Consider the following 576,716-nt stretch of genomic DNA (forward strand, 5'->3'; position numbering starts at 1 on the left):
CTTTTTATTCTTGGGACAAACTCAACTTGGTCATGATATACTGTTCTTTTAAAATAAAATATCACTATTTGCAAAAATCTCCCTGAAAACTTTTGCAACTAAGATCGTGAAGAATATTCGTCTGCAATGTTCTCTTCTACTTTGGCCACCTGATGCGAAGAGCGGACTCATTTGAAAAGACCCTGATGCTGGGAAAGATTGAGGGCAAGAGGAGGAGACAAATGATGAGATGGTTGGATGGCATCACCAACTCAATGGACATGGGTTTGGGTGAACTCCGGGAGTTGGTGATGGACAGGGAGGCCTGGCATGCTGAGGTTCATGGGGTTGCAAAGAGTCGAACACGGCTGAGTGACTGAACTGAACTGAATGTTCTCTTCTGCTATCTTTCTGGTTTTGGAATCAAGGCATTGCTGGTTTCATAAAAATGAGTTGGAAAGTATATTCTTACTTTACTTTTCTGGAAGAGTATGAGGAAAATTAGGTTTATTTCTTCCTTAAATATTTGCTAGAATGCAAAGGGAATTTGAGTACCAAGAATTTTCATGATTGGGAGATTTTTAATTAAAAAGTCAATGTCTTTAGACACATAGAAAGTTCTGTGTTTTCTTAAATAATCTTTGGTAGTTTACATTTTCCAAGGAATTTTTCCTTTTCACCTATTGAAATATTGTTCATTTATTGACATAAGGCTGTTTGTAATATTTTCTTGTTGTCTTTTTTAATTTCTGTAGAATCTGTAGTGGTGCTACTTCTCTCATTCTTAGTCTTGATAATCTGTGCTGTCTTTGATTTTTTTTTTTCATGATGATGAGCTTGGTTAGAGGCTTATCAAGTTTACTGACCTCCTCAATGAACCAGTTTTTAGTTTTAGTGATTTTTCTCTACGTTTTTTTCTATTTCTGATCTTATTTTCATTATTTCCTTTATTTGACTTAATTCAGGTTTTTTAAAAAAAATATGGACCATTTTAAAGTCTTTATTGAATTTGTTACAATATTGCTTCTGCTGTTTTCATGTTCTGGTTTTTTGGCCATGAGGCATGTGGGATCCCAGCTCCACATCAAGGGATCAGTCCTGCACCACTTGCATTGGAAGGTGAGTTTCCAAACACTGGATGGCCAGGCAAGTCCCTACTTGAGGTTTAATTTGTTCTTTTTTTTTTTTTTAAATTCTAGTTTCTTAGGGGGAAATCTGAAGTCAAATCTATCTCCTTTTCTAATATACACAGTTAGTGCTATAAATTTCCCTCTAGTAAATGTGTTGATGACTCCAACAAATTTTGATCATTTCTGTTTTGAGTTGAGTCCATTTGATTTCTTATCCTCTTCATTTTCATCATATTCCCTGATTCTTTACATGCCTGACATTACTTTATTGAATGATAATCATTGTAGCTTGTTTGGAGCTAGATTGGAGAAGGAAATGGCAACCCACTCCAGTATTCTTGCCTGGAGAATCCCAGGGATGGGGAGCCTGCCGGGCTGCCGTCTCTATGGGGTTGCACAGAGTCAGACACAACTGAAACGACTTAGCAGTAACAGAAGCAGGGGCTAGATATTTCTGTGTCTGATTCTTTGCAATGCCATGGACTGGACTCCTCTATCCATGGGATTCCCAAGGCAAGAATACTGGAGTTGGTTGTCATTTCCTTCTCCAGGGGAGCTTCCCAACCCAGGGATCAAACCTGGGTCTCTTGCACTGCAGGTGGATTTTTTACCATCTAAGCCACCAGGGAAGCTCTAGATATGTTGTATTCCTATAAATATCCTTTGTTCTTGGATGCAATTAATCGCTGGGAGACATTTTGATCTTTTGAGTCTGGTTTTTAAGATTTTGGTTCAGTGGTAAAGAATCTGCCCACAATTGCAGGAGATACAGGAGTCTCAAGTTCAAGCCCTGGATGAGGAAGATCCCCTGAAGGAGGAAATGGCAACCCACTCCAGTATTCTTGCCTGGAGAATTCCATGGAGAGAGGAGCCTGGAGGGCTACAGGCCACGAGGTTGCAAAGAGTCAGACATGACTGAGCACACAGGCACACATTTAAGATTTATTAGGTGGAAACCAGGGCAGGGTTTAGTCTATGGCTAATTGTCCCTCTAGTCAAAGCTTTGGTTTGCCAGTAGTCATGTATGAATGTGAGAGTTGGACTATAAAGAAAGCTGAGCACTGAAGAATTGATGTTTTTGAACTATGGTGTTGGAGAAGACTCTTGAGAGTCCCTTGGACAGCAAAGAGATCCAACCAGTCCATCCTAAAGGAGATCAGTCCTGAATATTCATTGGAACGACTGATGCTGAAGCTGAAACTCCAATACTTTGGCCACCTGATGTGAAGTACTGGCTCCTTGCAAAAGGCCCTGATGTTGGGCAAGATTGAAGGCAGGAGGAGAAGGGGACGACAGAGGATGAGATGGTTGGATGGCATCACTGACTCAATGGACATGAGTGTGAGTAAGCTCCGGGAGTTGGTAATGGACAGGGAAGCCTGGTGTACAGCAGTCCGTAGGGTCGAAAGAGTCAGACACAATTGAGCAACTGAACTGAACTGAATTATTCCCCATTATTGGGACATGTTTTTTTCTTAGTACTCTACAGAATGATCCCTGAATTAAAATGTTGTAAGATCTGGGAGCAGCACTATTCCCAGCCCTGTGTGAGCCCTGAATACTCTTCCCTCTAGCCCTTTTTAGTGGTTCTTTCACTGGCCTCAAATAGTTTTCTCACATGCATAGTACTCTACTGATTAGAGGAGGGCTGCTCTTTGAAACTCTCTGAAATTCTCTCCTCTGCAGTGCCCTACCCAGAAAATCTGGCCACCTTGAACTCTCTGGACTCCAAGCTCTGTCTCTTTAACTCAAGGAGCCCTTGGACGCCATCTGAGTTCCCTTCCCTGCAGGGATGCCTGTAATGTCTCTTAAGGCAGAAAGTGGGACAATCATAGGGCTCACTTCATTTATTTCCCATCTTTTAGGTTCACTGTCCTTTGTTGCCTGATGTCCAATGTCTTGAAATTGGTTGTTTTGTACCTTTGTCTATTAAAGACATTTTTCCTAGACAGAGGATAAATCTAGCTCTTGTTACTACATCTTGGTCATAAGTTTAGACTGTTGTTCAGTTGCTCAGTCGAACCCTTGGACTGCAGCATAACAAATTTCCCTGTCCTTAGACCAAAGTAGTTTTAATTTACTTTTCTCATATCAGTAAAGTTCATCTTTTCATACAATTGAGATTCTTTTTCTGTGAATTGTCTATTCATTTCTTGGCTCATTTCTCACCAGGGTTTTTCTTCCTTCTATAATTTTGAAAAACTCTATAGAGATTTATATGTTAGGGATACTAACACTTTGTTGTTCTTGTGATTTAAATTCCAGATATTTTCCTAGTATATTTGTCATTTAAAGTTTTATATCTTTTATGCAAATGTTTTTAATTTTTATGTAAAAACACTTTCCCTTATTGCTTCTAAATTATTAGATGTATTCCTTTAAAAAAAAGCAATATAAGTAAGTATATTGTGGAGAAACCAAGCATTCAGGTAAACACTTCAAGCATCCTTTGGGTGAAGGATGCTAAGGTTCTGATATAACAGCTAGACTGTCAGTACCGAGATTTTTTTTAAAGAGAATAGTATCTTTGAAATACATTTGTATTGAATATTTATATGAATCTGTGTTATAAAATATTTGCTGAAGTTGGATGAGGTAAACCTCTGCATGTTGAATTCAGTTTCGTGCGTGCATACTGAGTCACTTCAGTTATGTCTGACTCTTTCGCCATGCTTTACTCCAGGGGGTCTTCCTGACCCAGGGATCAAAGTGATGGCTTTTACATCTCCTGCAGTGGCAGGCAGGTTCTTTACTAGTGCCACCTGAGAAGCCCTGAATTCCATTGTATGTTTTTTCAAAGCTCTGTTTATAATGAAAGGGTCCCTGGGAAGAAATTCCAAGCACAGGAACCCAGGCAGAAAGATTGACGTTTAGGGATGGGCAGGGAAGCAAGGCTAGAGAAAAGTGGTGTCATCACTGATTGAGCATGTACTATGTAATGGCACAATAGAAGAACACAGTCCTAAGAGAAAGTCTTCAGTGGTTATAGTCCTGTTTGTGGTTGCCTAGTCTGGGGAATAACCTTCCTAAACTTGGAATCTTATCCTCCTTATGATTTCTGCATCCCTGAAGCAGAAATCAGTCACTCACTTTCCCAGCCTCCCTTGCAGTTCAGGGCAGGCATGTGACTCAGGCTTCACCAATCAGATGCACCGACATGAGACTTTGATTTGCAAAAGAGAAAGGATTGGCTGAGGCAAGCGCATCTGGAAATTCACTTTCTCAGGAGAATTACAGCAGAAGCTGCTTCAGAGAGGGGCAGTCAGGGCTGGGGGGCTGGGGTTCACCCTCCCAGGGAGCCTTGTGAGCTAAGATGTCCATGCTCAGTGGAAGTGGCAATAAGTGAACTTCACTGGAGGTGACAAGTAGGGGCATTTGGATATTGTTCCTGGATATTGTCGTCACCTCAAACTTGATCTTCAGACTCTTTGATTGGAAAGGGTGGGATCTGGAAAGTAAAACTTCTTTAAATTGGTGGTGGGGGTACCGCTGGCTATTGCTCATTATTAATGGCTTGTCAGTAAAGAGACACATTTGAAACTCGCACCTTTTTCCAGCTAATAAGAAAAAATAGAGGGAGACAAATAAAAAAGTTCTCCTTGTTTTCTTTAGAGTAGAGATGAGAGAAAATAAAACTATTGCATCTTGGCCACCAACCATCCTCTTTGTTCATTTGAAAAGAAATCGAGCCTTTTCTATATACCAGATGCTGTGCCAAGTGACAGACTTCTGTGAGAAGCAGGAGGAAAACCAGGATATCAAAACTTTTGACCAGCGGGGATATCAAAAACAATTAAAGCCTTTATCGCTCACTGCAATTGTGTCCGGAAAATAATTCTGTGCAGGCTGCGTGGTGTGAGATGTTCGAAGTTGTTGAACATGAAGCCCAAACATGTTAATTTGATAAATTAGCAGGAGGTTATTCCACCCCTACTTCGCAACAAGATCACAGGAAATTTGCTAACACAGAATGACAATATGCTAAGGGAAAAAATATATCCCCAGAAGTGATCAATAACCCTTTAGTTCCCATTGCTATGAGATGGGAAAGAATTTAACATTTTTTAAAAATTTATTTTATTGAAGTATAGTTTATTTACAATGTTGTATTAATTTCTGCTGTATAGTGAAGTGTTTCAGTTATACATATATATACATTCCTTTCCATTTTTCTGTCCCAATTTTCTTCCATTATAGTTTATCACAGGATATTGAACATAGTTCCCTATGTTATGCAGTAGGACCCTGCTGTTTGTCCATTCCACAGGCAATAGTTTGCATCTGCTGACCACAAACTCCCAAACTATCCCTCTCCCACCCCTGCTTTCCCCTTGGCAGCCACAGGTCTCTTCTCTATGCTTCTGAGTCTGTTTCTGTTTAGTGTGGATGAGTTTATTTGTGTCATATTTTAGATTCCACATATAAGTGATACCATAGGTTTGTCTTTTTCCAACTACTTCACTTTTTTAGTATGATAATCTCTAAGTCCACCCATATTGCTACAAGTGGCCTTATTTCATTCTTTTTCATGGCAGAGTAATATTCCATTGTATATATGTACCATCTCTTTATCCATCCATCTGTCTATAGACTTTTATTAATAGGTTGCTTCCATGTCTTGGGAAAGCTTTTAAACTTTAATGGTCAATGCAAAATAAAATAAGACAAAAACAATCTCTCACCTTTGTACAGTATCTCACAATTTCCAAAGCATATGTATTCATTCATTTAAGCAGTTCAGTTGTTGGAGGATCTACTGTATGCCACTCTCACCCATCTTTCCTCAGCCCCTGTTTTATTTTTCACATAATGCTATCAGTCAACTTTCTTAGTCACGAGCAATAGCAAGGGACTCTGGCTGATACAGTGGTGGTGAAAGGTAATAACAGTCTTCACAGTTCGATACACTGACCTGTCTTTCTATCCCATGCCAGCTATGTGACCTGGAACAATCTTAATTTCTTTGATCCTGTAAAGATGGTAAGTCAGCTCATGTGCTTTCTTTGCTCATAGCCTTCCAAAGGTTTCCCATCTCAGGCAGAGATAAAGTCAGGCTCCTTTCTCTACCCTGTAAAGTCAAACCAACTGGACAGTTATGTGCCTGACTGTGTCTCCCCCTCCTTCTCCTCTTATTCTGCTCCAGCCACTTTGGACCTTGGTGTACCTCAAGCAGCCAGGCATGCTGCTGCCTCAGGGCCTTAGAACTTGCCAATTGCTCTCTCTGCAGTACTCTGCTCTCACCATCTACAGGGTTTGCTTCCTCACTTCCTTAAGCCTTCATTCAAACACTGACATCTCAATGAGACCTTCCCTCATTGAAAACTGCAAATCCATCCCTCCATCCTCCTCCTCTCATTTCCTGCTCTGTTTTTCTCCATATCACCCATCAGCTTATAACATAGTATGTCATCTACTTGTTTATACTCTGTCTCCCTTCGCTGCAATGACTGCTCCATGAGAAAGGATGCATTCAAGCACCTGAAATCCAAGAACACAGTAGGCACATCTGCTGAGCAAATGAATGAAGCAGGCCAGCTTCCTGTCCTCGCCCTAGCAGTGGGTGGTTAGAGTCCCTCCTGCCATCAGGCCTGTGAGGATGAAATGAGACTAGGTCCTTAGAGTGCCTGGTGTACCGCCCACAAGTACCAGCCTTGGGTGCCCCGCTGTCCACCTTGCAGGTCAGCTTCTCACTCCACACAAGCTGTCCAGGAAACAAATCTGATTAATGCCCTTCACCTTGAGTACCCTGAGCACTGTGCTTGAAGAAGCTTTGAAGCCAGTAACTATCAGCCACTAAACTGTCTGCCAGAGGTTCAGCTCAGAGGGGGCTACACTCAAAAGGTCACTGGGGAGAGAGAAGGATGCTCAGCTTTAAAAGGAGGCAGGAAGACATCGATCCTGCAGATGGGAGGGGAGCAGCAAAGGACACACTTCCAGCCTGAAGGATGCACTGTCTAGCTGGGTGCACATATCTCATGGTATAGATGTGATGTTGGAATGCAAATAAATATTGAGCTGGTACAGAGATTCACAGGTGGGAGAGCTCACTGTGGGCTCTGGGAAGAAGGGAAGACTTCTTTGGTGAGGTGACAATTTGATCAAATTATATTATGAGGGATTTGTGGGTATCTTGAAGGCAGGATAACACCTAACTTTGAACTAATTAAGAAACAGTAGTGTAATGGGCGTCCCAGGAGGCTCAGATGGTAAAGAATCTGCCTGCAATGTGGGAGACCTGGGTTTGATCCCTGGATTGGGAAAACCCCCTGGAAAAGGAAATGGCAACCCACTCCAGTATTCTTGCCTGGGAAATGCCATGGACAGAAGAGCTTGGTGGGCTCTTCTTTGCCATGGGGTGGCAAAGAGTTGGACAAGACTGAGCAACTAACACAGGAGTGTAACAGGTGGAGATGAAAATGTCATCTTTAAAGCCAGGATTGGAATATGGTTCTTCAGGGCACTAGTCTGCCAGCTTCTTGATCTGCTGGCTTTCAGAAGAGTCACTCTTCCTTATCTCCCCACCACCACCACCACAGGCTGGTCCCTGTACCTGAGCTGAGTGGCCACATTGATTTCCTCTTACTTCATCCCTTGCATTAGGCAGGCTTACTCCCTACCATCATGACAGTTCACACATACAAGATGAGTTCAGACTTAACCCCAATCTGGTCAGGGGTGCGCTCTGATGGTGCATAGCGGTCTGCTCTCTGAGAAGAGGAGTCTGAGATGAGCATGCCCAGCTCAGTGATGAAACACAGAGGGGTTCAGATGCTCCCTCCTGTGGAGGGGATGGAAATACTCTTGCCTTTATGGAAATATCTGAAGTGGGGCAGAAATTTCTCTCCTGAGGAACCTGGCAAATTATGGCTGGCTGAAGTTCAGGTTGATTTGGAAAATTGTAACAGAAGCAATGAATTCAGACAGGTATATTAACACCACCCTCATCAACATAACAACAACAACAGCATCTCAGCAATCCAGCAACCGCAACCATAACATCACTTCCTCCAGTTCTAGGGAGCAGCTTAGCATGTTTGCTTAACATGCATCACCCCATCTAACCCTCACAATATTTGCCTGAAAAGGTGAAATGTGGAGAGACTGTGGATTAAATTATATCCCTAAGATATTTGTCATCTGGTAGAAAAGAACTCAGTTTTGGAGGTAGATATCAGGGTCTTTTATTACTCGGACAAGCAAGTTCCATAACCTCTTTGAACTTCAATTTTTAATCTCTTACAGAGGAAGAAAAAAGAATCCTAGCTTTGTTGTGAAGACTGAGTAAGGTTTTGTGTGAGGTACAGGGCACCCTCCCAGCGGGGTCACCTGGAAGGCATCTTGTCAAATGAGACTCTAAGAGAAACAACCAGGAGATGAGGTCACCCTCTTATTCACCCTCTCTCTGTTCTGGGGTCCTTTATCTTTCATCATTTCGCTTCCTCTCAGCTGGGAGCTGTCAGAAAAGCTCAGAAGTGTAGGGGAGAGACAGCTTTTATCCCCTACGCTTGTCATTCAGCTCCTCACTGATGCTCAGTTCTGTTTTCTCAGGAAACGTTATTTAAACAAAACAAAACAAAACACACCTTCACAAACCCCAAAACAACACTGTTTCTCTTCAAAGTGGACTCTCAGAAGATGAGAGGGAATTGGATCTCTGTCTACCCGAGGGCCTTGTTTATAGGTTGGGTTCTGTTTGTTTATCCCCAAGAGAACCAGCACACACAGAAAAAAACCAGGATGCTCAGGGGATCCTGGGGTTGGGAGACACCTGCCACTGAACAACAACACACTTTGTTCAGGCTCCACTCTTGAAGGCAGCACAACGCTTTGAGAAGCAGAGTGGGAACGGTCCATGGAGTATGCGCATGTGCGAAAGATGGCTGAAGCAACGCCCCATCGCTGGCCAATAGAACACCGCCATGAACAGAGGCACTCGCCCCTCCTCATTCTGCAGTCGTTGGCACTCATCAGTGAAGCTACGGTTCTTCTTCTCAGTGGGCTTCCTGAAGTCAGGGACTGTGTTGTTTGGTTCGCCACCCTTTGCCTTAGTTCATTTTGGTTCAGTTCGGTCGCTCAGTCATGTCCAATTCTTTGCAACCCCATGAACTGCAGCATGCCAGGCTTCCCTGTTCATCAACAACTCCTGGAGCTTGCTCAAACTCATGTCCGTTGAGTCAGTGATGCCATCCAACCATCTCATCCTCTGTGGTCCCCTTCTCCTCCTGCCTTCAATCTTTCCTAGCATCAAGGTCTTTTCCAGTGAGTCAGTTCTTCGCATCAGGTGGCCAAAGTATTGCAGTTTCAGCTTCAGCATCAGTCTTTCCAATGAATATTCAGGACTGATCTCCTTTAGGATGGACTGATTGGATCTCCTTGCAGTCCAAGGGACTCTCAAGAGTCTTCTCCAACACCACAGTTCAAAAGTATCAATTCTTCAGTGCTCAGCTTTCTTTATAATCCAGCTCTCATATCCATACATGACCATTGGAAAAACCATAGCCTTGACTAGAGGGACCTTTGTTGGCAAAGTAATGTCTCTGCTTTTTAATATGCTGTCTAGGTTGGTCATAGATTTTCTTCCAAGGAGCAAGTGTATTTTAATTTCATGGCTGCAGTCACCCTCTGCAGTGATTTTGGAGCCCAAGAAAATAAAGTCTGTCAGTATTTCCATTGTTTCCCCATCTATTTGCCATGAAGTGATGGGACCGGATAACATGATCTTAGTTTTCTGAATGTTGAATTTTAAACCAACTTTTTCACTCTCCTCTTTCACTCTGCCTAATGAATGCTTTTCCCACCTTGGGCAGATTCTGATCTTTGGTGAGACTCCAGCCTCAGCCCTACAGAGAGCGGAGCGTGGGAGCAGAGGTCATCCTCAGAGTGTCCTGCCACAGGCCAAGGTGCAGACTTGTGTATTCCTTCACTGGTCATTGTTGGCATTGGGGTGGTGGGGTGGAAGGAAGGGCCCTTGGAGTGTTCTCAAGTTCTTTTGCAATCTCTACCAGCAAAGAAGACTCTAGTCCCTGAGGCAAGTCTAGGAGAGGTTACAGGACAAACCCGTGGTGGCAGAGCATACAGGGCGTGGGGGTGGAGGCACAGAGCTGGTGAGAGGGCCCGAGGAGGTCTGGGCTGGGCCTCCTGTGCTTAAGAGGTCAGTGTGGAGAGGAGGCCTGCATGGCTCTGCTCACACTGTCCTGCGAATCTGGGCAGAAGGAGACCTGCACTGCCACAATTGGGGATGGTCATCCTGGGGTTTGGGGCTGTAGCCCCAGCCAGCAGCAGAATGTTCTAGGTGTGGCCCTGCTTGCAACGTATGGAGTTCTCACGCGTGCAGGTAGCTGTGAGGACAGGCTCTTGATGTGCCAGAGTCTCTGGCACAAGACTCTTATAATCAGAATAACAATATATGAAAATGGAAAAGATGGAAAAATAAAATGCAGCAGTTCTGAATGGGTTGTTGATATTGCTATTGTTGTTTAGTGACTGTCATGTTCAACTCTTTGTGAGCCCATGGACTGCAGCATGCCAGGCTCCCCTGTCCTTCACTATCTCCTGCAGTTTGCTCAAATTCATTTCCATTGAGTTGGTGATGCCATCCAACCATCTCATCATCTGCCACCCCCTTTTCCCTTCCATCTTTCCCAGCATCTGGGTCTTTTCCAACGAGTGGACTCTTCATACCAGGAGGCCAAAATATTGGAGCTTCAGCTTCAGGGATACCCCACCTCCAGATGAGCCTTGACACAGAAATAATACTAAACATTTCTGCTTTTATTTTTTGTGATTGTATATTACTCAATTTTTATACATATGTCTATAATTATAGACATTATTTTTTGAGATTTATTCTTTACATTGAGAAATAAGGGATCTAGTCTACTTGCTCTATTATCCACTTCCTCATCCCTCCTTCTACATTTTCTTAGTTTTCTTGAAGTTTTCCTGTCATCTGTGGATTGATTAGAGGTTGAATGACTTTAAATACAACACAGTTTAAGCTTTGAGCTCCTCGGCTTCTCAGGCTCCTTCCAAAGCTGTGGATCTAATTTTGAATTTCCAAGATTGTGCTCAGTTTCTTAAAAAAAATTTAGTCCCTGTCATGTCTGTTTCTGCAATCCCATAAACTATAGCCCACCAGGCTTCTCTGTCCATGGGATTCTCCTGGCAAGAGTACTGGAGTGGGTTGCCTATTCCTTCTCCAGGGGATCTTTGCAACCCAGGGATTGAACCTGGGTCTCCTGCATGGTAGGTGGATTCTTTTACCTTTGAGCCACCAAGAGGTTCCCAATTTGTTCAAGCTCCAGCCCCTCCAAATCTGGATCTGCCCTGTTAACTTTATAATGTCAAAGTTGTCATGTATGTACACAGTATAAGTAGATAGCTTTTAGCTGTACTAACATTCTGTAATCACCGTGCTGTAATGAGGATGGTAGGTATGTATGTTCAGTCACTCAGTCGTGTCCAACTCTTTGTGACCCTATGGACTGTAGCCCACCAGGTTCCTCTGTCCATGGGATTTTTCAGGAAAGAATACTGGAGTGGATTGACATTTCCTTCTCCAGGGAATCTTCCCTTCCTTCCCAGGGATCAAACCTGTGTCTCCTACATTGCAGGCAGATTCTTTACCAGCTGAGCTACTGGGAAGGATGGTAATAAGCTCTATTTCTTTCTTTTTTTAAATTGGGGATATAATTGCTTTACAATGTTGTGTTAGTTTCTGTTGTACAATAAAATGAGTCAGCTATATGTGCACATATTTAGACCTGCCATCCACCCCTTCCATCCTGCTCATCTGCATCACCACAGAGCACCAAGCTGAGCTCCCTGTGTTATATAGCTTGTTCCTGCTAGCTATCTGTTTGACGCATCAGTTCAGCTCAGTTCAGTTCAGTTGCTCAGTCGTGTCCGACTCTGCGACCCCATGAATCGCAGCACGCCAGGCCTCCCTGTCCATCACCGTCTCCTGCAGTTCACTCAGACTCAATGTCCATCGAGTCTGTGATGCCATCCAGCCATCTCATCCTCAGTCGTCCCCTTCTCCTCCTGCCCTCAGTCCCTCCAAGCATCAGAGTCTTTTCCAATGAGTCAACTCTTCGCATGAGGTGTCCAAAGTACTGGAGCTTCAGCTTTATCATCATTCCTTCCAAAGAAATCCCAGGGTTGATCTCCTTCAGAATGGACTGGTTGGATCTCTTTGCAGTCCAAGGGACATCACTCATTATTAGAGAAATGCAAATCAAAACCACAATGAGGTACCACTTCACACCAGTCAGAATGGCTGCGATCCAAAAATCTGCAAGCAATAAATGCTGGAGAGGGTGTGGAGAAAAGGGAACCCTCCTACACTGTTGGTGGGAATGCAAACTAGTACAGCCACTATGGAGAACAGTGTGGAGATTCCTTAAAAAATTGCAAATAGAACTACCTTATGACCCAGCAATCCCACTTCTGGGCATACACACCGAGGAAACCAGAATTGAAAGAGACACATGTACCCCAATGTTCATCGCAGCACTGTTTATAATAGCCAGGACATGGAAACAACCTAGATGTCCATCAGCAGATGAATGGATAAGAAAGCTGTGGTACATATACACAATGGAGTATTACTCAGCCGTTAAAAAGAATTCATTTGAATCAGTTCTGATGAGATGGATGAAACTGGAGCCAATTATACAGAGTGAAGTAAGCCAGAAAGAAAAACACCAATACAGTATACTAACACATATATATGGAATTTAGGAAGATGGCAATGATGACCCTGTATGCAAGACAGGGAAAGAGACACAGATGTGTATAATGGACTTTTGGACTCAGAGGGAGAGGGAGAGGGTGGGATGATTTGGGAGAATGACATTCTAACATGTATACTATCATGTGAATTGAATCGCCAGTCTATGTCTGACGCAGGATGCAACATGCTTGGGGCTGGTGCATGGGGATGACCCAGAAAGATGTTCTGGGGAGGGAGGTGGGAGGGGGGTTCATGTTTGGGAATGCATGTAAGAATTAAAGATTTTAAAATTTAAAAAATAAAAAACTAAAAATTAAAAAAAAAAAAAAAAAAAAAAGAGTCTTCTCCAACACCACAGTTCAAAAGCATCAATTCTTCGGTGCTCAGCCTTCTTCGCAGTCCAACTCTCACATCCATACATGACCACAGGAAAAACCATAGCCTTGACTAGATGGACCTTAGTCGGCAAAATAATGTCTCTGCTTTTGAATATGCTATCTAGGTTGGTCATAACTTTTCTTCCAAGGAGTAAGCATCTTTTAATTTCATGGCTACAATCACCATCTGCAGTTATTTTGGAGCCCCCCAAAAATAAAGTCTGACACTGTTTCTGCTGTTTCCCCATCTATTTCCCATGAAGTGATGGGACCAGATGCCAGATCTTCATTTTCTGAATGTTGAGCTTTAAGCCAACTTTTCCGCTCTCCTCTGTATGTGAATTCCAGTCTCCCAGTTCACCCTACTCTTCCCTTCTCTCCCGTGTGCCTACGTGTCCATTCTCTACATCAGTGTCTCTATTTCTACCCTCAAATAAGTTCATCTGTACCCATTTTCTCGATGGCATATTAAAAAGCAGAGACATTACTTTGCCAACAAAGGTCCATCTAGTTATAGCTATGGTTTTACCAGTAGCCATGTATGGATGTGAGAGTTGGACTATAAAGAAAGCTGAGGGCTGAAGAACTGATGCTTTTGGACTGTGGTGTTGGAGAAGACACTTGAGAGTCCCTTGGACTGCAAGGAGAACCAACCAGTCAACTGTAAAGGAAATCGGTCCTGAATATTCATTGGAAAGAAAATATTCATTGGATGCTGAAGCTGAAACTCCAATACTCTGGCCACTTGATGCGAAGAACCGAGTCACTGGAAAAGACCCTGATGCTGGGAAAGATTGAAGGCAGGAGGAGAAGGGGACAACAGAAGGAGGTGAGATCATTGGATGACATCACTGAGTCGATGAAGATGAGTTTGAGCAAGCTCCTGGAGATGGTGATGGACAGAGAATCCTGGCGTGCTGCAGTCCATGGGGTTGGAAAGAGTTGGACATGACTGAGCAACTGAACTGAACTGTACCGTTTTTCTAGATTCCACATATATGTTAATACATGATATTTGGTTTTCTCATTCTGACTTACTTCACTTAGCTTTATTTCTTATTGCATCAATTGATATTGGGTCTGTGGACTCTCATCATGAAAACTGAGTTGCTTGGCACCTGGAGAATTCTCTCCGTGTCTTCATCCTTCATCTTCTGACTTCTATCAGCTAAGTCACAATCATATTCTCTTTATTAAATATAAGGAAAGTATCCCTGCTTTGTCCCAGGTTTGATTCTATAATTTTAAACCAACCAAAGTATTTGCAATATTATATTTGTAATGTTTGAAAGTGACAAGTAAAAGTGAAAGTCACTCAGTCCTGTCCAACTCTTTGAGACCCCATGGACTATATTGTCATGTTTATGTGGATGTAAATTCCTTCCAAGCCAAGCTGTTTGTTTAATTCCAAGGAGAAGGGGTCACCATGAAAGAAGCAGAGGAAGGAAGAGATTTGGGCCTGGATTTGGGGCTGGCTCCTTCCTTCACTGAGTGTGTGGCTTTTATAAGTGATTCCTCATCCCTAGGCCTCAGTTTCCTCATCTGTGAAACTGAGATCCTAGCTGAGACCTCATCAGGTTGTGTGTGCACACAATGTACAGAGTGAGTGCTCCGAATACTTCAGTGTTGTTATGAATACTGATCTCAGGCATCTCACACTCCATCAGATTAAGCTCATACTCTTTACTCTCAGTTCTATGACATTTCTTCCACTTGCTTCTCCAGTCCTTTTATTGAATTTTTTTTTATTGGGGCCATAATTTTTAATTTCCAGAAACTCTTTTTTACTCTTCCCCTCCTTTTTTTTTTTTTCAGTACAGCTTGTTCTGTTTTTTTTATGACTGCAATACCTTCTCTCATCTCTCTGAGGATATGAATTCAATCTTTCAGGGTTTTCTTCTCTTCCCTGAACTGACTATTTCCTTTGGGGAGAATTGTTCTGTGTTTATCCTGGTCCCCTTTCTCCTATGACCTTCTTTTCCCCCAAGGTCTGCTTCGGCCGGCCTGTTCTTGCGGTTTGTCAATAAAGGACTGAGCTGATGGATGAGGTGTTCTGTGGGCTTCTGCTGGTGTGTGACCATGTTTGATCTCTCAGCTTTCTCACAAATGAGGTTGATGTGGGCATATTCCCCGTGGGTGAGGCCTGCCAGCCCAAGGCTTGACTTCAGCCTTGTAGGGTTGGTACAGACAGATAGACTGCCTGTCCCCTAAGCATAAACTCTACCGTGAGCACTAGGAACTGCAGTTAGGTTCGCCCTCCTGTCTCTTTGGAAATCAGGACTCCAATTTCTGTCTTGGAAAAGAAAATGAAGCTTCTGCTGGCATGTGAGTAGAGAGAACAGTGTTGGGAGGGTTGATGGCCAGCTCTTTGGTACACACAGCTTTCAAGTCTTTTTTTAAGATCCATACACGCCAATGTTCATGGTAGTGTTATTTACAACTACCAAGGTATGGAAGTAGCCTTGGTAGTGGCCTTCAGTGGATGAATGGATAAGAAAGATGTGGTTTAAATATACAATGGACGATCACTCAACCATGAAAAAAGAGGGAAATGTTGCCATCTGCAGTAACATGGGTAGACTTCAAGGGCATTATGCTAAATGAAAGAAGTCAGGTAGAGACAAATACTGTATGGCATCACTTATATGTGGAATCTAAAAAGCACAAAAGACTAGTGGATAAAACAACAAAGAAGTATAATCACAGCGACAGAGAACAAACCAGTAGTTGCCAGTGGGGAGAGGGAAGAGGAAGGGGCAACATAGGAGCAGGGGATTTTAAAAAAGATTATTATGGGATTATGTGAAATCATGTGTGTGTGAAACCTTTGAAAATTGTAAAGCACTATAGAATTAAAACTAATAAACAGAATCAAAACCGCTTTTTATTGTATAATAATTTTAGATTTATGCAAGAGCTTCAAAGACAGCAAGATTAACCTTTCCTAGTGTTGACATATTACATAACCATAATATAGCTGTCAAAGCTAAGAAATGAACATTGGTATTGGTACTTACCATTAACTAAAATCTGGACTTTTTATTTGGAAATCACCGGTTTTTCCACTAGTGCCCTCTTTCTGCTCCATGAGGCCATCCAGCACACCTCATTCATTTAATTGCTGTATCTCCTTAGTCTCTTGGAAGTTGTGATATTTATCAGTCTTCCTTGTCTTTTGTGGTTCCGGTACTTTGGTGAGCAGGAATTTTCAGTTGAGGTCTGTCTAATGTTTTCTCATGACTCTGCCGGGGTTATGGATTTGGGGGAAGCACACTGCAGAGATGAAGTGTCTTGCTCATTGTATCTGATTGGGGTACATGATATCTACAGGACTTTTCCCTTGTTATCTTTGACCACCTGGGTTAAGTGGTGTGTGTCAGGTTTATCCACTGTAACATACCCTCCTCCCCTTCCCATATTCTATCTGCGTTAGAAGCGAGTCACTAGGTTCTGCCCACAGGTCCCAGGATAATTGCCATACTCTCTCCATGATCCACCTCCCTGACCTTTCTTCCTTCGTGAATGAGTTGGTATCTCAGCCAGGTTTGGCACATTCACTGGGTATTTGCACGTAGAGGATACAGAATGTCAGGGCAGTCTTTCCCTACACATGGTTAATTTTTAGAATTAGAGATACATGATGGTAGTTTTTTGTCTCATCCTACACGAAAAGCTACTCTGTAGTTTGAGAAAATGCCATAAACTGGAATCTCTCTGACTTCGAGTTTCCTCCTTTAAGATTTTGGCCTTGCAGAAATCCAAGACCCGATGAGACAACATAAGCAAAGTGCCTGCCGTGGGGCCTGGTGTGAGGTCCATTCTCAGTAAATGACAGTTCCTGCTGCCTGAGCGATCTCAGGGCTTTCCACCTCTAACATTACAAAGTCCTGAGATTACAGTCACCAAAGCACACATGACTATGAGCTAATTCTTTTCATTGGATAGAATTTTAAGGCAGAAAGAAAATAGGAAATCACTATTTCTGCTGCCTCTTGCCTCTGTTTGATTAATTAGAGCCAGAAAGTTCTAAGTGGGGGCCATTGCTAACAAAACTGCAATATTTCTTGCAACTCAATGAAGTCTGGGTTTTCTTTTGTTAAGAGCTATGGGCTTTGCCAAAGCCTGTTTCCCCTTCATCTTTTCTAATAGAACTTCAACCTTGGTCATGCCTGTGTACCATTCCCAAATCACATAGAGGAAGATGACCTCATCTGAAGCATAAGAGGGTAGATTGCTATTGGTCTAAACCAATCAGAGTGCTTCATCCTGCATGTTGGTGATTGATTTAGGATGGGCCTGTGTGCCTATCTTGATTGATGAGATGTAGGGGCAAGTCCAGAGGATTCTGGGAAAGTCTCCTCTGTGAGAGAGAGCCACAGGAAGGTCGTATTCCTTCTCCTTGCCCTGGATGGGCCTGTATCTGGATAGGATGTGCACAGCTGTGGCCACCATTTAATGACCAAGAGGATCAACATCCTGAAGACAGTGCTAACACATCAGGATGTCAGGGTGGAAAGATGCACAGAACCTGGGCCCTGGTGATGTTCTCGATCTGTGGGCCATTCTGTGCCAAGGATTTGCCCTGCCCTGGTCTCCTTGTTAAGTGGGACAATACATTTTCTTGAGTAAGGTGGTTAGAGTTGAATTTCTTCTTACCTAGAGCAGAGAGCAAACTGATACAATTACATTTTTTGAAAAATCCTCCTGCAAACAAGCAACCTTTTCAAAGCACCTCTCCAGAGACTCTTACAGTGATGTGCTTTAAATAGCTGATGTTTTTATCTGAGAGAAAACATGTGTGTGTGTGTGTGTGTGTGTGTGTGTGTGTGTGTGTGTGTGTGTGTATGAAGGGAGCAGGAATGTTGGGCAGAGGGGGAAACCAGCTGACTAACAGAAGCAGAAGGGACAGAAGGCTCAACCGAAGGCATCCAGAGTGCATACTCTTCCCATAAGAAGGATGAAGGAGAGGAGAGGACAGTTTTCATTAAGTGTGTATTGCATGCCAGGCAGTAGGATTTCTAAACACATAGCTTTATTGAATTCCCCGTATAGGGCTGAGAGAGTTCAAGTGGCTTAAAACATAACAAAAGTCCTGGCCCTTTACCACCCCAATCCAATTCTTTGGCAAGTCTTCAGATATGTCCCAAATCCATTCACTTTTCTCCATCTCCAGGATTACTAAGCCTTAGATCTTGGACTTCTTGCTTCAGTTTTGAGCTTCCCACAGGGCTCTGCATTGAGATTTCAACATTGATGGTCAGTTGTTTACTGATTTCTGTTATGTTCTTATATCCTGAGCTCCCTTGAGAACTTGTGAGCTGGGGAGATGGGGAAGGGCTGATCAACAAAACAGGATTCAAGTTTTTCTCATCCTGCCCAGAACACCATCCAGAACCCCTTCTTTCTCAGCCTTAATGGTTAAGTTGACTACACATGGCACATGAAGTGAATTCCTGTTTAGAAAATTCCCTTGAATTGAACATAGTAGGTGGTTATACAAATAGATTCTTAGCATGAGGACAGTGCCAGGATGCAGTCTCTATGCCTGGAAAGGTCTGCGTGTTACTCACCACTCTCCCTGCAGGGAGGAAAGACTTAGCAGGTGTGGGTATTGGGGGATGGAGAATAAACATGAAGTGCAGAGAGGCTGAGAGGGAAATCCATTAATCATGTTTGTCTGTGATTACCCAGGAAGAAGCAGCTGCTTGTTATTTGTGTCAGTTAGTAATTAAACATGAGAGAGGCCCCGCCATGATCTCATGTTTGAGGTCAGAAGATGAAATGGGACAGACAGCGAATGGCTGACTCATCAAAGTGGCAGCTAATTGGTAAGCGCAGCCAGGCTGGGCACCATGGTGAGTGTGTCTGCACTCCTTACATGTCCACTTAAGGGAGCTCTCTGCTGGGGGGCCAACTAGACACAGCCCACCACAATGGAGTTCACAGTCTGGATTAGGGTGGGTGGGACACGTAACCATAGCTGTGCTACTGAGCTCAGGTTTGGCTGCTCGCTGCTCAAAAGCTAATAACGCTAGAGGCAAGTGTCAGTAGAAAGGAAAGGTGCTTAAATCGGAAAAGATGGCAATCTGGGGAGAAGGTGAACTCACGTCCAGAGGACAACTCTGAACATTCTGCTCAGCCATGGCAGTTTTTAAAGGGAAAAATGGGGGCAAGAATCTGAATCATCAAGGCAGGAGGTTGAGTTCTGCATCCTTCTCCACTGTGTGCAGACTGGTAGACTCTCTCTTTAAGATGTTATCTTGCCCATGTGATCTACTTTCAGGATTCCTTAAGGGGCTGTTGCGGGTTAAAGAGCTAATCCTTCTTTCCTGGATTCTTCATTATTCTTTTTAATCTAAGGAAGGAAGCAACAGGCTAGACAAGGCATGTTGTGTATTAGGGAAAGAGTAACTTGGGGAGTTAGTTTCGATTGCTTAGTGATCACATTCCTTTACTTAGGTTTTTAAGGTTAGAGAAGACAGAAATGGGTAAACAAGAAAGGGGCAAAAGAGCTACTTTCAATTTGTCTAGTGTGGTAAATGCTGCCAGAGTTGAACTGCATAAACCAGACACTATACGCAAAGGGCTGCTGGGAGCACTTGCTGCACAGAGAGGAAAAAAAAAAAAAAAGAAATAGAGTGACTTTCAAGAATACTCAACTGGGAGGGAAGGGGTCACTGACAGGGGTCAACAGTTGAGAAAAAGCCCAATAGTCAACTCATGAGGACAAAATGGACCACAGATTTCTCTGCAAATTCTTCTCCTCCATGGAGGAGTTCATGGAGCTGAATTGCCTGTGAGCAAGACAAGAGTGCACTCTCAGTCTGCCCACCTAATGTCCGAGGTGTGTTTCCTGGATCAGAGGTCAGCAAACCTTTTCCCCAAAAGGGCCAGATGGCAAATATTTTCAGCCTTGCAAGCCACGTAATTCATGCGGCAAATACTCAGTTCTACAGTTTGTAGTTTGAATGCAGCTGTAGACACACAGAAGCAAATGGGTGGGGCCAAGTTGGCCTGAGAACAGAAGGGTCTAAATCCTTGTTACCCCAAGCATGGTCCCTGGTCCAGTAATGTCTGCATGCCCTAGAAGCTTGTCAGAAATGCAGAATCTCAGGCCCCACTGGGGGCCACCTGAACTAGGATCTGCTGCTCACCAAGATTGTTCCTGAGACTTCCACATATATCACTACCATATAGAGTGATCACAGTTTTGCCACCTGTAAAATGGAGAGATAATTCATATACCCAGCACATTGGGTGGGTGAGAATTCTAAGTGTTCACAGGTTGACAATGCTAAGAGACCACTCTCCACGGGTCTTTTCTGTCAGTGCATGTCTTCTAAGTGAGAAGCATGGCTCTTTTGTTCTAGAAGATCTTCTCAAGGATGTTTGTGCAGCAAACTTGACTGATGGAGACTGTGTCTCCCTCAGGGCAAAGGGCTGAAGTGCTCAGTGCCTGGTATAAAACATCCAGGTTCCCTGAGCTTAGGGCACCTCTTGTGTAATGTACTCCATGGCATGTGCGGGTGTGCTGGCCTTCTTCAGAGCATCTTGAGGGCAATGGGACCCCAAAGGACTTGCTGATGCTCAGATACTACTGTGGTTGTTAATAACAGTAATAAAGTCCTCTGATGCCTCAGGAGTCTCTTGACACACCTCCCTTTCCTTGAGGAAAGGAAGTTTCCTGGATGGATCAAGGTCAAGGAACCCATCAAGTGTTCTTGGCAACTTCTCCCTGCAACTCCTTTTGCTTTCAATTCCACAAGAAAGGAAGGATGGGTAGAATTTACCTTTCCTTTACCTCTGTCCTTGGCTGGTTCCTGGGAATCTCCTGTAGGATGTTTAAGGTCAGCAGTGCTAGGGTTGTGCCCTGATTCAGAGATTCCATCCCCTGGCCACCTTCTTTCTCCCTTCTAGAGCGAGTGGCCACAAACCACCAATGTACTGGAAAATGTTTTAAACCTGGGTCACAGTAGCATGGAAATGGTATGGAACCTCACATCAGAGCTGGAAGCTGGCTGCTGTGTCCCCAAGAAGATTCTCTTCCAGGTGTTTTTCCCAGTAGAGGACAGAATATCCTTGTAGTAACAAGTGGTAGGGTGACTCCAGAATCTCTACAGAGCAGGGACTCAGGATGCCAGTCTGGAGGGATGGGAGATTTGCCTTAAAACTGTTTGTTTAGCAAGTACCTTCTGTTTAGCTAAAGAGCACCTTTATGGGATGATTTTGTGATTCTAAGAGAGAATGGGAAGGACCCCCAAGCCCACCCTGTGGGGGCACCACCCTGTAATAGAAAGTCCATTAAGTTTGAACTTCAGCAGACAGTTCAAATCTTGACTCTACCACCAGCTAGGTAAGTGGCCTCAGGCAAATTATAGGTCCTCCAAAGAGTTTGTTTTGCTTATCTCTAAAATGCACATACTGCATAGAATTACAGTCATGTCAAGTTCCTGGCAGAAAATGGGCCTGGAATAAGCTCTGGCCTCTCTTGGGACTCCTGGGGGACAGGCAGGCTGGAGCACTGCCCACTGGGTTCCCTGCATGCCTGATCTTTGTTGCAGCTTCTGGGAAGGTCACTGCTAGCTATCTGACCCAAAGCCTGCAATAGACTGAGTGAGAAGGCACAGAGGTGGAGGGCTTACAAAGAGGGTAGGTGATGGAGACTGTCGTCTGCAGAGCTCAGCTTGGAAATTTGTGGGAAGAACTTCATGAGGTGAGAAGAGATGCCTTGCTTGGTGAGAACTATGGCTTTGCATGGCACTTCATGAGTTACCATGTGCACACCTTCAACCAGAGCCCCAGAGTTGACCTTCACAACTGCTATTTGAGAAAGGCAGCGCAGGAATTACCAGGCCCTGCTCATGGGTGCAGAAACTGACATTCAGAAATGTAAGGACTTGTGGAGAGCCTGCCAGTGAGTGGTTCCACACAGTGAATGGTGGGGCTGCAATTTGAAGCCAAGTCTCCCACTCCAAAGCATCTTTTGCTGGGCCAGTATCAGATTGGGTGGGCTTGTGCCCACTCCAGAGAGGACCAGTGTGTCCAGTGGGGAGCAGCCTCCCAGCCATCACTGGAGACGTGGAGATGTGGAAACCATTGTCTGATATCTTTGCAGGCTGAGGACCCTGGAAAGGGAAGTGGACCAACCTATGATGGGAATTGAGGTGAGTCTGATGGATGGGGGTCCGTAAAGGAAGCTGAAAGATCAGACCTGGCAAGGGGGCAGGGGGCATCAGGAGGAGAGGACCCAGGGACAGTGTGTCACTGCATGGGGCCTTCCCAGGACCAGTCACATCTTGTACTTTCAGAAGGTGAGGGAGGAGGCAGAAGGGCAAGAACTGAGTTGCCTGCAGCTCAAGAGCTCTGCATTGGAACCACCATTAAAAGAGCTGATTTTAACAAGTCCAAACTGTGTCTCTACAGGCTGGAAAGAGAGAAAGGGGTGGACGTCAATTTTCTGGCAGAAGCCTGGAGGTCATAGCTCATGGTGGCCAGGAACCATGGTGGTCAACACAGCAGAGAAGTGACAACAGCTGTGGGCACTGAGGCTTCACAGGGACTCCCCTTTTCCCCACCAGTGGGGAGGGCCCCTTCTGGTTAACGTGAAAGTACTTTGTGGTCACTCAAGCAAATCTGGAGACAATTCTGGACAATATAATGACTGTAATTCTGTCAGTAAGTGGGAAGGGACTTCAAGCATGTGTCTTGGAGTTTACTATTTCTATGAAAGTGAAAGTTGCTCAGTCATGTCTGACTCTTTGTGACCCCATGGACTATATACAGTCCATGGAATTTTCCAGGCCAGAATACTGGAGTGGGTAGCCTTTTCCTTCTCTAGGGGATCTTCCCAATCCAGGGATAGAACCCAGGTCTCCTACATCGCAGGCAGATTCTTTACCAGATGAGCCACAAGGGAAGCCCAAGAATACTGGAGTGGGTAGCCTAACCCTGCTCCAGCAGATCTTCCCGACCCAGGAATGGAACTGGGGTCTCCTGCATTGCAGGCAGATTCTTTACCAACTAAGCTATGAGGGAAGCCCATTACTATTATAAATGTGAGTAATTTTTACTTATTGGCATGAGAAGACTGAAATATATTTCAGTGGAAATAGGAAAGCCCTGTCAATGTTACCAGTTTACAGCTTGTCCCTCTGTGCCTAAATCTCAAATCATAAGGTGACTCCTCATGCAAGTTCTTCCTTGGGCACATATTTCCTTTACTGGATTGCTTTCCTGACAACTGGCCTGGGGCTCTGTACTCTGGGAATGGGGGTTTGGATGAGGGAGGAGGGAAAATTCATCTGGAACTCGAGACTCAGGTGATATGTCTCTAAAGGGGATGGGAGGGGGACTGGGTACTTCATTGGTGGGTCACGAAGAGACAGCCTCTGGGAAACCACTGGGAAAGGAAGAGAAAAAAAAAAAAAAAAGGCCTGAGAGATGGCAGTGGGGCCAGATAGGTGGCTGCCAAAAGCAAGCTTCACCCACTTGGAGAGTTTGTGTTGGACTTGCTTTTATCTCATTCACCCCCAAATTATTAGTTGTTGGTTAGTCACTATCTTGTGTCCTCCTCTTTTGCGACCCCGTGGACTGTAGCCCACCAGGCTCCTCTGTCCATGAGGATTCTCCAGGCAAGAATACTGGAGTGGGTTGCCATTTTCTTCCCCAGGGGATCTTCCTGACTCAGGGATGAAACCCAGCTCTACCTACATTTGCAGGTGGATTCTTTACCACTGAGCCACCTGGGGGGCCTGAATAAATGATTACCTCCTGTGAAACAGGTGCTTTCAGGACTGCATATGGGAAGTGTGAGGAGGTAGACATGAGGACCTGACCTCTCTTAGGAGTTTGGGGAAAAAGAGGATGAGTCATGGTTGAAAGTAACCCTGTCATGCAGTTGGCAGAAATCAGAGCTGTAAGAAAGTCACAGAAAATGTGTGAGAGGGTATGTGGGGAAGATTATATCTGTCTTGGGTTAGGGTTGCCATCAGACCCAGAAAGCATCATGGAGGGGGTGGAATTGGCCCATGAATCACGTATTTTGAGATGCTGATGTTGAGATGGGGGTTGAAAGGGGTCCCAGGTAGCAGAGGCCGGTTGGCAAAAGTAGGGAGGCGGCAAGTTAAGGAATCCGTACAGTAGAGCAAATACTGTTCATTTGCACCAATGTGTGCTGTGAGGTTTGAGTGGTAATTTGAGGAAATTTTTAAGAGTGTTTTTCTTTAGGTGGAGAATTTTCTGTATTTTCCTCCATCAAATAGATTGCATCTTTGCATGTGTGAAATAATGATGAGATGATCACAGAGATGATGATGGAGATGGTGGTGCTGATAGTGGTGGTGATGATGGTGATGGTAATGATAGTGATGACGGTGATGATAACAATAATGGTAACGCTGCTGCTTCTGAGGATAATGACGATGGCAATGGGGATGATGACAGCGGTGGTGAGGACGGTGATGCTGGTGGTGTGGTGGTGATGATGGTGATGATAATGAAGATGATGGTGATGGTAATGATAATGATGACGGTGATGATAACGATGATGGTAATGCTGCTGCTGTTTCTGATGATGATGACGATGGCAATGGGGATGATGACAGCGGTGGTGATGATGGTGATGATAATGAAGATGGTGATGATACTGATGATGGTGATGATGGTGGTGATGATGACAAAATGAATTGTGATCAAGTTGGACTGAGCCTTAAATTGCCAAGCTTGGTTTTATTCTGTGGGCAAAGGAAACACATCACTGACTTGATATACTCCCTACCTCCCTGCCCCCAGTCTCTTTTGTTTCTTGCTAAATTTGACTCTAAGGGGACATTGCCCATCTCACCCAACCATGAATAAGAACAAAGTTGTAAGAAGGAATTTCCAAGAAATAGTTTATTCTGAACAAGGAACAAAGCTGACTTGAACAGAGCCAGGAAATCCAGTGTCTCGGGCTACTTCCAGCTCCTGCCCCTAATTCATGAACTCAGTCCAGTGAGATACCCTCAGTGTGGCCACGGTCACAGTGAAGAGAGAAGCAGCCCCATTATTTCCTGCAGGGGACAGGATGGTGCCCACAGGGAGCAAAGAAGGAAAAGTGTACAAAACAGTGGACACGTGGACAATACCATCTAGAAACAGCCTGGGTTCGAAGGAGGAAAACAAGGATCATTTCTTTCCTTTTTTCAAATAAAAACAAACCACATGATATATGAAAATGTCTCTTAAGAAATCTAAGAGGTTTATGATGTAAATAGTGAACGATAGATAAAAATAAAAACACAACTGAACTTTTCACAGGACTGTACAGATATCAGAGACTCGAGAAAGATGAGTTCAAAGAATCTAAAACAGCAGGCTTGCTTCTACAGAAAACTGACCTGCCCAATGAGTGAAACAAGAAAGTTTCTTGAAATTATGTTGATTATGATGTTGGACAAAAACTGCTACAAAGTAGTTTGGGTATGTCACACACAGGATCTTAATTAACCTTTTAACAACCCCAGGGGTTAGTTTTTTTAATCCCTATTTTAAAATGAGAAAACTGACACTGAAGTGATTATGTGATTGCCTGAGGTCTTCCGGTTTAGTAAACAGCAGGGCTGGATTCCGATCACAGTCCTGATTCCAAGTCTAAGCTTTATTCCGGTTGCTAAAAGCATCTCCCAACTCAAAAGCAAAGTGCTCCCTGAACAAATCATCAAGTAGTTTGCTCTTAGCAGGAGTCCATCATCCTCCTAGAGTAAACTTTCTAACCAACTGGGCTTCCTAGTTTATCAGTGTGGAGCAGCATTCTCGATGGGAATTGGAGACCCTCTTTAAGATGGTGCTGATGAGATGATGTCACCCCCTTCCAGGAAAGGAAAATTGGATGGAGACAGAGACTCAGAGTTCTGCCATGGGACTGGGTTTTGGGAGGAACTCTGCTGACACTCTTTAGGGGTGACCGACGGTCAGTGACTTGATCTTTTGAATGGGCATCATCTTGCCATCCCAGCACCAGGGTTAGGGTGGGAGTGGAGACCTGCTGAAATTAATGTTGGGGACAGTAGCACGCCAACTTAGAATGTCAGAAAGACTGGCCTGGCAGAGGAGGCAAAAGAGGACACTTCTGGTTTTGCTCCAGGATTGGGGGATCATGTTTCTATAGGCAGGGCAAATGCATCAGACTATTAAGGGCTGCATTTTCAAAAGTATGCTCTGAAGACCAGGTAGACTGAATTGCAAAGTTGTGATGGTCTAGTTGCTTTAGGGGATGGGAGTGCACTCCAAATAGTAAGGTTCTATTTCGCCTGTATAAATAATGTCATAAATGTCAAAGGTTTTGGATGTCCACTACCCAATTGGATTCTTCCAATAACTTTGTAATCAGAGGTGGGGCATAGAGCTGTGTAAGTCCTTTGACAGATGTGGAAAACTGAGGCACAGAAAGGGCAAGGCTTGTCCACAGATGTGCAGGGAATTAGCTGGGCAGCTGGGACCAGAACCCAGGCTCCCAAGCTCTGAGCCCAGGCCTTTCTCTGCATCTGATATTATTTGGGGTGAGATGGGGACCATCGCGGCAGAGAGGGGCTTTCGGTGGGCAGGGCAGAGGTGTGTGCAGTCCTGCTGGAAGCCGCAGGTGGTGGCTTAGCTGCTGCAGCCACGAGAACAGGCGTGGGCCAGAATGTTGTTGTTACACCCGTCCTGGAGCTTGCCCTGGGCCTGGCTCCCGGCTCGGCCTTCCATGTCCAAGAGCTGGCCACCCTGCCCCTGCTGCTTCCTCAGCCTGCAAACAAGCACAGTAGAGACCCAGTTAGCGATGTGGAGCGGGGGATGTCCAGGCACAGAGGGGAACCAGAGAGACCAAGGAGACTTGCAGGAGCAGAATGCTGTGTCTGGGAGCCCGCAGGCTGGGTCCACACCCAGCTCAGCTGGCTCTGATGAGTTACTCAACCCCCAAAGTCTCGGTCTCTTTATCTGTAAAATGGAGATAATAATTCCTACCTCACGGCTCCTTGTGAAATCCACAGGAGATCACGTATATAATTTCCAAGTTCACACAGTAGGTAGAGGGTGAGCCCCACACATCATTCACGCATATATAAGTAGTGAATGCCCACTGGTGGACCAGCTGTCATGTCTAGGAGCAGAGGAAGCCCTGGCCAGCAAAACAGTCAGAGTGTCCATCCTCATCAAGTTTACCACCCGATGGGGAAGATGGATATATATCAAATGATCTCACAAAGGTAATTATAGGGGAATGGAATGCAAAAGTAGGAAGTTAAGAGATACCTGGAGTAAGGGGCAAATTTGGCCTTGGAGTACAAAAACGAAGCAGGGCAAAGGCTAACAGAGTTTTGCCAAGAGAATGCACTGGTCATAGCAAACACCCTCTTCCAACAACACAAGAGAAGACTCTACACATGGACATCACCAGATGGTCAACACCGAAATCAGATTGATTATATTCTTTGCAGCCAAAGATGGAGAAGTTCTATACAGTCACCAAAAACAAGACCAGGAGTTGACTATGGCTTGGATCATGAACTCCCTATTGCCAAATTCAGACTTAAATTGAAGAAAGTAGGGAAAACCACCAGACCATTCAGGTATGACCTAAATCAAATCCTTTACGATTATACAGTGGAAGTGACAAACAGATTCAAGAGATTAGATCTGATAGAGTGCCTGAAGGACTATGGACAGAGGTTCATGACACTGTACAGGAGGCAGTGATCAAGACCATCTCCAAGAAAAAGAAATGGAAAAAGGCAAAATGGTTGTCTGAAGAGGCCTTACTAATGGCTGAGAAAAGAAGAGACGCTAAAGGCAAAGGAGTAAAGGAAAGATATACCCATTTGAATGCAGAGTTCCAAAGAACAGCAAGGAGAGATAAGAAAGTCTTCCTCTGTGATCAATGCAAAGAAATAGAGGAAAACAATAGAATGGGAAAGACTAGAGATCTCTTCAAGAAAATTAGAGATACCAAGGGAATATTTCATGGAAAGATGGGCTTAATAAAGGACAGAAATGGTAGGGACCTAACAATAAAAGACAATATTAAGAATACACAGAAGAACTGTACAAAAAAGATCTTCATGACCCAGATAATCACGATGGTGTGATCACTCACCTAGAGCCAGACATCCTGGAATGTGAAGTCAAGTGGGCCTTAGGAAACATCACTATGAACAAAGCTAGTGGAGGTGATGGAATTTCAGTTCAGCTATTTCAAATCCTGAAAGATGATGCTGTGAAAGTGCTGCACTCAGTATGCCAGCAAATTTGGAAAACTCAGCAGTGACCACAGGACTGGAAAAGATCAGTTTTCATTCCAATCCCAAAGAAAGACAATGCCAAAGATTATTCAAACTACCGCATGATTGCACTCATCTCACACGCTAGCAAAGTTCAAAATTCTTCAAGCCAGGCTTCAACAGTACGTGAACTGTGAACTTAAGAATGTTCAAGTTGGATTTAGAAAAGGCAGAGGAACTGGAGATCAAATTGCTAACATCCGTTGGATCACAGAAAGAGTAAGAGAGTTCCAGAAAAACATAGACTTCTGCTTTATTGACTACACCAAAGCCTTTGACTGTGTGGATCACTACAAACTGTGGAAAATTCTTAAAGGAGATGGGAATACCAGACCACCTTACCTGCCTCCTGGGAAATCTGTATGCAGGTCAAGAAGCAACAGTTAGAACTGGACATGGAACAACAGACTGGTTCCAAATAGGAAAAGGAGTACGTCAAGGCTGTATATTGTCACCCTGCTTATTTAACTTATTTAACAGAGTACATCATGAGAAACGCTGGGCTGGTTGAAGCACAAGCTGGAATCAAGATTGCCAGGAAAAATATCAATAACCTTGGATATGCAGATAACACCACCCTTATGGCAGAAAGTGAAGAAGTAAAGAGCCTCTTGACGAAAGTGAAAGAGGAGAGTGAAAAAGTTGGCTTATAGGTCAACATTCAGAAAATGAAGATTATGACTCCGGCCCCATCACTTCATGGGAAATAGATGGGGAAACATGGAAACAGGGAGAGGCTTTGATTTTGGAAGTCTCCAAAATCACTGCAGATGGTGACTGCAGCCATGAAATTAAAAGACGCTTACTCCTTGGAAGAAAAGTTATGACCAACCTAGACAGCATATTAAAGAACAGAGACATTACTTTGCCACCAAAGATCTGTCTAGTCAAAGCTTTGTTTTTCCAGTAGTCATGTATGGATGTGAGAGTTGGACTATAAAGAAAGCTGAGCACCAAAGAATTGATGCTTTTGAACTGTGGTGTTGGAGAGCTCTTGAGAGTCTCTTGGACTGCAAGGAGATCCAACCAGTCAATTGTAAAGGAAATGAGCCCTGAATATTCATTGAAAGGACTGATGCTGAAGCTGAAACTCCAATACTTTGTCACCTGATTGGAAGAACTGACTCACTAGAAAAGACCCTGATGTTGGGAAAGATTGAAGGCGGGAGGACAAGGGGACGACAGAGGATGAGATGGTTGGAGGGCAACACCGATTTGATGGACATGAGTTTGAGCAAGCTCTGGGAGTTGGTGATGGACAGGGAAGCCCTGTGTGCTACAGTCCATGGGGTCTCAAAGAGTCAGACAGGACTGAGCAATTGAACTGAACTGATCTCACAAAGAAATACCTGAACAGATGAGCACCCAGACTTATAAAATACTCCACGACAAACAGTGTTGAGGGAGTTTAATTCTTTAAAAAATTTTTTTTCTTGAAGTATAATTGATTGGTGTTGTGTTAGTTTCTGGTGTACAGTGAAGTGACTCAGTTCTATATCTCTGCTTGTCTATTTACATGTTTTTTTCCATATTCTCTTCCACTGTGGCTTATCACAGGATACTGGATACAGCTGCCTTTGTCATTTATTTATTTTATGCATACTAGTTTACATCTGCTAATCCCAGACTCCTAATTTATCCCTCCTCCCTTCCTTCAGCCTTTGGTAACCATAAGTTTATTTTCTATGTCTGTGAGTCTGTTTCTGTTTTGGAAATAAGTTCATTTGTATCATATTTTAGATTTCGCATATAGGTGATATCATATGACATTTGTCTTTCTCTGTTTAACTTACTTCACTTAGCATGACAGTCTCTAGGTCCATCCATACTGCTGGAAATGGCATTGTCATTCCTTTTCTATGGTTGAGCAATATTCCATTGCATATATATATATGCTACTTCTTCTTTATCCATTCATCTGTTGATAGACATTTAGGCTGCTTTTGTGTCTTGGCTATTGTAAATAGTGCTGCTATCAATACTGGGGTGCCGGGTTTTCTCTGGATATATACCCAGGAGTGGGATTGCTAGCTCATATGGCAACTCGATTTTTAGTTTTTAAGGCTCCTCCTTAAAAATAGTGGCTGCGCCAATTTACCTTGAGGGAGCAGGGATGTGAACACTGCATATCCTAACAGCTGGGCTCCTGGCTGCCTTCCACATGATTGTGGAGGTCAACCTCCTTCCCTTTCTGATCTCATCAAGTTCAGGATCATGCCCTAAACCACAGCTGTCACGGTGTGTCAGGCCAAAACATGAAGCTGAGACTTTTAGGGAGGCAACGAGAAGTCTGAGACCAGGGAAGAACTCAGCTCAAACCCTGGATCTCAACACCAGCCACTAGAGTCAAGGGGTCAAGCGGTCTATCTTCTGAGCCTCAGTTTCCTGATCTATCACTGGGGACTATATCACTTACTTGGCAGGAGGCTAAAGGGAATCAGAGAGGATGGGCATGAAATATCTAGTACAGAGCTGGAAATAATCATATTACTAGAGTTCTACCTTGTTCTGAAAGACACGGGTTTCAGCCGGAACCTACCTTTTACATTAGTATGTTCTGTCAGACAGAGTGCAGGCCTACTGTTTGATTTAAATGAAAGAGTTGTTTCACCCAATAACTTCTGTGTGTGCTTGTGACGTGCAGAGAACTGTGGGTGACCCTCAGATGAATACACACACAGTCTCAGATGGATCACAGTGTGTGTGTGTGTGTGTGTTTGTATGGTGGGGCTGCTCTGTGTGTGTGTGGTGGGGATGCTCTGTGTGTGTGTGTATGGTGGGGATGCTCTGTGTGTGTGTGTGTGTGTGTGGATGGTGGGGTTGCTCTGTGTTTGTGTGGTGGGAATGCTCTGTGTGTGTGTATGGTGGGGATGCTCTGTGTGTGTGTTGTGGTGGGGCTGCTCTGTGTGTGTGTGTGTGTGTGTGTGTATGGAGGGGATGCTCTGTGTGTGTGTGTGTGTGTATGGTGGGGATGCTCTGTGTATGTTGTGGTGGGGATGCTCTATGTGTGTATGGTGGGCATGATCTGTGTGTCTGTGTGTGTGTTGTGGTGGCGATGTTCTGTGTGTGTGTGTTGTGGTGGAAATAATCATAATACTAGATATTATTACTATCTCTAGACTTCTGTACTCTCTGGTTTTAATGCAAAATAAGGCTTCAAAAGCTGCATAATAAAGAGTAGAGCATATGGAAGAGGAAGCCCCAGTAAGGGAGAGATGGAGTCTAAAGTCTTGTGTAGATCAAGGAAGGCTTCCTGCAGGAGGCAGCTTTTGAGCTGGGCTTTAAGGACTGGTGTGGAATGTGGGTAGCTGGAAGAAGGGAAGAAATTTGAAATGAAAGGACACCAGTGCAGTAAGGCACAGAAAGTAAAAAAAAAAGAAAAATTCCAGGGTGGATCAGAGTCTTTTTTGGAGCTGTGTAATTTCAGCCACTTCAGCTCCTCCTCTTGGACTGCTGCTGCTGCTGCTAAGTCGCTTCAGTCGTGTCCAACTCTGTGGACCCCACAGACGGCAGCCCACCAGGCTCCCCCGTCCCTGGGATTCTCCAGGCGAGAATACTGGAGTGGGTTGCCATTTCCTTCTCCAATGCATGAAAGTGAAAGTGAAGTTGCTCAGTCATGTCCGACTCTTAGCGACCCCATGACTGCAGCCTACCAGGCTCCTCCATCCACGGGATTTTCCAGGCAAGAGTACTGGAGTGGGGTGCCATTGCCTTCTCCGCCTCTTGGACAGAGCTGTTTTAAAGAGAACTGGCTGTTTCAAGTCTTCGCTCTTCTATGGAGGGTCGTATGTGGAACGATATGACCTGAGTGCTGGGGGCTTCGAACAGTAAGGGAATGAGATGTGAGTCACACCGCTTGCAACTTACCACCAGGCTCAGTGTGAGATGAGGAGACAGAACCAAAAAGGAAAGACTCCCTCTAGACACCCACCCATCCCCCTACAGGCCTACAGAACTGGATTCTGATCTAGTTTTTGGAGGCTCCAAAGCCTGCTTTCTTCTCTCTGCATCTACAGTCCTGCCCACCTACCAACCATTCACCATCCATCTACCCATCCGCTTCCTCTTCACCTATCCATCTATTGTACTCCACCCTTCCATCCATCCATCATCCATCCATATGTTCAATTATCTGTCCCACCCCACCCCTACGTGTCCACTCCTACTCATCTAAGTGTCCCCCCATCCACTTACTTATTCACCTACCCACCCATGCACCTCCTATAGAGAAATCTATCTCATCATTATCCATTCATTCAAGTACATCCCTCCATCCAACCATCTGCTCACCATCCATCTACTGACTTACCTGTCCATCAATTCACTATCCACCCCATCCATTGATTCCCTCCAGAGACTCCCTATTTACCCATCCACCCACATAGCTACTTCCCATCTATCACCTTTTCATCTACTATCCATCCACCCATCTATCCATCCACCACCCTTCTGCCTATTCATTCATCCATATACTCCCATATTTCCATTCATCTGATCAACCATCTGACCCACCCATTTACTTCCATATCCTTCCACTCATTCTTTCCACCAGCTATGAGTGTGCCAGGCTCTATGTGCCAGGCTCACAGTTGAGGCGTGGGAACACAGCAGAGAGCAAACAGTGAACGTTCACTGTGATGAAGTCTCTGTCAGAGGAGGCAGTATGGCCCAGCATTCAGGGCCTGGGCTTAGAGCCAGGCTATCTCGTTCTGTCTCTGAGTCTGCCACTTACTAGCCACGTGACTTTGGGAGGCTGGATTCAAACCCAGGTCTGTCTGTCTCCAAGGCCCCTGCTCTTTCCACTGAATCTCATGCCTTTCAATCCGGATCCGGGAGGAGAGAGTGTGGAATGATTTTGCCACTCTCTGAAGAAATTAGAAAGGCTCAGTTTGCTCAAATAGAAACCCAGGAACCAAGACAATGATGTGAAACCATATGGTTGGCCCCCAGAGCTCACTTCCATGACTAGCCCAGAGCCCAGTTATCTATACTTCACAAGGAAATGAAAAAGGATTTTACATATCTTAGTAGATGTAGCCCAAGTCTACTGATGCAAATTAGCTAGTTATCACTGCAATGGCAGGGACTTTTAATTTTCTCAGCCAACTTTATCAAATTAATTGTCAGTTTTGTGACCAGAATTCCGAGTGATGGATGTGAATGCTCTCAACGTCCCGAACTCAAGCATTAATTGTCAGAAGGAAGAGCTCTGTGATGGAGACCCTCAATTAACGAGAACAGGACACATTAAAATTCGTCGTAATATGGGCTGGAGGCATTTTTCAAAGGCAAAGCACTACCTAGGACGAAAAGAAAATGGTTAGCAATCAAACTGATTTCAAACCAAGCTCTTCCACACCCCGAGGATGCAGTCAGATTAATACCAAAATTGATCTACAGCCTCAAATCCTACGTGCAGCCTGGCTTCCTGGTTCAGAGTGACCAGCTTTCCTTTCCTTTGTGCTGGGTGCTTCAAAAAGGAAAACACTTCGAGTACTGTCACACCTATTCATATCACTTCCCTGGTTATATGTGTCCAGAACTGTGTGATATATTGGAGTGGCCGTGTGGCGTGGTGGGAGAAGGCAGGCTTTGGAATCATACAGAATTCAATCAGGATCCCAGCTTTGCTGTGAGTGGCTGAGGGACCTGGTGGAATTCACCCAACTTCCTGAAGTCTCTCATTCCTCACCTGTGACACAGTCACATCACCTCTTTAATGAAGGCGAACAAATGCATAGTATCTACCTGCCTGTAGCAGGTACTTTATAAAGGGCAGGGATTTTTATGATGATGACTGCAGTGCGGATGTGTGATGCGTTCATACTCAGTTGTGTCTGATTCTTTGCAATCTCGTGGACTGTAGCCCACCAGGCTTTTCTGTCCATGGAATTCTCCAGGCAAGAATACTGAAGTGGGTTGCCATTTCCTCCTCCAAAGGATCTTCCCAACCTGGGGATTGAATCTGCTTTTTTTTTTTTTTTTTTTTTTTGCCTCCTGCATTGGCAGGCAGATTCTTTACCACTACGCCACCTTTCTTTGCTATTGATTGCACTGTGGGGATACTCCCATTTCACAGATGGAGAAACTGAGGATCAGTAAGTCAAGTTTAATTTTCTGCGGTAGTTCTAATGAATGTCTCCCAGCAAGGAGGCCCCCACAGATGGTTCCATTCTAGGGGATCAAGGAGGGAGACAGAGAAAAGTGCAGGGTACTGGAATGGGGTCACATAGAGTGGCTGAAGGTCAGGACCCAGCAATGGGTGAGACAAGCAACAGGCTCAGGTGGGGGAATCCAGTCGCACAAGTCGCAGCGGGATCCAGGGGGGTCTGGAAACCAGGAAAGCCTGGGCATGGAACTGGTGCCTGGAACCGGGTCTCCAGCCTGGTTGCTGGTCTCCCCTCCTTTGGGAAAGGGCCACGGTGTGCCATCTGTGACCTTGCATCAGCTGGCCGGGGGCAGGTGCACAGACAATGTGTGCTGGAAAGCTGGGCAGGTGGATGCAGGAATAAATGCCCAGTCAGGTTTCTACTGCTCATTAGCTGCCTGTTTGCACAACTTGGCAGGCTCTGTCTCAACACACTGAGGGGGAAAGGAAGCCAGTCTAAACTGAATGGAGTAACAGGGTATCCTCGCAGGACAAGAATTCATGATCACTGGCAGAACTGGCAAGCTCACAGACCCTGTGGATGACAGTTTGCATGAGTCAAATTGGAGCTTTATCTCTTGTGGCCAAGGGAGTTGAGATAAGTTGCTGTTTTGCGTGTATATGTAAGTGTTGGTTTTAAAATTAAGGCAAAATGGTGTCTGACATGGCACTTAATTGATACAGTACTATATTGGCCTGGTAATTTTGTGTATAATAAATATTACTAGCAAATATTTGGGCAGAGCTGACTGATCATGTAGGGAGGATGTTAAGTGCTTAGCGTCTGTTCTCTCACTGGTCCATACAATAGTCTTTCATATGGGGTAGGTTTTAACACCCCCTTCCCTGGTGGTTCAGATGCCAAAGAATCTGCCTGCAATGTAGGAGACCCAGGTTTGATCCCTGGGTTGGGAAGATCCCCTGGAGAAGGGAACGGCTACCCCCACTCCAGTATTCTGGCCTGGAGAATTCCACAGACAGAGGAGCCTGGCAGGCTACAGGTCATGCGGTTGCGAAAAGTTGGACACAACTGAGCAATTTTCACTTTCACCACTTTACAGATGAGGAAACTGGGGCATTAGCGTGAGGTCTGAGGTCACAAAGCAAACATGGATCAGGATTTAAAACCAAGCAGTCTGACTCCAGAGGCTGTGCTCTTAGCTATTATGTATACTGCCTGTCCACGGTTAATAAAAACCAAAGAGTCAAACTTACTGGAAAGTTCTGGAAGGGCATGAACCAACGTGAAGAAGAGTTGTCTGTTTGGGGATAGAGGGTGGATATTGAAGGGACGCAAGCAGTCGCCTGGTCTAATTGTTTGCACACTGCAATAATCCCTTCTCTAGCATCCCTTGCACAGAGCCAGCCTGTCTTAACCCAAACCCCACTGCCCTCCTCCCCAGATAGTCCACTTCACTTGGGAACTGGAACTGCTCAAATCCTTAGAAACTTTTCCTTAGCATAGAATTGCAACTGAGAAATCTGTGGCCTGATAGCTCTTCCTGGAATTATTCAGATGATTCTAGTTTTTCTCTCTCTAGGGATATACCTTCAATTCTTAGGAGCCCCTAAACTAACAACCTTCCACTGTCCCCCAGGTTTACCCCACCCCACTCTCCACCTGCTCTCCAGCCTGTGAGTCTGACTTGTAGGAACTGTATCAAAAGCTCCCAAGCTCTTTGGGCTTCCAGGGCTTGACCCCTCGGGAGCCCTGGCAGAAATTAGAAGGAGCAAGGGCATTAAGTCCCCAGTCCCCCTTCCTGTACTGGCTCCTGGGGCTGCTGGGAACCTTGAAAGGTCACTGCTCCAATCAAGGGAGCCTTCTGGATGGCCTCCCTCTCATCTCTTCAACCTCCCGGTGGGAATACCTTGCCTTCTCTGAAGCCCCAGTTTACTTAATGCACGAGCCTCTATGATGCCCTCATAGCCACACCTTTGTAGAGGGTCCTTTGTAGATAAATTATCCTTGGAGAGTGTTTCCTTCGTAACTCTGACTGATACAACATCATTTCTAGTTCCCCATGAGATGTCTCTTCCTTAAGTAAAAGCTCTGTGTAACTGGCTGTTCTACTTTCAAACCTCATCACTTATTGGGAAGATCGCCTTGTATGCAACACTTGTCTTGCAAATTCAATAAGAGCCTTTGGCCAGAAGCATTAAAATTCTATTTTATCTCCTATTGCCTGAAGCAAAACCTATTTGAGGAAGTCTGAGGATGGAGTCAGCTGCACCTTGGGTGTGATATAGCAGAAAGGAGGGGATTATCTTACTAAGCATCCTCTCTCCCCTTTTGCAAACAGATGAGCTCTGGGGGAAATAGAAGGGATGGCAGCCTCAAGTTTCTAAGTGATAGGGACTGAGATTTGTTGAGTGAGTTCATTCTTACTCAACACCTCCTCATTTAATACCGACACCACTCGTCCAGATAAAGTCCGGCAAATGACTCCTTCTCTATAGATGTCATGTGTGTGTGCTATGTCATTTCAGTTGTGTTTGACTCTTTGTGACCCCATGAACTGTAGCTCACTGGGCTCTTCTGTCCATGGGATTCTCTAGGCAAGAATACTGGAGTGGGTTGCCATGTCCTCCCCCAGGGGATAAGTTGACCCAGGGATCAAACCTGCGCCTCATGTGTCTCCTGCATTATAGGCAGATTCTTTACCATTGAGCCACCACGAAGTCCTCTGTAGATGTCAATACTTACAAATCAAGGTTGTGGTGAGGATTTATTTTAGATAAAATGTAAATGTGTACAAAGCATCAAGCACAGTGCATGGTATGTAACAGGCTTTCAATATTCTAAAAAATGATAACCTATTTCACTTAACTGGCTAGCAATGAGATTTCCATATGTACAGGGAGAAAACTAGACCACCACCACCACCAACATTTACTCTAAAACAGATCACTGGATCCTATTTATAGCTTTCAAATTTACACATAGCCTTATTTCACATAGGATTAAATAAGGCTTATAAATATTCATATAAAAATTAGCATACCTCTTTTTGACTAGAGAAATCTGATGGAAGGAAAAATAAAGATGGGTCTTTAAATGAGTTAAATCTGAGCAGACCAATGACCATATGTGCTTTAGAGCAACATGATACAGGGTTGCATACAGTTGAGGCAATTTGTCAGGGTCTGTGTGCCTCCTTAACTCACTCCAGTATTCTTGCCTAGAGAATCCTGTGGACAGAGGAGCCTGGTGGGCTGCCGTCTACGAGGTTGCACAGAGTTGGACATGGCTGAAGTGACTTAGCATGCATGCATGCATTGGAGAAGGAAATGGCAACCTAGTCCAGTATTCTTGCCTGGAGAATCCCTGGAACGGAGGAGCCTGGTGGGCTGCTGTCTATGGGTCGCACAGAGTTGGATACAACTGAAGCGACTTAGCAGCAGCAGCAGCAGCAGCAGCAGCAGTGTGTCTCCTTTAGCCAACGGATAATTGGCCATGTTTTATTTTCTGTGGCTGAGATGGATATGTCAGGATCAGTTACCCTTTTTAACCCAGCTGCAATTTCCTTTGACTGAGACCCCAGCGAAAAGGACAGAGGGCCCTGATTCCTGTGTGATTTCTTGATTTTGAGTTTTCATGGAACTGGAGTTTCCTTCCAGTCACTTTCATCTGGGGCTGAAATTCCTCCCACGGTTTCAGGCCATGGAGTTGATTTCCCCTGGCTGTTTTCTTGTCCTTTGGAAAGGTGCCACTTTGCTTCCCATTTCTGGGTTCCCAGAAAGCCTAGCCTTCACTAACTCAGTTACCTGGCCCCTCTCTCCACTCTCCCTCAGACACATCACTGCAGTTATGCTTTTATCAGTTTCTCTGACCGTGAAACAGGCAGAAAGACACCTACAGATAGACCTGTGATGAGAACTGGGTGAGAAAGTGGCTGCAGGGTCCCCGTCCCCACCCTGAGCTCAACACACAGCAGGTACTCTCAACTGTCAGCTGCTGTTCCCTTTCACCTGCTCCTGTAAAATCGAGGTTTGCACCACATTCGGAATCTCAGACTGGAGAGAATGTCAGTGCACTGGCCTTGATTTCAGAAGCTGGATTCTCAGAGTTGGCCTCTTCCTAGCACGGAAGTCAGAAGGAAGGTGCCCGAGGAAAGGTTTTCCCCGTTTTATAGAAGTATCTGGGGAAAGTGGCTCTAACTCTGTCCCTCCTTCCCTGTGGGTTGTTGAAGAGCTGAGAAAGATGTCAAGGTTTCCTGTGAGTGACACAGACCTTGTTCAAGTCATGGAGTCACTGATGCACAGCCCAGCCTTTATTGACACATTTATGGAGCCCAAGGCTCAGAGGAGCTGGAACCCCACCAGGCTGGCCACTGAGAGAAGCAGAGCCAGGACCTGCAATGTGCACTCCATTCCCAAGCCTGAGATGAGTTATCCTCATACCTCCTTGCCACCAGTTCCTGGTGGCTCCAGGCCACAATGGAAGGTCCCTATCTATCTGCTGGGAAACTCCAAGGAGGCCACATGGGCAGATGAAGCCAGCAAACTTTGAATACACCATGATTCACATTAATTTGTATCATCTGGGCCACAAGATGTGAAGAGTCGACTCATTGGAAAAGACTCTGATCTGGGAAAGATTGAAGGCAGGAGAAGGAGGAGACAGAGGATGAGACAGTTGGGTAGCATCATTGACTCAAAGGACATGAGTTTGAACAAAGTACAGGAGATAGTGAAAGACAGGGAAGCCTGGCGTGCTATAGTCCATGGGGTCACAAAGAGTTGGACACGACTGGATGAATAACACTTTCATTACAATTTGGGCTCTGGAGCTAGGCTGCCTTCTTATACTCCCCTCCCTCCCTGCTATCTCTTGGCCATGTGCCCTCCACCTGCTTTACGCTGACCCATCTCCAGCTGCAAAATGAGGGAATAAAAGTAGCTGGCTCACAGGATGGATGTACAGACTAAATGTCATACAGTGAGTGCCCTATAAAACTGAAGCCTAATAACATCAGCTCCCTGCATGCAAGTCAGGGCCCCACAGGACACACTGGAGAGAAGAACCCCAGAGACACCACTGCAGAAAGTAACCCCTTCCTTCATCTCACAGAGCTTGTTCTACCAGGCAGTGAGCCCCATCAGAACAGGGACTTTGGCCCACTCTATCCCCGGTACCCCATTCAATGGGGATGTGGAATAAGCATCTGCTGGACATCTGGATGAAAGCATATGTAGCAGAATGAGCCCAGAATCCAGTGGATGGAAGATTAGATTTCAGGTCCTTCATGTTACAATTAAGAGCTGCAAGAGCTCAGGAAGAAGGAGGAGGAGGAGAAGGAGAAGTACCTTAGAAAATGTGATGGGTAAGGATCTGAGCAATGTTTCTCAAGAGGGGGCGATTTGCCTCTCAGGTAAAGTTTGGGGCCATTTTTGGTGTCATAGCTACGGAGGTGCTATGGATATCTAATGAGTAAAATGTCACAGATTCTGCTAAACATCTTGCAATGTATAGAACTGTCCCCGCATCAAAGAATTGATGTCAAGAGTCATCAAATGTCAATAGAGCTGAGGTTGAGAAGCCCTGGATTAAGGAAACATGATCTAAAACCCATAAAATCACACACAGTCATTGTTAATAGTATTACTAAATATAGCATGTGCAGTATTTGATTACTAAAATGTAATGTTTTCAAGGGCTCCAAAGGTAGTTTTAGTATGATTTTAAATGTTTAAGTTCTTTATAAGATGAAGCAGATAGAAAATTCCTTTCTCATCAGGGGCTTCTTATACTGCAAAGCTTTGTCAACTGCTATTGAAAAGACCTTTTGGAAAAATCACCCCTGCTCTGATCTTTGGCTAAAATTGGAAGACAAACCCCATGGTGCATTTCTCAAACTAATGGAAGCTCAGCTGCCCGGGTCCTTGGAAGCCTGGACCCGTCCCTGGAACCAGATGCTTCACCTCGCTCAGTGGCCTTTTGCCAGCTGAGACCAGATTCGTTAATAACTGTGTTTCCAGAAAATTAGGCAGTGCTAATTTTAATTTTGTTCTCTGTTTAGAAAGTGAGGTCCAGAGAAGTCAGACCTAGGGCATCTCCTCCACGTTTGCACAGTGGTCCAAGCAAGTCTGTGTCCCAATCTGTACCCTTTAGGCTTCAAGTATCCTGAGGTCATGGGTCCTGCTACATCCACTTCTGTGTCCCCAGGTACCAGTCCAGGATTATGATGCATCTTTCAAAGGACCAATGAGAATCTTCCATGGGAGCTGATGCAATGAATGCCCGGCACATGCCCCCTTAAAGTCTAGGACAGTAGTCCCATGACGCATGGGGACCTTTGCTCTGCCCAAGAGCTTCTGCTGGTTCAGGAAGCACACCTGGCCCATGCAAGAGGCAGGTAGCTGCACAGGGTGTTTGCATCTTTAGCAGCATCCTTCAACACATGAGGGCTCAAAGTTGCAGATGAATGATTCAAGGCAAAGGAGGAAGAGGACTGGAGGGTCTGCCATGTGTATGCATCACTGACATCATCTTGGGCCCATTCAGTTCCTCCTGTCCTTCCACTAACCCTACCTAGGACTGTGCTGTGCAATAAATCTCTTCTCCATTGTCAGTGGATTTGTAAAGAATGTGTGTGTGCATGCTCATTTGTGTTCCACTCTTTGTGACTTCATGGACTGTAGCCCGGCAGGCTCCTCTGTCCATATAATTTGTCAGGCAAGAATACTGGAGTGGGTTGCCATATCCTCCTCCAGGGGATCATCTTCCCTACCCAGGGACTGAACCCTCATCTCCTGCACTGGCAGGCAGATTCTTTACCATTGCGCCACTTGAGCAGCCCCTTTGTAATGAATAGATATTGTTTAATGATCATAGATATTATTTAGCTTCCCAGATGGCACTAGCAGTAAAGAACCCACCTGCCTTTGCGGAAGATCTAAGAGACACAGGTTCAATCCCTGAGTGGGGAAGAGTCCCTGGAGGAAGAAATGGAAAGCCTCTCTAATACTCTTGCCTGAAGAATCCCGGGGACAGAGAAGCCTACAGTCCATAGAGTTGAACAGAGTTGGACAAGACTGAAGCGATTTAGCACACAGCACAATGATCATTAGGTCCAAGTAGAATCTCTGCTCTGTTAGTCTCCAAATAAGGACAAAGACCTTGGCTGACATGTTTTTGGCACCCACCCATAATGAATCAGATAGGGTCTTGACTTAGGAATGCAGTTTCTGTCTCCAAGCACTTCCCTCCATAAGTGAGCTTAACTATAAAACTCCCGATGGTCCCTTAGAAGTATGGAATGCAGCTGGGGATGCTTCCAGATTGCCATATGCCTGATCCAAGTCATTCGTAAGTTACCCACAGAAAACTTCATAATTCTGCTTTAAGGAGCTGCCTGCCTGCCTCACTTTTCAGTCTCAATATACAGTGTCAGTTCATTGGGCATTTTTCATTCCCTCTGTTCTCGGGGACATTTTTAGATGGGATTCTTTTGGGCTTCCCAAGTGGCTCAGTGCTAAAGAATCTGCCTGCCAATGTAGGAGACAGAGAAGACTCAGGTTCAATCTCTGGGTTGGGAAGATCCCCTGGAGGAGGAAATGGCAACCCACTCCAGTATTCTTGCCTGGAAAATTCCATGGACAGAGGAGCCAGGTGGGCTACAGTTTACAGGGTGGCAAAGATCTGGACATAAGTGAGTATGCACAAACGCCCGTGACTCAGCCAAGAACTAACTGGAGGATGTGCAGTTTGGGTGCATGGGTCTCCAGTAGAAATTCTCAAACCCTGAGGCGTCAGAATGACTGGAAAGATGTAAAATGTAGAGTCACAGGCCCATTCTCTCTACTTCGGATTCAGAAGGATGCTGTGCTTGTTTCCTAGGGTGGCTGTAACATGGTGTCCCCATCTGGATAGTTTATAACAACAGAAATGTATTGTCTCACAGTCTAGAGGCCAGAAGTCTGAAGTCAAGATTTCAGCTGGGTTAGCTCCTTCTGGAGGGGTTGACGGAGAATGTGTACCAGGGCCCCTTTGGCCCCTCTGGCTAGAACTTCAGCATATCTTTTGGGAAGTCATAGTTCATCCTGTTTAACAGAGGCTGCAACTCTAAATGCTAACAACTCCCACCCTACGAGTTCCTGACAGGAACCCCTGGGACCGTGGCACTTCCTTCCAGTTCATCTTCGCAGCGCCCTCTGAGGAGACAAGGGCCTCCCCAGTGGCTCAGTGGTAAAGAATCTGCCTGCAGTGCCCGAGACACTGGAGACACGGGTTGGATCCCTGGGTCGGGAAGATCCCCTGGAGGAGGGCATGGCAACCCACTCCAGTATTCGTGCCTGGAGAATTCCATGGACCGAGGAGCCTGGTGTGCTAACACCCACGGGGTCACAGAAAGTCAGAAATGACTGAAGCACCTGAGCACACACATAAGACACGGAGGAGACAAGGTCTGAAATGACTACACAGGGAGGTGGGAACAGTGTGTTTCGGGCAGATGGCCAGGACTGCAGAGACCGGAAGGAGAAGGAACTGCCGGAGGAGGTAGAGAGCGGGCAGCAAGGTCCCCATGGAGCATGAAGGGAAGCTTGGCTCCGTGTCTCAGTGTCCCCTCTCGGCTCCCACTGGCCACATGGCTGATGTTGGAAAGAAGGTCTTTAATTTTCCAGCTACTCCAGTGTCAGCAGAACAGGTGCTTCATAAACAGGACTGCAGAGGAGTGCAGGATGCGCGGTGCCTATCTTGCGAATATAAAAGAGATTTTTGGAAACCCCTTTCACTCACGCTCCTAGATGTCTACAGAATCATGTTATTCTCCAAGAGTGATAAAAATGCATCTACAAAGAGGATTTTGCAAAATATTTATGACACCTTAATTTCTAATAGATAAATTCTACAAACAGCCCAAATGTCCACAAGAAAAATGGATAAACCATGTGTGTACTATTTATATCAATTCAGTTCAGTTCAGTTCAGTTACTCAGTCGTGTCCGACTTTGCAACCCCATGAATCGCAGCACGCCAGGCCTCCCTGTCCATCACCAACTCCCAGAGTTCACTCACACTCACGTCCATCGAGTTGGTGATGCCATCCAGCCATCTCATCCTCTGTCGTCCCCTTCTCTTCCTGCCCCCATCCCTCCCAGCATCAGAGTCTTTTCCAATGAGTCAACTCTTCACATGAGGTGGCCAAAGTACTGGAGTTTCAGCTTTAGCATCAGTTCTTCTAAAGAACACCCAGGACTGATCTGCTTTAGAATGGACTGGTTGGATCTCCAGTTCAGCAATGAAAGAAATGAACTGTTTATAAAACAAGGAAGTCCTTGCTTTGGGGCAGATCATGCCTCATGAACTGACTTCTCACAGGCACTTTCAGTTCAGTTCAGTTGCTCAGTCATGTCCGACTCTTTGCTACCTCATGGACTGTAGCACGCCAGGCCTCCCTGTCTATCACCAACTCCTGGAGTTTACCCAAACTCATGTCCATCGAGTCAGTGATGCCATCCAACCATCTCATTCTCTGTCATGCCCTTCTCCTCCTGCCTTCAATCCTTCCCAGCATCAGGGTCTTTTGCAAAGAGTCAGTTCTTCGCATCAGGTGGCCAAAGTATTGGAGTTTCAGCTTCAGCATCAGTCCTTCCAGTGAATATTCAGGACTGATTCCCTTTACAATTGACTGGTTGGATCTCTTGCTGTCCAAGGGACTCTCAAGAGTTCTCCAACACCACAGTTCAAAAGCATCAATTCTTCGGTGCTCAGCTTTCTTTATAGTCCAACTCTCACATCCATACATGACTACTGGAAAAACCATAGCTTTGACTAGATGGATCTTTGTTGGCAAAGGTATGTCTCTGTTTTTTTATTTTTTTATTTTATTTATTTACTTTATTTTTTTTGTTTTTTATTTTTAAATTTTAAAATCTTTAATTCTTACATGCATTCCCAAACATGAACCCCCCTCCCACCTCCCTCCCCATAACATCTCTCTTGTCTAAGTTGGTCATAACTTTCCTTTCAAGTAGCAAGCATCTTTTAATTTCATGGCTGCAGTCACTATCTGCAGTGATTTTGGAGCCCAGAAAAATAAACTCTGTCACTGTTTCCATTGTTTCCTTTTCAGTTCAGTCACTCAGTTGTGTCCAACTCTTTGTGACCCCACGAACCGCAGCACACCAGGCCTCCCTGTCCATCACCAACTCCCGGAGTCCACGCAAACCCATGTCCATCGAGTCAGTGATGCCATCCAACCATCTCATCCTCTGTCATCCCCTTCTCCTGCCGTCAATCTTTCCCAGCATCAGGGTCTTTTCCAATGAGTCAGCTCTTCACATCAGGTGGCCAAAGTATTGGAGTTTCAACTTCAATATCAGTCCTTCCAATGAACACCCAGGACCTGATCTCCTTTAGGATGGACTGGTTGGATCTCTTTGCAGTCCAAGGGACTCTCAAGAGTCTTCTCCTTGTTTCCTTTTAGCAGATGAGAAATTGCAGCAGGGTGGTTATGGGTGGCTATAATGTGGGTCCTTTTCTGGGTACATCAAGGAGTAGGGATGGGGTTTGACATGGAGGAGTTGGCAAGGTACAGGACAGTATCCTTGTGGGGAGAAGCTGGGGAAAAGACACTGCTCCCAGCACACCTGCCCTGACTGGTAGCCCATTAGCCTCAGGGCCATTGGGGAGCAGAGACACAAGGATGAAAGAGCAGAAACCTCCATCAAACCCACGCACATCTCCTCTTTCCCATCTTCTTCCCTGCCTCCCGCTTTACATACGCTCATCCTGACCACCCCCATCTGGAAGACAACTTCCATCCTCCATCTTTATTTTGACAACTCCTATTAACGGTGCCAGCCTCACTTCACATCCACGACCGCAACTCTCAAGGGGGTCCTCAGTATAGCCGGGTGATCTTACTATGTTCACCTTTCCACGTGAGAAAGAACATCTGATTGGTCGAAGCTGCTATGTAGTTGGGTTTCTGCTAAAAACAGCCGGATGCCACCTGACAACGCAAGGAGGGGTATCTCATTTTCATTTTATTTTTAAGGGAAACAACTTGGGTTCTTCAGATTCCAGATTGAAGCGTCTTCTGACACACAGTGCCATATACAGCGTGACTGCTATCTGCTCGGGCCTGTCACCCCTCTGCGTTTTCACAGGCTCCCATTTGCCACCCAGGCACTCTCTGAGAATGCTACTGCTACTGCTACTGCTAAGTCACTTCAGTCATGTCCGACTCTGTGCGACCCCATAGATGGCAGCTCACCAGGCTCCCCCATCCCTGGGATTCTCCAGGCAAGAACACTGGAGTGGGTTGTCATTTTCTTCTCCAATGCATCAAAGTGAAAAGTGAAAGTGAAGTCGCTCAGTGGTATACAACTCAGTCCCTGCCTAAACCGCTGGAGGACCCGAGGCAAGGCTGCCTGGAGCTCATTTTCACTTCGGTCCAAAGTGCCCAAGCTGGTTTGAGTGGAAATTCCCAGGACTGACTGTCTACGGTGGGGAAGGCACATGAGCCTCAGAGCAGACAGGACCACAAGGAAAACGTGATGGGCTCTGAAACCTCTTATAATCCTAGCTCTCGCCTGCTCCAAGTTTCTTCCCATCCTGCTGGGACCAAGGACATGATCAGCATGGCTGTCTGAGAGATGCGTGATGTTGATGAGTAAGTGATGTTGTCTGGCTTGGTGTGTGTATGTTTGTGTGTCTACTAGCCTAGAGCTGTAGCCGCCCAGGACAAAGGACAGGCTACTGCCTCCATCTCCCTCAGTGCCCACTGGGAATGGGGCCCTGCCCAGCCCATCAACCCAAACAGCCCTCCCCAGGGCCCTCACACCCTGCTGCACCTCCCGCCCACCCCTTGGCATGCCCCGGAAATTCAAGCTTCTAATCCAGCTGCGAGAGCCCACGTCTGCCAGGCCAGCTTGCTTCTCTGTGTATTGTCCTCACTGATGGGGCTCCATGCCCTGCCCTCCTCGCCCATCAGGACACCGCCAGGCATGGCACCTCCAGGAGCTTCCCTGACACCCAGGCTGAGCTGTGTGCCCGCTGCGAAGTCATGCCTGGGCTGCCCTACCCCACAGCCTGTGGACCCTCTGTGGCTGCCACCTGTGAGAAGCTGAAAGTGGTGGAACACGGGTGAACGCATAACAGTCAACTGGGTACGTGTCCATCTGGCTCTCCTGGAGGGAGGGAAGTGGATCTGATCGTCTCTGCGAGCCCAAGGCCTGGGTGAATAACTAGATAAATGGGGCTATGTGCTGTGAGTCCTGCCTGCAGGGCCTCAGCTCCTGCTGTGTGAGCCCACGGCCCCTGGGGCCTCTCTCTGAGTCATCAGGCACTGGTGGATGGACCCCCAGATGGTAACATCAGTGGGATGAGGGCTGAGCCTCCACTTCCTTGGCTGCCGTAAGGGCAGTCATGTGATCAGGGCAGTCATGTGATCAGGCCAGCCCCTCCCACCTTACCAACATCCTGTCTCCTGCCAGCCCACAATGCTTGGGTCCTAGCACAGCCCACACCATGTTATCCCATCAAATAATGACAACCACAGCAACAATCATAACAGTCATCCTTTTCCTGAATACTCCTACCATGCCAGGCCTTGAATCAACCTTGCAACAACCACACGGCAAAGGCGTGATTTCCACTTTGTCGTTGCTGACAATGAGGCTCCATGATGTTAAGCAACTTGCCCCAGGTCACTCTGGCAGCAGCAGACCCAGGACTTGATCCCAGGCAATTTTGCTCCAGGTCTTGGGCATGTAACCATCTGCTGGTCTGCCTCTCCATGCCAGCGTCCTGTGTGCCATCAGTCCTGTTGTGGTCACCCCACTTCACATGAAGACCCCCGAGGCCCAGAGAGGTGAAGTTGGAGCCTTGCTTGGGCCAGACAGCAGAGGCAGGATTAGAATAATAGGGTCTGCCTGCTGGTTCCCTTCCAGCATTGTGGCTGCCTTCATGGGGTCTGGGGGCCCTGATTCACCCAGGGAGCCCATCTGTCCCTTGAAAGGGCTCCGCCCAGTGGATCCCAGTAGCAGGACTTACTTCTCTCTGTTGAATACGATGAATTCCTTCCGCACAGTCTCCAAGCACTGCTGGAGGTGTCCATTCTGTCAAAGAGCACAGAGAGGGGACAGTAAGTGATGAAGCATCCTCCCAGGAGTGAGGACGACCAGATACTGATCTAAATGGGACACTTCCGGCTGGGGACAAGCTAAGCTGCTGGAACAGCCCTGACTGTACAGGCGACAGTGTCATGGGGAGGTAAGGGCTGACAGAAGAAGATGCTTTTCTACATTTTAAGCCATTAAATGCAATGTCAAAGTTCTGTTAAAATGGGCTATGAGTTGAGTTTGTTTTTTTACATTTTGGCCACATGGAATGTGAAATCTTAGTTCCCTAATCAGGGATCAAACCTGCACCCCACTGTGGTGGAAACACAGTCTTAACTACTAGACCACCAGGGAAATCTCTGGAATATGAACTGAAAATCAGGACCCTGGTTTCCTGAACACTTGAACGTTCATGAGGCCTGATTAAGCAGCATGTTGGGGGAGGGGGAATTCAAGGCCATCATGCAAAGGTGCTCATTCTCCTCAGGAACAGGAGCCAAGGACCATGGTCTCACAAATGCTTTGTAACACACATCTCAGAGCTGCCTGGATGCAGGATGGCATGCACGTGTCTGCAGGACCCCCATCCCCTGTGGGCCCATGTGAACGTCCACCCAGGCCTCCTCTGGCCAACTTCTGCATTAGTCCCAGCATACAGCCTAGGGCCCACAGTACTTTTAGGGGCTACAGAGATTTCTTTTGAAATAAGCTGAAGAGAATGAACTTTTAACACTGAATGTTACATTCATTTTCATACCAGTGTAATCATAAATTGTAATGTTTAATATATTTTGAGGGAGGAAGGGAAACTTGTGGGTTGAACTGTGTCCTCCAAAAAGATGTGTTGTGGAAACAACCTAAATGTGCATTGACAGATGAATGGATAAAGAAGATGTGGTGCATATGTACAATGGAGAACTGCTCAGCCATAAAAGAAGGAAACAATCCCATGTGCAGCAACATGGATGGACCCAGAGATTATCATACTGAGTGAGGTCACTCAGAAAGAGAAAGACAAATTCCATGTGATACTAGTTTGCTGTTGTTGTTGCTGATTAGTCAGTCATGACTGACTTTTGCAACCTCATGGATTGTCAGCCTCCTCTGTCCTTGGGATTCTCTGGGCAAGAATAATTGGAATGGGTTGCCATTCCCTTCTCCAGGGGATCTTTTTGACCCAGGGATCAATCCTGAGTCTCCTACACTGCAGGCAGTTTATTGCTGAGTCACCAGGGAAGCCCATGATATTACTTAAGTGGAATTATTATTTTTATTAATAATAATAATTATTATTAAGTGGAATCTAAAATGTGACACAAATGAACTTCCTTACGAAAAAGAAACAGACTCACAAGACACAGAGAACAGACCTGTGATTGCCAAGGGGGTGGAGGTCGGGGAGGGAAGGATTGGGAGGTTAGGGTTAGCAGGTGCAAACTATTAAATAGAGAATGGATAAACCACAAGTTTCTATTGCATAGCACAGCAGGAACTATATTCAATATCCTGTGATAAAATTGCAATGGAAAAGAATGCAGAAAAGAATGTATATATTCTTGTAACTGAATCACTCAGCTGTAGGGCAGACATTAACACAACACTGCGAATCACTATACTTCAATAAAAATAAATAAATTGAAAAAGACACGCCTAACGCCATGTACTGGTCTATATGACCTTATTTGGAAACAAGGTCTTTGCAGATGGAACTAGTTAAGATGAGGTCAACCTGGAGCAAGGGGTGGGGGTTCCTAAATTTGATAACAGGTGTCTTTAAAAGAGGACTGTGTGAAGACAGAGAGACACAGAGAAGAAAATGCCTTGTGAAGACGGAGGAAGAAATGAGTGATGTGGCTATGAGCCAAGGGGTGTCAAGGGCTGTAGGCCACCGCCAGAAGCTGTAAGAGGCAAGGAAGGAGCCTCCTGAGAGCCTTTGAGAAAGCACAGCTCTGTTAATACCTTGATTCTGAACTTCCAGTCTGTAGAATTGTGAGTGAACACATTTCAGTTGTTCCAGATCAGTGTGTGATACTGTGTGATGGTAGCCTAGAAAATTAATACAAGGACCCACAAAGGGTGGCCTTGGGTGCCTTCACAGTATAACACCTTTGCAGAGGGTGTGGGAAAAAAAGAAGAATGACTTTTTTTCTTTCCCTTTTCTGAGAACAAAGAAGATAAAGAGAACAGTGAACAGGCCTGAACATTCCTAGTTTTTTTGCTCCTAAGTCTGCATGTCTGTAACTAAGTTTGCGTCACTCATATTTTCCTTTGACTCGATGCTAATACATCCTGTTTCTGGTATTTACCCATACAACACCCTTCTCCTTGTAGTTACATATCAGAAAGAAGGCCGCAAGGCCACTGAACTGCTAGACTCAATCACTGGGTTACTGATGCCAGCCTATGACTGTCTTTGAAACAACGCAAGAGGAAGAAATCAAGATCCTAACACATTGGTACTTCATCACCAACCCCTGACTTTGATCTTATATAAACTCCTGGATGCCTCATGGAGGTGAGGGCGGGGGCACAGTTCTTGGAGGCACGAGCCTACTGTATTCTCCTCTCTGCCAGCTGAGAACTAAATTCACCTTTCTATTACCTCCAGACTCTGTCTCGTATTTTTTTTTTAGCTTCAGTGGGCAGAGAAGGCCAAGAATATGGCCAGTAACAGGTGCTGGGCTCTACTGGGTGCAGCACTGAAGTCACTTGGCATCATTCTTGGGTTCTTGATCAGAGATACAGAGATTCCTGCACTAGGAACCGTGCTAACGTGAATGATGAGAGCAATAATGTATAGACTCAAGCGATGCTCTCATAGCATTCTGCTCTGAAAGATCACTTGTTTGATGGAGGCATTTGATTGACTGCAAACAAAGGCATTTGGGAGGGTGAAGTGACATGCTACCCTCCCCGCCCACCCCCCGTGTGGCTAAGAAGCAGCTCAATCACATTCACTGGACTATAGGGTCCCTCTCTGTCAGGGTCTGCTTCCAAGACAGCGCTCACCAGAGGACAGCTGTCCTTTGAGCCGTCTTTGGATCTGTTCTTTGCCAACCTCTTCTTCTTTTTATGAAGTGGTTTGGATTCAAGAATCATCTCTTCAAGTTCAAATGTGGGATCGCAGTTCAGTCTCCCTTTCTGAAAGGAAGTGGAAAAAGAAACAGGGTTTGCCTTGGTTCTGCATCACTGACTTGTATTTTCATTCATTCCTTCATTCAGTCACTCATTCAACCAGTAACAGTGAGCTACTACTCCTAGGGGATGAAAGAAAGTGGTGAAAGTGTTAGTCACTCAGTCGTGTCCAATTCTTTGTGACCCCATGGACTGTAGCCCACCAGGCTCCTCTGTCCATGGAGTTCTCCAGGCAAGAATACTGGAATGGGTTGCCATTCCCTTCTGCAGGGGATCTTTCCAACCCAGAGATTGAACCTGGGTCGCCTCCATTGCAGGCAGACTTTATACCATCTGAGCCACCAGGGGAGCCCCCCCAGGGGACATATCTGCTCATTTCTGTCCTGATGATGAACACTGACACATTCTCACTGCACACGCCATTCATTTATCCCTATAATCCCCACCCACCTGTTAATATCCACGTTTCCTCCATCTTATGTGTGTTCATTTCACGAGATTGGGTTCAGTTTACCAATCTGGTACTTTCACATATTTTCTCATACCCTCCTCCTCATGTCATTACTACTTTTTCTATTAATGTAAATATCATTTTTAACAAATCCATTTAAAGATGCCATTTCTGGCCAAAAAGTGAAAGTGAAAGTTGCTCAGTCGTGTCTGACTCTTTGCAACCCCATGGATGGTAGGCTGCCAGGCTCCTTTGTCCATGAAATTATCCAGGCAAGAATACTAGGGTGGGTAGCCTTTCCCTTCTCCAGGGGATCTTCCTGACCCAGGGATTAAACCCAGGTCTCCTGCATGGCAGGCGGATTCTTTACCATCTGAGACACCAAATCTACCCAATTCTCCATCCTGGCTGCCAACTGCCCTACAGCTGAAGCCAGTTGACCCTTGGGCCTGTGGTCATCCTTGGGAGCCTCCGGGCTAGCTCCTCAGCCTCCTTCCTGTTGGTCTCCTTCCATTCATTCTCAGCACCCACCTGTCCACTCAATGGTGTAAACCTCACAGTTTTACCTTCCTGCCAAGTGCACTCCAGCGTTCAGAGGACACAGTCCAAAACCCTTGTCATGATCTCTGGAAGTCTCCAGGATGTAGACTGTGGTCCCTTCCACCCTCACTCCCTACTCTTTTCTTCTCTCTTACTCTGCTCCAGCTATAAAGCCTTTTCACTGCTCTTTGAAAGCTTTTTGCTGCCTGGAGGTGCATGATCTTGATATTCCCTCTGCCTGGAAAATTCCACCCTATCTTTACAAGCCTGGTTCCTTCACTTGGTTCGGATCTCTGCACCTCTACCTAAAAGCAGCCCCTGCCTCCTTCTCCTTCACCCCGTTCTCTCTCTGTCTTCCTAGCTCACTCTGTGGGTAGGAATTGGCATCACTGCCTGGTGTCATGTTACACAGTGACTGGTGAATCACTGTCTTCCTCTCATGAGTTTGAGTAAGCTCCGGGAGCTGGTGATGGACAGGGAAGCCTGGTGTGCTGCAGGCCATGGGGTCGCAAAGAGTCGGAGATGACTGAGCAACTGAACTGAACTGAACTGAGCCTGGTGTCACATTATACATTTACTGGTGACTCCCTGTCTTCCTCTACCCGACAGGCAGCTTGTGAAAGGGTGGCTCATTGGCTCCCATTACCCTGCTCTCACCCACCCAGGGCCTGGATCTGTGGACATCGCAGATGTGATTTAACAAGAAAGAGGAGACTCTGTGCCCCTGAGGACCCACTACAGGGAGGGAAGCCACCCAACTGGACTGCGCAAATCAGGTCCAAATCCATGCCAAATCTCAGTGAAAGGTGACTCCTTTGGAGCTCAAATGATGTGGCCAGCAAACCCCCTCCCCGCTGCCAGCTTCCAGGGTGTTCCTAAGCACCCAGGAGGGAGACCCTGCACAGGGCTGGATGTCATAGGACAGGACCTCACTCACATTGGGCACAAAGCCAGGCGTCAGTGCCTTCTCCAACACTGCATCCCAGTTCATGTCGGCCAAATAGGGTGAGCTCTGGATGTCACCAAGGCTGGACAGGCGGCTCTCAGGGTCCTTGGTCAGGAGCTGCAGGCAATGAACAAACGTATGCAGTTGGGCAGGACTGAGGTTTGCAGAGCCTCCGAAGGTGGAGTCTTGGGAAAATGAAGGTGCCTCTGCTTCCATGTCCCATGAATGTTGTGCCCTGTCTGGGCTACTCGTGTTGAAGCGTTGTATATGCTCAGTTGCTAAGTCAGGCCCGACTCTTTGTGACCCCATGGACTGTAGCCTGCCAGACTTCTCTGTCCATGGGATTTTTCCAGGCAAGAATACTGGAGTGGGTTGCCATTTCCTTCTCCAGGGAATCTTTGTGACCCCGGGATCGAACCCACATCCCTGCGTTTCCTGCATTGGCAGGTGGGTTCCTGACCACTGAGCCACCAGGGCTGCTTACTGAAGCGTCACCTATGCTTATACACGTTTACAGTCAGGGAGGAACTGAGGGGCCAGGCTGCTTCCCCAAGGTCAACCAGAAAGGGGCTCTTTGGGACTAGCTTTTCAGCCGCCATGCTCCCCTCAAGGACTCTCACCCTGTGATGTGCTACCTGCCAATGAGGTCTGCAGAGACTTCCAATTAAAAATAAAAAGAACTATCCATCTCATTTTAGGACGTTCAGCTTGGTAATGGGATGCACAAAAGCATAATAAGAATTTCCCCTGGACAGCTATGAGGTGACCTCTGTGGCCTGACGGAGTAGTCTCTTTTGTAGCCACAATTTCATTTTTAGCTTCTCCTCAAACAGAGTTTCTGCTAATAAGGGGTGATGCAGTAAAAGGAAAAAAAAAAATTAGCTGTACCGTACTACCTTGCATCCAGAGGTGTTTTCAGGTTTCAAAACACTAGCTTTGTCTGATGCTAAGAACACTGAGGCTACAAATGAAAGATAGGACCCAGCCATGAGACAGCCACTCGGTAGCCATGTAGCTTCAGAGGAGCTGCTGACTGAGACAAGCATGAATGGTAATTCTTCCACTTCTGGTTCATGATTAAGATGAGACCCAAAGTGGGTTGGTGAGGACCTGGGACACCTCTTGGCAGGATGGCATGCCCAGATGCTGGCAGGTAGGGGCTGGAATCAGGACCCCATCACCAGGCGGCTCTCACCATCACTCCAACTAGTAGGCTGGACACCTGGCAGGTCCTACCTGCTGATTATGGGGGCCTCTCTCTAGGAGCTGCCCCCAAAAAAGACAGGTGCAGATTTAAACAGAGATGCTATTTCAATGCCTGGGGGCAAAGTTTATGGTTTAGGGTAGAAGCTAGTTCTCTGACTCCCTGGGTGTGCGGGAGGCAGTGTTGGCAGGTGGGTAGGGCTTCTGGGTGATTCCAATCAGCAGTTGAGGTTAAGGACTACTGATGTCTAAAATCCAGGAGCTCAATCTCCCCTTATGCAATTTAACTAATGAGTAATTCCCCAAGTCGTCTACAGCAGGGGTCCCCAGCCTCTAGGATCTAATGCTTGATGATCTGATGTGGAGCTGAAGTAATGATAGTGGAAATAAAGTGCACAATAAAGGTAATGCGCTTGCATCATCCTCAAACCATCCCTCTATGCCCAGGTCCATGGAAAAACTGTCTTCCATGAAACTGATCCCTGGTGCCAACAAGGTTGGGGACTGCTAATCTGCAACAGTGGAAGGATTAGGAACTGACATCTGGAGTTCAGAGAATGAATGACTGTGTTAGTTGCTCTTTGCGATCCCTTAGACTGTAGCCCGCCAGGCTCCTCTGTCCACGGGATTTTTCAGGCAAAGAGTTCAGAGAGCTTAGACTCAAGTCCTCTGCTGCTCTCTAACAGCCTTGTGGGCTTGAGCGAATAATTTTGCTTTTCTAAGCCTCAGTTTTCCCATCTCTAGTATGAGGTAATAACAGGACTCCTCTCAAAGGGCCTGTAAGGACTAAATGAGCAGATTATATAAGACAACACTCCCCCAACAAGCACTGGCTGCCATCCTCACAGTTCCTTCATTAAAGGTAACTGGTGTCCGCTGAGCACGCGCACACACCTGCCGACCACATGCAAGGCTCAACTCTGTGTCTTGGAGGATTCTGAGCGAGTTTAGCCAAATGCCAGCTGCCGAAGGAGGGCATCAAAACCCACTGCTGATGCCAAACTGGAGCTTATCAGAATAAAAACAACGGGGCCCACCCTGCTGTTTCTGATTCAGCAGGTCTGTGGTGGAGCCTAAGAAACCGCATTTCCAACATGCTCTCCCGGGTGATGCTGGTCCAGGGACCATACTTGGAGACCCACTACTTTATTCTACTAGTAAGAATTCCAGATTTTCAAGCTGGATTTAGAAAAGGCAGAAGAGTCAGAGATCAAATTGCCAATATCCACTGGATCATCAAAAAAAGCAAGAGAGTTCCAGAAAAACATCTACTTTTGTTTTATTGACTATGTCAAAGCCTTCAACTGTATGGATCATAATAAACTGGAAAATTTCTTCAAGAGATGGGAACACCAGACCACCTTACCTGTCTTCTGAGAAATCTGCATGCAGGTCAAGAAGCAATGGTTAAACCGGACCAGGAACAACAGACTGTTTCCAGACTGGGAAAGGAGTATGTCAAGGCTGTATATCGTCACCCTGCTTATTTAACTTATATGCAGAGTACATCATGTGAAATGGCGGGCTGGATGAAGCACAAGCTGGAATCAAGATTGCTGGGAAAAATATCAATAACCTCAGATATGCAGATGACACCACCCTTATGGCAGAAAGTGAAGAAGAAGTAAAGAGCCTCTTGATGAAAGTGAAAGAGGAGAGTGAAAAAGTTGGCTTATAGCTCAACATTCAGAAAACTAAGATCATGGCATCCAGTCCCGTCACTTCATGGCAAATAGATGGGAAAACAATGGAAACAGTGACAGACTTTGTTTTGGGGGGCTCTAAAGTCACTGCAGATGGTGAAATTAAAAGATACTTGCTCCTTGGAAGAAAAGTTATGACCAACCTAGACAGCATATTAAAAAGCAGAGATATTACTTTGCCAACAAAGGTTCATCTTGTCAAAGCTATGGTTTTTCCAGTAGTCATGTATGGATATGAGAGTTGGACTATAAAGAAAGCTGAGCACTGAAAAATTGATGCTTTTGAACTGTGGTGTTGGAGAAGACTCTTCAGGGTCCCTTGGACTGCAAGGAGATCCAACCAGTCAATCCTAAAGGAAATCAGTCCTGAATATTCCTTGGAAGGACTGATGCTGAAGCTGAAACTCCAATACTTTGGCAACCTGATGGGAAGAACTGACTCACTGGAAAAGACCCTGATGCTGGGAAATATTGAAGGCAGGAGAAGGGGACGACAGAGGATGGGATGGTTGGATGGCATCACGGACTCAGTGGACATGAGTTTGAGCAAGCTCCGGGAGTTGGTGATGGACAGGGAAGCCTGGCGTGCTGCAGTTCATGGGGTCACAAAGAGTCGGACATGACTGAGTAACTGAACTGAACTGAACAATTCCCAGGAAGTCAGGAGATACCCAATTTCTTAAAGCTCAGTGAGTTAAAAGATGATTTGTAAAAATTTTAAAGAACCATATGCATTAAATATTTCCAATTGTTAGAAGTTGGTAGCAGGGTGAAAAAAGTCTGAGGGCTTTGTCATCCCAGATTTGACTTCAGGCCACACCCCTCTGTCCAGCGGCTTTGTGATCTTGAAGTGAGATGGTGAGAGCACTGGTATTTTCACCACTGTCCCTCCATTCATCCTCTCGTTCCTTAGTCAGCTGGTCTGTTTGCTTCTGCACTGAATGACCAGCTCCCTGGCAAGGTAGACAGGCGGCTACCCCCTTACCTTCTTTAGCAGGGTGACCATGCCCTTGCACCACATGGAAGAGTAGTGGACGCGCTCCACCTTGAACATGTTAAGGATCTCATCGATGGGTGTGGCCGAGTGGATTTCATATGGTCTCTGCAACAAGGGACAACAGACAGCATCAGACAGCTGTCCACATGGTTAAAACAGACACAGAGAACAGACCTGCAGCTGCCAAGGGAGACGGGGGTAGGGGAGGGATGGATTGAGAGTTTGGTGTTAGAAGATGCAAACTATTACATATAGAGTGGATAAACAACAAGGTCCTACTCTATAGCACTGGTAACTATATTCAATATCCCATGATAAACCATAATGGAAAAGAATGTATGTATCTATACCTACCTATATCTATGTCTATATCTGTATAACTGAATCACTTTGCTGTACAGCAGGAATTAAGACAACATTATAAATAAATTAGAGTTCAATAATAAAACTTTGGCCACCTGATGCAAAGAGCTAACTCATTGGAAAAGACCCTGATGCTGGGAAAGATTGAGGGCAGGAGGAAAGGGGGACGACAGAGGATGAGAGGGTTGGATGGCATCACTGACTCAAAGGATGGGAGTCTGAGCAAACTCTGAGAGATACTGAAGGACAGGGAAGCCTGGCGTGTGGCTACAGTCCATGGGGTCACAAAGAGTTTGACATGATTTAGTGACAGAAAGACAAAAATAAATATTAAAAAACTGTGTCATTACAAGGGGTGATTTATTCTTTCCCTGCAGGTAACAGTGAGTGTTCCAATTATACGGCTGAGCGGGTGGCCTGGACCCCTATGTCAACAGTGACCAGTGCAGGAACCCAGTGGGTGGGTGTTCTCTTACAGCCCCAGAAGGGTCAGTGATTGGTGAGGTCACATAGCCAGGAATCGGCAGAGGCAGGACCCATACCCTACAGCCTAACCCCAGGGTCTCTGTTCCAGACCTAGGCCTGCAGAGAGGAGTAGGTCTCACCATCCACAGCCCCCCGCCCACTGGCGGGCTTGGCTGCATCTTCTCTGCCCTGGCTGAACTGCCCCATGAGTGAGCAGGGTGGGAATCACCAGATCTGGGTCTGGTTGGGCAATGGAGGCAGGGAGGCTGGGCCATTTCCACCTGCCATCCTTTCTCCTGCACCAGAAGGATGCCTAAGCCCTGTTCGCCAATTCCCCAACACGGCAGAGCACTGAACTTTCCGACACGTTCTCCTGACACTGGAGTGGGCAGATTTCTCTCTCTTTTTTGGCCTCCAAACACCTCTCAAAGCTTGGAAAGGCTCCTTTGACTTGGACCTTGGGGAAGTGGCTTGGATAGTGTCTGAACAGTAACTGACTCCCTCAACCCCTCCCACTCAAGAACAGCTCTTTCAGAGCCTCTTCTTCACCCTCCACCTGGCTGTGTGCTCCAGGAATCTTCCAGTTTCCATCAGGGTCACATGACCCAGGGCTGGAGCAGGCAACTGTTTCCTAAGTGTGTGTGTTTCAATGACCAAACTGATCCTGGAGAAATCTGGAGGAATGAGCTCATTGTTAATCCACATGACCTTGGTTGACCAGTATGGAGTTTCTGTGAAGAGGTGGAGGGCGCTCCTGGTAGGTGGGATTACATAACCTCCATCCCTGTGTCCTCAGGGCACTGAGCAGGATCTGTTGCCCAGCAGGTCCCGGAGCAGAAGAACCACAAAGATGATGGTCAGATCATCCAGAGTTGCTGATGGAACACGGACCGTGAACCTAAACACCGTGCTGGGGTCCCATGGTGCATAAAGGGCCAGCTCCAACCTCATGGAACTTGGATTACCATGGGGCTGCAGCAATTGGAGAGGTCAGCCTGGAAAAGGGAGGTGATCCTGAGCCCTGGTTGGGATACAATTCCCCAGAAGGAAGTGTCTGTATCTCTACCAAGTGGGCACCCTGCCCTGGGGAAGATGCCTGCCGACCTGGGTGCACCTGTGCTTTCTGATATATCCACCCGGAAAGGGGCTTCTTCCTGACTGGCTGCCTCCTCTCTCATCTGTTTCACTGAATTGGGAATCTCCCTTCCGCCCAATAGGGCAAAACCCCAAACCGTGAGCTCTCTGTGTGTGCGTGCACATCCGATTCTTTGCGACCCCACGGACTGTAGCCCGTCAGGCTCCTTTGTCCATGGAATTCTCCAGGCAAGAGTACTGGAGTGGGTTGCCATGCCCTGCTCCAGGGGATCTTCCTGACCCAGGGATTGAACTGGGGTCTTCTGCATTGCAGGTGGATTCTTAACCATCTGAGCCACCAGGGAAGCCTGTGGACTCCCTAGAAAGTCTAATTAGCTTGCTACACTAACATTCTTTAAATCTGGCTTCAAACATTTTTGAATTTAATAGGAAGTGGAGTACAGTTTCAGTTTTAAAATTTCCACCCAAAGCTGCTGCCTGCTTTCATGTTGCAGGATCCCTTTATGTTTCACCAGGAACAACCACTACAATTAGAAATGAGAGTGAATATTCACTGAGAGCATCTGGGACGTGACACAAGGCTCCCAGCATCTCCATGAGCTGGCTACTGTGAATGTGACCACCTGGGCTTTCCAGGTGGTGCTAGTGCTAAAGAACCCACTTGCCAGTGCAGGAGACAGGAGACCTGGGTTCGATCCCTGCGTCGGGAAGGTCCCCTGGAGGGGGCCCTAGCAACCCACTCCAGTATCCTTGCCTGGAGGAGCTGATGGACAGAGGAGCCTGGCAGGCTACAGTCCACAGGGTTGAAAAGAGTTGGGTACGACTGAGGTGACTTAGCACACACACACAATATGACCACTTTACAGCAGACGAGCCAGAGGTCCCAAGCCCCAGAGCTAGGATGTGATGGCGTCGACATTAAAGCTCAGGCGGTATCAACCCCCAGCTCACCTCTGAGCACTACTGTCGCAGAGGACATTGTGTCCCTCAAGCTTATATGTTCAAGTCCAAATCCCAGTGCCTCAGAAGGTGGCCTTGTTTGGAGATAGGGTGTTTACAGAGGTGATCAAGTTCACACGAGGTCATTAGCAGGGACCCCAATTCAATATGACTGGTGTCCTTGTAAACAGAGGAAACCCTAGAAAAAGGGGATCCTAGGACCCAGGGAGATAGACATAGAGGGGACACCAAGCAAGGAGACACAGGGAGAAGACGGCTATCTACGAGCAAGGAAGGAGCATCTTGATGTGAGGTGTAAAGGGGCAGCTTCCTTCGCCGCCCTCAGAAAGAGTCAGCCCTGAAGACACCTTGAGCGTGGACTTCTAGGCCCCAGAGCTGCCAGAGAACAGGCTTCTATTGTTTAAGCGGCCCGGTCTGTCGGACTTGGTCACAACAGCCCGGGCAGACTAGGACCATTACCCTAGCCATCCTCAGGCAGAGTTCTAGGGAAGGTGTCTGACTTCTACTCTGTTCTGGGAGGTGTCAGCACTGTGTAGACCAGGCACCTGGTGTGAGCAGACAGACAGGGTCCCGACTCCTCTCAGCTCTTCATGGAAAAGACGGCAGTGAGGGGTTTCGGTGTGGGGTGCGTGCTGGGGGGGCCTCTACAGGGCATGCTGGGTGCACAGAAAGGGTGGAGGGGTGCTGCCTTAGTGCGGGAGGGGGTTCAGGAAACCAGAGTTCAGGCCACCACCCGAAGACCGGCCTTCAGGGGTTGAGTCTCTGGTTTTTGAACTCTTCAGGATTGTTTCAGAATCGCTTCTTCCCATTTTTTGCCTCTCAAAAGGACATTTCCCTGACTCCAGTCCAAGCCCCGCCCTTGCAACCCAGCTACTGCAGGTGTCAGGGTGCTGGCTCACCTCTTCATTTTAAAGTTTGCGAAACTGAGGCTGAGAGACAAAAAGTGACTTTCCCAGCATCCCAGAGACCCAGATTCTCCTCCATGGCTCTTTCCATCAGAGACCGGAACTCAGGCACCCAACTGGAGAATCGGCCAGCAACAAGTGTGCAGACTTCTGTTATCATTTATGCTTCATTCTATTTCCTACTTGGTTATTTCAAGGCATCTACGAATTCTGCTTGCCCCCAGGTCCCCCAAAGAGCCTCTCCCTCTCCCCCCACACTTTTGGAGGGAACCAGACCAATAAAAACAATGATGAGAATAATAGTAACCATAACTGGCCATGAGGCTAATATAGCAGTTAAATACTTTTGGAAATGCATTTGGAACACTATAACTAAAATCTGCACTGCATCTTGAAGCTCCAGGCTCAGCCTTGATCTGTTTGGGTGGTTGTGGAGACGAGAATATTGTTCAGTATTATCAATATTCCATCGACTTGTGGTCAAGAGTTCTACTGAGGCTTGGTCTTAGGAGGTGCTAAGAAAACCGGGTGGTATTTACGAAAGTGAAAGTGTTAGACTCTCAGTTCTATCTGACTCTTTGAAACCCCGTGGACTGTAGCCCGCCAGGCTCCACTGTCCATGGAATTCTCCAGGCAAGAATACCAGAGTGGGTAGCCATTCCCTTCTCCAGGGGATCTTCCCATACCCAGGGATCAGACCCGGGACTCCCGCATCGAACCAGGGAAGCCAGCAGTATTTTTAAGGTGATGTAATTACCTGTTCAGCTGGTGAAAGTGATTTTGGCAGCAGGGCACCAGATAGACTCATTATGGAGTGCAAGTGTGTCTATTCCAGGAAACCCAGTTTACAAAAATTCCAATTTACCAAGAAACAGAAGAAGCAGGAAAAGAATTGCCATAGACCTGTTATTTTAACTGCTAGAACTGAGCTGGGCCTTGGGGACCATCTCATCTAATTTTTTCCCCCAAAATCTTTTTGCTCAAAATCCAAAACATAGAACAGATGCAAGTGAAGAACAGTTCCCCAGGTTGCTTAAACCTCCAGCTGCTGGAGAAATCTTTTTTCTTCTATGAACTGTTGAATCATTCCTGCAGGGTCCTTTACTTTTAGGAAGCACAGCTTGAAAATCCCTTGCCTTATGGAAACTAGAAGGGCAAGGTCAGAGAGTTCATTTCACTCCAGGTATCTAACTCCCAGCTCAGCGATCTCTCTGCTTCACTGAGGGACAGGAAGGCAGTGTTCAACTCAAGGGCCGCCTTTCTCGCTTTGCTGGGTTAATAAACCAACAGATGCTCGTCTCTGCGGTTGAGCCCACCACTTGGCGTGCATCCAGAGGTTCTTAGTTCTGCTGCAAACTGTAGGACCTCCATGCACATATGTGTGTGTGCTCAGTTGCTTCAGCCACGTCTGACCTTTGCAATCCTATAGACTGTAGTCCGCCAGGCTCTTCTGTCCATGGAATCATCCAGGCAAGAATACTGCAGTGGGCAGCCAGTCCCTTCTCTGAGGGATATTCCTGACCCAGGGATTGAACCTGGGTCTCCTGCATTGCAGGCAGATTCGTTACCCACTGAGCCACCTGGGAAACCCTAGGACCTCCATAACCCTCCTCTATTCCCCATCACCCCCACCTTCTCTGTCTACTGAACCTTAAGTAGAAATGCTGACTGGAGTCAAAGCCAAGGGTAACACCAGGTGAGGGAGGTGGTAGGGAGGAAGCAGAGAGGGTAGAAGTCTTCCTGGTGCCATAGTGTGGGTTTTAGGGCTCTCCCTGCAGCTGCATGCAAAGCACATTTTGCCAGGCCATGGGCACAATGTGGCCTGACATCCAGAATCTCCTTTCACCCATCCCCTTGATTACTCCAGCAGTGGTTCTCAACTGGGGATAATTTGTCCCCCAAGGGATGTCTGGCAACACTTGGCAACATTTTGGTTGTGGGGGCAATTGGCTGCAGGGGCAATTCCAGCTGGTCTCTAGTGGGTAGAGGCCCGGAATGCTGCTAAACACTCTCTAATGTACAAGGTAGCCCCCCACACAAAGTGGTATCCAGACCCAAGCAACCATAGAGCTGAGGCTGAGGAATCCTGTGCTTTGCAACCACCGTTCTTCCCATTTGGTAGAAAAGAAGCAGACTCAGCCCAGACCATTCAAGAGCTGCAACAAAACTGGAATTCCAGCCCCAAAACATGTGATTCCAAAAACCAGGGATCGAACCTGGGTCTCCTGCATTGCAGGCAGGTTCCTACCCACTGAGAAACCTAGGAAACCTTAGGATTTCCATAACCCTCTGGCTTAAGCACCATGCTGTCCCTTCTATGACTGCACTGCACTTCCTACACAGTGAAGCCAGCACCTCCAGGTGACCTCAGGGTCCTTTCTAGAAAGTCCCCCGACTGTCCTTCTGACTGCTGGTCAGTCTAAGATGCTGCTGTGTCAACCTCAGCTGCCCTCCTTGGGCAGCACTGTCTCTGTATCCACCTGCCTCTGAATCATCACCACGTGAACATTTATGCAGCAATCAGAGTCCTCCGTGTGCCAGACACTGCCTATGCGCTGCCCGCATTTTCTTGGTGACCTCCCTGCCCCCACGGCTGGCCTCATCATCCCCATTTCAGGAAGGAGGAGGCCAGGGCTCAGAGGAGTCAAGTGACCAAAGTAGAATCACAGCTCTCAAGGTGCTCATTTTATTTTGAAGCCTTTGAGGCTTTTTGCCAAGTCATCATCTTTGACTATTCTAATCCATGTATTTTTAAAACATTTTTGTATTAAGAAACCGCCTACCAATGCAGGAGACACCGGTTTGATCCCTGGGGTGGGACTGTCCCCTGGAGAAGGACATGGCAGCCCACTTGGGTATTCTTGCCTGGAGAATCCTATGGACAGAGGATCTTATTGGGCTACAGTCCATGGGGTTACAAGAGGCAGATATGACTTAGGGGTTAAACAACAACAAATGGCTGATTAATAATGTTGGGATAGTTTCAAGTGAATAGCAAAGGGATTCAGCCATGTATACACATGTATCCATTCTCCCCCAAACTCCCCTTGCATCCAGCCTGCCATAACATTGAGCAGAGCTCCATATGCCATACAAGTAGATCCTTGTTGATCATCCATTTTAAATACAGCAGTGTGTACATGTGCAACCCAAACTCTCTAACTATCCCTTCCCTCATCCTTCTCTCTGGCAGTCATAAGTTAGTTCTCAAAGTCTGTGAATCTGTGTTTTTTAAGTACGTTAATTTGTATCAGTTCTTTTTTGATTCCACATATGTGATGTCATATGATATTTCTCCTTCTCTGACTTACTTCACTCAGTATGACTATCTCTACTGACCTGTATTCTGACAGAGAATATACTTTCTGCTGGCAAGCAACCAATCACACTTAGGTGAATTGCTTGCCAAGGTCATTTGCATGGCTGATTACATCATAAACAGCATCTGGTGATGCCTGTGTCCTCTGGTTCATATAAATACCATGGGGACCGTCATGTTCCCTCCTTGAGTGCGTATATCAAAGAGCCAGTACATGACAAAGGAACTGACAAGGTAAGCCTGAGTGCATGCGTGCTCATTCACTTTAGACGTGTCTGACTCTTTTCGACCCTGTGGACTATAGCCTATTAGGCTCCTCTGTCCAGGGGATTATCCAGGGAAGTATTCTAGAGTGGGTTACCATGCCCTCCTCCAGGGGATCTTCCCAACCCAAGGACTGAACCTGCAACTCCTTCATTCTACTTGTGGGGAGAGGGATGTCAAGGGGAAGGGGTTCTTGCGAAGCTCAGCCGTGGATCGGTGGCACTCAAGAATCAGGCAGATTCTTTACCCGCTGAGCCACAGGAAAGCCCATAGGTAAGCCTTAGGTAAGCCTGTGGGAGATAGTTTTCATTCAGTGCCTGAGAAAACTCACAAGATCACATATATTATTTTTTGCATTCTTAAAACACCACGTGCCATAATACGTTTTTTGAGGAACCCAGGGGAAATAATTGAGATCAACAGCAGAGAACAGTTGCTTGAACCACAGGGCGATAATGAATAACACTCACATAGCTTGGATGGTTTTCTAACAGCTGTCATCATTCATTCATTCCCCTCCCTCATCACCCTGCACTGGGAGGCCCTGCCCTCCAGGGTGCTGACTACCAGCTTAAATATGCAGATGACTGTGGGACAACCTTAAAAGAGCAGCCAGGGATGGGCACTCACTCTCCACAGTTGTGTGCTGGGTGCCAGACCTATAAGGCGTCACTGTTGTATTGTTCGGTCACTAAGGTGTGCCCGACTCTTTGATGCTGTAAGGTGACTAATATGAAAGCCATGTGTCCCAGCTGGGCACATGGATCCTGGGATAACTTCAGTGCCACAGAACAGAATGAAATGATGTTATTATCCTCATTGCATAAGGGGGAAACCATGGTCCTGAGAGGTTAAATGGCATCCTTTTCAAATGATATTTGTATAGAGAAAATATGCCTCCAAATTAGTTTGACATAATTCTTCCTGCTAAAATAAAACTGAGCTATTAGTTGCAAAGAGTTCCCTTAGTCATCTTCAGCTATTAAATTTAAATGAAATAAAACAAAAATACGCATTGAATGCCCCACTTTTATAGGACACTGAGCTATGTATTCGGGGAAGATTGGGACAAAAATAACAGTAGCAAAAAACAAGCAGGGGAGTCTGATCGGGCATGAGTGTGTGATGTTGTGAGCTGAAATCATGAGATCAGGGTGATTTGGGTGTTTGAGCTGCCACTGATCCGCTGCTGAGCTTAGCAAGAGACCCTTCCCCTCTGCCCACAAGTAGAATGAGGGTCTGGACCAGAAGCTTGTTAAGAGCTTTTTAACACTCAGGACCATGGAGCTGGCACATGGGCCATCAGGACAGACACCCAGGGCTCCTTGCCAGCATGGTGCACCACCCAGGGGACATGGCCATCCGAATCTACCCAAGCCTGGTAGGATCTGAGTCCCCCCACCCTGCCAACTTCCACAATCCCCATGTTCACCACACAGACACACATCTTACCCAGCCCCGCAGCAGCTCGTAGGCCGTGACACCCAGGGACCACCAGTCAACGGGGTAGGAGTACCCAGGGCCTCCGTCCACATACACCTGGAACACTTCCGGCGCTGCCAAAGACAGGACAAAAGACATCACTGGGCATCTCTCTTGACACGCATCATGCCCAAGAAGGAGGACACGGGGCCAGGAGCTGGACTGCGGGGCTAGCATTCCATCAACGATGTCATGTAGTTACTGCCGTCTGTAAGTCACAAGCCAGCCTGAGACAAGGTGCAGGCATCACAGGCAACCCCGTGTGACACCTGGGACAGAATACAGACGGGGTGTTCCGAGTGTGCAGCAGAGGGCGGTCTGCTGGGGAGTCAGGGAAAGCAGCGGGGGAGGAGGATTTGGTGGAGCATGAATCATGGTCAGCATGGGGAATAAAGTCTGAGTTAAGAGGAAGAGCCTACACCCGTCACGGAGCAGGACCCAGTGGAGCTCCTGGGCACAAAGACTTTCTGTGCCTGCCGATTCTTTGATGACAGGAAATAGGCTTCACTCAGTGTCTGTGACCTTCCCTTAGCTCCAACCTGTAGTTTCAAACAGATGTGAAGCAAGGATGGGAGGGGACGCAGAGACAAGGGAGGAACAGACAGGAAACAATAATGCAGCCTTGGGGCAGAGTCCTGGTCCCCCCTCCAAGCAATATACATAACATTTTTGAGCTTTTCTGCAGATACTAAAACCCCCACCAGGTGGGAGAAATTAAGGGTCTGATGTGCTGTGCTAAGTCGCTTCCATCGTGTCAGATTCTTTGCGACCCTATGGACTGTAGCCCGCCAGGCTCCTCTGTCCATAGGATTCTCCAGGCAAGAAATACAGAAGTGGATTGCCATGCCCTCCTCCAGGGGATCTTTCCAACCCAGGGATTGAACCTGCACCTCTTACATCTTCTGCATGGGAAGGTGGGTTCTTTACCACTAGCGTCACCTGGGAAGCCCCAAGGGTCTGATGCCCACAAGCAGGTAGACCCCAGACTGGTTAGAACCAGAAGGTGGATGATGCAGACTCTCACTTACCTCACCAATAACCAATCAGAAAAATGTCCATGAGCTTATCATCCTCTTTGAACCATTACTATAAGACCCCTCACTACCCCCTCCAGGTGGGGACACACAGCTTTGAGGGCATTTGCTCACTGCGGCCCCCTTTGCCTGGAAAAGCAATTTGTTGTTGCTGTTGCTGAGTCGTGTCTGACTCTTTGCAGCCCCATGGACTGTAGCACACCAGGCTTCCTTGACTTTCACTATCTCCTGCTGCTGCTGCTGCTGCTAAATTGCTTCAGTCATGTCCGACTCTGTGGGACCCCATAGACAGCAGCCCACCAGGCTCCCCCCACATCCCTGGGATTCTCCAGGCAAGAACGCTGGAGTGGATTGCCATTTCCTTCTCTGCACTATCTCCTGGAGTTTGCTCAATTTCATATCCATATCCTCTGCCACCCCTTCTCCTTTTGCCTTCAGTCTTTCCCAGTATCAGGATCTTTTCCAATGAGTTGGCTCTTCGCATCAGATGGCCAAAGTACTGGAGCTTCAGCTTTAGCATCAGTCCTTCTAATGAATATTCAGGACTGATTTCCTTTAGAATTGACTGATTTGATCTCTTTGCTGTCCAAGGGACTCTCAAGAGTCTTGCCCAGCACCACCCATTCAAAAGCATGAATTCTTTGGCGCTCAGCCTTCTGGTCCAGCTCTCACATCTGTACATGATAACTGGAAAAATTATAACTTGGACTATATGGCAATGGCACCCCACTCCAGTACTCTTGCCTGGAAAATCCCATTGGTGGAGGAGCCTGGTGGGTTGCAGTCCATGGGGTCACTAAGAGTCGGACACGACTGAGGGACTCCACTTTCACTTTTCACTTTCATGCATTGGAGAAGGAAATGGCAACCCACTACAGTGTTCTTGCCTGGAGAATCCCAGGGACGGCAGAGCCTGGTAGGCTGCCGTCTATGGGGTTGCACGGAGTTGGACACGACTGAAGCGACTTAGCAGCATATGGACCTTTGTCAGCAAAGTGATGCCTCTGCTTCCTAATACACTGTCTAGGTTTGTCATAGGTTTACTTCCAAGGACCAAGCACCTTTTAATTTCATGGCTGAAGTCACCATCTGCAGTGACTTTGGAGCCCAAGAAAATAAAATCTGTCATTGTGTCCACTTTTTCCCCTTCTATTTGCCATGAGGTGATGGGATGACAGAGGATGAGATGGCTAGATGGCATCACTGACTCGATGGATGTGAGTCTGAGTGAACTCTGGGAGTTGGTGATGGACAGGGAGGCCTGGCATACTGCTATTCATGGGGTCACAAAGAGTCGGACACGACTGAGCAACTGAACTGAACTGAACTGATGGGACCTGATGCCACGATCTTAGTTTTTTGAATGTCGAGTTTTAAGCCAGCCTTTTCACTCTCCTCTTTCCCTGTCATTGAGAGGCTCTTTAGTTTCTCTTCACTTTCTTCCATTAGAGTGCTATCATCTGTATATCGGAGGTTGTGCTATTTCTCCGGGCAATCTTGATTCCAGCTTGTGATTCATCCAGCAAAGCAGTAAAGCTATTCTTTCCTACTCCACCCAAAACTCTGTCCCTGAGATTTAACTTGGTGTTGGGGTACAGAGGCCAGATTTGGTTCACTCCTAAGGGGCTGAGAAGCTAGGTGAATGTCAGTCTGCTTTGGCACCAACACCAGGTCAGATGTCCCAACAACCAGAATGGTTAGAGCCCTTGGTGCCTGGTGCCAGTCTCAGGACAATGTTATTTCAGCATAGGTGGGAATCAGTACAAAGTATCCAGAATAAGTAAATGCACAGAGACAGAAGGCCGATCAGGGATTGCCAGGGGCTGGTGGGGGGATGGGGCGCAACTGCTCATTGGGTTTCCTCTGGGATGATGAATGTTCTTGAACTAGACAGAGCTGGTGGCTACACAATGTGGTGAATTTACTAAATGCCACTTCATTTGCTTACAAACAGTTCATTTTATGTTATGTGAATTTTACCTCTGTAATAAACCAGTGGAGGGCAGAGCCCCCAGAGGGATGGACCCTCACTCCTCAGGGGGATGCAGCTGTCCTGGGGTCCCCTGGGGTCCTGCTGCTTCCTAAGCTGCTGGGAGGTGGGTTCATCACTGCCTCACCCCCGACTCACCAGGCTAGGAATGCATCTCAAGCTTTAATTGCTCACACTGGCTTCCAGGAAAGTCTTGGGAAATGCAGGTCATTTATAGAAAATTAATTTACAGATGTAATTCCATTTTACAGGTGTCAGAGCAGCCAAGCTCTGTCATGGGGAACCAGGACATGTTGTGATTAAAAACATCTCAACTCAGTTTTCAGACTGGCATTCAGATGGTGTAGGGGCAGGAAGGGCCAGATGAGGCAGATGAGGGTAGACAATGGATGCTTGAATCTGGGCTCTAGTTGGGCAGCTGGACACCTGAACCTATTGTTGTTTAGTCACTCAGTCGTGTCTGACTGTGACCCCATGGACTGTAGCATGCCAGGCTTTCCTGCCCTTCACCATCTCCTGAAGCTTGCTCAAACTCAAGTCCATTGAGACAGTGATGCCATCCAACCATCTCATCCTCTGTTGTCCCCTTTTCCTCCTGCCCTTAATCTTTCCCAGCATCAGGGTCTTTTCCATTGAGTCAATTCTTTGCATCAGATGGCCAAAGTATTGGAGCTTCAGCTTCAGCATCAGTCCTTCCAATGAATATTCAGGACTGATTTCCTTTAGGATTGACTGGTTTGATCTCCTCGCAGTCTAAGGGACTCTCAAGAGTCTTCTCCAGCACCACAGTTCAAAAGCAATCAATTCTTCAGCACTCAGCTTTCTCTATGGTCCAACTCTTATCATCAATGAACCTGACCCTCAGCCAAATTCCAGCTGTCCTCCAGCAACCCACTCCCGTTATTTCGTATTCTCCTTTCCTCCTCACGACAACCCCCAGGGTCATATTATCATTTGTCATGCTTTCCCTAAGAGGTTCAGAGAGGGACAGCAGAGCACAGCAGAGGAGTGCAGAGCTGAGGTGCGCCTTACATACCGGTCAAATTCCAGTTTGAAGTGAGCTTTGCAGCAGTGTTTGGGTACAAAAGAATAATCAGTCTACATTGAAGATGTAGGGGAAAATGTTATTGGGAGTTCGGGGAAATGTCATTTTGGTTTATTTGAGCCTCACCAACTGGTATATGTGTTGGGGAACAGGAAGAAGGTTGGTGTGATTGCAGCTGGGTTAACATGTTCTCTTTGCTTCAGTTTATAAAGCATGAGCAATAATAAACCGTCTATTCACAGGGTTCTTATGAGGATTAAGGAAAAATGCTGGCTAAGAGCTAAGCCCGATGCCAGGCTGGTCCATTGTGGGTGCTCTGGAAATATTGGGCATGGTTTTTATTAGTAGAATTGTTATTCAAATGTCCTCTCTTCATCAAACTCAGCTTCTCACTGACCACCCAGTCAGCCTGGGGACTGTCCTAAATTCCAACCTCCTCAGCCTCATGACTCATCAGTCTTCAGACCCTCTGAGCTTGGCATTCTGGGCATCCTTCCATCTGCCCCTTCCTATCCATCCTAAATCAACCTGAATTCAAAGGTGGTAGTTGTACCTGTTTAGTAAACATCTGGTGAGCGAACATTTGATTTCCTGGCCTCTCAGGGCACTGAGCTGTGCTATTCTGCATCCCACCCTGGGAGCCTGAGGCTGGGCTCCAACTCAAAGGGGCTTCCTTCCCTGAACCCTAATCTGTGTACTTGTCCTTCTCTCTGTGCAAAGGGTTCTGATAAAGAAGGAGACAGTCGTGCTGGCCTGTGCAGAACCAGGACTTTGACAGCTGCTGGCCCGGCCCACGTGCTCAGACAGGGCCAGAGGCAGGGACACGCCCAGGACTACAGGAGAGGCTGTGTGTCCAGCTGTGCCCATAAAGCCTTGTCATGTGTGGCTGCCCCAAGCCCATCTGGAATTCATGGTAGAAGCAGCATCCGACCAGTTCTGTCTTGGCTGTCCTGACCAGCCAAGTGACAACTATTTGCAGCCTGTGACTCCACTCCCAGAGAAGGTGACAATCTCCCTTCCCCTGCACACCTGGCGCTGAAAGAACATAAACAACATTTATGTCACAATCCACATGCCACCAAAATGACTGCTGTAGTGCCCTGGAACCAGTGCTTAGAAGTGAGGGCATCATAGAGCGTTAGAACTTGAAGGACAGGTACAAGACACACACCTGTCACCATTATTTCATGTACGAATGAATGAGTGTGGAAACAGTTTGCTAGGTACTGTGTTAAGGATTTTACACATATAGCTCCCTTCATCCTCCTGGTCACCCAATAAAACAAGTGCTACAATGATCTTCACATTCCAGATGAGGAGGTAGAGACATGAAGGGGTGGGTGTATTTGGGTGAATGAAAGTGAAAATGTTAGTTGCTCAGTCATGTCTGACTCATTGTGAACCCACAGAATGTAGCCTACCAGGCTCCTCTGGCCATGGACTTCTCCAGGCAAAAAATACTGGAGTGAGTAGCCATTCTTTTCTCCAGGGGATCTTCCTGATCCAGGGATCCAACCCAGGTCTCCCACATTGCAGGTAGATTCTTTACCACCTGAGCCACCAGGGAAGGTGAATAGTGTCCGCAAAAGACTATGTCCAAGTACTAACCTCCAGTATTTGTAAACAGGGCCTTATTCAGAAATAGGGAATCTGCAGGTGTAATTAAGGACATCAAGATAAAAATCATCCTGGATTCAGGGTGGACCCTTCCTAGATTCAGTGTCTGATGACTTTATAAGGGAAAGGAGAGAGAGATTTGGGACACAGAGAAGGCCAATGCAGGAGGCACAAGAAACACAGTTTCGATCCCTGGGTTGGGAAGATCCCCTGGAGTAAGAAGTGGCAACCTGCTCCAGTATTCTTGCCTGGAAAATTCCATGGACAGTGGAGCCTGGAGGGCTATAGTCCATGGGGTCGCAAAGAGTCGGACACCACTGAGCACACATCCTTAAAGCACCCTGAACCACAGATGAAGAAAAAGGAGACACAGAGAGGTAAAGGGGCAAGTTCAGGGCCATCTAGGTGGTGAGTGGAAGAGTGTGGAACGCTGTTCTGACAACTTTCGAGAGGGGACTCATACAGCTGTCCCACTGTTAGCATGAGTAAAGAAAGCCAGTGCTTTCTTTACAACGCTAAGAGCTGTGTTATTAATGTGCCATTGACTGAGCATCTACCGTGTGCTAGAAGCTCTTCAGGTTTCTTTACCTCTGTTATTTACTCCTCAGGGAAGCTAATATTTATGGAGCATTATCTGCAGCTGCACGTGCATGATCTCCTTTAAACCTCAGAAGGACCTTGGGAGGTGAAAATGATAATTATCTCCATCTGAGGAAGCAAAGCTATGGTTTTCCCAGTGGTCATGTATGGATGTGAGAGCTGGAGCATAAAGAAAACTGAGCGCCAAAGAACTGATGCTTTTGAACTGTGCTGTTGAAGAAAACTCTTGAGAGTCCCTTGAACTGCAAGGAGATCAAACCAGTCCATCCTAAAGGAAATTAGTCCTAAATATTCATTGGAAGGACTGATGCTGAAGCTCCAATACTTTGGCCATCTGATGTGAAAAACTGACTCCACTGGAAAAGGCCCTGATGCTGGAAAAGATTGAAGGAAGGAGGGGAAGGAGACAATAGAGGATGAGATGGTTGTATGGTCTCACTGACTCGATGGACATGAGCTTGAGCAAGCTCTAGGAGTTGGTGATGGAAGGGAAGCCTGGTGTGCTGCATTCCATGGGGTCGCAAAGAGTCGGACACCACTGAACTGAAGAGGAAGCCAGGCTTGGAGAGGTGACAGACCTACCAAGGTCCCAAGCCTCATCAGAAGCCTGGCTTTCCCCATTCTCCAGTGTCATCCAGAATGATGACCGGAGCCTTGCTCTGTCTCCTTCAATATCCAGACATTTCCCACCATGTTATACCACCTGTATATGTATGCTGAAAAGAAAAATAATGTATCATAAAAAATATACGCACACACACACTATATATATGTCAGGCGGTAAAGAACCCGGCTGCCAATGCAGGAGACACAGGAGATGCAGGTTTGATATCTGGGTGGGGAAGATCCCCTCGAGGAGGGCAGGCAACCCACTCCAGTATTCTTGCCTGGAGAATCCCATGGACAGAGGAGCCTGTGGGCTATAGTTCATAGGGTTGCAAAGAGTCAGGCAAGACTGAAATGACTTAGCATGTAGTATATAAGTATCCACTTTACATGTCTTATAGTACAAAACCTCTCCAAAGTCAATGCATTAAATCTGCAAATTCAACTGGAACCAAAATCAAGAATGTTTATGAAGGTCTAGGAATGCTAAATTTAGGAAATCAAGGTTTTGACATAATCTGAAAGAATGTGTAGTTTGCTGTTAACATGCTCATTAATAAAAGCGGCTCTTGAATCACAATGCCCCAGCAGCAGCCTTCCTCGCTACATCTCCAGGGTCCTTCACGGTGCCCAGTGAATGCTGAATGCTCTGTGGATACTTGTGAGCCCACGAATGAATACCCTGGGCTGACACCAGGCTCCATGGAAGTGGCTTCTCCAGCATGACCCAGTGGCATGGAAAGATCAGCCTACCTCCCATCAACCATTTCTAGCAGCAGCTGAGCAATTCTGCCAATGCAGGTTTTAAATGGAAAGTGAGTCTGGATTCCAAGGGGCATCAGAGAATTGGCCTTCCAGAAAAGCAAGTACATGGGGTGTCGAATGAAAGAGATCGCCTCAAGGCAATGAAAATTTGCCTTTGGTGGGTTTTGCCACCTTCGGCTCACCACGCAGAGTTACTTCCTCATTAGACTAAAAATATGGAAAAACTCCCAGAAACCTCCTAAGTTATAATTATTAGCCTGCTGCTTTAGCTCTATGAATATTCCTGAAGGCTTTGATTGCTGCAGTGGAGTGTGACACGCTATTCAATGTCTAGCTTACAAGTTGACTGGCTTCCAGGATTGGCTTCCACAGGTAATTGTGTCCTTCTGGACTGGGAACATAGAATTACAACATTTCAGCCTAGAGGGGACCTTCAAGGTCATTTCCTTTCTCCCCTACATTTTGTAGGTGAGGAAGCTGAAGCCTATTGGAGGCGTTCCATGGCTTCCAGCCCAACTGGGACCAGAGCCCAGGCCTCCTGTCCACTGAGCCTCACTTCAGTTTGCACATCCCAGCCAGCAGAATGGCCAGATCTGGACACCTCCACCCAGAAGCCGCACAGGCATGGCATTCTTACTATGTCCAAGCCAAAGCCCCCCTCTCCAACTGCCCCTTCTCCTGGGCTCCCAGTCTCTGCTGACGGTCTGCTCAATTTCAAGAGTCAGAAATCAGTCTACGCTGTGATGTGTGCTCAGTTGCTCTGGTATGTCTGACTCTCTGCAACCCTACATTCTGTAGCCTGCCAGGCTCCTCTGCCCATAATTTTCCAGGCAAGATTACTGCAATGGGATGCTCTTCCCTACTCTAGGAGATCTTCCCGATCCAGGGATTGAACCTGCATCTCTTGTGTCTCCGGCACTGGCAGGTAGATTCTTCACCATTAGTGCCACCTGGGAAGCCCATGCTTTGATGATTTGATTAACTCTTGATTCATCATTGTTCCCTTCCAGAATCTTCCTCTTCTTTCTGATCCTCTTTCCTCGCTGTCTGGACTAATGACAGTCCCTCATGCACCCTAGCCTGGGGCTGTTTAATCTCACCCACCTGCTCCTGCACTGAATATGTCAGCAAATTTGGACAACTCAGCAGTGGCCACAGGATTGGAAAAGGTCAGTTTTCACTCCAATCCTAAAGAAAGGCAATGCAAAAGAATGCTCAAACTACCGCACAATTGCACTCATCTCACATGCTAGTCAAGTAATGCTCAAAATTCTCCAAACCAGGCTTCAGCAATACTTGAACTGTGAACTTCCTGATGTTCAAGCCAGTTTTGGAAAAGGCAGAGGAACCAGAGATCAAATTGCCAACATTCGCTGGATCATGGAAAAAGAAAGAATTCCAGAAAAACATCTGTTTCTGCTTTATTGACTATGCCAAAACCTTTGACAGTGTGGATCACAATAAACTGTGGAAAATTCTGGAAGAGATGGGAATATCAGACCACCTGACCTGCCTCTTGAGAAACCTATATGCAGGTCAGGAAGCAACAGTTAGAACTGGACATGGAACAACATTGGTTCCAAATAGGAAAAGGAATACGTCAAGGCTGTATATTGTCACCCTGCTTATTTAATTTATATTCAGAGTACATCATGAGAAACACTGGGCTGGATGAAGCACAGGCTGGAATCAAGATTGCTGGGAGAAATATCAATCACCTCAGATATGCAGATGACACCACCCTTATGGCAGAAAGTGAAGAACTAAAGAGCCTCTTGATGAAAGTGAAAGTGGAGAGTGAGAAAGTTGGCTTAAAGCTCAACATTCAGAAAATGAAGATCCTGGCATCTGGCCCTATCACTTCATGGGAAATACATGGGGCAACAGTGGACACAGTGGCTGACTTTACTTTTTTGGGCTCCAAAATCACTGCAGATGGTGACTGCAGCCATGAAATTAAAAGACGCTTACTCCTTGGAAGGAAAGTTATGACCAACCTAGACAGCATATTAAAAAGCAGAGACATTACTGTGCCAACAAAGGTCCATCTTGTCAAGGCTATGGTTTTTCCAGTGGTCATGTATGGATGTGAGAGTTGGACTATAAAGAAAGCTGAGAGCTGAAGAATTGATGCTTTTAACTGTGGTGTTGGAGAAGACTCTTGAGAAGTCCCTTGGACTGCAAGGAGGTCCAACCAGTCCATCCTAAAGGAGATCAGTCCTGGGTGTTCATTGGAAGGACTGACATTGAAGCTGAAACTCCAATACTTTGGCCACCTGATGTGAACAGCTGACTCATTTGAAAAGACCCTGATGCTGGGAAAGATTGAGGTTAGGAAGAGAAGGGGACAACAGAGGATGAGATGGTTGGATGGCATCACTCACTTAATGGACATGAGCTTGGGTAAACTCCGAGTGCTGGTGATGGACAGGGAGGCCTGGAGTGCTGCAGTTTATGGGGTTGCAAAGAGTCGGACACGACTGAGCAACTGAACTGAACTGAACTGAATCTGCTCCTGAAACACTTTTCTAAGTCAGTAGAATCAATGAAACAAAGAGACGGAATGTGTGAATGTGGCGATGATTCAGGCTAGGCTTGCTGCCATGACAGCCTCAAGCAAGCTGTCTGACCTGTTATTTTTTGCCTCGATTTTCCTCATCTGTAAAAAGGAATAAGTATATCTGCCACATCATGTTATCAAGAAGAAAAAATTGAAGTTCTGCATGTATTTATTAAGCACAAAGTACGTGCTCTATAAATGCAATATAACATTGTTTTATTGTCATGCATATGTTCAAATTACTTAATTAAAATCACTCCAAATTTTTCTGTATACTCTAGAATAAAAGTCAAACTTCTTAGCATGAAAAATTTATAAAAAATTAGGTTCCAGTTTCCTCATATTTTGGCCACTGTTTTATTATGCCTTTTGTGTAACCTACTCCAATACGCTTGCCTGGAAAATCCCAAGGACAGAGGAGCCTGGTGGGCTAAAATCCATAGGGTTGGCAAGAGTCAGACATGACTGAGCAACTGAGTACATGCCAAAAGGAAAAAATAGAACATGATTTGTTTTAAATCTTCAATGACTTGCCTGATAATCTTTACCTGATTTTTATAATCATGAACTCCTATTTATACTTCAAAACCCAGACCAAATTTTACACCCTCTGTGGAATGTTCACCAAGTCCCTTCTTGATCCTCAGTTCCCTTCTTTCCCCCTCTCCTGGCCAAGTATATCACTGTTCTGGATTCTTACCAAACCCTTGTCTGTTCGTCCCCTACAGCACTGATCAGGCCATATTGTAACTAAGGATATGCATCCCCATTGCCCTCACTGGACTCTGAGGTCTTTAAACAAGGATATGACTAGGTCAGGGTTAAAATCTCAGGGATTAGCATGAAGCTGGTCTAGACAGAGATGCTCAAGGAATCAGAATAGCAAAGAGTTTGAAGTCACACAATCCTGGCTTTGAATCTCAGTGGCCACCTTTGCTGTTCATCACTGGACAAGCACTTAGCCTCTGCATATGTCTCAGATCCCCTGGGATAATAATAGCCTTTACCCCATAGTGAGATAACATATGGGAGTCATTTAGAACAAAGGCTGATGCAGAGAAAATTCCAAATAGATATGAGCTAGTTATTATTGTATCAATTCATCACCGAATGAGAAATGAAATACATCCATAAATGAAAGACCAACTAACGGATAGACATGTTGTACATGTCCCCAGATGATTCAGAGTTCCATCATCATTCTTTGATTAGAGTTTGCAGAAAAGCCGTGAAAAGCAGAGATAAGCAGGATGACTGGCCTCTGCTGTATCCCTTAGGGTAATTCATGTTCCTTTGGCTTTATACCTTGGCAGATGAAATCAGGTGTCACACACATATTAATTTGAGATGAAATGAAACTGCTGTGTCAATCTGATAATTTCTTTTTATTTGGTGATACAAATAGCATTAATAGCAACAGAAGACTGGTTTCATCAAATTATGTAAGACACTGCTCCAGTGTGGACAAGTAGGATCTCACTTGTCTGCATAAGAGGAAAAGCAGGGGAAGCTTAACTGGCTGATGAAATACAGAAGGTCTGATGCTGTTGTTCAGTTGCTCAGTCATGTCTGACTCTTTGCGACCTCATGGACTGCAGCACACCAGGGTTTCCTGTCCTTCACTATCTCCCAGAGTTTGCTCAAACTCATGTCCATTGAGTCAGTGATGCCATCCAACCATCTTGCCCTCTGCCGTCTGTTCTCCTCCTGTCTTCAATCTTTCCCAGCATCAGGGTCTTTCCAAATGAGTTAGTTCTTTGCATCAGGTGGCCAAAGTATTGGAGCTTTATGTACCTTATACTGGATAATGTAATTTATCTAAATTCACCTAGTTTCTAAGCAGAAGATACTCAAACCGCCCCATGCTGAAGCCCACGCTTCATCGGGACCCATTCCTGGCAAGCCCAGTTATCTGCTTCTCCCAGGATACGCTTGAGGCTGATCCCATGAGTCTGGTGATGACCGTCTCCAGCATTGGCATTTCTGTTCATTCCATGACCCTTATCATGGCATTCAAGACCCTGGTTGCTTTGGTCTGTCTCGTCTCTCCCTCCCACCTCCTCCAATTCTATAAAGCTATTAAAAAAACAGGACTGCTATGGTCTCCCAGACCACCATCTTATGACCCCCTTGAATGGCCTCTCTGGAATGGCCTCTCCTTACCCTCACCCGGCAGGTGAGCTGTGAACACATCCTGTGAGTCTAACTCAGATGGTCCCATTCTGGGAAGTCTTTCTTGACAGGGACCAGCTTACATGCAGGCCTTCACAGCTGTCTGCCCCAAAGATGCTGAGTCCCTGGGGCCCAGTGCCTGACTCTGAGCCCTGCACTCCTGACATGGCCCATTCCATGTTTGCTGAAAGAATGCTCAGTTCTTCATCTCACTTGAGACGAATAAACTGAAGCCCCAGACAGCTGCTGGAACATTTTTTACTTCTAATCTGGCACCTTTCAGAGAGTTCTTTTTTTCTCTGTTTGTGAATTCCATCTGCTTTTATAATTAATGAAAATTCAGCTCTATGTAAATGTTTCTTCTGGGATCATTCTTCATGAGCAACCTTTGGGAGCTTACTCATCAGCCCATTCCCTGAATGCATGTTTGGAACATTCTGGGAACCTGTCATTGGGCCTTTGAACCAAATAGCTCAAGTGAATGAAGTCAACAAAGCTGCCGCTTGGTAGCAGGAATTTACAGCCCTGGGAGCTGCAGGATGTGACTTGATTGAGAGAGTTTTCCCCTCACCCTCATCTTCCCTATAACCTCCTATTGCCTGGCACTGCCAACCCCTATGGTCTCTGAAATCGTTTTGGTAAATAAGTTGTGCTTTCCAAATCTCACAAAAGCCTCTCCTGCACATTTGTTCATCAATTCAGTACCGAAGATCCCTTAATTAGAAGGACCCCAGAAGTCCAGAATCCCAGGTACAGCTGGGATAATCCACTTTTCTCTTGTCTGAGAAATGTGGCTTTCTGATACAAGAACTCAGTGTCAAAAAGGCAACTTGGTATAGTGGCAAAAGCACGAACTTTGGAAGCAAGTGCCCATCAACAGACAAATGGATAAAGAAGATGTATGTGTGCTAAGTCACTTCCATCGTGTCTGACTCTTTGTGACCCTATGGACTATAGCCGCCAGGTTACTCTCTCTCTGGGATTCTCAAGGCAAGAATACTAGAGTGGGTATGCCCTCCTCCAGGGGATCTTCCCAACCCAGCGATTGAACCCACAGCTCTCATGTCTCCTGCACTGGTCGGTAGGCTCTTTACCACTAGCACCACCTGGGAAACCTAAAGAAGATGAGGTGTGTGTATATATTATATATCTGTATATATACTATGGAACGTTACTTCACATAAAGAATGAAATAATGTTTTTTACAACAACATTGATGGGCCTAGACATTGTCAAACTAAGTGAAATAAACCCAACAGAGAAAGACAAATACCATATGATATTGCTTATATGCAGAAAAAAAAAGATACAAATAAACTTATTTACAAAACAGAAATAGACTTATAGACATAAAAAGCTTATGGTTACCCAGGGAAAGTGGGGGAGGGATAAATTAGGAGTTTGGGATAAACATATACACACTACTAAAATGGCAATCCACTCCAGTATTCTTGCCTGGAGAATCCCATGGATGGAGAAGCCTAGTAGGTTACAGTCCACAGGGTTGCAAAGAGTCAGACATGACTGAGCGACTTCACCTTACCTCACCTTATATATAAAATAGATAACCAACAAGGACCTACTACATAATGAAGAGAACTATACTCAACATGTCGTAATAACCTATGAGAAAAGAGAAGGTTTAAAACAATACTTTTTAACATTCTCTTTCCAAATGTATATGTAACTGAATCACTTCGTACCTGAAACTAACATAACATCATAAATCAACTATATTTTATTGAAATTTTTTTTTAAAAAGCAGGGACTTCAGACTCATATAGATGTGGCTTCAAATTCTGGCTCTATCCCTTGGCAGTTGTGTGATTCAGCGTAGGTTAATTAACCTCTCTGGGCCTCAGCTTATTCTTATATAAAATGAGAGAGATATAGAAAACCCTCATGGATCTTCTGGGAATTAAACGCGATGACAGACATGTGATGGGATCACAATACATGTCCGGCTTTCTTCTCCCTTGGAAGGTGGGGCCACTGTAGAGAGTGGCCAGCTGGGTCACTACGGGCCTGCTTTCCCAAAGGCTAAGAGCCAGGACAGAGGAGCCTTAGACAGGACTGAGAAGCTGAGGCACCCAGGAAATTCTGCTCTGAATGGCGGTAAAGCAGGGGCCGAAAGGTCAGCATTGGGAGAACACTGTCTTGAACTTCTCCAGCGGTCAAGAACCCAATTTCCTAGAGATCAATTTCCTTTTCAGAAATAGCCTAAAGGTAGTGGGAACTAATCTATAGGATTATGGAGTCCGCTCCAAATGGGAGATTCTTCTCCCCTCTCCTCCATGTTCCCTCTGCGGATGATGCCTCTTCTGGCCTCTCTCCACCCCTTCGGGCAAGATGCTCCTGGGCTAAGAATCAGTGATTTCTCTCCCACTGCCTTGTCTTTGCTGCATCTCCATGATGGTAACTCTCAATGCACAGACTGAGTCCACATCACTCTCCAGATGCTTGGAGTACATCTGAATGTCCAGACGTTCCTACAGACACTTCACCGCCAAGTCCATCCTTCCCACCATCCCTTGCACTCGCCCCTCCTGCGGTGTTCTCTGCATGGGAGCCTCCCTGGAATCCACTCTGCTGCTAGACCCAGAGGCCTGGAGGCAGCCTCGCCCCCTCCTTCACTGCCATTCTCCATCTCTAAGTCCTGCCCATCTGATCTCTGTTGGATCTTACTGAAGTGACCTCCTTGGATAGAACTGCCCCAGATCTGGATTCTTCTGGAAAGGGATTTCAGAAGGATCGTTAACAATGAAAGCTGTATTTGGGTCTGTATTTAGCATCCCAAGGGGACTCTGAAGTAGACAGATCTGCTCATTTGTATACCCTCTGCTGTTCACACTGACTTGGCTCTGCTCTCACCCCTGATGTCAACCTGGGCAGGTCACCTAACTCTCAACCCATTTTCTTGACTCTAAAAATGGGAATAAGTAATTGTGCCTACTTCATGATTATGAATGGCTTCCCAGGTGGTGCTAGTGGTAACGAACCTGCCTGCACATGCAGGAGACATAAGAGACATGAGTTCGATCCCCGGGTCGGGAAGATCCCCTGGAGGAGGGCATGGCAACCCATTCCACAGTTCTTGCCTGGAGAATCCTATGGACACAGAAGCCTGGCAGGCTACAGTCCAGGGTCACAAAGAGTCAGACACAACTGAAGTGACTAAGCATGCATGCATGTTAATGAGGCTTAAATAAGCTTATGGATAGAATGCCTGGCACATAGTAAATACTAAAAAGTATTGTTTCACTATTATTTATTGTCAAACTTCATTTATGTAATCTATTTATTAAGTTAATGATAAATAACACAAGGAGTCAATTCTGGAGACGTGATGACATAGTTCTTGAATCTCCACAATCCACATATAAACTGGCAGAGCAGATACAAGAGAAAGCAAAAACCATGGGCAACACTTACTATAAAGCTAAGTTGTTCCCACAAATCCCAAAATATAAGCAGATGGGAACAAACCAGCAACAGTGATAAGCCCTTTATGGTAGTGATTTCTGTATAAAAATAACACAGCTGATGATGGACCAGAGGACAGAGAACTCCAAAAGAGCCAGCAGACATCGACTGGGAAGAATAGCCAGTCTGAGAACAGCAGCTGAAACAGGGAGAGGCTTGTCCAGCCCCATCTCAGGTGACTGAAAAGTGTTTTTGGTGAGTTCTGCAGAAGGTGGAGTCTGGGACACAAAATCCCTTCAATCAATCCAGCCAGAGCTCTCTTCTAGGAAGGATCCCAAGGAGAAACTGCTGGGAGTGAAATCAAAACTAAGCAGGATGGGGGCCCTACAGATGAAAGAAAGGGGAAGTCCAGATGGAAGTGGGCAAGAGGACTGGGCCAGGAAATCCCAGGTAGCAAGCTGCCTAGGGACATGACATGTCACATGAACAATAGAAGAAGAGTCAGGTCGGTTAGAGAAGCTACCCTGAGCGACACCATCTTCTAAAGATCCAGGAAAACCAACATTACGTGAAATTCCATGCAAAGTGATTGTAAGAGAAAGGACAATGGCAAGCAGAACAACACTGTACAATGAAAGTACCTCAGAAAAGACAGTGTGGTGGGCTGTTCATGAACGGTTCCCAATGAGTCAGGCCATCAGGTTCCCACACTCCATGCAGTCCCCTCCCATGTGGGCCCTGGTCTTTGTCACATGACTTGCTTTGGCCAACTGGACATCAGGAAATGTAAAGCAAGGAGAGGGTTGGTAGGCACTTGAGAGTTGGGTTTTCCTTCTTGAAACTGCTGCCATCATGTGAGCATGTTCACTCTAGTCTCCTTGATGAGAAAAGACCATTCAGAGAGAGGGGCCCGTTCATTTCAGGTGTCCCACTCCAGTACTCTTGCCTGGAAAATCCCATGGACAGAGGAGCCTGGTAGTCTGCAGTCCATGGGGTCACTAAGAGTCGGACACGACTGAGAGACTTCACTTTCACTTTTCATTTTCATGCATTGGAGAAGGCAATGCCAACCCACTCCAGTGTTCTTGCCTGGAGAATCCCAGGGATGGGGGAGCTTGGCGGGCTGCCATCTATGGGGTTGCACAGAGTCGGACACAACTGAAGTGACTTAGAAGCAGCAGGCTGGTCCAGCAGCTGAATGAGTGGGCCTAGCCAAAACCAGCAGAAAAACCACTCAATCAAGTGGCAGATGTGATAATAAAAGATTGCTACTGTTCTAAACTTCTAGGTTTTGACATGGTTTGTCATCCGCAATTGATAACTATGTAGACATTAAGAATGAATAATATAGATATTAACATTATGCAAGACATGAAAGAACATGTAAATTACAATTTAGATACTCAGAAATCTCATAAGAGGATTCATGAAAAAACTAGAAACAAAAGGAAAATTATTTCAGAAATAAATACTTCATGAGAAAGCACACAAAACAAATACAACAGAGATTGCTTCAAAATAAAGAGAAAGATAAAAAATTGAGAAATAATTTGAACATAGGAAGAGAGACAAAAGATTTGAAAATGGCAAATGCTGAGGATTGGCAAAGAAGACCCAACATTCAGGTAATAGGGATCCTTAACAAAGAAAAGAAAGTAAAAGAACAGAATGTGTATTAAAGCAAAAGACATTTCCGGGAGCTTCCCTTGTGGTCCAGTGGCTACGACTCCATGTTCCCAATGCAGGGGGTCTGGGTTTCATCTCTGGTGGGAGAACTAGATCCCGTATGCCGCAACTGAATATCTCATGACTAAGACCCGGTGTGTGTGTGCTAAGTCACTTCAGTCACACCTGACTCTTTGTGATCCCATGGATTGCAGCCCACCAAGCTTTTCTGTCCATGGGATTTTCCAGGCAAGAACACTGAAGTGGGTTTTCATGCCCTCCTCCAGGAGATCTTTCCGACCTAGGATTCAGACCCATATCTCTTACGTCTCCTGCATTGGTAGGCAAGTTTTTTTGTTTTTTTTTTTTTAAACACTAAGCAACCTGGGAAGCCCTCATAACTAAGACTCGGTGCAATATGACATTTCCAGCAAAAATCCTACAGAAAAACCAACCTGAAACTACATTGGAAGAGCAATGTGTACTTCAGAATATGGACCTGCAATGACCAACAACAAAACTATTCTGGCAACACTGCTGGACTTTAATGAAAAAGAATGGTTTGTCGTTTATTTTTTCCTAAGCTTGAGCCAAGCTGGAATCAAGATTGCTGGGAGAAATATCAATAATCTCAGATATGCAGATGACACCACTCTTATGGCAGAAAGTGAAGAAGAACTAAAGAGCCTCTTGATGAAAGTGAAAGAAGAGAGTGAAAAAGCTGGCTTAAAGCTCAACATTCAGAAAATTAAGATCATGGCAACCGGTCTCATCACTTCATGGCAAATAGATGGGGAAACAGTGGAAACAGTGTCAGACTTTATTTTCTTGGGCTCCAAAATCACTGCAGATGATTGCAGCCATGAAATTAAAAGACGCTTACTCCTTGGAAGGAAAGCTATGACCAACCTAGACAGCATATTAAAAAGCAGAGACATTACTTTGTCAACAAAGGTCCGTCTAATCAAGGCTATGGTTTTTCCAGTGGTCATGTATGGATGTGAGAGTTGGACTATTAAGAAAGCTGAGCACCGAAGAATTGATGCTTTTGAACTGTGGTGTTGGAGAAGACTCTTGAGAGTCCCTTGGACTGCAAAGAGATCAAACCAGTCCATCCTAAAGGAGATCAGTCCTAGGTGTTCATTGGTAGGACTGCTGTTGATGCTGAAACTCCAATACTTTGGCCACCTGATACGAAGAGCTGACTCATTAGAAAAAACCCTGATGCTGGGAAGTATTGAGGGCAGGAAGAGAACGGGATGACAGAGGATGAGATGGTTGGATGGGCATTTCTGACTCAACGGACATGAGTTTGGGTGGACTTCAGGAGTTGGTGATGGACAGGGAGGCCTGGTGTGATGCGGTTCATGGGGTCACAAAGAGTCAGACACGACTGAGCGACTGAACTGAACTGAGCTGAACTGAGCCAACCTTTCTGACTAAGTAAGCATTCTCTAGAAAACAGAGGAGGAGAAGGTCTTCCGGGCAAGGCAGACAGCTTAGGTAAGAGCCAAAGGTGTGAGAGAGCATGGCTGGGGTCTGGCGTCAGGGTGGGAGGCATGGTGAGGGAGGGGTGCGATGTAGCAGGAGAGGAATGCTGAGGCCTGAGGGGGCCTGGAACACTCACCCATGTAGGGCTTGGTCCCGGCCATGGAGGAAGCCTTTTCTGCGCCTTTCACGACTGTCGCTATGTTGAAGTCTGTGATGTGAACGTGTCCTGGAGACAGAGAATCAGAAAAAGCAGTTAGCAAGAGCTGCAGGCAGCTGGGTTATCTCCTGTCTGATTTAACACTGTGGTCTGCAAGGGGGGGATGTACAGGAAGAAAATATTAGAACTTTTACTTACATTTGTATTTATTTGATACTTTAGAAGTGTCTGTTTTGGTCACATCATTGAAAGTAGCCAAGCTATGGAATCATAATAATAAGTGGAATCATCATCCCAAGTCAGTCCTAAAGGAAATCACTCCTGAATATTCATTGGAAGGACTGATGCTGAAGCTGAAACTCCAATACTTTGGCCACCTGATGTGAAGAACTGACTCATTGGAAATTACCCTGATGCTGGGAAAGACTGAAGGCGGGAGGAGAAGGGGACGACAGAGGATGAGACGGTGGGATGGCATCACTGACTCAGTGGACATGAGTCTGAGCAAGCTCTGGGAGTTGGTGATGGCCAGGGAGGCCTGCTGCAGTCCATGGGGTCACAAGAGTTGGACACGACTGAGAGAATGAACTGAAGGCATGGAAGCAACCTAAGTGTACATCAAAGGATCCAGGTGTGGTACGTGCATCCCATGGAATTCACTCAGCCTTGAGAAAGAAGGACATTCTGCCATTTGGGACAATAAGGTTGGACCTGGAGGGCATTATGCTAAGTGAGAAGTCAGACAGAGACGGACAGATACTGCACGGTCTCACTTGTATGTGGAATCTAAAAAAAAAAAAGCCAAACTTATAGAAACAGAGAGTTAGAAAAGTGCCAGGGGCTAGAGGAGGGGGAAATAGGGAAAGGTTGGTAAGAGGGTACAAACTTTCAACTCTAAGATGAATAACGTTCAAGGATAATGCAAAGCATGGCGACACTTAGCATAAGGCCCCCCAGGTCCATCCATGTCGATTCAAATGGCAAGTTTTCATTCTTTTTCTAAGGCTGAGTGGTATTCTGTTATATAGCTAAACCACATCTTCTGTACCCCTTCATCTGTTGATGGTAGGTTCCCAGATTCCCTGGAGAACCAATACAGACTATCTGGATTTTCCTCCTTTTCCCCTCCCACTTTCCTTCTGACATTTTCTTTTCTCCTTTCACCCCCACATCTCCTTGTCTCCTTCTTCTGTGTCCCTCTTCCTTCCCTCTTAGGGTACTTGACCCCCATGTCCCGTCGGCTCCCATTACTTTAGGCTGGACAGAAAGTGGTTTCCACCCTCAAGTCCCCTCCCTACTCAGTTCATCAGTATCGTACTAAGGCCCCCACTGGCCAGAGCAGGTGCACAGAATAAGGTGTCCTCAGGGCATGAGTAGCCTCTCTTTACACCCCACCCCCCACTATTTTCCTGAAAGAAGGAGTCTGGTCTCACGTGTCTCATTTATTTATCAAAAGCCTCCACTCTCTGGACCAGTGCCTCTGAACTTTAACATTTTTATTATGTCCTCAATATAAATACCAAGCTCCCTGAGGCTTGGTTTTCTCATCTGTAAAATGGGGATGATGACAACAAAATATACATCTCAGAGGGCTGTTGGGAGAAGGCAGAGAAATAATACACAAGAAATGGTTACAAAAAGAAAAAAAAAAGAAATGGTTACAGCATACTGCCACACAACAACGAGGGCATTTTCTGTAAGCATTGCTCTTCGCAGCATTATCCTGCCAAGGTGCGGCTCCAGTCTCATCTCCAGCTGGGGCCAATCCATCCCTGCACCCTCCCATTGCCTCAGTTCTAGTGCTAACAAACGAGTAAATTCAAGTCCAGTTTTAGACTGTGAGGTATGTGAAAGTAGATGGACATCTGAGTGGTTTCTGCACCCCACACCTGTACAGTTCCAAACACAGCAGTACCCTTGGGAAGGAATTCTGGAATCTTAGAATATGGATGGTTTTTATCTGGTTTCATTTCCCCCACTCTTAAATTCTTTAATATTTGCATAATGAAAGTAATGCCAGCTCATTATAATAAATCACAGAATACAAATACGTGTTTGAGGCTCTCCTTTCAACATCCTAGGGTCTCCTCTACCTGCCATATAACCACACTGATTCATTTAGCTCCTCCATTCTTTCTCGCTTTTGCTTATGCAAATGTATATCCACATATCACAGGACTTTGGTTTGTTCTTGCAATAAAGAGATCATACTCCATCAATCATTCTAAAAGTCACTTTTGCATGTAATTTGGCTTTGGGATGGAGCACGTGTCTCCAGGTGGCTTTAATAGTTGGCTCAAGTAATTAGCCTCCAACTAAAATAAAGAAATTTAAACTAAAAAAAAAATAGTTGGCTCAGGCCGAGCATATGAACTAATCAGAGCCCGTGAAAACTGGGGAGATGATTTTCTAGGGGGTTCAGGAAAGGAAAAGTTTTCTTCTTTTTCCTTCCAGAAGCTATCTAAAGTGATATTCTCTGCCTTTGGTTGGTGTGATGTGGCCATATGACTCCTGCCCCAAAATGTAGAAGCCATTAGGTGCCACAAAGAAAGACAACCTAAAGATGAAGCCCATCCTTGGAGAAGCCAGAGCTGCAAGGACAGCAAAGAAATGGTGCCAAAGCCTGATCAAACCCTGCCCGAAGCCACATTCCACTGGGCCTCAGTTATACGTGCTGAAAAACACGTTGCTTAGGGCGATTTGAGTTGGGCTCCTTGTTGTCTGCCACACACTGCTGGTGTCCTAATTCACGCAGCCACTTACCATAAGATTTCAGCAGGTTATTTCACTCTATAAGCCTCCTTCTAATATTAATAAGTACCTGGTAGGGTAATTGGGTGTTAAGGGACTGAGGATGGGACCTTTGAGCAAAGACCTGAAGAAGAGAGGCAGCAAGCCAGTGGACTTCTTGGGGGAGGAGTGAGATGGCTGAGGGGGCTGGCAGCATCAGGACCTTGCAAGGGCCAGCAAGGAGGCCAGAAAGAGAAAGGGGGAAAGGGGTCAGGTGGCTTTTACCCCAAGCATGAGGGTTTTGAGAAAGAGAGACACAGTCCCACTCATTTGTATCACTTTGGCTTGTGTGTGGATTACTGGGGGACTCAAAGCAGGGAAACTGATAAAGGAGGGAAAAATGCATCCCTCATCTGTGTAAGCTGCTAAATGGTACAGAATTGGTGCCGAAGTTTATGCTAGTCCTTGAAGAACTTTTGTCGGGGGTGGGGTATGGCTACCCATCCCCTTTTATAAAAAGACTTTTTGGATGTGGATCATTTTTAAAGTTTTTCTTGAACTTGTTACGGTGTTGCTTCTGTTTTAGGTTTTGGTTTTTTGTCCATGAAGCACGTGGGATCTTAGTTCCCTGACCAAGGATTGAATTTGCACCTCCTGAACTGGAAGGTGAGGTCCTAACTGGACTGCCAGGGAAGTCCTGCCCTTCCCCTCCTCAAACCTGAAGTTCTAGAGACCAGTGACCCATCCACAGTCGGCAGCTGAAACTTGGGGAGCTGTGTTTTATCTCTAGTCTCTTCCAGGTGGGCATTTCCACCGTCCCTTGTTGCCCCCTTCAGGGTGGAGTCACCCAGTCCTGTCCCTGTTTCCTCCTGGCCCTCCGGGGTGGAGGCTCTGGGGCAGCTCTGAAGCAGACCTGTCTGCCCAGGAATTCACCTCCAGCAGGAGTGCCAGACAGCAGAACCCCTTTTGATTTCCACACCGTGCTAGCTGATGAGCTGAAACTTCCTGGTGTGCCTCCTTTATTGGTTGAGTCAAGATGTGGGAAAGTGAAAATTAGTGCCATACGAGGTCTCCTCTGAGTTCCTTCTCAGGATAATGGAAATTTACTACAAAGTGTGCAAATATGAACAGAGTTTTTGGCTATTTGCTTTCTGTAAATTAAAAACATTCAGAAATCAGTGGGAGAATGAGCCCAGTATACGGTGTGAGATCCATTAGTAAAAGTTTGAATGAGAATCATCAACAATTGCCCTTCCACCCCTGTTAATGCATCCTGTACTCCAGCCCTGCTCTCTCCTTTCTCTGAACACATGGAAATTCATCACACCTCCAAGACTTTGACACCATTCGGAAAGCTTTTCCCTCTGCCTGGCAGATTTCCATTCATCTTTCAAAACCTGGCTCGAGTTGTATTACTGATGGGTGGACATCCAGCCTTTGCTTGATTGCTTCCACTAACAGGAAACTCACTACCATGAGGGGGTTGTGTCTCAGTTGACTTGCTCTGCTAAAACAGATTACCATGGACTGGGTGGTGTAAACATCAACATCCTCAGCATCAGAGCCTGGAAGTCCAAGACCAGAGTGCCAGCATGGTAGGGTCCTTAGTTTCTTCCTGGATTACATGGCAAGTTTCTTGCTGTATCCTCACATTGTGAGGAGAGAGCAAGCTTGGTCCCCTCATCCCATTATAGGGCACAAATCCCATTGTGGGGGCTCCAATCCTTTGACTTCTTCCAAACCCAATTACTTCTTAAAGGCCTCAGCTCCAAAAGTCATCACAGTGGGAGTTGAGGCTTCAACATACCAATTTAATTCCATGGATACTTGGTCCATGGCAGACTGACCAGTTTAGGCCTCTCTCCTGGACCCTCCCAACTCCTCTCCATTTTCATTTCCATCCTAGCATCCACTATGCTGTATCTGCTGTGTCTGTCCCCTTGAGATCAGGTATCCTCCCTTGTTCATTTCTATGTCCCCTATATGTTAGCACTGGCATGACCTGGAAAATGTACTTAACAAGTGTTTGTTGACTGGCTGACTTACTGACCAAATAAAAGATGGAATGAAAGAAATATGGTAAGCAAATGCTATCACCTTTCTTCATCTTTTAGTTCTCAGAGCTATTGTGATATTTACAGGAGTTGACAAAATTCCATTTTTTACTTTTAAGACTACAGCAGCATCAATTTTTCAACCAGATCTCAGATAATGAGACTTAGCCACCATCTCTGTGATTTTGTACTCCCTGGGGTTAGCGTCAGGCTCGGCATGTACATGAAAAGTGTACGGAAGTGAGAAATGGACCATAAAGAAGATTGAGCGCCAAAGCTTGATGCTTTCAAACTGTGGTGCTGGAGAAGACTCTTGAGAGCCCCTTAGACAGTAAGGAGATCAAACCAGTCAATCCTAAAGGAGATCAACCTTGAATATTCATTGGAAGGACTGATGCTGAAGCTGAAGCTCCAATACTTTGGTCACTGCTTCAGAGAGCCAACTCACTGGAAAAGATTGAAGGGGGAAGCAGAAGATGAGATGGTTAGATAACATCACTGACTCAATAGACATGAGTTTGATCAAACTCCGGAAGAGAGTGAAGGACAGGGAAGCCTGGTGTGCTACAGGTTATGGGGTTGCAAAGAGTAGGACACAACTTAGTGACTGAACAACAGCAATCTGTGAATTTGGGGGAAGGGCACTTGAAACTCTACGCACTAGGGATGTGTCAGTTATCTGTGCCATGGAACTGGGGGATAGAATAGGATGATGGAGATTATACAGGGCTAAAGTTCCATCCACAGTCCCTGCACTGGGGTATAATTACTGATGCACAGAATCAACTCAGCATTACCAGTAGCAGTGACTCCTACTTTGATTCCTGCATTTTCCTTACATATTCCAGGAGGAAGCATCCAAAGCGTCCTGAATTTTGTTGTATTTTCACTTGCTTCTCCTGCAGCCACACTGCACAATTGTCTGTTCCTGCTCCACCATGCTCCCTCCCTCCCCTTCACCCCTCTCAGTTCCTGAAATGAAATAACCTTAACTCTGTGTGGATATTTACCAAATGAAGGAGGACAGTGGAGTGATCTCACTGGGACCAACAAGGCCACTGCCTGGGAGAAGATGAGATTCTGCTTGGGAGGGGATAGTCAACCCAGTGGTAGGCTTTATTCAGTGCAGAGTAAGTTCTCTTTAGATCTGTCCTCAGAAGCCAAGATTGGACTTCAGGTAGTAGCCATCAGAGGGCGCTAGACCAGAAGTTAGGATGGCAAGAAGCCCCTGTGTAAGAGATGATCTTCTACCACATCATTTTTTGGCCTTGTTTCCCTGAAATTCAGAGTCAAGTCTCGTGTGAACATCTGTCTCCATCTTAGCTGGTTTACAAGGTGTACAACGTGCCTAAGCCAGAGGTCAGAGGGGTGCTGCTGAAAAGATGCAGCTGGATGCCCAAGGATGCTCAAGAGGATGAGAACCCTGGCTGTGGGTCCAGGTGCCCCACCCATGGCAGGCCCCAGAGCTCACTGCTGATGAAGCTAATAATATCTGTACTTCCAAGATGCCAGTGTGATAGAACCCCGGATGCCGATCCTCCCCTTAGGATCATGCATCCTGAACACTTTTCCTTCCTCCCACTTCTCTTCATGGAGATCATACTGAACTTACTTCAGGACAGTGGCAGAAAGAGAGAGAAAAAATGAAGGAAGGAAGGAAAGAAGGAAATAAAAAAGAAAGAAAAAGAAAGGAAGGGAGAGAGAGAGAGAGGGAGAGAAACAAATCAAATTCTAGGGTACCAGCTTATTCAGGCTTCTTTTGGCTTTACTGCAGTAGGAAGACTGACTGTGTGAGGGCAGGCCTTTGCCTGATGTAGAATGAAGTGACCCTCTGATTTTCTTCTGCTTTATTTGCTTTGACTTCCTTCCATTTGTTGGTCATAGGGTAGGAGGCAGGGCTATCAAAACAATCTGTGTGTTCCCAGATCTCCTTCGGCAGAAGAGAACAAAAAACGGAACAAGAAATGCAACAGGCCTGGGATTTTCTAAGCTCCTAGACTGAGATTTGGGGGAATTCCCAGCTGCAGTCCATGGGGTCATAAGGAGTCAGACACAACTAAGCACCTGAACAACTCAGCTGAGATGATTTTCAATACCTTCCCCCAGATACACTGTGTTTCATAAAATATGCCCAGCCTTCACATCCTATTTGAGTTGATCCTGTTTAAACACCACCTCACTCAAGGCTTTTGAATGAGCTCAACAATTCTGTTTCTTTCCCTTTTCTCTACTTCTGTGGCTTTTAATGTTAAATCACTAGATTTTGGTTAATTAGTTACTAAAATAGCCAAGGCTATCTGACCAACGTGCTCCCCTTCCATATATATGTTGGTATGTGACTTTACACAGTCATACAAATCACAATGAATCAGACGCAGAGAAGCTTTTAGAACACTTTCTCAGCCATGATCTGCTCTTTGCAAGGACTCTGAGGGGCACTGGGATAGAGATTATCTTTTGACACTTACTATCGTTTTCCACTCCTTTCTTTCCTGCCCCCTGTATTATAAGGACAAGAAAGAGAGAGAGAGAGAGAAAAACAAAAAAAACATGTCTTGACTCTCTTGCAGCTAGGGTTCTGGGCAAGATTTAGATTCTGTCATTCAAATGCATGCTGTTCAAATGCACTCAGGCAAGATTTGGAATGGGGTTTCCCTAGTGGCTCAGACAGTAAAGAATCCACCTGCAATGTGAGAGACCTGGATTTGATCTCTGGGTCAGGAAGATCCCCCTGGAGGAGGGCATGGCTACTCACTCCAATATTCTTGCCTGGAGAATCCCCATGGACAGAGGTGCCTGGCAGGCTTCAGACCACGGGGTCACAAAGAGTCAGACATGACTGGGCAACTAGCACAGCACAAGGTTTGGAAGTAGAAAGTAAGCCAAGGGAGAAAGCCATTTGAAGGCTGGAGTTACACTGTCTCAAGCCAAAGAAGTATGCATGTCACCAAATCAGAAGCTAGGGGACAGAACTGACACCTACCCATGCCTGTTGCCTTCAGAGGGAGCACAGCCCTGCAGACATCTTGACCTTGGATTTCAGTCTCCAAGACTGTGAGAAAATACATCTCTGCTCTTGATTGCCTCTCAATTTGTGGGCTTTGTTTCAACACCTCTGGGAAGCTAATACAGGAGGCTATTTAGTGGAGGGTCATGAGAGATTCCTTACACAGGGTCTTCAGGACCTTAAGACATCACATGGTACTAGACACTTCCTTCCCCTCCCAGCAGTCTTCAGCAAGAATCTCAATACAGCCCTCCCAAGGATCCCAGTATAGCTTTAAACTGCATTCCTTGGAACCCTATCTAGAATAATGACACTAACTCTTGGCTCCTCAGACTTAGCAGAAATACCTCTGCCCCTCAATCTGCCCTAGTGGTTCTCCCCACTTCCATCTCAGCTGTTCCAATCTCTGTATCTCAGGCTTCAGCATCGACACACGTCTTCTGTTAATTTCCTGGATTCTCTTCCTGCCAAGATGGAGATGGCATGGCACACACAGTGTTCTGATGAGGGGGATGGGGGTGTTGCTGCTGCTGGATATTGCCATTTTGGGGAGCACGCATCACAATTATCAACAAATATGTTAGCAACAGATGGAGAGGCAAGTCTTCAAAATGAGTCCAATGAGTGCGTGCTCTGAAATATTGTCTATTAATAGAAAACTTGAGGTATAGTAAAGCCAACGGATTAAGAGACTTGCCTGGAAAATCCCATGGCCAGAAAAGCCTGGTAGGCTACAGTCCATGGGGTCGCGAAGAGTCGGACACGACTGAGAGACCTTACTTTCACTTTTCATGCACTGGAGAAGGAAATGGCAACCCACTCCAGTGTTCTTGCCTGGAGAATCCCAGGGACGGCGGAGCCTGGTGGGCTGTCATCTATGGGGTCGCACAGAGTCGGACATGACTGAGGCAACTTAGCAGCTGTTGAAAAGATAAGCCTGCCATTCACGGCTCCTAAGAGGAGGGGATACATCATACCATTGGGGGTCACCCCGGGGAAGCACCAGGGTTGATCACGAAACATAGGGATAAGGGAGAAAACGTGATCAAGAGCCTCTCTGGTGGTTTCTGTGGGAAGGAACAGGAGAGGCAGGGCAAACAGGCTTAGGACTGGCTAGTCTGAATAATTTCAGGAGTTTCTGGGGGCACAGGACTGTCCCTGGTCATCTGGGTCCTGGCACAGGGAAGCTTAGGGAAAGTGGACAGTGGCCTGGAGTGTGCAAAAGTCAAGCATCCGCATACAGGAAATAGAAGACTCAGTGAATACAATGAGAAAACAAATTCACTCTGCTGGTGTGCCTTTATGAAAGATCCTAAAGCTCCAGCTGAGGTTTCTGACCCCCAAGTCTTCATCCCAAGCCACTGAGAAGAGTGAGTTCTACACTTCATAGACAGCTGTCCTGAGACCATTGGAGCTTTCTCACTGGCCTTCCGGAATGCTCTGTTGCCCTTCCCAATGCTCTGTTGACCCCATGCATGCTGCAGGATCCAGCAAACCCTCCCTCCTCCTCCTCCCCAAGCCTCACTGCCATGGTGTTCCTGCACAGCTGCCCAGCACTGGCCTTGCTGGGTCTGTATCACTCTATCCCTCCCACAGCCCTGGGTACACCTTAGAACCACCTGGTAACTTTAAAAATCCCGCTTTCTCCTGCAAGATGAGTCAAATAGGACTTCTAAGTTTGGCCCTTGGCATTGGCACTTTTTATAGTTCCTAGGTGATGTGCAGCCATGGCTGAGAAACACTACCCTAGCCTGTGAGGTTCTTGACCACAGGGGCTCTGTGTCCTTGGGTCACGTGGCACAATGCCTGGCCTATGGCAGGTCTGCAAAATAGAGGAATCACTTTTTTGCATACAGAAGAGGAAAAAGCTACAGCTGTCTCTTGGTATCTTCAAGGGACTAGCATCAGGACCCCCATTGATACCAAAATCTTTGGATGTTAGAACCCCTTGTATAAAGTGGTGTAGAATTTACCACTTGGGCACACCTGCCCAAGTTTTTTCAACTTTTAATACCTAATACAATGCAAATGCTATGTAAATAGTCATAAATACAATGTATATGTTATATAAATAGTTGCCAGCCTTGAATTCAAGTTTTGCTTTTTGACATTTTTTGGAATTTTTTTCCCCAAATGTTTTTTGATCTGAGACTGGCTGAATGTGAGAACGTGGACCCCTCAGATGCAGAAAGCTAACAGTATACGGTCAGCAAATTTGAACAAGAGCCTTTAGTGACACTCAGGGAAAAATGCAAGCACTGCCCTTCTGTCTCTGACTCCCAGTTCTTTGCCCATTTTGAGGGAAGTCAAACTCCAATACTTTGGCCACTTGATGCGAAGAGCTGATTCATTTGAAAAGACCCTGATGCTGGGAAAGATTGAGGGCAGGAGGAGAAGGGGAAGACAGAGGATGAGATGGTTGGATGGCATCACCGATTCAATGGACATGAGTTTGGGTAAACTCCAGGAGTTGGTGATGGACAGGGAGGCCTGGCGTGCTGTGGTCCATGGGGTCACAAAGAGTCAGACATGATTGAGTGACTGAACTGAACTGAAAGCTCTCCAGTGATGCTTTCAAACTGTGGTGCTGGAGAAGACTCTTGAGAGTCCCTCAGACAGCAAGGAGATCAAGCCTAAAGGAAAGAGTCAATCCTAAAGGAAAACAATCCTGGGTATTCATTGGAAGGACTGATGCTGAAGCTGAAGCCTCAGTACTCTGACCACCTGATGTGAAGAGCCAACTCACTGGAAAAGATCCTGATGCTGGGAAAGATTGAAGGCAAAAGGAGAAAGGGGAGGCAAAGGATGAGATGGTTGGATGGCATCACCAACTCAATGATCATGAGTTTGAGCAAGCTCTGGGAGATAGTGAAGGACAGGGAAATCCTGGAATGCTGCAGTCCATGGGGGTCTCAAAGAGTTGGACACAACTGAGCAACTGAACAAAAATAACAAGTTCCGCATGTTAAAGACCAGCACCCCTACTTGTGCTAGTGACTCCTTTTCTATGAGCATCTTGCAGATGATTGCATTAATCTCTTTCCCCATCTTGGGATCCATCCTTCTTGGGATGCAACTTGGCAGTGCCCAACCCCCCAGCTGGTTGGGCCTTATGGCTTGCTTTGCCCACTGAGATGGCAGCAAACGTGACACAGGCGGAGGCTGAGTGATTGGACTTTCCCTGCTCCTTCTCCTGCTCTGGCCATACAAGGTCACATGGGGCTGACGTGCCAGAGGATGACCCATGAGCCGCTGGGCTGAGCTGTCTAGTCAACGAACCAAAGTCATGGTGTACCAGCAAGCAGCCAGGTGAACCCCAGACGTCGCAGTGAGCAGAGCCAATGTCACTGCAGCTGCCTAGCTGACCCTGTTGGACCTCAGTCTTAGGAGCAAGCCCTGCCTAGGAAAGCTTCTGAGACCTGTGAGCTTAACTGGATGCATGTTTGTGCCATTATATTCAGGTGGCTATTCATCACCCAGCATCACTGTACCATGAGAAAAATTAAATGCAATCCCTTCCCCTTCTCCCTACAGTTTAAATTCCCGATTTCCTCAAGCACTTTGCCCTCAGCCCTAAAGCACACTCAGCTCTTCTCCTCATACTACTCTAGTATGCTACCTTTTCCTTCAACTTCCTTTTACCTCCAGGAATGGTCTCCTTCAGGCTTCCCAGGTGGTGTTAGTGGTTAAGAACCTGCCTGGAGACATAAGAGACATGGGTTCGATCCCTGGGTCAGGAAGGTCTCCTGGAGGAGGGCATGGCAACCCACCCCAGTATTCTTGCCTGGAGAATCCCATGGACAGATGGGCCTGGCGGGCTTCAGTCCATAGGGTCTCAAAGAGTCGGACACGACTGAGCGACCTAGGATGCATGTGCCATCTCTCTGCTTTTGCTGTTAGCCAAGAGAGCTCAATCTCAGAGGAGAATTAGGACACATTCTAGGAGACGAATCCAGCCTGGGGGACAGGAACGCAGTGCAGACACTGGGGGAGCAGAGCCTTCCATAAGTCTTGGATTTTGTGTAACCAGCAGATCTTGAACATTTTTAATAAAAATATAAATGCAGTTATTTAATTATGCTTATGCTTCATTGTAAACACAGCAACCAACTTGTCCCCTGAGAAAACATTTAATGAGATTCATCAGCAAACTCTTTAAACAGGAACACACAGTTATCTGTTTTGTAAACTTTTTTTAATGCAGTTAACAAAAGGCTAAGGAGATCCAATGTACAGAACGGTGATTGTAGCCAATAAGACTGTATTGTAGAGTTGAAATTTGCTAAGAAGGTAGATCTTAAATGTTCTCACTATTCACACAGTAAAAATGCAACTATGAGTGGTGATGGATATATTAATTACCTTGATTGTGGAGTTGATTTCACAATGTATATGTGAATTAAATCATCATATTGTACACCTTTTAAAAATCACATTGTACAACATATTGTGCTACATATATACAGTTTTTATTTTCCAATAACACCTCAGTAGAGCTGGAAGGAAAAGAAAGGCAACAATGACTAAGAAAGAAAAAAAAAAAGAAAAGCTAATGAGATTCTGTCTGCTGTCATAAATCAGAGAAAGGAAAACCATGGTCACAGCCTCCTCTCCTGTCCTTCTCTCCTGGGGAGGAGACTTGTGTTTTCTGAGAATCTCTGCTCCTGACTTTCCTTCTGCACTTTCTGAAAAGGCACCCACTGGATGCTGAAGCTTAAGGAGGGGAGGGTATCAGCCACTCACTCCTTAGTATGAAACAGTGTTCAGTGCTCCGTTCCCACACTAAGCTTGATAAAATAGGAGCTTAGAGAAGAGAGAGAAGGGTCCAGTAAGAGGTGCTTGGGGAGTGTGTGGAATGCTGCAAAACCACAGCTCAGGGTCAGAACTCTGTATAAGGGGATGGTGAAGGACAGGGTGTGGTGCTGGAGAAGACTCTTGAGAGTCCCTTGGACTGCAAGGAGATCCAACCAGTCCATCCTAAAGGAGACCAGTCCTGGGTGTTCATTGGAAGGACTGATGTTGAAGCGGAAACTCCAATACTTTGGCCACCTGATGCAAAGAGCTGACTCATTGGAAAAGACCCTGGTGCTGGGAAAGATTGAGGGCAGGAGGAGAAGGGGATGACAGAGGATGAGATGGTTGGATGGCATCACCGACTCAATGGACATGGGTTTGGGTGGACTCCTGGAGTTGGTGATGGACAGGGAGGCCTGGCGTGCTGCAGTTCATGGGGTCACAAAGAGTTGGACACGACTGATCGACTGAACTGGACTGACAGGGAGGAAATCTGAAAAACAGGAAAGGGCTGAGGTGGAGAGGTGAGGCCAAGTGCAGAAGGGGAGGAAGGAAAGGATGGGTGCAGATCCAGGAACTCAGGAGCGAGGGAACGCAGAGAAGGCGGTGTGAGCTGTGGCCCGAGGCTATAGCGTCGGGCAGGAACTGTGGCATCAGGCAGGCCCAGCTACCCCACGGGCTCCCTGAATCTCATTTCTTTGTAGATGAAGCGGCTGAATTATTCCTATTGCCTGGTGTTCCTGTCTTGATTTTGCTTTCCAGAAGGAAAGCTGCCCAGGGCCTGAAAGGTGTTTGTCCCAAAGTCTCTCTCAGTAAGTAGGCATGGCTCTGAGTATTCCAGCCAGAACCCTGCTTCCCAGGCCCCTGGCTTCCAGGAAAGCTCTGCCCGGGGTCCTGCATCACTCAGCCTGGGCCTCTGCTTGCCTCCACCTCACCTGCTTCCGTGGTCTGAGCAGAGAAAGGGTAGGGGAGGCTGAGTCCTATAAGCTAACACAGCCCTCATGAGCACCTCTTATGTCTCGGTGCTGGGACAGCAGCTGACCTTCACCGTTTCGTCTTAGACCTTCACTGCCCTGCCAGGTGGTATTACTTCTGCTGTGTGACCTGCCCAAAGACACACAGCTAGTTGGGGGACCAGCTGAGACTCGGGTCTGGGATTCCTGACTTTTACATACAAACTGGGGACTCTGATTTGCATCCTCAGCTCCGCCCAGTTTTCCCTGGCATCCTGAGCTTATTCTTGCCCTTCCATCAGGAGTCCAGGGATTTCAACTCACTTCCCCAAGGCATTTGGTCTGGTTTTAGCCTCTGGCGTGAGATTGGAGTGCTGACAGTCCCATCCACCATTCCCACTCTGCCTCCCAATACCAAGGGGTTTACACAGTGAGGTAGGATTCCCTGAGACACACGAGTCCTAGAGAGGCTCCGAGCCACAGCGTCAGCCTGCGTGGAGTCGGGGAGGGAGGTCTAGCACAGCCGTGTGGAAGAGTCGACAAATTCATCTCTGGATGATTCAGCAGCATCTCATGGATTTTTCCCCACCTGCTCACTCCAGCCCACCCTCCCCCAAACCCTTGAGGGATTAGTTCCTGTAAGAACATCAGCGAATTAAGTCTTCAAGTCCGCCATGATTGGCCTTGGCTTTACATCCAACGGCAGCTATATATTGGCAGTGGACTGCAGTGGACTGTCCATCATTGCTGAGTTGTACCCTGGACTTGCGGTCCTAACTTGGTTGGATACCACATCCCAGGGGTTGACTCAGAACACCGAGGCCCAGGTTCTCTAAAGCAGGGTCCGTCCTCTGCTTCTTACCAAGCCCCCCAGGGGGATTCTGATAAGACCAGAGTCAGAAAGCCACTGACAGGGAACTATCTCCATGGACCAGCAGTGTCAGGCTTAACTGGGAGTGGGGAGAAATGCAGAGTCCCAGACCCAACTTAGTCTACTGAATCAGTTTAAGAAGCTGCCCTGACTCCTCATGAAAGCTTGAGAAGCCCGGGTGAGGAAAGGCTTTAGCGGATTACTGATGATTGATGTCCAACTCACCAGGCATACTCTATCCCACTTGATCCCATGACAGTCGGGAATGTGGGTACAGTTTTGACTGTTATACCAAGGAAGACACAGAGGCTTTGAGAGGTGAGTGTGAGTGACTTTTCTGAAGCCCTTAGATTCACAGGCCGGGGGGCAGGGGTGGGGAGACTCAAAGCCTCCAACCCTGTCTCCCATTCCCACTCTTGCCCTGTCATTCTCACACCAGGATGTGAACAATGAGGTCTTTGGATGCGAAACCTTCAGATACGTTGGACTGTTGGACTGGACTCACCGCGGCAGGACACAGACCAGAAATTTACACAGGTGTCCACTCAGCAGGATTGAAACAAAAAAGGCTTTCTAGTCAACCCTAAGATCCAGCTCACCAGGAGCCGCCCCCACCCCAGATTCCCAGAGCCTCAAAATTGCCACTGAAACAGTCTCTAGAAAACGTAACAGGCTTACCATGTTCGTCCAGCAATATGTTGTCTGGCTTGATGTCTCTGCAAGAGAAAACAGAGAAGCTGAAAATAGGATTCCTTGAGTGTATGGAGGAGCACATGTCAAGCATGACAGCTGGGGACAAACACCTGACAACACCCAGTGTGCTTGCCTCTCCCCCGGCCTGAAGGCTCAGGCAGCAAGCAGGACAGTTGTTATTATTACAAAAGCAGAGCCCGGTGTCCTTGCTTTCCTTTTCTTTTCCTGGAACTGCAAGCGGATTGTGTGAGTATATTTTTTCCTGAATGTTTTAATGATGTCTGGCCAGTTGACTCCCAGGAGTGACTGCTCACTGAGCCCTGGGTCTCTTCAGTGAGTACAGACATTTTTGCTTCCTGGTGGAATTTAGCCCTCGCCCCTCAGTACATACTAACCTCCCAGGTTTAATGGCCTTTGTTCCATAGACCTGGGAACTGCAGCTCTAGGAGGGTCAGTAACTTGTCCGGGTCAGAGATGGACCACAGTCTCTGCTAGTTTTTGTATAATCTCAGGAGATGGGACATTTATTATAAAGAAGTGAATGGAGCATGCATTTCTAAAATCTGTGATTTTAATATGGAGCTTCAGAAAGCACATGCATGCTCATGATGAGTAAATCAGGGTTGAAGGTGTCAATTTAGTTTCTTGAAAGATCACACCCAGCAATCAACCAGTTTTTGCAGTTTGTGAGCTTAGGAGGGTTTCTACATTTTTAAAGGATTATGAAAAGCAAAACAAGACACATGTGCAGCACACAAAGCAAAAATGAAAAGAAATGTATAACACACACTGATGTGGCCCTCAAAATCTGAAATAGTTATTATCTGGTCCTTTTAGAAGGCTGCTGATCCTGTTTAGGGCCTGCCTGGTGGCTCAGATGGTAGAAAATCTGCCTGTAATGCAAGAGACCCAGGTTTGATCCCTGGGTCAAGAAGATCCCCTGGAGAAGGGAATGGCAACCCACTCCAGTATTCCTGCCAGGAGAATTTCATGGACAGATGAGCCTAGCGGGCTATAGTCCATAGGATTGCAGAGTCCAACACAACTGAGCGACTAACACTTTCACTTTTAGGGTAACACAGTGGGCCATGTGCAGCAAAATCTGAGCTAGGCAGTTTCTGAAAACTTCAGCTCTCCTCATCCTTAAAGCAAAGGGCTCCCAACTCCAAGCTGTGTTTTTAAAGGCAGGGGCTTTGCTTTCTTCACTTTTTGCACTTCCAGCATGGTGCTTGTAACCAGCAGACACTGTCAGAGAAAAACCAGGACAGTAGTTAAAGCACTGAAGATAGATTTTATCCAACAGCAATCACCAAAGGGGAAAAGGGATCTCAGCATAGAACTGGGCTTCATTCCAAACACAGTGTGGACAAGTGGGAATTTGAAGCTGAGGAGGTAGGGGTTGGTGGATGGAAAGTCACTAACTTTTCATCAGTATTCTTGCTGAGGGCAGCCAGGGCATCAAACCACTTGGGGGATGAGCAAGCTGATCAGAGGATGATGAGTTTGGGAGGATAGTGGATTATGGCTAAACCGACTTAGTGAAGGTAACAGTGAAAGTCGCTCAGTAGCATCTGACTCTTTGTGACCCCATGGATTATATGGTCCGTGGAATTCTCCAGGCCAGAATACTGGAGTGGGTAGCTGTTCCCTTCTCCAGGGGATCTTCCCAGTCTGGGGAACAAAGTCTGGTCTCCCACATTGCAGGCAGATTCTTTACCAGCTGAGCCACCAGGAAAGCCCAAGAATACTGGAGTGGGTAGCGTATGCCTTCTCCAGCAGATCTTCCTGACCCAGGGATCGAACTGCGGTCTCCTGCATTGCAAGCAGATTCTTTACCATCTCAGCTATCATGGAAGCCCCTAAACTGACTTAGTAGGTTTTTACTAAGACTGGACAATGCAGAAACCAACATGGAAGTCCAAAAGATGAAGCCCAGTTTCAAAAGAACTCAGAAGAGCCTGAGCAGAGATTTAGAGAGAAGAGAATCTTTATCAACACACAGGAAACAGGGAAGAATGAATGTGAGATACACAGCCTTGGAGAAACTGATTTGACACTTTCAGCTCTGATTTACTATTAGCAAGCACACACTTTCCAAAGTGTTGTATTAAAGCCATAGATTTTAGAAATGCAAGCCCCACTCACCCATTTAGAGTCAATGTCAAATCCTTTGAGACTAATGATAGCTTTCTTGGAAATAAAAAGTGACTGCTCCAGAGTTTATCAAATAGCAATTCTACCTGAAAACACAACGTGGTTATTTGGAACCATATGAGGCAATGTCTGCAGCTTTGGGGAAAGAAAGAGACACTCAATCCATATATTAAATTTTCATTTTATTGTGACTTTTCCCACCATGAATATTGATGGGCATTAAACCAATGAACTCCATGCTGCCAAGTTCACCAACATCCCTGGTGAACAGAGGTGAGTTGTTAACGGAGCCCCCAGGGGAAGGATGAACTTCAGAATGCACACAATTAAAACAAAAGGCAGAAGACCTGGAGTCAAGTGTTTGTGGCTCAAATCAGCAAACACTTGGCCCCTGTCTGGGGCCTACCCCAGGAGTGTTTCAAGAAAGGTGAGAAAAAGGAAAATAGATACTTGTTAAGAATGAAAACAGCAGTGAGTGTGAAAGAGCATCCTTTCTTTAAGGTGTCACTGGGCTACGGTGACCTTGTCTGGGGCCTGGGCATCTCAGAAGAGGTGGCCATGGACCAGAAGCCTGGACCCGAACGGCTGCAAGGTCCTTGACCCGAGCTGCTGCCTCCCCTGATGCTGAGCGTGCCCTGTCTTGGGTTTTCTGACCACCTCTCTCCAGTCCTTCCTTCTTCATCCTTCATCTCCTCCTTCAGTCCCTTCCTTTTCCTTCTGGGGACATTCCTCAAGTGCTTCCTCCTGGCAGATCTGGGCAGAGAACTTGACCTGCAGAGGCTCCAGACATAGTCCCTCCCCTCCAGAAGCTCAGACTCAGTGGGAAGGGGAGGGGAGACACGCAGGTGGGAGGCTCAGAAGCCATAGTACAGACTGGCCACGAAGCCCAGGGAAGAGGGAATGGCCGGCCAGGGATCACATGGACCAGTGGGGACCAGGATGGCAGAACCAAGAAAAGATGGGGCAGTGGTGGCAGGCCTAAGGAGAGGCGACTGGTATAGGTGGGTGAATAGCATCCCCCCAGAATTCAGAATACTTAGGACCTCAGAACATGATGCTATTTTGAGTCACGGCCTTTGCTCCTCCAAGGAATTAGTTAAGGATCTCAAGATGAAATAACCTTGAGTTTGATGCTGTCTGTTATCTTAGAAAGGAGAGAGGGGTTTTGTCACAGACACAATGGGGAGAAGAGGTCAATGTCTAGACAGAGGCAGAGTCTGGAGTGATGCGGCCACAAGCCAAGGAGAACCAGCAGCTCCCAGAAGCTGGAAGAGGAAGGCAAAGATTCTCTCCCAGAGCCTCTGGGGAAGGGTGGCCCCACGGGCACCTGAATTTCAGCCTTCTGGCCAGAACTGTGAGGTCACAGATTTACATGTTTTGAAGCCACCGATTTTGTGAGAATTTACTGCAACAGCCACAGGAAGCTGCATGCCTAATGGAGCAGAAGGAGAGCTTATGGAGGAGGTGGGTCAATGTCAAGCTCCAACCAGAGTCCCTCAGTGACCATGGTGTGACCTTGGAGAGGACCACCGTCCATTAGAGCCCATCAGAAGGTCCCTGTTTGTGGTCTCTTACATCCTGAGGACCAAACAAGGGCAGAGGTATGAGTGACTTGGCTTTCTAGGTGGCGCTAGTGGCAAAGAACCCGCTTGCCAATTCAGAGGACATAAGGGACTCAAGGTCCTTCGATCTCTGGGTCAGGAAGACCCCCTGGAAAAGGAAATGGCAACCCACTCCTGGAGAATCCCCATGGACAGAGGGGCCTGGTGGGCTACAGTCCATGGGGTTGCAGACTCGGACATGACTGAAGGCACTTAGCACGCACGAGTGACTTGGTAGACTAGATCCCGCGGCTCCAAGGAAAGAGGGTGTTCTGTCTGGGCGAGTCCTACTCAGGAGCAACCTGCCTGAGTCCCCACGCCCGCAGCTCTTGCTGTTGGGGTGAACCCCCTGTACCTCGGCTTCCCTTGTGGTGTGGACAAACTGTCTGACACAAGCTCTGCATCGGCTCTCAGCACACAGGGGAGTCAGCGATCCTCAGGCATCCCCTCCATGGTCCCTGGGGCCACGACAGTGGACAAGACAGAGCCAGTCAAATGGAGCTCGCTTCTAGGAGGGGGACAGGAGTGAAAAATGGACACGACCCCAAGTTGGGACAAGTACTCTGAGAAGAACAAATCAGGGTCTAGAAAGGAGACCTGCTTTGAGTAGGCGGCCATGGAAGGGCTTTCAGAAGATGTAGCATCAGGTTGACATCTGAATGGCAGGAAAGAGAAAGTCTGATATGACCCAGGAGCAAGTTCTCATTTTGCCAATGAAGGCACAGAAGGCTGAGAGGGTGAATGGTTTAAGCCTGTGACATCCATCCAGCTGAGGGGACAAGACAAGGTGGCAGGGTCATCCCGATGATTGCAGGCTATCAGACTCATCCTGGTGGGCCTGAATACAGCAGCCTCCCTTGCCGGCCATCCTGTGGGAGCAGCTACATGACAGGGGACTACAGGCACTTCTAGAAACTGAGTGTCAGCAAGGAAACAGGGACTTCACTCCTGTAGCCACCAGGGACAGAAGTCTGTCAACAATCAGGAGACCTTGGGACAGATCCAGAAAGATCCAGAAAGGAAGGCATCCCAGTGGGCTCCAGGATCGAAGGCTTGTGACACCCTGAGCAGAAGGGCCAGCTAAGCTGTGCACCAACTCGTGACCCCTGGGAAACTGAGGAAATAAATGTAAAAAACCTCCCCTTTAGTAGAAACTTGTTCTGCCATGATAAAAGACTGCTACGAGAGCTATATGACCTTGGGCAGCATCCTCTGAGCCTCGCTTGCCTAATCTGGAAAATGGGAATGATGGTTCCTGTCTGACAGTGGCTGGGGGGTGTATACACAGAGGTGCTATCATGGGAGGCTTAGTGGGGCTCCCGGTGCACAAGCAGTGCTGAAATAAACAACAATGAAGGTTCTATCATTGTTCTTTAAAGGGAGCTTCTTAAGCTTTTACAAAGTGAATTAGGTATCTTTCATAGGAAACTCACCAGGCAGACTTGCAAAGCCTTACAGAGCAGCCAGGAGCCTGAGTCATTCATGATTTAATAAGAATAGCATTTATGGGCAAAGCATCTTATCGGAACCTCTAGGTTAGCGGGTTCCAGGGCCATTTCCTCCGGTTCTGCTTTTCACATTGATTGTATCTCAGCTCAAGCACGTCATCCAGCTGAAAATCAGCCCTTGTGTTTGGAAAGGGCATCAGAAGCACTGTGTGGATGGGTAAGTTTGCGACGATGTTTTCTGAGGACAGACCCATAATTTCAGAGCTGGGCAAAATGATGCTTTGATGGAAAGTGTGCTTGCAAAGGCTATAAAACCCGGTTTTGCTTTTGAATTATCCCCCAGCCCTCCAGTAAAACAAACCATAAAATGTCAGCTGGGCTATTTAAAAAAAAAAACAAAACAGCACAGAAATGGCTCTGATTCAGACTGCAAAAAAGGGCCATGGGGACGTATCTGCACATGTCCCTTTGCTGGGGGTCTCTGAGTGTCTGCAATCTTATGCAGCAATAAAGACAAATGAAAACCTGCTGGAAAAGGAGCCACGTCTGTGAAATGAACATCTGTGGATATTTACCCCTAGGGAAAGAACGTGCTGTTGACATCATGGAGGAGGAAAGGGAGATGGACAGGAGAGGCCATGTTTCTATCCCAAATCTGCTGGTCCTGAGGTCTTGGCACAACGCCCAGGGTAGAGTCTTAGTTTCCCCATCTATAAACTGTATAATAACATGTACTCCAGGTATTCATGGTGAGGATTTGTTAGCGTCAGTTGTTTTCATTCTGCTCACTGTTAAAGCACCCCCAAGAGCGTCCCAGGTGACTCAGTGGTAGAGGATCCGCCTGCAATGCAGGAGACGTGGGTTTGATCCCTGAGTCTGGAAGCTCCCCTGGAGAAGGAAATGGCAAGCCACTCCAGTATTCTTGCCTGGAGAATCCCATGGACAGAGAAGCGTGGTGGGCTACAGTCCATGGGGTCTCAAAAGAATCTGACATGACTTAGCGACTAAACAGCAACAAGGTACCTAAATCTACATCCTAACTATTACAGGAACTTTATAATGTTCTGAAACACAGATTTGATGGTGTCATCTGATCCGGAAAGTTCTGTATTTCTTCACTGCTCTTCAAGGGGTCGCATGTAGAGCATTATAGGCAGGACTGGGGACCAGATGAAGGATGGCCAGTTCTGAACACAGACAAGACCTCTATTTGATTAGGGAGCCAACTTCAGGTTGTTAGACTTAAGAAGCAATTCTTGGCATCTTCCGCCAGGCTGGCTGAGTACTAGATGTTTCTGTTCAGTGTCAGTGAGGATTTATGAGAGCAACCAGCCCAGTGCCAGGCCCACAGGGTGCAGGCTTGCGGTTAATAACGTAGGGCTGGGCTATCAGATTGGGCACCAGGGAATAGGCTGGAGGCAGTGACCAAGCTAGGGTTAAAATGCTGGGATTCACCTTGGCTGTGGACCTCGGTGACCAGCTGGCATCCATTCAGCAGCAAGACGATGCAAGCTGGGGTTAAAATGCTGGGATTCACCTTGGCTGTGGACCTCGGTGACCAGCTGGCATCCATTCAGCAGCAAGACGATGCAAGCTGGGGTTAAAATGCTGGGATTCACCTTGGCTGTGGACCTCGGTGACCAGCTGGCATCCATTCAGCAGCAAGACGATGGGGGACAGGGGCAGATGAGCTTGGTTCTCGCATTTTGGGGAAGGGCATGGACTGTCCTTCCACAAACTGGGTATCAAGTCTGCAACCAGGCATCATTGTTACCAGTTAGATTTCACTTCTTTCTCTCATCTCTCCCCTGCTTCCTGTGGAAAGCGGGGGCCATGTACAGACCTCAGCCCCCAACATGTTAGCCTAAGTCCTGATACTGTTAAGGTCTGCAGTTCACAGAGACCTTCCTGTGAGCCAGGCACCCTGTGGGCAGGTTACGTGGGTTTCACGAGGGGTGTGGCTTCTCTGGATCAGGTGCTATGGTGTCACTTTCTCTGTCACCTCCCTCAATTCCGACCCAACTCTGAGAGGCAGGTATCACTCACTACTTATATTTTATTATGAAGAAAGAATTATTTACAGAGAGTCAAAGGTCACATGTCAGTAAACAAGACTCATTCTCATCTTGCCTCTAGACCAGTGTTCTCTGCCTGGGGGAGAAACTCAAGAAGAAATTGAATTTGAGTCCGAGAATCTCAACTAGGTGGTACTAATTCAAGGAGCGGGGTTATAATGAATATCTGATTTGATAAATAAAATTATGTCACTTGGATTTCAGGATATGTTTCTTTATTAAAACATCCAAGTACAAGGTTGTATTTCTTTTTTCAGTTCAGTTGCTCAGTCGTGTCCGACTCTTTGCAATCCCATGAATCGCAGCACGCCAGGCCTCCCTGTCCATCACCATCTCCCGGAGTTCACTCAAACTCATGTCCATCGAGTCGGTGATGCCATCCAGCCATCTCATCCTCTGTCATCCCCTTTTCCTCCTGCCCCCAATCCCTCCCAGCATCAGAGTCTTTTTTAATGAGTCAACTCTTCGCATGAGGTGGCCAAAGTACTGGAGTTTCAGCTTTAGCATCATTCCTTCCAAAGAAATCCCAGGGCTGATCTCCTTTAGAATGGACTGATTGGATCTCCTTGCAGTCCAAGGGACTCTCAAGAGTCTTCTCCAACACCACAGTTCAAAAGCATCAATTCTTCTGCGCTCAGCTTTCTTCACAGTGCAACTCTCACATCCATACATGACCACTGGAAAAACCATATCCTTGACTAGATAGACCTTTGTTGGCAAAGTAATGTCTCTGCTTTTCAGTATGCTGTCTAGGTTGATGATAACTTTCCTTCCAAGGAGTAAGCATCTTTTAATTTCATGGCTGCAATCACCATCAGCAGTAATTTGGGAGTGTTTTATCCAAAATAAAAAATAAAGTCTGACACTGTTTCCACTGTTTCCCCATCTATTTCCCATGAAGTCATGGGACCAGATGCCATGATCTTCATTTTCTGAATGTTGAGCTTTAAGCCAATTTTTTCACTCTCCTCTTTCACTTTCATCAAGAGGCTTTTTAGCTCCTCTTCACTTTCTGCCATAAAGGTGGTGTCATCTGCATATCTGAGGTTATTGATATTTCTCCCAGCAATCTTGATTCCAGCTTGTGCTTCTTCCAGCCCAGCATTTCTCATGATGTACTCTGCATAGAAGTTAAATAAGCAGGGTGACAATATATAGCCTTGACGTATCCTTTTCCTATTTGGAACCAGTCTATTCCATGTCCAGTTCTAACTCTTGCTTCCTGACCTGCACACAGATTTTTCAAGAGGCAGGTCAGGTGGTCTGGTATTCCCATCTCTTTCAGAATTTTCTACAGTTTATCGTGAACCACACAGTCAAAGGCTTTGGCATAGTCAATAAAGCAGAAATAGATATTTTTTCTGGAACTCTCTTGCTTTTTTGATGATCCAGCAGACGTTGGCAATTTTATCTCTGGTTCCTCTGCCTTTTCTCAAACCAGCTTGACTATCTGGAAGTTCACGGTTGACGTATTGCTGAATCCTGGCTTGGAGAATTTTGAGCATTACTTTACTAGCATGTGAGATGAGTGCAGTTGTGCGGTAGGTAGTCTGAGCATTCTTTGGCATTGCCTTTCTTTGGGATTGGAATGAAAATTGATCCTGACTTTAGGGGAAATGCTTTCAATTTTTCACCATTGAGGATAATGTTTGCTGTGGGTTTGTCATAGATAGCTTTTATTATGTTGAGGTATGTTCCTTCTATTCCTGCTTTCTGGAGAGTTTTTATCATAAATGGATGTTGAATTTTGTCAAAGGCCTTCTCTGCATCTATTGAGATAATCATATGGTTTTTATTTTTCAATTTGTTAATGTGGTGAATTACATTGATTGATTTGCGGATATTGAAGAATCCTTGCATCCCTGGGATAAAGCCCACTTGGTCATGGTGTATGATCTTTTTAATGTGTTGTTGGATTCTGATTGCTAGAATTTTGTTGAGGATTTTTGCATCTATGTTCATCAGAGATATTGGCCTGTAGTTTTCTTTTTTTGTGACATCTTTGTCAGGTTTTGGTATTAGGGTGATGGTGGCCTCATAGAATGAGTTTGGAAGTTTCTGCAAGCAATAAATGCTGGAGAGGGTGTGGAGAAAAGGGAACCCTCCTACACTGTTGGTGGGAATGCAAACTAGTACAGCCACTATGGAGAACAGTGTGGAGATTCCTTAAAAAATTGCAAATAGAACTACCTTATGACCCAGCAATCCCACTTCTGGGCATACACACCGAGGAAACCAGAATTGAAAGAGACACATGTACCCCAATGTTCATCGCAGCACTGTTTATAATAGCCAGGACATGGAAACAACCTAGATGTCCATCAGCAGATGAATGGATAAGAAAGCTGTGGTACATATACACAATGGAGTATTACTCAGCCGTTAAAAAGAATTCATTTGAATCAGTTCTGATGAGATGGATGAAACTGGAGCCGATTATACAGAGTGAAGTAAGCCAGAAAGAAAAACACCAATACAGTATACTAACACATATATATGGAATTTAGGAAGATGGCAATGACGACCCTGTATGCAAGACAGGGAAAGAGACACAGATGTGTATAACGGACTTTTGGACTCAGAGGGAGAGGGAGAGGGTGGGATGATTTGGGAGAATGACATTCTAACATGTATACTATCATGTGAATTGAATCGCCAGTCTATGTCTGACGCAGGATGCAGCATGCTTGGGGCTGGTGCATGGGGATGACCCAGTAAGATGTTATGGGGAGGGAGGTGGGAGGGGGGTTCATGTTTGGGAATGCATGTAAGAATTAAAGATTTTAAAATTTAAAAAATAAAAAACTAAAAATTAAAAAAAAAATGCTATTAAGCTTTAAAAAAAAAAAAAAAAGAAAATTGACCTTTTCCAGTCCTGTGGCCACTGTTGAGTTTTCCAAATTTGCTGGCATATTGAGTGCAGCATTTTCACAGCATCATCTTTCAGGATTTGAAATAGTTCAACTGGAATTCCATCACCTCCACTAGCTTTGTTCATAGTGATGCTTTCTAAGACCCACTTGACTTCACATTCCAGGATGTCTGGCTCTAGGTGAGTGATCACACCATTGTGATTATCTGGGTCATGAAGATCTTTTTTGTACAGTTCTTCTGTGTATTCTTGCCACCTCTTCTTAATATCTTCTGCTTCTGTTAGGTCCATACCATTTCTGTCCTTTATCGAGCCCATCTTTGCATGAAATGTCCCCTGGGCATCTCTAATTTTCTTGAAGAGATCTCTAGTCTTTCCCATTCTGTTGTCTTCCTCTATTTCTTTGCATTGATCCAATGGCTTTACTAGTCCATCCTAAAGGAAATCAATCCTGAATATTCATTGGAAAGACTGATGCTGAAGCTGAAACTCTAGTAATTTGGCCATCTGATGCAAAGAACCAACTCATTGGAAAAAGGCCCTGATGCTGGGAATGATTGAAGGCAGAGGAGAAGGGGATGACGGAGGATGAGGCAGTTGGATGGCATGATAGACTCAATGGACATGAGTTTGAGCAATCTCTGGGAGATGGTGAAGGACAGGGAAGCCTGGGCTGCTGCAGTCCATGGGGTTGCAAAGAGTCGGACACGATTTGGTGACTGAACAACAACAACAAATGGCTTTACAAAGCATCCACCCATCCCTTCTTACATAAACCCCTTTAACGGCCCTCTGGTGCCTGCGGCGCTAGTGGCCAGACTTTAGGCTTCCATATTCTAATGTCATCTCAAAATAAAAAGTGAATGCTGAGATGTAGTTGTCAAATTTTCAACCCATCAACTGAAGGCATCAAAGAAAACCAGCATGCTCTACCATTATACTTGTACACAAAGAGGAAAAGAGGAGCCTCGAAGTTATGAGGACATAGTTTCAGAATAAGACCCAGTGCTGGAGACGTGTTTGTTATTTTTAAAAATTTATTTTATTGAACTATAGTTGATTTACAATGTTGGGTTAACTGCTGCTATAATAAATCACTACAAACTTAGTGACTCAAAGCAGATTTTCCTCATACAGTCCAAAAATGCATCTTCGGGGCTAAAAGCAGGTGTCAACAGGACTGAGTTTCTCTGGGAGGCTCTAGGGAGAACCCACTTCCTTGACTTTTCCTTGACTTTCCTCTATCTTCTATAGAGGCCTCTGTTCATTGACTGTGGCCCCTCCCTGTCTCGTCTACTGCTGAATCTGACTCCGACTCCCCCTGTCTTTCTTATAAGGACATTTCTGGCTACATTGGACCCACCTAGATAATCCAGGATAATTTTCCCAGCTCATAATCCTTAACATAATCATATGTGCAAAGTCTTTTTTTTTTTTTTCTATGTAAGCTATTGTGTTCACAGATTTGGGGGGATTTGGACCTGACATCTTTGCAGGAGGGATGATTCAGCCTACATTGTGTGTGTGCTTAGTCATTCAGTCGTGTCTGACTCTTTGTGACCTCATGAACCATAGCCCACCAGGCTCCTTTGTCCACGGGATTCTCCAGGCAAGAATATTGGAGTGGGTTGCAATTTACTACTCCAGGAGATCTTCCCAACCCAGGGATCAAACTCGGGTCTCCTGCATTGCAAGTGGATTCTTTACTGTCTGAGCCACAAGGGAAGCCCATTCAGTCTACATCATGTCCCCCGAACTTCAGAGTTGAAGCTCTAATCCCCAGTACCTCAAAATGTGACCATACTTGCAGATACAACCTTTCAAGAGATGATTAAGTTAAAATGAGGTCACTGGGGTGGCCCCAATCTAATCTGACTGGGTCCTTACAAGAAGAGGCAATGAGGACCCAGACATACACAGAGGGATGACTGTGTGCAGACACAGGAAGAAGGTGGCCATCTGTAAGAAGAGACCAACCCTGCTGACACATTGACCTTGAAGTTCCAGCCCCCAGAATCATGAGAAAATAAACTTTTATTTAAGCTGCTTAGTCTGCAGAACTCTATATGCAGCCCAAGAAAACTAATATCATCCTTATCTTACTGGACCACAAAACTGAGGCTGAGAGCAGTTAAACTTTTCCTCCAGGGTCACAGAGTCCAAGATGGAACCTGGATGTACCAGTTAGAGACCCAAGACTTGATTTTAAGGCATGGAAACAATTTTTACGGTGTACATGTACTCTAGCCAGTCAGTTCTTTCTTACATCTGGCCTAAAACCCTATGGAGCAACTCAAATCATTTTCTTCTCCTTTGGGAGAGAAAGTGCATCCAGTCAAGCTATGTTTCAGGCTTGTTGTTTTTCCTTTAATCCTGCAAAGAACAAACAGCAGCATGGTTGACATTGATTAGTTCTGTTCAAATGCTGGGCCACTCCATGGGGCCTGGATGCAAACTTGGTTACTAAGGCAATTGCATGTGGCTAATTATTCCCAAGTGTATCTTGTGGAGAATTCAAGACTCTCAGGATTCACAAACACATTCAGGGATGCGCTGGGTTCAATTAATTTCTTCATGGATGGATAAGCCTAGCAACACACCTCCCTAGACAAGGGGCTTCTTTCCTACACAGGTCAGGAAGGGTCCATGAAGTCCTCACAGAACCACCCAGATCAATCTTTTTTTTCTTTCTAGTTTCTTTAAGAATATTCGATTGCAAAGGTCTGTCCATGAATCAGTCTGTGAACTCCTCAAAGCAGGATTCACCCAGAGCATATGGAAAACTATAAAAGGGTATAGAAGGATAGGATGCTGGCCCATGCCCTGCAGTGACCACAGGACCACTTGCGATGATGAATAAAGCTTTGAAGCCCTTTATACTCTTCTACTGCCTGGGTCTCAGTTTTCCTCATCTGTAAAATGGGGATGAAATGAAATAATGTGTTTAAAGGATCTAGCTCAGTTCCTAGCATACAGTAGACGCTCAAAAAATATGACTGCTTCCTCCACCTTGACTCAGTCCTATCGCACAGGGCATTTAGAGGGAACAGGATGAAGCAGGAAGGGAGACAGAAGAGCTGACCTCAAAAATGATTATGACCATTCTGCACATATGTGCAATCACACAACTCATGAAACTCCTTCTGTATACATATGTGCTATTGTACAGCTGATAAACTCCACACTGTAATTTGTTTAAGCCACATGACAGCCCTAGAGAATCAGCATTATTTTCTTTTTATGGACAAGGAAACTGAAGCCTCGAGAGATGAAGTGACTTCCCCTGGTCAGAGTTAAAGTGGCAACAGCAGGATTTGAATCCAGCTCTCCTGATGCCCAGTGCTCTTTCCATTTCCTGGGTGGGGCAGGCACCCTGTCCTCATATCTGTGTGTATGCCATATCATGGTCTATCACAAAGAACACACTGGGTAAACAATTGTTTGGGTACTTGAGTGGGTGAAGGCCCAGCATTCAGGACTGCCTGTCCTGTGATTCCTCTTCTATTTCTCAAGGTTGGTCCACAGTCTACAGAGCTCCTCTGAGCAAGGCAGCTACTCGGGACACACCCTAGACCAGTCACAGAGTCCCAGGACAGGGAACCTGCCTTCCCACCAGCTCCAGTGGGTTTCTGATGCCTCCTGAGGCTTGAGAGCCCTGCTCTGCTCAGGGACATGATGGATATCTGAGTTTTCTGTCCTATCACACCTTCCACCACAGTGGGAGGCTGCATTCAGGAGAGGAATTTTCCAGAATTCTCAGTCTCCAATCCCTGGCTTGTAGTCATCACTTCATTAAAACACGAGGCCCCAGTAATGGGCTCCGGTTCCTTTGGGAATCATTTAGGGGGACTGTGTTATAGCTGCTGAGTCCTGTGGGCCCCCTCGGGGGCAGGTCTGTTTGGTTTGATTGGTGTGATGAGGGTCGGGGGAGGGGAGAACCACTTCTCCACTCACAGCGTGGATCTGTGCAGGAGGGAGCCAAGAGGGTTCATTTAGTGGGTTCTAAAGCCACCAGACATGGCAGGTACTGGTCAGCTGGCAAAGGAAGGAAGCAAAACAGACTCTGACACCCACCCAGCCGCCGCTGATGGCAGGGCCCAGACTGGAACCACACATGGAGATTTCCTTTCCCTGATTTTACTAGGAATGTGGGAGGCCTCGTTAGAAAGCGGAGTCTGTGTGGAGCATTACAGAGAATTAATATTTTAAGAGTTGCTATTTTCAGGGCCCAGTCTCTCTGGAAGTATTTCATCCAAGGGAGTATGCTGCCAAAATGTGTAAGAGTCACCAAGTTCCAGTCTGTCAACACTGAAGGGACCGCAGGTCTATCTGAAACAAACTAGCCCCGGGTCTGGCAACCTTGCTCAGCCTCAGTTTTCCTTATCTGTAAAGTGGGACAAACATCAAGTCTACCTCTGAGGGTTGTTGTGAGGATTCACTGCAATGATGTGTACAAAAGAATTAGCTCAGGTTTGGTTTATGGTGAAGTTTGAGTTAATACATCCAAAAAATTTTAAATTGCTTAATTTAGAAATAAGAAAATCTGGGATGGGAGAAGGGGAAATTCTATAGAAAGCGGAAGAACTGAGACCAGGATGAACAGCTGGAGTCTGCTCGCTATGAGTTGCTGAGCTTTACATTTCTGGGGACAGGTTAAGGAAGCAGACCACAGAGAGGGGTCGAGGGGCCCTCTGTCGTGTCTCCCTCTGTTCCTTCCTCCCAAGGGAAAGGAAGACACAGCCGAGAGGGAAGTTTAACAAGATTTGAAAAGGGCATCTGCATGTTCATTTTGCACGTGTTGCGCTCAGTCGCTCACTCGTGTCTGACTCTTTGTGATGCTGTGGACTGCAGCCTGCCAGGCTCCTCTGTCCATGGGATTCTCCAGGCAACAATACTGGAGTGGGTTGCCAGGCCCTCTTCCCCACCCAGGAATCGAAACTGTGTCTCCTGCATCTCCTGCATTGCAGGCGGGTTCTTTACCTGCTGAGTCATGGAGGAAGCCCCTCATTTTGCACTGTTGCTGCTAAGTCGCTTCAGTCATGTCCGACCCTGTGGGACCCCATTGACGGCAGCCCACCAGGCTCCCCCGTCCCTGGGATTCTCAAGACAAGAACACTGGAGTGGGTTTCCATTTCCTTCTCCAATGCACAAAAGTGAAAAGTGAAAGTGAAGATGCTCAGTCGTGTCCAACTCTTAGCAACCCCATGGACTTTTAACTCCAGTCATGTAATTCTTAGGCTTTTCTGCAAGGTGGCTTTGTATCTTCATGCTGTGGTTGAGAACTTGAGGCTCAGAGAAGTCAAGAAGCCCGGTCATGGTACAAAGGTCCCTGGTGTCACCATCATCATTACCACCATCATCAACATGTCATCCTTATCACCACCATTATCATCATCAACATTGTTGTCACCATCATCATCATCACCACCCTCACCACCATCTTTATTGTGATCATCACCACCATCATCACCATGGTGATCCCCACTAGCCTGCCCTCCCCACCCAGCTCTCTGTCCCATCACCCAGGATACATCTTGCACAGCAATAACACAATGTGAATGACCACATTTACTGTATATTTTCTTTTCACTCCTTGTCTATCCTTAGAAATACAGAAAGAAAGTGCTAAGTCATGCCCTACTCTTGCGACCCCATGGACTGTAGCCCAACAGGTTCCGCTGTCCATGGGATCCTCCAGGCAAGAATACTGGAGTGGGGTGCCATTTCCTTTTCCAGGGGGAACTTCCCGACACAGGAATTGAACCCAGATCTCCCGCATTGCAGGCAGATGCTTTACCATCCTAGCTAAGAGGAATGTAATCTCCACGAGAATAAGAACTGGCCTGAGTTTTGCCCACTCTATTTCAAGTAGAGAGCAGTGCCTGGCACATAGTAAACTCCAAAAGCGCTGTGGAAGGAGTCCATGATTGCCCAAGATTCCATTGTCAGAAACTGCTCTTACTTTACATTTTTTCACCTTAATTAATCTTCCCAGTTACCCCTCAGGAAGGACAATGATTCCCATTTGATGGATGAAGAAGCTAAGTCAGAGTTTAAGTCCCTGTATACACACAGAGAGAGGGAGAGGGGCTGGGAGAGGATGCCTGTAAAGTCATTCTCATCTTAAACATGAAACTTTTCTCTTTATAACATCAGTTCACAAAATTGGCTTCCCTGGTAGGCTCTGCTGGTAAAGAATCCACCTGCCATGCGGGAGACCTGGGTTTGATCCCTGGGTTGGGAAGAGCCCCTGGAGAAGGGAAAGGCTACCCACTCTAGTATTCTGGCTTGGAGAATTCCATGGACAGTACAGTTCATCGGGTCACAAAGAGTTGGACACGACTGAGCAACTTTCACTTTCACCCCACTTTCATTCACAAAATTAGGCAGAGCATTAGTATTAATACAATTCCTGTTTATCTCCTAAGCAACCCCCTTCCATTTCATAGCATTACTTCTATACAGAAGTTTGGCCTATTGTGTTTCTCTTGGTAGCACTGGAGAGGTTTGGGAAGGGGTCGGAAGGGCCGTGTTACAGCGAGGAAGTGAGGACCTTGGATTAAACATAAGGAGAAGAGACTGGGGTGTGCATGGCAACAGGGCCAGGGTTGCTCTGATGCAGCCCACTCTGTTCTATTTTCTTTTTATCTGTTGAGTGAGGAGAAATGAAATAGCTCACAGCCAGCTGCAGGATAGGTCTGGTTAGGGGCAGCTTCACCAGAATAATAAACATATTCAAACTGTCCCCAGGAAAGAAGCAGTGGCTCAGCAGATGCCTCACACATTGAACATGGCCCGGTGATTCGAGTAGCCTCACGTGTATGTGGTTTCATCACGTCCTGTCTCAGACAATGGTGGCTCCAGCTGTGGTCCAGGCACTAGTGGCAGCAGCCCTGGAGCATGATCCTCGCTGTTATTAGCAACAGAGTCACCTCTACGAAGATCCTCAAGTTTCACCACACACACAAGGGGAGGAATACCTGTCCTGCCTCCTTGGAGACCTCAGGCAGCTGCCTTGCAGTGGGGCTGGGATCTAGAGGTTCTATTTGCTTGAGTTCCCAAGGATGCATCAGAGGAACCATCAGCCTTTGGTACAGTCTGCTTGTTGTTGTTGTTGTTCAGCTGCTAAGTCATGTCTGACTCTTTGCCACCTCATGAACTGCAGCACGCCAGGCTCCTCTGTCCTCCACCGTCTCCCGGAATTTGCTCAAATTCATGTCCATTGAGTCGGTGATGCTATCCAACTATCTCATCCTCTGTCATCCCCTTCTCCTCCTGCCCACAACCTTTCCCAGCATCAGGGTCTTTTCCAATGAGTTGGCTCTTTGCATCAGGTGGCCAAAGTATCAGAACTTCAGCATCAGTCCTTCCAATGAATACTCAGGATTGATTTCCTTTAGAACTGACTGTTTGATCTCCTTGCAATCCATGGGACTCTCAAAAGTTTTCTCCAGCACCACAGTTCCAAGACATCAATTCTTCGGCACTCAGTCTTCTTTAGGGTCCTACTCTCACATCTGTATATGACTACTGGAAAAACCATAGCTTTGACTAGACAGACCTTTGTTGGCAAAGTGATGTCTCTGCTTTTCAATACACTCCATGTCTAGCTTTGTCATAGCTTTTCTTCCAAGGAGCAAGTGTCTTTTAATTTCAGAGGCTCCTTCATCTGTTACAACAACATACCGCATATGGGTCAAGGAGGTGGGGAGCTTAACACACAGAAATTTAGGTTCTCACAGTCCTGGAGACTAGAAGTCCAAGATGAAGGTGTGGGCAGGGTTCATTTCTGGTGAGTCACTCCTCCTTGGCTTGTAGACGGCTGTCTTCTTGCTGTGAACTCACCTGGTTTCACCACTCCTTACAGGTCTATGTCCTAATCCTCCTCCTCTTAAAAGGACACCAGTCATGTCCATTAGAGCCCACCCTTATGATGGATCTTAATAATCTCTTTAAGACCCTATCTCCGAATACTGTCACGTTCTCGGGTATTGGGGGTTGAGATTTCATTATATGAATGTGTGGGGACACAATTCGGCTCATAACAGCCTCTCATGGGGTTATGTGAAAAGAAAGAGACCCTCTTGGCCTCTGGTTGGAAGGTAGGAGGATGGGCCCCCTCTAGAGATGGTTATTGGGAAATAGAGGTCCGGGAAGAGCCAGCAACCCTGAAGTCAGAGGGTGTATGTGGTCGGCATAAGGAAGAGGCCAGAGGGTAGACTGAACGATGGAGGTAAAGGATGTTAGAGAGTGCGGGGACCCTGTGATGGAGTCAAGGGGACCCTGGTGAAGGTCTGGGAAGAAAGGAAATGTGACAGGCATGGGTGCTGGTGCCACAGGTCTTGGAGACCTGGGTTTGAATCCGGCTCTGCCAATGATCTCAAAAGCAGCATAAGAATATCCACTCATAGAATCCCAATAAATGGTTACTCTCAACCCCACCGTTATCACTGACCAGCCATGGTGGGGAGGAGGGAGCCTAATTCAGGGCTCAATCCTGAGGTTTCTTCCCTCCTGTGCAGTGCTCCCTTCTCCCCAGCCACTGTGTTGACCCCTGAAAGCTCTCTGAGTACCCACTATCTGCACAGTCCAGAGCTGACCAGGGACTTTACCTCTCTACATAGAGCCTGTGGCCAGCTCTCAGCCACACGCCTGGGCAGAATTGTCACTGCTTTTGTAGGTGAAGCATTGTCTGCATGAGGAAGGGGGGGCAACATGCCAAGGTCACGCCAAGGTCAACAAGCTAGGGAGGCTCAGAAGCACCAATGACACCTGGAGCTTTGGGATGGGGCTCAGGAACGTTCCAGTCACAGCTCCATGTGCTGGGCCAGTGTTTCTCAGAGAAGTCTCCATCAACTCCATCAAAGCCACTACCAGCAGGCTTGACTAAATTAAAATGCAAACACCCACCACCCGACACAGGAAATCAGACTTTCTGGGGAACTGGCTGGTGGTCTGCTCTGTGGGTGCTGACCTGCACCCTCAAGGTTGAGGACCATTATGATGATCTTTGGTTTTGTACCCTCTCTACCAATTCCTTCCTTGCCCACGTTCCCTTCCCACTCAGCTAGCATTTCATAAAGCATGTGCCATCACCAATGTTTTGACTGCTTAGTTCAGGAGCTGCATGGAAAGCACCACACTATTGGACATTTCAGTTTTTGCTTCATTCTCCTGATCAAGAAGAAGGTCAGCCTGGTACTTTGACCATCTCTCCATCACTTGCTAATTCCATCCTCTTTTTAATACAAAGAAAGAGAGGGTAGGACTCAGCTCACACTTTTGGTTGAGTTTTGTCATATGATTTTGTTTCATTGATTTTTCTTGACAGTCACCTTCTATTTAAAGCAAGTGATATTGGTTTGCTGTTTCAGATATGAACTAAAAGTCCTTTAAAAGGAATGCATTAAATGAAAGAAAAATCAATTGACAAAAAAAAAAAAAAAGGGAAGCATTTGGCTGGTGGGATGATGGGGCAAATATTAAGAGGGCATTTTGTGGATCTGAAGTTGGGAATCCTGTCTCAAAGCTGTCTGTCAGTTTGGAAAGTGATCTGAGTTGCTAAAGCTTACCAAGACAGGTTCTTCATGCTTTAGCCCTTTGGTAGCTATTTTAGGTTTGAGAGCTCTTTCTTATGCCTAAATGGAAACAAAAATGTGAATTTTAATGGTGAAATATAAGGATCAGGTATTTTTGAATTTGAGGGCATTTCTAGGTGTATCACATCACATAGATGTCTGGTGACCCCCTGGAATCAAGACTGATTTGGTAGATAGAGCAATACAGTCCTCTCCAACAGTGTAAATGTGCGGAGGGTCAGCAGGGGGCACAGGGGCCAGGGGTGTATCGGGGGAGCAGCCCCTTCTTAGGGTGGAAGGACTTAGAGCAGACTTCTTGGAGCTGAGGACCCAGGAGAAGCAGCAGGGGCCCAGGCCCCAGGCAGACTGGACATGCCCTGGGCAAGGGAGAAGGGGCTGCCGGGGCACAGTACAGGCTGGATGAAGGGGTGGGCGACACAAGGCAAGTGGGGAGGTGGCTGCAGTGGGTTAGGAGGAACAGGGCCGCTGGGGTCTGGGCTTTTTGAAGAGACCAGGAGAAGCCCCTGGAGAATTTCTAACACAGTGGGAACTTGTTTCTTTACCATTTGAAAGAGACCCTGCTGGACAGCTTGGGGAATAAAGAGGGAGAGAAAGAAGGTAGGGAGACCACCAGGAGGGTTATCAAAAAGCTGGGAGAAAAGTGATTGAGTGTGGAGAGGAGGAAACAGATGCTGGTGGAGGAGAGGTGGAAAGTAGAGGGTGGAAGGTGGGGGTGAAGAATCCAGGGTTGGGGGGGGAATCCAGGAGGAGAGGTGGGGAGGGAGATGGAAGGAGAAGGGGTGGGAGGTAAAGAATGGAGGCTGGAGGGACGGGAAGGGAGGGAGATGAGGGAAGGATGATTGCAGATTCTGACCAATAACTTTAAAAGGGGTTCAATACGCCTGGGGCCTCTGCTTCTTCCAGACTCATCTTCATCAACCTGAAGCTGACAAATGGCCACGTTGGTGAATGTTCCCAGGGATCTGTGTCCTTACGGAGGAGAAAAGAAGACAATCTCTGAAAGTGTCAGCCTCTCCAAGACAAGTAGGGTCCTTGGCTCCTGCCAGGGCTTCCCTAATAGCTCAGTTGGTTAAAAAATAATCCGTCTGCATTGCAGGAGACCCCAGTTCGATCCCTGGGTTGGGAAGATCCCCTGGAGAAAGGCTACTCAGTCCAGTATTCTGGCCTAGAGAATTCCACTGGCTGTATAGTCCATGGGGTCGCAGAGTCAGACACTATGGAGCAACTTTCACTTTCACTTCATTGGGCTCCTGCCAGTGCTGATTGGGTCCCTCTCTCTCTGTTCTCTGACAGCAGGTGGGGAAGTGATGAGAGGGAGAGAGAGAGAGAGAGAACACGGCTTTGTGTCTTCCTAAGTGTTGTAGACACTGCTCTGGAGAGAAGCGAGGGAGGCAGTTTGGGTGCCAAGGGGAGCTGTGACATCAGACATCCCTCCTTGAACCCAGCTGGTGTCACTTGCTCATTTTGTGACCTGACCTAACTTGGTGATGTGAAGTTTCTAAACTTTGCTTACTTGCAAAGTGGAGGCAACAATTTCTCTCTCCAGGGAGTGCTGTGAAGCCTAATGTGATAATAAATAACAACAGGGCACCGAATGCTGGAGGAACAGGAAGGAGAAAGCGGAGCTGAGTTAGGAGTGAGGCTGTAGGAGCCTGGGGAGAGTTTGGGGGAGGCATCAGGACTCATTCCAGTTAGGGCGAGGGCCTTGGTCCAGTCTCACTGCAGTGCGAGGATGCTGCAAGGGTGTAGCAGAGAAGAATAAACCTGACTCCAGTACTAGGTCTATTCCTTTAGCTCTCATCCTTGCGCTCTGCAGCCTGTGCTGAGTCATGCTGGCTTGGCACCTTTGTCAACGAATGCTACCTGTAGCTTGAAATACACATGATAGGGCATTCTCAAGGTTCTGACCTTTATCGGTATAACACTTTTCCATTAATTGTTGTTGTTTAGTTGCTCAGTCGTGTCCCACTCTTTGCGACCCCATGGATTGCAGCATGAGAGGCCTGCCTGTCCTTCACCATCTCCCAGAGCTTGCTCAAACTCATGTCCATTGAGTTGGTGATGCCATTCAACCATCTCACCCTCTATTGTCCCCTTCTCTTCCTGCCCTCAATCTTTTCCAGCATCCGGGTCTTTTCCAGTGAGCTGGCCTTTCACATCAGGTGCCCAAGCTATTGGAGCTTCAGCACCAGTCCTTCTAATGAATACTCAGGGTTGGTTTCATTTAGGATTGACTAGTTTGATCCCCTTGCTGTCTAAGAGACTGTCAAGAATCTTCTTCAGTAACACAGTTTAAAATCATCAATTCAGCACACAGTCTTCATTATGGTCCAACTCTTACATCCATACATGACTACTGGAAACACCATAGCTTTGACTATACAGACCTTTGTTGGCAAAGCGATATCTTTGCTTTTTAATACTAGAGATAAAAAGTTGCAGAAAAGACAGTAACATTTGTCTTGTTGGAGGATCATGGTGACCAGACCCATGTGGACAGCTGCAAGAACAAAGGATTCAGCACTAAGAAGTTGCAATAACCAGCCATACCCTCTCCCCTCTTAGTAGAAAAGAAGCCTGAATTCTAATTCAGGGTAGATGGTTCTTTGTGATACTAGTCCACCATCTTCTTGGTCTGTTTGGCTTTCCAAATAAAGTTGTGATTCCTTGCCCCAACAATTCATTTCTTTTTTTTTAAAATATAAATTTATTTATTTTAATTGGAGGTTAATTACAACTCATTTCTTGATTTATTGGCCTGTCCTGCCGTGAGCAGTATGAGCTCGTACTTGGTTGACAAGGGTTTCCAATAGGGGAGGGACATGGTCTGAGTTACATTTGTAGAAGATGGCTTGACACTTTCCGGTAAACATGGGGAATTGACAAGATGCATTCGGATCATTAGAATGCAAGCACCAGGTGGACAAGTATGGCCGTGTTTCTGCTCACGGCTTTTGAAGAGTGCCTGGCACAGGGTAAGTGATCATTAAGTATTTATTCAGTGACTGGATGAGTCCCCAAGGAAGACAAGGAATAAAACCAGTAGGAACCCAATAGGACAAAGAGATCAGGACCATTTTATACCAAAGAGTGAGCTGTCATCACGTTTAAAAAGCCAAGCAGAAGGAGGAGCCGACTGAATGGACTGTCGGAAGCTCTGATGTCAGTGCTCCTTTAGGCGAGCCCGGCAAGCCAGTTACTCACAGAACTTCAGAGAATCTCCAGCTACGGAAGGACTGGGGTCCACCGAAAATGGGCTGTGCTGGGGGCTGTAGAGCTGACACTCTTCCCCTACGCTGTTGGACCCACAAATGGGTGATGCTGGGTCACTCACAGGGAAGGGTGGGCACGTGCACATGGCTGAAGTGAGGAGGGGAATAAACAAAGGTCTGACTCATAAAAGGTGTCCCAACTCCCATGTCCTGTCTTGTAGCCACATCCTCAGAGGCCAGGCCAAGATCAACACCATTGATAAGATTGAAGAGGCCCCAGAGAGTGAAGATTTTCAGACACTGACGTGGCCAGTTGCAGCCTGGTCATCCCGTGGAGGAACTTCTCCACCAATTCTAGCTGTCCGATGCTCCACCAGCGGGGAGCCTCCAGGCCCAGGACCTACCAACCGGTTTTTTATTGCCTCCTTCTTCACTATCAGTCAATGGTTATCAATGACCAGTAGCCATTTGAGGAAAACCTTCAAAATGAAAAGCAGAGAGAAAATAAAAACATCAAAGGACTTCAGAGGAAACAAATAAATACAGAGAAGGGGAAACTTCAAAATAACTACAATTAATATCCTCAGACAGTTAGGAGGAGATACTGTATAAAACAAACAAAAAAAATAACACAATAAGGTGCAATGAAAAAGGAACCATCAGAGAAGGAGAAAGAACTCTTGGAATTAGCATATCTGACAACTAAAAAAAAAAAGAATCAAGAATCAATAGGCTTGGTTTCAGGAGAAACTACACTTCAAATTTTGAATTTTCATCTTTTCTCAACCATACAATATGTGGTGTCATGATACTGGGTAGCAGGAGAGGCTGCAGTTCCACCAGCCACAAGATCACAAGGGTAAACAACCAAAATACAACCATTCTATACCCAGACAGCTATGCTGTTTTTTACTTCAGTACAGTATGCAATAAATTACATGAGCTATTCAACACTTACATGTCGATGTATGGCAAAAGCACTATAATACTCTAAAGTAATCAGTCTCCAATTAAAATAAATAAGTTTTAAAAATAAATAAATAAACTTAATCCAGTCATCCAAACAAGCCACTAAATATCTCTAAACATTTGAGGAAAACTCCAGTGGGAAAGGTAGATATCCAAATAGGTAAAAAAACACTTAACAATAAAACGAGCTTTGTGTTGGATGTTTTCGCCCAATGATAGGCTAATGTCAGCATTCTGAACACATTTAAGGCAGACTAGGCTAAGCAAAAAGGCTAGGCAAGGCTAGGCTAAAGCCTTTGACTGTGTGGATCAACAACAAACTACAGAATATTCTTCAAGAGATGGGAATACCAGAACACCTTATCTACCTCCTGTGAAATCTGTATGCAGGTCAACAAGTTAGAACTGGACACGGAAAAATGGACTGGTTCAAAGTTGGGAAAGGAGTACGTCGTCTGTATATTGTCATCCTGCTTATTTAACTTATATGCAGAGTACATCATGTGAAATGACGGGCTGGATGAAGCACAAGCTAGAATCAAGAGGCCAAGAAGAAATATCAATAACCTCAGATATGCAGATGACATCATCCTAATGGCAGAAAGGGAAGAGGAGTTATAGAGCCTCTTGATGAAGGTGAAAGAGGAGAGTGAAATAGCTGGCTTAAAACTCAACATTCAAAAACAGAAGATCATGGCATCTGGTCCCATCACTTCATGGCAAATAGATGGGGAAACAATGGAAACAGTGAGAGACTTTATTTTCCTGGACTCCAAAATCACTGCGGATGGTGACTGCAGCCATGAAATTAAAAGACACCTCCTCCTTGAAAGAAAAGCTATGACAAATCTAGACGGCATATTAAAAAAGCAGAGAGATTACTTTACTGACAAGGGCCGTATAGTCAAAGCCCTGGTTTTTCCAGTAGTTATGTACAGATGTGAGAGCTAGACGATAAAAATGGTTGAGTGCTGAAAAATTGAGGCCTTCAAACTGTTGTGTTGGCAAAGACTCCTGACAGTCCCTTGGACAGCAAGGAGATCCAACTAGTCCATCTTAAAGGAGATCAGTCCTGGGTGTTCATTGGAAGAACTGATGTTGAAGCTGAAACTCCAATACTTCGGTCACCTGATGCGAAGAGCTGACTCATTGGAAAAGACCCTGATGCTGGGAAAGATTGAAGGCAGGAGGAGAAGGGGGAGACAGCAGATGAGATGGTTGGATGGCATCACTGTCTCAATGGACATGAGTTTGAGCAAACTCCAGGAGATGGTGAAGGACAGGGAAGCCTGGTGTGCTGCAATCCATGGGGTTGCAGAGTTGGACACAACTGAGTGACTGAATAACAAGGCTAAGCAATGATGCCTGGCAGGTTAGGTGTAAGAAATGCATTTTTGACTTGTAATATTTTCAACTTACAATGGGCTTATCAGGATGTAACCCTATCATAAATTGATGAAGATACGATTATCTATCCTTTCGGTGCTATATCTCTGAAAAACCCTACAAACACAGATGGGCAAGTTATACCCATGAGGACTCATCTTGTTTCTTTCTTTTCTGGGTGACTCCGACTCATGCTTCAAGTCATAGCTCCAGAGTTGTCTCCCCCGAGAAAGCTTTTCCTGGCTCCAGAGGCTGACCCCGTGGCTGCTGCAGTCATATCTTTCAATTGCATGCATGCAAGTCATTTCAGTCATGTCTGACTCTTTGTGACCCTATGGACAGTAGCCCACCAGGCTTCTCTGACCATGGGATTCTCCAGGCAAGAATATTGGAGTAGGTTTGCCATGCTCTCCTCCAGGGGATCTTTCTGACCAGGGATCGAACCTGTGTCTGTCTCCTGCATTGGCAGGCGGGTTCTTTACCACTAGCACCACCTGTTTTACTTTCCAATTGTTGTTAACAAAATGCTTGACCCCTAGTCAGCATCCAGTTAATCTTTGTCAGTCTCGTACAAGCAAAGTGAAGATTTACCACTGGGGCCATGTGTCTTGCGTCTTGAAGGGCCTCCACTCTGCTGAACCCAATCTAAAACTTTATTGGGCTTCAGGTAGAAAACTCAGCTTTCATGCTCTGTAGGTGGAAATGCCTTGCAAAAATCAATCTGAACTCAGGAAAGACATACAGATGTGTGCTGGAGAGGAAGAGTTGGGAATATTAGTATGGTTGAATCCCCTTTCTCCTGCTGAGGCCTTGTGCTCAAAGTATGTAGATGCAGTTATTTATTGAAATGATAGGAATGAAGCTGAAATCTTATTAAATAGTCCACTGACCCAGAAAAGACGAGAGCAGAGCTGTCATCTTCTTTTTAAACATTCTGAATTTTTGCTCTAGTAAAGGATGAAACATTGAATTAATGACAATTGCCCTGGCAGGGTGCCAATACAGAATAGTAATGACGATGTCTAGAATGTTGAATGAAAGCTAAGGGGTGCTGGATACCATGACTCCTGGCATGATGGAAGCCTCAAGGCTCTGGCAGAAAGAATGGATGGCATCACGGTTGTTTTCAGTAAAATAACCAAGTCCAGGCGTAACCTGGTTGGACAGAAGTGGCAGGAACCAGGGGAGCCCAGGGCTGTGGCATCCTCTGCTTCTGTTAATACATCTTCTGTTCTCCTGCTGGGTATCCTGATCCCCAATCCTTTGGTTTCTTTCTCACATGTAAGCCCTTCTAGCTGTTGGTGCCCATCTGTCTGTCACGGGGTGGGTCGACTACTGGCTAATTTTGTTGTGCTCTCATTCTGGACCCCCTGCTTTATCTTTATTATTTGCCTGTCTTTAGGGATGAGTAGGGTCAACTTGAGTGCAACCCACATCCTGGCCTTTTTCCAAGGGTGGAGATGTGGCTGGTGCCTCCAGGAGGACATCTGTGTGACCACCTGGGTGTGTCCTGCATGGCAGGATGCTCATCCTCACTGCGTCGCCTGCTGGACACTGTCCCTCCCTGGTCCCCTGGTCTCCCTGTCCCAAGTCCCATAGACCAGCATCCTGGGACGATCACACAAGAGAATCTATTTTTAAATATTTGTATCTACTTTATTGCAAAAAGGTTTATAAAGAGGCTCACACAACACATATATGATCACTGCTGCTGCTGCTAAGTTGCTTCAGTCGTGTCCGACTCTGTGCGACCCTATGGACAGCAGCCCACCAGGCTCCTCTGTCCACAGGATTCTCTAGGCAAGAACACTGTAGGGGGCTGCCATTCCCTTCTCCGTATATGATCACTGGGTTATAAAATAATAACCGGTCATGTGAGAGAAATAGAATGCAAGCCTATGAAAACTGCACCATTATTCTATAGAGTGCTTTGGCATGAACTGGAAAAAGATGCTCCCCCTCTACACAGAGGTCAATCTATGTCTCAGGCACACATCTTTTTTTTTTTATTATTTTTTTATTTTTTTTTTATTTTTATTTTTTAAATTTTAAAATCTTTAATTCTTACATGCATTCCCAAACATGAACCCCCCTCCCACCTCCCTCCCCATAACATCTTTATGGGTCATACCCATGCACCAGCCCCAAGCATGCTGCATCCTGCGTCAGACATAGACTGGCGATTCAATTCACATGATAGTATACATGTTAGAATGTCATTCTCCCAAATCATCCCACCCTCTCCCTCTCCCTCTGAGTCCAAAAGTCCGTTATACACATCTGTGTCTCTTTCCCTGTCTTGCATACAGGGTCGTCATTGCCATCTTCCTAAATTCCATATATATGTGTTAGTATACTGTATTGGTGTTTTTCTTTCTGGCTTACTTCACTCTGTATAATCGGCTCCAGTTTCATCCATCTCATCAGAACTGATTCAAATGAATTCTTTTTAACGGCTGAGTAATACTCCATTGTGTATATGTACCACAGCTTTCTTATCCATTCATCTGCTGATGGACATCTAGGTTGTTTCCATGTCCTGGCTATTATAAACAGTGCTGCGATGAACATTGGGGTACATGTGTCTCTTTCAATTCTGGTTTCCTCGGTGTGTATGCCCAGAAGTGGGATTGCTGGGTCATAAGGTAGTTCTATTTGCAATTTTTTAAGGAATCTCCACACTGTTCTCCATAGTGGCTGTACTAGTTTGCATTCCCACCAACAGTGTAGGAGGGTTCCCTTTTCTCCACACCCTCTCCAGCATTTATTGCTTGCAGATTTTTGGGTTGCAGCCATTCTGACTGGTGTGAAGTGGTACCTCATTGTGGTTTTGATTTGCATTTCTCTAATAATGAGTGATGTTGAGCATCTTTTCATGTGTTTGTTAGCCATCCGTATGTCTTCTTTGGAGAAATGTCTATTTAGTTCTTTGGCCCATTTTTTGATTGGGTCGTTTATTTTTCTGGAGTTGAGCTGCATAAGTTGCTTGTATATTTTTGAGATTAGTTGTTTGTCAGTTGCTTCATTTGCTATTATTTTCTCCCATTCAGAAGGCTGTCTTTTCACCTTGCTTATATTTTCCTTTGTTGTGCAGAAGCTTTTAATTTTAATTAGATCCCATTTGTTTATTTTTGCTTTTATTTCCAGCATTCTGGGAGGTGGATCATAGAGGATCCTGCTGTGATTTATGTCTGAGAGTGTTTTGCCTATGTTCTCCTCTAGGAGTTTTATAGTTTCTGATCTTACATTTAGATCTTTAATCCATTTTGAGTTTATTTTTGTGTGCGGTGTTAGAAAGTGATCTAGTTTCATTCTTTTACAAGTGGTTGACCAGTTTTCCCAGCACCACTTGTTAAAGAGATTGTCTTTACTCCATTGTATATTCTTGCCTCCTTTGTCAAAGATAAGGTGTCCATATGTGTGTGGATTTATCTCTGGGCTTTCTATTTTGTTCCATTGATCTATATGTCTGTCTTTGTGCCAGTACCATACTGTCTTGATGACTGTGGCTTTGTAGTAGAGCCTGAAGTCAGGCAAGTTGATTCCTCCAGTTCCATTCTTCTTTCTCAAGATTGCTTTGGCTATTCGAGGTTTTTTGTATTTCTTATTTTGGTAAATAAAGTTTTATTGGAATGCTGCTGCTGCTGCTGCTGCTGCTGCTGCTAAGTCGCTTCAGTCGTGTCCGACTCTGTGCGACCCCATAGGCGGCAGCCCACCAGGCTCCCCCGTCCCTGAGATTCTCCAGGCAAGAACACTGGAGTGGGTTGCCATTTCCTTCTCCAATGCATGAAAGTGAAAAGTGAAAGTGAAGTCACTGAGTCATGTCTAACTCTCAGCGACCCCATGGACTGCAGCCTACCAGGTTCCTCCGTCCAAGGGATTTTCCAGGCAAGAGTACTGGAGTGCGGTGCCATTGCCTTCTCCTTACTGGAATGCAGTCACCCTCATTCACTGATGCATTATTGCCTATTATCACTTTCATACTACAAAGATGGAGATGATTAATGAGACAAAGACCTTATGACCCACAAATCTAAAATAGTCACTCACTGACCCTGTAGGTGAAACATCTGCACAACAGGCTAAGCACAGGCAGGGCTGGATTCTAGCTCCCCTTTCTTCTTCCACTGCCCTGCCTTGTGTTGTCTTCATAACAACACTGCAAAGGAATTATGACAAGAGACAGGCTCAAGAATGACAAAGACTTCGGACTTCCCTGGTGGTGCAGTGGTTAGGACTCTGGGTTTCCAGGAGGTGTGGGTTTGATCCCTGGTTGGGGAACTAACATTCCGCATGCTGCCTGGCATGACCAAAAATTAAAAAATAAAAACAAATTTAAAAGAATGATAAAGGCATGGCCAATCCCCAGATAGGTTCCTCTGAGCTCCTTTCTGACCAGATCTAATCCTGGGCACTGTCTTTGGCTTGCTAAGTTTTCTTTTAGGAAGAATCCTCCTGCTACAGTAATTTAGTGAGAATCCTCCTACTCTTCTTTTTTTTTTTTTTCTTTTTCTTTTTGATGTAGACCATTTTTGAAAGCAAAAATCACTCAGTTGAGTCTGACTCTTGGCGATCTCATGGACTATATAGTCCATGGAATTCTCCAGAATATTCTCCAGGCCAGAATAGTGGAGTGGGCAGACTTTCCCTTCTCCAGGGGATCTTCCTAACCCAGGAATCAAACTGGGGTCTCCTGCATTACAGGCAGATTCTTTACCAGCTGAGCCACAAGGGAAGCCTAAGAACACTGGACTGGGTAACCTATCCCTTCTCCAGGGGATCTTCCTGACCCAGGAATTGAACTGGGGTGTCCTGCATTGCAGGAGGATTTTTTACCAACTGAGCTATCAGGGAAGCCCCTTGAAGTCTTTATTGAGTTTGTTTCTGTTTTCTGTTTTGGGTTTTTGGCTGTGAGGCATTTAGGATCTTAGCTTTAGGCCCAGGGATCAAACCTGCATTAGAAGATGAAATCTTACCCCTTGGAGTCCCATCCCACTCTGGATGTCTCTTTCTAGTAAGTGTTCATCTGCTGATCCTCCATTCTGTTCCTTGGCTAGAAATCCCCACTGTCTTTGCTGTATTTGAATCTGAGCTTGATCTCTCTTCTCTGTGGTAACAGTCTCGATCCCTTTGCAACAGTCCCGAATAAAGTGTTCTTTACCGTTTTAGCAAGTGTTAAGGGTAATCTTTTTCTTTAGCAGAGTTGAATACCTTGCCTGAAGTCGCATGGTCCATCAGTGACTGCATCGGGGCTCCCATCCGGGCTCTGAGGCATCCTGCCCAGAAACTCTGTCCTGTGGCACCTGCCTCTCCAGCCAGGCATCCAAGATTCGATGCTGCTTGCACACACTGGACTCTGGACTTGAGTCTGGGGACACTTTTGCTCGACTGAAACACTGTTTCCCACCCTGGAAGTGTGGACAAACCTCTGATTCACACTCTCAATCACCATCTTTACCCACTGATGCTATTAGTCACCTCTTCAGAATTAAAGTTGCTTAAAAGGGCTGCCAAAGAGTTCATTGATTCATTGATCTACTCACTCAAAACGTGGCTCTCCTGAAACATTGCAGACACTGACTCAGCCAATGAGAATCCCACACGAACATGAAGATGTCCACAAGAGCCTGACCACTGGTGAACTGCTGAAATCAATGCCATTTAATGTGCTTGTTCACAGCTTCACAGACCATCTTGGCTCGTAACTAGGAAACACACCTCACAGGATCACGATTGAGATCTTCGTGTTGCCTGAGACCTGGCCAGCAGGTCCAAGAGGCAGACTCACCAAGTGTCAGCACAGTTGGTCTGTCCTCCAGCAGCCATTGCACCCTAAACCCTCTTATAAGAAGACTGGTGAGGGTAGAGAGTGAGAGCCATCAGGCATGACATGCCCACTTGGAGAAGGAAGCTGAAAAACATAGGAAGAGATGCTCCAACCCTCTGAAGCTGAGAGGGGCTAAGAGACTCACAATAGAGATATCAGCTGCCTGTGAGAATTAATGAATGGTGTTTTATCCACTGTCTGCTCAGGCCATGAGCCTGCTGTTTGCTCTTTTGCTGACCTCAACAGTAGAAGGAAGAATGAGAGTAAGCGATCTAGGCCAATTAGCTGGATTTAGGTTTGGCCTCTAGATAATTTGTGGCTTGACTAAAGAAAGAAGTTTATTTCTCCACCATGTAGTAATTTAGAGGTAGGCACCTCACAACCAGTACAACACATGGGCACCACAAAGTCTTTGAGGAACCAGGTTCTTTCCAGCTCCCCTCTCTGTCATCAATGGGGTATGGATTCTCCTCCTCTTGGATAGAGCTCTAGGTATCATGTCCCCATCCAAGCAGCCAGCTGGAAGAAGTGGGGAGGAAGAGGCAAAGAGGTCATGTCAACTGGCTCATCAGAAGGTTCCTGGAAGTTGCCTTTGATATTTCTGCTCACAACTCATTGGCCAGCACCCACAGCTAATGGAAAGGAGGCGGGCAACATGGCGTTTATTCTGACAGCCACATGCCTAGCTAAAATGTACTACTATGGGCCATGGGAATAACAGCTACAATTAACCATCCAAGTGTCCCCTTTGGGGGTGTTCTTCAGAGGAGAGGAATTGAAGCGGGTAGAAAAAGGATGCTGTGCTCTGAAACTCCAATATCAGGGTGCCCCTACCAGGCCTTCCTAAGAACTCACTCAGACCCATGAGAGACAAGGCCGTCTGTCACCAGGACCACCTGGGTTCACCTCCTACTTGACCTTGGGCATGTTTCTGTGCCCCATGCCTGAGTTTCCTCATTTATAATTTGGGAATAATAATAGACCTAATTCAGGAGGTTGCTGTGAGTAGTAAGTGAGTTACTGAATGCAGCCCCCTAAGAACCAGCCCCAACAAGTGGTAAGCTTGCTGTGATTGTCACTCGGACATCTCCATGCACAGAGTGTCCATGCAACAGCCGTTGTTGTTGCTGTGCATAAGTTGTGTCCGACTCTTACGCAATCCTGTTGGCTGCAGCGCATCAGGTTCCTCTGTCCGTGGACTTCTCCAGGAAAGAATACTCGAGTGGAGTTGCCATTCCCTTCTCCAGGAAATCTTCCTGATCTGTGTCTCCTGCAATGCAGGTGGATTCTTTACTCCTGAGCCACCAAGGAAACCCCATGGCCAGTCGGTCAGCCAACAGCAAAAGGACTAACATGGCCAGTTACACAAGTCCCTTTTATCTCCCTCTTCATTGACCCGACACACGAAGAAGTGAGAGACTCAGAAGCGGGGGGTCAGGGGGTGGGAGGCGGCTTGGAGATGGGTATCTTCACACTCATATTACTAAGGGGAGAGATGAAAAAGGAGAGGGCAGATAAGCCCCTCCCCACCTCAGCATCCATAGCCACACCTGCACAGTGACTGAAGGGGGAAGGCTCTGGATCTTATATGAGAATCCAATTTTAAACTGAACCGCACTGCACTTTGGATTAGCAAAGTTTCCTGGGATGTGATGGAATCTACCCAAAATGCAATCAGCGATCCAACAGAGAAAGAACATTCACCATTGCACAACTGAACAAAGATTAGACAAAAATAAAGAAAATTTGATTTAAATAGCCCAATGAGCAGAAAAAAACGTAATAAACTGGCTATGCTCACATTTCCCTCCTACAAGGTAGCTTGCACTTGTCAAGTGTGGCAGCCCACAGAAGTTTCAAGTGTGTTCCAATAGATGAGCCAGGGGTGGGGGGGGGGGTTTGGTGTTGGTGCAGGGGAGCTGCCAGCCCTCTAGCCTGGGGCTCTGTCCTGTGCGCACCCTCCCTCCAACATCCTGTTCAGCTGTCCTCCAGCCTCTATTGATGGGCTCAGGGAAAGGAAACTACTCACTGCCTGGTGAGGCTGTTGGCCACAGGCTGGGCAGCTCCAAATCCTTTATGGAGAATCGAACCAGCACCCCCATTACATCTGCCACAATTCTGCCCACAAGGACCACAAAACTCAAGCATCATTCCTCTCCTATTTGAAAAATCAAAAGGCATAAAGAGCTATCCCTGAGCTGCTCCAGAACATTTCTGAATCATGGGATGGGTGGTGGTGGTGAATGGTCTTTCACTGGGCACTGTCAAAGGGATTCCGAATTGCCAAAGCTGTCTTGAGAAAGAAGAATGGAGCTGGAGGAATCAACCTTCCAGACTTCAGATTATGCTACAAAGCTACAGTCATCAAGTCAGTATGGTGCTGGCACAAAAACAGAAATAAGGACCAATGGAACAATACAAAAAGCCCAGAAATAAACTCATGCACCTATGGGTACCTTATGTTTGACAAAGGAGGCAAGAATATACAGTGGGGCAAAGACAGCCTCTTCAATAAATGGTGCTGGGAAAACTGGACAGCTACATGCAAAAGAATGAAATTAGAAAACTTCTTAACACCATAAAAAAAGATAAACTCAAAATGGATTAAAGACCTAAATATAAGACCAGAAACTATAAAACTCTTAGAGGAAAACATAGGCAGAATACTTGATGACATAAATCAAAGCAAGAGCCTCTATGACCCACCTCCTAGATTAATGGAAATAAAAACAAAAGTAAACAAGTGGGACCTGATTAAATTTAAAAGCTTTTGCACAGCAAAGGAAACTATAAGCAAGGTGAAAAGACAACCCTCAGAATGGGAGAAAATAACAGCAAATGAAACAACTGACAAAGGATTAATTTCCAAAATATACAAGCAGCTCATACAACTCAATACCAACAAAACAAAGAACCCAATCAAAAAGTGGTAAAAGGACCTAAACAAACATTTCTCCAAAGAAGACATACAGATGGCTAACAGACACATGAAAAGATGCTCAGCACTGATAATTATTCAGTTCAGTTCAGTCGCTCAGTCGTGTCCGACTCTTTGAGACCCCATGAACCACAGCACGCCAGGCTTCCCTGTCTATCACCAACTCCCGGAGTCCACACAAACCCATGTCCATCGAGTCGGTGATGCCATCCAACCATCTCATCCTCTGTCATCCCCTTCTCCTCCTGCCCTCAATCTTTCCTAGCATCAGGGTCTTTTCCAATGAGTCAGCTCTTCGCATCAGGTGGTCAAAGTATTGGAGTTTCAGCTTCAACATCGGTCCTTCCAATGAACGCCCAGGGCTGATCTCCTTCAGAATTGACTGGTTGGATTTCCCTGCAGGCCAAGGGACTCTCAAGAGTCTTCTCCATCACCACAGTACAAAAGCATCAGTTCTTCAGCACTCAGCTTTCTTTATAGCCCAACTCTCACATCCACACATGACCGCTGGAAAAACTATAGGCTTGACTAGACAGACCTTTGTTGGCAAAGTAATGTCTCTGCTTTTGAATATGCTGTCTAAGTTGGTCATGACTTTCCTTCTAAGGAGTAAGTGTCTTTTAATTTCATGGCTGAAATCACCATCTGCAGTGATTTTTGGAGCCCAGAAAATAAAGTCAGCCACTGTTTCCCCATCTATTTGCCATGCAGTGATGGGACCGGATGCCACGATCTTCATTTTCTGAATGTTGAGCTTTAAGCCAACCTTTTCACTCTCCTCTTTCACTTTCATTAAGAGGCTCTTTAGTTCTTTTTCACTTTCTGCCATAAGGGTGGTGTCATCTGCATATCTGAGGTTATTGATATTTCTCCTGGCAATCTTGATTCCAGCTTGTGCTTCTTCCAGCCCAGCATTTCTCATGATGTACTCTGCATATAAGTTAAATAAGTAGGGTGACAATATACAGCCTTGACGTACTCCTTTTCCTATTTGGAACCAGTCTATTGTCTCATGTCTGGTTCTAACTGTTGCTTCCTGACATGCATAGAGGTTTCTCAAGAGGCCTGACCAGGTGTTCTGGTATTCCCATCTCTTTCAGAATTTTCCACAGTTTATTGTGATCCACACAGTCAAAGGCTTGGCATAGTCAATAAAGCAGAAATATACGTTTTTCTGGAACTCTCTTGCTTTTTCGATGAGCCAGCGGATGTTGGCAATTTGATCTCTGGTTCCTCTGCCTTTTCTAAAACAAGCTTAACATCTGGAAGTTTACAGTTCACATATTACTGAAGCCTGGCTTGGAGAATTTTAAGCATTACTTTACTAGCGTTTGAGACGAGTGCTACTGTGCAGTAGTTTGAGCATTCTTTGGCATTGCCTTTCTTTGGGATTGGAATGAAAACTGATCTTTTCCAGTCCTGTGGCCACTGCTGAGTTTTCCAAATTTGCTGACATATTCAGTGCAGCACTTTCACAGCATCATCTTTTAGGGTTTGAAATAGCTCAACTCGAATTCCATCACCTCCGCTAGCTTTGTTCATAGTGATGCTTCCTAAGGCCCACTTGATTTCACATTCCAGGATTTCTGGCTGTAGGTGAGTGATTACACCATCATGATATCTGGGTCATGATGATCTTTTTTGTACAGTTCTTCTGTGTATTCTTAATATTCTTTTCTTCTGTTAAGTCCCTACCATTTCTGTCCTTTATTGAGCCCATCTTTGCATGAAATGCTCCCTTGGTATCTCTAATTTTCTTGAAGAGATCTTTAGTCTTTCCCATTCTATTGTTTTTCTCTATTTCTTTGCATTGATCACTGAGGAAGGCTTTCTTATCTCTCCTTGCTATTCTTTGGAACTCTGCATTCAATTGGTATATCTTTCCTTTTCTCCTTTGCTTTTCACTTCCTGTCTTTTCACAGCTATTTGTAAGGTCTCCTCAGACAGCCATTTTGCTTTTTTGCATTTCTTTTTCTTGGGGATGGTCTTGATTCCTGTCTCCTGTACAATGTCATGAACCTCCGTCCATAGTTCATCAGGCACTCTGTCTATCAGATCCAGTCCCTTAAATCTATTTCTCACTTCCACTGTATATTACTCAGCCATAAAAAGGAACAGGTTTGAGTCAGTACTGATGAGGTGGATGAACATAGAAGCTATTATACAGAGTGAAGTGAGTCAGAAAGAGAAAGATAAATATCATATTCTAACGCACATATATGGAATCTAGCAAAATGGTTCTGAAGGATTTATTTCCAGGGCAGCAATGGAGAAACAGACAAAGAGAATAGATTTGTGGACACGGGGAGAGGGGAGGAGAGGGTGAGACATATAGAAAGAGTAACATGGAAACTTACATTACCATATGCAAAGTAGATAGCCAACAGGAATTTGCTGTATGGCTCAGGAAACTCAAACAGGGGCTCTGTATCAACCTAGAGGGGTGGGATGGGGAGGGAGATAGGAGGGAATTTCAAAAAGGAGGGGATATAATGTATACCTACGGTTGATTCAGGTTGAGGTTTGACAGAAAACAACAAAATTCTGCAAAGTAATTATCCTTCAATAAAAAAATAAATAAATAAATAAACACCTTGTGTTACATTTCTCTTTTAGCTTAGTTCTAGGGAGAAACATGAGTTCTTTCTGGGTGACAAGCTGATTTCCTTTTTATCTCTTGAAGTTAAAAGCTAAATATATAATATGTGCATGCATACGTGTGTGTGTGTGTGTGTGTGTGTGTGTGTGTGTGTGCGGGTGCATGCGTGTGTGTGTTAGTTGCTTCGTCATTTCCAACCTTTGTGACCCCATGGACTGTAGCCTACCAGGCTCCTCTCTTCATGGGATTCTCCAGGAAAGAATACTTGAGTGGGGTTGCCATTCCTTTCTCCAGGGGATCCTCCCAACCCAGAGATTGAACCCAGGTCCCCTGCACTGCAGGCAGATTCTTTACTGTCTGAGCCACCAGGGAAGTCCAGGAGAAAAGCTAACTATCAGTTCAGTTCAGTCACTTAGTCATGTCCGACTATTTGTGACTCCATGAATTGCAGCATGCCAGGCCTCCCTGTCCATCACCAACCCCTGGAGTTCACTCAGACTCACGTCCATCGAGTCAGTGATGCCATCCAGCCATCTCATCCCCTGTGGTCCCCTTCTCCTCCTGCCCTCAATCCCTCCCAGCATCAGAATTTTTTCCAGTGAGTCAAGTCTTCGCATGAGGTGGCCAGAGTACTGGAGTTTCAGCTTCAGCATCATTCCTTCCAAAGAAATCCCAGGGCTGATTTCCTTCAGAACGGACTGGTTGGATCTCCTTGCAGTCCAAGGGACTCTCAAGAGTCTTCTCCAACACCACACTCCAAAAGCATCAATTCTTCAGCGCTCAGCCTTCTTCACAGTCCAACTCTCACATCCATACATGACCACAGGAAAAACCATAGCCTTGACTAGATGGACCTTAGTCAGCAAAGTAATGTCTCTGCTTTTGAATATGCTATCTAGGTTAGTCATAACTTTTCTTCCAAGGAGTAAGCATCTTTTAATTTCATGGCTGCAATCACCATCTGCAGTGATTTTGGAGCCCCAAAAATAAAGTCTGACACTGTTTCCACTGTTTCCCCATCTATTTCCCATGAAGTGATGGGACCAGATGCCATGATCTTCATTTTCTGAATGCTGAGCTTTAAGCCAACTTTTTCACTCTCCTCTTGCACTTTCATCAAGAGGCTTTTGAGTTCCTCTTCACTTTCTGCCATAAGGGTGGTGTCATCTGCATAGCTGAGGTAATTGATATTTCTCCCGGCATCTTGATTCCAGCTTGCGCTTCTTCCAGCCCAGCATTTCTCATGATGTACTCTGCTGCTGCTGCTGCTGCTGCTGCTGCTGCTGCTAAGTCGCTTCAGTCATGTCCGACTCTGTGAGACCCCAGAGACGGCAGCCCACCAGGCTCCCCCATCCCTGGGATTCTGGCAAGAATACTGGAGTGGGTTGCCATTTCCTTCTCCAATGTATGAAAGTGAAAAGCGAAAGTGAAGTCTCTGCATATAAGTTAAATAAGCAGGGTGGCAATATACAGCCTTGACATACTCCTTTTCCTGTTTGGAACCAATCTGTTCTTCCATGTCCAGTTGTAACTGTTGCTTCCTGACCTGCATACAGGTTTCTCAAGAGGCAGGTCAGGTGGTCTGGTATTCCCATCTCTCTCAGAATTTTCCACAGTTTATTGTGATCCACATAGACTGAAGGAAAAAGGTCTGGACATTGAGATCGGCAGATTTAAGTTCAAACATTTTCCATCACTTACTATCCCCATCATCATCCATGTGCTATTAAACTTCTCTGGGTCTCAATGGTCATAGCTGCAAAATGGGAGGATGGTGAGTCATAATGTTTAACAGACCTGAGGGTTGTGTGGATTTAATGAGATGTATGTACCTAATGGAACCCTGTAATGCATTAGGCATGTGGTAAATGGTAGCGATCATCAGGACCACAATGGACACTAGGCACTCTAATTTGTCTTCCAAATTTAGTAGTCTAGGAATTTGACACCAACTTTGACCAAGGCATGGTCAGGATTTGGACCTAAGTTTGTCTATGTGAAATGCCAGGTGCTTCTGCTTAATGCAAAACATTATGACGAGGTCACGAAGAATTCAGATATATCCGATGCCATCTGAGTCATCACCTGTGGCGTTCATGCCTCTCGCCTTGCTTAGTAGAACTGGTGTGTACGTTTCCTTCTCTGGCACAAACTTTGGTACCTTCCTGGAGTTTGCTTAAATTTATGTCCATAAGTCAGTGATGCCATCCGACCATCTCATCCTCTGTGGCTCTTTTCTCCTTTTGCCTTCAATTAGCCTCAAGGTCTTTTCCAATGAGTCAGCTCTTTTCATCAGGTGGCCAAAGTACTGGAGCTTCAGCTTCAGCATCAGTCTTTCTAATGAATATTCAGGGTTTTCCTTCAGGGTTGACTGGTTGGATCTCCTTGCAGTCCAAGGGTCTCTCAAGAGTCTTCTCCAGCATCACAAGTTGAAAGTACCACAATTCTTTGGTGCCCAGCCTTCTTTATGGTCCAACTCTCACATCCGTACACTTTTCATGAATGTCTCTAAAAATCCATGAGCACGGCAGTGCAGAATCACAAGTTCTAAATCAGGTCTTGTAACACTGCCCTTTAAAATCCCAAGCCCTCAGCAGGCTGATTCTTGGCAGTACACCTTTATAGCACACAACACACACACACACACACACACACACACACACACACACAATCTTGATAACTTCCACTTCCCCAGTGACTCACTCATCAGTCTCTTTTAAAAAGTGAGTAATATCAACATTGAAGCTCCCAAGTTAACTTTTCACTATTCCACAGGAAAATGTGTGTTGAAACATTAGGGATATCGCCTGCTGCTAACCTCAGTAGAAATGTTCTGCATTTTCATGCAGTTGGTGAGGCTGAAGGTTTTTAGTCATGAAAGTCTCTTTTCCAACCCAGCATCTGGATTTACTGCTATAAAACAGAATGTGACTTGATTTGCAGCTTTTTTTAAGAATGCAGGTAAACAAGATGAATGGTGAAAACATGGAAGGAATTTTAAAATGGGAATGAAGTTAGGTATATTTAGGTTTTAATGTAGAAGTAGAGAAATCTTAAAGAGTTCTTCTTGCTAATCTTACTCACTGCTTCTAGATGTCTCTAAAGCCTACTGTGTGCTAGGAACTGTTAAACCCCAAAGGGAGCAAGATGCACAAGTGAATGAACCTACAGTCTGGTGGAGGAAGTAGATATATGTTTCTGAGCTAAGAACATGCAAAGTTCAGTGGAAACACAGAAGGGGGAATAACTACATTGTTTAGAAGAATCTGGGAAGATTTCTCAAAGGAGGATCTTCCCTGGTGGCTCAGACAGTAAAGCGTCTGCCTGCAATGTGGGAGACCCAGGTTCAATCCCGGGTTGGGAAGATTCCCCGAAGGAGGGCATGGCAACCCACTCGAGTACTCTCGTCTGGAGGAGCCTGGTAGGCTACAGTCCATGGGGTCTCAAAGAATTGAACATGACTGAGCGAATTCACTTGCCTTTCCTCAAAGGAGGAAGTATTGTTTTTCTAGGAAGAGTTGAAAAAAGAGGGCCATTTAGCCTGAATGAACCCTGTGACCATTTGGAGCCCTAGAAGGATACAGTGGGTGTGGACTAGAGTGGCATGTTTTCTCCTGCTTGAGGTAGTGTCCTGCCTCTTCTTCTGGTTCCTTTGGGGAACCCCTTCTCCCTTCATTGTGGTCCCAGAGAGCTGTTCATGGGGCTCAGAGTGGAGGGTATATGGTTCAAATATCTAAATTATAATATTCCATAGGTCTTTCTATAGGGATTCATTCAGAGATAGTCATGTGACTCAAGCAAACCAATCAGAAGATTCTCAGGGATAGTCACGTGACTCAAGCAGGTCCATCAGAGGTTTTTCAGGGATAGTCATGACTCAACAACCTACCAGGTTTCTCTGGGGTTAATATATGAATTTGGTGAGAGTGAAGACTGGCTTTGACTGTGATGGCCAATCTGAGGACAAGGCAGCCTGGGATTATTGCCCCACTGGACAGCTTGTCTGCTGAATGAAGTTAGCAGACAGTTACAAAGCAAGATCTACATCTCCTCTCCCTCTCTCTCTGAGATTGAGCTTCAGCAATATAGTCAATGTTCAGATTTTTTAAAAAAATTTTGTTTTTTAATTAAACTGGTTTGATTTGAGGTTCTATCCACTCTAAATTTATCAAAACAATGATAACAAGTTGCCATTCCCTAGTAGCATAAAGGAACTAGAGGGCAAAATGAGAATTAAGGATCAGATTATGATCAACAGAGCCAAGGCATTCAGACTTCATTCTGTGGACAATGGGGAGTGAGTGAACATTTCTTTTTAAAAAATATAAATTTATTTATCTTAATTGGAGGCTAATTACTTTACAATATTGTATTGGTTTTGCCATACATTGACATGAATCCGCCAGGGTATACATGTGTTCCCCATCCTGAGCCCCCCTCCCACCTCCCTCCTTCTAAGAAGCAAAGTGACAAGGTTGAGCTTTGCTTTAGAAGGCGTCTCTAGCAGGGGAATGAATCAGGAGACCTCTCGTTCGTTAGTTCATGCAAATATTGTGAGGGCCTCCACTGAAGTACTGGGGGAGAAGAGAAAAAGATGAATATTTTGAAACTGATAATTTCATCTGAATATGCCGGGAGGCCATTTTCCTCTTCAGTAACTGAGATGACCCAATTAGCAATGAATATTGAATTTTCATATGTTCGGTATGGAGTAAACATTTCACAGAATCATCTCTCATATAGCCAAAGCCCCATAGGTACTAGGACGTGTGTCACAATTAGCAAGCAAATCAGTTAATAAAGGAAACAAAGGAAGAGCCACAATAGGAAAGGTGGCCAAACACATTTCTCCACGTGACATCCCATGACTGGCTAGAGCAGCTCTGCTCTATCTGGATAGAGCTCTATCTACTCTATTTGGATAATATCTTTTTCATAACCTTGAACTTTTTCATAACCAATAACCTAGAATTCATTCTGCTTTGGTCTAAAAGCCTCAACTTTCGAAGAACTTTATAATATCTAAAAGAAGCAAAGAAGACATAGTAAGAGTGAGCAAAGGCCCCAGAAGTAGCACCAAGGCTGGAGTCTGTATTTCACATGCAAAGTCTGCCCAGAATCCACAGGCGACATACTGCCCAGGCCTTGGACTCTGATCCAGAACACCAGCAGCAGGACCTGCTTGCAGCCCTGACTCACCCTGTGCCCTTGATAAACCATAGCCTTTCCCTGGATCTTGATTTTCTCTCTCTATAAAATAAGTGAAGTCATAAGAGACAGTCCAAGCTAAAGAATTGCTGTGTGAATTATACATAATAATACAAGACTTTCTAAAGTTAAACTGTTTGAATTTAAAAATACTTATGTAAAAGGTGAATTTATATAAGAAGGGGAGTATGGGGGAGTTTGGGGGGAATGGATATGTGTATACGTTTGGTTGAGTCCCTTTGCTGTCCACCTGAAACTGTTAATATCATAACACTATAATCAAACTATTAATTGATATCATAATAATATCAATTGGCTATCAGTTCAGTTCAGTCACTCAGTTGTGTCCGACTCTGGACTGCAGCACGCCAGGCTTCCCTGTGCATCACCATCTCCTGGAGCTTTCTCAAACTCATGTCCATCGAGTTGGTGATGCCATCCAACCATCTCATCCTCTGTTGTCCCCTTCTCCTCCTGCCCCCAATCCCTCCCAGCGTCAGAGCCTTTTCCAATGAGTCAACTCTTCACATGAGGTGGCCAAAGTACTGGAGTTTCAGCTTTAGCATCATTCCTTCCAAAGAACACCCAGGGCTGATCTCCTTCAGAATGGACTGGTTGGATCTCCTTGTAATTCAAGGGATTCTCAAGAGTCTTCTACAACAAAAAGCAATTCTTCAGCACTCAGTTTTTTTTATAGTACAACACTCACATCAAGACCTGACTACAGGAAAAACTATAGCTTTGACTAGATGGATCTTTGTCAGCAGAGTAATGTCTCTGCTTTTTAAATATACTGTCTAGGCTGGTCATAGCTTTTTCTTCCAAGGAGCAAGCGTCTTTTAATTTCATGGCTGCAGTCACCATCTGCAGTGATTATGGAGCCCAATAAAATAAAGTCTGTCACTGTTTCCCCATCTATTTGCCATGAAGTGAAGGGACCAGATGCCATGATCTTTGTTTTTTGAATGTTGAGTTTTAAGCCAACTTTTTTACTCTCCTCTTCCACTTTCATTAAGAGGATCTTTAGTTCCTTTTCACTTTCTCCCATAATGGTGGTGTCATCTGCGTATCTGAGGTTCCTTATATTTCTCCCAGCAGTCTTGACTCCAGCTTGTGTTTCATCCAGCCCGGCATTTCACATGATGCATATAAGTTGAATAAGTAGGGTGACACTATACAGCCTTGATGTACTCCTTTTCCTATTTGGAACCAGTCTGCTGTTCCATGTCCAGTTCTAACTGTTGCTTCTTGACCTGCATATAGATTTCTCAGGAGGGAGGTCAGGTGGTCTGGTATTTCCATCTCTTGAAGAATTTTCAACAGTTTGTTGTTATCCACACAATTAAAGGCTTTGGTGTAATCAATAAAGCAGAAGTAGATGCTTTTCTGGAACTCTCTTGCTTCCTCTACAATCCAACAGTTGTTGGCAATTTGATCTCTGGCTCCTCTGCCTTTTCTAAATCCAGCTTGAACATCTGGAAATTTTCAGTTCACCTACTGTTGAAGCCTTGCTTGGAGAATTTTGAGCATTACTTTGCTGGTGTGTGAGATGACTGCAATTGTGCTGCAGTTTCAACATTCTTTGGCCTTGCCCTTCTTTGGGATTGGTCATTTTTCAAACTGACCTTTTCCAGTCCTGTGGCCACTGCTGAGTTTTCCAAATTTGCTGGCATATTGAGTGCAACACTTTCACAGCATCATCTTTTAGATTTTGAAATAGCTCAACTGGAATTCCTCACCTCCACTAGCTCTGTTCATAGTGATGCTTCCTAAGGCCCACTTGACTTCACATTCCAGGATGTCTGGCTCTAGGTGAGTGATCACACCATCATGATTATCTGGGTCGTGAAGATCTTTTTTGTACAGTTCTTCTGTGTATTCTTGCCACCTCTTAATGTCTTCTGCCTCTGTTAGGTCCATACCATTTGTCCTTTATTGTTCCCATCTGTGTATGTAATGTTCTCTTGGTATCTCTAATTATCTTGAAGAGACTTCTAGTCTTTCCCATTTTATTGTTTTCCTCTATTTCTTTGCACTGATCACTGAGGAAGACTTTCTTATCTCTCCGTGCTATTCTTTGGAACTCTGCATTCATATGGGTATATCTTTCTTTTTCTCCTTTGCCTTTAGCTTCTCTTCTTTTTGCAGTTATTTGTAAGGCCTCCCCAGACAAACATTTTGCCTTTCTTGTTCTTGGGGATGGTCTCAGTCCCTGTCTCCTGTACAATGTCACGAACTTCCATCCATAGTTCTTTAGGTACTCTGTCTATCAGATCTAATCCCTTGAATCTATTTGTCACTCCCACTGTATGACTGTAAGGGATTTGATTTGCTATACACCATACAGTCAATTGGCTATATTACACTACAAAATAAAAAGTTTAGTAAAAGAAATCAAAAGGTGCATAATCCTATTAATAGCTGTTTGATGGCCATCCATCAGACATTCTTGATTGGTGCTGTTAGGCCTACACTAGTGATGAGAACATGGTTCCAGGCTTGTAGGGGCTGAAACCAAGTGGGAGAAATAGTTGAAGTGAAGACTACAGGGATGGTCATTGCGATAGCGGGGCCTATATGAGGTACTTTGGTAGCAGAAAGTACAAAGCATGGAACTCCAATGTGCCTCTCTTTGAAGTCATGGTAATTGTCATGGAGGGGATAATGCCAGAGTTGGTGGGGACACCATACCCACAATGTTCTAGGGAAACCAACCAGGAAGTGCGGAGGATGGACTGATGGAAGGTCAGAGTCTAATCAGCTAGACCAGGAGGCTGTGCTAGTCACGGCCCTGTTAGTGGTCTGGTCTATTTCCTGTCCTTTTCACAGGGACCACGTTTCTCGGCATCCTTGTCTTCTGGCCTCCAGCTGGTGTTGCGCTATGGTGGAAGACTGGAAGGTGGGGAGGAGTTAGGTGCTTCCTTTGGGCAGCAGCCCTAGCAGGACTGCATCTTCTCCAGGTCATTGTTCCAGTCCCTGCCTCTGTGGTCCTGCCTGGTTCCAGCTCTCACGGAGCAGATCCTCTCAGGGTCTAGCCCCATCAAAGGAACCAGGCTCCCGGGCAGGACAGCATCCTCCCTACCCTCTTGATCCATGTGTCCCTTCAGGGTATGTAGCAGCTGCCCTGCTTATCTCTTTGTTGCCTTATAAACCCTTGTTTGTTCCTCAGAAGACATACATCAGTGTCACCAATTCCTTGTACTAAGTTCCCTCTGTTTGAAATATTCAGGGTCGTTTCCATATTTTACCTGCATCCTGACCTATATACAAAAGCTGATGAATTAGTTCAAGTAAGAGATAATGATGGATGGAGGCAGAGAAGGGAACCAGGAAGATTTGATACTCAAGTGGATGAGGGAATAAAGGAGAAGAGAGCTGAGAGATGGTTCCCAAGATGGCAGGACCCACCAGTTTGCAAACAGAATCATGAGTGCATAAGGGCTTAAATTTATTCATCCCATTCCTAGGGTTGAGCTGACTGTCTATGATTTGTCTTCATATCTCCAATTCCAACCCGAAGTCAAAGAACAGACGGGAAATTTCTACACGCAGCACTAAGGAGAGTTCGTCCCGCAATATGCAGTTTTTATTGCTTTTCCAAATAAATAAATAACAGTGTATGTGTATCCTGATGGAGATGGAATCTCTCATATTAAAGAAAGCTTGTTTACTTTTTCAGAGAGAACTCTGGTTTCTGCACCCAAACATTTAGAATTTGTAAATGCCTCTGATGATAGTGGAAAGGAAGCAATCTCAATTACTGTGAGTACTAGAAGATATTCTAATGTCTAAGTTAATTCTAGTATCTTTCAAACTGAAATACTGACTTTGATCTTTCTTTCATATCAGAATCCCGTGAAATTAACATTTGTAACTGTCTCCTAATTGGCTGCCTTAACCCAAACTTTTCTTTTAGAATGCCTGCTCTGTGCAGTTGCTCAGAAGACTCCAGTACATTGTTCACCTTCCCATGGATGACAGAACAAAGTCTGAGCTCTATTCCAGTAGTTGAAATTCCTCAACATAAAATTGTAGCATGGACAGCTTCTCAAAAAATTAAAAATAGAATTACTATGTGATCCAGTAATTCCATTTCTGAGCTTATGCCTCAAAGAACTGTTTATAGCAGCATTCATCACAATATCCAAAACGTGGAAGCAAATCAAAATGTCCAGAAACAGATGAATGGGTAAACAAAGGTGGTATACACATACAGGGGAATATTATTCAGTCTTAATAAAGAAGGAGATCCTGACACATGCTGTAAATGGATGAACCTTAGACACGATGCTAAGTGAAATAAGCCAGTCACAACAAGACAAACACTATAGAAGTTCACCGATATGAGGCGCCTAGAGTCAAGTTCAGACAGAAAGTACAACCGTGGTTGCCAAGGGCTGGAAGGAGAGGGAATGGGGGAGTCACTGCTTAATGGGTTTATTCTGAGCTTCAGGTTGGCAAGATGGAAGAATTCTAGAGATTGGTTGTACAACAGTGTGGATGTTCTTAACATTACTGAACTGTACAGTTGAGATGGTTAAATGCTACGTGTGAAATGAAGTCGCTCCGTCATGTCTGACTCTTTGGGACCCCATGGACTGTAGCCCGCCAGGCTCCTCCATCCACGGAATTTTCCAGGCAAGGATACAGGAGTGGGTAGCCATTTCCTTCTCCAGGGGATCTTCCCAACCCAGGGATCGAACCTAGGTTTTGCACACTGCAGGCGGACTCTTTACCATCTGAGCCACCAGTGAAGCTTCAAGTGTTATGTGTATTTCACCACAAAATAAAAAATAAACAACTCTAGCTCAGTCTTCCAGTTTCATCCTGTCTTGTCAGTGGCAAGGCTCATCCAGGTGATTCCCACCTAACTTAGCTGAGCCTCCTGCTCACATGATCCCACGACGCCCTGCATCAGTTATGCCCTCCCCCACACCACAGCTCCGATCATCAGAGAACAGTCAGCTCCTTGCAGCAAAGCACTTCCTAAACCCCAAAGGGTTGCCTCATCTCACCTGGAGCCCTGTCCCCTGGGTGAGCTCACAGTGACATTAAACCCTGACTTAGGGCTCTTTCTCTCCAAGCACATGGGGCTCTCTGCTCTATTTCACTGTAATGTGTGAGCATCTTTGATCTTCCCAACCCTGGACATGGAGTACTTTGAAGACTGCCATGGTTCTACCCCAATTCTGTCACCCCAGAATGGAGTAATGGATCTGGGACCTCCCAGTGGAATCTGTCAAATGGACAAATTTGAGTCTCTCCAGGTAAGTGAGCTGTGGCTGTTTTGGCGAAATGAGGTATCAAGGGTAGGTTATCTGAGCTTCCACTGAATTGTGTCTCTGCTCTTACCAAGAGCCGTGCCTTCTTCTCAGCTGCAGGGAGGGGGGCTACTTCTCCTTCTCCTGCCTATAGTCCATCTTCCACGCAGCAGCCAGAATGACCTGCAAAAGCACCTCTGCTGAAGCCACGGATCAAATCATGTTATTCCTCTGCTGAAACAGGGCGATAGCTTTCCCCTCTGTCAGGGTAGAAGCCTGAGCTGATGAATCCCGATTCCCCTCTATCTCACCTCCCGCCCTGGTCTCACTTCCACCACTCCCCAAAAAGCTCCAGCTACGTTGCTCTCTGGCTGTTCCAGAGACATGCCAGGGACACTCCCATCTTGGCACCTGTATGCCTGCAGCTGGAAAGGCTGCCTGCCCCACGACCCACCTTTCCCATCTTCAGCTCATGCTCACATGGCCCAGAATCAGAGAGGTCTTTTACTGACCACCCTCTGTACAGCAGCAGCAAGCCAGACCCCTGCCTGTGGTCCGCCCTATGGTGCCGTAGAATCTGACAGCATGTAGGTGGCGCTGGAGGTAAAGAACCTGCCTGTTGATGCAGGAAACCTAAGAGACGCAGGTTTGATCCCTGGGTCAGGAAGATTCCTTGGAGGAGGGCATGGCAACCCACTCCATATTCTTGCCTAGAGAATCCCATGGACAGAGCAGCCTGGGGGTCTACAGTCCATAGGGTCACAGAGAGTCGGACATGACTGAAGTGATTTAACACACACACACACCTCATCTTCCGGGGCTTCTCAGGTGGCTCAATGGCAAAGAATTCGCCTGCCAATGCAGCAGATGCAGGAGACATGGGTTCAGTCCCTGGGTGGGGAAGATCCTCTGCAGGAGGAAATGTCAACCCACTCCAGTAATCTTGCTTGGAAAATTACATGGGTAGCAGAGCCTGGGGGGCTATCGTTCATGGGGTCTCAAAAAGTCAGACACGACTGAGCACGCACACATCTATCATATCCTGGCATATTATATATAGATCTATGTGCTGTCTGCCTCCCTCCACAAGAATATATGCACTAAGCAGGCAGAAACTTGATCAGCCGTTCACTGCTGTAGCCTTAGCCTGACATGATGTAGATACTAGGTAAGACTCTGTTGAGTGGATGCATGCATGGATGGATGGATGAAAGGACGGCTGGCTGCATGGATACATGCATGCATGGTTGGGTGGATGAATGGACAAATGAATGAATGAATGCCTGTGAAGGCTGCACAGGTTATCAGTTCCAGCCCAGGGGAGATAAGGCAGAGTGGCATGGTAGGTATTACCAATCTGGTGATATGGAAATAGCTACACCATCCTCCTCTCTTCGTTTATTTCAATCTTCATCTGATTTAAAGTAATTATTTCAACAATCCCTGTGGCAACTGTCACAAGACAAAGCCCGTATTTAATAACCTTACTCAAGGTCCTGCACAAGAAGACCTGAAGTCAGTCAACCCCTTTCATGTGCCAAATCCTCCTCCTGGAAAAATGTTCTCCGCCATCTGTGCCTGTTAAAATGCTATTCAGACTTCAAAGTACAGCTGCTCCGGAAGCCCAGGCAAGATATATAGTGTATGTGATCTCTCACTTCTTGGAACTATCAGGGTATTTTATCTCTACTTACCCCTTCTTATGATTCATATCCTTTCTAGCCCGATATTTTCTTCACTTGCTAAAAGTGGGGGAGGCTACATTGAATCATAGTAAATATATATATATATAGAGAGAGATATATATAAGAGATATACATCTGTAGCAGTGTGTGTATGTATATATATGGATATATAGAGCACCAAATATGGTATTTAACAGCTATTTTGTGGATTACTTTTTTAAAAATTGGAGTCGAGCTGCTTTACAATGTTGTGTTAGTTTCTGCTGTACAGCAAAGTGAATCAGCTCTGTGTACACGTACATCCCCACATTTCTGGATTTCCTTCCCATTTGGGTCACCACAGAGCAGTGAGTCGAGTTCCCTGTGCTAGGCAGCAGGCTCTCGTTAGTTACCTGTTTTATACATATCCCAATTCATCCCATCCCCTCTTGCTATCCATACGTTTGTTCTCTATGTCTGTGTCTCTATTTCTGCTTTGCAAATAAGTTCATCTATACCAGTTTTCTAGATTCCACATATATGTGGTTGCTATTATTATTAACAACCAATTGTGCTTCTCCCGCAAGGACTGAGGCTTCTTGAGGGTAGCTTTGTTGTCTTAATGCATCTGCCCTTAATGCCCAAGCTTGGTCACTTCCCCATCATTGCTTTCTGAATGACTGCAGGAATGAATGAAGGATTCTACTTGAGACAGGGATGCAGGGCCTTAGGGAACAGCGTGGGAATAAGGCTTCAGCAGTCTTCGTGTTCTCACTGCATGGTGCCATTTCCAAAAATGCTGATCCGGTTTTCTGACTCTGCATTCATCGTCTTGCTTTTGAACATCTTCTGTAAAACAGCCTCTAATCTTTTGGATTCTTTCAGAGATTTGTTTTCTGCCTTCAAATTCTGCTCCCAGATTTCATTCCCAGTTTCTTTGACGTGACGTTGAGACCCAGGTCCTTATTTCTAAAATTTATTATCTAACATAAATGCTCTCCACCCAATTGCAGGAGCAATTTATACCCTGGAGATGGAACAATCCCTTTAAGATATAATTGGATTCTCTTGTGTCTCACGTTTTTATCATCACAAAGCCATAAATTCTCAAAATGCTGGCCTATAATAGAAGGGAAACCAAGCTTTGTGCTTAGAAATAACAAAGTTACTCCTGAAATTGAATTGGAATTTCCATCCTGAATGACACTTCTGAATGTCTTCAATTTCTTTTCCCATCTGAAAATTTCTTTCTCGTTGCTCCGATGCTGGGCCCACAGGGTAGAGAAGAAGGATTGCTGAAGTGTTTGTTCTTTCATCTGATGAAAATTGGTAGTTTATTTTCAGCACAGTGTTGCCTGAGGGGGGTGGGGAAGATATTTAAGATACAAAATTCAGTTCAGTTCAGTCACCCAGTCGTGTCTGACTCTTTGCAATCCCATGAATCACAGCACGCCAGGCCTCCCTGTCCATTACCAACCCCCAGAGTTCACTCAGACTCACGTCCATCGAGTCAGTGATGCCATCCATCCATCTCATCCTCTGTTGTCCACTTCTCCTCCTGCCCTCAATCCCTCCCAGCATCAAAGTATTTCCCAATGAGTTAACTCTTCGCATGAGGTGGCCAAAGTACTGGAGTTTCAACTTTAGCATCATTCCTTCCAAATAAATCCCAGGGCTGATCTCCTTCAGAATGGACTGGTTGGATCTCCTTGCAGTCCAAGGGACTCTCAAGAGTCTTCTCCAACACCACACTTCAAAAGCATCAATTCTTTGGCGCTCAGCCTTCTTCACAGTCCAACTCTCACATCCATACATGACCACTGGAAAAACCATTAACCTTGACTAGACAGACCTTAGTCGACAAAGTAATGTCTCTGGTTTTGAATATGCTATCTAGGTTGGCCATAACTTTTCTTCCAAGGAGTAAGTGTCTTTTAATTTCATGGCTGCAGTCACCATCTGCAGTGATTTTGGAGCCCCAAAAAATAAAGTTTGACACTGTTTCCACTGTTCCCTCATCTATTTCCCATGAAGTGATGGGACCAGATGCCATGATCTTAGTTTTCTGAATGTTGAGCCTTAAGCCAACTTTGTCACTCTCCTCTTTCACTTTCATCAATTAGGTCATATCAGTGTTATCCTGTGTTTATGAATTACTATTATTCTACTATGAATCTCACCAGAGGCTTAGTATGTGTGAAGCAGGCATTATGCTATTAGCATTCATGGATCATTTCATCCAATTCTCACATTAGCCCATTTTAAAGATGACAAGACTGAGGAATGATGAGAAGAACTTTTCTGAGCTCTCACATTGTTAGGATTCCAATCCAGGCAGTCCAATCTCAAGGTCATACATGATAGACAAATTGTAAGTCTCACTGTAAAGCGCCAAAATTAAGGATGATATTAAGGTGATTTCTACAGCTCTGAATTTGTATCAAATGTATTTGCTTTTCTAACATACCTCCCCTACACCAACCCAACTGTGTAGTTTTCAACAAGGATTTAGAAAAAATGTATAAGGGGAACATAAGACAATTAAATCATTAACAAAATATACTAATTTCTATGGCAAAACTACTAAACTGTGTATCTGAAGATACATATGATTATTGATGTATCCATAAATAGAGCATTGCTATTAAAAAATAAAAGGTTACAAAAAACAAAACTCACATTTGATAAACACCTTCCCTTCAGAGAGAAATCTATGCTTTGATTTTCTTCATTAAAAGGATGACATTCAAGAAAATTTCAAAATAGGAAAAAAAAGAAAAAGAAAATCTCCCTTGAGCCCCAGTGCCCTGGAGAATTGTTTGTTTAATAAGCAGACATTTCTTTACATAGTCATGGAATTTTATAAGCTATAATTTTCGTCTGAAATCATAAAAATAGCTTTTTAATATCACAGGATTTCTACAGTAAGCACTATATATATAAGCATATCATAGTCTCAGGTCTCTCAAAAGTAGGTACACACTTTACTAAGCTGATTTCTTTCCTTTAGGTTATTTCAAAATTATTGGTTATTATAGCAACAGTGTAATAAATATCCTCAAGCTTAGAACCTTTTACGCAGGTCAGACTGGAGCCCTATAACATATTCCAAGAAGTGAAGTCAATGGGTCAAAATGTATGAATATTTAAAAAGTACTTGATTCTTATTGCCAAATATCTTTTCAAAAGGGTTTTAACAATTTCTACTGCCATCAGCAAACAGATATTCAGGCTGCCCAGAGACCATGTTTCTAGAATGCTTCATCTCAGGAAACAGCCCTATCTCCCCTACAAGTAAAATCCAACCCAGATACCATCATCTCCCTGCAGCCTGAATGACCCTTGAAGCCAAATTAAATCCTGGCTCCTCTGTGTGCAGTAGCACTCTGAACAAGCTCTGAGCAAGCGCTTCCCACCTCAGCTGAGATGGTCAATGCATGTCTGTCTCCCTAGGCCACCTGGGAGCCCAGTGGCAAGCACACAGTAGGTACTCAATGCATAATTAAGAAGATTTGGAGTTTTGAAGAAAGAGGCCACGTATTTTTGTATCAGGATTTCTGTTGTGCTGTCTGGCACACAGTACGTGCCAATTAAACACTTACTAAATGAATGAATGTGATCCTGAGATTAAGTTTACTTCAAAGCCTGTCAAAGCAGAAAAGCTACTACCTGGGAAAACTGTTTCAATTTCTTAGGCCTCAGTCATTCATTTAAGGCATAAACATTTTTTTTCTTTTTTTTAAAAAATTCTTTTCCAATATGGTTTATCACAGGATATTGAATGTAGTTTCCTGTGCTATACAGTAGGACCTTGTTGCTTATCCATTCTATGTATAATAATTTGCATCTGCTAATCCTAAACTCCCAGTCCAACCTTCCTCCACCCCCTCCCTCCTTGGCAACCACAAGATTTATTCTCTATGTTTCTGAGTCTGTTTCTCTTTTGTAGATAAGTTCATCTGTGTCATACTTTAGATTCCACATATGAGGGACATCATATGATACTTGTATGTCTCTGTCTGGCTTTACTAAGTATGATAATCTCTAGGTTCATCCATGGCACTGCAAATGGCATTACTTCATTCTTTTTTATGGCTGAGTAATATTCCACTATATATATATATATATGTATATATGTATATATATACACATACATATATATATATACCACAGCTTCTTTATCCATTAATCTGTTGATGGATGTTTAGGTTGTTGGCATGTCTTGGCTACTGTAAAAAGTGCTGCTGAGCCATAAACATTTATTAAACACCTACTATGTGCCAGAACCTAAAATCAGGAACCAGAACATAGGTAATTCTGAAAGCACCTTTTGGAAGAATATACAGTTTCTGGGGGGTCTCCAGTACACAGTAGCAAGTGTAGGGAAGTCCTCCTTGAAGTGTGAAGAGGATGCCCAAAGGAGGAACCACCCATCTCTCCTTGGACCATTTAGGAGTCTTTACACAGGAGTGGCTTGGAGCTGGAAGGTGACAGCATAAGCTACACTGGGTCCTCCAAAAATATGTCTAAGTCCTAACCCTCTCTGTCTGTGAAAGTGACCTTATTTAGAAATAGGTTCTTTGGAGTGGTAATGAAATTAAATATCTTGAGATGAGCTCATCCTGGGTTTGAGGTGCTCCTATGACTGGTGCCTTACAAGGGAAAGGAGTGGGGGATTTGAGATGTGGAGATGAAGGGACCGCAAGGTCCCATGAAGGTGAAGGCGGAGGCTGGAGTGATGTTGCTGCAGGCCAAGGTACACCAAGAGCCATCAGAAGGCACTGCCAGAAGACAAGGAAGGATCTTCCCCCAGAGCCTTCAGAGAGAAAGAACCCCAGCCCTGCTGACAGCTTGGACTTCTGACCCGGGAGAGAATAAGTTTCTGTCGCTTTAAGCCACCAAGTTTGTGGCACTTTGTTGCAGCAGCCACAGGAAACTAATGAGATGACGCAGAAGATGCTAAACGCTTTATATCCCTCTTTTCCTCATTTCTCTAAAGACTGCTGAGAGGTTGGATTCCAGGCAATGGACTGGGCCACTGTGTGCTGAAAGGTGAGCGCAGAGGTGGGCTCACTTCTTTCTGCTTCTCCCTTCCTTGCAGTCAGAAATAAAGTCATGCAGCCCAACTCTTCCTTAACTAACCACCTCTTTCCTGATCTGCTTCCTCTCATACCACAGACCCGTCCAGGGACGTGTCTGGCTTGGGCCCAGCCAGGCTGTAAGTCTGCTCAGCACCTCCTGCAGGTTTGATTATCCCTACTGCCCACTTCTCTCTGTGACATCCTCCTGGGCACAAGGAGTGAGATGCAGCCCCCTCTGGTTTGAAGGTGCAGAGTCCTCATTAGCTCACTGGGATGATGCTCCATGGCATCTGGCTCTGTTCCTAGAAATGCCTTTTTTGAGGTTTGGGGTCTAAGCCCAGCTATCAGTAAAGCGGTGCTCAGGTTTTCCAGAGGGTTGTGTTCTTTGGGAAAGTCATGTATTTGCACAGCTGTTGGTTTGGAGCAGGATTTGGGGCGATATCCCCTAAAGCAGTAATTCTCAACCAGGGGTGACATTGTCTTCCAAGGCACATTCGACTATATCTGGGGACATTTTTTGATTGTCACACTTGGCAGGGAAGGAGAGGAAGGGCTTTAAGCACCTAGAAGGTAGAGACCACAAATGCAGCTAAAAGTCCTTCAATGCACAGGACAGCCATCACCAGAAAGAATTATCTGGACCAAAATATCAACACTGTCAAGACTGAGAAACCCTGCTCTATAGCCGTCAGAATTCCACCGTGAATCCTAATGTGCTTAGTCACTCAGTTGTGTCTGACTCTTTGTGACCCCATGGACTGCGGCCTGCCAGGCTCCTCTGTCCACGGGGATTCTCCAGGCAAGAATAGTGGAGTGGGTTGCCATGGCCTTCTCCAGCAAATCTTCCCAACCCAGGGATCGAACCCAGGTCTCCTGCACTACCGGTGGATTCTTTACCATCTGAGCCACCAGAGAATCCTAATAGTTGGGAATAATTTAACCAGGTGGACTGGGTAAGTAAAAGCATTTTAAAGCACCATGCAAAGGAAGAACAGAAGTGGAAGACAGCATGAACTCGGGAAAAAAGTAAGGAGTCTGGAACAAGTGAATTTAAACAGTCTGTGGGTGGAACCAAAGAAAGAGGATGCAAGAGATGAGGCTGGAGGATGGGCTAGAGTAAGGCTCTCAGATATCACCACCATCATCATCACCATCAGCTTTGTCTTCTTCTTCATCACCATCAACATCATCATCACCATCATCAGTAACTTTTGTCACAGAAACTCATGCTTATTGAACACTTACTGGGGACGAAGTTTAAACATGCAACACATTATTTTAGTTTATTCCTTCAACATCCAAATGTAGTTGGGTATTAGTTTCGGCTTGTGACAAATGACCACAAACTTAGTGGTTTAAAACAACAAAATTTGTTCTCTTACAGTCTAGAGGTCAGAGGTCCAAAGGAAAGTCAAAGTTCTGGCAGGGTTTGCATTCCTTCTGGAGGTTCTTGGGGAGAATCTGCTTCCTTCCTTTTCCCAGCTTCTCGAAGCCACCTGCCTTTCCTGGTTCACGGCCCTTTCCTCCATCATCAAGGCCAGCAAAGCCTGGGGTGAAGGCTGAGGGCTCACATTGCATCCCTTTGACCTCTTCTTGTTCCTCTTCTTCCACTTCTAAAGAGCCTTGTGATTCCATTGGACCACCTGGAAAATCCAGGGCAATCTCCCCATCTCAAAGACTGCAGATGAGCAACCCCTTTGCCAGGAATATAACATATTCACAGGGCTCAGCAATTAGGATCTTCTGGCAGGGGAAGTTTTTGGTCCACCGCCATTTTTTACTACAGGTAATAAACCAGAGCTTCAGATCAGTTAGATGCTGTGCGTGAGCTCACAATGCAGGGGGTGCAGTTTTGATCCCTGGTCAGGGAACTAAGACCCCACATGCTGCATGATGCAGCCAGAAAAAAAAAAAAAACAGTCCAAAAGGGAGTGGATATATTTATATGTATGACTGATTCAATTCGTTGTTCAGTAGTGATTGGAAGAGTCGATTCATTGGAAAAGACCCTAATATTGGGAAATACTGAAGGCAAAAGGAGAAGAAGGTGGCAGAGGATGAGATGGTTAGATAGCATCACTAACTCGGTGGACATGAATTTGAGCAAACTCTGGGAGATAGTGAAGGACAGGGAAGTCCTCTGAGGTTGCAAAGAGTTGGATACAACTTAGCGACTGAACAACAGCAACAATATAAACTAAAACAACATTGTAAAGCAACTATGCTCCAATAAAAGTTAATTTCAAAGGACAACAAAATACACATAGGCAACTATACCGAACAGTTAAGACAGTTTCTCTTTCCAGAATTCAGGAGGCACAAGCCTAAGGGAGTGACTCTATTTACCAAAAAGAAAATTAAATCAGAAACACACAAGCATTCCAAAATGAGAACACAGATGCTAGCCCCACCAGTTCAGACACTCCAAGCTGAAAACTAGTGCTGTCCCCAAAAGATAATGAGTAGCTATCTGGAAACACCAAGGGCTTCGGGGACAGAAGAGGTGAATATTACCAAGAAAATAGGGTTCTATTTGCATGTACATGTGAAAGCAAAAGGTGTAACTTTTTGGTGATAGTCACATGTTTTTTTCCTTCATAAAAGCTTGGATAACCGATACTATGTGTAAATATGATAGAGAAACTGATTGTCACTTACTATTAGTACAGAGACAGTAAGAGCTTGGTGCCTTGAGATGTCCACTTACTGTTTGCTCTCAGGCAAGTTATTTCCTCCCCATGAGACTCTGGTCTCACCTGTAAAATGGGGCTGATAACGGGCCCCATCTCTGTTGCCTGGTGTTGGGATTAGGTGAGGTCATACCTGTAAAGCACTTAAAATAGAGCCTGGCACATGCAACATGCCCAGCAAATTTTTATCTACATCATGGGTATAGTATCTTACAAAGTGATTCCTATTTTGTTATCTTCCAATCACAAGTTCCAAATATGGGGAGAATGCACTACATTTAAATTCTTATGTGGCTCCTGCAATGCTAGAGACCTAGGTTTGATCCCTGGGTCAGAAAGATCCTCTGGAGGAGGAAATAACAACCCAATCCAGTATTCTTGCCTGGAGAATCCTGTGGATAGAGGAGCCTGGTGGGCTACAGCCCCTGGGGTTGCAAAAAGCCAAACACAATTGAGTGACTAACACTTTCACTTTCAGTTCCAAGCCCTGCCCTAGTGAGTAACCTCCTTAAACTATACCCACCCAAAGACACAAAATGACAAAAATCTCCTGTGTCTGTGTGTAGATGCACATGCTTCATTTACTTTTTATGTGTTAATATTTAAAAGTTAAATTGTCCACAGAGAACATGAATGATGACTTCAAAAGGAAAGCCTGAAGAGCATATACTTTAAATAAATGAAAATCTTCAAGATAATCAGAGAATTATTTTTCAATTACACATTTTTGAATCATTTGAACTTTGCAACATGAACACATATTACCTGTTACAAATAAAATCTTGACTTAACCCTATTCTCCATAGCAAAAAACAAAATTTACTCCTTTCTTTTCTCAGTGTATTCAATAAAGTAACAAAATGTTGTAATAAGGAAGAACCTTTGTATTCTATTACAAGTTATTCACTAAAGGGATAGTTCCTATAAACTTAAAGTATAAATAATGGCCCATCTCTGGGAACCTTGTCTCCCAGGTAATGGGCATCAAGTTAAAATATCTTTCTGTAGCTCAGAGGAAATATTCTGACCAGGGCCACCTGTGAATGACTGCAGGAAGGAAGAAATTAACTCACTCTCTCTGGAGGCTTTAGAGACTACACCAAAGCCTTTGACTGTGTGGATCACAACAAACTGGAGAATTCTTCAAGAGATGGAAATACCAGACCACCTGACCTGCCTCCTGAGAAATCTTGTATGCAGGTCAAGAAGCAACAGTTAGAACCAGACATGGAACAACAGACTGGTTCCAAATTGGGAAAGGAGTACCTCAAGGCTGTATATTATCACCCTGCTTATTTAACTTATATACAGAGTACACCATGAGAAACACTGGGCTGGATGAAGCACAAGCTGGAATCAAGATTGCTGGGAGAAATATCAATAACCTCAGCTATGCAGATGACACCACCCTAATGGCAGAAATCGAAGAACTGAAGAGCCTCTTGATGAAAGTGAAAGAGGAGAGTGAAAAACTTGGCTTAAAGCTCAACATTCAGAAAACTAAAATCATGGCATCTGGTCCCATCACTTCATGGCAAATACATGGGGAAACAATGGAAACAGTGACAAACTATTTTGGAGGGCTCCAAAATCACTGCAGATGGTGACTGCAGCCATGAAATCAAAAAATGCTTGCTTCTTGGAAGAAAAGCTATGATCAACCTAAATAACATATTAAAAAGCAGAGACATTACTTGCCTACAAACTTCCATCTAGTCAAAGCTATGGTTTTTCCAGTAGTCATATATGGATGTGAGAGTTGGACTGTGAAGAAAGCTGAGCACTGGAGAACTGATGCTTTAGAACTGTGGTGTTGGAGAAGACTCTTCAGAGTCCCTTGGACTGCAAGGAGATCCAACCAGTCTATCCTAAAGGAGATCAGTCCTGGGTGCTCATTGGAAGGACTGGTGCTGAAGCTGAAACTCCAATCTTCTCCAAACTCCAACTTCTTTGGCCACCTGATGCAAAGAACTGACTCATTTGGGAAAGACCTCACGATGCTGGGACGGATTGAAGGTGGGAGGAGAAGGGGACGACAGAGGATGAGACGGTTGGATGGCATCACCTACTCGATGGACATGAGTTTGAGTAAGCTCCGGGAGTTGGTGATGGACAGGGAATCCTGGTGTGCTGCAGTCCATGGGGTTGCAAAGAGTCAACTGATCAGCTGAACTGGACTGAACTCTGGAAGCTGACCGGAATCAGAAATGTTTAATTTTATTCCCTTCTCGTTTAGTACAAAAGAAGCCTGAATTCTAACTCAGACAAGGTAGTCCTTTGGGACAGGAGTATTCCATCTTCTTGTGTGTGTCTTCCATCTTTATTTGCTCACTTTCTAAATAAAGTCACTATTTCTTGCCCCAACTTGTCTTTTGATTAAAAGACCTGTCATGCAGTGAGTAGTTGGAAGTAGGACATGGGAACTCACTCCAGTATTCTTGCTAGAAAATCTCATGGACAGAGGGCCCTAGCAGGCTACAGACCATGGGATCACAGAGTCAGACATGACTGAGCGATTGAGCATGCATGCTCGCATGTGGTGAGCAGTATGAGCTTGGACTTGATAACAAAATGATAAGCTATAAAACAGCATTGTATCCTTATCTTTTAGACAATTTGTAGAAATAAGAAATAACTTTGGAAAATTTGCTCTTCTCAAAAATAATGCTAGTTTAAAGAAAATTGCTTGCTATGTTTCAGGATTAAACTATTATCCTTCCTAAAGGTAAAAACAGAGGAAAAAAAAAGATTTCTGACAAAGATCATTAAAAAAAAAACTCAAATAAATTTTATAATTAGCTTTAATGATAGAAAGGGCTTCACAAATATTTGACGCATTAAGCAGATATTTTCTCACAGCTGAATACTTTCAATCAACAACTGCGAGGCAAAGAGGTAGATACTTTTCATACATCTACGAGATGCCTGTCTTGGAAAGGAAGCCTGTGAATCTGATGACGTGAAGGATCACTGAGATTACAAACCTTTGAGACTGTGAGTTCATTTGCATGTGATGCAGATTCGGGGCTGGAAGCAAAACAAAATGCACTGTATAAATAATCAGACTTCATTGAGAGATTTTTCCCAAGGGAGTGAAAGATACGGCCCTAGGGCTTTCAGGCATTTTCAGACAACAATTTGATAGAAGTAACCTCACTGGTGAAAATTTTTCTCCAAAAGAAGCTCGAGAATATTTCCCTTAAGCCACTTCAATTAGCATTTAGGTCTCTGCTCTGTTCTAAACAGTGAACAAGCTTGCTGTTTACCAGGTCATATTTGGATTGGATTGGATCTAAAATTACAAGATAGAGGAAAGAATTACTGGTGCTCTGAACCTCAGCTGAGCCATGAGCTCTCTTCAGATCAGTTCATTTTCCCCAAATTGATAGATGTAATACAACATCACCTGCCATTCATCAAGGAGACTCCGAGAAGCCTTTATTGTTCATATCCTTTATTTCTGTGATGAAAGGTAGTTATGTATCAAAAGAATTATGACTATATTTTGCAGTGAAACCGCGAAATTTTTAACATCAAACATGAGATTTCAAAGGAATCTCATGTTTGTGGCAAGCTACTTTGGGAAACTTTTGAGAGGCTGACTCTTCAGATATCAAGGGATATTTGGGCAGAAAAATTATAGGAAGCTGTGCAAGATATAGGTAGTGACCCACTGCATTTGAACTTGTGTTTTCAAGTAATTTCAAGTAAGGCATGTCTTTCCTCTCTTGAGTATTTCTTCATTGATTCAATATATAGTTATGGAGCACTTACCCTGTGCCAGACAGTAAGTCAGGTGTGACTTACAGGCTAGGGGCATCACTACTAGAAGCCTTCTTTGCTTCATGGCCACTGCTAGAATACAGCCTTCCTTGGGGGGTTGATGAGATCCATCTGTGCATATTGTTATTTTCAGATGTGGAAGCACCCTCCCTCATATAAGTGCTCTATCAACAGTTCAATGCATTTTGAAAGATAAGAAAGTCAGGAAAGAGCATGCTCATCAGTGTGAGGTCCAGGGTAGAACTGAGATCAGAGAGTCTCGGTTTGAAACCTGGCTTATGACCTTCCAGCTGTGTGTCAGGGGGCAAACTGTCCAATCACCATGACAAATGAGGATAATCATAGTATCTTGCCCTTGGACTGACATGAGAATTAAATGAGATGATATTTATATGTATATTAACATATGCACATGCACATATCTGCACATGCTAAGTTGCTTCAATAGTATGTGACTCTTTGTGACCCCATGGACTATAGCCTGCAAGGCTCCCCTGTCCATGGGATTCTCCAGGCAAGAATACTAGAGTGGGTTGCCATGCCCTCCTCCAGGGGATCTTCCTGACCCAGAGACCAAACCTACGTCTCTTACATCTCCTGTATTGGCAGGAGGGTTCTTTACCACTAATGCCACCTGGGAAGCCCGTATATATGCACACACATATGTGAACACACATATACACGTTTGTATGTAAGCATATATTCATATGTCTAGTTTAAGGTAGTGTTGACACATAAGAGTTTAATAAGCTTGATTCACTGGCGCTATTGTTACTCATCTGATTTTCTATGACCTGGCCCTTCTGGGTACCTAGTGACCAGTTCTGGCTGAACAGCCCTCCGGGGAGGGGCCTTCAGTGGAGGTTATTCTTGATTACCAGTTGAGCTAGGTCATTCCCAAAATTCAACCCATCAATGATTAACATCAGTGGGGGTCTCAGGACGTGCCCCCTACTGAGCAGACCAGTGCAGGCTTTACCCACTCAGATTTTCTCTAGGAGCCCATCTGCCCAGTGTCTCCTGCATTCCTCTTCTCTGAGTTAATGGTTATTTGTCCTACAAATCACAGATGCACGTCCCAGAGGAAGACTTGCCAGCCTCCTCGGTGCTCCCTGCCCTGCCCCCCACCTCAGTCTGGGCTGGGTGCCCTCTTCAGAGCTCCCTTCTGCCCCAGGACATGCGATGTCCTGTCCTGGGTACTCCCTCTGGACTGCAGTAATCTGGCCCCTAGGGGAGTGCCCCCTGCTGCAGGCAAATGGTCCCACTGGTCATTTTCCTCCCAGGGCTGGCATGCTTCTTAGCCCAGAGTGTTTTGGAAGAATGAAGAGCCAACTCAAGTGCTCTAAAAAGTAGATCTTCTTCTTTTTTTAATTTAAATTTATTTAATTGGAGGCTAATTACTTTACAATATTGCATTGGTTTTGCCATACAGCAACATGAATCTGCCACAGGTGTACACGTGTTCCCCATCCTGACCCCCCCCTTCCTCCTCCCTCCCTGTACCATCCCTCTGGGTCATCCCAGTGCACCAGCCCCAAGCATCCTGTATCCTGCGTTGAACCTGGACTGGCAATTCATTTCTTATATGATATTATACATGTTTCAATGCCATTCTCCCAAATCATCCCACCCTCTCCCTCTCCCACAGAGTCCAAAAGACTGTTCTATACATCTGTGTCTCTTTTGCTATCTCGCATAAAGGGTTATCGTTACCATCTTTCTAAATTCCTTACATATGCGTTAGTATACTGTATTGATATTTTTCTTTCTGGCTTACTTCACTCTGTATAATAGGCTCCAGTTTCATCCATCTCATTAGAACTGATTCAAATGTATTCTTTTTAGTGACTATGTAATACTCCATTGTGTATATGGACCACAGCTTAAAAAGTAGATCTTCTAATTGTTTTAAAACAATGATTTATTTTGAACCCACAGTGGTATTTCCCTGCTTCAGTGCTTTCAGACTCACTGGGTTATACTCTGAAATACCTTTTTAAAAATTTTTATTTATATTTTATTGACAGATAATAGCTTTATAGAATTTTGCTATTTTCTGTCAAACCTCAACATGAATCAGCCATTGGCATACATATATCCCTTTTATATTCTACAAATCCTCAACATCAGCCTCAAAGGATGGAGGTTTATCACCACTGAGAATAAATAAACACCTGGCTTCAAAGTCAACTCCTCAGATGAAAGGAAGAGGAATGAGGCATGTAAGGCCCCACCGCACCCCCTCTCAGGCACAGTTAAATCCTTTATGAACTTTTTCTCATGGAATTCGCATCAGAGCCCAGCAAAGCAGATGCCATCAGGCCCATGTTGCAGATTAGGAAAGGGAGGTCCGAAAAGTTAAGTCACATGTCCGAGTCCACCAAGACAGAAGATAAGAAATTGCTGGCAATTCAACTCAGGTTTGCATTTGTAGGATTCTACCACTTGCAAGTGTGGCTACTTGGGAAGAAGCAACATTCATCAGTCTGTATAAAATATGGCACTGAAAATGTCTTGTACGTACACAGTGGGGGACTTATAAGATCAGCTGCTGAATGAATGAAAAACATTGCCCAACACTGTCTATGCACGGTGAATACAGACGCACTTCATTTCAGGTCTGTGCACACACATACAGTGAAAAAGAGATTTGTTGAACCATATGGGAGAGGGAGAAAACCAGACTCAAATCTCTGCCAAGTCTGTAAGTTTACAAATGGTAAGGTAATTCCATTTACTTAGAGGATTTTTGAAAAACAATTTCCCTATACTGTTGGACAGCTCCTTTTCTCCAAGGTAGATTTAGAATCTGAGGACAGATGACCCCCAAAGAGAGCAACTTTAAAATATTTACTGAAATATAATGAAATGGTTCCAACAACCATGCTCTTTTTTTTTTTAGTTTGTGTGTGTGTGTGTGTGTGTGTGTGTGTGTGTGTGATGCAGACCATTTTTAAGGTCTTTATTGAATTTGTCACAATATTGCTTCTGCTTTATGTTTTTTGGCTTTGAGGCATGTGGACACTTAGCTCTCTAACCAGGGACAGAACCTGCACCTCTTGTGTTGAAAGGGGAAGTCTTAACCAGCGGAGTGCCATGGAAGTCCCCTAACCACCATGCTCTTACCTGACAGTTTCACTGTCGCCTGGTCTGTCTGCCCTGGGATGCTGGCCTCTGTCTCACCCAGGGCCACAAAGACTCAGTCTGGGGGGATGTAGGCGAACAGATCTTCCATTGCTATTCTATTGCACATCTACTGCACACTAGCAGAGCAATGGCTGTGAAAATTGGTGAATGACACTGGTACAAGAGATTGGTACAGAGCTCACTCCTTTCAATGCCTTCAAAGCAGCCCAGCCAGCCCACAGACTCTTCTCTGCTACTGAATGACCTTCTGTACCAAATATAGCACAGGGCTTACAAGCAGAGATTCTAGAGCCAGAATTCCTGGGGGCAAAAGAGAGTCTTCGACTGTGTGAATGAACAATGCGCCTCAGTAAACAGGCCGCATTTCATTGAGCATGCCCTTTACTCCCATATGGCTAAGGCTGCTGGGGCTATTACTACTACTTCTGTTACCATGGTGACTACTACAGCCTTGCCTCTTCCCCCTTCCTCTTTCTAAATACTTCTTCTCTTCCTCCTTCTTCTTCATTTGCATTTGGTCATGTTTGCTACTATTTGTGTCAAAATTATACATCTGAACAATTCCAAGAATCAAACTGTACTGAAAGTTTTGTTACAATTTTTAGCAACAATTCATATCACTTTCTCTCCCACTTCTCCCTCTCCATCCCATTCATCTGTCTCAGGCTATAATTTTGGTATTTAGCTCCTTATCTCGAAATGTATAGGACTCATTGACTTTTCAGTTTCCAGCTCTATCTACTGTCTTCCCACTGTGGATGAAAGAAAGAGTGTATAGCAGTCTTTTTCCTTTGTGTGTCCCCAAGAGACACACTCATCTCCCCACTCCCTCACTTCCCCAGTAGGGTATTAATATATTTTTCTGGTTAGGTCAGCTTTCAGGGTTTAGGGGATTATGACTAAGCTTGCTACACGAGATGCTTCATGTAGTAAATTGTATGATATCCAATGTCCTAGCTAACTCTTTGATTCCTTGGAGTTAAAAATTACCTTCTTTTTATTGTTGAGGTTTTTTCTCCTGACCTCATTTATTCAACTTCAGATTCTTAACCAAGTAAATAAATCTCTCAAGGCAGCCAGATATCTTAGCCATTTTTATCAGCTCACTCTTCCTAAAGAAGACTCTCTGAGGGTCTTTTGATCTGACTCCAATCAGAACTAGTCATGGTCTACACCTTAGGCACAGCTGACATTGATGACCCGCCCATCATTTTTAAGATATCTTATGCCTCTTTCTCTCCTTTGCTGGAGCTCCAGCTTTCCATATTCCATTTCTTCCTCCTTGATTTAGCCCTTCATTTTAGTAGACTCGATGGATGTGAGTTTGAGTGAACTCTGGGAGTTGGTGATGGACAGGGAGGCCTGGCGTGCTGCGATTCATGGGGTTGCAAAGAGTCGGACACGACTGAGCGACTGAACTGAACTGAACTGATGTCATTTTCTAACTACTTGAGACAAGATATATGAGAGATATACTTTTTGAGACCTTGAACTTGTAAAAACGTACATCTCAGATTTGATTGATTAGCACGTTTCCTCTACCTTCTAGTGATAGATAATCCCAAAGGATCCTGATTCCTCAGCCTTTATACTCTGTTCTTCTATGCAGACTTAGTGGCTTTGAAATTTTGTTTTGATTTATGTCTGTTTCTAGTCATTATCCTGTAGCCTTGGTGGACCCTTCAATCTGGAAATGCATATATTTCAGGTCTGAGAGACTTTCTTTATTTCATTGTTGATTTCTTCCTCCTATGAAGTGAAGTGAAAGTTGCTCAGTGGTGTCTGATTCTTTGCGACTCCATGGACTATACAGCCCATGGAATTCTCCAGGCCAGAATACTGGAGTGGGTAGCCATTCCCTTCTCCAGGAGATCTTCCCAACCCAGGAATCGAACCCAGGTCTCCCGCATCGCAGGCGGATTCTTTACCAGCTGAGCCACCAGGGAATGTTTTCCCACTTTTTCTTCACCCCCTCCATCCCTCCCTATTTTCTTTCTTTCTCTCTGTCTCTCTCTTTCTCCTTTTCTTCTTTCTCTGTCTGATATTGAACTTCCTGTTCTGGCCCTCTAATTCTCATATTTTTTTTCCCTTATTCTACTGCATAAGGAATATCCTTAACTTTGTCTTCCAGCACATCTTTTGAATATTTCATTTCTACTTTCATGTTTTTAATTTATGAGAACTCTGATCTGAAGTTTTTTCTTTGAATTTTACGTAAACATAGCGTTTATTTTACAGTTGCAAAAATATGTTCATTCCTCTGAAAATACCGAGCATGAATCTTTTGATAGTTCTTCCTCCTGGCAGAGTCTCTGTTTATTCCAAGCTTTTTCTCTTTTTCCAATTTGATTGCGTGGCTCTCATGTTAGAAGATTTCTCTGGATGTCTGATAATCTTTAGTCATCACTAACCTAGTTGGGAGCTTACAGCAAAGAAGCAGGCCTTGCTGACTGTGAACTACACTCCAAGGGAACTGGGGAACTTCTGATGTCATAATCTCTTTCCTCTTGGCTCAGCCACATCCCCATTGAAATCATTCCAGTGTCCAGCCTGGAAGCTGAAGTCTTGAGCCCAGCTGGAAGTGGGGTGGGTGTGGTATTTCAGCATCTGGTATGGATGCATCTAGTTAGTTGTGCTGCCTTCAGTACTGCATCCCAACTCAAGAGGCTTAATGTACTTCAGTTCAGACACTCTGTTTCACTCTCTTTAGCGAATAAGCCTTCAGTCTTCTGCTTGGAAGAGGAAGGGACAGACATCCAGTTATTCAGGATGGGCAAGCAGATTGGTGCTTTTTAAAATGTCTTAAAAGGATTTCAAACCCTGCACCACATTTTAGCCTCTCTTTTATCCTTTCTTCCTCCTTCTATCATTGTTGATGACTATTCATTCCTGAGCTTTTTAAGAGATTATTTAGCATCTATCAATCCATGGTTATTTCCAGACACAACTCAAAATTCAGCTTCTGGTGTCATAAGCCACTTACCACGAAACATCTTCTTTCCAATTTCCCCTGTGTTTTGCTATAGTCTCCTCTTTTTTCCATCTTTGTGAATTTACCATTTTTCAAACGTACTTCATTTCCATTTTATGGAGATTTTAGAAGTGAGAAAATGTAAGTGTGTGTGTGTGTGTGTGTGTGTGTGCGTGCATGCGCGCACGTGTGTGTGCTTAATCTTCCATTTTTACCCTGAAATTCAAGTCCTTGTCTTTCCCAAATCTTCCCAAATTGTACAAGTTAGAAGAAGACCCTCCAGGCACAATGCAAGACCATGGTGCACAGATCTGCAGCCACTCATGCCCCCTCCTCTGCGGTCAGAGAGAAGACTTCATTAAGGATCCCACTGCTGGACTTCCCTGGTGGCTCAATGGTAAAAATCCACCTGCCAGCACAGGAGATGCAGGAGAGGCAGGTTTGATCCCTGGGTTGAGAAGATCCCCTGGAGAAGGAGATCTTCCACCATGACCTGTGTTCTCGCCTGGAAAATCCCATGGACAGGACAGCCTGGTGGGCTACAGTCCACAGGATCACAAAAGACTCAGACATGACTTAGCGACTAAACAACAAGGATCCCATTGCTATCTGAAGCCTCTTGCTGGCCTCCTGCCTCTGCAGTCAAACTTACCTTACTCATCTGTGCTGTGCACAGGCAGGGAAAAGTCAAGGTCCTGAGGAAGCAGCGGAAACTCAGGGCTTATATCCAGAGCCCGAAGCCAGCACCAAAGCTTTGCAAGAGGAAGAAATCCTCCACGATGCACAGCATTGATTCCAAGGTATGGAAAGTAAGAGAGTAGAATCCCTCATGTTCCCAACTCATGCCATTCTTTCTAACCCGAGTCTGAACACTCCAGGCTCCCCAAGACATACCAGAATGGAAAAGCAAAGGGCAGCCACATCTCTAAGCAGTGGGTACCAAGAGAAGAGGGCACACGGGCAGTGGTGGTGTTTCACCTCAATGCAGGTGACAATGGAGTAGGCTGTCCACAGAGAAGGTATGAGCAATAATGATGTTGCTCTGCTTTTTATGATCTCCATGTACTGCCACGTCTAAAGAATGTCAGTGAGAAAATACTCTCCATGGCTGCAGACTGCTCCCATCACACCCCACCCCCTGGCATCCTGCTGGGGATGATGTTACCTGTGGATGATGTGGTACCGCTGCAGATACTCCAGGGCCAGGGCCAGCTCACAGATGTAGAGCTTCACGTCCCCTTCTGTGAAATGTACATTCTGCTGCAGGTGATAGCGCAGATCCCCTCCCAGCAGCAGGTCCACCACCATGAACATGTCCTCCTCATCCTGGAAGGAGTACCTAGGAGCACCGAGGAGCAGAGAAAGTTAGGGATGGAGATGTCTCCCATGCCCTCAAGACCAATGGCGCCATTTTCCAGAAGCGCAAGCTGAGGCTCAGAGAGAGGCACTGATGCTAAGTCACAGTGCCCTATGGTGAAGCACCAGTCCTCTGGCTCTGAGCTGACAAATGGCTCTTGAACCAATCCTGGTCTCCAACACATTACTGCACTTTTAGTGTGTGCTTTAAGTAGACATTGGCTGAGCACCAAAGAATTGATGCTTTCGAATTGTGATTTTGAAGCAGACTCTTGAGAGTCTCTTGGACTGCAAAGAGATCAAACCAGTCAATTGTAAAGGAAATCAATCCTGAATATTCGTTGGAAGGACTGATGCTGAAGCTGAATCTCCAATACTTCGCCCACCTGATGCGAAGAGCTGGCTCACTGGAAAAGAGCCTGATGCTGGGAAAGATTGAGGAGAAGCGGATGACAGAGGATGAGATAGTTGGACGGCGTCACTGACTCAATGGACATGAGTTTGGGTAAACTTTGGGAGATGGTGAAGGACAGGGAAGCCTGACATGTTGCGTCCATGGGTTGCAAACTGCCGGACGTGACTGAACAACAACAATGGACTTCAGTAAGGTCTCCAAAGCTGCAGTCTCCTCTCCACTCCATTCCCCTGTCCTCCCGACATGTGCCACTCCCCACGAGGAGCTTGTTTCTGCAGCCCTAGAAGGCAGTGATGCTCTGGCAAGAAACACCCAAGCTTTAAGGGAACTGGCAATTTCTACATGGATGGCTGCTTGGAACCCAGCTGGTGCTCAAGCTCTATGGGGAGACCACAAGAAGGAAAACCAAGGTGCTCCACTTGACAGCCTCAGCTGAGCACCCAGTGCCAGCCACCGCCAATCAGCAGCCTTGGGAGTGACCCTTTGGGAATTTGGATATTTTGCTATAGCCCCAGCTGACATCACGTGGGGCAGAAGAACCACCCTGATGAGCCCGGTCAATTCACAGAACATGAGATAATTAAGTGATTGTATTTTGAGCACTATGTTTTGGGGAGTATTTTTTCCCCAAAGCAGTAAGAAATGCACTTAGGCCTTTTATGGCTCGAAGAGACAACAGATAAACTCTAAGAATAGCGTCAAACAATTGTAAACTAGAATCACATCATAAAATGTTGTCACAATCCACATGGAACCATGGACTGTAATAAGGGCATTGCAGAATGACAGGATGTTGTTCTGGATGCTTAGATCTGTGTCTCAGATCCTTGACTATTATATCCTGGGCCAGTTGGGCTATCCCTCTTGTTGGACAGAAGAGGGAAGTAGGGCCTCAGTGAGCCAGTGTTAGGGTGAAAACAAGGACCCAGACCCCTCAGTCTTGCCTCAATTACAATTACCCACTGTTGGGATGCTGCTGCAGTTGCAACTGCTGTGTTGACCTGGGTGTGCAGACCAGGGGAGGGAACCTGATTCAGTCATAGAAGAGGTGACGGATCCTGTGCTTATGGGATGGAGAGCTCCAGAACTGGGAGGAACCTTAAATGCCATCTAGTCCCATATGACAGAGATTGGGAGCCAGAGAGAGCAAAGAAGTGGCTGGTTTATGATCGAAATATCTGGTCTTCTTTCTATGCTTGTCAATAAAGCTTTATAATTTTCTACTTAAAAGCCTGGCATGTATGCATTTTTATTATGATATTTTTATTATCATCGTTGTTATTATCACACTTCATTATTGTTTTTTTAATTTATTCTTAATTGGAGGATAATTGTTTTACAATATTGTGTTGGTTTCTGCCATACATCAGCATGAATCAGCCATAGGTATACATATGAAACCTCCCTATTGTTATGATGTTTTAAAATAGATTGTATTTGCAAAGATAGTCTTTTAAAGTAAGATGTACTCACAGGTCACTGCTAGGGGAAGATGTACTCTGGAATTGCTTTTGTTTATCTTGAATCTAGCAGCTTGGCTGACCTCTTAGTTATAATACTTTTCTAACATTTTTTCCACTTGTGAAAGTGTTAGTTGCTCAGTCATGTCCAATTCTTTGTAACCCCATGGATGGGAACCCACCAGGCTCCTCTGTCCATGGGGATTCTCCAGGCAAGAATACTGGAATAGGTTGCCATTCCTTCTCCAGGGGATCTTACTGACCCAGGGATCGAACTCAGGTCTCCCGCATTGCAGGCAGATTCTTTACTTCTTGAGCCACCAGGGAAGCCCCACTTTTTCCACTTATTACATGAAGATGATGATTCTTCCACAACAACTGCCATGTTCATATATCCTTGCAATCCTTATGCCCCTTGCTTCTTTTTCCTTATTTTATTTTACTATCCAGGGCCTCCAGTAAAACACTGATTATAAGAGGTGAGATCGTGCATTTTCATTTTGTTCTGGAATTTAGTAAACTCTATTAAATAAATTGTTTGCTGTAGATATTTGGTGAATAACATTTTTTTTTTTTTTTTGGCCACACATGTGGCTCTTAGTTCCCTGACTAGGGACTGAACCTGCGCCTCCTGCATTGGGAGTGTGGAGTCTTAACCACTGGACGACTGCCACTGGATAACATTTATCCAGTTAAGAAAGTTGCTGTCTAGACTGCTAAGAAATTTTATTGAATGGGTTCAGAGGCTTTTTTTTAGCATTAAAATGTCTTTGCATTTCTAAACTAAACCTTACTTGATAAACACACTCATATATGTATATCTAAGTAAATAAGACACACATATATGTCTCTATTATATATAACGTGTATATAATAAATATACACATCATATAGAAGTATACTATATATAACATATACTATATATACTTTTTAAAACTGGATTCATGTTTTTCATTTAGGATTTTTGCATCAAGTGTTACAATTGACACTAGCTCAAATTTTCCTACCTTTGTCCTGACCCATTTTGGTATCATGGTAATACTGACTTTGTATGATGAAGTGATTTTTTTTTTTTGGTCTATGTTCAAGAAAAGTGCGTAAGAGACACCATTCGGTTGCAGAATGTATGGTCTCAAAACACCCTGCATTCCCCTATTTCTAGTTCATGTGGGATTTTCCCTCCTCACTTAAGGTGTACCTGTTGGATGTCTAATGATTCCTGCTTCTTCTTCTCAACAAAGAGAGGAAAAATGACTAGGAAATTTACACACCTCTATTGCACTCATTTCATATGACAGTAAGGTAATGCTCAAAATTCTCCAAGCTAGGCTTCAAGAGTATATGAACCAAGAACTTCCAGATGTTCAAGCTGGATTTAGAAAAGGCAGAGGAACCAGAGATCAAATTGCCAACATCCATTGGATCATAGAAAAAGCAAAAGAATTCCAAAAAAGATCTACTTCATTGACTACACTGAAGCCTTTGACTGTGTGGATCAGAACAAACTATGGAAAATTCTTTAAGAGATGGGAATACCAGACCACCTGACCTGCCTCCTGAGAAATCTGTATGCAGGTCAAGAAGCAACAGTTAGAACTAGACATGGAACAACAGACTGGTTCCAAACTGGGAAAAGAGTATGTCACGGCTATATATTGTCACCCTATTTTTTTAAATTTGTATGCAGAGTGCATCATGAGAAATGCTGGGCTGGATGAAGCACAAGCAGGAATCAATGTTGCCGGGAGAAATATCAATAACCTCCGATATGCAGATAACACCACCCTTATGCAGAAAGGGAAGAAGAACTAAAGAGTCTCTTGAAGAAAATGAAAGACAAGAGTGCAAAAGTTGGTTTAAAACTCAACATTCAGAAAACTAAGACCATGGCATCCAGTCCCATCACTTCATGGCAAATAGATGGGGAAACAGTGGAAACAGTGTCAGACTTTATGTTTTTTGGGCTCCAAAATCTCTTCAGATGGTGACTGCAGCCATGAAATTAGAAGATGCTTACTCCTGGGAAGAAAAACTATGACAAACCCTAGACAGCATATTAAAAAGAAGAGACATTACTTCGCCAACAAAGGTCTCTCTAGTCAAAGCTATGGTTTTTTCAGTAGTTGTGTATGGATGTGAGAGCTGGACCATAAAGAAGGCTGAGTGCTGAAGAATTGATGCTTTTGAACTGCGGTGTTGGAGAAGACTCTCAAGAGTTCCTTGGACTGCAAGGAGATCAAACCAGCCAGTCCTAAAGGAAATTGACTCTGAATATTCATTGGAAGGACTGATCCTGAAGCTGAAACTCCAATGCTTTGGCCACCTGATGTGTAAAACCAATTCATTAGAAAAGACCCTGATGCTGGGAAAGATTGAGGGCAGGAGGAGAAGGGGACTACAGTGGATGAGACGGTTGGATGGCATCACCGAGTCAATGGACATGAGTTTGAGCAAGCTCCAGGAGACTGTGAAGGACAGGGGTGCCTGGACTGCTGCAGCTCATGGGGTTGCACAGAGTCAGACATGACTGAGGGACTGAACAACAACTGGCCACTGGTGTTGGTTCATCAGGCCCCCTTGTGGATGCTCTTGTAATCAGCGTGTGGACACTGAAAGAAAAATCTCTTCCTCTAGGTGTGCTTGGCCAGAAGCTGTAACTGTGAGACTGTCTAGACCCTGTTGCCCAAACGAAGATAAGACCCACCTGAAGCTGCAGGGAGTTGAGCCAGGCTGAGATCTAAGTACAGGGAGAGACCCTGCTGGAGGTGTGGGCTCCAGCCCAGGCAGAAGAGTGGTCTGTCCCTGAATTTCATGTTGACATGGACAATGGCTGTACTTTTTGATTAAAGCTGCTTAACATTGTGCTTCATTCACTTGGAACTGAAAGAGTCATTTGATGAATCCTTCTACTTATTTGCTACTGGAGAGAAAGGTTTAGATGCTCAAAAAGCAATGATAGGAATCAGCTATAATATGCCTCCTACAGATCCTCAATTTATATTCCAATAGTTGATGGACTATTGAAACGCTATGTTAATAACAGTGAGTTCTGCACTCTCAATTCACAGCTAAACAGTCAAAGGGCATCTCATTCAATATTCCATCAGAACTGTTTGGAAGAGCGACATGAATTTTCAGGAGAGAAATACGCAGAGTGGAATGAATTCTAAAGAGGAAATTCAAAATGCAAAGAGAACGATAATTTAGGCAATAACTCTGGTTACAGCTTTTTCTCACTGCGGATCCTTTGTCACCTGGGCCAAGGACTCTGCATTCCCCAGGAGTCTCAATGCCATTATCTGAGAACAGAGAATGACCTCGCATTGATCTCCCTGTGGTTTCGTGCTGTTCTACAGCTCTGTGCTGTTGTCTCTTTTGCTTCTTCTTGGATTGGAATTACAATTACGTTCTCATGATACTGTTGCATATTGTCATGGAAATGATGGAGATCAGGAATGAGAAGTCAACACTGGATTACAGTAACAGTGACCATGGAGAAATCAACATTCAAGATCAAAGAAGGTCAGGAGCTAGAAAGGCATCAGTCTGGGCCTGGACATTGACCCAGGCCACCATGGTGGCTCAGTGGTAAAGAATCCGCTTGTCCGCGCAGGAGTGGCGGAACACGCAATTTTGAGCCCTTGGTGGGGAGATCCCCTGGAGAAGGAAATAGTAACCTGCTCTAGTATTCCTGCCGGGTTAATCCCACAGACAGAGGAGCCTGGCAGGCTACAGTCCATGGGATCACAAAGAGTCAGGCGTGACTGAGCGCGAACACACGGCATGAAGAACCCCATTCTGTTGTTTTTTTTTTTTCAAAGCATTTGCTACCTTATTCCAAAATAGATTAAAAGTGACTCGCTAAATACATGTAACATAATGCAATTGAAAATAAGTAAACTATCGGTCAAGTCAAAGAGTAAAAAAGAAAGCCAAGAAAATGGATGCGGGCAAAAATACCCCAATTCATGCTCAAAGAACCTGCCTGCTTGCCAGAAGTGGGTCATCAATGGGTCTCTAACCTTCCCCAGCAATCAGAACAAAGTGAGGAACACGACCAGCTCCATGATTCAAGGGTCAAGGTGAAAAAACAAATCACTTGTTTACTTTTATGATTCATATGTTTATTACTGGTACAGAAGCCAGAGGGACATCTCTCCCACTGGCTTCTTACAAATGTGGCATTCTGTAATGTGTGATCAATGAGCTACATGCAATTGTTCTGTGGACTTCTTTGGTTGTTCAGTGGCTAAGACTCTGTGGTCCCAAAGCAAGAAGTCTGGGTTCAGTCCCTGGGCAGGGAACTAGATCCCACATGTCGCAACTAAGAGCTTACATGCTGCCACTGTAAGATCTTGTATGTCACAATTATGACCTGGTGCAGCCAAATAAAAAGTAAATAATAAAAAATAATAAAATAGCTCTGAACAGAGTCACAAGTTTAACGGGAGATTTTTTTGTATGATGTTCCTCAGTGTAGGCTGAATGTGTCAAAGCCCATGTCCATAAAAACAGTGCTTCGTGGGGCAATAGCAAGGTGGTCTGGGCAGCATGATCATGGATGAACTTTCTTAATAAAAGAAATGATGGCAGGTGGCCTCAGGGACTACTTTACAAATGTGAGCGCATGCACACACCAACAAAGACTCTGCAGGCTTCTACCATACAGCCAGCCCTGTGCCAGAAGCTGGGGTTCAGCGGGAGAAGTTGCCCCAGATGTCTCCCCTGAGTTTGGGATAGCCATAAGGGGTCTGGAGTTCGATGCTCCACGCCAGGAAAAGTGCCCCAGGTGATCCATTGCTGCATTTCCATTTCTTGCCCTTGGCCATGAACCTACAGTCCCAAGGAGACTCTTTGTTGTCACTGTCATCCCTAACTGATCACTCACAATGTTTTCCAATCCTGCCTTTCTACTCTTTTTCATCCATCATCCTCTTTCCAGTTTAGAGCAGTAGCTTCCAACCAGGGGCACCTTTGCTCTCATGGGGACATTTGACAACATCTAGAGACATTTTTGGTAGTTACAACTGGGGGAATGGGTGCTACTGGCCTCTACTAAGTAGAGGCCAAGGTTGCCGTTAAACATCCTGCAATGAACTGGACGGCCCCATCACAAAGTGTGACCTGGCCCCAAATGTCCTCAGCACCAAGGCAAAGAAACCCTGGTTTAGATAGATGCACCCCTTTTAGGGGGCTTCCCTTGTGGCTCAGCTGGTAAAGAACCCACCTGCAATGCAGGACACCTGGGTTTGATCCCTGGGTTGGGAAGATTCCCCGGAGAAGGGAAAGGTTACCCATTCCAGTATTCTGGCCTGAAGAATTCCAAGGACTATACAGTCTGTGGGGTTGCAAAGAGTCGGACATGACTCTTAACCTGGAAGACTGAGTTGGGCGACCCTTTTTATGTCCCTGTGTACCCTGTGCTGCCCACTGTGTGCCAGGCACTGCTCCATGTACCCTGTGTCTATTAACTCATCGCATCCTCTCAACAGCCCTTGGAGGTAAGTGTTACCATGAGCTGCCTTTGGCAGATGTGGACACACTGAGACTCAGAAAGATGAAGGACTATTTTCCAACTGACCCAGCCAGGAAACGGCAGAGCTGCGAGTTGAACCAAGATGATTTCTCCACCCCCAGATTCTAGAATTGTTGTGGGAAGTAAGGTCTGGCTGCTTGCCGCTTGAAAGCCAATCAAGAAGCAAGATAGGTGGAAAAGAAGTTTGTTTTATTTTGGACGCCAGTAGCTGGGGGAAGGGCGAGCTCATGTCCAAAGGCGAATTCACGTCCAAAGATGAACTTATGTCCAACAATCAGTGGGCAAGAGCTTTTGAAGGCAGTGCAGTGGGAGGCTGAGGGGGCTACATGTAGAAACAGCACAGTCAATTCTTGACATCTTGAAATCGGTCACGTGGTGGTCTGGTCAGTCATCTTGATTGTTTTAAGCAGTGATTGGTTTTCAGGGTTCCAGGGTCAGTTTGTCCCTATTTCCTTGAGGTCAATTCTTGGAACTGTGGCAGCTTATGTGAGGGCTATATTCTGGTCATCATGTGTTAACTTCTTCTACCTGGTCGGGGTTTAAGTAGCTACAAGACAGCTCAGCTCAGAATATTATCTACAGCCCTTGACAAGGAACTAAAGTCCTTGATTTTGTATAATGACTATCATTTTGCCCCGTTTGACTGCTTTCCTTGGTGTCTTCATTCTCTCACTTCTCTGGTTAAACTTACTCTTTGGCTAAAGTGTTTCCACAGACAAAAGGCAGGCTGAGGACATGGTGCCGAAGGACCATAGGGTCCTGCTCCATTTCAGAATCCCTGCTCAGGGCTCTGGTGGCACTTTCCTTGTGGCACAGGGACCCCCTCTCTCCTGGTCTCTTCTCCCCACCAGACAGCCAGCTGTCTGGCACAGGGACCAAGCTGTTTGTAGCTTTGTGACCTTGCATTTAGCCCATAACCTGGAGCATCAGACACACTCAAGAATGAATGAATCATAAACACCCCAAGGACCCATAGTCTACGTGGCACATCAGTCTGTCAATTTCATGCCGAAGCTTGAGGAAGCGGGGAGACAGTACAGAAAGAAATATGGGAGGTGGTGGGTTGATGGGAAAGGAAAGCTTCGTGTCGGGCACTGGTCTCTGCGTGATGTTTACATCATTGCTTCCAGGAGCTTCTTGTCCTCCACACTCCTCCCCACCTGCCAGCTGCACAGCAGGTTTTACAGACTCTAAAGTACCGTCTCTGTGCGTCAGTGCAGAACCCTGTTCTTGTGACTTAATGGTTTCATTTAATTTGTAAATTAAATTTGTGCTTGCTCCTGCTTTCTTCTAAAGGTTTTGCAGTGCCTAACAAAGTAAGACTGATGGAGAGGGAAAATCTGGAATGAAGGAGAGGCGAATGGTGTGTTCATGTGGACAAACTGATTGTGAGCATGGTTCCACCTCCTTTGCAGGGCACGGCAACAAGGCAGGGCAGAATGGACAATCTGTGCTCACTGTCTGAATGAGATGGAGCCAAACCTCTCCCCTTGGGCTGAATTCCAAAAGAAATGTATAATTTGCATTCTTTACAAAGGGGCATGGAGTAAGAAAAAGGAAGTGAATAATGGTAATTCATACTAGTAGAGTGTGTCCTCTGTATATCTCTGTATTCCTGGGAGATATTGGTCCTTTCTCTCACTGCACTATCTTTATCTGCCTTTGGTATCAGGGCAATACAAGTTCATAAAATGAATTGGGAAGTGTTCATTTCTCTTCTATTTCCTAGATTTCCTGGAAGAGATTGTATAAAATAGGTATTAGTTCTTTAAATATTTGTTAGAACTCTCTAGTGAAACTATCTGGACATGGAATTTCATTCTTCAGGAGCTTTTAAATTATGAATTCAGTTTATATAAAAGTGATAGGATTATTTAATTTTTTCTTGCTTAAGTGTTGGCAGTATGTAGATTTTGAGAAATTGCTCCATTTCTCCTAAACTGTCAAATTTATGAGTATAAAGCTTTTCACAGTATTCCCTTATTATCCTTTTAATGACTGAAGAATCTTTAGGGATGCCTCTGTTTTATTCCTGATTTTCATAATTTGTATCTTCTCGTAGTTTCTATTTGTCAGTCTTGCTAAAGTTTCATCAATCTTTTTTCTGAAGAACAAGCTTGCTGTTCCATTGATTTTTTTTTCTATTGCTTTCTTCTTTTCAGTTTCATTGATTCCACTCTATTATTTCCTTTTTTCTTTCTTTGGGTTTATTTTTCTAATCATTTTTTTAGTTTTTTGAGATGAAAAATAGATCAAAATTTGAGACCTTTTCCCTTTTCTAATGTAAGCATCCAGAGCTATAAATTTATAAACCATCATAGCTTTAGCTGAATCCTACAGATTTTGTGTTTTCATTCACACTTGTATGTATCTTTATCTCTCCTGAGGTCTCTTCTTTAACCCAAGAATTATTAGAAGTCTGTGTTTAATGAACAAGTGTCTGGAGATTTTCCTACAGTCCTCCTGTGAGTATGGTCCAGTGTGGTTGCTTTACGGTCATAGCGCATGTTCTTTTATGATTTCATTTTTTAAAGTTTGTTGAGGTTTGTTTTATGAACCAAGAACCAGATATATTATTTGTGAACTTTCCACGGACACTTGAAAAAAAAGTCCTCTCTGCTGTTACTTGTTGAAACGTTCTACAAATATCAGTTAGGTACTCTCGGTCACGGTGAAGTTCATCCTTTTATATCTTTGCTGACTTTCTGTCTAAAAGTTCTATCAACTGCTAAGACGCCCCCAGGCATAACTGTGGGTTTTTCTGTTTTTCCTTCCAGTGCTATTAAATTTTGTTTCATGCATTTGGGAATTGTGATGGTTGACTCATCTATAACATTATTTGAATCATCTTAATATCATGCCCTATATCATATTACCATGTATAAATTTCATTTTCTATTTATAAATATTATCTATTTCCTACTGAGTCTCAGCACAGCTGGTTTTACTTGCCCCTTGTTATAAGTAATGCTGCAGTGATGCTCTCTACATATTTCTTCTTATGCTCACAGGCAGAAGATGGCTTGTTAAACAAATGCACTGAGTACCAACCGTATGTCAGACACTGGTCTAGGTGCTGTGGATATGTAAGTAAACAACAGAAATCACGTCCTTCAAGTCCTGTCTCTGTGGGATTACGTAAAAGTGAAGTAAGCAACCAGCACAGAGGGAAGCACATAGAAAGCCTTAAGGCGAATTAGCTATAACAATGAGCAGCTAAAAGAATAAAGCTAACATTCTGATGCTAAATACATGGAATGATGAATGTGTATCACAGTCTTACTCTTGCAATCCTCACAATAACTCCAGAGGAATATACAATTATACCTATTTTGTGCGTGCTCACATGTGTGATAAGTTGCTCAGTCGTGTCAGACTCTTTGCGACCCCATGGACTGCATGCAGCCCACCAGGCTCCCCTGTCCATGGGAATTCCCAGGCAAGAAAACTGGAGTGGGTTGCCATTTCCTCCTCCAGCGATCGAACCTATGCCTCCCGCATCTTCTGCACTGCAGGAGGATTCTTTACCACTGTGCCACCAGAGCAGAGCTCACACCTATTTCACTAAGCCCAAACAAGCACCTAGAAAGTTTACCTTATTTAAAGTCATACACTTGATTTATTTTTTAAAAGGAGGAGGGGCATATTAACCAGTGGCAAATGGGAGGTTTTTCAGTAAACGGTTCTGCATCAATTGTATGTCTATGAGGAGAAAAATGAATTGTGACAGACTGCATATCACACACACCTAAAAATTTCAGAACGACTGTAAATCTTAATGTACGATACAAAACAGTGAAATTTCTAGGGAAAAAAAAACATATAGGAGAAGAGTACAGGGAATAAAGACTGATGGCTAATAGATATTAAATGTTTTTTAGGGATGACAGAAATGTTCTAAAATTAGATTGTGGTGATGGTTATGCAACTTGTGAATATATTTAAAACTACTGAATTGTGCATTTAAAATTGTGCATGTGCAAATTTTATAGCATGTGAATTTATATCTCAATGAAACTGTTATCAAAAAAGCAATGTACACAACAATGTTTAGTATACTAAGCCATTTTTTTAAAAAAAGGAAATAATATATGGGTTATTTATGCATACATAAAAGATCGCTGGAATTATAAGACTGACAACTATGATCTGGGCAGGATCACTTGATGGCCTGGTTTTAGGACTAGAAGAAGGAATTTTCACTATTTATCCTTTGGCATGACGGTTAGTAACACCGACATAAATATGAGCAAACTCTGGGAGATAGTGGAGGACAGAGGAGCCTGGTGTGCTGCAGTCCATGGGGTCGCAAGGAGTCAGTTAGCAACTGAACAGCAATAACAAATTATGAACCATATGAAAATACCTATTCAAAGGTGAATAAAATTAGCTTAACTTCATACATTTAAAGTGAAAGAAAAAAGGGCAAGAGATTTGAAGAGTTGCTTGAACAAAAGGAGGGATATACAACTATTATATATACAAAATATATAAAGAGTTCAGCCGCATTAGAGAAGTGCAGATCAAAATGAAAATGTGGTTTCTCATCTACCCAACAAAACGGCTAAAATAAGAACTAGGGACAATAGCACAAGTTGCTGGCTCTGTAACAGGCCTACCTGTCATACACTGCTGACTGTAATCCAAATTAGCCAAATACTTTGGAAAAGTACTTAGTAGTATCTACTCTGAGTATCTATGGTACTCAGGCTGAGTATCTACTCTAGCAAAGTAATGCTCAAAATACTCCAAGCCAGGCTTCAACAGTACATGAACCGTGAACTTCCAGATGTTCAAGCTGGATTTAGAAAAGGCAGAGGAACCAGAGATCAAATTGCCAACATCCGCTGGATCATAGAAAAAGCAAGAGAGTTCTAGAAAAACATCTACTTCGGCTTTATTGACTACGCCAAAGCCTTTGACTGTGTGGATCACAATAAACTCTGGAAAGTTCTTCAAGAGATGGGAATACCAGACCACCTGACCTGCCTCCTGAGAAATCTGTATGCAGGTCAAGCAGCAATGGTTAGAACTGGACATGGAACAACAGACTGGTTCCAAATCAGGAAAGGAATACGTCAAGGCTGTGTATTGTGACCCTGCTTATTTAATTTATATGCAGAGTACATCATGCAAAATGGATGAAGCACAAGCTGGAATCAAGATTGCTGGGAGAAATATCAATAATATCAAATATGCAGATGACACCACCCTTACGGCAGAAAGAGAAGAGAAACTAAACAGGCTCTTGATGAAAGTGAAAGAGGAGAGTGAAAAAGTTGGCTTAAAACTCAACATTCAGGAAACTAAAATCATGGCATCTGGTCCCATTACTTCATGGCAAATAGATGGGGGAAACAATGAAAACAATGACAGATTTTATTTTGGGGGGGCTCCAAAATCACTGCATATGATGACTGCAGCCGTGAAATTAAAAGACGCTTGCTCCTTGGAAAAAAAAAACTATGACCAACCTAGATAGCATACTAAAAAGCAGAGACATTACTTTGCCAATAAAGGTTCGTCTAGTCAAAACTATGTTTTTTCCAGTAGTAATATATGGATGTGAGAGCTGGACTACAAAGAAAGCTGAGCACCAAAGAACTGATGCTTTTGAACTGTGGTGTTGGAGAAGACTCTTGAGAGTCCCTTGGACTGCATGGAGATCCAACCAGTCTATCTTAAAGGAGATCAGTCCTGAATATTCATTGGGAGAACTGATGCCTAAGCTGAAACTCCAATACTTTGACCACCTAATGTGAAGAAGTGGCTCACTGGAAAAGACTGATGGTAGGAAAGATTGAAGGCAGGAGGAGAAGGGGATGACAGAGGATGAGATGGTTGGATGGCATCACAGACTTGATGGACATGAGTTTGAGTAAGCTCCAGTTGGTGATGGACAGAGAAGCCTGATGTGCTGCAGTCCCTGGGGTCGCAAAGAGTCAGACATGACTAAGTGACTGAACTAAACTAAACTTAGGTTGAACACGGTTTCCCTGGTGGCTCAGTGGTAAAGAATCCACCTGCCAATGCAGGAAATGTGGGTTCGATCCCTGGTTTGGGAAGATCCCCTGAAGAAGGAAACAGCAACTCACCCTAGTATTCTTGTCTGGGTAATCCCAATGGACAGAGGAGCCTGGGAAGCTGCAGTCCAGGGGGTCACAAAGAGTTGGACATGACTTAGTGACTAAGTAACAACTCAAGCTGAACAAAAACATGACCAGTTATCCAACAATTGTTTTCTTCTGCAGATATCCAGCAAAGACATTCACCTGCATATACAAAAATACATGCACCAAAATGTTTACACCAAGAGTTTTGATTATGAATGTATTAGTTTGCAGGGATACCATAACAAAACACCATAAACAGGGGTGGAGTGGGGTGAGGATTTAAAAGACAGCAATTTACTCTCTCACAATTTGGCAGGGTTGAAAGTCCATCAAAGTGTCAACCTGGGGCCTCTCTCTTGGGTTTGCTGATGGCTGTCTTCTCCATGTGTCCTCATATGATTGTCCCTCTGTGTGTGTCTGTGTCCAAATTTCTTCTTCTTATAAGGAGATCAGTCCAATGGATTAATATTCACTTTAATGACCTAATTTACCCTTAATTACTTATTCAAAGACCCCCCACCCTGTCTTCAAACACAGATTCTGAGGCACTGGGGATGGATTTCAACACATTTATTTTGAGTGGACACAATTCAGCCCCAGGGAATCTGTTATCTATTCACAGATTCATTTGCCACTTGGGCCTTCTCTTCTGTGCATCCTGTTGTTATTCATCATCCATTTATCTATGGAATGGTTTGATTCTCTAATTAGTCGTGTGTGTGTGTTAGTTGCTCAGTTGTGTCCAACTCTCTGCAACCCCATGGACTATAGCCATCCAGGCTCCTCTGTCCATGGAATTCTCCAGGCAAGAATACTGGAGTGGGTAACCATTCCCTTCTCCAAGGGATCTTCCTGACCCAGGGATCAAACCTCCTTCTCCTGCATTGCAGGCAGATTCTTCACCTGATTCTGAGAAGCCCTAGTTATTTGTAGGCACTGTTTACACATTGGAGACTAAACTTTTGACATGTATATCTGCTGATAATACCTTCTCTCAACCAGTGTTCTGACTATTCACTTTGTTTCCTGCAGGGATCTATTTCCATGCAGCAGCTTAAACTTGTTAATTGTATCTTATTTTCTGTCCCTTTGATCTATCTCCACATGAGACAGCTGAAAGTCTCTCATCAAATGTTTGATTTGTTATATTTCCTTATGATTCCAGCAATTTTTGCTTCACATATTTTTCAATTTTGTATCAGCATACAACTTCAGAGATGTGAATTTTTCTTATCATTTTGTAGTTTATTCTCATTACCCTGAAAAAAATTTTTTCCTGTAATGTCAATTTTGACCTATATTCTTTTCCTGATCTATCTATCTTTTTATATCTCATTATATATAGTTTTTCACTATCTATCTTCATGTTTTTTGCCACATTCTTATAAATAGGCCATGCATAGATTTTTTTAAAATATCCAGACTGACAGTGTGACTATTATTTAGTGAGAACAGTATGTTCACCCCTATTACAGTGACTGATATTACTGCTATCTTTATGTGCAGTGGTTTCTGTCTACCATGCTTTTCTCCTCTTCAAGTTCATTGATTCAGTTTCTTTAATTCCCCTCTCGGCTGTTTCTAAACTTTTAGCACTTACGTTTAAATTTTAACATCTACATCATCTTACTTAGCAAGGTATTGAATTAAACAATATTTCTACTTTCTTCGTAAAAAACATAGAAGTAGTATGTTTTACTATGATCACCACTTTTTATATATCCTTTATTGTTACCTAGTTTTTAGAATTAAATTTTATTTATGTTAATCTTGTTCAATTTTGTCACTTATATGTATACATATATTCTTTGAAATATTTTAAATATAATACAATATATTTTATATATAATAAAATGTATATTATATACACAATTATTATATATATGTAATATATACATATAAAACACATGTACCTGTGGCTTGTAAATAATAATTCAATAAACTCTATAGCTACTACCCAAATTAAACAGAACCTGATTCTGAAAAGACGGTGGAGAACACCAGGAACTTATTCCCACCTCAACAACAACTACACTGGTAGAATGTCTGATGCAATTATTTTGGAAATCTGGAGTCTGACGAAGGCTTACAACTTTCAAGGAAAGGCCTGGATTGAAGTTAATTATGGTTAACCTCAGTGCTTAGTACAGCAGCAGCTACCCATCTCTCAGTCCCAGGCCCAGAGCAGGCAGCTATTCTTGTGTTCTAGGAGCAGCCGGTACACAACTTGCAGAAGGCAGCGTGGGCCAAAAGGACCCTGACCTTCAAATATTGGAGATCTGTGACCTGACTGCTAACTGTTGCTTGGGGGCGGCATTGCTGTTGTATCTCCCCTTATTGTTGTGAACTCCTCCCCCTGAAGTGGCTGAAGTGACCTTCAGGGGACTTAAAGGGCTTGTACCCATTTCACCCCACTTTCATTTTTCTCTTTTCCTCTTTTGGGAATCAGATATTAAAGACTAGTACATTTAAAACCACATTTATGGGGAAAATTAGAAATTCACCATGCATGCACAGGGAAAAGCACAGTTTCAGGAAAAAAAAAAAATTAAGAAGACCTAAAGTTTACACCTCAGGCTGATCCCTGGCACAGGGACAACAATCAAAATTTTATTTTATTTTATTTTTTATTTTTATTTTTTAAATTTTAGTTTTTTATTTTTTAAATTTTAAAATCTTTAATTCTTACATGCATTCCCAAACATGAACCCCCCTCCCACCTCCCTCCCCATAACATCTTTCTGGGTCATCCCCATGCACCAGCCCCAAGCATGCTGCATCCTGCGTCAGACATAGACTGGCGATTCAATTCACATGATAGTATACATGTTAGAATGTCATTCTCCCAAATCATCCCACCCTCTCCCTCAGTTCTGATGAGATGGATGAAACTGGAGCCGATTATACAGAGTGAAGTAAGCCAGAAAGAAAAACACCAATACAGTATACTAACACATATATATGGAATTTAGGAAGATGGCAATGACGACCCTGTATGCAAGACAGGGAAAGAGACACAGATGTGTATAACGGACTTTTGGACTCAGAGGGAGAGGGAGAGGGTGGGATGATTTGGGAGAATGACATTCAAAATTTTAAAAGATCCTGAGGAAGGGAAGAATCTGATTCCTGAGCTACCAATTATTACATTAAAATGTCAAGTTTTGGAAAAAAGTGTCATAAGACATACAAAGAAGTCAGAAAGTAAGAAAGCCCATTCAAAGGGAAAAAATAAACTAGAAACTGTCCCTGTGACAAGATCTCATAGCAGATTTAGTAGACAAACACTTTGAAATAATGGTCTTAAAGATGCTCAAAGGGCTAGAACTAAAGGAAGCTGTGGAGATATTCAAGGAAATGATACACAAACAAAATGGAAATATCAAAAAAGAGCTGGAAAACCTAAAAAGAAACCAAAAAGAAATTCTGGAACTAAAAATTATAATAACTAAAATGAAAAATCACTATAGGGATTGAAAGGTAGATTTCAATCAGTAGAAGAATGAATCAACAATGTTGAAGCTAGGCCAATGGGAATTATTGAGGCTGAAGAAGAGAAAGAAAGGGATTGAAAAAAAACAGAGTATGAGGGGTCCTCTGAGATACCATCAAGTGGACCAACATACACATCATAGGAGTCCGAGAAGGAAAAGACAGAAAGAGGCAGAGAGACTATTTGGAGATATGATGGCTGAAGCGTCCCAAATATGAATATAAACATCCAAGAAGCTCAGTGAAGTCCAATAGGATGAACTTAAAGAGACCCACACTGAGACACATTATAAAAACTGGGGGAAACCAAAGACACAGTCTCGAAAGCAGTAAGAGGGAGTCAACCTGCCATATACTATAAAGGGAAGTCGCTCAGTCGTGTCCGACTCTTTGCGACCCCATGGACTGTAGCCCACCAGGCTCCTCCATCCATGGGATTCTCCGGGCAAGAGTACTGGAGCGGGTTGCCATTTCCTTCTCCAGCCATATAGTATAAGGGAGACATAATAAGATTATTTGCAGATTTCTCATCAAAAAATTTGGAAACCAGAAGTCAGGGGGCTGATATACTCAAAGTTCTAAAACAACAACAAAACAACTCTCAAGCAAGAATCTTATATCCAACAAAAAGTCCTTCAAAAGGAAGGGAAAAAATAAGACTCTCCCAGATAAATAAAGTTGAGGAATTTCATTACCTCTAGACTTGACTCATAAGAAATTCTCAGGGCAGTCCTACAAGGCTGACACAAAAGGATACCAGACAATTTGAAGCCATAGGAAGAAATATAGGTCTCAATAAAGGTAAATACAGGGCCAATATAAAAGCTAGTATGGTTGTAACAACAGTTTGTAATCCCACTTTTCATTTTTTACATGGTTTGAGAGATAAATGCTTTTTGAAAAAGCAATTATTAGTCTAAAAGTATTATTATAACTTTGGTTTGTAACTCCACACTTAATTTTCTACATAATTTAAGACACTAGTATATTTTTAAAAAATATTAGTTTATGGTTTTAGATACACAATGTGGTGGTGGTATTGTTTAGCTGCTAAGTCATGTCTGACTCTTTTGTGACCCCATGGACCGCAGCCCATCAGGCTACTCTGTCCATAGGATTTCTCAGACAAGAATGCTGGAGTGGGTTGCCATTTCCTTCTTTAGGGGATCTTCCCAACCCAGGGGTCAAACCTGCGTCTCTTGCATTGGCAGGCAGATTCTTTACTGCTGAGCTACCTGAGAAGCCCAGATGCATAATATATAAAGGTGTGATTCTGGGACGTCAAGCACTAAAAGGAGTGGGGACGGAGGTGTAAAGGAATGGAGTTTGTGTATGTTACTTAAGTTAAACTAGGGTAAATCCAAATTAGTGTTATAATCTTAGGATGTCAAATTTAACTCCACGGTAACCACAAAGAAAACAGATACAGAATGCACACAGAAGAAATGAGGTAGGAGACTGAACACTCACTACAAAAAATCAGCTAAACACAAAAGAAGACACTAATGAAGGAAATGAGATGCAAAAAGCGGTAAGGTACATAGAAAACAAATAGCAAAGTGACAGGAAATGAAACACCACCTGGTTAGACAGCCTTCAAAAGGAAGGAAATTCTGACTCACTCTACAACATGAATAAACCTTGAAGACATCATACTGAGTGAAATAAACCAGTCACCAAAAGTCAAATACTGTATGATTCCACTTTTATGATCTTAGAGTAGTTAAAACCACGGAGACAGAAAGATGAATGGTGGGTCCAGCGATGAGGAAGGGGAGAATGAGGACTTATGGAACAGATTTTTGCAGAATAAAAAGAGTTCTGGAGATAGACAGGGGTGATGACAATATGAATGTACTTCATACCATTGAACTGTACACTTTTAAATGGTTACGATGGAAAATTTTATATGTGCACTCTGCCAGAATAAAAAATTAAGTTAAAAAAACAAAACTCAGAATCTGACCAATAGCACCTAAGTACTTGCAGACCTCCCTTCAATTACATCTTCCTCTATCTCCCAGATAGAACTTCATTCTTTTTTAAAAAATTTATCCTTCTCTTACTATTTTATAGATTTAATACCATTATGCATATATCTAAAAGGTGTTGTCTGGTTTAGCATAATTCAAAATGTATACACTGGTACTTATTACATAGCAGTACTTCTCAGCAACAATATAGGTAATGTACATTCAAGCCCCAGTACTTGTGAGGCGTACACTTCGGGTATTAAATTCACATGTGAAATAGTCTGTTTTTCCTTTCCAGAGCCCATCAGAGACTTTCTTCTTGTATCCTTCACTGCTGGACATTTTTTTTTCCTGGTTGACTTTTCAATGAAGGCACAACCTTCGGAAGGTTCTCAGTGTATGTGGAGGTCTCAGCTCATACTCTCCATCTTACATTTGCCCAAAGTCTAATCTTCTACCCCTGGGGGTGCTGAACGCTAAGTCCCAGTGTAACTGAGGCCAGTGCCCGCACCTGCTTCTGGGCAGCTAAGGTGTCAGTTCAAATCCCTCATGCGCCGGTTTCCGGGCCTTCTGCTGGCACATGGAGGTTTTCCTTTCTTCGAAGTCGAATTCTGTACTTGAAATAATTTTTAAAAAAATGTTTCATCCCATGTTTCTTGGTCTTTTTACTGAGAGGTTTTTCATGTCCTGTATTAGAGCACCGCTTTGCTATAAGTAGAAACCAACATGGAATCTTGAACAACAGCTTTTTTTTTTTTTCGGCTCTCACTACCCCTGGGACCCTTCACCAGTCATCCCATTCACCTTGCCACTGACCAGCATCAATGCAGACTGCAAAGTGAGGCTTCTTGATCAGTCACTCTCATATAGGGCCTCCTAAAGATGGATATCTCTGCATTCATCTCACACACAAGTAACGCAATGCTCAAAATTCTCCAAGCCAGCTTCAGTAATACATCAACCATGAACTTCTAGATGTTCAAGCTCGTTTGAGAAAAGGCAGAGGAACCAGAGATCAAATTGCCAACATCCGCTGGATCATGGAAAAAGGAAGAGAGCTCCAGAAAAACATCTATTTCTGCTTTATTGACTGTGCCAAGGCCTTTGACTGTGTGGATCACAATAAACTGTGGAAAATTCTGAGAGATGAGAATACCAGACCACCTGATCTGCCTCTTGAGAAACCTGTATGAAAGTCAGGAAGCAACAGTTAGAACTGGACATAGAACAACAGACTGGTTCCAAATAGGAAAAGGAGTACATCAAGGCTATATATTGTCACCCTGCTTATTTAACTTCTATGCAGAGTCCATCATGAGAAATGCTGGGCTGGAAGAAGCACAAGCTGGAATCAAGATTACTGGGAGAAATATCAATAACCTCAGATATGCAGATGATACCACCCTTATGGCAGAAAGTGAAGAGGAACTAAAAAGCCTCTTGATGAAAGAGCAAGAGGAGAGTGAAGAAGTTGGCTTAAAGCTCAACGTTCAGAAAACAAAGATCGTGGCATCTGGTCCCATCACTTCATGGGAAATAAATGGGGAAACAATGGAAACACTGTCAAACTTTATTTTTCTTGGCTCTAAAATCACCACAGATGGTGATTGCAGCCATGAAATTAAAATACACTTACTCATTGGAAGGAAAGTTATGACCTACCTAGACAGCATATTCAAAAGCAGAGACATTACTTTGCCAACAAAGGTCCATCTAGTCAAGGCTATGGTTTTTCCAGTGGTCATGTATGGATATGAGAGTTGCACTATGAAGAAAGCTGAGTGACGAAGAATTGATGCTTTTGAACTGTGGTGTTGGAGAAGACTCTTGAGAGTCCCTTGGACTACAAGGAGATCCAACCAGTCCATTCTAAGGGAGATCAGCCCTGGGTGTTCTTTGGAAGGACTGATGGTAAAGCTGAAACTCTAGTACTTTGGCCACCTCATGTGAAGAGTTGACTCATTGGAAAAGACTCTGATGCTGGGAGGGATTGGGGGCAGGAGGAGAAGGGAATGACAGAGGATGAGACAGCTGGATGGCATCACCGACTCAATGGACATGAGTTTGAGTGAACTCCGGGAGTTGGTGATGGACAGGGAGGCCTGGTATGCTGCAATTCATGGGGTCACAAAGAGTTGGACACGACTGAGTGACTGAACTGAACTGAAAGATGGATATGTGGTAGAGAGTCATATCAAGCATTAGAAACAGTTCCTCGGTCACTCACTCATTAATTCATTGCATGAATAATTAAAGAATACCTGCTGAGTGACAGGTAAGGCTTAGTATAACCAGCAATATTTTATTGATGGTGAAAAATTTTTTAAAAGATCCAGATAGCAGGTTCTCTATACATACAATATTTATACATTAAAAAAAATTCTGTATCCTTTTCAAATATGAAAGGAAAAATACAATTTGAACTGCCTTATGATCCAGCAATCCCACTGCTGGACATATACACCAAGGAAACGAGAATTGAAAGAGACACGTGTACCCCAATGTTCATCGCAGCACTGTTTATAATAGTCAGGATATGGAAGCAACCTAGATGTCCATCAGCAGACGAATGGATAAGAAAGCTGTGGTACATATACACAATGGAGTATTACTCAGCCATTAAAAAGAATACATTTGAATCCGTTCTAATGAGGTGGATGAAACTGGAGCCGATTATACAGAGTGAAGTAAACCAGAAAGAAAAACACCAATACAGTATACTAACACATATATATGGAATTTAGAAAGATGGTAATGATAACCCAGCAAAAGAGACACAGATGTATACAACAGACTTTTGGACTCTGTGGGAGAGGGAGAGGGAGAGGGTGGGATGATTTGGGAGAATGGCATTGAAACATGTATACTATCATGTAAGAAACAAATCGCCAGTCCAGGTTTGATGCATGATACTGGATGCTTGGGGCTGGTGCACTGGGAAGACCTAGAGAGATGATATGGAGAGGGAGGTGGGAGGGGGGTTCAGGACTGGGAACTCATGTACACCCGTGGCAGATTCATGTCAATGTATGGCAAAACCAATACAGTATTGTAAAGTTAAATAAAAAAAATTTTTAATAAATAAATAATATATGAAGAAAAAATAAATAAAATAAAGGCTCCTGAAAAGGTTGGTCATATGAACACTTAAAGGACCACATGTGAGTGAGCTACAGAGGCATAACTATGAGGTGCAGCTCTTTATAGCTTTTTTTTTTTTTGAGTGATCAAAACACCTCCCATTAATTTTCACATAACAGCCAGGTAGGCAGGTGAAAATAGATTTATCCACTTGTTACAAATGGAGACAATGGATCTGAGAATGCACCCATAAGCAAATGAAGGCTCAGGCTTCAGTTTCTTGATATCGGTGTTAACTGATCCACAAGCAGCCCAGTAAAATTGCAGCTGATTGTAATCTTCTAAGGCATCTAAGGCAATTAAAAAAAAAAAAAGAATGAATTGGCTGAGTGAAAAAAAAATACTCTAGACAGCTTTCATGTTCCAGAAATGACCTGTTTTCTAGTAGTTCCTTCAGCACCCTGTCCTGAAAATTCGAAGATACACATTGGCACAAATAATGATTCAAATGAAGTCAGCACATTCAAGTCAATCTTAGAATGAGCACTGAGTCTCTCTGCACTCTGCCACCTACAACACAATCATCCTACCATGCAAAATTGAACATGCTTGCTATACTCGATCTTTAAAAAAACAATTAACAAGAACAAAAGCAAACAAACCTGTTTGGCTTTCATAGGCTCCATGTTTATGATAAGGATTTGGAGTTGGACAGAACAAACTCAGTGAGATAAAAAGATCATTTGGAACAATCCATGTCAGTTCGAAAGTTTGGCACTCATATTCAGTGGGAGCTAATCCAAATGAATGGCAATTAAACAAGCATTTATAGAGTGTCCTCTATACGAGTCAGTCAATGAGGAAATTGGAAAATCCCACAGGCTCCTGTTCTCACTGTGAGGCAATTTGGTGCTGCAGAAAAACAGGAGAGCTGGGCACTTGGACAGAACAGAGGTGGAGACTACATACTATCATTTTGCCAGCTGTCTCTCTCTGAGCAAGTATTTCAAGTCATTGGGCCACATTTTCTTTCTTTGTAATATGATTATTGTAAGAATAAAAACAAATCCTGAGTTGGTATAAGAAACACATGAGAAGATGCATGTGGAAGCAGTTAGAAAAATAGATGCAATATTAAGAGTTGAGTCCGACTCTTTGTGACCCCATGGACTATACCAGGCTTCTTGGTCCATGGGATTTCCCAGGCAAGAATTCTGGAGTGGGTTGCCACTTCCTTCTCCAGGGGATCTTCCCAACCCAGGGATCGAACCCAGGTCTCCCACATTGCAGGCCGATTCTTTATCTTCTGAGCCACCAGGGAAGTGCATAGACGCAATCACTGTTCCATTACAATAATAAATGAAACAAAAAGAATCTCCCTGTGTTTTAAGTCCTTTGGTTTTTCTCTCAGACAAGAAGCTGCGACATGATGTACAACAGCCCTTTCAGTGAATTCCTTCGAGGTTTGACATCAGAGGCTCTGAAAACATCAAATTCTCTATCTTCAAGTAGCAGCCTGGGGAAGAACTTGGAATGGAATCTCTGGATGGCAAGGATGGCATATTAAGAGAGGGCCCCTAGCTGAACTCCCCAAAGTAGGATGTGCATTCTAAGAAGCCTGTATACTTTTTAAAAGCATCAAAACTTGATAAAAATTCCTTCAAAATGCAGGCTGACTGTGTTCTCCTTTGGTTCTTAGGTGAAAAGAGATGCTTGGGGGCATTTAAAACAGATGATAGTAGTGATGTGTTGGGGCACCTGGAAGAGTTGGGGTGACATGCATGGCTGAAAAGCTGGTTCTGTTTAAAAATGCTAAAAATTCCTAATGAGGCTCTCCTGACTTCTCAGATTTGGGCCCTGCCTTTTCTTTGAGCCTGTCTTTCTCCCCATCCCCACCAGTGACCTGGGCACCAGTCATACTCAGTGTGACTGACTCAATGGTGGTTCTTCCCACAGGGGACCCTCCCAGAATTTCTCAACTCAGCCCTAAAGCCCTGATCATCCCTCCATCCACCCATCAAAGCACCCACTGAATACCAGGTGCTGCAGAAATTGATGGGGATACAAGGTGACAGTCATGAAGACAACATCAGATCTATGATGTAAAGGGTGGACATGAGATAGCAAGCAAAGGATTCATGGGGATTCAGAGGAAAGACAAAGGGGTAAAGCAATCCTGGCAAAAGTGCACCTCCTCTGAGAAGACTTATTCCCCTCACAGCCTGGGCCAGAGACCAACCATAGAGGAATGGCAATAAGAAGATATTTGTATTGAAATGAATTAGCAGCAGTTTTAAATAGAACACTATTAACAAAAAGTCAGACTCTTGGAATCATGACTGAATCCCACTGCTGCCTGACCAGAGTCTGGGGCTTCCATAGTGGCTTAGTGGTAAAGAATCTGCCTGATAATGCAGAAGACACAGGTTCACATGTTCAATCTCTGGGTAGGGAAGACACCCTGGAGAAGGAAATGGTAGCCCACTTGAGAATTCTTGCCATGGACAATCCATGGACAGAGGATCCTGGCGGGCTAGAATCCATGGGGTTGCAAAGAACTGAACATGATTTAGCAACTAAATAGCAGCAGCCGCAAGTTGAAACTACATCATTAAATAATATTATATTGTTGGTTTACTTGGTTTATCTGAATCTAGTCTGCCATTCCACCCCTGTCCCCAGATCAGAAAGGGCCTGCTCGTCCAGGACAAAAGCACTGTCAAACATCAACTGACCATATATTTGTGGCTCTATCCTTGGGCTTTCTATTTTGTTCCATCCATCTGTTTATGTTGATACAATCAATACAACACTGTCTTGATTATTGTATATTTATAAGTCTTGGATTACTTTTGTAACTACATTCTTAGTAGAAGGAAGTTCCCATCTACTCTAAGCAGATATTGCTTTGTAGTTTTCTTTTCTTATAATGTCTCGGTTTTAAAAAGTGTTTTGGCTATTCCATTTCCACATATATTTTAGAACAAGTTTTTTAATTTCTACATAAAAGCTGGCTGAGATTTTGACTGAGGTTGTATTGGATCTGTGGATCAATTTGGGGAGAATTTATAGCATAGCAATATTGAATTTTAAGACCCATGAGCAAAGTATATCTCACCATTTATTTAAATCTTCTTTCAGAAATGTTTTATAGTATTCAATGTATAAGTCTTATATAGGTTTATTCAGATTCATCCCTATTTCACCTTTTTAAGTTATTATAAGAGGTATTTTAAAAAATTCAATTTCTAAATGTTTATTCCTAGTACTGAGAAATTTAGTAACTTTAAATATATTGATCTTATCTGGAACTCTACTAAGTTCTCTTGTTATAATATTTTTATGTTGATTCTATCAAATTTTCTATATAAACAACATCATCATGCAATTTGCAAATAAAGAGGGTTGTATTCATCCTTTCCAATCTGAGTGCTTTCTATTTCTTTTTCCTGCCTTATTGCACTGGCTAAAAACTCCAATATAATGTTTAATGGAAGTAGTGAGAGTGGATATTCTCATCTTGTTTCAGATCTTAGGGAAAAAGCATAAAATTTTCTCCATTAAGTACAATGATATCTAAGGGTTTCTATGCTGCTGCTGCTGCTAAGTCGCTTCAGTTGTGTCCGACTCTGTGCGACCCCATAGGCAGCAGCCCAACAGGCTCCCCCGTCCCTGGAATTCTCCAGGCAAGCACACTGGAGTGGGCTGCCATTTCCTTCTCCAATGCATGAAAGTGAAAAGTGAAAGTGAAGTCGCTCAGTTGAGTCCAACTCTTCCAGACCCCGTGGACTGCAGCCTACCATGCTCCTCCGCCCATGGGATTTTCCAGGCAAGAGCACTGGAGTGGGGTGCCATTGCCTTCTCCGAAGGGTTTCTATAGAATGCCCTTTATTGGGTTGAGGAAGTTTCCTTCTACTCTAAGCTTGTTAAAAGTTTTTAGCAGAAATGGATGTTTGGTTTCATCAAATGCTGTTTCTGCACTAATAGGAATGACTATATATTTCTTCTTTTTTGGCATGCTTATATAATTAATTCTATTATTTTTCTTTTTTTTTTTTTGTTTTTATAATAATTATTTTTTTTTTTAGTTTTTTATTTTTTAAATTTTAAAATCTTTAATTCTTACATGCATTCCCAAACATGAACCCCCCTCCCACCTCCCTCCCCATAACATCTTTCTGGGTCATCCCCATGCACCAGCCCCAAGCATGCTGCATCCTGCGTCAGACATATACTGGCGATTCAATTCACATGATAGTATACATGTTAGAATGTCATTCTCCCAAATCATCCCACCCTCTCCCTCTCCCTCTGAGTCCAAAAGTCCGTTGTACACATCTGTGTCTCTTTTCCTGTCTTGCATACAGGGTCGTCATTGCCATCTTCCTAAATTCCATATATATGTGTTAGTATACTGTATTGGTGTTTTTCTTTCTGGCTTACTTCACTCTGTATAATCGGCTCCAGTTTCATCCATCTCATCAGAACTGATTCAAATGAATTCTTTTTAATGGCTGAGTAATACTCCATTGTGTATATGTACCACAGCTTTCTTATCCATTCATCTGCTGATGGACATCTAGGTTGTTTCCATGTCCTGGCTATTATAAACAGTGCTGCGATGAACATTGGGGTACATGTGTCTCTTTCAATTCTGGTTTCCTCGGTGTGTATGCCCAGCAGTGGGATTGCTGGGTCATTCAAATGTTAAACCAATCTTGAATTCCTGAGATAAATTTCACTTGGAAATTGATATCCTTTTTATATATTATTAGATTTGATTTTTTTAAATTTTGTGAATATATTTTGCATCAATATTCTTGAGGGATATTGGTTTGCAGATTTCTTTTCTTGTAATGTCTTTGCCTGGTTTTCATAACAGGGTAACGCTGAAGTCAATGAATAAAGTGAGGAGTATTCCCTCTACTGGTATGTCTTCAAGTTCACTAAACTTTTCTCTTGCAATGTCTGCTGCTGCTGCTGCTGCTGCTGCTAAGCCACTTCAGTTGTGTCTGACTCTGTGTGACCCCATAGGTAGCAGCCTACCAGGCTTCCTCATCCCTGGGATTCTGCAGGCAAGAACAACGGAGTGGGTTGCCATTTCCTTCTCCAGTGCATGAAAGTGAAAAGTGAAAGTGAAGTCGCTCAGTCATGTCCGACTCTTCGCGACCGCATGGACTGCAGCCCACCAGGCTCCTCCGTCCATGGGATTTTCCAGGCAAGAGTACTGGAGTGAGGTGCCATCACCTTCTCCCTTGCAATGTCTAATCTGCTATTAACCCTACCCAGCATATCTTCAACACATTTAGTTTTCAACTCTAGAAGTTTGATTTAGGTCTTTTTTATATCTTCCATGTCTCCACTTAACTTTTTTAACTTATGGAATACAGTTATAATAACTTTTAATGTCCTCATATGTTTCATATAAGTTTTTCATCTTGGGGGGTTGTTTCAAGTAGGAGGATAAATCTGGTCTCTCTTATTCCATCTTGGTAAGAAGCAGAAGGCTTTAGCCTACATTCTGATACAGAGTAGATTTTCCAAAAGAAAGGTTGATGGAATTAATACTTACAGAATGCTCAAGGTGCCAGGAATGCATAGTGAATAGGACAGAAAGACCTCTGTGCTCCTAAGTTTACAGTCTAGCGGGGGATGACAGCAAACTAACATGAAGCAAAAAGTAAATACATAAATGAGACAATTTTAGATAGTGTTAGGCAAGTGAGAGTGATCACTAGGGACTGGAAGAGAGTGGGAAAACAGCCTTACAGATACTGGTCAGGGAATGCATCTCTGAGGAGGAGGCAACCATGCAGTAGTCATGGGGAAAGGCAATGCAGGCAGAGAGATCCACAGACACAGAAGTCTCGAGTGGGAGTGACCGCAGCACACTGCAATGTGGAATGAGGACCTGAGAGGCTTGCATGTAGTAAGAGAGAGAAGGGGAAGTCAGGGGCCAGATCAGCTAGAGTCTTATACATCAGCGGTGAGGAGTGGAGGAGAGTGGGGAAACTGCACTCAAACACACAAGAAATATCAAAGTGAAATTTTTTTTACATCCCTCTCTCGAGAATGATGAACAACAAACATCAGAGAAATTGGCTCACTCTTCCTTACATCTGCAGAATGTATTCAGCCCACAGGCTGCTGGCAGTCAGGATGGAATGGTCCTAAACCTACTGCTGTCCTGCACCTCATCCAAGACATCTTCCCAACAGTACACCCTAAGCACTGCTGACAAGCCATTCCTGCAATCCCACAGTCATCCTTCTCACTCTGTGGCCCCAAAAGGGAAATGACAGAGCTGCAAACTGTTTGGCAGCTGCCACATTTCCTTCCAGAGATGATGGAACATAGAAATGGATGAAGCATACAAACGTTCTCTTTGCATGAGAAAAAGTGGTACGAACAGTATCTCTTTAGAGTGGGTTGCCATTTACAATCATAAGCAGAAACATTTTTTGGTTTACTTCCCCCACATTCTGGTGTAATTTGTTTTCTCCATATCTGGCTTTGAGAAATGCATAACCAGAACATCTGAATAAACTTGATTTATGTCCCAGCTGTGTGACTTACTCACTGTGTGACCTTGGGCAAGTCATTTAATGTCCTTGAGATTCTGTTTCCTTTCCTGAGATATGAAGAAGCTCTCACCTTCCCATCCTCTCCCATGGGAGCTGCTATTAACCATATTAACATACATGAGTCCTTCTGTACCTAGATAATGAGGCTGAGTCACACACAGTCCTCCATGTAAGATAATTTGGTGTTAAGCTGAGAATTCTAGGGAAAATGGGGAGGGGGGAGAAATCAAGGTCACAGTCTATAATAAATACTTTTACTCTTATTCAATTTTAGAAATTAAAGACTGAACTGAATTTAAGAGAACAGCGATGGCATTGCACCCATTGACTCAGACATACTGAAAAACTATTACCACCCATGGCTGTCTGGGAATCTTTCAGACCTTCCTCACTCACAGTTTCAACAAGATGATTGAAAATGTGGTTTGCTCTTTGCAAACCAAACAAATTTTCTGTGTAATGTCCTCCATCCAAGCATTCTACATCATCTTGGTCACATGGTTCAGGAACCTATCTTCTGGATCCCATCTTGGTCCTGTGTACCCCAAAGGGTTTGGATGTTTGAGATGGGAAACCCTCTGCTTCACCTTTCTTTAATTCTGCAGTGGGCAGTTCAGTTCAGTTCACTTCAGTCACTCAGTCGTGTCCGACTCTTTGAGACCCCATGAACCACAGCACTTCCAGCCCAGTGTTTCTCATGATGTATTCTGCATATAAGTTAAATAAGCAGGGTGACAATATACAGCTTTGATGTACTCCTTTTCCTATTTGGAACCAGTCTGCTGTTCCATGTCCAGTTCTAACTGTGGCTTCCTGACCTGCATACACATTTCTTAAGAGGCAGGTCAGGTGGTCTGGTATTCCCATCTCTTTCAGAATTTTCCACAGTTTATTGTGATCCACACAGTTAAAGGCTTTGGCATAGTCAATAAAGCAGAAATAGATGTTTTTCTGGAACTCTCTTCCTTTTTCCATGATCCAGTGGATGTTGGCAATTTGATCTCTGGTTCCTCTGCCTTTTCTAAAACCATCTTGAACATCCGGAAGTTCACGGTTCACGTGTTGCTGAAGCCTGGCTTGGAGAATTCTGAGCATTACTTTACTAGCATGTGAGAGGAGCGCAATTGTGTGGTAGTTTGAGCATTCTTTGGCATTGCCTTTCTTTGGGATTGGAATGAAAACTGACCTTTTCCAGTCCTGTGCAGCACTTTCACAGCATCATCTTTTAGGATTTGAAATAGCTCAACTAGAATTCCATCACCTCCACTAGCTTTGTTCGTCATCATGCTTTCTAAGGCCCACTTGACTTCACATTCCAGGATGTCTGGCTCTAGATGAGCGATCACACCATTGTGAGTATCTTGGTCATGAAGATCTTTTTTGTACAGTTCTTCCGTGTATTCTTGCCACCTCTTCTTAATATCTTCTGCTTCTGTTAGGTCCATACCGTTTCTGTCCTTTATCAAGCCCATCTTTGCATGAAATGTTCCCTTGGTATCTCTAATTTTCTTGAAGAGATCTCTAGTCTTTCCCATTCTGTTGTTTTCCTCTATTTCTTTGTATTGATCGCTGGGGAAGGCTTTCTTATCTCTCCTTGTTATTTTCTGGAACTCTGCATTCAGACGCTTATATCTCCCCTTTTCTCCTTTGCGTTTTGCTTCTCTTCTTTTCACAGCTATTTGTAAGGCCTCCTCAGATAGCCATTTTGCTTTTTTGCATTTCTTTTCCATGGGGATGGTCTTGATCCCTGTCTCCTGTACAATGTCACGAACCTCTGTCCATAGTTCATCCGGCACTCTATCAGATCTAGTCCCTTAAATCTATTTCTCACTTCCACTGTATAATCATAAGGGATTTGATTGAGGTCATACCTGAATGGTCTAGTGGTTTTCCCTACTTTCTTCAATTTGAGTCTGAATTTGGCAATAAGGAGTTCATGATCTGAGCCACAGTCAGCTCCTGGTCTTGTTTCTGTAAACTGTATAGAGCTTCTCCATCTTTGGCTGCAAAGAATATAATCAATCTGATTTCAGTGTTGACCAGCTGGTGAGGTCCATGTGTAGAGTCTTCTCTTGTGTTGTTGGAAGAGGGTGTTTGCTATGACCAGTGCATTCCCTTGGCAAAACTCTATTAGCCTTTGCCCCACTTCATTCCGTATTCCAAGGCCAAATTTGCCTGTTACCCCAGGTGTTTCTTGACTTCCTACTTTTGCATTCCAGTCCCCTATAATGAAAAGGACATCTTTTGGGGGTGTTAGTTCTAAAAGGTCTTGTAGGTCTTCATAGAACCGTTCAACTTCAGCTTCTTCAGCATTACTGGTTGGGGCATAGAGTTGGATTACTGTGATATTGAATGGTTTGCCTTGGAAACGAACAGAGATCATTCTGTCGTTTTTGAGATTGCATCCAAGTACTGCATTTTGAACTCTTTTGTTGACTGTGATGGCTACTCTATTTCCTCTAAGGGATTCCTGCCCACAGTAGTAGAGATAATGGTCATTTGAGTTAAATTCACCCATTCCAGTCCATTCGCTGATTCCTAGAATGTCGACATTCACTCTTGCCATCTCCTGTTTGACCACTTCCAATTTGCCTTGATTCATGGACCTCACATTCCAGGTTTTTATGCAATATTGCTCTTTACAGCATCGGACCTTGCTTCTGTGAGCAGTCACTTCCATAACTGGGCATTGTTTTTGCTTTGGCTCCAACCCTTCATTCCTTCTGGAGTTATTTCTCCACTGACCCCCAGTAGCATATTGGGCCCCTACTGACCTGGGGAGTTCCTCTTTCAGTATCCTCTCATTTTGCCTTTTCATACTGTTCATGGGGTTCTCAAGGCAAGAACACTGAAGTGGTTTGCCATTCCCTTCTCCAGTGGACCACATTCTGTCTGATTTTGCAGTGGACAAAGCGTATTTAAAAGCACAAAATCCAAGTTCATCCAAAAGATTCTAGGGGTTGAAAAGGAATTATACGTTGAGTAACTTTTGAGCTAACCAAGCAGTTTCACCTTCTTCCTGTTATTTCACTTTGAAAAGTCAGCACAACCATTATCCCCAGTGTGTAGACAGAATGCTGAACCCCAGAGTGGACAAGGGGAATTGGTGAAGATCACAAAGATGGTGAGAAGAGACTGACACCCAAACTGCCTTTCCAAACTCAATGCTCCTTTAAGTAAGCCACACTAGAAGAAAGCTATGACTGGGATAAAACACTATTAATATAAGACCAAATTATTTTGATTCAGACTACTGCAAATTATTACTTTCACTCTGTGTTCCTTGGCGACTGCAACCGAGTTCTTTATCTAATTTCTTCACCTTTTCCCAGAGTTCACACCACCTCCCAAACGAGTCCCATCTGTGAATTTAATTAACCAGCTGCTGTCCTGGTCTTCCAGATCGTTAATTAAGATCTTCTTTGAAACCAGACCTAACCCTTTTACCCTCAGACATCCCCTGGAGACTTTCATGAGGCTCTGAAGATAACTGTTTATTTTAACCCCACATTATATGCTCAGCTTGCAAAGAGAGTTTTATAACCGTACTATTTCAAAAAATTTAATTTCTCCAGGGACAGACTGTGAGCCAGCTCTGAATGTTTTATCAAAATCCAAAGAAAATAAACTGCTTCCAAATGTTGTTTATGCTTTTGTTTTTATTAATGTTAGGTAATTAGAAAAAATATTAATAACATTTGCTGTAGAACATTTGGTTTAAATCCCAAATCTGCTGAATGCATGTGTTAACAGGGGACTACATGTATATCAGCAGACTAAAAATACCCATCCATTTATCTCTTTCATGCAGGAATCCAAGATCTAGAAAGTTGCCTTTAAAAGCTAAATTAAAATAAGAAAAAAATGTTTATGTATAAAGATGCTCATCATTCTATACATTACCAAACATTGGGGCTGACTTTATTATCTAACGATGGGAGAATGTTTAAGTACATTTTGGTATATCTGTGTTATGGGATATTATGCTGCTATTAAAATCAACACCATGTAATTACAGGGAAGGCACTTGGAGATTTAATCTCAAGTGGACAATAAAGACAAATAAGCAAAATCTACAGTTACTTTAAGGGGGCTTCCCAGGTGGTTTAGTGGTCAAGAATCTGCCTGCAGGCGTAGGAGCTGCAGGAGATGGGAGTTCGATCCCTGGTTCTAGACTATCCCCTGGAGAAGGAAATGGCAACCCACTCCAGTGTTCTTGTTGGGATAATCCCATGGACAGAGGAGCCTGTTGGGCTATACTCCATGGGGTCACAAAGAGTCAGACGTGACTGAGTGACTAAGCACTCACACACAATTACTTTACATAGAAGTCGGTCCCTATGGGCAAACATGGGAATGACCAGGAATAAAGATTAAAAACAGTCAATTTGGAGTTATAAGATTGTGGAAGTTTATTTGTATGTTTAAGTTAATATGTATGCAACAAATAAAAGACTTCCCTAATTCAAAATATCTTAGAAACATCATGATGATCATGGTATGATTCAGGGCGCTTGCACTATAGTTCTCTACAGCAAATGTGTTAAAGCCTACCCATAGACGTTGGACCCTACCATGTCAGTTAGCCCAGAGGTACTTCTAACCTCCAGTATCTGTATCTCTATGCCCAAGGATGTTTATCTGGGACCTGCAGGAGGCCATGCTTACAGCCAGATCAGAACATCCAAAGAATCAACATTTCCTTAGAAGGAAATTTCAACTCTTCTTAGGAGGCAACCAACCACCGAAATAATCTCACTTTTCAGGTGGTGTAATTCTAAGACGTCTCTTTCGCATCATTTCTCAGATTCTAAAAAGGACCAAAGAAAGTCTTTAAAGTTTTTCTAACATTTAGAATGAGAACAACTGGTTATCCACATGAAATAACAGGAATATCAATAACTACCTCTTATCATACACCAAAGATAATTTGAAGCAGAAAATAGATATACAAGTTGAATATATTTTCTAGAAGAAACACTGAAAGCTCTCTCTGTGATGGGAGAAGTAAGAATCCTTAGGGGATAAAAAGCAATGAACATAAAAAAGACTGATCAACTGCTGTTCATCCAAACTAAAATCTTTACTTACTAACGATACCACAAAGAAAATGGAAAGCAAGTCACAGGCTGGGCTAAAATATCCACAGTGTAAAAATGACAAAGCATTTTCATCCAGATTTTATAAAGAACCCCTACAACTCAATAATAATTAAAAAACAACTCAATTTTAAAAATGCAAAAGACATGGGCAGACACCTCACAAAAAAGATATATAAATGCTAATAAGTAGATGAAAAGTTCCCAACATCATTAATTATCAGAAAAAAAAAGGATATTAAAATCACAAAGAAATGCCTGTACACATTGACTGGAATGGCTATAATTTAAAAGGCTGGCAGCTCCAAATGTTGAAAATGTTGTGGAGCAACAAGGACTCATAAATTGCCACTGAAAGTGGAAGTGTTAGTCACTTAATCGTGTCCAATTATTTGAGACCCCATGGACTGTAGCCCACCAGGCTCCTATGTCCATGGGATTCTCCAGGCAAGAATACTGGAGTGAGTAGCCACTCCCTTCTCCAGGGGATCTTCCTGCATAAAGAATATTCTTTACCATCTGAGCCACCAGAGAAGCTCTACGTTGTCATTCAGTTCAGTTCAGTTCAGTCGCTCAGTCGTGTCCGACTCTTTGTGACCCCGTGAATCGCAGCACACCAGGCCTCCCTGTCCATCACCAACTCCAAGAGTTTACTCAGATTCACGTCCATCGAGTCATCCCCTTCTCCTCCTGCCCTCAATCTCTCCCAGCATCAGAGTCTTTTTCAGTGAGTCAACTCTTCGCATGAGGTGGCCAAAGTACTGGAATTTCAGCTTTAGCATCATCCCTTCCAAAGAAATCCCAGGGTTGATCTCCTTCACAATGGACTGGTTGGATCTCCTTGCAGTCCAAGGGACTCTCAAGAGTCTTCTCCAACACCACAGTTCAACAGCATCCATTCTTCGGTGCTCAGCTTTCTTCACAGTCCAACTCTCACATCCATACATGACCACAGGAAAAACCATAGCCTTGACTAGACAGACCTTGTTAGGGAGCAACAAATTTGATAACTTTGGAAAACTCTTTGGCAGGTTCTTATAAAGTTAAACAATTCAACTTTTCCCAAAGTGTTTACCCAATAGAAACCGAAGTATATGTTCACAAAAAGACCTATATAAGAATATCCATAGTAGCCTTCCTCATAATAGTCCCAAACTGGAAACAGCAAATGTCTATCAATCAGAGAATGGATAATCAATGTGGTATTTTCACATAGTAGAACACTACACAGTAAGAAGAAAGAATGAATTACATGTTCTCAACAAATGATATGGGTGCAGAGCCCGCTCAGTTGTGTCTGACTCTTTGCAGCCCCATGGACTGTAGCCTCCCAGGCTCCTCTGTCCATGGAATTTTCTAGGCAAGAATACTGAAGTGGGTTACTACGACCTCCTCCAGGAGATCTTCCCAATCCAGGGATTGGACCCTCATCGCTTGTGTCTCCTGCATTGCCAGGCAGATTCTTTACCACTAGTGCCCCCTGGGAAGCCCTTATGAATGATGTGTGTGTGTGTGTGTGTGTGTGTGTGTGTGTGTGCGCACTCATTCTTGTCCAGCTCTTTGCAACCCCATGGACTATAGCCCGCCAGGCCCCTATGTCCATGGGATTTCTCAGGCATGAATACCAGTTCAGTTCAGTCATTCAGTAGTGTCCGACTCATACCAGAGTGAGTTTCTATTTCCTTCCAGGGGATCTTCCTGACCTAGGGATCAAACCGGCATCTTTTTCATTTCCTGCACTGGCAGGCAGGTTCTTTACCACTTCTCATTCAGGGAAGCCCCTTGAATGAGAGGGCTAAATCTCAAAAACAGTGCTTGAAAGCCAGGCATGAGCTTTCCATTCATATGAAATTCTACTAGGCCAAGTGAAACGATGGTGATGGACATAAGAACAGGGATTTTCTGGAAAGCAGAGATGGAGACTGACAAGGAAAGTGCACAAAAAAAATCTGGGAATGATCATTATGTTCTTTGTTAGCAACTGAACAACAACATGTTGATAAGAACGTGGGTTACATGGATACTTTTGTCAGAACTGATTAAACTAATTAATGTATCTAATTTAACAGTACACTTAAGATGTGTGTAGCTAAAATTCCGTTATACACATCTGTGTCTCTTTCCCTGTCTTGCATACAGGGTCGTCATTGCCATCTTCCTAAATTCCATATATATGTGTTAGTATACTGTATTGGTGTTTTTCTTTCTGGCATACTTCACTCATGACATTCTAACATGTATACTATCATGTGAATTGAATCGCCAGTCTATGTCTGACGCAGGATGCAGCATGCTTGGGGCTGGTGCATGGGGATGACCCAGAAAGTTGTTATGGGGAGGGAGGTGGGAGGGGGGTTCATGTTTGGGAATGCATGTAAGAATTAAAGATTTTAAAATTTAAAAAATAAAAAACTAAAATTAAAAAAAAATTAAAAAAAAATGCATCTGCAAAAAAAAAAAAAAAAGATGTGTGTAGCTAGATTTGGGAAAAAGAAAAGAACTAAGCCATTCCATTCAAAGACATGCTCTACTGATCACTCCCTACTTTCCAGCGTGTGGTAATGTGCCAAGCCGTCTGGCACAGGTCAGTTCAGGAAACACTGTCCACTCAAGACTGTGTGTGTGTGTGCGTGTGTGTGTGTGCGTGTGTGTGTGCATGTGTGTGTGTGTGCTCAGTCATTTCAGTCGTGTCCAGCTCTTTGTGACACGATGGATTACAGTCCATCAGGCTCATTCACGGGATTCTCCAGGCAAGAATACTGGAATGGGTTGCCATGCCCTCCTCCAGGGGATCTTCTCAACCCAGGGATCAAACCCACATCTCCTGTGTCTCCTGCACTGCAGGCAGATTCTTCACCCTTTGAGCCACCTGGGAAGCCCACTCAAGTCTGCAGGGACTGAGTATAAGCCAGAGACAACCAATAATTCCTTTCACTGGCTTTTGGTCCCTATGAATAAGTTACCCTTGAATAGCCATCCTTCCACATTTGACTCAGGCTTATTCTTCTCTCAGGTCTGACTTCTGGATGGATTGCTTGGCTTAGGGACACATTGCGGGTTTGGACATTTGAGGTTTTGGCTGGCAGTCTCTAGTTTAGGGGCTGAGAGCCTCCAGTAAGAAGTATACCCGTAGGATGAGAGTCTGGGGCACTGAGGTGAAGGGAGGTGAATGCTCTCTCACTCCAAGGATATGGACATTCTGAATAAAAGATAACCAAAAAAAAAACAAAAAAGCTAAATAATCTATTCATAGTTGAGAGAGAAAAAGTTACAGAAGGCAGATGCAGAAATCAGGAGGGATCTCTTAGTCAGAGAAGTGAGTGTGAGATGAAGTCAAACACTCAAAGATGGATACAGGTCTTAGAGGTGAGGAAGAGTCAACCCAAGTGGAGAATGGAGGTGGGGGTTGGACCCAGATAAGTGGAAGAACAGGAAGCATTTCTTGAAGCAGGGAGCCTTGAAGGACTATATGTTTGATCAGTGACAAACATATTTAAAACAGCTTCTGCACACCCGGGGAACTACAAGAAAACCTTGCCATCCACCCTGGGAAATGGTGGGAAAAATCACCCACACAAGAAACAAAAATTGCAAGTCTGTATCAAATGTGGTGGGAAGGCGAAATTCATACCATCCATCTGATAGGCATTTAACAGAAAAACTGGCCTGACTAGTGGAAACAGAACCTAGCAGAAGAAAAGGTGAAATGCTTCTGCAGTCAAGGTGACACAGAAAATTGGCTGAAGATGAATTCTCTGACAAAAACGTTAACCACACGTCAGATGTTTAAGAAAAGAATTAGCCTCTCAATAAACGGACTTAAAGGAACAATATGAAAGGGAGCTGCAGATAATTATTTTTCAAATTGTTTAAAGAAAAAATAAGGAATAGAAGCTATAAGTAAAAAATAAGAAGAACTTGAGAATAATAACAACCCTCCCCCCCCAAAAAAAACAACAACAACAGGAAAATTGAAAAATAATGAAATCGCCCAAACTATGTGCTGGTCACAGTTCTGGATAATAGATAAGAATACATCACTTCAGAAAATGGGCAAAACCCTGTCTTCCAGAGCATTCATTCAGGAGGGGGAGATCACAAATAAACAAACATAGAAAATAATTTCAGCAGTGATCAACGTCACTTGATCATGCCAAGATCAAGTGAACACATATATTAACTAAACATAAAACGAACAAAGTCGTGCATACATGGCTCATAAAGAAAGAAAAGAGGACATTTGGTGTCATGGATATGACACAGTGCAGCTGTATTGAATGGGCATGAAAAAAGAGTGCAGATTTCACCATAATTTCATTAAGATTACAGATCTAGGACATAATCCGACCTTCTTTCTTAAGCAAAGCTCAGTCTTTGATGTCCCAAGCTCCAAATCTTCTTGAATTCAAATAGCTCCTCCTCAATACAATACAAATCCAGAAGAAACCTTCTCCAGAAAATTCAATTTCTATCTTTAGGTGACTTCTGCCATTTTTAATTGAAAGTCTTATTAAAATATTTTTAGACTTATATGGGATTCTAAGGAATAATTCAGGGAGAATGAATGTACCCTTAACCCAGTTTCCCACAAATAGTAACAAAACTGTTATACAATACAACAACCTGGAATTGACACGGATGCAAGCCTCCCATCTTAATCATATTTCCTCAGCTTTACTTTGTATTTATAGGTGTGTGCATTTAGTTCCCATGGACGAAGGAGCCTGGTTGGCTGCAGTCCATGGGGTCGCTACAGTCAGACACAACTGAGCGACTTCCCTTTCACTTTTCACTTTCATGTATTGGAGAAGGAAATGGCAACGCACTCCAGTGTTCTTGCCTGGAGAATCCCAGGGATGGGGGAGCCTGGTGGGCTGCAGTCCGTGGGGTCGCACAGAGTCGGACACGACTGAAGCGACTTAGCAGCAGCAACATTTAGTTCTATATAATTTTATCATACATGTGGGTCCCTGAATCCACTATCACAGTCAAGATACTGAAAAGTTCCAAAGTAAGGTCGCTCAGTCGTGTCCGACTCTTTGCGACCCCATGGACTGTAGCCTATCAGGCACCTCTGTCCATGGGATTTTCCAGGCAAGAGTGCTGGAGTGGATTGCCATTGCCCTCTCCAGGGGATCCTCCCGACCCAGGGATCGAACCCGGGTCTCCCGCATTGCAGACAGATGCTTTACCGTCTGAGCCACCCCACCACCACTAGAATCCCTGGCATTGTCCTTTGTACACTCACCTCCATCCTCTCATGCTCCACTGTGCAAGCTTCTAATCTGCTCTCCATTTCTAAAATTTTTTTTCAAAAAAGGTTATACAAATGGAATCATAACACAACCTTTTGGAAGTGGCTTTTCTCATTCACAACAATTCTCCAGAGATTCATCCAAGTTGTATACTTTTCTTTTGACTGCTGAGTCATATTCCACGCTATTCATGTACAGCAGTTTATTTAACCACTCACCCATTGAATTACACCTGTACTGATTTTTAGCATTTGGCTATTGCCAATTAAGTTGCTATGATTAGGGTTTTTTAAGTATTTATTTATTTGGCTGTTTCGGGTCTTAGCTGTGGCACGGGAATCTCTGTTGCAACATGAGGGATCTTTCACTGAAGTGCACAGCTCGCCAGTTGCAATGCACGGGCTCAGTAGTCATGGCACATGGGCTTAGCTGCTTGTTGGCATTTGAGATCTTAGTTCCCCACCAGGGATCAGACCTGCATTGCAAGATGGATTCTAAACCCCTGAACCACCAGGGAAGTCCCTATGATTAGGTTTTGTGCAAATGTATAAGTTTTCATTTCTCTAGGATTCATTCTGGAGAGTGCAATTGCTGAGTCACACGGCAATTCAAAGATCAGATTTATAAGAAACTGCAACACTGAGAAAGTTTTACAGAGCAGCTGTATCATTTCATATTCCCACCAGCAGTGAACGAATGATCCAATTTCTCCACGTTCTCACCAGCATTTGGTGTTGTCACAGTTTCTAAATTTTAGTCATTCTGATAGATGTAGCATGATTTAACACTGCAGTTTAAGTCTGCATTTCCCTCATGGCTAACGATGTTGAAACATTTTTCATGTGCTTATTTGACATCTGTGTATCCTCTTCAGTGAAATGACTACTCATGCCTCTTGCTAATTTTTAAAGTGGATTTTTTTTTTACTGCTATCTACTCTAGATAATTGTTCTTTGTCAAATGTGTGATTTGCAAATACTTTCTTCTAGAAGCTTTTGTACAGAGAACATTTCAAATTTCAATGAAGTCAATTTTATCAAGTGTTTTGAGCTTGCTTTTGATGTCAAGTCTAGGAATTCTTCACCAAGTCTTTGATCCTGAAGATTTTCTCCTTAATTTTTTAAATAAATTTTATGGTTTTACATTTACATGATTCATTTTCAGGTAACTTCTGTATAACATGTAAGGTTTAGGTTTAAGTCTTTTTTCCATTTGACCATGAATCTCCAGTTGCTCCAGCATTATTTGTTGAAACGCTATCTTTCCTCCATTGAAATGCTTTTGATCTTAGTAAAAAGAAATTAGTTGAGCACATTTGTGGCTATATTTCTGCAAGTGTTCACCATAAGTGTGAACTTAGCTGTTGATTTTTTTGTAGATGTTTTTATCAAGTTGAGTGTTTTCCCTCTATTCCTAAAATGTTGATAGATTTTATTATTAATGAGTATGGGGTTTTATCAAATGCTGTTTCTGAATCAATAGATATGACTATATGGCTTTTTAATTTAGACTATGAATATGGTAGATTACATTGACTAACAATGCTGAAGGTTGAACCTTGTGTATCATGGATAAATCCCAGTTGCTTGTAGAGTATGACTCTATAGATTGTTGGATTCAATTTGGTAATATTTTGTTGTGGATTTTCAGGTGTATATTCATGAAAAATACTGTTATATAGCTTTCTTTTGAGGGGGGATTGGTACTATCTTTGTCTGGTTTGGGTATCAGGTAATACTGGCTTTTTTAAGATGAGTTGGGAATGTTCTACTCTCTTCTATTATCCGAAAGAGACTATATAAAGTTGATGCTAAGTTTTCTCTTTTTTTGGCCACACTATGTGGCTTATAGGATCTTAGTTCCCCAACCAGGGACTGAACTTACGCTCCCTGCAACAGAAGCACAGAGTCCTAAGCACTGGACCACCAGGGAATTCCTGGTGTTAATTCTTCTTTACTGTTTGGTAGAATTCTCCAGTGAAACTTCCTGACTATGGAGATTTTTTATTAAGAGTACTTAAGTTACAAACTCAATTTCTTTAATGGTTCAGATAATCTATGTCATATTAGTTAAGTTTTAACAGTTTGGGGTTTTCAAGGAACTGTTCCATGTCTTCTAAGATGTTGAATGTATTCTGAGTATAAAGCTGACCAAAGCATTCCCTTACTAACCTTTTAACGCTGCAAGATCCTTACTGATCATCTCTGTTTCATTCCTGATCTGCATGATTCGTTTCTTCTCTCTTCATCTTTGTCGGTCTGTCTGGAGGTTTTTTAATTTTATAGATCATATCAAAGAACCAGCTTAAAATTTTTTTTCTCTACAGTTTTCCTATTTGCAATATTGTTGATTTCTATTCTTACCTCTGTTATTTCCTTCCTTTGTTTGGGTTTAGTTTGCTCTTCTTTTTCTAGCTTCTTGAAGTAGAAACGTGCTGATATGAAATTTTTTGTTTCTAATGAAGCATTTAATGCTATTAGTTTACCTCTCAACATTGCTTTGTTTCACACATATTTTGATGTATTTTATTTCCATTTCCAGTCAGTTAAACCCATTTTTTAAAAATCTGATACCTCTTAGCTGATGCTTTATTATATAGGAGTTTGTTATCTAAGTTTCAGGTATTTGAGTGTTTTTCTGTTATTGATTTCCAGTTTGATTTCATTATAGTCAGATTATACTCTGACTGCAACTCTTTAATATTTTCAAAGACTTGTTTTATTTCATTTTTAATCTTTTCCAGGGTGTGATTCCAACGACAATTTAGACATCAACCACTTGGGAGTGATCATGAACTCCATTCAGCTCTTTAGGCCTCAGCTTCATCATGTATAAAACTGCCGTGATTTAAGTAGACGTTCTGAGAGCCTACTGTGTACCAGGCACTGTGCTGAGTGCTTTAACACAATGCTAGTCCTAATAAAATTCTTGCAGAAAAGACACAGTCGATTCTAACTGTTCATGAAGCTTTGTTGGATGAAGTTGCTGTGAAAACTGGATTAGTGACTAGCAAACCAGTGGTCCTACAAGCTAGGCTCCTATGAGCCTCTGGTCACAACATTCTATCAACCAATCAATATCCTTGCTTTGTGTGTGTTTCTGTTAAAGACAACTTGCTTGATGTATCTTATTGATTAGTTAACAGTGAACTCACAGCCAACAGCACTGTAACTCATATCTGAATGAAACTTACCTAGCATATATATTTTCTCCATAAGGCACATCACAGCCTTGAGATTAGGAATACTAGACGGCAGTTCAGCACTAGGTTTGGTGGCCATTTAAAACACCAACAGCAACAACAAAAAGCATAAAAATGTGGTTGTAGAAAGGACACATGCCGCAGTGTAAGAGCTGGAACAAGGCAGTCTTGTCCAACCTCACCTGGGAACACACATATCTGGTGACCCAATTATTTTGGGGCTCTGCGCATGTCCACAGATGACCACGAAAGTGCCATGAGGATTGATTTGAGGCTTTCGAATAAATTTTTGCGAGATGGTAACTTTGCAAATATGGGATCCATAAATAATGAAGATTGACTGTACTCTTATCTACACTTTCCAGATGCAAAAAGGGAGACTCAAAGAGGTTATGGCATCATCCAGTAACAGGCAGAGGGTGTTCCTTCCACAATACTAGCTCAATTCATGACATTTCCCCAGGCTTTCTCTTGCCCTTCCTGAACTCGGCAATCCCAGAGCAGAAGGGCAGCCCTTCCCTCCTCTGAGTTCCAAGAGCAGCCATAAGGATCAACCATAGCTCACTCACATTTACTGAGAGCTTGCCGTGTGCTAGGTGCTGGGCCAAGGGCTTTGCAAGCACTGACTCGCTTAATCTTCACAACCACCTTTGTGAGTCTATGTTAATACTATCTCTATAAAAATGCATGGAGAGCACAAGTGATGTGGCCCCTGTCACCTAGCTCATAAGAAGAGGATCCGGGATCTAATTATAGGCAGCCCAAACCCTTGGAAGGTGCGCTGCACACACAGCCCTGGACTGAACCCTACCTCTACTGCGACACAGCATGCCGTGTGGAAATTACCTATATGCTTTTCTATTTCTCTCTGAAAGATTGTGAGTTTCCAAAAGACATCAGCCTGTTTTATTCCTCCTTGTGTCCAGATGCTGACATGGAGCAGGTTGCCAGGGAATGACAGGGAGATAAATGAAGGTGTGAACCTCTATCCTCCTGGTACCCAGCACAGGGCTGGGCACACAGTGGCTGCTTAGTAGGTGTTTGTTCTAGAAGATGATCAACAGTTTCCATAAACAGCATCACTTATCAGCAAAAGAGAAAGGACACAAAGTTCTCTGATTGCTCCTCCCATCAGCCCCAGGCAGGCTGTGGAGCCAGCTCCTCTTCTGAGCCACAGCTAGATGCATCCTGGCTCTGGGAGAGTCCAGCTAATTAGACTCTTGTCTGCCAACAGAGAGCGTCGACAAACACAGAGAGGAATTGTTAGCAGCGAAGAGGAGGGGAAGGGGGGAGTGGGGAGGCGGGGCATCAGCAATTTGTTAGAGGCAATGAAATGGAGCGAGTTGTGCCTCCTGCTAAATTACCATATGTGCTAATTGTATATGCATCAGTAATTGTTGGCTGCTGTTCATTTACATTTGATTATTATATTTGCGGTTTTTAATTGCATTTGAATATGTCTTCCCCTAATACTGTCAAGATCACCATAGCTGTCAGCAATCCTCCGTGCTTTTTCTGCTAACAAAATGCAGATCTGCTACCCAGGCCTTCATCTTATCCATATTAAGATGGCAATAGCTGTGATTAGCTACAATACTAAGGACGACTAGTGTTCTGAGCATCCACTGTTTTGGAAGCTGTCCTGGGTGCAGAATTTTAAGTCTGACAAAATTGAGTTTCATTTCTGGCTCTGTTCTTTATCACTGTGTGATTTTAGGCAAGTGACTTAACCTCTCTGATCCTCCATCTGATTCTGTATAAAAATGCATGCTTTGCACAACTGCTGTGGAGGTTGATAACAATAGGTTAAAGGGCCAGCTCTGTGGCAGGGGTTGAATAAATGATGACTGTGATTACTGTCATTTACCCTGAAATCTTTCATGTCCCCATTGCCTCTATCTTTGCTAAGAGTCTCATCATTGCTCACCTGGAATGAAGTGATAAGCTTCCCAGCGGATCTCTCCGCCTCCCTCGTCTCTGCCCAGGCTACTGCACACATACAGATACACATCTGAATGCATGTCTTTTCCATGTGCACAGATGACCCTGTGCAGCCTGAAGGACAAGCTCCAAACCTCATAAAGAGACACACAGATCTTCACATACAGGGTCAGCCTGCCATGATGGGGGTGCGAGCCACCCTGAATAAGACGGCAGGCTCACCTCTGCCCCGGCTGGGAGGGCTGAGGGTAGACAGCCCTCAACTGAATTAGAATTGCCTCAGCTAAAGAAAACTGCCTTGGCCAAGGTCACCCCCTCCTTCCTGGGGCAGCCCACAGCCACCACCTGATCAGCCTGAGGGTAGAGAAGCCTGGTCCGAAATCCCCACTCAGGATAACTCTAAAGAGCTGGTCAGCTTCAAAATACCCCACGGGGTCATCCAAGGCCTCATTGAGACACCACCGGGACCAAGTGCTCCTGTGTTCACCCTGCCTCCTCCCATCTCTTCCTTCTCCCGATGCCAAGCCCCAGGGCGCTTGCTAATTAGGCTCCCTACCGACCCCTTGCTTGCTGATTTCCACTTCAGAGTTTATTTCCCAAGAAACCACCTTGCAACCCAGGCAACCTCTCTAGATGGGAGATCCACCTCTCACGTGTCTGACACATGAGGATGTCTTTCCTCCCCACAGGACATTCACTGCCCCAGCTCCCTGCTGTTACCTGCACTTCTCTCCCTTTCTAGATCTTTTCAAACTTCACAGCCTAAAGAGCTCCTGCTCCTCCAGCAGGTGCAGATCAAATAGCGCCTCCTCCGGGAAGCCTCTCCTGATTGTCCCAAGCAAACAATGTAGGTCACTTAAAAACTAGAAGGGTGAACTTTTGTTCTCTCAATACACTATGAGGAAACTGAGACTTGGTTCTATAACCTGCCCAAGGTCACACAGCTGCTAAGTGGCAGAACGAGGACTTGAGCCCAGCACTGGATGGCCTGCGCTTTTATCCCCAGGGCTGTGTCACTTCACAATACCATCACCGTTTTTGTTTCTCTCCTCTGACTTGATCCTCACCACCTAATACTGACCTTATTTGGGCACTGTCCTTAGTGCTTTCTATGAATTCTGCACAAGCCCATCTGTAGGCACAGAGAGGTGAAGCAGTGGGGCAGAGTTGCACAGCCAAAGCCAAGGAGCCTGGATTTGGACTCAGGAAGTCTGACCCCAGGGCTCACACTCTTCACCCACATAGAGTTTAAATGAGATGGAAGGCACTGAAGGATTCTGAGCAACGACATGGTACGAGGTCAAAGGACCCCCCCTGGCTGCTGTGTTGCAAGGAGACTGCAGAGGGGCCAAGGAGGGGAAGGAGACCACTTAGGGTTGAGACCATGGTGGTCAGAGGAAGGTGATGGTGAAGCGGAGAGGAGCTGTCATGTTCTGAGCAGCAGTTTGCACTCATTCACTCATTCATCCATTCACTCATTCATTCATTTACTTATTCTCAGTTCAGTTCAGTTCAGTTCAGTTGCTCAGTCATGTCTGACTCTTTGCGACCCCATGAATCGCAGCACGCCAGGCCTCCCTGTCCATCACCAACTCCCGGAGTTCACTCAGACTCACGTCCATCGAGTCAGTGATGCCATCCATCCATCTCATCCTCGGTTGTCCCCTTCTCCTTCTGCCCCCAATCCCTCCCAGCATCAGAGTCTTTTCCAATGAGTCAACTCTTCACATGAGGTGGCCAAAGTACTGGAGTTTCAGCTTTAGCATTATTCCTTCCAAAGAAATCCCAGGGCTGATCTCCTTCACAATGGACTGGTTGGATCTCCTTGCAGTCCAAGGGACTCTCAAGAGTCTTCTCCAACACCACAGTTCAAAAGCATCAATTCTTCGGCGCTCAGCCTTCTTCACAGTCCAACTCTCGCATCCATACATGACCACAAGAAAAACCATAGCCTTGACTAGACGGACCTTAGTTGGCAAAGTAATGTCTCTGTTTTTGAATGTGCTATCTAGGTTGGTCATAACTTTTCTTCCAAGGAGTAAGCGTCTTTTAATTTCACGGCTGCAATCACCATCTGCAGTGATTTTGGAGCCCCCCAAAAATGAAGTCTGACACTGTTTCCACTGTTTCCCCATCTATTTCCCATGAAGTGATGGGACCGGATGCCATGATGTTCATTTTCTGAATGTTGAGCTTTAAGCCAGCTTTTTCACTCTTCTCTTTTATTTTCATCAAGAGGCTTTTTAGTTCGTCTTCACTTTCTGCCATAAGGGTTAGGGTTAGGGTTAGGGTGTTCTTATTCACCTTTCATAGTTTCATCCTCCCCTGTGCGAAGCCCCATGTGAGGTGTCAAGGATTGTGGGGGTGAAGGCAGGTATAATTCCCACCCTCACAAAGTTCAGAACCTCACCAGGAAATAAGACAGGAAGCATGATTGCATAATACACTCTAGGAGGTCAGGGTTCTTGGGGCATGTGGGGCTTATCTCAGAGGAGCAGATCCATTGAGTCCAGGCCAAGCTCAGCTCATACGAGGCTGCAGGAACTCAATGAGAGAGTTAGTTACTAGTGGCACAGGATGTCTGACCTGGGGCTTAAAGTTAGAAAAAGTAATGAAAGGTGTTCAGACACTATGGAGAGAAAAGCTGAGGCATGAGCTTGGCTGAACACTCAGAGAATAGAGATGCTCTAAGTCTGCACTGAAGAATGCATGTGTGCATGCTCAGTTGCTAAATCATGTCCGATTCTTTGCAACCAAAGGGTACAGCTGGGTTATTGCATGGGGAAGCAGGAAAGGGATGGGAGGGATGGGACTGGGACGGGAGGGCCTTCAGTAAGCATTCACCTTGGGGCTGCTCTTTTACATACCAAACTCCTCCCCGCTGTATGCTCCCAACCCCTAGAAAACCTCAGGTCCTTCTCCTGAGATTCCAGGCCTGGACACCCTGTCAATATGTCTACACCCTGTCTAAGACAACAGGTTCAGTCTATTGAATTTCACACATGTTTATGAAAGCCAGTCTCTGGCTTACAAAACAGTAATCTTGTGAGATGAACCATTTGTAAGTTTGAAGTGTGGTCCCGGGAAGGTTATATTCTCTCTCTGGGTTCAGTGTCTGCATCAGTAACAGACGGGAAGGCCTGATGAGATCAAACATCAACTCTGGAACACAAAGCCTGCAATTTCCTTCTTCTAATCTCAGAATAATAAACAAGCAAGGCAACCACTCACAGGCAATATAGCATTTGGACTTGCAATATCCTTGCACACACTATATACTTTGCATATTACACTTCTTTCAACAGAACCCCATGAAGTGTAAGTTGCCCAAGAGACACGAGTGCATATATTCACCACAGACAAGAAAATTCACATCAGCCTCAATAATAACAGCCCTAAATTATAGGCAACCCAACTGTCCATCCATAGGAAAATGATTGAATAAACTATAGCATATTCATATATCAGAATAGTACACAGCCATGAAAAGAAAAAAAAAAACTTCTGAAGTACAACAGATGAATCTCAAAGACACTGTTAATTGAAAGAAGCCAAACATGAAAGAGTATTTTCCCATTGTTACATCTATGGCAAACTTTCACATGCTGGCAAAGTTTCATAGCTTGATTTGGGTGGTTCTCAACTTCCCTGGTGGCTCAGATGGTAATGTCTACCTGCAGTGCAGGAATCACAGGTTCAGTCCCTGGGTTGGGAAGGAAAAGCGAGTGTCTACACACTCCATATTCTTGCCTGGGAAATCTCATGGACAAAGGAGCCTGGTGGGCTACAATCCTTGGGGGTCGCAAAGAGTCAGACACGACTGAGCGACTAAGCACACCGTAACTAAGGCACATTCGCATGTAAAATTTTATTTAACTGGATAGCTAAGACCAACGCAATTTGCTATCTCTGTGTTATGCCGTTGTTGTTGTTTAGTCACTCGGTTGTGACCCCAGGGACTGTAGCCTACCAGGCTCCTCTGCCCTTGGGGTTTTCCAGGTAAGAATACTGGAGCAGGTTGCCATTTCTTTCTCAAGGGGATCTTGCCAATTTTACCAGGGATCAAACCCATGTCTCCTGCATTGGCAGGCAGATTCTTTACCACCAAGCCAAAATAAATTTTAAAAAGTCTCTGAAGTGAGTATTCCAAACAGGAAAAAGTCAGATGGCTGAGTATTAATTAATAGGAGGGGGAAGTCAGATGGCTGTGATGCTCTCAAAATAAGATAAGAAACATTACTGATGCTGACCCTCTAGACACCAAATCCTATTAGTTTTTCTACAGCTTGATATATGAAAAATAGACCTGCTCCTCCTCCAGCACCAAATAAGTAAGACTCCTTAGATATAAGATCTCAGAGAGCATGTGTTCATTTTCCTCAGAGCACTTATCTTAGTTTAAAATAACACACTATTATGCTGATTGTTTGATTAATCTCAGTCTGCCCCATTGGGCTGTGAAATCTAGGACAGTGTCTGATTTCTCTTGCTGTGGAATCTCCAACATTTAGCTCAATGCCTCGTATGCAGAACATTCTTAAAAAACATTTTTTAGTGAATGGTGGCAACTAGTAATAAACTAAGAATTTTATATATGGGATGTTTATTGAGGTTAACTCAAAAGAAAACCCAAGATCATAACATCCACTTCATTTCACGAGTCTTGACTTTTATATTTGGTAATCTTTTTAAAATGTACAGGCAAAATTTGAAAAATTGCATCAAAGAACATAACACATGTGAGGTCAATGGGCAAGACCTGACTGAAGGTTACATTCTGGTTGCAGTTAAATTAAGCTAGACCTTAATAACAAAATGTTAACTAGAAAATCCCCAGGTAATTGGAAATTTAAAAATATACTTCTCAAAAACTAATGAGTAAAAGCAAAAATTACCATGGAAATTAGAAAATAATTGGAACAGAATGATAATGAAAATACAATATATTAAAACTTGTGTGATTCAGATAAAGCAATGCTTTGAAGAAAATTATAGCCTTAAGTGCAGTGTTACAAACAAAAAAATGATGTTAAAATCTAATGTTGCATGTATACCTCTAAAGAAATTAGAAAAAAAACATTTTAAGTGGCAAACTGGGAAATAATTTTTAAGTGCACAATGAAATAGGTAAAAATGAACAATATACAAGATCAATAAAATCATTACTTCTTGGAAACCACCAATAAAATTAATAAAACCCTGGAAACATTGATGAAGAAAACAAGGGAAAGACATAAACAACACCAGGCATGAAGAAGGAGGCATCATTACAGATCCCAGAGATATTAAAAATACAAGAGGTATGGTAAATTAATGTATGACAGTAAGTTTGAAATTTAAGTGAAATAAATAACTCTAGAGAGGCATGGCTTACTAGAACTGGCACAGGAAGAAATTAAAAAACTGAGTGATATTAGTTCAGTTCAGCCACTCAGTTGTGTCTGACTCTGCGACCCATGGGCTGCAGCACGCCAGGCCTCCCTGTCCATCACCAACTCCCAGAGCTTTCTCAAACTCATGTCCATTGAGTCAGTGATGCCATCCAACCATCTCATCCTCTGTTGTCCCCTTCTCCTCCTGCCTTCAATCTTTCCCAGCATGAGGGTCTTTTCAAATGAGTCATGCAATAAGATATAAACATTTGCCAGGTACTGAGAATTTCAGATGCATAAGCCACAACCCTTGCCCCAAAGAAACAGTCTCAAAAACATGTCTGGTTGGAGGACCAGGCTTGGTCTTATGCAGCCTTTCTTCAGGCAGAGGTTGCAGGGCCAGCAGGGACTCCCTCTAGGCAGACAGAAGCAACAGGGCAAGTAGATGACCCCTGTGCTACTTCCTGGGTAGGGTGCTAAAAACCCTAGGGGCTTTTCCAGGAGACAGTATTGGAAAGGGATGCCACGGCCAAATTTTGTAGATTCTGAAAAGCCAGAGTGAAGAGTCTAATTGTTCTACTAAGTGTTCAGGAGCAAGGAGAAAAACAAGGATACATCCTTAGGAAGCCTAAGGCAGCAGTGTTGGCAGAAGGATTAAAAGGGACAAATGCTTAGAGAGAACAGAGAAACGGTGATCAGTTACAGGTTACCATCAATCAGGTGATAGAAGAAGTACCATCAATCAGGTGAGAGAGGAAGAAGCTCCCTGTACTGGTCGCTACTGAAAGCCAAGCAAGGCACCAGGGCACTTTATCAGTCATGCCTGTAGCTCTGACCCTGATTCAGTGATTTTACTGCCTCTGTTTTGCAGATGGGGAAACCAACCCCTGGGCTAAATACTCTGCCTAAGATCACACAGAGGGGCTTCCCCAGTGGCTCAATGGTAAAGAATCCCCCCTGCAATGCAGGAGACACAGTTTCCATCCCCAACTGGGGAAGATGCCCTAGAGAAGGAAATGGCAATCCACTCCAGTATGCTTGCCTGGGAAATCCCCTGAGGAGAGGATTCTGGTGGGATCCAGTTCATGGGGTCACAAGAGAGAGACACGACTTAGTGACTAAACCACCACCACCCCAAGATGACATGGGTTAGAAGTGGTACTGCTAATTTATATCCAGGTATGACTCCAGCTCAGATTCTTTCTCCTCATCCTTTTCTCTCCTCAAAATGAGTGATAATGACAGCCTATGGTAGAGGGGATAGGTAAGTGTAATAGAGTGGACAGGATGGCTAAACAGCAAGAAACAAAGGAGGACACAGGACTGAAGAAGACGCATCAGCTACCCAGGCAGTACGGGCAGTTGTTACCATGGATACGGAAGATGATCCAGTTTCTTCCAGTGCCCATGACCTTCAGTTTTATTTCCTATAAAATGGGGATATTGAAACTGATGTCTCACTGTTCTGGTAAGAATGAGATGCTCTTTATCTGCTGTGTACAGCGCAGGCCCTGGCACCTGGTAGATACTCACAAAACAGTTCTGTTATGGTCAGCTGTAACAAATGTTCGATGGGAATTTATGTAAAAGGGGAAGAGACAGAGAAAAGACATTGAATATAGAAAAAGTACCTCATCACAGAAATTCCTCCTTTCCCATTCTGTTCCTGAAAGCACCTCAACTAAGTCACCTGGGCTGGGTTCTGCCATAGGCTAGCTAGCTGGAGATCTCTGGGTTGGAGAAGTTTAAGGAATGTGAGGGCTTCCCTGGTAGCGAAGCTGGTGAAGAATCTGCCTCTAATGCAGGAGACTTGGGTTTGATCCCTGGGTTGGGAAAATCCCCTGGAGGAGGGCATGGCAACTCACTCCAGTATTCCTGCCTGGAGAATCCCCATGAATAGAGGGGCCTGGCAGGCTACAGTCCAAGGGGTCACAAAGAGTCAGATGTGACTGAGTGACTAAGCACAACACAGCACAAAAAAAGTGAACTTCATAACTCAAGCCTTCCATATATTCATTAACAACTTAACAACTTATACCTTCTCAGACAGCTTTGTCTGACGTCTTATCAAACATCGTAAAACAACTTAGTGGAGGAGCCAGGCTGAGAACTCAGGAGTTCAGACCTTGGGAAACAGGCTTTCAACCTACCTCTATGCTTGATATCTAGATTAAGGAAGAAAATTATTTTAATAAACATTAAGCCTATGCTTTAATATGAATTTTATGGGCTTTGGGCTTTGCCTAGCCCCTGAAGATACACATAGATAAATATACTTAGCCCTTACTTCAGCAGATCCATTATTGCCTTAGCTTCTCACAATTTTCTAATTAAATTGTTTATGTTCCTTTCCCCTCACTAGGCTGTAAACTCCTTAAGAGCAAGAACCACTTCTAGTTGGACACCATTTTCCCTGATGCTCAACACAGTATCTAGCACACAGTAGCTGATGAATAATTTTGGAAAAAAGGAAAGGGAGTGGGAGGGAGGGAAGTAGGGAAGGAGAGGAGGAAGGAAGACAGAGAGAGAGAAGAAGGAAGAGGAAAGGAAGGGAGGGGAGGAAAGATGGAGAAACAAAGGGAGGAAAGAAAGGAGGGATGGAAGGAGATGGAAAGTGAGAGAAAGAGCTTGGGGTCTAGAATCGGAAACCCTGAGTCTGGATACCTTCTCTCACCAATGGAAACCATGAGCAAATCTCTCCACCTGCCTAAACAATAAGACACCAGGGACTAACCTCCGACAGCACTGTGCATGTGGTCAATGAGCTCACTCTGCAGAGGACACAGGCTTTAGTGATTCGCTGAGGCTTCATGGTGAGGGTGTGATGGAGCCTGCTCCAAAACCTGTGCTGACCCCATCTCAGCCCACAGCCTCTCCATCTGTGGTAGAAAACAGACTTTTCCCCTCTTAATAGCTTTTAGGAGATCTTTCCATGGTGATGGACTCTCCAGTGACTGTATCCCAGCGCAGAATATTTGGCATGTGTAAAGGCACCACACATTTCACCACGAGAGTCCTTAGTGACTCATTTAGCTAAGAAGGCAAGGTGCTTCCTCTGTCAGCAGTGATTAGGAAAAGGAGCCAGAGTAGGACAGTCCTGGGAGTGAAACGACAGTACACAAAAGACCAGTGACTTTATTCCCCACCATGGGCAGAAACTCAATAACTCAGACCTGTCCTTTGAAATCTGACAATAAGGCTGAGGGCGTCTTCAAGTACGACCACGGCTCTTGCATCTACCTGCTCCATCGATTAGAATGAAAAATCGTAGTATGAGCTCTAACATATAGAAGTTTCACATAAATTAGAACCAACACTTTCCTCTACTTACTTACACAACTCTTTACTGCCTGAGAAAGCTCACCTATCACACTGAATGAATCATGGGCATGAAAGCTGAACTCCAATTTGGAGAAGGGCAGGTTATTTGTTCTATCATTCAATTTTGGTCTCCATTCTCCAGGAGCTCAGAAACCCATGGATGCTTCAGGTAGGTATATTGGTAATTTTCTTTAAAAGATTTTTCGATGTGGGCCATTAAAAAAAAAAAAACAAGCCTTTACTGAATTTGTTACAATGCTGCTTCTGTTTTATGTTTCGGGTTTTGGCCCTCGAGGCGTGTGGGATCTTAGCTCTGACCAGAGATTTTAGCTCTGACCAGTGCTGGCAGCCCCAGCACTGGAAGTCAAAGTCCTAACCTCTGAACCACCAGGGAAGTCCGTACACTGGTCATTTTTATAAAGTGAGAGAAGTGGCATGATTGAGGCAGGGTGCTCTGAAAGTTCTGCAGAAGCAATGGTCCAAACAAGGGTTGGTAGGGTTGGGGTGGACAGTCAGTGAGGACTTCCTGGAGATGGGGGGGGGGGGCGGGGCGGGCAATGAATAGAGGTTGACCAGGAAAAGAAACAGAGGGCAAGGCATAGGTGTGTGGATGAAAAAAAATATCGCCAGCTGTCACCAGCTATATCAGTAAACAAAGGATGCTGCAGGCATCAAGTCTTCAGCCACTGCAGCCAGCCTCCTGGACTGTGCAGTGAGGGGGTTCAGGATGAAAAACAATAGGACACAGGCCCTAGATGGTTAAGGTGCATATTAAAGGAATGATTTCCATGAGTCCAGATTCTTACATCCTCCTCTACACAGAAAAGTGCTGAGTTCATTAAGTTGAGATAACTGCTTTTTTCTTTAATTAACAGAAATCTTTTGATGTTCCAACTACCTGGTTTTTGCTGCAAAAACCTATATATTTTGGTTCCTCCCTTACCTCTTTGGAGCATCCCTTAGAGCTATCTGAGAGGCTGCACTCTAGGCTTAAGTCCCCAGAAAGTCTGCCAAATAAAACATAATTCTCATCTTTTGGGTTATGTATTCTTTTTTTCAGTTGATAGGTAAAAGGAACAGCACACGCAAAGGTAAGAATTTCAGCCTTGCTAGACAGCAGGATATGTATGGAGGAAGGGCTAGAGTTGAAGAGCTACGCAGTGACCAGATCATTTGGGATCTAGGGCGCCTGGCTAAGGACTTGGATGCTATCCTGTAAGACAGTGGTCCCCAACCTTTTTGGCACCAGGGATCAGTTTTGTGGGAGACAACTGCTTACCTCCTGATTCCTAACAGGCCACTGACTGATACCAGTCAGTGGCCTGGCAGGGGGGACCCCTGCTGCAACAGATGGAGTTTTTCAATCACGAATGACTCTTTGTGAGCCCATGGACTGCAGCACACCTGGCTTCCCTGCCCTCTACTGTCTCCCAAAGTTTGCTCAAGTTCATGTCCATTGAGTTGGTGATGCTATCTAACCATCTCTAAGAGATGCGGTGCCGGTGGATTACTAAGGGAAGAAATAACATGAATATAAATGTGGGTAGATGGGTCACTCCAGAGGCAACTAGAGATTAAACTGAAATCCTCTGTGATGTACCAGGACAAGGAGGGATATGAGTTTTAGGGCTTTGATCATCTAATTGAGGATGCTACAATGTTCCAACACTGGGAAACTGTTCATTAAGGAATATATCAGGGGCAAGGCAGTATCAGTAAAGGAGCTTTTCTGCATCCCTTTCTGATTCACAAAAGCAAAAAAGACTAGGAAAGGGCGAGAAGCAACTGACATATCTTTTGATGTTCCTAAACCAATGCTAGAAGGAAGAGAAGGGAAAAGGAGTAAGGATTATGGCCACAGACCAGGTGTTTTCATATATGCTGGTTGGCCCATTTCATTTCATCAGTAGGCAGTCTATGCTACCTCTACCATTTTCAGAGGAGAAAAGTGATGCTTAGATAGGTTAACAGGAAGGTAACAAAGGCCATCTGTGGAGTGAGCAGCAGAACCAGGACCAAGCAAAGGTATGTGTGGCTTTAAGTCCTGCGTTGGATCCTTTATGCCACAGGCAAGCAGACACTGTATCACAGACTGCTTCAGCAAAGGCCTCATCTGTTTACACCTCTTTCTCCCCGGGCCCTAAGGAACCCCCCTCATGGATTCGTAGCCTTGCAACTTGTACTGTCCAAGGTGACAGCAGTATCCATGAGGATGCACCGCCTGTGCTCTGGGACTTACTCTCCTGCTGCACTGAGACACTGCTCTGGGACACTGCCCTGGGACTCATGCTGAGCCCAGAGTCGACAGCCAGACAACCCCAGGAACCAGAGCCACTTGGCTGACAGACGGTTGACTGCAAATGTGTAAGCAGCCCCTTTGCCTCGTTTCTGTTGAATCATCTCTGTTTTCTGTAGACCTCAGTCATAAAGATGAGATCATTAGGCAACATTTAAATTAGCTCCTGATTTCTGCTTTACTAAATATACACAACACTTTACCTAACCAGGTGTTTCCTTTCCTGGGTTATCAGGGGTAAAAATGAAGAATTAAGTAAATAAAGGATGACTGACCCTCTACCCCTAGATTTTCCCTTTGTAAATTTGTAGGTGGACCACGTGGGCAAAAGAACATCCAATTGCAGGCAGACCACATGAGCAAGACAGTGCTCCAAGCAAAATCAGGAAAAGTCAACAGGCCTGCACACAATGGAAAGATGACCAAAATGAGCAGGAATCTGACTTCTGGCCTTAGAGATGAACCGAGAGTGTTTCTCCCTTCTCCCTTTAAAACTGTCATGGTTGGGCAGAAGCTTTGGTCACTGAACATAAGCCCACCACTTCCTTAGTTGCTCACCTTTCTGAGTAAAGTACATTTCTTCTCCACTGAAGCTTGCCCCTCAATTCACTGGTGGTTGAGCGGCGAGCAGTCATTCCTGCGTTCAGTTACACGGCCCCAAGAGCCCAGTCCAAACCACAAAAAGCACAGCTCAGTCAAGACAGCCTTATTTCAGACCCACCCACAGAATCATGAGCTAAATAAGCAGTAGCTGTTTAAAGCCTTGCATTTTGGAGGGATTTGTTCTGCCAAAAAAGTTAAGGGCTACACACAGAGTCACTGGTGAAGCTCAGTTGGCTGAATTGACCAAGAATACAGAGTTTGAGTCCATGGAAACTCCTTCTTTGCCATTGGACATTCTGAATAAAATTCTACTATGGAAGGGGATTTTCAGCAGTATTTTGAGAAACAGTCGAGTTGTCTGACAAGGAAGGGGTGAGTCTTTCCCTACTGATTTGAGAGAATTCCATCCTCCAACCCAAGGCTTGCTTTGCCTGCAGAACTAATGCTCAGTGAACCATGGACCATAGACCCTGAAGAGCCCAAGGATCCTCTGGATGAGAGATGCCCGGAGAGACGGGCTCTCCCCCATCATGCTCACTAAACCACAGTGAAGCCCTACACATGCCCTGCACAGAATTGCTTCCATGTCTCTGTGTGAGGTGAATTTAATTAACTTTTTATTTCCCTACAAATCTAAGAAATCATAGTTTAGTTCGGTTGCTCAGTCATGTCCGACTCTTTGCAACCCCATGAATTGCAGCACACCAGACCTCCCTGTCCATCACCAACTCCCGGAGTTCACTCAGATGCACGTCCATCGAGTCAGTGATGCCATCCAGCCATCTCTTTCTCTGCCATCCCCTTCTCCTCCTGCCCCCAATCCCTCCCAGCATCAGAGTCTTTTCCAATGAGTCAACTCTTCACATGAGGTGGCCAAAGTACTGGAGTTTCAGCTTTAGCATTATTCCTTCCAAAGAAATCCCAGGGCTGATCTCCTTCAGAATGGCCTGGTTGGATCTCCTTGCAGTCCAAGGGACTCTCAAGAGTCTTCTCCAACACCACACTTCAAAAGCATCAATTCTTCAGTGCTCAGCTTTCTTCACAGTCCAACTCTTACATCCATACATGACCACTGGAAAAACCATAGCCTTGACTAGATGGACCTTTTTTGGCAAAGTAATGTCTCTGCTTTTCAATATGCTATCTAGGTTAGTCATAACTTTCCTTCCAAGGAGTCAGCGTCTTTTAATTTCATGGCTGCAGTCATCATCTGCAGTGATTTTGGAGCCCAAAAAAATAAAGTCTGACACTGTTTCCACTGTTTCCCCAACTATTTCCCATGAAGTGATGGGACCAGATGCCATGATCTTCATTTTCTGACTGTTGAGCTTTAAGCCAACTTTTTCACTCTCCTCTTTCACTTTCATCAAGAGGCTTTTTAGTTCCTCTTCACTTTCTGCCATAAGGGCGGTGTCATCTGCATATCTGAGGTTATTGATATTTCTCCCAGTAATCTTGATTCCAGCTTGTGCTTCTTCCAGCCCAGCGTTTCTCACGATGTACTCTGCATAGAAGTTAAATAAGCAGGGTGACAATATACAGCCTTGATGTACTCCTTTTCCTATTTGGAACCAGTCTGTTGTTCCATGTCCAGTTCTAACTGTTGCTTCCTGACCTGCATATAGGTTTCTCAAGAGGCAGGTCAGGTGGTCTGGTATTCCCATCTCTTTCAGAATTTTCCACAGTATATTGTGATCCACACAGTCAAAGGCTTTGGCATAGCCAATAAAGCAGAAATAGATGTTTTTCTGGAACTCTCTTGCTTTTTCGATGATCCAGCAGATGTTGGCAATTTGATCTCTGGTTCCTCTGACTTTTCTAAAACCAGCTTGAACATCTGAAAGTTCATGGTTCACATATTGCTGAAGCCTGGCTTGGAGAATTTTGAGCATTACTTTACTAGCATGTGAGATGAGTGCAATTTTGTGGTAGTTTGAGCATTCTTTGGCATTGCCTTTCTTTGGGATTGGAATGAAAACTGACCTTTTCCAGTCCTGTGGCCACTGCTGAGTTTTCCAAATTTGCTGGCATATGGACTGCAGCACTTTCACAGCATCATCTTTCAGGATTTGAAAGAGCTCAACTGGAATTCCATCACCCCCACTAGCTTTGTTCATAGTGATGCTTTCTAAGGCCCACTTGACTTCACATTCCAGAATGTCTCGCTCTAGGTGAGTGATCACACCATTGTGATTAACTTGCTCTTGAAGATCTTCTTGTACAGTTCTTCTGTGTATTCTTGCCACCTCTTCCTAATATCTTCTGCTTCTGTTAGGTCCATACCATTTCTGTCCTTTATCGAGCCCATCTTTGCATGAAATGTTCCCTTGGTGTCTCTAATTTTCTTGAAGAGATCTCTAGTCTTTCCCAACCTGTTGTTTTCCTCCATTTCTTTGCATTGATCGCTGAGGAAGGCTTTTTTATCTCTCCTTGCTATTCTTTGGAACTCTGTATTCAGATGCTTATATCTTTCCTTTTCTCCTTTGTTTTTCGTTTCTCTTCTTTTCACAGCTATTTGTAAGGCCTCCTCAGATAGCCATTTTGCTTTTTTGCATTTCTTTTCCATGGGGATGGTCTTGATCCCTGTCTCCTGTACAATGTCACGAACCTCTGTCCATAGTTCATCAGGCACTCTCTCTATCAGATCTAGTCCCTTAAATCTATTTCTCACTTCCACTGTATAATCATAAGGGAAATCACAAAGTTTGATCAAATCCCCAAACCCTGGGGTCTGCAGCAAGTCTATCTCTGCCTCCCCAGGACCTGGCACATAGTAGGTGCTTAATAATTGTCAGGTTTCCTAGAAATCAGTCTGCTCTCTTAGCCTCAGTTCCCTCAGGTGGAAAATAGGATATAATGTAATGGTATTCTTTATACTCTGAAAAGCTTTTAAAGAGAAATAAGTGAGATCAATGTGTGCAAAGTAACCCACATGAGGATTATTTTTTAAGTGATTTACACCACATGAGATTTTTAAAATATTTTAGTAGGTAAGGAAAAGGGAGCAGGGTACAGAGCTAGATATAATAATACATGGCTTCAAATTCTAATTCTCTCACCTATTATCTGTGTTGTTGTTGTTGTTGTTGTTCAGTCGCTAAGTCAAGTCTGACTCTTTGTGACCCCATAAACTGCAGCAGGCCAGGCTTCCCTGCCCTTCATTATCTCCCAGAGTTTGCTCAAACTCATCCAAGCATCTCATCCTCTGTCTCTCCCTTCTCCCTCAATCTTTCCCAGCATCAGGGTCTTTTCCAATGAGTCGGCTCTTCAAATCAGGTATTTATTGATATATTGGAGCTTCAGGTTCAGTATCAGTCCTTCCAATGAATATTCCAGGGTTGATTTCCTTACGGATTGACTGGTTTGATCTGCTAACAGTCCAAGGGACTCTCAAGAGTCTTCTCTAGCACTACAGTTTGAAGGCACCAATTCTTTGGTGCTCAGCCTTCTTTATGGTCCAAGTTTCACATCCGTAAATGACTACTGGAAAAGCCATGGCTTTTGACTGTGTGACCTCAAGCAAATTTCTTAAACTCTTCTCCCCTCTGTTTCCTCAACTATAACATAAATTATGAACAGATTGTTGCATGGTTTAAATAAAATGTGTGCAGAAGAGTAGGAATAAAGGCAAATGAAAACCCCAGACCCATTAAGATGGCCACTATCAAGAAGAAAAATAACATAATAACAAGTAGTGGTGAGGATATGGAGAAATCCAAATTTTGTGCACTGTTGATGGGAATGTAAAGTGGTCTGGCTGCTGTGGAAAACAGAATGACGGTTCCTCAAAACACTGAAAATAGAACTACCATAAGATCCAGCAATTCTGCTCATAAGTGTACACTCAGTGTCCATGGGAGATTGGTATTGGTTCCCCTCTCAGATACCAAAATCCACAGATGCTCAAGTCCCTTATATAAAATGGCAAGGTATTAATATTTGCATATAACCTATGCACATTCTCTCATATAGTGTAAATAATCTTTGGATTACTTGTAATTCCTAATACAATGTAAAGGTTATGTGCACAGTTGGTAAGTATAGCATAAGTGTGATGTAAGTAGTTGTTGTTCAGTTGCCAAGATATATCTGACTCTTTGCAAACCCAAGGACTTCAGCACGACAGGCCTCCCTGTCCCTCACTATCTCCTGGAGTTCGCCCAAGTTCTTGTCCATTGAATCAATGCCAAGTAGTTGCTGGTGTCCGGAAAATTCAAGTTTTTCTTTCTGGAACTTTCTGGAATTTTTTTTTCTCCAGTTGGTTGACTCCATGGACGTGGACCCTGAAGATATGAAAAGGTGACTATGTATCCAAAAGAATCATGAGTGATCTAGAAGGCAGGATCTCAAAGAGAGTTTGTTACTCACCACTGCCAAAAGGCAGAAGCAGCTCAAGTGTCCATCAATGGATGAATGGATAAACTATTGTTTACATATGCAATACTATATTACTCAGTCTTTAACAGGAGGGAAATTCTGATGCATGTTACAGCATGGGTGAAACCTGAGGACATTATGCTTAGTGAAATGAGCGACTCACAGAAATACAAATACTTTATGGTTCCATTAAGAGTCCAACTCTTAGAGACAGAAAGTTGGTTGCCAGGGGCTGAGGGGAGAGGGAAAATGGATGTTAGCGTTTAATGTGTACAGAGTTTCATTTCCAGGGTCCAGTGTAACAAGATGAAAAGCATTCTGGAGGTTGGCTGTACAATACTGTGACTATAATCAACACGATTGAATTTTATGCTCAAAATGGTTGAGATGGTAACCACAATTAAAGAATATAAAATCAAGACACAGTGTCTGGCGTGAGGAGGTGCTTTGTAAAAAATTTTTATTTATGTTTGGCTGTGTTGGGTCTTCATTGCTCTGCACAGGCTTTCTCCAGCTTTGGTGAGCAGCTACTCTCTATTTGTGGTCCATGGGCTTCTCATTTTGTTGGCAGCTCTTGTTGCGGAGAATGGGCTCTAGGGCATGCAGGTTCAGTAACTGTGGTGCACAGGCTTAGTGGCCCTGAAGCATGCACAATCTTCCCAGACCAGGGATCAAACCCATGTCTTCTGCATTAGTGGATGGATTCTTAACCACCGGACCACCAGTAGAAGTCCCTGAGGAGGTGCTTTGTGAAAATCGCTCAATCGTGTCTGACTCTTTGCGTCCCCATGGACTGTAGCCTGGCAGGCTCTTCTGTCCATGGAATTCTCCAGGCCAGAATACTGGACTGGGTAGATGTTCTCTTCTCCAGAGGGTCTCCCCAACCCAGGGATCAAACCCAGGTCTCCCGCATTGTGAGCGAATTCTTTACCATCTGAGCCACTGGGGAACCCAAGGTGCTTTAAAGATGCTTATTAAATGAAGGAAGGCAGGAAGACGGTAAGAAAAGAAAGAGAGAGGGAAGGAGAGTTAACACCAGAGTACTTATAATTCACTCATTAATTCATGTACTCAACAAACTTTCCTGTATCTTAGCTTTGACTCTTACTAGCTGTGTGACTTTAATAAAATCAATCAACCTCTCTAGGACCCACTCTGTACATCTGCTATATTTAGGTGCTGCTGCTGCTGCTGCTGCTGCTGCTGCTAAGTCGCTTCAGTCGTGTCCGACTCTGTGCAATCCCATAGACGGCAGCCCACCAGACTCCCCCATCCCTGGGATTCTCCAGGCTACCACCCAATATTTGGAGATTCTTCGGAAAACTGAAATAATGAAGGTAGTGAAAGTGACAGTTGCTCAGTTGTGTCTGACTCTTGAAGTCCTACGAGTGGTAGCCCACCAGGCTCCTCTGTCCATAGAATTCTCCAGGCAAGAATACTGGAGTGGGTAGCCATTCCTTTCTCCAAGTATATTCCTGACTTCAGCATCAAACCCGGGTCTCCTGTTTTGCAGGTGGATTTTTTACCATCTGAGCCACCAGGGAAGTCCCTCATGAAGGTAGAAACCCCTGTAAACCACAAATTCAGTAAAAATCTTGCATATATCAGCAGCAGCAACAGAGAGCAGTGTTGATTTTACACTACAAAATGTTGGTATAAAAAGACATGGTATTTTTATCATCATATTTTGGAAAACTTCTAAAAATAAGCCATTGACAAGAACTCCAGTGAAAACACTCACTGTATAAAAGGATAAGTGTCTCCTAAATAATTTAGCTACAAGTTAAATGAAACTGACCAACACAGTTTTGCAATGGTGGTCTTGTGTTTGGAAAGCAAAAAGCAAAAATATGAGAAGTGTCTGTTTCTTAAGTAGCAAAATAAGGAACATTTTCATAAGATACACAAGGGCATATTGTGTCTCCAAGTTACAATATACCTTGTAACATATGAGTTCCCTATTGACATGAACATCTTGGAACATTTGCAAACCCGAATTTCTTCACGTGGAGACTAGCGCACATTACATGAGGGCATGAATTTTGGAGTTTTGACCACCCACCTGAGTTTGATCCCAGCCCCCCACTACTTGCCAGCTAAGTTACTCTGAACAAGGGACTTCATATCACTTTTTGCCTCATTTTCTCACCTGTAAAATGGGATCATTGAGATCTTAACTGACAGGGTAACAGGCAGGAAGGCCAGGGGTCTCCAAACGGAGGAAATAGGCTGCAAGTGTCAGACATTTTTATCTCTCTTAAGTGCCAGGAGGAAACAAGCTAGTGATATTTTTTCCTTCTCTATTAATTCAAAAGGAAGTTTCTCTTAAAATACTGTATTACCATAATGACATCTGGTTTCACCTGAAGTTAACTATTCTCAAACCTTGAGTTAACCAATGCATTTTTCTTATGGAAATGTTTGTCTTAAGCTAAGTTAATGTACTATACATTTACCCCAAACTCTGTCTTCAAGTTGGTTCTGCCCAATGGCTCAGAACCTACTTGACAAACCAGTATGTTATACTCAATTGTTCCCCTAGTCTATGTAAACAAAACTATTTGTATGGTAGTCTGCCCTTCTACAAGATTCAAATCAATCATTTTATGGCCCGGGATGAATTGTCTGGTGCCAAGATTATCCCAAAATATATCTTATGGATGAGGGGGCCTGGTACCATTCTGAGTTTTAAGACATTCCTTTCTTTGATTGACAGACTGTCACTGCAGATGGTGACTGCAGCCATGAAATTAAAAGATGCTTACTCCTTGGAAGAAAAGTTATGACCAACCTAGATAGCATATTGAAAAGCAGAGACATTACTTTGCCGACTAAGGTCCGTCTAGTCAAGGCTATGGTTTTTCCAGTAGTCATGTATGGATGTGAGAGTTGGACTGTGAAGAAGGCTGAGCGCCGAAGAATTGATGCTTTTGAATTGGACAAGACTCTTGAGAGTCCCTTGGACTGCAAGGAGATCCAACCAGTCCATTGTGAAGGAGATCAGCCCTGGGTGTTCTTTGGAAGGAATAATGCTAAAGCTGAAACTCCAGTACTTTGGCCACCTCATGTGAAGAGTTGACTCATTGGACAAGACTCTGATGCTGGGAGGGATTGGGGGCAGGAGGAGAAGGGGACGACAGAGGATGAGATGGCTGGATGGCATCATGGACTCGATGGACGTGAGTCTGAGTGAACTCCGGGAGTTGGTGATGGACAGGGAGGCCTGGCGTGCTGTGATTCATGGGGTCGCAAAGGGTTGGACATGACTGAGCGACTGAACTGAACTGAACTGAACTGAGTGACTATATATGGAGAAGGCAATGGCACCCCACTCTATTACTCTTGCCTGGAGAATCCCATGGACGGAGGAGCCTGGTAGGCTGCAGTCCATGGGGTCGCAAAGAGTCAGAGACGGCTGAGCGACTTCACTTTCACTTTTCACTTTCATGCATTGGAGAAGGAAATGGCAACCCACTCCAGTATTCTTGTCTGGAGAATCCCAGAGATGGGGGAGCCTGGTGGGCTGCCGTCTATGGGGTTGCACAGAGTCGGACACTACTGAAGCGACTTAGCAGCATTAGCAGTGACTACCTCATGCGAAGAGTTGACTCATTGGAAAAGACTCTGATGCTGGGAGGGATTGGGGGCAGGAGGAGAAAGGGACGACAGAGGATGAGATGGCTGGATGGCATCATGGACTTGATGGACATGAGTCTGAGTGAACTCCGGGAGATGGTGATGAACAGGGAGGCCTGGCGTGCTGTGATTCATGGGGTTGCAAAGAGTCACACACGACTGAGCAACTGAACTGAACTGAACTTAACATCTAGCTGAAGACTAGCAGGGGGGTACTCTTTCTGCCCCCTTCTGATGCCTATGTCAGAAGCTTTCTCTATCTTCTTTATACTTTATTAAAACTTTATTACACAAAAGCTCTGAGCAATCAAGCTTCGTCTCTGGCTCTGGATTGAATTCTTCTCCTCCAGAGGCCAAGAATCCCAGCATCTTTTCGTGGGTCAACAACAACCTTTCATTACTTCGCAATGATATGACAGATTCTATATTCTGACAACACCCACAACGTTACCCTAGAAAAGCTGTACAAAATAAATGCATTCACCTCTAAAGCTGCCAACAACAAAGAAAGAGTGGAAAATAAGAGAGGCAAATTGAAACTAAATCCAAGTTTGCCCTGAGCATCTTTGCTGATTTCAGAAAAAAAGAGGCATGTGCTTCAATCAGCCCAAGAAGATCAACCAAGGCCTTGGGCCCATATGAGTAAGTCATAATGCATCAGCAGAATGAAGAAGAGAATCTATGATACAGTTTTTTCTCACATCCTACTAGTTTGTTTTATTTTTTATTGAAATATAGTTGCTGTACAATTTTACATGCATTACAGGTATACAATACAGTGATTCACATTTTAAAGGTTATACTCCATTTATAGATATTATAAAATATTGGCTATATGTCTCATGTTGTACAATATATCCCTGTAGCTTTGCCCCTCCCCCAATCTTTCACCCATGGGTTAACTGCTAGTTAGAACAAACTAGTTCTATATCTGTGAGTCTGCTTCTTTTTTGCTATTTTCACTAAGATATATTCTTAATAGATTCAGAAAAACATGTAAGGTTCAACATTCATTTAGATTAATAACAAACTATACACTAGGAATCAGCCCAATAAATAATGTCTTCTGAAAACCTACAACAAATATATTAAAAGCATCCTTTTAAAAATCAGGATGAAGATATAGATCCAGCCACACTGATGAGAAAGAAAAATGAAGACTATTAGGAAGAGATAAAAAGCATCTAAATCTGCAAGTGGTATAATTGCTTGACTAAAAAAATCCAAGAGAACCTAATACTAATGATAAGAATGGTTCTGCATATAAGATCAATAAAGAAAAATACATTGCATTTAGTTACTAGCCACAAACAACTAGAATACAGTTTTAAAAAGATACAAAGTTACCTAGGAATAAATTCCACAATTGATGCACAATTGTTTCTGAAGAAGATTACAGCACTTTTATGGAACCTAAATAAATGGAGAGAAATACAATGTTCACAGATTCAATAACATAAAAATGTCAGCACTCCCAAAATTAATCTATAAATTCAGTGTGTTTCCTGTCAAAACTCAATAGTTTTAATAGAATTTGACAACGGATATAAACCCTGTAAGGGAGAACAAAGAAAGAAGATATCTAAAATAAATTTTGAAGATGAAGAGGATGGAAAGACTTACCAACCAGAACCTAAAAGTTATTCTAAAGGTATAATTAAAGCAAACAGATATATTGGTAGAGGGATAAACAAGCAGACCAGAGAAAGAGACCCAAGTGCCTATGGAAACATAACAAATGACAGAAGTGGCGTTCACAGAATCAGAGAAGAAAGAAGCAGAAAAGTACGACTACAAAGGAGAGATAAACTTGACTAGGTTAAAACAGACTTCTATGCATCAAAAGTCATCATTAGAAAGTAAACAGATATGCAACAGAGTTGAAAATATATATTTGCAATGTAACTGACTGATACAATATTAATACTAATTAAGATTGTATAAAGAACACATTAATAATAAAAAAATCAATAGTCAAGAAAACATTGAAAGTGCAAAATGGGGTAGTCCCAACAAAGTCAACCTAAATAGCAACTGAATATTAAACAGAGACGTGAAAGAGGTTCACTTCTTCCATTAACCCAAAGATCAAAAGTAATCCAGAAACATTGCAACACTGTAGTTTTTATAAACTATGAGAAAGAGCCCAGGTGTAAAGGAATGGGTGGGAACTAAATTCCAGAAAGTGATGAGCTACTGACAGGAGAGGAAAGCAACACAGCTGTGCTCAGACCTGGCAGAACATCAGGAGAAGCAGGACTCCACCATACAGAGGGGGAAATTAACTAAAGCTTTCTTGTTGTTGTTCAGCCTCCAAGTCTTGTCTGACTCTTTGCGACCCCATGGACTGTAGCACACCAGGCTTCTTTGTCCTTCACTGTCTCCTGGAGTTTGCTCAGACTCATGTCCATTGAGTCGATGATGCTATCCAATGATCTCATCCTCTGTCATCCCTTTCTCCATCTGCCTTCAATCTTTCCCAGCATCAGGGTCTTTTCCAATGAGTCCGTTCTTTGCATCAGGAGGCCAAAGTATTGACCATCTTTGGCCAAAGTATTGGCCAAAGCTTCACCATCTGTCCTTTCAATGAATATTCAGGGTTGATTTCCTTCTGGATTGACTGATTTGATCTTGCAGTCCAAGGGACTCTCAAGAGTCTTCTCTAGCCCCACAGTTCAAAAGCATTAATTCTTCAGTGCTCAGCCTTCTTGATGGTCCAACTCTCATATCCATACATGACTACTGGAAAAAAACAAGACTATACGGATCTTTGTTGGCAAAGTTATGTCTCTGTTTTTTTAATACACTGTCTGGGTATGTCATAGCTTTCCTTTCAAGAAGCAAGAGTCTTTTTAATTTTATAGCTGCAGTTACCCATACAAAACATAACTATGTGAGGTGATGAATATGTTATTTTGATTGTGGCAATCTTTTCACAATGCATGTGTATATCAAAACTTCACAAAGTATATCTTAAATATATATAACTTTTATTTTTGAATTATGCCCCATTATAGCTGGAAAGAAAGAAAATAATCAAGCTAAGGTCTGGGGGAAAATATTTGTAGTATATATCTGAAAAAAGACTCATATCCAGAATATACAAAGGGCTCCCACAAATCAACAAAAGCTAAAAACAACTTCACATGTCACGATAAAATGCTATTTAAAACAACGTTTCACAATATCAGATTTCCAAAAACTTAAAATTTGACATCATGTGTTGGCAGGTATGTGGAGCAACAGGAACTATCAGCATCTTCGAAGTGATACTAACTGATAAAACCACTCTAGGGGACAACTGACTTTATCTGGTTGCTGTACCATATAACTCAGCAATCTTACTTCCTGTCATAACATGGAGAAACACTAATAAAAACACACATAAGCAAACAGCATGTATAAGAAGGCACATAACAGCATTATTTGTAATAACAGAAAAGTAGAAACAGCACAAATATTCTCCAAGAAAAGAATGGAGACAGAATCTTTATAGCAGTAAAAATGAATAAATTTCTGCTGCTGCTGCTGCTGCTGCTGCTGCTGCTGCTGCTGCTAAGTCACTTCAGTCATGTCCGACTCTGTGCGACCCCATAGACGGCAGCCCACCAGGCTCCCCCATCCCTGGGATTCTCCAGGCAAGAACACTGGAGTGGGTTGCCATTTCCTTCTCCAATGCATGAAAGTGAAAAGTGAAAGTGAAGTCACTCAGCCATCTCTGACCCTTCGCAATCCCATGAACTGCAGCCTACCAGGCTCCTCCGTCCATGGGATTTTCCAGGCAAGAGTACTGGAGTGGGGTGCCATCGCCTTCTCCAGAATAAACTTCTAAACACATACACAAAAATAACAAAGCAAGTTGGATAACTTTCATATATGGTATCAGTAATATAACACTTTAAAACATGCAAACAATATCACATGTTGCTTCTCAATACATCCGTATGTAGAAAAGTAATGTAAACTTTACCACTGGCTGGTGTTTATAGTCATGTTTCACTGTATTTTCACTCCTCAGTGTTTTCTTAGGAAAGGTGATAGGTACACTGGTATATTTTTTCTGTAGGTTTGAATTGCACTAAGGATATATTTCTTGTAGTATCTGTTGTTAAGTTTAAGTGAGTGAGCATATAAAAGAGCACATCGCACACACAGGAAGTCAATAAAGACACTGATTTAGTAAATGAGTTCTCAGAAATAACTAAAAAAATTCAGGGTTTCAAGAAAAAGTTTCTGCAATTCATCTTTTAATAAGGTTAATATGTTAAAATCTATGATAAGTATTAGAAAGATTGCTTACTTAAGAGACAGGGAAAATTGTAGGGTAGGAATTAATTTGATTATTTGGTCCAGGACATGTTTAATAGCTAGGCGAAATTTCTCCCTTCAATTTTCTATGTTTCTTGATGGATATAGTTACAAATTAACTTTTCTTGATCTCGTCATTTGTAAACCTCAATAAAGTATCATTCCCACAAATTATAACCCAGTTTCAGGCTTGACGCATCCTGCAAATAAATAGCATAAAAGAATTTACAGTTAAAATGGAAGTTGCCAGTCTTGCTAACCAGCCTCCCACTCAAGGCAGAAATTCACTGTTGGAGGGTCATCCAGCCCGAGATATATCCTCCAGATAAGTGCGCCCACTCACAGTGCAAGCAGCCTCTTTCTTTCTTGAGCAGATGTACCTGTGAGAATGTTCTTTCTTAGTTGGAGACCAAAGATGCCTCCTTATAGTAGAATGCCATCACTGCTTTCAGTTTTATTTACTTAGTTATACCGTCACTTGCTCACTCCCTCATTCACCTACATATTCAAAAACATTTCCTGAAAGCCTAGGTTTGAATCACTGCTTCAGTCACAAGAGTAGGTAAATCATGGTCACAGAGAAGTAGAAAAACAATGTCAATTTCATCTGTTAAGCGCTATGATCTGTGCTCCCGGATCAAGATGGGAGCACAAGTGAAGTGCCTAGAGCAGCCTGTGCTGTCAGAGAAGGCAAGCTCCCTGGAGGAAGCAAGAACGGGTAGGAGTCGCACTGAAGAGGTCCCAGCACAAGGAATAAGCAAGATTAAGCTATGGGTGTGTGAAAGAGAATGACGCACTTGTAACAGATCATGTTGTTCATATTAATGCAACCAGATATACAGTTGGGGAATGACGATTGAATCCAAAAGAGACTCGAGTCTAACCTTCAACATCATTCAGAAAAAAAGACAAAGCTGGTTTTTATTTAACATAGCCATACAAAAAATTACAGTTCCACTCATCTTCTTTTTTGCCTTTGAGTCTTTTATGCTTCTGCATCACCCCTCTGGTTTCCCAGGTGGCTCAGTGGTAACGAATCTGCCTGCCAATGCAGGAGACTCAGGTTTGGTGCCTGGACCAGAAAGATCCCAGATCCCCTGGAGAAGGGAATGGCAACCCACTCCAGTATTCTTTCCTGGGAAATCCCATGGACGGAGGAGCCTGGCGGGCTACAATCCATGGGGTCACAAAGAGTCAGAGATGACTTAGCAACTAAAAAACACCACCTTTTAGTCTCCTCTTAGTGAAGAGGAAGGCCTCTACCTCTATTTGGACCAGTTACGCTGATTCTTTTTCCATCTTATCTAAGTAAATGTTGAAAAATATTAGTGAAAGAGGACAAAGGTCCAGTGATCCCTTACAAGAAAACTCACTTTAGATTTCCATCATCAAATACGCCACGTGGCTGTAGAGACATCTCACGCAGACTTGACCTTGACACGCTCCTCTCGAGGGGAAAGGGCAACTTTGGCATGACATATCCTTGGTGATAACAAGCTGCTGCCTGCATCTCAACTTGGTCACACACCACCCGTCCTATGATTCACTCTCATTAAGGCTCACATTCATTTCTAGCTCATGCTTCATTTTTCTTTTTAATAAGTCCTTTCCCTCATCCCAGATTCATTGTCTCAGTCTTTCTGATAAAGCCTTGGAGAAAACAGCCACATATTTTCCACTCCCCAACAATTACATCCAGCTGGGCATACAGACCTCGTTGAAGAAGCTGAGTTCTTTCTTATTAATCTCCCAAGTGGGAAACTCTTCACAATAAAAGCTGAACTGGATACAGGACATTAATAACTCACATCTGCAGATGTCCATACAGCATTTTGACATCCAGTTCTTCATGTGATGGTCCTAGAGGCACTCCCCCCACACACACTACTGGGCAGCTTGGAGCAGGTGGTAAAATGCAGGAGCACCCTGGCTTTTGGATGCCCCAGTGGCTGTGATAGGAACCTTTTCCCTGCCTGGCAAACTCACCTATTTGCCTTTGGCTAGCTGCTCAAGCAGAGGAGCTATCAATCAAAGTGTATCACTCCTTATACAGAAGTAGAGAGCCCCTGTGATAGCCAGGCTGGCCAATCATATGGTCCCATTCCTCTGCTTGCAGAAAGTGGCTCAGGCACGTGACCAAGCCTGACCAGAACACCCTTTAGGGGGGCAGGGTTTGCATAATTTAGCTTTAATTCAGGCTAGATCTCCCTGATGACTCCTGGAGGTTCTGGACAATCTTTTGTTCTCCTTCTTGGTTACATATTTCACTTTTCTTACAAACCAAGTTCACCAGAGAGCCTCCCATGTGGCCATAATCAGAAGCTCATGATATAAGCAGAGACGGCATTGGTGTAGCTGCTTTGGAAAACTGTTTGACAGCATCTATTCAAAATAGACGTGAGACCTTTCCACTTGTGTGCCGTGATCCAGTCGTTCCACATCAAGGTATACTTCCAGCAGGAAAGTACCTATGCTTGTACCAAAAGCCTTGCAGTAGAATGTCCCTAGAAACACTATTTGTTAAGAGTCCCAAACTAGAAATAACTCAAAAGTCCATCAACAATAAAATGAATAAATAAACTGTGGTGTAGTCACACAATGAAACACCACACAGGGATGAGAACAAGTGATCTACAACTGCCTAGGATGGTATGGATGAAGTTCAAACCACAATGCTGAACGCAGGAATCCAGACACAGAGGTTCTGGTCCCATCCTGTGTGCACATTATCTACGTCTGATGCCTACGGTCTGATGGGATTTATATAAGATACAAACATAGGCAAAGCGAATTCATGCTGTTCTAGATCAAGATAGTGACAACCTCTGGTGGGTGGACGCTGAAGGGGATCTTGTGGAAGCTGATATGCTATGATTCTTGTTCTGGGTTCTGGTTACATGGCTGGGTTCAGTTTTAGAAAATTCTTTGAACTCTTCATTTATCATGTGCACTTTTTTGTATGTATTTAACTTTTCTAAAAGCTAAACTGTGATGGTTTTGAACTGTGGTGTTGATGCTTTTCAACTGTGGTGTTGGGGAAGACTCCTGAGAGTCCCTTGGACAGCAAGGAGATCAAACCAGTCAATCAAAGGAAATCAGTCCTGAATATTCGTTGGAAGGACTGATGCTGAAGCTGAAGCTCCAATACTTTGGCCACCTGATAAGAAGAACTGACTCATTAGAAAAAACCAACCCTGATGCTCGAAAGATTGAAGGCAGGAGGAGAAGGGGATGACAGAGGATGAGATGGTTGGATGGCATCACCAACTTGATGGACATGAGTTTGAGCAAGCTCCAGGAGTTGGTGATGGACAGGGAAGCCTGGTGTGCTGCAGCCCATGGGGTCACAAAGAGTCAGACATGACTGAGCAACTGAACTGAACTGAAAAGCTAAATGATTTAAAAGAAAGGACAAAGGTTATTCATCCAGAAAAAGAGAAGACTTGGAGGGGAGGCACAACTGTAGATCCTTCCGTATCTGAGAGAGTTCCAAGTAGAAGCAGGTAGAAGACAGAATCTGAAACAGGAAGAAAATGACCGGAGACACAACAGCTGAGTGTAAAGGTGACTGCTTTGAGAATAAGCTCTCCTTGAGTCTTCACCTTTGGAAAGTGGTCAAAAATGACAGACTTCCAATTGTGAGACACGTAAGTCATGATCATTGTGTTGTACATCTGCAACTGATATAATGGTATGTTTCAGTTATATTTCAATTAAAAAAAAAGGCCATGTGGCTGTTTCATAGAAAGGAAAGGGGAGTATGGTGGTTAAAATTGGAGAGGTACTCCGGGACTAAATTGGGCCATTATGGGCCACGTTAAAGGACTTCATGCCGCCTTTTAAGAGTGATGAGAAGCCCCTGGGCTGTTAATCTGAGAGTGATGTTATAAGGACTGCATTTGAGACATTTTACCATGACTGCCATGGGTAAAATGAACAGAAAAGGGGTTAAGAATGAGTAAAACAGAATCACTTTATGGGGATGCTGTGGCTGTTCATTTGACAGATGAGTGTGTATATATACATCTACATATATATGACAGCTATATATGTATAACGGATATATATATATATAAAACCCTCCCAGGTGGTGCAGTGGGTAAAGAACCTGCCTGCAATGCAGGAGATGGAGACGTGGGTTCAATCCCTGGGTGGGGAAGATCCCCTGGCGAAGGAAACGGCAACTCATCCCGGTGTTCTTATCTGGAAAATTCCATGGGTAGAGGAATCTGGTGGGCTACAGTCCATAGGGTCACAAAGAGTCGGATACAATTGAGTGACTAAGTACACACACACACACACACACACACACACACACACATATACTTGAGTCACTTTGCTATATAGCAGAAATTAACAGAACATGGTATATCAACTATACGTCAATAAAAATTTTTTTTTAAAAAGAACTGTAGGCACTGAAAATATGAGTCTGCAACTCAGAGGATGAGATCTGTCCTGGAGACCCTCCTGTGGGCACTGGTGGCATATGAAAGGTAATAAAAGCATGGGGACAGAGGAAAGGAACTAGAATGAGAGAAAAGAGGGCCCAGAAACTCAGGCTGAGGGACACTAACATTTAAAACCCAAGCAGAAGAATCTGTCTAGCGTCTCCAGGAAATTTTTCTAACAGTGAATTTGTTTGTCACACTGACCACCCCAAAAATCTAAAACTGAAGACTATTTTTTGTGTCATCAATGGACATTAACTGAAAACCTTCCTTTTCCCAGGTAATCTCTTAGGTGCTGGAGATACAAACCTAAGGCATATTGTTTGCCCCTGAAGAGCTTATGGGCAGAGAATAACCATAACCAGCTATGTGGTTATGTCCTGAATTTCTCTACATCTTACAATACCCAAGAGGAAGTAGCCAGATGAAACATTTTCTGCCTTTATCATAAGGAGTACTCTGGGCTCAGCTATACAGAAAAAAATAAAGTATTCTTCCTGGGGGTAAAAAAGAAGAAAATAACTTCCCCAGTACAACCTGGCCTGAGAGGCAGCTTTGTCCAGCAACACACCACAGCTGATGGGCAGTAAGTGTCTAGATTCTCCCACAAATGGATCCCCCAGTCACCCCACCTATCCCTGTTCTGCTGGAGTCTAATTCTTCTCCTGTCCCCCCAGCAGGCCTCCTGGGGCTGGGTGCTCAGTTCCCCTTGTTTGTTGACGAGCTCTTAAGTGACAAGACAGGACTGAAGCCCACCTCTGCTGGCCAAGAGCCCATCTCCTCTCCTCTGCCTCCAGCACCTCTGTCTTCAATTCTAAAGACCCACTCTTAGGAGGAGAAAGTTATACCCAGGACCTGATGTTATTAGCCTTGTTAAGAATCTAAAGTGCTGTTGGGTTCAAAGGTTCAAATTGATGCTTCTCTTTTTAGCCAAATGAGACGGGAGCCAGCTGTTCTCAACAGCCTCTCTTCCTCAATGACAAATGTTTTATCCAGTGGAAACAACAAATTGTGTTACAATCTGGATTTAGTCAATTATGATGCCAGCTTTTTGAGCACAGGTGAACTTCTGACATATTTGGCTAAGGTATGTGTTAGTCACTTAGTTGTGTCTGATTCTTTGCGACCCCATGGACTGTAGCCCGCCAGGCTCTTCTGTTTCTGAAATCCTCCAGGCAAGAATACTGGAGTGGGTACCCACTTCCTTCTCCAGGGGATCTTCCTGGCTAAGGTTTAACCTTCTATTTATCTTCAGTTATCTTCACATGGACATGATCTTGGATTAAGTCACTGGGTTGAGTTTGACTTGCAGTCTAGAATGAAGACACTGTTCTTTCTGTAGACAGATCTATCAAATTCTTACTACCCTCTGAATGGTCTGAAAAATCCACACCATTCACAGTGCTTCAGTGCAACCTTTTAAAGGGGAGAAGAATAGCAGCACCGTCCAACAGTCCAGCACCGTTCTAAGCCCTTGCTACATTCCCCCTCATCCACTTCCCCATAACACAAAGAGGGATGTACATTGTCTTTCTCTTTCCAGGGAGAGGAAATCATGGCAGAAGGAGATTAAGTAACTTACCCCAGGTCACACAACCAGTAAATAATGGAGCTGGGATTCAAAATCAAGTATTCAGGTTCCAGGAAATGTCTTCTTGTCCACCACGCTGCCCACCCAGCACCCACTGAATTCTAGGCATTGAACACAGCACTGTGCACAAAGAGACAGACAAGAGCCCATTCTACAGATGAGAAATCTGGAGTTTACATGGGTTGAGCTTCTTGCCCAAAGCTACCTGCTAGTAAAGGATGGGGATAGACTAGCTCATCTCCAAATCTGTGCATGACAAGGACCCATCTCCACCCTTCCGCTCTCCATCTCAACCAGTCAGCACAAGACCTGGCACATAACAGGCATTCAGTTACTATTAGATGGGACTTGCCAGATGGCACCGTGATAAAGAACCTGCCTGCCAATGTAGGAGACTCAGGAGAAGAGGGTTCAGTCCTTGGGTTGGGAAGATCCCCTGGAGAAGGAAATCACAACCCACTCCAGTATTCTTGTCAGAAAAATCCCATGAACAGAGGAGTCTGGCAGGTTACAGTCCATGGGGTCACAAAGAGTCAGACATAACTGACCATGCATGCACACCGCACATTTACTATTTGCTGAATGAATGAATAAATGAATGGATAATTTCTTACTACCCTTATTATGGGGCTTTTTCTCTCTTGGTAGTCCTCTCCCTGTCTTTCTCTCTTGGATCTTTCCTTTCAGCACATGATTTTCATAATCCTGTCCCTTGAAAAAAAAGATTTTTCTCTTGTCCCTAGATCTTCATGGGGTTACTGATTCTTTTTGATTCCTCCCTCTTTCATTCTTTACATTCATGTTCTTTAAAGATGTGTTTACACTTGTTTCTTCTCCTTCCTCCCTGACCATCAGTCTTGAGCCCTTTGTCATCTGGCTTTTCTTTTCCACCCACAACCATTCCTGCGGGGACTATTCCTTCTAAGGTCACTTCCATCATTCATCTGCTCAATCAATATTTATTGAGTGTCCGCTGTATGTGAGGCAAGGCAGCTAGAGCATGGAAAAAGTCATTCATGAGCTGTTCGCCTCTTGCAACTCAGGAAGACACAAATAAAACATGTCAGGAGAAGTGAAATAAGGAATGTGAGTGAGGGCCATAAGTTCCTTCTGAGAGTGACAGCGGCAGGTCCTGAGTCTGGCAGGTGACCTCTCCTATTGCTGTACAACCCCATAGGAAGCCTGGGGGACCTGGGAAACTGTACCTACATCAGCCGGCTTCCTTGATTACTTCCCATTTTCGTGTATCTGTCTCCAGAAGTTTATATATCCTTTTCTATCTAAATAGGTGTGTTGGCAGCTTTATACCCATCATTATGACAATAATTCTTCTAGTTTCCTCCATCTCCACTAATTTTTTGATAATCCATCCACTCCTTAAATATTGGTATTCCTGAAGGTTCCATCATAGGGATTGCTAAGATCCTTTCAGTGTGTCTACATACTAAAAATCATTTTCATATTATTTGCCAAAACTTTCATATTCGCATGAGAGTATGGTGGAGTTTTCCAAAAACCAACGACATGTTATGATGTCAAATTTAAATGGAACGTATGCTCATATTATACACTCTTGTCTTTTGCAGACCTTTCTAAGGTATCAAGTTTGAGGTATACATATGTTCATTATCAAAGATTATCTCTGTTAGTCTCATAATTTCCACTGTGTTATTAGCTATCTTTGGTTATATCTGCTTAATAGCTGTAATTTCATTACCATCCAATAAATCATTCATTTGAAATCTGCAAGTTCTCCTTATACTTACTCAGACACATCAAAACTACCCTATGTTGCCCTGTTTTGTAATAATACTTAGAAAATAATTTCAAAATAATTTCTAGAAAAATTAAATCTTATCTAAAGTTTTTGTTATTTTATAACTTAGGATGGGGCTTCCCATGTGGCTCAGTGATAAAAGAATCTGCCTGCCAATGCAGGAGATACAAAGAGTCAGGGAGACACAGGTTCAATCCCTGGGTCAGGAAGACCCCCGGGATAGGAAATGGCAACACGCTCCAGTATTCTTGCCTGGAAAATTTCATGGACAGAGGAGCCTGGTGGGCTGAGACTGCAACAAGTCGAACCTGACTGAGCACGCACTCATTCCCCTTTTAATACTTACTTTAAAATAAATGAACATTTATAATATATCTGTCTTCTGTTTAGCGATAGAGCATTAGCTTTAAAAAATCTAGACAATTCACCACCTCCAACCCATAGCCAAAACATCCGTGACTAAAACTGCTGAGAAAAATGAAACTAACATATCAGACAATTCTGACTCATGGAAGAGAGGTATCTTCTCCAAAGAAACTAGGTAAAAATACAAATAAAACTACAACAAAACACGAACAAAGTTACTTTTGTTCCCTCAGCTTCACAGATGATAATTTATCTTTCTGTGTTCTATAGAATACAGCATTTTAGAATATTACTGTGATGACGGTTGAATTAAGATATTTTTATAAGGCCAATCATTTGGAATTTAAAGAAAAAGGAATTACATGAATTAGACATAGACAAAACAAGTGCCTTAAAAGCAAAAAAAAAAAAAAAAGTTGGCTTATTACAGTTTTCACGGTTTAAATGGAAAAGTCACTCAAATGTGCTACAGGATAAGTTATCACATTTCATTTCCTGGGGAAGGAAAACGATAGCTCAGGGTCCAGTAAAGCCTTCTACCACTGACATTACTGTGTGCCTGCTGGAGGATAAGTCAGCAAAAGAAATCATAGCATTGCCCGTTTCCAACAATACAGTAACCTTTGGCATCAAAGAAGTTAGCTGCGAACATGAAGACTGAGTCAGCCAATCAAATATGGAACTGTACTTTTGCCTGACAAATTGACAGATATGGCAGGATTTGCAGTTTTGCTTGTATTCTGGTATCAGCACTAACTCACATCAAAGAAGATCTTGCCACAGGGTTGCTGAAGTATTCAAAGCGCTGACTAACCTATGAATCTTGGCATGTGTTCTTACTGAAAGCACAAATGAACTGATGGGTGAAATGGATGGTCCCTTTGTACAAATTTAAAAAGTGGTACCAAGCTGTACCAACAGGACTTGTGTTTCTCACTGCTACACACTCATAAATAAAAGCCAATTCACGTAAGAACGGTACTGATGAAGCAGGAAAAAATACACGGTATTAAACGTACATCCTTTCTAATATTCTGAGTGACAAGATGGGAAATGCGTACAAAGCCACTTCTCTCCAGAAAACAAACCAACCCTTCTGCATTTAATTCATAAGCTGAATCCAAACACTTTTCTCAGAAGATGCTATTTTTACTTCAGCGATTGACCTACTGACAAACCTGAAGAAGAATGAAGCCAGCCTGTCATTTCAAGAAAAGAAAAATCTTATTGGATTTGTTGCTGGTAATAAAATTTGAATTTTCAAGTAAAAAAGTAGACATTTAGGAAACTTGTGTCTGTGACAGGACTTTGACAGCTTTCCAACACGTAAAGATGTTTCCGATGAGTTTGATAGCGATATTAATGTGTATTTTTAAATATTGGATAATAGAGTGTGCCAATACTGAGAAGGTCTGAGTCAGTCATTGACTGTTTCCCAAATTATTATTATTTACTGATATATTATGTTACAAAATAATGCAGGGGTAAAAGATCCACTTAAATTTCAAGACAGACTGAAAGATTTTCAGGTAACATAATATGAAAAATTCATTGACACAGTTTCAGATTTCGTACCACAACTGCTCTTTAAGGAAATGCCACTCACTGGGCTTTCAAATAATATCAAAGATGAATATCCAGAATTATCTGAAAATGGTCATCAAAATATTTCTCCCTCCACCAACTACTTCTCTGTGTGAGGCTGAGTTTTCTTCATATACTTCAATGAAAGCATCATATTGAAACAAATTGAAAGTGGAAGCAGATAAAAGGATACCACTTTCCATAAACCCAAATATTACAGAAATTTGCAAAAATGTACAACAAGGGCATTTTCTATATGCAGTTTTGTTTTGGGAAAAAAATAGGCATTTTTAATAAAAATTTTATTAATGTTAACATGTAGGGGATTTACTGTTACCATTTAAAATGCATTCATAAATAAATCTTTTTTAATTCCTCTGCTTTCATTCTTAAAATTGCAAATGTTCATAGATACAACCCACATAAACAAAATCTCTCTGAGGTCCTCAGTAATTTTCCTTATAAGCATTGTTGTATTATATTTAATCGTCACAGCTCAATGACATTCAGTCCAGTTCAGTTCAGTTGCTCAGTCGTGTCTGACTCTTTGCGACCCCATAAACTGCAGCACACCAGGCCTCCCTGTCCATCACCAACTCCCAGAGTTCACCCAAACTCAGGTCCATCAAGTCAGTGATGCCAACCAGCCATCTCATCCTCTGTCGTCCCCTTCTCCTCTTGCCTTCAATCCCTCCCAGCATCAGAGTCTTTTCCAATGAGTCAACTCTTCACATGAGGTGGCCAAAGTACTGGAGTTTCAGCTTTAGCATCATTCCTTCCAAAGAAATCCCAGGGCTGATCGCCTTCACAATGGACTGGTTGGATCTCCCTGCAGTCCAAGAGACTCTCGAGAGTCTTCTCCAACACCACAGTTCAAAAGCATCAATTCTCTGGCACTCAGCTTTCTTCACAGTTCAACTTTCACATCCATACATGACCACTGGAAAAACCACAGCCTTGACTAGATGGACCTTTTTTGGCAAAGTAATGTCTCTGCTTTTGAATATGCTTTCTAGGTTGGTCATAACTTTCCTTCCAAGGAGTCAGCATCTTTTAATTTCATGGCTGCAATCACCATCTGCAGTGATTTTGGAGCCCAAAAAAATAAAGTCTGACACTCTTTCCACTGTTTCCCCATCTATTTCCCATGAAGTGATGGGACCAGATGCCATGATCTTCGTTTTCTGAATGTTGAGCTTTAAGCCAACTTTTTCACTCTCCTCTTTCACTTTCATCAAGAGGCTTTTTAGCTCCTCTTCACTTTCTGCCATAAGGGTAGTGCCATCTGCATATCTGAGGTTATTGATATTTCTCCCGACAATCTTGATTCCAGCTTGTGCTTCCTCCAGCCCAGCGTTTCTCATGATGTACTCTGCATAGAAGTTAAATAAGCAGGGTGACAATATACAGCCTTGATGTACTCCTTTTCCTATTTGGAACCAGTCTGCTGTTCCATGTCCAGTTCTAACTGTTGCTTCCTGACCTGCATATAGGTTTCTCAAGAGGCAGGTCAGGTGGTCTGGTATTCCCATCTCTTTCAGAATTTTCCACAGTTTATTGTGATCCACACAGTCAAAGGCCTTGGCATAGTCAATATATCAGAAATAGATGTTTTTCTGGAACTCTCTTGCTTTTTTGATGATCCAGTGGATGTTGGCAATTTGATCTCTGGTTCCTCTGCCTTTTCTAAATTGAGTATTACTAATTACTGATCCCAGCCTTTGCTTTGTTCCTCCAGAAGCAACTAATGAGATGAAGAGTTGTCTAAAAGAAGTTTACTAACAAGCCTTTCTAGGAAAACCAGTCAGGAAGTAGAGAAGTGGAACCCAGCATGAAAAGAGGCCAAGGAAAACATTCCTAGAGAGAATCAATCCGAAGGGATAGGCAAGGAGACCACTCACTTTTCAGATGTCCCTGACTGAGATGTCCCTGAGCTGAAGACTACACACCTACACCCAGCTATCTCCAGGAGGATATAAATTCTCAGGCAATTCCAGCAATATGTGCATCAGGCAAAGAAAGCTCTGGAAGGCTGAGAGCAGTCCGACAGCAAAGCACTATGTAGGTGCTGGCAAGCTGGAGGGAAGCATGCTGGGATCCATCAACAAGTGGGAAAGGGATTCGAGCAGGCAAGGGCATGGGCAGAATACTGACAGCCCATCTCACAGGAGGAGTAAGTGATTTTCCCTCCGACCCAAATATGTCTTACCCGTCTTAGTAGAGAAATGCAAATCAAAAGGACAGTACTACTTCACACTGGTGATAATAGCGATCATCATCAAATCTACAAACAATAAATGCTGGAGAAGGTGTGGAGAAAAGGGAACCCTCTTACACTGCTGGTGGGAACATAAATTGGCACAGTCAGTAAGGAGAACAGCATAGAGGCTCCTTAAAAAACTAAAAATAAAGCTACTGTATGACCCAGCAATCCCACTCCTGGGCCTACACCCAGAGAAAACGGTAATTCAAAAGGATGCATGAACTGCGATGTTCATTGCAGCACTGTTAACCAGCCAGTACATGGAAGCACCCTAAATGTGCAGTGGATGGCTAGAGAAGACATAGTACATATACAGAATGGAATATTACTTAGCCATTAAAAAGGACAAAATAACGCCATTTATGGTGACATGGATGAACTTAGAGATTGTTATGCTGAGTGAAGTTAAATCAGACAGAGAAAGAGAAATATCAAATGATATTCTTATATATAGGATCTTTTAAAAATCATAAAAATGAACCTATTTACAAAACAGAAATTGAATCATAAATGTAGAAAACAAACTTACAGTTACCAAGGGGGAAAGGGGAGGATAAATTGGGAGATTGGGCTTGACATATACACATTACTATATATATAAAACAGGTAACGAAAATGAACCTACCTTACAGCATAGGGAACTCTTCAATACTCTGTAATGACCTATCCAGGAATGGAATCTAGAAAAGAGTGACTTGGAAGCCTGTGCTGAAGTCCATGAGGTCACAGAGTCAGACATGACTTAGCAACTGAACAACTATATCTATCTATCTATCTATCTATCTATCTATCTATATATATATATATATATATATCTCACTTTTGCTCACTTTGTACAGCAGTAATTAACACAACACTGTAAATCAACTATACTCCAATAACAAAATTAATTAATAATTTTTGAAAACCACACTTCCAAGCCTGAACCATAGGTATCACTAAGAATCCTCCTCTTCCCTTATCTCCTATCTCCAATAGGAATCAGGCCACCAAGCCCTGTCAATGATACTTCCATAAAATCTCAGGAAAGCATACGCAATAAAAATACTGGGTGCATTTTATTGTTGTAAAGTTGGGTGAAGAATACAGCTTACTCTACTAGTGAAAGTAGAAATACCACTGATTATAAGTATTAATCAATCACTCAGTTGTGTCTGACTCTTTGTGGCCCCATGGACTGTAGCCCACCAGTCTCCTCTGTCCATGGGATTCTCCAGGCAAGAATACTGGAGTGGGTTGCCATTTCCTTCTTCAGGGGATCTTTCCAACCTGGGGATTGAACCAGGTCTCCTGCATTGCAGGCAGATTCTTTATACTGTCTGAGCCACCATGCAAACCCACACAACCTACTACTTCCTTCAAACAGCAGATTCTGGAACATCAACATTAAAGGAGTTGGATCCTTAGAGCAGATCCTTAGCCCACCATCCCGGTGGATGAGGCAGAAACAAAGAGAAGGATGTGAACTGTTTCCCGACAGGCCATCTCTAAGGAATAGAAATGGCCAGACACCCTCGGAGGAACACCAGCCTTCAACATGCCCGTTGTTTTCAATAGAGAAAGGAGGTGTAAGTGAAGCCATATATCTAATTATTCAGAAATCCAATAAGCATGAAGCATGAAGAGAAGCATGGAGGAATGATGACAGCAGCTTGTTCTCCAGTAAATTTCTTATGGGATGGTTTGGATTTTTTTGGTAGAAATTCTTATTTGGGGTGTCAACTTGATAAAGAGAAGAGCACAGAAATGGTTCTCACTGCCACTGTTTTAGTTGATTACTTGCAGCAAGAACCTTACTCACCTCCCACCTCTGTTCTTTCTGCCTGCTTTCAAGGCCACACTCCCAGGAGATTCAGCCACAGTATAAATTATTTCATGCTTCCACACTTTACTTAAAATCCTGTGTTGCCTCATTGTCTCCAGATGAAATCTAAAGTCCTAAGCCTAGTATATGAGGTTCTTAGAGATATGCTCTGTCTTTTCAGCCCCAGCCCAGTTGTTTGATGCTCTGCATTTTATGTTTCTGTTCCTGTCAGAAGCTTATGCATAAAACACCTTCTCTCTCCCTCAAACTGACCTGCAACCTATCCCCCACTGTTTAGTATTCAGCTCAGAGGTCATCTTTACCAGAGAGCCGTATCTGACCTCAGCAGGCTGGCCTGCACATCACACTGTCCTGGGATTTCTTGCATACTTGTTAATCATCACAAAAAGACTTTGTACTCATTGACAGTTGGAACCCTGTGCTACTATCTTTAGACTCTCAAAGATTATCACAGTGCCTGGCAGATTATCACAAACCCAGAGGCAGGGGATGGATGAACAATGGAAAGAATGTTTCAGGACCCTGGTCAGTTCCCTAGGCCTTCTTTTGCTCTGATGGTTCCTGAAGCCATATAGAGTGAGGATTCTGGAGTTATTCTCATCTTCTCTTTGGGACTCTCAACTGCAAAGAATCCCTCCCATCCTATAGGCTGGCCTTTGTAGTTCTTACCCACAAGGCTCTATCCTTTATCTGGCTTCACACTTAATATGTATCTTGAATTCATCTACTTCCCATTGATAAGCCTAATTCAAGACACTATTATCTCTTTCCTGGGCCATCACAAAAGCCTTCTAAATAGGCTGTTCACTTTTGCTCCTTAATCTATCTTACCCACAAAAGTCGGAGTGAGCTTTTAAACACAGAAATCAGCATGGTGGACTAAAGGTGGACACCAAATTCTTTGCCACTTCTCCCATCAATAGGTGCAATCTACTTTTGCTCCCTTTGCATCTGGGCTGGCCCAGTGGCTTGTGTTAACTAACAATGAAGCAGAAGTGTCTCTGCATAACTCCCAGGGCTGGGTCTTGAGTGACAGCAGTAAAAATTTAAGCTATTTATAGACCCCTGAGAGGTTGATAATGAGGTACTTGATCCATTGATGTGTCACAAGGAAAATACTAACAACAACAATAATAATAAGGGGTACATATATACAATGGAATATTACTCAGCTATAAAAAGGAATGAAATTTGGTCATCTGTACTCTTGCCTGGAAAATCCATGGATGGAGGAGCCTGGTAGGCTGCAGTCCATAGGGTCGCTAAGAGTCAGACACGACTGAGCGACTTCACTTTCACTTTTTACTTTCATGCATTGGAGAAGGAAATGGCAACCCACCCCAGCATTCTTGCCTGGAGAATCCCAGGGACCAGGGAGCCTGGTGGACTGCCGTCTATGGGGTCGCACAGAGTCGGACACGACTGAAGTGACTTAGCAGCAGCAGCAGCAGACATGTGGATGGACCAAGAGTCTATCATATACAGTGAAGTAAGTCAGAAAGAGAAAAACAAATATTGTATATTAACACATATATGTGGAATCTAGAAAAATGAAGCAGATGATCCTATATGCAGGGCAAGAATAGAAACAGACACAGGTAAGGTGTGGAGGGGAGGGGAGGATGAATTGGGAGATTAGGATTGATATATATACACTATCTCATGTAAAAGAGATAGCTAGTGAGAACCTGCTACATAGTAGAGGGAGCTCAGTTTGGTGCTCTGTGATGACCTAGATGGTGGAACCTGGTGATGGAGTGGGAGAAGGTCCCAGAGGGAGGGGATAAAATGTATATCCATAGCTGTTTCATTTCATTGTACAGCAGAAATTAAGACAACATTGTAAAGCAACTACACTCCAATAAAAAATAATAATACCAGCTTCCGTTTAAGAAAAATTCTAAGAAGGCCTAAGACCTTCTTAGATATATAAATTTCACCATGTCTTAAGATCCTATGAGGCTGGTAGTATTATCTCTATTTTTCAAATGAGAAGATTGTAGTTCCATAGATTAATTTTTTCAATAAACCAAGAGCGAGCATTCAAATCCTTGCCTAACTAAAGTTGACGCTCTTGGTCCTTCCTGAAGGAGAATCCTCAAGTCATCTTTCCTCCCTCTTTGGAGGCTATGACAAATGCCCTTCCCCAAGACCAGATACTAATATTAAGAGACAAGTCCAACTGGGGAAGAGATCTTATTTTCTCCAAATTAAAACAATAAGTCAGATGGGTTTCAGATGCCACATTGCATAACAGTGATATTTGTCCTGCCATAAGAAACTCCCCATGAGTACAAGGGTCAATCCTGTAATTAAAGCCATATGTTAACCAGTGCCCTGAACTCATTTGCTCATTCCCTCCTTCCAAGTTTCATTGCTCTTCAAACCATACTAATGAGGGAGAAAGGGACTGGCACACCTCCATAGCATCAATAACAGCAAAATCTGTGATCAGGGCCACTCTTCTGCCTGCTTCCTCCCCCATCACCCCTTCATCTTCAATACTCCCACCGCTCCTTTCTCGTAAAATGCAGTATGACCTTATAGCCAGGAAGAATGAAAAGTACTTCAATTCTGTAGGTCAATGGTGTTTTTTATGAACCCTAAATTATATCAGACAATCATAATCTTGCCTTTAGGTCAAAGAATGCAAAATTATGCCTCCTCCAAATCAATTTAATCTATAATTTAAATTACTGAATGCTCACAGGGGCCAGCGCCATGGTGATAGTCACAGGGCAATGCAATCAGCCTCAAGGATGCTGAGTGTTGGCAGTTCTCCCAACTACATAAGCTGGGTTTGCTGTGCCTAAGCTATTTATTTATCATGTCACTGGCACACACACACACATGTGCACAAAAGGGGATAGCAGAGGATGAGATGGTTAGACAGCATCACTGACTCAAAGGACATGAATTTGAGCAAACTCCAGGAGACAGTGGAGGACAGACGAGCCTGGCAGATTACAGTCCATGGGGTTGCAAAGAGTCGGTCACAACTTAGTGACTGAACAACAACAACAAATCAATATAAATCAACAAAACAAACATCACACCCACTTTGCCTGGTTAAAAGCCCCATGGGTCTTAAGGGCTTCTGATTGACCTTGGAATACAAACTAGACATCTGAAGCTAGTTCAGAAAGCACCTCCACCTCCCTCAGCCTTTTCCTCCCTTCCTGCACGTCTACCATGCCGGCTGTCTCCACACGCCTTGTATTTATGTGCCATTCATCTTCACCCATGCAAAGAACTTCTCACTGCTCCATCCGCTTTCTTCAGTCTGACAAACTCCAGTCTATATTCAGGTCCCAGCTCAAAAATCACTTTGGTGAGGAGGCTTCCCTGACTCTGACCCATTGACCAGATGAGGTCCCCTACTTTATACTCTCAGAGTTTCTCAACCTTTCCCTGTCATGATAAACACGGCACTTTGCTGTTTGTATTTCCACTAAGTTCCACTGGACCATAAGTTCCGTGAGGGTAAAGGTTGTATCCTTGATAGATAACAAATACCTCACAACTAGATAAATGGATATTATTTGTCTCTAGCAGAAGCGCTGAAAATGTGGTCCCCAGACCAGCAACATAACATCCCCCAGAGACTTGTCAGAGATGCAGATGCTCTGGTTTTATCCCAGACTTACAGAATCAGAAACTCTAAGGGCAGGCCAGAAGGCAGTGCTTTTAGAAAGCTCTGCAAGTAATTTTGATGTGCACTGAAGTCTTTTTGGTCTTTTTAGAAAATTAATTAATTAAAGTATAGTTGGAGGACTTCCCTGGTGGTCCAATGATTAAGAATCTGCCTTGCAGTGCAGGGGAGAACTAAGATCCCACGTGCCTCGAAGTGACTAAGCTTTTGAATTGCACCCACGTGCCACAGCCTCCGAGCCCATGTGCTACGGAGCCCAAGTACCACACCTGGAGAGCTCGTGTGCTGCAACTACTAAAGCTATCAATTCAGTCAGTTCAGTTCAGGTCAGTTGCTCAGTTGTGTCCGACTCTTTGCGACCCCATGGACTGCAGCACACCAAGCTTCGCTGTCCTTCACCAACTCCCGGAGCTTGTTCAAACTCAGGTCCATCGAGTTGGGGATGTCATCCAACCATATCAGCCTCTGTTTTACTTTAGATCATGAACTAAAGCAAGGCATGCAGTCCAAGATCCCATGTACTACAAATTGGAGAAGAAGATGGCAACCCACGCCAGTATTCTTGCCTGGAGAATTCCATAGACAGAGGACCCTGGCGGGTGCATGGGGTCACAAAGAGTCGGACACAACCGAGCAACTGAGTACCATAACTAAGACCAGAGGCAGCCAAAAAAAAATGTTAAAAAAATAAAATATACTTGGTCTGCAATATTGTGTCAGCTCCAGGTGTACAGTTATTCAGATATGTGTGTGTGTGTGTGTGTGTATGTTATTACAAAATATTGAGCATAGTTCCACATGCTATATAGTAAGTCTCTTGGTTAACTACCTCTGTTGTTCAGTTGCTCGGTCATGTCTGACTCTTTGTGATTCCATGCACTGTAGCCCGCCAGGCTTCTCTGTCCATGGGATTCTCCAGACAAGAATACTGGAGTGGGTTGCTATTTCCTTCTCAAGGGGATCTTCCCAAATTAGGGATCGAACCCATGTCTCCTGTACTGGCAAGCAGGTTCTTTACAGCTGAGCCACCTGGAAAGCCCTAACTATTTACTTCTGAACAGCACCAAGAATCAGTGATCTTTAACACGAAGGCACCCACACTGGAACAGGTAAAACTTAACCCTGCTCAACCACGAAAGGCAAGACTGGAACCAATGGGTCGATATTCTTTGCAGGCTGATTTTGGATAAGGGACAGGAGGGACTTTCCCACAATCAGCCAAGTTTCGGAACAGAATGCCCCTGAGAAAGACAGCAGGGCACACCAGGCCCCTAGCTGTGCAGGTACATTTTCTAGTTTAGAGTTACACTCAATAAACAGTGACTTGAATGGTGGAGAAGAGATTGCTGAGTCAGATAATACCAGCTGCCACGTTCCCGTTCATCTCAAAGACTCCTGGAGGCACCCCGGGTGTGCCTCAGTTCAGTTCAGTTGCTGTCGTGTCTGACTCTCTGCGACCCCACGGACTGCAGCACGCCAGGCCTCGCTGTCCATCACCAACTCCCGGAGCTTACTCAATCTCACGTCCATTGAGTCGGTGATGCCATCCAACCATCTCATCCTGTCGTCCCCTTCTCCTCCTGCCTTCAATTTTGCCCAGCATCAGGGTCTTTTTCAATAAGTCAGTTCTTTGCATCAGGTGCCCAAAGTATTCGAATTTCAGCTTTTTCATCAGTCCTTCCAATGAATATTCAGGACTGATTTCCTTTAGGATGGACTGGTTTGATCTTCTTGCAGTTCAAGGGACTCTCAAGAGTCTTCTCCATCACCACAGTTCAAAAGTACACAGAGTTGTGCCTACTCTGAAGATTTTGGGGCTTCCCTGTTGGCTCAGAGGTTAAAGCATCTGCCCACAATGTGGGAGACCCGGGTTCAATCCCTGGGTGGGGAAGATCCCCTGGAGAACGGAATGGCAACCCACTCCAGTACTCTTGCCTGGAGAACCCCATGGAGGGAGGAGCCTGGTAGGCTACAGTCCATGGGGTCGCAAAGAGTTGGACACGACTGAGCAACTTCACTTCAATGAAGCTTGGAGGGGCTTAGGTAAAACATCTTTTAATGTTGAACAAATATAACAAAAACCATCAACAGTCCTCTACCCAATTTCAGGAGAAGCTAAGCAATAAGGTTTTATAAATGGCTCTAAATTTTAAAAACACCATTAAATCTAAATGGGAAGCTGATTGACTGAACTAAGAAAGTCCACATCCAGGATGTCTGAACAGGAGAAGCTGCTGTTATTGGAAATCAAAAGAAGAGTGTTCCCTGTGAAAGGTGCATTTATGTGCTGTCCCCTAATTGGAGCCGACTGAATAGATAATCATTTGGAGTGGAAATGATGTCAGAAGTCCTGCAGTCAAATTGGAGAAAGATGTAAAATCTGATTGAAGTGACTAAGATCTTTGAACACCTCCTGACAACAATCAACAGATCTACTCCCTATTTAGAAACTGCAATTCACACCACTGCCATACAGATTGCAGGACGGTTCCCTTTTGACTTCCAACTTAGAGTTAACTTGCCATGTTCTCTAGAGTACTTGACTCTGAAAGGGTCATGACTGACACCACAGAAGGCAAAGGATTCCATATAGTTTTGTGTCACTGTTTGCCCCTGAAATAGACAGTTCAGTGATGATCCCATATAACTAATGTCTTGCTTTCATGTAAAGGCCTTGAAAAGTGATGATCAGACTCTTAATACATCCATCATTCCCAGATGTCTTTGTCACAGTTTTGAATGGATGATCCAGCCCTTTCCACATACGGCTACCATTCATTTAACAACAAGAAAGAACTATGTGAGATTTCCTTGATGGCTCAGTGGTTAAGACTCGGTGCTTCCACCGCAGGGGGTGTGGATTCAATCCCTGGTTGGGGAATTAAGATCCTGCATGTTGTGCACTGTGGCCACAAAAATTAAAAAGGGCTATGTTAAGGAAGTAGCTTAGAGTTTCAATAACTTTCTTGATTTCTCTCTGGATGAAATGCTTTCTTGCTTCACCTTAAAACTTTAACACTTTGTTCATATCTTTCTCATAATAAAAACACAAATTTGGAAAATTTAAGGTTACCAAAGGGGAAAGGGGGCTGAAAAAATAAGTCTGTGATTAACATATACATGCTGTTACTGCTGCTAAGTCACTTCAGTCATGTCCAACTCTGTGTGACCCCATAGACAGCAGCCCATCAGGCTCCTCCATCCCTGGGATTCTCCAGGCAAGAACACTGGAGTGGGTTCCCATTTCCTTCTCCAATGCATGAAAGTGAAAAGTGAAAGTGAAGTCACTTAGTCGTGTCCGACTCTTCGTGATCCCATGTACTGCAGCCTACCAGGCTTCTCCGTCCATGGGATTTTCCAGGCAAGAGTACTGGAGTGGGTTGCCATTGCCTTCTCCATACACGCTACTATATATAAAATAGATAACCAACAAGGACCTACTGTATAGCACAGGGAAACATATTCAATATTTTGTAGTACCCTATAAGGGGAAAGAATCAAAAAAGGATATATATATATATATATATATATATATATATATGGTGCATGGTATATATATGCACACATAATTGTTTCCTATTTTTAATTCATATTGACAGATGCTCCAAATCTGTGTGGTGTTTTTAGTTTGGTTTTTGAAGTACAGCTGTGTTAGTTTTAGATGTAAGAAAAGTGATTCAGTTATACACATACACATAAACACACACACTCACACACACACACACACACGTATATACATATACCTGAACTGCTCTGCTGTACACCCAAAACTAACACTACTATACTTCAAAAAACAAAATTAAAAAAACCAAACAAATCTGGAGCATTTGCCAATACACACTAAAAATAGGGAAAAAAATGACAATTTCAAGGAAAAAAATGAAAATTCAAATCTGTAAGGATCACAAATGTTAAAGAAGTATAATAATTACATGAAGGAAAAATGAAAATTTGTCTCTGTATATACAATCTCTCCTGAATGTACAAAAATAGGCCAAAGCAAAAGACTAAAAAAGTGCCAAACAAACTGAGATGGAGATAGTTTGATTGATGGGATCATAAGAGATTTTAAATTCTTCTTAATTTTCTCTTATTATTTATCAGGTTATAACAATTCATACCGTGCGACTGTGGTGAAGGGTTAAACAAACAGAAAAAGAAAGACAACCCTGAAACAAACCCATAGGTACAAAAAAATGATACAAGACATGGCAGGTCACTGAACAAAGGGGGGCATTGTGTCCAAGACAGAATATGATAAGTGATACTGAAATAGTGGGCTCTCCATAAGGAACAAGACAAAACTCAATCTAAATATCACCATATACAAAAATCAACACCTCACACCATACATAGAAAACTTTTGGATTTAAGAATCAAATGTGAAAAGTCAAATTTCAAACTGTTAGAAGAAAATACTGGAAAATCTCATTATAGTCTGGAGACTGGGAAAGATTTTTCAAAGACATAATATATACTAACTTTGAAAAGAAAAAAATTGGTAATTTACTTCCATTAAAGCTAGGATCATTTCTATAAAAATTCACCTCGCTCAGTCGTGTCCGACTCTTTGCAAGCCCATGGAGCCCAAAGTACATGGATTCTCCAGGCCAGAATACTGGAGTGGGTAGTCTTTCCCTTCTCCAGGGGATCTTCCCAACCCAGGAATCGAACCCAGGTCTCACACATTGCAGGTGGATTCTTTACCATCTGAGCACCAGGGAAGCCCAGGAATACTAGAGTGGGTAGCCTATCCCTTCTCCAGCAGATCTTCCCAATCCAGGAATTGAACCAGGTCTCCTGCATTGCAGGCAGATTCTTTACCAGCTGAGCTACCAGGGAAGCCCCCAAATTCACCATAACATGTGAGTTCAAGCTACAAGTTGTAAGAAGATGTTTAACATATATAAATCAATAAGGAAAAAGACAATCTTAGAGAATGACTGTCTGAAACAGGGGGCAGAGAAGGCTTCCCAAGAAAGCAACATTTGTGATTTTAATGAGGCAAGCTTCTCTACAGGGGAGAAAGTTCAATTAAGAGGAGTGTTGAAGCCCACTCATTAAGCAGACCTAAGCTCTGTTCTTCAACAACCTTTGTGTCAGTTACAAACATGATAGTTGCATCTTTATCGACCTCACTTCTGGTTCATTTCTCAACTGGTTCCAAGCTGGAGTGGGTAAAAGAGAGGGAATGGTATTATTTATTAGACTTAAATCCCAACAGAAAAGGACCTGACTTTTATTCTGGATGGTTTTGAACAAGTATGACATGACCTGACTTCACTTTTTGTGAAGCTCATCCTGGCGGCTCTATGGAGCATAGACTCAGGGGCAGAGATGAAAGCTGAAAGATCATTAGTCGACTTTCACCAAACCCAGAGCAGGCAGGAGGGTGGCTTGGTGACAGGAGTGGAGGGATAATAAGCCATCACAGCCAAAGGAGTGTGGTATTGTATTGAATGGTGGAGGCGGGGGAAGGGCGACCAAAGATGAGACCTAGAATTCAATCAAAATGAAAATAATAGTGGATATGAAGTGTCTTAAAGATAGAGGTGCTAATTCATAATGGCTCTATATATGGCTAATTCATAATGACTCAAATATAGATATATATAATTTTACTATATATTATTATACATTGTATATATTATTTATATAAAGAGGGTATTTCTATATATGCATTCATACAGATGCTGAAGCTGAAGCTCCAATCCTTTGGCCACCTGATGTGAAAAGCCGACTCATTGGAAAAGGCCATGATGCTGGAAAAGATTAAGGGCAGGAGGAGAAGGTGGCGACAGAAGATGAGATGGTTGGATGGCATCACCATCTCAATGGACATGAGTTTGAGCAAACTCCAGGAGATAGTGAAGGACAGAGAGGCCTGGCGTGCTGCAGTCTAAGGGGTTTCAAAGAATCAGACACGACTTAGCTATTCAACAACAACAGGATACATGTATATGCATATAGTGCTTAGGTGCTCAGTCGTGTCAGACTCTCTGCGACCCCATGGACTGTAGCCCGCAGGCTCCTCTGTCCACAGAACTTTCCACTCTCCAGTATTTCCAAGAATACTGGAGCAGGTTGCCATTTCCTATTTCAGGGGATCTTCCCAGCCCAGGGATTGAACTTGCATCTGTCTCTTGTGTCTCCTGCGAGGCAAGCAGATTCTTTACCACTGCACCACTGGGGAGGCCCATATATGCATACTTACATACATAAATATGATCAGGTTTTATCTGATATTTAGAGCAAGAGGATGGAGAGAATCTATTTTGTAGTGATGCAATGAGAAAATGCAAAGACCGTAAACTTTTCCTTTTAAGAGAACAATGCCAACCTTCAGCCTGCAGTAATTAATTTCTCTCTGCCTGGGTCATCGGAAGCTGCTTTCAACTCACTTGGCAAAATTTCTTGTAGGTCTGCTCATCACTCACGAACATTTTATCCTTAAAACCGGCAGCCTCAACCTAGCGCAAATATGACATTTATGTCCAAATTGAATGTGCATAAAATGTCATCCTACCCTCAGCCCAGCACAGCAACTTCCAATTATATCATGTTTTAAGAGGTGATGACAAATGCAGGAGAGATCGCCCAGTGGCCTTTGCTAAGATAACAGAATGGGAGCATTTGGATTAAATCACAGTGTGTCGAGGGCATTCTGACTTCAGGGGTGCCACAAGACTTTGACTAAGCCACCAATGGGTGGCTTCTTCAAAAGGATCATGGTGGGGCTGGGTTCACCTACAGCTTTTGTACCTTTCATGATCCATACAGACCCTATAAAGCAGAAGATCAAGAATTATGTTCCAAGAGCTCTTTATTAGGCTGACAGCAAGGCCCCAGGCTGTAGGGAAGAGATGGTTATTTTGTGAGGTGTCACATCTGAGCATTACTTTAGCAAATACCCCTGACTGCCTGGGGCTGGATGCTGGTCGGCTACAGGCAGCTGCACCACTTTGGACAAGTGTTTTCAGAATCGTGTGCTTCAGTTTCTCCATCTGTTAAATGTGAACACTAATCCCATCTACTTCCTTACTAATTGTGAGGATTAAAAAGGATGACTTGCATAAAATACTATGTCTTGGTGGGCTGGGGCAGTTGTAACAAAACACTGTGGACCAAGGGCCTTAAACAGTAAAAACAGTTACTCTTCTATGTTCTGGAGAGCAGAAGTCTAAGCTGAAGCTTCCAACAGATTTGGTATCTGGTTCACAGATGTTCTTCTTGCCGCATCCTCATGTAGTAGAAGGGCCGAGGGGGCTCTCTAGGGTCTCCTATATAAAGTGTTAATCTCATTCATGAGGCTCTGCCCTCACGATTTGCGTGAGTGCATGCTGAGTCACTTCAGTTGTGTCCGACTCTTTGCTAATCAATGGACTGTAGCCTGCCAGGCTCTTCTGTCCATGGGATTTTCCAGGCAAGGACATCGGAGTGGGTTACCATGCCCTCCTCCAGGGGATCTTCCCAACCCAGAGATTGAACCCACATCTCTATGTCTCCTACATTGGCAGGTGGGTTCTTTACCACTAGTGTGACCTGAGAAGCCCCCTCATGACCTAATCACCTCTTAAAGGCTTCACCTGCACACATCAGCATATTGAGGTTAGGTTTCAACAGATGAATTTTGTAGGACACAAACTTTCAGGGTATAGCACACCAGAAGAGTCCCTGATGCACACCGTACGTTTAACAAAGACTAGTAGTAAAGTTATCTTTAAGTAGGACCACATGCTTTAACTCTATCACTTTCCCTGGCACACAGTAGGGACCAAATAACCATTTGTTGCAAGGATAATGAGTGAATTATCATCACACTTTCACCTTCGGTTTCCTCACAGGTTCAAAGGGACAGTAATGTCACCTCCCAAGGCTGTCACAAAAATGAAACAATATGGCAGACAGCAGATAAATGGTAGCTCATAAAATGAACTTTAAAAGCCTTATTCACTGAACTAAAAACAAAATCAGGGACCAATACAAAAAGACAACCTATGAAATGGGGAGAAAATATTTGCAAATGTTGTGACCAAAAAGGGCTTAATTTGCAAAATATACAAAGAGCTTATACAACTCACTAACAACAACTACAACAACAAAATAGTCAAAAAATGGGCAGAAGACCTAATAGACATTTCTCCAAAGAAGACATACAGATGGCCAATAGGCACATGAAAAGATGCTCAACATCACTAACTATCAAAGAAATGCAAATCAAAACTATGGTGAGGCACCAATTCACACCAGTCAGAATGGCCATCATCAAAAAGTCTGCACATAACAAGTGCTGATGAGGGTGCAAAGAAAAGGGAACCCTTCTACACTGTTGATGGGAATGTAAACTGTGCAGAGCCACTATGGAAAATAATATGGATATTCCTTAAAAAACTAAAAATAGAGTTGCCATGTGATCCATCAATCCTACTCCTGGGCATATATCCAGAGAAAACTCTAATTTGAAAAGATGCATGCATCCCAGTGATCATACCGCAAAGACAGCCTGGCTTTAGAACAGCCAAGACATGGAAGCAACCTAAAGGTACACCCACAGAGGAATGGACAAAGAAGACTGGTATACATACATAATGCAATATTCAGTTCAGTTCAGTTCAGTCGCTCAGTCATGTCCAACTCTTTGCGACCCCATGAATCGCAGCACGCCAGGCCTCCCTGTCCATCACCAACTCCCAGAGTTCACTCAGACTCACATCCATCGAGTCAGTGATGCCATCCAGCCATCTCATCCTCCGTCGTCCCCTTCTCCTCCTGCCCCCAATCCCTCCCAGCATCAGAGTCTTTTTCAGTGAGTCAACTGTTCGCATGAGGTGGCCAAAGTACTGGAGTTTCAGCTTCAGCATCATTATTACTCAGTCATAAAAAAGGATAATTCTATGCCACTTGCAGCAATATGGATAGATTTAAGAGATCACTATACTAGGTGAAGTAAGTCAGAAAGAGAAAGACAAATACATAATATCAATTATATGTGGAATCTAAAATACGATACAAATGAAACTTATTTACAAAACACGTTTTACTTAATGGAAATGTATTTTCTATTATAAATTCATGTATTCTGTATAAAAATTCAGACAATATGACATAAAAGTCATCTTGTAATATTAAAAAAAATGGAATCACAGACATAGAAAACAAACTTACATTTACCAAAGGGAAAAATGAGTGGAGGAGGGAAAAGTTAGGAGTCTGAGATTAGTAGATACAAATTACTATATATAAAATAGATAAACAAGGTCCTACTGTATAGCACAGGGAACTATATTCAATATCTTATAAAAAACAGGATGGGGAACACATGTACACCTGTGCCGGATTCATGTCAATGTATGACAAAACCAATAGAATATTGTAATGTAATTAGCCTCCAACAAATAAATAAAATAAAAAACATTATGGAAAAGAATATGAAAAAGAGCATATATCCATATATATATATAGAGAGAGAGAGTGTGTGTGTGTGTGTGTGTGTGTGTATGTGTGCATGCATGAATATCTGAATTGCTTTGCTGAACACCAGAAATTAATACAACATTGTAAATAAACTATAGTTCAAGAAAAAATTTTTGAAAATCAGGGAGACTTCCCACTTGCTTGTCTTTACAGTTTAAAATGCAAATTTGTTTAAGTTTCAAATGAACAGGCTTGCATTTTAAACAGTGAAACAAGATTGTTTGTTTGTGTTTGTTTATTTCTCTCTGGGAGGGAATTTATTTCTCTCTGGGAGGGAATGATGCCTACTTCATGGGGTCACTATGCAGAGTGAGTGAATCAATGCACAGGAAACCTGGCCTGTGGGAGATGGAGAATTCCTTTCGCCAAAGAAACAAACCGATAAGCGACAGGTCCTGCAAGGAATCAGAGCCGTCAATCTCCATCTCCCTCCCTCTTCTGCCTGAATCTCGTAAGCCAGTGGGCATGGCATGGTGACCTCCTGTGGTCTGAGCTCCATCACTGGAGGGGAGCTGGTTCTTCTGGTCACCCCGCTGTGGGCGAGGCCCCTTCTGGTGGTTGCTGATGCTACTCTTGCTCCCCACGTGGCAGCTCTACATCCAGACACCTGAAGTTTGGGGGAAGCTCTCCTTCCCTCTGTGCTCAGCCTTCTCCAACTCTTTATGACCCAATAGACCAAAGCCCAGAAGGCTCCTCTATCCATGGTTTTTTCAGGCAAGAATACTGCAGTGAGTTGCCATTTCTTTCTCCATCTCTCTCTCTCTCTACCAGAGTTACAAATTGTATCCACTAGCACTGGACCAGAACAGCCTTCACTTTTAATTTCGTACAAGAAACCCATGGAAGAGGTCTGAGGAATAATGGGTATTTGTGGAAGTGGGGAAGGGTGGTCAATGGGCAAGCAAGTTCACTGGGCAACCTAGTTGTCCATCAGCAGATGAATGGATAAGAAAGCTGTGGTACATATACACAATGGAGTATTACTCAGCCATTAAAAGGAATACATTTGAATCAGTTCTAATAAGGTGGATGAAACTGGAGCCGATTATACAGAGTGAAGTAAGCCAGAAAGAAAAACACCAATACAGTATACTAACACATATATATGGAATTTAGAAAGATGGTAAGGATAACCCTGTATGCAAGACAGCAAAAGAGACACAGATGTATAGGATGTATAGAATGGACTTTTGGACTCTGAGGGAGAGGAAGAGGGTGGGATGATTTGGGAGAATGGCATTGAAACATGTATACTATCATGTAAGAAATGAATCGCCAGTCTATGTTCGATATAGGATACAGGATGCTTGGGGCTGGTGCACGGGGATGATCCAGCATGGGGATGATCCAGAGAGATGATATGAGGTGGGAGGTGGGAGGGGGGTTCAGGATTGGGAACTCAAGTACACCCGTGGCGGATTCATGTCAATGTATAGCAAAACCAATACAGTATTGTAAAGTAAAATAAAGTAAAAATAAAAATTAAAAAAAAAAAGCACAAGGAAAAAAAAATTTTTTTAATGGTTTTCTCAGAGCCTTTGCATACCACCCTTCACATGACTCTCCCGGAGCAGGGATAGAAGAAGAATTTCTAAAGCTTACTTAATCAAAATACACTCTTGTACACTGTGTAATGTGTAACTGTGTCCCAAGGAACAGATTTAAGACTGCATTAAATGCCCATTTATCTGCTGTTGAGTGTCCACCAGTGGCTGCTGCAGGGTTGGGCACATGACTGTGAATTCCACATCCCATCTCTGCCTTCATGGAGTCTAATGTCTAACAAGGGAATGACTGGCAAGTCAATAAAGCCCCAAGTGGAGTTCATAATACACATTAGTAAGGATGCAAAAGCACAGGAGTTCAGGTTTAGTCTGAGGTGAGGGCAAGAAAAGTCTCCAAGGAAAAGGAAGGATTTGGGATTTTTGATGAAAGACTGTCTAAGGTTTGAACATACAGAGATGGTGGAGCAGGAAGGATAGCAGGGCCCAGGACAAGAAGGCTAGAGCATACAGGCCTGGGCTGTCATGCAGGTGTAAGGACAGGCGAGGTGAAAAGAAGATATGCACAATGGGTTAAGACATCCCGGGAAAGGCTTGATGAGGAGGGGGAGGGGGAGAAGGGGGTGGGGACAGCTGTGTGGCTGTTGTCCATAATCATAATGATAAAATATTTCTACTAGCATATTTGAGCACCACTTCATTTTAACCACTGTTAACTGGTATTTGACATTTCAGATCTTGTTTAGACCTCCCAAGTACCCTCTGACATAGGATATCCAACCCCTGTGGCTTAGCGAGGTGGTTAAGACAAAGAACTTTGGAGGCAGAAAGACCTGGGCTTAAATCTGGTTCCACCAACTACTGGTGTGTGACATTGAGCAGTTCACTTAACTTCTCTGCAAGTGTTAGTTGCTCAGCCGTGTCTGACTCTTTGGGACCCCACAGACTATAGCCCACCAGACTCCTCTGTCCATAGAATTCTCCAAGCAAGAATACTGGAATGGGAAACCATTCCCTTTTCCAGAGGATCTTTCCAACCCAGGGATAGAACCTGGGTCTTCTGCATTGCAGGTAGATTAGTTACCATCTGAGCCACCAGGAAATCCCTAACTTCTTTGAACCTTAGTCTATAATCCATCTTCTGGTATTGTTGGGAGCTGACCGATAGTATGAAAAGTGCTTAGCAGTGCACCTAGCATTTAGAAAGTACTAGATAAATACACAATGATTGAAGAAAATGAGGTTCAGAAAGCATAAGGACTTGTCTGAGGCTACACGACTAATAAACAACAGAGCAGGCATTTGATCTGCAAGCTACCAGACGCCAAAGTCAGTGATCACTCCAGAGTGAACTGACTGCACTGTGATAATGAATGATGATGATAAATAACTAATATTCATTGAATGCTGGCTCACTGCTCTGAGCACTTTCTGTTGTTCAGTCCCTCAGTCCTATCTGACTCTTTGCAATCCCACAGACTGCAGCACACCAGGCTTCCCTGTCCTTCACCATCTCCTGGAGCTTGCTTTAACTCATGTCCATGGAGTCGGTGATGCCACCCAACCATCTCATCCTCTGTCATCCCCTTCTCCTCCTGTCTTCAATCTTTCCCAGCATCAGGGTCTTTTCCAATGAGTCAGCTCTTTTGCATCAGGTGGCCAAAGTACTGAAGCTTCAGCTTCAGTATCAGTCCTTCTAATGAATTGTTATGGTTGATTTCCCTTAGGATTGGCTAGTTTGATCTCCTTGCTGTCCAAGGACTCTCAAGAGACTTCTCCAGGACCACAGTTCAAAAGCATCAATTCTTCAGCACTTAGCCTTGTTTATAGTTCAATTTTCACACCCATACATGACTACTGGAAAAACCATAGCTTTGACTATACCGACCTATGTATTATTGTCCAACCTCTGGAACAATTCCATGAAGCATTGAACAACTCCATTGAACAGATGAGGAAACTGAGGTCCAGGGTGATGAGATGACTTGAAAAGACACGCTTGTCATCCTGAAAGGAAGGAAATGGTTCATTGCAGGGTGATCCAGGGGTCATCCTATGTTCATCTTTGCTGAACTGCAGTGCTGAATTTGCCTTTTTGTTAGGTGACCCATGCCTGGAGCTATGGAAGGGGGGTGTCTCAGTGCTTAAGCCATTGGCCCCAACCAGACTCCGTTTCTTTCCTCAAATGCACTTAGAGAACCTACATTAGCATACGTAGGCTGGAGATTCAGTCAGCGACATTATGCCTTTGTAACAAGATGCTATTTTCAAGGAAATGGCTGCTAGATTACGTATGTGCTGAGCTGTGGGCATGTGTTTGACATTTTAACTTTCCAATGAAAGCGCTTCAATGATGCATAATTTAAGCCTTCTAGGAAATGCGAAGTTACACCCACATCAGGCAGTCAGTCTCTAAAATTCACATATTTGACCAAAATTCCTTGCATCGGCAACATGAAACGTATTGTCCTTGGAGAAGTAAGGACAAACATATTGTCCTTGGGGCGAAGATGAAACGGTCTGGGTTTTGGAAGCAGACATTTGGGAGGGGCCACAACTTGATTCCATTTCTTTTTAGCCTTTCAACTCTGGACAATTCTTTAAAGTTTCCAAACTATTTTCTCCTATGTAGAATGTTGTTGTTGTTGTTGTTGTTCAGTTGCTCAGTCATGTCTGACACCTTACGACACCACGGACTGCAGCACACCAGGCTTCCCTGTCCATCACTGTCAAACTCATATCCATTGAGTCAGTGATGCCATCCAACCATCTCATCTTCTGTCTTCCCCTTCTCCTCCTGCCCTCAATCTTCCCCAGCACCAGGTGGAGAATTTTTCCAATGAGTCTGCTCTTCACATCAGGTGGCCAAAGTATTGGCACTTCAGCTTCAGCATCAGTCCTTCTGATGAATATCAGGGTTGATTTCCTTTGGGATTGACTGGTTGATCTCCTTGCTGCCCAAGGGACTCTCAAGAGACTTCTCCAGCTCCACAGTTCAAAAGCATCAATTCTTCAGCACTCAGCCACTTCCAAGAGGTTTATGATAAAAAGATATGATAATGCAGATGAGGGATCTAGCATGGAGACCAGCACTTGATAGATGTTCAAAGTAAACCATGGCTACTATGATTATTATATGGTCATTATCTATCCAGTTCCATTTAACAACTTTTTATTGAGTGACATGGTGAATTACACATAAGGCAGTCAGTTCTCTAAAAAGTCAAAAAGGCAAGAGACAAGGGGAAGAAAGGCCAGTCTTTACCTCCTTGTAACATAAGAATGGGTGGAAATAAAACAATTTCATGAGATTTTTCTCTTGAACACTGTTATTCCTCTCATCATCTTCAGAATTTTGACTGTTGGTTGCCTCCATCAAGAAATGTAAACTTGCCTTTCTTATACTTAATCTCCCAATCTCTCTCTCTCCTTCAATCCATCTTCCTGTCAATGTCTCAGTCCAGACAGACATCTCCTCTGCCCTGAACTGGATGCTGGGAGAAAGAGAGAGCATGATGGACAAGGAGGAGGGACTGTGAGGAGGAGAAGCACCCAACTGGGCTGGACTTTGAAAATCAATCAAAGACAATGGGGCTTTTTCCCCATGAAGGCAATGAGGTCGCGGGGTTAGGGTGGGAGGGAAAGTCATGAACATCTCACAGAGGGGAGGAAGTACTTTCTGAAAATGGAATTTAATGAAGATTGCTAGTGAGGCATCACAGTAATTGGTCAGAGACTGAAGAACACAATCATATTAAGTGGAAGGGATTGCTTTGGATGACTCAAGCCAAGATTAGACTCTCTCATCTCTTTCCCACCAACCATGAGGTGATCAATGAATTTTTAAATGGATCCTCCCTCCTGTCCCACCTCAATAACCATGCATTGGAAGTCACAGGTGGGAATACAAAGACAGAGCTTGACCAGGGAGCCTGGGGGCCCTTGTAGCATCAGAGATAGAGTTCTAGCTTTGAAGCCAGAATTATGCCTAAAAGTCCCACCAGGTGAGTGATTCAGTCATTTAGTCTTTCTGGGGCCCAGTTTTCTCACCTGTAAGTGGGGAAATTTCTCATGACTGGTGTGAAGATCAAAGGTCATAACAACTACAAACTGCTGTGTATACAGTAAGAACTCAATAAATCATGTATGCCACTTGGTTCTCCTCCAGAACAAAGATCATGATTTGTTCTTATTTATCTCTACATCACCAGTGTTTGATTATCATTCATTCTACTCAGCAACACCTAGTTCTCCTTCCTTCCTAGCTACGTCGTAGAAATACGTTTCCTGACCCCCTTGTGATTGGACAGAGCCCTGTAACTCATCCTGAGCTGTGACCAGAGATGGATGTTTCTTGTTTGGGGGCTGAGCTTCCTTTCCCTCTGGATGATATGTCTTTATATATCATTAACCTATAGGCCTGGATCCCTGTGAAAAACAGGACCCTCTGCCAGGCCAGGCTGGATGAACTGTAGCATGAACAACACACAGACCTTTGGTGTTTAGAGACCATGAGAAGAGGGGGCTGTTTGTTACTGCAGCATAGCCTAGCCCATCCTGACCAATACAGCAGTGCCTATAACATCATAGCAACTCATAGTAACTCAGATAATGTTTCGTTTCTGAACAAATGTACATAAAAGGAATTGGGAATTAAAAAGTGGGGAGCTGGAGGGAGAAAAAAGGAAGGAATTAAAGGAAGTATCCAGATGGGAGACAACAAATCACAACAAATGTCACATGGCTCTCTTTTTTGTCACATGGCTAGAAAAATAAAGGCCTACTTCTCATTCTGATTCTGCTCTCAATAATCTGAGCTGGCATAAGTGGCAGGATCAGCCTGGGGCATATCAAAGAGGCTTCAGTTCTCTGGGAATTTGGAGAAGATGGAGACAGAGTGGGAGATGACAGGGGTCAGGATAGGGGCTGTGGGGTAAATATTTTAGTCTGTGGGACACACAGCTACTTAACTCTGCCTTGGTCATGTGACAGCAGCCACACACAACATATAAAAGAAATGAGCATGGTTGCGTTGCAATAAAAATTTATTTACAAAAACAGTAGGCACATCAGGTTTGTTCCATGAACCAGTTTGTCAACCCATCAACATGGAAAACCAGAACCATCTAAAGAAGTTCAGAATCAAGTGGGTCAAGAATGGGATGAATCTGCAATGGCACTTTGATCCAGGTGGAAAGAACAATATAAAGGGAATTAAAGAGAAGAGAGAAGGCAGAGAATACAGCCAATGAAACTCAGAGATGAAGGCACCCCAGGCCCAACACCCAACCTCCTCTTCTTCCCAAGCCCTGGCTCAGGCTCTTCCTTGTGTGTGTGTCTGTCTTCAGGGGGGCAGAACGGTTCTGACGGATGCTGTCTCGTCTCTGCAGAAACAGATCTGGGTTTCTGGAAAGGTTCCACAGATGGGCCTTCCACCTCCCCCTCCACAGCTGTTCCCACTCTGCTCGTGTGTGCATGACGCACCATCAGTCATTTCAATTACCAAGGCCTCCATTTGCCAGCCCCTCCATCTGCCAGGGCTCTCCCTTGCCAGGCCACCAGCCACCACCCCTGAGAAGCAATGTCTCTGTTATGAGCTCAGGACTAAAGAACTGTGACAATCTCTCTAAGCAATAACCATTGTCCACTACTGACCCCCCTTATTGTTTCCAAGAAGTATGGCAGCTCAGTGGAGGGGCAGCCAAAAGCAGGGGCTACTGAAAGTGAATATTTGGCAGGTCATTGCTACAAATCCCCTTACATGGGAGCCATTGCCTCCCTGACTGTTAGAGCCATCCCCAGTTGAAGGAAACTCGGGAGTCAGAAGGAAGTTCTGACGAATTATTGTGAGAGAAGAAAGTCAGTTTTTGTTGGAATTATAAGAGGGATGGTTTGTTGTGTGTGTATCCTCAGTCGTGTCTGACTTTTTGAGATTCAGTGGACTGCAGCCCTCCAGACTCCTCTGTTCATGGATTTCCTAGCAAGAATACTGGAGTGGGTTGCCATTCTCTTCTCCAGGGGATCATTCCAACCCCAGAACTGAACCCACGTCTCTTGTATCTCCTGCACTGGCAGGCATATTCTTTACCCCTGAGCCACCTGGCAAGCTGGAGGTTTTGTTTTTCTGTTAGGCACCATGACCTGGGAAGATATTTGGCCAGAACCTATAACTAGCCTCAGACCTTGTCACAGATTTGAGAAGAAAACAGAAAAGGTGACACTCTAGACTAAATCCATTGGCTGAACACTATAAAGCTTTTCAATCCAATTCCCAGCTGGGACGTCTTGGCCCCTCTTGGACTGGATTGGCTGGGCCTCCTGGTGCTAAGTATATTCCTTTGACCTAAGCAGAGACAATCCAGATGGCTTGAATTAAAGCCAGCTCCAGTTCCCTTTTCTATTCCTTTGCCTCAGGACCCCACCCTAAACTTGTGTCCCAACATCTTCTGATGGAGAGAGGAAGAAAGGTGAGAGTCATCAGGAAAGACTTCCTCTAAGACAGGACAGATTCTCCCCAAAAGCCCAGAGTAGAGACAAGGACTCGACACAATCCTAGGTTTTCTCACTTTGAGTCACATGCAGGGGGCTTCCCAGGCAGTGTTAGTGGTAAAGAATCAACCTGCCAATGCACGAGACACAAGAGATGCTGGTTTGCTCCCTGGGTCGGGAAGATCCCCTGGAGGAGGAAATGGCCACCCACTCCAGTATTCTTGCCTGGAAAATTCCGTGGACAGAAGAGCTTGGTGGGCTACAGTCCATGAAATCACAAAGACGTGATTGAGCGACTGAACACGAACACACACAGTCCACCACCATCATTGCCACCAGATTCTCTACCTACTCCTTCCAAGAGCAAACCTCTGAAATCACAGCTCATCCATGAAAAAAAAAAAAAAAATACTGCCCCTGTCATCAACAGAGACTGCAAAGGTAGAGAAGCCATCCAGAGAGACCCTCAGGGCTCCAGTCACTGACAACACAGTCTGCTGCTGCTGCTGCTGCTGCTGCTGCTGCTGCTGCTAAGTCACTCCCGTCGTGTCCGACTCTGTGCGACCCCATAGATGGAAGCCCACCAGGCTCCCCCATCCCTGGGATTCTCCAGGCAAGAACACTGGAGTGGGTTGCCATTTTCTTCTCCAATGCATGAAAGTGAAAAGTGAAAGTAAAGTCGCTCAGTCGTGTCCGACTCTTAGCGACCCATGTACTGCAGCCTACCAGGCTCTCCATCCGTGGGATTTTCCAGGCAAGAGTACTGGAGTGGGGTGCCATTGGCTTCTCTGGACAACATAGTCTAGTTTAGTCCAATCAGGCCCATGGGCCACACTCCTTCTCCTCCACGACTCATGTGCCCTGGACCCTGCCTTGTCTTCGGAGAGAGGGAGGGAGACAAGGCAAGGGCAGAAGAGACTCAAGAACCCCAGCCTCACTTACAGCCACCAGAGCTACACCAAGAAGGAGGAAGAACTAGAACTATATTTTGCACAAAGACCAAGAGACTTGGGTTCTTGTCCTGTCACTATCACTCATGTGGTCTGTGACCCACACCAGCTCTCTGGGCCTCAGTTTCCCCATCTGCAGCCCATCACAGTCTCACCACAGAGCACATGTTCAATAAAATGCTCCCGAAATGAATTATGGGAATCTCACTAGTTAAACTCCTGGATGCTGTCCAGCTCTAGAGCTCTCTGCCATTCATTTATCACCATTTTTCTATCAACACAGATTCAGATGAGGGAACCAGAAGTTCATGTTTGTTCTGCTCCCCACACTGATCATTTCAGAGTTCTACAATTGAACAGAGTTCCTATTTCAGATAAGCACCTTTCTTAGTTAGGATTTTCCGGACGCAGAAGACCCTGAGATGTGGATTCATCGGTAAATGATTCATAAAGGAGTGCTCGCTGGGAGACCAGTGGGATAGAAAGTAACGGGCATGACATCAGGCAAAGACAGCTTTAGCCTGGTCCTGCAGGGAGCTCTGGAGGGCACATTCCTCAGTGCAAGAGAGCTGAGCTCTCACAGTCCTGGGACCATCGGTCAATGGCCAGAGGGTCACCTGGAAGGGGTGTAAACTCCCAGGCAGGCACTTCTGATTCTGCAGCAAGTTGCCACTGTAAGTAGTTTTGCTTGCCATTTTTTTTTTTTCAGAGTGTTTTTCGTTATTGTGTAGAAACACATCTAATTTTTTCCAGGTTGATTTTGTATCCTATGACTCTATTGAATTCATTTATTAGCTCTAACAGCTTTTTGGTGAGTCTTTAGGATTTTCTATTGATAGGATACATAGAAACTTCATCTACAAACAGAGACACTTTTACTTCTTGCTTTCCCACTCACTTGCAACTCCCTAAAACAGGAGGAGAGGCTCACCCAATTGCTCAGACCCTCTCATCCATTTGTGGAACCTCAAAAAGCAATCCTGTGTGTATTTTCCTGCCAGTTGTTCCTCCATCCACAGGGTCCCAGGGTGGGTTTGGCCTCTGCTTCCTGCACCCATTTAATTCACACCTCCTAGGGCTGAGCGGCTAGTAGCTGTGCAGTTTCAACCTGGCTGCACCTTAGACTCACCTGGGAACTCACTGATGCCTGGGCTTCAGTTTCGTCTCAATCACACCTCACTGAGTGGGGTGCCCGCATCCATCACTGGCAAAGTCACCAGAATTATCTGATGCTCAGTAAGGTCTGAATCACCAAGAGGCTACTTGGTTCGGTACATTCAGGGCCTGCTGGTCATAACTCAGTTCTGCAGCCACATCTGGGTTTCTGGATCCTCATCTCTAGCTTTCAGCTGGAAGAAGTTTCCAATTCAGACTCAAGTCCAAGCCAAGCTTTCCAAACCTGCTTTGGGCAGCACCGCACGATAAGGTGGGGAGGATTCTGCCAATATATTAGTGACATAGCACTTGCCCATATGGCTCCATATCCACGGGGATCTGTTCCAGTGCCCCAACCCTGGAGGAGAAAAGCAGCAAGGGAGGACCTGGGTGCCATGTGCCCCTCACACACTATGTGGGAAGGTTGCGACCACTTCAAAAACAGAACAGCTTATCTCAGTATGTCTTGGCCAGTCCCACAAGTGACTTTAGGTGACTTACAACATAAACATGGAAAACAAAATGGTGATAAAATTAAGAGATTAGGGATTGAGGAATTTTAATTTCAGATAGAAAGCAAGGCAATAAAAAAAAAAAAGAAGAGCAGAGAAATGCTGATCGAAATGAGGCAGGAAATGAACATACAAATCCCCTTGAAGAATGAACGTCCTTCAGTGTATGAAGATCTCTGTGACATTTAATAACATAGATTTCAAACTAAAGCACTAGACATTAGTCCTGTTTTACAGACGATGAAACTAATTTTCAATCAGTCATCCCAAATCCTTCAGCCTGAGACTCAAATTCAGGCCTACCTATCTGGGAGTTCTCTCTTCTTAAGGCATCATGTAGCCTCTTAAAGGTGGTTTAGCTCTGAACTTTCTTTCAGTCATAGAGGAGAGGATGACACAGCCAGACACACAATTTTCATTATGAGAGTGAAAATATATTCCAGTTCTTCAGGGAAAACAAACTTCTATCCAAGCACTGAGTTCAAGAATAGCATCACTCACATAGCAGCACTCTTCGCAACAGCCAAGACATGGAAACCACTTAAATCCCCACCAATGGGTGAATGGATTAAAAAGATGTGGTACAGATATACAATGGAATATTTCTCGGCCATAAACAGTGAAACAATGCCATTTGCAGCATCATGGATGGGCCTAGGGACTGTCATACTAAGTGAGTCAGAAAAAGAAAGACAAATACCATGGGATACCACTTATATGTGGAATCTAACATACGACACAAATAAGAAGTGAAGTCGCTCAGTCATGCCCGACTCTTTGCAGCCCCATGGGTGGTGGCCTGCTAGGCTCCTCCACCCATGGGATTTTCCAGGCAAGAACACTGGAGTAGTTTGCCATTTCCTTCGCCAGGGGATCTTCCCAACCCAGGGATCAAACCCGGGTCTCCCGAACTGCAGGCAGAGTCTTCACCATCTGAGCTATCAGGAAAGCCCTATAAACTTACCTACAAAACAGAAAGAGACTCACAGACATAGAGAGCAGACTTGTGGGTGCCAAAGAGGATAGGAGTAGGGTGGGAAGGACTGGAGTCTGGGATTAGCAGATGCAAACTATTATTTAAAGAATGGATAAACAACAAAGCCTTACTGTATAGCACAGATAACCATATTCAACATCCATAATGGAAAAGAATATGAAAAAGAGTATATATATATACACATGTGCACATAACTGAGTCACTTCACTGTGCAGCAGACATTACACATGAATAAAATAAACTTTAAAAAAAAGAGGAAAGAAAGGTGTCCCTCAGATGGAATCAGGGAAGGTTTCACAGATGAACGCTGGGCAGGGTTTGGTGAAGTAAACAGGAGTTCACCAGGTGAACAGGGTTAAGAGAAAATTCAGGAAAATGGAACAGCACATGCAAAGACCTAGATAAGTGTCGAAAACCACTGGTGCTGGAGATTGGTTCCAAAGAGCCTAGTACTTGTAGGGCTCAATGTGAGGTTACCTAATTTAATCACATTGTCAAGTTCAGTCAAAGAGATGTGAAGAGAACATTTAATTTCAAGACGCACAATAAAATCTTATTAAGGTGGGCTCCACTAATTCAGAACATGAAGCAATTCAGAGTGGTAAAATGAAGCTTTTGAGGAGCTGATTTATAATAGAAGCAAGATTAGAGGCACCAGTTCCAAACCACACAGGCTACTAATAAGTTTTCAAATATTCAGGTGTGTGTGGTCACATAGCAACAAAGATATGCTAATAACAACTACTTAATATATTCATTAAAATAGTTTCCTGTGGTACCACTCCTGTCTACATCTTATTAGACTTTCTACTTCCCGCACAATGTTGACATATGTGGGCCTGCCTCACTTGAGCTGTTTTTGCACGAATCACTGCCACGCATCCTTAAATTAAACAGCACTCACTGCATGCCTGATGTTCGGATGTTCCTGGATGTGTGGTTGAGAAGGGCGGATGGCCACTCTTCTGCATTTGAAAGTCCCATACAGGGTCTCTGTAAAGCTGGAGATGCCTTTAAGCATAACATCCAGACCTGAAACTGGTGACTGGCTCAGGGTTCCTCAGAAATCTCATTATTCCTGGTACAAAGCTCAAAATGGAAATTGTCGGAGTGCTTTAGACTGATGTTCCCTCTCACTGCACCTCATACAAAAGTGCAGAATTGGGAGGGAAAGACAAGATTGACCATTTCTGTATAAACACTGTACACAGCAGGAATTCTAAACCAGCCGGACACCAAGATCTGCCATTGCGGGAATTCCCTCGCGGCCCACCGGTTAGGACTCTGCGCTTTCACTGTCAAGGGCCTAGGTTCAATCCCTGGTTGGGGAGCTAAGATCCAACAGCCATAAAGTGTGGCCAATTGAAAAATAAGAAAGAAAGAAAATTAAGATCTGTCATCGTGTGTCTTGCCTAAACACAAAGAGAAGATACAGAGTTTGGACACGAGGCACCTCTCCACACATGGTCCCTCTAACTGGCACCTCCTTCCTCCTCATTTTTGCTCCCTGAAACCCTGTGTCTTCCTGGGAATAGACTATGATTCTGGCATGGTCAATAGATGATGCTGCTGGAATGGTCAACAGACTATGACATGACCCATGGATGACTCTTGGACCATGTGGCTGAATGTCCTGCAATGGCGGGGGGGGGGGTCTATTTCTACCCTCCCTCCTGCCCAAACCAATCAGTCCCCTGGAGACTGAAGCATAGCAGCTCTCTTTCACTTGTCCTTCAGAACAAGTACAACAAGTACAATACAACTCAAGTATTCACTCAGAAAGAATTTATTGAACAAATGCCCAATAATCTTCTGCAAAAAAAAAAAAAAAAAAAAAGGCAGTCTTATTGGGAATCAAAGACACATGCATTAAAACAACTATAAGATATCATCTTGTTTTGCTTCTGAAATGACCTGGTGAGAAAGTGGTAAAAGAAGCATTTGTAGAGACTATTTGTTAAATGGCCACATTCTGAAATGCAATGTCACAGCATGTTTCAAAAAAAAAAACCCTTTATTCCAGTGTGTTGACTTCAAGGAATTTATATTTTAAGCAAATTATCAGGGAAGCAGAGAAAGTTTTATAAGCATCATAATAGCTAACTTTGACATTTAACCATTGCTGGGCACCATGCACCTATTTTAACATAGATTCAACGAAGTTCCCACTCAGTGAAATATGAATAGTCTACCACAGGAGTGGTTTGGATGACACGGCATAACACATTTTAAAGAGAAAATGACATGCAGAAAGAATGAGTGCATTTTAGATATTGCTAGTTTGTCATTGGTTATTTGCCCAAAAAGTGACAATACATGTTCTACCACGAAACATAACAGTGAGATCTATTCTAGTTAAGATGAAACACTGCTGGCATATTTAATAATATAATTAACCAGATTTCAAGTCAGGGAAACCAAACATCTAAGCATATTGATGATTCTTCCAAAGGCATCTAATAAAATTCAAAGCCAACTCCAAAGATAAAGAAACTGTTAGAAAAAACAAGAATGAAAGGACAACATTCTTAGCGTTATCAATGCCACCAAACAAGGGAACCAGTGAAGAGGTATAGCTATTGGAAGTGAAGTGAAAGCCGCTCAGTCATGTCCGACTCTGTGACCCCTAGAGTCCATGGGATTCTCCAGGCAAGAATATTGGAGACGGTTGCCACACCCTCCTCCAGGGGATCTTCCCAACCCAGGGATTAAACTCAGGTCTCCCACATTGCAGGAGGATTCTTTACCAGCTAAGCCAACAGAGAAGCCCCATAACTATTGGAAAAGTAGAATATATTCACTCATCATTCAAGTATTCATCCATTTTACCAATATTTCTGGAGTGAACTCCTCATGATCAAGTTCTGGTGGCCCAGAAATGATGCATTCATTTTGGAGGAAGAAGGAAATAAACAGGATAAGAAGTAAATGAACAGGATAACTAATGATGATGATGACATGGCTCTGAAAAAAATAATTAAGAGTATTGACTGCTAGAAGGGCTGCAGCCATAAGACCCTTTGCATCACACCTTCATCTCTCCCTGCAGCCATTGAAGGGAAGGCACAGAATTCAGCCTGAAAACCACTGGTTCACCCACCATCATGCCATGTAGTCAAGTGAGACCAAGACAAGCGATGAGAGACAGTCAGCCCCAGACAGTGGGTGACATACAGAGCCGGGCACCTCCTCTAAGCTCCACCCACAAACCCTCACCTGCACCGTTCACACAGGCGACGATGTGTTAAAGCCACAGTCTCTGTTGGCCACACTCCCCACCACATCCAGTATTCCTCAGACCAAACCCCTTTCTTCATTTAGCTCCTGTCTGCCCCTGTATGCACCTGAGTCAGTGAGTACTACTTTGGCATAACTTCTAGTCCCAAGGACCTGAGGATAAGGGTCATTTCTCAAGCCCACCTGCTCACAGGAAGAAGCCAACTCAGGTCCTGACAGATTGCATACCTGCTGCTTCTGAAGAGGTTTGAATGGAGATAACAGGGTTCATGTCTGCCATGGCACCCTCCATCGCTGCTATTAACACAGAGCATCTGATTCAAGGCCGTGGAGCCACATGTTAACTTGGACTACTCCTCGTGAAATTTTCATCGGCTACATCTCCCACACTGGTTCTTCCTTTGGTTTTCTCGCTTAATAACAATACATCTTATTCTCAATTTTTAAAAATTTGTCACTTTAAGTAATTTGGGGAGCAAAACTATAAGATAGAAAAGGAATAGAAGAAGAGAGAAGGAGAAGGAAACAGGAAGAGTAAGAGAGCTTTGCAGAGGTGTACCTGGTTCACAGCAGGCCATCAGCATCCAGTACCGTTGAGGATGGGGGCCTTGTATCACAAGTGCTGCCTGTGAGATGCTTCCAGGTGTCTCTGGCATGGCATTGAATGCCATCAAACGCAGAGCAAAGGGCCACTTACTCCAATTCTGATTGCATTTCCATCTTAACTATATAGAGAAGAAACTCTGAGTTTGATGCCAGCCTCTCTTCAACACTCTCCTATGACCTGTCAATCTCCATTTCAAGCCACGAAAGACCTAGTCTCAGGTTCACCACCTTGGCAGGCAACAGTATTTAGTTAGAATTTAATAACACTGTAAATTTCATGGTATAAATTCTTAGGGTTGCCTTCTATTTAATACAACAGAATACAGCTTTTTACTCACAGGATGATACCAAGCTTTTAAGATCAAGTTAATCTAAATTTAAAAAGGGAGTTGATGCAGAAATGTTAAGCCCATTATATGCAGGTGGTTTTTAAATACGAAGATGATGACCGTATCACCATGAGGGACCACTATGGGGTCTCTCCCACCTCCTTCTCCAGGACATCACAGAATCAATTTATCATCTGAAAAGTGGACAAACACTTTCCAAGGTCATTTCAACATTTTTTTTTTCCACTGGTTGAAATGTGCCTGGGGAATGCCAAGCTGCTAACTTAAGAACGAAGACACGGAGGAAGGGGAGGTAGCAACAAGAAGGCTCGCGTAAACATGCATCTGATAGAAATACGTCTTATAAATGCCTCATTCCCCCACTTCCATCTGAGCCAACGGCCTTAGACCCATCACAAAGAATATATTGGCAAATCAAAGGTCCATGCCCTGCCAGTCAAAAGGAAAATACACTTCTGTTGTGAATTATGGAGAAAATAATTAAAAATGAAAGCCAAAAAGGGATGAAATCAAGAAGCATTTAAGTGCATCGTTCCACTGCTGGGGCACATATGTTTGCATATTAAACTCAGCAAGTTATGGGGGTAATTTATCATCCACGCAAAACGTGTTCTCTGTGCTGGAAGCCAAGGATGCAGACATGAAAAGGCACGGTCCCCACCCTCAAGGACCCACTGGGAGAACAAGTGGGCTCCCCATTTCTTCCACACACCCCTCCCTTTTCTCTCCCATCCGCTGAGAAATTAGTATGTTCCTAGCCGTGGACTGGGTGCAACCATCCAATTCAATGCCACAAATAGATTATCAAGTGCCCACCTGTGCCCGATCCGATTTTAGATCCTGGAAACACAGCACATGAGATAAACAGAACCCTGGCCTCAGGGAGCTCATATTTATTCTGAGAAAAAAAAATATCTGTAAAGAAATGAGCAAACACCAGAGGCAGCAAGGAGCTGTGCTTTCTACATAAAACAGGGTGATGTGACAGAGAAAGCCTAGGAGCTGGATGAAGATGTTGGTCCAGGATGGCTTCTTGTGAATGAATGACCCACCACCCTCTTTTGAGATGGTCAGATGGAACAATCATGGGGCAGACTCTAAGAAGGACCACCGAGAGCACCAGCCACATGCTGCAGGGACCCAGAGGAGGAAGCAAGGATTTCTGCTCTGGATGGAGATGCTCAGAGGGGATGGTTCTGGGAGAGGAGGGTTTCTGACTCTGGCTGCCTTTGTAGGTTTCCAGCTCAACGTGTCAACAACCCAGCAAACACACTGGGCTTCTAAGTCAGCAAACTTCCAGAAATCTCTTCTTGCGCATGTGTTGAGAATGATGCTCCTTCTGCACCACCTTTTAAGATATTTCTCCTAAGCAACCTAAATGTCCACTGACAGAGGAGCGGATTTAAAAGATATGGTACATATATACAATGGAATATTACTCAGCCATTAAAAAAGAATGAAATAAGGCTATTTGCAGCAACATGGATGGACTGAGTGTCATATCAAGTAAACTGAGTCAGAGAAGAAGAAATATCCTATGACATCCCTTATATGTGGCGTCTAAAAAGAAATGATACAAATAAACTTACAAAACAGAGACTCACAGACTCAAAGAATGATTTCATGGTTTCCAGGGGGAAAATGGGCGGAAGGAGTAGTTAGGGAGTTTGGGACAGACATGTATGCTACTGCTGCTGCTATATCGCTTCAGTCATGTCCGACTCTGTGCGACCCCATAGATGGCAGCCCACCAGGCTCCCCCATCCCTGGGATTCTCCAGGCAGGAACACTGGAGTGGGTTGCCATTTCCTTCTCCAATGCATGAAAGTGAAAAGTGAAAGTGATGTCACTCAGTCGTGTCTGACTCTTCGAGACCCCATGGACTGCAGCCCACCAGTCTCCTCCATCCATGGGATTTTCTAGGTAAGAGTACTGGAGTGGGGTGCCATTGCCTTCTCCAACAGACATGTATACACTGCTGTATTTAAAATAGATAACCAACAAGGACCTACTGTACAGCCCATGGAACTCTGATCAATGTTATGTGCCAGCCTGGATGTGAGGGGAGTTTGGGGGACACTGGATACGTGTGTATGTATAGCCGCGTTTCCCTTTGATGTTCATCTCAAACTACCACAACATTGCTAATCAGCTATACCCCAATACAAAATAAAAGGTTTAAAGTTTTTTAAAAAAAAAGATATCTCTCCTAGTTTCACATGTTGCTGTTAAAATGTGGATGAAAATGAAAAACCCAATGTCACCTGTGAAGAAGTCCCTCGGGAGCCATGGGTGGGTCCGTGCTGGGCAGAGGCCCTGGCCGGGGTGCTGACACCCTGAAATTCAGAAACGCAGTCAGCAGAGGGTTCAGAGAAGCGACATGCACACCTGTGATTCCTGTTGAGAATCTGCACCAGCTGGATGGTGGCCGAGGCTTCTGTGGAGTGTGGGGAGTCAGGGGAAATGGTGAGACATGCTCAAGCTTTGGAGTGAGACAGATAGGGGTTAAAATACTGACTCCCCGAATTCACAGTCTGATGATGCTGGGGAAACCGCTCCATCTTACCGATAAGTCTTTTCATCTACAGACCAAGATAACGATGCTCAGTGCATCTCTTTCACTCATCTAGCACAGGAAGACGGCTCATGATACACTGGGAGGAATGGGCTGAGAGGTGGGAAGCAGGGGAATGAAGTTGAGTCTTGCAGAGGCAAAGTTTTACAGGCAGAAAGAAGGGGCCAGCACACTGTTGGGGTCACATTTAGACAGGGCGTCAGGAGTGATGGAGGGAAACAATGGTCCACAGAGCTTTCAGGGGCAGCCAAGAACATCTGAGGACCAGACTGCCATGTTGCAGGAGAGTGTGAAGATTCCATGGTCCCCTGGAAGTTTTGCACAGCAAAGGTCTCCCTGGAGATCCAATAGCAGGAAGCATGGTTCTCAAGGTCATTTGTGATGTGTTTTCTAAGGATCATCATTTTGGACTGAGAACCTTGTAAATTTCCACCCTGCCCCTCATGAGCAGGGTGAACTTAGCCTATCATTTACCAGCGACTCTTAAACAGTTCTCAGGGCAAAAGCCCAAGCGGCCATTTATCATCAAAGCACACACTCCTGAGAGTTGACAGTAATGACGTGTTTTCTGTGCATCTCCTGTCTGGCTGTAATTCCTGACTTCCAGGCACTGCAAGGCTCCGGGCTGGGTGGGGGCTGAGTGTGGCTGGGAAGCATGTTCAGGCATCCTTTCCTGTCCCCTGTGGTGTCTGTCACTGACCCGGGTACAACAGTTAACGCGAGTGTGGGACAGAACACTTTTCTTTAACCATAAATGTGCTGCCTCTGGTTTTACACACTGTCATGTAGTTTCATTGTACCCGTAATTCTTTGGATTTGATCGCATAGCCTGGGTCATTCTGCTCTGCCTCTCACAGTTGGCTGTGCTTGGGCCCCGTTCTCAGCCCGCAAAGCAGGCTGTGGGTGGTCTAATCCCCGACTCACAGAGCAGGAGAGACGATTCACGCTGCTGGCTGTCAACATCGTCAAGCAGCAGAAACTCTTCCTTAAATGAAACCACATGTAGAATATGAAGAAACATGAACACAGAATGAGGCAGGACAGAGACCAAGTCCCTAGACCTTCAGCCCCATCAGGCCAGAGTAACCTCTAAGGAACTTTCTGGGGCCCCCTGGGTCTCCATGGAAACCAGGGAAGGGCCAAGGGATAGAGTTTAAGCCTTTCAGGCCACAGAGGAGAAAACAGCACCCAGAGAAGGAAAGTGTCAAATCTGAAGTGAGTGGATACAATCCCAAAGACAGGTGTGTTTTCTCTTCAAAATTCTAATACAATTGCAAACAACTCTTCTTGCATCAGCTAGAAAAATGTAGATGGTGTGACATTCCGGAAAGTCTAAGTTCTACGGGAATCCTGGCTCTCTCCTGTTAACTGTGAGGCCCTATACAATCAATCACTCAAGCTTCTCCAAGCCTCAGTTTCCCCATGTGTAATAATGCCTACCCTGGGGACCTGCTGTGGGCGTTGGGTGCCAGGAAATCCATGAGGTGCCACTTAAATTGGGGAGTCTCCCTGACACCATAGAAAATGCCATGCTTCTTCTTCCTCCACAATGTCAATTTCCTGGGCACACGCACTCTCTTTCCAGCACTCGCCAGAATATTGAATTGTCCATATTTTAATAATTATTCAATTTTTGCCTGTCTCCTGTCCAAACCAGGAACAGGGATGCTCCACGCAGTTGAAGCCATGCTTTTTGCTTTACACATATCATCAGCACTTACGGCCATACCTGGCACAAAGCAGGCACTTAATAAATACGTACTGGAGGAATGAACTCATGAGTCCAAAGGCAGTGGGCGCTGGTGCAGAGCCCCAGCCTGAGGCACAGTCTGTTTTGCTTATAGCCCGAACCCCCCTCGGCCTCAGATGTCTCTCTGTAAAGTGGAGAGGCCCAGAGCCAGCTGACAGGGCCCTGGGAATGATGAACGGAATGACCCCGGTGGAACACTCAGTGCAATGCCAGGCACCCAGCAGGTGCTGGATCAGAGGTAAGGGGTGGAAACCCCATGTGTTCAGATTAGCAAAATCCTTTCTATTGGGTTTAGAAGACTAAAGGGTTCACTTTTGGTTTCCAGGTCAGTGTGGATCAGTGGGAGTGAAGAACCAAGGAAGCCACCACCTCTGGCTCTCTGCACATTATGTGGGGGAGACGGGACATTTACTCATTCCATCCCTCATTCAGCAGTTACTTAGTGAGCCATGTAACTTCATGTCTTCAAGGCCAAGATGTGATCCTGAGTCCTGGGAAGGAGCAGTGAAAATGCAAGAGAGTCTGCCCTTTTGGAATCCTTCCTTCCTTCCTTTGTGTGTGTGTGTGTGTGTGTGTGTTTAAAGGAGGCATAGAAAATAAACAAGATGAATAAGTAAAATGGATTGTGTATTGTAAGGTTAGGAGCCGCCAGGGTAGAGAGGAACTCACAGTTTTAAATTGGGTGGTCAGAGAAAGAGCTCAAACAGGAGAAAGACCTGCTGGAAGTGAAGGGGTGTGCCCTACAGGTGTCCACAGGAAGTTGTCCCAACAGAGGAAATATCAGTGCAAAAGATCAGAAGTAGGGACTGGGGGTGGGTGTGTGCCCAACTGCTGGAAGAAAATGGGGAGCTGCCATGTGACTTTCAAACACGAGGAACAAGGACGCCACGGTTTCCAATTTAATTAAGCTCACTACAGTGAATACACTCTTCCCAAACGTATTATATCCTAATGCAACTTTTGTATCTCTTGGGGATAGAGCTTAACATAAAATTGCTTGTCACTGAGACTCCCTCATCTTTATCGAAATCCTTACATGTTTAGTCACTCAGTCGTATCCAACTCTTTGTGACCCCATGGCCTATACAGTCCATGGAATTCTCCAGGCCAGAACACAGGAGCGAGTAGCCTTTTCCTTCTCCAGGGGATCTTCCCACCCCAGGGATCGAACCCAGGTCTCCCACATTGCAGGTGGATTCTTTACCAAGTAAGCCATAAGGGAAGCCCAAGAATACTGGAGTGGGTAGCCTATCCCTTCTCCAGCAGATCTTCCTGACCCAGGAATCGAACCAGGGTCTCCTGCATTGCAGGCAGATTTCTAAATCTTCAACATGATAAAGGGACATCCCTGGTGGCTCAGATGGTAAAGCGTCTGCCTACAGTGAGGGAGACCCAGGTTCAATCCCTGGGTCAGGAAGATCTGGAGAAGGAAATGGCAACCCACTCTGGTATTTTTGCCTGAAAAATCCCATGGACAGAGGAGCCTGGTAGGCTACAGCCATGGGGTCGCAAAGAGTCAGACACTACTGAGCGACTTCACTTTTCATGTTTAACTGCATCCCCTGTCTCCCACCAGAAACTTCATACACACAAACTGTTCATGGGGTTTACAAGTTATTACCCACAGTTTTTCTCAAAAGGAACTGTAACAATGTATATATCTGGCTAACAAAAATATCATTTCCATAGACTTTTCAGGTCCATATTTGATTTGGACTTCAGAAAACATGGAAAGGAGGGCAGTACTATACCCATTTTACAGATGAAGAAACTTAGGCTTTCAAGAATACTGTCCTAGAAAGGACAGTATTCCTTTGCCCAATATCTAACCACTATATTTCTTCTTTTTAATTCCTCTCAAGGCATCGCTCTCATTGCTCATTCACCTTCAGACTGTGAGGCTTATCCCTGAGCCTGGCTCCTAGAAGTTGAGCTTAGGAAAAGCAAATGTTAGACCTGGGCCTATCAGGGCTATTCTGAGCTGGCTCATACTGGCTCATGACAATTGCTGAATTTTCAGAAAATTTGCAAGCTGGCTGGCATACAATTAATTTGATATCAACCATTTCCTAGACTGTTATTGCTGCTGTAATAGAGTACTATAGACTGGGGGCCTTATAAACAATGGAAATGCCTTTCTGAAAACTGTGCAGGCTGGAAATCCAAGATCAAGGTCAAGGTGTGGGCAGATATGAGGTGTGGCAAGCATCAGCTTTCTGGCTCATAGACAGTTGTCTTCTTGCTGTGTCTTCACATGGCAGAAGGGGAAGGAGTGAGTGAGGGAGCTCAGTGGGGGCACTTATAAGGGCATTAATCCCATTCATGAAAGCTCCACCCTCATGAATTAACCAACTCCCAAAGGCCCTCACCTCCTGACACCATCCCATTGTGGATTAGGCTTCAAACATATAAATCCAGGGAAGACACATACACCAAGTCTACAGCAGACCACGATGGGAATATTTACACCATGGGAACTGGCTAATACTACAAGTCAGGGTTTGCATTGCGTCCCCTTGGTCTGCTGGTTGTTAACCATTTCCTGGTATATTGTTGCCTCTAATCCCAATGCCACCTCTTGTCAGCTACTTAATCTTGCACAAGGTATTTAACCCACCCATCCTCGGCTTTTCCAACTGTAAAATGAAGTCAAGAACATCCACCTTGTAAGATGGTTTGAACCAGCGAAGTTGCTCAGTCATGTCTGAATCTTTGTGATCCCATGGACTGTAGCCTACCAGGCTCCTCCATCCATGGAATTTTCCAGGCAAGAGTACTGGAGTGGGCTGCCATTTCCTTCTCCAGGGGATCTTCCCAACCCAGGGATCGAACCCAGGTCTCCTGCATTGCAGGCAGATGCTTTACCATCTGAGCTACTAGGAAAGCCTTGTAAGATAGTTTAGATCAGGCTAAAATAGGAAAAGAGCCACATACCATGGATGACCCAAATAGGGTAGTGTTACTAAGATTTTAAGACATGGATCTTAAGACCACTTGATAAAGTGTGGGAAGACTTTAATGAACACCAAGGACAAAGGAGAGTCCTAATTACAGAAAAACACAGGGGAAGCATAAGAAAGAGTCAGAGAAATGGGCACCAGAAGGTACTGTGTGGTGGGTTGGAAGGTGGGGAAGCAGAGGGCTCCAAAGACCACTGGCCAGTCCAAGGGAGTCCTGGCTTTCCCTCTGACCTTCTGCAAACTCCACGCCTTCCTGATTGATTGATGGACCACCCCTCTTCCCCCGCCCCCCCCCCCCACATCACTCACAAGAACTGCCTGACATAGCGCCCTGGTTTTTCAAGGAACAACTTCTGGCTCCACATCCCTCCCTTTCCACATTTCAATGCTGACCCTCTGGATATCAGAATGGAGCTGGGATATTTTATAATCCCCACTTACTCCCTTAGGGATAACAAACCTATTCCACTTAAAAGTAAAATTTGGGAAATCTGACATCTTGAAAGCACACACCAAAGTGACCAGTGATACTGACAAATCCTTGAGTAGTAAAAGGTGAGACAAGGACCTGAACGTGTCAGCATCACCTCTTGCTCCCTTCTATTAAGGGAGTTGCCATGGCGATGGAGACTAAAGAAGATGCTGCTAATTGGAATTGAGGAAAATCCCATGAGCATTTCCCATCTCTGACCCCCAGGACATGGTGGCCATTTGCTATCTCTATATTTTTTTAAGTTTCCTGGGCCCCCAAAGGACAGTGACTACTTAAGGAAAAGAGCAGAGAAGCACAATCAACTATTAGTTTAAGGGTCTGTCCTCTCTCATCTGTAAGCTCTGTAAAGATCAGGAGTGACTATCTTGCTCATTGTTCCATCACCAATGCCAGCACAGATGCTGCAGATCCTTAACAAACACTGAAAGAATTAATTTATTGAACACTGTGGATGCTGAGAATACAGAGGCGAATGAGACATGGCCCCAATCCCCAAGAGTCTCACACTAATGGAGGAAACAGATGTACAAGCAGATAAATGTGATTGAACTGCCTTGTTCTCAATAGAGTCCAGAAGGAAGCACTATCTGTCGCCACATGGGCGGCAACCCTGAGGCAGCTCGGAGGAGAAGGTGGTTGCTGGCCTATGAACTCCAAGAGGGCAGGAGACAGAAGGATCCTCTTTTTCTCTGGACCCTTAGAAATTAAGGCAGGAGCACTTCCCTAGTGGTCCAGTGGATAAGAGTCCACCTACCAATGCGGGGGACACGGGTTTGATCCCTGGTCTGGGAAGATTCCAGATGCAGTGGAGCAACTAAGCCCGTGTGCCACACCTACTGGGCCTGCACTCGAGAGCTCCCAAGCTGCAAGTGCTGAGCTCCTGGCCTGCAACTACTAAAGCCCACACACCTAGAGCCTGTGCTCTGTTACAAGAGAAGCAACCATAATGAGAAACCCGCACACTGCAACTAGAAAACAGTCCCTGCTCATCACAACTAGAGAAAGCCCGTGCACAGCAATGCTCAGTCATGTCCCACTCTTTGCTACCCCATGCACTGTAGCCCGCCAGGCTCCTCTGTCCATATCCATGGGGATTCTCCAGGCAAGAATACTGGAGAGGGTTGCCATGTCCTCCTCTAGGGGATCTTCCCAACCCAGGGATTGAACTCAGGTCTCCCACGTTGCAGGTGGATTCTTTACCATCTGAGTCACCAGGGAAGCCCAGTGAAGACCCAGTGCAACTACAAGCAAAATTTAGAAAAAAAAAAAAAAAAACTCTTTTAAGAAATTAAGCCAGTGCCTGGTACCCAGGAAGAGTCAAATAAATGTCTATTTAATGAATGAATACTTGTAGGGGGAAGAGCAGAAGTTCTCACAGAGAAGAAAGGGGAATCGGTATTCCAGGCAGAAGGAACAGCAAGCACAAAAGGCCTGGAGGGATCAAAACAACAAGATGAATGACAGGTTCCATGAATCACTTAGTGTGGCTGAAACAAAAATGCACTAAGACAGGAGCAGGCGTGGGCGTCCAGAGGAGAGACTAACATACTGTCAGAGGCCAGGTTATGAAGAAACATTTATTCTGTGGGCTTTGGGAAGTCATCGCAGAATTCTAATCGGAGGTGGGGTGGGCTTAGATGTGCACTTTGATGAGACTTTCCCTGTGCTGTAGGCTAAATGTTTATGTCCCCTTCTCCCAATTCATATGTTGAAACTCTAGTCCCCTGTGTGAGGGGGACAGAGTGGCTGGGGGATAGTCAGGTCATGAGGATGGAGCCCTTGTGATGGTATTAGTGCCCTTATAAGCAGAGGCAAGAGAGCTCTCTCCCTCTGTCTCTCTCCCCCAGCCCAAGGGGAGGGCACAGCATGAGGACAGCCATCTCTGCACCAGGAAAAGGGTCTTCATCAGAACTTGACCATGCTGGCTCCCCCATCTCAGCCTGCAGAACTATGGGAAACAAATGTCTATTATTTAAGCCACCCATCTACGGTAATCTGTTATGGCAGCCTGAGCTGAACAAGACAACTTGCATGTGGCAAACTGGTGATGATTAAGTGCTGAAATGCCAGTTGGGAGGTTGTAGCAATAGTCAAGATCAAAGACGGTCATTTTTATGAAAATGAAGCTGCTCAGTAACTGGCGATTCTTCATACGGGGCTTTGGTGTGTGCATGCTCAGCCTCGTCAGTCGTGTCCGACTCTTTGTGACCCCGTGGTCTGAAGTTCACCAGGTTCCTCTGTCCATGGGATTTTCCAGGCAAGAATACTGGAGTGGGCTGCACGCTATCCTCCAGGAGATATTCCCAACCCAAGGATCAACCCGTGTCTCAGTGTCTCCTGCACTGCAGGCAGATTCTTTACCACCGAGCCCATCAGGGAAACCCTGTACAGGTCTTTGTCCTTCATCAGAGGTTCCCTAAGGGACTTCCTGTCTCTGTCCTCTCTACAACCTTCTTTCCTGCCCCCTGCTTCAGACAGATCAGCTCTATCTTTCAACACCTTATGTAGTTTTACTCGAATCAAAGGTCTCAATGCCAAAGAAAAACTAGCCACTAATTTAAGTGGCTCTTTCCTGGCTTCCAGTGGCCTGTTAGAGACCTGTGTCATGATTTAGCCATTAACTACTCAGGGAAGGCTCTAGAAACAATACTTGCTATGAGAACTGTTTACATTAATTGCAGGTATCTGTTCTCATCCTGTCCTGCCAGGTATCCATCCCTCCATCCCCACAGTTACTTCAACAGCAAATGGGGCAGGGGAGGCACCTGCCCAGCTGAAAATAGAACATTTAACAGTCTAGTAAATGTAGTCAATCTGGTAAGTAGAATTGGACTTTGAAAATACAGTCTGAAAATACATACAAACAACCTCCCCGCTACCATTTATTGAGACAAAAGTCTTTAGTACTGAAAACTCGACCCATCTTCTAATAGTCAGCAAGCATGTCCTCATGTTCACGCTGGATAAGGATAGAATTGGTCCAGCCAGCCCAAAGCTGACCTGAAGGACAAGTGCTAGTCCTACCAACAGCAGTGGAGGTCCCTGAACCAGCAGCCACCTCGAGCCCAGGACTGTGTGGATGCTTGTACGCATTAATATTGTCCTGTTTGGTCTTTACAGCAACCCTGTGATGTGATCACCTTTTCACTTCCATTTTCCAAAAAAGGAAACTGAGACGCAGAAGGGAGACTCAAATCACTCTCAAGGCATCTGTACTAGGCTGCCATAACAAAACCACCATCTGGGAGACTGAAGCAGTGGAAGTATATTCTCACACAATTCTGGAGGTTGGAAGCCCGAGATTAGGGTCCAAGATCAGGATGCAGGCATGGTCGTGTTCCGGTGAGGGCTCTCTTCTTGGTTTGCAGGCAGCCCCCTTCCTGCTCTGTCCTCACATGGCAGAGATTTGAACTCTCTCCATCTTCTTATAAGGCTACCATCCTTTTGGATTAGCAGTGGTAGTTGCTTAATCATGTCCAACTCTTTGTGACTCCATGGACTGTAGCCTACCAGGCTCCTCTGTCCATGGAATTCTCCAAGCAAGAATACTAGAATGGGTTGCCATTCCCTTCTCCAGGGGCTCTTCCTGACCCAGGGATCGAATTCAGGTTTCCTGCATTGCAGACAGATTCTTTTCCATCCGAGCCACCAGGGAAGCAGACAAGTAAAGATCACATTGGATTAGGGTTCCACCCTAATGACCTTGCTTAACCTTAATAGCCACCAAAAGGTCCTCTCTCCAGATACAGTCACATTGGGAGTTAGGGTATCAATATATGAATTTTTGTGGGGCACAGAGAGGGTGGGGAGGAAACACACTTCAGTCCATAGCAATCTCTTCACCTACAAGAGGCAGAGCTGTTATTAGAACCTGGGAGATCGGAACTCAGAGCCCGAGTGTTGGAACTCTCTGCCTCATCTCTCCCCTCCCCTCCTCTCCCACGCCCTGCCTCTCCAGCGTTCCTGTTGCTGCACAGCGCCTCTGTTTGGGGTGGGATAGTTCATCGCCTTTTTCCTTTGCTCCAGTTGTCTTAAGCCCCAGAGAGCAGAACAGTTTTGCTTCAGAACAGGTGAAAATATTGCACTTGACAACTCAACCTGGATCGTCACAGGCTTGGAAACACCCATCATTCATTCTCTAGAGGCCAAACTGTCGTGAAAACTAATCAGTGCCTGGTCTTTGCCTCTGCCAGTTATAGAGCATGTCAGCAAAAGAGAGGAATGAGAAGGGGCGCAGTCAGGCGCTCCAAGGCCACGGTAATTCACCCTCCGTGTAATGAGATGAAAAGCTGACGTGTAATTAATTCAAAGCCATGGCGTCCTTATGAGCCCGACAAGTGATTCCACACCACGCCCCCTGCTAGCAGGGTGACAGGGCAGCAAACAGAAGCCTTGCAGGAGGCGCTCCGTGCAGGAAGGGGGAGCAGTGGGCAAAGAAGGGAAGGGCCAGGGCCTTCTCACAGCAGCAGTGGTAGAAGGGTTGCAAGTGTGGGCCATGAAGTCAGACTGTCTGGATTCAAGTCCCATCTCATCCGTCTACTAGTGGTGTGACTCAATTACTCCATCTGCAAAATGGGGACAATTCACTCAATGCCAGCCCCTGTATGCTGGCTGTTGTCCTATACTACTGTATTTTCAAGATACGGTACTATAAGATTAAAAATGTTTTCTTTACTTTTGTGGCTTTTTTAAATAAATAATTTGTGTGTAAAGTACTTTAGACCTATTACAGTACAGTATTATACAGCTGATTGTGTTAGTTGGGTACCCAGGCTAACTTTGTTGGACTTACGAACAAACTGGACTTACGAATGCATTCTAGGAAAGATGTTCATTCATATGCAGGGACTTACTACAAAAAAAGAATTACACTCCAGAATGCAGCCTCATGGTGGTAGGATTCTAGATAACTATTTCCTTTTTGTTGTTCTTGTTTAGTTTCTGAATCCTGTCTGACTCTTTGCAACCCCATGGACTGTAGCCCGCCAGACTCCTCTGTCTGTGGGATTTTTCCAGGCAAGAATACTGGAGTGGGTTGCTATTTCCTCCTCCAGGGGATCTTCACAACCCAGGGATTGAGTCCACGTCTCTTGCAGTGGCAGGTGGATTCTTTACCACTGAGTCACTGGGGAAGCCCTATTGCCTTCTTATGTACATCATTTTCTGCATTGTGCAAGGAACCTATACTGCTTTTCTGATCAGAAATGGTGCAGCCACTGTGCAAAATAGTCTGGAGGTTCCTCAAAAAATTAAAAATATAACTACCATATGATCCAGCTACCCCATTCCTGGGTATTTATCCAAAGAACACAAAAATACTCATTCAAAAGATATTTGTACAACTATGTTATAATAGCCAAGATATGGTAATAACTTAACAGCCCATCAACAGACGAATGAGTGGAGTAGATGTGGTGTGTATAATATACATATATATATATATATATATATATATATATACTGATTACTATGCTGCCATAAAAATACAGATGAAATTTTGCCATTTGCAATAACATGGATGGACTTTGAGGGTATTATGTTAAAAGAAATAGATCAGATGGAGAAAGACAAACGCTGTATGATTTTACTCACACATGGCATATAAAACAAAAAACAAAAAATACATGAACAAACCAGATCAATCAAAAACAAACACATACATGCTGAGAACACAGTGGTTATCAGAGGGAAAGGGGTGGGGTCAGGGAAGTGTGAAATGATGAAAGGGGATCATCTGTATGGTGACGAATGGAGGCTTAATTTTTGGTGATGAGCACACTGGAGTATATACAGAAATATAATGTTGTACACAAGAAACAAATATAGTATTAATAAACCAAATGTCCCCTCAATAAAAAGTAAATTAGAAAATTTATCTTGGGTGGCAATTAAAACATGTAGCGGTTTTATTTCCCCCCAAATAACTGAAGTACCTGTGTGGCTGGAGACACGACAGACACACACTTGTTACCAGTCTCTAATGTATGACATTTCCCCACAGAAATGCCCATCTGAGGCATTTGGTAGGAGGAAGCTGGGCAGACTGGGCGGTAGAAGTCTCAGGACGAGGAGACTTCACATGCAAAGGCACAGAGGCAGGGAAACCACCAGCAAAGTGGCAAATCAAGAGCCAGCAGTGCAACAAGAGAGAGTTTCAGCACGTGGATGGAACTGGGCCCTGAGGGCCAGATTCAGAAGTTGGAATTCAGCATATCCACACCGGGCAGCCATCCAGAGGGGAGTGAGACATCAGCTCCCAGAAGTCCTTCTTGCCATCAACATCATGCAGGTGATTTTCGACAAATTCCCTTAGAAGACTCCCACTTGACATCCTCTTAAAATATTTTACCTGCATTCTCAAACATACAACAACCTTCCCTTCTAAATCAATTTCAATTCCGATTCACCAGGTAAGAGAATAGAATGAAAATTAAGCATGTGCTTAATGATTTCATCAGAAACTGACAATAGTCATTGGAAAGCGTACACAGTGATATATTCAAAACATCCGAACCCAGAAAATTCCATTTCCTCTCTGAACAATGCAGGATTCCTGCTGCAGAGCTGTTTGCATTTGGCTACACCATGAGGCATTCACAGCAGCCCTGGAGGGACTCACTCACCAAAGATTGACCAGGAAAGGATGCTCCAGGCCCTGCATGATCTGGAGCTCCCGGAAGACGTTGCGCACCTCGTCCCTCTCGATGCACTTCTGCTTGTTCATGTACTTCATCGCATACATTTTCTTGGTGTCTCGCTTCTGCACGATACACACCTGCGTGACAGCCAAAGGGGACAGCGTTCAGACCAACATTTCAAAGGAACAAAAAGGGAAAGCCCCTCACTGCCTCCCCACTTCTGGGTTCAAGGCTCGATTCTGAAATCCTGGTGGGCAAGCAGCCCTGGCTATGCCACAGTCCCTCCACATCGGCACCATGGAAGAGCTGCTGATCAGGTATTGACACTAAGTACTGTCCATACAGGGATTCCTTGGTGACTCAGCTGCAAAGAATCCGCCTGCCAGTGCAGGAGACATGGGCTTGATCCCTGATCTGGAAAGATCCCTGGGAGTGAAAATGAAAGTCTCTCAGTCTTGTCTGACTCTTTGCGACCCCATGGGCTATACAGTCCAGGGAACTCTCCAGGCCAGAATACTGGAATGGGTAGCCTATCCCTTCTCCAGTGGATCTTCCCAACCCAGGAATGAAATTGGGGTCTCCTGTATTGCAGGCAAATTCTTTACCAACTGAGCTATCAAGGAAGCCCTCCCCTGGAGAAGGAAATGGCAACCCACTCCAGTATCCTTGCCTAGAAAATCCCATGGACAGAGGAGCCTGGTGGGCTACAGTCTGTGAGGTCGCAAAGAGTCAGACACAATTTAGTGGCTAAACAGCACAACTGCCTTCAACTGCAAGGAAACTGCAGCTGAGTGTGCTAATTAGAGTTCAACAAGCTTCTCAGTGTCAAATCCACAACAGTCTGACTTTGGAGCAACTCCCTAACTCACAAGGGGCTGCAGTGGGAGGAGGGACCTGCTGTCAAAGAAGGCTGTCTGGAGGCGCTAATGCCAGAGGGGAGTCATGAAAGGCTGGCAAGATGGCAAAGCCAAAAGAAGAGACTTTCAAGGAAAAGGAAAGATATAAAGGAGGACATGGAGCCTTAGGACCCCCAGCAAGGAGTACAGTGTCACTGAAAAAAATTAGCAGGAATGAATTAAAGATTTTAAAATGTAAAAAATAAAAAACTAAAAATAAAAAAAATAAAAAAAAAATTAGCAGGAAGAACAGGTACCGTGTTCCCAACATCCTGATGGGGTTTTGCCTTCCTTTCCCCAGTTGCCACATCAAAGGACCACAGACTGGGGGGCTCAACACAGGAGACATTTACTGTCTCACAGCTCTGGAGGCCAGAAACTCCAAATTAAAGTGCTGACAGGGCCGTACCCCCTGCAGGCTCTCAGAGAGAATCTTTCTTGGCCTCTTCTAATTTCTGAAGGTTGTTACCCATCCTAGATGCTCCTTGCTAGCAGCTAAGTAAGTCAGTAAGTGTTAGTCGCTTAGTCGTGCCCAACTCTTTAAGACCCCATAGACTGCAACCCACCAGGCTCCTCTGTCTATGAGATATTCCAGGCCAGGATACTGGAGTGGGTTGCCATTTCCTTCTCCAGGGGATCTTCCTAACCCAGGGATCGATCCCGGGTCTCCTGCACTGCAGGCAGATTCCTTACCAACTGAGCTACAAGGGAAGCCCTTGTCAGCAGCTACATCATGTAAATTTTGGGGTGGGGTGACACTGTTCAACTCAGTAGAGTAACTCCTCTTATCCCCCTCACTTGACAGATAAAAGAAGAGATGCACAGAAAGGTCTTAGACCTTCTTCACACCTTGGGACTCAAACTCAGGCTCTCTGCCCCTCCAGCCAGTGCTTTTCACCAACGATGCTCCTCCCGGGAAACAGGGCTGTGAGGGACAACACCAGGGATGTGGTCGCTGGCCTGGGAGTTCAGGGTTTTCTCCAGGCAGCCCAAGTTGCTCTTCTATTGGAACTCGGGACCCTTTCGGCCCCAACAGGCTGTGAATCTGAGGCGGATACAAGATGGTGGAGGCTTTCCTGGTGGCTCAGTGGTAAATAATCTATTTGCCAATGTAGGAGATCTGGGTTCAATCCTTAGTCTAGGAAGATCCCCCATGCCATGGAGCAACTAAGTCTGTGTGCCACAACTACTGAGTCTATGCTCTAGAGCCCAGGAACCGAAACAACAGAAGCCCCTACACTCCAGAGCTGGTGCTCGGCAACAAGAGAAGCCACCGCAAGGAGAAGCATGTGCCCCTCAACTAGACTGGCCCCGACTCGCTGCAAGTTGAGAAAAGCCTGCACAGCAACAAGGACCTAGCAGAGCCCATTAAAACAAAAAATAAAAAAAGAATGCTGGACAAAAGCCTGAATTCCGATTCCCACTTTGGTTCTTGCTGCCTTTCTGAGCTTCTGTCTCAGCATCTGTCTGAACTGAGTTATCAAAGCCCACCCTGCCCCACTGGGATGAAACTAAATGAGACTGAGGATGTGAAAGAGCCTGGCTGCATCTGAGGGATGATAAATGTCATGTGAATCTTAATGTCTTAAAGAGCACATTTCATGAAACCTCCAAATGGGTGTTTTTCTAGGCAGTACAATCAGTGGCATGAAGTTGTTGTTGTTCAATTGCTCAGTCGTGTCTGAGTCTTTGTGACCCCGTGGACTGCAGCACACCAGGCTTCCCTGTCCTTCACTATCTCCTAGAGTTTGCTCAAACTCATGTCCATAGAGTCGGTGATGCCATCCAACCATCTCATCCTCTGTCGTCCCCTTCTCCTCCTGCCTTCAATCTTTCCCAGCATCTGGGTCTTTTCCAGTGAGTCAGCTCCTTGCATCAGGTGACCAAAGTATTGGAGTTTAAGCTTCAGCATCAGTTCTTCCAATGAATATTAAGTGTTGATTTCCTTTAAGATGGCCTGGTTTGATCTCCTTGCAGTCCAAGAGACTCTCAAGAGTGTTCTCCAACACCACAGTTCAAAAGCATCAGTTCTTTGGTGCTTATCCTTCTTTATGGTCCAACTCTCACATCCATATGTGACTACTGGAAAAACCATAACTCTGACTTTACGCACCTTTGTTGGCAAATGATGCCTCTGCTTTTTAATACACTACCTAGGTTTGTCTAGGTTTTCCTTCCAAGGAGCAAACGTCTTTTAATTTTACAACTGCAGTGACCATACACAGTGATTTTGGAGCCCAAGAAAATAAAGTCTGTCACTGTTTCCATTGTTTCTCCATTTATTTGCCATGAAGTGATGGGACTGGATGCCATGATCTTACTTTTTTGAATGTTGAGTTTTAAGTCAGTGTTTCACTGTCCTCTTTCATCTTCATCAAGAGGCTCTTTAGCAGCATGAGGTTGAAGGCTCACAAACTTTACCAACAAACTTTAAGTTTGTATAAAACCACAGGAGGCAAAGGGGTGCTATACAAAAGCCCTGTGGGGCCCTGGTTCGTAGGGATCTGAGACCCTTCTACAGCCCTGAGATCCACATCTGCAGGCAGACACGTGGTGGGTGGATCATTCTAGTAATTAGGGTTTCCCATCTCTGTCACTCTTCATTTGCCTTCTCAGAAAAGGTGTGGGACAGACACGGCTTCTGCCAGGGCTGGGAGCCCTGAAGCCCAGTCAGCTGCATCATCTCGGAAAGCTGAGGTTGTGATTCCATGGGGTCTGGGCAACACCCATGTGAGAGGAAGAGCCCCTGTCCCCCCTACCCTGTCCCCAGCTCTCGTTGGTATAATTGATGGTGGGCGAAGGTGCTGAGAGATGGTTCTCACCTCCCGGGGAAGGGGGGAAGTTGACACTCACTGCAGCTCAGAGACAGCTCGGGAGCTAGGGGAGACTCTTCAAAATGAGATTCGAATTCGAGCTTTCAAAGCTGAGCTCATGAGTTGCATAGGGCTTGGACGTCTGACTCTGGGTACCAGATAAGGAAGGGAGGTTGATACATGATGTTGCCTGGAGGGGTTGAGCATCTCAGCCTCCTGGGCTCAGGACAGGTGTTCCAGAGGAAACGTCAGCCCTCCTCACCAACAGTCAGCTCTGCTGAGGTGCTGGGAAACTTCCAAACAGAGGTGGTGGATCCCAGGTGGCCCCAGCACTCCTCAGCAGGGCAGCACAGATGCCCTTCCACCAGAAACCACAATTAATGAGGCAGACTACATGCAGTTTGGCCAGAGCCACTCCAGCTGCTGACTGGCAGTTAACAACCCTCATTAGTCTAATTCAGTTAGGAATTGATTTATCATTTATTAATTACAATTTATTGGGGCAAATAAATAGATGCTAGTGAGCATGGATTTCAGGCGACTTGTCGTAAGAAAGACATGTGGCCAGCATACTGTGCATCAGAAATCTGGGAACTGATCCCAGTTTGGCAAAGAAGGGGGACTGCTGGGAATTGAGAACCTCCACCACACTGGCATCCAGTAGTCCCCAGTGGACTGCTCATTCACAGCACTGATGACCTCAGTCTGCAGCACCCTTAGAGGTCTGGGAGGGTCCCAGGATGGTGTATTTTGTAAAAAGCTTCCCAGGGGAGCTGAGAATCACTTTGCTGGACTCTTCAGGAAAGTCCTTGTCTGGCTGCATCCTCAGTGACCTTTATGGTCAGGACTGTGAACCCCACTCTTCAGCTCAGGCAAGCCAGGCTCTGGGGACACAGATGACCCGAGAATCAGAGAAACCAGAGCTGTGCTGGGAACCCAGAACTGTGCAGGTGCAAAGGCTGGTGCTGCCCTTCCATGGACCAGCCTGGATGCTTCTTCTTACATGATTCAGTTGACCTTTGCGGTGCTGCCCACCCCATCCTCAGCTTGAGTGCACTTAGCAAATCCTGTTGATTGATGGACAGCTGTAGCGTAACATTTAAAGACACTGGTTATGCTTGCAGGAGCAAGAATCTGAGGGAGGGAAACTAAATCAGGGAAAAGTGAAAAAAGTCAGGATTAAGGTCAATATGCCAGCAAATTTGGAAAACTCAGTAGTGGCCACAGGACTGGAAAAGGTCAGTTTTCATTCCAATCCCAAAGAAAGGCAGTGCCAAAGAATGCTCAAACTACCACACAATTGCACTCATCTCATATGCTAGTAAAGTAATGGTCAAAATTCTCCAAGCCAGGCTTCAGCAGTACATGAACTGTGAACTTCCAGATGTTCAAGCTGGTTTTAGAAAAGGCAGAGGAATCAGAGATCAAATTTCCAACATCCACTGGATCATCAAAAAAGCAAGAGAGTTCCAGAAAAACATCTATTTCTGCTTTATTGACTATGCCAAAGCCTTTGACTGTGTGGATCACAATAAACAGTGGAAAATACTGAAAGAGATGGGAATACCAGACCACCTGACCTGCTTCTTGAGAAACCTATATGCAGGTCAGGAAGCAACAGTTAGAACTAGACATGGAACAGACTGTTTCCAAATAGGAAAAGGAGTACGTCAAGGCTATATATTGTCACCCTGCTATTTAACTTATATGCAGAGTACATCATGAGAAACACTGGGCTGGTTGAAGCACAAGCTGGAAGCAAGATTGCTGGGAGAAATATCAATAACCTCAGATATGCAGATAATACCATCCTTATGGCAGAAAGTGAAGAGGAACTAAAAAGCCTCTTGATGAAGGTGAAAGAGGAGAGTGAAAAAGCTGGCTTAAAGCTCAACATTCAGAAAATGAAGATCATGGCATCCGGTCCCATCACTTCATGGGAAATAAATGGGGAAACAATGGAAACACTGTCAGACTTTATTTTGGGGGGGCTCCAAAATCACTGTAGATAGTATTGCAGCCATGAAATTAAAGATGCTTACTCCTTAGAGGGAAAGTTATGACCAACCTAGACAGCATATTGAAAAGCAGATATATTACTTTGCCAACAAAGGTCCGTCTAGTCAAGGCTATGGTTTTTCCTGTGGTCATGTATGGATGTGAGAGTTGGACTGTGAAGAAAGCTGAGCGCCGAAGAATTGATGCTTTTGAACTGTGGTGTTGGAGAAGACTCATGAGAGTCCCTTGGACTGCAAGGAGATCCAACCAGACCATCCTAAAGGACATCAGTCCTGGGTGTTCATTGCAAGGACTGATGTTGAAGCTGAAACTCCAATACTTTGGCCACCTCATGTGAAGACTTGACTCACTGGAAAAGACCCTGATGCTGGGAGGGATTGAGGGCAGGAGGAAAAGGGGATGATAGAGGATGAGATGGCTGGATGGCATCATCGACTCGATGGACGTGAGTCTGAGTGAACTCCGGGAGTCGGTGATGGACAGGAAGGCCTGGCGTGCTGCGATTCATGGGGTCGCAAAGAACTGGACACGACTGAGTGACTGAGCTGAACTGAACTGAAAGGGGAATGGTCATGCTGGGTACCATTGTTCAGATATCTTTATCTGACATGAAGATTGCCTTTGGCAGACAATGAATGTTAACTACCTAAATGCATCCTCTCCCTTCTTCCTGTATAATAGGACAATTTTCTTCAAGGAGGCAGTGTGATCCATTAAATACTCACTTGCAGCCAGAAGTAGCCACAGTTCTCACCCGTGAGATATTAGACCGTTTCTGACTTTTAAGTTTGCTTTTTGTTTTTTTGACTTCTGCTTTTGCTTTCTGCATAAAAGGGAATAGCTACAGATCGTTCCAATTTTCTCCTCTGCACCATTTTTATTCTTTCTACCTTGAGCACATATGTAACATCTGGAGCTGCAGCAGCCACTTGTGATCTTGAGGCTACAAGAGTCTCAGAGATACTAAAACTGTTACCATGGTGCCACCTACCTTCAAACTTCTTGTTGTATGAGAAAATAAACCCTCTTTGTTTAAGTCACTCCAATGGCAGATTTTCTATTTCTCTCTCCTGAGAACATCTTCATCTGATATACAAAATATACAATGATTTTTCATGGCACAGAAAGTCCATGTGGGCTGTGATCAATGGAGCCTCATTAAAGTGATTAAAAATTAGCTTTGTGAAAATACTCATTTGGATGAGTATTTCAGTCAAGAAACATTTGATAAATGCCTGCCATGGTTCTGGCACTGTGCTAACCATGAAGATATGACATGGCTCTAAGAACTTAAGATTTGATGGGATAAACAAACAATACTCAAGAGTGAAGACAAAGTACCTCACTTCAGGTCCCTGGGCCCCATACGGCATGGCCCAGCCCCCCTTTACTTCTACCTGTTACTCTCCTCCCAGCTCGCTTCTTACCCTGGCCTCTCTGCCATTCCTGTCTACCATGCTTTTCCCCATATGTACAGTCTTGGTTGCTCACCCCCTTCAGGCTCGGCCCATGAGTCACCTTATCCCAAAAGCCATCCCTGTACTCCTTCTGTGAACGAGCTAATCCCTCCTCAGTCCCCACCCCCCACCCCTTGTGTCCCCTGTCATCCTGGCCAGCTCCCATCACCAAACATGTTCTGGGTTTGTTTCCCTTTTGTCTGTCTCCCTTGCTATGGTATAAACCCCATGATAACAGGGATTTTTCTCTCTTTTATTCACTGCTCCCTCCTTAGTGACTTGAACAGTGCCAAGCACAACTAGTTGACCTCCGTGGCTGGCTAGCTAGTTGGAGGAATGGATAATTACTACTTCAGAAAGAGCAGTGCTCTGAGACAGATGAGCACATGAAGCTAAGGTACCTGAGAAGAGGAATCCTAGCCAGCACATGTGATTAGGAGAAGGCATTCTGGAAGATGCTGCATTTGAATATTCCCTGTTTCTCAGTCAACAAGGGTTGGCTTCATGACAATGGAAGTGTGGGAGGAGGTAGAAGGAAGTGCCTTGCCAGGAGAGGGCACAGTCCCTCTGCAAACACAGAGAGCCGGAACATGTATGTCAGCAGTGCTCTCCACTTCCTCATCTGTAAAATGGGGGTAGGAGTGTACCTATCTCAGTGGGTGATTTTCAGGGTTACATGATATGCACTTACTAAATTATTATTATTGTGCTTATGGGAGAAGGAATTGGCAACCCACTCCAGTACTCTTGAATGGAAAATCCCATGGACAGAGGAGTCTGGCAGGCTACAGTCCATGGGGTCGCAAGAGTTGGGACACAACTAAGCAACTAAACCACTACCACCACCATTGTGATTATGATCATTATTCATACATGTTATGGAGGTTAGAATAGAGAATGTTGAAGAGATGTGCAGAATTGGCCCACCAAGGAGCTCAGGAACAATTTCACAATCGTTTGACGTGATGGTGAATTTTATGTGTCAGCTTGGCTGCGTCATGATGCCCAGATATTTGTCAAAGAGGATTCTGTACGTGTAGGTGCTTTTGCGCGCATGCCTGCTAAGTCACTTCAGTCATGTCCAACTCTCTGAAACCCTATGGACTGCAATCCACCAGGGTTCTCTGTCCATGGGATTCTCCAGGCAAGAATACTGGAGCAGGTTGCCATGCCCTCCTCCAGGGCACCTTCCCAACCCAGGGACTGAATCCACATCTTCAGCACATCCTACATTGACAGGCAGGTTCTTTACCGCTGGATGCTTTTAGGTAAAATTAATCTGTGATGAATTTAAACAAGTGGACTTTGAGTAAAGCAGATTGCTCTCCATAATATGGGTGGGCCTCATCCAATCAATTGAAGACCTCAACAGAACAAAAGACCGACCTTCCCCAAATAGAGGGAATTCTGCAGCAGATGGCCTTTGATCTTGCACAGCAATATCAGCAACTTCCTGGATCTCTAGCCTGACAGCCTATCCTGCAGATTTTGGACTTGCTAGCCTCCATCATGATGTGAGCTAATTTCATAAATAACCCTATCTCTACCTCTCCTCTTATTAGCTCTTTCTGGAGAACGTTGACTAATACATATGGCAATGAATCAGCCAGGATCACAAATCACCACCCAATGTCAACTTCTCCCAGGCCTGGGGAGCTACTGAGGCCTTCAGGGCTGGGCATCTGGCTTTTCTCCACAGTCCACTAAAATGTAAGCACAGGAAGCTCAAACTGCATGGTACTTGATTCTAAAGTATTTGTCCCCAGTCAGCAGAAAAATAGATGGCAGAATGGAGAGGCATCCCTTGCCTGGGGCACAGCCCCATGGTGTGTCCAGCTCCACTCAAAACTGAACTGGCCTCTCCTTGGGATGCTAAGAAACAGTGCACCCACCCCATGGGCCCTGCATCTGTGAGTTCTGATCTGTGTCAGGTGATGCTCACTCCCGCTCACCTGGGACACTGCACGGCAGACATATGGAGATAGACCGTGGTGAACACCGAGGCAACAAATGGGAGGAGCAGAAGACGGATGGCCTTGCATGGCACGTTTAAAAGGCTGGTGTTGCAGGTTGAATTGTGTTTCCCCAACTCTGCATGGTGAAGCCCTAACCCCCAGTACGTCAGAATGTGAGGCATTTGGAGACACGGCCTTTAAAGAGGTAATTAAATTAAAATGAGGGCATGGGGGCAGGCCCTGATCCAATTGGGCTGGTGTCCTCTGGCCTCCAGAAGTGTGAGACAACCACTTCTGTGGTTTAAGCACCCAGGCTGGGGAATTTTGTCACGTTGGCACAAGCAGGCCAATACGGTTGGCTTTTGTCCTGAGGACACTGGGGAGATACAGAAGGGTTTAAAAAGTGGATCACCAATCGCCAGTCTATGTTCGATACAGGATGCAGGATGCTTGGGGCTGGTGCACGGGGATGATCCAGAGAGATGATATGGGGTGGGAGGAGGGAGGGGGGTTCAGGATTGGGAACTCATGTACACCCGTGGCGGACTCATGTCAACATATGGCAAAACCAATACAGTATTGTAAAGTTAAATAAAGTAAAAATAAAAAAAATTTTTAAAAAGTGGATCCCAGCTATACAACTGCGAATGAATGAATACAGGAAATAACATACAAACATACAACATGGAAGATATGGCATTTGGCGGGAGGGGAATGTTTTTCTAACAACAGGGTGGAGGTAATTCCAAGAGTGTTTTATAAATAATTTATCGCCACTGCTTACGCAAACAGTTTTCCTCAGGAGTCATAAGGGACATTGCTTTGTTAGGAAATGCCAAAAGAAGTCATGGGGACAAGGGTCCAGGACCAGCCCTGTTACTTCTAACCCTCTTATACTGGAATGTATTCTCTAGGATGAATCAAGGTTGAGACCGGTTTATAGGCAGAAAAAGTCCTCAGGAAGCTCATCTAGAAGATGGACTGAGACGTCATTGTGGGAAAATGGGAAATGCAAATGAGTAATGACGTCTGTTATTAATAAACTGGTCAGTAATGGATCATTTGCTCTGGCCAAGCTTGAAAGCCATTCGCGAGTGAGCCTGCATTTCCTCTGATATTTAGCTCTTAAAGCAGTCCATGGAAGCCAGCAAACTCCTCTAACCTGTGCCTCAAGCCAAACATGGACTAATTAATATGAAAGGAGTAAGTGTGTGTGCGTGTTAGTTGCTCAGTCCTGTCTGACTCTTTGCAACCCCAAGGACTGTAGCCGGCCGGGCTCCTCTGTGCATGGGATTCTCCAGGCAAGAATACTGAAGTGGGTTGCCATGCCCTCCTCCTGGGGATCTTCCCCACCCAGGGATCGAACCCAGGTTCTCCTGCATTGCAGGCAGGTTCTTTCCCATCTGAGCCACCAGGGAAGCCCATGAAAGGAGTAAACACTTCACTCAAAAGAAATGGATTCCAACCCTTATCAAAGATGCCTGCATGAATGATGACAGGTGCCAGTAAAAGCATCATGTTAAAGAATTCTAAAACTGATTCTTCCGTAAGAATAACAGCTCATTTCAGAGACACAGAGAAGTTAGACATCTTACCCAGAGTCACCAGGTTGACCCAAATTCCAGCTCAGCTCTGTCAGACTTGGAGGTGAAACTGTCTAACCATTGTGCTATAAAACGATGAACTCTTGCAATGTCCTGAAAAGAGCAAACATACGCGCCAGGCCCCCACTCACAGCAGGATGCAATGCTGGCTGGGCATCTTACACACATCTGCCCCACTGCCCCCTCACTAACTCTGGCCCTACCACAGGACCGTTGCATCAGCTGGCCGCTTCTGTCTGTGAAGTTCTTCCCCCTGAATCTCCCCGTGGTCTGTTTCCTTCTTAGCCGTTAGGTCTTGGCTTAACTGTCTCCATCTCAGAGAGGCCTTCTCTGTTGGCCTCTCCTCCAAGGAAAGCTGTCCTACCCTCCCAGGTCATCACATTATACATTTTCTGCAGAACAAGTATCATCACTGAAATCATGTTTATGTACCGTTTGTGTATTTATCTTCCCTACTAAACTGTCAACTCAGTGGCATCAGGGACCTCATTCATCTTGCTTGCCACACCCTCACAAGTACCCAGATGAACACTGGGACAGAACAGTTGGCAGAAACGTTTACTGTCTGACTCAAAATCCTGCTGTCCTTTCCACCCCTACTCTTATCCTAGAGGCCCAGCAACTTAAAAGATGAAAGCAATTCCAAAACGGTGTACATTTTTAAGGGGAAAAAAATATGCTGACCAGTCAAATGTTTCTGAACATTCAAACTGATAAAACAGATATATAAGACCAAATCTTTCAAAATTCCAAAATTGATTTGTTGCAGTCTGGGCAGTAAATTGGTTAGTCTGCTATTAATCAAATAGTTGTTCACACTATGAATTCACACACAGATGTAAAAGTTGGGAATGCGGAATGAGACAGCTAATAATATGCCTGTGTGTGGAAATGATCGTCATTGCATAATAAGATAGTGTGGAGTCTGGAATTATCATCTGTGCAACTCCTGCTCAGTTTTATCCAGAATCTGCCTTTGAGGGACATAAAAAGCTATTATCATATAACTATTCCACTTTCTGCTGTTTTATGTGCAGACTGCCTCTGGCTATTCCATGAATTTTAATTAACTCTCTGTTTATTTTGCTTCAACCCTATGACTCTCTAAGCACAGGGCCCATTTGCTAATCCAAGAAAGACACTTTTGAAGTGAACTTCTCAGGAAGTTCTCCCAAAGGTATCTTCCTCCTTCCCTTGAAAATAATTAAGCCCTGTTGACTCCCAAGTTGACTCAAAGCAGAGTACTCCAGCCTGGACTTTCTCTGCTGGAGCAAAAGCAAAACATTCACTGGCTCCACCTTCCAAGGGGTCAAGAGGAACTTGTGAGGCGGGGACAGTGAGCCTGGAGAGAGAGGGGGCCTCTGTGAAAAATGAGAGTTTGCAGCAAGGGAGACGCAGAAATTCTCCTCAGGACCCTAACCAAGAGGCAATCAGTATAAAACGGTCAACTAACTCTTATCAGTTAATTTGTTAATTATCAAGGTTTTCACTCATTTATATAATATTCATTCATTTAATTATGTAGCATATATGTCATATGCATCATATACACATTGTATATGTAAATAAATATTGTATGTGAACATAAATATACACACTGCTTAGTGTATATATGTGCATATATGTGTGTATATATATACATGTATATAGATATACACTGTATTGCTTTGTGGGCATACATATACATATGTGAGTGTGTGTATGTATCTGTACACTTTATGTGAATGGTGGGTATACGGATTGTTGTTTAGTTGCTCAGTTGTGCCCAACTCTTTTGTGACCCCAAGGACTGTAGCCCACCAGGCTCCTCTGTCCATGGGATTTTCCAGGCAAGAATACTGGAGTAGGTTGCCATTTCCTCCTCCAGAGGATGTTCCTGACCTAGGGATTGAACTGTGTCTCCTGCAAGTCTCTTGCATTGCAGATGGATTCTTCACCACTGAGCCACTGAGGAAGCCTGGGTATATGTATACGTGACTATACATACACAAATACACGTGTGTATATACTACTTAATGCGTATGTATATAGACATATAGATATATATGCTGCTTAGAAAGTATATATGTATACAGATATGTGTGTTTATATGTGCTATACATTTATATAGATATTTGTGCATATATATGCATATACATACATGTGTATATGCTATATACATATACACATGTCTATGTACACTGCTTCTTAGGTATGAATACCTGCATATTCATAAATATGTGCTCATATATATATTTTGCTTAATGCATTTGTATGTGTTTCTATATACTGCTCAGCAAGTATATACATGCACATGTATATATGCATTATATACATAAATTCCACATATATGTGTAAATATATGTGTATATGTATTATACTTTATATATGTACAGTTGCACTCAGTAAGTACTGCAAATGAAACTGTGAACAATAAGGAAACATTGCTGCCCTCACAGAGCTTATGTTCTCATGCATAAGACTAACAACCACAAGGAAAAATGAACAAGCATTTAATGGATTTACAGGTAATGACAGGTGCACTGAAGAAAACAGGATCAGAAAGGGCACATGGATACGAAATGCTTGGAGTGGGGTCAAGTGGGGTGGGTATTCAGGGAGGGGACATTTGAGCAGAATTCTGTATGGGATGGGTGACCTTTGCAGGGTTCTAAGGGAAGGTGATCAAGGTGGTGGGCCTAGCAAGTGTAAGGTTCTGAGTTAGAAATAAGTTCAACATGTTCGGGAGATGAGAAAAAGGGCTGCAAGGAATGAGCAGGAAGATGGAGGGGCAGAGAGGAGTGTCAGTGAAATAGGCATAAGCCAGATTGCAGGGCCTTGCAGGCTGGCATAAAGAGGTTGGCATGGATTCTCAATGGCAGGGAAGCCCCTTAACCATTCGATCCAATCATGCTTTATCATATCACTGGCTGCTATGTAGACCGGATCCTTCCTTCTTCTTTCTCTCTCTCACTTATACATGCTCTAGGCAGCATTTATTGAGCCTTCCCAACCTGCTGGGCACTGAGCCATCTGCTGATGGGACTGGTAGGTGACTATGACCAACCCTAACTTTTCAAGAATCTCACAGTCTGATGGCTGAGGCAGAGGAGCAATCTGAAGACCACCTCTAAGCAAGATGTGCTGTGAAGGATGGCAAGAGGAAGCTGGCTACCCAAACATTTCCAGAACCTACCACATAACCTAGAGACAAGATGATATGGAACACATATGAAAAATGCCAGCCATATGCCAGGTGCAGGAGTTGTATGGTCTCTGCCCCTCATTTTCCCGGTAAACTTTGAAGATCACTCTGAGCATTGTTTCCTTCTTTTAAAGTCTTCATTTCAGAAAGGTATTTTTGTTCAATTCAATATAGAATTCTAGATTGGTGATTCTTCTCTATTATCACTTGAAAAATACTGTTCCACTAGCTTTGGCTTGCATAGTTTCCATTTCCTAACACAATGTGTCCTTTTGTCCCCTGGTTCATTTCAAGATTTTCTATTAATGGTTATAAGCTACTTATTAATTTGACTATGATGATCTTTGATGATGTTTTCCTTGTGTTCCTTTGGCTTGGAGCTGGTTGAACTTTCTGGATATGATTTTATCATTTTCATCAACTAAACAAATAAACCATTATTTCTCCAAATATATTTTATATGCCCATCCCTCCTTCTGGAACTCCAATTACAGATTCGGTAAATCACTGCATTTTGTTCCATAAGTCACTGAAAGTGAAGTGAAAGTGAAGTGGAAGTGAAAGTCACTCAGTTGTGTCCAGCTCTTTGCGACCCCAAGGACTGTATAGTCCATGGAATTCTCCAGGCCAGAATATTGGAGTGGATAGCCTTTCCCTTCTCCAGGGGATCTTCCCAATCCAGAGGTTGAACCCAGGTCTCCCACATTGCAGGCAGGTGGATTCTTTACCAGCTAAGCCACAAGGGAGGCCCGTAAGTTACTGAAGCTCTGTTAATTTTTCCTCAGTGCTTCATTTGTATAGTTTCCATTGCTATATCTTCAAGTTCACTAGCCTTTTCTTCTACTCTGCATCTGTCATTGTTTTTCAGTCCTCAAATTGGGTCCAACTCTTTGCAACTCCATGGACTGCAACATGCCAGGCTCCTCTATCCTCTAGTATCTCCCAGAGTTTGCTCAAATTCATCTCTATTGAGACGGTGATGCTATCTAACCATCTCATCCTCTGTCTAATCTGGTGTTAATATCCCATCCAATGAATACTTCATTTCATATATATATTGTAGTTCTCATTTCTATGAGTTCTGTTTGAGTGGCTACCACAGGAAAGCTGGGTAAGGGGAAGAGAAAGAGAGGGCAAGGGAATTAAGAGGGACACCCTACTAGGTACAAAATAAATAAGACACAAGGATATAATGTATGGCACAGGGAATATAATCAATACTTTATCATTGTAAATGGACTATAATCTATGAAAATATCAAATCATTATTTTGTACACCTGAAACTTAACATTATAAATCAACTATTAAAGTGTTAGTTGCTCAGTCATTTTCAACCCTTCAAAGCCCGCCAGGCTCCTCTGTCCATGGGGTTCTCCAGGCAAGAATACTGGAGTGGGTTTCCATTCCCTTCTCCAGGAATTCTTCCCCACCCAGGGATCAAACCTGGGTCTCCCGCATCGCAGGCAGATTCTTTACCATCTAAGACACCAGGGAAATAAAAATAAAGTAAAATTGCACTTTCCCGTGTCCAAAAAATTCCTAGACATGAAAAGAAGCAGGAAAATATGGCCCACAAGCAGGAGGAAAATCAATAAAGAGAAACAGACCCAGAAATGGCACCAGTGATGAAATTAACAAACAAGGACTTCCATGGGGCTGTCATTCACATGTTTTCTATGTTCAAGGATAAGGAAACTGTGAACATAATAAGGATAAAAATGGGCATTCTCATGTTTTTGGAGAGAAAACAGAGGTTTGCAGAAAATTTATGACTGGTCCAAGTTCATATGGCTAGAAGCAGCAGGACTAGAATCTGAGCTCAGGCTTCCCCATCTCGAAAGTCCGTGCTCTTTCTCCTAGCTTTTGTTCCTTCCCAAAGCAAATGTCCCGTGTTTTTGGATGTTGATGGACTGTCTCCTCCTGACTCTCACGGTTTCTTGCTAATACACATGTGACTAAAGCTACTTTCTTCCTAACTTCTGTATTTGGGAGGGACATGTGGGAACAAAACAGGCTGGTGGCAGTGGGGTCTTCTCCAGGCTTCTGATGCATCATGTGTAAAACGGAGAAAATAAGGCCCAGCACACTGAGCTTTAAGAAGACAAGGATGGTAAAAGGGTTCAGTTCCTAGGACAATGATTGTGAGTTAGCCAGGACTCTCCAGGTTGCAAATACTGGGAACCCAACGTGATCTCCTCCATCACCTCCACTAGCTTTACTTGTAGTAATGCTTCAAAGCAGAGATATCACTTTGCCAAACAAGGTTCAGTTCAGTTCAGTTGCTCAGTCATGTCTGACTCTTTGTGACCCCATGGGCTGCAGCACACCAGGCCTCCCTGTCCATCACCAGCTCCTGGAGTTTACCCAAACTCATGTCCATTGAGTTGGTGAGGCCATCTAATCATCTCATTCTCTGTTGTCCCCTTCTCCTCCCACCCTCAATCTTTCCCAGCATCAGGGTCTTTTCAAGTGAGTCAGCTCTTCGCATCAAGTGGCCAATGTATTAAAGTTTCAGCTTCAACATCAGTCCTTCCAATGAACACTCAGGGCTGATCTCCTTTAGGATGGACTGGTTGGATCTCCTTGCCAACCAAGGTCATATAGTCAATTCCATGGTTTTTCCAGTAGTCATGTACGGATGTGAGAATTAGACCACAAAGAAAGCTGAGTGCCAAAGAATTGATGCTGTCAAACTGTGATGCTGGAGAAGACTCTTGATAGTCACTTGGACCAAGATCAAACCAGTCAATTCTAAAGAAAATCAGTCCTGAATATTCATTGGAAGAACTGATGCTGAAGCTGAAGCTCCAATACTCTGTCCACCTGATGCAAAGAGCTAACCCACTGGAAAAGACTCTGATGCTGGGAAAGATTGAGGGCAGGAGGAGAAGGGGACGACAGAAGATGAGATGGTTGGATGGCATCACCGACTCAATGGACATGAGTTTGAGCAAACTCCGGGAGATAGTGAAGGACAGGGAAGCCTGGTGTGCTGCAGTCCATGACTGAGCGACTGAACAACAGCAACATGATCTTGCGTAAACAAAATAGGATACTAGCTTCTGTGGTTGCTAAGGACAGTGGATATAGCTATAGGACTGGAAGAACAAAAAGGTGGAGCACTGGTGGTAGCTGCCCATGCCCCCTCTCCTGAACCCCACACAGCTCAGGCTGTTTACTGCGGACACCTGAGGCTCTCTGCTAGGGCCTTTTTCTCCCCTGGATGTGAGTGAAGTGAAAGTTGCTCAGTCATGTCCAAATCTTTGCAACCCCATGGACTATACAGTCCATGGAATTCTCTAGGCCAGAATATTGGAGTGGGTAGGTAGCCTTTCCCTTCTCCAGAGGATCTTCCCAACCCAGGGGTTGAACTGGGGTCTCCTGCATTCCAGGTGGATTCTTTATCAAGTGAGCTACCAGGGAAGTCCTACTTCTGAAGCCTTTTTCTGCCCTGGATCAGTCAGTTCAGTTCAGTTCAGTCACTCAGTAATGTCCAACTCTTTGCAGTCCCATGGACTGCAGCACACCAGGCTTCCCTGTCCATCACCAACTCCCAGAGTTTTCACAAACTCACGTCCATCATGTCAGTGATGCCATCCTCTGTCGGCCCCTTCTGCTCCTACCCCTAGTCTCTCCCAGCATCAGGCTCTGCCCTGGGTGGGGCAGGCCAAAAGTGCAGGAGAGGTGATGCTGCTTAAACCAGCCGTCCCTCAGTGATGGACAGGGGGCTGTACATACAAGCATCAGCTTCTCTGACCCTCAACTGCCTTCAAGGCACCCTCCACTCAGAGGTCCCACATGGGTGTGAGTCCCTGTGCCTGAGAAAAACAGCCAGCAACACTTGCAGATCTGTTTTCTTACACACATCACTCATAACAGGATGACAACAAGTCTTTCACCTCTGATTCCATGGAAGGTTTCTGAATGGCTCTGTTTGGGTCACACAGCCACTCCTTGGACCAAGCACTGGTCTAGGAACATGGCCCAAGTGGCTGGCACAACCACATCACACGCCCATCTCAGACGGTTAGTGGGGCACCACAGGGACTGACATGTCCACGTGAGGTGGAGGAGGTATCTTCCGAAGAAAAGAGATGCTATGGTGATAAGAAAGAGATGTGAAAAGCATGCTGGACAGTCGAAAACAGCCTTTAGAGTCCACTGATTCACCATTTCCTTCTCTTTGCACAAATGAGAAAACTAAGCTTAAGACGGGTTAATTCACTATCCCAGGTAAGCACAACTAAAGCATATCAGAGTCAGCCTGCTTCCCAGATCTAAAGTGTTTCCACTGAGATATGTAGAAATTCATCTGCCATGCCTCAACTGTCCTAGAATTTACTCATAAAAGCGTTATAAAACTCTCCAGTAAATTCTTGCTAAAACCAATGGATCGCTTGCAGCTGTTTACTTTGGTACTTCACTGGGGAAGCACAATATACTCCCCGCATGAAAGTCAAATAAGATTTCTGCAAATTCACATGTGCTTTTTCCTGATAACCAAGGCTACTGTCGTACTTGAACAATGAAATGTCTTTCTTGAAGACTCTTAATAAATGCCAGCTATCAAACCCACCAAAGGCTGAAAGCAAAGCCAAAGTACCCATTCAATAGTAGAAGGGTGGTCGTCTTCATCCTAGCCCAGCACAGTTCCACCTTGAGTCTCATAATAGTCATGTAGGCTCATCCACATTGACATGAAAGGCAGTAGTTATTTGGTATTTTGACCAGAACAGAGCTTTGTTTGATTGCCTTGAAGCAACCTCATCCTGAATACTGGATGTTTGTGTACTTTCTACATGATTTGGGTGTCATCAAGAAATTGCCACAACCTAAGAGTGACTTAAAAATAGAGTCTCCTCTAGAAAGCTTGCATTTTTCTTCAGAACACTCACTATAACCAAAGCTTGAATATATTTATGCTCTGAACCACAGGTTCTGAGAACCAAGCCAGCAGCCAAATAGCAGCACAGATGAAGACAGAAAAGGACAAGAAAACTTTCAGGATATAATCAAGTAATAACTCATGAGGGCCCAGGCTAACAGATCTGACCGTATTGACAGGAAAGGGTGCAAAGGACTCGGGGCCAAGATCACCACTGACTCGAGGGTAAAATGATACACTTCTACGTGGTGTCAATTGTGTTGTGGATTAAAGGAGTTGCTTCAAGATTTCTTCAGCCACAAAATGCTCAACATTAGGATAAGCAACAACAGAAAGTAATGATTTAACAGAATTTTTAAAATGTTTTTTGTTGTTGTTGCTGAAGTTCAGCCCTCCCCATGGGACTATAGGCAAACTTTCTAAATTCCCTGGATCATAACTCTTCTTCTAAGAAATCTAGAGAAGAACCTCAAACACAGCACATAAACTCTGTCCACCTTTCTGGCTGACCCCTAAAAATCACATGTATAGGGCAGACTGTAAGCAGTACAGAGCAGAAGAAAAAAAGAAAGGGACTGAGACTTGTGTGCACACCCAAGAAGAGATGCAGTATAAATCCAACCAAAGTAACTTCTTGTTAAAAATATATTTTCAAAGAAATACAACACAATCCAAGGTCTATACAACATAACATTCACGATATCCAGGATGCAAGCCCAAATTACTCAGCATATAAAGAACCAGAAAAATGTGACCCATCCTTAATTAAGGTGAATCTTAAGATGACCCAGATGTTGGAAATAGAATAAAGGATATGAAAACAGCTCTTAAGACTAAGACTAAGCTGCATGGTATAAAGGGCAATATGGCGGAATAAATGAAAATATGGGAAATCTAAGAAAAGAGAAACTGTTTGCTTTTAATCCAGAAGTTATACCTAAGAATATCATAGTCAAACTGCTGAAAGTCAAAGATTAAAGGAAAATCTTGAAAAGAAAGAGATGGATGTGACATATTACTGCTGCTGCTGCTGCTGCTGCTGCTGCTGCGAAGTCGCTTCAGTCGTGTCCGACTCTGTGTGGTCCCATAGACGGAAGCCCACCAGGCTCTCCCGTCCCTGGGATTCTCCAGGCAAGAACACTGGAGTGGGCTGCCATTCCTTCTCTGATGCATGAAAGTGAAAAGTGAAAGTGAATTTACTCAGTCGTGTCTGACTCTTAGCAACCCCATGGACTGCAGCCTATCAGGCTCCTCCATCCATGGGATTTTCCAGGCAAGAGTACTGGAATGGGGTGCCATTGCCTTCTCCGGACATATTACTATCAGATAATAATGATTCAGCTTAATGGCCTCCCAGCAGAAAGCACAGAGGTCATTCAGTTGACAATGGCACAAAATCTTTAAAGCAATAAAGAAAAAGCTGTCAACCCAATAATCTGTATCCAGTAGAAACAGTCCTCAAGAAAGGTGAAATAAATGCATTTCAGTTCAGTTCAGTTCAGTTCAGTCACTCAGTTGTGTCTGACTCTTTGCGACCCCATGAATTGCAGCATGCCAAAGTTCCCTGTCCATCACCAGCTCCTGGAGTTTACTCAAACTCATGTCCATTGAGTCAGTGATACCGTCCAACCATCTCATCCTCTGTTGTCCCCTTCTCCTCCTGCCCTCAATCTTTCCCAGCATCAGGGTCTTTTCAAATGAGTCAGCTCTTCGCATCAGGTGGCCAAAGTATTGGAGTTTCAGATAAAATAAAAATAGGAGAATGCATTGATTGGAGATTTGTGCCACATAAAATACTGAAGGTTACCAGAGGGAAATGCATACCTTCATGAAAGGTATGAGTAATTATTAAGGGCTATTTTCCTTCTAATTTCTTAAAGGCCAAAAAAAAAACCCACATGTTTTAAAATATATATTATATATTTTACATATACATTATATATGTATATATTTATATATACTTAAAACAACAAACTATAATATTGTATTGGAGATTTATGATTTATAAACTATAACACATATGACAACTATAGTATAAGAGTTGACAGGTGTGGTAAATAGATCTATACAGTTGCCAGGTTTTTAGATATTATGTGAACTATAAAATATTAACTCTAAGCAGATTGAAATAAACTGTGAGGTGAAAGTTTCTCAGTCATGTCCAACTTTGCAACCCCATGGACTATATAGTCCATGGAATTCTCCAGGCCAGAATACTGAAGTAGGTAGCCTTTCCTGTCTCCAGGGGATCTTCCCAACCCAGGGATCGAACCCAGGTCTCCCACATTGCACGCAGATTCTTTACCAGCTGAGTCACAAGGGAAGCCCTGAGGATATGTATTATAATCCCTAGAGCAATAATTTTAAAACAAGGAAGTATGGCTGTGAAGTCATGAGATAAATGAAGATTCTAAATCTTCAGTTAATCTAAAACAAAACAGGAAAAGAGTAACCAAAGAACAAAAGTGAGAACAAGAACAAATAAAACCATGCTAAGCCTAATTGAAATCAAATTAATAACTTCATTTACTGTGAATAGACTAAAAGGTAGAGATTGCCAGACAGATTTAAAAAGAAGCAAGTGGGACAGAACCTGCCTGGCAATGCAGGAGATGTGAATGATGCAGGTTCAGTCCCTGGGTTGGGAAGATCCCTGGAGAAGGGAATGGCAACCCACTCCAGTATTCTAGCCCGGAGAATCCCATGACAGGGGAGACTGACATGACAGGGGTTATAGTCCATAGGGCTGCCAAGAGTTGGACACAACTGAAGCAACTTAGCAAGCATGCACACAAGACCTAACTATATGATATGCTCGAGAGATTAATGTCAAATGTAAAGACCCAGATAGAATGAAAGAAAATGCATGGAAAAATATATGCCATGTAGGCTAGAATAACTATATGAATTTCAGAGAAAATAATCTTCAAAAAAAAAGATTATTAGCAGAGATAGAAAAGAACATTTCACAATGATAAAAAGGTCAATCCATCATGAGGTCATAACAACTATAAATCTGTATGGACCTAATAACAGACCTTCAAAGTGTCAGAAGGAAAACTGACAGAATTAAAGGAAGAAGAAACAACTCTAGGATCAGAGTTGGAGATTTTGTACAACTGGCTCAGAAATGGATAAAACAACTAGATTGTTACAGTCAGTGAAGACGGAGACCAAGGAAGGATGTGGTTCAGGACGGTGGTGTAGGAAGGTCCTGGACTCATCTCCTTTCATGGACACAATAAATTTACAACTACACATGGAAAAAACCCCTATGAGAATGACCTGAAAACTAGCTTAACAGCTTCTCCACAATAAAGGATAAAAAAGCCACATTGAGATGGGAAGGAGAACCAGAGATGTGATCTCACACACACAAAAATACTCCACCCCCCTAGCCTGGTGACCTGAAATTGGGAGAGGGCTCACAAATAGGAAACTTCACTCCAAACAGCCAGGGGTTTGTGCCCACATCAGGCATCCCAGCCCTCGGAACTGACACTGGTAAGGAGAGCCTCCAAAATGTCTGTCTTTGAAACCCAGGAGGAGTTACATCTGGAAGAATATAGGGCTATAGGGAACAGAGAACTCATAAAGGGCTTGCATGACAATTCACTCGTCTTGGACCCAGTGCAAAAGCAACAAACAGGCCTAGGTTTAGAACATATGTGAAGGAGATTCATTTACTATCCTTAAAGCTCTGCTGGAGGGGCAGGAATCAGTTGGGAGTCTTCCTGGTGCCATTCTTATCCTCTCCCTTCCTAGCACCAGTGTTCTTGCCTCATCCTCATGCCGCTTATCAGCCCTGCCAGAGCCCGTAGGCACATGCAGACTATACAGGGGATCCTCCTTGAGCATCCGGCCCTGCTGTGCAGGGGAATTGTGTTTTGGTGCCCCACGGGTCTGAGACAATCAGAGAGACTATTCTTGGAAGGCCCCCATACTCTAGTCACTGTACAGAAAATCGACTGAGATGTAGCCCGTCTTCCTATGAAAAAAAGCCTATTTACTGGTCTTGGAGCTTCAGCCCGAGGGACAGGCTTCCAGTTTTCCATATATTTAGAGGCTATGGAAGTGGTCTAGGGGATGTCCTCTCTGTGTATTCCCTTGAACTCACTGCAGCTCCCTGGTAACTCCCAGTGAAAGAGAAAGTTGCACAGTTGTGTCCAATTCTGTGATCCCATGAACTGTAGCCTTCCTGGCTCCTCTGTCCATGGAATTCTCCAGGCAAGAGTATTGGAATGGGCTGCCATTTTCTTCCCCAGGGGATCTTATAGATCCAGGGATATAATCCAGGTCTCCTGCATTGCAGGCAGATTCTTTACCAACTGAGCCTCCAGAGAAGCCCAGAAATGAGATCACTCATCTGGAGCCCTGATTTTTGCAGCTGTCACCAATGAGTTACATGTAGATCATCTGGTGTGAAGGCCAGTGAGGTTTACAATTGCAGTTCTATATTACTGTATATATCGGCATACCTTAAAATGTGTGGCCTGCAAGTCCAGCTTCTAATCAGCCTGAAACTAAGGGCTAACTGAAATTCTCTGGAACACTAATAGGTCTTTGCACACCTTCAACAACTGGGAACTATGAAGAATAAGTCAGAGAGCTAAGATAATCACAAACATTTAAGAGATAATCAAGAGCTAGGGCAAGGTTAAGCAATAAAGTTGATCTCCTTCATAATGCCAGTATTTCAAGACTGGCAGAGATAGCTGCTTCACATAATATTAGACACAAACACAGAGAGTCAAGCAAAATGAGGAGAGAAAGGAATATATTTCAAATAAAAGGAAAAGATAACTACCAGTTTAAAAACCCATAATGAAATGGAGATAAGCAGTTTAGCTGAAACAGAGTTCAAAATATTGGTCAATAAGATGCTCACTGAACTTGGGAGAATGGATAAACAAAGACAGTACTTCACCAGAGACAGAAAATACAAGAAAGCGTCAAATCAGTTCAGTTCAGTCACTCAGTCATGCCTGACTCTTTGCGACCCCATGGACTGCAACACACCAGGCTTCCCTGTCTATCACCAATGCCAGAAGCTTGCTCAAACTCATGTCCATTGAGTCGGTGATGCCATACAACCATCTTATCCTCTGTCGTCCCCTTCTCCTGCCTTCAATCTATCCCAGCATCAGGCTCTTTTCCAATGAGTCAGTTCTTCGCATCAGGTGGCCAAAGTATTGGAGTTTCAACTTCAGCATCAGTCTTTTCAATGAATATTCAGGAATGATTTCCTTTAGGATGTACTGGCTGGATCTCCTCCTGGAGATTGGCTGAGTCTCCTCCAAGGAACTCCCAAGAGTCTTTTCCAACACCACAGTTAAAAAGCATTAACTCTTTGGCACTCAGCTTTCTTAATAGTCCAATTCTCACATCCATACATGACCACTGGAAAAACAAAAGCTTTGACTAGATGGACCTTTGTTGGCAAAGTAATGTCTCTGCTTTTCAATATGCTGTCTACATTTGTCATAGCTTTTCTTCCATGAGTAAGCGTCTTTTAATTTCATGGCTGCAATCACCATCTGCAGTGATTTTGGAGCCCAGAAAAATAAAATCTGTCATTGTTTCCACTGTTTCCCCATCTATTTGCCATGAAGTGATGGAACCAGATGCCCTGATCTTAGTTTTCTGAATGTGGAGCTTTAAGCTGGCTTTTGACTCTTCTCTTTCACTTTCGAGAGGATCTTTAGTTCTTCACTTTCTGCCATAAGGGTGTTGTCATCTGCATATTTGAGGTCATTGATATTTCTCCCAGCAATCTTGATTCCAGCTTGTGCTTCTTCCAGCCTGGCATTTCTCATGATGTACTCTGCATACAGGTTAAATAAGCAGGGTGACAGTATACAGCCTTGACGCACTCCTTTCCCAATTTGGAACCAGTCTGTTGTTCCATGTCCGATGCTAACTGTTGATTCTTGACCTACATACAGATTTCTCAGGAGGCAGGTCAGGTGGTCTGGTATTCTCATCTCTTTAAGAATTTTCCACAGTTTGTTGTGATCCACACAGTCAAAGGCTTTGGTGTAGTCAATAAAGCAGAAGTAGATGTTTTTGTGCAATTCTCTTGTTTTTCGATGATCCAACAGATGTTGGCAATTTGATCTCTGGTTCCTCTGCCTTTTCTAAAACCAGCTTGAACATCTGGAAGTGTTTGAGCATTACTTTGCTCGTGTGTAAGATGAGTGCAATTGTGTGGTAGTTTGAGCATTCTTTGGCATTGCCTTTCTTTGGGATTGGGATGAAAACTGACTTTTTCCAGTCCTGTGGCCACTGCTGAGTTTTCCAAATTTGCTGGCATATTGAGTGCAGCACTTTCACAGCATCATCTTTTAGGATTTGAAATAGTTCAACTGGAATTCCATCACCTCTACTAGTTTTGTTTGTAGTGATGCTTCCTAAGGCATCAGGAAGCTTCAATAAGCCTCTTATCCTTCTCCATTAGAGGGCAGACAGAATGAAAACCACAATTACAGAAAACTAACCAATCTGATCACATGGACCACAGCCTTGTCTAACTCAATGAAACTATGAGCCATGACGTGTGTAAGGCCATCCAAGATGGACGGGTCATGGTGGAGAGTTCTGACAAAACATGGTCCACTGGAGAAGGGAATGGCAAACCACTTCAGTATTCTTTCCATGAGAACCCCATGAACAGTATGAAAAGGCTTCGCTGGTGATATCACCAAATGCCCAAAGGTTTAGTACTTTTATTTCTCAGACTCTTCCTAAAAATTGTGGAGGAGGGAACATTACCAAACTCATTTTTCAAGGTCAGCATTACCCTGATGCCAAAACCAAACAAGGATCACACAAAAAAAGAAAATTATAGGCCAATATACCTGATGAACATACCTGCAAAGAATCGTCAACAAAGTATTAGCAAACTGAATTCAACAATATATTAAAAGGATCATGCACCCTGTTCAAGTGGGATTTATTGCAGGGCTGCAACGATGATTCAACGTCCAGATATCAATCAGCATGATATACCACATTAACAGAATGACAGCTAAAAATCACCTGATCATCTCAATAGAGGCAGAAAACGCTTTTGACAAAATTCAACATTCATTTATGATAAAAACTCTCAACAGAGTGAGTATAAAAGAAATATACTTCAATATAATAAAAGGCCATGTATGACAAACCCACAACTACCATCATACTCAAGAGTGCAGAGGTGAAAGTTTTTCCTTTTAGGTCAGGAACAAGACAAGAATGCCCATTCTTGCCACTTTTATTCAACACGGATTAAATCTTGAGGATATTATGCCAAATGAAATAAACCAGTCACAGAAAGATAAATACCGCATGATTCCATGTATATGTGGTATCTAAAATAGTCAAATTCATAGACACAAGACTGGACTTCTGGTTGCCAGGGGCTAAGGGGGTGAGGGAATGGGGAATTACTATCTAATGGGCATAAAGTTTCAGTCAAGCAGGATGAATAAGCTCTAGAGATCAGCAGTACAGTGTTCTCTGTATAGCCAACAATTATACAGATATTGTACACTTAAAAATTAAAGCAAGCAGATCTCATGTCAAGTCTGCTTTCCACAATTACTTTTTAAATAAAATGCCTACATTGAAGGCAAAAGCTGCTGTTGGCCATCACCTAAATTTGTGGGGTTTTTCCCACTTTCCTTATTTAGATTCTCAAAGAAGAAATAGCATTAGCAACCTTGAAATAATTACCATTGTAATTCACCTAAAGCAGGGCAGCCGTGGTAATTTAATTTTCAGAATGAAATTACAGTGTATCCAAAGGAAACTATTCAGACTTCCTTTCACATTTCAAATTTGGCAAATTCAAATCTTTCCGTCAAACAGGAAATTCCCAGCGCCCAGCAATCAACACAAAAACAAACACACAAACACACACATAAGCATAAATCCAGTGGTCAGAACTTTTATATTTTATTGATGAAAACTTTAAAAACCCACCATTCTTACCTTTCCAAAACTGCCTTTGCCAATGGCCCGCAGAATCTGAAAATGGTCAAAGTTGACTGTAAAAGAGAAAAAGAGGAACAAGTTAGATGTGTCAATCCTTGCATTGACTCTTAAAATGTCTTCGCCTGAATATCTAACCATTTATTTCCAATGGCTCCTGGTTTACTGCATCGCTTTTGCCATAACAGCACTCCACCACTGAATGGCTGCTTTGCATATTCCACGCCCCCAGCCCCAACACATATATTTGGCAATTAACACCTCCCCAGTGTACATAAAGGAGGACAGACATCTTTTGGGCCAGAGGGAAGGGATAACAGAGAAAAACTTGGATACTTGGATTACCATATTCTTGTACCCTGGTCCCTTTGGCAAGATGACTTTACTTCTCATCTCTGTCTTGTCCACCAAGCACTATTACCTTACACATTCAGACATCAGCTCACCTGTCTCAGTGTCCAAGGACGAATCCTGCCCCCATTATGAAACCTCTGGACCACCAAGTGACATGACTACATTGTGGTCTTTTCCTGCTCGCGTATCTCACCTCTGGTATCATGAGCCAGACGGAGGAGGACAATGATTTCAAACCCTGCACTGCCCTGTCTCCAACCTGCTCCAGTATTCTTGCCTGGAGAATCCCACGGACAGAGAAGCCTGGTGGGCTCTATTCCATAGGGTCATAAAGAGTCGGACATGACTGAAGCAACTTAGCAAGCATTGCCCTGTCTCGTGTCTCTCTTTCACCATGTTTCTGGATGGGGCTCCCCATTCTTGCGGTCTATTGCCTTATTCCAGTATGGCTTATACCTCATCCCCACAGCACAACATCAGCAAAGGATGGCCATACCACCCGAGCCAATGGACAGCTTTCTGTCCCCCTTTTACTTGGCCACTCTCTCCCTTTCAAAACATCTGCTTGTCTTCTATGGAAGTACACCTTCTCAATATTCCAAGTCATGCACCAGTTCTTTTGCACATTCATCCTTTACCTCCCATCCATTAAACACTGGATTCCATCAAACCTCCATCCTCCAGCCTTCCTCCCCTCACTGGCTCCAAGGGCTTCCATCACCCCCTAACGGCCAATGACTTTCCAGGCTGTGTGTACAGATTGATGCCAACCCCACAGTGACTCCTGGAGGCTTGGGAGTCACCCTGAACCATTTCAAAGGATCCAAAACAAAACCTAGGAGAGGGTGTGGAGAAAAGGGAACCCTCCTACACTGTTGGTGTGAATGCAGATTGGTGCAGCCACTATGGAGGACAGTGTGGAGATTTCTCAAAAGACTGAAAATAGAGTTGTCATATGATCCATCAACTCCACTCTTGGGCATATATCCAGAAAAACTATATTCAAAAGGATACATGCACCCTAGTGTCCACAGCAGAACTGTTTACAATGCCCAAGACATGGAAGCAACCTAAATGTCCATCAACAAATGAATGGATAAAGAAGATATGGTACATATAATACAATGAAATGTTACTCAGCCATTTTAAAAAAGCAAAAATAATCCCATTTGCAGCAACATGGATTGACCTCAAGGTCATAATACTAAGAGAAGTAACTCAGATGAAGAAAGACAAATATCATACGATATTCACTTTTGTGTATTCCCTTTGGGATTAACAGATACACACTACTATATATAAAACAGATAAACAACAAGGACCTACTGTATTACACAGGGAACTATATTCAGTATCTTGTAATAATCTCTAAAAGAAAAGAATATATATATATACATATATGTATATATACATATATGTATATATATATATACACATACACGCACATATATATGGACTGGTGGTGGCCAAGGGGGAGGCAGGTGAGAGGGATGGATTTGGAGTTTGGGATTAGCAGGTGCAAACTAGTGTAGAGAGGACTGATAAACAACCAGGTCCTACTGTAGAGCACAGGGAACTATATTCAGCATCCTGTGATAAACCATAATGGGAAAGAATATGAAAAAGAATGTGTGTGCATATATATGGCTGAATATAAAACTGAATCACATTGCTACACACCTGAAACTAACACAATATTGTAACTCAACCATTTGTCGTTGTTGTTCAGTCACTAAGTCATGTCCAGCTCTTTACGGTCCCTTGGACTGCAGCATGCCGGGCTATCTGTCCTCCACTATCCCTCCATTGTCCTCCACCATCTCCTGGAGTTTGCTCAGATTCATGTTCATTCAGTTGGTGATGCTATCTAACCACTGCATCCTCTGATAATCCTAAAGGAAATCAACCCAGAATATTCACTGGAAGGACTGATGCTGAAGCTGAAGCTCCAAATTAACCATACATCAATTAAAAAAAAATAATAATAAGAAAGAAAGCAGGCCTAGGTTGAGTGATTCAATATTCATTTGACCTCATAAGCTCAAAGCCTGGAACTCATCCCTGAATCCTCTCTTTCTCAGCTCCACACCTAATCCTTCACTAGGTGAAGTCCGTTTCACCTCTTCAGTGTCTCTCCCATCTGTCTACCCTACGGTCACCCTCTGGTCTAACCCACAGTGTTTCTTGCCTGGACAAACCACAGTGGTCTTCCAACATCCTCTCTCAGGAAGGGGGTCTTGCTCATCCTCTGCTTATACTCCTCCAAAGCCCCCCTCCATTGCTTTCAGAGAAAGGGGAAAAATCCTCCCCGTGGCCACGAGACTACACAGTTGGGTCCTGCCACTTCTGTTTCACCTCCCATCCCCATCCCCACACCCACTGAGCTCCAGACACGAGAGCTTTCTTTCTGTGCTCTCTGAGCAGCCATTCCCTATGGCATTAATGCTCTTTTCTGGGCCCTACACTTGTTAATTCTGCTTCCTCTTCATTCTTCCACATCCAGAGAAGGCTGCCCTCACCCTCCAGAGTCTGCTGTCTTTGTTATACAGTCTCACAGCATCCTGGGACTTTCCTCCAAAAGTCATCACTCTATATTATTTTTTTAATGTATTTATTTTGTGGGCTGCACCACACAGCTTGTGGGATCTCAGTTCCAAGATCAGGGATTGAACTGGGGCCACAGCAGTGAAATCCCTGAAAAGAGAAAAAGTAGAATAGATAGACTGACTTTTTTTTTTTTTCTGGCCATGCTGCAGGGCATAAGGGCTTCCCTGGTGGCTCAGACAGTAAAGCGTCCACCTACAATGCGGGAGACCTGGGTCCCTGGGTCGGGAAGATCCCCTGGAGAAGGGAATGGCAACCCACTCCAGTACTCTTGCCTGGAAAATTCCACGGACGGAGGAGCCTGGTAGGCTACAGTCCATGGGGTCGCAAAGAGATGGACCCGACTAAGCAACTTCACTTTCATGCTGCAGGGCATGCAAGATCTCAGTCTCAGCCAGGGATTGAACCCTCGCTCCCTGCAGCAGAAGCTCAGAGTCTTTAACCACTAGACCACCAAGGAGTCCCACTGTGTATTACTTTACACACACCTGATTAAGATCACTGATCTAGCATCAGACTCCAAGTTCCATGAGGTCAAAGGCCATGTTTGTTTTTCTACGGTGTCCCCACAGCTAGTAGGGCATTAGAACACAGTCATATTTAACAAATATTCATCAATTAAAGGGATAATTGAAAGCAGATCTCCATATTCATGGTGCCAAATGAAATCCCTAGTACATAATGAGCGTTTGGTAAATATTTCTGAATTAGATTGAATTACAGCCAGTTTCCAATAACTAGGAAAGACATGCTATTTACAAAAGATGAAGTGAACTGATTAGTTCACTACATTATGGGGGCAAGGATGGGAGGAGGTGAACGAATACAATTAGCTCCCTATGTATTCAACTTAATACCATGGAGGATAATTATGTTGAATTGTGTCCCTGCCAAGCCAAAGTCAGAATTCAGTGTGCCATCTAACACCTAACGTGCTTAGTATAGAGAGACAAGGTTAATGCTTAACTTAGCAAAACATGGGTTCTTTGACCTAGATTGGCTTCCTTTGTAAATAACTTGCCAGGAAAAGAAATTCTTATTTTTTCCTCTTCCCCACTCACCAGAGCTCAAGGGAAGAGAGAAAAGTGAGGAACTTGGCCTGCACGTGTGATGTGACCAGCAGTGAGCTAGGAAATGTACATATATTATCAAGTGCTCCCAAGGCCCCAGGAGGTATTTGCCACCTGCCCCCAGTTAGCAGTAAACCTGCCCGCTTCCCTGAAGGCTCCACACTGCTTTGTGCTGCCATGTGTGTGCTGTTGCTTCACCTGCTTGCAAAGCCATTCTTCCAACACTCTTCATTTCAAGGAACACTCCTACCTGGCCTTCGACACACAACACATGCTCATGAAAGAAAGAAAAGTGACTTGTTCTCCACTGCCAACAAATCACTTTCTTCTTAGTGCAATCTCAGAACCTTCTGCAGACATCTGTCCAGGGATCAGGAAACCCCAGCCTCAAGTCAGACTGCTTAGGTCCATAACTCAACTCTGCCAAATGACCTTGGATGACTTGGCCTCTATGTGTCTCACCTTCCCCATCTGTAAAATGGGACCAACAGTGCCTACCTTCCATAAGAGCGTAGAATAGTGCCTGGCACACAGCAACTTCCCTACAAGACTTAGCTGTTTGTGTTGGGGATGAGGAACAATCCTTCTGCTCTGCTGGGTTCTCCCAGGAGGGATATTTCACTGGACATTTGTAGCCTTTGGCCCCATCAAAGGTGGTGGGAGTTGTCCAGCAGTAAACTGGAAAAGGAATTGCACTGGTGCATTTCTGCTTGCCCTGCGCTCTCTCTGGAATGGCTAACTTTGGGGAGTAAGCCTTCCCTCTGTTGCTTCTTGTCAGAAGCGTTTCAGAGCCAGGCACCATGTAGGGGAGTTCTACAGGGTACTGAGTCGATGCTAAACAGGTGGGTGAGCTTCAGAATGCTGGGCTTCAGAATCAGGGGGTCCTTGCTGCTGCCCTCCTAGGTCCCATTCCTCAATCCCATCTAGATCCCTTCTAGAGGTAAGGCTTGGTTCTCCACTGGCCTCCTCTTTTGTCTTGAAAATAAATGGAAGGAGCTTTAATTAATGATGAGCAACCCGGCAAATGCCTAAAACTACTACTTCCCTGGTGGCTCAGACGGTAAAGAATCTGCCTGCAATGCAGGAGACTTGGGTTCAACCCCTGGGTCGGGAAGATCCCTTGGAGAAGAAAATGGCAACCCACTCCAGTATTCTTGCCTGGAGAATTCCATGGACAGAGGAGGCTGGCGGGCTACAGTCCAAGGGGCTGCAAAGTCGGACCTGACAAAGCGACTAACAGACTGCTTTAGAAATCAGCATCATAATATTGCAAATAAGCTCACTCATCCACATCCTCATGAAGCATGTACTCATGGGTATGGCAGCGGGGATCTAACATAAGGTGCAGGGCAAATAGGTACCTATTTCATGTTTATTTGCTTATTGGTCTAGATTGGATTTAACTGATTGAGCATATGACCTGGGTTTTCCATTTATTTGGCAACGCTCTGACCTGATATACATATACTTACATAAAAGTGACTCCATGTATACACTGTGAATAAGGGAAGGGTTACACTTGGCTGATAAGCAGATTGAAATGGTTGTAATCAGTGAGTCCCAAGCCAAAGATGGATCCTAGAAATTGCATTCTCACCTAGGGCTGTTGGCCCAGAGCAAGAGGAGTTGGATGGTGGGTATGAGAGGGGTGATAAGTGGGTTTCTCAGGGTGACAATCTTGTCCTGGTTTGCCCAGAACTTCCCTGGTCCTAGCACTGAAGGCCCTGCATCCCTGGGAACCCTGCAGTCCTGGGAAAACTGAAAGAGCTGATGACCTATAGGTTTCTAGATCATCAGACTGTCCCACCTGAAGCAGTCATGAGCACTGCCAGAGTTGGCCAGGGGAACGAGCAGGTGAATTCTTGAAAAGCAGTGTCTGTTTGGACTTTCCAACACTCAGAAAGGGCTAGAGTTGCCAAGGGTAACGCTGTAATAAGTGCACTGTGAAAGCAGAAATAGATAGCACTTTGCCAGCCAGAGGCAAAGCCAAGAGGTGCCAGTGACCTCACCTAAAAACACAATCACAGAGACACCTGCCTGGAGGGCTGTCACATGGATGATGAAATGACCCAGGAGCCATGAAGTAACGAGGTGCCTACCCTGCCAGGCCCAACTTGCCCTTTCTCTTTGACCAGGAAGCCTCAGGTCTGTTAGGGAGCAGTGTGGCTAGCCCCAAGCAGTGAATCACAGTTGATTGAATCCAGTGAGTTCATCAAGATTCCCTGGAGGCTTGTTAAGATAGATCATGGGCCCCGCTCTGAATTTCTGGGCAGGGGCCAGAGACATTGCACTTCCCAAGTTGAAAGTTCTTAGATGATGCTGACTGTCCACTGGACACTTCTGTTCCCTATAGTCCTAGACACTCATGTAGCTGACGGTGACTTCATGACAGGTCCAGTCAATGAGATCTAAGCCTATTACCAGTGGTATTCCTGGAAAAGCATATTTTCCTGATGAAAAGGGACAGTTATAGCTGGAGTGGTTCTTGAACCTGCCCACTCTTCCTCCATGAATAAGGATAGGATGTCTGGAGCTATGGCAGCCATCTTGTAACTATGAGACAACAAACACAAGCAGAAGGCCAAGATATGGACACAGAAGCCACTCCTATTTTGAGCTTCTGAAGCTATTTGAAGTCCACCTACCTCTGGACTTATATTAGAAAAAAATACAAAACTGTGTTATTTGTTCAAGTCAACATGAGTCAGATTTGCTACTACTAGAAGCCAGAAGCATTCTTCTCTAATATACAAAGACAGCCACACAGTAGGAGCTTAGTAAATGCTATTTTATTGTTGAATTTCCAGCCTCATTGTGATTTTTCTGAATGGCAGAAGAACAACCATTGTTTGGGGTATAAACAGAGGGGCCAAGCTACCTGAATTTGAATTCTGGCTCCATCATGCACCAGCTGGGTGACCTTGGCAAAGTCACTTAACCTCTCTGTGTCTCAGTCTCTTCATTACAAAATGAGTCAACTAAAATACCCATCTAAGGTTGTCATTGGCTTCTTCGCAGGTGGCGCTAGTGGTAAAGAATGTGGCTGTCAATGCAGGAGATGAAAGAGATCCAAGTGTGATCCCTGCATTGGGAAGATCCCCTGGAGAAGGAAATAGCAACCCACTCCAGTATTCTTGCCTAGAAAATTCTATGGACAGAGGAACCTGGTGGGCTACAGTCCACGGGGTCACAAAGAGTTGGACACAACGAAGCACACACGCACACATGCGCACACACCCTCACACATGCACACACACGCACACACACTGGGTTGTCATTAATATTAAATGAATCAGTGGAGGTAAACTATTTAGAATAATGCTGGGTCAGAAGTAATGCCTATTGATATTAAACATCATTATCATTGTTATTCTGTATCACTAGTTTTTCCCCACTTTTCACCTTTATGACACAACACTAGTTTGATTAACTCATGACCAAACACTGCAGGGGTGATAAAGCAAGAACTGTATTAGTGCCTATTAACTACTGATGGTAATAATCACACTGAGTAAATTTGGTTGTTCTATCTTATGAGCCAGCGGGTTCTTTTCTCATTTCTATCAGCCCAATTATTTCTAGTTAATTTCATAGCACTCTTTCAACATGCAATATTCATGAAGAAGCTTATTCTAAGAGCCAAGTGTGAATTTTTTAAGATGGCTAGTTACTCTTTAAATAATCGCTAATGGTAAGTAAACCCCAAGCAATATCCTGTAAAAATACATCAAGCAAAGACAGTGAGTAAATGTCCCCTTTTCTGTCTCCCTAAAAAGCTGAAACTCTGGAGTTCATTCCTTTTACCAGTGCACTTGGGCTGATCATGTATGTGTAGGAAATTTCACTCCCTATGTCAGTGATGATTTCTGACATCATTTTAAAAATTGAAGATCTGCCAGAACGGGCTCTATGATGTCCCTTGACAACAGGACAACAGTCTTCTCTGAGTCACCACTATCCATGCCTGCCCAGTTTAGGCATCTCTGTTTCCTGCCTGATCCCATCAGTATTTGAGGTTTTGGTCACTGGACTGTACTAGAAAAGAACCTATCAGATGGGGGAGATGGTAAGGTGCAGAGGTTGAAGGGAGGGCTTGATGTTCCTCACTGCTAGCTTTAAACCTAAACCCACCATTTTTGCCATTGTGAACCTAAGGAAATAAATTAACTTCCCCAGCCTCAATTTTCCCATCAGGAAGATGGGGGTAGTGACACCTACCTCCCCAAGTCAGGGTGAGGGCCATAGGCAGTGAAAGCTGAAGGCTGAGTCTGTAAATGGAGGCCATCGTGAACAGTATCAACACAAACCCTACAGCAGCTGTGAACCCTGAGCCTGGCCACTTAGCATCTCACAATCTGTTTATTCACCTCTCAAATAGGGTCATCTTTCAGTTCAGTCACTCAGTCGTGTCCGACTCGTTGTGACCCCATGGACTGCAGCACGCCAGGCTTCCCTTCCATCACCAACTCCCAGAGCTTGCTCAAACTCACATCCATCAAGTCAGTGACGCCATCCAACCATCTCATCCTCTGTCATCCCCTTCTCCTCCTGCCTTCAATCTTTCCCAGCATCAGGGTCTTTCCCAATGAACCAGTTCTTCGCATCAGGTGGCCAAAGTATTTGAGTTTCAGCTTCAGCATCAGTCCTTCCAATGAATATTCAGGACTGATTTCCTTTAGGATGGACTGGCTGGATCTCCTTGCAGTCCAAGGGACTCTCATGAGTCTTCTCCAGCACCACAGTTCAAAAGCATCAATTCTTTGGTGCTCAGTTTTCTTTATAGTCCAAACTCAGTTTTCTCTCACATCCATGCATGACTACTGGAAAAACCATAGCTTTGACTAAACGGACCTTTGCTGGCCAAGTAATGTCTCTGCTTTTTAATATGCTGTCTAGGTTGGTCATACCCCACTCCAGTACTCTTGCCTGGAAAATCCCATGGACAGAGGAGCCTGGTAGGCTGCAGTCCATAGGATCGCTGAGAGTTGTACACGACTCAGTGACTTCACTTTCACTTTTCACTTTCATGCACTGGAGAAGGAAACGGCAACCCACTCCAGTGTTCTTGCCTGGAGAATCCGAGGGACAGCGGAGCCTGGTGGGCTGCCGTCTATGGGGTCACACAGAGTCAGACACAACTGAAGCGACTTAGCAGCAGCAGCAGCAGCAGCAGCAGGTTGGTCATAGCTTTTCTTCCAAGGAGCAAGCGTCTTTTAATTTCATGGCTGCAGTCATCATCTGCAATGATTCTGGGTCATCTCTGGGGGCCTATTATTCTGCTGACCCCACCAGAGAGAGGCATAAACAGTGACTATGTTGCGAGGAGAACAGGTGGTTCAGGGCAGGCCTTTAAAAGGAGAGAACAATCGAGCAGATCCTCGAAAAAGGCCATGCAAATATCCAGGGGATGGTTACTGCAGGCAGAGTGAATAGCAAGTGCTGAGGCCCTCTGCAGGAATATGCATGGCACTCGGCAAGAACAGCAGGCAGGCAAGGATGGCTGGAGTGCAGCTGGAGAGGGAGAGTAAGCAGGAGGCCCGGGGTCTGAAGGGCGGTAAGGAGTTGGCCACGCAGGGGCAGGGTAAGAGCTCTAGGAGGTTTTTCTAAACATGGTGGAAAAGCACTAGAGAGTCCTGAGTAGAGAAAATAAAAAACTACAGTTGGATGATGCTGGTTTAAGCTATTTGGATATGAGCATATTTAGGTGTGATCTCAGGGAAACAAAACAGCCACATGATTGTAATTAAGGATGTGGAATCCCAGCACAATTATGTTATAGTTGGCTAAATAAATTAATCAGAAAAGATGAAGCGGGCACAAGGATTTTGGGGCTAGTAAAACTTCTCTGTGTGATACCATAATAATGGTACATGTCATGATACATTTGTCCAAGTTCACAGAATGTGCAACAAGAGTGAACCCTAATGAAGACTATGGACTTTGGGTGACACTGATGTGTCAGTTTCATTGGTTCACTGCTTGTAACAAAAGTATGGCTATGGTGGGGGAGGTGATAATGAGGGAGGCTGTGCATGGGAGGTGGCAGAGACATATGGGAAGTCTCTGTACCTTCCCCTCAATTTTGCTACAAACCTCGAAAGGCTCTAAAAGAAAACAGTCTCAATTTTAAAAAACAAAAGAGGGTGACCAGCCAGCAGCCCAGGAAAGGGAGAAGCAACGTAAGCATGTAGCAGAGTTGGTCCAGTCTGTCCACATGGGGGAAGCAGGGACAGGGCAGTCTCGTTATGAAATTCAGGTCTCCTCTCACATCTGTGTCTATGGCTTGCTTATCCTGATGGGAAGAGGGGGCCTCAGAGGTGACAGGGCTCTGCTCACAAGGAGTTCAGGCCTAGCAGGGAACACGGCTGGATTCTGCAGACACCTAAGCAGGCACCTAAGCTGATGCAGTAGCTGTTAGGACTAAGGTCATGGAGAGGGACTCCCTCCATCTGGTGGGGACAACCAGGGAAAATTTTGAAAAGCAGAAAACCTTGAGTGTGGGTTTGAGGAATAACAAGAGTTCTCCAGGGGGTGAGGATAAGAAGTAGGGATTCCAAGAAAAGTTACAAGGAAAACAAACACCCAGAGGCATGAAACAGCAGGATGAGTTCTTGGAACAGGAGGACTGGGTTATGAGCATAAAGGCATGAGTAGGGTGGGGATGAAAGCAGGAGAAGATGGGGACAACAGTGAATGAGATGGCTGGGTGGCATCACCAACTCAATGGACATGAGTTTGAGCAAGCTCCGGGAGATGGTGAAGGACAGGGAAGCCTGGCGTGCTGCAGTCCATGGGGTCACAGAGAGTCAGATATGATTGAGCGACTGAACAACAACGGGGTGGGGTTAGGAGGGTTAACACACTAGATCACTAAACATCTCTTCAGGGTAAGGATGCATCCGGCCTCCACAGGGGCTTTTTAGGAAAAGCACTGCCCAAGGGGATCCTGTCCCTTTATTTGTCAAGCCACTGAGTCCCTGGGATTCAGCCTCTTTCTGGTAGAATCAGAGCTCTGATTCTGGTAGAGTAGAACCAGCTGTGGGACAGGAAGGCTTTAGTTATTTACAGCTGTGCAACCCTGGACAAAAAGTGATGTCTGTGCCAGATCTCACACAATGATTCAAAGAGAAATCCTGTATGACTTGGCTGTTGTTGTTCAGTCCCTAAGTCGTGTCCTTCTTTGTGACCTCATGGACTACTGAACACCAGGCTCCTCTGTCCTTCACGGTCTCTTGGAGTTTGCTCAGACTCATGTCCATTGAGTCAGTGATGCTGGTCCACTGAGTCGGTGATGCCATCCAACTGTCTCATCCTCTGTTAATCTCTTCTCCTTCTGCTTTCAATCTTTCACAGCATCAGGGTCTTTTCTGATGAGTTAGCTCTATCATATCAGGTGGCCAAAGTACTGGAGTTTCAGCTTCAGCATCAGTCCTTCCAATGAATATTCAGGGTTGATTTCCGTTAGAATTGACTAGTTTGATCTCCTTGCAGTCCAAGGGACTCTCAAGAGTCTTCTCCAACACCACAGTTTAAAAGCATTAATTCTTCAGCGCTCAGTTTTGTTTATGGTTCAACTCTGATATGTGTACATGACTACTGGAAAAACCATAGCTTTGACTATATAGACCTAGAGCATGACCATTTCTCCTGGAAACCAAGCTCTCAATTTCCTGATTTCTGACAAAGGAGCAAAAACAGTTTAATGGAGGAAGGACAGTGTTTCAATAAGTGGCACTGGAACAACTGGACACCCATAGGCAAGGAAATGACCCTCGACCCAAGTCAAGGCTAAAGTCTTTGGCAGGGTGCAGGGTCAGTTCACTGATGAACTGACTGGGAACAGGAGACAGCCCTGCTGTGAGGTTTGAGGAAGAGCCCTCCTTTACTGTCCTTTCTGTAACCAGTTGGAGAAATCTCTCTGCTTTTAGAGGGCTCCTATGATTAGGTTTGATGCACTTAGATAAGCTCCTTCTCACAGTACATGGCATACTCACAGGAGTGGAGTGGGGGCCAGGATGCTTTGTGGGGCCATCTTAAAACTCTGCCTCCTACAGGGCCAAATAAATGACGAGTTCATTGCTGTGAACTGCTAAAGACTGGGGATGGCCCCTAAAATACACACACATGTACACACACACACACACACCCATACATGCATATGGGGACACACACACAATTTTTTCCCTTACTAGCCTAATGCAAAACAGAATAATGAGATGAGCAGCCTCACTGAAATGCTTTATACCATGGCTTGTGGCATCCCTTTGGGGTTAAGAAGATCTGTTTATTTTGTATTTCCTTCCTGACCTTCACGGAGATCTGATTCTATTTTAGGCCCTGGGGCAGAACAAACCAAACTGGGTCCCAGTCATCCAGGCTCTGCCCAAGTGGAGGAAAGCCCTGGAAGTGTGGGGCGTGGGGGTTGGGCAGAGAGGGCACTGGTCACCCTTTCTGATGGTTCCAGGTGGCTCCAGAGCTCAGAACGCACTGATGGCTTTTAAGGAGAGTTGGGATTATACAGCTCTTGGCAACCACAGTGAAATCTTTTGCTGCCTAGATATCTGAGGAGCTCAAAGATTTTAGGATGTTTTCTCTGTGAGAGAGCCAGATTCCATAATTCAAAGAAGGGTTTGCTTTACAATACTGTATTGGTTTTGCCATACATTGACATGAATCCACCATGGGTGTAAAGTAAAATAAAGTAAAAATAAAAATTAAAAAAACAAAAGAAGAAGGGTTTGATTTCCGAGTGGATGGGCTAAACAGAAGCTCCCCGGCCTACGGACTGGAGGGATAATAACATTTTGGCAGAAGCATGGCATAAGAGAACACCTTCTTGAGGAGGCAAAGTGTGGGTTTACCTTATCTGTCTCCTCCCCACTCCTGGGAAAATTAAACAAGATCACACACAGAAAGGTTTAAGGCCAGAGCCCAACACATACTAGGTGATCAATAAATGGTAGCAGGATGATGGGGATGATGACATGGTTGATGTTATGGGCTGAACTAGCTGTGAAAAGAAGGGACGTGAAAGCAAAGGAGCAAAGAAAAGATATACCCATCTGAATGCAGAGTTCCAAAGAATAGCAAGGAGAGATAAGAATGCCTTCCTCAGCAATCAATGCAAAGAAATAGAGGAAACAATAGAATGGGAAAGACTAGAGATCTCTTTAAGAAAATTAGAGATAACAAGAGAACATTTCATGCAAAGATGGGCTCAATAAAGGACAGAAATGGTAGGGACCTATCAGAAGCAGAAGATATTAAGAAGAGGTGGCAAGAATACACGGAAGAACTATACAAAAAACATCTTCATGACCCAGATAATCATGGTGATGTGATCACTCATCTAGAGCCAGACATCCTGGAATGTGAAGTCAAGTGGGCCTTAGGAAGCATCACTACAGGCAAAGCTACTGGAGGTGATGGAATTCCAGCTGAGCTATTTCAAATCCTGAAAGATGATGCTGTGAAAGTGTTGCACTCAATATGCCAGCAAATTTAGAAAACTCAGCAGAGGCCACAGGACTGGAAAAGTCAGTTTTCATTCCAATCCCAAAGAAAGGCAATGCCAAAGAAAGCGCAAACTACTGCACAATTGCACTCATCTCACATGCTAGTAAAGTAATGCTTAAAATTCTCCAAGCCAGGCTTCAGCAATACATGAACCATGAACTGCCAGATGTTCAAGCTGGTTTTAGAAAAGGCAGAGGAACCAGAGATCAAACTGCCAACATCTGCTGGATCATGGAAAAAGCAAGAGAGTTCCAGAAAAACATCTATTTCTGTGTTATTGACTATGCCAAAGCCTTTGACTATGTGGATCACTATAAACTGTGGAAATTTTTTAAAGAGATGGGAATACCAGGCCACCTGACCTGCCTCTTGAGAAACCTATATGCAGGTCAGGAAGCAACAGCTAGAACTAGACATGGAAAAACAGACTGGTTCCAAATAGGAAAAGAAGTATGTCAAGGCTGTATATTGCTACCCTGCTTATTTAACTTATATGCAGAGTACATCATGAGAAACGCTGGCCTGGAGGAAGCACAAGCAGGAATCAAGATTGCCAGAAGAAATATCAATAACCTCAGATAAGCAGATGACACCACCCTTATGGCAGAAAGTGAAGAAGAACTAAAGAGCCTCTTGATGAAAGTGAAAGAGGAGAGTGAAAAAGTTGGCTTAAAGCCCAACATCCAGAAAACTAAAATCATGGCATCCAGTCCCATCACTTCATGGCAAATAGATGGGGAAACAGTGGAAACTGTGGCTGACTTTATTTGGGGGGACTCCAAAATCACTGCAGATGGTGATTGCAGCCATGAAATTAAAAGACGCTTACTCCTTAGAAGGAAAGTTATGACCAACCTAGATAGCATATTCAAAAGCAGAGACATTACTTTGTCAACAAAGGTCCATCTAATCAAGGCTATGGTTTTTCCAGTAGTCATGTATGGATGTGAGAGTTGGACTATAAAGAAAGCTGAGTGCTGAAGAATTGATGCTTTTGAACTGTGGTGTTGGAGAAGACTCTTGAGAGTCCCTTGGACTGCAAGGAGATCCAACCAGTCCATCCTAAAGGAGATCAGTCCTGGATGTTCATTGGAAGGACTGATACTGAAGCTAAAACTCCAATACTTTGGCCACCTGATGCAAAGAGCTGATTCATTTGAAAAGACTCTGATGCTGAGAAAGATCGAGGGCAGGAGAAGGGGATGACAGAGGTAAGATGGTTGGATTGCATCACCGACTCAATGGACATGGGTTTGGGTGGACTCCTTGAGTTGGTGATGGACAGGGAGGCCTGGTGTGCTGTGGTTCATAGGGTCACAAAGAGTCGGACATAACTGAGCAACTGAACTGAACTGACCTTGCCCCCTTAGGATTCACATGCTGAAGTACCTAGAACCTTAGATGTGACCTAACTGGAGAAACGGTTTACAGAGATGAAGGGAAAATAAGGTCACTGAAAGTGTTAATTGGTCAGTCATGTCTGACTCTTTGTGACCCGCAGGAACTGTAGCCCCCCAGGCTCCTCTATCCATGGGATTCTCCAGGCAAGTATACTGGAGTGGGTTGCCATTTCCTTCTCCAAGGGATATTCTCGACCTGGGGATTGAACCCAGGTCTCCTGCATTGATAGTAGATTCTTTACTCTCTGAGCCACCAGGGAAGCCCAAAATAAGGTCACTAGGGTACATTCAAAAAACGAAGATCATGGCATCCGGTCCCATCACTTCATGGCAAATAGATGGGGAAACAGTGGAAACAGTATCAGACTTTATTTTTCTGGGCTCCAAAATCACTGCAGATGGTGACTGCTGCCATGAAATTAAAAGACGCTTACTCCTTGGAAGAAAAGTTATGATCAACCTAGATAGCATATTCAAAAGCAGAGACATTACTTTGCTGTCTAAGGTCCGTCTAGTCAAGGCTATGGTTTTTCCTGTGGTCATGTATGGATGTGAGAATTGGACTGTGAAGAAGCCTGAGCGCCAAAGAATTGATGCTTTTGAACTGTGGTGTTGGAGAAGACTCCTGAGAGTCCCTTGGACTGCAAGAAGATCCAACCAGTCCATTCTGAAGATCAGCCCTGGGATTTCTTTGGAAGGAATGATGCTAAAGCTGAAACTCCAGTACTTTTGCCACCTCATGCGAAGAGGTGACTCATTGGAAAAGACTCTGATGCTGGGAGGGATTGGGGGCAGGAGGAAAAGGGGACGACAAAGGATGAGATGGCTGGATGGCATCACTGACTCGATGGATGTGAGTCTGAGTGAACTCCGGGAGTTGGTGATGGACAGGGAGGCCTGGTGTGCTGCGATTCATGGGGTCACAAAGAATCGGACACGATTAAGCGACTGAACTGAACTGAACTGAGGGTAGGTTTTAATCCAATATGACTGATATTCTTTTAAGGAGAATAGATTAGGACACAGACATGCACAGAAGGGAGACCACGTGAGGACCCAGAGAAAAAGGTACCCACAGAAGGAACCGACGCTGCTGACTCACTGATCTCAGATTTTTCGGCCTCCAGGACAGTGTGGACATAAATTACGGTAGTTTAAGGCCCCCAGTCCATGGTGCTTTGTTATGGCGGCCTCAGCAGATTCATACAATAATGATGATGGTGTTGACAATTATTAGAAAGTCACAGGGCTGTGAGACATGAGGGACCCTGGGTTGTAAAGAGAGAACTCTGTGAGTCATCCCTCGTCACCCAATGCAGTGTGGATCCAGGAAAGAGAGGCTGGGAGACATGTGGTACCCGGACAAGAGAGTCAGAGGGTCTGAACTGGAGCTAAGACAGGAGGAAGGAAAGGGATACAAATCAGCAGGACACTGGAAGTGGACACAGAGGATGGGAGGTGTGGACCTCGTGATGATTCTGGATCCCCAGCACAGGCGACTGATTAGACATGCACACCAGGGTTCCCGCTGGAGGCAGAGACGAGAGGAGAAAGACAATGTGTGGAGAAAGATGGGGACTTTGGTTTGGGGCCTGTGAGCTTGAAAGGCCTGTGGTGATAAAGAGACAGCCGGAGGACCCAGCAGAGAGGAACTGGCGAGAGGGTATTGAAATAAATGATCAGGTATTAAAACAACCGCCTGTGAAGGAAAGAGAAATCATGAAAACTTTAAGGACATAATGAAGTCTGTGTCCCCCCAAAAGCAACTTTTGCAGTTCAAGTCACCACATTAGTCTCAGAACATACAAACATGCTATTTGAAATTTGTGAAGTCATATATGATCTTACATCCCCATGTTTTTAAGCTGAGGGCACACGTTCAGAACTGAGACTGTCCTTATCTCAGTTATTTTGAAAATGGTACTTTTGGAAACAGCATCATACAGTCACAACACAAATTGCTCCATCGCTGAGCATATGCTCAGGTTTTGTCAGATTCTTGGAAGGAGATAAAACCTTGAGAACAGCAGTTTGAAAAAACTGACAATATCTGAGAGAAAAAGAAAAGGAAATGAAACTTTCTGGAAATCTCATGCCTCCCACTGTCCAGCTGAGTTCCAACGTCTGTCAGATATTTGCTGAGAAAAAGACTAACCTTTTTTTTTTTTTTTGGTCCATTTTGTAGAAATGGCAACTGCTCCAATATCAAGATCAAAGCAGATCAGATCGCTCAAGTAGCAGGCTGGATTGTTCTCTGTAAATCATCTCTAATTTTCACAATGACTTTCAAAGGAACTGAAATTACTGTTCCCATTTTGCAGACACCCAGGCAAAGGCCCAGAAAGGTTAGGGGAGCCTCAGGTCCCACAGTGCAGTGGGGAGGCACTGGGTCTGGAGTGTGGTGTGTGTGTTCCATCATTTCAGTTGTATCTGACTCTTTGCGACCCCATGGACTATAGCCTGCTAGGCTCTTCTGGCAGTGCAATTCTCCAGGGAAGAACACTGGAGTGGGGTGCCATTTCCTTCTTCAGGGGATCTTCCTGACCGAGGAATTGAACCCGGGTCTCCTGTGTCTCCTGAATTGGCAGGTGAGTTCTTTATCACTAGCGTCACCTGGGAAATCCTAGAGCTGGGGACCTGCACCAAAGTCCGAGTTGGGAGCAGCTGTGACGGCTGAGAAATCTGCTGACCCAGAGGTTACACGTGCTCCTACCGTGAGCTTTCCCAGCTACCAGAGTGTCAACATGCTCATTTCTACCATGGAGAGACCTTCACACACAGGACAAGGCACAGAAAGTGTTTACTGAACTGCGGGAACAACAGTAAACTCAGAGCCTGCCTAGGGAGGGATGGGGGAAGTTCACCATCATCAAGACTGCCTACAGCACGCAATCCTGCATGAAGGGGGGGAACTGGCTGTGGGGGTAAAATTATCCACATCCTCCTCTGTGTGCAGAACACAGGCACACGGAGTCAGTGTGCACAGGTACCCAGCACACCTGGGCTCTCACAATCTCACGGCACGTGGGGAGTGGGGAAGACAACTGTAAAACAAGGCATGCAAAGGCTCCTGGAATGAGCGTGGGGAGGCGATGATGAGAGAGAGGCTGGGGAGCTGGGGCCGGCCCTGACCAGCCGAGCTGGGGAGGAAGAAGGACAGACAGAGCGCTGTTTGGCCAAGCGTCCGGAGCAGTCACACCGGTCATTCGTGCACAAGTACTGTGTCCAGCTAGGTGCTCAGGGAGCAGCAGTGACCATAACTGGCCCTCCTTCCTATGGGATTTACATTCTAACCAGGAAGACAGAGAGCAAGTTAGCAAATAACTAAGATAATAGCAGGCGGTGATAAGCTGCATAAAGGAAGTCAAGTGGAGTTGGAGTCAGCTGCTCGTGGGGAGGGGACCCTCCATGGGTGGGCAGGGCAGGCCTCTCTGAGCAGGTGGCTTCTGAAATAGAACCTCAAGGGAAAGAAGCCTTTAGCTCTGTGGGAACAGAGCAATACATGCATCTGTGTTCAGTGCAGGGAAAAGCATGTGCAAAGGTCCTGGGACAGGAACAAGTTTGGCGTTTCTGTTGTTGTTCAGTCGCTCAGTTGTGTATGACTCTTTGCGACCCCATGGACTGCAGCACACCAAGCTTCCCTGTGCATCACTATTTCTTGGAGTGTGCTCAAATTCACGTCCATTGAGTCGGTGATGCCATCCAACCATCTCATCCTCTGTGGCTCCCTTCTTCTTAATTGGACATAGTGTTTCTGAGGACCAGACAGAACACTGTGTGTCTGGAGTAGGATTGATAGGAAGGGCAGGTGGGGGCGAACTGAAGTCAGAGAAGCAGGTGGGCCCCTTTAGCCAGTGTTTTAGAGCTTGGAGTGCATTTAAAAGCAGGGGGTGCTAGGGAAGAGTCCCAAGCAGGGACAGTATGTGACCCCACTTAGATTTTCAGACGATTCCTTTTGCTGCCTAAGGCAAGCGAAGGGCTGGGAGCGAACTCAGAAAGGGGGTGTGGGTTAAGAAGCTGCTACAGCCACATCAATTATCCGATGTCTGAGACCACTCAGCTGCCAGGCCTGGGTCTCAGCCCTCATGGTGAGGAGCTCACACTCTCTTCACTCTCTACATGAGGGAGTCAAGACCCCGACATGCCAGGAACCTTGCCTGTGGGACAGAGGTGCAGAGGGGTAGGCCTGGGACTTGAACCCAGGCCAGTCCAGCTCCAGAGCCTGAGCCTGAAACCACCAGGCCCACAGCACCATGCGGGAAGATGTGCACTGGCCCGGGTGCCCATGGCAGCCACGACAAGAAAGAGATCAGAGGCAAGTGGGAATTAACAGAGATGGCACAAGTGAAGGTCAAAGACACGGCAAGCACCAGCCACACCGGGACACCCCCACCACAAGCCCTCTTCTTCCAGAAGCAGGTGGAAGCCCCCGTCTCTGAGGGTCTCTGACACAGACACCAGAGTAAGACAGCCCTCTCCGCTTTCCTGAAGAAAGAGGCTCCAGCTCTAAAGTTGAGCTTCCAGCTGTAAACGTTGAGCTTCCAGCTCCCAAAGTTCAGCTTCTGGCCCTAAAAGTTGAGCTTCCGGCTCCCAAAGTTGAGCTTCCTGCTCTAAAAGTCTCCTCCTGTCCTGCAAAGTGCTGGCCGGCCACACTTGCAGGCAGGACAGGGCCAGCTGTCAAACTTGCAGGGCTCAGTCTAAAGTGAAAACGCATGATCCCTTGTGCAAATATTATTAAACATTTCAAGATGGTAACAGAGCATCAAACCAAGTGTGGAGCCCTTCTGAGGGTGCAGCCCTGGACAACTGCCCAGGTCCCATGCCGTGGAGCTGGCCTTGTTTGCCAGTAATGGGTGGAGGACATACTGGGTGCGTGTGTTTGTGTGTGTGTGTGGTATATTTCAGAATCAATAAACGTTCGAAGCAGAACATTTATGTCATTATCATTGGAATCCATTCCATTTCAATCTGACAGTCTGTCTCTCTGGCTTAATGAGAGAAAACCAAAAGAAGAGGATTAAGATCAGACAAGTCCTGCCACCAGACAATTTACATTCTCACAAAACTCCAGTGAGACTGCTATTGTGTCCAATGTTACAATTAAGGTAACTGAAGCTCAGAGAGATTAATACCGTCAATTTCTCACAGATATTAATGCTTCATGTTTACATCATTCTTTCTGGTTCAAAAAAGCATTTCATCCTTGTCTGACCTTCACAGCACCCAGGGAGAAGGACAGAGCAGAGACGCTTGTCCTTGATTTAATAGGAGCCGAGTGTCTTGGCCAAGTTCCTACAACCAGCCGAGCCTCAGCAGCATAGTAGGAACCAGCCCACCTGACTGGTCCACAGCCACCCCTCAGGACCAGGAGTCCTCGTACTGCTCCTCCACACTGGGCCTGGTTTCTCCGTACACACCTGAGAAATGGGTTATGGCTCTGGCTGCACTTTTCGAATTGGCCATGAGGAAACTCAGATCTGCGAAGGGGCTTTAGAAGCTTTTCCAACTTCACCCTGGTGCTGTTTCTGCCCCATCCCTGCTTTCCTTCCTTGTCATTGCACATATTTTCATCTGTGCTGCCTTCTTATACTTCCAGTGCCAGCCAAGACAACTTACATCTTTCCTTGAATATGAAGGAAAGCAATTTTTCAAGCTCACAGGCACATGTCTCCCCCACCAGCTCTGATCCTTCTCAGGGCCAGGGGCTGTTTGGGAAAGCTGATGGGGCCATGGAGTGGAACTGGGTTGGGCTCAACTGTGTGCAGACCAGCACGTGAGGCCCAGGGGGCATCCTAAGGATGGGAGGTGTGGGGGAATGGGGAAGGCATTGTGGGGGTGGGTGGGTGATGAGAGGGGTGTGGGGGTATGGGTGGGGGTGATGTGGTCTCCCATTTGGGAGGTAAAGCAACTTGAGAAAGCTAACCAATGATACAGGACGGCCTGAGATGTGACACTCAGAGGACCACCCATGAGCATCCCCCAAATCCCAGCACCTCTAACCAAATCCAACCATGATTTCACCATGATCCTTGACAATCCAGCTCAGGTAGCTTCTGGCTACCCACCCCCTCCCATGGAGGACAGGTTTCCAGCAACCTATGACTTCATAAAGCAGTCAGAACAGGTCACATCTTCCTGACTTGGTTCATTAATGTGGGGGTCAGGGGTTTGGAGGAGCTAGGGCTGCTGAGTAATCCCAGAGAAATGCCAGGCTCAACTTGGGACATGCATCACACCCTCTGCTCATGGAATAATGAGCCTGCGCTGCTCCCAATTAGGGTGTCACATCCCTCCAGCCGCCGGCTCTGCAGGAGGCACGGTGTGTTCTACAGGAGACGCACTTCCTCTGTCTTCCTGTCTCTCTGTTTATTGGAAGACAGGAGGGAGTTCTTTGAAAAGACTGGAACTCACACAAGTGAGTCCTATGCTTCTACGAGGAACTCCTTTTAAAAGAAAACCTGACGTTTAATAAAAAACACTCTAGTGGAAAGATGTCAAAAACATCTGTTATCTATTCATCAGTTGTATATTTACAGGGAGTTTATTCTTTGATGTTGTCAGTGCTGTGTGTTGAGACACAGGAACAAACAGGACAGACAGCATCCCTGTCTTCCAAGAGCCTAAAATCTACGAGGAACCTGACGTTCAACAGGGATTTCACCTGTATTGGGCCCAAATGCTGGAGGCTACAGGAAGAGGCATCACATTAAAGAATAAACCTGGGGGCAGGGAAGGCTCCTCTGAGGAAGTGAACTTGACACTGAGACCAGAGGAGGCACAGGGGTTGGGCAATGTTGAGAGGAAGGGCAGGAGGGGTGGAAGAAGGAGAGTATGAGAGATTATCCCAAGCAAATGAAAGAGCAAGGTCAAAGATGCCGAAATGGGGGGGAGGGGAGCAGAAGTGAAAGATGATACTGGAGAGGAGGCAGCAGCAGGCCATGCTGAGCTTCTAAGGTTGGATAAAGATGTTATTCTTCATCCTGAGGGCAATGGGGGTCCTACAGGGCTCTGAGAGGCAGAGGGGGATTCTGTGTGTGTGTGTGTGTGTGTGTGTGCATGTGTATCTTAGAAGGAGGGGAGATATGATCTTAGCAAGATGGCTCATCCATCACATGGGCTAGGCTATGCTGTGTAGTAAGTAAGCCCAAAAACTTGATGGGTTATAAAAAAAGATGTTTGTTTCATCACTCATGCTGCTTGTCCACACAGATCAGCCAATGGCCCTCTCTACTGCACTCACTCAGGGCCCCAGGCTGACGGAGGCTCCATCGGACCTACTATGTATTTTACTCCTTTGGTTGTCTCTCTCTTTCCTGAAAACCAGCATATCTGTCTTTTTAGTCCACTCCCTTCTCCTCAGGGCCCAGCATGCAAAAAGCATTCAGTCACAACTGTGGGATAAATGAATGTTGAACACTTCAGTTGGTCACAATCATCCATCATCCCCAAGAGCCAGCCAAGAGTCTTCCTTCCCTACTCCGGGACTTTTCTTCCCTGGCTCTTTATGAACCCCCACTCATGGTTCCTTTTTCCAATTGCAGACCTCGCCTTCACAGAGAGGCTTTCTCAGACTACCTTTGTGATGTCAACTTTATGTGTCAACGTGACTGGGTGTGAGATACCCAGATATTTTGTCCAACATTATTTTGGAAGTGTGTCTGTGAGGGTGTTTTGGATGAAAGTAACAGCTGAATTGGTAGAATGAATAGAGCAGATTGCCCTCCCCAGTGTGGGTGGGCCTCATCCAATCAGTTGAGGACCTGAACGGAAGAAAAATCTAACTTTTTGAGAAATAGGAGAACATTCAAATTGACTGCTGTGAGCTGGGAAATCAGTCTTTCCACCTTCAGACTTTAACTGAAACATCAGCTTTTTTAGACCTCGAGTCTGCTAACCTTCAGGCTGAAACTTATACTATCAGCTCTTCAGGGTCTCCAGTCTTCTGATGGCAGGTCTTGCGACTTCTCGGGCCTCCATGATTGCATGATTGCATAACAAGCCCCTTTATCTAGCCAACCATCTACCCATCCACCCATCCTACTGCTTCTGTTTTCTCTCTATTCCTTGACTAATACAACACTATAGTTGACATTACTGGTATCCTACTCATCTTTCTCTCCTTACCATCACAATGTATGCACTGAAAACACCTACTTCTCTTTGATGGAGAGCTTTCCCTGGTTATGGGACTCTGCTCTGCCCTGCATGCAGCTGGTAAATGCCCCAAACTGAAAGTACCCTGGGGGAACCTTCAACCAATGACTGGTGAGCATGGGTGGATCAACATCCCATGTCCCTTGGATACAGGTATGGGATGACACTAAGGTGTGCTATACACCACTTCCTAAAGTCTACAGGTGCCCACAGAGGTGATTCACTGGATAACACAAGCCTTATTGGATGCCTTCCCTTCCCTTCCTCACATGCCCTCCCCTCCATGTTTCTTGGATTTGCCTTCAAAGCAAACTGCATGTGGATCCTTGTCTCAGCTCAACTTCTAGAGAAACCCAAACTAAGACAAACCCCATCAAGGAGGTCCACACACATCATTTTCAATTACAGGACCCTGCACACTTCCTTCCTGGCATATATCACATTCTCTCATTTTTTTAATGCATTCATTTGTTAGCTCACTGTCTCGTCTGTAATAAGTGCACTTGATTATCTTTATTTCCCTTGTGCCAAATGTGAACTGGTTGTTCAATAAATATTTAATAACATCTGTCAGATAAAGGATGAAGGAAGGAACTAACCCTGGACATGTGCCTTCTCCTGCCCAGACCTCGACTCCCTCACTAGGAAAGTGAGGTCGTTGTGCATGGCACCTGGAAGGCTGCTTCTGGCTTTACATTCTGAGATCCAGAGCCGTCAGGGGCTGGCAGGATAATGAAGTGCACAGTTTTGTTGCTGGACAAGGCTCTGGGTAAGAACGTGGCTTCAGTCTGCATTAATTTGACAAGGAAGCTGGTGAGAGCGTGGCAATTAGGAGAGAAGAAAAAGGCAGAGGGAAAAATCTTTCTTAGAGGTGGTCTTTGGCAAGCTAATGACGGAGTGCAGCCTGGTGCAGAAAGAACATTGGAAGTGTTTGCATATAAATTGCCTTTTAAGGTTTCCATTCTTCAAGACTAATGAGTGTTTCAGATTTAAACATAACTGTTCTCTCCTAATTACTGTTTTAGTCACTCTCCTGTTTTTCCCCCTGATTTCCACTTGTGAGTCTAGGACGGAGAACGATGAGCCCACTTCCTGGGGTCAATGACCGTCAGCATCGGCAGATTTAGGGTTTGCAGGTGATCCTGAAGCATGCTGCGGTGGTTACAGAAGTAGAAATATAATATTGTACATATGAAAAATAACAATAATAAAGTTTCATTTAAAAAAAAAAAAAAACAAAGAAAATTGCTGCTCAAAGAGGTAGAGCAGTTCCCCAGATCACACACCTAAAAATGGTAGGTTTGGACTTCAAATCCAGGTGTGCATGGATTTCTGTGTTTTCCATCACCAGATCTGTTAGTCATTTAAAAAAAACAGTTATAATTCTCATGGGGAGAAAAGCTTTAAATTGCAAGCCATTGACTCACAATAGCAAGAAATGGAAATGAATGAATAAAAGTATAGGCCACTACCAAGTAAAAAGCAACTTATATAATTTTTAAGGAAACATACATGACAACTAAATGCAATATGTGATTCTGAACAGGCTCCTGAACTGTGAAATTTTTTTCCTTGCATTATGAATGACACTGGTGGAGCAACTGATAAAGTGTGAATAAAGTCCACTGACTTAAAACAAAAGATGTGTAATGCCAAATGAACTTGAACTTGATTCGGTCACTCTGCAAGTCACTTGACTGGCTGACATATAAAAGACTCAATAGAAAGTCTGAAGAAGCCTATATAGCTCAGAAAGTAGAATACACAATTAACTATATTGTCACAAAGAAGTCTTTAGGTCCCAATGGCCTCTTCCATTGAAGTATGGAAGAACACCAAAATTAGGTAAATTCTTCTAGAAAACAGAAAAAGGGAAAACATTTCCCAATATGTTTCATGAGATTAGCATTATCTTGACACCAAAACATGAGAAGAACATTATAAGAAAGGAAAATTACAGGTCAATCTGATTCACAAACATAGATGCAAAAATCCTAAACAAAATATTAGCTGACTAAATCCTGCTATAAGGTTACTATAACAGAACCAGATTCAGTTTATCTCAGAAATGTAAGATTAAAGACATTACAGATGAAGAGAGAAAAAAAGGCACTTGAAATAATTTTAATTAATACATTAAAAGCACCTGACAAAAATCCAATACCAATTCATGACAAAACACAGTAAATTTAGAAGTAAAGTTCCTTTAATCTGATAAAGAGTATTTACAAAAGAAATTATATGCAATGGTTAAACATTTATATAAATTAGGAAAGAACCAAAACACTTATCACCATTTCTATTCAACCTCTAGTAGGTGCTAAATAATTTCTTGGGCTCAAAAAGACATAAAAGGTACAAAGTTTAGAAAAAAATACATAAAAAATCCTTGTTCACAGAAAACACAATTAGATACATAGAAAGTCAAAAATAATCTACAGAAAAACTAAGGTACTTAATAAGTAATTTTAGAAAGGACACCAAATATAACATCAATATACAAAAAGCAACTGTATTCCTATGTGTCATTTTATTTTACTTTTTAATTTAAATTTATTTATTTTAATTGGAGGCTAATTACTTTACAACATTGTATTGGTTTTGCCATACATCAACATGAATCCACCACGGGTGTACACGTGTTCCCCATCTTGAACCCCCCTCCCACCTCCCTCCCCGTACTATCCCTCTGGGTCATCCCAGTGCACCAGCCCCAAGCATCCAGTATCATGCATCGAACCTGGACTGGCGATTCGTTTCTTATATGATATTATACATGTTTCAATGCCATTCTCCCAAGTCATCCCACCTTCTCTCTCTCCCACAGAGTCCAAAAGACTGTTCTACACATCTGTGTCTCTTTTGCTGTTTCACATACAGGGTTATCATTAACATCTTTCTAAATTCCATATATATGCATTCAGTTCAGTTCAGTTCAGTCGCTCAGTCGTGTCCAACTCTTTGCGACCCCATGAACTGCAGCATGCCAGGCCTCCCTGTCCATCACCAACTCCCAGAGTTCACTCAGACTCACATCCATCGAGTCAGTGATGCCACCCAGCCATCTCATCCTCTGTCGTCCCCTTCTCCTCCTGCCCTCAATCTCTCCCAGCATCAGAGTCTTTTCCAATGAGTCAACTCTCTGCATGAGGTGGCTATGCGTTAGTATACTATATTGGTGTTTTTCCTTCTGGCTTACTTCACTCTGTATAATAGGCTCCAGTTTCATCCACCTCATTAGAACCGACTCAAATGTATTCTGTTTAATGGCTGAGTAATACTCCATTGTGTATATGTACCACTGCTTTCTTATCCATTCATCTGCTGATGGACATCTAGGTTGCTTCCACGTCCTGGATATTATAAACAGCACTGCAATGAACATTGGCGTACACGTGTCTCTTTCAATTCTGGTTTCCTCGGTGTGTATGCCCAGCAGTGGGATTGCTGGGTCATAAGGCAGTTCTATTTCCAGTTTTTTAAGGAATCTCCACACTGTTCTCCACAGTGGCTGTACTAGTTTGCATTCCCACCAACAGTGTAAGAGGGTTCCCTTTTCTCCACACCCTCTCCAGCATTTATTGCTTGTAGACGTTTGGATAGCAGCCATTCTGACTGGCATGAAATGGTACCTCATTCTGGTTTTGATTTGCATTTCTCTGATAATGAGTGATGTTGAGCATCTTTTCATGTGTTTCTTAGCCATCCATATGTCTTCTTTGGAGAAATGTCTGTTTAGTTCGTTGGCCCATTTTTTGATTGGTCGTTTATTTTTCTGGAATTGAAATTAGTTCTTTGTCAGTTGCTTCATTTGCTATTATTTTCTCCTATTCTGAAGGCTGTCTTTTCAACTTGCATATAGTTTCCTTTGTTGTGCAGAAGCTTTTAATTTTAATTAGGTCCCATTTGTTTATTTTTGCTTTTATTTCCAATATTCAGGGAGGTGGGTCATAGAGGATCCTGCTGTGATTTATGTAGGAGAGTGTTTTGCCTATGTTCTCCTCTAGGAGTTTTATAGTTTCTGGTCTTACATTTAGATCTTTAATCCATTTTGAGTTTATTTTTGTGTATGGTGTTAGAAAGTGTTCTAGTTTTATTCTTTTACAAGTGGTTGGCCAGTTTTCCCAGCACCACTTGTTAAAGAGATTGTCTTTTCTCCATTGTATATTCTTGCCTCCTTTGTCAAAGATAAGGTATCCATAGGTGCATGGATTTATCTCTGGGCTTTCTATTTTGTTCCATTGATCTATATTTCTGTCTTTGTGCCAGTACCATACTGTCTTGATGACTGTGGCTTTGTAGTAGAGCCTGAAGTCAGGCAGGTTGATTCCTCCAGTTCCATTCTTCTTTCTCAAGATTGCTTTGGCTGTTCGAGATTTTTTGTATTTCCATACAAATTGTGAAATTATTTGTTGTAGCTCTGTGAAAAATATCATTGGTAGCTTGATAGGGAGTGCAATAAATCTGTAGATTGCTTTGGGTAGTATACTCGTTTTCACTATATTGATTCTTCTGATCCATGAACATGGTATATTTCTCCATCTATTAGTGTCCTCTTTGACTTCTTTCACCAGTGTTTTATAGTTTTCTATATATAGGTCTTTAGTTTCTTTAGGTAGACATATTCCTAAGTATTTTATTCTTTTCATTGCAATGGTGAATGGAATTGTTTCCTTAATTTATCTTTCTATTTTCTCATTATTAGTGTATAGGATGGGAGAAGGCAATGGCACCCCCACTCCAGTACTCCTGCCTGGAAAATCCCATGGACGGAGGAGCCTGGTAGGCTGCAGTCCATGGGGTCGCTGAAGGTCAGACACGACTGAGTGACTTCACTTTCACTTTTCACTTTCATGCATTGGAGAAGGAAATAGTAACCCACTCCAGTGTTCTTGCCTGGAGAATCCCAGGGATGGGGGAGCCTGGTGGGCTGCCGTCTATGGGGTCACACAGAGTCGGACACGACTGTAGTGACTTAGCAGCAGCAGCAGCAGCAGCAGTGTATAGGAATGCAAGGGATTTCTGTGTTTTGATTTTATATCCTGCAACTTTACTATATTCATTGATTAGCTCTAGTGATTTTCTGGTGGAGTCTTTAGGGTTTTCTACGTAGAGGATCATGTCATCTGCAAACAGTGAGAGTTTTACTTTTTCTTTTCCAGTTTGGATTCCTCTTATTTCTTTTTCTGCTCTGACTGCTGTGGCCAAAACTTCCAAAACTATGTTGAATAGTAGTGGTGAAAGTGGGCACCCTTGTCTTATTCCTGACTTTAGGGAAAATGCTTTCAATTTTTCACCATTGGTTTCTTTTCATAATCACATAAATCCTTCGCCTATGCGTCATTTAAAAAATAACATTCAAATAGCACCATACACTTGAACATCTATAATGCTTAACTGTAATCATACAATTAAACAACTAGAATGTTTAATTATATACAGATTTTTGCATATCTACAACATGTGTAAGAGCTCTACAAGTCCTATTGAGAGAAACAGAATGACTATAAAGGGCTACATCATGCTCATGGATTAGAAGACTCAATATTTTGAAGATTCTAATGGTCCTCTAAATTTATCTATTTAGTTGACAAAATCCCAGCCATTTTTTAAAAGAAAACAGACTACCTGTTCCTATGATCATATGGAACTACAAAAGACCAAGACTAGCCAAGGCAATCCTGTAAAAGAATGACAGAGACATTAAAATGGCATTATCTAAAGTTACAAAGTTAGGGGAATTAAGGAAATATGTTATTGGCATACAGACTGACAGAGCCATGAAATAGAGTGTGACACCAAAAATAGACAGATACACATACAGTCAGTTCCTTTAAGACATGCTTTTGGCAGGTTATTGAAGAATGGACTCCAATGTGACCACACTACCCTATATCCATGACACGGGGAAGTCCTCTCTCACAAGTCTGGGGTTGACCATTGGCCTTCCTCTGGCCAAAGGGATGATAGGAAATGTGATATACACAGAGATTAAAAAGTCCTTTCACATTATGACTTTCTCTTCCCTCTTAGAACCCAGACAGCATGTGAACCAGCCAGGCTATCTTGCTGTAAGATGACAAACCACACAAAAAGATGCCCCAGTCCACCCAGGGGTTGGTTGCAAATGTATAAGTGAGTCTCAGCCCAAATTGCTGACAGGCAGAATTGTGACCAAAATAAATGGCAGTTGTCTTAAGTTACTAAAATTGTTTTTATAGTTTTTGTTATACAGTAATAGAAAACTGTTCACAATGGCCTTTTCAATACACATAGAAATAAATATTATCCCCTCCTCCCTTTCCCCCATAAATAAAATTAACTTCAGATGGATGGAAAATCAGAAGGTAAAAACATAAACCTTCAAAATGTTATACAGAAAAAAAAATAGTGGGGACTTATAAGATTTCTTTAAGAATATTGGAATTTTAAGAAAATTCTTAAAAGAATTTTTAAAATATTTTTAAATATTTGGGACTTATAAAGATTTTTTAAAAACAGGGAACAAAATATGTCTAACTCTATAAAGGACAAACTTATTATGTTAGCTACATTCAAGTAACAATTTCTGTTCACTAAAAGATACCAGTAAGAGAATGAAGAAGCCAAAGTGTAAGAATATATCTGCAATGTATCTACACAAGAAATGATAATTTTTCAAAATATATCAAGAACACCTAAAAATCAGTAAGAAGAGAGAGAACCCAATTTGAAAAATAATTGGTAAAAGACCAGGAAAGATATTTCATGAAATGAGTATCAAAATAGCCAATATGCAGATGAAAATGTTCTCAATGTCATCAGACATCAGGGTGATATAAACTGAAAACACAACATGGATTATTACTGCACATTCACCAGAATTTCTAAAACTATAAAGAATGACAGTACTGAGTATTGGCAAAGATGCATGAAAATTAGAATTCTCATATATCTCAGTGCAAATGTAAATTGGTAAAAACACTTTGGAAACGATTTGACAGTGCCAATCAGAGCAAACCATTTGCATATAACCTAGCAATCCACTTCAAAGTACATATCCCCAAATTTACAGGTACCACCCAAAATACATGTTCAAGACATATATACAAGATTTGTTCCAGTCCCAACTGGAAACAACTCAAATTCTATCAATAGCCAAAAGGATATACTGCGATATAATCAAACACTGAAATATAAACACCAATTAGAATAAACGATCTACAACTACATGAAACAATATAAGTAATCCTAAGAAATACAATGTCAAATGAAAAAGTCACATGCAAAAGAAGATACACCATGGGTCTACAATTAAAGTTCAAAACCTAGGGGAAGAAATCAAGTGGATGAAGTCAGGGCAATGGTTATCTTTGGGAGCAGGTGAGTGGGAAAAACCCTGGGGTGGGGGAAAGACATGGGCTGTGGTCCTTGAGGTCAGTAGTTTATTTCTTCTTTTTTTTCTTTCCTTCTTTTCTGCAAGAGACTCAGTTATTTATTTTTTATGGTGAGAACACTCAATATAAGATCTACTCTCTTAACCCATTTTTAAGTGTACAATATATTATTCACTATATGTACGATATTAGTACAGCAGATCTCTAGAGCATACTCATCTTGCTTAATTGAAACTTTATGCCTACTGATTAGTAATACCCCATTTCCACCTCCTCTCAGCCCCTGGCAACTACCATTTCACTCTTTGATTCTGTGAATTTGATCATTTTAGATTAACTCATATAAAAGGAATCATGCAATATTTATCTTTCTGTGACTGGCTTATTTCATTAAGCATAATGTACTCAAAATATATCCAAGCTATTATATTTTTTAGAATTTTCTTCCTTTTCAAGGCCAAATAGAATTCCAATGTATGTATGTACGTGTGTGTATTTGTGTGTGTGTGTGTGTGTGTGTGTGTGGTGTGTGTATTCTATTCATGTATCAGTGGATGCTTAGGTTGTTACAACATCTTGACTACTATATATAGAATTACAATGAACACAGATAATTACCCAGAAGGGGGATTCCTTGATCATATGGTGGTTCTATGTGTGATTTTTTGAAAAACTTCCATTCTGTTTTCCACCATAGCTGCACTGCTTTGCATTACCACTAACAGTATACAAGGGCTCCAGTTTCTCCATATCATTGCTAACACTTGTTGTCATTTTTTTTTTTTTTGATGATGGCCATCCTGACAGGCATGAGTGACATCTCACTGTGGTTTCCACTTGCCTTTCCCTGCAAATCAAATGGAACGTTAGTGACTTCAAATATTTTTTTTTTCCTGTACCTGTTGGTCATTTGTTATGTCTTCTCTGGAGAAATGTCTATTCAAGTCCTTAGCCCATTTCAATTGGGCTATTAGTTCTTTTTATTATTGAGTTGTAGGAGTTCCTTATATATTTTGGAGTTTAACCCCTTATCTGATATACGACTTGTGAAATGTTCCCCCATTCTGTAAGTCACCCATTTGCTCTATGGACTGTTTCAGGCGCTGTGAAGAAGCTTTTTAGTCCAGCACAGTCCTGCTTACTCTTCATTTTGTTCCTTGTGTTTTTGGTGTCATATCCATGAAATCGTGGTCAAGATCAATATCATAAAGATTTCCCCTTATGTTTCCCACTAGAAGTTTTTCAGTTTCAGGTCTTTTATTTGTCTTCAATCGATTTTGAATTTATTTTTGTGTGTAGTGTGAGATAGAGATTCAATTTCATTGTTTCACACCTGGATATTTAGTTTGGTGAAGAGACTATCCTTTCCCCATTGCATATCCTTGGAACTCTTAGCAAAGACAGGTTAACCTTAGTCCATAAATTTACTTCTGGCCTCTCTATTAATTTCCATTGGTCTGTATGTCCATCTTTATGCCTGCATCATACTGTTTGGATTATGATAGTTTTGTGATATATTTTGAAATCAGGAAGTGTGATGCCTTCAGCTTTGTTCTTCTTTCTCAAGACTTATTTGGCTATTAGTAGTCCCTTGTGGTTCTATATGAATTTTAGAATTTCTTTTCTATTTCTGTAAAAAATGTCATTGGGATTTTGATAGGGATGGCACTGAATCAGTAAACTGCTTTGCACAGGATAGACATTTTAACATTATCAAGTTTTCTTATCTGTGAAGGCAGGAAGACTTCCCATTTTGAATTTCTTGATATAAGCAGTGGTCACACAGGTATCACATTATGAAGACCACCTCAAGCTGTACATTAACAATTCACATAGTCATCTATATGTATATTGTACCTCAATAAAAATATTCACAAAAATTAGACTATAATTACTAAGATACATGGAATATATGGAAAACAATGAGTTAATAATTAGCCTCAATAAAAAAATGAGAAAAACATAACTCATTGGATGGATAACACTGGGTCTTGCAAAGACACAACTTCTCTGAAATTTGATAAAGGGAACGAGTTACACATTTATTCTGCCCTTAAAACATCAGGTAAAGTTCTCTCACTTACTAAACACTGAAGGAATGGTAGAGCTAAAATTTACCATTCTGCAATCCCTCAGTTAATAACTGGTTCAGACAATGGTCATTAATGGATGTTAAAATTATTAGGTGGAAAGTTGATGTGAGATTTTACAAGGAAAGAATAAGACTGTCACCACCTAACCTACTTACCAATCTTAGCATCACTAAACATGACAACCCAAAATTGTACATGAGGCAAGAACTACTAGAGAAGAATCCATGCCAAAAATAATTAAAGGTAAACCTAATCCACACTTAAGGTCTAACTGAAGATCTGCAGGACACATAAGGGCTAGGAGAGCAAATTAAATGTTATCGCAGGAAGCAATAATAAAACCCTATACATCAGATATTTTTCAGGACAGCTCATTTCTTTAACAAGTAAGTAGCATTAAAAAGCAATGTTTAAAGAAAACCCTTGTTTGGATCTCAATTTCAACAAGCTACAAAGGCATATTATTCCAAGTAGGTTATAGATCTGAGTGTGAATAACAAAACTGCAAGTTCCCTAAAGGAATACTGGGAATACTGTAAACTTTCTTGAAGAAACAGGTAACAATCTAAAACTTTAAACAGTCATAATTTTAATATTAAAACTTGAAAAGCATCTCCACTGAAGTAAAAAATAAGACAAGGATGCTCTCTCTTACTGATGCTATTCAAGAATTCAACCTATTGGGAAAAAATAGGCAACATCCTTTCTTATTTTGGAAATCAGAATAGACAATAAATATTTCATTCCTATTTTGGAAACCAGAATAGACAATAAATATTTCAAAGAGGTTCAACTTCACTAGTATCAGAAAACACAATTTTAAAAATTCATCACACTGGCAAAAATTTAAAACTTGATAATACCAAATGTTGCCTAGGTGTGAATAAACAGGAACTATTAAGATTGCAGGTTGGAATGCAAATTACTCCTCTGGGGAGTAATCTTATAAATTCCAAGATGGTAAACCATACGACCCAGCAAATCCACTCTTTCTCAGTGCATATTTTGTAGAATGTGCCCCATAGAACTTCCCAGAAATCTGCATAAGGAAAGCCAAACAAGAAAGCTCACATCTATATCAACATGGAAATAAGTTAATAAATTGTGGCATACTCCTGGGCAACACTGTAGAGCAGTTACAATAAATGAATTGCATCGTATGAATAAACATTAAAAATGGGGACTAAGAAAAGCAAGTTGCAGAATGATCTGATTTCATTTTGGTAGAGTTTAAGAATAGGATCTATTCCTTGGGTTACAAAACATTAGGCAAAATTAAAAAAAAAACCACCATAGAAATATTTGTGGTGATCTCTGCAGAGGGGAGAAGATTATGGTGTGATAGACAAGAGGCTTCAACTATATCTACGGTGCCTCTTTCCTTAAACTGGGGAAGGATACGCTGGTGGATACTGTATTATTTCCATTGTATTATTGTCTATGTTTCACATATTTCATTTAGAAAATCATTAATGAAAGGGTGATCCTAGTCATGAATCCCCAAATCCATGAAGGACTCTAGATATATCGCTTGCAAATAGCAACGGTCATTGGTACGAGGTTATACCTGAGGTCACAACTTCCCCACAAGTACAGAGAGTCAGTGGCAGACTTGAACTTCTCTCCTTCTGTGAGTTGGTCAGTGTAGCCAGTGGAACCATGGCAGAAAACAGAAGCCTGAAATGGTTAAGGTACACACTGTAGCAGCTGTGTGTCTGCAACCCCAAATCTGTGGTTTGAAGCCAATCTTTTGCCTTCCTCCTGAAGCTATTCCAGGGGTATCACTTGCCTCTGGAAAACAACCATTTGCGGTTTTTTTTCCCCTCAAAACATGCTTCTGGAGCCTCATCTCTTTGTCACACTGAGATGCTGATTTGGACTCATGATAAGTGAATGGGCTGCAATGGGGCTCTGAAGGTGTCCATATCTAAGATAAAGGCATGGGCCAGCCCGCAGGGATCCCAGCCAAGTAACACGGATACGTCCCACCAGTGTAAATGCTCCTGTTCACCCAGCAACACCTGCCTGGACACCGTGACCTCTGGAAAGGCCTGTCAGTGCCCAGGAAATGCTGTAATAAATTATCACAGACTGCGTGGCTTAAGCAACAGAAATTTATTCTCTTGTGAGTCTGCTACTAAGGTGTTAGCAGAATAGTTCCTTCTGCTGCGGCTGGGAGTGGGGCAGGGCGTCTGTTCCAGGCCTTTCTCCCAGCTTCCAGGAGCTTTCTGGACATCTCGGGCGTTCTTGGCTTGTAGAAGCCTCACCCCAATCTCTGTCTTCATCATCACATGCTGTTCTCCCTCTGTGTGTGTCTGTGTCAGAAAATTCCCCCTTTTATAAAGACGCCAGCCATACCAGATTGGGGTCCGCCCTGATGACCCCCATTTTAATCCGATTGCCTCTGTAAAGACACTGGCTCCAAATAAGATCACAGTCTGAGATCTTGGAGGCTCTGCTTCACTGACTACACTAAAGCCTGTGTGGATCACAACAAACTGTAGGAAATTCTTAAAGAGATGGGAATACCAGACCACCTTACTTGCCTCATGAGAAACCTGTATGCAGGTCAAGAAACAACAGTTAGAACCAGACATGGAAGAACAGACTGCTTCAAAATTGAGAAAGGAGTATGTCAAGGCTGTATACTGTCACCTTGCTTACTTAACCTATATGCAGAGTACATCATGAGAAATGCCAGGCTGGATGAAGCAAAAGCCAGAATCAAGACTGCCAGGATAAATGTCAGTAACATCAGTTATGCAGACGATACCATTCTTAAGGCAGAAAGTGAAGGGGAACTAAAGAGTCTCTTGATGAAAGTGAAAGAGGAGAGTGAAAAAGCTGGCTTAAAACTCAACATTCAAAAAATTGAGATCATGGCATCCAGCCCCATCACTTAATGGCAAATAGATGGGTCAACAATGGAAACAGTGACATTATTTATTTTTTATTATGTTATTTTATTTTCCTGGTCTCCAAAATCACTGCAGATGGTGACTGCAGCCATGAAATTAAAAGACACTTACTCCTTGGAAGAAAAGCTATGACAAACCTAGACAGCATATGAAAAAGCAGAGACATCACTTTGCCAACAAAGCTATGGTTTTTCCAATAGTCACGTACGGATGTGAGAGTTGGACCACAAAGAAGGCTGAGCACTGAAGAACTGATGCTTTTGAACTGTGATGTTGGAGAAGACATTTGAGAGTCCCTTGGACTGTAAGGAGATCCACCCAGTCAATCCTAAAGGAAATCAATCCTGAATATTCATTGGAAGGACTGATGCTGAAGCTGAAGCTCCTATACTTTGGCCACCTGCTGCATAGAGCAGATTCATTAGAAAAGACCCTGATCCTGGGAAGGATTGAAAGCAGCAGAAGAAGGGGACAACAGAGGATGAGATAGTGGGATGGCATCACCAACTCAAATGGACATGAGTTTGAGCGCGCTCCGGGAGATGGTGGAGGACTGGTAAGTGTGGCATGCTGCAATCCATGGGGTCGCAGAGTCGGACAGAACTGAGCAACTGAACAACAACAAAATTAATGGGACTCTGGAAAAGTAGTGCAGTCCTGGGAAGAAAGGTGACTTTATTACCAATATCTGTTAAATGAATGAACACAGGCCTTCTGCTTGACGGCTGGGATCTTAATCACTGGGTAACACTGAAGAAGACGTATCACAGAAACTGAAATGTTCTTACAAGGGGCATTCACTGAAAAAGCAGGCCCCTCAATGTAAATCTACAGCAATTTCCAGAAGACAGGAATTTTCAGTTGCAGTTTTATCGTTACACAGCCTGTTATTCAGACCCAGAGGGTAGAATTGCAAATTAAAGAAATGCTTTGTATTAAAAAAAAAAAAGTCTTTCAGAAGACTAAGTCATTATTGTCTGTAATTGGGGTATAAGATGGGATAAAATTTCCATTCTATCAGAGATGATGATAAAGGAATCATTTCTATCGTTCCATTCTTGAAAAAAAAAATAACGGAGTTTCCAATGAACCTTCATATCAATAATGATCTTAATTATCCATCCCCTTTCTGTGAGCCAAATGCCTCTTCTTTTGGCATAAACAAAAGAGGTAATTTTAGTTTTTCTTTTCTTGTGTTTTTTTTTCCCCAATCTTCTTCTTCTTTTCTCGCTTCCTCCCTCCCTCTCCCCGCCCCCCGCCCCACCTCTCTTTCAGAAAAACAACTGCAGGACATAAATTCCTGAATCAATGTTCCAGATCTCCTGCTGCAGAACAGTGCCGACCCTCCTGGGAAGTCACATGCCGTGTCCCCAGTCTTCCTGCAATGACAGCAGCTCCAGGTTGAAAGAAATCTTGTCCTCCCGCATCAATGCTCCTCCAAGGCCATCTCGCTGGTCAGTGGCCATCTTCTCCCAGTTTCAGCACCTTCTGTGGTCATGACAGCTGTCCACCCACCTCTCCAGAGAATGCTCACGACGACCGAGGAATACGGAACGTGTGATCAAGAATTCGAGGGTCACTGACTATGCTGACTTTGTCCTATTGCCTTGGGCAGGAACTCCCTCTCTCTGCACCTCACATCATGCGTTACTGCTGGAAGCCCTCTGATTTCCATTTGGCCTATTCTGTGTGGGGTTTTTTTTTAAGTATTTATTTGTTTATTTGGCTGCACTGGGTCTTAGTTGTGGCATGTGGGATCTAGTTCCTGAGCAGGGATGGAACCCGGGCCCCCTGCATCAGGAGCACAGTCTTAACCACGGCACCGCCAGGGAAGTCCCTGGTGTTTCTTTAAGAATTGAATTAGACACTCACTTTTAAAACTTGAGTAGTTCATATAATAATCCAGATTTCCAGCCTCTTTAGAAAGGCAACAATCTGGCCACCACCCCGGCCCAGGTTCCTGCAGGGAACACTATGCTGGAGTTGGGTGGTGGCTGCCCACTCTGGCTGGGACCCTCCCCTCCTGAAAACCCAGGAGCCAGAAAGGCAGAGGGTGAGTGCTGCTCCCTGGAGGCAACAGAGCTGGGGACCACAACATACACACCTCCATGTTTCTGGGTCATTCTCTGCATGTTCTCCCAACCAACTCTGCCCACTGAAATTCTACCCATCCCTCAAGGCTAAGTTCAAAGACCACCTCCTCCCAAAAGCTTCTTTCCATGCCCCCCACTCCCCAATCTGAAGAAGTCCCCCTCCTCTTACTTCCTCTAATTCCTAGACTCAACCCTGCCATGTCCCTTTTCAGATCCTTCCTTTTAGTCCACTTAGCTGTGAACACACACACACACACACACACACACACACACACACACGCACACACACACAGACTGTAAACTTCTTGAGGATAGAGGCCCTAATTCATCTGTATTCCATAATTTAGCACAATCTCTGGTGAGCAGAATAACATACCTCGTCCCCAAAGATGTCCATGCTTTAATCTCTGGAGCCTGCAAATGTTATATTACATGGTGATGAAAAGGGATTAAGAGAGCAGACTGAACTGAGGTGGCTAATCAGATGACCTGTAGATGGGGAGATTTTCCTGGATTATCCACATGGGCCCAATATAATCACGAAGACCCTTAAAAATTGAAGAGAAGTCAGAGTGATGTGCTGTGAGAAGGCTTCAGCTGGCCATTGCTGGCTTGGAAGACAGAAGGATGCCACGAGCCAAGGAATGAAGGCAACCCACAGAAGCCAGAAAAGGCAAGGAATAGATTCTCCCCTACGAGCCTCTGAAAGGAAGTAGTCCTGCTGATACCTTGATCAGTTCAGTCACTCAGTCATGTCCAACTCTTTGCGACCCCAAGGACTGCAGCACGCCAGGTTTCCCTGTCCATCACCAACTTCTGGAGCTTATTCAAACTCATGTCCATTGAGTCAGTGATGCCATCCAACCATCTCATCCTCTGTTGTCCCCTTCTCCTCCTTCCTTCAATCCTTCCCAGCATCAGGGTCTTTTCAAATGAGTCAGTTCTTCGCATCAGGTAGCCAAAGTATTGGAGTTTCAGCTTCAACATCAGTCCTTCCAAAGAAATCCCAGGGCTGATCTCCTTCAGAATGGATTGGTTGGATCTCCTTGCAGTCCAAGAAACTCTCAAGAGTCTTCTCCAACACCACAGTTCAAAAGCATCAATTCTTCTGTGCTCAGCTTTCTTTATAGTCTGACTCTCACATCCATCCATGACTACTGGGAAAACCATAGCCTTGACTAGATGGACCTTTGTTGGCAAAGTAATGTCACTGCTTTTTAACAAGCTGTCTAGGTTGGTCATAACTTTTCTTCCAAGGAATAAGCATCTTTTAATTTCATGGCTGCAGTCACCATCTGCAGTGATTTTGGAGCCCAAAAAATAAAGCCTGTCACTGTTTCCACTGTTTTACTGACCCACTAAAACCCATTCCAGATTCCCAACCTCCAGGGCTGTAGGAGAATTGTATTCTTTTAAGCCACTGGTGATGGTAATTTGTTAGGGCAAAAATAGGAACCTAATACACCTTCTTTTCATACAGTTGGTGCTCAATATATGTCTGTAGATACTGAATCTGACAGCATCTTCTTTCTCTGCATCCCAGAATCACCTAAGGACAAGGATGCATCATCTCTCACAGTTGAGTCACCAGGGCACACAATGAACTCCTAACGAGAAACCAGCTTGGAAAAGACAGAAGACGGGAAGAGCACAGGGCTTCGGCTTTAGCAGATGAAGGCTGGAATCCTGGTCCTCTGCTCAGTAGGTATAGTAACCAGAAGTTCTTTCACTCTGATAAGTCTCAGTCCCCTCGCCCGTGAAACAGAGATAACAGTACCTCCTTCCAGAATTACTGGGATAAAGAACTGGTACACAGATGAGATTTGAAATGTCTAGAACATACATACTCATATGCGCCACAAACTCATAAACTCTTAGGATGGCATTTCAACCCACTCTGCTGCTGACACTGGGTTTTGTAACCTAGGAAAGAGCTCTGGTTCTCAGCCAAGAGATACTTGGGAGGTGAGTTGGCCCCGGGGTGTACTTGTTCCCTGGGTCCTTCTGTTACATGAATAAAACATATAGACCTTAACACTCCATTTCCTCCCCTGCACTACTGTGAAGATAACAACTCTCTGCTTTAAGTCACTGACTTTAACGCTCATTTTTCATCCATCTTCATACCACACCCTTTGCATGACAACTTTCTGGCATCTTCCTTCAAGAGATGGAGTTTATTTCCCCCGTCACTGCATTTAGGCTGGCTTGGAGATTTGATTTAGCCAAATAAATGTGACGGGATGATGGTGGGCCAGTTCCAAACTTAGGACACAAGAGGCCTTGCACAAGTATGCCCTTTCTCTTGTGTCCCTGCCACCATCTATGGACAAGTGCAATCCAACCAGTTGGCAGATGACAGGCCACGTGGAACAGAGATGACCCACCCCATCCAAGGCCATCCTAGACCAGCCAATGCCTGGCTGACCCAATAGCTGATTGCAGACAGCTCAGTGAACCCAGCCGAGAAGAGCTGAGCCCAGTGCAGGTCAGCGGAAGTGCCCAGCTGACTTGCAGACTCATAAACAATGATAAGAGCTCATTGTTTTAAACCACTCTGTTTAAGGTAGTTTGTTATGCAGCAATTTAGCCGACTGATACATATCCCCTTGTTACTCACTAGTGTTTATAGAGACCTATGAATCACATATCCAGGTGACCGATGGGTGAGAGATGAGGGTGCTATTTGAGTATTAACCTTTACATCCTTTAGAAACTGTGAAAATGATTCCTCTGAAGAGACAGATCAGTTACGCAAGTTAGAGACGAAGATTGACACGTCACTTCATGAAGAGTCCCAGTTCTAGGATCTTCCCTTTGGCTCCACTTCTGTGCCTGACGTCTAGAACAGCAATGACCACTCGGGACTGGCAAGAAGAGGGGATGCTTGGCAAGACCCTAACAGTCTGCTGAGCAGCAGGCAAGGACTGTCTTCGCTGGTGTGCAGAGATTCCTACTGAAACAGCAAGATCTGGAATCTAGGGTTTCCTATTCTAACATCCTGCTGACGTAACTCCCCATTTGTGGAATTTACACGATACCATCTGACTCCTCCGAATAGTATTTTTTACATCAATAGAAAAATAATTCCAAAAGTCAAATGAAACCACAAAACACCATGAACAACCAAATCAATCTTAAAGAAAGAAGGACAAAGTTGGAGGCATCATACTTCCTGTTTTTAAGAAGGACAAAGTTGGAGGCATCATACTTCCTGTTTTTAAAATATATTAAAGTGTTAGTCGCTTAGTCATGTCCAACTCTTTGCAACCCCATGGACTGTAGCCCGCCAGGATCCTTTGTCCATGGGATTCTCCAGGCAAGAGTACTGGAGTGTGTTGCCATTTCCTTCCCCAGGGGATCTCTCTGATCCAGGGGTCAAACCTGGGTCTCCTGCATTGCAGGAAGATTCTTTACCATCTGAGCCATGAAGGAATATCAAAATACAGTAATCAAAATATATTTTACTGGCATATAGACAGATATATAGACCAATGGAACATAATAGAGAAAGCAGAAATAAATCCACACATACGGTCATCTGATCTTTGATTAGAGAGCCAAGAACACACAACGGGGAAAAGACAGTCTCTTCAATAAACAGTGTTGAGAAAACTAGATATCTATATGAAATAGAACAGAATTGGACACTGATCTCACATCATACACAAAAATCAAAATAGAATAATGACACAAATATGACCTTTTATGTCTTTAATTCATACACTGTAAAACTTCTAGAAGAAAACATAGAAAAGCTGCTGGACATTGATCTCGGCAATGACATTTGGGGTGTGACACCAAAAGCACAAGCAACAAAAATAAAAGTAAACAAGTGGGAGTACATCAAAATAAAAAGCTTCTGCACAGAAAAGGAAACAACAGAGTAAAAAATAAACTTACAGAATGGGAGAAAATATTTCAAGGCATATGTCTGATAGGGGATTAATTTCCAAAGTATACAGAACTCCTACCATTAAAGAAAACTAATTTATAAAACTAATAACCCCATTTTTACAAGCAACTTATGCAGCTCAATTCCAGAAAAATAAACGACCAATCAAAAAATGGGCCAAAGAACTAAATAGACATTTCTCCAAAGAAGACATACAGATGGCTAACAAACACATGAAAAGATGCTCAACATCACTCATTATCAGAGAAATGCAAATCAAAACCACAATGAGGTACCACTTCACACCAGTCAGAATGGCTGCCATCCAAAAATCTGCAAGCAATAAATGCTGGAGAGGGTGTGGAGAAAAGGGAACCCTCCTACATTGTTGGTGGGAATGCAAACTAGTACAGCCACTGTGGAGAACAGTGTGGAGATTCCTTAAAAAATTGCAAATAGAACTACCTTATGACCCAGCGATCCCACTTCTGGGCATACACACCGAGGAAACCAGAATCGAAAGAGACACATGTACCCCAATGTTCATCGCAGCACTGTTTATAATAGCCAGGACATGGAAACAACTTAGATGTCCATCAGCAGATGAATGGATAAGAAAGCTGTGGTACATATACACAATGGAGTATTACTCAGCCGTTAAAAAGAATTCATTTGACTCAGTTCTGATGAGATGGATGAAACTGGAGCTGATCATACAGAGTGAAGTAAGCCAGAAAGAAAAACACCAATACACTATACTAACACATATATATGGAATTTAGAAAGATGGCAATGATGACCCTGTATGCAAGACAGCAAAAAAGACACAGATGTGTATAACGGACTTTTGGACTCAGAGGGAGAGGGAGAGGGTGGGATGATTTGGGAGAATGGCATTGCAACATGTATACTATCATGTAAGAATCGAATCGCCAGTCTATGTCCGACGCAGGATACAGCATGCTTGGGGCTGTTGCATGGGGATGACCCAGAGAGATGTTATGGGGAGGGAGGTGAGAGGGGGGTTCATGTTTGGGAATGCATGTAAGAATTAAAGATTTTAAAATTAAAAAATAAAAAAATAAAAGACAAAAAAAACATCTAATAACCCCATTTTAAAAATGGACTAAGAATTTGAAGGGCTTCCCTGGTGCCTCAGTAGGTAAAGAATCTACCTGCAATGCGGGAGACCTGCGTTCCGTAAAGCTGAAGTTCCAATACTTGGCCACCTGATGCAAAGAGCTGACTCATTAGGAAAGATCCTGATGGTGGGAAAGATTGAAGGCAGGAGGAGAAGGGGATGACAGAGGAGGAGATGGTTGAATGGCATCACCAACTCAATGAACATGAGTTTGAGCAAACTCTGGGAAATGGTGGACAGGGACGCCTGGTGTGCTGCAGTCCATGGGGTCACAAAGAGTCAAACACGACTGAGCGACTGAACTACAACAACAAGAATTTGAATGGACATTTCTCCAGAGAAGACATAACAAATAGCCAACAGGTATAAGAAAAAGACAAGCAACATCAGTAAGCATCAGGGAGAGGAAAATCAAAACCACAACGAGATGTCATCTTACAACTGTTGGGATGGCTAGGATAAAACAGCCCAAAACAGACAACCATTATTGGCAAGGATGTAGAGAAATCACAATTCTTACACACTGTTGGTGGTAACATAAAATGGTGTGGCTGCTATGGAAAACAATAAGAAGTTTCCTCAAAATATTACAAATAAAATCACCATGTGACTCAACAATCCCATTTCTGGCTATTTATCTTAAAAAAAAAAATGGAAATCAGGCTCAAAGAGGTGTTAGCACATCTGTGTTCATCACAGCACTATTCACAATGGCCAGGCTGTGGTAACAACCTAAATTGTTTACTGAGAGATAAATGGATAAAGAAGACATGGTATACAGTTACAGTGGAATACTACTCAGCCTGAAAAAGGAAGGGAATTTGTATTATGTGACAACATGCATGAACCCTGAGGACATTATGTTAAGTGAAATAAGCCAATCACAGAATGCTCAATATTGCATAATTCTACTTATAAGATATCTAAAATAGTCAAATTCATAAAATGAGTGGAATGGTGGTTGACTAGGGCAGAGGGTAGAGAGAATGAGGAGTTGGTAATCTGTGGGCATAGTCTCAGTAAAGTAAGACAAATAAGCTCTAGAGACCTGCTGTGCAGCATTGCACCTACAGTCAACAGCATTTGTTAAGAAGGTAGATCTCATGTTAAGTATCCACATAACAATCAAATTAAATACATACACACATACATACATATGTTCCCTGGTTAGTATAACAATAGTTTTCATGTTCCCTTTTCCTGCCTACAATAAAAGTATCATGGGCAAGGAAGCTAGTTTGATTAAATGAGACTTCCTATACATAAAACACAGCCAGGACAAGAAGAAACAAGGTCTTAAGAACTGGAATAACAGGCGCAAATCTCTGCTCTGTCACTTACAAGCTGGGTAAGTTCCTTATTTTTTTAGCTTCAATTTCATCTTCTCCAGAGTGGGAATAAACACACTTACCTCCTAAGGTCACTGTGATGGTTGAGTGAGTTTCCACATGGAATGTGCTTGGCACTTAGCAGGAGCTCAATAAATGTTAGTCCTTTCCCTATTTACAAATCCTGGTTGCTATGAGTGTTAATATTTGCTCTTATTTTTCTGCCCACAGGCAATTATCTAGGCTCCTTACATGGCAGCAGCACAGAAGTACCTATCTCCAAAAGGGACTGAGGTTTTTGAACATGGGCTGACTTACACATACTTCACGCTCCCCCTTCCCATAATCTCAGGTAAACCTCAGGGTATTCCCAAATGGATTCTGTAGTTGCCATAGACTCCAAGCATCTAAAAGCTACCAAACAATAAAATGCTTCTGAGGCTTACAGCCAAGGCACTCCTCAAGTTCAAAGTGAAGTTTAAAAAAACAAAAACAAAAACAGCCCCTCCGACAGATCTAGGGTGAGATGAGGGAGTCTAATTGAGCAGGACGTGTGCTGTGACTGCATGAATGTTTTATCTTTGTTGTCAAAAAGCCATCTGGAGTGAAGGAAACCTGGAGATCAATGTTCTTGGATTATGTGGTCACTCGCAACAGTGGGTGTGCAGAAATGCTGATCGCCCGCTGGCTCCTCCAGCATCACAAGCGGCTAACCATGCTGAGACAGAAGCGGATGTTTTATTATTCTTTTTAATAGGAAAGTACAAAAATTCTAAAGTGCTAAGACAGTACTCTCTTTATCCTTCACACCAGCTGTCTGAAAATTCTAAAAAGATATTTTGGTGTAGACCCAAATTTGTAGCTCTTTTAGGAGTATTCTTGAAGCATATTAAACAATTCTTTACTACGTTAAAGCACATGCTTGTTGTAGAAAATATTTTCCTGCGTAGAAAATGTAGAAAAGTAGTGGGAATACAATGAAAATCACTTGTAATTTTACCACCTAGTGAATTATAATTCCCAGCAGTAATTTTTTCAGCTCATATTTGCAAGCTGCCTTTTCACTTAAGTTTTAAACATCTCCCATCAAAATTACCAATAAATGTTAACTTTGTGAGATTGGTAACATTTCATCATATTATACCCACTAATTACTTAGCCATTCTATGAAAACTGAACACTGAAATTATACGTGTTCTCCATGAATTATGCTACCACATAGATTTCTAATTGCACAACTGAAGGGGCACGTGAGCACTTACATCTCTTTTAAGAACCAACATTTTCCCAGAATCAAATACAGGGCCTGGAACAATGCATATTGTTTTAATGAATGAATCCTGTTATATTTTTAGAATGTAATTTCTATTGATATTTCTTAAAGCCATATTTACAGCCTTAAGTCACTATCCAAACCCCAGCCTAGCATCTGAGGTTGGTCTGATCTCTTTCCAGAGTGCCCTGGGCCACCTCTGCCTGGACCCCAACCACACCACTGGTATGCCCTCCGACTGTCCCCTCTTAATGAAAATCTCTCTAGCACTCATTCTCACAGCTGTCTTCTTCTAAGCAAAGATGGTCACTGTCCACACAAGAACCTGCCCCCTCGGTACTGTGAGACAACCTCGGTCTCACCTGCCTCCTCAAGGGGGCGCCAGAGTCCCGTTCCTCTCTGCACTCCTGGTACCCAGCTCAGGGCTGGCAGCTACTCGCGTGTGTCTGCAGTAAAAGCAGGCTGGGATGAATTAATTAATTGCACGACTTGACCTAAGATTGCACTATTGATTCTGAAATAACCAGGGGCAGAAAATAAGTACATGGTTTTCGCTGACATTTTTCCTTTGCTCTTGCTGTACTAATCAAAATTCACCAGAGAAATAAAACCTATAGGCCTTCCATCTATTTTGCTGCTTTTCAATCGCTAAGTCGTGTCCAGACTCTTTGTGACCCCATGGACTGCAGCACACCAGGCTTCCCTGCCCTCCACTATCTCCCGGAGTTGGCTCACACTCATGTCCATTGAGTTGGTGATGCCATCCAACCATCTCATCCTCCGTGACCCCCTTCTCCTCCTGCCTTCAATCTTTCCCAGAGTCGGGATCTTTTCCAAGGAGTCAGCACTTTGATAAGGTGAAGGACTAGAGCTTCAGCTTCAGAATCAGTCCTTCCGGGGCTTCCCTAGTGGGTCCAGTAGCAAAGAATCCACCTGCCAATGCGGGAGACACGGATTCGATCCCTGATCCCGGAAGATCCCACAAGCCTCGGAGCAACTAAGCTGGTGCACCAGAACTATTGAGGCTGTTCTCTAAAGCCCGGGAGCCCCAACTACTGAGCCCACGCCCCACAACTGCTGCAGCCCGTGCTCGACAACAGGAGAGGCCATCACAGTGAGAATCCCAACCACTACAACTAGAGCAGTCCCCACTCAGCGCAATGAGAGAAAAGCTCGCACAGCACCGAAGACCCAGGGCAAACAAAAGTAAATACGTAAATAAACTCCAGAAAGATTCAGTCCTTCCAATGAACATTCAGAGTTGACTTCCTTTAGGACTGACTGGTTTGATCTCCTTGCTGTCCAAGGGACTCTCAAGAATCTTCTATCCATAACTATACAGTTTATTAGAAGATACTAGTTCATAAAGTTATGGAGACTGTCCTACAATCTGCCGAGTATAAGCTGGGGACCCAGGAAGACCTTACCAGTGGAAGGCCTGAGAGCTAATGGCATGGATTCCAGTCTATGTCTGAATGCATGATAACCTAGAACCTTATGGGCTGGAGAAGACTGATGTCTCACTGTAGCACAGAGAGCAAATCCTCCCTACCACCATCATTTTATTCCATTCAGGCCCTCAGTGGATTGGATGCTGCCCACCACCTGGGGAGAGCAGTTTGTTTTACTCAAGTCTACTGACTCAAATGCTGATCTCACCTGGAAACTCTGACACAGACCCCTACAGACAAATATTTACCCTGATATCTGCTCATCCTGTGATCCTGTCAAGTTGCCATGAAATTAACTGCCACATTTGCTTTATTATTTTTTATGACATTTTTATTGAGGTATATAGTTTACATACCACAAATGCACCATCTAAGTGTACTTACAATACTGTAAAACCATTTGCTGTGGTTCAGCCACTCGGTCCTATCCACATGTGGTGAGTGCAACTGTGCAGTAGTTTGCACATTCTTTGGCGAAAAACTGACCTTTTTCAGGCCTGTGGCCACTGCTGAGTCTTCCAGATTTGCTGGCATAATGAGTGCAACACTTTCACAGCATCATGTTTTAGGATTTGAAACAGCTCAGCTGCAATTCCATCACCTCTACTAACTTTGTTCACAGTGATGCTTCCTAAGGTATACTTGACTTCACACTTTAAGATGTCTAGCTCTAGGTGAATGATCACACCACTGTGGTTATCCCGGCCATTAATCTTCTTTGTATAGGTCTCCTGTGTGTTCTTGCCACCTCTTCTTTCGACTTCTGTTAAGTCCATACCATTTCTGTCCTTTATTGTACTCATCTTAGAATGAAATGTTCCCTTGGTATCTCTAATTTTCTTGAAGAAATCTCTAGTCTTTCCCATTCTACTGCTTTCCTCTATTTTTTACATTGTTCACTTGGAAAAGCTTTATCTCTCCTTGCTATTCTTCGCAACTCTGCTTTCATATGGGTATATCTTTCCTTTCCTTCTTTGCCTTTTGCTTCTCTTCTTTTCTCAGCTACTTGTAAGGCCTCCTCAGGCAACTATTTTTCCTTTTTGCATTTATTTTTCTTGGCGATGGTTCTGATCACCGCCTCCTGTACAATGTTATGAACCTCCATCTATAGTTCTTTAGGCACTCTGTCTATCAAAGTTAATCCCTTGAATCTGTTTGTCATTTCCACTGCATAATCGTGAGGGATTTGATTTAGGTTGTACTTGAATTGCTTAGTGGTTTTCCCTACTTTTTTCAATTTAAGTGTGAATTTTGCAATAAGGAGTTCATGACCAGAACCACAGTCAGTTCAAGGTCTTATATTCCCACTTGGAGAATCCCATGGAGAGAGGAGCCTGGCAAGCTACAGTCCATACAGTCTCAGAGAGTCAGACATGGCTGAAGCGACAGAGCACGCACGCATGCACCATTTTACACTCCCACCAGAAGGTATGAAATTTCCAATTCTCCAATTCCTGCCAATATTTACTGTTTTGCATTTAAAAAAATTATTGCTATATCCATCCTAATGAGTATGAAATACTGTCTCACTGCGGTCTTGATTTACATTTCTCTAATAATTAAGATGATTTTGAGCATCTTTTCATTTTGCTTATTTACCATCTGTATGTCTTCTTTGGATAAATTCTATTCAAATTCTTTGTCCATTTTTCAGTTGAGCTGTCTTTTTAGTTTTGAATTGTTAAAGAGTTCTTTACATATTCTGTATACTAGATTCTTTTTTTTGATTTTTTAAATTTTAATATCTTTAATTTTTACATGTGTTCCCAAACATGAACCCCCCTCCCACCTCCCTCCCCATAACATCTCTCTGGGTCATATGATTTGTCTAGTTCATTGAAATACTCTAATTGGTTGGCATGCAGTTGTTCACAGCATTGCCCTTAATCATTTTTCTTTCTGTAAGGTCAACACTAATGTCTTCACTTTCATTCCCAGTTTTAGTAATTTGAATCTTCCCTCTCTCTCTTTCTTTCTTTCTCTCTTTCTTGTCAGTCTAGCCGAAGTCTTGATCACTGCACTTTATTGATTATTTGTTCTTTGCAAAGAACAAATCTTTTGTTTTCTTAATTTTATCTACTATTTTTCTATTCTCTATTTTCTTTATTTCCATTGTGTTTGCTTGTGTTCAGTTTGTTACTTTATCTAACTTCTTAAGGGCTTCCCAGATGGCTCAGTTGGTAAAGAACCTGCCTGCAATGCTTCTTAAAGTCAAAGGTCAGGCTATTAATTTGGGATTTTACTTCTTTTTCTAATGTTCGGTTCAGTTCAGCCGCTCAGTCATGTCTGATTCTTTTTAACCCCATGGACTGCAGCACACCAGGCTTCCCTGTCCATTACCAACTCCAAGAATTTACTCAAACTCATGTCCATTGAGTTGGTGATGCCATCTAACCATCTCATCCTCTGTCATCCCCTTCTGCCTTCAATCTTTCCCAGCATCAGGGTTTTCTCAAATGACTCAGCTCTTCACATCAGGTGGCCAAAGCATTGGAGTTTCAGCTTCAACATCAGTCCTTCCAATGAATATTCAGGACTGATTTCCTATAGGATTGACTGGTTGGATCTCCTCACAGTCCAAGGGACTCTTAAGTCTTCTCCAACACCACAGTTCAAAAGCATCAATTCTGTGCTCAGCTTTCTTTATAGTTCAACTCTCACATCCATACATGACCACTGGAAAAACCACAGCTTTGACTAGACGGACCTTTGTTGACAAAGTAATGTCTCTGGTTTTTAATATGCTATCTAGGTTGGTCATAACTTTCCTTCCAAGGAGTAAGCATCTTTTAATTTTATGGCTGCAGTCATCATCTGCAGTGATTTTGAAGTCCAAAACAATAAAGTCAGCCACTGTTTCCACTGTTTCCCCATCTATTTGCCATTAAGTGATGGGGCCAGATGCCATGATCTTCGTTTTCTGAATGTTAAGCTTTAAGCCAACTTTTTCACTCTCCTCTTTCACTTTCATCAAGAGGCTCCTAGTTCTTCGCTTTCTGCCGTAAAGGTGCTGTCATCTGCATATCTGAGGTTATTGATATTTCTCCTGGCAATCTTGATTCCAGCTTGTGCTTCATCCAGCCTGGCATTTCGCATGATGTACTCTGCATGTAAGTTAAATAAGCAGGGTGACAATATACAGCCTTGAAGTACTCCTTTCCCTATTTGGAACCAGTCTGTTGTTCCATGTCCAGTTCTAACTGTAGACGTATATTATAAATCTCCCTCTGAGCACAGTTTTAAGTTCATCCCATAAGTTTTGGTACAGTGTGCTATCATTTTCATTCATCACAAACTACTGTTTTTTTACAGGCTTTCATTTTATTTAGTTAGCAATATGTTGCATAAGTTTCATATATTTGTGAACTTCCCAAATTATCCTTACTGAGTTCTAATTTTATTCTGCTGTGGTCACAGAGCATATTTTATACAACTTAAATATTTTTACTAATCTTATTTATTATTTTTGGCTGTGCTGGGCCTTTGCTGCTGCACGGGCTTTTCTCCAGGTGTAGTGAGTAGAGGCTTTTCTCCAGGTGTAGTGAGTGGAGGCTACTCTCGAGCTGCAGGGTGCAGGTCTCCCATCATGACGGCGCTTCTTACTCTGAGCACAGGCAGGCTCTAGGGCACGTGGGCTTCAGTGGTCGCAGCTCATGGACTCAGTAGTTGCGCTCCTGGGCTCTAGAGCTTAAGCTCAATAGTGTGACTCCCAGGCTTAGCTGCTCCACGGCATGCGGGATCTTCCCAGACCAGAGATCAAAACCATGCCTCCTGCACTGGAAGGCAGATTCTTTACTACTGAGCCACCAGGGAAGCCATGACTTGAATGTTTTTAAGTTTACTGAGATTTGTCTTACATCCAAATATACAGTCTATCCTGGAAAAGTGTTCCATAGTGCATGAGAAAAATATGCATTCTGCTACTGTTGGTTGAGAGCTCTGTGATAAATAATCTGTCTATATATATGGAATTTAGAAAGATGGTAATGATAACCCTGTATGTGAGACAGCAAAAGAGACACAGATGTATAGAACAGTCTTTGGGACTCCGTGGGAGAGGGCGAGGGTGGGATGATTTGGGAGAATGGCATTGAAACATGTATATCATCACATATGAAACGAATCACCAGTCCAGGTTCGATGTAGGATACAGGATGCTTGGGGCTGGTGCACTGGGATGACCCAGAGGGATGGGATGGGCAGGGAGGTGGGGGTGGGTTCAGGATGGAGAACACATGTACACCCATGGTGGATTCATGTTGATGTATGGCAAAACCAATACAATGGTGTAAAGTAATTAGCCTCCAATTAAAATAAATAAATTTATATTTTAAAAAATAATTAAAAAAACAGAATCTGCCTGCCAATACAGAAGACATGGGTTCGATCCCTGGATCAAGAAGATCCCCTGGAGAAGGAAATGGCAACCTACTTCAGTATTCTTGCCTGGGAAATCCCATGGACAGAGGAGCCTGTGGGCAATAGACTGCAGAGGCAATTGGAGTGCAGAGGAGTCAAACCAGACTTAGCAACCAAACAACAAATTGTTGAGTGAAAAGTTTTCTGTATGTCTGTTAGGCATAGCTGTTTTATAGTGCTGTTCAAACCTTCAGTTTACTTTTGATCTTCTGTACAGTTGTTCTCCACTGTGGAGCTCCAAAGCTAGTGGAGGTGATGGAATTCCAGCTGAGTTATTTCAAATCCTAAAAGATGATGCTGTGAAAGGGCTGCATTCAATATGCCAACAAATTTGGAAAAGTCAGCCTTCACCACAGGACTGGAAAAGGTCAGTTTTTATTCCAATTGCAACAAAGGGCAATGCCAAAGAATGTTCAAACTACCACACAATTCAGAAAACTAAGATCATGGCATCCGGTCCCATCACTTCATGACAGATAGATGGGGAGACAGTGGAAACAGTGGCTGACTTTATTTTTCTGGGCTCCAAAATCACTGTAGATGGTGACTGCAGCCATGAAATTAGCAGAACTTACTCCTTGGAAGGAAAGTTATGACCAACCTAGGCAGCATATTAAAAGGCAGAGACATTACTTTGCCAACAAAGGTCCATCCTGTCAAGGCTATGGTTTTTCCAGTAGTCATGTATGGATGTGAGAGTTGGACTATAAAGAAAGCTGAGCACCAAAGAATTGATGCTTTTGAACTGCGGTGTTGGAGAAGACTCTTGAGAGTCCCTTGGACTGCAAGGAGATCCAACCAGTCCATCCTAAAGGAGATCAGTCCTGGGTGTTCATTGGAAGGATGTTGAAGCTGAAACTCTAATACTTTGGCCACCTAATGTGAAGAGCTGATTCATTGGAAAAGACCCTGATGCTGGGAAAGATTGAGGGCAGGAGGAGAAGGGGACGACAGAGGATGAGATGGTTGGATGGCATCACCGACTCGATAGACATGGGTTTGGGTCAACTCTTGGAGTCCAGGGAGTCCTGGCGTGATGGACAGGGAGGCCTGACATGCTGCAGTTCATGGGGTTGCAAAGAGTCGGACATGACTGAGCGACTGAACTGAACTGAACCACACAATTGCACTCATTTCACATGCCAGCAAAGCAATGCTCAAAATTCTCCAAATTGGGCTTCAACACTCTGTGAACGAAGAACTTCCAGATGTGCAAGATGGATTTATAAAGGCAGAGGACCAGAGATCACATTGCCAACATCTGCTGGATCATTGAAAAAGCAAGAGAGTTCCAGAAAAACATCTACTTCTGTTTCACTGACTATGTTAAAGTCTTTGACTGTGTGGATCACAACAAACTGTGGAAAATTCTTTAAGAGATGGGAATACCAGATCACCTTACCTGCCTCTTGAGAAATCTGTATGCAGGTTAAGAAGCAACAGTTAGAACCAGACATGGAATAACAAACTGGTTCCAAATTGGGTAAGGAGTACATCAAGTCTATATATTGTCACCATGCTTAGTTAACTTATATGCAGAGGATATAATGCAAAATGTGGTTGGATGAAGCACAAGCCGGAATCAAGATTGCCAGGAGAAATACCAATAACCTCAGACGTGCAGATAACACCACCTTTATGGCAGAAAGTGAAGAAGAACTGAAGAGCCTCTTGAGGAAAGTGAAAAAGCTGGCTTAAAACTCAACATTCAAAAAACTAAGATCATGGCATCCAGTTCCATCATTCACGGGAAGTAGATGGGACAACAATGGAAACAGTTAGAGACTTTATTTTCTTGGGCTTCAAAATCACTGCAGATGGTAACTGCAGCCATGAAATTAAAAGATGCTTGCTCCTTGGGAGAAAAGCTATGACTAACGTAGACAGCATATTAAAAAGGAAAGACATTACTTTGTCAGCAAAGGTCTGTCTAGTCAAAGCCATGGTTTTTCCAGTAGACATGGACGGATGTGAAAGTTGGACCATAAAGAAGGCTGAGCACCGAAGAATTGATGGTTTTGAACTGTGGTACTGGAGAACACTCTTGAGAGTCCCTCGGACTGCAAGGAGATAAAACCAGTCAGTCCTAATGGAAATTAATCCTGAATATTCACTGGAAGGACTGATGCTGAAGGTGAAGCTCCAGTACTTTGGCCACCTGAGGTGAAACGCCGACTCAATGGAAAAGACACTGATGCTAGGAAAGATTGAGGGCAGGAGGAGAAGGGGATGACAGAGGATGAGATGGTTAGATGGCATCACCAACTCAATCGACATGAATTTGAGTAAGCTCTGGGAGTTGGTGATAGACAGGGAAACCTGGCGTGCTGCAGTCCATGGGGTCACAAAGAGTCAGACACAACTGAGTGACTGAACGACAAGAGTTGTTCTACCCATTATTGATAGTCAAGTATCTGAGTCTCTAGCTATTCTTGCTCAGTGTCCATTTCTCCCCTCAGCTATGCCAGTTTTTGCTTCATGTATCCTGGGCTTCTCTTTTAGATGAATGTGCATTACATCTTATTGATGGATGGACCCTTTTACTTTCAACCTATTTGTGTTTGGGATTTAAAGTAGATCATTAGTAGGCAGCAGATAGTTGGATCATATTGTTTGTCCACTCTGCCAATATCTGCCTTTTAGTTGGATAGTTTAATGTTTCTCTCTTTCTGTCTCTGTGTGTGAGTGTGTATGTGTTCAGTCATGTCTGACTCTCTGCAAGCCCCTGGACAGGTTCTGTCCATGGGATTCTCCAGGCAAGAATACTGAAGTGGAGGGGATCTTCCCCACCCAGGGACTGAACCTGCATCTCCTGCATTGCAGGCATTCTTTACTACTAGCCTCACCTGGAAAGCCCCATGCATTTCAACTAAATATAATTACTGACAATGTAGAACTTCTACCATTTGATATTTGTTTTCTATGTTTCTTATATCTGTTTTATTCCTCAGATCCTTCATTACTGCCTTGTTTTTGTTAAGGAGGTTTTCTAGTGCACCTTATTCAATTTCCTGATCATTTCTTTTCCTATATAATTTTCAGTTATTTTCTTAGTGGTTGCCCAGGGTGCTGTAACTGACAATTTATAAGAATCTAGTTTAGATTAATACCAATTAATTTCAAATATAGAAAATCTTATCTCACATGTATCTCCATTCACCACCTTTATGTTGTTATTGCCACAAATTAGCTTTTAAACATTGTGCGTCCATCAACAAAGATTTATAACTGCTTTACAAACTCATCTTTTAGCACAGATAGAATGGTAGCTCAGACAGTAAATCATCTGCCTGCAATGCAGGAGACCCAGGTTTGATTCCTGGATCGGGAAGATGCCCTGGAGGAGGGCATGAAAACCCACTCCAGCATTCTTGCCTGGAGAAGCCCATGGACAAAGCAGCCTGGCAGGCTGCAGTCCATGAGAGTGCAAAGAGCTGGACACAACTGAACGACTGTCACAGACAGAACAAAAAGAGTTAAAAACAAAAATACACTTACACTGTCCTCTGTATTTACATGTTGCTACCTTTGCTAGTGTTCTTTATTTCTTCACGTGGGTCTCAGTTACTATCCTGTGTCCTTTCATTCCACCCTGAATGACTCCCTTTAGCATCTCCTGCAGAGTGGGTCTGCTAGTAACAAACCATCTCAACTTTTGTTTCTCTGGGAAATGTCTTACTTTCTCCTTCATTTTTAAGGGTATTTTTGGTGGGACACACAATATTTAGTCAACTATCTATATATATATTTAGCACTTTGCATACGTCTTTCACTTTGTATATGTCTTCTAGGTTTCCATGATTTCTGATGAGATGTTAACATTACTAATATTAACAAATGCTAATATTATTGAGGACCTCTTCCATGTGATCAGTAGCTTTTCTTTTTTAAAGATTCTCTTTATCTTTAACCTTTGACAGTTTAGCTTAGGTCTCTCTCTGAGTTTATCCCATTTGGTGTTTGTTGAGCATCTTGTAGGTATAGTGTTAGTTGCTCAGTGGTGCCCGACTCTGTGTGACCCCATGAACTGTAGGCCCCGAGGCTCCTCTGCCCGTGGAATTCTCCGGGCAAGGACACTGGAGTGGGTTGCCATGTCCTCCAGAGGATCTTTCCAACCCACAGATCAAACCCGGGTCTCCTACATTGCAGGCAGATTCGTTACCATTTAAGTTCCAGGGAAGATCAAACCTGGAGATGCCGGGGATTAAACCCAGGGCCTCATACATGCAAAGCAAGTGCTCTACCACTGAGCTACATCCTCTGTGTAGGTGTAGATTAACATTTTGATCAAATTCGGAACATTTTTGGCCATTATATCTTCAAATACTCTTTCTGCCATTTTCGTCCCTTCCTCTCACTGAGAGGCTCCCATCATATGTCTGTGTTGATATATCTAATGACATCCTAACAGGTCTCTGAGGCTATATTTATTTTTCTTCATCCTTTTCTTTTTCTGTTCCTCAGAATGGATAATCTTAATTGACCTGTCTTCAAATTCACTGCATTTGTATCTGCCTAGTTAAATCTGATGCTGAGCCCCTATAGTTTAATTTTTCATTGTATACTTTTCAACTCCAAAGTTTTTATTTGGTTCCTTTTTATCATTTTTCCGCTTCATTGATATTCTACTTACTGAGATGTAGTTCTCATGCTTTCCATTAGTTCATTAAGTATAGTTTTCTTTAGCTCTTTGAACATATTTTAAATACCTGATCGAAAGTCTTCACCTAGAAATTCCAAACTCTTGGCTTCCCCAGGGACAGTCTGTATTATTTATTTTCCCATGCAACAACTATACATTCTTTTTTTTTAATCCTTGCAACATTTTGTTGAAAACTGGACACTGGATATTACATTGTGGCAGTCTTGAAAATCAGATTCTTTTCTTCCCCCATCTCAGGGTTTCCTGTAGTTGTTGCTTGTCTCATGACTTTTCTGAACTAATTTTGTAAACTGTGTATCATTTGTCATATGTACCCACTGAAGTCTCATTAGCTTTTTTATTATCCTTGTTCAGGTGCTATGTCCAACACTTCACAACCCCATGGACTGCAGCACACCAGATTCCCGTCCTTCACTATCTCCTGGAAGTTTGCTCAAATTCATGTCCACTGAGTGGGTAATGCCATCCAACCATCTCATCCTCTGTTGTCCCCTTCTCCTCCTGCCTTCAATCTTTCCCAGCATCAGTATCTTTTCCAATAAGTCAGTTCTTTGCATCAGGTGGCCAAAGTATTGCAGTTTCAGCATCAGTCCCTCCAATGAATATTCAGGGTTGATTTCCTTTAGGATTGACTGGCTTTATCTCCTTGCAGTCCAAGGGACTCTCAAGGGTCTTCTCCAGCATCATAATTCAAAAGCATCAATTCTTCAGCACTCAGCCTTCTTTATGGTCCAACTCTCATATCCGTACATGACTGCTGGAAAAAACATAGCTTTAACTATACAGATCTTTGTCAGAAAAGTGATGTCTCTGCTTTTTAATACGCTTTCTAAGTTGGCCATAGCTTTTCTTACAAGAAACAAGCGTCTTTTAATTTCATGGCTGCAGTCACCATCTGCAGTGATTCTGGAGCCCAAGAAAAGAAAATCTGTCACTGTTTCCACTTTTTCAGCTAACGGCCATAGATTTCCCTACACTTCTGTGCAGAAAAGAACCTTCCCTATGTTTCCAGAGGGGCTATGTGAGTGTGCTGGAGCACACTTTGAATGCTCAGCTATGAAGTGACAACACAGCGTTAGCCTTTACTTCCTGCTGGTACAGACCCTCAAGGTGAGCCAAAGGTGAGATCCTAGAGCTTTCACACGTTTTTCTTAAGCATGTTCACAGAGCTTCATGTGATACCCAGGAATATGATGAAACTACTCAAAGTCTTTATTACCCAAAGCACCTCATTCTCCAGCCTTTTCACCCATTATTCACTCCCACTGTTATCTGTTGTCTCACGCAGTGATCACTAAAACATTTGCCTGTAGGTAATTTTTATCAACAACCCCACAGACAGCAGTGGGACAGCTCCAAGTCAGGTGAAATAAAGATAAGCCTTTCCAGCCAGTCTTCTTCCAGAGAGACAATAGACTGATCTAATAAGGATTATTCTTTGCGAGTGAGGTCCAGGCTGTTCTCTCTTGTACGTGGAATATGAGCTGCTATTTTCAAGGCTGTTACTGGGATAGGAAGTGGGAAATAGGATGAAGGTGAGTTAAAATACTACAAAGCTTGCTATTCTTACTGAGATTCAGCTGTTTTTCTTGAAGAAGTGCTCCTTGGGTTTCCGTAAACCTTTGGTTAATTTCCAGAGTTTCGAAATGTTCTTTCTGACCATTTTTGCCAGTTTTTTTTTTTTCCAGAATTTCAGAGTTCCTTGCTCTGCCAATCTCACTAATATCCTTTGATGTTTCTTTTGGACGTGACTAAGGGTGCTCTTGATTTTCATAATGTGTTCCCTTGGAGTTATCCTGAGCTACGTTTCCAATGTGCGTTCTCCAGAACACGAGTTCCATGGGGAGACAACTGGCGTGATGGTTCTGTGCTGAAATAAGTTTGTAATCCACATGTTGAAGTTACATGTATCTCCTTACCACAGGATTTCTCAGAATTCATAATTGCTACCCTAATGATGCTGTACACCTTCAAGGGGAATATACAGTATAAATGAAACAACAGCAGGTAACTTGTGGGCCAGAAAACTATGTTCAGTGCTTTCGTTTACCATCTCCTCTGATTCATACCACCAAAAAATATTATTCCTACTTCACAGGCAAGGAAACTGAGGCACATTAAGTTTAAGTAAATTATCCCAACTAGGAATTGCCAAAGTTGGGAATTTAATCAAAGTTGTTTTATAGCCTTTGCCCTAAGTCAATACACCACACTGCAGGGTTTCCTAACTTAATTTGGTCAGAGAAACATTTGTTCACAGAGAATCTTGGAAAACTAGCCTGTCTCAGAATACATTCTGTTAAATGCTAGGCTAAAACACACTTAATGACCGAGAAACCAGTTTGTGTTTTTCTCAACACTTTCTCTGTCATAAACCATGCCACAGACCCTGGCTACCACATTAAATATTGATGGAAGAATGGACCGTGGAGCTCGTCAACCTACAGGCCATCAACACATAGGAGTTTCTGAATTTTACGTGTCTCCTCGGGGGCAGGCGTGAAAGGTTACCATAACAAAACCAAAACCAGGAGATTCTATACTGAGGCAGAAATTAGCAATATAATTTGAACTTATGAAGTCGTAGCAGAACTAAATCAACGGGCTCCACCTTAAAGATTTGTTTTTCTTCAATTCTTTGCACGAGTTATTTTTTTTCCAGCAAAGAAGGCAATTTGTTCTCAGCGTAGGAAAATTTGAAAAGAAACCCAAAATACGTAAAGGAACAGAAAATAAAAATCTTAATTTCTTCCACTCAAAAGTAATTTCTGTCAATGTAGCTCTTTTTAGCATTTTGAGGACCTTATTTTCTTTTCATCTTTGGACTCTTGCCATACATATAATTTTTATTACTATAATTATTTTTTTCATGCCATTAAAACTCTTCATAAACATCTTTATTTGCAAGCCTTCAAAACATTCCACTTCAGGGAGGGATCATAATTTACAGAATCTTTCCACTCATGTTGACTAGTTAGGTTGTTGCTCATCTTTCACTGTTTTAAATAATTCTGGGATAAACAGCTCTGGATGATCACAAAATGCTGCACTAGTCCATCCTAAAGGAAATCAACCCTGAATATTCGTTGGAAGGACTGATGCTAAAGGTGAAGCTCCAATACTTTGGCCACCTGATGCAAAGAGCAAACTCAATGGAAAAGACCCTGATGCTGGGAAAGATTGAGGGCAGGAGGAGAAGGGGATGACAGAGGATGAGATGGTTGGATGGCATCACTGACTCGATGGACATGAGTTTGAGCAAACCCTAGGAGATAGTCAAGGACAAGGAAGCCTGGTGGACTATAGTCCATGGGGTTGCAGAGTTGGATACAACTTGGCAACTGAACAAGGAAAACAATCTTACACACTGAGGTTGGTCCAGGTAGAAGTTACACAGTGAAATAACACGCACACAACCATGTCAACCAACAGGCTACCATCTCCAGCCACAGTCATGTGAAGAAAGGATAAACGTGACTCAGTGAGAGATCGGTGGAAATGAATCCACAAATCTAGCAAAGAAAACTATACCTGAAATATGAAACATCTAATAAAATCACAAGGTTTCAAAACAGAAGTTAGAGGGGCAGCTGTTACTGAGAAGCATGGTCTTACAGAAAGAAACAGACATGGAAAGTTCAAGAAACCAGGTGACAGAAATGGAGCAATCTGTAGCTAAGGAACCAAAACGGAGACTATTCCCTTCCTTCCACTATTTAGATACATGACGAATAGCCACTGTTCTAATGATTATTCCTGTATGTAGCGGGCACTGGAGACGATTCTAGTCATTAACCATTGGAAACACTGGTGGTGCCCACAGCCACTCCCTGAGCATGCGCTGTGTGCCAGTGTCTATGCAAATGGCTGTACCTCCTCCACCTCATTTAGCCCTTACCCCAAAGCAAGTACCATTACGTGCAACTGACTCAAGTGGAAACTGAGGCTCAAAAGTTGGGTAACCTGCCCCAGGTCCTCCAGCAACAAGTAACTGAACCAGAACTAAAAATAATCTCTGTCCAGGGTCTGTGACCTTCCACAGTACCATGTGGAAATTCGACAAATTTCCTCTTTGACAAATTCCATGAACAGAAATGGAAAGCATTTGAAGTCAACAGAACACAGATTTCTAAATATATTTTGAAAGGAAATATTAATTGAAGCTGAAATCTAGCCATCTCAGGGACTCTCCAAGAGAAGTCTTCAAGGTGACAAAATGTTAGAGCTTTAGAACTACTCATAAACATTTTTTAACTTTGGGACATCCAGTCCAAGAAAATGATCTGAAAGGCAGAAAACGTGGTATGTAGTAGGATGTTCATCATAGCACAATTTTATAATAGCAAATAAAATGAAAGTAATACAAAGAGCCAATACTAAAGAAAATTAAGTAAGTTCATTTAGTGCACTATTTTGAAATCACTAAATATTTTATGTAAAAAAAATTATCATTACATGAAAAATACAAACAAATCATAATGAATAGTGGAAAAGTTGAATATAAAATTTTACTGCACAAGGAATACATTTGAAAAGTACTTATGCAGAGAGGGAAAGAAAGTGCTCTAGCGAGTAAAGCAAAATTTAACACTGGTTTCCACCAAAAGTTAGGACCACAGTAGTGATTTCTGAACTCATTCTTAATTTTTGTCCTTTATCAGTTTTATGAGAAAATAAAACGAATAGGGATTCCAAGAAAATAAAGGCCAATGTACTCATTCATGCACATAGTAGAGCTGCTATGACCTTCCCAGCATGCACTGATGCATGCTGGGATATAGCAGTGAATTATTAATAGAAAGTTAAAAACTCCCACCTAGGTATAGTTTAATCTTAGTGCAAATGAGAACAATTAAGACTGAAAAAATAAAATATAATAGCTAGATAGCAGTAAGGGCAAAGTGAAACATCAAGACGCATGGAAAGTTTAAAAAGAAAAATCAGAGAAGGCCTCACTGACCAAAAAAAAAAAAAAATTCAGAAAAGACCTAAGGGAAGCAAGAAGCCAGTTACTCATGTATCTGGGGAAACAGCATTTCAGGGAGCTGGCAAAGCAAGTGAAAAGGTCCTGAGGCTATGCTGGAGTGTTAAAGGAACAGCAAGACAGCAAACGTGGCAGGAGCCGCCAGTAAGAGCCATGGGCCTGAGGCAGGGAAATGCAAGGGCCAGCAGGAAAGCGATGGGGAAGTAGAAGAAAAGGTGGTGTCCGAGAGGTAGCTGGGGGTCTGATCATGAAGGGCCTTGTAGAATTCGAATCTCTGGCTTTTTCGGTGACTGCAGTGGGAAGCCACAGAGGGCTCTGGGCACTGGACTACTGTGATCTGAGTTACAATGTAATGGGATGACCCTGGCTTCTGCCTTAAGATCTGGGTGCAGCTGCTACAAGGACGCAGAGAAGATGCCCAGACCGGCGGGGAGCAGAGTGCAGGAGGGCTTGCTGCAGACAGTGAGGGGTGAGAGGTGGAAGAAAAGCACGACAGTCAAGGATGACTTGACCAAACTTTCGACCTGAAGAATAGATTACATAAAGAACAGATTATCCATGAGCCCCTGGCAGGAGCCATTCAGGAGGAAAAAAATCAAGATTTCAATTTTAGACACCGAGCTAACAACCATGTGTAAAATCTTCTACCTCACTAAGCAATAGCAATCCCAGTGTAAATAATGAGATTAAATGTTTGCCTTTTTAATTAGCAAAGATGTAAAATATAAGAACCTACCTTGTTGACTAGGATGCAGTAAGCCAAGCAGTGGCATACATTTTCTGAGAAATAGTTTGGGGATAAAAATCAAGACTCCTTGCCATGTTCATAAATTTCACCCTACTAAAGTTTCCCTTCAGTTAATCTGTTCTAGGAAAAATAGCAAAAAGTACAAGCAAAGATTTATGTATGCAGTTACATTCTTATTTCCAAAAATGAAAAACTGGAAGGAGCCCAAACATCCAACAATAGAGATACAGCTAAAATACTATTATGTAGTCAACCACACAACAGAATATTGCACAGCCATTAAAAATTTTCATAAATTGTTAAAACAAAGTTTTTAAAGGGAATGGCAATACATAATGTAATACAGTATAACATGCTGTAAAAAAATGAATACTAAGAAAAAGATTTGGCAAGGAATTATTAAAGCATCACAGTTGTCCCTGGGTGCTGACAACATTTGTTTCTGCTAATTGCAGTTTTTTCAAAGCATTTTAATTTTAACATTATGAAGAAAAACAATTTTATTTTTATTGGAGATGGCTATTCTACTCTCACAGGTAGTGATGGAAAATGAAACACACTTCAACCTGTGTTAACACCAATCCCAATATAATGCTCCCTGCCTTGTGCTGGCCTTTGCTCTCAAAGGATGAAAGAGTTGAACCATCTAGAAGAAATGAGTAGTGGAGATAGTTGGAGGGGACTGAGGCCAGTCACTGGAATTCTAGCCACCTTGACTTGAGAAGCTGAGAGGTGAAGGCTTACCCTCCAGAACCCAATATTCCTCCTGGATCTGATGTCAGGAGGCATCCCAGGTGATATTTAAGCCAGAGTGGACAAAAGCCAGGAAGTGACAAATGGAATCTGGACCTAGGACTTCCAGAATTCCAGACTCCCAGAATTTCCCAATAGATGGCTAGTAGGAAAGGTCCTCCCTACATATATGAAAGTACCGCACAATTGCACTCATCTTACATGCTAGCAAAGAAAGGCTCAAAATTCTCCAAGCCAGGCTTCAACAGTATGTGAACTGTGAACTTCCAGATGTCCAAGCTGGATTTAGAAAAGGCAGATGAACCAGAGATCAAATTGCCAACATCCGTTGAATCATCAAAAAAGCAAGAGAGTTCCAGAAAAACATCTAATTTTGCTTTATTGACTACACCAAATTCTTTGACTATGTGGATCACAACAAACTGTGGAAATTCTTTAAGAGATGGGACTATCAGACCACCTTACCTGCCTCCTAAAAAATCTGTATGCAGGTCAAGCAGCAACAGTTAGAACCAGACATGGAACAACAGACTGGTTCCAAATAGGAAAAGGAGTACATCAAGGCTGTATATTGTTGCCCTGCTTATTTAACTTACATGTAGAGTACATCATGAGAAATGCCAGGCTGGATGAAACACAGGCTGGAATCAAGTTTGTTGGGAGAAATATCAATAACCTCAGATATGCAGATGACAGCACCCTTATGGCAGAAAGAGAAGAAGAACTAAAAAGCTTCTTGATAAAAGTGAAAGAGGAGAGTAAAAAAGTTGGCTTAAAACTCAACATTCAAATAACTAAGATCATGGAATCTGGTCCCATCACTTTATGGCAAATAGATGGGGAAACAATGGAAACAGTGACAGCCTTTATTTTCTTGGGCTCCAAAATCACTGCAGATGGTGACTGCAGCCATGAAACTAAAATATGTGTGCTCCTTGGAAGAAAAGCTATGACCAACCTGGACAGCATATTAAAAAGCAGAGACATTACCAACAAAGGTCTGTCTAGGCAAAGTTATGGTTTTTCTAGTGGTCATGTATGGATGTGAGAGTTGGAACTATAAAGAAAGCTGAGTGCCAAAGAATTGATGCTTTTGAACTGTGGTGTTGAAGAAGACTCTTGAGGGTCCCTTGGACTGCAAAGAGATCCAACCAGCCCATCCTAAAGGAAATCAGCCTGAATATTCATTGGAAGGACTGATGTTGAAGCTGAAACTCCAACACTTTGGCCACCTGATGCGAAGAACTGACTCACTGGAAAACACCCTGATGCTGGGAAAGATTGAAGGTGGGAGGAGAAGGGGACGACAGAGGATGAGACATTTGGATGGCACCACCAACTCTATGGACATGAGTTTGAGTAGGCTCCGGGAGTTGGTGATGGACAGGGAGGCCTGGTATGCTGCAGTCCGTGGGGTCACAAACAGTCGGACACAACTGAGCGACTGAACTGAACTGATTCTCCATATCTGATTACCCTCTATATCTAATTGGGTTCCTCATCCTCTACCATCCTCCAGGTGATGTCTGATCACCCTGGCCTCTCCTCAGCAAGAATTCTGTTAGTTCAGTTTCTTCTGAATTCTCCCTTAATCTTACCTACAAATAATTTTCCATCCCATGATCCCCACCATTCTCCTTGACTATAATTTCCCCTTGCCCATGCTATATTAGAGTTGGATCTGAGCTTTCTCCTGCACTGCCAGACCCCACCGCAGTGGCCTTTACATTTTTCAAGATGTCCCTCTCTTTGAATAACCTCTTCCTTACCACACTTTAGCAAGTGTCCTTGAATAATTCTTTTCTTTAACAATATAACCTCCTGACATAGAATCTATCTTAAAGTAGCCTTGAAAGTATTACAGTGGTGTGGATCCTCTGGGGCCCTAAGACACCCTGATGTTAGTAAGGGATCCCAATCTCCTACCTTTCTAGCAGAGCATCCTTGCAAAGAATTACATGGAACTTGGGCTATTGTATGAAGCTGCCAGGTGTGTCTTAGGCAAGGAAACAGGCAAGAGCTATTTAGACCATTTAACCTTGAGTGGAAGAGAGAAGAGAAGCAGTCTTGGAAAGACAGAAGAGAGGTACACAGGCTGAACAACAGGTCAACCAGGGAGAGGCTTCACCTCCAGTGCCTGCTCTGGTCATTGGAGAGAAGCTACTGGGGGTGCCTCCAGGAGTATTCTGAAGCTGACTGGGCTCAGTGGGTGTGGTTCATGATGAGTGAATGATACCTGCCTTCACAGTTGACTGGGCAAACTGGCCTACTGCAATGACATCTTAGTGGCTGGAGTGAGATTAGAGGATAAAGAGGGACTAACAAGAGGGCTGGACTATAAAAGGACATGACTGGGTGCAGGAGGGAGGTGGACAGGGTGGTGAGACAGGGTAGTGAAAAATAATATTTTTGTTGCATTTAACTTATTTTCATGGTCATGAAATTTTCATGCAGTTGATAAACTGGCACGAGGAAAGCCACACTCAACAAATGGTAGGAGGCTCATTTCTTCTTTCAACAAATATACCACAGGGACTTCTGCATATTGTGCCATGCCATGTTCCAGGTCCTGAGTATATAGAGAGAAACATGGGGGATGAAGTCCACACAAATGAGGTCGACTGCCCCCAGGGTACAGTTCAGAAGCTCAGCATTCCTCTAGCCAGAGCAGCCCATCCTAAGAGCATTACTGCAGATGGTGAGGCCTGAGCAAGGAAGCTCCCCTTTCCCTCATCTCCTTGCCCTCCTTCCCCCAGTGACCCAGCCCTTCCATAACAATTTAAAGAAAGAAAAACACTGCCCAGAAAAATTTTACAGTGAAGAAATAAAAATCTTCCTTCTGACCTACACTTAGTTACGAAAAGGTCCAAGTAGCCTACCATATCAATATCTTTTCCTATAATTGTGGCCACTGTAACCATGGCAAAGATTTATACATGCCGAGTTTATCATTATCACTGTCTTGCAACCTGTAATTACCATGTACACAGTTCATCAACTTAAAATTCAACATCTTTTTAGCACATTTTCCCACAGCATTAGCTGGTAAGATACAAAATGCAGATTTTGTCAGTATAAATCAGCCTTTTGAATATGCAGTATTTACTAGTGTAGTGTAAAGCCTGACAGTTGGTTTTTTTTTTCTTTTTGTAACGCAAGCACCTGACTTATGCTTTGATTGCTGAGACATCCATTTCAAAAAGGCACCCACTTCAAAGACAGCTATCTCAAACAAACATATTGCCAGCCACGTGGCGAGATAAAGAGCCAGGCTTCCTCCCTTGACTGAGGTTCCTTTGTTTTAAAGATCTTGGTTGATTTTGATAACGACTATTTGGGCCACATGCTTCATTTATTTCTCCTCCGATACTTTAAATTCCTGCTTTTATGTTCTAAATTCACTAATAAAGAGTGAACCCGCAAACCCCAAGGCCTCCACCCTCAATAAAAGCAGAACCCCAGGTCCACATCCTTCACCTGTGACCATGCTGTGTGACTCCATGTGGGCTAAGTGATTTCCAGGTCTAAGTAATAAATGAGATTATTAACTATAAAAATAACAAAAATAGTGTACTAGAACTAAATTTCGTTTATTATTCAATTTATCCAATGATAATTGTTTTCAAAAGAAGAAAATAAAGTTGGACAAAAGGGTTAATCACTGAAATGAATTAAGAGCCTATTTAGATATGTGTCCATGCATGCTAAGTCACTTCAGTCATGTCCAGTTCTTTGCAACCCTATGGCCTGTAGCCCGCCAGACTCTTCTGTCCATGGGATTTTCCAAATAAGAATACTGGAGTGGGTTGCCATGCCATCCTCCAGGGGATCTTCCCAATCCACGAACTGAACTCACGTCACTTATGTCTCCCGCAGTGGCAGGTGGGTTCTTTACCACTACAGCCACCTGGGAAGCTCAATGCATGTAAGTAAATATAATGCTTTTCCTTAAAGACAACTGAAATTTAAAGAAAAATAATAACAAAGTATATCCTATATAGAAATAAAAATATATGACAAAAAAAGGACAAAAATAGAATGAAATTACACTAGGAGTCTGCCATGATTCATGAAGTGATATAATACTGATTCAAGGCAGACTGTGATAAACTAAGAACACATATCTGTACAGTAACTTTTAAAAAATATAGAGGCTTAGCTAAAAAGCCAATAGTCAAAATAAAATGGAATATTAAAACATGTTAGATTTATAAAAATTCAAAAGGGAAAAAAGGGAGCAAAGAACAGAGAGAAAAAATAAACAAACGGCAAAGGCAGGACTATAGTCAACACATCAAAAATTATACTAAATGTAAATGAACTAAATACTCCAACTAAAAGGCAAAGGTTTTTAAACAAAGCAAAATAAAGAAGATACAACTACATGCTGCTTAAAGTGATGCTTAAATTCAAAGACACAGTAAATTAAAGCGAAAGACTGGAAAAAAGCTTTACCATGCAAACATACGTGCCTGTGTGCTAAGTCACTTCAGTCGTGCCTGACTCTTTGCGACTCTATGGACTATATAGACTGTCAGGCTCCTCTGTCCATGGGATTCTCCAGGCAAGAACACTGGAGTGGGTTAACATGCCCTTCTCCAAGGGATCTTCCCAACCAAGGGTTCACCCACATCTATGTCTCTTGCTTTGGCAGGTGGGTTCTTTGCCACTAGCACCCCCTGAGAAGCCCTACTATGCACACACTAAGCATTAAAAAGCTGGTATGACTATATGTAGCCATGCAGAATTCAAAGCAGCAGTATTTCCAGAGACAAAGAAGATCATTTCATAATGATAAAAGTGTCAACTCATCAAGAAGACAAAATAATCCTAAATGTGCATATTACTAACATATTTCAAAATACATACACATTGACAAAACTAAAAAGAACAGAAAAATTCACCAACAATACATATATTAAAACTCCTCTCTCAGTAACCATTTTTTTTAAAGCAGCAAAATTCATTAAGGATATAGGAAATTTGAACATCCCTAAGTGACACTTATTGGGCTTTCCAGGTGACTCAGTGGTAAAGAACTATCCGCCAATGCAGGAGACATGGGTTTGATTCTTGGGTCAGGAAGATCCCCTGGAGAAGGAAATAGCAACTCATTCCAGTGTTCTTGCTGGGGAAATCCCATGGACAGAGGAGCCTGGCAGGCTACAGTCCATGAGGTCGCAAAAGAGTCAGACAGGACTTAGTGACTCAACCACAAGTGACATGTATAGAACACTACACCAATCACTATGGGATGTGTATTCCTTCCAAGAGGCTATGGCAAGTTGACCAAATGCCAGAGTTTTAATCAACTCTGAAAGACTGAAAATAAACAGAACTGGGAATGGGAGTCTGACACAAATGAGAGAGCTGAGTCTTTCAAATTTGCTCCAAAATTGTCAGTGTTTGCTATTGAAACAGCAGGTGTGAAAGACAGGGCAGGGCTAGCAGGACTAGTTAAGAGGGTAGATGCCACGTGGAAAGAAAAGTTAGGGTGACTCCAAAGTTTCAGCCTTCACTGCTGGAAGACTAGAATTGCTATTTGCTAACGTAGGGAAGATGGGAAGGATCAGATTTAGGGATCGCACAGAGGGGCACTAAGATTGAAATTCCTACCAGATATCTACGTAAAACCTTTGGATTGGCAATTAAAAATTTAAGTCTGTAGGGCACAGGTTGTATTCAGAAAAAAAAAATGATGAGGTTGTCAGCAAATATTATACTGTGTATGTGCTAGGTCGCTTCAGCCCTGTTAGACTCTTTGTGACCCTATGGACTATAGCCCGCCAGGCTCCTCTGTTCATGGGATTCTCCAGGCAAGAATACAGGCAGGTTCTTTACCACTAGTGCCACCTAGGAAGCCCCAGTACTATACTAGTGGTTTTTTAAATAGCTGCTGCTGCTGCTGCTGCTAAGTCACTTCAGTCATGTCAGACTCTGCGTGACCCCATAGACGGAAGCGCACCAGGCTCCCCCATCCCTGGGATTCTCCAGGCAAGAACACTGGAGTGGGTTGCCATTTCTTTCTCCAGTGCATGAAAGTGAAAAGTGAAGTCGCTCAGTCGTGTCTAACTCTTCACGACCCCAGGGACTGCAGCCTATCAGGCTCCTCTGCCCATGGGATTTTCCAGGCAAGAGTACTGGAGTGGGGTGCCATTGCCTTCTCCATTTAAATAGCTATTACACCTCAAACCAACATCATATTTCAGACCCTCTGCCTGGCAGACCTCAGTCAGGAATTTATATCAAAATCTAACACAATGTTCCTATTATTTACAAACAGATAAACACTTCTTGGGATTCCCAGGCGGCACTAGGGGTAAAGAACCTGCTGCCAGTGCAGGAGACATAGGAGACATGGGTTTGATCAGTGGGTCAGGAAGATCCCCTAGAGGAGGGCATGGCAACACAGTATTCTTGCCTGGAGAACTTGGACAGAGGAACCTGGCGGGCTACAGTCCATAGGATTACAAGGAGTCAGACACAACAGAAGCAACGTAGCAAACACTTTCAGAGAGATGGGGAGTAGGTGCATCTCCATCAGGGAAAACTCAGAAGCATAAGCTAAAACGCAAACCAAACTGCCAACCTGCATACCAGGACCTGATCTTGTATCTTATTTGCTGGCTAAGAAAGAGGAGTCATACATTATAGCTTTGTTTCTCTCCCTATCCTTTACACCACAGAAATTCAAGGAACTGGTAAACAGAAGCTCTGAGAGATTCATAACCTCAGTTTAAGACCAAGATACCTCAGGAAGATCAGAAACATTTGTTATATTCTGAAAGAAATAAAATGCCAATGCAATCACTTTCAAATGTAACTCGAAAGCACAATTCTGGTTCATGCATGAAAGGTGTGTTCTGCTAAGCTCTCTTTGATTCTCCAGGAAGATTGATGGAGTAATTATACTCCGGAAAGGAAGGCTAAGAAACTGTGTTGGAACTTATTAAATATGACATGCAGTGACTTTGTGATTTTGTTTAAAAAGTGCACTTAAGATTAATTACATTTTAAATGGGATTTATAAACACCTTACACCACTTAAGTGAACTGCAGAAAATTCTACTGTGCCATGATTTTGTTTGAATTTGATAAGTTATACTGCCTGTAAATGGGAGCTCACTGGAATTATTCACAGGGTAAAAGGGACTAGATTTGTAAAAACACCAGTAGGTGTATTTGTGTTTATCTGTACATCAATATATAGTGATAAATGTGACCATCTACACATATGCCAAGATATCCAATTATGGGCATTTACAGCCTTCCTCCTTTCTTTGTGGATATTTTATACTGTCTTCCTAGCCACCAATTTCTCCCCCTGCCAACCCACCCTTCAGTCTGCAGGATGACCATTCTAAAATGGAAACTGATCACATCATCTCTTTCCAGTTGGCCATCCCTACTCAGCAGAGCCTGGACCTGCCCTCCTCTTTTGGCCCTACAGTCCTGTGAGTTTTCTCAACACCTAAGTGAGAAAGGAAAGGGTGGAGTCTGCCAGAACACATCAGCAGGGTGCCTAGTGCCCATCTACCCTGGCCTGTGACTGACTTGTCCTTCCAGGGGACAAGAGGAGACTTCCGTGGTGAGGGCCCCAGTAGCCTAGTGATTGACCTGTGCCCACATTTGCAGCAAGGATTTCCAAGAGTATTAGACAAGACCACATGGAACAGTGATTGACACTTCAATGGTGTCAAGTACAGAGACTAGGACTTTCAACATACACAGAAGACAAGGAGATAAGTTTAAGATTGAAACCATTAGTGTCACGTCATCTTCTACTAACAGGGCTGGCTTTGGGGGCATGCAACCATACGGAGCACTATGCTCAGAAGCACCTTGCACTCAGCTTAACGCTCTGGAGTTGATATCTTTCACCCTGGAAGTGTTACTTGATAAGAAGGGATTACAATGGGCATAGTCATGTATGGATATGAGAGTTGGACTATAAAGAAAGCTGAGCAATGAAGAATTGATGCTTTTTAACTGCAGTGTTGGAGAAGACTTGAGAGTCCCTTAGACTGCGAGGAGATCAAACCAGTCAATCCAAAAGGAGATCAGGCCTGAATACTGACTGGAAGGACTGATACTGAAGCTGAAGCTCCAATACTTTGCCCACCTGACGTGAAGAACTGACTCCTTGGAAAAGACCCTGATGTTGGGAAAGACTGAAGGCAGGAGGAGAAGGGGCCGACAGAGGATGAGATGGTTGGATGGCATCACTGACTCAATGGACATGAGTTTGAACAAGCTCTGGGAGTTGGTGATGGACAGGGAAGCCTAGAGTGTTGCAGTCCATGGGTTCACAAAGAGTCGGGCATGACTGAGCAACTGAACTAACCTGAACAATGGGTGTACACATGAGCAGAGGCTACACACTCAGTGTGTGTGTCCCTCACTCCCACATGGTATTTGTAATGCTCCACGAGCACAGAATTCTGGTGGACCCACAAAGTGTGGAGACTCAGCAAGACCCAGGGAAGTGTATTTTGTCTACACCAGTGTAAGCAGGGGCACTGATCGCCCTTGGAGAGTAAGGATTCTGTTCCAACCAGAACCAACTTGCTCCAAATGCAGAAAGAGGCAAATGTATCCTAAGAAACTGTAATGACCAAGGAAGCTTGGTCATATTCTTTCCTTTGCGTGCTACTTCCCTGTGTCAACAAATCACTGATGCTGAAATGGTGACACGGGGGGAAAGTGAAAGACAAGTCAACCATAGCTTGTCTTCCCCTCTGTCTCACCTCACTCATCAGTCAGTCCAGGGCAGGCAGCATTGGTAGAAAGTGCACGTATGAAGGAGCGAACAGAAAAGAGCTGAGTCTGGTTTCTTCCACGTTTCTGTTCTGCTAAGAACAAGATACATGTGCATACATGCACTTTGATGTATGAACTGGGCCATTTCCATGATTCTGCACAAGAGTTCAATGCTCTTGCATTTGTATTTGAAATTGGAACTACACTATACAGAGATAGTGAAATTCTTGCTAATAATTTAAAATTATTGTTATTTATCTAGACTGCTATCAAAAAGCAGGTAAAAAAACACTATGACAAACCAAGAGAAAGAGAGAGACCATGAAAGCAAAGTTATATAGTTTAGTACCTTTAACAGTATTTCTTCTCGTTTTCGAACGAAGGACCGCACCTTTTTATTTTGCACTGAGTCTCACACATAATGGAGCCAGTTCTACCAGCTAAGAACACAAAATCACATTCCTTAGTGTATGGACATGTGCATATGCGTGCCCCCCCAAAACTCAAAACTCATGCATTGAAACCCTAACCCTGAGTGAGATGACAGAATTTGGAGGTGAGGTCTGTGAGGGACAATGTGTTGCGATGAGGTCAGGAGGGTGGGGCCCCACGATGCGATTAGTGTCCTCACAAGAGGAAGAAGAGCCTAGAGCTCTCTCTCCCTCCACCAGATGAGGACAGGAAGGAAGACAGCTGTCTGCAAACCAGAAGAAAGATCTCACCAGCACCTTGACCTGGGACTTTCTAGGGTCCAGAATTGTAATAAATAAATGTCTGCTGTTTAAGCCACCCAGCCTGTGGGGTTTGTTGTGGTGACCCAAGCCAAGCAAGACACACAGCATGACAGCCTAGGGCCTTCAGTGCCCGGTTCTGGCCTAAGGCTCCAGTCCCATCTCTATAGCTTCCCTCCCCCATGTCCACTCCCCCTGAACCCCTCCCCTCCACCCATTCATTCACCTCTGCACAGTGCTGCCCCCCTCCCGCCTTGAAGGGCCTCCCCAGCCCCACCTTCTCAGGTCTTCTCCTTCCCTCACACATTACCTCCCCTTCAATGCCTCCTGTCCCTCCCTCAGGACTGAATTCAGAAATTGCCTTTTCTGGAGACACTTCCCAGAGCTGATCTGGGGCCTCCTCTGGAATGTTGCATTGAAGTTACTATCTAATAGTAAAACTAGGTGAATTCCTTTTCTAGGGCCACCCGAACAAAGTACCACCAACTGGGGGCCTTAAAACAACAGACATGTATTTCCTCACAGCCCTGGGGGCTGGAAGTCCAAGACGGAGGCATAAGCAGGGAGGGTCTCCTCTGAGGCAGTAAAGGGTTGCTGAGCCGTGCCCCTCTCCCGGCGCCTGGTGGACCATCCAGGTGTCGGGGCGCCTCGGCTGGCAGCCGTGCTACCCGACCTGCACCTTCCCATGCGCACGGCACTCTCCTTGTGTGTCTGTCTTTGGGTTCCAGTTTCCTGTTTAGGAGAGACCGGGGCCCATGCTAATGACTTCTCTTTAACTGACCTACATCTGTGTCTCCGAATAAGATCACATTCTGAGGTATTGGGGGTGAGGCTCTGGCATACTCATTTTGAGGGACTCGATTCAATACACAACACCAGGCATCCAGAAGTTATTTTTTCTGTTTTCTTTTTAACTAATGATTATCAAAGATTATAATTGTACAGTATTGAGAGGTACAGAACAAAATACAATTATTAGAGGACAACTCCTCTACAATATTGTGTTGGCCTCTGCCACACATCAACAGGAATCCGCCACAAGTATAGCTATGTCCCCTCCTTCCCAAATCCTCCTCCCATCTCCTTCACCATCCCACCCCTCTAGTTTGTCACAGAATACTGGGTTGAGTTCCCTGTTTTACCACTTGCTATCTATTTTACAAGTCCCCTCAAGCATCTAAGATGAGGGATTCCCAGGAGGTCCAGTGGTTAAGACTCTGCCTTCCAACACAAGGGGTGCACGTCTGATCCCTGGTCAGACAACTAAGATCCCACATGCCTTGGGGCCAAAAAACATAAAACAGAAGCGGTATTATAACAGATTCAACAATGGGCATTTTCTAAAAGACAAGGGCCCGATATCTAATCCTCTCTAAAATCCCACTCCAGCCCTCAAGCCCTCCATGGGGGCTGCCAAGAGATTTAGCAAAAAGACTCAAAAGCTGGCTTGATACATGTCAGTGGCATCAACCACCGATGAGAGGATGGCTATTTCCTGCTCACTGGCTCCACACACCTTGCCAGAGTGAGTCTTCTGAAAGCAAGCCTTAGCCTTCCTGACAGCTGCAATGAGGACTCAGGCAAAGAAGCTTCAAGGGCAGAGTCTGTCTGAACTTCAGTGCTGTTTCCCAGGAGAATGGAAATGAGGAATCCCTACTGATGATTCAGGTTTCAAGCAGGAGTCAGAACTGTGTTCTTTTTCAGGCTGAATGAAGCAGCAGCCCTCACCTCTTTCTTTGCCTGTATTTCATGCTGCCAGGTATTGGGTCAGGTGCCCTCCTAAGCACTGTCCACTCTAAGAAGCTTCATCTCATTCTGTTCCCATGGCAACTGTGTCAGAATGCATCCCATTCTGCAGAGGAAGAAACTGAGGCTTGGGAAGGTCAAGGCACTGCTCCACAGTTCATGTCATATAGTCGCCCAGTCATGTCCGACTCTTTGCCACCCTGTGAACTGTAGCCCACCAGACTCCTCTGTCCATGGGATTCTCCAGGCAAGACTACTGGAGTAGGTTGCCAGTTCCTTCTCCAGGAGATCTTCCCAACCCAGGAACTGAACCCAGGTCTCCCACATTGCAGGCATATTCTTTACCATCTCAGCTACCAGGGAAGCCCCATCGTTAGTTAATATGCAGAAATATCAAGATTTAAACCTGTGTAATTCACTAAAACCTTCCCTGTTAACCCCTATGCATGATCTTCTCCAGTCACAAAACAATCTCATTTTGAGATCAAACCATCAATTCTAAAGGAAATCAACCCTGAATATTCACTGGAAGGACTGATATTGATGTTGAAGTTCCAGTACTTTGGCCACCTGATGCAAAGAGCCAATTCACTGGAAAAGACCCTGATGCTGCAAAAGACTGGGGGCGAAAGGAGAAGAGGGTGACAGAGGATGAGAGGCTTAGATAGCATCACCAACTCAATAGACATGAATTTGAGCAGACTCTGGGAGATTGTGAAGGATGGAAGAGCCTGAGGTGCTCCAGTCCATGGGGCTGCAAAGAGTGGGACATGACTTAGTGACTGAAGAGCAACAACAATACAGCATGTATTACGTGCCAGACTACATAGTAAGCAGTGAAAGCAAAGTCGCTCAGTCATGTCCGACCCTTTGCGACCCGTGGACTGAAGCCCACCAAGCTCCTCCGTCCATGGGATTCTCCAGGCAAGAATACTAGAGTGGGTTGCCACTTCCTTCTCCAGGGGATCTTCCTGACCCAGGGATCAAACCCAGGTCTCCCACATTGCATGCAGACGCTTTAACCTCTGCACCACCAGGGAAGCCCTAGTTAACATATAGTAAGTCATTTACTCTTCAAGAACAGTTTATGAAGTAAGTACCACTGAATCCCCATTTTACAGATGAGGAAACTGAGGATCAGGGAGGAGAAGAAACTTACAGGAGGTCACTCAGCTTGTGGGTGGCAGAACTCCATGGAACTCCAGGCAGTCTGATGCTAGGGTCTGTACTCTAGCTCTTCCATTGTGCTGTGGAAGGGGCTTTCCTGCTGGAAGACTCTAGGGTGGACCTGCCAGGGCGCCTGTTGTCTCCCAGAGACACATAAGCCCAGAGGCCAATATATTATCTTTAAGCAGGACTGGAAGCTGGAGTATGACTGAAAGAGTGTCAAGCTGCAGCTCCAACACTGGTAGCAAAGTACGGGGCTCACTTCCCTTCAAGGACCTGCCCTCCTCTTCCAGTTAACACGAAAACGTCTGCTGTGCAGACCTCCCCATGACCCAACCTGGCATTCACACAGCAGCTCCCCAGGGCTGCTAGGAGTTCAGTCATTACAAATCCACTCCAAAAACATCCACTGAGCTGGTCACAAATGAAGGGTTCTCAAAAGGTTAATGATATCTTGTTGCATTGGATATCCTCATTGCGTGATATCCTCCTTACCTTCTCTCAACTTTATCTTTCTTCCTATTTGTAGAAGTCTTAACCCATTCTTAATTTAAGCTAGAAATAGAAATTGCCTTTGTAAAAAGTTCTATTAAAGTAAAATCAGTCAAGATACAGAAGATTAAGTAAATAACAGTACAGGTAATACACAGCTGAGAAAAAAAAAAATAATTCCACAGGTGGGACGCAAATGGCTGAGTCTTGAGAAAGATTACCATGAGGCAAAGAGCTTTTCAGTTATGCAGAAAGTATAACTCAGTCAGTTCAGTCGCTCAGTCATGCCCCACTCTTTGCAACCCCATGGACTGCAGCACATCAGGCTTCCCTGTCCATCAACAACTCCCAGAGCTTGCTCAAACTCATGTCCATTAAGTTGGTGGTGTCATCCAACCATCTCATGCTCTGTTGTTCCCTTCTCCTCCTGCCTTCAATCTTTCCCAGCATCAGGGTCTTTTCCAATGAATCAGTTCTTCGCATCAAGTGGCCAAAGTTTTGGAGTTTCAGCTTCAGAATCCAATGAATATTCAGAACTGATTTCCTTTAGGATGGACTGGCTTTATCTCCTTGCAGTCCAAGGGACTCTCAAGAGTCTTCTCCAAAACCACAGTTCAAAAGCATCAGTTCTTTGGCACTCAGCTTTCTTTATCCAACACACATCCATATATGACTACTGGAAAAACCATAGCTTTGACTAGACAGACCTTTGTTGGCAAAGTAATGTCTCTTCTTTTTAATACGCTATCTAGGTTGGTCATAGCTTTTCTTCCAAGGAGCATGTGTCTGTTAATTTCATGGCTGCAGTCACCATCTGCAGTGACTCTGGAGCCCAAGAGAAAAAAAGGCTGTCACTGTTTCCATTGTCATCTATTTGCCATGAGGTGATGGGACCAGATGCCATGATCTTCGGTTTTTGAATGTTGAGTTTTAAGCCAGCTTTTTCACTCTCCTCTTTCACTTTCATCAAGAGGCTCTTTAGTTCTTCTTCGCTTTCTACCATAAGGGTGGTGTCCTCTGCATATCTGAGGTTATTGATATTTCTCCCGGCAATCTTGATTCCAGCTTGTGCTTCCTCCAGCCCAGCATTTCTCATGATGTACTCTGTGTATAAGTTAAATAAGCAGTGTGACAATATACAGCCTTGACGTACTCCTTTCCCGATTTGGAACAAGTCTGTTGTTCCATGTCCAGTTCTAATTGTTGCTTCCAGACCTGCATACAGGTTTCTCAAGAGGCAGGTCAGGTGGTCTGGTACTTCTGTCTGTTTAAGAATTTTCCACAGTTGTGATCCACACAGTCAAAGGCTTAGCTTATGAAATTATCCAGCATATAAAAAAATAACCACAGCACATTTCGAAGCTCTCTCACCTTCTGAGACAGCCCACGCTCTGTCTGCGGAGTATGCTTCTCTCTAAATAAAACCGACTTCTTACCTATTACTTTGTGAATTCTTTCACAACGAAGCAAGAACCTTAAATTCACTGGCAACACAAGGACAGACACTTTGTAAAGCAGTGGGACCCACACAAGCCACCACAAGAGTCACAGCGCCTGTCAGCACAGAGCCTTCAGTCTCCTGAGGGCATTAATGAAGGATTCACATGAAAAAGCAGATGATCAATGAAAATCCATGCTAAATGTCGTGAAGGGGCAGGTGGTAATTTGATGGGGCGGGGGGTGTCCCTGGGGATCTCGGCACCTTGAAGAAAGATGAGTGGGAGGTAACTAAGCCAAATGGGGAGGAGGGGAGCATTTCAACCAGAACAAGCGATACCCACTCGTTCCTGGGGACAGGAGTGGCTATGGAACTTACAGGAATCTGAAAGAATGCTCACATGGCGATAAATAACAGCTCCGGTTATAGGAAGGATGACATGCTAGGGGAACTAAGAGTGACTTAGAGAGAACTTTGTACAACAGTGACCACACGTCAGGTATTCTAAGACCTTTAAGTGCCCTGAGCTATTTAACTCACACGAGGAATAGAACTCAATGCGAGATGAAACGAGATGGGAGAGGTGGGCAGATTCCAGACCATATAATCTTGGAGGCCATATTACATTCCCAGTATTCATCCCAAGAGGGACAAAAACATTAAGCAGGACCAACATGGTCATATTAGTGATATAAAGCTGTGATTCTGCCAGTCGGATGGGGGACGTACTCGAAAGGTGAGAGGAAGGCGGAAGCTTGGGGATCCCATGAGGGGGTGTTGAATGGAGATAGTGGTGGTGTGGCTGAAAAGAAGGCATAGATTGGGGAGATATTTGGGAATTTAAATCAGCATAGCCAGGTGCCTCATTGGATTTGCAGGAGACTTCCGTCTATGGGGTCGCACAGAGTTGGACACGACTGAAGCGACTTAGCAGCAGTAGCAGCAGTAGTAGGGAGATGGAAGGATGAAGGAAAACCTCAGAGATTTTGGCTTCTGTAACCAGGTAGATGATGGTTCTATGCACTAAGCTGGGAAACTCTGAAAGAACATGAGCTTAACTGAGGCCATTTTGAATCTGAGGTGTTAATTCTTTTGCAACATGCAACATCTAAGTGGAAATATATACACCAGCACACAGATCAGGAGACCAGAGGAAAAAACATGAATTAAAGAAATAAATCACTGAGTCACTATTGTAGAGAAACTGTTCTTGTTCAGTTGCTCAGTCGTGTCCGACTCTTTGAAACCCCATGGACATCAGCATGCCAGGCTTCCCTGTCCTTTGCCTTCTCTGAGTTCGCTCAAACTCATGTCCATTGAGTCAGTGATGCCATCCAACTGCCTCATTCTCTGTCATCCCCTTCTTCTCCTGCCTTCTATCTTTCTCAGCATCAGGGTCTTTTCTAGTGAGCTGGATCTGCAGGGTCTTCTTCTAATGAGTTGTAGAGGAATAGGCACCAGCTACTCATGTACCATCTCTCAGCTCCAGATCCACTGCTTTGTGACACTAGAGATAGTTCCCAGCTGGTTTCATGTTCGGCATGGCCAACAGAGGGCGCAGGAGAGATGCTGCCAGACCATTTGCAGTGATTGGAAGAGTGATTGCAGAGTGGGAGGAAGGGATGTCCCTTTTTCTTCCCGTGGGCTGCTTTCCACGTGCAGCAGGTCAGCATGCATGGGCCCTGGCAGCCCTCATCTCAGTGGTCCTCATGGACAGGCTGCAGGCAGCATCTTCTGGCAAGTTTCTATGCCACCCAGTATGATGCCTGTTCCTCTGACAACCAGGCCAAGCCCTTGACAAAGAGATCTGAAACACCGCCTGGATGCAGAAGGGTGCTGTCTTCTAGGTATTTCTGAGTCCTTTCCTTTTTCACTCACCCTCAGCCCAAGCAGGAGCAGCTGTTTTACTAGAGTTGCTACTTCTGGACCTCCTAGAGACATGACTCCTTTTCAGCTAAACCTTTTGACTAGATGACAGTTCTTTGTACTCCTGTTCAGTTGTTAAGTCGTGTCAGACTCTTTGCAACTCCATGAACGGCAGCATACCAGGCTCCTTTTTCCTTCACTGTCTCCCAGAGCTTGCTCAAATTCATGTCCACTGAGTCAGTGAGGCTATCCAACCATCTCATCCTCTGTTGCTCCCTTTTCCTCCTGCTCTCAATCTTTCCCAACATCAAGGTCTTTTCCAATGCATCCACTCTTTGCATCAGATGGCCAAAGTACTAGAGCTTCAGCTTCAGCATCAGTCCATCCAGTGAATATCCAGGGTTGATTTCCTTTAGGATGGACTAGTTTGATCTCCTTGCTGCCCAAGGGACTCTCAAGAGTCTTCTCCAACACCACAGTTCAAAAGCATCAATTCTTCACACTCAGCCTTCTTTACGATCTAACTCTCAACTGTTCTTTGTACTACAATTTCCCTTTTTGACATGACTCTGGTCTCTTGACTGCACTCAGACTGTACATGACTGAACATAGAAGGGCTGACAAGATCCCCTGGGGAGACAGTCCAGACGGTTTAAGGAAGAAAGAGATCTGAGGGCTCGGACCTGAGGAATTCCAAGATTTACTGCAAGCGGGAAGAGGCTGATCTTGCAAAAAAGATGGAGAAGGAAGAGCCAATAAGCATCATAAAGGACTTAGAAAGGGCAATCACCAAACCGGAGACAATGTTAACAACACATATAACTGAATAGGAACGTGTAAAGAACCACAAATCAATCCACATCTTGTATAAGATGTATAGGCATACATCTTGTAGAAAAATGAACAAAGCCACAAACAGACACTTCACAAAAGCGGAATCTAAATATATGAAGAAACCTCAGCTGTGTTAATGAGGAAATGCAATTTACAAAAGCAAGATGCCGTTTTATGCTCATTCAACTGGCAAATACGAAAATGTCCATAACAGCAAATAATGGCAAGGAGGAAAAAGTGTGCTGTCCTATAGGGTAGCTGTGAGCCACATGTGGATTCTGAGCACTTTAAATGTAGCTAACAACCATCCAAATTAAGACATGCTGCAAGTGTAAAATATATACCTAATTTTAAAGACTCAGTATGAATAAAAGGATGTGAAATATCTAAATAATTTTGACACTGAAATTATAATATTTAGTTATATTTATTAAGTTCACCTAATTCTTTTTATGTTCATAATGTTATGAATAGAAATCTTAAAATTACAAATGTGGCTTGCATTTGTGGACTTCATAATAGTTTAGATTTAATCTGATGTAGAACAAAGCAAGTATCTATACATGGATGATCAAAGCATAAATTAGGCAACCACTTTGGAAAACAATTTGCTATTATTTTTACAAAGTTGAACAAATGCCTGTTCCATGACCCAGCCATTCTCTTAATGGCATATATTCTATAGAAACTCCTGCATATGTGCACCAAGCGCTAAGTTGTGTCCAACTCTTTCTGATCCTATGGACCAAGCTTGCCAGGCTCCTCTGTCCATAGGATTCTCCAGGTGAGAATACTGGAGTGGGTTGTCATGCCCTCCTCCAGGGGATCTACCCGACTGAGGGACTGAACTCAAATCTCTTATGTCTCCTCATTGGCAGGGTTCTTTACCAGTCATTAGCACCACTTGGAAAGCCCCATATGCACCAAGAGATGTATACAAAATTGTTCACAGCAGCGTTGTTCATAATAGTCAAAAACCAGAAAGAGTACAAGTGTTCACTGTCAGTAGGAAGGATAGAATTCATGGTACAGTCACATGATGGAACATTATCCTCTAATGAAAATGAAGACAATACACCTATACCCAGCATAGACAAATCTTAGAGACTCAGTCTCGAGCCAAGAACTGCAAAGCACACTAGAATACATAAAATGTGGTACCGTTTTCATAAACGTCACAAAGCAATAACATTTAAACACTGTATAGTTAGGAATGAGAAAGCGTAGGAAAGGGGATGGAGTCGGAAAAACATGCCCAGGGAGCTTCAGAGGAACAGGACAGGCTCTGTTTCCTCAGTTGGATCATGAGTTTATGGATGAGCTCGTTTTCTTATTTCCAAGAAAGAAATCATATGCTTACTTACAATCATATGCTAATTTTAAGAATCAAATGATCATAGTGACCCAACTCAGAGGTATTTCACTAATGTGAGTGGAGGAATGAGTTATCACGAGAAAGTCAGGACACCGCGTGAAGATTATTTTGGTGGGAAGTATGGTTGTGAAAGTGAGGCGTGTGGGGTGGTAGGCTGAAGGTGACATGGGTACCAGGGAGAGCTCATTTTTAAAACAGAAAACATGCAGAGCTGTGGCTTTCCTTGGTGGCTCAGAAGATCAAGAATCTGCCTGCAAGGCGAGAGACCCGAGTTCAATCCCTGGGCTGGGCAGATGCCCTGGAGAAGGAAATGGCTACCTATTCCGGTATTCTTGTCTAGGAAATCCCAAGGACAGAGGAGCCTGGTGGGCTAGAGTCCACAGGATCGCAAAGAGTAGGACATGACTGAGCGACTAATGCTTTCACTTTCACTTTCTTTCACACATGGATAAACACCGAGAAGACAACTTTGGCTTCTGGCTGACTCATGTAAATGTTCCTGCTAATAAAACTAGAAAAATTATACACAACATATTTTTAAAAATCTATTTGAGGCATTCATAGAGCTATCAAAGGAGTGAGGAGATGCAAGTTGAGTAGGAAAAAGGAGCCCAAATAGATGGGATGAGCACTGGGGTCACTCTTTCTCAAGAAGCATCTGCCACATTTGAAAGCAGCTTTCAGGAGGCTAAGGAGCTAAACAGGCTTGTGGGTCTGGAAGCCCTGACAGGCTTTAAGGATGGCACACATGCTAAAAAATCAAACTCTACCAATAAGGAAGAAGCCTGATAAACCCTGCACATCCGGAAAGGACACCCAAGGGCTTTGTTTCAGGAATGCGTGTGAAATGGATGAAAACGGTCTTTACAGGACATCTCATCATCTCAATCTCCATGAAGATTGAGAGATCTAAAGCAATTCCTGGCACTCCAGCTTCAGTTTAGTTGACCAGTCATGTCCAACTCTTTGAGGCCTCATGGACTGAAGCACGCCAGGCTTCCCTGTCCATCACCAACTCCCGGAGCTTACTCAAACTCATGTCCATCAAGTCAGTGATGCCATCCAGCCATCTCATCCTTTGTCGTCCCCTTCTCCTCCTGCCTTCAATCTTTCCCAGCATCAAAGGCTTTTCCAAGGACTCAGTTCTTCACATCAGATGGCCAAAGTACTGGAGCTTCAGCTTTAGCATCAGTCCTTCCAATGAATATTCAGGGCTGATTTCCTTTAGGATGGACTGGCTTGATCTCTTTGCAGTCCAAGGGACTTTCAAGAGTCTTCTCCAACACCACAGTTCAGAAGTATCAATTCTTCAGCACTCAGCTTTCTTTATAGTCCAGCTCTCATATCCATACATAACTAGTGGAAAAACCACAGCTTTAACTAGATGGACCTTTGTTGGCAAAGTAATGTCTCTGCTTTTTAATATGCTGTCTAGGTTGGTCATAGCTTTTCTTCCAGGGAGCAAATCTCTTAATTTCATGGCTTCAGTCACTGTCTGCAGTGATTCTGGAGCCCCCCCAAAACAAAGTCTCTCACTGTTTCCATTGTTTCCCCATCTATTTGCCATGAAGTGATGGGACCAGATGCCACAATCTTTGCTCTTTGAATGTTGAGTTTTAAGCCAGCTTTTTAACTCTCCTCTTTCACTTTCATCAAGAGCCTCTTTAGTCTTTGCTTTCTACCATAAAGGTGGTATCACCTGTATATCCGAGGTTATTGATACTTCTCCAGCAATCTTGATTCCAGCTTGTGCTTCATCCAGCCTAGCATTTCGCATGATGTACTCTGCAATAAGTTAAATAAGCAGGGTGACAATATACAGCCTTGACGTACTCATTTCCCAATTATCAAACAGTCTGTTGTTCCATGTCCAGTTCTAATTGTTGCTTCTTGACCTGCACACAGATTTCTCATGACTCCAACTTAGCTGCCTCCAAAAAGCAGACAGAATGCCTTTCTGAGGAAACATAACATCATCCCAAGCCTCACATTATCTCTCTACTGTTTCCTAAATAATGCCTAGCATGCAACAACAACAACAAAAAGTAAATGAGAAAACAAGATGTCTAAAAGGAAACAACTGGCAATAGAAATAGAAGGTTACCAAATAACAGAGTTACCAAACATGTCTTCTAAGTAAGCATGACTGATATGCATTGTTGTTCAATCGCTAAGTCATGTCCAACTCTTCATGACCCCATAAGTAATTAAAAAGCAGGTTTTGAGAATTTCAGCAGAGGTGAAAGTCATAAAAGAGAACCAAACAGTGATGATAGAACTGAAAAGGGCAATGATGAATATTAAGAACCTGAAAGTTATACTTCACAGCTGAGAGACAGACCTGAAGTGATTACAGAAGAAACAGACTAGAAGAAATTATGCAGACTAAAAACAAAGAAAAATGAATTTTTAAAAGTACATAAATATCATCAGAGCCACATGGGCCATTGTGATACGGCCTAATATCTGTGTAATTTGAGTTTGAGGAGAAAGAGAGAATGTCAGAAGTGATACTAGAAGACAAAATAAGAATCCTGCAAAATAACAGTACCATTCAAGCACAGATACGAGAAGCAAGAGCCCCAGCACATAATGGCCAGAACGCCAGACCTATGCCCACTGTAATTAAATTTCTAATTTAATTTCTGATTTAATTTTATATACAATTCTCAAAAGCAGCAAGACAAATAAACATAACAGCTGAAAAGGAGTAAAAAAAAAAAAATAGTACCAATGGTTGTCTTTTAAAGCAGAAACAAAAACCACTATACAAGAGAATCATACATTCAAAATGCTGGAGGAAAAAGCTGCCAACATAGAATTTGAAATCCATAAAAATAATCACTCATAAAGTTTGCATGTGTGCATGCTAAGTTGCTTCAGTCATGTCTGACTGTTTGCAATCTTATGAACCGTAGCCTGCCAGGCTCCTCTGTCCACAGGATTCTCCAGGCAAGAATACTGGAGTGGGTCACCATGCCCTCCTCCAGTGGATCTTCCTGACCCAGGGATCAAACCCACATCTCTTGCATCTCCTGCACTGGCGAGCAGGTACTTTATCACTACTGCCACCTGGGAAGCCCATAAAGTTTAAATAAAGACATTTTCAGACAAATAGAAAGTGAGATTTGTCACCAGAAGGCATACACTAAAGAGAATGCTAAAGAAAATACCTCAGGCAAAATGAAGAGAATTCCAATGGAAACTTCCAAATGAAGGAAGAAATAATGAGCGAAATATGTGAGTAAATATAATCAATGATCTAAGATCCTATCTCAAAAATCTGGAAAAAGAACAGTAAGTTAAACCAAAAAGTACATGTCTGTGTGTGTTAGTGGCTCAGTCATGTCCGACTCTTTGTAACCCCATAGACTGTAGCCCACCAGGCCCCTCTGCCCATGGAATTCTCCAGGCAAGAATACTGATACTGGAGTGAGTTGGTATTTCCTTCTCCAGGGGATCTTGCTGACCCAGGGATCGAACCTGGGTCTCCTGCATTACAGGCAGATTCTTTACCATCTACACCTCTGTACCACCAGGGAAGCCCTGTCTGAGCTACAGGGAAGTCCAAAAAGTACATAGGAGAAAATTAAAATGAGAACATAAATCAGTGAATCATTAGCAAATAACAAGAAAGCCAAGGCTATTTTTAAATTAAAAAAAAAATGAATGAACCCAAGCAAGACCAACCAAAAAGTAAATAAAAGAGAAAGAAAACACAAATTACCAAAATTAGAATTAAAAAAGAGGTAACATCACAGAGCCTACAAACACTGAAAAGATTAAGAGGATCTTATGACTATTATCCCAATACATTTCAAACTTAGAAAAATAACAGTCCTACACAAACTCCTACTGAGAACTGCAAGAAATGGTATGCTTCCAAATTCTTTTAATGAGGCTACTATAACCTTGGTACAAAAAACTAACAAAGACACTAAGGGAGTGGGGGAGGAAGGTACTGGGAGTTTGGGATTAGCAGGGTCAGACACGACTGAGCGACTTCCCTTTCAATTTTCACTTTCATGCATTGGAGAAGGAAATGGCAACCCACTCCAGTGTTCTTGCCTGGAGAATCCCAGGGACGGGGGAGCCTGGTGGGCTGCCGTCTATGGGGTCGCACAGAGTCGGACACGACTGAAGTGACTTAGCAGCAGCAGCAGCAGCTGCAAACTATTATGTATAAGATGGGTAAACAATAAGGTCCTACTGTAGAGCTCAGGAAACGATAATCAATCTCCTGTAACAGACCATAATGGAAAAGATTACGAAGAGAATATACCCATGTATAACTGAATCACTTTGTTGCACAGCAGAAATTAACACTATCTTGTAAATCAATTATACTTCAATAATTTTTTAATGACATTAAATGTGTGCTCTTTCTTACTCTTCTCTACAAGAGTTTGTGGAGGGTTGTTATTGTTATTATGTCTAACATTTGGAAGAATTCATTTATGAACACATCTAGACCTAGAAACTTTCCTTGATAAGAAAGCTGCTATTATAGGTTCAATTCCTTAATAGATAGAAAATTATTCTAATATTTAAATTCTCCTTGTATTATTTTTGGTTAGGTTGTGTTTTTCAAAGGAGTCATTTTATCCAAGTTTCAAATATATTGGCATAATGTTCATAGTATCTTCTCATGAAAAACTTATAAACAAAATATTAGCAAATCAAGTCTAATAATACACCACACCATGAGAGAGTAGCTTTTAGGCCAAGAATGAAAGGTGGATTTACTATTCAAAAATACTCTAAAATTTTGATTCTTCACCTGGTCAGGAAAAGGAGAGAATTCCCTGGTGGTTCAGTGGTTAGGACTCCAGGCTTCCATTGCTGGGGGCCCAGGTTTGATCCCTGATTGGGGTACCTGCTCCAGTATTTTTGCCTGGAAAATTCCATAGAAGAGCCTGCAGGGTACAGTCCACAGGGCTGCAAAGAGTTGGACGCTACTAAGCACAGCACATTGGGGAGCGAACATTCCACAAGCCGTGCAGCATGGCCAAAAAAAGAAATAGCAGAAAATCCACATATTATCTCAACAGATGGAGAAAAGGCTGGGTCACGCTGCAGTAACAAGCAGCCCCGAATTTCAGTGACTTCAAAAAGCTGAAGTTCCTGTCTCACTGATGCCATGTCCCAGGTCAGGTGACTTGGTGACTGGTGTGGCCTCCATCTCAAGTGTCACTCACTCTGGGAGCCAGGCTGAAGTAAGTTCCACCATCCACAACATCATGCTTACCCAGAGCTAGGGACATACGAAGTGATATCTAATTCATAAACACTTTATCCAAGATGTGACTGACACGCATCACCTCTGCTCACAATGACCCAAGCGAGGCACATGGTACCACATAACTTCAAGGGGACAGGGAAGGGTAACTCTGTCTGCAAGGAAATAAAGAGGGATGGGACATGGGTGAATAGTGCTAAAGCCCCACATCCAGAGAACTGGGGCCTTTATATTCCTGACTTCACAGACAGAGAGATGGCCAGAGGCTAGAATCCTCAAAGAATAAGGAGGAGGTCATAAAAACCAAGTGCTGGAAAGAGTTAGCTTCCAGGACCTGTAACAACATCGGTCTCCACTTCTTCCTTGGTTGGCTTGAGCTAAGAAGCCTGGTGTTCTCTGCTTGTGTAGTTCTGGTAAGCTGAACTGTTTGTCCCTGCTATTGTTTGCTGGAGAATATTCCTTTACAGCGTCAGGACCCTCACTGTTCCCTGTAGGACAGTTTCTCTGTCTCTGTCTACAACTGCTCAGAGTCCAGATTTTAGACAACTGACTATTGCTAAGAATATTTTGTTCCTTCCAATTCTCTCAGGAAAATGCCTAAGCTCAGTGCTAGCTCAGGCTGTTTGATCCTCCTAAAATACTGATCCTTTTTCTCTCAAGGCATTCAAACGCTTCCCTCAAGACTCAACACAAATCCTGTCACCATCTTAACACCCTATGCACTCCAGGTCATATCCTGAGAGCCATCTCCACTCAACCCATCCTTTTATGTGCCATAAAGCAGGAAGTTTGTCTCAACCAGAAAGCAGTAGGGGAAAACTCTGCATTCTGACTCAAAGGGAGGAGAAATGATAGCCCAAATCACCTTATACAAGAGTCTGATACCCATTGATCACTACAGGTTGCCATTTTTTAGAAATTTCATGGGAGTTCTTTGAAATTGAGAATTATAGTCCTAGAGAAAACTTCACAGACAGTTCTCTACTCAAGAAAGTGTCAAAGGTTGAAATTAAGGGACAAGAATAGAAAGACCATTCTAGACTCCAATCCAAGTCAGTTTTCCAAACCAACTTCATTAATAATATGTCTGGAATTTCTCTATTTGATTCCCAATAGCTTCTGGACCCAGAAGAATGTAAGAAATTGGCCCCCAGTAAGTGCTTACTCTCATGTCTCAATCAACAAAGAGTGGCCAAGGGCCTTCAGTGGCCCTTCCTAGGCCTTGCAAACACAAAGGTGAAAAGGAAAGAATTGATGCTCTTTAGGAAGACTAGCGCAGAAGTGGACATGCAACCAAACAAACAATGAAATACGGTAAGCCAAAGGCTTCCAAACCATGATTCATGGAACACAAAAATAATTAGCACTGGTGTGGATGCTTCTGTTTATATTTACCTGCCTGCCCCAGGACCCACTTCCCTTCTTCTGTTGATATTCCAATATCCATTGAGAATATTCCTCATAAATCTCAATGCAAAAGAAGATGTGGTGCATATAAACAATGGAATATTACTCAGCCATTAAAAAGAATGCAATAATGCCATTTGCAGCAACACGGATGGAACTAGAGAGTGTCATATTGAGTGAAGTAAGTCAGACAGAGAAGGAAAAATGTTGTATGGCATCCCTTATGTGTGGAATCTAAAAAGAAATTATACAAATGAACTTACTTACAAAACACAGAGAGATTCACAGACTCAGAGAACGAACTTATGGTTGCTGGTGTCGGGGGCGGTGGGAAGGATGGGGGGAAGAGGACAGAAATGTAGACTTGCTATATTTAAAAAGGATAACCAACAAGGACCTACTGTGTAGCACAGGGAACTCTGCTCAATGTTATGTGGCAGCCTGGATGAGAGGGGAGTTTGAGGGACAATGGATACATATATATGTATGGCTGGGTCCCTTTGCTATCCACCTGAAATCATCACAACATTGTTAATCGGCTATACTCTAATACAAAAGAAAGAGTTTTGTTTTGTTTTGTTTTTAAATCTTCTTAATCCAAATGCCTCAAAGGGAACCAATGCCACCCCCTGAATCCAAGGGTGGATATGTGATCCAGCTCAACAAGTTAGAGCCTCCCTGTTCACGGTCTTGACCCAGGACCTCATCAGAATCCATCAGAACTAACCCTAGAATTTTCTCTGCAGTGATGGTGAAAAAGATAACCCCTTTCCCACACTCGGAGCTGTGGGGCTGTGAGCCTGGGCGTGGTAAGGGCTTCTCTATGGGGAGAAAGCCCACTTGGAGCCTCACAGAGGAGAGAATTCAAGAAGGAAAATTTCTGATGATATTATTCAGGAACCTGGTCCAGCCACAACTGATGAGATTTACACCTCATTCACTGATTGGGCATCTATTTTACGTGCCAGGTGTTCTTTTGGGCCTCGGGAACACAACAATGAATCAATCACACCACATCCCTGCTTTAAGGAGCTTTTAACTCCTTGTTGTGGTGGTTGTTGTTTGGTCCTCCAGTCGTATCTGACTCTTTGCAACTCTTTATAACTCCTTAGGAGGAGACAAATACATGAAGAAATGATGTCCATGTTAACAGGATCATTCGAGTTGCTGCATGGAGGTGCCACTGAAAGGAGGAAGATGAAAAGTAAGGAGGTTATTATAACCTAAGCAAGAGAGGTGACCCTGGTTTGGACCAGAATAGTAGCGTTGAGAGGGAACCAGAGCCAATTAACTGCTTTCAAAGGAACTCATGCTGCTTTTCGGTCACTTGCAGCTGATGGAGGCTGGCATGCCCTATTCCATCTCATTTCAGATTCCATCCACATTAAATACACTCACTTTATGCGCCACCAAGAAGGAAAAAATGCTGCCAGTTAGCCAATGGTGTGATTCTTTCACATCCCTTGAAAGAGCTCCTTTAGACCTTTTATGTATGTTAGCAGGAACAACTATGAACACCACATGCAAATAATGAAACTATGTCACAAGTACCACCGTGATCAGCAGTCATCATAAAGCACATCCCAATTTCAGAAATATTAAAACATGGGGAAATGTGTGCCTTAGAGTCAATGAAATCCAATAGTATGCACACATTTGTCTGATTTTATAGAGATGACTGAAATGTGGTTTATCCTTATGAAATCCATACTTACTTTCTAGAAGGGCTGAAAGGTATAAATGCATCCTGCTGCTGCTGCTGTTGCTGCTGCTGCTGCTAAGTCGCTTCAGTCATGGCTGACCCTGTGCGACCCCATAGATGGCAGCCCACCAGACTCCCCTGTCCCTGGGATTCTCCAGGCAAGAACACTGGAGTGGGTTGCCATTTCCTCCCCCAGTGCATGAAAATGAAAAGTGAAAGTGAAGTCGCTCAGTCGTGTCCAACTCTTAGCGACCCCATGGACTACAGCCCACCAGGCTCCTCCATCCATGGGATTTTCCAGGCAAGAGTACTGGAGTGGGTGCCATTGCCTTCTCCATGCATCCTACAGTTCACTTCTATTTTACCTCTCAGATTGATTTATGGCCATTTTCTTAATCCCCCACGTACAAGAGGAACCAACATGAATTTTTAAATGAGGCATAGATCTTCAAATGTAATTTTCACATCTTAGACTCCTGTATTAGACACACACATTAGGACACCAAGCCCAAAAGCCCACATCCCTTACATGGCATCTCTCCACATCATGAGAGCAAAGCTCATTCAAAGCAATTCTGAGGTTCCTCAGAATATTTTTCACTTCCACCTTTTGCCCAAGCAGTAACTGGTATCAGTACAAGGATGGAAAGCAATGTATAACATAAGTGAGCTTTCTCCAGTGCTGAAAGACTGAAGACAAAGTTGGGAGTGAATCCTGCAGCACTAGAGATCTCAGTCACTTTGTGAATCACAATGACAAGGACACCCCGGGTTTAAAAGACTGTCTAAGCGAAGCATGATTGCAACTTCAGGGAGTGATTTTTTTAATTGCCTTCATCATCTGAACATGCACAGAAAAAAACAACTTTTGTCGTATATGTATTTAAACAAAGAAGATATTTTCATGTTCTAGGCTGCATGCAAAGTTACCTGGCCCAATAATTATACAGAAATAACATTTCCTTTTAAATGTCCCTTTAACTCCTGAAAATCTAAAATGACCCACAGAGATGTGATGGGGAGGGAGGGGGGAGGGGGGTTCATGTTTGGGAACGCATGTAAGAATTAAAGATTTTAAAATTAAAAAAAATAAAAAAATAAAAAGAATACCCACAGCTGGTTACAAGGCTGTAAAATCAATACCTTCAAATGTGGGTACAGGCCATAAGTTGATACAACATTAATTTTTTAAAAACCCTTTGGAAATGTAAGAACATGTTTCTGAAATTCTAGAAAGTATTCAATTCTTTTGATCTAATAATCTCACTCCTTGCATCTAATTTTAAGGAATTCACTTTAAAAAGGAGAAATACTTTATGTATAAAATTTTCAATCAACTTACTTATAAAGATGAAAAACTGACAACAGCCTGCATGTCTAACAAGAAAAGATATACGTGAATTATGATAGTTCCATCAGATGGAATATTACAGCCCATTAAAATATTAACTTTGAAGACATTATAACAACATAAACTACTTAAAATATGATGCCAAGGGAAAAAGCAGAAATCATTTTATTGCGACAAGTGTACCCTAATGTAAAAACGTCTAGACACAGATAAGGACAGTGAAGGAAACAAACAAACAATGAAAAAAGTAAACAATTTTGCCACAAATCTAGAAAGGGAGATGATTTTGCTTTCATTCCCAGAATGTGTATTATGATATGACTGCTCAACAAAATGTTCTTTGAAGATGGTAGCTGATTATTGTAAATGATCAAGTGCATTCAAGGAGTATTGTTACTATCTTCCTATAGACATTTGCATAAAGAGACCGCTATCATATTGTGAAGCATGCGCTAGTCTCCTTCTGCATTGGCCCTACATATCCATGAGAGATGAATTTTCCTGTAGGTCTCCAGAGGTGGCACAAGGAACAATGTCAGGTACCAGACGCTGGAGTAAACAGGCCTGGGGGTGAGTCCATTCCCACACAGGCCATGGGACCCTAGGGAGTTTTCTGGAGGGCTCTGTAACCCCTCTAGTAAAATGCAGGTGCGGAGACCTCCCTGGCTGAGCTGTGATAATGATTCCCAATTAGGTATGAAAAGGAGTCCACACAATGCATCACTAAGCTAGAGTTTTTAATATTACCTGGATACAAGATGGTTATGGTGCAATGATGCAATGGCAAATTTCCAGTTAGAGTTTAGCTTTAAGTTACTTGCAAATCAGATTTGTTGTGGTTGAAGAGGTATCTGCATCTTCAATCACCCAACAACTCTGGTTTGTGAGAGCACGTTCTTTGGCTGGACCATGTCACTGCCCTGTTTAAAATTCTTCCATGACCACAGGTGCCCGTAAGGTCAATTCCAAACACATGGCGACTGGGTCCTTTAAGATCAGCTCAGCACTCAGGGCCTGAGGCTTCCCTCCTCACACGCCACATTGCAGGAGTAGTAAGTTCCTACAATCTCCCCAGTGAGCCATGTTTATGCTTTACCATCTGCCTTTGCATATTCTGTTGCCCTCTCTGAAATATCTTTCCCCTCTCTACCAACCTCTCCTTCCTGGGAACTCATACCATTTCTGCAAGGCTTAGTCTAAGAGGAAGTCTTCTCTGACCCCTCCTCCCTGTCCCAGGGTTAGGGTCCCTCTTGCAGGATACCAAAGTCCCTTGAGCTCCTTGCATCATCCTAGCTATCTATCTGCCTGCAAGCTCCCTGAGGGTTAGAACCTTGCCTCCCACCTTCCTCGTAGTCCTGTTGCCCAACACAGGGGTGAGTGCAGAAAAGATGATCAGTAAATGCCTATGAAATAAATGAATCAACTTGCACAGGTGCTGAGAAATAGACTGGCAAAACCAAACAAGTTAATGTTTCACTGAGCTGGAAACTGGTAAAATGAGAGTCCTAACCTTGGGCTTTAACCAGTTGACCTTGAGCCTGACCACTTTCGGAATGAGGAATAGCAGGAAAATCAAAAGGTGGCTCTGCTAGATATAACTATTTTGCCAATAAATATTTTAAACCAAAGTTCCTGGAATAAAGAAAAAAGACAGTTGTCAATATAAGGGATGGAAATTTCCTCTGTAAATAAAAGAAAGACATTAATAAAATTATCTAAATTACCTTTGACCCAGGCTAGTACCACGAACCTCCAAAATCGGGAGTGATAAAAGTGTGTGCTTTTCTCTGGAAAGGAGTTCACGGCCTTTATCCAAGTATCTTGCTATAGACTAAACTGTGTCCCCACCAAACTTCAGATGCTGAAACTTCAGCCTTCAATATGACTATATCTGGAGAGGACTTCTAAGGAGATAACTAATAGTCAGTGATGTTATAAGGGTGGGGCCCTAACCCTATGGGATTGGCATTCTTATAAGAAGAGGAAGAGCAACCAGAGAGCTCTATCTCCAGAGCACACACAGGAAGGCCATGTGAAGACCCAAGGAGGAGGCTGTCTACCAGCCAGGAAGAGAGCCCTTGCTGGAAACCCACCCTGAGGGCACCTTGATCTTGGACTTCCAGCCTCCAAAACAGTGAGAAAATAAATTTCTGTTGTTCAGGCCACCACCACCAACAGATTCTAATGTCTAAGCATCTGTGGTATCTTGTTATATTAATAGCTGCCTGAGCAGACCAGCACTGGTCCCTTCCCCAAAATAGACAGGAAAATTTTGACTTGTTGAAAATAGAAAGGTTTTGACCCAAGTCATCCTCTCCATCTGTCAATGAGTTTGTATCTTCTCACAGGGTCTGAGCAGCTCTGAATGTAACCTCACAGGACAAAAAGGCTTTCAGAGGAACAGGCCTGCCCCACGTCCACCTCAAGCAAGATGTCCCTAGCAGAGCACACATTTAAATACTGATTTTAGGGTCGAGATCACTTTGCTTTCCATAGAGCAGTTCAGGGTTACTGTGAGCTTGGTTGGGGAAAGAGTTCAGCTACACGGTGTCCAAATGCTTTCTGGAACACACAAGGGCCTCCCCAACCCACCTGTCTATCTGTTCTCTGTCCACTCCTGGCCCCCCACCTACCTATGCACCAGAATAACAAACAGGAAGGGATCAATCCTCCTTGGGTCCCCCAAATCCACACTGGCCCCACATACAGCCCTTAACATGGTCCTCAGTGCCACCAGACTGGGAACTCCTGTAAGAAAGGGCCAGATGGGCCTGACTCAATTACACAGACTGTACTCAGGTATTCTTCTCAGAGGAACTGTGGCGGTGAGCATCTGACCACCATCCACAACCTCAGATTTCCCAGGCGAAAAATCTGCCCGCCACTGCAGGAGATGCAAGAGAAGTGGGTTCGATCCCTGGGTGGGGAAGATCCCCTGGAGGAAGGCATAGCAACCCACTCCAGTATTCTTGCCTGGAATATTCCACAGACAGAGGAGCCTGGCGGGCTATAGTCCATAGGGTTGCAAAGAGTCGGACACAACTGAGCATGTCCAGCCTTGGAAGATCTAGAGACCATGACCAGTGCCCAAAAGCCTACTGTCTCCAGGGCAAGAGTGTCCAGCCTCCAAGCCAGCAGTGACACATCCCTTTCTTCACCTGTAAAATGGAACAACAAAGGTACCCACCTCCTAGGGTTGCCGTGAGGCCTGAGTGAGGACGTATAAAGCCTAGAACAGTGTCTGGTACATGAAATGTGTTCAGTAGTCCTGGCTCTTATTGAGGGTGCATGAGACTGGAGAAACCGTGCAATAGGAAACAGAGCTTTCACAGGCAGAGTTACCAGATAAACAACACTGTGTGCAGAGCTCATACTGATTCTATTTACAAGGCACTTCTCACATGGATTACCAGTGGTTAAGTTTCGAACAATCCCCTAAGGTAGAGGGCGGTTATCCTAAGTCTCATCTCCTAGATGAAGAGAGGAAGGTTTCAGAGAGGTTAAGGAAGTTGCCCCACAGACACACAGCGCTGGGAAAGGGGTTCTGCTAGTCCAAACACCAAGCTCTACCTATCTGAGCCGCAGGAACCCAGTTTTGGAGTTTCGACGCGATTGGACCGCCTACAACACTCCTTTACCTGGGAGGCGGCCAACAGCGGGACGCTTTCCGCCCGGCCCCAAGAGTTTAAACAGGAAAAGTTTCCCCAGGCTGTTCTGGGCGAACGAGGAGGGCAGCATGGAAACTGCCGCTGCACCAGACCAAATGCATAGTACACACGCGCGCGCGCACACACACACACACACATACACACACACGCCGCCTTCTGCAGCCGCCGGCTCTAAGGGGGGACCTCGGCTTCCCCGGAGCCCAAGCAACATTCGGACTCGCCTCCGAAGTCCACTCGTCCCTCCTGTCTCCCCAAGTGAAGCCTCGGCGTTCTCCCTTCCCTAGGAATCCGCGCCCGGCCCGCGCTGGGCGCCGTCTCCCGGGCCCCCCTAAGGGGCGCCGAAACAGAGGAGTTGCCTCGGAGGAAAGCCCCGCGCCCGGCACGGGTCGGGCGCGCAGCCCGCGCTCAAGCCGAGGGTAACCGGGGAAGGAGGGCTGCCCGACCGAAGCCCTTACCTTCCTCATTCTCGTCAAACACCGGGGGCTTGTGGGAGTGGTTCCCGCCCATATTCCGCCGCGGCGGCTGCCGCTGCTACATGCCCGGCCGCCGGGATGCGGGGCGCGCCGCGCGGGGTGCGGATGCGCCGCGAGCGTCCAGTCCCGCCTGCCGCCGCGCGCCGAGCCGGAGGGGGCCGAGCGCCGCGCAGGGGCGGGAACCGCGCCCCCTCCTCCAGGGCGTCCCCCTGTCCCTGGCGGCGCTCTCCCGGCGTTCCCGCCGCGCCCCGGCCACGCTAGCTCGTCCTCCGGGCCGGGTTCTAGGCGCCCGCACGCACCCGAGAACGCGGGAGCTCCCAGCGCCGGGACCACACGGAGCCGCACTCCTCGCTGGAGACCGGAGGCGGCGCGGGAGGAGGAGGAGGAACAGGAGGGGAAGGAGGCGATGGGCGCGGGCTGCGTAGAGGGGGCGCGCGAGCGCAGCCCCGAGGGCGGCCTGGAGGAGGGGGCGCGGCGGGCGCTGCGGGCCAGTGGGTCTGGGAGGAGTCGACGCGGGCACCAGAGCTGAGCGCCGGGTCCGCCCGGAGGAGTTGGGCGCACACCTCCCGGCGTCAAGCAAGTCGTGAGCCATCTAGTGTGCGCCAAAAGCTTTCGAAACGCAATCCTCTATCAGCTCCAAAAACCACTGTTGCCCATTTTAGAGTCGGGTAGGCTGAGGTTCAGGGGTAAAGGAGCTCTTCGGTTAATCGGCGCTGGCTGCGAGGGGAGCCCCTCGGACGCCGCATTGACCTTATTTGCCCCCCTTGAGCAGAGTCCCGGGCAATTCTGCAGCAGACGCGTTTCCTCTTGGTGTTTTCTAACTGTTTCATGAGTCTGGACCCTCTCGGACTCAGTTTCTCCCCTGTATTCTACGGGGAAAACTGAGTCCCAAAGCGGGCAGAGTTTGCCCCCAAATCATTCTCCCTAGGACTGGCTGCGCATGGGCCTCGGGAGTCCCCTGAAACTGAACTAAAGCCTGTTAGCAAAGGGAACGGGGATGCTAAAGACGGGGGTGCGATGCGTACCCCCGAAGGCTCTCCTGGGGTGAGCACGGACTCAGAGGGACCCGCAGGTTACCCACGCGGTGCAGCCCCGCCGGCCCAGCGCGCCAGGCAGCCAGGATCGTTGGCCACATCCTGCCATCTACTGGGCGTCTTCAGCCACCGTCTGTGCTTCGTATTAATAGAAAGCAGCGGTTCTTTTACTTCCCCATCCTTTCTCCCAGCCCTAGTTTTGCCTCTGTCTCTGTCTCTCTCTCTGGAAGACGAGGGGGAGAAGGAGACTATGGATGGGTGGGATGGTTCTCTAACATCACAAGAAACCTCCCGCAGACAATGGAGATGAGTGAGCCCTGCGAGCCAGCCCCATCCAGCCAAAGTTTCAGGACTGGCCCAAACCACTAGGCCCCATGGGTCAGACAAGCCTCATTCCTGCTTCCGCCACTTACAGTCTCTATGCGGTTCCAACTTCGAGTTCTCATCTGTGAAATAGGGAGGTTGGTATTAACTCCCCAGCATAAATCCCAGGGACCGGGGAGCCTGGTGGGCTGCTGTCTGTGGGCTCGCACAGAGTCGGACAGGACTGAAGTGATTTAGCAGCAGCATTGCTGTGAGGATTCTACCACATCATATTTATAAAAGTGGGTAACAGGGCCCAGGCACATAACAATGATGAATAAATATTTCTTGCTTTTCATTTTACTGACAAGCATTGGCTGAGAGGCCAGGCCATAGCAAGCAATATAATGAACCAAGATAAAGCAGGTACAGCCCCCAGATCAAGGCAGGAGGAGGGATGGTGACAGGCATGAGCACTGGGTCTTGTTCCTCCCAGATTTCACCCCACTTTGACACTCTCTAGCAGGCTAACTTGGGTAAATTACTTAACCTCTGCTGGCCTCAGTTTGTTCACCCATAACATGGGTATGATAATAATGGTATTTTCACCTTCCTAGGGTTGTTATTCAGAATAAATGATGTCGCTACCTGGAACACAATAAATACAACACAGGTGTTAGTATTATCCTCCATAAGGAGCTATGGTGTAAATTGTACTCTGGGCTCACAGTTCTTCTCTCCCTGTCCTTGACATGGCTCACTGGGATGAGGGGGCATTTCTTACTTTCTGGCCACTGACATGGAGTGTGCCATTGAACTTAGTTTGGCCACTGGTCTATGGGAGGAAGTGATGGTGTGCCGCTTCTGAGTGACAACCTTAAGATGGCACATGTTTCAGCTCTCTTGTCCTTCTGCCATCCACCATGAGAAGCGCTGGCCTTGGGTAGCCTCTGAGCCCCAAGGGGCACACTGAACCCCACATGTATCCTGAAGCAGAGCTACTATTGAGTCCTGCCCCAGGGCCACAGGTGTGAGGTGTGGTTTGTATCAAAGCCATAGTATCAGAGTCCAGAACGAAGGTCACCTCCAAAGCTGACTGAGCCCCTTTGTAACCATTTCCAAAAGCCCCCCTGATCAACACCAGCAGGCTTTTCGACCCAATATTAGGCAAAAATGCCCACCTCAGTAGTCACCCTATAGCACCCTAACCAGTCACCTAATGCCAACTTTCCAGCAGGGATTTTCTTTGTCCCAAGGCTGTTAAAATTGGCTACTAATCCAGAAAAACTATCAACTCTCCATGGTCTGTCAGGAGGCTGGCCCACTGCACTCACAGTGCCCACTTTGTCTCTGCTCTTTCTTCTTAATAAACTCGCTCCCTTCTGAAATGCTCCGTGTCTGGAAATTCTTTTCCAACCCATGTTGACTGCTTCAACGGCTACAAGCTCACAAGCAAGAAAAATATGTGCTCTTGTAAGCCACTGAGATTGGGGGGAAGTGCTGTTCCACAGCATTATCACAGAAAAAGCTGATGAATACAGATATTCAATAAACAGTCATGCATCCAAATGCTATAACTGCAAACTGCGTGGTGTGGAAGGAACCATAGGAGGCTGTGAGAACACAGGAAGCAGCTGTCCCAGTTCTGAGAGTCTGGGCAGGTGCAGGGTCCCACGGAAAGAAGTCATGAACATTTGTTTGAGAAGGGGACAAAAGAGGATGAGATGGTTGAATGGCATCACCAACTCCATGGACATGAGTTTGAGCAAGCTCCAGGAGTTGGTGATGAACAGGGAAGCCTGGCATGCTGCAGTTCATAGAGTCGCAAAGAATCGGATACGACTGAGCAGCTGAACTGACTGAACTTCCTCCTTTGTTGAACAAGCATTTTCTGAACACTTACCGCAGGTCCTGGGGTGGGTGCTGAAGACAGATCCTATGATGAGTAACACAGGATCTGTGAAGTTGAAGTTTAGAAGGCTGGTGCAGGACAAGGGCAACACCCACAGGGAAGCCCCTCAACAGTTATCGAGTCCAAGTTTGTGCTGCTCGCCACGAGACAGGCCAGTGAATCAGGAGACAAGCTGTTGGGGAAAGGAGTAGGGACTTTATTTGGAAAGCCAGCAGACCAAGATGATAGTGGCCTAGTGTCTAAAAAGAACCTTCATCTTTCCCAAGTTACAATTCAGGCTTCTCTTTTACTCATAGGGGAAGGAGTGTGGTTCCAGACTGCCTGGCGTCAGAATCCTTTGTTCTTGCAGTTATCCACTAGGTCAGGCCACAGTGTTTCTGTAAACCTCTAACATGGCAAATGTTCTTCCTTGTTCTGCAACTTTTTATCTCTGTATAAACAGAAAAGTGTTATACCTCTAAAGATCAGGGCCTTGAGAAGGGGCTATCCTGTATATTTCGTGCTCAGCTCAGTTCAGTCGCTCAGTCGTGTCCGACTCTTTGTGACCCCATGAATCAATATCTCATGCTAGAGGCAATATTATCATAATTTTTTTTTGCCTGCGGCAGTGTGGCATGTGGAATCTTAGTTCCCTGACCAGGGATTGAACCCACACACCCTCTGCAGTGCAGGCATAGATTCTTAACCACAGGGAAGTCTCAACATTCTTAACTGGTAGCAATAGAACACAAAGTTTAAAGTAAAGGAAACAGATCCAAGATGGAGTAAGATTTGCTCTTCCTTATCCACATTCAAAGAAGCCAACTGGAGGGAGATGGTGTATGAGCTGAGACCAGAAGGACAAGTAGGAATCAGCCATGTGGGAGGAGAAAGGGGTGAAAGAGTACTAAAGCCAAGTAAGGAGGGTTTCAGCTGTTCCAGGAAGCTGGAGCAGTATCGGAGCACAGGGGTGGTCAGGATGGCATCTGTGACACACGGTATGAAGCACTCTCTGGGTGCCAGTTCCATGCCAGCCATTTGCAGGAGGCATAGCCCTCCAAGCAACCTATTCCCTGGATCCTCTCCCATTTATAGATATTATTCTAGGCCTGTTACTTCCAGTGCTTTTCATGGATCACCCCTTTTAATCCTCACAACAAACCTGGCCAGTGGGCTTGACCATAACCCCTGTACTGACAGACACAAAAGCATAGAAAGGTTAAAGCCGAGTCCAAATGGTTGCACAGTGGTGGAGGTCTCAATCCACAGCTGAAACATAGGTATCGGGTCTTAAAGAAACAGTGTAGGGAATAGTGGCTGTGAAATTCAGATCATTTTAATTTTCTTTTTAAAGTAGTTTTATATTATTTTCTGTACTATCAATATTTTAATAATCAGCAAAAACAATGAGAATATTTTCATTTTGAAAAAATCTTGTGGACACTAATCCACACCTGATTTTGTAAGGCACATTTCATAGTTCATCCCTAAGTTACTATGTGTCAAGAGGCGGTGCTAGGAAATCCCCATTTTGCAGGGGATCCAAAATCCTTCATTTTGGATAAAAAGAAGCTCAGAGAGTCAAATACCTTGCCCTAAATGCCACCGTTGCCACCTATGGCTATGGTAAAAAGTTATCATGAACTTCGTGTCTTAAAGCAGCAGACGTATACTTCCTCACTGTTCTGGAAGTCAGAAATATGAAATGAAGCTGTCTGCACAGTGGATTCCCTCTGGAGTCTCTGAGGTGAGGCTCAGTTGCAGGCTTCTTCCTGATTCTGATGGCTCCAGGGACTGCCTCCTTGCCTCAAGGCTGTAGGACCCCATCCTTGCTGCATCTTCACGCAACCTTCTGTCTCCCTACTTCACCTCCTCCTCTGTCTTTTGTTGCTGTGCTTAGTCGCTCAGTCATGTCCGACTCTTTGTGACCCCATGGACTGTAGCCCTCCAGGCTCCTCTGTCCGTGGAATTTTCCAAGCAAGAATACTGGAGTGGGTTGCCATTTCCTCCTCCAGGGAATATTCCTGACCCAGTGATCAAATCCCCATCTCCTGCATTGGCAGATGGATTCTTTACCACTGAGCCACCTGGGAAGCCCTCAACACAAGAAGTGTACCTGATAAAAACTTGGTTAGAGGGGATGTCCAAACAGCTTCTGGCAAAAGACTTCTTTCCTGTTGTCATTCAGTCCTTTAATTAGCATGCCCTGAGCTTGTCTTTTGTATTAGATGCTGCACTAGAAGCATTAGGAGACCAGCAAGTAAAAATGCATCCTGCCACCTCCTATGATAAAAGGCTGTCCAGGGTGTCCTGGAGGCAGAGCAGAGGATTTATGGTTGTTCTCTGTGTCTCATCATCTATAAAATTATCATTTGTCCCAAGGATTATGTGAGCTACATAGCTCTAGATTTATGAGAGATATAAGCGAATCCATATGCATAATTAAGGTAATACATAGTATATATGCTTCAAAGGTAAGTAGAGGTTTATGTTTTCATTCCACATAGAAGGCTCAGCTCTTAACTCTTCCTACTTACAGCTCCATAAAATATTCTTTACCGGAAAAGATTTTTCAGGTGCTGTTAGGAAAGACTGAGACAGAGGAGATTTCACTGGACCCTTGTAGTCAGAAGCCCACTGCCCAAAGTAGACAGATAAGAACTCCATTCTCCTGCCGGGTCTGGGTGAGGTCTTTTGTCAAGGAGACAGAGTCAGGTGTTTAATCTGACCACCCCAGCCTCCCCACCAAGACTCATTTCCAACCAGCAAGATCTCCAGATGTGGAAATGGGGTATAGATGACAAGGTGGTGTGCTCTACCTCTCTGCTGTCCCTAGCAGACAGCTGAGGCTGCGAAGCCTCCAGAAACTCTCGTCGTGACTCTCTGTGGCTGCAGGAATCAGTCTGGTCCTGCCAGCTGAATTATTCTGAAGTAAGTATTATACCTCACTCTTCCTTCTCCTGCGTAACGTGGAGTGTCACTCAGCCTCCTGAATGAGAGTGGCTGAGCTATTTGATGTTAGCTGTATTCTAGACAAAGCCAGCTTACGGGTCTAACCCTCTTGCCTGGCTCACATGCTGGTAAGGCTTTGTGCGGTCTTTTGACTCTCTGCAAAATAAATCAATAAAATAAAAGCCATCTGCTTCTCTACCCTGAGAGGATCTGTCTCTGTCCACAGAAAGTTAACTGTGGATAGATCAGGGAAGTTACAGGCTAGGGCTGCTCCTATGAATCTGACAAGGGATTGAGTATATGATTCTGTGTTGCATCTTGATTCCCAAACAGAGGCACAGAAAATAAGAACTGGGATGCTTTTTCTGACTTCAGTTTTCATGAGGAGATTCTCGGGGCCGCTGCTCCTATCACAGAGAGAACGATTAAGCATTCACCAGACTTGCATTTAAAGCTATAAACTCCAGCAGTTTTAACCTGTAATTTTATGTAGCACGATCATGCTGAGGAGGTTCATATAATTCTCCGGGGTAGGATGTCTTCTGTGCCAAGCCAATTTTTTTTAAATCTGCTAGATCAGATTTTGTTATCGTTTCTGTTAAGCCTATTTTATTTAAAACTTGATTCTGGTTCACTTAGAGTAAATACCGTCTGCTTGCATTCTTTTCCAATATGTTCTGTTTGGCAGTGTTGTGCATTATAAAGAAAAAATAAGAAGAAAGGCTATTTTGTGGCATGCCAAGATAAGGAATGGTTTGTACAGCCAATTCGTTGTTGAAAATCATTTCACTTGGGTAGCAAAATCTCCCTAAAGATTTTTTTTTTAATGGTAATTTCAAACAGTAACCTTTTATTGTTAAGAGCCTTTGTGGGTGAGTGTGTGTGTGCACAACAGCTTACTTAAAAGAAGGGTCTGTCACTTGCTACTGTGGAGGTGTAACAACTTTTCCTGGCATGATAAAATTTCCCTAGTTTGCAACTTGGTAGTCCAGCAATTCTGAAGGCCTCATTCTTTTATTAAAACAACTTGCATAGTAGCTCCATGCTGACCTCAAATTAATTAAGTGTTGGAGGGAAATTCTAGCTGTAATGTGAACCAGGCTGGGTCAAGAGGAAGGCTTAGTAGCTGCCAAAAGCAGCATCCATGGAATGTGTAGCACTGTGTTCCCCCCTGGGTTGACAAGAGTTCTTAGGTGCTTAAAGGAATGAATACCGTAAACTGCACTTGAACTTGTGTGCACTTATGTATGTGTGTGCACGCCCATGTGAGCATGTTTCACTATTTTAGTGGGGAGAGAATAAAAGTCTTTCATTGTTCCTTAAAAAGTTCCCCGAGTCTTCCTCTTCTGAAAAAAAAAGGACTGAGAACCACTGATCTGTAGAATGCTGCTGCTGCTGCTAAGTCGCTTCAGTCGTGTCCGACTCTGTGCGACCCTATAGACGGCAGCCCACCAGGCTCCTCTGTCTCTGGGATTCTCCAGGCAAGAATACTGGAGTGGGTTGCCATTTCCTTCTCCAATGCATGAAAATGAAAAGCGAAAGTGAAGTCGCTCAGTTGTGCCCAACTCTTAGTAACCCCATGGAATGCAGCCTACCAGGCTCCTCTGCCCATTGGATTTTCCAGGCAAGAGTACTGGAGTGGGGTGCCATTGCCTTCTCCGAAAGTTGTGTTAGTTTCTGCTATATAGCAAAGTGAATCAGCTATACATATACATATACATATACATATATCTCTTCTTTTTTAGATTTCCTTAACATTTAGGTCCCCACAAAGCACTGAGTAGAGTTCCCTATGCTATACAGTAGATTCTCATTAATTATCTATTTTATACACACTAGCATATATATCAGAGAAGGCAATGGCACCCCACTCCAGTACTCTTGCCTGGAAAATCCCATGGATGGAGAAGCCTGGTAGGCTGCAGTCCATGCTAAAGTTTGGACATGACTGAGTGACTTCACTTTCACTTTTCGCTTTTCACTTTCATGCATTGGAGAAGGAAATGGCAACCCACTCCAGTGTTCTTGCCTGGAGAATCCCAGGGACGGGGGAGCCTGGTGGGCTGCCTTGTGTGGAATCGCAAGAGTCGGACACGACTGAAGCGACTTAGCAGCAGCAGCAGCAGCATATATATGTCAATCCCAATCTCCCAATTCGATGATCCAATAGTTGTTTGCAATTTGATCTCTGGTTCCTCTGCCTTTTCTAAATCCAGCTTGAACATCTGGAAGTTCACGATTCACGTACTGTTGAAGCCTCAGTTGGAGAATTTTGAGCATTACTTTGCTAGCATGTGAGATTAGTGCAATTGTGCGGTAGTTTGAGCATTCTTTGACATTGCCCTTCTTTGGGATTGGAATGAAAACTGACCTTTTCCAGTCCTGTGGCCAATGCTGAGTTTTCCAAATTTGCTGGCATATTGAGTTCAACATTTTCACAGCATCATCTTTTAGGATTTGAAATAGTGCAACTGGAATTCCATCACCTTCACTAGCTTTGTTTGTAGTGATGCTTCCTAAGGCCCACTTGACTTCGCATTCCAGGATGTCTGGCTCTAGGTGAGTGATCACACCATCGTGATTATCTGGGTCATGAAAATCTTTTTTGTATAGTTCTTCTGTGCATTCTTGCCACATCTTCTTAATATCTTAGTATCTTCTTAATATCTTCTGCTTCTTCAAGAGATGGAAATTCCAGACCACCTTATCTGCCTCCTGAGAAATCTGTATATAGATCAAGAAGCAACAGTTGGAACTGGACATGGAACAACAGACTGGTTCCAAATAGGGAAAGGAGTATGTCAAGGTTGTATATTGTCACCCTGCTTAAACTTATATGCAAAGTACATCATGTGAAATACTGGGCTGGATGAAGCACAAGCTGGAATCAAGGTTGCCAAGAGAAATATCTATAACCTCAGATATACAGATGACACCACCCTTATGGCAGAAAGTGAAGAAAAACTAAAAAGCCTCTTAATGAAAGTGAAAGAGGAGAATGAAAAATTTGGCTTAAAACTCAACATTCAGAAAACTAAGATCATGGCATCCGGTCCCATCACTTCATGGCAAATAAATGGGGAAACAATGGAAACAGTGAGAGACTTTATTTTGGGGGGCTCCAAAATCACTGCGGATGGTGACAGCAGCCATGAAATTAAAAGGCGCTTGCTCCCTGGAAGAAAAGCTATGACCAACTGAGACAGCATTTTAAAAATCAGACATTACTTTGCCAACAAAGGTCCATCTAGTCAAAGCTCTGGTTTTTCCAGTAGTCATGTATGGATATGAGAGTTGGACTATAAAGAAAGTTGAGTGCTGAAGAATTGATGCTTTGAACTGTGGTGTTGGAGAAGACTCTTGAGAGTCCCTTGAACTGCAAGGAGATCCAACCAGTCCATCCTAAAGGAAATCAGTCCTGAATATTCACTGGACGGGCTGATGCTAAAGCTGGAACTCCAATACTTTGGCCACCTGATGTGAAGAATTGACTCACTGGAAAATAACCTGATGCTGGAAAAGATTGAAGGAGGAGAAGGGGATGACAGAGGATGAGATGGTTGGATGGCATCACTGGCTCAATGGACATGAGTTTGAGCAAGCTCCAGGAGTTGATGATAGACAGGGAAGCCTGGCATGCTGCAGTCCATGGGGTCACAAAGAGTCAGACATGACTGAGGGACTGAACTGAACTGAATCTCCCAGTTCATCCTGTCCCTCTCTTCTCCTTTTGGTATCCATGAATTTGTTCTCTATGTCTGTGTCTCTATTTCTACTTTGCTAATAATTTCATCTGTACCATTTTTTTAGATTGCACATATAAGCAATATTATACTATACTTGTTTTTCTCTTCCTGACTTGCTTCACACTGTATGACAGTCTCTAAGTCCATCCATGTCTCTGCAAATGGCACAATTTCATTCCTTTCTATGGCTGAGTAATATTTCAAAAGAAAGATTTCAATAAGCCCAGATTCTTGTATCTTCCCACATATAGAAAAATGCTAAATTCCTTAACTTGAGATACCTGGTTTTCTTTAACTAATAGTAATCTTTTGATGTTTTGACTACCTCACCTCTTCTGTAAAAACTCCTATAAACCCTGGCTCCCCACTTGCCTCTTTGGATCAGTCTTTGAGCTAGCTGAGATGCTGTGTTGCAGGCTCAAGTCCTCAGTTTTGTCCACTGAATAAAACATAACCCTCAACTTTTAGGTGGCATGCGGATTTTTCAGCCTACATAGGAAGCCACATGAAGTAGCACTAATAATAAAAGGCACCATGTATTGAGATGGAAGGTGTTTGACCTAAGTACAACTTAGGAGGCAGAAGACAGATTTTAAAAATTCTATTGTCACTGCCTCATTATGCGACCTCAGATGAGCTACGTCCCGTCCCTGGGCCTCAGTTTCCTTATCTGTAAAACTAAAACAATAAAGGAGTTGGGCTGTGTGGCAAAGACTGCAACTTGATCTTTGCTATTAATTTGTCCCTTCTTTCCTTTTAATAATAGAATATGTGCAGAATCTGTTTTAGCTGAGCACATGACTACCTGGCTAGAGACTGTATATCCCAGCTTCCTTTGCAAGTAGTAGTGGCTACGTGACTAAGTTCCAGGAAATGGGATGTGAGAAATGATGCATATAGTGACTGTTCCCGCCTGCACAGACTGTGATAGGGACTTAAGAGTGGGCAGCTTCTTCCACCCTGCAGGAGAGGACCGCACCCTAGGAAGGAGCAGATTAACCAGAGAAGGAGCCCAGGTCCCTGGATAACCTCAGACAGAACACCCTTCTGACCCTGGACTACCTGCCCTAACACCCTTCTGACCTCGGGACTGTTAAGAGAGGATGTTGTTGCTAAGTCGCTCAGCCGCGTCTGACTCTTTGCAACCCCATGGACTATAGCACACCAGGCTCCTCTGTCCTCCCTTGTCTCCTGGCTGTTAGTCAATCACTCAGTTGTGTCCAACTCTTTGCAACCCCATGGACTGCACCACACCAGGCTTCCCTGTCCTTCACCATCTCTTGGAGTTTTCTCAAACTCACATCCTTTGAGTCAGTGATGCCATCCAAACATCTCTGTCATCGCCTTCTCCTCCTGCCCTCTATTTTTCCCAGCACCAGGGTCTTTTCCAATGAGTCAGCTCTTCGCATCAGGTGGCCAAAGTACTGGAGCTTCAGCATCAGCATCAGTTCTTCCAGTGAATATTCAGAGTTGATTTCCTTTAGGACTGACTGGTTTGATCACCTGGATTTTGCTCAAATTCATGTCCATTGAATCAGTGATGCTATCTAACCATTTCATCCTCTGCTGCCCTTTTCTCCTTGTGCCTTCAATCTTTCCCAGCATCAGGGTCTTTTCCAATGAGCTGACTCTTTACATCAGGTGGCCAAAGCATTGGAGCTTCATTTTTAGCATCAGTCCTTTCAGTGAATATTCAGGGTTGATTTCCATAACATACTATCTTAGTTAACCACCATAGTTATCATTGTTTCTTTGGTGCAGCAGTTTAGCCCAGTATTTAACTATTACAGATTGGATGAATGCCAAGATCATCAACTTCCCTTACATGCAGAGCAAATGGACACAAAACAGAGGACCAGCAAAGTGAGAAAATGAATGAACAAATGAATGGGCTTAATGGGGATATCAGGAATGTGATGGAGATAATTTATGAACCAGACTGGGTATGGATGAGGTCATGTCTAAGCACTCTTCCAATACTAAAATTCTGTCCTAATGCTTCTCAGAACTGAGGCTCATTTGGGAACATGGAAGTGACTGACATCATCTTAACCGAGTGTCTTCCAAATAAAGGATGGGGAGGGGAGATTCTAAGAGGGATCAAGGAAATATAACACACACCCACCCCCTTCACTCTGTTCTGCCCCCTTTCAGTTATTCACTCATTCACTCAACAAACATATGCTTGTTACATGCCAGGCACCAGTGGGTACAGAAATGAACAAGTCCACATGCCAACCCTCACAAGCCAATGCAAAAAGGGGGCAATGGGTAAAGAAAAGCAGAACTGTGGAAGCTGAAACAGGTTGAAACATGGAGACATCTTAATCGTTGAAAATCTCCAGAGCTGGTCTCCAAAAAAGAACTACCTTTATCTCTACCAACTACAGCACCATCAGGAGTTCCTGATTTGCTTTGGGGAACTTCATCTGTTAGAGCCGGTTCTCAGAGTGCTCGAGGCATCCTCACTGTAGGTCCACTTCCTTTGTCTGCAGAGTAATTGAGATTGATTAGCAATGAACCTGGAGTTCTGGAGGGATCAAAGTTCCAGCCTGTGAGTGAGAAGAGCTGATTGTGGTCAGAACCCACCGTGGTTGTTGGACCACTCGTTCATTACCCAGTCATTCTACTCAAACTGGCTTCCTTTCAATTTCTTCATTGGTGAAATGGGGATAATTTTTCCTGTCTTAGTGTTATAGTGGAAGCTACCAAGGGCTTTCCTGGTAGCTCCGCTGGTAAAGAATTGCCTGCAATGCAGAGACCCCGGTTCGATTCCTGGGTCGGGAAGATCCCCTGGAGAAGGGAACTGCTACTCACTTCAGTATTCTGGCCTGAAAAACTCCATGGTAGAGGAGACTGGCAGGCTACTGTCCATAAGGTCACAAAGAGTCAGACATGACTAAGAAACTTTCATTTTCATGGTGTTATTGTGAAATTCGAAGTAAAGTACCCACAGAGGGTCTGCTGTCTACCAAGGGCTCCCATACAGGTGAATAGATACTGATTTGGTAACATGAGAAATATTGCTCTAGCCCAGGAGTTCTCAATCAGGGTGATTCCCACTCAGGGGAAATTTGGCAATGTCTGGAGACATTTTTGACGGTCATGAATGGTATGGGGGAAAAGCAGTGCTATTGGCACCTAATGGGTAGGAACCAGGGATGCTGTTAAACATTCTACCGTGCACAGGACAGCCCCCAAGGGAAAAAAATATCCCTCTCAAATGTCAACGGTGTCAATGCTGGGAGACTGTGCTCTAGTCCATCAAAATACCAACTTCAACGTGATACATTCAAACTCTTGCTAGAGACCTATAGTATACAATTTACAATGCCGCCTTGCATTGGTATTCAATATGTAATTATAAAACAATATTTCTATGACTGTCAGCTGGAATTTTGGAAACTTTGTCTCAAAATAGCAGCAGCACAATCTTGAGTTCCTTCATCCACGTATGAATTGCTGCTGGCAGAACCTGATCCAATTTGCTCAGGTCCACTTGATTGCTCATCAGGAAACAGCCTCGTCTTCTAGTCTGGTTGGCAATGCTGGAGTTTATTTTCTGAATTCAGAGGCATGCAGTCCTCATAATCAGAACCATAAGGGCCCTGCTGTGTAGAGAAGGAGTGGGATGTTGATGATGGTGATTACCACTATAAGTTGTGATGATTTGAGCTTTTTTTTCCAGCCAACATTCATTGAGCACTTACTACATTCCAAGCACTAAATGCTAAGTGCTGGGCATTCATGGGAAATAAACTAAATACCAAGTGCTGGGCATTGAGTGGGAAATAAAATAAACACAGCCCCCATGCTAACTGCACCTCACTGCTTTCTGATGGCTTTAGCATATATTATAATATTTGCACAAATCTTTGAAGTAGGCAGGAATGGTAGTGGCTAAAGGAGAGAAAATACAGACAAGTGCATAATTAGGATTCTAAGTTGCAAACAGCAAAATGAGTCCTAAGTCACATACACATAAAGGGATAGTATTAAAGGATATTCTTTAGCTTACATAATCCCTGGGATGGCCAGAGAATCTAAAAGGACATGATGCAGCCAGTAACCAAGATCATAGCTCCCACACTGAGCAGGCTGCAGGCTCAGTCCCACTGCTTCTTGGCACTGGCATTATAGATGCTGAACAGAAGGTGCAACATGACCATCAATTTCTCTTCTGAAGCCAATTCTCCTTTAGTTGCTTCTAAGTGGTGGGATCTAGGTAACATCCTTTGTCTTAGCTGCAAGGGAAGCTAGGAAAATTGAATTCTGGTTCTGCATTGCAGAGGTAAGCAGGATTCACAAAGTGGAAATTTCCTTCCCTAAAATAAAAAGCTCATTCAAAAGATAAAGGGCAGGGCTGCCCTGGTGGATCAGTGGTAAAGAATCCACCTGCCAGTGCAAGAGACACAGGTTCAGTCCCTGATTTGGTGAGATCCCACATGCCACAGAGCAACCAAGCCCATATGCCACGACTATTGAGCCTGTGCTCTAGGGGTTGGGAGTCACAACTACTGAACACACACGCCCTAAAGCCAGTGTTCCACACCAAGACAAAATACCACAATGAGAAGCCATACACAGCAGCTGGAGAATAGCTCCCCCTCTCCACAGCTAGAGAAAAGCCCAAGCCCAACAAAGACCCAGCACAGCAAAAACTAAATGAATAAATTCGTTTTAAAAAAGATAATGGGCAGCCACAATAATGACATATGTCCAGTCGCAAAGCAACCATGATGCAGAGCCCCAAATCCTGTGATGAGCAAGGCACAGACCATTAGTGGGTTAAGTGGATTAAGTACGTAGATTATTGCAGTAATGCCCTCCAATTTGTATTTGCCTTTCTGTATTCCCACCCTCACCAACCTAGCATTCTATATCTAGTGAAATTATCCTTTAAAAGGAAGGAAACATACGACTTTCTCAAACAAATACTGAGGAAATTCAGACCTGCCCTACAAAAATATGGTGAATGATGGTCTTCGGGGAGAAGAATGTTGTAGGTCAAAAACTTGGATCTGTGTAAAGGAAGGGAGACGATTAGAGAAGGAACAGTTCAGTTCAGTTCAGTCACTCAGTCATGTCTGACTCTTTGTGACCACATGGACTGCAGCATGCCAGGCCTCCCTGTCTATCACCAACTCTTGGAGTTTACTCAAACTCGTGTCCATTGGGTCGGTGATGAGAGAAAGAACAAATACAGATAAAATGCAATCATTTTTTTGTCTTATTTTTCACTGTTCTGGAAAATAATGCTGTTTAAAATAATAAGAGTAACAATGTATTGGGTGATTATCATATGTGGATAATGAGATTAATGACAAGAATATCACAGGTATGGGAGAGAGGAGCTAGGAAGGGAAGACACCAGGGCTCAGGGGTGTTACCAGGCCAAGTGCGTGTAGCCAGTAAGTGAAAGATGGAGAGTCAAACCCTGACCTCTCTGATCTATATTCCATGTTTCTTTCTCTCCATGAGAACCCTGGTTATTCCTCTGGAAATATATGGGAATGAGCTCCAGGTCTTCTCTTTTGGGCCCCATTTCTCAATTAAAATTGGGGAAACCTCAAGTTTTTCTTTGTTGGTGGTGACATTTATCTGAGTCACATATGTAAGTGACAGCACCTGGGCCTCCACCTCTGTAAAAGAGAACCCATTTATTGCAAAGACTTAGAAATATCTGAGGCCATCTGGTAGACCCAGGGTTCTGGCCTCTCTGGTTCATCCCTTCCACTCACTAATAATCCCAGTCACCATTTACTAAGTGCAAAATATATGGCAGGGTCTGGACTAAGAATGTGACACGGATGTATTAACATTTATTCCTGTTGGCCTTATTTTCATCCCTGTTTAACCAAATAGGATGGTGTGTCTGGAGAGGTTAGGCAACTCATCTTGACGGGTAGAACCACGTCTTCCACATAGGTATTATTCAAGTCTACCGCCCAGTGGAGGGACCCTGCCCTTATTGCTATCCTTTTATGCAGGAGAGCCAAAATGGAAACTTTTCAAATGGACAGATAATTTAACCTTTTTGGCACCAACTTGGATTTCGGGGCCAGCTCTTACACTTGTGTAGGAATGCCAGCCCAGCACTTCGGAGTCATTCATTGGAAGTAGGAGTCCCTCTGGTGTGAAGTAGGAGTCCCTCTGGTGTGAAGAAGGAATCCTCCTACACTGTTGGTAGGAATGTAAATTGACGTAATTGCTATGGAGAAAACAGTATGGATGTTCCTTTAAAAACTAAAAATAGAGTTACCATGCGATCCAGCAATCTCATTCCAGGGCATATATCCAGACAAAACTATAATTCGAAAAGATACATGCACCCCAGTGTTCATAGCAGCACTATTTACAACAGCCAAGACATGGAAGCAACCTAAAGGTCCAACAGCAGATGAATGGATAAAGAAGATGCATACGTACAGTGGAGTACTGCTCGGCCACCGCAGTCGTGTCTGACTCTTCGTGACCCCATGGACTGTAGCCCACCATGCTCCTCTGTGCATGGAATTTTCTAAGCAAGAATACTGGAGTGGGTTGCCATATCGTCCTCCAGGAGATCTTCCCAAACCAAGGATTGAAATCTATCTCCTGTGTCTCCTGCATTGCAGGCAGATTCTTTACCCCTAAGATACTCAGCCATAATAATAAAAAAAAAAGAATGAAATAAATGTTGCTTCCATTTGCAGCAACATGGATGGATCTAGAAATTATCATCCTAAGTGAAGTAAGTCAGAGAAGAAAAGACAGATATCATCTGGTATCACTTAAATGTGGAATATAAAAATAGTATAAATGAACTGATTGATAAAGCAGAAACAGACTCACAGACATAGAAAACAAACTCAGAGCTGCAAAAGGGGAAAAGGTGGGAGAGGGATAATTTAGGAGTTTAGGATTTGCAGAAACAAACTACTATACATACAGCACAAGGAACCAAATTACTATCTGCAGTGAACTATAATGGAAAAGAATATACATATATAGTTAACATGATCTCTTTGCTACACACCAGAAACTAACACAATAACAATAACAACAAAAAGATATGAGATACATTGTAAGGATGGGATACACAGTTTTGAAAAAAAGAAGTGGTTCTGGTCTTGGGAAGTGAAAAGTATAGCCTCTACATGGGAGAGGGGACCCCACAGGGCTTGCTATCTCCCGATCCAAGCAGGCTACTCAAGTCCTCAAGGTCAGTCTGGACTGAGTGAGGGAGTGAACCAACAATTGAAGGGCAGGCAAAGCAGGTCTGAATCTGTTTTAGAATCAGTGGTCCTCCGCTGTGCCAGGCTCTGTGCGAGCTTCTAAGTGCCCCCTCCACCTTGGCCTGTGGTGGGCCATCAAGCTACCTTTATCAGTTTTGCAGTTGTTCACTACATATTCTTCAAGATCTTACTACATGCTGCTCAAGGCGAGGCAGAACACAGGAAAAATAATCTCCCTTTGCAGAGTTTACATTCCAAGATGAAAGACAGACAAGAAAGCAAGTTTTTTTTTTTAATTTTTAAACAAAATATTTCAGGAAGTGATCAGTACTCTAAAGAATTAAAATTGCCCTTAACTCAAACTGAAATAAACTGATCTAGGATGCAGTAACTACCCTCAATCAGAATCTAATAGAAAAGAGTGTGTGTTCTCCTTAGGCCAAAGCACGAGGGGCTTCTTCTGCACAGCCCACCCCACCCCCGCTGTTAGCTGGCCTGGCAAATCATCAACACACCTGCAACTTGTTAGACCTCCTGGGGCCTCCGTTCCAAGGAAGCTAGCACACAACGTCCCATAATCCTAAAGACGGCTCAGAAACCCAGGAACACTTCCCGGCATCTCAGGCATCTTCTAAAAACAAAATGTGGCTGCATGCCAGTGTTTCCAAGATTTGTAAGTTGATTCACTGCTGATACTAGAGACAGACACTTCTTCCAAGAGTAAAGAGGATTGGAACAGCCAAAGGATTTATTTACAAGAAAAGACAAATGATCTAACACAAGGTACCCCTGCTCTGGAGTTCCTGAGCCATCAGATTCCTGCATAACAGAGTATTGTTTTCCTGCTGGCCAGAGGATCCATTTCCAGCTCTCATTTGGTTCTGGTAGGCAGATCCAGAGGCACTCAAGAGTGGGCAAGAATGCATGGGATAGCTGAGGAACATTTTGCATTACTAAATATTCTTTGCTGGAGAAGACTTGAGAGTCCCTTGGACTGCAAGGAGATCAAGTCATTCCTACAGGAAATCAATCCTGAATATTCATTGGAAGGACTGATGCTGAAGTTGAAGCTCCAATATTTTGGCCACCTGATTCGAAGAGCTGACTCATTAGAAAAGACTTTGATGCTGGGAAAGACTGAAGGCAGGAGGAGAAAGGGACAAGAGAGGATCAGATGGTTGGATGGCATCACTGACACAATGGACATGAGTTTGAGCAAGCTCTGGGAGATGATGAAGGACAGGCATGCCTGGCATGCTGCAGTCCATGGGGTCGCAAAGAGTCGGACACAACTGAGCAGCTGAACAACAACAGCAAAAATATTCATCTTGTGCTTATTTGGGTATGTGTGAGTCTAGATAGAATTTGTTTAAAGTGTGATATAGATTCCTGTTTTTTGGCCATCCCACATGGCATGTGGAACTTCCCTGACCAGGGATTGAACCCACACGTTTTTCGGGGGAAGCTCTGGGTGTTAACCACTGGACCAACAGGGAAGTCTTACAGATTCTTTATATTAGCAACTGGATCGACATTGAACACTGGAATTGAAAATTTTACAGTATTTCATAAGAATAGTCCATGACATTTCATCACATTTTCAAAGTAATAAATCCTTTCTCATTGGTTTAAAGTATTTTCATTTTAATTTTTCTTCTATTATAATGCATAATTAGTAATTATATTAATAACTTATATTCTGTGATAAGTTATATTCTGACTTTCAGTTTAATTATTTTGAATATTCTAGAAGAAAAATATTTTTTAAAACACACATGAGCAATTTTTAAATTATATTTTATATTCTGTGATAATTTATATTCTGCCTTTTAGTTTAAAACATAATTTTGAATATGATAGAAGAAAAATATTTTAATAGCCAGGACATGGAAACAACTTAGATGTCCATCAGCAGATGAATGGATAAGAAAGCTGTGGTACATACACACAATGGAGTATTACTCAGCCATTAAAAAGAATACATTTGAATCAGTTCTAATGAGATGGATGAAACTGGAGCCGATTACACAGAGTGAAGTAAGCCAGAAAGAAAAACACCAATACAGTATACTAACACATATATATAGAATTTAGGAAGATGGCAATGATGACCCTGTATGTAAGACAGCAAAAGAGACACAGATGTGTAGAGTGGACTTTTGGACTCAGAGGGAGAGGGAGAGGGTGGGATGATTTGGGAGAAAGGCATTGAAACACGTATACTATCATGTAAGAAACGAATCGCCAGTCTATGTCTGATGCAGGATACAGCATGCTTGGGGCTGGTGCACAGGGATGACCCAGAGAGATGTTATGGGGAGGGAGGTGGGAGGGGGGTTCATGTTTGGGAACGCATGTACACCCGTGGTGGATTCATGTCAATGTATGGCAAAACCAATACAGTATTGTAAAGTAAAATAAGTAAAAATTAAAATTAAAAAAAAAAAGAAAACATCCATGAAGAATAGTTTTTTTTTAAGCCTACAGCACCCAGTATTCCCAGACGGTCTCCCATCCAAGTACTAATCAGGCCCGACTCTGCTTAGCTTCCGAGATCAGACAAGAGGGGGTGCGTTCAGGGTGGTATGGCCATAGATTAACTTTTTAAAAATTTTACAATTACTTTAATTTGTATTTCTGAGGCAAATATATTCTAAGTTTACTAACTTTGAATATAAATGTTCTCAAAGACCCTTTAGCTCTCTGAGTATGAGTCCAAGTTTTTGCTGGGGATGCCCGGCTCTTATTCCCTGCCTGAGGGGCCCACTGACAAGCCTCTAGGGTCCAGCTCAGTCATCTCCTTATGTGCAAATAACTCCCAACTACCCCCCCGACCCTTCCCACACCCTAGCCCCAACCCCACTTATTGCCCAACCCTGACAAAGTGAAGTGTTCCTCCTCTACCCTCCTGGGACAGTAGGGCATCTTCTGTTCAGGCAGGACATAGGTGGGCAGGGTTTGCCTGAAATATTGGGAAAGGAAGCATTATTGTTCAACAAACTGTCCTTCTTTTCATAGCCCCTTCCTCCTGTCTGCATGATATGCCAACCCCTCCTCCAGCCCCTACAAGGACTAGGAATGTTTCAGTCACCATTTGCCCATTTATTGAGCAATTACTATGTGCTGATTAGTATAATAAGCATGTTACAAACAATCACTTATTTTAATCATCCTATAAGATTATTTTTCTTTTTAATATAAGAACAGTAAAGGCTCAGAGACAGATTCATCTATTCATTTCTTTGATGACACTCATCAAGACTCCTATGAAATGGTTGCTATTGGGTGCTACAAGTAAAAGGAAGGAAGGAAGTGTGTTACAGATAATTTAATGGTGATATGAAGTTGTGTGGTTCTGAAATGATGTCAATGGTGAGTGATTGAGCCCAGCATATCCAGCAGAGGCGGTCAGGCTTTAATCTCTGAGTGTTCAGCCCTGTACTAAAATCCACTCCCACCCCTAGTTGAGTCTGCAGATATAAGCAGAGTTTTCCAAACGTCTGTGGGACTCTGGAACCAAATTTACATTTAACCACAAAAATGCATTTTTATTATCATTCAAAGGAAGTCACTGATAGCGAGGGAGGGAAAGCAGACATCAGCCATCAATGGAGAATTCCATGAAGACTCTTGCTCCTGACTCCTGCCGGACTTCTGTGGCAAGACTGCCACAAAAATGCATCTGCAACCCTTGTCTGATGATGGAGCCTGAGAAGAGCCCAAGATGCTCCTCAAGCCACCTGACCAATTTACTCAAGGGCTGAGACCAACTTAAGAATCAGCTGAATGAATATAACGATGCTAAAATGCTTTTTGGAATATAGCTGTTGTGATAATTTCAGGTGGACAACAAAAAGACTCAGCCATATGTATACATGTGTCCATTCTCCCCCAAACTCCCCTCCTATCCTGGCTGCCGCATAACATGAGAGTTTGGGATGGACATGGACATACTGCTATATTTAAAACGGATAACCACCAAGGTCCTGCATAGCCCAGGGAGCTCTGCTCGATATTTTGCTTATTTTTGAACAATAGTTCAAGCAGGAAAACGTGAAGATTATTTTGAAAATCACCTGACATGTACACAACAGGTAAAGGTTTTTTAAGTGAGCAGATTGATTTTTTTGCAAAACATGGGACAAAACTGTCGTTGTGACAGCAATAGCAGTGATAAGAAATCTGTCGCAGGACACACTGCAGGAGTGTGGTATTTACAAAGGCTGTTGATAAAATGTGTTCGATATGTCACTTATTCTTGAAATCCAAGGGAGAATAGCAGCAATATTTCTGGACTCAATTGCTGTGCTGGGTGCTCAGGATTCAGCTCGGAGCAATACAGAAGGTGTACAGAAAAGAACAGGAAACGGACAGGGAAGCATGAGAAGCTAGGGGAGAGAACACAGCAAGTGGTTCCTCTTGCCTGGAATCAGAAAATGCTTTGTCAGGGAACAGACAGTCCAGTCACCAGAAGTCTGAGCCTCATGCATTAGGGTTGGGAGCAGGGAATAGTTGTTCCAGGCACGGGAATAGCATGCTCAGAAGCCCACGCATCATAGAGAAAATGACACATTTGTGGCACATTTTTATTGGAGTGTAATTGATTGACAATGTTGTGTTAGTTTCAGGTATATTGCAGTGAGCCAGTTACACATATACTTATATGTGTGTGTGTGTTCAGTCACTCAGTCATGTCCAACTCTTTGTGACCCCATGGACTGCAGCCCATGAAGCTCCTCTGTCCATGGGATTTCACAGGCAAGAATACTGGAGTGGGTTGCCATTTCCTCCTCCAGGGGATCTTCTTGACCCAGGAATCGAACCTGCATGTCCTGTGTCTCTTTTATTGCAGGCAGATTCTTTACCACTGAGCCACTGGATCACAACAAACTGGAAAATTCACCAAGAGATGGGAATACCAGACCACCTTATCTGCTTCCTGAGAAATCTATATGCAGGTCAAGAAGCAACAGTTAGAACCAGACATGGAACAACAGACTGGTTCCAACTTGGGAAAGGAGTACGTCAAGGCTGTATATTGTCACCCTGCTTATTTAACTTATATGCAGAGTGCATAATGAGAAATGCCGGGCTGGATGAAGCACAAGCTAGAATCAAGATTGCAGGGAGAAATATCAATAACCTCAGATATGCAGATGACACCACCCTTATGGCAGAAAGTGTAGAAGAACTAAGGAGCCTCTTGATGAAAGTGAAAGAGGAGAGTGAAAAAGCTGGCTTAAAACTCAACATTCAGAAAACGAAGATCATGGCACCTGGTCCCATCACTTCATGGCAAATAGATGGGGAAACAATGAAAACAGTGACAGATTTTCTTTTCTTAGGCTCCAAAATCACTGCAGATGATGACTGCAGCCATGTAATTAGAAGACACTTGCTCCTTGGAAGAAAAGCTATGACTAAGCTAGACAGCATATTAAAAAGCAGAGACATTATTAGAAGTCCGTCTAGTCAAAGCTCTGATTTTTCCAGTAGTCATGTATGGATATGAGAGTTGGACTACAAAGAAAGCTAAACGCCAAAGAATTGATGCTTTTGAACTGTGGTGTTGGAGAAAACTCTTGAGAGTCCTTTGAACTGCAAGGAGATCCAACCAATCAATCTTAAAGGAAATAAGTCCTGAATATTCTGATGCTGAAGCTGAAACTTCAAAACTTTGGCCATCAGATGCCAAGAGCTGACTCATTGGAAAAGACCCTCATGCTGGGAAAGATTGCAGGCAAAAAAAGAGGGCGGCAGAGGATAACATGGTTGGATGGCATCTTGATGGACATAAGTTTGAGCAAGCTCTGAGAGTTGGTGATGGACAGGGAAGCCTGGCATGCTGCAGTCCATGGGGTCGCAAAGAGTCAGACACAGCTGAGCTACTGAACTGAACTGAACTGACTGAGCCACTGGAGAAGCCTATATATACATACATACATATACATATAATTTTTCCCTTATAGGTTATTACAAAATGTTGAGCATAGTTTCCTGTGCTATGCAGGATGTTCTTGTTGGTTTGTATTTTATAAATAGTAGTTTTGCATATGTTAATCCCAAACTCCTAATTTGTCCCTCTCCTCTGCTTTCCTCTTTGGCAACCATAATTTGTTTTCTATGTCTATGGGTCTATTTCTGTTTAGTATATAAGTTTGTTGTTAAGGGGCACGTGTTTTACCAACATGTGACGCCCATGCATAAGAGGTTATTGTTATAGTGTAGTTGTTGAGAAAGGCTTGCTTACCTTCCATGTATCTTCCGGTTCAGTTTTCAAGACTAATTCTGTAGATGTAGGAGGCCCAGCTGCTGTTGAAAGCTCTGCTGAACAGATGAATAAGCAAATAATAAGAATGCAGAGATTTAGCTGAAACAGAATTAGGAAGACCTAAAAGTAACAGGCGTGAAATCGGCATGACCTGCCTGGAAATGTATGCGATACTCCTTCATAATTTTGTAATATCTTTAAGGTCCTACATCTCCTGTGCATCAGTGAATTCAGCCCAGTGTGAAAAATAATCTGAAAGTCTATGGTGAGTAAATACAGTCTATATGTATGTATCTGGCATATTTGGATACCCCCAGCTAATGAAGATGAGCAGCAAACGGTGAGGGGCATCAGCTCTGGGACCCAGAAGATCTAGGCTTTATTACCAGCTCGTAGGCAGATTCTTTACTGTCTGAACCACCAGGGAAGCCCTCCAGCCCCTGACCAGCAGCATATTTTTGGCAAGACATGTGACTCCTTTGAACCTAAGAGCATCAAAAGTAAAATGAAGATTTATACCCAACTCTTGGGATGTTTGCTCAAAAAGTATTGAGAGCTACAGCTAAAAGTGCTTCGAACCCATTTCTGCCCTCCTTACCTTCCTGATCCTGCGCCTTAAGCTAGCTGCCCTCTCAGAAACTATGGCCTTTTCATGAAGGAAGAAAGGAACTATTCAAAGAAAAAAGAAAAAAAAAAACGTAGTAGGTCACACTTAACACGAATCCTCATGCCAGCAATGTGGACGCACAGCCAGTTTCTGAAATGGTTCCTGAAGAGGCCAAATGTTTTCCACCCAAGATTTAAGTCCTTCTTGCCCACTTCCTGCCCTGGGTGTGTGTTGGCTTCGAGGCTTCCTGAAAGGACGGAGGCCAAAACACTCAAAGCGCTTCCCGAGGGAGGAAGCCTTAACCTCGCAAAGGCTGGAATCTGCAGGACCAGGAAGATGAATGGAGGTTTCAGAGGCTCTTGTTTATGGTGGTGGTGCTGGGGCAAGGCCTCCCAGGATTTCATGTTACGGGAGGAAAAGGGACAAGGGCATTGTTGATTCATCTCTTCCACCCACATTCTCAGTCCTTTCACAAGGTCCAAGGCCTTGGCCAGCTCCTGGCGATGAGGATGGTGTGTCCCAGTGCCCAAGCAGCTCACGGTCCAGTGACTTGAGGAGCTGGGGGTGGAAACTGTATTTTGGGGGATGGAAATCACACACACACACACATTCACACAGACACACATTCACACACACACACATTCACACACACATTCACACACACATTCACACACATACATTCACAACACACACACACACACACGTGAGGTTTTTTTTAAGGTATTTTTGACATGGACCATTTTTAAAGTCTTTATTGGATTTGTTACAGTATTGCTTCTATGGTTTTTTGGCCTCAAGGCATGTGGGATCCCAGTTCCCAGAACCTGTACCCCCTGCATTGGAAGGCGAAGTCTCAATCACTGGACCATCAGGGAAGTTCCTGGAAATCCCATAAGTAATAATAATGGCAAGCCCACGGTGCTCTCCCTACCCCAGGCACTGGCTGATCAAAGGGCTTTGCGTGTCTCTACCATTTCTTTCTCTCTTAGCCCTGAGCATGAGAAGGGTGATCATCAGCTTTGTCTCCAATTTACAGGTAAGGAAATAGAGAACTCACCTAGCAAGAAAGTGACTTAGATCTTTGGTTAGAGTTGAAACCTCAAAATCAAACTGGCCCGCCACAAGGAAGCAGAATGGTGTGGGCCAGGAGCTGGGGGAGATAAGCGGGGGGGAGAGGGGGGGTTAGTGTTTTAAGGGGTATAGAGTTTCAGCTGGGGGAGATGAAAAGGGTCTAGAGATGATGGTGGTGATGGTTGCATAACATTGTGAATGTGCTTAAATCACTGAACTTGACACTCGAAAACAGATTAAACGTTTAAAATAATACTTTATATTTTACCACAATAAACTTTTTTTCATAGGTGCAGAGGAATGTAGCATAGCTCTAGAAATACTTAGGACATTACAGGAGAAATGGATCATCTTTCATTATAAAAGAAATAATTGAAGATGGAAACAGCGGTACAGATTTTTCATAGATCAGGAGCCAAAACCAGCTCCTGGTCTCGGGTCCTAAACTGAAAAGAACTTTGGTTGTAAATGTGTGACTCTATTGCAACAAGCATGTTCGTTCAGTTAAACCAGTTCTGCTAATTTATTGAAAAGAATCAGTTAAGTGAATCATTTAACATCCTGTAAACAAAAGAAAGGGAGAAAGTATCTTTGAATACTAACTCTAACACAACATGTATCTGCTAACAACAGGGAATTTTCCAGGTGCCCTGGAGCCAGGGTTTGGTTTCTAGAGCTATGCTACATTCCTCTGCACCTATGAAAAAAAGTTTATTGTGGTAAAATATAAAGTATTATTTTAAACGTTTAATCTGTTTTCGAGTGTTAATCTCTCGAGGGAGATTACTGTTGAGTGAGCATCCCCCATTCTGCCTGAACCAGGTACCCCACTTCCGTCTTCAAAACCTACCTCCCTGTGAGGGGCCTCGGGGCGCTGAAATCCGCGGGATCAAAGCACACTGCAAAGGGGTGGCTCAGAGCCCAGTGTGCCCATAGGCCAGCACTCAGGCTGTGTGGCTGGCAGACTGGTCCTGCCCAGGGCAGAGAGGACTCACTGTGTCCATGACCGATGCCTTAAAACAGCAGTCTCAACATTTCGGGCACCGGGAAGTGGTTTCATGGAAGACAGTTTTTCACAGACTGGGGTAGGGATGTTAGTTTCAGGGTGATTCAAACAACGTTACATTTACTGTGCACTCTATCTCTATCATTATTACGTCAGCTCACCTCAGATCATCAGGCATTAGATCTCGGAGGCTGGGAACCCCTCCCTTAAAAGCAACGAATCACCACAATGAGCATGGAGAAAAATCCAAAACATCACCTTAAATAATAGTCACCCGTCATTTTCTAAGGAAATTAAGGTTCAGAGATAGGGTAGCAGGCTGCCCAGTATCACACAGCTTGTTAGCATAAAAAGAAATTATTTTCTTCCCTCTCGCCTTCACTCTGGCCCTTCAGTTCAGTTCAGTCGCTTAGTCATGTCCGACTCTTTGCGACCCCATGGACTGCGGCACACCAGGCTTCCTTGTCCATCACCTACTCCCAGAGCTTGCTCCAACTCGTGTCCATTCACTCTGTCCCTTAACAAATTTTTATTGAGTTCTTTCTCTTAGTTGGCAGGGTAGTGGGTTATTAGCAACACAGAGTTGAGCCAGCTTGTCTGGTTCACTCTAATTAATTGCGTGACCTTGAGCAAGTTGTTCAGATTCTTGCCTTGCTAGTGCCTCCCCTGTGAAGCAGGGATGTGCTGGTGCCAGTGGTCACCTGGCTGGGGGTTTCCGAGGGTCACAGTGGCTCGTGTGCCCAGTGCCCTAACAACAGCACCAGGTGCTCAGCGAGCTCTGCACTCATATTGGGCGCTGTCAGCTTCCGGGTCCTCAGACCAGGCATGGTGGGATGTGACAACGTTTGTCACCTTTACTTCATCTTGGAGCATTCATCCAGGGTCTCTGCTCAGCCTGGGGACACAGAGATGATCAGCTCAGCTCCTCCATCAGGAAATCCTGAGTCTGATACAGACACTGGCAAATAAACCACTGAAGGGCAGCCTGGGGAGTATTACACATGTGTTATTAAATTGAAAAATTATAATCCTTCAAGGAATAATCTTCAAGTAATAATGTATTGCTTGTTGTATTTGTTTTCTATTGCTGTGTAACAAATTACCACAAGCCCGAAAGGTTAAAATAGAACCCGTTTATTAGCTATTGGCCCTGGAGGGCTGATGTCTGGATGGAGTCAGCTGTAGGTTGCATTGGCCTTTGTTGCATATCTGGGAGCTCCGGGGAAGGATCTGCTCCCAAACTCATTCAGATTACTGACAGACCCAGTTCCTCATGATTGTGACTGAGGTTCCCATTTCTGGACTGGGGGCCAGCCAAGGCCACTCTCTGCTCCTAGAGGTTGCCCCATTCCTTCTTGTGTGGCCCTCTCCACCTTCAAACCAGCAATGCAAATCAAATTCTTTCCACACTTGGAGTCTCTCTGACTTCACTTTCTTCCACCAACCTGGGAAAACTCCCTGCCTTTAAAGGGTTGGTGTGATTGAATCAGCTCCCCTGTGTAATCTCCCTTTTTCAAGTAACTCAAAGTCAACTGGTTAGTAATCTTCAGGACATCCTCAAGATTCCTTTTGCCATATAATTAACCAAACCACTAAAGTGATGTTCCAGCCTATATGGGCTCCACCCACACTCAAGGGGATGGGGTTCTACAGGGGTCTGGAGGGCATGGTCGAATTCTGTCTACCACAGTCAGGCTGGGCTAGGTTCTGCTGTTATAACAAACAAACCCTAATCCATACCACAGCGGGGCTGGGGTACAGCTCCAGGTCTTCATCTCAGCCACCATCTCTGACTCGGTAGTCGCATAGCAGAGAGAAAGGGAAAGTAGCAAAGCATGCGCCATCTCTTAAAGCTTCTGCCTGAAAGCAAAACCCATCATGTCCTCTTACGTATCATTGCACAAAATAACTCAGGTGGCCTCACATAATTTCAAGGGGCCAGGGAAGCTCAATCTTGGTATGGCTTCAGGAAAGAAGAAACTGGATGTATTTGATGACGAGCACCAGTGATTGCCCCAAATGGTTAATCGTCAAAGAGAAGCCAATGGCTGCGAGCACCAGTTCTCCACTGGGCACTCCGCTGGTTACTATATCAATCAGGACCTTTTTCTTTGCAAGACAGAGAAAAAAAAAAACCTCACTGAAACCAGCCCTAACCAAAAGGAAACCCTAGGTCTGTAGCTAGAAAAGACCCCAGGATGGCTTACAGAGTCCAAGGGGGAATTACAGGACTGGGCCTTTGGGACTAGAATCAGGGAGGTAGTTCCATTCAGACTCATTCAGACTCCAAACCCATTCAGATTACTGACAGACCCAGTTCCTTATGACTGTATGACTGAGGTTCCCATTTATCCATCCTTCTTCCAGCTCTGCTTCAGGTCTTGACAGCTCCTCCAGCAGAAAGGCCACTCCAGCGCAGGAGACATAATTACTGGCAATCACATAGGGACACTGGTGGAATGAGAATGATTTCCTTCCTTCACCCATCAGTTCATCCCAGGGAAGGATGCTAGCTGGTCCATCCAAGTGGAGCTAGTGGTAAAGAACCCGCCTGGCAATGCAGAAGAAGTAAGAGACATGGGTTCTATCCCTTGGTCAGGAAGATCCCCTGGAGAAGGTCATGGCAACCCACTCCAGTATTCTTGTTTACGAAAATCTCTTGGACAGAGGAAGCTGGTGGGCTACGGTCCATGGGATCGCAAAGAGCCGGACAGGACTGAAGTGACTTAGCCTGCATGGGCTATCACCATTACCATGGTGGGGAGGGAAGAATTGGCTTAAGATGCAGTGAGTGACCAAGGTCCATAACTCGGTGGGGTGGGGGGCGCCGGTCGGAAAAATGAAAATAAAGAAAATGAAAACCACAGCACTCGCAGTCATTCCAGCTATTCCATGTTTATTTCATCTTCGCAGGAACTCTGGGCGATAAATGTTACAAACCCCACTCTTCAGAGGAAACCAAAGGGTGACAGGATTTGCACAGTTACATAACAGAAGTGAGATTTAAACTAAAGTCTGTATCCCTCCAATGTCTGCATTCTTTCTGCAAAGCCAAACTGGGATTTTTCTTGAAGGACTTTTTCTGAGTCTTTTCTGCAAAAACAGACCCAAAGAAAATGTTTGGGAGAATTTGTCTTGCATACTGTTCCCTATTAAAATTTGAACCCATGTTTTGAGGCTTATAGAGGGGTCTCTATTCTAAAATGTGGGATTATTTTCTGAATTACTGCCCCAAAGCAAAACCCAGTCTCGGTGTTTGTCTTCATTCCTTCACTCTGGACCATGTGGGCCAACTTTCCAATGGGGTTTGCCAAGAGCGCAAGGAACAAGCTTAAAACACAGCACACAAACAAGGGGATATGTAAGGCTTTTAACCAAAGGAACACTGCTGTCAACAGGAACCCTGGAGGCAACATTCAGGCTAGTCGTTCAAGTTACACCCCTCCCTCAAATACCTCCCAGCTGTCACTGCTGGATTAGGACGGCACAGGCATCACTGGCCCCTAGTTTCTAACCTCAGAATGCAGGCAGGAAGGAGGGACCCAGAGGTAGTCTCTTTGCTAGAGAAGTGGCCTCCACCACCAGCCCCCGCTGTCAGCATCTCAGACTCCTTGTGTGTCTACTGAAATGTTTTTCACAGGATGGAAACTACCACCAGGCTCTTCCGATGGCTGGCAAAAACAGCTACTGTCTGGAATTTGGGCAAGAGAGATCTGACATTGGCCTTGGCCATTTCGGCCTTGACTGCCATTATAAACAGGTATAGGGCAAGAATACACAGAACACTGGAAAAGGTGTGATTCTGTGTCTGAGCCAAGTAACAAAGAGTTCCTATTTCTTCTGGTCTGTTCAGGAATTTCCCACAACTCCCTAGGGCTGAGAACACAAGTATTTCCCTCATTACCTGTATCACTTATGGAATATGCCAGTCTGAACAGCCAGGAGGAAAAAGTTGAGAGCTCTTTACCTAGAAGTGCTAAAAAGGAGTCCCAGACTATGAAAATACAAGGTCACAAGACAGACACAGCAGGATCTACTAGCAGCACAAAGCTCAGGACTTCCTTCAGTGGTTAAGGGGATGAGATGGCATGTGTCCTTCCTGGACAGGGATGGGATAGCATATGTGATAGACTCTACTGGCAGCCACTTTGTGACCACACAGACACCTGGATGGAGTCAGTCACATATGTGTCAGTTCAGATTCAATCAAGAAACAGAACCCGAAGCAGAGACATTATAAGAGATTATTTTACCCTAAAGAATCAGCTGACATGGTTGTGGTGGATGGCCACGAAAGTCCAAAACATCAGGGCAGGCTGTGAGGAAGGGCTAGCTAGAACTCACAGGGATGGACTGAATCTATTCCATAAGCAGAATTTCTTCTCCTTCAGGGAAGATCTTCTTCTTCAGCTCTACTCTAAACATTTTTCAACTGATTGAATCAAGCCCACCTAGAATGTCTAGAATAATTTCCCTTCCTTAAATTCAACTGCTTATAGACTTTGATCACGTCTACAAATACCTTCACACCTGGAGTTGTATTTGGTTGAATAACCAGGGATTTTAGTCTGGAAGAGCTAACACATCAAAAGACAATCATAGCATGGAACAGGGACACAGAATAAGATGATTTCCTGGTGACTTCTTTGAGTTCCTACATCAAACCATTCCTGAGCTCCACACTACTGCTGGTATGTTCCAGCTGAATATTTCCAAAAATCTGGCCATGGGTATCTCAAGCTGTGCATTCTGTAACTCACAACTGTTAGTCCTAACTGACACAAGAGGGACCCAAACAAAGGAGGTGACAGTTCTGACCAGACCTTTCAAAGAGGGCTGGGTTCCAATCTGGGTTCCAGCTAGTGGGAGACCCACTGTTACACACCAGGATGGATAAAGGAACAGTCATTACCATTTAGTGGGGAGATGTTTACTGGCCTCCTTGCTGTGGACAAAAAGACAAAGAGGACACTTGCTCTGCCCATAGGGGATAGACGAACAAGTGGACGTGTCAAAGCCAAGGAGAGTGAAGGGGCCACGGGAACCTGTGCAGGCAAGTGGAAGGAACCTAATCCAGCCAGTCAGGCTTCCTGGAGAAAGTGACATTTCAGCTTGTTCTGGCAGATAAGAAGAAACAAACCAGGAACAAGCAAGGCTGGGGAAAGACATTGCAAGAAGAGAGAATGGCACATAAGAAGGCCAAAGATCACTTGCATGAGGTAAGCACAAGCCCTAGGGATCGCTAAGGCTGTGTGATTCAAGTAACTTTACATTTCTGTGCCTCAGTGCCCTTGAATGACGAGACTAGACCAAATGCATTAATCCTTGCACAGGACTGGGAGGAAGGCAGCATTCCAGGATTAGTTTATCATCACCATCATTACTGCCATCGTCATCATGGTCAACGCCTGATAAAAAGTACGGGAAAGACTGGCAGAGATGGCTAAAGAGCTTGGCCTGGACCAGGCCACAGACCTCAGACTATCTCCCAGGCCTCGGGGAACCGGGGGGAAATATGAAACAGAGACCGGCCAGCATGAATGTCTGCTTTTGGAATGGCTACTGGAAGGAGAAAGGACTCTGGGCAGAGAGATGGTGATAGAGATATAGATGTAATTGTGGAAAAGGATCTTGAAGTCATTGCCCATGGGAAAATGTTGATGAAATTGCTTGCTCGGAAAAAGAGTCGATGCTGAGGGACAGGGACAAGCGGTGATAGACAGAGGGCTGAGAACCACCCAGGGCTGTTCTGTAATAGAAGGTATTGGAGTTTTAGATCACAGAGAGGAGCCTTAAAGAGTAATGAGCTCCCCGTCCAGGGAGGCATACAAGCAGACTCTGGATGAACGCTTAACAAGGAAGCTGTAAAAGAAGCCCAAGCGCCAGGTGGATTGAGGCAGATTATTTCCAAGCTCCTTGCAGCCTTGATCTCTGTTCTCCTACAGAACCCCAGAGAGACGGTATGTTAGTTTTCTGTTGCTGCTGTAACAAAATCACTATAAACAGAATGACTTAAACCAACAGAAATTGACTATCTCACAATTCTGGAGGACGGAAGTTCACCTTGGGTCTCTCTAGACTAAAATCAGGGTCTTGGCAGGCTTTGTTCCTTTCTGGAGGCTCTAGGGAACAATCTTTTTTTTTTCTTCCCCCCCTTTTATCTTCTAGTGGCTTCCTGCATTCCTTGGCTTGTGGCCTCTTCCTCTGTCTTTGAAAAAGCCTGCAGCATAGCATCTTCCAAATTCCCTTTCTCTTTCACTGTCTCACACCCCCCTATCCTCACACCCAGGCCTGTCCCACATCCCCACAACACGCCTCACAGATGCAGCCATCCCCAGGGAGTGGTTCCTGCGACGCAGGATTTTCACACCCCTTCCCTTGTGTGTTCAGTGAGCGGATTGGTCTTCCCTCTCCTTGCTGAGGACAGCATTCCTGTCATCCACTCTTTTATCCTAATGTCTGTCTCAGGCCTGCACACAGTAGATTCTCAATAAATAGAGTCCGGAGAATGAAGATTCCCTTTAAAGAAAATGCCTGAAAGATACCATTCTAGCTGAGAAACATTCATCCCCTCATTAGCCGTGGTTGTTCAGCTCTCCCGGCATGATGGAGTCCCGGTGATGGGACCTCTGTTCCTCATCTGCATCAAGGGGGTTGGGAAAAACCTCTGGAAGAAGACAAAGGCTTTAGTCTGTGGGGAGCTTCCAGCCTGGCTTTTTAACATTCACATTCCAGATGGAATAACCTGATGCTGAAGGGGCTGGGGAAGGGGCCGGAGAAGGGGGCTGGCTATAGGAGGCAGGGCAGTGTCACAGGAGACCTTTGTGAGCAGACACACACAGGGGAACACAGGGGAACCCAGGGACCGCTGGCACCCAGGGCGGGGTCTAGCCTCTCTGCCAGGGGAGCTGAGTCAGGCTGTGCTCTATGCATTTCTTAATGAACTTGTGCCTCGCTTTGAGTAACAAAATTAACAGTCACCAGTATAATTCAGCAAAGCTTTCCTGAGCATCCGCTCTGCCCAGCTGGGTGCTGAGTGCTGACAAGCCAAGATGCAGAAGGTGCACGTGGTGCGTGGGAAGACAGACAGGATCCGCTTAGCAGGATGTCTGGTGCTTAGGGTGCAGAGGGTGTTTCTGATTTGCCCAAGGAGCCCCCTCAACAGCAACACACGTGTCCAGGGTGGAACCAGGCCGGGTCTCCCTGCGACACATTTATCTCACCATCAGGTGTGCAGAAACGCCTGTTTTCCAGCACAGCGATGTCTCCTTGATCGGACGGTCCAAGGACTTGTTTTGCTGCGTGGGTTTGTTTTTCTTCCCTGTCCTGAGTTTAAAGCTCCTTCCAGGAGCACATCCAGAAGCCCTGGGGTGTTTCAAAGCAGACTGGAATTCCCAGCTGGGGCTGATTTGTCTGCCAGGGAGGCCCACACCCCAGGCACCACCACGGAGGGAGTGAGGAGACCCCTTCATTCAGAAGGAAAACACATCTGTGTTTGCCGCTTGCACCTCCAAACACACGCCCAGTCTGAGAGGACACCCAAGAGGCAGTCCCCAGGCCCTCTCACTTAAAATGTTTAGAGAACAGGCTCTAAACCAAACAGGAAGGCAAAGCTGTGAGCCCTGCCTGGGGCTTGAACACAGAAAAGTAGCAAAATAGAACGTCAGGGTGGGAAAGGACCTCCAACTGCCCTGGGGGGTGCTGCTCTGTTTATGGACAGAGGATGGGCACCAGGATCAGGAAGTGATTTTTCAGGGCAGAGACAAGGAGGGGCTGGAGCTGGACTTTCATCCCTGCTGTTGATCCTCGATGCCGCCCCACACCCAGAACACCATGTTCCTTTCCCTTAACCCTCTGGTCTTCCCCATTGGTTGTTTTCTTCCGGGAATGTGTGCCTGACTGACTCCTCTTTTGCCCTCCCTGCAGTGAGACAAGCTTTGGAGACAGGCAAACATAGGTCCACAGCTTTGTCTCTCCTTATTGACCTTGTGACCTCAGACAGTTTCATTGCCCCTGAGGCCCCCAGTTTTTCCATCTGGGAAATGGGAATAATGCCACCCACTTTACTGACTTTCTGTAAGGCTCGTGACATTTGCAACAACATCTGTGTAGTTGTATAAATGAGGCTGATGCCTCATGCTGGTGCATATTCGATGCTCAGTGTTAAGGAAGACTCTTCTTTTCTTTCAACAGCTCCTTCTCCCAGCTTGTTCCTTGGTCTTGGGTAGCCCAAGAGCTCAGTCCCTGACTGCAAGAATCCTGCTCCTCTCCAGTTCCACACTGTGAGGTGGGAGAACGGGAAACAGGTAAAGCACAGAGCTTCATGGGATCCATTTGCCTCCAGCTTTACGACCTTGGGCACATTGCTGGAACTCTGTGAGCCTCGATTTTTCCACCTGGAAAATGGGACTGTTTTCTGTCCCTACCTCCCAGGGACGCTTGTAGGAAAGGAGACAGTGACATTAGCTCCAGCTGTGATAATAGCTCAGCATCTTTTATTCCTCACCATGCTCTTATCATCCCTAGTTAAGAAGAGAGAAGAGTTAAGAAACTTGCCCAAGATCATCAAAGAAGCTGGTGACACTCGATCCACTGAGCACCTAAGCGCAGTGCTTATTCCTTTAACTGGTACCCATGCTCCTCTGTTTACAGGAGAGCAGCCTGCCGAGCATCACTGCTAAAAGAGATGTATTCAGGGGACTTCCCTACTGGTCCAGTGGCTAAGACTCTGTGCTCCCAATGCAGGGGGCCCAGGTTCGATCCCTGGTCAGGGAACTAGATCCAAGGCCACAACTAAGACCTGGTGCAGTCAAGTGAATAAAAAAGAGAGACATTTGGAGAACCCACCCTTTCTGAGGGTCTGCTCTGTACCAGGGCTTGTGCCAGGAGCCTGAAGTGGACCAGCCTGGGGGATGCTCCCACACCCCCATCTCAGGTACTAGCATGAGCCCATCTTCCAGATGCAGAGATGCAGCTGCTCAGAGGGCAGCTGGCCAGTCAGTGGCGGGTGGATGGTGATACCGAACTGCCTGATCCCAAGTTCTGGATCACTGACGCTCGATCCATCACTTCTGGTCCCTAACCCCCATCCCATCCAGTTCTGCTCCAAGAGATCAGTCAGTTTAAAAAACAAAACAGGTCCCATTCTAACTGAAAGGATTGACTGCCCCATCGTTGAACCACTCACTCATCCATCCTGTCTCTCTCTTGTCCTCCCCTCATCTACCAGTCCTGCCACTTCAGGAAGAACGCTTGCCAAAAGAGAAAATTCTATTGCTCGTTGTGTGAGAGGAAGACCCTGCTTCCTTTCCAAGTGTCCAGCACCCCAGCCCAGACAGCCTCTTCTCTCAACAGGGGTGGTGGGAGCTTCAGGTCTGAAAGGCTCCAGTGTCCCCCAGCCAGGTAGGCGTGCCTTGGCCTTGGCTGGGCCCCACAGGAAACGGAGGAGTCACGGAGGACCACCCCCAGACCTCTGCTTAAAGGGGCAGCTGGCCCAGGCTGCAGTCAGGCCACCTTTGCACCATGACACCCCAGCTCTTCCCCCTGCTGCTGCTGCTGCTCCTGGCTGGGCTCCCCGCCACACGGCCGGCTCCCCCGACCTGCTACTCTCGGATGCTGGCCCTGAGCCGGGAGATCACCTCTGACTTCCGGAGCCTGCAGGCCACTGAGCCCTCGGTGAGTGTCCTTGGCCCCCACCTGAATGAGGACGGGAGGCCCACGCAGACCCAGCTCTCAAAAATTTGCCTTTGGACTGGGGGCTGGAGGGGCACCGGGGGAGGGAAATGCTCTTTTTCTTTTCCAGTCAGTGTTAATTTCCAGGGTATTTGCGCTTTATTCCCGTCCTATTAAATGTCCATCGTTTGTGCTTCCTCTTTACTACAAAGAAAATGCAATCCAAGACATCAGAACTTCTGTTTATAACTAGCTGACTCAATGGACATGAGTGTGAACAAACTCAGGGAGATAGTAAAGGACAGGGACGTCTGGGCTGCCGCAATTCATGGGGTCCCAAAGAGTCGGGCGCGACTTAGCGACTGAAGAGCAACAAGCTAGCAAATATCAAGAGGATCTGTTTTAAAATCTAAAGAGAGACAGACAGACAGAGAGAGAGAGAAGAAAAGTTCCCACAGTGTAGAACTCCAACTTAAAGAGGACCAAGGAGTTTATTCTCCCCACTACCCAGTAGGAGCTAATGGGGTGACTCCTGAACCAGCCCCACCTCTTACCTGCTATGGGACCTGAGCAAATTATCCAGCCGAATCAGAGAATCTCAGCATCCTGAGCTGTGAGACGCACTGTGGGCAGCTGGAAGGTTGCAAACTGGAATGCAGACACAGTCTGCCCAGTGTAAACAGTCCTGGCCTTTAGCCACTGTTCTCACTGTCCTGTCAAGCAGAAGACGCAGGGGCTCGGAACCCAGAATCCCTAAGGGGCCACCCAGAGCTAAAATCTGGCCTCCTGACCGCTCTTCCAGTGTAGATACAAACTGAGTTAAACTTCAAAGCTCTGGCAAAATTTAAAAGTGTCCCTTTACCACTTGTGAACCCTTCACATAACCCTTCATCATAAGCCTCAGATGTGGGGCTTGTGATACCTTAACACCTCCTTTGTGTTTTCTTTCTGAAAGCTACGTAATGAGTATTTTTTCTTAAGTTATGAAGCTCATACACCACGAAAACAGAAAAGGCACAAGACAAAGAAGAAAATAAATATTACTGCAATCCTGCCACCTAGAGGTGACCTGCTGCCATCACATTCAGAGGATAGGATTTCAGTTCTTGATCTGTGCGTAGGTATCCGCTCCAGGTGTCTGTGCGCTTAGACAAATCGAAACAAAGAGCACAGCGGTTCTGCAGTTTACTTTCTAACAATGCCATCAAATTAACATTCCTTTGAAATAGCACTTGGTTGTATTGAAGCATCCTACTTTATCCACACCTGCTATTAGATATGTCGAGCACTGGTGCACAGAGCGTGCACGTATGTTAAGTCTCTTCAGTTGTGTCCGACCCCATGGACTGCCAGGCTCCTCTGTCCATGGGATTCTCCAGGCAAGAATACTGGAGTGGGTTGCTGTGCTCTCCCCTAGGGGATCTTTCCAACCCCGGGACCGAACCCTCGTCTCTTACATCTCCTGCATTGGCAGGTAAATTCTTTACCACAAGCACCACCTGGGAAGCCCAAATACATAGAGCAATCATCTTAAAAAAACAACAACAACAACAACAACAACAACATGATTTTAAAACTTAAAATGCATAGATTCAGAGCTGGAAGGAAGTGGAGAGATTATGTGTGCTAACTCTCTAGCCTCACAACTGGGAAACTGAGTCACAAAAAAGAAGGAGATCTATCCCCGGCAACAGGGAATTACTGGTTGGAAAGGACCAGAATCTGGGTTTTCGGGCTTCAGGCCAGCACAAAAGCAAAAGGGAAACAGAGTGATATAAAAGCATAACTATATATACAGCTTCCTATTCCTATAGTATATATTACACGTACTACTACTATATCCAGATTACAACTACGCACGCATGCATGTTCGGTCACTACGCCATGTCTAATTCTTTTGGTACCGTGGACTGTAGCTTGCCAGGCTCCTTTATCCATGAGATTCTCCAGGCAAGAATACTGGAGTGGGTGGCCATTTCCTTCTCCAGGGGATCTTGCCAACCCAGGGATCAAACCTGCGTCTCCTGCCTCTCCTGCATTGGCAAGGTGGTTCTTTAGCACTGAGCTACCTGGGAAGCCCTCAGACTATAGTTATAGAACTGTTTAAATATACATATACATATATATAGACACATATTTATATATATCTCCCTCTCTCTACACGCATATATGAAACAGTTCCCTAACTCATAGTATATGACATAAAGTTTGCATTCTAGAAGTCAAATTCTAGAAGAGCAATTGACCCTGGGGGAATGTGGCAGACGGTACAAGACTGTATGTGCATGTCGGCATCAAGGAAGTCCCCGGGGATCTGGGGCTGGGCCAGCTGTCTAGGGGCTGGCAGAGAGACTTCTGTGGCTGGGGTGTGTCCCTGTGGGCATCCCAGAAAGCCATTTCCCTTTCCACAGGAGCCGTGTGTGAGATACCTGCCCAGGCTGTATCTGGATATACACGTAAGAGTGGTCTGCCTGTCGAAGGGGGTTGGGGGTCAGGGTTGGGGGGTAGGGAGACATCTGGTGAAGCAGAACCAGCCTCCCCCAGCTCCTAGCCCTCTGATTACTGACTTCTCCCACGAGACCCCTCCCTGTTATCCACTTGCAGAATTACTGCGTGTTGGCCAAGCTGCGGGACTTTGTGGCATCACCCCAGTGCTGGAAAGTGGCCCAGGTGGATGCCTTGAAGGACAAAGTGCGGAAACTGTACACCATCATGAACTCGTTCTGCAGGAGAGTGAGTGGCACATTGAACGTTCTTTTCCTACTCGTTATGGGTCAAGAAATTAAGAGAAGGGTTAGGGGAACAGGGGAATCAGCAGGAGGAAGAGAAAAGCTTATAGGGTGCTTCCAGTTCACAAAGCCCTTCCTCAACCCTGTTGTTCTTGCCAAGGGCTGGGGACTCCGACGAGGCTCCCCACCTCCACCAGCCCCACCTGCAGCATCCAGGACCATATGAAAATCATATAGAACAGATTCTTCCAGCAGTCAAATGGGGTGGGATGAAAACTGTGGAATTCTGAGAACTCCCACGCCCTGGAGACCGGGTTAGAGGAGACTTTCTAGGGGAGAGGCTTTGGGTGTGCTCGGGGATGGGAAGACTCCGCATCAGAGGGGAAGAAGACAGGAAGAGCAGAGAATCAACACGGGCTGGATGTAGCAAGTCGGGCCATGTGGTCTTCGGAGCACAAGCTTCAGCATCAGGCAGGCCTGAGCCCCTATCTTCATCCCTGTCTTGCTTTCCGGAGGACCTGAGCCCCTGTCTTCATCCCTGTCTTGCTTCCCGGAGGCTCACACCCTCTCCTGCTCTGAGCCGCAGTTTCCTCATTCATGCAGAGTACCCATCTCCTGAGATCATTGGGAGGATAATAGTACCTACACCCTGACCATGTGTGTGCTGGGCACTGCAGTAACTCCTTGGTAATAAAGATCTCTAGCAAGGTGATTAAACATATAAAGAAGGTAACTAAACATAGAATGCCAAGCACCAGGCCTGACCCAGGAAACTTTAATACTCAGCTATTCGGATTTCTAGCTTTAAGTTTTATTAAGATTTATTTAGGTTTGATCCCTGGTCAGGGAACTAGATCCCACATGCTGCAAAGAAGACCTGGCATGGCCAAAAAAAAAAAAATAAATACGTATTTTAAAAAGATGTATTTGTTACTTTGCATCAGGGATGAGACATGCATTTCCTACTCCACCACTTCCCTCTTCATTCCTCTCTCTGCTTGGTGGTGCTGGGGAGAGAGGAAGAAAACATAATTGTAATACAATTTGAGAACGCTTCAATTGACTCAGAAGTGTTTGAGGGTGAGACCCAGTGCTGTTACTCCTGGTATCCCTGATGCCTGGCACAGAGTTGTTGCTCTTTACCCATCTATCCATCCATTTGGTCAACCAACACACATACGTGAATTCAATAACAAAGGAATATGAGATTCAACGGGTGATGTTTTCACACAAAGGGGAACAACTGAACAGCCTTTGAGGATAGCCAGGAGCCCTATTGCTGTGCGTGGGCTCTGTGGCCACCTTCAGTGATGTTCCTGTTTATTGCACATCTTTTTCAGGATTTGGTGTTCCTGTCGGATGACTGCAATGCATTAGAATACCCAATCCTAGTGACCACGGTCCTCCCGGATCACCAGAGCTAAGGCAGTTCAGACCAGAGACAGAACCTGGGGGCATGAAGTTATGTCAGCTGCCCAGACACAACGGGCTAAAGCTGTGTCTCCCATAGCTCTCCTTGAAACTCACGAGTTTCTCTTCACCTTCTGGAAACCACAGCTTGTGCTTCTACCTTGGAATCAATTCTGAACATAATTAGAAGCTTTGCTTCTCATTCCCCCTTGTTTTTATCTTGCCAGGATGGTTAGATACACAAGCATGTTGATTTGGTCACTGAGAAGGAAAAGGGCAAATCAGCTTCTCTCATATGAACAGTCAGCTTGAGAACAAGCAAAATAGTATGTTTGTAGTACTACTTTAATGGCGTGGTGGTACCATTTTTCTCTCTTGATAGAAACCTGCTTACATTTAATCATGCTTCTATTTTATACCTTTTTCAACTACAAATGTTCCTTACAGTTAGCTTTCATTTTTTAGAGGAAATTTCACTGCCTGTAAGATGTATTTGTAAGGTTTGTAATGACATAGTGCTGATGGGAACCACTCTTTCATTGAAAGGTGATGAAAATCAAATAAAGACTATCATTACAGTGAGAAACACGTGTCCTGCTGTATTCTGTCCAAGGTGGGTGTCGGGGTGTTTATTTCATGCTCTTTCCGCAAGTCACTGCTTTTAGCAAGATACGTCTTTTCCCCTCTTTCCATCAAGCATAGGTATTTCTGGGTCTGTTTCAAGCCACTTGTGTAAATCTGTTTTCAAAGCATCAGAAGATGTTCCAGTTTATGTTTGGGGAAGACTGAATCCTGCATCGTATCCATGGCAGTGCGGTACCTGACATTTCATAAACATCGGTTCAGAGAGGGCTCATCACAAACCTAGACATGGGCATCATAGGAGGCTGAGGCTTGTGTCGGTCAGGTAACTTGCCCAAGGTCACCAGCTGCTAAGTGGGGAGCCTGGGTTGAACGCCCGGGCTCCAAAGCCCACACTCTCCCCAGTGACCCAGGCTGGCTTTCTGCAGGTGAAGGATGCTTGCTTAATAAATTCATGAAATCAACAGTATCATCTCTGTTAAGTAACTGGATTGTTGAAAAGGTTTCCAAATATTGATTTTTTAAAAGCTCACATGCTACACCGGGGATCTTTTTGTTTTCTCTCCTTCCTTTTGTACGCGTGGGCCATACTTTCCTTCCTTCCCTGATCTTTCGTGTCTCTGACTTAGATGATCTATGAGAATGGTTTAGCAAGCTATGCTTTTCCATTTAGAAGCACAAATGCAGAGCGTAACTGTCCTGGCGTCCCAAGGCTGCTGTAATAGGGTACCACAGACTGGGGCTTTAATAGGAGAAATGTATTGTCTCATAGTCCTGGAGGCTAGAAGTTCCTAAATCGAGTGCTAGCAGGGTCCTCCTCTCCCTGAAGGCTTTAGGATAGAGGGTCCTTCCTTGTCTCTTCCCGTCTTCTGGTGGTTTCTGGCAACCCTTGGCATTCCTTGGCCTGTAGACACATCAATTCAATCTCTCTCCCCGTCAACACGTGGTATGTATCCTGCCTCTGTGTCTCTGTGTCCAAAATCCCCTCTTCCTGAAGTAAATTTTCTGTTTGCAGATGACATGATCATAAATACAGAAAATGCTAAACACCTCATCAAAGAAAACCTGTTAGAATTAATAAGTGAATTCACTGAAGTTACAGGAGGGAAAATCAATGTACGAAAATCAGTTGCATTTCTACACACTAATAACAGACTTTCAGAAAGGGAAATTTTTTAAAATCCCATTTACAATAGTATCAAAAAATATAAAATGCATATGAATTAATTTAACCAAGAAGGTAAAAGACCTGTACACTGAAAACAATAAGAATTGATGAAGGAAATGGAGAAAGATACTAATAAATGAAAAGTTATCCCATTTTCATGGATTGGAAGAATTAATACCATTAAAATAAAAATCTTGTCCATACATGCAAAGGGATCTGCAGATTCAAGACAATCCCTATCAAAATTCCACTGGCATTTTTCACAGAAACAGAACAAGCCATATGTAGTTTGGCTTGTTTTCTCAAGCCAAAACAATCTTGAGAAAGAACAAACCTCAAAGCATCACCCATCCTAATTTCAAATTATGCTAAAGCTATAGTCAAAACAGTATAGTACAGGCGGATGGATCAGAACACATAGAACAGTGGAAGAGAACAGAAAGCCTAGATATACACCCATGCATAACTCTGACAGGGCCACCAAGAACACTTTATGGGGAAAAGACAGTCCCTTCAATAAATAGTGCTGGGAAAATTGGTCACAAGGAAAGATGAGACTAGACCCCTATCTTACACTACACACGAAAATGGATCAAAAACTGAAGTGTAAGACCTGAAATGATACAACTACTGGAGGAAAACATAGGGGAAAAGCTCCCTAACGTTGGTCTCAGCAATGATTTTTTGGTTATCGCACTTAAAGCACAGGCATGGGCTTCCCTGGTGGCTCAGATGGTAACAAAGCTGCCTGCATCAGCAGACCTGGGTTCGATCCCTGGGTCAGGAAGATCCTCTGGAGGAGGACATGGCAACCCACTCCAGTATTCTTGTCTGGAGAAGCCTATGGACAGAGGAGTCTGGAGGGCTACAGTCCATGGGGTCACACAGAGTTGAACACAACTAGAGCAATCTAGCATGCGTGCTACAAGAGCGAAGTAAACAAGTGATGCTATATCACACTTAGAAGCTTCTGCACGACAAAGGAAGCCATCAACAAAACGAAAGGGAAACTTGCAGAATGAGAGAAAATTCCTGCAAGCCACATATCTGATAAGGAGTTAATACCCAGAGTATGTAAGAAAATTTTCAACTCATAGCAAAAAATTCCAAGTAACGGCTCAGCTGGTAAAGAATCCACCTGCAGTGCGGGAGACCTGGGTTCGATCCCTTGGTTGGGAAGATCCCCTGGAGAAGGGAAAGGCTACCCACTCCAGTATTCTGGCCTGGAGAACTTCATGGACTGTATAGTCCATGGGGTCTCAAAGAGTCAGACAGGACTGAGCAAACTTCACTTTCACTTTCAATCTGATTTTTAAAGGGGCAAAGGATCATCTGAATGATGATAATTTCTCACTATGAATCATGAGAGAAGTGGAAATCAAAACCACAATGAAGCACCGCCTCATATCTGTTAGGGTGGGTTTTATGAAAAAGACAACAGATAACAAGCTTTGCAAGGATGCAGAGAAAAGAGAATCCTTGAACACACTTGACAGGAGTGTAGATTGGTACAGCCACTGTGGAAAACAGTATGGAGGGTCTTCAAATAATTAAAAATAGAACTGCTGTATGATCCAGCAATCCCACTTCTGAGGATATCTCTGAAAGAAAGGAAATTAGGGACTCAAAGAGATATCTGCACACCCACCTTCGCTGAAATAGTACTCACAAAAGCCAAGACATGGAAACAATCTAAATGCTCATTGATGGGTGAACAGACAAAGAATTTTATGGCTATATATAATGATTATTCAGCCACGAGAAAGAAGGAAATCCTGCCATTTGCAACAATATGAATGAACTGAGAGGACATTACGCTAAGTGAAATTAGCCAGTCAGAGAGAAACATTGTAGGATCTCATATATGGAACCTGAAAAAAAAAAAAAAAAGTTGAACTCATAAAAACAGTGGAATGCTAGTTACCAGGCCCTGGGGAGTGGGGAAGATGGTGAGATACTGGTCAAAGGGTAGAAAGCTTTAGTTATAAGAGAATAATCTCTGAGAATGTCATGTACAGTGTGGTGACTGTAGTTAATAATTGTGCTGTGCCCTTGAAATTTGGTAGCAGATTTGGTAATTCTAAGCATTTCTCACCATACACAAGTAAAATAAGTAATGATAGAATGTAATAATTAACTAGATTGTAGGAGTTATTTCACAAAGTATAACTTCCATCAGATCATCGCTCTGTAGATTTTAAATATATACAGTTTTATCTGAAAATCATACCTCTATAAAGCTGAAAAAAAAAAAGCAAAAGAAACAAAAATGTCCTCTTCTTACAAGGATACCAATTATTAGTTTAGGATAAAGTGTGACTACATCTTAATTTGATAATGTCTACAAAGATGCTATTTCCAAATAAGGTCTCATTCATAGATCTGAGGGGTTAGAATGTCAGGGTGTCTTCTTGGGAGACAAAATTCAACCCACGATAGTCAGTCTTTCAACTGATAAGGTGCAGCAAACTAACCCTTTGTTACCACCATCTACCACTTCCTGCCAGAGGCTAAACGTGGATGCCAGGCACACAAGCACACTAGCCCACTGAACCTTCACAATGATGCTGCTGCAGGTTGGGTGTTCTCAAACCCAATTTACAAGGTAAGAAATGCCCTTGGGGTCAAAGTTTAAGCGATTTTCCCAGACAGCTGATAAAGAGTGGCAAAGAGATTCCAGATAAATAGGCACTCGAAGTGTTCATTTCACGGCTCTGCTAGTGAGTGAAAGTCACTCAGTCATGTCTAACTCATTGAGACCCCATGGAATTCTCCAGGCCAGAATACTGGAGTGGGTTGCCATTCCCTTCTCCAAGGGATCTTCCCAAGCTAGGGATAGAACCCAGGTTTCCCACACACTACAGGCAGATTCTTTAGCAGCTGAGCCACCAGGGAAGCCCACAGCTCTGCTAAGTCTTAGCTAGTTCTAGGTAGCACAGTAAACCAGTGAAGACAAGGACTAATTTACACATTCCAGGCATTTATTTGTTTGTTCATTTCTTCCATACTGACTGAGTGCTTACTATGAACCCAGCAAATACTGAGATGCAAAGTAAAGAATTCTTCCTCTTAGGTTAGCAGAGAGGGCATATGCAAAACCAAGGAGATGACAGATAATGCTCCCAGAGATGAGGCAGAAAGGTTTCTTAGAGGATTCAGAATTTGAACAAGGTCTTTAAACATAACTGGGAACTTGATGAGATGAAAAGGAGGCAGAAGACAGAGTGGAGCCAAAGGCATGGAGACTGAAGGGAATGGTGGCGTAGTTGGAAATCGGGAAGCGGAACTGAGAACGTACTGGGGTCAGAATGGCGTGGGTCACGGGAGGCTGCCAGGGACACGCAGGCAGAGCGTGTCTGTCATCACCCTGGTTGTGAAATAATCAGGGTCACATAAAGGCAGAAAGGTTGGGACCCAATGATAGGAAGTTATCAATTCCTGAACGTCCCTTGGCTTTGAATTTCAAAAGTAACAAAATGAGGACATGACTCCTCCACTGTGAACTAGCCCATTGCCAAGCCAGATGTTTGGGTACCAGCCTGGGCTCTTTCTCCTTCTTTCTCTGTTGTGTGTGTTAGTCACTTAGCCATGTCCAACTTTTTGTGACCCACACAGACTGTAGCCAACCAGCTCTCCTCTGTCCATGGAGTTTTTGAGGCAAGAATACTGGAGTGGGTAACCATTCCCTCCTCCAGAGGATCTTCCTGACCCAGTGATCAAACCGGTGTCTCCTGCATCGCAGTCAGATTCTTTACTGTCTGGGCCACCAAAGAAGCCCTTGTTTCTCTATAGCCAACAGGTCAATCCCATCTTCTCTGCATCTGCTTACTTCTCCAATTTCACCATCTCAATATTAGTTCAGAACCTTCTCAGAACACAGCATCCAATCTTTGCCCTTCTCATGGAGGATGGAGCTAATGGTTGGGAACTGGAAAGTTATAGAATGCTTTGCAGAGACTAATGCTGCTGATGATAATAAGGGCTTTGGAGATCAATGTGAGAATTTGGCCCCCTGATCCTTACCCCATCATTAGCTCTTTTTGTCCCAAGTGAGATTCTGGCAATCACTGGTCCTTCTTTCCCGAGACTTCACCCATCAGAAGGTTTTTTTTTCCTCTCATATGCTTGTTAATTGTTAGAGTCTAGGTTCTTTCTTCAACTGATTTAACCCACCTAGAGAAATAACCCCCAAATTCACAACTCCCATTCAGACTTTCCCAAGAGGCTTAGGCTAATTTTTCAACTACCTTGTTGCTATATATTCTCTTGTGTGTGTGTTGGTTGTGTGTCTGACTCTTTGCGACCCCATGGACTGTAGCCTACCAGGCTCCTCTGTCCATGGAATTTTCCAGGCAAGAATACTGGAGTGGGTAGCCATTCCCTTCTCCAGGGGATTTTCCCAACCCAGGGCTCAAACCTGGGTCTCCAGCACTGGGGGCAGATTCTTTACCATCTGGGCCACCAGGGAAGCCCCATATATTCTCTTAGTATCACAAAACTGACTTCTCTAAAGGTAAGTGTTTCTTTTCTTGTCCATTGGTCTTTCCTGCCTCAGTAAAGTCGGCCCATAGTTCAGTATCTGCTTCTTCCAAAAACATGGGCTCTGGTCCCCTAATTTTTTTCCCCTCACCTTTCTCCTACCTTTGCCATTAATCAGCAAAACCAGTACTTTCTGCCTCCAAAGCATTTTACATGTCACCTTAATTGGGCCAGAGAGTGGGCTAAATATCATGTTAAACGTTATTCTAGCTGTGTTTGTGAGGGTGTTTTTAGAGAGAATAACATTTGACTTGGTGGGTGGAATAAAGAGATTGCCCTCCACAATGCTGGTGGGCCTCAGTCAATCCACAGAGGCCTGACTGGAACACAAGGTTGAGTGAGAGAGCGTTTGTTCTCTCTGCCTGACTGCCGAGCTGAGACATCCATGTTCTGCTGCCCTGGGACAGGAACTCACACCATCGATGCTGTTAACCCTCAGACCTTTAGACTCAGACCAGAACTTCTACTGTTGAATTTCCAGTTCTCAGACTTCTGTACTCAGACTGGAAATATACCATCAACTTTTCTGGGTCTCCAGTCTATAATTGACACATCATGGGACTTCTTGGACTCCATAATAGTGTCAACCAATTCCTTACAATAAATCCTTTTTTAAATAAATATGTTATATATTTGTTGTTCTTGTTGTTCAGTTGCCAAGTCATGTCTGACATTGTGACCTCAGGAACTGCAGCACGCCAGGCTTCCCTCATCGTCTCCTGGAGTTTTCCCAAGTTCATGACCATTGAAATGTGATGCCATCCAACTGTCTCATCCTCTGCCGCACCCTTTTCCTCCTGCCCTCAATCTTTCCCAGCATCAGGGTCTTTACCAATGAGTCAGCTGTTCACATCAGGTGGCCAAAGTATTGGAGTTTCAGCTTCACCATCCATCCTTCCAATGTCATATCTGTAAATATATAAATGAATCCAGGATTCTAGAGACTCCTGGTTAATACATTGAACTTGTGCTCTTTTCTCCATACATGTTACCAATATCTTGGTCAATGTCATCATGACCTTGACCTGCAGCTGGCACTGTGGTTGCCTCCAGCTTTCACTCTGGCCCTCTCCCATCCAATTTCTACTCAGCAGCCAGAATAATCTGCTGTAAAATATCAATTTGATCTTGTCCTTCTCTTATTGAAAAAGTTTCTACAGCTTCCCACTTGGAATGAAATTTAAAGTTCTCATCTTGGTCTACAAAGCCCTTATTGACCATCGCACCATCAGTCTCTGCAAAACATTCTATGACATTATAGTACTTGGTCATATGTCCATTTGTGTACTTATCTGCTTATTCTTTGTCTTTCCCACTAGACTGTACACTCCAGGAAAGCAGGGACTGTGTCACTTTGTTTTATCATTTCATCCCCCAACCCAGCACCATGCCTGACACTTAGTAGGTACATGGGCTTCCCAGGAGGCGCTAGTGATAAAGAGCCCACTCGGGTTCTATCCCTGGGTCGGGACAATCCCCTGGAGGAGGGCATGGCAAGCCACTCCAGTATTCTTGCCTGGAGAATCCCACAGGCAGAGGAGTCTGGCGGGCTCTATAGTCCACGGGGTTGCAAAGAGTTGGACATGACTGAAGCAATTTAGCACATGTACATGGTAACTATATCTTGGCTGTTTATAGAGACTGGACACTGCTTACTGGAAAGACTAAGAAAAGTCAACAATTCCAGTTGGTCCATGCCCACTCTTCATAAAATAAATACTATTCAAACATTCATATTCGTAGCCTTGAAAGCCCAATTTCCACTTTTTTGTGTGATTCTTACTGTTTGGTCACCTTCAAAACCTCAGTAACTCTCTCTTGTAACTGTGTCTCTGTCTCACACACACATATATCCCACCCAGCCCCACCCCCCCAACACACACACACGCACAGACATACCTCTTGCGGGCGGGCACTCATTCCCATGGAGCTCTGAGTGAGCTCTTCCATAAAACATGACTGGACTGGAGTCAGCAGCAGAAATCTGAACAGAACCCTTGTCTTTCCTTCCTGAGTCATCTAAAATCTAAATCTTCAGTCTTGTCTCTCTCGGAGCAATTCGCTGACATCAGTACTGCGCCTTCACACCCAGGGGCGATGTCAAGCAACTGAGGACCATTAGGCAAAAATCCTCACAGTTTAAGCCTCGTTAATCTGCAGAAGTGCTAATAACGTGAAATCATTTTCTGCATTCGCACAATATTCAGATCTGTACACAATCAGATCAAGAACTGCCAGGATAATATGATATCATTTGTACGAGAAATCTGAAATATGACACAAAAGAACTTGTCTATGAAAAACAGACTCACAGACATAGAGAACAGACTTGTTGCCAAGGGGGAGGGAAGGATTGGGAGTTTGGGATTAGCAGATGCAAACGATTACACAGAGGATGGATAAACAAGAAGGTTCTACGGAATAGCATAGGGAACTATACTCAATATCTTGTAATAAACCATAATTGAACAGAATATAAAAATATATATCTATATATATGTATGTCTGTATAACTGAATCACTTTGTCTGTATAGCAGAAATTAACACAATTATGCTCGGATAAAATAAAATAAAAAAAGAACTTGCTAGAGAGTAGCAAACTGCTCTTGAAACTAATTAACTGTTGGAGGAGAAGAAAGAGTAGGGAAAAAGAGCACAATATGTAGAAAATGGCCATCAGTCAGCAGTGATAACTGAGGTTTACGTTCCTGCAGCGTGAAAGCATCCCAGGAATTATCTGGGCCTTGGATATACATTTCAGAAACTTTTGTAATCAAGTTCCTAAAATGCAGCACTGCTTATTATTCAAGGATTTCCTGGCAGCCACCCAAAGACAAGGAAAGGTGCTCAGGTGGTTGCTTTTTAATTCACTTCACCTTAATCTCCTATTGCTCAGTGGTAAAAGAATCTGCCTGCAGTGCAGGAGCCAAAGAAGGCGTGGGTTCAGTCTCTGGGTTGGAAAACCCTCTGGAGGAGAGCACGGCAGCCCACTCCAGTATTCTTTTTTTAATTAGTTTATTTATTTATTGTAATTGGAGGCTAATTACTTTACAATATTGTGGTGGTTTCTGCCATACATCAACATGAAACAACCATGAGTGTACATGTGTCCCCATCCCGAACCTCCCTCCCACCTCCCTCCCCATCCCATCCGCCTGGGTGGGTGTCCCAGCGCACCGGCTTTGAGTGCCCTGTTTCATGCATCGAGCTTGGACTGGTCCTCTCTTTCATATATGGTAATATGCAGGTTTCAGTGCTATTCTCTCAAATCATCTCACCCTCGCCTTCTCCCACAGAGTCCAAGAGTCTGTTCTTTACTTCTGTGTCTCTTTTGCTGTCTCACATATAGGGTTGTCGTTGCCATCTTTCTAAATTCCATATATAAGCGTTAATATATTGTATTGGTGTTTCTCTTTCTGACTTACTTCACTCTGTATAATAGGCTCCAGTTTCATCCACCTCATTAGAATGGACTCAAATGTGTTCTTTGTAATAACTGCCACTCCAATATTCTTGCCTGGAGAATCCCATGGACAGAGGAGCCTGGTGGGCTATAGTTCATAGGCTCGCAAGGAGTCGTACACAACTGAAGCAACTTAGCACACACAGTTTGATCCCAAGGCTTCAGAATCAACCCATCTGAAGATGCTATAAAATTGGAAGATGTTCCTTATTTAGAAGATGGGCTCAGATCACTGTCACCGCCACCGAATAGGCATCCTTCCACTGGCCTACAGCTCTGCAGACATTCTGAGCCTGTAAGCCCTTTAGCTTGAGAGAGGAAAAATTTGGAGTCATGCTGTAACGTTGTCTACTGATTCTCTGAGATACTCTCAGTTGATTGACAATGATAACTTCTTGCGTGGAAATAAAGTGAAAGTGTTAGTCGCTAAGTCATGTCCAACCCCGTGGATTGTAGCCCACCAGGCTCCTCTGTCCATGCGATTCTCTAGGCAAGAATACCGGCTTGCGTTGCCATTTCCTTCTACAGGGGATCTTCCCAACCGAGGGATCAAAGCCAGGTCTCCTGCACTGCAGGCAGATTGTTGAATATCTGAACCACCTGGGAAGCCCTAAAAAATTACCTGTGCTCCAGGTAGATGCTCTCCTGCATCTCCTCCACTGCAGGCAGTTTCTTTACCCCTGAGCCTTTTGCGATTTACAAAATGTTTTCATGTCTATTTCCCCCTTTGTTAACTTTAGTTCTTTCGCCAGTGATGAGGATGGGTGGATCAGGACAGATGATTTCCAACTATACCTTTAAAGCAAATCTTCAATTAAAGCCCTTTGTTTCTACAAACATGCTTAAAGATTTTAAATATGACAATATCAAGTGTTGGTGAGGACATAAGGCAACTGACACATTGATAATGGATATATTCTTGGAAAAAGATTTGATGTAGCGCTTCCCCAGTGGCTCAGCGGTAAAGAATTCGCCTGCAATGCAGGAGACCCAGATTCAGTCCCTGGGTCAGGAAGATCCCCTAGAGGAGGGCATGGCAACCCACTCCAGTATCCCTGCCTGGAGAATCCCACGGACAGAGGAGCCTGGAAGATACAGTCCATGGGGTCACAAAGAGTTGGACATGACTAAAGCAACTGAGCATCAGCAAGAGTAAATCTGAAGATGTGTATGCTCTGTGATCCAGCAATTTTAACTCTAGAATATACCCTAGGGAAATTCTAGCACACGTTTCTTACAAACATGTCTAAGGATGTTCATAACAGAATGTTTACAGTAACAAATCTGGAAAGAAGTCAAAATGTTATCAATGGAAAAACAAGCTGTTGTAGAGTCATATAATGATAATAATAATGAATATATTACAATGGTACATAATAACACAGCTGAATCTCAGGTACCTACAGTGAGGAGGAAATATAAGTAACAGAAGAGGATATGCAAAATGATTTCATTTATGTAAAAAATGAAAACAGGCAAAGCATAAAATATATTTGGGGGCTAGAAACATATGGGATGAAGCTTTAAAGAAGTTCACGAAAGGGCTCAAAATAAGATTCAGGACAGAAGATAGGTCTTTTAGGAAAATAAGTTATTATTTATTCAATATTTTATAAGTAAAAAGGAATAGCAGTCATATCAAAAACTAATTGGGAAATGCAATGTAAAAACCAATTCCTTATACAATAGCAGCAAACCCCAAAAGATACCTGAAAAGAAATAAAAGTAAATATGTGTGCAGACTTTAAGGAGAAAATTTTAAAACTTCATTAAAGGACATAAAAGAATGTCCTATATGGGTAAAGACATAAGTCATAATTTATGAATCTCAACTTCACTGAAATTCAGTGTATTCAGTGAACACCCCAAGAGGAGAGATCTTGATATGCTGAACCTAAAATTTATAGAGAAAATGTAAAAAATTAATTAAATTTTGCGAAAGAAGAAGAAAAGGAGGAGAATTTCCCTAAAATATCAAGACGTTATAAAATTAATATGCTGGAGTACTGATGCAGGGATTAAAATAGCCAGTGGAGCAGAGCAAACGAAATTTGGTCAATTGCTGAGAAACCATGACAGATCAGTGGAAAAACAATAGACAACACAGTAAGTGCTGCTGGGATAACAGGATATCTGCTTAGGGGAAAAATGGAAATTTTATCTCTTCCTTATACACAAAAATAAATTTGAGAGGGATGACAGACTTGTAAGTAAAACCGTATTTTAAAATATTTAAAAGAAAACATGGCAGAGTATCTTTGTATTTTTAGGATAAGGAAACAATTCTTAAACAAGATCCAAAGAATGCATCCAATGATAAATATAACGCAAGGGTTTTTTTTATGGGGCTTCCCTGGTGGCTCAGTGGTGAAGAATCCACCTGCCAAGGCAGGAGACGTGGGTTCGATCCCTGATCCGGGAAGATTCCACATGCCTAGGAATAACTCAGCCCATGTACCGCAACTGCTAAGCTTGTGCTCTGGAGCCTGGGAGCTGCAGCGGCTGATACCCCCACGCCCTAGAGCCCATGCTCTGCAACAAGAGCAGCCACCGCAGCTAGAGAAAGCCCCTGCTCACCGCAGCTAGAGAAAGCCCCTGCTCACCGCAGCTAGAGAAAGCCCACACAGCAACGAAGACCCAGCACAGCCAAAAGTAAATAAGTACAGTTGGATATTTTTAAAAAAAAAAAAGCAATTTCCAAATATTTGGTAAAGCTTTTTCCTTTCTGGGGATATAGCTCAGACAAACTGTCACAAGGAGACATAAACGAGGACGTTCATTACCACCTCATTGTTGGCTATAATGGAACAAAGAGAAAGAGCCTAAAAGTCCTACAGAAAAATGAATACATTCTAATATATTCCTTCCATGAAATATTACACAGCAGTTAACATGAATAAATCAGCTGCCCGTGATTCAAGGAGCACCAGCTTCAATAACTATTGTCTAACAAGAAAGGTATGTCCCCTAGAAGGGCTTTCCTTGGGGCTCAGCTGGTAAACAGTCTGCCTGCAAGGCGGGAGACCTGGGTTCGATCCCTAGGTTGGGAATATCCCCTAGAGAAGGGAAGGGCATTCTGGCCTGGACAATTCCATAGATTGTATAGTCCATGGGGTCGCAAAGAGCGATACAACTGAGTGACTTTCCCCTAGGATAATTGTATATATTTAAGACTTGGGTCGGACATGACTGAGCAACTTCACTTTCACTTTTTACTTTCATTCATCGGAGAAGGAAATGGCAACCCACTCCAGTGTTCTTGCCTGAAGAATTCCAGGGACGGGGGAACCTGGTGGGCTGCCGTCTATGAGGTCGCACAGAGTCGGACACAACTGAAGCAACTTAGCTGCAGCAAGACTCTTAAAAGTTTTTTAGATACATAAGAGAATGGACTGGAAACACATTGCATTCATGTGACTGGTCACTTCTGGGAACAGGGAAGTGAACACAGCACCAGGATGGAAACAGAATTTCAATTTTACATGGAATTTAGGAAGATGGCAATGACGACCCTGTATGCAAGACAGGGAAAGAGACACAGATGTGTATAACGGACTTTTGGACTCAGAGGGAGAGGGAGAGGGTGGGATGATTTGGGAGAATGACATTCTAACATGTATACTATCATGTGAATTGAATCGCCAGCCTATGTCTGACGCAGGATGCAGCATGCTTGGGGCTGGTGCATGGGGATGACCCAGAAAGATGTTATGGGGAGGGAGGTGGGAGGGGGGTTCATGTTTGGGAATGCATGTAAGAATTAAAGATTTTAAAATTTAAAAAATAAAAAACTAAAAATAAAAAAAATAAAAAAAATTTTAAAAAAAAGAGAGCAAAAAAAAAAAAGTAATGTTTGATTTTTAATAATTTTATTTATCTCTGGCTGAGCCGGGTCTTGGTTGCTGTGTGCCCTTCTCTGTTGTTGCAGGGAGGGGTGATCCTATCCGTTGTAATGCCTGGGCTTTTCACTGCAGCAGCTTCTCTATCGTGGAGCACAGGCTTTAGGTGCTTGGACTTCAGTGATTGTGGCACACGGGCTCAGTGGTTGCAGCTCCCGGGTTCTAGTTCTAAAACACACAGGCTCAGTGGTTGTGGTACCTGAGCCTGACTGCTCCGCAGCATGTGGGCTCTTCCCAGATCAGGGATCGAACCTCGGTCTCTGGCACTGGCAGGCATATTCTTTACCACTGAGCCACCAGGGAAGTCCCAGTAATTTTTTTTTTTTTTTAAGCTTAAGCATGCATCAAACCTGGGTCTCCTGCACTGGCAGGCATAGTCTTTACCATTGAGCCATCAGGGAAGTCCCAGTTATGCTTTTGTTTTCTGTTAACGTTGAGCATGCATGACAAAATGTTAACATCTACTGGATCTGAGTTGTGGTGTTTATAATTCTTCATCTTTTTTTTTTCCAGTGTATTTCCAGTATTCCAGAATTATAACTGAAATCATCTCCCAATAAATTATTCGATTATTACTTTCCTACCCACTCCATGCCCCCCTCCCCAATTGTCTAGCCACTTCTTCCTGTGAAGAGTATAGTTGAAATTTGTTCTTTAACACAGCACCACAGAGATCTCTGGGGAGAAAGCTATACTCAGAGAGGGTTAGTAAATTGCCAAAGGTAACCCAGCCAACAAGTGGCAGGATTTGTACTCACACCGAAGGTTCCAGACTCTGAGCCCACTGCTGTTTCTACCGATGGAGGAATTACCCAAGAGGACTCTATTGGAGGACATTTTAAGACTTGCGTTATGGGAGCTCAAAGGGCAGAGTGGGAGCTTAGACATTTGCTCAAAAGTTTCAGAGAGGGAAAGAGACTGGCTGGCAACACACAGATGCTCCACTGCAGAACCTCCAAAGCCTGAATACGCCCCTCCACAGCCTACATGCTCCACTCCTGGCTGGGTGCTCTGGGCTGGTCCATAGCGAGGCAACCACACACCTCAGTTCAGCTCAGTTCAGTTCAGTTCAGTCACTCAGTCATGTCTGACTCTTTGCGACCCCTTGAATCGCAGCACGCCAGGCCTCCCTGTCCATCACCAACTCCCAGAGTTCACTCAGACTCACGTCCATCGACACAGTGATGCCATCCAGCCATCTCATCCTCTGTCATCCCCTTCTCCTCCTGCCCCCAATCCCTCCCAGCATCAGAGTCTTTTTCAATGAGTCAACTCTTCGCATCAGGTGGCCAAAGTACTGGAGTTTCAGCTTTAGCATCAGTCCTTCCAGTGAACACCCAGGGTTGATCTCCTTCAGAATGGACTGGTTGGATCTCCTTGCAGTCCAAGGGACTCTCAAGAGTCTTCTCCAACACCACACTTCAAAAGCATCAATTCATCAGCGCTCAGCTTTCTTCACAGTCCAACTCTCACATCCATACACGACCACTGGAAAAACCATAGCATTGACTAGACGGACCATTGTTGGCAAAGGAATGTCTCTGCTTTTTAATATGCTATCTAGATTGGTCATAACTTTCCTTCCAAGGAGTAAGCGTCTTTTAATTTCATGGCTGCAATTGCCATCTGCAGTGATTTTGGAGCGCAGAAAAATAAAGTCTGACACTGTGTCCACTGTTTCCCCTTCTATTTCCCATGAAGTGATGGGACCAAATACCATGATCTTCATTTTCTGAATGTTGAGCTTTAAGCCAACTTTTTCACTTTCCACTTTTACTTTCATCAAGAGGCTTTTTAGTTCCTCTTCACTTTCTGCCATAGTCATCTGCATATCTGAGGTTATTGATATTTCTCCCGGCAATCTTGATTCCAGCTTGTGCTTCTTCCAGTCCAGCGTTTCTCATGATGTACTCTGCATCTAAGTTAAATAAGCCGGGTGACAATATACAGCCTTGATGTACTCCTTTTCCGATTTGGAACAAGTCTGTTGTTCCATGTCCAGTTCTAACTGTTGCTTCCTGACCTGCATATAGGTTTCTCAAGAGGCAGGTCAGGTGGTCTGGTATTCCCATCTCTTTAAAAAATTTCCACAGTTTAATGTGATCCACACAGTCAAAGGCTTTGGCATAGTCAATAAAGCAGAAATAGATGTTTTTCTGGAACTCTCTTGCTTTTTCGATGATCCAGTGGATGTTGGCAATTTGATCTCTGGTTCCTCTGCCTTTTCTAAAACCAGCTTGAACATCTGGAAGTTCACGGTTCATGTATTGCTGAAGCCTGGCTTGGAGAATTTTGAGTATTATTTTACTAGCATGTGAGATGAGTGCAACTGTGCGGTAGTTTGAGCATTCTTTGGCATTGCCTTTCTTTGGGATTGAAATGAAAACTGACCTTTTCCAGTCCTGGGGCCTCTGATGAGTTTTCCAAATTTGCTGACATATGGAGTGCAGCACCTTCACAGCATAGTCTTTTAGGATTTGAAACAGCTCAACTGGAATTCCATCACCTCCACTAGCTTTGTTCATAGTGATGCTTTCTAAAGCCCACTTGACTTCACATTCCACACACCTCACACCTCAGCTACTGGCCAGGGCCTGGCGGAGGTCTGGTTCCCCCGCTCCCCACTGAGCCCCAGCAGGAACATACACTGATCTCTTCCAGGTACAGAGGACATCTGTGTGGGTCGCCATCTCCTGGCCTCCTGATGGATGAACATTATCTGACATCCTCACGACTTCTTCACCAGGTTATCCTATCTGCTCTCTGAGGAAAGGGAAAAATAAAGTTAGAAGAGTCGCAGACCCAGAAACGATGTCCCTGGTGTCTTTGCCCATTTTGACATCCTTTCAAATGCCCCTCTGGCAGTTTGTGCTTTCTCTTCCATGTATTTTTTATTCCGTGTGTTCCCTTCTTGTTGGTGTGCATGCATGCATGCTAAGCCTCTTCATTTGTGTCTGACTCTTTGTGATCCCATGGACTAGCGTGCCAGGCTCCTCTGTCCATGGGATTCTCCAGGCAAGAATACTGGAGTGGGTTGCCATGCCCTCCTCCAGGGGATCTTCCCAACCCTGGGATCGAAATTGTGTCTCTTAAATCTCCTGCAATGGCAGGTGGGTTCTTTACCAGTGTCACCTGGGACGCCTTCTTGTTGGCATCGTCGTAGAATTCTCTGCTCCAGCCCACAGACTCGATAGAACGTTCCCACCAGACTGAGCAGCCAACCTCCCCTTTCCTCTTCCCACCCTGCCTCCATGCCTGAATCCGCACTCCTCCACCAGCTGCTCTGAGTCCCACACGGCGTCCCGTGGGGTCTCCTGCCTCTTAGACGCCCCAAACCACCAACACCTCATTCCTCATCCCTCCCAAACCCCTTGCCTCTCCATGCAGTTTCAAATGGAATGATTCAGCAAGTTCACACCCTGGAGCAACATATTTATAAGACAAAGAATGGTGTTTTAATTTAAGGGAAGAGACATGAAGGACTCATTGATGGAAAATTAGTCAAATCCTCTTTTTCTGAAAAGTTCATGGTTATGACACATAGGAACAAAAAGAGGATAATTAATTCACATGCACAGTTTTTGATGCTGGAAAATGTATGTGGACCCGCAGTCACACGCTGAAGAACTGAAAACCCTGTTCTGACAGGCAGCCACGGAGGCTGGCGGTGGAGGACCACAGCCCCCCTAAAACGATGCTCTTGACAGCCTTTGGCCCTGCTGAGTCCTGGCTCCCAAGCACCCAGCACAGGCGTTGCTGGCTTCCCAGGCAGCACACAGAGCTGGTTTCCGTCTTATCGGTGTCACAGGCCTCCTGAAAGCGCTGATAAGCCTCCCTCGCTGCCGCCTGAATGCCACCTGAATGGACAGTGATTCCAGGCTTCATCAAATGGATTTACAGCTCCTACTTATCTCCGGCCACAGGTTGTGCTTCCTCCGAGGACACTGGGCCCTGGAGTAAGCACCCCCTTCAGAGCGTGGATACGGCAGAGGGATCCATCCGAAGAAGGAGCTCGACTCTCCCCATCCCACCTCCAACTGGGGGTCTCCCCCATTCTCATGACCCCTCTATTCTCCGTGATGCTTAAGTTCACGAAGTCCTCAGGACACACTGACCTGCGATACATGTTGTTCCAAAAAAAAAAACCAACCCAAGATGCATTTAGAGCAAAACGATTTCTTCCATCTTTAAGACGACAAAGGGGAGTCTTCAAAGATGAGGTAACTTACCTGAAAAGGCAGGGAGTCAGGCAGAAATAGTCTTGGACCAGCTCCTCCGTCCCCCCTGTCCCCTCCCCCTCCGGGATCATGTGACCAGCTTCTCACCGGCACCTCAGACTCTCGGCTGTAGAATAATCCTCCTTCCTCCTGGTTCCATGGTTGCATGTTTTTACATCTTATTTGGCAACGTTCTTTTGTGGCTCCTGTTCGGGGAATGAAATGGTCAGATGTTACCCATCCTGGGCTGTGGGTCGAGGGGAGGGGTGTTGGGGGGGAGATACTTTGATGGGGCCCCACGGGAAATGTCCTGGCTGCTCACAAAATGGGGTTTGTTTGGATTTTGAAATCACCCCGCCTCTGATGATTCTCCCACCAGAATAGGCAAACAGGATAAACCCATAGACCAGAGGCCCCCAGCCTCTGAGATATAACCCCTGAAGATCTGAGGGGGAGCCGATGTAATAATAATAGAAACAGTGAGCAATAAACGCAGTGTGCTTGGGTCATCTTGAAACCATCCCCACCCTCCTGGTCCGTGGGAAAATTGTCTTCTACTAAACCTGTCCCTGACGCCAAAAGGTTGAGGACCACTGCCATGAGCGGTCCCCAGCATCACACAGAGGGTTGGGGCGACCTTGGGAAGACAGAAGCAAAGGAATACAGATGATCGGCCTAAAGCAATGGTGAGAAGCAGTCTTCTCCCACTGGTGGACGAATCCTGGGTATAAACTGATAATTCCCCCACAGGTACTTAGGAAAAGTGAAAGTGTTAGCGGCTCAGTCCTGTCCAACTCTTTGCGACCCCATGGACTGTAGACTGGTTCCTCTGTCCATGAAATTCTCCAGGCCAGAATACTGGAGTAGGTAGCCGTTTCCTTCTCCAGCAGCTCTTCCCAACCCGGGGATGGAACCCAGGTCTCCCGCATATGCAGGCAGATTCTTTACAGTCTGAGCCACCAGAGAAGACCAAGACTACTGGGGTGGGTAGCCTATCTCTTCTCCAGCGGACCTTCCTGATGCAAGAATTAAACTGAGGTCTCCTGCTCTACAGGCAGATTCTTTACCAGCTGAGCTACCAGGGAAGCTTTGACCTTAGGAAGGCTTCTGGAATAGAGGGTCTAAGGAGAAGTGTGGGGGAGCAGTTGGGGTTGCCTGCTGAAGCCAGGTGGGGGGTGGGGGGAGTCAGGAGGAGAGAATAGCTCTGGCAGAGGTGTGGCGGGATGACCCACTGAAGAGCATCCCGGGCATTGTCACATGGCTCAGCATCAGACAGGGCACCACGTACAGGTGAAGGAAACACACTCTCCAGCCTCACACCTGGTTCCAATCTGAACTTTGTCCTTTATACCTAGCTCTTGGCCTCAGTTTTCACATCTGTAAAATGGGGTTAATGATAACACCTAGTGAAGAGGGCTGTGCCAAGTGTTGTGTTGATGAGTGATGGCATGGAAGTACTCAGAAAAGAGGCTGGCATATGAGTGGTTCATCTATAGACGTGAACAACTGCCACTACTAGGAGACATGCAGGGAGCGGAGATGGGGCTGGAGGGCAGGGCCTGGCCTAGGAGCATGGGTGGGGCCTTCATAGGCACCCCCTGTGGATATGAGTCAGGGGAAAGGGGTGCTGCTTGGGGAAGCCAAAAGCTTTGTCTGGATGTGCCGACTGTCAACAGGAAAAGCCAGAGCATCCAAAGCTGGCCTTGAGCTGAGGACAGGAAGCCCTGCCAAATGCAGTTAATTATAAATAGATTTACACACGCGAACGAGGTTCTCAGCCAACCAAGCAAATATTTATGTGGGGATTTGGGAAACAATCCCTGTGACCTTTCTATGTGCCTTTTTGAAGCGATAGAGGATTCTCAAAGGCCAAGTTGCCGTGCTGTGTGGATGCTTAAAAAAATCAATCCACACTTGGCTGATGCCAGGATAACTGAAGTTGAGAACTTTAACGATGTTTGCCTTTCACAGGTGGTACTGCCTTCCATTCTGTGGACTGAAAAGAGAGACCAGGATGGGATCAGCAGGCTGTCAGAGGGGGTCTCTTCCCTGATGGGCCCTCCAGCCCTCTCTCTCTCTCTTCTTAGGACACTGATTTGATTGTGTGCCTCTGAACCCTCTCCAAACAGCCTCCCAGTATCAGCTGGACTAAAGGAAGCCCCTCCGGGGTCACAGAGAGAAGCGCTGGAGCAGGTCTCAGAGAACAGGGTGACCACACGGCACCCAGTCCCCATGTGACCTGGGCAAGTCCCTTCTTCTTGTCTTCCCTTTCTGGGATGTGAGTTGGGGACCAAGGAAAGGAGTAGTGAGTTACTGAGGACTTGATGGCCCCTGTCCAGTCTTCCGCCAGGGTCCTCAAGCTTGCTCTTTTCCTCTGGCTTGGGGGGACAGCTGGAGTTGGTGGATGGATGATCATCGATGGGGCCCTTCCTTCCCAAAGTGTCCAAGCCCTGGGTGACCTGGGACAAGATGGGGGTTAACTCAGCTGAAGCCAGTGTCCAGAGACTTTGTGCGACGGGAAAGGCACTGCTGCCCTCTAGTGGTCACTAGCCAGAATGAACTATGGCGGCGCCCAGGGGGCTCCCTGTAGGCTGCAACCAAATTCCTTTAATGACACGGAGACCCTACAGTGTGCCAGAACCCAGGGTGCTCAGGGCGGGCACTGTGGTGGGTCAGACATGTCCCACCCCAGGAAACACATGCCTCAGGGGCACCGATGGGTGCACATTATGGATTCATACATAGCCTTTAGCTCCGTGACCTTAAGCCCATTTCTTAATCCCCTACGTTTTTTTCCCCTCTGGTTTCCATTTCATGAAAATTGGGCTATAAACGTCCTCCTAGCTGCAGTGAGTCACCATAACTACCTCCCTGCAGCCCAAATCCAAACCCTTCTCACCATACCCACTACTCCCACGCTGGACTAAGACACCAGCATCTCTCCCTGGCTGCCCCCCGCCCATCCTAGCCTTGTCCAGCCCCCTCCACACACAGCAGCCAGAAGGGCTGTGATGAGAAACCTGCCACTTTGAGATGCTGCCTGGGCATTTTACAGTCAAACAACCAGCTCACACCCAGAATTTGGACATTGAAATAAGGACTTGAGCTTAGGATTCCTGCCACAATTTCCCGCTTTGCTTTTCCAGGGGCATCTTTTACAATTAGCATTTAGTTTCTCTCTCTCTCTTTCTCTTTTGGCATGTGGCTGTCCAGTTTTCTCAACACCATTGAAGAGGCTATTCATCTCCCATTGTGTGTTCTTCGCTCTTCTGTTATAAATTAATTGTCCATGTATATGCGGTTTTATTTCTGGGCTCTCAGTTTTGTTCCACTGATTCCTGTAACTGGTTTTCTGCCAGTATTATGCAGTTTTAATTACTGTGGCTTTGTAGTATAATTTGAAATCACGGACTATGATACCTCTAGCTTTATTCTCAGGATTGCTTTGACTATTCAAGATTGTCTATGGTGCTGTATGAATTTTTTTTTTCTATTCTTCAAAAAAATGTCCTTGGGATTTTGATAAGGATTGCACTGAATATGCAGATTGCTTTAGGTAATAAGGACATTTTGACAGTGTTCATTCTTCCAATCCATGAGCCCGGAATATCTTTCCAACTATTTGTGTCTTTTTCAATTTCTATCAACAATATCTTATACTTTTCAGGTCTTAAAAATGAAACTCAGCTGCTGTCTCACACCATACACAAACATTAGTTGAAATGGATTAAAGACTTGACTGTAAGACCTGAAACCATAAAACTCCTAGAAGAAAATATGGGCAGCACACTCTTGGACATCAGTCTTTGCAATATCTTTCTAGAAATATCTCCTCAGGCAAGGGAAACAAAAGTAAAAGTAAACACATGAGTGCCGAAGATCCTAATGCAGGGAAAGACTGAAGGCAGAAGGGGATGACAGAGGATGAGATGGTTGGATGGCATCACCAGCTCAATGGCCATGAGTTTGAGCAAGCTCCGGGAGTTGGTGATGGACAGGGAAGCCTGGCGTGCTGCAGTCCATGGGGTCGCAAAGAGTCAGACACGACTGAGGGGCTGAATGACGATAACAGAGGAGTAGAGGCATGAGTCTGATCACTTACACACCCCAGAAACAGGGGTGGCGGCACAGCAAGCTGGGGGAAGGCGGCCCTCCATCCCGGGTCACGGGGTAACAGGAGATGAAGAGCAGGGCAGAAAGCACCTCTTACAAGGTAGCTGGAGTGGAAGTCACTAAGCTTTCCGCGTCTCAACTCTGAATGGTTATTTTAATTCTAAAAACTCATTCATTTGTAATCGAGGTGACACTGACCTGTACCATTTTGTTTTATGTACACAGCATTGTATTCCTACTTCTGTGTGCCCTCCCACTCGCTCACCTCCAAAAACTTAGTGTTCACTTGCCATTGTATCGTTGACCCTCACAATTCACCCATTTCGCCCTGCCCACCGCCTCCAGAGCACACCCTCCCCAAAACCACTGTCCTGTTTGCCATATCTGCATGTTTGCTTTTGCTTAGTTTGGTTTGTTCATTTATTTTTCTGTCTGTTTGTCCCTTTTGTTTGTTAGTCTGCTTGTATTCCACCTTCTGGGTTTGTATTTCTCTGCCTGACTTATTTTTCTTAGCATAATGCCCTTAATGTCCAGCTGTGTTGTCCCAAATAGCAAGAGTTCATCCTTTTTATGACTGAGTAGTATTTCTGTGTACGTGTATGATCTTCTTTAGCTATTCATCTGCTGATGGACACTTAGGTTGCTTTCACATCTTGGTTATTATGCATAATGTTGTGATGAACATGGAGGTGCAGGCTTAATCAGTCTTCCTTGTTACTGAGTTGTATGAGTTCTTTATATATTTTGGATATCAACCCTTTATCAGATATAGCATTTGCAGATATCTTCTCCCATTTTGTACGTTGCCTTTCGTTTTATTTTTGGTTTCCTTTGCTGTGCGTATTTCTAGTTTGAGGTAGTCAATATCAGTATCAGTTCAGTCCCTCAGTTGTGTCCGACTCTTTGTGACCCCCATGGACTGCAGCACTCCAGGCTTCCCTGTCCATTACCAACCTCAAAAGTTTGTTCAAACTCATGTCCACCAATTTAGTGGTGCCATCCAATCATCTTATCCTCTGTCATCCCTGTCTTCTCCTGCCTTCAGTCTTTCCCATCATCAGGGTCTTTTCCAATGAGTCAGTTCTTCGCATCAGGTGACCAAAGTGTTGGAGCTTCAGCTTCAGCATCAGTCCTTCCAATGAATATTCAGGACTGATTTCCTTTAGGATTGACTAGTTTGATCTCCTTGCAGTCCAAGGGAGGCTCAAGAGTCTTTTCCAACACCACAGTTCAAAAGCATCAATCCTTCAGCTCTCAGCTTTCTTCATGGTTCGGCTCTCACATCCATACATGACTACTGGAAAAACCATAGCTTTGACTAGATGGACCTTGGTCAGCAAAGTAATGTCTCTGCTTTTTAATATGCTGTCTAGGTTGGTCATAGATTTTCTTCCAAGGAGCAAGTGTATTTTAATTTCATGGCTGCAGTCACCCTCTGCAGTGATTTTGGAGCCCAAGAAAATAAATTCTGACACTGTTTCCACTGTTTCCCCATCTATTTGCCATGAAGTGATGGGACTAGATGCCATGATCTTCATTTTTTGAATGTTGAGTTTTGAGCCAGCTTTTTCACTCTCCTTTACATCAAGAGGTTCTTCAGTTCCTCTTCACTTTCTGCCATAAGGGTAATGCCATCTGCATATATGAGGTTATTGATATTTCTCCCAGCAATCTTGATTCCAGCTTGTATTTCATCCAACCCAGCATTTTACATGATGTACTCTCCATAGAAGTTAAATAAGCAGGGTGACAATATACAGCCTTGATGTACTCCTTTCCCAGTCTGGAACTAGTCTGTTGTTCCATGTCCAGTTCTAACTGTTGCTTCCTGACCTGCATACAGGTTTCTCAGGAAGCAGGTAAGGTGGTCTGGTATTCCCATCTCTTTAAGAATTTTCCAGTTTGTTGTGATCCACATAGTCAAAAGTTTTGGCATAGTCAGTGAAGCAGAAGTAGATGTTTTTCTGGGATTCTCTTTCTTTTTCTATAATCCAGTGGATGCTGGCAATTTGATCTCTGGTTCCTCTGCCTTTTCTAAATTCAACTTGAACATCTGGAAGTTCACGGTTCATGTACTGTTGAAAGTGCAGTGTATTGAAACTGCACCTTATATCAGAATGACTCTGAGGGTTTTCATTTCCCCAGAGTAGGAGTTTGGGCATTGTAGGTGGGCGGTGCCTCATCCTTTAGTAGGTCATTCTCTGTTGTTTTTTTTTTAATTGAAGAGTTAGTTTCAAGTGTACAGCAGTATTTCAGTTATATATACATATATATATAGTTGTATATAGTTATATAAAATAGTTATATAGTTATATATATATATATATATAGCGATTTAGTGTGCACACACATATATATGTGTGCAAGCTAAGTCACTTCAGTCGTGTCTGACTCTTTGTGACCCTATGGACTGTAGCCCACCAGGTTCCTCTGTCCATAGGATTTCCCAGGCAAGAATACTGGAGTGGGTTGCCATGCCTTCCTCCAGGGAATCTTCCTGACCCAAGAATCGAATAGACGTCTCTCATATCTCTGCATTGGTGGGCGGGTTCTTTACCACTAGCACCACCTGGGAAGACATATATGTGTGTGTGTGTGTATATATATATATATTCTTTTCCACATTCTTTCCCATTATAGCTTATTATAAGATGCTGAATGTAGTTCCACATGCTGTACAGTAGGTCCTTACTGGAACACAAGGCAATCCTGACTTTCCCAAAGTCCAGGTCCACAATCCATGACTTAGCTGACCCAAGGTAAGCAGACCAGAGTGATACTTGGGACCCAGTAGATATGCTAGCCCCAGGCCTGGATTTGTACTTTGCATCAGGAAACACCCACACTTTTCGAGCTACAGGACTTGGGAGCCTGTGTCCACTCACCCATTTTACAGACTGGAAAACAGAAAATCAGAGAGCAGAATGGACGTCCATGATCACACCTGCCTGAGCTGGAGCCTAAGGTCCTGATGCCCAGTCCTCTGCTCACTAGGCCTTCTTAGAGTCCACTTTGGAGGTTTTAAAAGATCAGTTTATTTCCTCTCGTGTGCAAGAAAGAAATGGATGTGAGAGGGTGAACAAGGGAGGTGCTTCCACTGAAATCTCTGTGCCCCTGCCCACCACCCCCATGTGGGAACCCAGGAGGAGAGAGGGCCAGAACTCATCAAAAGCAGTTTGCAATGCCCAGGTGCCTCCTTTTCCCTTGGGGCTTTGGCCCTGCATCCTCAACACCTGACCCTCCTGGTTCTCCAGGCCTTGGTTCAGGCATGGTGGCTGGTGGCAGCTCTCTCACCCCCGACAGAAGTCAGACCACAGGTACCTTGTGGGGCGTGGTGACTTGTGGGGTTGACAGCCAGCCTTGCAGGGTCCAACAGGCACCCTTTTGCACTATGGGGAGTCAGGTCCGCCGATGGGGACCAGTCCCTGGCCAGCCAGTCTCGAATCCCCGTTCAAGTGCTCTGTGACGGGTGCCTGTCTCAGCTTTGGCACGTGGACACCTGGGGTTGGTTGGTCCGGGGCTGGAGAGTCCTTTGTCACGGGTAATCATCTCGTGCGCTGTGGGATGCTCCGCAGCATCGCTGCTTCCACCCACTAATGCCAGGAGCGTCACTTGATGACCACCCACTCTTGAGGATTCAAAATATCTCAGAAATGGTCGCATGACTGAAAGTGAAAGTTGCGTCCAACTCTTTGCGACCCCAAGGACAATAAAGTCCATGGACATCTCCCAGCCAGAATACTGGAGTGGGTAGCCTTTCCCTTCTCTGGGGGATCTTCCCATCCCAGGGATTGAACCCAGGTCTCCCACATTGCAGGCATATTCTTTACCAGCTGAGCCACCAGGGAAGCCCTTGAATACTGGAGTGGGTAGCCTATCCTTTCTCCAGGGGATCTTCCTGACCCACGAGTTGAACCGGAGTCTCCTATGTCATGGGCAGATTCTCTACCAGTTGAGTTACCAGGGAAAACCATCACGTGTCTTATGATGGCGGCAAAAACCATCCTCTGGTTGAAGAACCACTAAGCTAGGACCAGCAGCATATTCTCTCTGTACTTGGGTCCCAAAATATTCTTGCAGGGTCCTGTAGCAAGAAAAAAAATGTTAATGTTGGAATATGCACATTAATGGGTGGGCACAGGCCCTGGCTGGGGCCCTGGGGTGGTGCCTTCCCCTTGGCCATCACCATGCCGACTCCTGTAAGCATTGAGTGTCCCTGAGCCAATCCACCTCTCTCCTTTCATGGAGGAAGGATGTATAGCCCAGAGAGGGTAAGCAATCAGCCCAGAGTCACACAGCAGATTTCCTTGTCTCATCCCCTCTACCAGAGCGCTTTCCAGTGCCCCACAGCAAGCCCGGATCCAGCCAGCACCAGTCAAGAGGCTAAAGGTCCTCTTTGGGGGAGGGAAAAGGTCCACTCCCAATAGGATAGTCAGAGGCAGAACCTCATTTTCCTGTTATAATACTGTGAAAATGTGCAAAGCAAAGTGTTGTAAAAACATTGGCCAGGGCCAGGGCAGTGGAATGAACAAAGCCTGTTCTCCATGTGAGCCAGCTAATAAAAGGAAGAGCCCGAAATTGTTTGTTGCTATTATAAGGGTCATTTTTCCCCCTATAAAAAGAGTAATTTTCATTTACAGGGACTCTGGGCAATTTTCCATCTAATTTGATGTTTTATAATGTCTGCAAAGCCACGCAGCCTTAGTTGGCTGTGCGGCTGTAGACATTTTATTTTCAAATTTTCAAGGTTATTGGTTCATCAGGAGCAAAGGAAAAATGTGGCGGGGTTTTCATGGGTCCTGGTGAGAGAGGGGCCAGTGAATGGTCTGGGAGGTGGACTGGAAATGAACTTGCTGCGAAGCCCTTAACCCCATACACTTCCCTCCCCTACAACATCGGGCTGGAAGGGCTGCAGGGAGGCTCATTGCCCCAGGTATGGCTCCGCACACCACCCCACTGCTGCCCGCAGTCACATGGCCCTGCTCCTAGCCCCAGCCTCCAATCCAGAGCCCCCCTCCTGCCAGACCAGCTCTCCTGTGAAGCGCAATTTAGAGGTTTTTGTTTTTAACCATCACAACAGCCCATGGGGCATGGGGCTATTGGTATCCCCAGTTTGCATACGGAAAAAGCTTCTTTGGAGAAGTTAACCACCGGCAGGAGGCGGGGAGCCCCATCTGAACCTGGTCATCAGGGTTAAGGTCCAATCACTCCGTCTACACTGAGGCAGCCATCTTCCTCACCATCGTCACAGTGAGCCACCCCATCCAGCTCATCACATTGTGCCCCAGCATCATCCTATAAATAGGCAGGATGAGGCTGTTTCCTTGGGAGCTTCTGAGGCTTCGATGAGCTCACACTGGTGAAAAACAGCTCCAGGAAGAGGCTGGGAGAAGCCCAGACACAGGGGGTCCCTTCCCATCTGACAGCGTGATGAGGGAGGGGTTATGGGAGGAAGGAAGACACGGGAGAGGCGAGAAGAGGCAGGGTGATGGAAGATGAGACAGACCAGTGGAGAGGCACAGGATGCTGGGGAGAGGAAGCCCGACCGGGCAAGCATGCTCCTCACTGTGGTCCTTGCTCTGCACCAGGCTGGGCGCTTCACGTGTATCAGTTCAGTTCAGTCACTCACTTGTGTCTAGCTCTTTGTGACCCCATGAACTGCAGCACGCCAGGCCTCCCTGTCCATCACCAACTCCCAGAGCTTGCTTAAACTCATGTCCATCTAGTCGGTGATGCCATCCAACCATCTCATCCTCACGTGCATAGCTGTGTTCATAACTCATACCAGGACAGTGGAGACTATGGCATCCAATTTACAGATAAGCCTCTTCTGCAGAGGCCATGTGTGGGCATCTCCCACACCCAAGAAGGAGCGTATTTCAGGGTTCCCAGCCCAGCCTAGGGAGCAGGGTGGACAATCAGACCCCCCAGCTCCTGGGTGTGTGTGGGTATGCTCTCTCAGTCGTGTCTGACTATTTGTGACCCGGTGGACCGTAGCCCACCAGACTCCTCTGTCCATGGGATTCTCCAGGCCAGGATACTGGAGTGGGTTGCCATATCCTCCTCCAGGGGATTTTCTCGACCCAGGGATCGAACCTGTGTCTCTTGTGTCTCCTCCATTGGCAGGTGGATTCTTTACCAGCTGAGCCATCAGGGAAGCCCTCTCTTCTTCCAGGGCCTTCTACATGCCTGAGAAGACAGACTCCGCAGATATTAAAGAGAGACTGTTTCTAATGAAAGTATTGTTTTAGACAACGCCTCTTCTTATTGAGACAGACAATACCACAGATGAACTCGGGGAAAATTAAAAGCACCTGAATCTCAACCCAAAGGCAGCTGCACACATTGCCAGATACTTATATCAAATGGATCATCATACATATTACACTTTGTAAGTTCTTTTTAGCTCAGTAACTACGATGGGCAAGTTAATATTCGGGCAGCATCTCTAACGGCAGCAGAGTGCTGCGTTGTACGGCTGCAGCAAGACTTTCATTTATCATCCCCCTTCAGTCGGACACGTAGGTTGTTTGTGTTGTTTTTGGATGGTTTAGAACACAGAGTTGGACAGCCTCATAACTAAGGTACATGTCCTTGTTGGCAAGAGCCCTTTAACTACACAGGCAGCATGGCGGGGAGCCCAGAAGGGCCTCAACTGCCAAGAAATCGACCCATTGCCGCCTCCCAGTGTGGAGCAAAGCCAGGATGCCGTGGCCTTGAACCCCTCTCAGCCACCTGCCGCGTGGTTGTGTCTCGGTTTCCTCGCCGGTGAATTACACTGATGTGTTAATTACACTTCCTTTGCCCGGCTATGTGAGGACTAAACTCAAGAGCTGCGTACCTCGGGGTCTCTTTCCAGATCTCCCTGGAGAAAACGGACTGCCAGACCCCACCCCCAACCAGCAGGCGTCAGGGCAGAGAGACAGAAGGTGGAGGAGAAGGACAATAATAGCAAGGGAGGTTCGGGATCAGATAAGGGAGACCAAGGCGCAGTGGGTGAGAGGGGGCGGTGAAGGACAGAGGGGCCGATGTTTTCCCTCCGGGTCAAAGGACATGCTGGAATGTTCCATGCGTGACAGCAAGAGAGAGAATGGAAGCTCTGACCACAAAGGCACAGGGGGAGCCCAGCAAGGAGCTTGCCAGCTGCAGGTTCCCCCATCTCAGGAGTCAGGAGGTCCCCTGTCTGTGTTTCCTGTTGCATCCCACTCAAGCCTTGGCTGCCGTTCTGCCTGCCCCACCTGCCTGGCCTGAAGGGTCTTGATGATGAGGACCATATTCCAGTCATTTTTCTATCTCCTGAGTCCCCAGGTCCTGCTTGGCTTAGAGTCAGAGGCCAGGATGAAGGAATGAGCAAGTGTTTGGGATGGAATGTAGAGGCTTCAATAAAGGGCTTACCTGATAGCTCAGTTGGTAAAGAATCCACCTGCAATGCAGGAGAGCCCAGCTTGATTTCTTGGGTCAGAAAGATCCGTTGGAGAAGGGATAGGCTACCCATGCCAGTATTCTTGGGCTTCCCTTGTGGCTCAGCTGGTAAAGAATCCACCTGGAATGCAGGAGACCTGGGTTCGATTCCTGGGTTGGGAAAATCTCCTGGAGAAGGGAAAGGCTACTCACTCCAGAATTCTGGCCTGGAGAGTTCCATGGACTGTATAGTCCATGGGGTCGCAAAGAGTCGGACACGACTGAGCAACTTTTTCACTTTCACTTTCAAGGGCATCCAGTATTTGTTTCAATGGGCATGGTAAGACACACAGATGCAGAAATGGCTCTTATGAGGGGAGAAGTTTTTACGCTGGAGGTATAAGGCATACCACGCCATGCAGGGCCACTTGAAGGAACATCAGAGTGGGTCAGGACACAAAGAAACTTGGGGGCCAAAAGCGTTTACTGAGGTTCTCATGGGGAGGAACAGGGAGGCATAGTGAACAAGCTGGTCTGAATAATATCAGCAGGCCGTAAGGCACAGGTCTGTCCCCAGCTCTCTGGTGCCCTGGGGGGATGAGAAGAAAAGTGGAGGCTAATGGTCCCAAATGTGAGAACTGGATGGAAGGGGCAATCAGGTGTGGGCTGTGGTTTGGTTTGAATTTAGAAAGTACACTTGTGAGTGAATTATTATCTATAGGAATTGGCTGGTCCTGGTAGGGGCAGTCCTTTCAGGGTCAGCAAGACCCGAGAAGTAGAAGCATCAGAATACAGAAAAGACATGGTGAACACACCTCGGGATCCAGTGGAAAATGGGGCTCCGGGGTCCGCCGAGTGGAACCTAGCTGCATCTCTCATGAGCTGTGTGGCCTGTTGGCCTGTTACTTAGCATCATCCCTCGGCCAGAAAATGAGGCTTGCAGTCGCTGCCTCCAGTGGCAGAATAAGTGGGGTTAGCTGGGCATCTGCTTCGGGCACGGATCAGTAAGAGCCTCATCCATCAGGAAGCACTGCCAGCTAGCGAAGGTCCCCGCGCAGGAGTCTGTGCAGAGCCAGCAGAATGGAAACTTCAGCCCTGGTCCTGCTAAGCTGGTTGCAGCCTGGAGTGGAAATAAGCCCATGCCTCCCTCAGGGGCTGTCCCACCCCTGCTGGCTACTTCTGCACCAGCCTCTGTGAGCTCCATCAACTCATTCCAGCCAACGGGAGAGACTGTGAGGGTGCAAATCACAGCCATCCGAGATCCAGAAACAGAATGAGATATTCCGCAGGGCTGCTTCCCCAAATGAGGGCTTTCTTTTATTATCTGCATTCTAAACTCTTTAAATATGCCTCCCAAGATGCCGTCTGGCTTGGAAAATTACTATAATAAATGTATATATAAATCTCTTATTTTGAACATAGAGTGGCATGCAATTTTTATTAGCAGAAAATAAGCACCCCTCCTCATCAAATAAGCATCCAGCAAATGCCTGGTCAGCCGCTCAGAATCATTTCAGGCCTTCTGGCTTATAGATTCTCTGAGGGGAAACGGAAAGGTGTCTGGGAGACTCTGGCATCTGTTCCTTCCCCATCACCCCAGGGAGCTTTGCCGGTTCCAACATGGCAGATCCACCCATCTTGCTCTCTGTGGGGAGCTTCGTGCAGACGTACAGCCTTGGTACCTTCTTCTTCTCCCATCTCGTTGCCCCCATCCCAGGCTTCTGGTCTCCTGTCTCTGCCCATCTTCATCAGATTCTCTACAACTCAGCCCCTGAGACAGGGACATGAAGGCAAGCTGGGGTCCACCCCTGGGGAAGAGAAGGAAAAGGCAAGGTGGGCACCCCTGGAGCATAACATAGCAGCCTAAAGGGATGAACTTACCACTGTGTGATGACTACTCAGTAAGACCCAGGGCTGAGAGAGGGAGAGAAGGATAGAGAGGAGGGAGGGAGGGAGAAAGAGAGAGGGGGAGGGGGAAGGGAAGGAGGAGAGTTAGAGAGGAGGGGGGAGGGAGAGGAAGGGATAGAGGGGAGGGAGAGAGTGGGGAGGGAGGGAGAAAGAGGGAGGGGGAGGGAGAGGGGGAGAGATGGGGAGGGGGCGAGATGGGAAGCGGGAGGGGAGAGTGAGGAGGAGGCAGAAAGAAAAAGAAAGAAAAGAAGAAAAAAAAAACAAAACACGTGACCTATGAGCCAATGCATGTTACCAAAAAATTATCACTATATCCATCGCAAATTACAACACATATATAAGAGCATCTAAATAAGACATGCACACATGCACACACAGGAGTGGAAGTGAGATAAGAGAGACCCAATCGACGGAAAGAAAGGCTTTCCCAACCAGAGGAAGTCAGGGGTCAGGCAGTGAGGATCTGACCACGTGGACCCCTGCACCTGAGGGCCAGCAAGAAAGAAAAAGGAGAGACCGCTAAACAATGACACACAGACGCCCTCTCACACTCACACACACACACACTCATGCACACACACCCTCATCCCCTCTCTCACTCACACACACATTATACTCTCTCTTACACACACACACTCTCACATACATGCAGTCACCGCCTCTCACACCTAAAGCACGCCTGACTCTTCAGCTGCTAAGCGAGCCACACAGCCTCCGTGTCCAGCTCTGGCCGCGCTGTTTCCTCTGCCTGGAACGCTGTTCCCACCCCTTTGGCCACTCCATCCACTCCGCTTTGCCTCGTGCTTCAACTCTCTGCTCCTGTGGCCCTCCCTTGCCCGATGCCCACCTGGGTGCCTCCTTGATGTCCCTCCCAGAGCTCCTCCCTCACACCATCCTGCCCTCGGGGTGTGGTGAGGCCAGGATCAGCACCGCCCAGCCACCCTAACCTCTGCAGGCTCCACTCTGTCCTGCTCACAAACCCGCAGGCCCAGGGGACACTGCAGCCAGCCGATCCAAAGGCCCCTCTGGGGCCTTGTCCCAGATGGAGCCCACCCCTTCCACCTCAGTGGTCCTCTCAGCCCCCTCCCATTCCCCCAGGGATGCCTTCTCACTCCTATTCCAAAGGTAGCCTGACCCCTGGCCCACTCGCCTCGCTTCACACAGTCCCTGGGGGGCTCTCTACACCGTAGCTTCCCTGTCCACTGACCCAGCGGCCCTGTGGACACCATGAACACCCCCTACCCGCCCAGTGCAATACACCCAAACGATAACCTCCCCCTCCCCCAAGCCCACCATTCTGCCTGGCAGCACCTCTGGTGGCAGAAACCTGGTGTCACCTGCCACATCTCCTTCAGTTCAGTTTAGTTCCGTCGCTCAGTCATGTCCAACTCTTTGTGACACCATGGACCACAGCATGCCAGGCCTCCCTGTCCATCATCAACTCCCGGAGTTTACTCAAGCTCATGTCCATTGAGTCAGTGATGCCATCCAACCATTCATCCCATTGTCCCCTTCTCCTCCTGTCTTCAATCTTTCCCAGCATCAGGATCTTTTCGAATGAGATAAGAAAGCCTTCCTCAGTGATCAGTGCAAAGAAATAGAGGAAAACATCTCCTTCAACCAGCCACAAGTCTTCACCTTCCCAACCTGGACTCTGTCCTTGGTGTTCTTGTCCTGGCTTCCCACAGGATGGTGCCTACCGTGGGGGAGGGTGAGATGCAGGGAGCAGATGCCCGGCTCAGGGAGATTACGATTTGCCATTGCCTTCTCCTCCCACCTTCAATCTTTCCCAGCATCAGGGTCTTTTTCAATGAGTCAGTTCTTTGCATCAGGTGGCCAGAGTATTGGAGTTTCAGCTTCAGCATCAGTCCTTATTACTACGGAGGTACAGTAAGGCCAACAGATCAGGAGAGAACGGATTTTTTGCTATACACACAGATCCCAAAACAAGGGACAGGCACAGCATGGCGGGCCATGTGGGGAAGTACCAGGGTCGGTCAGGAGACAGAGGAGTAGAGAACCTGGGCGGGAGTCTTTCCTGTGGTTTCTATGGGAAGGAACAGGTGAGGCAGGGTAAGCTGCCTTGGGATGGGCTACTTTGAATGATTACATCAGGCTCTGGTGAGAGGTTGTCTCCCGTTGTCTGATTCCTGGGGATCAGGACAGGTGGTTCAGAGTATGTGGACCTCATAAAGGAGGTGGCTGGAGGATGTGGGCTCTGGGTTGCTTGGTTTGCATCAGAAAGCGCACTTGTAAGTGAGCAGCTTTTTATCTCTAGGAACGAGCTAGCCCAGTCCTCCAGGTGAGCGAAGCATCTGAGTAAAGAAAATAGAAGACATGGTTAGTACATCGCACAGAGAAAGAGTCGGGAAAAAGATGTCTACCCCTCACTCTCCTCTTGCCCTGGCATCTCCCACTTATGTTGCCACTGACCAAACCCGTCCTAAGGGCAGAGGATGAGGGGGGCAATCTATACAGTCAGCCTCCTGGGCCCGGAACAGGGAGAAGCAGGCCATAGTCAGTGGACATTAAACTGAGCTCATGGACAGTGAATGGATCAATGTAATCAGTCCAGCGTGATCCAAGGAATCGTATTAGAGGAAGCCTCTCCTGATCTGTGTTTTGAGGGATGAACAGGCATTTTCCAGGGAGCGCCTGACAAACAAAAGTGGTTGCACAAGGCCTTGGGAATGAACACAATACGTATGGCAAACTGCAGCCATTGCAGTATTGTTGGATTGTGAATTTCCATGAAAGAGGGTGGCTGGCATGAACTAAATGCTCGGGGATTGTCTCTACCTTATGGCATTTCCTTCTCTTGGGACCTGTCTACAAAGCAACAGTTCCTGGGTGTCAAGTGCTTCCAACAGAATCGATGCTCAGTGAGCTTGGTCACCACAACTATGACTGTGTTCAGGAGGAGGTGTAATAATATCACATAGACTAATTCCCAGGGCTCTGGGGAAGTTCAGGTAAGATGATGCCTAAGGAAGTTCTTCGTAAATCAAAGGACCAGCACAACCCACCTCATGAGCAGTACGTGGTCTGCTGTCTGGATAGGGGAAATGGCCAAGGGATCGGGTCCAAGGACTCCAGTGCCCTGGGGCAAGCATGCTAGCTGACCTGTTCGGACCTCACTAGCCTTATCCATCAAATCATCCAGAAGGACTGGGGAGGATGCCAGGGTTCGTTTCTCATCTGTGATCTGCCTTGATTCCAACCCCGTACTCCACACCCAGCTTTCTGGCAAAGGGAGAAATAGACCTCTGGGGCTAAAGAATACAATACCCTTGGATGCCCCTGGCCATATAAGACAGTCTGAAAGGGCTTTATCACCGTGCACAGCGGCTGCCAAAGTCAGACCGAAACCCTTCCCGGGAAATTTTTGGCTCTGCCTGTGCGCAGCCCGTCTCGTGGAATTAATTTTAGCCCCCATGATGCTAGAGTCGTGCAAACAGAGACATATAAAACAGCACCCCCAAGCCTTCATGCGGCAATAAATACTGAACTGAGCTGCATTTATGCGCAGTGCGCGTCTGCCCCGCTGCAAAAAGCGTGAAAGCCATCCCGAGTGGGAGCTGGAACGTTCAGAGGCTCCCAGGTGCTGCTGGGCCCGACTCAAGGCGCTCACGCTCTCTTCCCAAGCTCGTTCCATCTTTCTGCTTGGCTTGCGGCTTTCCAGGCTCAGGCTCCAGCCTTTGTGGGGCAGCCAGCCAAGGTGTAGGGGATCTGCAAGGTCTGTGGAAGCCCAAGCGGAACCATCTCCGTGGCTCCAAGCAAGCCCACTGGGGAAGGGGCGCTTGGAAGAGTGTTTGCCTCCCGGGGTCTCTGGGCTCTAGCCTGTAATGCTGGAAACAGGTTTTGAGGTCATTAGTTCCATCCGGAAATTTCAGAGGTTTTCAATGTCTTGATCAAGGTCATACGACAAGTTAATGAAAAGAGTTGGCCTTTGTCATCATGGTGAAGGACCCCAGCTCAAGGATTTGGTGTGGGAGAGTTCTGGGTTCGCACAAGTCCTCGTTTTGTGACCTCAAGTAAGTCATTTCCACTCTGTGATTTGGTTTGCTTGCTTGTAAAATAAACGATAGCAGCGCTGTATAATGGGAATTCTGGGAGAATTAACTGGGAGGGTGTGTGTTCAGATTAACCTTAGTGTCCGGCTGATGCTAAGTGCCAAAGAAATGGCAACTCTTGTTATGAGGATGTCTGTGCAGAAGCACATTCTAGTTGGGGTTTCCCTAAGCAGAAACAAAGACAGGCAGATGTCCTTTATTTGGAAGATAATACCAGGAGAGTTGGACTATAAAGAAAGCTGAGCACTTGATGCTTTTGAACTGTGGTGTTGGAGAAAATTCTTGAGAGTCTCTTGGACTGCAAGGAAATCCAACCAGTCCATCCTAAAGGACATCAGTCCTGGGTGTTTATTAGAAGGACTGATGTTGAAGCTGAAACTCCAGTACTTTGGCCACCTGATGGAAAGAGCTGACTCATTTGAAAAGACCCTGATGCTGGGAAAGATAGAGGGCAGGAGGAGAAGGGGATGACAGAGGATGAGATGGTTGAATGGTATCACCGACTCAATGGACATGGGTTTGGGTGGACTCCAGGAGTTGGTGATGGACAGGGAGGCCTGGCATGCTGTGGTTCATGTCCCAAAGAGTCGGACACGACTGAGCGACTGAACTGAACTGAACTGAACTGAACTGAATACCAGGAAGCAGGAATGAGGAAGCAAGGATTGTGAGACAAGAAAGGAAGAGAAACTACAGCAAGAGTCTGTTGTAGGTGCTACGGTGGCCAACAGGAGTCCAGTTCTGCCAGTTGACTTCATGGAGAATATTAAAAAGCTTTACTGAAGGATTTTGAAAAGGGTTATGTAAGTGAAGAGTGAGAGCATGTAAATTACTGGGAAAACTCAGTGCTGTCTTACAATCAGTTACGGATTGATTGTACCCAGAAACCACTCTGGGTACTTTTTTAATGTTTATTTTTGTCTATTTGGCTGCACTGGGTCTTAGCTGCAGCACATGGGTGGGTTCTTTCAGTTGAGGCATACTGGATTTTTAACTGTAGTGTGAGGGGTCGTCAGTTGCAGCAGGTGAGACCTTGTTCCTGGACCAGAGATCTAACCTGAGCTCCCTGCATTGAGAGTGTGGAGTCTCTGCCACTGGACCTCCAGGGAAGTCCCCTGATCCAGGTACTTTAAGCAAGCAGCAGTGTGATACAGAAACTGGAGATTTCCCTTGTCTTTGGAAAGGTGTATGAGCCAAGCTCAGGAAGGGCATTTTTGAGAATTCTGCAGGTTCAGAGATCAAGGAAGATGCCTGTGGCTTTGATGTGAGTGATGTTCAGGAGGATGCTCACAGCTGCAGTCAAAACCCTGTCTCTGTAACACCCTCCTGAGCTAGAGATGAAACACTCCTTCCCTTCCTTCTTCCAGCTACATGCTGGTACTGCTCATAGGTGGACCCTAACTGAGGGCAAGGGAGTCTAGGAAATGCAGTTTGCAGGCTTCATGGTGCTGGGTATATAAGGAGGAGCCTGGAATGGCTAGCCTGATACCAGGAATGAACACAATAATTGGCATGGTCCTAGATGTCCATCCCTGCCCCCCAGATTTAACTGTGAATGCAAGGGAATGCCAATCAAATCCTCAAGAATTATAAGACTTACAAAGATGAATAAAGATCCAAGGATAATCAAGATAGGATTGAGGAAAAAGGAGGCAGTAGAGGAACAGGGGGAGGAGGAAGGGTGGGTTGGGCTTCCCACGATCACCTCCACTAGGAGCATCACAGGACTCGACACACGGTCATCCTCCCAGCTGTGATTTATCAAAATGGAAGGATCCAGAGCAAAACCAGCAAAGGGAAAAGGCAGAAGGGCAGAGTCCAGAGGAAACCAGGAGCTCCTCTTCCAGTGGAGTCAGGCAGGGTGCATTTAATTTTTCTAGCAGTAGGTTGTAACAGGACATATGAACTGTTACCACCAGGAAAGACCGTTTGAGACTCAGCATCACTGACTCAGTGGACATGAATTTGAGCAAACTCCAGGAGCTGGTGAAGGACAGGAAAACCTGGCATGCTGCAGTCCATGGAGTAACAGAGGGTCTGACACAATTTAGCAACTGAACAACACCACCCACGTGTTTGGGGGGAGCTGGCCACATAGGCATTCTCTGCCTGGCACATACCAAGGCTCCAGATTCTCAGAAGAAAAGCAGGTGGTCAATATAAACAGTACTGTTTGTCCAGATGGTTTCCACATGGTGAGACACTCTTATCAGTTGTGAAGATAGTGGAAACCTTCTGAAGTCCAAGTTCCCACATGCCAACCCAGGGCCAGCTTTGCAAGCAAGCCTAGGATATCAGTCTGAAGCCTGCTGCATTAACTCTTTTCTGTACAAAGGGAGTAGAGAAGGAAATGATAATCTACTCCACTGTTCTTGCCTGGAGAATCCCGCAAATGGAGGGGCCTGGAGGCCTGCAGTCCATGGGGTCACAGGGAGTCGGACATGACAGGAGCGACTTGGCACACACACATGTACAAAGCGAAACTGACTCTGCCAGATATAAACCTTCTTATAACACTATAGTAATAAAAATTATGCAGTGTTGGCCCACAGATAAGAAATATGTTAATGGAGACAACAGAGAAAATGCCAGAAGTAGACGCCCCGCCCTTATATATTGGTACAAAGCTAGCATTACAGATCACTGGGGAAAGAGATTATTATTCAAGAAATAGCTTTGTAACCATGAAATTTTTTTGTAAAAAATGGCTTTGTAACAAGAAAAAAAAAATAAAATTAAATCTCTTTCTCATTCTATTCATAAAAATACCAGATTTCTGGGCAAAAGACTATAATATAAAAGAAAAAAACACTTTAAAGAAAATATTATAAATTTAATACAGGTAAGGATATCTTAAAACACAAAAAAACAGTTAAAAAAACTCATGATTAGATTTGGCAGTAATTTCTTGGATATGACACTGAAGGCACAAGTTGCAAGAGAAAAAAAAACAGATAAAATGAGTTTTCATCAAACTTAAAAACTTTTGTGCAGCAAAGGCCCCTCCCTATCAACAGAATGAAAAAGAAATCCATGGAATGGGAGAAAAATATTTGCAAAAATTATATATCTTACAAAGGATTGCTTTCCAGAATATATAAAGAAATCCTAAGACATGGCCCAGTTTTTAGAATGTGCAAAGGAGTTGAATACAGTTTTTCAAAATGGTTATGAGAAAACAAACATTGTAACAGGAAATACATGGACAAAATATATGGGAAAGCATTCACAGAACAGAAAATCCAAATAGTCTATTAACCTCTTAGGAGTTGCTCATTCTCACTGATAATCATAAAAGTGCACAAACAAACAATAATAATGTCATCTTGCTGTTTCTCGACAGGCAAACAATGTTAAAATCTGATCATACCAACACTGATGGGCTGTGGGCAGTTGGGAACTTTCACACAACAGCGGGAGAGGAAGCTGATGCAGCCATTCAAGAATAATCTACCAATATTTGGTAAAATTGAAAGGGCACACAGCTTAAAGAAGATAGCTTTAATATGCATAACTGACACTGACAAAGGATTGGTTCTGAAAATATATGAAGAACTCTGCGGCAGTGTCCACACAGACATCTAATGGCTGGGTTGTAGCCCCTCTGAAACCCTCTGTGAAGACTGAAGTCCCACTGAAGAAAACCAAGACAGGCTGTGAACTTGGGACTTCTCTTGGTCAGCTCAGGCTGCCATAACAGGATACCATAGACTGGTGGGCTTGAAGGATAGCCTTTTTTGTTTTCTCGTCATCCGGGAGACTAGAAATCCAAGATCAGAGTGTTGACATTATCAGTTTCTGGAGGGCTCGTTCTTGCCTGGAGAATCTCAGGGACGGTGGAGCCTGGTGGGCTGCCGTCTATGGGGTCACACAGAGTCAGACACTACTGAAGTGACTTAGCAGCAGGAAGGCTCTCTTCCTGGTTAACAGACAGCCACCCTCTCAGTGAATCCGCAAACAGGTGAGAGAGAAGCAGATTCTCTCATGTCTCCTCTTGTTGCTGGTCAGCCTCAAAGTCGGGTCTGACTCTTTGCGACACCGTGAAGCAGCACTCCAGGCTCCTTTCCTTCACTGCCTCCCAAAGCATCCTCAAACTCATGTGTACTGGGTTGGTGATGCTATCTACCCATCTCATCCTCTGCTGCCCTCTTCTCCTTTTGCCTTCAGTCTTTCCCAGCACCAGGGTCTTTTCCAGTGAGCTGGGTCTTCACATCAGGTAGCTTAAGTATTGAAGCTTCAGTTTCAGCAGCAGTCCTTCCAGTGAATATTCAGGGTTGATTTCCTTAGGATTGACTGGTTTGATCTCCTTGCAGTTCAAAGGACTCTCAAGAGTCTTCTCCAGCACCACAAGCAGACAGCATCAATTCTTCAGCGCTCAACCTTCTTTATGGACCAACTCTCAATCCGTACATAACTACTGGAAAAATTGTGGCTTTGACTACATGAACTTTGTTGGCAAAGTGATGTCTCTGCTTTTTAATACGCTGTCAAGGTTTGTCATAGCTTTCCTTCCAAGGAGGAGTGCCTTCTTATAAAGGCATTGATGCCATCACACACACCCCCACACATCTCCCAAAGGCCCCATCTCCTACTACCATCACCTCTGGGTTGGGGATACAAACATTGAATCCATAGCAAGCCTGTTTCCTTTCTCTCTTAAAGCCTCATTGTTCTCATCCGTGCAATGGGGGTGATATGAACATCTGCCTCACAGGATTGTAGTGAAGAGTACACGAGCTGAACCCTGCAGCTCCCAGCACACTGCGACCACTGGTCAATGTCAGTGCCTTCTGGTCATTAGCATGTACACTTACCCCAGACATTTACCAGCTATGAAGAGGAAAATCAAGCCTTGTCTATGACCTTTCTCTCCAATTAGAGAGAAAACTCCAGGACTTCTTAAAAACAAGGAGATGAACAACAGAGAATAAGCAGTGACTAATGCTTGTCATGACACAGATTTAATAACTGAGGCTCAGAGAGGGACTTGCTAAAGGTCACACGCACACAATTGAGAGGAGTTAAGAATCAGTCTTCTGGACCTTTCCTTGTCCTAGTTCCATACAGATTCTGCTTACCTTATTTTGCTTGTTCAGGTTTTGGGAACTTGCTCAATCCTATAGCTGCATAGATTTTTCTTCCAAATAAGCTCTCCTAGATCCCCACCCCAGGTCAGGTGATGAGATCAGAGACAAAGGCCATGAGCTGAGGTTATGTTCCCTGACTCACACAGCAGAGGCTCACTGGGCAGGGTCTGGCTTGAGCTCCGGTGAGTCATTAAGCTTGGCCCAAGGTGGATGCTGGAGGGCAGCATTCCAAAGTTTCCCATCAGGAAGTACCCACAAGGGGCAGCTCAGGCTACAATGGGATCCTGGGCTCCCGGGTGGCCCTGTGTCATTGTGTATGCTTTTGTATATACTTAAATATGCTGAGCTTTCTGTTAGCTAGGAAAGGAGACAGGGTGGCCATCTGTGAACGTCGTAAACAGGGTTTCACTTAGTTTGCACGGTAGCATTGGAGAGTGCATGCCACCCATCTTCACTCTTCAGATGCAGAAACTGAGCACCAGAGACGGAAAGTCACCTGCTCAAATCCACACAGCAAGTGAGGGGCAGAGCTGGGACCAGGACTCAGGACCTCAGAGCTACCACTCTGTCCACTCGTCTATGTCAGACTAGGTCCTCCAAGAGGCAGATGCCAAGACGGGATTAAATGTACAAAGATATTTTAGGGGAACCACCCATGAGAGGAGCCAGTGAGGCTAGGACAGCTGCCTGAAAGCGATGCAGTCTGCCCCAGCGAAGGGGAAAGCAAAGGATGGTGGGAGGAAGCTTCCTAAATGAAAACTCTGTGCCATCTCAAGAAGCTTCCACGAGATCTTTGGGGAATCTTCAAGCCAAAGTCAGCCGGTGGAAAAGCACAACTTGCCCCAGACACTATGACGAACCTCAGAGCACGCACGATCCCTGGGCCTTTTCATGCTCTACAGTTGGGGGTCTGCAAGGCCCCTCCTGACAGTCTCCACACTGTCTGATTACCCTGCAACGAATTGTCTCAACATTTTGAAAAGCTATCCAGCAATGTGTATGAGGAGCCTTTAAACAATTTTACCCTTTCCTCTAGAAACTCCCCTTCCAACAGATTATTATAATGGAATATGGCCAAGTCCAGGGAAGTCTTTATGGGCAGTGTTGATGACAGCAGTGTCAGAAAAATAAGTACACACATGTACACACACATGCATGTACATGTACATGAATAATACACATACACATGCGCATGAACATATAGACACACATGGAACACACATAAACACACATGCACAACATGTATACACACAGGAGTAATATACAAACTTACATACTGTAAATACATATAGGCACAGAGAAGTACATAAACATAATACACACAACATACAAACACACTACGCCTAGCATGTTTGTACACACATGGATAATATACACATATATAAGGCGTATTTACTTCCCCACTGGCTCACCTGGTAAAGAACCAGCCTGCCCAGGCAGGAGATACAGGAAACGCAAGAGATATGGGTTCGATCCCTGGGTCAGAAAGATCCCCTGAAGAAGGAAAGGGCAACCCACTCCAGTATTCTTGCCTGGAACATTCCATGGACAGAGGAACCTGGCAGGCTACAGGCCATGGGGTTGCAAAGAGTCGGATATGACTAAGCACGCAAGTACAAGTATAAGGCACATATCCATAAGCACACATATATGCCATGCAACCAGGCATAGTGCAAGCAACATATCCATTCACTGATGCAGACACACTTGAACATCTGTAACATACATATGACATAAACACACATTTGACATAGGTGCACACACATAACATACTGGCATAGAATTGTTTTCTCTGATTGTGTGTTTCGACAATCTACAGAGGCAACTGGCCACCCAAAATGTCCCACAGATGACATCACACACACATGTTAAGGGAGCATAAAAAGATGGATTACTTACATAATTGATGTCCCTAGGGAGATCAGGGCAGCCTCTCAAACTTGTCCAAAATGGCTTGAGAGAGCAGGGAGAGGAGCCTGGCTCTGGTTCGTACTGTGGGTAGAATGGGGCTGGAGTGAGGATTCCCACATACCATGGGTGGGGAAGGACTTGAATGGTTTGAATCGCCTGCCAATGCCAAAGCAGAGAACACCCAGATGTTCTCTCCAGCTTGCGCAGATAAGGAGAAGGGCGAGCGTGGGGCTTTAAAGCTGTCAGCAGTCAAATATGAAAAAAATGGAATCTACTTCCTTCCTTATTTTAGGGAGAATCTGACCTACATTTACCCTCTTTCCTCAAATGGGTGTACCAACATGTTAAAAGCTACTATTCCTGTAGCTTCCTTCTCTCACTCACTTCTGAAGACTCAAAGGGGTACAGATGAGTGAGTAGCAGGACACATCTCCAGCAGGCTTTAGCAAGCCTTGTTAAAGCAGTCAAGTCACGCTGAATTCTCCCATCAACAGTTAGGCAAGATCTGTCTGAATTCTGGGTCTATTCTCAAGCTCAAGTTTTCAAACATAAGCTCCTTCAGTCTTAACATAAGAATATACTATGATACATTATATATATATATATTTAATATATATTAAATATATGTATGTAACATGATATCAACTATGTAAAATTAAACATAAGCTTGAAAAAAACAAGTGCTGGAATAATAGCAGTGATTTTCCTTCTGTGACATTTTCTCCCTTTATATTTTCCAAAATTTTTGACCGTGTATTACTTTCAATAATCAAAACAAGTTTTCTTTTATACTTTTACTCAACATTTTTATTTTTCTGAGGACTTCCTTGTAGCAGGGTTTAGACCCATCATGGAAGGAAATGGTTAGCTCAGAATGTGAAAGAAGGAAAAACCTGGCATTCTCCAATAGATCTGTTACTTAAAAGCCCTCGACTGAAAAATGCTACTGTGAAACTTTGTAAAGAAAAGTTCCTTATGCCAAGAAAAGTCTATTCAGAAGTTTGCTTTGCTTTTAACAAAGTTTATTTTCAATTGGTTAAAGTTAAATAGCTGAACATCTAATCTTTTCTTTAATATTCTGTACATGTATTAGTTGGAGGAAAATCCCACGGATGGAGGAGCCTGGTGGGCTGCCGTCCATGGGGTCGCTAAGAGTCGGATACTACTGAGTGGCTTCACTTTCACTTTTCACTTTCATACACTGGAAAAAGAAATGGCAACCCACTCCAGTGTTCTTGCCTGGAGAATCCCAGGGACGGGGGAGCCTGGTTGGCTGCCGTCTATGGGGTCGCACAGAGTTGGACATGACTGAAGTGACTTAGTAGCAGCCAATGTATTAATTAGAGAAGGCTAGGTAACAATTAGTCACAACATGGAGGGGCCTAACACAGTAGAAGTGTATTTCTGCTTATGTAACAGATATGCAGATGACATCACCCTTATGGCAGAAAGTGAAGAAGAACTAAAGAGCCTCTTGATGAAAGTGAAAGAGGAGAGTGAAAAAGTTGGCTTAAAGCTCAACATTCAGAAAACTAAGATCATGGCATCTGGTCCCATCACTTCATGGCAAATAGATGGGGAAACAGGGGCTGACTTTATGTTTTGGGGCTCCAAAATCACTGCAGATGGTGATTGCAGCCATGAAATTAAAAGATGTTTACTCCTTGGAAGGAAAATTATGACCAACCTAGGCAGCATATTCAAAAGCAGAGACATTGCTTTGCCAACAAAGGTCCGTCTAGTCAAGGCTATGGTTTTTCCAGTAGTCATGTATGGATGTGAGAGTTGGACTATAAAGAAAGCTGAGCACAGAAGAATTGATGCTTCAGAACTGTGGTGTTGGAGAAGACTCTTGAGAGTCCCTTGGACTACAAGGAGATCCAACCAGTCCATCCTAAAGGAGGTCAGTCCTGAGTGTTCATTGGAAAGACTGATGTTGAAGCTGAAACTCCAGCACTTTGGCCACCTGATGCGAAGAGCTGACTCATTTGAAAAGACCCTGATGTTGGGAAAGATTGAGGGCAGGAGGAGAAGGGGATGACAGAGGATGAGATGGCTGGATGGCATCACCGACTCAATGGACATGAGTTTGGGTAAACTCTGGGAGTTGGTGATGGACAGGGAGGCCTGGCATGCTGCAGTTCATGAGATCACAAAGATTCAGACACGATTGAGCAACTGAACTGAACTGAACATGCCACCACAGTGCTGGGGCAGGATAAGTGAGGAGTGGGAGACTGGAATGCCCCATAATCTGCGAGATCATTCAGGGACCCAGGCTGAGCAAGGCTTTGACTCTCCAACTGGTGACTTGCAAGGTTGCCTTTGTCATCGCCATTCCAGCCGCGGGTGTGGGAAGAAATGAAGGCTATGAGAGGTTTTCATAGCCCAGGACTGCAAATGGCTCACCTCACTTCTGCTCAATTCCATTTGAACTCTAATTCCATTAGAACTCAGTCATTTGGCCACAACTAACTGCAACATCCACCAAGGAAGAAGAGAAGCAGGGCTTAATTAAGCCCCTAGCACTTTCTACCAGAGTTTACAAGGCTTTTTTATGCCTAGCAAAATTAAACAATCACCCACAAGAGGTCCAAAATAAATACTTGATCCTATTAATGAAACGAAATAATTAAACATCTTAAAAAATTTGAATTACATTTATGAATTGTTTATACTTGATTTGCTTTTAAGCGTTTCGATGGTCTGGCAAGCTCTCCCAATACTGAAATAATTCTTAAAAGTCAAATAAAATAAACTTATAAAAGCAATGATTTAATAATTTTATATGCATATACACATGTGTCTTATAAGATTTCCACTAAAATCACAAGTATAAATCAATTATTCAACTGTACATGTGAGTGGAACTAAAAGACTATCCCTCTAAAACACTAAATTCTCTTAATACTAAATTTACAGAATCCTTAGTATGAAAAAAATTTGGTGGGTGTTGATTTTTTTAAATAAATTGACAGAATCCTACAATTTGTTTGTTATGTATAGTATCCACTCCTGGGAATGCTTTACATCTTGCCCACTGGGTAATGCCAGGATTTCAGTATGTTTATTGACTTAGAAAAAATGAGGGGTAGTTGGAAGAGGTCTTGAGAAGGATCAGCAGTCCCTGATTGGCAACTACTTCAGGAAATCTCACTGGAGTTTCAGGCAGTAGGAGGTTAACCTCCTGAGATAGGAGAGGGAGGATTTATCTACTGGTAAAAGAGACTTGGCAAAGTTTAAGGGTTCAAGGTCATCACTGGAATCTACCCATACATCCACAACCTAATTTTTGAGACCCCACTTTCCCCCAGTCAATGCCCTAAGTTTAAGATAAAATAATAAGGATAAAAATAGATGTTCATAAATGTTTATAACAACTTTATTCTTACTAGCCAAAACTGGAAACACCTTAAGTGTTTCTATGATATAAAATTCTCAAAAACCTCATAGGTCTCCCATGTATGTCTTAGGGAGTCATCCCATGAGACAAAAAGATTCTCCACAGATTCTTGTTAGATAATCTCATACCTATTTTTGGCTTCTTTGAATGGCTGAGGTCTGAGAGTCACATCTTTAATATCTTCAAAGAGCCTTTTGTGTAAGTGAATGGTCTGACCTTGTCATCTTTCTGAGGTATTAGCAAAAGGTTGTTAAAGCATACTTTCTTGACAGTGAATATCTCAGTTTTAGTGTCTTCTACAATCTGGAGGGAAAGGGGACGACAGAGGATGAGATAGCTGGATGGCATCACAGACTCGATGGACGTGAGTTTGAGTGAACTCTGGGAGTTCATGATGGACAGGGAGGCCTGGCGTGCTGCAATTCATGGGGTCACAAAGAGTTGGACACAACTGAGGGACTGAACTGAACTGAACAATCTGGATAGGCTAAGAATTTTCTGGACTATGAAGTCCTGTTTCCTTTTAGTTTAATATTCTTCCCTTAATTTACCTCTTTCTTTTCACATTCTACTCTAAGCCACAGAAAGAAATCAGATCAGAGCATTACTTTTTTGATTAGAAATTTCAGCTAAAAGTCCAATTTCTATCATTTTTCTTAAATATTGATCTGCATCTGCATGTAGGAAAGCTATCTGAGAATAGGGAAAGAATTACCAGAAATGATTACAGGGGAGAAAAGAATTCCTGGAACTCACACAAGTTCAGCAAAAGTTCCTTTTCACACCAGCCAGAAAGGGGAACCTTATAATTCATGGACAATCAAGTGGAGAATTCAGAAAACTTTTGCTTCAGTAGTGGGTAGAAACTTGCTCTAGACTAAAGGATGCTCTGGTCCTACCTAATAAATCAGTACAAGTAGTTATTTAATCCATTTAATTATGAACAAATGAGATAAATTGAAAATAAATAGTAAATTAAGACCAATAATATTAACAAACAAATTAAATGTTAAATACACCAATTAAAAGACAAAGCTTACCAAACAGAAAACATTTAACAATATGCCGCCACCAAAAGAAAAATAACTTCTCCTCCAAAAGAAGAACTTAGTAACACAAATGCAAACAGAGTTAAAAGTAAAAGACGAGAAAAGATACCTGTGCTACCACTAACCAAAAGATTTCAGATCAAAGAATATTATCAGAGACAGAGAGCAATTTTATGAAGATAAATTCACAAAGAGGACATTGATTTTAAACACGTATGCTCTGCTAATAACAGAGTTCCAAAACACATTAAGCAAAAACTAACAGAACTGAAAGTACAAATAGAGAAGTCCACAATTATAGTGGAGATTCCCATACCCCTCAATATTAATAGAAAAAGTAAACAGAAAATTAGCAATGATATCAATTATTTGAACAACACTATTAATCTGCTGACCTAACAGATTTTTTGAGAACACTCTGCTGGACAACAGCAGAATACACATTACTTTCAAGTGCATAGAAAGCATCTTCAAAGATAGTCCATATACTTCATAAGAATTAAATTTCAGCAAGCTTAAGAGCATTCACATCACACACGGTATGTTCTCTCATAAGAGAATTAATATCTGGAAAACCCTCAAGTACTTGGAAACTAATTAATGCACTGCTAAGAAACCAATGGGTAAAAGAAGAAATAAAAATTTTAAAACAATGTTTTAATTGAATGAAAATGAAAATAACAAATCAAAAGTTTTGAGATGCAACTTAAGTAGTACTTAGAGGGATATGCTTAGTACAAAATGCCTATATTTAAAAAGAGTAAGGTCTCAAATCAATGTGCTTCCACCTTAAGAGGCTAGGGGAGAAAAGAACAACTGAAATCAATGAAAAAAAAAAGATATAAGGATTAGAGTAACATGAGTAAAATAAAAAGAGGAAAAGGCAAAACAAAAAAAGAAAAAAATGGAACCTAAAGCTGATTCTCTGAGTAGTTCATGCTAAAACTGATATACTTGGGCTTACCTGGTTGCTCAGTTTTAAGGAATCCACCTGCTAATGCAGGAGATATGAGTTTGATCCCTGATTTGGGAAGATCCCACATGCAATGGAGCAATTAAGCCCATGCACCACAACCCTTGAGCCTGTGCTCGAGAGCTGGCAGTCACAACTACAGAAACCTGCGCACCACAGCTAGAGAGCAGCCCCCACTGTCCACAGCTAGAGAGAAGCCTGGGAAGCAACGAAGACCCAGCATAGTCAAAAAAATAAATAGACAGATAAATTTGTAATCAGACTGATCAGGACAATAAAAGATAAATATATAAAACACCGACATGAGAGAGGTGACATCACTACAGATACTACAGATATTAAAAACGTAATGAGGATATTATTAACAACTTTATGCCAATGAATTCAATAACTTAGATAACATGAACAAATCCCTTGGAAGAAATAGACGGCCAAAACTCTCTCAAGAATAGATAACCTAAATAGCTCCATGTCTTTTAGAGAACTTGAATTTGTAGCTTAAAATCTTTCTACAAAGAAATTCCATGCCCAGGGACCTTCACTGGTGAATTCTACCAAGCATGTAAGAAATAAGCAATACTAATTTTATACAAGCTTTCAGAAAACTGAACAGGAGGCAATATTGCCATTATTGCCAATATTGTTCATTCTCTACAGCCAGCATTACCTTGATACCAAAACTAGACAAAGACATTGCAAGAAAAGAAAACCAAAGACTAATATTCCTCACAAACATAGTTGCAAAGAAGCTTCTCAAGTTTTAGGCTCCAGAAATTTATAAAAATGATAAATGTCATGATGGGTAGGGTATTTCAGGAATACGAGGTTAGTTTAACATTTAATTTAATTCACACTAACAGGCTTTTAAAAAGCCACATGACATTATAAAAAATACAGAAAACACACTTTATAAAATTCAACATCCACTTCTGATTTTTAAAAATCTTAAACTCAAAATAGAACTTTCTCAACCTTATAAAGGGTATCTATGAAAAGCCTGCAGCTAATGTCTTAATTAGTAAGGAAAGATCCAATGCTTTTCTCCTGAGATCCAGAACAAAACAAAGATGTTTGGTTTCATCCTTACTAGTCAATATCTTATTGTAACCAGTACAATAAGGCAAGTAAAGTGAATACAAGGTATCTAGATAAACTCTGCTTATTGGTATGTGGCAGCCTGGATGGGAGGGGAGTTTGGGGAAGAATGGATCCATGAATATGTATGGCTGAGTCCCTTTGGTATTCACCTGAAACTATCACATTGTTAATTGCCTATATTCCAGTTAAAAAATAAAAAGTTAAATAAATAAAAATATCAAATGTTGATCACAGAAAAAAAAATGAAAAAATGGGAAAGGAAGGAGTAAACTGTCTTGATTCACAGATTATATGATCCTTTCTGCAGAAAATCTCATGGAATCTAAAAAATTTAGAAAACAATTTTAAAGCTGACCTAATAAATGAGCTTATCAAATTTGCAGGATATAAGATCAACATATAAAACTCCATTTTGTCTCTAAATAATCAGCGATTACAAATCAGAAATTTAAATTAGAATGCCTTTTTGAAGAGCATCAAAAATATAAATAATAATTCAGGATGGTCTGTCAAAAGTGTGCAAGAATATATATTGAAAACTACAAACATTGCTGAGAGAAATTAAAGAAAGTCTAAATAAATAGATAAGCTGTGTTCACAGATCAATAGACTGTGTTCATGGATCAGAAGACTATTTAATTTCAGTTCTCCCCAAACTGATATATAGGTTCAACTCTTTCCAAATTTATTCCCAGCAAGTTCTTCTGTAGAAACTGACCAACCAATTCTAAAATTCATATTCAAAAGGCCTATAATAGGCAAAGTAAATTTGAAAAAGAACAAAGTTGAAGAAGGCACCAAGAGAAGAAGATGGTGGCCCACTCCAGTGTTCTTGCCTGGGGAATCCCATGGGTAGGGGAGCCTGGTGGGCTATAGTCCTTGAGGTCACAAAGAGTCGGACACGACTGAAGTGACTTAGCACAAAGTTGGAGGACTTACACTACCTGACTTCAAGACATTATAGTGAAGTGAAGTGAAGTCGCTCAGTCTTTGCGACCCCATGGACTACATGTAGCCTACCAGGCTCCTCTGTCCACGGGATTTTTCTAGGCAATAGTACGGGAGTGGATTGCCATTTCCTTCTCCATCAAGACATTATATGTCTACACTAATCCTGGAGAAGGGAAACGCTACCCATACCAGTATTCTGGCCTAGAGAATTCCATGGACTACACAGTCCATGGGGTCACAAAGAGTCAGACACGACTGAGTGGCTTTCACTTCACATACAGAGACATACATATATTGGTCAGTTGATTTTCAACAAAGGCACAAAGTGATTTAAGTGAGACAAAGACTGTCTTCCTAACATGACTGCTAGAACAATTGGATTTCCTTATGCAACAAAACGAACTTTGATCTCTACATTGTACCACATACAATAATTAACCAAAATAAAGCATAGGCCTGAATTAATACCTAAAGCCATAAGCATCTAAAAGAAAACAATGAAGACCATTTTTGAGACCTTTTTGTTAGGTTATGTTTTAGGTGTGACCCAGAAAGCACAGTCCATAAGAGGGAAAAAAAAGGCTACACTGGAGTTTGTCAAAATTTAAAGCTTATGCTTCTCAAATGGCATGCTGGGAATAAAAAGGCAAACCACAGACAGGAAAAAATATCTTTGCAAAGCATGTGTCTAATACAGGACTTTCACCCGAAACATATAAAGAACTCTTAAGACTCAATGACGAGAAAACAAAACACTTAGTTTTTAAAATGGGCAAAATATTGAACATACACTTCATTCAGGAAGATATCTGGAAGGCAAAAAAATACATAAAAGGGTGTTCAATACTTTCATGCAAATTAAATCACATTCAGATACTGAAAAGGCCACCCCCGTGTCCTCTGCCTGCCTTTTGTCTGTAGAAAAACTTTAGTGAACGAGTAAGTTTAATCAGAGAAGTGAGAAAATGCAGAAGCAAAGGAAAATCAAAACCAAATAATAATACATTAGTCACTAAACAAAGTCAAGGACTTCCAGCTCCTCCTTAAGGGCTGTACATAATATTCCGAGCCGTATCCTTTGAGCTATCTGATAGAGACTGGAACTCCCACCAGGTGGAAGAAGTTAACTTGATGACCAGACTTGCCGTAATATCAAGCTGCCACGATTCTGAGAACTGGCCTCACAGAAATGGGAAAACAACCAGCCCTGGGACTGAAGATTAACTGTACTCAAAACAATCAAGATGACACTGATCAGATCACAGTGTGACCAATTTCCAGATGACTGTCAGAGCTGACTGTGCTGTTTCTGCATGTAGCCTCCTCCCTCTACCTAGACACCCTTGAAACTCCCCTTTAAAAGCGCTTGCCCACATATTGCTTTTGGACACGAGTTTGCCCTCCTCTGGTTGCTGGCCTCCCAAATAAAGCAAACTTCCTTTTCCACCAACCTCGCCTCTCAAGTGTTGGCTTTACACGGTGAGCAGCTGGACTCCAATTTCAGTAACCACACCATGACACATCAAAGCATCTGAAATTTTAAAGATTGGTAATACCAACTTTTGGCTAGCACCTAGAACACTCATACATTACCAGTGAGGATGCAAGATGGTGCATTTATTTTGGAAGTCCATTTAGCAGGGTTGTCTAAAGCTAAACATAAATCTGCCATATGAACCAGTCGCCCTACTTTTAGGTATTTACCAAGCATAAGTGAAAGCATACATCTCTTCCAAGAGATACATAAATGTCTCCATTCAGTTTGGTCACTCAGTCATGTCCGACTCTTTGCGACCCCATGAATCGCAACACGCCAGGCCTCCCTGTCCATCACCAACTCCTGGAGTCCCCCCAAACTCATGTCCATCGAGTCGGTGATGTCATCCAACCGTCTCATCCTCTGTCTTCCCCTTCTCCTCATGCCCTCAATCTTTCCCAGCATCAGGGTCTTTTCAAATAAGTCAACTCTTCGCATCAGGTGGCCAAAGTATTGGAGTTTCAGCTTCAACATCAGTCCCTCCAATGAATACCCAGGGCTAATCTCCTTTAGGATGGACTGGTTGGATCTCCTTGTAGTCCAAGGGACTCTCAAGAGTCTTCTCCAACACCACAGTTCTAAAGCATCAATTCTTCTGTGCTCAGCTTTCTTTATAGTCCAACTCTCACATCCATACATGACCACTGGAAAAACCATAACCTTGACTAGACAGACCTTTGTTGGCAAAGTAATGTCTCTGCTTTTTAATATGCTATCTAGGTTGGTCATAACTTTCCTTCCAAATAGCAAGCGTCTTTTAATTTCATGGCTGCAATCACCATCTGCAGTGATTTTGGAGCCCAGAAAAATTAAGTCTGACAGTTTCCACTGTTTCCCTGTCTATTTGCCATGAAGTGATGGGACCAGATGCCATGATCTTAGTTTTCTGAATGTTGAGCTTTAAGCTAACTTTTTCACCCTCTTCTTTCACTTTCATCAAGAGGCTCTTTAGTTCTTCTTCACTTTCTGCCATAAGCATGGTGTCATCTGCATATCTGAGGTTGATATTTCTCCCAGCAATCTTGATTCCAGCTTGTGCGTCCTCCAGCCCAGCGTTTCTCATGATGTACTCTGCATATAAGTTAAATAAGCAGGGTGACAGTATACAGCCTTGACGTACCCCTTTTCCTATTTGGAACCAGTCTGTTGTTCCATGTCCAGTTCTAACTGTTGCTTCCTGACCTGCATACAGGTTTCTCAAGAGGCAGGTCAGGTGGTCTGGTATTCCCATCTCTTTCAGAATTTTCCACAGTTTATTGTGATCCATACAGTCAGAGGTTTTGGCAATAGTCAAAAAATTGCTACCATTCAAATATCCATCAGCAGGTGAAAGTACAACTGAATTGTGGTCTACCCAAGCAATGAGATATACTCTGCAATAAAAAGGAATGAACTCTTGATTAAAACAACAAGTGTGATGAATCCCAAAATTATTTTGGTGAGTGGAAGAAGTCAGACAGATAGGAATACCTGCTGTAGGATTTCATTTCTATAAAACTCTAAGAAATGCAAAGTAATCTGTAGTAACAGAATAAATCAGGGGTTGCCCACCATCAGTGGGGATGGGGACAGATGAATGGAGCAGAAGAGTTGCCAAAGATCACGAGGGAACCTGGGGGTGATGGACCTATTCACTCGCTGGATCACAATGGTGCTTTCATGCCTGTGTCCATTTGTCTGAACTTCTCAGATTGTGCACTCTATGTGCAGTTTATATTGTGTCAGTTATACTCAGTAAAGCTGCTTGCAAAAAATTTCATATTATGGAGCTTATATTCTACACCTGTGGATCCTGTTGCTCAGTCACTCAGTGGTGTCTGACTCTTTGTGATCCCAGGGACAGTATATCCTGCCAGACTCCGCCATCCATAAGAATTTCCCAAGCAAGAATAAATTTCTTGGTGTGGGTTGCTACTTCCTACTCCAGGGGGATCTTCCCTACCCAGGGATCTAAGCCCCATCTCCTGTGTCTCCTGCACTGGCAGATTCTTTACCACTGAGCCACCTGGGAAGTCCTGTCCCTATGGCGGGAGGAACAAATTGAGGGAATCACTCTAAATCCACGTATATTGGCTCCTCACCACGTGACCCAGTCTGTAGTCAGCTGTTTGTTGCTTTCTCCCCTTTTCTTCCCACTAAGCTCCCAGAAGGCAGGGACTTAGGCCATTGTCACTGATGAGTTATAACAGGGTGAAAAAGAGTTTCTGCTCTTGGAACTAAGCTCCTGGCTGGGAGACTGGCGTGATGGGTCAGCTCGGGGTGAGGGAGGTCCTGAGAGCCCCACAGCTTCTGAGACCCGGGGAAGCATGTGATGTAGCCGGGGGGGGGGGGGGGGGGGGGGGGGGGGGGCAGGGGGGGGCAGGGGTGGGTAGCCAGAAGGCGGAAGGCGTCACTTAACTTCACCCCATCACCCTCTCCACCCTCCACCAGTTCTTTGTCAGTGCCACAAAACTGTGGACCGTCTGGAACCTGTGGGTTTCTCTCTGCTTGCGGTACTTGGTGGCGGAGCTGAGCTGTGGGGCATCAGGGAGTCATGGGGGAATAAGAGAGGATGAGGAGGCAGGGGCTGGGCCCTGAGAATGTAAAACCGGAGGTTAACAGGCTCCCTGGGGAGGCTTGGTGTGGCCTTAGGCAGTGGGCGGGATTCTAGGCAATCCTGTCTGGGTCTCAAGTACTGGGGAGGAGCCGAAGGCTGCCCGAATTACAGGCAAGGAAGCGAGCCTAGCTGAGCTGAGAGACTTGGCAGGATCTCAGGGTTACGAGTCAAAGTTCTTGCTTTCTCTCTGAAGCTCTGTGCCCCTGAGAGAGAATTCACTGTATTCTTTTCTTCATGGTGAGGCAGGAACAAGGGAGAGAAAAAGAACAGAGCAACAGCAAAGCCTCCCCTTTCCAATTAGCTGCCAAGAGACTTTGGCTTTTCGGGGAGCTGGGTGTGCGCCTCTGGCCATGTGGCCTTTTGGAATCCTGGGGTGAATGGCCCCAGAATAGGGTGGAGGGGAAGGCAGCCCCCTGGGTGGTGGCTAAAAGAGGCTGGGGGAGAACCAAATAACCAAGGCATTCACATGAAGAGCTTTGTCTGCTGATTCAGTGCAAATTAGCAATTAGCAGAGGCTGGCACTGGGCCACCTCCCTTGCCAGGCCAAGTGGCAGCGCGTGTCATTTTGTTCTTGGCTGGGAACCCACAGGCTGGGTGGCAGGGAGCAGAGACCTAGAAGACTGCTCCCACCCCAGTGGCACGGTGCCCAGGGACCCCCAGGATTCTGCCTTCATCAATGGCAGCAGACAGAACACACAGCAGAGGTGAACGGGGCTCTGGGGTCCTCATTTCCACCATTGCCCCCAACAGAAAGAAATAGTCTAAGAGAGCACGTGGTCACCCAGTCAGGGAGGGAGGGAGCTGGGATCTAAGCTCTTCTGCTTCCTAATTCAACGCGGATGCCCTGAACCAGGGGTTCTCAAACTTGAGAAGGCATCAACATACCCTGGAGGCTTGTGGAAATAGTTTTTTGGGGTTGTTTTCTGCCCTGCCTTGGGGTTTCCAATTCATTTGCATTTCTAATAAGTTCCTTGGTGATGCTGCTGCTGCTGGTGGTCCTAGGACCACATTTTCAGAACCACCACCCTAAAACATTTCTTCTAAGATAATGAAAGAGAAGATTTCCTCCCCTTATTCATACTCAAAATAATTGCAGGGTGTAGGCAACGCCTAGCAGAAAAACATGGAGGCTAGACAGATCACTTGACTGGCATCAGAAAGCAGAAGAAACAGTAACTGCAGCTGAATTCCTGTCTCTTTCACTGGTGATCCCTTTGGGACAGATGCAAAGAAACCAAGTTCACAGGAGACCCAAAGGGGACCCTGGAGCCTGCTGCATGTGCAGTTACCTTTACCGGGCTGTCCTGACTAGGTTCGTGTTAGCTTCCAACCCACACTCCACCCACTATTGCCTGAGAAGTGTTCCAGGTAAGTCACCCACACTGGTTTTGTTGGAGGCAGTGGCCCAGACCTGTGGGCACCAGATTTAGTCAGACAATCGGTTAAATACGAAACAATCAATTACATGTGAGTTTCAGATAAGCAACAAAATCAAATTAGGTACGCTATGGCCCAAGTATTGCATGGACGTACTCACATTAAAAATTTTTATCTGGCAGCCTCGCTCAGCCCCTGATCTTGCCCAAGTTCACCCCAGCCCCCTGTGTGCTGAGCTATATCTGATCTATGGCCCAGCCTACTCCTCCCCCACAGAGGTGCTCAGGATTAAAATACTTCATCCATCAAAGTGCATAGAACCACATCTGGCTCTATGAACTGTACCTCCCAGTTCCTTGTGGGTACCACATTCTATAAACGTTTTACCCCATTCCTGCTCACCTTGCAAGGCACCCATAATTCCATTTTACAGGTGAAGAAGTCAAGGGTCATAGTGAGTAAAAGACAGAGGCAAATTTAGTTTAAAATTATTTGTTAGTTTTATTTTTAGTTGGAGGATATTTTGCTTTACAATGTGTTGGTTTCTGCCATACATCAACATGAATCGGCCATAAGTATGCATATATCCCCTCCTCCCACCCCTTTAGGTCATTACAGAGCACGTATTTTAAAATTTTAAGTAAAACTTGTATTTGTTTAAGCTGTGTGACATGGTGATCTGCTGTAGGCAGACATAGTGATAACCACAGTCCAGCTCATTAGCATATTGAGCTGATTAAACTCATGAACATATCTTCTCCTTCAAGGGTGTGATGGGAGCACCTAAAACCTACACCCTTAGCCAATTTGCCCTTACTGGAAACAGTATTCTAGTATGCATTAGTTCTCTTTAACGGTGCCCTACTTCACTGTGAAAGTCCCTCGTCCTCTTATGCACCCAATCCCACACACCTGCACACTGGCCGGTGTCATGAAGCATTCACGACTGCCCAGGAGGACGAGGTTCCCGGAGCCATGCCATTGCCCCCATGGCCTGGCACGGGTGTATGGGAGTTCAGCTCAGCCCGGTGTTCTGGCGATTCCCTGAAGCGGAGTCTTGGCTTTGGCTTATGAGATGCTGAGATCTTGGCTTTTCATGTGAGAGAATAACTCAGACAAATGATAGCTATTACAGTGAGAGGATCACAGACTTCATTTTTTTTTAATTGATTATGTTTTTAAATTAACAATTTATATAAATTTTATTTATTTTTAAAGATTTTTTTTTGATGTGGATCATTTCTAAATTCTTTGACTTTGTTACAATATTGTTTCTATTTTATATTTGGGGTTTTTGGCCTCGAGACACGTGACATCTTAGCTCCCTGACCAGGGATCGAACCTGCAACCACTGAGTTAAAGCGAAGTCTTAACCACTGGACTGCCAGGGACATCCCCAAAACTATTATGTAAAATGTAAAGATTACACTCATTTGCAGTTATTACAAAGTACTGGCTATATTACCTGTGCTGTACAATATATTCTTGTGTCTATCTTACCCCCGATAGTTTGTATCTCCCCCTCCCCCACCCATATATTGTCCCTCTCTCCAGCTACCTCACCACTGGTAACCACTAGTTTGTTCTCTAGTGTTCTCCGAGTCTGCTTCTTTTTAGTTATATTCTCTCATCTGTTGTATTTTTTAGATTCCACGTATAAGTGACATCATTCTGATATCATTCATATATTTAGAAATATCATACAGTAGTTGTGAAAGACCACAAACTTTAGGCTCGGACAGACCTGGCCATCAGCCCTGACTGGATCACCCAACAGCTATGTGACCTGGGGCAAGTGGCTTCATCTCTCTGAATCTCAATTTGCTAAACTGAAAAGTAGATTAATCATATCTACCTGGGATATAGTTTCATGAATCAAGGCAAACTGGATGTGGTCAAGCTGGAGATGGCAAGAGTGAACACTGACATTTCAGGAATCAGTGAACTAAATGGATGGGAATGGGCAAATTTAATTCAGATGACCATTACATCTACTATTGTGGGCAAGAATCCTTTAGAAGAAATGTAGTAGCCCACATAGTCAACAAAAAAAATTTGAAATTCAGCGCTTGAGTGCAATCTCAAAAATGACAGAATGATCTTGGTTAGTTTCCAAGGCAAATCATTCAACATCACAGTAATCCAAGTCTATGCCCCGGCCACTAAAATCAAAGAAGCTGAAGTTGAATGCTTCTGTGAAGACCTACAAGAGTTTCTGGAACTAACACTGTGAAAAGGCGTCCTTTTCAACATAGGGGATTGGAATGCAAATGTAGAAAGTCAATAGATAGGACGCACAGTCAAGTTTGGTCGTGGAGTGCAAAATGAAGCATGGCAAAGACCAAGAGTTTTGCGAAAACAACACGCTGGTCACAGCAAATACCCTCTTCCAACAACATAAGAGATGACCCTACACATGGACATCCGCAGATGGTCAATACCAAAATCAGACTGATTATATTCCTTGCAGCTAAAGATGAAGAAGCTCTATACAGTCAGCAAAAACAAGACCTGGAGCTGACTATGGCTCAGATCATGAGCTTCTTATTGCAAAATTCAGGCTTAAATTGAAGAAAGTAGGGAAAACCACTAGACCATTCAGGGATGACCTAAATCAAATCCCTTATGATTATACAGTAGAGGTATTGAATAGATTGAAGGAATTAGATCTAGTAGACAGAGTGCCTGAAGAACTATGGATGGAGGTTAGTAACATTTTACAGGAGGCAGTGACCAAAACCATCCCAAAGAAAAAGAAATGCAAAAAGGCAAAATGGTTGTCTGAGGAGGCCTTACAAATAGTTGAGAAAAGAGAAATGAAAAGCAAAGGAGAAAGGGAAAGCTATATCCAACTGAATGCAGAGTTTCAGAGAATAGCAAGGAGACTTAAGAAAGCCTAAATTAAGTCAACAATGCAAAGAAATAGAGGAAAACAATAGAATGAGAAAGACTAGCAATCTCATTCAGAAAATTGGAGATACCAAGGGAACATTTCATGCAAAGATGCACTCAATTAAAGACAGAAATGGCAAGGATCTAATAGAAGTAGAAGAGATTAAGAAGAGGTGGCAAGAATACACAGAACAACTATGCAAAGAAAGATCTTCATGACCCACATAACCATGATGATGTGGTCACTTACCTAGAGCCAGACATTCTAGACTATGAAGTCAAGTGGGCCTTAGGAAGTATTACTATGAATAAAGCTATTAGATGATGGAATTCCAGCTGAAGTATTTTAAATCTTGAAAGATGATGCTATTAGAGTGCTGTACTCAATATGCCAGCAAATTTGGATAGCACAGCAATGGCCACAGGATGAAAAGCCAGTTTTCATTACAATCCCAAAGAAAGACAATGCCAAAGAATGTTCAAACTACCACACAATTACATTCATTTTGCATTCTAGCAAGGTAAATCTCAAAATTCTCGAAGCTAGTCTTCAACAATATGTGGACAAGTATGTGGACTTCCAGATGTACAAGCTGGATTTAGAAAAGACAGGAACCAGAGATCAAATTGCCGACATCTGCTGGATCATAGAAAAATCAAGGGAATTTCAGAGAAACATCTACTCCTGTTTTATTGACTATGCCAAGGCCTTTGACTGTGTGGATCACAACTAATTGCGGAAAATTCTTAAAGAGGTGAGAATACCAGACCACCTTACCTGCTTCCTGAGAAATCTGTATGCAGATCAAGAAGCAACAGAACCAGATGTGGAACAAAGCACTGGTTCCAAATTGGGAAAGGAGTAAGTCAAGGCTGTCTATTGTCACCTTGCTTACTTAACTTCTATGCAGAGTACATCATGTGAAATTCTGGGCTGGATGAAGCACAATCTGGAATCAAGATTTTCAGAAGAAATATCAACAACCTCAGATATGCAGATGACACCACCCTTATGGCCAAAACTTAAGATTCTTTTGTTGAGGGTGAAAGAGGAGAGTGAAAAAACTGGCTTAAAACTTAACATTCAAACAACTAAGATCATGGCATCTGGTCTCATCACTTCAAAAAAGTGGAAACATTGGCAGATTTTATCTTCTTGGGCTCTAAAATCACTACAGACTGTGACTGCAGTCATGAAATTAAGACATTTGCTCCTTGGAAGAAAAGCTAAGACAAACCTGGATGGCATATTAAAAAGCAGAGAAATCGCTTTGCCGTATAGTCAAAGCTGCAGTGTTTCCAGTAGTCACATATGGATGTGAGATCAGGACCATATAGAAGACTGAGAGCCAAAAAATTGATGCCTTTGAATTGCGGTGCTGGAGAATACTCTTGAGAATCCTTTGGACAGCAAGGATGTCAAACTAGTCAATACTAAAAGAAGTCAATCTTGTATATTTATTGGAAGGACTGATGCTGAAGTTGAAGCTCCAATACTTTGGCCACCTGATGTGAAGAGCTGACTCATTTGAAAAGACCCTGATGCTGGGAAAGATTGAGGGCAGGAGGAGAAGGGGACAACAGAGGATGAGATGGTTGGGTGGCATCACCGACTCAATGGACATGAATTTGAGTAAGCTCCAGGAGATGGTGAAGGACAGAGAAGCCTGGAGTGCTTCAGTCCATGGAGTCACAAAAAGTCAGACGTAACTTGGTGAGTGAACAACAAACAACCACCTCCACTCCCCTAGGCTTCCAAGAGACTGAAATGAAACAGTAGGTGACAAGTCACTTTGCAGACGGCAAGGGCTGTGATGGGGAGGCCAGGGTTTCTGGGGAGTCCTGAGGTCTCAGGGGATGGGTCCCCAAGGCAGCTGGCTCTGATGGACAACCAAGGCTGAAATCAACTGAGGCTTTCCGGGTGTCACAGTGGTGCCACCAACCAAGGACAGCAAAGAGTCCCTCTCCAAAATAAGTCAGAATGCGTGTTTCAGCCATTGTCCATAAAGTGTTGCAAAGGGATCCTTTTTAAATCATTTGAATGAATTCATGTTATTTGAGATGGAGAGGGAAATGACAACCCACTCCAGTATTCTTGCCTGGGAAATCCATAGACAGAGGAGCCTGGCAAAGAGTTCAACAGGACTTAGCCACTAAACAAAACCACAAATGTTGCCTGAGATGTTCATGACTGGGGTGACCACCACTGAGGGGCTTTCTGGAACACTGGCCTTTCGGAAGAAAAATCAAAAACAAAAGATGAACACTGTTCAAGGGGACCCAAGACAAGCTGGTCTCCCTAATTGCTGTTACTTTACCATTGTTATTAAATCCCTTACATTTACTTTTTATATCTTCCTCTATAACTCTTAGGCCATGCCATCATTTCCCATTACTAGCAATTCTCATTCTTTATAAGCCCTGCATGGCTTCTATGATGGTTTTACGGCCGGCACATATTTAGCGTCTCTCATTGTTCCCGTGAGACATGCATTTGTTTCTGGTTGCTCTGAGGCGCTGATGGGCATTATATCTCACCCCCGACTCCCTAGCAGGTGACCTTGAGGGATCCAAGGTATTTCTGTTCTCCCAGCTTCTGGAGGTGGTCACACCTCCAAGCTATTCCTGGAAGAACAGAGCCATTAGTCCCAGGAACAAATGACAACCACAGAAAACCTCCTGGGGTAACAGAAAGACACGGGTGCCTTGTTCTCCTTCACAATGAGGGCTTGACAGAGGCAACGCTGTAACTTTTACCCCCAACCAAGTCCCCTCTCCAGCCTTCCATGGTGAAGTCCATCCAGGTCACCCACCTGCAGCAGAGATGCAGAGTCACATTGCTCAATCTGAATGCAGACTCTACCACAGCTTCACTTGGTTTAAGTAATCAAAAGCATGAAGATGCTGAACTTTCAACATTCCAAGCCACAGTGGGACCCCTTGCTTTCTTTTGTCATTAATTCAATCCAGACATTGGGTTTCTGAGGAATGACTGTTTCCTCAGTGCTCCAGAAAGAACCACAGAGGTTGAAAGGAGATGATTTCTCATCTCCTCCTGGGACTGGTCCTACAGTGATAACACCTATGGAGGGCTTTGGAGCCAGAGCAATCTGAGTTAGACCCTGGGCTCTGCCTGGCACCAAGCCTGGGCATTAGGTGAGTCTCGAAGGCTTTTCTTGCTCTGTGACATGAACCTCCTGACTGCCTGACTCACAGAATTGCCGTGAAGTCGTGAATCATGAACTTCCAGATGTTCAAGCTGGTTTTAGAAAAGGCAGAGGAACCAGAGATCAAATTGCCAACATCCACGGGATCATGGGAAAAGCAAGAGAGTACCACAAAAACATCTATTTCTGCTTTATTGACTATGCCAAAGCCTTTGACTGTGTGGATCACAATAAACTGTGGAAAATTCTTAAAGAGGTGGGAATACCAGACCACCTGACCTGCCTCTTGAGAAACCTATATGCAGGTCAGGAAGCAACAGTTAGAACTGGACATGGAACAACAGACTGGTTCCAAATAGGAAAAAGAGTACATCAAGGCTATATATTGTCACCTTGCTTATTTAACTTTTATGCAGAGTACATGAGAAACGCTTTTATGCAGCGTTTCATGAGAAATGCTGGGCTGAAAGAAGCACAAGCTGGAATCAAGATTGCCGGGAGAACTATCAATAACCTCAGATATGCAGATGACTACATCCTTATGGCAGAAAGTGAAGAGGAACTAAAGAGCCTCTTGATGAAAGTGAAAGAGAAGAGTGAAAAAGTTGGCTTAAAGCCCAACATCCAGAAAACTGAGATCATGGCATTTGGTCCCATCACTCCATGGCAAATAGATGGGGAAACAGTGGAAACAGTGGCTGACTTTATTTTTCTGGGCTCCAGAATCACTGCAGATGGTGATTGCAGCCATGAAATTAAAAGACGCTTGCTCCTTGGAAGGAAAGTTATGACCAACCTAGACAGCTTATTAAAAAGCAGAGACATTTCTTTGCCAACAAAGATCCATCTAATCAAGGTTATGGTTTTTCTAGTAGTCGTGTATGGATGTGAGAGTTGGACTATAGAGCTGAGTGCTGGAGAATTGATGCTTTTGAACTGTGGTGTTGGAGAAGACTCTTGAGAGTCCCTAGGACTGCAAGGAGACCCAACCAGTCCATCCTAAAGGAGATCAGTCCTGGGAGTTCATTGGAAGGACTGATGTTGAAGCTGAAACTCCAATACTTTGGCCACCTGATTCGAAGAGTTGACTCATTTGAAAAGACCCTGATGCTGGGAAAGATTGAGGGCAGGAGGAGAAGAGGATGACAGAGGATGAGATGGTTGGATGGCATCACCAACTCAATGGACATGGGTTTGGGTGAACTCCGGGAGTTGGTGATGGACAGGGAGGCCTGGCATGCTGCAGTTCATGGGGTCGCAAAGAGTCAGACATGACTGACTGACTGAATTGAACTTAACTGAACTGAGGAGGTTATCACACACATGCGAGGTACCAAGCAGGCACACAGGCAGTTCAGAAATGAGCCACATCTTGTGATCACAGGGAAAGTGGTACAGTCATGCAAATGTTTATATTCCATATAAATGGTGATTGGAAGCAAGATACAAAGTCAAATATTTGAAGTGTATCTGTTTAATGGGCTTCCCTGGTGGCTCAAATGGTAAAAAATCTGCCTGCAATGCAGGAGACCTGGGTTTGATCCCTGGGTTGGGAAGATCCCCCGGAGGAGGGTATTACCCATGCCAGTATTCTTGCCTGGAGAATTCCATGGAAAAAGGAGCCTGGTGGGCTATAGTCCATGGGGTGGCAAAGAGATGGACATGACTGGGAGACTAATACACATACATACCATTTGATGTAATAAGAAGCGATTTTAAAATTTTATAATATTCCCTGCATCCCCTTTTGACCTGTTGAGACATTCAGGAGCCATCGATAAAACCAGTAATAAGAACACCAAAACAATAACCCACATTGATGGAGAACTTACCAGTAATAACTGGAGCAACAATCCAACTGTTATTCCAATAGCATTATTAATATTATATTTTAAAACATTACTTTAATTATTATTATAATTAATGGTTATGTTATTAATATTACAATATCATTATACTAGTATTGTTACATAGGATATAGTAGTAGAATATTACTACTATTATTAATATTCTATCAATTTTGTTGCTCAGTCATTAAGTCATGTCCAACTCTTCTGCAACCCCCTGGAGTCTCCTCTGTCCCTAGGATTTTCCAGGCAAGAATACTGGAATGAGTTGTCATTTCCTTCTCCAGGGTATCTTCCCAACCCAGGGATTGAACCCGTGTCTCCTGCATTGCAGGTGGATTCTTTACTGCTTGAACCACTGGAAAAGCCCTATATTCTATCAACGAATCCCACTGGTAGAGAGCTTAGGGTAGGCCAGACACTCTTCTATGCGTAGTGCATATGCAACCCATCTCACTTAATCCACACAGGGAAAAAAAGAAAATATAAGAAATAGATACTATTTTTGCCCCGTGCTTAAAATGAAAAACTGACTCGTAGAGAGATGGATCACAGTGCCTGAGGTTAAATCAGTAAAGGTGGGATTTGAGCTGAGTGGCCTTTGTCCATCATCTACATCCTGAACCACCATCCACATTTTGACCCGTCATGGTCTGGAGGCCGTCTTCGGGCCTGAAAGTACCATTGATCGACCCCTCATGTGTCCACCGAAATTTCTTGGTTTATATGCAAAGGAGTTAAGGCAGACATGTTTGGTCCAATGCAGCACTCAAGCTTTCATCATGGAGATAAGTTTTATTACTGGCAGATAGTGTCAATGTAGGTTTATGGCTTCTACAATAAAAGTTTAATCCACATAAAATAATAAACAGATGTGATTTCCATTTGATTTAATGCATCCGGTCACCATTCTTCTTCAGGATCACCTTCTCCCCAGGTCTAAACAACTCTGTATATAGAAGCAGTAGATAGAAATTAAGTAAACAGAAGAGCAACTCTTATTCTAAAAGGAAAATGGAGGAACTGGTAAGAAAGAGGTACAGAGTGTGAAAATCAGCAAGTCTTCACCCAAAACGGATCTTGGAGTAAACTGCTCTGGGTTCAAGACCAGACTCTGCCACAAATGGACCTGTGACAATAAGCAAGTTATTTCAATGTGTGGTATTAATTTCCTGGGGCGGCCATGACAAAGCCCATCAGAATTCGGGGCTTAAACAAAGATCACTGTTAACAGCCCACAGAACCACTTCCCTATCATGGGCAATGCAGTTTCTGTGCACGGCTGCACACAGATGTGTGTGAGAGTGTGTTTGTATAATCAGTTCTGTCCAGAGGAAATCGGGCCTTTCCAAGATCTTTGGTGTCTGGGAATCTGCAGCTTGCTTTGTGTGTCTCAACTTTCTTTTTTTCCTTTCATCTCACCTTTCTAAATATCAGGTTTTTCTGCAAAATGGGGGAAATAAGACATAAAACCTAATTAACTGAGTTAACACATGTAAAGTGTTCACAGTGCACCTTGAATGTCCAAATGCACCTCATTGGCTATTTTTAGTTTGGGAGTCATTACTTTATAGATTTGTTGTTTCAATAAAATGAGGTACTGTGTCCAAGTACTCACCCGGGCATATGGCAGGCGGTGGCCAGTTAGCGATGGATGTTAATTTTAGGAAAAAAGTAGGGATGCTTAGGTTCAAAATCTTGAGGTCAATGTTCCTGGACAGAGCTGAAGCTTCCAGAGCTCTCTTTCATTGACCTCAAGGTCAGAAATGGGGAGACCGTCGACCAACATCTGCTGCCTGCCTTCTGTTTGCAGTGTTCCAAGTTCTAAGTTACATAGTTCTGTGTCCCCTAGTGTGAGTGGATGAGTTATTTAACTGTGAATTAAATGCAGTGACTTGAAGGTGAAAATGCTAGTTGCTCAGTCTTTGACTCTTTGCTACCCCACGGACTATAGCCCGCCAGGCTTCTCTGTCCATGGGATTTCCCAGGCAAGAATACTGGCGTGGGTAACCATTCCCTTCTCCGGGGGATCTTCCCAACCCAGGGATCAAACCTGAGTCTCCGGCAGTGAGAATCATGCTCAGGCAGATTCTATACCATCTGAGCCACCAGGGAGGCCCTACAGGGCCTTGAGTTCTGCTAAGATATAGGGGTGATTTCTTTACCCACAAGTTATATTCCGTCTCTGCTATTGTTGTCTCCATTTTCAAGAGGATGAAACAGAGGCACAGAGAGGTTAAGTGACTTGCCTGAGATCCCACAGCAGTGAGTGGGGAAGCTGAGTACACACTGCAAGGCTCTGGCCCAGGGCCCTCTGTCTTAGGCAGGAGAGCTGTTCCTTAGGCAGAATCATTCAGCCCACCCGTTCACTCCAAGAGGCAAAAGAAAGCAGCCATCTGGACCATCTGAAGGCCCCCAGCATGTGTGATGGACTACAGTCCCATCCCAGTGGCTCAGAGCCTGAAAACAGAGCCCCTCACGCCACGGGCTGATTCCCTCGCACACGCGGTCAACCAGCCCGAAACAACCATCGCAAATCCATTTCCTGTTTTGACAGCTCAGCCGTCCACCGTGTCACTGCTCTCAAACAGGTCCCCTGCCTGCCAGCCCTGCTGGAGCTTCTGGAGCTCCGCCGTGCTTCTAATCAGGACCCCATGGAACCACAGGGGGCGAGAGGGGGGAATCAATCCCACGGAAAGCTGCACAGATGGATGGTCTGAGGGGCTGACGTCTAAATGTGCTAAGTGTTCACAGACTCCCTGGGCCTCCAGGGCGTTGAGGCCTTCAGCCTTCAGCTTCTCAGCGTCACTCAGAAAGGTGAGAATGGGCATTCTGACTCACTGGAAGCAGCTGCCTGCACCCAGCACCCCACCCCTGCACCAGCGTGGCTAAGTGAGTGTACGAGAGACAGAGAGAAAGTCCTTTCCAGCAAACTCAAGCTCTGCCACTAACTAGCCCGGTGACCCTAAAAGTCATTTACATTTTTGGAACTCCAGTTTTCTCATCTGGAAAATGAAGAGTTTGGATCACCTCCGTGTTTTCAAACCCAGAGGAATCCTAGAAATTTCGGGACGTGCTTGGCCTCATTTAAAATCCTGAGCTTGATAAAAAGAGAAGCCTGTTGCAGAATTCTATTCCCGAGAGTGTGACAGTCACCACGCACCTTCCCTGAGCCCTGCTGGGGAAAGGATACCCTCCAGAGGGCAGGGCAGCAGACAGGTGTCATGTTGACTTGTCTCACACTTTGCTTCCTGCCAAATGACTGTTACTTTAGCAGTAGCTTCTTCTAATCTGTTCACTGATAGGGCAATCAAGCAACCAGTATTTAATGCCAATGCGGGCCTAAGCTAGTCCTTGAGTTCAAATCCAACAACCTCTCTGAGCTCAGAAAGAAAGGGAAAGGGAAAGTCACTCAGTCGTGTCTGACTCTTTGTCACCCCATGGACTGTATAGTCCATGGAATTCTCCAGACCAGAATACTGGAATGGGTAGCCTTTCCCTTCTCCAGGGGCTCTTCCCACCTCAGGGATTGAACCCAGGTCTCCTGCATTGCAGGCAGATTCTTTACCAGCTGAGCCAGAAGGAAAGCCCAAGAATACTAGAGTGGGTAGCCTACCCCTTCTCCAGTGGATCTTCCCAACCCAGGAATTCAACTGAGGTCTCTTGCACTGCAGGCGGATTCTTTACCAACTGAGCTATCAGGGAAGCCCTCTGAGCTCAGAGTACCAGCTAAAAATCATGGATACTAATGTCTCCTTCGGAGGTGGTAAGAACTAGAGAAATTAACATATATGGAATTGCCTGACATGTCTGTGAAAGTAGTATTAGTTGCTCAGTTGTGTATGACTCTTTGGACCCTATGGACTGACTGCAGCCCACCAGCCTCCTCTGTCTGGGGAATTCTCCAGGCAAGAATACTGGAGTGGGTAGTCTGCACTGCAGGCAGATTATTTACCATCTGAGCCACCAGGGAAGCCTCTGTGATCCTCAAGAAATGCACATTTCTCTTTCCTAAGAGAACCAAGGCATAGTGTTTGATTGACTGTGCCGTGGAGAGTAAAGACAAGGATTCAGGCTCCCTGAATTGTTTGACTTGGCTGCAAGGTAGAGCCACTTTGAGTGGCTCTCTGTGTGTGCTGGGAACGGCAGGAGAAAACATTCACCATGTATCTGGAGAGGGGAGCCACTGTTCTTCAAAGCAAGTGAATCTTGGCTCCCTCATGCAAAGATTTTTCTAGAGTTCCTCTTTGGAAACTAATTTTAGAAATGGAGAAATGTTAAAGCACATGATCGTTGTTGGTGATTTGATCATCCATTCAGCAAAACCTCTTTGGAGTAAGTGCTTTGTGTCAGTTTTGGAGATACTAGGAAAGGCAATTGTGAATATCCAAGTGTTCATGTTGTTGGAGTTGAGACTCCAGGCTCCCAAGGCAAGGGCCATGGGTTTGATTCCTGGTTAGGGAACTAAGATCCCACATACCGCCTGGTGTGGCCAAAACACACACACACACACACACACACACACACACACACACACAACCAGAAAAAAGTGTTCCTGTTGTGATTTTACCATTGATGTTGTGGTGGTGGTTGTCTTCATTATTTTTTATAATGATATCCGTGTTCCAAAGCATTCAGTAGCCTGATTTAATTATTTTGGAGGTCGCAAATTATTTGGCACTAAGTAGAGCAACTCAGGAAACATTCAGTGGAGAAACAGTTCAGAGTATCTTCATCCCATTTTCTCATAAAGTGCTGTTCCTTATAATCGTATTTTACCTTAGTAACACCACTGTGGAAAGGAATGATTGTTCCTATTTTATGGATGACAAAACTGAAGTGCAGAGAGAATACAAGTCTCATCTGTCATCACATGGCTGAGCTGCCATTAAAAGCCAGATTCCCTTAAATAGAGCCAATATTGTATAATATCTATATATGCAGTCTACCACTTAAAAACTGTGTATGTTGTACACCTGAAACTTATACAATATCATAAGTCAACTATACCTCAATGTTTTTAAAAAAGTAAAAACTTCCAGATTCCCTGATGCAAATTAGTAAGTGTGTTTCTGCCTCTCTGCAACGCCATGGACTGTAGAGCCCACCAGGCTCCTCTGTCCATGGAATTTTCCAGGCAAGAATACTCAAGTGGATTGTCATTTCCTTCTCCAGAGGATCTTCCTGACCTAGGAATTGAACTTGAGTCTCCTGCTTCTCCAGCATTGGCAAGTGGATTATTTACCACTGCGCCACCTGGGAAGCCCCAAGTTAGTGAGAGTGACGCAAAGTAACTAGACCCATCCTCACGTCGTTGTGGAAGATTTCCTTACCAGCCCAGTTCCTCATCCCTCCCTGTATCTACACCCATCATGAATGAGCTCCATTTGGAAAGTTTTTTCCTTCCAAGGAAAGAATATTGTCTACCCTTTGACTTTAGGTGCAGCCATGTGACTTGCTTTGATCAAAGGAAAGTTGGCAGGTATAATATGACCAGTGGCGTGACTGGGCTCCTGTGCTGTGGTCACAAGGAGAGCAGGCCTGGATTAGTACACCACACCCTGGAGGAGGATGAGAGGCACGTGGAGCAGAGCCAAGTGGCCTAGATGATTCTTGCTGAGACTAATGGGCCAGCAGACATATGACCAAACCCAGTCAAGATCAGCCAACCTCCACCTGATCCTTCAGCTAAATACATGCTTACTGTTGTATGTCACTGAAATCCTGGGCTTACTTGTTATGCAGCTTTATTGTGGGTAGCTTGTATATCATCTCATCCTGTTTTTAGGTCACAGTGGTAGCTATAGTGTGATGTAGTTCTCTTCAAGGTAAGTTTCAATATGCCAAGGACCCACTCAGGGGCTCAGACAAAGATAAGTACAGCAGATCTTCCCAGAGCATCTATCTTACTAGATAAGACATTCAAAGCATTATATCTGTGTTTAAAAACTATTTGGTTATAATACACCACAAGATGCAAGGTTTGTATGAATTAACAGAAGACATTAGACCTTGATGACATTTTCCTTATTCGAGGGGTCCACTGAAGACTTCCCTCTACAACCCCTAAGACAACCTCTCTGTGATACAAGTACTTTGGTGAGAAAATGAAGCATTGATCAAATAGGAACTTGGACTAAGAAGCGCAGGGATTCTAGAGTTTTCTACCATATGGCATTAGGCAAGTCCCTAGTCTTCTTTTTCCTCATTTATTAAATGGGCTCCGGGCTCCCATGCAGGAGTGTGAGGAAAATCAAATAGCATAAGGGATTTTCTGTTGCAAGTTTAAGGTATGGATGCTTCTTAAGACCTAATAAATAAATAACAATGACAGCAGCAATGAGAAGTTTCTGTTGGCACAAACAAGCCTGCACCTTCCTCTAGCCATTGCTCTGCTTAGGAACTACAAGCAGTAAGATCCATCTCTTGGAATCCAAAAGAAGCACACACGACTCAGGGGGACCTCTGAAATCACAGCATGCTTGTGCCAAGACCCTAATGAGGGGCTTTAACACCGGTGCTACTATTATTTATTGTCCAGAAGTGTTTACAGAGGCCGGCGGGGGTTGGCTCACTGTCCAGAACCTTCAGGCCGACACGGTCTCTTCCCTGCAAATAAACGAAGCCTTGAAATATTGTGTTTTTATTTGTGCCCTGGGCTTTCTCAAAACTAACATACCCTCTGCTGTGTTTTCCTTTCTGTGCTTTAATGCTCTCGTCCTCAGCAGGGGAAAATAATAAATGGAAGAATTTGCAGACCGTGGATCGAAGTCTCGAGACTCTGTGGTATCTCCAAGCCCTTTGGGTTTAGAAGTTAGAGAACCCAGCTGCCCAAATAAGAAACCCTAGGCTCAATGCCCCCACTTCCCCTCCTTCCCCACTCCTGCTCCTCCTCCAGCCTCCACCTGTCTGCTCTGCCTCCAGCAGGAAGCGCACTCACCTCTGTGGGTTGTGCCTGGATATTTGCCCTCAAGGGAGCCTCCCTACCTGCCCTGCAACCCACGTCTTGACCCCATTGCCTCTGGCCTTACTGTCTGCGCCAGCCTCACAGCCACTCCCCTCCCATTCTGCCTGCTCTACAACAGATCCCTCTTTCTGAGCCCAATAGCTAATGGTTTCTTCAGTGTTCTCCCATCGCCAGTGGGAGAGGTCCAAGCTCCTTAATCTAGAACACAAAGACCTTTCCAACGTGGCTCCAGCTCTCCCATTCAGCTCCTTGCTCCCCCTCCCTCCCTGGCACAGGACACTCGAGTCATGCCAATTTGACCACGATTTCCATCCCGTAGTACCTTCTCCTGTCTTTGTCCCGTCTCCCTTTCTCTGCCTGGGAGATTTCCATTTGCCCACTCAGTCCCGAGTCAACTCTGATCACCTTGGGCAAGATTTTCACTCATCGGTAAAAGTTTAGCAAGGCCCTGGGGACAGGGCCAGCTTGATGGACATGGAACTTGGTCAGTTTCACGGATCCCATACCCGGAAGGACCCACGGCTTGATTTGATGCTCTACTACCACCATCTTGAAATTCTTCATTCTTGAAATTCTTGTCTTTGAACTGGTGCTTCATAAGTGAAATCCCATGGGCCATAGAGAGTGCCCAGCGCAGAGGAGGCACCACGACTCCGTGTGCCTGCCATTCCTCGTCACACCATCCACACCTAGCGTTCATGAGGCCCCGTGGGCACAGAAGCCCTGGGTGCCCACAATGCAGGAGCTGAACAAGACTCAAAGCAAGTTCAAGGTAAGCGTGTTGCATCTGCGACTGAGCAGCAGGGGTCTCTGACAGCCTCCAGAGGCCATGCTTCTTATTGTAACTGGAACTTGTGTCAAGTTCAGAAGGAAGGCAGTGGTATTCTAAGAAGCACTAATGACCAAGAAATCCTATCACATTCCTTCCATCCCCTGTCACTTCCCTGCATCAGCCAATCTCACTCTGAGAGTGATGACATACAAGGAAAGGAAAGATCGACTGACCCATGGTTCCTTTCTGTCCTTCCTCACTCATCAGTGAGCTGAAGACTAAGAGCATCGGTGGAATGTATGCACATCAAGAGGTGAAATGAGAAGAGGTGAGTTACTCCAGGGCAGGTTCCCCTGTTCCGGTAAGGATGAACCACATGTGCGCATCTGAGCTACAAGCATGGAGTTCCTGACATTCTGCATGAGAGCTAAATGCTCTTAGATTTGCCCTGAAAACTGGCATCACACAATTTAAAGATAAATGATGAAAGTCATGCTAATAATTTTTATTTAGACTGCTGTTAAATGGTGAAACTGTTAAAACACCATGAGAGTTCAAGAAAGAGGCCACAAGAGAAGCTTTATATTTTTGTGGCTTTGAAGGCATTTTCCCCTGTTTGTGAAAAAGGGGCCTCTCATTTGTGTTTTGCATCCAGCTGGCCTTGCCCAAGGAGACAGACAAGACCAGGAGGTGTTCCCCGCCCTCATGGCCCTGAGGACCCAGAGCAAAGACAGGTGTGAGACAGGTGTTACAACCATAGACCTGGGCTCACAGCTCCATGTCCATCCCCCTCCAAGCACCTGGGTCACCTTGTGGTCACTGTTTATCATCCTTCCACCCTCTAGACTATGGAGCCATGAGACCCAGGCCCTGGTACCCAGGATTCCTCAGTGAGTGCCTCCTGAATGACCAGATGACCTCTGACTTGGTACCCTCTTTGTTTGCACCGTTAATTGATCCGCATTCAATGGAGACATGTTTTTAGAGATGCTTGTTTTGAATTGAATCTCTCTTGGCTACTCTTTTTAAAGGGAATATGCACACACGTGCACACACACACACACACACTGCAATTGCTTCTTGTTGAGACTATGAGGACGCAAAGATTAACCAGAGGTGAAATGTGCCTGGGCCCCACTGGGCTCTCATACAAGCTGATGTCTTCCATGGATCTCCATTATTAGACCCCAAACCAGAAATCCAAGGGCTTGTCTGATTGCCAAATCCTAGAACTTTGGCAACACGTGTCAACCCTCCCGGATGTGACTACTCCCAGGTAGTCACATGTCACTGCAATCTCCTAAGCATGTGTCTGCCTTGTGCAATTCATTTTATTGAATGAACGAATAGGCTGGATCAAAGGATGTAAAACAAAGAGTCTCAGGCTAGAGTAATGCAAGCTACCATCCAGCTAGAGTTTGCTCCTTACCCTCCTTCCCTACAGCAGGGCTTGGTGGGCATGCAATTTGTTGGTATTGTAGCACGGACCCGGAGACCCGCTGGCCTTTATTGCCTTGTGCTGAGGGTAGGTAGCCAGATTGATCACGTCCAAGTCCAGCTTTTCAGAGGCTGTTGGGTGGACAGGTTAAGGGTACATGCTTCAGAGCTAGACAGATAAGGTTCTAATCCCATCAGTCCTGCTACTTTCTGCGACTGTGGGTAAATCACTTATTGCTTCTAAGACTCAGCCTATCTGTAAAATGTAGGGTGAGGACGAGTACCTCGTGGGATTTTACAGAAGAATTTTATATGATGTATATTTTAATTTTTATGTAATGTTTATTTTTTAATTGGTAGTTCTGGCAGTGACGGTTATCCTTGTTTTTATCCATACCCTAGACACACACAGAAATCTTAAAGCAGCCACAATGAAGAAATATTTATAGCTTTCAACGTCGTAAGAGCTTTCATCTGTACAACTTGGCCCCAAGATGTTTTTCATGGACTAGCGTAAGTGAGTAACAGGAGAGAAGTACAGCAAAGGACAGAAGGCTGGACAAGCATTCAATGAACTGAACAGAGACCAGGTCTCTCCCTGTTTTCACTAAAGGCAAAGTTGCTCCCCACTTCCCAGACCCCTTCACCACCCTCTCATCACCCCACTCTTGGTGCCCTCAGATCCTGCTGACTTTGTCTTCACATGTTCATTCACCAAACACTGACTGACTGCACACAGTGTGGCTAGCACTGTGCTGGCCCCCGTGGATCTTGTGGGGAACAAGAAAGAGGTCCCCTGCCCTCATGGAACTTACGGTCGGGCGGAGGAAGGCAGACCCTAGCCAGACGCATACCAAATACACATTTCATTACATATTGTGGTCAGAATTCTGAGGAGACTGCATAGGGAGGGAGGTGAGAGGTAGGAGAAGAGAAGGACCTCCTGAAAAGGGAGCTGAGATTTATCAGAGATAGAATTAGAAGGAGCTGGCCAGGCAAAAAGGCACGAGAAGGGCTTCCATAGCAGAAGAAGCAGCATGTGCAAAGGCCCTGGGGTAGGAATGAGTTCCATGGATGTGGCTGGACTATAGCAAGCAAGGCAGAGATGGCATAAAGGAGCTCACAGTTACTGAGCACTTAGCACCCTTCTAAGGGTTCTGGATGTACTGACTCACTTAATCCTCACAACAATCACTTGAGAGAGTGATTATTATTTTTTTTAATCTTCATTTTTCTGGAAGAGAAGCTGAGATCCAGAGAAGTTAGGTGGCTAGCTCACAGCCACCCATATAATCAGTCATTGAACTTGGATTCAGTCTCAGGCAGTCTTGCTCCAAAGCCCTGCCCAACCCACCAAGCTGCCTTCCACAGAGGAAGCTGCAGAAGCGGCCAGAGGACCATGGAGGCCAGGTTATGGAGTCAGTTTTCCTTTAAACTGCTCTTGTCTTCATTCTTTAGATTTGAATCCTAATTCTCCTTCTAGCCAAATGGCTGGCCCAAGACAAATTCCTCAGCCAGCCTTTATTTCACTGCACATCTATCTATTGCATACCTACTATGTGCCAGTCATGGTGCAGAAGTGGGAGAAGAGACAATGGTGAGCAAAAGCAAGGGTGGACCTACCATCAGATACTCAGTCCACTTGAAATAAGAGGCTAATCGAAGAGTCAGATGGAGATAAGTGCTCTGGGGGCAGACGCACAATCCCGGGAGAAGCTGTAATGACGGTCCAGTCTGGACAAGGAGTCAGGAATGCTTTCCCCCAAGGAATCCGCATGTGAGCTGAGTCTGGAAGGATAAGTAGGAAATATCCCAATGAAGCCGGAGGTTGAAATAGAAATCGGGCTGCCTGATAATAGAACACCCAGTTACATTTGAATTTCACATAAACAACAAATAATGTTTAGTATAAGTATGTTCCAAGTATACAAACGGTGCTCAGTAAAGTTCAGGTGCTACCAAGCTACCTTCTCCTATTCCTCGTCTTCTTCCTCTCCACCATCATTATCTCCTTCTCCTTTTCGACTGCCTCCAACCAATTCTAGATCCCATTACCAGCCCCTTGCTGTCCAGCTGCCTTCATTTCCCCCTAACTGCTTTCGTTTTGGAGTAGCTGCAGTTGTCAGTCCTCCAATTACTAGGACTAAGTGACTGAGAATTAAATCTGGAGATCCTACACATCTGGCTCTCATGACCATCTTTAAGATGCTAAAATCATGACTTCAAATAAAATCACTCTGTTCATACTTATGGTTCTAAAAAAAAAAAAGAAAGAAAGGAAAAGAGTGGAGTGGCAAGATTCTGATCATTATCTTTTTTCTGATCAAAAAACCCTAGCAGTGAATATTTTGTTTGATGTCTGCTAAAGATATTCCACGACAATGTTCTTGCTATAAGTGTGATATTAAACTTTAGAAAGAAATAGCTGCTACAGAAAGGGGGCTTCCCCGGTGGCTCAGATGGCAAAGAATCTGCCTGCAATGCAAGAGACCCAGGTTCGATCCCTGGGTTGGGAAGATTCCCTGGAGAAGTGAATGGCAGCCCACTCCAGTATTCTTGCCTGGAGAAGTCCATGGACAGAGGAGCCTGATGGGCTTTGAGTCCATGGGGTCTCAAAGAGTCTGACATGACTGAGCACCTAACACTTTCTTTCACATGCAGTCAGTTACTGCAGCAGAGGCTCCAAGAGAAGCATTCCTTTCTCTTACATACATAAGCTAGCCAGGTAGCTGCTATGCTGCACATACCCTCAGTTCAATTCAGTTGCTCAGAGTTGTCCGATTCTTTCCGACCCCATGGACTACAGCACACCAGGCCTCCCTGTCCATCACCAATTCCTGGAGCCTGCTCAAACTCATGTCCATCGAATCAGTGATGCCATCCAACCATCTCATCTTCTGTCATCCCCTTCTCCTCTTGCCTTCAATCTTGCCCAGCATCAGGTCTTTTCCAATGAGTCAATTCTTTGCATCAGGTGGCCAAAGTATTAGAGTTTCAGCTTCAGCATCAGTCCTTCCAATGAATATTCAGGACAGATTTCCTTTAGGATTGACTGGTTGGGTCTCCTTGCAGTCCAAGGGACTCTCAAGAGTCTTCTCCAACACCACAGTTCAAAAGAATCAATTCTTCAGTGCTCAGATACCCTAGCTTGTTGTTATATTATCTTTAAGGTGTTGTTTAATTGTCTGCCTCTGATCATTCCAACATCTGATGTCTTTGTAGGTCTATTTCTACTGTCTGTTACTTCTGTGGATTATTCCTCATGGACTCCTATTTCCTTGTTTTGTTATATTAAGTAAATAAATGAGCAAATGCTTCCGCTGAGTCCACCAGCACTCTGTTTATATACGAACCAATGGGAAGTGAAGAAAAGATGCTGAAGATGGTACAGCCCTGCCCTGAAGGGCACAACACAGAGCTTATGCCAATCACACTCATATCTCTGGAGCCGAACTTAGCCAAATAGTCACAGCTAGAGGCAAATGCCGAGAAAAGTAGTCCTCTCTTTGGGGGTGGGTATGGTTCAGCCAAAATGTCAGGCTTCTCTTACCATAGAGAGGAGAATGAATATTGGAATACACCAACTGTCTGCCAAGAGACTAGACTCAGAAATCACTCAAAATAAACTCAGCTGGCACACTCTTTCGCTTGGGCCTGGAACCAGGGTGGCTAGGAAGACCAAGATGCTGGGGAGTAGCAAAAACACAGAAACAAATCTTAGGCTAATTAGGACAAGCAGCTAAATGTGATGGTTCATGCCAGCTACAACGAAAGAGCAAGTTTTCCACTGCAGTTGCTCATAAATTCAAAACAGCTTCCGTGAGGGAGAAACAGTTTGAAAAACTTCTGTGAATATAAATATATTCACAGAAGACATGCACGCACACATGCACGCACGTGTGCGTGCACACGCACTCACACACACACACACACACACACACGAGAGAGAGAGAGATTTGAGAGAGAGAGACCAACTCAGCCCAGCCCTGGAAGAACATCAGAGTTAGATTATGTCACATAATGAAGGACAACAGTTGATGCTAATGAGAAAAGTTACCACATTGTACTTGTATGTTTGGAGTTCTTTTAAAACCAGTCCTTATTTTATGTCTGTATTTATGTCTGCCAATTATTGGGTTGTTGAACGTTTGTGTTACTGCTTAAATGAAAGCAAACCCATGTGCGATCTCGCTTCTCATTCACGCGGTGAAGTCTTAGTGCGTTGCGCTCTCTACCAGGCAGGGCTCCAGGCCGGGCAAGGAGGCAGTCGTTGCAAAGACTTTCTCCTCCAGAATGTGTGCACAGCCCCTGGAAGGACCTATCTACCCTTTCACAGCAGCACCACAGGGCTAAAGCCATTCTGGAATCGTCCACCAGAATGTAGAGGTGAGCTTAGAAGTAAAAGAGACTCTGGGGAAATATAGTCTTAGGCTCGAGCTCATCCTCCCCAGAATCTCACTGCATGGCTTTGGGTACCAGCTTCATCTTGATGTGAGAATCACCTGAAGCCTGGCAGCCAGCAGCTGGCATCATGTAGGCATGAGAGCAATGGGCTTGAGGACCAACCAGGTGGAGCTGGCTTTACTCTTGGTTCTGACTCCTCTGGAGTGACCAACTGTCCTGTGTACCTAGAGCTGAAGGCTTCCAGGGAGATGGAAATCTTTGTGCTAAAACCAGGACCAACCCAGGGCCAGCTGGGAAAGTCGGTCACCTTCCTACCAGACAGGTCACCCTGGGTAAGGGACACAAAGCCCTCTGAGCCTAAATTTCCTTGCATATAAAAATGGGAGTGATGGTGTCTGCCTTCCAGGGGAGCTAGAAGGAATCAAAAGGGTGCCTTGTGAAAAATAACTATCATCATTGTTATTGAGAGCATTCATCCCTCCAAGCTAAATTTCCAATACTTTGCCCACCTGATGTGAAGAGCTGACTCATTGGGAAAGACCCTGATGCTGGGAAAGACTGAGGGCAAGAGGAGAAGGGGATGGCAGAGGATGAGGTGGTTGGCTGACATCACCAACTCAATGAGTTTGAGCAAACTCTGGGAGATAGTGGAGGATGAAGTAAACTAGTGTGCTTCCATGGGCTCACAAAGAGTTGGCCGCAACTGAGTGACTGAACAATAGGAACACCTCCAACACCACCCACCGCAGGATTGGGTATGGGGGCGGGGCCAGTGTGTCCTTTTGGACCTGGCCAGGCTCCACCCCTCCTTGTGTTTTTGGGGTCTCAGGTGTCTGAGGCCAGAGAAAGAGCTGCTTAAGTGAAAGCAAGGATTGCATGCCAGGAGGGAGGGTATAGATGGTTTGTGAATAAACATATTTGCCCTTGGGGGAAAAAAGAGTATTAATTTCTCCCTTCCTGGGCTCCTTTTTTGTCCATGTCCAAGGTGCTCAGTTTACCAGGACGGCTTGGACAGCTCTGTCAGCCCGTTTTAAAGCAACTGAAGTGAAAAGCTTTCTCTCTGATGTTTCTCCAGGGAGGGGTCAGGGAAGACCCATAGTTCCTGGGGTACCCCAAATCCTGGACCTGAGCCCTCCTGTCCTTCCCACAAGGCTAAGGCTTCAGGTCTCTTATAAACCTTCCCTCTGGCCATTGTTAGAGCCATTCCTGGACTCCATGGCTCCAAGACAGTACACCATGTGTGACCTTGTCTAACCTCATCCTGATTGCACTCAAAAGTCCTGCCTAAAAGTAACTACCGAGAAAGAAAAAGGTCAGCTACAGGCTGGTGTTTCTTCGTCAAAGGAAAACAAAATTTGCCATTCATTCCAAGTGAAATTGCTTCATAACCCAGTGATTTCATCCAGCCTCCCAGGCTCCCAGAAGAATCTGGAAAACCCTTAGGACACGGCTAAGTGCAGCAGGCCAGTCCTGCACCAGAGAGGTGCAAATGTGCAGGAATGTGGAAGCTTCTCCAACCTTCTTGGTTCCATCACAAAAGACCACTTTCCAGGCCCAGCCCTCCAGACCTCAGAAAGGGAAAAGTGCATGTTGATTGCAAATTAGATCTGTTTGTGAAGACAGAGAGGGTGGTTCTAAGGGGAAAATGCCAGAGTATTCTTTCCTCTTTCCTTCTTAAAGAAGGAAATACATGCATATTGATTCTATGGGAAGCTGATCTTAGAGCTCAACCTGTGCTCCGGGTCTCCTGCTGAAAGAAGTTTTAGATGCTGAACTATCAGACTCCAGCCATCTTCTAGAAGTTACTGGAAGGTGCCCCACCAGCCGGGACCACCTGAACCACGACTAGATGGTGGCTCCTGCCCCAGGAGTGATTCCAGGCTCAGAACAAGCAGAGGTTTTCAGGAGACCATCTTCCTGAGTCTCTCCCAGGTTCCAACCTCCTCTTCCTGTGTCTTGTAGACCATAAAGTTGTCCCAGGTCTATGACTAAACCAATCACGTGCAAGGGCCCTGGGGCACTGTCATTGATTTAGATCCACCAAGACCACAGCCCTGGAGCTGGGCTGGAGGCAGCCTCCTTCAAAGCCGTGACCACAGGAGAAGGTTCTGCTGGGGACAGAGGAAGTAGGGGGATAGATAGTGAGGAGAGCAAGCAGCTCTCTGATGCCCACTGCGGCCAGACACCATTTGTTCCTCTAGTACCTCTTGTCACCCTCAGCCACACAGCCCAGGAGGTCACTGTCAGCACCTGGCCTGCACACCCTTGGCTGACCCAGAGTCCCCTGGCTTCCTGCATCTCCGGTCACGTGGGCCATCTATGGCCCACACACAAGCAGATAGAGGGTTCTGGGGCTTTAACACCCCAAGATCAACCTACAGCTTGTGGTCAAACTTCCTAGGTTCCTGGCCCCCTTTTGGGGGCAACTTGAATCTGTGTTGTGGAGAAGGAGATGGCAACCCAGTCCGGTACTCTTACATGGAGAATCCCATGGACAGAAGAGCCTGGGGGGCTACAGTCCATGGGGTCACAAAGAATTGGACCCAGACTGAGCAACTAAGCACACACACAATCTATGTGTTGAGAGTCTGCTTTAGAGGAGCCCAATGTAATTATTGGACAAATATATTGTCCCCATTTTATGGGTAGAGCAGCCAGGTTGGGGTGCCACCAGGCCTGGGGATCTACCTTGATCGCAGAGGTGCTAAGTAGAATGGAAATGACTGTCGCCCATGTGGTCTTTTCACTACATCACATCAGGAAAGGTTGCCCACCTTCGCCACTCCCCTTTTTAGCACTATGAACTGGCTGGGGGACTTGTCACAGTTTAGAGCTGCCACTACTAAGTAACCACGGCAAAGAGATAGTATCCTTTGCATGAAAGACCACAACCCATTACAGACCATGAAGCCCATACCCACCCCATCTCTTCTGAGCCCCACACCACTATGAGATGGGCAGGGATATTTCTTTCCTAATGTCCTGCCTCTGAGGACATAGAGACGGTGGGGTGTCAAGTGGCTTCTCCAAGGCTATGCATCTAGGAAGTGGCAGAGCTGCGACTGGAACTCAAGTCCCCGTCTTCATCGTGATGACCTTCTAAGTGGCACGAGCGTGAGAGCCCATCACAATGAGAGTCAATCCCGGAGGAAATTCTACCAGGAATAGACAGCCCCACCCATGAAGACTCAACAGTGATGAATGACTTTCACAACCTTGAGTCAGTTTCAGGGAAAGCGTCCTCTTTCAACCAGCCAAGTCAGAAGGAGCAGCCCATCTGCCAAGGGAAGCCAGGCCAGGTCAGATTCCAGAACACGCTTGGCAAACTGGAAGGCCACAGTCTCAGCTGCCGTGGCACATGAGATGGACAGAGTCTGAGCCCCACGGTGGGTCCTGGGCCAGCATTCTGTGGCTGCACCCTTTGGGAAGAACTTGGCACTGAGTCTGAAGGGACCATCCTCTCCCCTCCCCACAAAAAGGTACAGTTCAGTCAAGAAGAAATGGGATGTGCAGGCTTCTGGAAGGCTGGAGCTGTCAGGGCCCTTGAAATCAGCCTAGGCCAGGGGCCAAAACTCTTATTCATAGATGAGGGAAATGGAGGCCCAGAGAGTGTGAGTGAGTCACCCAAGGGCCCATCTCTCCACGGATCAGAGAAGGCCAGGGCTCAGATCCACATGTCCTGGCTCCCAGCCTGCTGCCTCTCCTCTGCTACTCATTTCACACTTAAGAGGCAAACAGTTATTTCTCACACTTGAGCAATTTGGTCTTCACAGCCTCCCTGTGAGGATGGCAGAGAAGGGGCTATCTCTCTATTTCCTACGAGAGGAAGCTGAAGTCCAGAGTCACTGCTGAGGTCATCCAGAGACCATTAGGACCCTCACAGCAACAAAGGATGCAGGGATGGTCGGCAGACAAAGACGAGAAGGAAGGGGAGGCTGGCCAGGCATGGGTTCCTAATCTACGCTGATCTAGGCTGAGAGTCACAGAAGCCTGACTTGCAGAGTCCCAAGGGCCTGGCCGTCTTTCTGGAAGAAGAATCTGGCTTGGACAAATCAGCCACTCAGCGTTCAGGTTTAGGGGAACCAACTCCGTCCCCATCTCCGTCAAACTCTAAACTTTGGCGTATCTTTGGATAACTTAAAAAAAAAAAAATTAACCCTGAAGAATCTTAGGAAATGTTCATCAGCACCTCCTCCAATATCCCCTGGCTACCTCAGTCTCACACCTCCCCACAAAGGCACACTCAACATGGACTCAAAGAGAAAAACTGGCAAAAGAGTTTGCTAGTTGGACTCTCACGGTGGCTTTCTCAGGCCTCTTTCAAATTGCATCTCTCTCCTTGTTCCCCATGACAATCTGCTTAAGAGCTTGGAGCAGAAGTTCAATGTTCTCTGATGGTCCAAGGTTTTCAGCTGCTGGGTGAGCGGGGCTGGATTTGGGTCTTCTCAGAGCCTGAAGTCTTTGGACAGAGAGCGAGGCCTGACAGAATCTGGGCAAAAAAACTGGGGGCAGAAGCTCTGTTCTCCAAATTGGGAGGCCAGCATTGCCCCATCGCCTTCATTTAGTCTCTCAAAAAGAGTCAGAGGACACCCCCTACAGGCCTGCCCTGGTGGCGCAGGGACTCCATGTTCCCAGCGCTCACAGCCAGGGAGAAAAACAGAGGTGGGCATGGAGTGTGGAGATGGGGGCCCTGGTGGAGGCTATACATTCCAGTCTCCATGGGGCACAGGAGAGGCTCAGCTAAGAATGCTTGACGGGCAGGTGAGGTGGTCAAGGAAGGCTTCTCAGAGGAGGTGATTTGAGCCAAAATCTCATCCCGTCACCCCCTGCCACGAGAAGAAGATGAGGAGTCAACCAGCTGAAGAAGGTGGAGGTGCATTTGAAGGGAATAAGGTCAACAAAAGCACATAGGTGTGCTTGATGGGAAGTGCTCATGTCTGTTCCAGAGCCTGGAATGTTCTAGTTCTAGGGTCTGGAATGTTCCAGAATTCTAGGGTTAGAATGTTCTAGAGTTGTAGGCCCTGGAGTGTTCTAGAGTTCCAGGGTCTAGAGTGTTCTAGAGTTGTAAGCCCTGGAATATTCTAGAGCTCTGGGACCTAGAATGCTCTAGAGTTGTAAGCCCTGGAATGTTCTACAGTTCTAGGGTCTGGAATGACCTTTAGTTCTAAGCCTAGGATGTTCTAGAGTTGTAGGGCTAGGCTGTTGGAGAACGTATGGAGAGAGGGGCTAGAGAGGGTGCTAGGGACAAGATGGGGTCCTTTGAAGACCTCGTATGGCCTCACACTGTGGCAGTGGGAAGGAGGAAGCAGAGGAGGAGTGCAGATGGAGGGCATGGATGGAGAGACAGAGGCACAAGGAGCACCAGGGTGGACAGCATCCCTGTGTGCTATTCTAGGCGCTCTCCATGCATGCTCTCTCTCACTCAGCCCTCCCATGGGCCTGGGATGTGGGTCCTGCTGTTGTCCCCTGCCCCCATTTTGTAGATGGGGGGTGGGGGCTGGAGAAAGAAGTCTGTTCATGTGACTCAGAGCACACCACCTGGAGATAGACCTGATGCCCTGCAGGCTGCCCTCTCAGGCTGACTCTGCCCTGCAGCCCAGCTTCATCTTGGCCCCCGAACGAACACATTCCTCACTTGCTTCCCAAAGTCCCATCAGCATTTGACAACAACAACAAAAAAAAAGGCTCAGAGGATCTGATGCATGCTGCGAGAGGTGCCAAGTTCTTAATGTTACCCAGCTGTGCAGAGGGGTTGGCCCGGGCAACCAGAGGCACCGTGATTCAGATGGGCTGCACAGGGGTGAGTGAGTCAGGGCCCCAGCACCCAAGCAGCCAATCTGACCATCAGCTCCCTGAAGGGAAGGTGCAAACTTTCTGGAAGCCTGGCCCACAGCAGGTGCCAGGACACAGGCTGGGTGGCCGCCACCTCTGCCATGCTCTCAGCGCCTCTTACACTCCCCACCCACTCCCCTCGCTTTGAGTACTGGTACTTTCTGCCCTCTGAGGGCTTCTCATCCTACGTGCTGCCCATGGGTCTTCTCTGGATAGCTCTGATTGGCAACTGTCAGGCACAACTTGATTCAGGAACTCAACATTGCTTTCGATGAGTTAAATCCTGGTGAAGCTGCTCAAGGAGTTGGATTCTCAATGATGTCCATCTCCCAGGAATTCTGGATCACCAGGGCTTGGAGAACAAGACCACCCTTTTTAGCCACATGGCATCCCCAGAGCCTCCAAGGTACTCAGATGAAGGGAGAACATCAGAGCCCCCACACAGCACCTTTCCTTCAGTCCCACCGATTTTCTGGCCCCAGGGTGTTTGCACATCATTTGCCTGGGTTCCCCTGAGCACAGGGAGCAGACAGAGGTGCACCAGGGCAGAGAGAGGGCATACTACCAGTCTAGACACTAGACCGGAGATGGCCTCTGCTCAGTTCCAAAGAATTCCTTGGTCGATCTGAGCTCCAGGGCACAGATTTCTCAGGGCTTTGCGCACAGGCCCCAGCCTGGCAGCTCAGAGGCGCAGAGAAGCATGTGGGGATGGGGGTAGCAACAGCCCAGAACACCTGAGAATGGAGAGTCTGACTCTTAGTTTGCTCCCTAGGCGGAGCGACTGGGGAAGGGTGGGTGTGGGAGCAGATGGGGCTACAGTAGCAACAGGACCTGGGGACAGGAAGCAAGAAGTAGGAAGTCTCTGTTGCAGAGGTGGGAGCAGAGGGCATCTAAACCCCAGGACAGGGCGGGAGGCATGCTGGGGTTACAGACCCAGATCCAAGGTAGCAACCGGAGAGACCCCACTGTGTTGGCCCATCCCTGCTTCTCCCTTTTCCTGACACAGCCCGGTCAATAGGGTGGATGTGGAATGTCTTATAGAGTGCTTGACCTCCTCGACCCAAGTGACATGTCCAAGTGGGAGCTCTGGACACAGCTGAGCTGACCATAGTCCTTCTCCAGAATTTATCAGGAGGGAGTGGGAGAGGAGATCGTTTTTGCTCTTGGATCTCAGAGCCCCAGGGCCGTGCCTCCCCCAGAGACCACAGTGGAAGAAAATAGACATACAAGAGACCCAAAAATAGCCCCCAGAGATAAATGGATACCCAAGGCTAACAAAGAGAGGCCTGGGGTTTCTGTGTCTGTCCCTTCCACAGTCTCATCTCAGCTCTTCCTATAACTCATACCTTGAGCCAGTAATGTTCCTCTTAATTAAATGGGCTAAGTTCGGTTTCTGGCACCGGCAATCAAAACAGTCTCACACACGACACCCAGCCAGGATCCAGCTCCCAAAAGGATGTGACCTTGTAGGTCTCCCCTGAGGCACCTCCAGGCCTGGGGCCAAACGCCAGCCCAGCACGGACCCCATACATGGTAATCTGCCTATCCGATAGTCTTTCTCTGCCTTCACCACCCCCAAGATGGTACGCTTAGAGAGCAGAGCCCAACCTATCAGAGGGGGAATGTTTGTTGCATTTATTAACTAACACAGGTGGCCCATGTTGGCCCAAGCCAGTAGGGAACATGTCTTCAGGGATTCCAGAAGGTGGAAGTGACCGGGATTAGGGGGCTGGCAGCCTCTGGTTCAGTTCTAAGTAAATGTGAGGCCAGAGGGAAAGGTGGGACTGACAGCAAGAGGCAGGACCTGTGGGGACAGGTGAGAACACGTGAGGGGCAGCCCCTTCCCACCCCCCAGCAAGAGGCAAATACACGATGTGTATTCATTTAGCGAATACTCTTGAGGACCTACTATATGCATCGACTCTTGTGAGCACCAGGGATACAGTATTGAATGACACAGGTATATCCTGCCCTGATAAAATTTATGTTAGGAAGAGGAGGCAGTCAGCAAAAACATATAAGCAAATAAACATATCCTTATGGCAGAAACTAATACAACATTGCAAAGCAATTATACACCAATCAAGATTAATTAAGAAAAACTTATCTTGTGGCAAATGGTGACAAGGGCTTTGAAGATGAAGCTGCACAAGAGGTGGGATTTAGATGGGGGGTCAGGTTGGCCCTCTGAGCAAAGACATGCCTGAAGAGAGAAGAGGAGGTGTGCCTACAGCCTTTCCCCAATCTGGCCAGGTAAGACATCCTGTCCCCACAAGACAGATACAGGAGATGACGGCCAGGGGTTTCTGAGAACAGCCCAATCCTGCAGCTTCTTTTTAAAAAACGTGTCTGTGGTTACTTATTGGCTGTCCTGGGTCTTCGTTGCTGCTCAGGCTTTTCTCTGGTTGCAGTGCTCTGGGTCCTCACTGCGGTGACCTCTCTTGTTGCAGGGCACAGTTCTAAGGCAAGCGGGCTTCCGCAGTTGTAGCTCCCCGGGTCTAGAGCACAGGCTCAGTAGTGGTGGCACACAGGCTTAGTTGCTCCATGGCATGCGGGGTCAACCCGGATCAGGGCTTAAACCCATGTCCCCTACACCATCAGGCAGATTCTTTACCGCTGAGCCACCAGGGAAGTCCCTCCTGCAGCTTCTGTGGATGGAAGTAAAATTCAAACCCAAGCCTGCCTGATTTCAAAACGCACGTTCCTTCAAAGCAAATCTCCGGCCCTTACAGGTGCAAGCCTGGGAACCAGGTTTGCAGGGAAGGAGCAAGTAACAGTCTGTGGGCAAGCATGTGCTGAGCAATCACCAGGAGCCTGAGGGGGTCCCATTGTGCATGAGCAGAGGGAGCCTCCATTCCATCAGGCGGCATCCAGCTCACCACCGGCCCCCATCCCTCTGTTGATGATGAAGCATTTGGGCAGGAATCACACATCAAAGGTGATGGGAGAGGCCTGGCTCTCCAGGGACTCAGAGCCTGTGATGGGCAAAAGAGCAACTTTTCCCTGCCCTGCCTGCAGGAGCCCACATAGAAGGTGTTAGGCACTATTCCATCTTGAACCAAAAATGGGGAAGAGGTCAGTTTCAGAGCTGAGTAAGGGTGTCTCAGACTCGGACAAGAAGACCTATCTGAGAGGTCAGGGAGATTTTGGAATGTCGTGGCCAACAGGGCAGCACCAGCCCTGCCTCTGCAGGAAGCAGATTCCGGGTTGGAGCTGAGATCATTGATGGAAGGCACTGGATGCCTCGCTTGAGAAGGCCTGGTGTGAATGGACAGTGCGCACAGCCTCACACCCTAGAGACAGGCGGGGGCGGCGGCATCTGAGAACGTGGAAGGGTTGTTCCAGCTTCTCTGTGGGTCTGGGTGCAGCTCCCTGTGGCCCGTTGTCATTCAGTGAATGGACATGGGGCAGAGGTGCAGCCAACTTGGTGACACCGGAGAGCTGAAATTGGCAACTCCTTCCCGGTTTGATCCCTGGGTCGGGAAGATCCCCTGGAGGAGGAATTGGCAACTCCATCTAGTATTCTTGCCTGGGAAATCCCACTGCCTGGTGGCCCACAGTCCACAGGGTCGCAAAGAGTCCGACACACCTAAGCGACTGAAAAAACAGCAACGATGCCACATCGAGTGAAGCCAGTTATTGGGGAGACACAGGCAGTAAAACCCCAATAGCACAGGTTGGGAGTCAAATTCCAGCATGGTCTCAGACCCTACTGCACCGCCATTGACAAATCATCCCTGAACCCTCTCCTTTCTTCCAGAAACAGAGTGATCTTGAAGGCTACTGGCAGAGTTGTCCTAGAGCTCGTGAGGGACACCAGGAGCAAAGAAAGGGATCTTCATTGTTAAATACACGGAAACGGAGCCCAGCTTCTGACAGATGTCCCTGCAGACTCAGGGGTCTGGCATCTCCTTCGGCTGGATGCCTGGGACATGCTGACCTGATGTGAAACATGACTCCCTGAGCTCAGAGCAGGGTGAGTCTTGCAAGGGGCATGGCCCACAGAGTCCCAGGCCCAGCATCACGTGCTTTGAAAGAACACTCATCTAGGGCAGGACCTGCATACCAGTCCTGGCTCCAGTGACCTTGGGGAAGTCACTTCTCGCTGACTGTAGTTCTCCCACCTTTTCTCTGCCCACATGACAGACTCCAAGCCCCAGGGAGTACAATCAGGGGCACAGAGGACCCAGGGCATAAGACAAGGGAATGCGGCTGGCAAGCATGCCACCCTTAGGTAAAGGGGCAGGTGATTCTGGTCCTGCCTCTACCAGCAAAGCAGACATGTGGGACCAATAGTTCCAATGCTTTTTTAAAAGAAGCCTCAAATTCAGATTTTTATGTGATGGCTCCAAATATTAAGTATTGGCAACTAAATCTGCTTTTTTTTTTCCCTCTAGACTAGGCATAACACCATTTGATCCAAACATAGAATCCCCGACTCAATGGACATGAGTTTGAGCAAACTCTGGGAGACACTGAAGGGCAGGGAAGCCTGGCACGCCACAGTCCATGGGGTCACAAAGGGTCAGACATGACTTAGTGACTGAAGAACAAAAAGGGCATGTCTTTAGGGGTTGAACCATAGATTGCATCATTCAGGGACCTATGCACCCTGGCTTTTGGGTGGGGTCAGCCAGCAGAAGGCTCTGGGAGGTGCTGGTTGGGGGAGGGAGACAAGGAGAGAGGAGTTGTTTTTATGATGACCCGGTTGCAAATTTAAACATCTCCAAGAAAGAAGTGAGCTTCAGCAGCGGCTGACACCAAGGCAGCCCCTGGTCCAGGGCTGCTGGCCTTGCAGGATTCCAATGCCCTGGCATCCTCCCCTTGTCTCTTCAGAACAGGAGGCAACGATCACACACGTTACTATTGCCCCAAGACTGTACATCGCTGCCAGCATCCTCATTTTTATACACAGCCTTTCATGAAAACTCATCTGAATGGACTTATTTCAGTGGACTTCTGCTTCCTGCAGAACCTTAGCTCCACAAGTTATATTCATTTATTAATAAGTCTCACAAGTGGCCAAAAGAAAGAGGAAAATGTTGTTTAGTAGCTAAGTCACGTCCTACTCTTTGTGACCCCGTTGTAGCCCACCGAGCTCCTCTGTCCATGGGATTTCCCAGGCAAGAATACTGGAGTGGGTTGCCATTTCCTTCTCCAGGGGATCTTCCTGACTCAGGGATCAAACCCATGTCTTCTACACTGGCAGGTGGATTCTTTATGACCGAGTGACCAGGGAAGGCCACAGAGGAAGCCCAAGAGTGTTAGTCACTCAGTCACGTGTGACTCTCCAGTCAGATTCTCCAGGGATTCTCCAGGACAGAATACTGGAGTGGGTTGCCGTTCCCTTCTCCAGGGGATCTTCCCGACTCAGGGATTGCACCCAGGTCTCCCACACTGCAGGTAGATTCTTCACCATTGAGCCATCAGGGAAGCCTTAACAGGAAACTATCTGGATGCAAATCCCCACTCTTCCCCCAACTGCTTATCACATAATCTTCCCATGCCTCAGTTTCCTCATCTGTCCTGTCAGAGGGCTAAGGGACCAGAGATGACTCATGATAATGTCTAAAGCTTCCAGACAAATTGACTGGGGAAACCCACTCGCTTTGAGCCTAAATTTAAACAAGGTTGTTGTTGTTCAGTTGCTAAATGTGTTGGACTCTTTGTGACCCCATGGACTGCAGTATGTCGGGCTTCCCCGTCCTTCACTACCTCCCGGAGTTTGCTCAGATTCATGTCCATTGAGTCAGCGATGCTATCTAGCCATCTCATCTTCTGCCACCCTCTTCTTTAGCATTGGGGTCTTTTCCAGTGAGTCAGCTCTTTCCGTCACGTGACCAAAGTATTAAGTGATCAAAGTATTAAGGGACCAAAGTATTGGAGCTTAAGCTTCAGGATCAGTCCTTCCAAAGAATATTCAGGGTCGATTTCCTTTAGGATTGACTGGTTTGGTCTCCTTGCAGCCCCTGGGACTCTGGTAGTTATCTGAAAACAATGGCATTTTCTGGGAATGGATAGCCAGCGATCTACAGACAGAGAGTGTCATTTCTGAGCAAAGCCTTGGCACTCTGTGGCCGCCTCCTGCTCCACCAGCACTCTCCACTCTGGGCCAGCTCCCTCGTACCCTTGATTGACAGACTTGAGAGATGGAAAGGACTGGGACTGGTTTTCCTGGGGCCAAGGGTCAAATCCCAGCTCAGCCACCTGCTCTCTGTTTGATCAAGGACAAGTCCCCTTCTGTCTCTGGGCTGTTTCCTCATTTACATAAGAGGATTTGTCCTTGAGCTTTTGTGGTTTCTACCAGCTTCCCCCTGCCAGGGGTCTCTGGTGATTCCTAACTCTGTGGGCCCAACGAAAGTTCTTCCCACACATCCTCGACAGCACTGTGTCATAATTAAGCATAAAAATTAGGAAATTCCAAGCCAAGCTTTCCTGAATTGTGCGGGTAGAAGAAATGTTTGACTCTCCTTTCTTGGCTGAGTCTTTGCAAGGCAAGCGTTTCCAAATGTTTGGCCCAGTCCCCCTGCCTGAGCCTCCCCCTGACGGCCTGTCCTCAGGAGGAAGGCCCCAAAGATAAGCAGGGAGGGCTAGCCCTCAACCAACCAGGAGGCTGCCCGGCTGACCGTGAATGACCCATTGGCTGGGCCTCCCAACACCTGGATGACTGACTGTGATTCTGGGCTTCCTTTGCTCCAGATGTGTTTGGCAGCTGCCCACCGTCAATCAGGGGGTTTGGGTTTGGAAAACTGAAGATCTGCAAACAAAGGCACGAGTGAGAAGGGCGAGGCCTGGTTAGAAAATATTGAAATTCATCCTGGTTTCCTTTCAGCCAAAAGAACAGGCTGTTCCCTGGGTTCCCAGGAACCATGCAAGAGGGAGAAAGTGGGGCCTGAGAGCCGATGGAAGCCGCTTGGCCGCCATTTTGTAAGACTAGGACAGCTCCCTGAGAGGAGCAGACCCTGGGTTTGGAACCCAAGTTTGTTACTTACTAGTTGGGTAACTTGGTCAAGTTACCTCGTCCTCCTGGCACCCACTGGAAATGGAGACAGCGATATTTATCCCACAGAGTGGGTGGGAGGATTAACAAAGATCAGCTTGGATGACAAATGGACAGGTCATTGATGTATCATCTGCAACGTATAACAGAACTCCAGGATTACCACCCAAAGGTATCGGAAGCCTGGTTGACACAAAAGCAGACTACGGATGGAAGAGTTCCTGGGGACTTAGTGTCTACGTGTGTGCCTGCGTGCCAAGTCACTTCTGACTCTTTGCGATCCCAGGCACTGTAGCCCACCAGACTCCTATGTCCATGGGATTCTCCAGGCAAGAATACTGGAGTGGGTTGCCTTTCCCTTCTCCAGGGGATCTTCCCCACCCAGGGATCAAACCTGGGTCTCCTGCATTGCAGACAGATTCTTTACCAACTGAGCCACCAGATTAGCATCTATACATTCTCTTAAATATTCAAAGTTTATCCCACTCAGTCCCCACCCCACAAAGGTGTTACTGTGTTTTCATTGCGGTGTGCATTCAGGGAAGCTGTGAGGGAAATCCACTGTAGTTACTATGAGAGGTGAGGACAGGGCCTCCTGCTCCCCACTGAGCCATCCTTCTGAGGCCTGAAGGGAGATGTTCTCTCCACTTCAGGACCAGGAAGAGCCGTGCTACTCTGTGCTACTCTACTGGCTGCTCAGCGGCCGTTCCGCTTCACCTTGGGGCACCCAGCATCACGGGCCTGGCCCCCTGTCCCTCTGCACCAGATGCTGGAGGTCTCAGACTCGCACCCGTGACCCACCTCTGCCAACTCTCCTGAGCCTCGCTGTGCAAACTGTGGGCCAATTTCACCTCGCCCACCTTGGATTTTTCCTTCCTTCCTTTCCTCTTGACCTGATACTTATTTTCATTTTTAAGCCAAGTTGGATTTTGAGTGTTTGTGCACGACTCTAGATCTCCTGAGGGAAAGTTGGAGATGGAGCGTTAGATGATAACCAGGCAGGGAGATACAGGGCTCAACAAGGAGACTGCCGCACGGAGGGTGGTACCTAATGCACTCAGCAAACATCTCCTATGTCATAAAAGCCACACTGACCCTGGCGGATGAGGGCCAGGAATGGCTTTCCTTCCACAGACCAAATATCTGGTGTGCCTGTAGGGGTGTCCTGCTCATGGCCATTGACCTGGGGTTTCCTGGATTCACCTAGGGTCACCTGGTTGTCACGGTAACTCGGGTACTGCCTCATCTGTGCCTCCATTCTGTGATGTTTTGTCCATCACGAAGCTCCACGTGGCTGCCGTCTGCTCTGTGTCTCATTTTACTCTCTGCACAGAGTGGTGGTGAGGGGGCCACCCCAGGGGAAGAGGAGGGTTTGCAGGCAGCCGAGGCCGGGCCTGAGGTGGGCTGGGAGACCTTGCCTCTATGACCTTGTGGGGAGAGTGTGGGGAGTGAGCTGTGCAAACTGGAGCAAGCCTTCAACCCCCAACCCCCGAGCCTGTCTCCTCTCTGGTTTCACTGCCTACTTCACAGTGGGGTGGGGGTGGGTGGGCTGGAAGGATTACAGATTAAGGGATGCTCTTCAGAAAATATTTATTGAGCATCTACTGTGTGTCAGGGCACTAGGAAGTCATCAGGGAACAAGGCACATCCAGGTCGTGCCCTCAGGGAGCTTAAACTCTCAAATGGGGATGGGGGTGGGGTGGAGGGAAGAGGAAGCAGATAAATACATAACCTAGAAAATGATGGTCACACGGGCCATACAGAAAATTACTGGGTTGGCCAAAACGTTTGTTCAGGTTTTTTCCATAAGATGTAACAGGAAAATCCAAACAAACAATTTTTTGGCCAACCCAGTGGAAGGGGTTGTTGAGACAGTGACTAGGAGGATGCGCAAACGTCAGAGTTGCCAGCAGAGAGGAGATGGGTCCAGAGGGATAACTGGAGAGGAGCTTCAAGACATGGTCCAGATTGTGAAACAGAGGTCACCGGAGTGTAGGAATTACACAGCCAGGGTGGGAGGAAGGCACATTGGCCGGGATGTTCAAGTTTGCAGCTTTCTATTACCCAGAGACGGGGGAAATAGTTACTGGCCCAGTTTGGGGGGGCAGAAAATGTGAAGGGCATACTGTAGTCATTCGCAGCTGCACATAATACTGTAGCTGTGAGACAGCTCCCTGAATGCAGCGCCCTGCCCGGCTGCAGTCCGAGTTCTTGGAGAAAACTGCCTACTCTGTGCACTGCCCATCACCTGCCCCAGCACTGCCAAATGGCTGTCAGCTGGTAATGGAACCACATGTTTCCACGAGTCAACACACCCAGCTCTCTTCCCCCGTGAAGGGAAAGAGACCTTGATTTCAACCCAGCAAGGGCTGGACAGATGGGAAGCCAGAGAAGCAGACTGTTTTATTACCTGGCTATCGTCTGTGTACAAATAGAGAAAGAAACTTCTGTGGTTACCTTGAAAGCTTGGAAACACTCACATCTGTAACTCTGAAACATTTGATTATAGCTCGAGGAAATCATATTCCAGGCTAGCATGTATTTCCCTCTGAGTGAAGGAAAAAGTGTGCGTTGAAGAGCAAAGGATGGCCCCCAGATGAACATATAGAGGTTGACACGTTCAGGTAACTCTGATGGGAGGTGTCAGAGACTGGCTTCTCTCTCTCTCTCTGGCTCCACCACTTACCAACTTCAAGGCCTTAGAATAATCACTTCACCTCTCTGGGGACAATGAGACTCCCCACTCCATGGGAGCTGTGTGGATCATTTGAGTCAAAAAGTTTGAGAGTGTTTTACAAAATGTAAAGTGCCAAGGAATTTGTGTGTGTGCGTGAGTGCTCAGTCGTGTTGAACTCTGCACCATCCAGACTGTAGCTTGCCACGTTGCTCTGTCCATTGGATTCTCTAGGCAAGAATACTGGAGTCAGTTGTCATGCCCTCCTGCAGGGGATCTTCCTGACCCAGGGCTCAAACCCACTCCTGCATCTCCTGCATTGGTTCAGTTCAGTTCAGTTCAGTTGTTCTGTTGTGTCCGACCCTTTGTGGACCCGTAGACTGTAGCATGCCAGGCTTCCCTGTCCATCACCAACTCCCAGAGCTGGCTCAAACTCATGTCCATTGAGTCAGTGATGCCATCCAACCATCTCATCCTCTGTCATCCCCTTCTCTTTCTGCCTTCATTCTTTCAGTGTCTTTTCCAATGAGTCAGTTCCTTGCATCAGGTGGCCAAAGTATTGGAGCTTCAGCTTCAGCATCAGTCCTTCCAATGAATATTCAGGACTGATTTCCTTTAGGATTGACTGGTTTGATCTCCTTGCAGTGCAAGGGACTCTCAAGAGTCTTCTCCTGGTTTGGTAGGTGGATTCTTTATACTACTGTGCTGCCTGGGAAGCCCTGCCAAGGAATAAAATTTTTAGTTAACAACTGGACACAACTTTTAAAAAATTAATTTATTTTAATTAGAGGCTAATTACTTTACAATATTGTAGTGGGTTTTGCCATACATTGACATAAATCAGCCATGGGTGTACATGTGTCCCCCATCCTGAAGCTCCCTCCAACCTCCCTCCCCATCCCATCCCTCAAGGTTGTCTCAGCGCACCAGCTTTGAGTGCCTTGTTTCACGCATTGAACCTGGACTGGCGATCTGTTTCACATATGGTAATATGCATGTTTCAATGCTCTTCTCTCAAGTCATCCCACCCTCGCCTTCTCCCACAGAGTCCCAAAGTCTGTTCTTTACATCTGTGTCTCTTTTGCTGTCTTACATATAGGGTCATTGTTACTATCTTTCTAAATTCCATATATATACTGGACACAACTTTTGACTCAAAACATCTTCACTGTCCCCACTCAGTCCCTCTTGTAGCTCCTGTCCTCTTTTCCTGATCATCCTTTGACTGGTTTGACTTCATTTTAGGAGTGCTGGGATGAAAATCAAAATTGCTGGTGAAGATGCTGAATTTAAAAGGCAAGAGGACTAAATACTACTTACTCAGAGATAAACCATGCTAGAAACTGATGGTGACTGGCCAGACCCCACTCACCTGGTGGGCATTATCCCTCTTGCTGCCATGAAGGTGCACAATGGTGATTCTCAGCTGTTCCTCCCCTGGAGCACTGCTCTTCCGTTTTTGGAATGTATTTGAGGAGTTACACCCTGTCCCCATGCTGGCCAGGGTCTGCATGCAGCCAATTTCTGACTAATATGTATATACAAAGTTCTCGTCCACCTTGCCTCAACATGAGATATTCCAGAACTCCCGATGGGATCAAGCCGTGCCTAGAATTTAACTGAACTCACATGCTGGCCAAGTTGCACCCCTGGCCCCGGCCCTGTCAGAGACATCATCTGAAAGTATTCTCTCAGCATCTCACTTGCACAAGTTTCCCTAGTATGGGCTCTGATTCTCGGGAACCCAAGGGAACACATTTGGTTTGGTACCAGATACTAAGAAACAGATTCTCAGGACAGAATCTAGAGTTGGATCACTCTCCAGTCAGATGAGAAGAAGATCTCATCACTGGTAGTTGAGGGGAGTCCACGGCAGGCGGTAGCAGCACAATTGGGAATTTCACCTGTGTGGCTCAGACGATAAAGAATCTGCCTGCAATGCAGGAGATGTGGGTTTGATCCCTGGGCTGGGAAGATCCACTGGAGAAGGAAATAGCTACCTACTCCAGTATTCTTGCCTGGAGAATCCCATGGACAGGGGAGCCTGGTGGGCTACAGTTCATGGGGTTGCAAAGCTGGACATGACTGAGCAACTAACACTTTCACGCTTCTCACTTCCGCCTGGGTTCACCAGAATTTTGCACAGTCGGTAGAGAGATGCATTAGCCTGTATGATGTTGCCAAAGTGTGGACATAGAGGAGAAACAGGAACGGTGCTGACTGCTGTTAACCAGCAGTGAAATCAATATTCCAGCTTTGCTATCACCAGCTAGAAGCAAAATATATTTTATCAGTTATTTGCCTGTTAGCTGATTAAATTTTATTAAAGAAAATAATACTAATTGGACTGGGCTTCTCTGGTGGCTCAGTGGTAAAGGAATTCGCCTTCCAATGCAGGATCTGCAAGAGACACAGGTTCGATCCCTGGTCCAGGAAGATCCCATATGCCTCGGAGCAACTAAGCCCATGCACCGCAACGACTGAGCCTGTGCTGTAGAGCCCGGAAACCGCGACTACTGACGCCCACGAGCCCCAGAGCGCGCGCTCCACAACAAGAGGCGCCGCCGCAGTGAGAAGCCCGCGCACCGAAGCGAGAGAGGGGTCCCCGCTCGCCACAGCTAGAGAAACGGCCAGGCAGCAACAAAGCCCCAATACGGCCAAAAATAAATAAATAAAATGATGTTTCAGATTGTTGGACTTATTTCTATAAAGTATATAACGTTTTCAGAAAAAAAAAATTGCTTTCATCGCATTACTGAATACCTGAGGAAGGTGAGCAAAAAGGCACACGTAACACCCCTGCCAACACCATCCGGCACTTCCCTTAGGTTATTTGCGTTAGATAAAGCCGAGAACAGTTTTTCCTATGTTAATAACTTAACATCTAAGTTCTTGTAATGATTCTATTTTGATCCAATTTTAACAACTGGGCTTAGAAACCATCTGTTTTTACTTATTTGGTGAATTTCGTGAATGCACCATTAAGCCAATTTCTAGTATTATGGAGGAATGAACACTTAAGGAAAATTAGTATATTTGTTATACTGAGAACACAACAAAAAGGAAGTGCAGGACTCCTCCCTTGTCCTCCCTCCCCCTTGAATTTAAGGGGGAAAACTGACAGGCTCAGATGGGTTAATCACCAATTGAAAGTCAAATGTGGGAGTCAGAGGCTCCCATGATCGTGTTTCAGAGACTTTTATCTCTGCCACTGGGGGCAGGCTGAGCTGAAGGCCAAGACGAGGCTTAACTCAGGTGAGAGAACTTCCAGGAAAGTAGAATTCTCAGCCCGGGTGAGTGTCCTCTGCCAATGTCAAAGCAACATTTAGGAGAGAGCAGACTCTTGAGACCTAATTGGAGACACCTCTGTGGGTGCAACTGAGAACTCTGAAATTCCCTCTAAATCTCCTGATTTTGGAGAGGGGCCCACCCCCCCTAATAAGGGATCCCCTGCTTGAAGCCCCAAGAAGGGATGCTTGAGAAGATAAAACTCTCCCACATCAGAATCTTCCCCAAGTTCCCTTCTAGCAATCAGACTACTAGTTAGGGTCAATCTCAACATGACCCTCACCTGGGGAAGTGCCAAGTCTTCTAAGGGAAGAGTTTCAGAAATGGCTAACACATTCTTAAACTCGGCTTAAATCTCAGCGCTCAGAAAGCTAAGATCATGGCATCTGGCCCCATCACTTCATGGCAAATAGATGGGGAAACGATGGAAACAGTGACAGACTTTGTTGTTTTGGCCTCAAAATCACTGAGGACAGTGACAGCAGCCATGGAATTAAAAGACACTTACTCTTTGGAAGGAAAGCTATGACAAACCTAGACAGCATATTAAAAAGCAGAGACATTACTTTGCTGACAAAGGTCCATCTAGTCAAAGCTTTCATTTTTCCAGTAGTCATGTATGGATGTGAATGCTGGACCATAAATAAGGCTGAGCACTGAAGAATTGATGCTTTTGAACTGCGGTGTTGGAGAAGACTCTTGAGAGTCCCCTGGACAGGAAGGAGCTCAAACTAGTCAATTCTAAAGGAAATCAACCTTGAATATTCATTGGAAGGACTGATGCTAAAGCTGAAGCTCCATTACTTTGGCCACCTGATACAAAGAGCCAACTCATTAGAAAAGACCCTGATGCTGGGAAAGATGGAGGGCAGGAGGAGAAGGGGGTGACAGAGGATGAGAGGGTTGGATGGCATCACTGACTCAACGGACATGAGTTTGAGCAAACTCTGGGAGATGGTGAAGGACAGGGAAGCCTGGCATGCTGCAGTCCGTGGGTCGCAAAGAGTTGGACGCAACTGAGAGACTGAACAATAACAATGTCCTCTAGCAGGAAGCGAGAGTTCCGTCTGCAGTGGACTTCAGGGTGCTGGGTCCAGGAGATCTAACATGAAGCTGGGTGAGGGGAATGGATTTTGTTGACATGGGGCAGGAGGCCACTCTCCCAAAATATCTTAACAACAGACCCAGGAAATGATTTTAATATGCTGTTCTTAGAAGCTCTGAAAAACTGAGGGATCTCACTATATGAAGTAGAGATGTCAGACTGTGATGGAAGATTTTGGAAGAAGAGCACAAAAGACTGAGTGAAGAGGGCATGCTATATCAGACCATAAAACCTGTTGTTCTATGTTCTCCAGAAAGGCTTGAAGGACGCTGTATTTAACAAAGTCATACCAAATGCCCTGGTATGAGGGGCAGAAGCATCATTGAGAAACTCGTTAGTGGTCACCTTTCTGTAATCTGGAACTGATGGTAGGAGATGCTGCTGTAAAGCATAAAGGGGGATGATGGGATTTCCAAATAGTAAAGGAGAGGTGGCAGCATTTTATTATCAAAAACAAGGTGGGAGTAATTACCTTAAATAGGCAATCAGGGACCCCTAACCCACAAATATCTATGGATATATCTAGTAGAACATGGTGTTGCTAAAGCAACATGGCTAGGAAGCCCCCCAAAATTTAATTAACAAATAATCAAAATAGATCAGGGAGAAAGATGATCAGAAGGCTCATGTCAGCTACTGTGACTTATAAAGAGTCATAATCCTTTGCTGATTTTTAAAAATGGACTCAAGAATACACTGATGGGGAAAAAAAAAAAAAAAAAGCTTGAGTTCCCAGAAGGAAGGGCTTTATATCGCCCTGACAAGGGTATAGAGGAAAGATTTCCCTAGATCTTCTCAAAAAGAACCTATGACCATTTGTGTGGCCAATCGTACCCTGGAGGAAAGAACTGTCCATAGCTTTTGAGGATGATTGCATACACAGTCCAAGCTGACAATGAAAAGTGCCCAAGTGCCATCATGGCTCTCTCATGAGGGTGGAGCATGTTAAAGTCAGGCCTGACCTCTGAAAACACCAGGCGAATCATGGCAGAGGACCATGGATTACCACAAATTTACCCAATTAATTGCTCCAGTGGCAGGTGTTGCTCCAGGGCTTGTATCTTTACTAGAGCCGATTTAATTCCGCTTCTGATATGGGGCTTCCCAGGTGGCTCAGGAAGCACAGTATTTCTGCCTGCAATGTGGGAGACCTGGGTTTGATCCCTGAGTCGGGAAGATCCCCTGGAGAAGGAAATGGCAACCCACACCAGTATTCTTGCCTGGAAAATCTCATGGACAGAGGAGCCTGGCAGGCTATAGTCCATGGGATGGCAGAGTCGGACACAACTGTGAGACTAACATTTTCATGCTTTCTGATATGTAGGGTGTGGCTACTGATAGACTGAATGGATTGCATAGCAAATGCATACCTGTTAGGAAAAGGAACTGGGAATGGCATGCAGTCACAGGGGGTGAGAAACAGTGTACATCCCCTGCTTTTCCCCAGGTCTAGGTCAGTTTCCCACTTTCCGTCACAATACAGGTTGAAGGAACTTAGACCACATGGTGGCACCTCAGATTACCATTCCTATCCTCCATACTGACAGCGCCTTGTCCTTGGGACCTAAAGCCTTGTTAAGATACATGAGCTCCCAAGGGTGGAGGCAGCCTATGGATGGAGTGTTCAGGGGTCCGGTGATCTAGTGCATGCTGGGACAGCCTCTCAAGGAAAGGACTAGCAGTTGCACTTTGCACCTTCAATCAGTAAGAAAGAAGTACAGCTACTGGTAGACGACTTTGGCTTCTGAAGTCAGCACATTCCACACTTGGAAACACTGCTTCACTGACTTCTCAGGTGATGCCAAGTGTTGAGGGGGCTAGTTTTGAGGGAGTTAAGATGAGATCATACTGGATTAGTGTGGGCCCCATATCCAGTGGTTGGTGCCCTTATAAGAGACCATGGGAAAGCATCAGAGAGCAGAAGGCATATGATGATGGAGGCAGAGATTACAGTGACCTGTCTGGAAGCCAAGAAACACCAAGGACTGCTGGGAGCCCCCAGGAGCCAGGAGGGAAGCTGGGGATGGCTTCTCTCCTGGAGCGTTCAGAAAGAGATCAACCCCACCAACACCTTAATCTTCAACTCTGGCCTCCAGACCGTGAGACAACAAATTTCTGTTGTTTTAAGTCATCTTTGTTTTTGCTGTTGTTCAGTTGCTAAGTCGTGTCCTCCTCTTTGCGATGCTATAGCCTGCCAGGTTCCTCTGTCCATGGGATTTCCCAGGCCAGGATACTGGACTGGATAGCCATTCCCTCCTCCAGGGGATCTTTCTCACCCAGGGACTGAACCCATGTCTCTTGGATCGGCAGGTGGATTCTTTTCCCCTGAGCCACCAGAGAAGCCCTAGTTTGTGGTAATTTGTTACACAGAAAACTTAAATCAGCCTCTCAGAACTGCCCACCCCAGGGACAGGAGACAGGGCATCTCTGCAGGAGTCTCCATTCTTCCTGGCTGAGTGGGGTTGATAACTTCCCTGCATCTCTGAGTTGCACCTGCTCAAGGGTCAAGGGAGATCCAGGGAGAAGACCCTGGGCAGAAAGATTCCCAGAGCTGATATGAGCAGGGATGCCTCAGAAGGAAGTGAATCTGAGCTTACAGATAACTGGGGGTTGTAGACAAAATCAGGGCTGTCCAAGAAGATGTGATGGGACTCTCAGAGATGGCCGCTACAACCACCACTATAACTGAGGGGCTGGGGAAAAGCCGTCCCTCCTTGTTCACTCACACTTCCTGCCATGACTCTTCCAACCTTGCCCAAGATTATTTCATTCACTCATTCATTCCTGGATCATTCATTCCCTAAACTCCTGCTCTGTATTAGGCTTGGGAATATACAGATGGATAGATCCAGTCCCTGGGCTCAGTGAGTTTCCAGTCCAGTAAGCCTTGATCCCTGGAAGCAGAGCAGGTCATGGGAACACAGAAGGCAGGGGCAGCTTGGCCAGGGCTGGGGGCTGTGGGTGGTGAGGGCTGGGTAGGGAAGGACAGAATGACTTCTAAAGAAGACGATGGAGGCAGAGGGAGGAGCATGTAGCAGTGTGGAGGATTTGGGGGAGGACGTGCTGTCAGATGGCAGATAAGTGATGGGGTCCTGCCTCTGCAGCTCTCCAGCCCCCTGCCCATCCATCCTTCCTGCAGCAGCAACCTCTCTTCCCTTGCAGACTGCCCTTCCCCTGCTCCAGAAGGTCCTTGCGGGTCTTGAGTTCCTTGCACCCAGTTGTATTAGTTTCCTGTTAACACATAACAAAGCTCCTGGCTTGAAACAAAGCAAAGTTATTCTCTTACAGTTTTGGAGATCAAAAGGCCAAAGTCAGTCTCAAAGTTTCCTTCAGAAGGCTCTAAGGGAAAAGTCGTTTCCTTGGTTCACTTGTCTTTTCCACCTTCTAGAGGCTGCCACGTTTCTCGGCTCGTGACACACTCCCACGTTTCCAAGGCCATCAGATTTGATGAAAACCTTCTCATGCTGGCATCTCATGTTCTTTCTGTCTTTTCTGCCTCCGTCTTCCACTATAAAGAGCCTTACAATCGGAGAAGGCTCTTGAAAGTCGCTTGGACTGCAAGGAGATCCAATCAGTCCATCCTAAAGAAGATCAGTCCTGAGTGTTCACTGAAAGTACGGATGTTGAAGCTGAAACTCCAATACTTTGGCCACCTGGTGCGAAGAGCTGACTCACTGGAAAAGACCCTGATGCTGGGAAAGATTGAAGGCTGGAGAAGGGGACAACAGAGGATGAGATGGCTGGATGGGATCACCGACTCAATGGAGATGAGTTTGAGTAAACTCCTGGAGTTGGTGATGGACAGTGGGGCCTGGCGTGCTGCAGTCCATTGGGTCACAAAGAGTCGGACATAACTGAGCGACTAACCTGAACTGAACGATTACACAGGATTCCCCAGATCATCCAAGATCATCTCCTCATCTCAAGGACATTAAGAACCTTAATACCATCTGTCTTCTTAACTCCTTATCTTAACATCATGAAACTTGACATCTTCCCAGATCCAGGAGATTATAACATGGACATATCTGGGTGCCATGATGCTGCTTATCACAATAGGATACACCAGTGCTAGCATTTCAAAATATCATCTCATTTTGTCCTCAGAACACCCAAGTAAAGTAAGTACTATAATAATTCCTATTTTATAGATGAGAAGTAGGAGCAGGAGAAAGTGAAGTCACTCAGTCATGTCCAACTCTTTGCCACCCCATGACTGTATAGCCTATCAAGCTCCTCTGTCCATGGGATTTTCCAGACAACACAGAACTTCCCTGAAGGGCAAGAGGAGAAGGGGGTGACAGAGGATGAGACCGTAAGATGACATCGCTGACTCGATGGACGTGATTTTGAACAAACTCTTGGAGATGGTGAAGGACAGGGAAGCCTGGCATGCTGTAGTCCATGGGCTTGCAAAAAGTCAGACACGACTTAGCAACTGAATGACAATAACGACAAAGGCAGGCCTGAGGACCAATGGATTGCTGCTAAACTTTAATCAAGTAGGAAGCACCCCATTAACTGAAGAAATCTTGTTTTACTCCCGTGAAGCCTGCAAGTTTGGGCCAGAGCAGAATTGTTCTGACTGCAGAGCAGATGCGGAGGCAGCCGCTAGGGGTCCTCCTTCTCCATGCCTGCCCCCCCCCCTTCCCATAAATAGGAAGTAAATACTTAGAAAACATCAGTCCAAGAGGAAAATTGTTAGCCTGCTCAGAGGTCCCACTCATTGTCACCCTCTTCACAGAGATTCTTCCTTTCAATATCCTGCAGTGGGTTTCTATCCAGATTTTTCCCCTAGAAGCTGAAGGATTACAAAACAGGAATCTTTGTGGGGGAAGATGTTGGGGGGTGTGGGGTAAAATAACAGTACATTTTCTCAGCAGGCTATATGCCATCCTGGCTTCTGACCTGCTTTCATCTTGGTACCCACCACCTGGAAGAGCACCCTGCCAGCTTCACCAGCCCATCATGAAGGATGACCTGAAGAGATACAGGCCGTCTCCTCTCCCATCTGCCCAAAGCTCACCTTCCAAGGCCCAGCTTCCCAGCTGAGGACCCAGCTCACACCACACACATCACACATACATGCACACATACACACACACCAGAAAGCGAGGACCAGGAGATGATGCGATTTACCCAATCTGTGCAACAGCAAGAAGCAGAGTCAATTTGAATAAAAGCAGGGACAATTTGAATAAAACTTTTCAGACTGCAGAACCCTCACTGCTTCCCTATCAAAAGAAAAAAAAAAAAAAGGGCACACACAACTTTTTCTTGGCCTGGATGCCCTACACCCTTCTCATGTCACCACTTAATAGTCAAATGTGGAGAATTTCCACGCTGCAGAATAAAAAGTCAAAAGATTTTCCCTAGAAGGCCTCAGAGCTTGATTTCTCACAAATGGCCCCAAGGATGGAAAAAGTCTCCCAAATTGAGACTGGCAGGAAAGCAGGGCCCATTTTGTCTGATATTTCTTCTCTCCTTTCTTGGCACTGGCAGGCTCGGCTTGCGCCAGTGGAAAATTCCCAAGTGCCAAGCAGTTCTCAGATAATCTGCACGCAAAAAAAAAAAAAAAAAAGCCTTTTAACTAAGACAGCTCATGAGGGATTAAAGCAGGGCACCAGCCAAAGCATTTTTTTCTTTTTTCAGATTCCTGACGTCTTTTTTATGTCTATCAGGAGGTTTGCACTCAGCCTCAGTCTGCCACTTAGACCAGTGCTGAGTCCCATTAGAAGCTGGTTTTGGGTTTCCTGATGACCCCAGGTCCAGGCTTGGAGGAAGGGGGCTGCTTGGAGGGCCGAGGAGGCAGGTCCCTGCTTGCTCCTGTCCAAACTGTGGCCAGGAGAGGTTATGGGCAAGCTTGGAGGTGACCAGACCAAGATTATGCCAATGACTCTGAGCTTGCTGGAGAGCTTGGAGCTGAAGATGGAAGGGTGGAAAGAGGTAGAGATTCAAAGAGGTGAGAAAGACTGCCAGGAAAAAGATCCTAGTTCATAAAGACAAAATCTAGTATGTAACTCTGTACTCGTAAGACAAAAGATTTTTTTTTCTTACATACATGATGCCATCTCGTATTATTAACAGTAGTGTTTGTATATTCATTTAGGCAATATTTATTAAACACTTAGGCGTCAGGCATCATGTCGAAATGGAGAATTCAACAGTGAAAAAAAGAAAGGAAAAAAACCAGCCAAAGCCATTGGCGGCAGGGAGTTTTTAATCCCAAGGGTAAAGACGAACATTAAAAATAACAGTAACAGAGCTAAGTGGTGTTGCCGGAGCCCTGTGAGAGCGTGGGACAGGGAAAGCCGATGTGTATTTGGTCTTGATGTTCATATGATGCATGCAGGGTCATTTTTAATCTTCCAAACAACCTGTGAGGTAGGTGTGACTGTTATAATCAGTAGCTTTTCCACATTAGAGATGAAGAAATAGGCTCAGAGAAGTTAAGGTGTTGGCTGGAGGTTACCCAGGGTAGTCTAGAAGGCAGGTGGGTCTTCCCTGGGTCTGGGATGCTTTCTCTCAGTGCAGGGCAGGGGGGTGGCCTCGGCTCCCAGGCGGAGGTACAGGCCCACCACGGCTGGGGCAGGCTAGCTCCACGGTGTGGGGAGGCTGCCTACCAGGCACCCCATTAGTCGAGCTTCTGCTAGCCCCATGACTTTAGCAAGTCTATGCCTTTTCTGAGCTCAGCTTCCCAGTAATAGGGTTGGGTCTTTAAGGACCCTTCCAAATCTGACCTACTCTGGGGTTAAGAACAGGCTGAGATTTCCTCCAGGAAGTCTCCTAAAGCATCTCTTCTGGTCAGTGGGAGTGACAGTGTTGATTTCAGAGCCGTGGTCTCAGGGACTGTGTTAACTGAATTGTGCATAGAACCTTGTTAGGATGCCCGTGCCAGATGGTGGATGGGTCTCTGGAAACAGTGCCTTGTTTCACGGAGCATCCAGTTCATACATGGGAGAATTCTGTGAGATGCTCTAAGTGATGCTTTCACTTTTACAAACTTCTTCCAGTGGCATAACATTAGTTTCCTGTGGCTATCATAACAAGTTACCCACAAACTTGGTAGCTTGAAACAACGGAAATTTGTTCCCTTGACAGGACGAGAGGCCAGAAGCCCGAAATCAAGATGTCAGTAGGGCTCAAATAACGAACACTGGAGAGGATGCGGAGAAAATGGAAGCCTTCTACACTGTTGGTGGGAACATAAATTGGTGCAGCGACTATGGAGAACAGGATGGAGGTTCCTCAGAAAACCAAAAATTGAGCTACAATATGATTCATCAATCCCACTCCTGAGCAGATATCCAGACAACTCGTGTCTGACTCTTTGCAACCCCATGGACTGTAGCCCACCAGGCTCCTCTGTCCATGGGATTTTCCAGGCAAGAATACGGGAGTGGGTGGCCATTTCCTCCTCCAGGAGATCTTCCCAACCAGGGAATGGAACCCACAACTTCTGCATCTCCTGCATTGGAAGGTGGATTCTTTACCACTGCATCGCCGGGGAAGCTGCATCCAGACAACACTACAATTCAAGAAGACTCCTGCACCCCTGTTCATAGCAGCAAAATTCACAATAGCCAAGACATGGAAACACCCTAAAAGTTCATGGGCAGATGAATGAATAAAGCAGTGGTACATATATACAATGAAATACTACTCAGCCATAAGAAAGAACAGAATAATACCATTTGCAGCAACATGTTTGCCACTAGAGATTATCACACTAAGTGAAGTCAGAAAGAGATAGACAAATATCACATGATATGTGGAATCTAAAATATGGCACTGATGAAGCTGTCTGTGAAACAGAAATAGACTCACAGACATAAGGAACCGACTTGTGGCTACCAAGTGGGTGGGGGATGGAGAAGGGGTGGACTGGGACTTCAAGGTTAGTAGATACAAACTATTACAGATAAAATGGGTAAATAGCAAGGTCCTACTGTGTAGCACAGAGAACTATATTCAGCATCTCATGATAAACCAGTAATGAAAAGAATATTTAAAAGAATGTATATATGTGTATAAGTAAACCACTTTGCTGTATAGTAGAAATTATTAATAATACAATATTGTGAAGCAGCTCTACTTCAACTTGAAAAAATACTTTGAAAAAAATGGTGTCATTAGGGCTGAGCTCCTTCCAGAGGCCTTAGGAGGAGACCCTTCTTGTCTCTTCCAGCTCCTGGTGGCTGTGAGTATTTCTAGGTCTGCGGCCACATCACTCCAACCTCGAACCCGTCACAGTGCCTCCTCTGTGTGCCTCTTATAAGGACCCTTGTCATTGGGGTTAGGGCCCACATGGGTCATCCAGAATGATCTCCTCATCTCCAGATCCTTAATTTAGTCACATCTGCCAAGACTATTTTTCCCAAATAAGGTCACATTCACAAGTTACAGGTATTATGACATGGACGTATCTTTCGGAGAGTTACTATTCAACGCTGCACATGACATATTTGAGTTTTCAAGGGCTCTTATACTTTATATAATGGAATTGTACTGGAGTGGACCCTCTGTGATGCCTTCATTTTTAGGATGGGGAAATTGAGGCCCAAAAGGCCATCTGATTTGCCCCAAGTCACATGGCTAAAAGTTGTGGAGATTAGTGACAACTCCTATGTCCCTCCATAGGGAGTGGTTACATGCATTTTGGTAGGTTTTGTTGGGGAATATTATGCTCCTGTTAAAAAGGATGTGGTTGCTCTAATGGGCTGGTATAAACTGAAATCCAAGGCCAATGATTGGATTAGAAAAGGAAGCTACGGAATAATGCTCATAGCCTGATTTGCATGACGTTTCACCTATTCCTGTGGGGTCTTGAGTACATAGGACTGGGAGGCTGCACAGGGGGAGGTTAGGACCAGGCTTCAGAGACAGACCTGGTCTTCCTCATCACTCATCAACACTGGCTCTGGGCAAGTTACCTGGCTGGCAGAGGACCCCTTTCCTCTTCTGTGATATGGGGACAAAAACAGTCCTTACCTCTTAGGTCATTATGAGGCAGTGGCTACAAAGTACTGGATCAATTTAAGTGATGGACAATAGTTGTTATTACTATTGTTTTCATTATCATCAGTGGATTTATTATTATATAAATGTCTCAAAAAATTTTATTTCCATACAAACACTGCAGATGAAACACATTTATTTACACTTCCTCTAACAGGCCACTACAATGACAGGAAAGGAATTTTTAAAAGGCATTCATCTGTGAGGACAAAGAGTGCAGGAATCAAGAGATGTCTGTAAGGTTTGGGAAAAGGTGAACAAACGGGCAAGTGGTATGCAGCCTAGCAGAGCCAGCTCAAGTGAAATCCAAGTCTTGCAAGAGAGAGTCTATAGGTGGTCATGCCCAGAACCAGAGGATAAGACCTTGGAATTAGAGGCCCGGGTGTGTCTAGAGACTGGGCGAGAGACGAGTAGAAGCAGAGGGGGACTGATAGAAAGTTCTCCCTCGTGTACGTCAAGATGCACACTCATCTCCTGTTCTAGTGAACCCCTGGAGCTTCCTTCTCTGGAGAAATGGACCCAGATAGGCTCTGGCCTCCAAGATACTAGATACCTCTGAAGGAGGCAGCCTGGACCTGGGCTGAACACGGCATGAGGAAACATTCTGTACTTATAATGGGAAGATCTCACGGTGTCTTTCTCTCCTCAGCTCTCAGGAATCTACTGGCCAGATTCTACCCTCGATACCCTTACCAGGGAAGAAATTGATGGGAATCTCTCTGGGGAAACCCACTAGCTTAAGGGGAAAGGCTCACAGAAACTGCCATTTGGGCTGGGATCACTGCCTTACTTACTAGAGGCTTCCCCAGTGACTCAGTGGTAAAGAATCCACCTGCAAGGCAGGAGACACAGGAGATGTGAGTTCGATCCCTGGGTCAGGAAGATCTGCTGGAGGAGGAAATGGCAACCTGCTCAAATATTCTTGCTTGAAAAACCCCACACACAAACAGAGGAGCCAAGTGGGCTATAGTCTCAAGGGTTACAAAGAGTCGGACATGACAGAGCACACACTGCCTTCCTGCCCCATCAGGTAGCCCACCTGTCCACAAGACCAGCCCATGCCCACAGAGCCTGTGGGCAGCTTTCTTGTGCAGCATCATTTTTTGGGGGGTGCAAAGATCATCCATTCGGGAAACACCTCTAAACGGGAAAGAAGAACTTGGAGAAAAAGAGAGACAATGAAGTAAGCAGAAGAAAACTTTTAAAATATAATTCAAAGCCTCAGAGAAAATACTGCGTCTGTGAAATAAGAACATAATAAGATGCTATAAAAAGGGAACATTCAGAGAACACAGAAGAGCTCTTAAATATTACAAGCATAACAGTAGGAACAAAAATATCAAGGAAAAGAATGAAAGATAAAACAGACATAATCTCCTAGAAAAGCACTGTAGGACATAGGTGAGAAAAGATCAAAAAAAGATTTTAAAAATGTTACAGTTTCAGTCTAAGCAGCCTAACAACCAAGCGATAGGACATAATAGGAATTCTGAAAGAGAACTGATCAGATTAACAATTCAGGGTAGTTTCTTGCAACCTAATACCATGGGTTTCCAGACCAAAATGACTTACCTGGGGCTCAATACAAAGAATAAAAAAAGAACCGCACCAAGCTACATGATGATGACATTCCCAAGCAACAAAAATAAGAGAAGGATCCCGAATGCCCACAGAGATAAGATAAGAATCAGAATGACATCAGACTATCAGTAGCTGGAGGTGATAAGACCACAGAGAAATGGTTCCAATGTATATTTCAAGTCAACTATCTTTGAAATGTGAGCATGAAATGAAGACAATCTCAGTTATGCAAAATTTTGAAAAACTTACCTCCCATGAACCCTGCCTCAGAAAGCTACTGAAAGAGATCTCCACCAACACAGGAAATAAACTAAGCAAAAAAAAAAAAAAAAAAAAGAGGTGGGGGATGAAACTCAGAAAACAGGGGTCCAACCCAAGAGAGAGGCAAAGGAAATGTCCCCGGTGACATGGAAGAGACATTCAAGGCTGCCAGCTGTGCTGCAGTGTGAGGGTAATACCAGTGGCAAGAGGGTAATACTCTCCAGGAAAATTACTTCACTAGGGAAAAATGAATCTGAGAGATTAGTACGGTATCTGGTACCTGTGAATTGGCCCTGGATAATTTCCATTTCTGAAAAAGTGAGGAGATGAATTAACAATGGACACACAGGAAATTATATAAAACTTAAAGGCAATTATCAACTCCCAGAAGAAGAAAAAGTTACACAGAACAGAAACATAGTTAATGTTAGCATATTATATGGGGTGATTGTGAACACAATTTACATAGTCATAATACTAAATAACTGAACTGCATACTAAATAATATTGATTTAATAAAAAAGGAATTATAATTAGACCAGTTAGAGCGTAACTGGGGGAACTAGTATAAGAGCCAATTTTTATCTTGGTAATATAAAGTCCATTGATAATGTTGGATACAGAAAAAAAAAAAATCAAGAATTATCAATGTAGAGATATTACTAAGAAAGAGGAAAGAAAACACCAAAAGGAATATCTAAGTGTTGGAAACGGTTGCATCTAGCTGGAAGAATTGAGGTGGGCAGGATGCAGGCTGCTCTCTTTCATTATAAGTCTTTTAAAATCATTTCACTGTAAAAAACTATATAAATTTACTTCTTTCTAAAAATAGCTTTTAAAACCCTACCATCTCTGGGGAGAATATTGGAAATACGCTCTATACTCTTTGCATCATTTTTTCTCTCCCAGTGGGAAAGTCTTTAAAGTATGGCTTATATTAAAACAAAAACTAACATTTTTAGTGGGTAAAAAAATGGATCTGGGATTTGAACCCAGAACTCTGACTCTCTTTGGGGATGGGGCTAGTATCTAAGGATGGGGGAGACAAAACTTGGACCAGCAAGACACGTAGGACTTGGAACAGCAGAGAGACTGCAGAAGGGAATTCCCAGCTGGGAAAAGACACCAAATATTTGGCTCAAAACAAGAAACCCACGCAGAGATTTTGGTTTGAAGCTTTGGAAAACATTTGTTTTTGTTCCTCGTAAAAAGTGGATGACGAACCAAATTATTTGAAATGAGATTTTAACAAGAAAAAAAACTAATAACATTTCATTAGCATTCTCTTACCAGACTGCTATTAACAAGTCCAACGAGTGATTTTGAAGTTCTTTATCATCTCCAGTGAAAACCACCAACACCCGGAGAGAGTTTGGAGTTTATTTGTTTGCTATTTGCTTTTTTTCTCTAACATTCTTTCTTCTTCTTCGAAGTGTTTTTATTATTTTGCATTTTTGCAACCATGTCCAGAGTGCTTTCAGATCTTATTATTGTATTTAAAAGGCCCTTAAAGCAAGTGTGGGCAGACTGAATGGACATAGGCATTTGAACTTAATTTGAATTCCAGATACAGGCTCATTAGCTGTGTGATCTTGAGCAACTGACTTACCCACTCTGGGTTCCAGTATTTCCTGAACAACCGGGTCAGAATGCCCATGCATCATATTAAACAACAGGAATAAGGGACCGAGTTGGCCCTCAGCAAACAAAATCATTCTTTCTTTCCCTCAACCACATACAGGAAAGTACCCAAATGCTAAGGACTTAAATAACCCTTATCTTAATTTCATCCTGGCAGAATTTCCTACATTCACCTGTACTTTAAGAACTTCTGGGAAATCTTTGTCAAAAATGATCTCACAGACATCACAGATTGAGGGCAAGAGTTTCTCAGAGAGCCTCAGCGTTCAGTGGCCGTGCCCTGGCCTGGGATGTGTGGTAAAACGGGGTCCAATTCGCTATTATGTCTTCAGGCTCCAGCTCATCCAAGTCCTGGAAAAGAAAGACAGCCAGTTGCAATGCAGAAAGCAGGTCCAAGGAAAAGCAGTGCAGTGTACAAATACAATGGAAGCAGACCACAGGTCCAGGAATCCAAACATCCGGGCTAATTCTAGTCCATTTTCTCCTGTGCAACCTTAGGCAAATATTCCAAACTTTCTGGGCCTTGGTCTCCTCGTTTGGCAAAAGAGAGTTATAAATCCTGCTTTGTCAGCCTTGCTGATTTGGGTTGAGAGTCTATAAGAGGAAGGGCTTCTGTGATAGCCCAGTTGGTAAAGAATCTGCTTGTGCAATGCAGGAGACCCCGGTTCGATTGCTGGGTCAGGAAGATCCCCTGGAGAAGGGATAGGCTACCTACTCCTGTATTCTTGAGCTTCCCTTGTGGCTCAGCTGGTAAAGAATCCGCCTGCATTGTGGGAGACCTGGTCTTGATCCCTGGGGTGGGAAGATCCCCTGGAAAAGGGAAAGACAACCCACTCCAATATTCTGGAGAATTCCGTGGATGGTATAGTCCATGGGGTCACAAAGAGTTGGACATGACCGAGTGACTTTCACTTTCTTTCTCTGAGAGGAGAGTGGAGCTGGGAGACACATCTGTGTGCTTTTACCCCTAGAATTTCTGCTTTTCTCTTTTCTCTTTTACCCTGGCTGATGCTTGGGCAGGAGTGGGGGGGGACAGGATCCAAGCCTCACGCTTTCTGGATTCTGAGCCCAGGAAATTAGTAATAGCAGTGACTTTTGAGGCCTTGCTAAGCCCCTGTCACTATTCCAAGCATGTCACATACATTGACTCATTTAACCCTCATACTAGTCCCAGGCGGTAGAGGCAGTAGGAATTATGACACCCATTACACAGATGGAAAAACTGTTAACTAGAGAGGTGAACAAACATGCCCAAGATCACACAGCCAGTTAGTGAGAGGCCAGTACTTGAACCCAAGCTTCCTGGTTCCAAGAACGGCACTCACTTAACTCCATCAGTATCAGCTCCACATGCACACCCAGCCCGTCGTGCCTTTGAATCTCAAGGTGTCCTGCATTCACTCTGGACAGGGACGTGGCAGGATATGAGAGCTGGCAGGCTTGCATGGACATGATGGCCTTCTCCTCCTTTACCATTTTTCCTCTGAGTCCGAGTTCCCAGGGCTGTTGGATTGGAGGCTACTGACTTCTCAGCACCCATCTGCCTGCCTCCTGGTCACTTAGGCCGCCCAGGTTCTCCTCTGAGAAATGGGCAGCGGTGTGGACCGAGGCCAAGAGCTGCTGAGCTCAGTGCTCATGGGCCCAGTGTGCCGGCCAGCTGCGCCCCCAGACCTGCAGGACCTACAGCTGCCCACAGAACCTCTCAAGGCTCTTTCTGTGTATGAGATGATAAGTTTTCATTTAATTAATAACTATTAGAGCTTCCCTCATAGCTCAGTTGGTAAAGAATCTGCCTGCAATGCAGGAGACCCAGGTTCGATTCCTGGGTTGGGAGGAGCCTGGAGAATGAAATGGCAACCCACTCCAGTATTCTTACCTGGAGAATCCCATGGACAGGGGAGCCTGGCCGACTACTGTCCATGGGGTCGCAAAGAGTCAGACACGACAGTGACTAAACCACCACCACCAAGTCCTACTATGCACTGAGCACTGTTCCAGGTGCTGGAGCACAGTCATTGCCTCGAGGTGCTGAGAGTCAAGTGTGGGAGAGACAGAAAAAAAACACATAAACACATGCTCTGCTGCCAGGCAGTGATTTATATGAACATAAACAGAGCAAGTTTAGGAGTGACCATGCAGTGACAACAGCAGTTTCGTTTACTTTAAATTTTTGGTGGCACTGGGTCTTTGTTGCTGTGCGTGGACTTTGACTGCAGGGAGCAGGGGCTGCTCTTGGTTGCTGTGCACGGGCTTCTCATTGTGGTGGATTCTCTTGGGGAGCACAGGCTCTAGGTACACAGGTTTCAGTAGCTGCAGCTGGTGGGCCCTGGAGTGCAGGCACCTGGGCTTAGTTGCTCTGCAGCATGTGGAATTTTTCTGGACCAGGGATCGAACCCACATCCCCCTGCATTGGCAGGTGGATTCTTACACACTGTACCGCCAGGGAAGTCCCAGCAATGAAATTTAGACAAGGGGGGGTGCGGGTAGTGAGGGGTAGGAAAGTCGTCTCTGAGACATTGGAGCAGAAACCTGAGAGAGAGAGAGAGAGAGAGCATGCAGGTATGCAAATACCCAGGGAAAAGCACTGCAGGCAAAGGGCAACAGCAAGTGCAAAGATCCTGGGGCAGGGGCATGCGTGCTATGCTTGAGAGACTCCCAGAAAGTCAGAGGAATCACCATGGCCTGAGCAACCGGGAAAATCACAGGGAGTGCGGAAGGGGTTCGGTGGGTGGCAAGTGGAGGATGGAGATCATATAGGCCTCCTGGCCTGGTATTATGACCCTGTACTTTGCTGTGAATGAGATGGGAAGCCACTGATGTGTTTAGAGCTGAGGAATAAAATGATCAAATTTCAGTCTTTTAAAGATCCCTCCCACAGATGCTATGGCGAACTGGACAGGATGGGTCAAACAGCAAGATCAAGGGTCTTAGAAATCATCATAGCAAAACTCACCAAAGACAGAGGAACAGCAGAGATGTTTGCTTTGGACTTAGGCTGGACCAGATAACCTGAGCGCCTGACCTCCCTCTGCGCCTCCTCCCAGTGGGACCCCCAGACTGTCACCAACTCTCTCCAAGCCTCAGTTTCCTCACATGGCCCATGAGGACCCGCACCCACGGCTGGCTGTCTACCCACCCAGCTAGCTCTCTGATTCTGAGCCTAAAACTTTCTAGAACCCCCACCGCAGACACATCACCCCTGAATCGAACAGCAGGTCCTGCTGGTGTGTTCCCAAGGGCACGTCCTCATAAATCTGAGTCTCCTGGGGAAGCAGGGGCCATCCTATTTTATGAAGACTTGCTTATTAGCTGAGAGGTAGCACTTACCTCTGCCCAAACCCCTGGGGCCATGCAACTTTGCTGGCCGGGTCAGTGGTACTAAACCTCCAGGAAGAAATACCCACAGGCTACCTGGTACACTCATTGGAAAAGACCCTGATGCTGGGAAAGATTAAAGGCAAAAGGAGAAGACAGTGGCGAAGGATGAGATGGTTGGATATTATCACCGACTTCAAGGGACATGAGTTTGAGCAAACTCTGGGAGATGGTGAAGGATAGGCAAACCTGGCACGCTGCTGTTCATGTGGCTGCAAAGAGTCGGACACGGCTGAGCAACTGAACAACAGCAGCAGCAACCTGGTACACGCGGCAAGAACTGGCTGCACAGACTGCAGGGTCCAGGGCAAAATGAAAACGCACACCCCCTGTTCAGAACGCAGAGGGGAAGTGTGTTAAAGGCGTTCACGTAGAAAGTGTCTGCCCCTCTCTGTGGTCTCGCTCTTGCCCTGTTGGTTGCCTATGCGGGATCATTCCCTTGCGCTCACAGGGACAATGGCAGGTGTCCCGGGGATACCACATGGTGACTTGGCTGCAAGTGCACAGCCCACCAGCTGCCAGCTGTTCAGCTCCCCCTTCTGCCAGCCACCAGGCCTAACCAGCGATGGGGAGGTTGAATCAGTCAGGCACCTTCTCCTCCTCCTTGAGACAAATGGGCGATTCCCAAGAGTGTTGCCGTCTCTGCTGGGATGCTCTGGGTCCCAGATCCAGGTGGACAAGAGGCTCACCCCTCCCAAGTTGCCCGCTGAACACGTGCCCCACCTTCAGATGCCCTGGGGCCTGCCTCTCCCCCACCCGGGCACCCAGGCCCTGCCAGATGGTGGGCAGAAGTGGTTACTGGGCAGGGACAGAGGGGGAGGCTGGGTGGGTCCTGGTCACCAAAGAGGAGGGGAATCAGGCAGCTAGAAACTATTGCTGGGAGGCAGCCGGAGGCAAGTCCAAGCCGCCAGCTCATAAAACATCACTTACGAAATGTAAGCACGATGATAAAATTACTAAGGACTTTGAGAGGGGAGATGTCAGCCTTACACCCCCAGCTTGGGACCCTTCTGAGAGTGCCCTGTGTGATGGCACTTGTCACAGGCCCATGAAGCCCATGAAGCCAGTCCAGCATGAGGAAGATGAAATCAGAATGGCCCCTGCAGCCATGGATCTGAGAGGCCGGGTCAATGGGCTCCTGGCGTTGGGGTCCACTGACTTGGCCTCAGATCCGTTGCTTCAACCCTGGACTCTGAGCAGCTTGATTTAACCTGACGGGGCCTTAGATATTAACTGATAGGCACTTTAAGAGAGTTCAGGAAGATTTGCAAAGCGCCTCCCTAGACCTTGAAGTTTCCAGCTCAGCTCCCATCTCTCCTATCTTTCCTTGTCTCCTTGGAAACCACTTCCCCCAGTCCCGCCCCAAAGTGGAGGAAAAACTGGGTATTCCAGTCAAGTGTCTAGGTTCCCGAGGGTTCACCCAGAAGCTGCTTTGTGATCTTGGACGGGTCACCTGACATGTGCAGACCACAGCTGACCCTTCTGGGAAAAGGAGTAAAAGATAATCTTTTCTTTAAAGGTCCTGGGGTGGATGAAATGAAATAACATGTGTTAGGCACCTGGCAGAGTCTGGCAGAGTAAGCGCTCCTTTAGGGGCTGTGGCTGGCACTTGCTTTTCCACCCTTAGCCCTACTGAGCACTGGCCGGAAAAAAAACCTACCAAACCATAGCCTGCCCTCCACTCACAGGAGGAAAGATGTTAACAGATGTACTTGGTGCAAGACTTGAAGCATGAATAAAGTGAAAGGAGGGGCTCAGGGAGCTGAAGGTCCCCTTTTGTTAATAACTCCAAGGGAGCAGAGGTGCCTCAATAATGAGGTAATTGAGGGGGGAGTATCTTCATTCTTTGGACACATAGTCCCTTCCTTCTAGGCACCCACCCAGCACTCACACAACCCCGAGAGTGGGTGCTTCCCCAAATTTTGCACCCTGAGCTCCTGGCTTGACTTCCAGGTTGGAATCTGGTCTGGCCACGTGGCCTTGGGCAAGTACCGTCACTTCTCTGGACAGCAGTGTGCTTTTCTGTGCAATCAGTTCAGTTCAGTTGCTCAGTCGTGTCCGACTCTTTGCGACTCCATGGACTGCAGCACGCCAGGCCTCCCAGTCCATCACCAACTCCCTGCGTTTACTCAAACTCATGTCCATTGAGTCAGTGATGCCATCCAACCATCTCATCCTCTGTCATCCCCTTCTCCTCCTGCCTTCAATCTTTCCCAGCATCAGGGTCTTTTCAAATGAGTCAGTTCTTCCCATCCGGTGGCCAAAGTATTGGAGTTTCAGCTTCAGAATTATTATTGTGTGCAATAATAATCCTATGTATGTCCTCGGCTCGTGTGAGGATTAAATGGGACTGCGCAGGGCGGGCGTTGAGCTCAGAGTCTGCGCGCCCACGCTGGTGCAATACCAGGCAATCCCCTGCCTTCGCTGGCATCCAGACCTCAGTTTGCTAAGCTGTAGAATGAATTGGGGCAGGCCCCAGAGAAAGGCTGAGCTCTGGAGAGCGGGGAGGGCACGCCGGGGGCTGGGTCTCACAACTGGCTCACAGCTGGGCCTCCAGGAGCCAGGCCGGGTGCCAGAGGGAGGAGGGAGCCAATGGAGCTGTGAGCCGCGGTAGCCTTAGGGGGTGTCGGGCCGAGGGTGGGGGCGGACTCTGCCTCACAGCTGAGGCCCAGCTGGCTCCTAAGGTCGCCCGCGGTTCTGGAGACTTCAGGGTGGGAGCTGTGGGGAGGCTCGGAGGCTCATATCTGAATAAGCTTTCGAGGGAAGGAAACTACAGCGGGGCCTGGGGCTTACCTCACCACCTGCCAGGTTGTGAAGCTCCTCCAGAAACCCTCTCTGAATGTGGGGGGCGGGAGGCGGGGCGGGCGGTGGAGGCACAGAAGAGAATGACGGGTGCCAAGGAAAAAGCATCTCTTCAGGGTTACCCTGATCCAAGCCACCATCACGTTCCCTCTAACTGGGAGGGCGGTCCCTCCTCTTCCACCTTCCCGTTTCAACTGTGTCTCTCCGAGCTTCTGAAAATGCAAAGGAGACCCTGGAGGCCACTTCCGGCCTCCGCCCAGCCTCAGGGCCTTTGCACTTGGCTGCCCCTCTTCACAGGAGATTCTTCTCTTGGCTCCTCTTTGAATTCCAGCTCCTCCTCACCTTTTGGGTTTTAACTCACAGGTGGCCTCCACAAAGAGGCCCACCTTGACTGCTTCCATCACACTCCTCATCACCGCCCTGTCATCGTCTCCCTTCCAGGCCTTCATCCCTAACTGCAGTTGGTATTTGCTTGTTACGGGTCTGCCTTGTTCCACCACTGAGTGAATCAGTGAAGTTACACCAGACCCACACTTTCTGCCTATGGCCTTTGCCAAATAGCAGGACCCCTTCAAGCCTCCGTTTTCTCATCTGTCAGTGAGGACATAACTCCATTGGTAAAAACATTGCATCTCTAAGGCGATGTCCAGAACGGGTTCTCCAAATCCAACATGGACTTGGGGGGGGCGCCAAGAATCTAGAGCAAGGACACTGGTCAGTCTTGACTGCGGTCCTAGGGGTGGTTCTGCCAAGTGTTCTGGCCTAGGTGCCAGCACTTCCCGGTGGCTTTGTTGGTATTCGGATGAGTTTCTTAATTCATGCTGGAGGTGGGGGGGGGGGGGTTTGGTGGAAGACACTGATCTATCTGGTCTTAGGCCCCTGTGTGACCTTTGGCAAGTCACTATATCCCTTTGTGACTTGTTTTCCTCACCTGTAATAAGGCTTAATAAGAGTGCCTATGTCTCGGGGAGAGGATTTAAGGATTAATTCCGGGCCCACAAGTCTTCCCTGATAGGTCAGTTGGGAAAGAATCTGTCTGCAATACAGGAGACCTCAGTTCTATTCCTGGGTGGGGAAGATTTGCTGGAGAAGGGATAGGCTACCCACTCCAGAACTCTTGGGCTTCCCTTGTGGCTCAGCTGGTAAAGAATCCGCCTGCAATGCTGGAGACCTGAGTTCGATCCCTGGGTTGGGAAGATCCCCTGGAGAAGGAAAAGGCTACCCACTCCAGTATTCTGGCCTGGAGAATTCCATGGACTGTATAGTCCGTGGGGTCTCCAAGAGTCAGACACAACTGAGCAACTTTCACTTTCTGGATCCACAGGGGGTTCAGTATCTTCTATCCTTCCCATCACCATCCAAGGGGAAGAGCACCACACTGAGCAAAAAGGACACTCCTGCCGCTTCAGACTCACTCATTCCTCAACACCTTAGGACCACCCTCCTAGCCCTTGGGGAATCCAAGCAGGCAGGTCTTTCAGTTGGCGGCCAAAGCATCTGAGGAGGCTACCAGCAAGACCAGACCAGCCAGACACGAGCAGACGCGTGTCCTCCAGACACGTCCCAGTTCAAGTCACCCCAGCTTCCTCTGCATCAGTCTGGCCATGACTCCGTTCTGGGGACGAGAAAACTGAGGCTCAGAGAAGCGAAAAGGTAGGTGACAGCGCCCAGCAAAAGCCTGCCTCCTACAGCAGCTCTGCTCAGCTCTCACTACTATCTCTGGGCTTCTACAGGAGTCACTCACTCTAGGCCTCAGTTTCCTTGTCTGTGAAATGGGGCTACCAGAACTGTGTGCTGTCCCATAGTGGGGATTCCTTGGTATGATCCACATACAGCGCTTGGAATGGTCCTTATACATGCAAGGGCTCCATACGTGTTAGTTTCAGTTATCTCAGGAAGGACAGGTCTGCGGTTATTTTCCATCTCCAGCTTGGGAGCGCAGGTGATATGATAGACCAACAGACCTGGGAGGAGCGCTTTTCCTTTCACTCTTTCCAAAGTTCCACGGAGTCACTGTTGTGCCCATTTAGCAGACGTGGAGCCTGAGGCTCGGAGAATCACTCCCTCTGAAGTGCCCCAAATATTTACTTCCAGTAGGTGTGGGCTTGCCACTGGACGCTTCTTTGGTGGAAGAGCCCCAGCTGCCACTAGGAAATAGAAACAGGGGAGGGGTCATCAGAGAGGAAAGTAGGTATCTTTTTCAAATAGCATCCCCAAACGTAGAGTTCAGTCTTCACCGCCTGGGAGTCTGGACGGTGCCCTGCTGGGGAGGCAGGGAAGCGGCCCCGAGCAGAGGAGGCTTTGAGGTCGCGCCCCGCCCGCCCAAACCCAACCCGCCTCGCTCTGGTTAAACAACGCGGCACATGAAGCCTGCAGCGCCTTGCGCGCGCACGCACAGTGCCTCCGCGCTAAGCGCGGGGAACTCCAGCAGGACCACAGTCCAGTCCGTCTGTGAAACCCGCTTCCCGTGGGTGCGGCCCCACTGCAGCGAACTGAGATCCAGCCACCGTTCGGCGCCCGCCAGGAGCTGTAGTTTCTTGGTCTGTAAAATGGGCGCTGCGGGGCTGGACTGCCCTGACTTACCAGGAGTCTCTGGTCGTGGCGATCCTTCTGTCCAGCCAGGCCCCCCGAATTAAAAGCAGGCAGTTGAATTCGCTTTAACTCCCCGCAAAAACAGGTCGATATGGCATTCCGCTGCGATGCTCTAGGTGCTGACAGGCAGGCTTTAGGGGCTGATTCTGTAGGTTCAAAGAGGGGCATTAATTTGCTAGAATTCATCATCCAGAAAAGCATAATCTAAGATTTCAGCCCCCCATGTCTGAGTCGTCAGCCCCGACTCTTGGAGGCTCTAGGAAAGTGTGTACACACACATACACACACAAACACACACCTCTCTTTTAAGTACTCACAATCAAGGGTAACTGCCGGCCGTGCCCAGCATCTCTGCTTTCATTTTATACCAAAAATATTTCAAAGAGATTGTTGCCGCATTCCGCACTTTCTATTTTCGGAAAGTCAGGTTCAGAGAGGTTAAGAAATTAGCCCAAGTTCACACAGCTAAGAAGTACCAAAACCGGGATTCCTAAGACCAGATGGTCTGACTCCAGCGGTAAACTGGCTGCTGCTTCTAGAAGCACCACCTTCTCGCTTGGGGACAGGAAGGGGGGCGGCATCTGAATGGATATTTCAGATCTTGAGCCTAGACTCTGCTGAGCACAAGCAGGGCGTGGGGTCTGATTCCAGGGAGACCCTGTGGAGGCTGAAAGCGGGTTTGGGAGAAGGAGGGTTGCGGGAGGGGTTCCGGAGGAGGAGCCCCCGGGAGGAGGAAGAAGAGCTGGAGTCACCACGGGGTTCCTGGGAGTGCCCGGTGCTCCCTTTGGCCTCCCTTTGCCTCGGGGAGAACCCCTCGCGTACTGGAACTGACTGGGCGCACGCGTGCCGGACATTGCCCCCCACCTTGTCCTTCACGCAGCGGATCTCCCCCACTCGGTTCTCACCCGCTGTACTCAGAGCTGTGTATGTCCTTCTCCTGTGGAGCCCCCCACCCCCGCCCCGTGGGCCAGCCTCCTAGTGCCTTCCCTCTGCCTGAAGTCTCTTTCTGTGGGCTGGACGTCCCTCAGTACCTCATTTCTCAGAGTTTATCTTCCCCCAGTCAGTGTCTATCAGTGGGTCTCCCCTGCCGCCTTTACGTTATAAATATCAGAGTCACCGGGGCAAAGTGACAGAACTCCTGCAGGGACGTTCGAGGGTGGCTTAGAAGTGCTGGGGCTCTTCGCTGGGACCCTGGGTGTTGGCTGCGTGCTGTGTGTGCTCCGTTGAGTATTTGTGTTGGTTTTGTGTGCACACAGTGTGCAGAGTCTGTTCTTTTGCGTGGTTGGGTGTCTGCGTGGGTTGACTGTGGGTGTTGCACCGCATGTGTTTGGGAACTCCTGTTTGGGTGTATGTATCTGTTGACTGTGTGGGTCCGTGTGCTGGGTGTGACTGGTTGGGGACTTGTGCGAGTTGTCTGTGTGTGTGATGACGGTTGATCTGATGTGTGTTGGGTGTCAGCGTTCGTTGTAACATGTCTTGCATGGGTCAGTTCTGTGTGTGTTAGATGTGTGCTGTGCTGTGTGTCTGAGTGTGTGTTTGCGCGTATGCTTGCGCGCGTGCGCGCGCGCGCGCAGGCGCTGTCTATCGCCGAGGGCGCCTGGCCGGGCGTCAGGCACCAACCAGCGCTGCCAGAGCAGGGGCTGTGGGGCCCCGGGGCCGCGGGAGGGCGCTGCGGAGGAGGCCGGCCGGGCTGATGAGAGGGTCGCCGAAGGCGTGGAGCAGGGGTGCGACCGTGGGAGCTGAGTGAAGCGGCAAGAAATCCCAGAGTCTGGAGTGGGGAGCACGCCCGGGTGCCCTGGAGGATGGACCAGGGGCGGAGGGAAGGCTAAGGTGTTTCCCCGGGCGGCCAGCGGCGGGCTGGGGAAGTGTCCCGGCCCGGCCGCGGTGTGAGCGGCTGAGAGGGGCGGGGACGGAGCCGGGGAGGCCGCACGGCCCCGGGGGCTCGGCCAGGCCGGCGCCAGCCGCCAAGTTGAAAGGCGGCCGCGGCCTCTCCTTGCTGCTTCCCACTGCGCCCCCGAGGGCTCCAGGCGGGGCGCCAGCCGGGGCCGGGTCGGCCTCTCCTCCGCGCCGGGGGTCACTCAGGGGCAGTGGTCGGTGCGCGGCCCGGACCAGCCTCATGGGCTGTAGGACTCGCACTCAAGGCTCCGGCCTCGTGCTTCGTGAATGTCTTCATTGAGTCTCCTGTGCTAGCTGGGCCTTCGGACGCGGGTCAGAGAGCGAAGGGAACCTCGCACCAAGCGCTCTTAGCGCGCACTCTCCAGCCCCTCTCCAGCCTCGCAGAGTCCCTGACCGCCCAGGCCCCGCGGGCCTGCAGCCAGAGCTAGGAGCGTCCCAGATCTCCTGCCGCCCCGTAATCTCAGTTCGCTGGCTTCCACACCGCGGGCTTTGGTCTCGCCAGAGCGGTCAGGAGCGGAGTTTTTGCTGACCGAGACTTATGTCTCCTCAACAAAACGAAAACGCCTTCACAGACATTGTGCAGGGCAGGTGAGGCGTCCCTCCTGATCCCCAAGGGTCAGGGCTAGGAGTTAAATTCGGAGAGCTAGGGCCCGAGTTCTGAGGGGCGGGTTTTCCCAGACCCGAATTGCTGGCCCGGCACTGTGGGACCCTCAACGAAAGGGAGCCGGGCAGTACCGGAAAAGCATGGATCCCCGAGTGGAATCTGTGTTCAGAATCCCTGTTCTCCCCTTTATTGGCTGTGTGACCTTGGGAAAACCGCGTAACCTCTCTGGATCCTTGTTTAAAAAAACAAAAAATCTAAATTTGTTGGGAAGCGTGGGGAAGGTGGTGCGCTCCGGAACTTCAGCACACAGTAGGCTGCGTTAAGCGCTGGCTCCTCCTCCATCACAACCTCTAAACGAGGTAGGTGGCGACTCCATTGTGATTGATCCCAAGTTTCCTGCCGGGGAAGGAAATTGATCCATAGAGGACCGGATGCGGGAACCCCAGCCCACTCCGTCCTCACTTGATAAACAAGCAACTGCGTTCCAAGGGCTGGGCTGGACAGGAGGCAGTGCCCCCGCCTCGCCTCGAATTCCCGCCGGACCCGGCTGAATCTGTCTCAGGTCCTCACCGCAGAGCAGAGCACCCTCCTGATCCAGCAACCATTTATTGAGCACCTTATGTGTGCACTCCCTATGGAGGGAGGAAATCCAGAAACAAAAAGCGGTGCAAAGAAGGGGCTGAACGAAAGAAGACAAAAATGGGGGGAACAGGGTACATAGGAGAGAGAGGAAACAGAGACCCAAGGCCCGCCGCAGGGCTGGGGCGCGCGCGCAGGCGGGCGCGGGCGGGGGTCGCAGGGCGGCGGTCGGTTCCAAACAAGCAGAGGCTCTGAGTGGGGGAAGGGGGCGCGCCCGCCTCGCCTGCAGCTACCGCCAGGCTGGAGCCTCTGCGCGTCTGCCGAGCTCGAGCCGTTGCTCATTACTGCAATTATGTAGCTCTAAGTTTGCCTCGACCCTAAATTGCCAAGTTTCGAGGAGCCAGGAGGCCGGTGAGCTCGGGCCGCGGGAGACACCCGATCCCGCCCTGCCATTCCCCTCTCCTACACGCGTGGAAAACATTCCGGTGTGGCCGACGCACCGTGAGCTGAGAAGATTCAGATCTTCTCGGCATAACCGGGGCGCCCTCCCGCGCAGGGGCTTGTTGGCACGTCCCCAAAATCCCGGGGGCAAGGGAAGGATTCCCAGGCCCATTTTGCAGATGAGGAAACTGAGGAATAGAGTGATCTTCCCTACCCAGAGTCAGGCAGCTGGCATCAACCAATGGGTTTCTCTGACTTCAAGTTCAGTACAAACCCCCAATATAGGAGAGTGGCCGGGGGAGTTTCAGAAAGAAACTCAGATGTGTGGAAGCCCGGGTGTCCCGCGCGAGGTCACTCGGGATGCTGAGTTTATGCGGGGGGTAAACATTTTTCCCGTGTCTGCAAGAAATAGTGATGTACCTAAGAGCTTTTAAGGGGCCGCGTGGGCGCCGGAGTCTGAGACATTTTTAGATATCACTACCCTCTCTTGGGGATGAAGAGGACCAATTCGGGCCATACTTGTAAGCGCAGAGGCCAGGGACCCCCACCCCCCACTGCCTGATCATTGGAACTTTCTTTTCTTAGGGAAGGGAGTGGTGACAAGTTCAGACTGTAGCCCCAGCCGCGGGACACAGCCTTTGTCAGAGCTACGTAGATCGAAAGATCCAAGACGCAGGGTACCTCGGAACTCGCCGGCACCAGCTGAGAGCCCGCCCCGGGTGCGTGCGAACCACCCCGAGCTCTCTTGGAATTCCGAGGCCAACCTCCCCCTGGGGCTAGAAGCCGGCGTAGTGTGTCCCAGGTTTCCTCCCCACATCATAGCCGGTCTCTTATCTGCACCCTCCCCGCGTGCAACGTCAGGTACTTCGGGTTCTGACAGCCCTTGGTCTCCTGGCTTCCTACTCGCGAAGGCTGCCCGGGGCTGCCCTGTCATGGAACTTGGAGACGCCCCCACAGCCGGACAGAGGTGGAGGTGAGTGGGGAGCCCTGATCTGGGGAGAATTAAGTCAGGGCCCCAAACTCGAAGGAGAACAGAGCAGCTCCTGGAACATAGTAGGCTTTATTTACTAGAGATCCTTTTCTGCCTTCAACATGCTAGCAAAATTGCCCCCGGAAGGCTAAAC

General features: G+C 44.7%; 2 protein-coding genes, 1 long non-coding RNA gene and 1 pseudogene across 7 annotated transcripts; 1 reads left to right on the top strand and 3 right to left on the bottom strand.

Annotated features, from left to right (window-relative positions):
• Nucleotides 1–24,927: 24,927 nt before the first annotated feature.
• On the bottom strand, nucleotides 24,928–414,756 carry STK32B (serine/threonine kinase 32B). 5 transcript variants are annotated; one of them, XM_069593236.1, is made up of 12 exons: nucleotides 414,145–414,706; nucleotides 319,681–319,736; nucleotides 292,878–293,029; nucleotides 167,441–167,614; nucleotides 99,776–99,813; nucleotides 84,668–84,757; nucleotides 65,534–65,637; nucleotides 56,699–56,815; nucleotides 52,799–52,924; nucleotides 50,745–50,876; nucleotides 47,668–47,732; nucleotides 24,928–26,985 (listed from the first exon to the last, which is right to left on the bottom strand). In XM_069593236.1, the coding sequence occupies exons 1-12, from the start codon at nucleotides 414,194–414,196 to the stop codon at nucleotides 26,847–26,849; spliced, it is 1,245 nt and encodes a 414-aa protein (XP_069449337.1). In that variant the 5' UTR covers nucleotides 414,197–414,706; the 3' UTR covers nucleotides 24,928–26,846. The 5 variants fall into 5 exon arrangements, with proteins under 5 accessions (XP_069449337.1, XP_069449338.1, XP_069449341.1 ...); XM_069593237.1 differs by lacking the exon at nucleotides 84,668–84,757 and having other exon boundaries at nucleotides 414,145–414,756; XM_069593240.1 differs by lacking the exon at nucleotides 319,681–319,736 and having other exon boundaries at nucleotides 414,145–414,588.
• A 19,027-nt stretch (nucleotides 414,757–433,783) lies between these two features.
• Nucleotides 433,784–433,902, bottom strand: LOC138443011 (5S ribosomal RNA; annotated as a pseudogene).
• Nucleotides 433,903–449,740: 15,838 nt separating this feature from the next.
• Nucleotides 449,741–454,657, top strand: CYTL1 (cytokine like 1). The gene is made up of 4 exons (XM_069595054.1): nucleotides 449,741–449,935; nucleotides 452,344–452,388; nucleotides 452,537–452,665; nucleotides 454,002–454,657. Exons 1-4 carry the CDS (start codon nucleotides 449,783–449,785, stop codon nucleotides 454,083–454,085), a joined length of 411 nt encoding a protein of 136 aa, XP_069451155.1. The 5' UTR covers nucleotides 449,741–449,782; the 3' UTR covers nucleotides 454,086–454,657.
• A 30,204-nt stretch (nucleotides 454,658–484,861) lies between these two features.
• Nucleotides 484,862–496,642, bottom strand: LOC138442937 (uncharacterized). Its single transcript, XR_011257936.1, has 3 exons — nucleotides 496,422–496,642; nucleotides 486,674–487,677; nucleotides 484,862–485,262 (listed from the first exon to the last, which is right to left on the bottom strand). It is a non-coding gene; the product is annotated as an uncharacterized lncRNA (long non-coding RNA).
• Nucleotides 496,643–576,716: the final 80,074 nt, after the last annotated feature.

This window comes from Ovis canadensis, chromosome 6, assembly GCF_042477335.2.
Source record: "Ovis canadensis isolate MfBH-ARS-UI-01 breed Bighorn chromosome 6, ARS-UI_OviCan_v2, whole genome shotgun sequence".
Lineage (NCBI taxonomy): Eukaryota > Metazoa > Chordata > Mammalia > Artiodactyla > Bovidae > Ovis > Ovis canadensis.

Bases quoted from the DNA above. Each gene is read 5' to 3' on its own strand.
- STK32B (XM_069593236.1), bottom strand. From the start codon at position 414,196: ATGGGCGGGAACCACTCCCACAAGCCCCCGGTGTTTGACGAGAATGAG. The intron at 293,030-319,680 runs GTAAGAATGGTG...GCTGTCACGCAG, and splicing joins GCAAAGGCAGTTTTGGAAAG to GTGTGTATCGTGCAGAAGCG. The intron at 26,986-47,667 runs GTAAGTCCTGCT...GCTTGTTTGCAG, and splicing joins ATCGTATTCAACAGAGAGAA to GCTGAGGAAGCAGCAGGGGC.
- CYTL1 (XM_069595054.1), top strand. From the start codon at position 449,783: ATGACACCCCAGCTCTTCCCCCTGCTGCTGCTGCTGCTCCTGGCTGGG. The intron at 449,936-452,343 runs GTGAGTGTCCTT...CCCTTTCCACAG, and splicing joins TGCAGGCCACTGAGCCCTCG to GAGCCGTGTGTGAGATACCT. The intron at 452,666-454,001 runs GTGAGTGGCACA...CATCTTTTTCAG, and splicing joins TGAACTCGTTCTGCAGGAGA to GATTTGGTGTTCCTGTCGGA.